Here is a 576,716-nt window from a genome sequence, read left to right as displayed (position 1 = left end):
TGGCTGCAAATATATGCATACATTTTACAATCCCAGCTAAAATTCCACAAACAACTGCTGAGGTACTTAACTTGATGACAGCAAAAAAGAAAGAGGAAGTAACCTAATGCTGGGAGGTTTTATAGGAAGACCTGATACCGGATTGGGCCAGGAGCAAGGGTCAGGACTACAGCACTCCTAGGGATTCATGGGAGTTGTGGTTTAAGACAGATTTTCACAAACTGTTGTTGTTTTGAAACTTTTAAATCTCGGATTTGCTATTTTCTGGACTACAGAGAGAAAACAGCGCAAAAGTTGATCTTTAAAAGTTATAAGTTGAAATGCTATGATGACAGTATTAAAGAAAGTATAGCATAATGCAAGCCTCCTGTCTTGTCATAGAATCATAGCTGCAACTGCAGATGGTTTCTCCTGCACTGTATTTGTGTCTGCTCGTTCACTTTCCCAACAGACGTACATGCATAGTTTTAAAATGGAGGCATCCAGTGAAATTGAGTGGTTGTTAGAGTGTGATGCCTTTGCACAACTATGCAAAGAATTATTGGAAGGAGGGAGAGGGACGTTTGGAAATAGTCAGCGATTCTCCCACTTGTTTTTTCAAGGTACTGCATTGAGCGGACTCTCTTCTACCAAACCTCCACTGTCTCTTAATAACCTCCTTATTTCCTGGAGGACTCATTTCTTTAATACAAATTGGAAAGGGAAGAGAGGTGGCATCTGGGGGGTGCTTTGTTGCCAGAAAGATTGTCTTTAGGGTGTTAAGCCAAAGACATTTGCAATCGGTAAATGTGTAGAGGAGAGTTATTTGCGTTAAGAAGTTAAAAATGAAGGAGTTAAGGGTTAGAAAATGTTTGGGTACCTTGGCCCCCTTACGTTCCTGCCATAAAAACTGGTACAAAGTATCTTTGAGCGCATCCTGCCACGGACTGCAGCAGACTGCACTTACGCTGCCACACTTCCGGAATGGGTTCTTGTGATCTGGACTCAGGAACATGACAGTTGTTGCTGCTTTCCTCTCCCTCTTCTCCATACTAACTGCAGCCCTATCTCTCTCTCTCTCTCTCTCTCTCTCTCTCTCTCTCTCTCTCTCTCTCTCTCTTACGGGACCTAGGGCTTCATCACAAGTTGGGCAGTATTCCAGAGGCAAATCTGCCAGAATACTGCCCAAATAAATAGTTGGGTGGTATTCTGGTGGTAAAGCCACTGGAAAACTGCCCAACTGAGTTACCATTAACACCACTTGGTCCAACGGAATTACAGCTGGATTTCAAGTGGTGGTGTAAATCCCATTTCTTATGAGTCCACAGGACACTATGGAACTTTTTTTTGGCAGAATTACTGTGGTGCAGAGAGTTGGAGGATTTACCTCCAGCATGATGGAGTGGAGGTAAATCCTCCACTCCGAGGCCATACTCATAGTATGGCGGAGCAGGAATATTGGTGGTAATTCCATTACTGCCAATTGTTTACCACTCTGCAATACTTGTAATGAGGCCCCTAGTGCCAAGAGACTGCCGAGATGACAGAAGCCATGCTATCTAGGAGTCAGTTACATTACATTACATGATGCTTTTGCCGGTATTTGTATTTTTATTTCATATTTATTATTAAGCAGGACATGTATCTGTCTCAAACGAAAACGCAGAGCATAGGTAGGTAGGTTAGGCAGACAGGTGCCTTACAAAAGAACTGACAAGCATTGGATAGTTGGGGTGTGACCTGATGGTGATGTGGGTTGGATCAATACATAAATAAGATATTAATACAAAGTAGGACATCTACTCAGCTGTCCAGGGAGCCTAATTTCGAGGTTGTTGACAGTAGGTGTAGTGTTAACTAGGGAGGATTTAGTTGGGATATTATTGCTGCTCCTTTAAGGTTCAGGACATAGCGCCTGGGCGCTCATTCGAATCAGTGAATGATGGTGCTTTTAATGTCAGGAAGAAGGGAGTTCCATTGGAGTAATGGAAGTATGGAGAAGGAGTGGAAGTGAAATTGTTCACAAGGTCCGCGAAGGGCAACCAGTTAGACGAGGGTGCCAGACCTTGGGGTTCAAAGAAAAGAGTAGCGTGAGACAGACGATGATTCATTAGGACTCCCGGGCAGTAGTTAATTAATGGATAGGTGATAGGAAGGCAGTGGGTCTTGCAGATGTTAAAGAAAATGATCTGGCTGCAGTGGCCGAGAGGTGATAAAGTGCAGCTCATAGCAATGCATGTACACAAACAAGCCAGTTGCACTATATGTGTGCATGCACACAAACCATTCCTAGCACTGCACACACACATTGCCGAGCACTGTATTTATCTATTTTATTTATTTATTTAATTGTTTTTTATAATACGCCTAATACTATACCTGAGTTCGTTTCCTAAGCGTGGATCTGGGATTTGAACCTCTGTTGCTTTGCCTGGTCTTGCTTCCAAGACCAGCATGTTGCACTGTCTTCTTATTGCACAGACACACAGATACGAACACATCCGCACACTTCCCCATCACTGTGGGGCAGATACATCACCAACAGCACTAAACAAGCACATAAAAAAGCATGTTCATGAGTAAGAGCAGTAACCCCTCACTGCAAGCATACACACACACACACCCACACACACACACAGAAAGCAAACAGCAATGTACTAACACATCAGCACTGCATTGCATGCAAACACACACACACAGAGACCTTGCTACAGCACACCTGCATAAAACCATATATTCATAAATGTAATGAGATACAAAAGAGAACACATTTTGAGTTTGTTTTTCTTTATAGGTGGCTTATTGCTTGTAACCCAGCCCTTCCGTAACACTTTCCATCTTCCTAAAAGGGTTCGAGAGCACAGGGAGAAAGCACACAATTTTGATTATCTTTGAGCAATTGCATTAACAGCCACTGGCATCTAACTCAGCAACATAGATACCGCCACTTGGTCCAACGTAATTACCGCTGGATTACAAGTGGCGGTTGTGGGTTAAACCCCTATTTTTTATGAATCCACATGACTCTATGGGGCTTTTTTTGACAGAATTACTATGGTGGTAATTTCTGCCTGATTCTGCCAATTTTTCAGTGGAGAGTTGCAGGATTTACCTCCAGCATGATGCTGAAGGTAAATCCCCCACTCCAGGGCCACACTCGTAGTATGGCGGGGCAGGAATATTGGCGGTAATTCCGTTACTGACAATTTTTTACCACTCCGTCCCTAGTGTCAAGAGACTGCCGAGATGGCAGAAGCCATGCTATCTAGCAGTTAGTTACATTACAGTACATGATGCTTTTGCCCGTTTTTGTACTTTTATTTTATATTTATTATTAAGCAGGACATGTGTCTTGAACGAAAACGCAGAGCATTGGTAAGTTGCTTAGGCAGACAGGTGCCTTACAAAAGAATTGACAAGCATTGGATGGTTGGGGTGTGACCTGATGGGGATTTGGGTTGGATCAATACATAAATAAGAGAATAATACAAATTAGGAAATCTACTCGGATGTCCAGGGGGGGTTATTTGGATGTTGTGAACAGTAGGAGTAGTGTTGTTAATTAAGGAGGATTTAGTTGGGGAATTATTGCTTCTCCTTTAAGCACATAGAGCCTGGGCGCTCATTTGGATCAGTGAATGGTGGCGCTTTTAATGTCAGGAGGAGGAGTTCCAGTCGAAAAGTGCAAGGATGGAGAAGGACTGTATGTGAGATGGATCAAGAGAAGAGTAGTGGGAGACCAACGAGGACTCATGAGGACACCCGAGCAGTAGTTAATGAATGAATAGGTGATAAGAAGACAGTGGGCCTCATTACAACCATGGCAGTCCGGGAACTACGGTACCGGTAAGCATGCCGGTACCATAGATCCCGGACCGCCATACTACGTGCTCTGCTCGCGGGTGCCGTTTCACCCGGCAGGTTTTTCCTGGCCGGTGTAACGGCACCCGCGAGCAGAGCATGTCGGATGCAGCGGCACAACTCTGAATGTGCCGGTGCATCCGACGTCCCCATCCCATTCAGCCCTATGGAGCAGAATGGGGATCGGGACGCCCTTGATTCTGGCACCCACAAATGGGCAATTACCGGGTCCGCCGAGCTCGGCATGACGTTTTTAACGGCACGGCTACCGGCAGAGTTGTAATGAGGCCCAGTGAATCTTGCAGATGTTAAGGAAAATGATTCTGGCTGCAGTGGCTGAGAGGTGATAAATTGCAGCGCTCATAGCACTGCATGCACACAAACAAGCCAATTGCACTACATATGTGCATGCACACAAACCATTCATAGCACTGCACACACAAGTTGCCCAGCACTTCATTGGACAGACACACAGATGCAAACACATCCACACACTTCTCCATCACTGTGGGGCAGATACATCACCAACAAGCATATACAAAAGCACATTCATTACCAAAAGTAGTACCCGCTCACTGCATGCAAATACACACGCACAGCAAACACACAGTACCCATGCATTGAACGTGTGCATGCGTGTGAACACACACACACACACACAGACCTTGCCACACCATAACTGCATAAAAGCACATATTCATAAAAATAATTCTTAAAGAGCTGCAAAAGGGAACAGAATGCTTGAGTTTGTTTCTCTTTATAGGTGGCGATTTGCTTGTAACCCAGCCCTCCCTTAACACTTCCCATCTTCCTATAAGGGTACAGGAGCACAGGGAGAAAGCTCCCAATTTTGGTCAACTGGGAGGGATTGTATTAACAGCGACTGGCCCCTAACTCAGCCACATAGCGACTAGACGGCATGCTTTCCAACAGTGAATCCATCTCCCTCAGCATTTGAACAATTGTTCGAATTCTTTCGATGTATCCGAGAGAGGGTGGGTAGAAATGCAGTCCTTATTCCTTCATGAGGTACAGTTGCTGGATTTCAGTTTACATGAAATGTAAACAGGATTTAAATAATACATATATAGAAACCCCTGCGGGAATTCATTAACAGTCAAGGAAGTGATGTTCGAAATGAAGGTTGTCCTGGTTATTTCATATGCATTTTAACCTCCCATTCTGCAAACACAGTTTGCGTGCACCTACATGAGCCCTATTATAGATGGATGAATTGCCGTGCCTCCAAACTGTAACGGCTCATTTTTTCTTTATTCCCAGAGCAGGACTTTGTGATAAGTGAAGTTAACATTTTTCAATGACTTTGTATAACAGTACAAACATAGTATTTGTCTTTGTTTCCTATACTATACAAAGGTATTCTATAGTAATAGGCAAACAAGTTGTAGATGTAAAAGTATATCGTAGATGACTATAGAAGATTTGCTGCCAAGTAGTACAAAGAAAGGTTTGACGCAGTATTAGTCCAGTTTTAAAATCACATTGCATACACATTTTGGTACATTTATTTTTGGATTTACTGGAAATAGTATGAGTTGTTTTGCAGTGTGAGGGTGCGTGTGTGAGAGACACGTCTGTAGAAATGGTAGTGCAAGACGTGCATGTGATTACTGCTACAGAGTGAAAGGAGAGTTGCTGAGTAGTGGTGTGGGACGATTAGTATTGTGGCAGGAGGTGCAGTAGTGATGGGAGAAGAGGAGCAGTAGTATTTTATGAAGATTATTATTAGTGTAGTGGGAGGAGGAGTAGTAGTAGTGGGCGAGGAGTGATAGTAGTAGTGTGGGAGGAGTAGAAGTGGAAGAAGAGTTAACATCAAAGGGTGAAAGTAGGAGACAGCAGGAGTGAAACATCAGAGGGACAGAAGTCCAAGGAGAAGAAGTAGGTAGAATAGAAGGGAAAGCTGATGGTGGCCATGGGTCAAACCAGGTGAAACCTACAGAGCAATTAAAAGGCACAACTCCATTCCCAATTAGAACACTAACCTTTGGAGAGAGTAGGGCAGTCAGTGACCCTGCAGTTAGGAAATACATCTTTAGTGTAAGCCAGAACTTCGACAGTAGGGTTAAAAAATAAATAGCTCTAACAGGGATTATGTATACCTGGGTTATGGTGACGGGTCCTGTCAAGGTGAGAGAGAGAAGAACAGCCCTAGACCCCATAAATATTGCAATAAAGGCCCTTGAACTGTCTTTGAAACTGAGTGTTTGTTGTGCCACCTGTAACAAAAATTGAATGACATGAATATACCTTTTAACATTCTCTTCTCAAATGTATGTAGTTCCGCAGGCATAACTTTGACAATGAACACACAAAGTAGCACCCATGTCTTCAGCTCCTCACCTCCACAACCTCAACTTCCACAACTGGCCGCACCACTTTCATGCTCATAGAAAGGCTGCAGCTTCAAATTATATGTTGACTTCCAGGCTTTGAAGCTGCTGCATCCACACTCTTCCACTGGCTCCTCCTCTTCCCGAAACTGCTCCTCCTCACTGCCATATGATTTAGTTGAGAAAGTGATAGAAAATGAAAACATGCTTTAGTTGTGGGACAAGAAGAACATTAAAGTAGCATTTTACTGATAACGCAGTAGAAATATGCTAGGCCATATTGTTGTCATTAAAATCCAGTCACCATCTTGCATGGCATAAAAAGGTATCCAGGGATATAGTCACCAAGGAATCACTGGAACCTTCCATTGGCCTGGCTAACCAATTTAATCAGTTTAGTTTTTCAGATAAGATTCTTAAGATCCATTTGAATCTTCAATCCATGAAAACTAATCTGGTCTCTTTGGAACTCCTTCCTTCACCCACATTTAACTACTCATTTACCTTAATGGAGACCGCACTGGAATGAGTTTCTTCTTTAATGAGCAAACTTAAACCTACCTGCTCCAGTGCCGATTTACTAGCAGCTCATTTTGCCCAAGCCCTTTCAAACAGCTTTGGCTCGGTATATCATACATCTTGTCAATTCACCTCTTATTCAAGGGACTGTTCTGCAGGGCTTAAAATTCACCATCATTACACCCTTGACCAAGAAATCTTTTGAGCCTTAAACATTGGGCAATTATCGATCCATAGCTGACCTTCCGTGTCCATCAAAAATTCTTGAAAACATAGGATTACTACAATTTACAGAGTATGTAGAATCTAATTCAGTTCTGGATCAATTCCAGTCTGGCTACCATTATTTACATGCAATGGAAACTGCTCTGGTGTCTGTCTGGGATCACCTTCTCTTCCATTCTGATCAAGGCCATCTGTCTTTACTTGTTATGCTTGATTTCTTCCCACCGCATTTGATTTGGTGGCCCATGAAATCCTTCTGTCACAGCTCACAGACTTGGTCGATGTCACTGGCACAGCTTTAGAATGGTTTCGTAGTTTCCTTTCAGGGAGATCACAAATGGTGAAGATTGGCCAATTTACTTCTTCCTTATCTTTGGTCACTTGTGGCGTTCCATCCACATGAGTCAGCCCTGTAACCGCTTCTTTTCAACATATATATCTTGCCCTAGATGTCCTTTATCCATAACATTCAGTACCATGCATATGTCAATGATACCCAACTTTTTATATATCATTAACTTCTATCCCACTCGGTATTTGGATAGATGTACTACTGATTTCCAAAGGTGCCAAGTTAAAAATAAATTTACTATCATGATTGTTGCCATCTTCTTTTGTTAGTTTTGTAGCGTTGGAGGCTAATAGCCTGAAGTTGTGTTGAACTGCTTCTTTGATATTATCACACAGGGTGAAAGGCAGATATCAAGGAGGGCCCTAAAGTGTCTAAAGGTTCTATGTTGAACAAACACAAACCCTTATTTGGGTATGTGTCAGAGCTCTTGAAGGATGTTTGTAGCAATGAATCCCCAGAAAAGCACCTTTGGGCATATTAATCATAGCTGCAACTGAAGACGGTTTCTTCTGCACTGTATTTTTGTATGCTCGTTCACTTTCCCAACAGAGGTACATGAATAGTTTTAAAAAGGAGGCATCCAGTGAAATTGAGTGTCTGTTAGAGTGTGGTGCCTTTGCAGAATTATGCAAGGAATTTGGGCACCGTAAACAGCCAGGAGTAGAAGCCCTTCCCTCGTTCCCCGAGGGGAACAGGTTCCACAGCTCTGAGGTCCAGAAGTTTCTGCACCTCGGCATTCAGGGAGGGCGATCTCGACAGCTGGAAAGGAGGGTTGAAGGGTGGGGTAGGGGGTAGGGGTAAGCGGAAGCCCGCCCGAGAGACTGACAAGACCCATCTGTCTTCGGTGATGGTCTGCCACGCCTCCCAATGAGACGCAATGCGTCCTCCCACCAGGGTCTCGTTTTGTAGATTTTTCAGTGGTGTTGCCACCTGAACCTGAGGAGGAGGCTGAGGAGTGTGAGAAAAACCGAGTCTGTTGTTGCCTCTGGCAGTTATTCCCCAAAGGGGTATCCACTCTACGAGATTTCCAGTCAAGGAAGCCCCTGAAACCAGAGGAGGGCCGACTTTGCGACAACGGTCTCTGGGTTTTAAAGGGAGTTTTAACTAGTAAGGACAAGGACTTAGCTGTCTGAGTGCTATCCTTCGTCTTGGTCAGCTCTACATCCGTTGTAGAATGAAACAGCTCCTTACCGTCAAACAGAAGGTCCAATACCTTGTCCTGTACTTCCTTTGAAAATTTGGTGGCATGCAGCCACGTCTGTCGGGAGGTATCAACCCCCAGAGTCAGGCCCCGAGCCGAGGTGTCTATGTGGTGAGCCGCAGCCTCCAGGAGATCCTGGGCCAAGACCCTGGCGTCGCACAATCCCGCCTTAAAATCCTCCAGCTTCTCGACCGGAATGCACTCCTCAAACTCCGACAGACCTTTCCACATCCGCACATTAGCCCCAGCTAACACCAGTTCGGCATTGGCCTGCCGGAGCTGCATGACCGAGTTAGAAAAAATCTTCCTCCCAAGGGAGTCAAGGAGCTTGTCCTCCTTCCCCAAAACCTGAGTAGCCGTCGTAGAAGAGGATGCTGCAGGCCTGGACTGTAAGGTAGCCGCAGCCACAACCATGAAGGAGGGGGTCGGACAAGATGACAGAGCCACCTCTTCCGAAGAATGCAGCCTGTATCGCCCATCAATTTTCTTATTGACGAAAAGTCCAGAGTCTGGCTTTTCTCAGACCCAGCGGACCTCGGCCAGAATGCCCTTCTGCAAGAATAGGTAGGCACACTCCAAAGGAGACAGGGTGAATGCCCCAGAAAGCATGCCCTCCTGCGCAGCGGGTGCCTCGGGCACCGGAACATCCAAAAAGCACATTATGTCCAGTACCCGGTCATGAAAAGCTCTAATAGAGCGGGGCAGGTCCTTGTTGTCCTAATCACCCTGCGTGCCATCCGACAGGTCAGGATCCTGCTGAGCCGTGTCGGGCACTGCCTTGTCCACGGGGGACAATGGGGACAAAGGCGGAAGAGTCAGGGAAGGCACCGTAGGCAAGGGAGACGCCGGTGGAACCACTGGAGGAACGGGTGGAGCCGGAGACGCGGGTGGACATATCTCCCTTAAAAGCCCTTTGAAATATTCCCTCATGGGGTCGGTACGCATGAGCGTCTGAAATTTGCCGAAAAAGGTGTCCTCCGGGGACTGTTTTGGAACCGGAGGAGGCCTCCCATGAGGAGGATAATTCCAGGGACGTAACGGGGAAGTTTGCCACACCGGCCCATCTCCCGATGTATCCACAAAAATCAAAGGTGCTGACCCCACAGGCAACAAAACAGTGTGCGGATGGGGCATCCGAGTGTTCCAGTCATAGACTGGCCGAAAGGGATGCGCACAAGGAACTTTATGTTCACCCACAGAACCAAGCCCTACACCTGAGGCCGATGGCTTAGTTGTAGGGGTAGCGCTCAAAATGGCCACCATGGTCGTGGCGGTAACGGCCACCATTTTGTCATCACCTGAGGGGAACTGTGGCACGTGAGGAAGTGAGGCAGGGTTCCCTGTCGATGGATCAGGGGTCTTAACTTTAGCCTTAACATAAGGAAACTCGGCTGAGCTGGTACTATGAGGCCTGGAATGTTTCTGCGACATACCAATCGCCAAATTAGCCTTCCCAGGAAGGACCTCGGCACTGCCGGTAAAAGAAGAACTTTCCTTCTATGCCCCCTCAACAGATCTGGCGTTGCCGCAAGAGCGGGAACGGTGAGAAACAACCTTCACCGATAAGGTCTTGCCAGGCCTCTCAGAAATGTTGGTAACTTTAGTCTCTGTATGAGGGACCTTAGACCCAGGTCCGGTAACAGCCTTACTAGCGCGGGCCTCGAACATCCATTCGGTAACACCAAGCCCCACCGAGGCCTTGGGACGAACCCTGGTCTTATTTTTGAGGGAAGCCGATCCACAGGTATCCTGTATCCACAGGCCCCTTATGGTGACCCTGGGAGAAAACTCTGGTACAATTATTAGGCCCAACGGGCACCTCAGGGCAATCCCCGGTGACAGAGCGATCAACGCCCCTCCCGGCTCGGGAAGAACCTGGGAAGGTGTCTCCCTGCCGGGGTGCTCTGAAAAGTAAAGAACTTACCGGGCATTTCTTCTTTTCATCGATGTACGCTTGAAAATGCGAAGGAGGAGTTCGTCGGAACACCTCCTCCCACCGCTCCAACCGACGTTGAAGTGCCCAGACTGAAAGGGAATCACAGTAAAAACAGGACTCCCAACGGTGATCCAGACCCAAACACTCTAGACAAAAATGATGGGGATCCGCCCTCGCGAAACGTCAGTGACACGATGAACAATCTGGAAAGTCTAGTTTGAACGACATAGACAGATTAGTACACGATCGCTAGCGAGAGCCAGAGAGGAAAATAGGGAAGAAAATCTTCCGCGGATGCAAGTGCGTCCAGTCCCGAACGAGCGGAGGAAAGGACTGATGGGCGATGCGCAGCGCAGAGCCGAGATGGGCGGGGTTACGGCCGTGTGCCGGGCCCCGTGCAAGAAAGAGAGGAAGAACAAAATTTTAGAAAAAAATATTTGGATGCTTTTTACAACGTGCTCCGGTCCCGTCCCACAGGACGGAGAGATGGCCCATAAGTTTGGAGGAAAGGGGACGGGACATAGGAGTATACATTTTTTGGCTTTTTCTGCTGAGTCGATTGTATTGCAGTTTCTGTTGTGATCCTTGACAGCTTTCGTCCCTTTTTATTAGAAGTGAATATATCAAAGTGCTGTGGTGTACCTAAATCCTCGTGAGTGGTCGAGGGTGAGGATTCGGTCAATTGAGAGTCAGAGACCACAACTTTTGGGCATTCAATTTCTGGAATCTGAACTGGACGAATGACTTTCGCAAAAATGGGTAACACCTCATCATCTGGAAAGTTGTGTTCCAACCGAATAGACTGATCTGGACAAGGATGACGGTCTTGTTGCATATAAGCTTTGGTGTAAGGTTGATTAATTACCTTATTTTTTTGTTGATTGTTTATCCAGTTTACTAATTGCTGAATTTGAAGTGTTTGTTGAGAAATGTTGGTGTGCAATGTTTTAAATAATTTATTTAAACTAATAATGGTCATATTCATGGATGTTAAAGTGATTTCTAGCATATTGCTTGATGTCGGATGGTTTCTTGATGGCATAATCGGTCTGCAAGGTGTAGGGTTAAAATATGATTCAGATAGTGAGGACATTTCGTGTGGGTCATGATTAAACAAAATCGGAGATTGTTTTAGATTTGAATCAGCATCAGAATCTAGTAGACTAGCATGAATGGAAATAGCAGGTGAAAAATCATTGACATCAGTCCTGACCGGATCCTTTCCAGGAGCCACCTTTGCAATATTTGGTGGCATAGTATTTTGACTAGTCGCTAGTAAGGTTTAATCAGATATGATTTTTTGCCTGGATTTTGGTAACATCGGCACTAGAGGGGGAACGGAGGATGGCCACTCCGACTCGCTGTTAGAAGAGCGACCCTGAGTTGGGACATCTTTAGCAGCCGCTCGTGCATTACGATCAGTTTGATGAACGCGTTCCTCCATGCATTGCGGCTCAGCAGGAAGTAGTGTCGTCCCTTCATGCATAGAATTCTGCTGTTGTGTAGTTAGATCGATCATTGGTGCGTTCCGATTTATATCTGAGCTGAAATTAGATGTGTCCGGTTGCTTTGGTGACAGGTAAACAACAAAAGTCTTGAATATCTGTTGACCTCAAGTTGCGTGCCTGAGAGGGGACTAGGGTCAGAACTATCGCTTTCCTCGAGACCCGCCTAGAGCAGGGACTCGTGGTGGCCGCTGTTTTCAGTGCTGAAATGTGAGACAGCATGTTGGATTTCAAAGTGTATATTTTCGCCGGCATATGACAAGAGAAAGAAGAGGTCAGAGGAACACCTAGGAGCCTAAATGGGTGTATAGTAATTGACTAACCTGGGTTCTTTAATGCACGGATTGGAAAGCTAGGTCCCGGGAAGTAACCCGCCACTCGCTGCTTTCTGCGTGGCGATGCATCAAATCGGTACTTCCCAGGTACTTTCGCCTGGTGAGCGCGTGCTGGTGCGTGCAAGTTCTCAAATTATAGCCGGCTTCAAGAAGGAGTCAGGGCCACTAACTTTGAAGGTTCTAAACAGCAAACCTATTCAGAGTAATTAAAGAAACAGTATATAAATCACTAAACCAGCGTAATAGTAGACCAACACATTTAAATAAAGGGTCACAATGTTATACAGCGTACCAAGTGCTTAAGGTAAAGTCCACAGCAAATATCCATGATATTGACAGAGCGGCAAAGTGGTACTTCCCAAGTCTGGTCCGCCTAGTCCGCGCGAGATCTAAAATTATAGCCGGCGTCCAGAAGGGGGCGGGGCCAGTAAGTTTGAAGGTTCTAAACAGTAAAACCAAGTGGTTAAGGTAAAGTCCACAGCAAATATCCACGATATTGACAGAGCGGCAAAGCAGTACTTCCCAGGTACTTCCTCCAGGACCATCAGCGATTTCTCCCTGTTGTGATCTCCTGTAACTCGCTAATTTATATGATCCACAATAGACATCCAACCCCATGTTCCTAAAACAATCAGTCTGCTCCCAAACTAGATGTTCAACGATATTTGAGTAGAAATTAACAACAACATGGTCACCCCTGTCATTTTGGAATACAACTAAGTACATATCTGACGAGTTAATCATCCACAAGGATGGAATGTTAGCAAAGATGAGCAATAATTTATAGCAGCAAGAATCCCTCATCTTGTATTATTGATCCAAAGCCAATCATATGACCTTTGTCCTTTACAGTACAAACAGTCATGTCCCCTTGAATCTCAGAAACTGCATGCATTACAGAAGTAACATTTCCAGTTCCATATAAACTTTGATTCTTTGAATGATCTAATATAATGTTCCCATGCACAATCGATTTGGGTTATGTGCTGGAGCCAGCATTTCTATTGTCTGTTACATCCACTTCTTGACTCAAAACTCCAACATTATATATGGTTACTTTTATTATAAAAGGGCTCCTGTAGAGGACACGAAGGAACAAAACATTTGGTGATTTTGTTAATGTTTTTTTTTATTTTTGAGGACATTTTCTTATTCTGTTTGCTCTTGTTCCTCTAAGTTTCTCTCTCTTCAATATCATCTCGGGTGGCGACCCTTTGTCTTCGGCATGGTTAACCTACTTAAAACCTTTTTTGAGGAGCGTTTTTATTATTTATTTTTAAATGTTTCAGTTTATTTGCGTCTTTACTTGTTATTTTTCCTTTATCAGCTGTACATGGCTCTATTTTGTTCTGACTAGGTATTTCTATTGATATTTCCTCTTGGAAGTGCACTTCCACTAGCTTAAATAGACTGTGCATACGACTTAAGTCTTTTGTCTTTGCCCGACTTTCATTAACGTCTATGCCATTTGGTGTATGGATAGATGTACTACTGATTTCCACAGGTGCCAAGTTAAAAACAAATGTACTCTTATGCTTGTTGCCATTTTCTTTTGTTAGTTTTGTAGCGTTGGAGGCTAATAGACTAGAGTTGTGTTGAACTGCTTCTTTGATATTATCACACAGGGTGAAAGGCAGATATCAAGGAGTGCCCTAAAGTGTCTAAAGCTTCTATGTTGAACAAACACAAACCCTTTTTTGTGTATGCGGCGGAGCTCTTGAAGGATGTTTGTAGCTTATTAATCCCCAGAAAAGCACCATTGGGCATATTAATCATAGCTGCAACTGAAGACGGTTTCTTCTGCACTATATTTATGTATGCTCGTTCACTTTCCCACAGAGGTACATGAATAGTTTTAAAAAGGAGGCATCCAGTGAAATTGAGTGTCTGTTAGAGTGTGGTGCCTTTGCAGAATTATGCAAGGAATTTGGGCACCGTAAACAGCCGGGAGTAGAAGCCCTCCCCTCGTTCCCCGAGGGGAATGGGTTCCACAGCTCTGAGGTCCCGAAGTTTCTGCACCTCGGCATTCAGGGAGGGCGATCTCAACAGCTGGAAAGGAGAGTTGAAGGGTGAGGTAGAGGGTAGGGGTAAGCGGAAGCCCGCCCGAGAGACAGACAAGACCCACATGTCTTTGCTGATGGTCTGCCACGCCTCCCAATGAGACGCAATGCGTCCTCCCACCGGATTCTCGTTTTGTAGATTTTTCAGTGGTGTTGCCACCTGAACCTGAGGAGGAGGCTGAGGAGCGGGAGAAAAACGGAGTCTGTTGTTGCCTCTGGCAGTTATTCCCCAAAGGGGTATCCACTCTATGAGATTTCTGGTCAAGGAAGCCCCTGAAACCAGAGGAGGGCCGACTTTGCGACAACGGTCTCTGGGTTTTAAAGGGAGTTTTAACTAGGAACGACAAGGACTTAGCTGTCTGAGTGCTATCCTTCGTCTTGGTCAGTTCTACATCTGTTGTAGAATGAAACATCTCCTTACCGTCAAACAGAAGGTCCAATACCTTGTCCTGTACTTCCTTTGAAAATTTGGTGGCATGCAGCCACGTCTGTCGGAGGTATCAACCCCCAGAATAAGGCCCCGAGCCGAGATGTCTACGTGGTGAGCCGCAGCCTCCAGGAGATCCTGGGCCAAGACCCTGGCGTCACATAATCCCGCCTTAAAATCCTCCAGCTTCTCGACCGGAATGAACTCCTCAAACTCCGACGGACCTTTCCACATCCGCATATTAGCCCCTGCTAACACCAGTTCGGCATTGGCCTGCTGGAGCTGTTTAGCCGAGTCAGCAAAAAACTTCCTCCCAAGGGAGTCAAGGAGCTTGTCCTCCTTCCCCAAAACCTGAGTAGCCGTTGTAGAAGAGGATGCTGCAGGCCTGGACTGCAAGGTAGCCGCAGCCACAACCATGAAGGAGGGGGTCGGACAAGATGACAGAGCCACCTCTTCCGAAGAATGCAGCCTGTATCGCCCGTCAATTTTCTTATTGTCGAAAAGTCCAGAGTCTGGCTTTTCCCAGACCCAGCGGACCTCGGCCAGAACGTCCTTCTGCAAGAATAGGCTGGTACACTCCAAAGGAGACAGGGTGAATGCCCCAGAAAGCATGCCCTCCTGCGGAGCGGGTGCCTCGGGCACCGGAACATCCAAAAAGCACATCATGTCCAGTACCCGGTCATGAAAAGCTCTAATAGAGCGGGGCAGGTCCTCGTTGTCCTAATCGCCCTGTGCGTCATCCGACAGGTCAGGATCCTGCTGAGCCGTGTCGGGCCCTGCCTTGTCCACGGTGGACAATAGGGACAAAGGCGGAAGAGTCAGGGAAGGCACCGTAGGCAAGGGAGACGCTGGTGGAACCACCGGAGGAACGGGTGGAGCCAGAGACGCGGGTGGACATATTTCCCTAAAAAGCCCTTTAAAATATTTCCTCATGGGGTCGGTACGCATGAGCGTCTGAAATTTGCCGAAAAAGGTGTCCTCCGGGAACTATTTTGGAACCGGAGGAGGCCTCCCATGAGGAGGATAATTCCAGGGACGTATATGGGAAGGTTTCCATACCGGCCCATCTCCCGATGTATCCACAAAAATCAAAGGTGCTGACCCCACAGGCAACAAAACATTGTGCGGATGGGGCATCCGAGCGTTCCAGTCATAGACTGGCCGAAAGGGATGCGCACAAGGAGCTTTATGTTCACCCACAGAACCAAGCCCTACACCTGAGGCCGATGGCGTAGTTGTAGGGGTATCGCTCAAAATGGCCGCCGTGGTCGTGGCGGTAACGGCCATCATTTTGTTATCACTTGAGGGGAACTGTGCCACGTGAGGAAGTGAGGCAGGGGTCCCCGTCGATGGATCAGGGGTCTTAACTTTAGCCTTAACATAAGGAACCTCGGCTGAGCTGGTACTATGAGGCCTGGAATGTTTCTGCGACATACCAATCACCAAATTAGCCTTCCCAAGAAGGACCTCGGCACTGCCGGTAAAAGAAGAACTTTCCTTCTTTGCCCCCTCAGCAGATCTGGCGTTGCCGCAAGAGCGGGAATATTGAGAAACAACCTTCACCGATAAGGCCTTGCCAGGCCTCTCAGAAATTTTGGTAACTTTAGCCTCTGTACGAGGGACCTCAGACCCAGGTCCAGTAACAGCCTTACTAGCGCGGGCCTCGAACATCCATTCGGTAACACCAAGCCCCACCGAGGCCTTGAGGCGAACCCTGGTCTTATTTTTGAGGGAAGCCGATCCCCAGGTATCCTGTATCCACAGGCCCCTGAGGGAGACCCTCAGAGAAAACTATGGTCCAATTATTAGGCATAACGGGCACCTCAGGGCAATCCCCGGTGACAGAGCGATCAACGCCCCTCCCAGCTTGGGAAGAACCTGGGAAGGTGTCTCCCAGCCGCGGTGCTCTGAAAAGTAAAGAACTTACCGGGCGTTTCGTCTTTTCACCGGTAAACGCTTGAAAATGTGAAGGAGGAGTTCGTCGGAACACCTCCTCCCACCGCTCCAACTGACGTTGAAGTGCCCAGACTGAAAGGGAATCACAGTAAAAACAGGAGTCCCAATGGTGATCCGGACCCAAACACTCTAGACAAAAATGATGGGGATCCGCCCTCGCGAAACGTCAGTGACACGATGAACAATCTGGAAAGTCTAGTTTGAACGACATAGACAGACTAGTACACGATCGCTAGCGAGAGCCAGAGAGGAAAATAGGGAAGAAAATCTTCCGCAGGTGCAAGTGTGTCCAGTCCTGAACGAGCAGAGAAAAGAACTGATGGGCGATGCGCAGGGCGGAGCCGAGATGGGCGGGTTTACGGCCGCGTGCCGGGACCCGCGCAAGAAAGAGAGGAAGAACAAAATTTTAGAAAAAAATGTTTGGATGCTTTTTACAACGTGCTCCGATCTCGTCCCACAGGACGGAGAGATGGCCCATAAGTATGGAGGAAAGGGGACGGAACGTAGGAGTATACATTTTTTGGCTTTTTCTGCTGGGATTGTATTTCAGTTTCTGTTGTGATCCTTGACAGCTTTCGTCCCATTTTATTAGAAGTAAATATATCAAAGGGCTGTGGTGTACCTAAGTCCTCGTGAGTGGTCGAGAGTGAGGATTCGGTCCATTGAGAGTCACAACTTTTGGGCATTCAATTTCTGGAATCTGAACTGGACGAATGACTTTCGCAAAAATGAGTAACACCTTATCATCTGGAAAGTTGTGTTCCAACCGAATAGACTGATCTGGACAAGGATGACGGTCTCGTTGCATATAAGCTTTGGTGTAAGGTTGATTAATTACCTTATTTTTTTGTTGATTGTTTATCCAGTTTACTAATTGCTGAATTTGAAGTGTTTGTTGAGAAATGTTGGTGTCCAATGTTTCAAATAATTTATTTAAACTAATAATGGTCATATTCATGGATGTTAAAGTGATTTCTAGCATATTGCTTGATGTCGGATGGTTTCTTGATGGCATAATCGGTCTGCAAGGTGTAGGGTTAACATATGATTCAGATAGTGAGGACATTTCGTGTGAGTCATGATTAAACAAAATCGGAGATTGTGATAGATTTGAATCAGCATCAGAATCTAGTAGAGTAGCATGAATGGAAATAGCAGGTGAAAAATCATTGACATCAGTCCTGACTGGATCCTTTCCAGGAGCCACCTTTGCAATATTTGGTGGCATAGTATTTTGACTAGTCGCTAGTAAGGTTTGATCAGATATGATTTGTTGCATGGATTTAGGTAACATCGGCATTAGAGGGGGAACGGAGGATGGCCACTCTGACTCGCTGTTAGAAGAGCGACCCTGAGTTGGGACATCTTTAGCAGCCGCTCGTGCATTACGATCAGTTTGATGAACGCGTTCCTCCATGCATTGCGGCTCAGCAGGAAGTAGTGTCGTCCCTTAGGCATAGCATTCTGCTGTTGTGTAGTTAGATCGATCATTGGTGCATTCCGATTTATATCTGATCTGAAATTAGATGTGTCCGGTTGCTTTGGTGAAAGGTAAACAACAAAAGTCTTGAATATCTGTTGACCTCAAGTTGCGTGCCTGAGAGGGGATTAGGGTCAGAACTATCGCTTTCCTCTAGACCCGCCTAGAGCAGGGACTCGGGGTGGCCACTGTTTTCAGTGATGAAATGTGAGACAGCATGTTGGATTTCAAAGTGTATATTTTCGCTGGCATATGACAAGAGAAAGAAGAGGTCAGAGGAACACCTAGGAGCCTAAATGGGTGTATAGTAATTGAGTAACCTGGGTTCTTTAATGCACGGATTGGAAAGCTAGGTCCCGGGAAGTAACCCGCCACTCGCTGCTTTCTGCGTGGCAAAGCATCAAATCGGTACTTCCCAGGTACTTTCGCCTGGTGAGCGCGTGCTGGTGCGTGCAAGTTCTCAAATTATAGCCGGCTTCAAGAAGGAGGCAGGGCCACTAACTTTGAAGGTTCTAAACAGCAAACCTGTACAGAGTAATTAAAGAAACAATATATAAATTACTAAACCAGCGTAATAGTAGACCAACACATTTAAACAAAGGGTCACAATGTTATACAGCGTACCAAGTACTTAAGGTAAAGTCCATAGCAAATATACACGATATTGACAGAGCGGCAAAGTGGTACTTCCCAAGTCTGGTCCGCCTAGTCCGCGCGAGATCTAAAATTATAGCTGGCGTCCAGAAGGGGGCGGGGCCAGAAAGTTTGAAGGTTCTAAACAGTAAAACCAAGTGGTTAAGGTAAAGTCCACAGCAAATATCCACAATATTGACAGAGCGGCAAAGCAGTACTTCCCAGGTACTTCCGACAGGACCATCAGCGATTTCTCCGTGTTGTGATCTCCTGTAACTCGCTAATTTATATGATCGACAATAGACATCCAACCCCATGTTCCTAAAACAATCAGTCTGCTCCCAAACTAGATGTTCAACGATATTTGAGTAGAAATTAACAACAACATGGTCACCCCTGTCATTTTGGAATACAACTAAGTTCATATCTGACGAGTTAATCATCCACAAGGATGGAATGTTAGCAAAGATGAGCAATAATTTATAGCAGCAAGAATCCCTCATCTTGTATTATTAATCCAAAGCCAATCATATGACCTTTGTCCTTTACAGTATAAACAGTCATGTCCCCTTGAATCTCAGAAACCGCATGCATTACAGAAGTAACATTTCCAGTTCCATATAAATTTTGATTCTTTGAATGATCTAATATAATGTTCCCATGCACAATCGTTTTGGGTTATGTGCTGGAGCCAGCATTTCTATTGTCTGCTACATCCACTTCTTGACTCAAAACTCCAACATTATATATGATTTCTTTATTATCAAAGGGCTCCTGTAGAGGACACGAAGGAACAAAACATTTGGTGATTTTGTTAATGTTTTTTTTATTTTTGAGGACATTTTCTTATTCTGTTTGCTCTTGTTCCTCTAAGTTTCTCTCTCTTCAACATCTTCTTGGGTGGCGACCCTTTGTCTTCTGGTATGGTTAACCTACTTAAAACCTTTTTTGAGGAGCGTTTTTATTATTTATTTTTAAATGTTTCAGTTTATTTGCGTCTTTACTTTTTATTGTTCCTTTATCAGCTGTACATGGCTCTATTTTGTTCTGACTAGGTATTTCTATTGATATTTCCTCTTGAAAGTGCACTTCCACTAGCTTAAATAGACTGTGCATACAACTTAAGTCTTTTGTCCTTGCCCGACTTTCATTAACGTCTATGCCATTTGGTATATGGATAGATGTACTACTGATTTCCAGAGGTGCCAAGTTAAAAACAAATGTACTCTTATGCTTGTTGCCATTTTCTTTTGTTAGTTTTGTAGCGTTGGAGGCTAATAGACTAGAGTTGTGTTGAACTGCTTCTTTGATATTATCACACAGGGTGAAAGGCAGATATCAAGGAGTGCCCTAAAGTGTCTAAAGCTTCTATGTTGAACAAACACAAACCCTTTTTTGTGTATGCGGCGGAGCTCTTGAAGGATGTTTGTAGCTTATTAATCACCAGAAAAGCACCTTTGGGCCTAGTAATCATAGCTGCAACTGAAGGTGGTTTCTCCTGCACTGTATTTGTGTCTGCTCGTTCACTTTCCCAACAGACGTAGATGCATAGTTTTAAAATAGAGGCATCCAGTGAAATTTAGTGTCTGTTAGAGTGTGATGCCTTTACAGAACTGTGCAAAGAATTATTGGAAGGCGGCAGAGGGACGTTTGGAAATAGTCAGCGATTCTCCCACTTGTTTTTTCAAGGTACTGCATTGAGCGGACTCTCGTCTGCCAACCCTCCACTGTCTCTTAATAACCTCCTTATTTCCTGGAGGACTCATTTCTTTAATACAAATTGGAAAGGGAAGACAGGTGGCATCTGGGGGGATGGGGCTTTGTTGCCAGAAATATTGTCTTTAGGGTGTTGAGCCAAAGACATTTGCAATCGGTAAATGTGTAGAGGAGAGTTATTTGCGTTAAGAAGTTAAAGATTAAGGAGTTAAGGGTTAGAAAATGTTTGGGTACCAATGGCCCACTTACGTTCCTGCCATAAAAACTGCTACAAAGTCTCTTTGAGCGCATCCTGCCACAGACTGCAGAAGACTGCACTTACCCTGCCACACTTCTGGAATGAGTTCTTGTGATCTGGACTCGGGAACATGACAGTTGTTGCTGCTTTCCTCTCCCTCTTCTCCATACTAACTGCAGCCCTCTCTCTCTCTCTCTCTCTCTCTCTCTCTCTCTCTCTCTCTCTCTCTCTCTCTCTCTCTCTCTCTCTCTCTCTCTCTCTCTCTCTCTCTCTCTCTCTTTCTCTCTCTCTCTTATAGGCCCTAGGGCTTCATCACAAGTTGGGTGGTATTCCGGTGGCAAATCTGCCAGAATATTGCACAACTAAATAGTTGGGTGGTATTCTGGTGGTAGAGCCACTGGAAAACTGCCCAACTGAGTTACCATTAACACCACTTGGTCCAACGGAATTACAGCCGGATTTCAAGTGGTGGTGTAAATCCCATTTGTTATGAGTCCACAGGACTCTATGGAGCTTTTTTTGGCAGAATTACTGTGGTGCAGAGAGTTGGAGGATTTACCTCCAGCATGATGGAGGTAAATCCTCCACTCCAAGGCCATACTCATAGTATGGAGGAGCAGGAATATTGGTGGTAATTCCATTACTGCCAATTGTTTACCTCTCTGCCATACTTGTAATGAGGCCCCTAGTGCCAAGAGACTGCCGAGATGGCAGAAGCCATGCTATCTAGGAGTCAGTTACATTACATTACATGATGCTTTTGCCGGTATTTGTATTTTTATTTCATATTTATTATTAAGCAGGACATGTATCTGTCTCAAACGAAAACGCAGAGCATAGGTAGGTAGGTTAGGCAGACAGGTGCCTTACAAAAGAACTGACAAGCATTGGATAGTTGGGGTGTGACCTTATGGTGATGTGGGTTGGATCAATACATAAATAAGATATTAATACAAAGTAGGACATCTACTCAGCTGTCCAGGGAGCCTAATTTCGAGGTTGTTGACAGTAGGTGCAGTGTTAACTAGGGAGGATTTAGTTGGGATATTATTGCTGCTCCTTTAAGGTTCAGGACATAGCCCCTGTGCGCTCATTTGAATCAGTGAATGGTGGTGCTTTTAATGTCAGGAATAAGGGAGTTCCAGTAGAGGAGCGCAGGTATGGAGAAGGAGTGGAAGCGAAATAGTTCACAAGTTCCACAGCCGAGGGTGCCAGACCTTGGGGTTCAAAGAGAAGAGTAGCGCAAGACAGACAATGATTCATGAGGACTCCCGGGCAGTAGTTAATTAATGGATAGGTGATAGGAAGGCAGTGGGTCTTGCAGATGTTAAGGAAAATGATCTGGCTGCAGTGGCTGAGAGGTGATAAAGTGTAGCTCATAGCAAAGCATGTACACAAACAAGCCAGTTGCACTACATGTGTGCATGCACACAAAACATTCCTATCACTGCACACACACATTGCCGAGCACTGTACTTATCTATTTTATTTATTTAATTGTTTTTTTTTATAATGCACCTAATACTGTACCTGAGTTTGTTTCCTAAGCGTGGATCCGGGATTCAAACCTCTGTTGCTTTGCCTGGTTTTGCTTTCAAGACCAGCACGTTGCACTGCCTTCTAATTGCACAGACACACAGATACGAACACATAAGCACACTTCCCCATCACTGTGGAGCAGATACAACACCAACAGCACTAAACAAGCACATAAAAAAGCACGTTCATGAGTAAAAGCAGTAACCCCTCACTGCAAGCATACACACACACACACCCACACACACACACAGAAAGCAAACAGCAATGTATTAACACATCAGCACTGCATTGCATGAAAACACACACAGACACAGACCTTGCTACAGCACACCTGCAGAAAACCATATATTCATAAATGTAATGAGATACAAAAGAGAACACATTTTTGAGTTTTGTTTTTCTTTATAGGTGGCTTATTGCTTGTAACCCAACCCTTCCGTAACACTTTCCATCTTCCTAAAAGGGTTCGGGAGCACAGGGAGAAAGCACACAATTTTGATTATCTTTGAGCGATTGTATTAACAGCCACTGGCATCTAACTCAGCAACATAGTTACCACCACTTGGTCCAACGTAATTACCGCTGGATTACAAGTGGCGGTGGTGGGTTAAACCCCTATTTTTTATGAATCCACATGACTCTATGTGCTTTTTTTGACAGAATTACTATGGTGGTAATTTCCGCCTGATTCTGCCAATTTTTCAGTGGAGAGTTGGAGGATTTACCTCCAGCATGATGCTGAAGGAAAATCCCCCAATCCAGGGCCACACTCGTAGTATGGCGGGGCAGGAATATCGGCGGTAATTCCGTTACTGACAATTTTTTACCACTCCGTCATATTTGGAATGAGGCCCCTAGTGTCAAGAGACTGCCGAGATGGCAGAAGTCATGCTATCTAGCAGTTAGTTACATTACAGTACATGATGCTTTTGCCAGTTTTTGTACTTTTATTTTATATTTATTTTTAAGCAGGACATGTGTCTTGAACGAAAACGCAGAGCATTGGTAAGTTGCTTAGGCAGACAGGTGCCTTACAAAAGAATTGACAAGCATTGGATGGTTGGAGTGTGACCTGATGGGGATTTGGGTTGGATCAATACGTAAATAAGAGAATAATACAAATTAGGAAATCTACTCGGATGTCCAGGGAGGGTTATTTGGAGGTTGTGGACAGTAGGAGTAGTGTTGTTAATTAAAGAGGATTTAGTAGGGGAATTATTGCTTCTCCTTTAAGGACATAGAGCCTGGGCGCTCATTTGGATCAGTGAATGGTGGTGCTTTTAATGTCAGGAGGAGGAGTTCCAGTGGAAAAGCGCAAGGATTGAGAAGGACTGTATGTGAGATGGATCACAAGGCCCACCCAGTTAGAACAGGGTGACAGATCTTGGGGGTCAAAGAGAAGAGTAGCGGGAGACCAACAAGGACTCATGAGGACACCCGGGCAGTACTTAATGAATGAATAGGTGATAAGAAGATAGTGGGCCTCATTACAACCATGGCGGTCCGGGAACTACGGTACCGGTCAGCATGCCGGTACCATAGATCCTGGACCGCCATACTACGTGCTCTGCACGCGGGTGCCGTTTTACCCGCCAGGTTTTTCCTGGCCGGTGTAACGGCACCCGCAAGCAGAGCATGTCGGATGCAGCGGCACAACTCTGAATGTGCCGGTGCATCCGACATCCCCATCCCATTCAGCCCTATGGAGCAGAATGGGGATCGGGACGCCCTTGATTCCGGCACCCACAAATGGGCAATTACCGGATCCGCCGAGCTCGGCATGATGTTTTTAACGGCACGGCTACCGCCAGAGTTGTAATGAGGCCCAGTGAATCTTGCAGATGTTAAGGAAAATGATTCTGGCTGCAGTGGCAGAGAGGTGATAAATTGCAGCGCTCATAGCACTGCATGCACACAAACAAGCCAATTGCACTACATGAGTTTCTTCTTTAATGAGCAAACTTAAACCTACCTGCTCCAGTGCCGATTTACTAGCAGCTCATTTTGCCCAAGAACCTTTCAAACAGCTTTGGCTCGATATATCATACATCTTGTCAATTCACCTCTTATTCAAGGGACTGTTCTGCAGGGCTTAAAATTCACCATCATTACACCCTTGACCAAGAAATCTTTTGAGCCTTAAAAATTGGGCAATTATCGATCCATAGCTGACCTTCCGTGGCCATCCAAAATTCTTGAAATCATAGGATTACTACAACTTACAGAGTATGTAGAACCTAATTCAGTTCTGGATCAATTCCAGTCTGGCTACCATTATTTACATGCAATGGAAACTGCTCTGGTGTCTGTCTGGGATCACCTTCTCTTCCATTCTGATCAAGGCCATCTGTCTTTACTTGTTATGCTTGATTTTTTCCCACCGCATTTGATTTGGTGGCCCATGCTATCCTTCTGTCACAGCTCGCAGACTTGGTCGGTGTCACTGGCACAGCTTTAGAATGGTTTCATAGTTTCCTTTCAGGGAGATCACAAATGGTGAAGATTGGCCAATTTACTTCTTCCTTATCTTTGGTCACTTCTGGTGTTCCATCCACATGAGTCAGCCCTGTAACCGCTTCTTTTCAACATATATATCTTGCCCTAGATGTCCTTTATCCATAACATTCAGTACCATGCATATGTCAATGATACCCAACTTTGTATATATCATTAACTTCTATCCCACTCGGTATATGGATAGATGTACTACTGATTTCCATAGGTGCCAAGTTAATCAACACCTCTGCATTAGAATATAGCGATAACCTACAACACATTTTGGTCTAGCTGCGTACATATCGAGTCTCCAGCACTAGCACTCTGTCATGAGCTCCCTCAGCACATGTCCACATGCCTGACTCTTGGGTTGCTTACTAAAGCCTATTCAGCCCTCCTAGTGCTAATTTTGGCCAAATGCACACATGCATCTTAAGCCTCCTCTTAGAACTTACTCATACCAAGACTTTGGTCCCAGAGAGCGTTCCCATCACAAACCGCTTTGAGGCCATACAAACAGGAAAAGGTGCTATATAAATGACTACTACAATACAATACAATACAAGTGTGCCATCTCCTGCAGCAGTGGATGGCAGTTAGAAGTGGGGGATTCAATGTGGATTGAGATTTAAAGATGGCCACTGGCAAGTTTCCCATTCCAGCCCCGGTAATTCCGACGCCACAGTTACTGGCAGTTTTGGTGCCAGTATCGGTATTATTGGCACATTTCTGCTGGTAATACCGGCGGATTGATGGTAACAGTGGTAATTCTGTTGTGCCAGTATTACTGTTTCCAGCAGGGCTGTGTGCGCCCGCTCGAGGACTAGTAATGTGCCCTTATTTCAGCCGGTCGCCCTGCCAGAAATGGTAAAACGGCACAACGGAATTACAGGCATTTAACCAGCTAACTCGTATTGGGCCCAGGTCTCATTAGGAGTTTGGCAGTAATTTGGCCGGAAATCTGCCAAATAACTGCCAAAAGCAGTTATTGGTGCCGCCACTTGGTCCCCTGGGTTTACAAGTGGTGGAAGGGAGGTGTAATTCCCTATTTTTGGAGTTCCTGGGACACCCAGGGTATACTTGGTGGATTTACCACTGGTGGACTTACGTTTCAGTAAATCTGCCGATTTTTGCGATTAAGGGCAGGATTCACCTCCACCTTCTTGCTGCATGTGAACCCTCCACTTTTCTCCAAAACCTTGAAGTCGTTGGTGCAGTAAAAACAGTAGTAATACCATTACTATAAAAAAAGTGGCAGTAACAGAATTACTGCCACTTTATTACTGCACCGCTGTACTCATAATGTAGCCCAATGACTGCAGTTTAAGACGATTTGGTCACTATTTTGAGTAACATTCATATTGAGCAATATCCACAGGTAATTATGCTGTTTCTTTCAACAGCTTTTTACATTGTTGATAAAAATGCATCACAAAATGCATCTATGAGGATTTTCTAAAATATATTTGTGTTCATTGGGAATATGCACAAGCACTGTGTTTTTATGTTATACGTGATGTTGCTGGCCTGTTTTACAAACATCAATTTTATAGACCAACGTATAATTTAGTCTAATTATTTAATGTGTATTATCGGTCTGTACTTGCAGTGTTTGAAAAATTGCTAGTAACTTCTCGTCTGGTGCTGTAAATCGTTATCAAGTGTCCTAAGAAGTTCTGTGCAGCAATGAGCTTCAACTGGGTAAGTAGTAATGTTATTCATAAGACTACTAAAACCTCAGTTGAGAGGTGACTTTGAAACCAGTTTAATTTGATATATTTGCACAAGCACATGCATTGTTAAATTTGCATAACAGTTGACTCATGCATTATTAATGAAAGCTCGGGCAGTTCATGAATACGATAGTATTAAGTTGTATATTCTTTAAAGTAGGTGTTTTTCCCCTTTTTTTGAAGATGTTTCCCTGATTTGTTTTATTACCATGTTTTGGTCTGTGGGGGGATTTACACTTGTCTTTGCTTTGTTTTGGTTATATGGTCAGGGATGTCAATTTAAGGTAAGCGCAGTGCTTTAAGAGGGCTGGGGCCAGCAGGGGCAGAGCCCCGGCAGTCTTCAAAAAGTGGGGCTAAGCCGGGGCCCTGCCGGGGCCCCAGGTCCCAAGACATCACAGCGGGACACATTATCCCGCCACAGCTGCAGCGGCAACAGGAGATGCCTCCGCCATTGAGTCAGGCAAGCTGACAGAAGTGCCAGCTAGCCTGAGCTTTGCTGTGGCTGGTTGGCAATTCTGTCAGTCACTGTAACTTCCTCTGGTGACCCCTTGCACGAGGGGTAACCAGAGGAAGTTACTGTCCTTTTGCTTCGCCTCCCCAGGACACTGAGGCATCTTTAATCCTCAGCGAACGTGGCGACTGCTTGACATATTTCGAGGTTTATAAAAGATGGCTTGAAAAGTACACAATTCAAGCCATCTTTTATAAAGCTCTGCAGATAGTCAAAGCTTTATAAAAGATGGATTGAATTCTGTACTTTTCAAGCCATCTTTTATAAACCTCGAAATATGTTACCTATTTCTGTGTAAAAAAAGAAGTCTGGAAAAGTGCACACACCATAGTAAGGCATGCAAACAAATATGTAATGTAAGCATTTACATATTTATGTGCACACCTTACTATGGTTTGTGTACTATGCAAACCATCTTTTATAAACATAGAAATATGCAACATATTTCTATATTCATAAAAGATGGCGTGCAAAGTACTCAAACCATAGTAAGGTATACATACAAATATATAAATGCTTACATACATTTATGTATTTGTTTGCGTACCATACTATGGGTTATGTACTTGTCAGGCCATGGCCATCATTCAAGCCACGGCCCAAATGAGGCCCCCCCTCAATTTCTTACCCCACTTAAAGCCCTGGGTAAGTGCAGTGTGTGTGTAATAAAAGTAGTCTGTTATAATCTTTAAAATAGAAAAATGGAACACAGACGTTAATTTTAGCATGGTTTAAGTTTAAAAAGTATAATCGTTCAGATGTACGAAATATTAAAGGAGTTTTAAAAAACTCATGCCATAAAAAACTATCTCTGCTTCTGGCTGTATCTAAACTTAGTCCTTCAGATATTTGTATTGGTACAGTATATGCCAGTTTGATGGGATACTGTTTTCAAATAGCAGACATTTCTTCTACTATTTGAGAATGCACTGTTAGTTGATGTACTTATTGAATAACCTCAGTGATGTTCAACTTTAATTGGATAGTGGTAGTAAAAAAGTTGCTATTATGATTTTGAAAAGCTACTATATGTCTGATTGTCACAATTGCTAACCCCTTCTCAACCTCTACACTCCTCTGCAGGATTAGTTTCGCTTTTTTATTTGTTTACAGAAGTGCAAAGTGCTTTCTAGTCCAGTAGTAGTTCGAGAAACTGAGCATTCTAAATCTATCTTGTTTGTGCCGCTCATTCATTTTGCGGGTAAAGCCATGTTGTTGAATTTTATCAATGGCTTCAATTTTAATTAGACAGGGATTTTCTTGAAAAATCGTCGAAATTTTAAACGATTGGCAGACTCATATTGTTGGCATTTAACACACCTGCCATTTTACTTTTTAATAGGTTATCATAAACACCTGTCTCACTTCCATTTGAATTGTATACATTACAGGAGTGAGCTACAGTAATTCTCCAAATACAATTATGTGTTTGCTACAAACACTTTGTCACTTATGTTTAAAATCTTTTTAAAGAAAATATAACCAAGCATATCATTAGAAAGCATACTGACTTCATCAGTTGTTAGTACTGTCATCATTTTTAGAATTTGTGAGATTTCAGATACAACCATGACATGCGATTTTGAATACTGTAACATTTTGTTGTGTTTAACAAGTAAAATAATGAGGTGGTGTAAATGTATCCTTCTTATCTCCTGTGCTTCAAAACTCAATGGGCTGATTCACAGAGCGTTTTCAAATGGGATTTCACCATTATAAAAAAAGCTTCTGTGAATCAGGCCCCTAGTAACTCAAAATATACGTGTTATAGAACTCATAAAGGGTGTGTGAATAAAGGTGGAGATTACTTCTGTTAAATAAATTGTACTCGTACCTGCATCCCCATGTATATATGTTATGTTATGTTAAAGGTTCCTATACTGTGCACTTTTGGCACCTGTGTGGTTTCTTGGCGCTCTGATGGATCTATAAAGCAAAAGGGTGGGATAAGTTAGTAGGACTGAGTGGTAGAAAAGAGCAAGAGAGCTGTGATGTGGTGGTGGCAGCTTCAGTTCGGGTTACACCGTTCACTGAGCGTAGGTGTGTTTTTCGGTTGGTAGCTGCCATGTGCTGTTGGGCAAAGCTATGTGTGTTTTGTTTCATTGTTGTGGTATAGTGACGTGCATGCAGTCTGTTGTCACTATCCCTTCCCTGGGCTAATTTTCACATTTCTACCTAAATGTGATGCATGGCTAATCTACACAATTCTATCAAAAATTGGTTTATAATATTCGGATTTACATTCATTTTGATCATTCAAGAATTCATAATCTATGTTTTTTACCATTTTCTTTTATATAAAATAAAACAAAATATAAAGAATGGGCCTCATTCCGAGTTTTGCTGAGCAATTAACATGTGGTGGTATTGGAATTATCACCACTTTTATCGCTCTGCAAATCCTGAGTACACCTTACCATTGGAAAATCAGCAAAATCAGAAGAATTACCACTGGGGAATTACCGCCAGTGGTAATTCTGCCAAAATCCCCACTGAGTCCTATGGGCTCCAGAAAATTAGAATTTACACCACCTATCACCACTATAACCAAGTGCCGTTAAAAAGGTAATTCCAATGAACTACTACCAAACTCGGAATAAGGGCCAATGTTTGTTCATTGTTTAATCTGGAAAGGAAAGCATGCAATGTTTGGTTATGTCTTTTCACTTGAATCATTGCAGACCCACATCAATCATGACCATTGCTGCCTTACTTTGGACAATGGGTTGACCTAAAGAGCATAAATAATTGGAAACTGGGTTGGAGAAACAATAAGGAGCGCCATTTTGAAGTTCTGTTCCTATGAAATGTTCTTGTTCTAGTTTTTTCATGTAGCATAGCTAAAGAAAATTGAAACTTTGGACATTTAATGGAGTCTTTCACATTGTGAAAACAAATTCTAAAATGATGTTTAAAGTCTTTTCTTATTCTACTTTCTTAATGTCGTTATTTTATTTTTATTTGTGGTACGTGTTAGTTCTTGGCAAATTACTAAACTTGTTTTATTGCGTCAAATGAGACATCCAACTACTTTATTACATTCAAAATAATTTTGAAATTTACAAAAAAATGTCCCTCATTACGAATGTGTGTGCAATTTAGTGGTAATTGTACCTAAATACTTCCAAACAGAATTACTGTTACCTCAATTTGGTCCCATGGATTCGCCATGGGATTACAAGTGGTGATAGGCAGTGTAAGCCCCCGTTTATTGTAGTTCATAGGACCGCAAGAGGATTTTGGCATAATTACCAGCATCAGTAATTCCGCCGGCCTTAAGTCTACCGATTTTGCTGATTTTTCAGCAATAAGGTGGAGGATTTACCTCCAGCATGATTCTGGAGGTAAATTCTCTACGTCAAGGCCAAACTCTGGATTCAGCAAAGTGGTAAAGGTGGTGGTTAATCTGTTACCACCACTTTTTTGCCACTCTGGCAAGCTCGGAATAAGGCACATGTTTTCATTTTCGTTTTATGTGTAATGGCAATGATTTCATACAAACATAAGCTTTCGAATTAATCTTCCTTTCCCAGAAAGTGGTAGTCTGGCATATTAATTTTTACTGTTTTCTTACTATCTGCCTCAGAGTTTGCAAACATTCAGCTGCACTAACACCCAAACAGGGTCCAACAAACAACATTAAACATTGACGTGGTGCTCGAAGAAGAAACATATTATGTGTGTTTACATGAGCATGACCCTTTCCTAGCAGGAACAACATTTTGAGAGTCAAAATAGTCAGTATTCACAATAAAAAAGTTATGAAATAGCGGACATTATTTAATTAATTGTACGAACTTTGCAAATTGGATCTTTAAAAATCTTACAATGTTAATTTTTTATTGATTACATCCAGTATAAATTGTACTTCTAATAAGAACGTCACATTTGCATTACTCTGTAAAGCACACAATCAAAATTTAGAATAAACATATACATCATTTTCTGATTCGTGTCTCTTCTAATTGGACAGTCTAGTACACTCTTAGACCCTCATTAAGGTGTTGCTGGTAAGTGGCCTACCGGCAACCTCGACTTACCGTTTTTGTCATCTGATATTCCGGTAATACTGGGATATTACGGTGGTGGAGGAACAGTAAGTTCCCATTCCCGTGGCGTTCCATAGGACTGGACGGGAATGGGAACACTGAAGCACTGGCACCATTAGTAACAGCGCTGGTGCTTCAGTGAAAAATCTGCTGGTAGTGGCTTGTACAACCGGCAGGTCAGACCTGCCAGTAGTTCACTGCTCCTACCCCTTTGCTACTTGTTTGGGCCTCCTCTGATGACCCTGCTTCCGCCCCACTCCTCCTGCTGCATAGCCCAGACCACAAATCTGTGCCCACGAACAGAAGATTCTCCGTCCTTGCATAATGGGGGAATCCTCCTTCTGCTAAAGCCAAACAATGCTCCTCCTGTGCCTCCCTGTAACTTTCTTTCCTTTCTCCAACTAGCATTACATGGGTGCTAGGAGAACAAAAAATGGCTGAGACTATTGTGGACAACCCTACAGATGCAGGTGAGTCAGGGACTCAAGTGTATGCCCCCCGCAGGAGTAAAGGAATCATTTGTTCCCCTCTTATATTGACCCCAAAGGGAGCAGACGTGCGATTCAGCCTGCTTTATTCAGGTAAGTGGCAAAGAGTAACGGGGAAGTATGTCAGAGTATGAGTGGAGTGATGATGAGCAGGCACAGAGAGAGCTGGCACTAAGCATCAAACAGGTGCTGCGTAATTCGTTAGTGGACACAGTGGCAGAGAGAGTTCAGCCAAGACAGGTAAAGAGAGCACCTCCACGAAGGCTAGTGGTAAACAAAGCTTTCAGGGGAGTTACATGACCTGCAAGAGGAAATCCTCTTCGACCCCCCTCGGTTCCAAGCATGTGGTAGAACGACAGCCCTCAAAGGTAGCGGACGCCTTTGGGAAGCTGAAAGAGACCTTTCTCCACAGGGCAGCACTGCCGTGCCTCACGACCCCCACCCCAGGGGAAGAGAATATGGGTGACACTGACACAGGCTCCAAAGACGAGTTGCAAGAGGTTACAACCTCCTCACAAGAAGAGGATAGTAAGCCAAAGGAGGAGTGGGGCGACCCCAGAGTGGCAAGAGAGCCCATAAGAAAAACATTTGGAGGTAGCTGATTCAGAGATGTCACACATGTTCAATCCATAGGATCCATAGGACATCAGAAATCCTTAGATTGACAGCTATCACCTAGGGTGGTGAAATATATGTCTCAGAGAATAAGGAAAGCGCTGGATAAAGAGACAAGGCTGTGCATGAGAGCAGAGTGCCCCGGCCCAGACCTGGCTGGCAAGGTGGTGGAGGTGACTGAACTGGACCCTAAAATGCTAGCATTTGTCACAAAAACTGCCAAAGACCACAGGAAGGGCATGGATAGGCCCCGGAAGAGCTGCCAAGAGAAGTTCTTGGATCTCACAGGCCCCTTGGCGAAGATTATGGAGCTGGCAGAGCGGGCTGGGCTAGAGACACAGGCAAAGAAGTAGATGCTGATACTCTAGCCAATGGGGCTCAAAGGGCAGTTTGACTATTGGGAAATGCTAACTGCACGATCTCCTTGGTGAGGAGGAAAGGGCTGCTTTTGACGATAGACACCAAGCTCAGTGATCTTGCAACTTACGAAGCGGGAGAAGCCGCGCAAAGGTTCATCTTTGGAGAAGCTTTGGTAAGGAGCTGGGAAGATTTGCAGGGACCTACACCTCCCTGGAGAAAGCCCAAGCCTCCATAAAAAAGATCTTCCCAAGCCAGGTTTTTGCCGGGACTGGCCGCTACAGAGGTTGAGCAGCCAGTCGCTTCTCATCTTCCCGAAGACATCAGGCCACCAGGGCCCACTACTGGCCAGGGAGAGATTCCCCAGAGGGTGCAGAGGAAGAGGAGCAGGAAGACCTCAGAGAGCGAACACAGGAGAGAGCCGGTGTCTACCCCCCAGTCGGAGTCAGGACCGCGCGATTTAGTCAGAACTGGCTTGCGCTGTCCAGCTATGCATGGGCCCTGCAGATGACCCGAGGGCTATAGTTAGAGTTTATGCAATGCCCATGCCAAAAAGAGATCCCAAACCCAATTCACATGTTGCAGGCAGAACAGACATCCTTCACGACAAGCTGATTCAGCTCAGAAGGATGGAAGCCATCAAACTCTGTCCACAGTTCCCCGCATTTGTGAGCAATATGTTCCTGGTGCATAGGAAAGAGAAGGTCAGGCCGGTCATAAACCTCAAGAAGCTAAACAGCTGGCTGGTCTACAGGTACCTCAGGATGGAAGGTATCCATCAGCTAAGGAACATCCTCACGGGATGGATGATTGGCTTACAAGGATAGACTTGAAGGACGCACTTCTCACGATCCCTGTAGCAGCAGAATTTTGACCCTTTCTAGCGTTCATATGCAAAGGGTGATTCTGGCAAATCAAAATGATGTCATTCAGCTTTGCCTCAGCTCCATGGGTGTTTACCAAACTCATGAGGCCAGTGGCAGCGGCCATCAGGGAGAAGGGTATTCACATATTAATATACTTGGACGACATCCTATTGTTAGCGAGAGACAGAGAGACGCTACTGTATCATTCGGGATGGGTCAAGAACCTCCTCTGATCCCTAAGTTTCCATGTGAGCCAAGAAAAATCAAACATGGTACCAGTGAGCAGATTAGATATCCTAGGTTTTGTGGTGGACACAAAGAAAGTGACCTTGGATCTGCCAGCAAGGAAGTTCCGAGAGATCAGGAAAGAGGTCAGTCATTGCCTGGACAAGCAGGTCATCTCTCGAAGCTGGATTACTGTAATGCTCTTCCAGCTGGTATCCCTAAATATCAAATTCAGCGTCTGCAGGTGACCCAGAACTCAGCTGCGTGCATGATTTTTCTCTATCCCGAAGGGCCTCTATTTCAGAGTTCCGTAGAGTCTTACACTCACTGCCGGTAAATTGGCAGTTAGAATTTAAGATTCTGTGGGGGTCATTCCGGGTTTGGAGGCAGCCATGGTGCTGTTAGCACCATGGCTGCCTCCAAACCCGTGTCCGGGTCCGGTGTCTCTGAATGGGGACTTACCGGGTCATTCCAACCTTGGAGGACCCGGTAAATCCCCATTCAGAAAACCATTCCCCATTCCCATTTGAGCCCCCATAGGGCTCAATGGGAATGGGGAAGGAGCAAATAACGGGCCCGCTATTATTTGCTCCCTGGTCCCTTAACGGGTCCCGCTAAGAACGGCTGGTCAGACCAGCCGTTCCTGGTGGATCCCGCTAAGGGACCTCTGAATGTGGCGGTAGGGGGTTAACGGCACCGGCATCTTTCCCGGTGCCGTTAACCTCCTACCGCCATACTCGGAATGAGGGCCTGTATCATGTTTGTAAATGTGTTCATGGTCTGTCTCCTCTGTATTTGAGCTCTAAGAGCTTATACTATTGCCTGACTCGTACCCTATGATTAAACAGACAGGGACTACTGATAATCCCCACCTCTCGAACCTCTACCTGGGGAGACAGACGGTTTTCAGTTTTTGGTCCTTGTGTTTGGAACTCTCTCTCTCAATTTTTGCATGAGGCTAAATCCTGATCCAGTTTTCGAAAATTGCTGAAAACCTATCTGTTTGAATGAGAGCCTCTGGTTCTATTTTGGTATGTGTTGTCTTCATCTGCTAATTAAAAAGAATAAATGCATCTTTTGGTAGGTTCCTACGAGATATCTGCTCTATAAATGTCCAAATCAAATCAAATCATGATGCGGCGTGGGGCAGATGGGAGAGCTGGTGCGAACAGAGAGGTATTTCTCCTATTTCGGCTTCTGTAGTAAAACAAAAGAGGTGATGGCTGGAAGGTTTAGAATAAATCTTAACCTCTGGCATTGCTCTGGGCAACCCTGCAGACCATCGTTCTTCACCTGCCAAGCCATTACAAAAGGGAAAAGACCATAGCAAATCAGGCTTGGTCCCACCCCCAAAGGGGTAGTGCAGCCCGAACTGCAACATCACATCCCTTCTGCACGAGACCACAAGCATCCCCAGACATGTTTCAGCCTTGTTGGGCGTCATAATTGAGGAGTAGCTTGAGTTTCTAGTCCCAGCAGGCATGGGACACACATCTGGGCATACCCATCCCCCTCGGGGTGGCAATAGCAAAACAAAACAGGCGAGGGCTGGAAGGTTTAGAATAAATCTTAACTTCTGCCATTGCTCTGGGCAACCCTCCAGACCATTGTTGTTCGCCTGTCACGCCATTACAAAGGGGAAAAGACCATATGCAAATCAGGCTTGGTCCCATCTCCAAAGGGGTAGTCCAGCCCTAACTGCTGGGTCACATCCTTTCTGCACGAGACCCCAAGCATCCCCAGCCATGTTTTAGCCTTGTTGGGCATCATCAGTGAGGAGTAGCTTTTGTCTCTAGGCCCAGCAGGCATGGGACCCACGTCTGGGCATACCCGCCCCACTTGGGGTGACAATAGCAAAACAAAAGAGGTGATGGCTAGAAAGTTTATAATAAATCTTAACCTCTGGCATTGCTCTGGGGAACCCTCCAGACGATCGTTCTTCGCCTGCCAAGCCATAACAAAAGGGAAAAGAACATATGCAAATCAGGCTCGGTCCCATCCCCAAAGGGGTAGTCCAACCCCAACTGCTAGGTCACATCCCTTCTGCACGAGACCCCAAGCAAACCAGACATGTTTCAGCCTTGCTGGTCATCATCAGTGAGGAGTAGCTTGGGTCTCTAGGCCCAGCAAGCAGGGGACCCACGTATGGGCATACCCATCCCAGTCAGGGTGAAAATAGCTAAACTAAAGAGATGATGGCTGGAAGGTTTAGAATAAATCTTAACTTCTGGCATTGCTCTGGGCAACCCTCCAGACCATTGTTGTTCGCCTGCCAAGCCATTAAAAAGGGGAAAAGACCATATGCAAATCAGGCTCGGTCCCATCTCCAAAGGGGTAGGTAGTCCAGCCCAAACTGCTGGGTCACATCCCTTCTGCATGAGACCCCAAGCATCCCCAGACATGTTTCAGCCTTGTTGGGCGTCATCAGTGAGGAGTAGCTTGGGTCTCTAGGACCAGCAAGCAGTGGACCCACGTATGGTATACCCGTCCCAGTCAGGGTGAAAATAACAAAACAAAAGAGGTGATGGCTGGAAGGTTTAAAATAAATCTTAACCTCTGGCATTGCTCTGGGCAACCATGCAGACCATCGTTCTTCACCTGCTAATCCATTACAAAAGAGAAAAGACCATATGCAAATCAGGTTTGGTCCCACCCCCAAAGGGGTAGTACAGCCCGAACTGCTAGCTCACATCTCTTGGATTGTCTTTCCCCTTCTGTAATGGCTTGGCAGGTGAAAAACGATGGTCTGGAGGGTTGCCCAGAGCAATTCCAGTGCTTAAGATTGATTCTAAACCTTCCTGCCATCACCTCTTCTGTTTTGCTAAAGTCGGCCCCTGTAGTGACAGTCCTTAATTTTTTTGCCTCCCTCCTGGTTGAATGCAAGGCCTTCAGGACAATAGCAGTATATCGGTCAACGATATCGGCAGGCCATTCACCGGTAGAGGGGGCGCTACTCGGGGAGCACCCGGCAATAGTGAGGCTCATGAAGGTAGCTCGTTTTTGCGAGTACCCCGGGTCCAAATATATGCACTTGTGGGACATGACTATAGTGTTACGTTTCCTAGAGAGCTGTCCAGCAAACAACTACTTATTCATGATGCAGTTGTCAGGGAAGCTAGGGATGTTATTGTGCCTGGTATCTTGTCCGCGAGCTTCAGACGTCAAGGTGTTACAAATCGATTGGAAATTATACGGCCCTGAAAGAGTAACATTCACGCTAGAGAAGAGTCCAAAGACTTACTCCTCACCGATCTCGTATCCATACCTAACCAATCAGCCGCAAGTGTGCATGGCAGCATGTATTCAGGAGTATGAACGCAGAACGGGGGAATATGGCCTGGCTGGAGTGTTGCAACTTTTCATTGCGCATAAGAAACCATTCAAGGTTGTGGCAATGTTCACAATTGCAAGATGGGTGTGAGAAATTATACAGCTAGCAGGGGTATAGCAGGGGTATGGCCTGACACAATTTGGAGTGCACTCAGAAAGGGGGGCTGTGGCATCCAAAACGTTCACTCTAGGTGTACCATTGATAGACATACTGCAGGCAGCCGACTGGTCGAGCAACGGTTAATTTAGGACTTTTCATTTCCAGCCAGTAGCGTCAGTGGCAGAAGTGGTGTTTCAGAGCTTTGAACAAGCATAATGCTCGCCTTCGATCTTGACATAGAATGAAGATTACCCCTGCTAACAGTGCAGGGAGTCTTGATTATATTAAAGACAAGGCGGCGAGCATTACTAATGCACGGAGCACATGCACTATATTTGAGGTTTTGTGTATTTTATGGCACTAACTTTTGGCCCTATGTGATGAGTATAGGGCAGTGCATTCCCAAACCTAAAAGTGTTTCCTTTTCTGGCTTGGCAGGAGATGACCAGAAGAATAATTGATCGAGCAGTGTGGCTGAATGGAGCAGTGGGAGCAAGGACGCAAACAAGTGGATCTAGTTTGTTGGAGAAGTTTGTGGCTGAAAGACGGTCCAGAGACAAGGTTGCCTTTTTTCGTGTGACTTTGAGTTTCCTGTCGTGGTCGTTAATGACCGGTTCAGAGCATTCAAAGAAGAGGTGGAGCAAGGAGACAGGAAGTGGCAAGAAGCCATGGACAGGAAATGGAATGGACTACAGAAAGGAGTATGAAGAAAGGGAAATGTAGTTCAGAAAGAAAAAAATGAAAAAAATGAAAATTAGTTTTGACAATTTTTTAACTTTGTTGAAACTGTTGAGGAGTAGATTAAAAGAAGTTACAGCATAATGCATAATGCTCACCTGCGTGTCTTTAATCAAATGAAGACTCCCTGCGCAGTTAGCAGGGGTAATCTTCATTGGCAGTGGGCCTAAAGATGTGAACCATGTGAAGGGAAGTGTACAAATTATTTGGAAGAAATACGAAATTGCTCTATTGAAACATCGGCTGCTCTGCGAAATGCATCCATGTGGGAGATAACGTTGAGTCAGTACAGTTCTGTATTGATCTGAATGAGATAATGGATGTTGGCTGCATAAAATGGATGGGTGCGTCGAAAAAAGGTCCAGCAGCAAAGTTAATGATTTCACACATGCTTCAAAGAGCCACTGTAATAACTGCAATCTTTGTGGGAACCCACATGGCGGCAGCACAGGTTTGTCCAGAAATTGTCAGATTCTGACTTGGTACGAATGATCTTTCAGGTAAGATTCAAAACATTTAAGAGCATCTCCCCTGATGAAAAAAATATTCTATAAGTGGTGGAGTAGGATGTCATGGTTGACCATGACATAGGCCACTAATGGGTTGAATTGTATCAACGTTGAGGGTTTAGTCAAATGAAGCGCCTGGAGATGTTTTTCTCTGATATTGAACAGAGTTGTTTCAGCACATATTGACATCTTTTAGTATCCCTGGAATGCTGTTGGATTTGATAAGCCACTATTCTTTTCATTATTTGGACCGCAAAATGGTTTCTTGCTATTAGTTGATAGTTTGCAGATATGGTAAAATAGTGTTGACCTTTTTGAGGATAGGTGTGATCATGGCTTTTTTAAAATATGACAGGAAGGATCCAATAATGAAGAAAGAGTTGCAGAGGCCAGCAATTGATGGGGCCAGAGTAATCATGTGTTTTTTTTAACAGTGATTCTAGATGCAGGCCTTGTGGGGCACCAGACTCTTTCAAATTGCTGGAGGTCCTGATGATAGTCTCCAGTTTGGTATGAAGGCTCTGAAAGTATTAGGTTTGTCTAAGATCATACAGAGGGTGGCTTGGTATGAAGGAGGGATGGAATTCCTGACATCCAGAATATTTGTGAACCAAATGCTATTCCAGCTATCTTTTGGAAATAACTCAGTGGTCTTGTTAGGGGCTCTCATTTTGGCTTGGTAAATGTAGTGTGGCAGGAGAGTTTGCCTTCTTGGTGGACTGAGCACTGACCTTTGACACTATCGACCACTGCACCCTCATGGACAGACTTCACTCGCTCGGCATCAGGGATACAACATTGTAGTAGATATACTCGTTCCTCACCAACCGATCGCAAATTACCCATGTACTTGCTTCCTACTTGATTCCACATCCTGTCACCAAAGGAGTACCACAGGGCGCCTCCCTATCTCCCCTGCTCTTTAACCTCTACCTGTTCCCCCTCCCTCCTCTTATACGCACACATGGCCTAACCTGCTACAACTGTGCAAATGACACTCAGATCACCCTCAAGATCCCTAAGACCTAGTCCAACCCCCCCACCCTCCACGCTCCAACTGTGTTTTCGAGCACTGGATGATGGCTAACTACCTCCTTCGAAACCCCGGAAAAAACAAAATCATGATCTCTGGGAAGACTGCCTTCTTCCCCCAATGAACCCTGTTGCCGTCCTCTCTATGCCCTCCCCCTGCTACATCCAACTCACTGGTATGTACCATGAATTCAGATTCGACACTTTCACACCACCTCAACTCTGTTTCTAAATTGTGCAATATACACCTTCTCATTCTCCAACGCATCTTCCCCTACCTCTGCTACCCTCACAGTCTCCTCCTAGCTTTTGGCCCCAGAGAGCACATCACAGCTGCCCTCTGCATCCTCCACTGGTTCCCTGTTGGGCGACAGTCCACCTTTAAAGCTCTATGCATCACCCACCATGCTGCCTAGAATTCCTTCAACACAAACTCACTCCTCACAAACCCAACAAACACCAGAGATCAGGCAATGTCCTCCTCCTTATCATCCCTCCCATCAAGTTGACCAGAATAGGGGTATCCTCCTTTTCTGTCCAAACACCCACAATATGGAACGCGATTCCCATTAACATCCACCGCTTAGAGGATCCCTTTACCTTTTGGAAGGCCTTGAAAACCTGGTTTTATCCCCTGCGCCCTAACGACCCACCCTGCCCTTCAGGTCAATTTAACCACCTGTCAGACAGGTTGGGGCATGAATGAATCCCACAAAGAATATACTGAGAGACGCAGAGAAGTGACTCCAGCAGACCACAGGGCAGGATCTGTGCCACGTCAATGAAACAAGAAACCAGCAAGACTCACAGGTACGTATCACACTCCACCTCGAAGGAAGATAGCCTTAGGCTTGGCCAACCACCCATACTCATCTACAATCATCCTCTACTTGGAGGCACATAGCACAATGCCCCTGCCATTAGAATGCAGCTACATCCCCTGACAAAAATTCGATCTAGCTGGACACAAAATCAGTCTCCTGGACTAACATACTCTCCGGACAACCTCAGAGCACCCATCCACAAGCCAACTCGACATGGGTAGCTGGCAAGAACATGGCCATCCCTACCAACCTTCATATTTGGCAAAATGCACACATGCATTCTAAACTCCTCTATCAAATTTCCCTTACCAAAGACTTCAGTCCCAGAGGGCATACACCTACAGCGCTTTGAGGTGATACCAATGGGAATAGGTGCTATATAAATGCCTTATTACATTACATTATGTGCACTATAACATGTTGGCCTTTTTGTATCTAAGGGCCTCATTATAAGTTTGGCTTTAGTGGTAAAACAGGCAGTATATGGAAATACAACCTGCTTTACCATTGTCCCACATCATGAGTGTCATTGGCAAACATCTTCAAAACTTCCTACTTTTGTGTGTAGGTAACCACCTTGACACAAAAGCATTACTGCATGCTGTATTATCCATGGGACTCCAAACTGGAGATAAATGAAGGGTCCGCATAACTCTGAATAGTGCCCACCCTTCCCACTGACCCACATGGGGCAAAGGAAAATTAGTGTGGCCTCATTCCTGGAGGAAATATGTTGTATCGTAGGCTGGGTGTGTCAGGTGTATATGCACATGTTGCTGGTGCAAAGCAATGCTCATGTTAGCATTTGCATATAAAAAGTAGGCATCTGACAGATGCCCCAAAAACGAGCACATTTCTTCAGATGTGCCTTTAAGTGCCCACTTATTTACACCTCTTTTGCGCCACAGTTTGCACATCTTTGCACAATGGGCATTTTTTTCTTGTTTTCTTTGTGAATTTGCCAACACCAATGAGTTGCGTCACGGTGCTGGTGAATCTTTGTGCCATGGCATATCTCATTGAGATGGCCACCTTTTTGAGAATCAGGCCCACTGTATACCCAGTCACTGTGATCTCACTGCTGGCTGTCTTTCAATTTGAATGTAATTCACTTGCAATTGCTGGTTTTAACAATCCAATGGAAATGTTCCCTGCAACCCAAGTCGAGCCCTTTGTTCCTTTGCAGTAGAGCTTCATTGGGGTGGCTGTTAAGCTCATAATCATCCGAGCCCAAAATCTGGGCGTGTGTTGTATGTGAGAGAGGGTTGAAAAGGAAGGGGAGGTGGTTAGTTACTTTTGGTAATCTCTGGGTGTTGAGTTGTTTTATTGTCGGTTCTTCATTCTTTATTCTCCCATGTTTGCTTTGGTACAGGTGTTTGGTTTGTAGAGACGCACGTCTAAACTAAATCTAAACAACTAAATCAGTACAATTATAGTGTGACTAAATTCAAAAACAGCATTAACTCAGTAAAATTCTAATGTGTCGACATTCTAAAGCAGCATTAACTAACTCAGTACAATACTAGTGTGGCTAATTCAAAAGCAGCAGGAAAACAATTGGTACGGATTATATTCTGATGTCTCTTACCTTCTTTTCTGTAGTCCTCTGGATTAGGGAGGGCTGCAGGGTGAAGAGACCAACATGAATCACCCTTATCCGCTGTCCTTACCGGCTGCCCTGGCAAGGCCGCCCTGAGAGGGTCCAGTAAGAGTACTGGTTGGGTCACAAGACCCCCAACAGCACCCATCAGGAGTTGCAGAGGGAGGTCTTGGGCCTCAGGATGGGGACGGGAATTTGGAGTGGGGTCTTTTTCACATATTTTCTCTTTTTTAAGGCTTACATTTTATAAAGTTACATGATAACGGGTTCGTTGATTAAAATTAAGGGCAGGGGGTCAGTATTAATTAAATTAAGGGCAGGGGCAGAATTAATTAACTGAATTAAGGACAGAGGGGTTGGAATTATTCAACTAAAATAAGGGGACAAGGAGGTCGAATTAAATATTTGAATTAGGTGAAGGGGGTCAGGATAAATTAAACGAAAGGGCAGAGGTCAGAGTAAAATTAAGGTTAAGGGGAGGGGCCTTTGGTGGGGGTACAGGCCAAAAGGCCTTGACTTACCTGCTGTTTGGCATGCAAGGGTCTTCCTGGCACGGCTGCGGGAAGTGAAACGGCTTCCTCATGCACTCTGGTGCTTTTTGTTTCCCCTGGGCATTGCTGTTAGGATGGCATGACCCCCAGTAGCACCAATCAGGGTTTGGAGAGAAGGTCTGGAAGAGGGTCTCGGGATGGGGATGGGAATCAAGAGTGGGTTATTTTTCTCTCGCTTTTTTTAAGTGTTAAATTTGATAAAATTACAGGACAAGGGGTTAATTGTTTAACATTAAAGGCAGGGGGATCAGTATTAATTAAATGAGGGGCGGGATCAGAATTAATTAAATTAAGGGCAGAGGGGTCAGAATTAATTAAACTAAGGGTGGAGGGGTTGGAATTAATTCAATTAAGGGAAGTGTGTCAGAATTAATTAAATTAATCGCAGAGGGCGTTGGAATTAAATAGTTAAATTAAGGGCAGGGGGTCAGGATAAAGTAATGAAACTTAAGGGCAGCAGTCGGGGTAAAATTAAGTTTAGGGGGGCTTTGGCAGGAGTAATGGCCTAAAGGTCTGGATTTACCAGAGTGTGGTGTGCAGGGTCTGCCTGGCAAGGAGGGGTTAAGCGAAATGGCTTCCTCTTGCCTTGTTTTTGTTCTTCTTTTTTTTCTTCCTTGGTGTTGCTGATAGGGTCACAAGGCACGCAGCAGCACCAAAGCATGGGTTGGGGAGTGGTCTGGGGCGGGTCTTGGGATGAGAATCAGGAGTGAGGTCTTTTTTGCATTTGGTTTCTCCTTTTTAAGGGTTACATTCAATAAAGTTACAGGATATGTGGTTAATTGGTTAAAATGAAGGCTAGGGGTTCAGTATTAATTAAATTAAGGGCAGAGGGGTCAGATTTATTTAATTAAAATAAGGGCAAAACAGGGTCAGAATTGAATAACTAAATTAAGCGCAGCAGAGTTATATGTCACATATTGCTATCATATGTCCAGAAGATCCTCTAATGAAACTTTATCCACTTTTCTTTTCTTCACTTTCCAGACTCATGTTTGAAACTTTGAAAGGAAGCTGTTGGTAAACGGCTCAAAGACATTGCCCTGTCACGTTATATTGAGTTTAGTGTGTGAGGGTCTGTAAAGACTGGCGGGGGGTCTGTACTTCTGCTCTCTATATGGTAGAGGAGAGGCACAGAGGACCCCAGCCAAGATTCTCTATTACGGTAGCAATGGACGAGCAATCAAGGCCTAGCTTCTCAGGAGGTGATGCAGGCTGGTTCTTAAGTACAGTGTAGTCCCCAATCCCCCACAAAGGAATGCCCACATACTGTATTACTGAAAACACAGTCTTTATATAATTAAGTTCAAGGTTCTGTACACAATCACAATAACTCACTTTGCTTAGTTAATCTATAATGGCAAATATATACAGTTCTAAGTGGTACCACAATTATTATCAGATCTCATTAAAGTCCATCAACTGTACTCTGGATAAATGTCACACAAATCAAGTAATAAATGTAACCAACAATAGACATAGGAGGAAAGCAGTTGGTTAGAACAAATGGCAGAATACTGGCCCCTAACACTAGACACAGTTCTGTGTGGAGATCCCCCCACCTGGGCAACCTGTAAAGTAAAGATATATCACAAGACCAGTCCATATATTGTTCAGTAAGTCTTATTTCCTTCTATAATTATAATTTTTTTATTTGTCTTTGGTAGTAAAAATTAATTGACACCTTTACAAAATGTTATCAAATAAATATAAACAGTTTACATATAAAAAATGTCATTGTTCGTTGGGTAAAACAAATTATAAAATCACAAAGTAACATAACTCAAATAATACAAGTCATTATACAATTCATCGCACAGTTTTTTTTTAACACAATCGTAATACAATTGTAATACGATTCCAATTTCTAGCGCTGCTTCACTGATTTCCTCGCTTAACACATCTCACATTCGGTGGAGGAGCACCCAGTTAACATGGGGTCGCGGCACTACTAGGATGAAGTGTTTAACGAAAACAATTTGAGTTCTACATTTTATAAAGTAAGAAAACAAAAGGACAACAGAACAAGAGAAATGCTAAAATCAGCTTCTTGTTAACAATCTCAGCAGTGCCAGCATCCCTATGTATGGTGTTTGGGTGACTTATTCGCATTTGGGGGCACTTCACCCTTCGCGGTATGCAGGCTATCATTTAGTAACTGCAAGTCGTCCTCAATTATGTTCACAAGTCTCACGGTCGCCAACATAATTGAATTACATTGGCCCCACATGCAGCGCAGCCAAACCATATTGCGTTCATAATGAGAGTTGGATCTCAGAAAGGATCCCAGACAGAGGAGCCTTTGTGGTTCGAAATGCACACAATACATAAATAGAGGTTCCAGGGTTTAAAGCTCCTTGGCTCTAACACAAAACCTACAGTGCTCCCAAGACTCAGACTCTTTATACCCTAACCAGTTCCTAATACGAGAGCCCGTATGGATAAGGTCCAGACCGAATCTCATATAGGTCCTTCTGGCATTCTTATCCGGGAAACACCATATGTAAGGAAAACGTGGAGAGAGGCCATGTCTAAATTTGGCATACGAACTGAATGATGAATAACCTGCAATTAGGTCAGAATTTCGTGCCCATGAGTTCCTAAAGAACCTTAATTTGGATTTCCACGGGTAGTCAATTGAGTCCTGCTTCGACATGTTCGGAGAACTTATAACTAGGATCATGCGTTTTTGAAATGCAAAGATGGATGCCGGATGGTCTACATGAAGCATTGACCTAAAGTCCTCATAGGGAGAATTGGCTGGTGACGAAAGCATTTTGCTATAGGTGTTAAACATATGCCATTCATACTTATCAGCCAATGGGTATAGGCCTAGTTCATGTAACAAAATAGCATTAGGCAGATACCCAGGAAGACCTAGGACCCTTTTCCAAATTTTGCCCTGGAATAGGTTCAATAAGGGACCCAAGTTCAACAAACAAACATCCAGACATACAATATCAGGGGCATGATGGAGTACTTGCAGTGCCTAGAGAAGATAATTCTCATCTGGGCAGACAGGTGGTTCAGCTTGGTGTTTAGAACGGTTTGCCATTTGCCGACAGACATGCCGTTTGATATATGATAACCCAGGTAAGTAATCTCACCCATACTTTTAATGGGTTTAGAGTTCCCGATATACTTGACCCTCTGGGGTTTCTTCTTCGTCGTAAAGGCTATAATTTGAGATTTGGCCGAATTAATTGTCAAGTTGTTAAACTCATAATATTCTTGGAAGATGTTTAATTTGTTCTGTAGCCCAAAAGGTACCTTATCAAACAGAATGACATCATCGGCAAACGCCAACCAGTTCAGGCACAGCTTGCCCAGACTGACCAGAAAGATGTTTGTTCCTTCCCATATCTTCTCAATGTCTGCCAGGTACAGATTAAAAAGTACTGCAGCCAAGTTGCATCCCTGCTTCACTCCGATTCCCATGGGGATGCTGTCAGATAGAAGGCCCTCTGCGTTAATGCGAACCCGGTATGATGTATTTTGATGGAGTGCCGCAATTAATGCTACCAGATAGGAAGGAATTCCATAGGACAGCATCTTCTGCTAAAGACGGTTACGCAGAACACTATCAAATGCAGCTGATAGGTCTAGAGATGCCATGTGTATTGTTCCGTTGGCCTGATTGCGTGAGGATAACAAATGGGCAAGAATCAACGCATTGAGCTGCATACCCATAGCCCTACGGAAACCCACCTGTGATTTGGAAAGAATACCAGAGGCGGTGATGTAATCCTCCAATTCACACAGGACTAAGCGTGTAAAGATTTTTGCCGCTATGTCTATTACGGCAATTGTCCTAAAGTTGACAGGGTCATTAAGGGCACCCTTTTTATGAATAGGTATGACTATTGCCATAAGCCAAGAGGCAGGTATTTTTCCCGTTTTGTAAATTAATTGGTATTGAGGAAGAAGGTACCTTGCCCAAAAATGGGGGTCGTCTTTAAAGACGCAGGGAGGCAACCCGTCAGGCCCTGCAACTTTTGAGAACTTCAATTGTGCAATTGCCCAAATTATGTCCTTGAGGTCCCAAGGGCAAATAGTTGGGAACTGCAACTGCAATGTGACAAACTCCAACCTTCTATGCTGTACTGGGATTTTGTATTTCTTATTAAAAACGGACTGCCATTCAGAACCAAATATGGTCGCAACCATACGCTTATCCACCTTGCCCGCAGGATTCCTTAAGATGGACCACATTTCCCTGATGTTTCGCTTACATAGATATTCAATCATATGTTGGTTTGCGAGGTTATAAGCTGCGTGATGGATCTCCTTCACCTTTTTCTTATACCGGGACGCAATGAAGTTTTTTACTGTCTTGTGAAGAGCTGCATTGATATGGAGGCGTCTTGTCATCCGAAGCTCATACTTTTGAGTATTTTTAGGGTGGCCACCTCTGCCAGAAAGGTATGTGCAACATTGGGAGAATCTTTACCAAGACATTCCTTTGATAGGCTCACTAGGTGCCCATGATTCACCAACAAATTCAGTTTGTTGACTTTCTCCATGGCATCCATGGATAGCTGGCCATCAAAGGGCACCATCAAGTCCCTGTTCACCAGAAACACAATTTTTCGTCAAATACTGAGGGTGCCATCTTACTGACAAGGCGTGCCTGTCACTTTCCACCAATACCACCGACACCGCAATTTCATGCGGCACAACCCCAATATGGAGCCTCGTGTTCAACATATGAAGTCACTCAAGCCCACCTTCAAGATTGAAATGGGGTCATGCAATCCTGAACATGCCGCCGATGCAAGCACATAGTCAATTAAAGACAAGGAGTTCCCATGCTGCCAAGAGGCATTGAGGCTGTGGGTCGCGAGTGAGATTGGGTATATACCCCAAGCTTCAAAAAACTTGGCCCATAACTTTCCTCTCCTACAAGCCTGCAGTGCGTATAGATGTGAATGATAAGCCAACGGCTTGCTTCCATCTACATCCAAACATGAATTCAGGTCCCCACCAATTAAAATTTCATGGTTAGGAAAAGACAACGAGGCATTAACTAAGATCCAATTTAGCTCCAGTAGGGCTGAGTCCAAGCAAACAGCACTGGGGTTCCAGTAAATTGAAAGCAAAAGAAAAGCTTGGAGCTTGCTACCTGTGATCAACATTTCCACCAATATGAAAGTATCCGACTTGTCCAGTAGGTGTGATGACACTTTCAGGCTATTTTTAATAAGAATGGCGATGCCACCACTAGGTCGACCTAACTGGTGCCATCGCGCAGGAGCACTAAATTATGTGTAACCATCTAGCACGATTTCATTCAAAGCCACCGTTTCCTGCAGTAAAAAAATTTCAGGAACGTGGCAAGTCCCAATTCGTTCGTGCCAGGCGGTAAGATTTCTCACGCCACAGTAATTCCAGGATGCAACGGAAATCCCCGAAGGTTACGAGTTCGAACTTTCTGTTTTCATGGATGCCGCCACTTAAATCAGGGGCTCCAGCCATGATAGGCCACTTAGTGCCTGCGTCAGCGAGGCCAATTGCTGTGATAATTCCTTGGTACAGAACTCGTATGGAGCCAATGCAGGAGCTCCAATGGACTCCTTTGGTGAGGACGTGACAAAATCTAGAAACGACCATGCACTCTCCATATTTCTGAAAAAGTAGGGAAAGAGACCCATAGTTTCAAAGTCATCTGTAAAGTCCAAAATTAATTTAGTAATTATTTGAGATTGGACTTTACACAGCACTCTTTGATTGTTGTGAGGTGTTAATTTTACCCAGTCTAAATCCTTGGATGCCAGGCTTCTTAATGAGGGGATCTGAAAAAAGAGTTCATCAAGAATGACCTGTTAATCCACGCTAGGCCATTAATGGCTGGGTTGCTTACCCAAGTATTAGTTTCATATCCTTGGGAGTCTCCAAAAAGGACAACGTGTCGTTGGGAGTCTCCACTAAGGACACCTTCCCAGGTGTTACCTCCTCATCCTCGTATGTGTCCTTACTCGCCAAGGCCAAGAGTGCCCATGAGTCCAATGCCCTTCCAACACTCTCCTCATGTGCTGCTTCATCGGAGAGACCAGATTCCTGTGAGACGGGACCTTTAGTCCAACCCTCACAGTTAGACACCGAAGGCACTATCCCATTTTCTTTTTTTGGGAATTTTACGCGGACTGCTTCTTCCTGAGGTAGAACAGCTGTCTTTTTACTTTCAATGCTTGGAAAAAAACTATGTAACTGGGGTTGTGACTTGCCGATAGGTGTCCTGGGAGGATTTAAGGTCGACACATGGACATTGCCACTTTTCAGTGCCTTAATCTGGAGGTGTTTCTTACTTTCCTCATTCAACTCAAGGAGGTCTAGTGCTAGGTTGTCCTAGCTTGCACCAGTCTTGCGACACACGGCGGGTGAGGCTTCCTTGGAAGCATAGGAGGAAGTCTCCAACATACCTTTTTTTTGCACTTTCTTCTGGTTAATTTTGGCCAGGGTTAGCCGTTTTTGGGCCCTCAAAAAGGACTTCTTTGCCTTGCGAGAAATAAACTGCCTTCCCTCTTGGCCTGTGCTTCCCGCATCTTGCTCACTCATCGACACGGGAGCCTTAGGCTCTGAAATAGTCTGGGAATCAATTATATCAGTCAAGGCAGAAGGACTATCAGGCGGAGAAGAGAGCCCGATAGCGGACCCTATTACTCCACCTGAGGACTCCAAGGTTGCAACAGATTGAGATTTGGTGACTACGTTAAAAAGCAATTGTTCTACGTGGAGCAAGCGGTCGTGATGGAGTTTGGCTACCTCCAAAAGGTCGATAGCCTCATTGCTGCTATGTTCTTTTTCCAACTTGTTTACCCCTTGCAGCACATGCAAATACAGTCTTTGTGGCAAGCTGGCATTACATGGCACGTTGTCTGTTTGGGTTCCTTGAGACCGTAAATCAGGGGTGGAAACAACTGGAACAGCAATGGCGGCAATACTTACCATCTTTTTTTCCAATTGAGAAAAGTAGAACGCTTTTGATTGCTCCTCAGCCAATATGAAGCCCTCTAATTTTGTAATTCTTTCTTTCATAAAAGCAAGAGAGCCCTGCATTTCCCTTATGGAACAATTAGATAGATTGTGACCTTTGTCGAGAAGATTGAGTATTCTCGAGATCACTGGAAAGTTGAAAGGGTCAAGTGAAAAGATATCAGACGGGGAATCCTCAGGTGTCGATGATGACCTTTCATCCCCTTTAGGAGCAACAAGGCCAACACCATATTTCCCCATTGAGAGTGCCTCCAATCTGGCAGACGGGAGAGACCCAATTGCCTCAACATTGCTAGCATGGTGGCTCCCAAGACCTGGAATCCCTCCCCCTCCCAATCCCTGGCAGATTATGCATGGGGGATCCCTTCCAGTTTCGCTAAGATCTTTAAAGCTGGATTCATCAGGGAGATGGAAATGTACCTGTTGGCAAAAAGAATAGGACCTAGAGACAGGTGAAGAGGGACCGAGAGAGAGCCGTACCCATTTCCCTAGTTCGCTCATAATCGTTGGTGCAAGCATAGATGTGTCAGAGACATGCGCAAAGGCTTCCTGCCCTTGCATTGGGGTACAATCACAATCGTGTTCATGGGGGTAATCACAAGTTATCTGCCCATCGTTCTCGTTGGCATCTTGGACAGAAAATGATGGTGGGATCTGACCTGGAGGTACCACCTTTAACGGGGCCTCTGTTCCGGACACCAAACATACCCGTGGGGGTAAGACGGGTGCCCCTCTTGGTTAGATAGTGCGGGGACCTCAGATTTAGATATCAACATTTATAATAGTGATTTTTTACTGGGAGGTAAAAAAGGTAAGGTGCTATTAAACAGTTTGTTCACTGAATTCTTCCCAGAGGCCTTAGATGAAATGCCAGCCTTGTTGCCACTTCTCAGTGTGCTATTTACCAATCACATAAACCCAAAACAAGCCTCAAGGACTACCATAGTTCATGGCTTAATGTCGCAAGTCATAGTTCATGGGCTATCGTGATCATCCACTTCAAGGGCTCTCTTGGCTCAGGGCAGCGGCCGAGCACAATACGTGCCTACCCATGTGCGCACTCTTATCTAAGACAGCCTTAGATGCTGAAGCCCTGATGTACATAGAGGCAACTCCAAAACGTGATGCGTAGGACACAAAACAACATCATAGTCAAAGCACGCTTCGCGTTCGCGGCAGCAGTACCAGTCAAGGATATCACATTAGATGAACATACAGTCAAGTCCCAAGACTAGTCATACTGCTATTGACTGCCGCTTCTCCAATCCGCAATTGCTCCGTGACTTGGGGCGCCAAAATAGTTCCACTGACAGAGACTTGAAAGTGTAACAAAGCACTTAAGGCGTGTGAAACAGTTAATTGCTGCGTTCGTAATGGTGGGCAGGTATACACAGATGTAGAGAAGCCAAATTCAGTTTTCCAACGTTAAGTCGGCGTAAGTCTTACCAATAGACCAAGAGAGGCCCCACAGCACCACTGCTCCACCAAACACCGAACACACTGCTGGCACACCGCACCGTGCTCCGCGCATGCGTGGTGTGTTTGTAGACCGCTGAGCAGTGAAGATGGAAATAGAAAGAGGACTTTGATGAAATATGGTCCCATGTGCAAATAGTCAAGGAACGTCAGGAGAAACAAACAGGCAGGTCCTTCCTCACCAGCAACACCGAACACACTGCTGGCAAGAGGCCACAGGGGCCATCTTGTTTCCTATCAGGAATGAACTGATTCCAATGCCAGGGCCTGGGTATCCCAAAATGGAGGATACTCAGAGCACCTGTCAAATTCAACATGGAGCTGCCACCAGCCCATACCCTGCTCTGTGGGCCACACACAGGTGCCCAAAAACATACACTAAGGGCACAGGGTTGTACCCCCACCCATGGGTGCCATAAGGGTATCCCATGGGTCTGTACACCAAACCAAAAACAGGAAGAGCTGCACTGCCAGGAGTACCACATGGACTTCTGGGCAGAAAACAATACAGAACCCAAATGAAAAAGGACTACAGGACAAGGACAGGGAGGCCCTGTCCCTCCAATGCATTTCCAGCAACACAGGGTCAGCTTAGGATTTTGGACACAGGACAGAGAACTTTTTTGATTTAGACATGCTGACACAGACGTTCATTAGTTTTGTTGAGGCAGAGAACCCCCCATAGACTGAGGGTTAGATAGGATTTCCACAACCCCTCTTTTTGTTTTGATAATAAAAACGCCTTCTTTCAATCTGAAACCTGTTACTGTGTCCGAGTCTTACTCTTGATCCCACAGAGGCCATGATGGGCTTGAAAATGAAGCATCACTCCAACAAACAGATGAAACAGGCCAGAAGGGAGGAAACACCATGTGGCCATCAAGATCATTGTCAAGCTGCCATTTACAAGGCGCACAGAAGGTTAAATGAATGAGCATACTTAATGAAGAACATAAACTGCAGACATTATGATTTGTTTAAATGGAACAGGATACAACTTAAATGCAAACGTATTAATGAAAAAAGCAAATCTGGATAACAACTTCATTAGTGAGACATCATTTTTGATGTACATGGACCTAGCCACATCGCAGGGTCCTGGCCTCCCTTTGTTGCCTGTGTCTCTCCACTGGCACATCTGCTGGTGTCATGGGCTGCTGGGCAAGAGGGGGTTTTGATGTGGACAATGGAAGGTAGGCTAGAGGCGCTACTGCAATCTGAACCCATTGCCGCAGTGCCAACCTACCCCCAAGTGCTGTAGCTACCCTGTTTGCAGTATCTATGGTCTCTGCATGATGCCTCTTCTGCAGCCTCATTTGCTTTTGAGTGATGCACTGCATGACATTGTATGTTTCTCACCAAACTTTACTTACTGCCCTCACCTTATTTCTGGTTGCCCTTACTTCCAGTGGTTTTACATTGAAGAATCTGACATTTCCCTTGACAATTCAAGTAGGCCTTTTTCCAGCGTGCCACATGTGCAGGTAAATTGGTTGCACACTGTGTGCTGATACTCACACATCTATTCTTCCCAGGTGGTGTACTGGGTGTTGCAGGCCCAGTTGGTGTGTTTGCTTCCGAGTTTGTTGAGTCTCATTGGCGAGGCTGTGTGTCGGGGTCATGGTCCTCATGTTGTATCTTTGGTACACTTGTGGCAGCGTTTGGCACCATGGTTGGCTCACCTTTCGAGCCTTGCTTCATCAACACTGGTGGGCTACTCCTCTTTTTCCCCCCTAAAGTAGTGGCATTTCAGTGACTGGGTAACCCATATCCATCTAGTGTTGTTCATGTCCCAGATGGGAATTGTATATAAATTAATTATGTGTGTGTCTTATATGTTGGACAGGACATCTCGTTACAGGTTTATGCGAGGGGTGGGATCTGTAATGGTCGTCCAGCCTGATTTTGTCCTTTTGTATATTCAGACTCCTGGGCAGATTGTATGCACAACATTTGTATGTGTTTCTCTAAAGCCATGCTCCTGGATGAGGGCAGACATACATTTGCCATTGTGGGGGTCGGGAGACACTGCATGTTTCACATGTCATTATGGGCTCTCGACTGCCTTGGCCTTGTCCATTGCATCCATCCCTCCAAGTGTTCATAGCATGTATTTCACACTTTCGGATCCTCTCACCTTCATCTAACTTATTTACTTTCACCCAGAGGACTCAAGCAATATGCCAATCCGCTGACATGGGGAGGTGTTCTGAAACTACAATGGTGCTGACTTTGAGCATTTTATGCATGACATGAGCTGTGGCGTTAGAGTGTGGGCTGGCTTGACTATGTGACAGGCCATTGTGGTACTGGGTTTAAGGTTTCTTGCATGGGGTTTTCAGGCCTCATAATAAACAGTATGTTCAGACTGACATAATATTGCCTCAGTCACCTTACTCCTGTGCAAATTTGTCCGGGCTACTCATGCCATCTACTACCACTATATTGATCATGCGTGCCAGTGCGTCTTCTGCCTGGGATGACGGCTACTGTGTCACCACCTGTGCCAGTGGCATGCAGATTTTGGTCCACCAGCTTCTACTTTGTTTGCCTTTTGAGGTCCCCTAATCGTTTCATCACTTCTTTTGTGGTACTCAGAGCCACTCCTAAGGTAATCACATTAGCAATCATGTTGCTTATCAGTTCAGCACAGAGGGCATTTTTCTATTGCAAGGCTTGCCCTTTACCTTTGTAAGTTGTATAGGGTTGCTTCAAAGTCTACCATGTAGCCTATCATAACATCCAGCTCATCCTGGGTGATGTTTGGTACATAGCCTTCCTTCTTAACCACCTTCAGTGTTGGTGGATGTCATGTTAGGGGTCTGGATGTAGCTGTATGGAGATGGATGTACTTTTACATGTCCTAGGCCAGAATATCAAAGGTTAGCATGTTTTATTTTTGGTTGTGTCCCAGTTAGAGCACCTGTTTCTAATTATCAAAGGTGTGCTTTGGTGCTTCATCTCACTCCATTTGAGCAAGTTCTACCTGTTCGTTGTGCCTCTTTTTTTAGCGCTGCTCAAGTGATTATGCACGCTCTTAATGTTTGCTCTACTCAATGCCAGAGGCAACTGCTTACATAGGCATGGGGGGGCACTGCCCACCTTTGTACCAAAGCACTCGTTGAAATGCCTGCAGTCAGGCCCTCAGTAGTAAGCATGCACTAATTTAATGAATAAGTATATCCTGGCCCAGCTACTCTGCAGTGTGGTGGCATAGAGCGCAGGCGCGGGGCAGGTCTCATGGCATTAATGTTTTCTTTGTTCTCTACGCAGAGTTCTTTGGGGTCTGTGCAGAAAACATAATATGTATTATTGGGAGCCTGGCGGGAGATACAGGAGTATCCAAGTCAGCATGTTCTCATGCACAAACAGCGTACTTAGCTGAACTCTGTGACTGTCCTTCATGGTCAGATACCATTGTTCATTGGCTGTTTGATAGCCAATAATGTTTGAGATATTGTTGGTGGGTGGGTCAGAGCAGTGCTGGACCGATGCCGAGCAGCAAGAGCCAGGACAGAGTGACCGTTGGATTTGGAGAGTCCTAGCTGATTCAGAGAGCCTCGTGAGCAGACTGAACGTGTAAACGCAGTAAGTTTCTGAATTCTAGAAGCAAAACAATTCTCTTCCAGGCATCCACCTATCCTTCACTTCTATCTCAAGGCACCCCTATCTTAGTTGTTTTGGCATGTAAAAACAAAGTAACACGATTTTTTAAGCCTAGCGCCAGTATTTTACATTTCTCATATCTGCTTTCGTAGACTTCTGCAACTGGTGAGCTACACACAATGTGGTTCATTACGATATTGCAACTTTCCCTCTAGTAATTCCGGTGGGATACCGGCAAACTACACCTACCATTTCTGCCACCTGATATCCCAGTATTACCTGAGTAGTACGATCGGCGGAAAGGGTGAAGGGGCCCCTGAGGGATCCTGGGATGTGGAAACAAGGCACAATCACCACACACGAACGGATACGCCAGACACGAGGTTGTATTTCCAAAATCTAGGGTTTATTGCAAAACAAATAGTCTCAGTTGGCCAAATGGTGCCACGCCACCTCGATGTGTGTCTGACAGACCTCAAGAGATGCAAGAGAGCGAACAACGTACATCAGTTACATATATACAAAATGAGCCTCATACAATCAGCAATGACACATTTGATGCCGCCCCTAACTTCATTCTCTTTGATTCAGAAACAATGATTGACCATAGTGACGAATTTGACACCTCAGCCCGCTACATTTAGCAACAGTTTGCAATCTCAAATTTACAGGCACCATTCTTTATTTAATAGAACACAGCGCTTCTCTTTTCATGGACAAGCTGCGCGTAGGAGAATGGCACATTCCAGGTTTTGCTATCTCCTGGTTTCTGTTCGCACCCTGGAGGTCAACTTGCTCTCCGGGCCTCGCGGGGCCCAATTAAGGGGGGCTGTAGAAGAGAACATAATTAAACGCTTTTTACAAATAGTTTCGTACTTTGCTATTCTTCTAGGGAGACTCACTGGCATCCGTGTACTGATAAGAATGCCTTGCTTTCTGCTTCCAAGGATATGTGAAGGAGGAAAACAGGCCTTTCTGTCTGGCTCTTCGCGCAATGTTTCAACAAGCCTTTAATAACCTTGGACCATTGGAGCAGCATAATATCTACAGAAAAGCAGTTTTACATGAGGCAAAGTGGCGATGTTAAAGAGAAACTTAGAGAAAACAAAATGGCGATTCTGGTTACCTTAAAATGGCTGCACTCTAGTTGAACTAATAGCTACATAATAAGTAATGAGCATATATTCTTTATACTTTTAATGAGGCGGTTGGTCTTCGGCCAACCAATTATCATGCATTTCTTTCCACCTTAAGGGTGTTTAGTTTTTCTAGACTGACAAGGGCAGTAAGTTCCCATTCCATGGAGTCCAATCGGACTCCGTGGATGGGATAGCCCACATATGGTGCCAGTGATTCTGGCATTGATTTGCCAGTAAGGGCCTGATTTACCGGCAGTTCAGGTCTGCCGGTAGATCATTGAACCCACTGGCAATTTTATGTTTCCCCTTGTCCGGAATAAATGACAGTGCCGGAATTACCTGCATTTTTTCCAGTCCAGAGAATTTATAATGAGCCCCAATGTTATTGAACTAAAGCAGTCTGACACCATTTTGTTCAATGCAGAGGTCACAGAATTACTGTCCAAGAGGCTCTTTCTTACCCAGTAATCGTGACTCTCATTTCAGATTGTCCGATGCCAGCAGAACAGAATGACATGAACGTTAACCGATTTCATACAAGACTACATTTCTGTTTAGGACTGTGCCTTCAAACAGGAAACCAAGTTTAATTGTAGCAGCCAGATACACTACTCGAGAACCCACCTAAATTGAAGAAGTGGGCTGGCCAGAAAAGGAAATTGGAGTATTGCCATTCAAGGTGTGCCCATGAAAGGCCAGTACTGTGTGTCACATGGCGACATGTCAGGTTTGGAGGCTGCTGCCTCTGCAGAAATAAACACAGCCTGTGATCCAAGTAGATACAGGCCCAGCTTTGCTTGCGTTTTTCACTTCTCAGTCACCGTTATTATTCCAGAAAACTCGTCTAATCTCCATGTAGGCCTGTCCAGTTCTGTGCAAAGCTGACAACCCAATACAGCGTGTTACTGCACGCTGAGTGTGAGTTAATTCAAAACTCTTGACTATGTTGTACTTGAACCCGCCCATGACACAGTGGTGTAATTTAATGTAAAGCTGAGAACCCTCAGTTGATGTTTGCATCCTTTGTAGTAAAAGTCCCCTATTTGCACCTTCATCACTGTAGGTGAAAGCAAGTGCCTTTGCAGGGGATTGTTCTTTCATGAGCAGTATCTGGCAGAGGTTCGCATAGCATTTCGTTACTTCGAGGTGCACATAGAAGGTTAATCGTGCACCCATATACGCCGGAATATATTTGCTGTTCATTTTAACTGTACAAACGTTGCTGTAGAAGCAAAATGCACGTGTGTAGAAGTGAATGTGCGTGTTAAGCATACATGGTCCCAGATCTCAAGGCATCTACCCATGGAAGTGGTTGCATTATCGATAGGTATGAGAACAGAATCATGCTCTGGTGCAGCCAATCACGCTCAGCAGATTTCATATAAGTTTGTACCTATTGTTTGAACTAAGACTGTCCTTAAAGCTTGGGAGCTGGGCAGATAACACAGGGATGTCACTGCTTGCTTCTCAGGACTGTGTTTGTTCTGTCATCTATAGTTCCAATCGCAACAAAGATTCACTCACAATTCATCATCAATACTTTGGGTATCAGCATTTCTAAAACTACCATATTGTGGTGAAATGAAAATCGTTTTTTCTTACATTATATCTTGTACATTGATGTCTTCTAATGATTTGTAATTCAATACAGGTTTACCCTAGAACCAAATCCCTTTTACAATTTTGAGGACATCATTAGCGATGAAAAAACATCTATATGTCCTACACGATTCATTTATGGATAGCTCATCACCTACCCAGAATCCTTTAGACCAGTTTTATTCACCTTTCACCCAGATGGGGTTGACAGCAATGCTTGGCTTTTTGCAGTGTTGGGAAAGGGAGGCTGGTTAAGGGGGGGCCAAAGGAACAGCACCAGTTGTGTTGGTTGTGATTGTGTGTAGATCAAGAAAATGTTTTATTGGGTATTGCATGAATATATTGGCACAGCCAGCAGGCAACCATATTGATACAATTGCAATATTGGCATTATTGATAGGCACAGCCAGCATGCCTACATTCTTGATACTGGCCTCTATTTAAATCTCCAGCATAGCAATGTAGCCTTAGTGTGGCAATATTTGCATTATTAGACACAGTCAACACAAGTATCTTCTTACAGTGGCAATATTGGCTCTATTGGTCACAGCCAAGATGACTGTGTTCTCACAGTGAAGTACTGCATAAATGCGCACACCCTGCATGCCAAGGCCTTATTACAGTGGTAATATTTACTTTTTGTGCATAGCCAACGTGAGCATGTTCTTAAAGTAGCAATACTAGCATATCGTGGCACAGCTAGCATGAAAAGGTCTTCTTACATTGACAATATTGGATTTATTGGGGATAGCAATCATGAGTGTATTCTGACAGCTGGTATATGTTATGGAGACAGACATCACAAACATGTGTTGCTTAATACTCCTGTGTACTGTTTTTGGCAACTTGGCATCTCTTGGGTTCTTTCTTGTGTCACCCTACAAATCTGTTTACACATTTTATGTATTTTGACGCAATTAACCAAACATGTCACTATAAAATACTCCATTTGTACCCATTTTGTAAGAATCCACCTATTCCACCTTTCCCCCCTGCTTGTGATTCGGTTTCCTCACTATGTTTATTTACCACCTATTTACCTCCCTCCAGGTGAATAAATAGCCAGCCACAACTGGAAAGATACATTGTAATGACTCTGGCTAATAGGTGGCCAGCATACAGCATAGGTGAACAAAGAAAACTAGTCCAACATTTGGCTCGCAGGAGAACCAGGTGTATGTGTGAGAAAGTGCTGCATCCCTTCTTTCTGCATGTGTTTACTCTGGGAGACCCACTGGCAAAGCACAGTACACAGAAGGAGGACACGGCTTTTCAGTAGGCAGTGAAATGAGTAGAGAGATGAAAAGAATATTGAGCTTGGTTTTATGTCGTTTGTAGCCACACTATAACAATGCCCTCAAAAAGATTTTTTTAAAAGCTGCCATTCATTATCTATTATTATGAAAATAAAACCAGCACCGGCCAAATGTAAAAAATGTGTCTAGCAGTAACTTTTACCATGCTGCAAGGCAGGTCAGCTGCACTTCTGGTTATCAAAGAGGTGGTATATGTGGCAATTATCAAAGCAAAACTTAGCGCTGGTAATAACTGGCCATTGATGGTAGCAGCTGCAAAATGGTGAGACTACTTGGGCATTTAACACCAGTGCCTGACAATTGCCTAATACCTATACACAAGCCACAACTGTTGGCTCTGCCAATGCTTATTTTGAACAAGACTTCAGTGAAAGACACATAGGCCCTCATCACAAGTTTGGTGGTAGCCTGCCGGTAAAACCGGCAGAATACCACTAAATGGAATTAGCATTCCCGCTGCCTGATATCCTGGTATTTCCGGGATATTACAGGTGGCGGTGAATGCCTGTAATTCCCCATTCCACGGAGTCCCATAAGAATTACCTGAATTATGGCACCGTTATTACCGGTGCCAGTAATTGCAGCTGTTTTTTGATTGTGGTAAATCAGTCACCCCCAATGGAAAACGTTTAGTTTCCTGGTACAGAAAAACTGCTGGTATTGGTATTACCGCGACTTTTATTGGCATTTTTCCCACACCGGGAATCTTATAATGACCCGCATAGGACTCCATGGGGGGAATTAACTAAATTACAGGCACAGGTATTACCAGTGCTGGTAATTCCGGAAGCTATTGACTGTGGGAGGCTGATTTACCTCTGGCTCTTAGCTGCTGTGGAGCATGTTGTATACTGTGTGCTTGAAGGCGGGTCCCAACTTGCTCTGGTGTTCAGTGATATCATGACAACAGTCTACAATGTTTGTTGTGTATTCGTTCTCCTGTCCTCACACAGGAACGTATTGTGTCACCATATAAGATTAACAGCCTTAAGTTCTGGGAAGAGATTTCATTCTCAGCACAAGTTTATGGATAAGGGCAATTGATTGTCCTGCTTGAAAAACCATCATTTGGTAAGGAATGTTACTAGGAGGAGATAGGCGAGGTCAATATTTATTTGGGTTGAATAAGACGCTGATGGCAAACACAGTTGTTCCGGAGCACAGAGCACAGAGATCCAACGCAAAGGGGTGGGGTACAGATGTGTGATTTTTCACAGGTAGATAATTTAAGAGCAGGGGGAACATTGAGACGTACAAGGAACATAATAGAGAAATGAAAAAGTGCAAATAAATAGAGTGATTAAAGTGGTAAGAAGAGACAAGGGACAGGGTAAATGCAACTCAGGGTCTGTAAGAGACTGTTTGGGAGACATCCAGTTAACCAAGAAAAAGCAGTTCACAGAGAAGTCCAAGATTGGATATGATTGGTCCGTTCTATATAACAAAACATGTTTTCAGGTTTTCAGCTTTTTCCCAGTACTGGAGGTGATTTTATTCGGATCTGATGTAATTAGGGAGTAATTGAGGGTGACGAATGGTAAACTCATTACTCTTAGCACTCCTGAATCATCGCATTCCTTACGCTCCCCTCTTGCACATACACATTGTACGGATTTTGGGGAAGTGGGGCATTATGTTTTAAATTAGCTATTCTGTCTTTAAATCTCTGGCTGTGCGCCTACTTCAGAATCTGATTTTGTTCATGAGCGGTCACCTGGTGACGTGACTGGACGATCAATCCTGCTGCTGCTGGGTTTAAAACCAGGGTACTGATTGTAATGTATTTGTACCAATAGAAGGGTGGCATGCTCACAGTGACCCATTCATTGAAACAAATACTCACTCAATATGGCCGCTGTTAAAATAGAAAAAAGGGCTCTGCCTGGTGACTGGGGCTTGATGAAGGAGTGGTGGCCCGGAAAAATAAAAGGTAAATGGGCATGAAGGGGGCCAATGGGAGGTGACGACAAGTCTGACGGACCATGGGGAGCGGGTGGGAAGAAAGTGGGGTGGGTGCAAGCAGCGGTCAGCTTGCTCAGCACAAGCACTTGGATCATGACATTCTGCCCGTGACCTTAGAAACCTGATATTCTGCAATGCCCGCTTCTGGGGCTAGTAAAGGCCTCCTTCATTGACCTTTCTCCTCCCATCCTGCACAATGCCTCCATACTCAACCACAATAGGATGCTTCATGATGGAACAGTTGAAGGGAAGCACTATAAATCTCATCACTACCCAAGGAAGCGACTCCTGTGGTCTTAAAAGACATCAGACAAATATATAGAGTTAGCATTATAAATGCACAGTTTCTGCAAGATCCTGTGTAGTTATTAGTTACAAGCAAAAGAATGTAGACTCCACAATTTGCGAACAAACCTCTGAATTACCAACCACAGTGCTGCTTACCTACTCCTTTTGCTTATTCAGCAATGGCACCTTACTTCTCAATGGAATTACACACCACGTCGGATTCTCACACGACTAATGCAACCACAGATTTAGCATAACACTGTACAAAACTCCACAAACAGCTTGTGCCTATAGCTTGTACTAATGTTTCTGTACCACCTCATGAGCGTCTGTTCAAGTAATTACTCTCTCATTATATATTCAATGTACTGCCACAAACTGTGATGTCCAGCAATGCACTGCATACAGGCAGTTAGGGTTAGGAAGCCACACTCATGGTGGTTTTGTACTTTGAAATTAACAAAATAGCATAATATCACTCAACTAAATCACCAAGTCGTTGTGCAGTGTCAGGAGGCAGTAGATGTATGTGTCCTTCTGAATACCCCAAAAGGTTTGTGCAATATCTACTAATGCCGATGACAACTACTGCATATCCAGAACATGAATGGTGGCTTCTTACAAAATTCGTAACTCGCCAGTATTTTAGATTTTCTGTACAGTATGTTGTTAGATAATCTGTTTTTTTGTCTTTGGTGTGACTGTTAACAAGCAAATTGTTGGCTACTTTAAAAAGTGGTCCATTAAAAAAGGTGTCTTTTCTTTTTCAGAAAACATAATGAACCAACTGGAATATTTCAAGAGAATTTGTTACGGAAGAGCAAGAGAAAAAGCTGACCTGGACACTTTGACAGCTGTATACCAGCATCATATCAGGGCAATTCCATTCGAAAATGTCAGTGGCTACTATGGCGAAAACATTTTCCTTGGCTTAGAAGCCATATTTGAAAAACTTGTGAGGAAGTAACGAGGCAGATGTTACTGGGAACACAATTTTCTGTTCTACTGGATCGTTAAAGAAATGGGTTATGATGTCACACTCATTGGAGGCAATTCATACATTCCATAGCTGGAAATGTGCACTATAAATATTTGTCACCCTATGCCGATTGTAGTTGTTTATGGCACGACCTACCTGCTTGATGCAGGTGCAGGTATAGGCTATCAAATGTGGCAACCAATTGAGGTGGTTTCTGGCAAGGTAAACCATCAGATTCCAGGTAGGCTTTACCTCAAAAAGAAAAGGGGGCTTTGGTATCTTGACAAAATAGAGTGATACCAGCACAACCCCACTCAGCAGAATTCTAGCACTGAAGGATAAGAAACCTGCAAACATATTATGTTCTTCACGCTTCAGCCCTGCAGCATGGAGTTCTTCCAGCCTGTCTACACATACCTTCAGAAATGTGAAGATGCCATTCGTTCTTCTATTCTCCTCTGCTCCATTCAGCTACCGGGCGGGTACTTTGGTTTATTTAACAACAAACTAACCAAAGTAACATACAATTCCAAGGAAAATATGGATCTGATTGAGGTCATAAGACTTAAACATGAAGAGATTGAGAAAGCACTCATAGAGAAAATCACTATAAACTTAGAAAATAATGTCTTCTTTGTCAAAAAGGAAAGAAAGCACAGTTATCTTGTTTAGACAATCACATATAATGATTTATCTTTTGGATGTGGGATGCAAGGCTGTGGTATCCCCTATGTATCCAAAGCATGCACCAGGACACATTATCTATGCAACCCAGCTGTACATGCAGAGAAAGCATTTTCATGACCTCAAACTATCTAAACCTTTTGGAAATATACAGGATATATAAAGCAATATAGGTCTTGACAAGCACTGATACAAGTGTGCAAGATGTGTCAGATTATGTGTTCAAAGAAAGTGTGCCGCAAAATCATATGTCAATAAATCTGGAGACATGTTAGTCTCTAATTGAAAATGTTACAAGCATAAGTGCTCTTTAATAAGTGGGGTGTCCACATCACATATGCTGGGTATTGACATCCTATGGCTAGGTATTCACATTATTGAACATATAAGCATTGTTTGATCATGTGCTAATTTTCCGGCAATGGCTGCATTTGTGGCTCAGTAAGAAAAGTGGGTAGGCTTGCTTAGTGAGGGAGAGATGCATCTGATAGAGCTTGTTCTCATCTGGTGACGCCTGTAGAACCAGGAGAAACTGTGTGTGCAAGCTTTCTAGGTGTGATTTGTTAGGTTCACTGCACTTGTTGTGTATGTAAGGGTGACGTCCAGTGTCTGAGTTGTTTGTTGCCTGCAGGTATTGGGTTTGTAGTGTGATTAGAGAGGGTTCTGTAGTTTGTGTTTTTGGTGGGATATTTCACTAGCACTATGGATGTGAGTTGTATGTGAGAGGTTTGAGGGTGTGGAGAAGAGATGGAAGTGGTTAGTTGGTTGTGGTGATCTCTGGGTGTTGAGTAGTTTCATTGTCGGTTCTTCATTCTTTATTGTCCCATGTTTGATTTGGTCCAGTTGCATGGTTTGTAGAGGCGCACATCTAAACTAAATCTAAACAACTAAATCAGTACAATTCTAGTGTGACTAAATGGAAAAGCGGCATTAACCAACCCAATGCAAAAAAGCAGCAGGAACCCAATTGGTTCAAATAATATTGTGATGTCCCTTACCTTCTTCCTGTGGATAGGGGAGGGCTGCAGGGTGGACAGGCCAACAGGAATTACCCTTATCCACTGCCCTTTGCCAGCTGCCCTTGAAAGGCTGCCCTGGGAGGGTCCATTATGAGTGGTTGGGTCACATGACCGCCAACAACACTGACCAGGAGTTGGCGAGAGTTTAGGGAGTGGGTCTCGGGATGGGGATGGGAATCAGGAGTGGAGACTTTTTCCCTATTTTCCCTTTTCATAAGGGTTACATTTGATAAAGTTACATGATAAGGGGATAATTTATTAAACTTAAGGGTAGGGGGTCAGTATTAATTAAATTAAGGGCATGGGGCAGAATGAATTAATTCAATTAAGAGCAGAGCGGTTGGAATTATTCAATTACAATAAGGGGACAGGGAGGTCAAATTAAATATTTGAATTAGGGGAAGGGGATCAGCATAAACTAAACTAAAGGATTAAAAGTATGGTTAAAGGGAGGAGGCGTTGGTGGGGGTATAGGCCAAAAGGCCTTGACTTACCTGCATTTTGGCATTGAAGGGTTTTCCTGGCATGTCGGTGGGACGCGAAACGGCTTCCTCTTGCACTCTGGTTCTTTTCTTTCCCCACTAGGTGTTGCTGGTAGGGTGGCGTGATCCCAGTACCACCAATCAGGGTTTGGAGGAAAGGTTTGGAAGAGGGTCTCGGGATGGGAATGGGAATCAGGAGAGGTTTTCTTTTTCATTTTTTCTCACTTTTTGTAAGTGTTAAATTTGCTAAAATTACAGGACAAGGGGTTCATTGATTAACATTAATGGTAGGGGGGTCAGTATTTATTAAATCAGAGGCGGGGTCAGAATTAAATTAATTGCAGAGGGGTCAGAATTAATTAAATTAAGGGTGAAGGGGTCGGAATTATTTAATTCAATTAAGGGAATTGTGTCAGAATTAATGAAATTAATCGCAGAGGGGGTTGGAATTAAATAGTTAAAGTAAGGGCAGGGAAGTCAAGATAAAGTAATTGAACTGAAGGGCAGCGGTCGGGGTAAAATTAAGTTTAAGGCGGGGCTTAGCAGGAGTATGGGCCAAAAGGCCTGGACTTATCAGAGTTTGGCATGCAGGGGTCCATCTGGCGAGGTGGGGTGAAGCGAAATGGCTTCCTTTTGCTTTGTTTGGTTCTTTTTTGTTTTTTTCCTTTGTGTTGCTGGTAGGGTCGCATGACCCCCAGCAGCACCAAATCATGGGTTTGGGGAGTTTTGGGGAAGGGTCTTGGGATGGGAATCAGGAGTGGGTTCTTTTTTCCATTTGTTTTCTGTTTTTTAAGGGTTACATTCGATAAAGTTATAGGACATGTGGTTAATTGATTAAAATGAAGGGTATGGGTTCAGTATTAATTAAATGAAGGACAGAGGGGTCATAATTATTTAAGTAAAATAAGGGCAGAGCGGGGCCAGAATTTAATATCTAAATTAAGGGCAGGGGAGTCATATGTCACATATTGCTTTCATATGTCCAGAAGACCCCTTCTCTATTGAAACTGTACCCTCTTTTCTTTTCTTCACTTTCAAGACCTATGTCTGGAACTTTGGAAGGAAGCTGTTGGTAAACAGCTCAAAGACATTGCCCTGTCATGTTAAATTAAGTTTAGTGTGTGAGGGTCAGCTTAGGATTTTGGTCACAGGACAGAGAACTTTTTTGATTTAGACATGCTGACACAGACGTTTTAGTTTTGTTGAGGCAGAGAAACCCCCTCATAGGGTCTCATTACGACTTTGGAGGCAGCCATGGTGCTGTTAGCACCATGGCTGCCTCCAAAGTCGTGTCCGGGTTCTCGGAATGGGTACTTACCGGGTCATTCCAACCTTGGAGGACCCGGTAAGTCCCCATTCTGAAAACCATTCCCCATTCTCATTCGAGCCCCCATAGGGCTCCTTGGGAATGGGGAAGGAGCTAATATTATTCTTATTATTAGCTCCCTGGTCCCTTAACGGTTTCCGCTAAGGGCGGCTGATAAAACCAGCTAGCCTTAGTTGGACCCGCTAAGGGACCTCGGAATGATGCGGTAAGGGGTTAACGGCAACGGCATCCTTACCGGTGCCGTTAACCCCTTTCCAGCACACTTATAATGAGGTCCATAGACCTAGGGTTAGATAGGATTTCCCCAACCCCTCTTTTTGTTTTTATAATAAAAATGCATTCTTTCAATCTAAAACTTACTGGGCCTCATTACGACTTTGGAGGCAGCCATGCCCTTAATAAGGGCATGGCTGCCTCCAAAACCGTGTCCGGGTCTGGGTTCCCTGAATGGGGAATTACGGGGCCATTCCGAGTTTGGAGGGTCCGGTAATTCCTCCTTCAGGGAACCCAACCCTGGGCCTTCCCCATTCCCATTTGAGCCCCCATAGAGCTCAATGGGAATGGGTGAGGGAGCTAACAATGGGCCGATTACGACTGGCTCGTTGTTAGCTCCCTGGTCCCCTCGCGGGACCCGCTCTGGACGTCTGGTAAAACCAGACGTCCACATCGGGTCCCGCGAGGGAACCTCATAATATTGCAGAATGGGTTTAACGGGGCCGCCACCATTAGCGGCACCCGTTAACCCATTCCGCAATTGTTATAATGAGGCCCACTTTGTCCGAGTCTTACTCTTGATCCCTGTTAGGCAAAATCCTGTGCAGTGCCCTTAGGGACCACTACACAAAATAAAGACTACAGGTGGCAATACAAGTTTTACCTTTGGTACAAGCCTGTACCGCTATGTTAGAGTGGTAGCAGTGGCGGAGCAGCCAGGCTTATCTCAAGAGTATTTGAGCAGTAGCAGAGATTACACAAAGGGACCACAATTACTGTGACTCAAGCAAACACTGACTCAAGGTTTCAGGTAGAAAAATATAAGTACATTTATTTTTAAACCATTTGTTATAAACACAACACTTCTATGAAACTTAAACACAAACCACACGTAAAATATACTACAACTAACCAATTCACTTTGTACAGTAAAACTCAAGGGCCCTCATTACGACCCTTGCGGAAATCAACTGACATGACCGCCATAGCGTAAATAGCATTTCCGCCACTGCACGATGGAGGAAAGTGCGGCTAATTCTGACCCATCGGGCACGAGCATTACGCCATGGCGGAAGTGCAAAGTCCGCGATGGCGGAAATGACCCCAAAACGCCCCTTACCGCCGTCGTACGTCGCCCTAGGTGCAATTCCGCCACCCATCTTAGCGGTCACCGTAATGAGCGGTCAGCGCTAAATACAGTCACCGTAAATATACGGAAACGGAAGTAAAAACATGGGGCCGGAACGGGAAACAGCACGCCGTACACCTATAAAATCAGAATCCCAACACAACCATTAAAAATCCGACCCTGAGACACATCCCAACCCGTTAGCCACCCCAGTTAAAAAAATAAATATGGGAAAAGTTGCTAAAAAAGCGTGCGACCGCAAGCGGCAGGTCCACTTCTCCCACGAGGAACTCACCGTGCTCACAGAGACCCTCCAGGAGAACGCTGCCGTCGTCTTCTCGACGCAAATGACCAGGACGGCACTTGCGAACAAGAAGGCCATATGGGCGCTGGTGGCACAGCGGGTAAGTGCGGTGGGGACCGCACCCCGCAACCCACAGCAATGCAGAAAGCGATGGGACGACCTACGGATACGCGTCCGGAGCATACTCTCTGCCAACCGGAACATTGCCACAGCTACCGGGGGAGGATCGGAATCACCCATCAAGTTGACCCCCTGGGAAGAGCATAGAGGGAGTCGGAGGGATGGAGAAAGGAGTGCCGACATCAGAAGAATCAGGTAGGTGGCCCAAATAAAACCATGCCAAATCCACAATTACCAACCATGTGAAGTACCATGTGTCCCCATAGTGCACTAGAAACACATGTCCAGGAGAACGACCACATACATTGCCATGACAGCGCCCCATAAAAGTCAGATTAAATAAATAAATATTAAAAAATCCAAAAAACACACTCTACATGTGCAGCATGCACACCCTAACTGCAGACTGCAAAACAACTGCATCCCCAATGCACACAAAAATGAGACCACCTCCAAGGCCCTGACCCAAATCACCCCCAGGTACCACCCCAATGCATGTGATACAATTGCCATTACAATTACCACAGACCCATGAATAACGCTCGCCCTCCTTTACTCCACCACAGGGTCAGATTCCAACGACGAGCTGCAGGACACCCCTACCAGCACACCTGCAAAGAGGGCCAAGACCAACGGCCAAAGACCCTCCACCTCAGCTGCACGGATCAAGACACGGCAGCAGCACAAATCGAGTGGCAGCACACTGGAGGGGACATCAACAGGCACCCCAGCAGCCAGCATGTCCACAACAGCAGCACCACAGGTCCCCCCAATGGATGCCACAGAAGGCACTGCTTCTGGTGGCAGCAGCACCATAGGTGACACTGCTTTCATGCCAGCATGCTCCGACACAGAAAACGGTGCTGTAGATGTAGGATCCATCCATGACCTGTCCCAATCCCCCTGTATGTTTCATCCCATACACCATGAGGACACCACGCAGGGGCACCCACAAGACGACGACTGGCCAACCCCCACAAGGCCTGTTGCAAGGCAACATGAGGCGTCCAGCCCCTTTGTGACACCACCGCAAATGGGCATGGCCCAGCAGAGGCAACAGTCCCTCGAGCAGATGATAGTGCAACAGCAGCAAATGGCCACGCTCCTCAAGGAGCATGCTGATGAATGTGGGGGTTCTAAGGCAGCCATTGAAACATCTACTGAGACACTTAGGGCAGAAATGGAGCGTAGTACAGAGACACTAAGGGCACAAATGGAGAGAAGCACCGAGAGCCTGAGGGGACAAATGGAGAGAAGCACCGAGAGCCTGAGGGGGGAACTGCATGCGACGTCCAAAGACGTATGTGGTGAACTTGCCGCTGTGCGCCGTGTGCTCACTGAGCTCTCACAAACCCTTAGGGACATGCATGGACGTGAGCAGGCAGAGACATCATCCGTTGCAAGTTCCGTCCAGGGCAGCCCCCAACGTAGATCTGGGAGGAACCGGCGCTCCACAGGCAGGGGTGCCCCTGATACCCAGAGAGGGGGCTTGCAATAGCGTCTGCCCACTGACGATGAGCGTCTTCGGACACTGGTGTTCGGGGGGGAGGTGGGAGGGTGTAGGGGGTGTGTTGGGCTTCATTGGGTGGCGGGTCTATTGGGTGTGTAATGTCATTTCACATATGCAATACAACTCTTCACAATCATCCAATGAGATGTGTGGACATTGATCATTGTGTACGAGGCCTATCTTTGCGTACAGTCCACATTGTGCATGTCCCAGACACACACAGTGCCACAAGTCCCGTGTCCATGTAACAGCCACCAGGCGTGAGTGCTAGAAGCATGCATCTATGAGATTCTGACGTAATTCACGGGCCTCCTGTGCCTCGCGGACCCCTTCAGGTGCTGCCACATCCCCACCCTCATCATGACCATCTTCAGGTGCTAGCAGTTCTGCGTCGGGGGGCATGGCCACATTCCTACGTACGCACATGTTGTGTAGCATGACACATGCCATGACCATCTTTGCCACCTTCTCATGGTGGTACAGGAGTGCCCCGCCAGACCTGCTGAGGCAGCGGAAACGAGCCTTCAGTAGGCCGAATGCCTGTTCTATGACCACACGGGTACGTGAGTGGGCATGGTTGTAGTCCTCCTCATGCTGGTCCTGTGGGTTCCGGATTGGTGTGAGGAGCCATCTCTTCAGTGGATACTCGCAATCACCTGTATGTGGACGAGAAAGGATGTTTGTGGAATGTCATTGCTACGTACGCACCCCCACCCCCTTCCTGCCAGGTCATTCACGCATCACATACCCCACATACTCATGCATTAAATGAGACTCACCGAGTAGCCAGGATCGGCGCCCTGCGTGTCGCTCCATGTAGCGTGGTATTCTAGAGTTCCGCAAGACCATAGAATCATGTGTTGATCCTGGAAATCGGGCAGAACAATGTGTAAAGATCCTGTTGGAGTCACACACCATTTGTACATTGATAGAATGATATTGTTTCCGGTTGCGGTACTGGGCCTCCATGGCATGTGGGACAACCAATTCCACATGGGTGCAGTCGATGGCACCAATGCAACCCGGTATGCCGGCAAGTGCATGGAATCCCACTTTTGTGTTTGTAAGCTCCTGCTCCGAGCGTGGTAAAGTGATGTAGTCGTCTGAGTGCTTCAGGAGGGCATCAAGCACTTGGAATAGTGTCCGTGAGAATAGGGGCTGTGAAATGCCATGCAACTGTCCGACTGTGTGCTGGTAGGTGCCTGTGGCCAGGAAGTGGAGTACAGACACCACCTTCAGTAGGGGTGGGATGGCGGTTGGGCTATCTATCATGCTTACAAGGTCAGCGTGTGTCATGTCGACAATGGCGGTTATGGTGTCCCTGTCCAAACGGTAGAGGGTGTGGATCTGCTCAGCTGTGAGGTTGAACGGATTAGCTCGGAGGAGTGGGATTGCGGGCTGTCTGCGTGGTGGTAGTGGCTGTGCTGGTGGTGCTTGCTGGCCATGCCTTGCCCTCCTCCTCCTCCTCCTGCGTCTCCTCTGTGCGGCCGGTTGTTGCAGTCGTTGGCATTCGTCTTCTTCTTGAAGTTGGAGTACTTGCAGTGCAATCAGGTCCCCCAGGCCCAACATCGCTAGTCCTGCCGGTAGCATTCTGGAGTGGGTGTGGTTGTGGGAGGGGTTTGGGTATGCAATTTATGTGTTTTCAGGCTGTATAGCCGTCACCTGTGGTGATTCATTCCACCTGTGTCAGCTGCAATGCCTTTCATGCGAGCACGTCCCGCACACGACGCTGCAAATCGACGCATGGCATCTTGCATTCGCATTCATGTTCTTAATCCCGAAGGCTGTGGAATATTGGTTTACATGTTGATTCTGCTATGGTCCCATTGTTGCACATACGATATTTGCATTCGCGAGCAGACTTGTGAAGGGTCAGCGGAATGTAGTGCTCGATCAACGGTGGACCCTCATGCAGCACTGTACCGAGGTTCACCGACGGCGGGGAGTCCCATCAGTGAATGAGGGCAGTTACCATTTTCACACACAGATGCACTGCATAGATGTATTTGTGAATACTAGCGTTCACAGATGCCTTTTCAATGTGATGTTGCAAATTAGGAATTCGAAGGACAGCGCTTTCGGTTTTCAAGTAGCGGCATGGAGACGCCCACAGGTCTGACTGGAAATGTAACGTTCTATTGTTGAATGTCCTTGGGACAGGGCCCATGACGGGAATGCAATTTATGATATGATTTGAATGGGATGCGCTATAGCGTAGTGGACGATAAGGCAGGACGTTCCCTAATACATGTGACTTCACTACACAAGGGATCCGGGCAGGAGCACAGTGGATTTTGAAGGCTGCATTACGCACAGACTCAATGGAAATTTCGAATGTGATGTGAGTGAATATTCAGGCGTTTTCATTACGGGATGAGGGAATGATGAATGGATGCATGGGAAGATGTTTTAATTGGGAGTCGGCCATGTACATGGCTATTTGGAATGTATCCCCTTCCCCTGCGCTATGTGATGCAAGGCTGCCATAGTGGGACCATCGTCTGTCTGCCCTTGTTGAACCCTCCCTGTCTCGGCGCGCCTTCAATCACTTGTGTCTATGCACGTTGATGATCCCATCTGATGGATCCTGTTCTGACAGGCGCATGCACACAGACACTCGTTTGTAATGGTGTATTCACCTCGATTTGTGTCGTAATGATTCGGAAGTGATTTTTGATTGCAATTGATCCTTATGAGTGGGCTAGCATGCATATGGTTGTAGGTTTGGTGTGTTGGATGTAGTGAGTATTACATATGAAGTTCGGATGCCCATACTATATTTTTTTTCATTTGGGTGACAGGTATCTCCACCCCTTCTGCCGCTGCCATCTGTACGCCACTCCTGCAGATGGCTTCTACAGTCGACACCTGCAGCTTCGAGTTAATCAGTGGAGCACCATTACGATCTTATGGGACGATCGGCAATGGCCCACATGCCCTTACGCAGTACTAGTGGCTAGGTGCAGCATACCTAGCTTCCAGCTGGACTAGTGCCTACTTCATGGGACGGGCCTGCGGTCCTAGGCGCTTCCATGTTGCCTTTTTGGACGTGGATGTAGCCCCTGTGTGCCATGGAGGTACAGGGCGTCACACATGGGGAAGCTGGTCATTTATTGCGGGTGCAGCCCACAGTAATGCTGATCATTTGTGAGTTTATGCTCAAATGGCTGTATGGCCTTGGTGATTTTGATGTGCATTAAACTTATATTCAGATATTAACCGTGTAGCGTTATTCTTTGCTAGTAATGTGGCATTTTCCGATTTGTGGCGCGATGTATAGAGAGGTGTTCTGCATTGGGTTCCGGCTTCTGGGTACAGTTGTGTGGTACGTGCTTATGCTGATGGTTGTTTTGACTACTGCCATGTGTACAGGGCTGGTGCAGTCTCCCTCAGGTTACTGCTTTGACTGTTGGTTTACACTGGTGGCAAGCGATGGGGGACTGTTGTTGTTTTGTGTCATGGAATTTTCAGTTCATTTTGATGTACTTGCACCTTCAGATGCTTGTGCTGCATCAGTACGGCAATGGTGTGTTGCCAATTGTGGATGGCCACTCACAGGGCACTTGGGGCCCCTGCATGCATTTGTTCGTTGGCATGCATGGGTGACTTGTACATTTCACTGGTTGCATGGTGTGACTGCATTGCGCCTACGAGGAGTTGTGCAATGTGGCCAGGGAGTGGAGTACAGGCACTCAGTAGGGCCATTACGGTTGGTTCGCGATGCCGTAGTTCTCGCCATGGCGGAATGGTACTTTACGCCATGCTTGATGGCGTTAGGTGAATGTCCGCTGGGGTCAGCATTCGCGTACCGTTGCGCCATGGCAGATATTGCGGTTTTGCAAGGCGCGCGTGCGCGTACTTGGTGCAGTTACCGTTGGCGTTCATTACGGTGTCGCTAATCGCATCGTACTTTACGGTGATGGGTCATAATTGCAACGGCTGGTATTCGATGGCGGTATTACATTTCCGCCATCGTTTTTCGTATTCCGCCAGGGTCGTAATGAGGGCCAAGGTAAATACCCTGTGTTTGAATGGGCCGGTGTTACGAACAAAACACGTTACAGTGAATACAATTGCGATCACTTTTTGACAGTTCGGTCTACTAAATAAACACGTATCCGTGACATGAGATGCTACTGGGGCAAAAACACACTTAGAACCTGAGATACCCAGAGGGAGTTGGAGGCAAAAATCACAGGCAATATTTTGGTTATGCAGATAGAATCGAGAAACACTCAGAGACAGGAGTTCAAAAGTCAAAGGGCCGGAGCCAGGTTCAAGTGACACCGGAGACCTGTTGCCAAAGATCACACTGTTAAACAGTTCACGATTCAGCGTAGCCAAGAGTACTTTGATATTGTCAATGTTCGGAAGAAAAAGTTATAAGAAGGAGGGAAGACACGGGCAAGCCCTGAAGACGAAGAAAAGGGATTCACCCAGTTTCCTCAAGGAGAACACAGTACCTTATTCCAATGGTGCATCTGGTGCCCTGGTGTTCCTGTTGGTTTCCCGCAGACCCACGATTCCTGGAGCTTCATTGTGAAGGAGGACATCTGAAGGTGGTCTGCACCACACAGGGATGAAGCCGGCAGCCGCGACAACAAATAAAAGGTGCGCTCCTTAAAAACAGGAGAGGCTCATCAGGTGGTTATCCGGATCACTACAGCAGTGTGCAGCGATTTCGACCTGGAAGGAGACCTCTGGCTGAAGAAGATGAGCTGGTTATCCCCACCAGGCTCACGGGAAGAAGACTCCGGACTGGATCTTCTGTTAATCGTTGAAGGGTAGATAGCTCAGGACTGCATCAGGGCTTCACAGGGACGGGGTAGTTGCAGCAGCCATCGTTCTCTCTGCTTCTCTTCGGTTCCTTGTAGTTCCAGTGGCGACTCTGACTTCTAGCCCAAGAGACCTGCCTTTTAATGCGCAAAACCCCCATTCACACAGCCTGGCTGTCAATCACGCAGCAGGGGGGTTGTCCGGCCGGGACAACCACCTCAGCCAATCATGGCAAAGTGCGACTTGGGTTTCCTAGGATACCCTGTGCAGGGGGTGACTGCACCCCCTCCTCCCATTCAGTCTACCTAGACACCCAGGCGCCAAGAAGAGGACTTCTCTGCAGATGCCCGCCAAAAGACGTTGAACAAAAAAGGCGAACCTAGTTTGCCGCGCAAAGTAAAACACAAGAAGGAATTTAACAAAAAGAAATGGCGAATAAACCCAACCAGAGCCAAAAGAAAGACGATTTGGTCAAGCGGGTTTATGTTTGAGGCTAATATAATAGCCAAGAACAGTACCACGTTTATCTAATATAATCGCGGTAGAAAAGTTAGGGTAGATACCACTGCCACCAGCCAAGTCTAAATGTTAAAAGAGCGAAACAATGCTCAGGGCGGTACAGACAGAAAAGGGGTACAGATTAGCCCTTTCCAATACTCCATGTAAGATGGGGTGTACTGGGTCTGTGGTAAAAATGACTATGTAAAGTAAATGGAAACTTTACTTTTCCCTGGGGGACAGTAGTCAGCCCCAGCGAAATGGAGTCAGAGGGAAGTCTGAAAGACAACCCTGGGTTACTACACTGAAGGAGCTGTGTAACCCATACAAGAACAGGGGCACCTGGAGTAGGGTACCCCAGTGCCCAAGATCACACAATGAGTAAAAACACATAGGCCAAAACACATGGAAGAGTGGAAAAAAGGATGTACACTCTTACCAGGTGGAAAAAATAAACTCCAGAAATCCAGAAAAGCTGCTGGGGTACTCACTAGGTGAGGGAAATTAGCCCTAGAAGGATAATTCTCCCTAACAATCCCTCACAGAGGTCATGATGGGCTTGCAAATGAAGCCCCACTCACACACAGATGCAACAGGCCAGAAGGGAGGAAAAACCATGTGGCCATCAAGATCATTGTCAAGCTACCATTTACAAGGCACACAGAAGGTTAAATCACCGAGCATACTTAATGTAGAACATAAACTGCATTAGTCTTGACAGCAGACATTATGATTTGTTTAAATGCAACAGGATACAACTTGAATGCAAATTTATCAATGAAAAAAGCAAATCTGGATAACAACTTCAACAGTGAGACATGTTTGATGTACATGGCCCTAGCCACATCGGAGGGTCGTGGCCTCGCCTTGTTGCCTGTATCTCTCAGCTGGCTCATCTGCTGCCGTCATGGGCTGCGGGGAAAGGGGGGGTTTCGATGTGGACAATGGAAGGTAGGCTAGAGGCAGTACTGCGATTTGAACCCATTGCCGTAGTGGCAACCTAACCCTAAGTGCTGCAGCAAAGTTGTTTGCAGTATCCATGATCTCTGCATGATGGCTCATATGCAGCCTCATTTGCTCATGAGTGATGCACTGCAAGACATTGTATGTTACTCACAATAATTTACTAATTGCCGTAACCATATTTCTGATCGCCCTTGCTTCCAGTACTTTTACATTGCAGAATCTGACATTTCCCTTGACAATTCAACTAGGCTTTTTTCCAGCATGCTGCATGTGGAGGTAAGTTGGTTGCACACTGGCACATCTATTCCTAACAGGTGGTGTATGGGTTATTGCGGGCCCGGGTGGTTCTTGCAGATCTTACTACGTACTGTAGTGTGTTTGCTTCTGGGTTTGTTGAGTTTGATTGTCCAGGCTGTGTGTCAGAGTCATGGTCCTCAGGTTGTACCGTTGGTGCACTTGTGGCAGCAGATGGCACCGTGATTGATTCACCTTAGTTCTGGGCTGTTCCAACTCTGGTGGGCTACTCCTCTTCTTCCTCCTAAAGTAGTTGCATTTTAGTGACTGGTTAACCCATATCCTTCTTTTGTTGTTCATGTTCCAGATGGGAAATGTATATAAAGGAATTTGGTTGTGTGTCATGTATGTTGGACAGGGCATCTTGTTACAGGTTTATGTGACGGGTGGTGTTAGGCAGAATCCAGTGCAAATCCCTTAGGGAGCACTACACCAGATTAGGACCACATGTGAGAGCAATAAATCCCCTTTGGTATCAGTCTGTACCACAAAGATTTAGTTGGTAGCTGTGGCTGAGTAGTCAGACTTATCTCAATAGAGAGATGAGCAGTATTCAGGATTTACACAATAGGCCTACTGTACTATGGCACAAGGAAACACTGACCAAAGCTGGGTAGTTCAAAAGTAGATCTATATTTATTTTATACAATTCTAAGTAAACACATGTATCACAGTATCAAGCAAGTTAAATTAAGTCAAATAGAAAAATATACACAAATAAAATAAATAAATTGTAGACCAAGTGAACCAGAGTGAAAACTGAGCAAAACGGCACAGTGACAACTACACACAAGGGATCCTGTAGCAATTTCTCACAAGGGAGGGAAAACACAAGTTATCTAGAAATAGGTTCTTATACACACTAGTAACACTTCCCATCAGTTGTGAACCAGTTCAGCAAGACAGTGCATCAGTATAGGCAATACTTCAAATGAAAACTGAGCAAAATGGCATTTCAAAATGATTATGCAGTTGGAAGAAAATGGTAGTTATAAGAAAGGTTTGCACGACACAGTTCGAAATGAGAATTAATCTCGAGAAAGCAGGTCTAACAAATGTGACCAGAGTCAGTAGGCCTGTGCCAGAGTTAGTGGTACAGGGCAAGGACCCAGGAGCAAAATGTTCTTCTAGCTGCAGTCAAGTCTTTGGGTAATGATGTTGAAAAGGTGGTTGCAGAAAGCGAAAGACAAGGTTAAGAGAGAGGGGCGGCCAACCCAACAGGTAGGCATAGGATTTAAAACACCTTTAGCACTACCGCGAAGAAAGGGCAGCCTGGTGGAACAATGTACCTTAAAAATGAAGAAGTGGCTCCTACTGTGGCGGTTGTTCCTGGTAGTTTCTGCAGTTCGGGTGATCCAGCAGAGGAAGAGGGACTATCGTCGTGGAGGAAGGTTTGAGGTACTGAAGTACCCAGGGATGAAATCAGCCGCGGTGCTGCCAAACGAAGTTTAAAAGGTACGCTCCTTTTAATCGCGGTCCGGGTCGATAGCTGCTTGGCTATCCGGTCTCTGAGTGCGGGGCACTGGCGATTAAGACCACAGCAGGTTCGGGAAGGCGATTGGCAAAGTGGTTGGCCCCCCCAGCTCAAGGGAAGAAGGCTCTTTCAGAAGGAGATCTCCTCTCGTTGTGTGGAGAAAAGTGGTGAGACGCTGCAGCAGGGCTTCACCGGTGGTGGTAGTCGTTGCAGGGTTCTTTGGCTTCTCTCCTCTTCGGTTCTGTAGTTCCATTGGCGAAGTCTTGCTGTTCCAGTCCTCAGGACCCTGCTTTTATGCAGAAAGAGACCCATTCATACAGCCTAGCTGTCACTCACACAGTAGAGTGGTCATTTTAGCGGTAGACCCTCCAGCTTATCAGGTTAGAGTGCGACCTGAGTTTCTGCGGCAACTCTGTCCAGGGGTCCTACTCGCCCTCCCACACAATGGACCTACCCCAGACCCAGTGGAGCCGAAAGGAGGGCTTCTCGGCAGAAGCAAGCCAACAGGACGAACAAAGGATCCCCGACCTGGGTTAGGATCGTAGAGGAAGACATGAGAAAGAAGTTATATTAAAGTTCTGGCAAATAAAACCTACCGGAGCAAAGATAATATTAAAATGCATCAGCGTTATGTTAGTGGCTGTCAGAAAAAGTGGTAGCCTCGAACAATGGGAAAATCCCATAGGGAAATATTCGCAGTCGAATATTTATGGTAGTAACTACTGCCACCAGCCAGACACTTTAGAGAGAGGGTCTTTAAGGTACCCCCTCGAAAATGAATGTAGGGGAAAAACTATTAACCCTTTCCAGTACCTCCATATTAAGATGGGTTGTACTGGTTAAGTTCATTAAAATCGACTAGTAAAGTCAATGGGGACTTTACATTTCCTGGGAGACAGTAGTCAGTCCCAGGGTATGGAGTCTATGTTTGGGGGTCGCTACGACACCACTGTGTCACTGCACTGAGGGTGCTGTGTAACACATGTGAATAAAGATGGTTCCTATGGGGGAGAGAAAATCCCATAGGCATTAAACACAAAAATAGCATAGAATGCACATAGCAGAAATGCCTACGAGTGGGAAAAAGAGTCTCACTCTTAGCAGGTAAAAAGAACAAACCCTTCAAATCCAGCAAAGCTGCTGGGGGACTCTATAGGTAAGGGAAATTAGCCATGAAATGAGAATTCTCCCTAACACTCCCCCCCAGACTAAGGGACAGGAGGATCTAATCCGCTCCTGGATGAGTCTCTTACCTCTAGTCAGTTATAAACATCCTAGAGAGCCCATCAGCATTTTGGTGGTGACATCCTGACCTGTGCTCAATGGTAAAATCAAACCCTTGGAGGCAGATTGACCATCTTAGCAGTTTTGGGTTTTCCCCTTTCATTTGCATTAACCATCTCAAAGGTTGGTGGTCTATTTGAATGATGAAAGTAGATCCATACAAGTATGGTCTAAACTTCTTCGAAGCCCACACAATGGCGAAACATTCTCTCTGAATAGTTGCCCACCTTGTTTCATGTTCCTTCAGTTTCCTACTGATGAAGCAAATGGGGTGCTCCCTACCTTTCTCAGCCAGTTGACGGAGTACTACACCTATACCTATATTGGAAGCATCTGTCTATACAATGAAGGGTTGGTGGTAGTCAGGAGCTCTGAGAACTGGGGCTTGACAAAGGGCTTTCTTCAGGCTTTCAAATGCCTGATTGCACTCCTCATTCCATTTGACCTTTTTAGGGAACTTAGGAGAAGAGATTACATTCAGTGGAGAAGCTAAGGATCCATAGTTCTCAATGAAATTCCTGTAATACACAGTGAGGCCTAGGAAGGCTCTCACTTGGGTTTGAGTAGAAGCGGTTGTCCAATTTTGCACAGCTTCAGTTTTGCTGAGCAAAGGCCTTATTTCACCACCTCCTACCTCATGCCCAAGGTAGACCACTTTACTCTGACCGATTTGACATTTGCTTGCCTTTATGGTCAAATGGGCCTGTTGCAGAGCCTGCAAAACATATCCTAGGTGGTCAACATGTTCTTTCCAAGTAGGGCTGAACACTGCAATGTCATCCAAGTATGCCATGCAGAAGTGCTCCATCCCATTCAGAACCTGATTAACCATCCTTTGGAATGTAGCAGGTGCATTCTTTAATCCAAAAGGCATAACCTTAAATTGGTATAAGCCAAGTGGGGTGGAGAATGCAGTTTTCTCCTTGGCATGGTCAGTCAGGGCTATTTGCCAATAGCCTGACGTGAGATCAAATGTGCTGAGGAACATGGCTGAACCAAGTCTATCCACCAGCTCATCTGTCCTTGGTAAAGGATGGGCATAAGTCTGTCTAAGTGACTGCATTTAGAGCTCTATAGTCCACACACAATCTCAACTCCTTGAATCCTGCTTTTGGCACTAACACTACTTGGCTAGACCATGGACTAGTAGAGGGCTCTATTACCCCGAGATCAAGCATCTTGTTGACCGTTCCTTTGATGTGGGTTCTTACATTTTCTGGCATCCTGTAGCCCCTGCTTTTGACAGGTAAACAGTCACCAGTTTGAATATCATGTTGGCCCCAAGGGGTCAAGCCTGGTGCTAGAGAAAACAGGGCGGCAAATTGATTCAACAAAACTTTGCACTCCTCCTGTTGCTCAGGTGTCAAATTAGAAGAGAGATTAACTCCCTCTATTTTCTCATCTAGAGGCTTGCCTCTGAGGAGGTCAGGTAGAGGTTCACTCTCCTCTTCCTCTTGATCTGAAGCTAGAAGCAAAGCTCCCAGTTCTGGTCTTGAGACATAAGCTTTTAGACGGTTGATGTGAAAGACTCTAGGAGCCTCCTTAGGATTGCCTAAGTCCACCAGATAGTTCACCTCTCCAAGTTTTCCCACTATCTTGAAGGGTCCCATCCATGTGTCCTGCAAGGCCCTCTGCCTTGCTGGGACCATAACAAGAACTAGCTGGTCTTGAGCGAACTCAGCCATGTTGGCCTTCTGGTCATGCCAATGCTTGACCAGAGCCTGACCTGCTTTCAAGTTATCACTTGCCTCAGCCATCATGTGTGACATTCTCCTCCGGAGTCCTATCACATAGTCAGTGACTCTGACTGGCGTGGGGGAAGGAGCACTCTCCAACCTCTCCTTGATCAGGGCCGATGGACCTCTGACCAGATGGCCATAGAGAAGTTCAAAGGGACTGTAACCCACTCCCTCCTGAGGGACTTCTCCATATGCAAAGAGAAGGCATGGCAGTAAAAGATCCCACTTTTTCTTAAGAGGGTCTTCTAAAGCTCCTATCATGCTCTTCATGGTTCTGTTGAAGCTTTCTACCAATCTATTTGTCTGGGGGTGGTATGCTGTTGAGAACTTGTAGGTAACTCCACAGTTTTTCCACATGGCCTTGATGTAGTGGGACATAAAATTTGACCCCCTGTCTGATATTACCTCCTCAGGAAACCCAACCCTGGTAAAAATACCAAGGAGGGCCTTAGCTACAGCTGGAGCTGTAACATTCCTCATATGAATTGCTTCAGGGAACCTAGTATCATGGTCTACTACAAGTATAAACCTGTTGCCTGAAGAAGTTGGAGGATCAAGGGGACCAACAATGTCGATTCCTACCCTCTCAAATGGTACTCTCACTACAGGGAGAGGCACCCAGGGTGCCACGTTCTTGGAGCCACTCTTACCAGAGGTTTGGCAAGTGTGGCAACTCTTGCAATATTTATCTACCTCAGCCCCCATTTTAGGCCAATAAAAGTAGAGAGAGAGCCTTTCCTTGGTCTTCTTGAAGCTCAAGTGACCAGCCAAATGTATCTCATGGGCTAGTTGCAAGAATTAGAGTCGGTTTGCTTGGGGTACTACCAGTCTCTTGTAGTCCCCAGGGAGTGACTCGGTTGGTTCACTATAGAAGAGGCCATCTTCCCAGTGTAACCTATACTTCCCAGGCTCTTGCCCTTCAAGCTGAGAAGCTGCCTGGTGGCGAAGACCTTCCAGAGTTGGACATTCTCTTTGTCCCTTACTGAAGTCTGCCCTCTGGGGTCCACCTTCTGCCAGTAAAGACTGCAGCTCAGGATGGTCCACATGGTCAAGATCTCCAATGAGATCCTGGCCTACTACTAGATCTGAATCTTCAGGTTCTAGTTCAACCACACAGGGTTGTACCTCACTTTCAGCCTCGGCTGGAGGAGGAATCACAGGTGTGATGTTTGCTAACCTAGGAGATTTACTGGTTGGCAGCACTGGAGTGCTTTCTGCTGGTTTCTTTTTGGAAGTATTGGGTTTACCCTTTGCCTCTGGTTGCTTTGGAATAGCAGTTAGAGTGATTTCCTTTTCTATCATCTCCTCAGGAGAGTCCCTCGAGGTCCTCTCCCTTGCAGGTCTGGTAAGCTCCTGGAATCTCTTACTAGGAGGTCTGGGAGTACTTGACACTACTCCCAGGTCTTTCAGATCATTGCCCAACAGCACCCTTCCTGGTACTTCAGATTGTACACTCACAGGTATCTTGACAGTCATTTCATTGCACTGGATGAGAGCTGGTAATTGGGGAAGCATCTGCACAGGGCCTCCAGCTAACTAGGTGAGGTGTTTGGGTGCCTTAGCAACATCCTCCACCTTGAAAAAAGATTTGTCCACCACAGTTATGCTGGCCCCAGTGTCTCTAAAGGCGGGAGTCTCCTAACCATTGACTAGGACACTGTCTTTAGTATTACGAGCGATAGAATTATACATATCTAAATTCTGTTGTTCCCACAACCCTAGAGATACTAAAGATACATTAGCTGAGACTCCAATGGGATCATCAGCTAGTAGCTGCAAGTTTCCACTGGCCATATGTACTTCCTCCTCTGGAATAAAGGCTAAGGAGACAGTGTGGACCCCTGAAGGTTTACCCTTACATCTGGGATCCCCTTTCACATGATCAGTAGAGCCACAAATATAACATTTTCCTAATGTCTTTATGAATGGTGGCTTGTTCTGACCTCCTTCGTGTCTGGGACCAGAAGGTACACTAGCCTAATTAGGTTTCCCTTGTGGCTTACCCTTAGAATTTTGTTTGTGGCCCTCTTTGGAATTGGAATTATTTGAATTCTCTTTATTGTCTTTCCTTGGCTGCTTTCCCTCATCCTTTTTCTGAGTTACCCCTGAATCCTTGTGAGTAGCCCTGTTGGCAACCCACAAGTCAGCAGCCTTAGCGAGTTTCTTAGAATCTAATTCCTTTGAATCAGCCAAGTGCTTTCTGAGCTCAGGAGAGCAGGCATCATGGATAGACTCCATCATAACAGGATTTCTCATTCCTTCATAAGTGTTAACTCTATAACCCTTAATCCATCCCTCTAAGTTCTTCAAACACTCATTCACCCAAGTAGCCCAAGGGGTACTATCATGCTTTTTGAGGGTCCTAAACCTCTTAAGGTACTGGGAAGGAGTCTTCCCAAATTTAGCTATTAAAGCTAGTTTTACACATTCATAATCCATCCTATCCACCTCCCCCAACTGTCATGATGCCTACCCCCGGGCATCCGGATCAAGCCCATCAGCCCCGGGAGCAGGCATCCAGGTACTTATTAAAAGCCCAGCAGCCCCGGCTAGGGGCTGTCTGGGTACATTCCTGGCGCCATAGGCACCAGGATCATAGAAGAAATCAGTCCTGGCGCCATAGGCGCCAGGCTCATATGCATTACTTACCTCATGCAGACCATGCTGCAATGAATCCAAGCCAACGTGAGGCCTGAATGGGACTACTTTACTTCAGGGACTATTTTTTACTCGGGTGTGGTTTTGGGGGAACTTCTCACCTGGGACTACTTTGAAGGCTATTTAAACCACGCCCGAACAGCAGCACACGCTTCGCGCTATTCTGCATCCAGCAGCGTAACGCTCACCGTGCCTGCAAGTCAGCATCCAGTCTTCTGCCACGCCCGCCTCGAATCCGGAGCTCCTAGAAAAAGAGGAAAGAAGAAGGAAAGGTTACAACACAAACATCATTTTAATTCCTCACCTGATTCCGGATCCATCACGTCTTCGAACTTGGAAAGGACATTATTTCTATACGCGTCGCATCGCCAGCTGCAGCGCTGCGCCATACTCACCAGTCCTCACAGCATCTTTCGATTCTGCGCTGCCTCCATCATTTCTTCACCGAACTCCAGCATCTAGGGGACAAAAGAAATAACAAGGTGAGCCGAGAGAGCCAACACATACAATCTCTTATTACCACCATAGACTTACCTGATTTACCACGGAGGCATTATTCTTTAACACGCCACATCTTCTTACGCCGCACCTGTAAAGAGAGAGAAAACAACAAGTTAAATACATGCATCTTTTACCGGACAGTGTTGGGTAATACAGACTCTTACCTGAACGCAATCAGCTGCCACAAGACAATCTTCTCTTGGATCCAGCTGCAATGCAAGAAGGGAATGGGACAAGAGTGAACATCGGACATATTGAACTCTTTGAACTTTATACTTACGGGTCCTCGCCAGGAACCTCGGAGTCAATATTCATCCGGAACTCTTCCAACGCCTTCAAACCAGTGAAGTAACTGGTATCCACACGCCCCTGCATTCCACGCAGGATGGAGAGCTCATCATTCAAAAACATAAGGTGAGATTACTGAAAGGGAATATCGGAGGTGATTAGTGGGGAGAACAGTGGGGTGCCACCACTAGAATCCACGGGTGGCTAAATCCCTTTCTCTACTTGCAGGAGAATACTTCTACGGGTCAAGCAGACGCGATTAGGTGGCCAGTCAAGTCTGTCATCTCTGCACTACGCGTCACGTTGGTGGAGACCGCAGCTGTCCGGGTCCGATCGACGCTCCTGTGGGAGCCAGGTGAGCGTAACACCAACTCCATTACCATATCAGATGCAACAGGGGGGAGCCTAGAGAATAACCAGGGAATCAACTGATTCCCTGAGATATCCTGGAGCCCATGATTATATTCAAACATAGCAAGCCAATCTAATACATCCAGCTTAGCTTCATACATACCCACAATCTCTTTAGGCATCCGGGGTCCTTTTGGACTGGAAGATCTAGAGGATTCGGGGAGAGAAGCATTTTCCAAAGACAATTTCTTCAGCTCAAGCTCATGGTTGAGCTCCATTTCTTTGAGCCTTAGTTATTGGTGTCTCTTTTCAGTTTGGGCACTAATTCTTTTGAATTCAAGTTCAAGTCTCATTTTTTCTAGAGATAAATTCAGGACTTAATGTGGGAACTGGTAAGGGACCAGTAGCCACAGGCTGAGGCCTTTGAGCAGGCAGAGGACCAGAGGGGTGACATTGTTATCCTCCTCTTCCTCATCTGTCTCAACAATAAAATCTTCCACATTATCCTCATTACTGTTTTCTACATTTTCTGGAGTAGTGAGCACTACAGCACCATTATTCAGACTTTGTTTCTCTAACAGTCTATCAATCATTTCTTGTTTCTTGCCTTTGACAGGAAGACCTTTCTGTCTACACAGATCCCTTAAATAATCAGCAGTATTAGTAAGGAGGGTCTCCTGGTTGTAACTTTCCATAATTTTGACTTTTGTTTAAAATAAACTTGTTGTGATAGTTAGCCTTGTGGTTATTTGAACCAAAGCACTAACAGAACTCTAAAATGTAAATCCAATACTTTTATCCTCACCGCTGTACACCAGTGTTAGGCAGAATCCAGTGCAGTTCCCTTAGGGAGCACCACACCAGATTAGGACTACAGGTGAGAGCAATAAATCCCCTTTGGTATCAGTCTGTACCACAAAGATTTAGTTGGTAGCTGTGGCTGAGCAGTCAGACTTATCTCAAGAGGGAGATGAGCAGTATTCGGGGTTTACACAATAGGCCTACTGTACTATGGCACAAGGAAACACTGATCAAAGCTGGGTACTTCAAAATAGATATATATTTATTTTATACACTTCTAAGTAAACACATGTATCACAGTATCAAGCAAGTTAAATTAAGTCAAATAGAAAAATATACACACTCCCTATATAAATTGTAGACCAAGTGAACCAGAGTGAAAACTGAGCAAAACGGCACAGTGACAACTACACACAAGGGGTCCTCTAGCAATTTCTCACAAGGGAGGGAAAACACAAGTTATCTAGAAATAGGTTCTTATACACACTAGTAACACTTCCCATCAGTTTTGAACAAGTTCAGCAAGACAGTGCATCAGTATAGGCAATACTTCAAATTAAAACTGAGCAAAATGGCATTTCACAATGATTATGCAGTGGGAAGGAAATGGTAGTTATAAGAAAGGTTTGCACCACACACTTCGAATTGAGAATCAATCTCGAGGAAGCAGGTCTAACAAATGTGACCAGAGTCAGTAGGCCTGTGCCAGAGTTAGTGGTACAGGGCAAGGGCCCAGGAGCAAAATGTTCTTCTAGCTGCAGTCAAGTCTTTGGTTAACAATGTTGAAAAGGTGGTTCCAGAAAGCTAAAGACAAGGTTAAGAGAGAGGGACGACCAACCCAACTGGTAGGCAAAGGATGTAAAACACCTTTAGCACTACCGCGAAGAAAGGGCAGCCTGGCGGAACAATGTACCTTAAAAATGAAGAAGTGGCTCCTGCGGTGGCGGTTGTTCCTGGTAGTTCCTGCAGTTCGGGTGATCCAGCAGAGGAAGAGGGACTCTCGTCGTGGAGGAAGGTTCGAGGCACTGCACTACCCAGGGATGAAACCAGCCTGCCAAACGAAGTTTAAAAGGTATGCTCCTTTTAATCGCGGTCCGGGTCGATAGCTGCTTTGCTATCCGGTCTCCGAGTGCAGGTCACTGGCGTTTCGACCACAGCAGGTTCGGGAAGGCGATTGGCAGACTGGTTGGCCCCACCAGTTCAAGGGAAGGAGGCTCTTTCAGAAGAAGATCTCCTCTCGTCGTGTGGAGAAAAGTGATGAGACGCTCAGCAGGGCTTCACCGGTGGTGGTAGTCGTTGCAGGGGTCTTTGGCTTCTCTCCTCTTTGGTTCCGTAGTTCCAGTGGTGACATCTTGCTCTTCCAGTCCTCAGGACTCTGCTTTTATGCAGAAGGAGACACATTGATACAGCCTAGCTGTCACTCACACAGTGGAGTGGTCATCTTGGTGGAAGACCCTCCAGCCTTTCAGGTTAGAGTGTGACCTGATTTGCTGCGGCAACTCTTTCCAGGGGTCCTACTCCCCCTCCCACACAACGGACCCACCCCAGACTCAGTGACGCCAAAAGGAGGGCTTCTTGGCAGAAGCCCGCCGAAAGGACGAACAAAGGATCCCCGACATGGGTTAGGATCGTAGAGAAAGACACGAGAAAGAAGTTATATTAAAGTTCTGGCAAATAAAACCTACCGGAGCAAAGTTAATATTAAAATGCATCAGCGTATGTTAGAGGTTGTCAGAATAAGTGGTAGCCTCGAACAATGGGAAAATCCCATAGGGAAATATTTGCGGTCGAATATTTATGGTATTAACCACTGCCACCAGCCAGAAACTTTAGAGAGAGGGACTTTAAGGTACCCCCTCGAAAATGAACGTAGGGGAAAAACTATTAACCCCTTCCAGTAACTCCGTATTAAGATGGGTTGTACTTGTTAAGTTCATAAAAATCTACTAGTAAAGTCAATGGGGGCTTTACATGCCCTGGGAGACAGTAGTCAGTCCCAGGGTATGGAGTCTATGTTTGGGGGTCGCTACGACACCCGGTGTCACTGCACTGAGGGTGCTGTGTAACACATGTGAATAAAGATGGTTCCTATGGGGGAAAGAAAATCCCATAGGCATTAAACACAAAAATAGCATAGAACACACATAGCAGAAATGCCTAACAGTGGGAAAAAGAGTCTCACTCTTAGCAGGTGAAATGAACAAACCCTTCAAATCCAGCAAAGGGAAAGAGAATTCTCCCTAACAGGTGGAATCTGTAATGGTCGTCCCAGACACTAGCCATATCAGCTCGAGAATTGATTTTGTCCTTTGATATGTCCAGCCACCTGGGCAGGTTGTGTGCACAACATTTGTATGTGTTACTCTACAGCCATGCTCCTGATTGAGGGCAGACATACATTTCCTGTTGTTGGGTTCGAGTGGCACTGCATGTTTCACATGTCATTATGTGCTCCTGAGGGCTTTGGCCGTGTCCACTGCATCCATCCCTCCAAGTATTTCAAACATGTATTTCACACTTTGTATCCTCTCACCTTCATCTAACTTATTTACTTTCACCCAGAGGACTCAAGGAGTATGTCAATCCACTGACATGCAGAGGTGTTCAGAAACTACAATGGTTCCGACTTTGAGCATTTTTGCATCGTATGACTTGTGATGTTAGAGTGTGGAGTGGCTAGACTATGTGCAGTTCCATTGTGGTACTGGGTTGCAAGGTTTCTTGCATGGATTTTTCAGGCCTCATAACGAAACGGTATGTTCAGACTGACATATTGCCTTAGCCACCTCAGTCCTGTGCAACTTTGTCAGGGTTACCCGTGTCATCTACTGCCATTATATTGATCATGCTTGCCACTGTGTTTTCTGCCTGGGATGAAGGTTGCTGGGCGACCACCTGTGCCACTGGCATGCGGATTTTGGTCCACCAGCTTCTCCTTTGTTTGCCTTTTGAGGTCTCCCTTTCGTTTCTTCACTTGTTTTTTGGTACTCAGAGCCACTCCTAAGATAATCACATTGGCAAACATGTTGCTTATAATAAGTTCAGCCCAGAGGGCATTTTTCTATTGCAAGGCTTGCACTTTACCCTTGTAAGTTGTATTGGGTTGCTTCAAGGTCTACCATATAGCCTATCATAACATCCAGCTTATCCGTGACCTCTGTGATTCCCTCTCCCTTTCTATTCTCCCCTCTGGCCCGACTTACTCTGCAGGGCACACTTGATGTCTTGATCTCCTCTGAACTCCCACTCTCCGTCCCTCTGACCACTTCTCTCTCCTGGAGCGATCACTCCCTCCTCTCCTCTCAACTCTCCCTCTCTTCCCCCCAGCCCAAGTCTACCCCAACACTGCCAACTACCTTCTCGGACATGCGGCCCATGAAGCGTGTGTCAGTTGAGGCTTTTGCCGCTACCTCCTCTCCCCCCCTTCACCTCTGGCTGACTCACATCCTGACACAGCCCTGTCTATGCTCTACTCTTCTATTTCTGATACTCTTGATGCTCTTGCCCCTGTCATGAGGATCCGTTTGAAGCCCAAAGGCAAGTGCAATTCTTGGTATGACTCTGACCTAGCTACACTTAAACGTAAATGTGGGGTGGTTGAGAGGAAATGGAGGGCTTCTTGTTCATCCTCGACAAACTGGCCTGTCGCCTACTCCAAAGGCAATACCGACTCTCTGTCCACACTAAGAAGAGGGCCCACATCCAAGCCTGTGTCTCTGCAGCATCTAACAACTCGGCCGAACTCTTTAAAATATGCAAGGAGTTTGCCAACCCTGCTGCAGTCTCTACCTCTCCTGTCGCCTCCCAGGCCCTTTGCACGGCCCTGCCTCTCACTTCATCTAAAAAAACAGGATATCCTGTCCACCCTCTTGTCCCCTCCCCCTCTTCTCCCCTCTCATTCTGTGAACTCTGGCCCTCCTGCAGCCACCCCACCATCCTCTTTCTCTTCATTTCCTCTTTTCTCCCCTGACAAGGTCTCTAGACACGTCAGATCTATGAAAGTCTCATCAAAACAGGTTTCTCTGTGTACTTCCCAAACCATCAAGGACCACATTGACACCCTCGGGCCTGCCCGGGATGATTTCTGCAACCTCTCCTTTGCCTCAGGAGCTTTCCCCTCCCCTCTGAAACACTTTCTTGTGCACCCTCTTCTCAAGAAACCCACAGCTGACGCTTCTTGCCCGGCTAACTATCGCCCAATCTCCATCACTCCTTTTTTGGGCAAATTCTTGGAAAAGCTGGCTATCTCGCAGCTTAACCTTCACTCTGATTCTGTTGATTGTCTCCACGACCATCAGTCTGGCTTTGGAGCTGCCAGAAGCATGGAAACTGTTCGCCTGAGCATCCGTGAAGATCTGCTCTCCAACCTTGACTCTAACATCCCCTCTGTCCTTATGCTACTCGAACTCTCTTCTGCCTTCGACATGGTCAACTATACCATCCTGCTCAACCGTTTCTGTGACAACCTGTGTATCCCTGACCAGGCTCTGGCCTGGCTGACTTCTTTCCTCTCTAATCAACCCTTGCAGGTCCAACTTGGGTCCTTCCTTTCATCTATCTCCCTTTCTACCTGCAGTGCTCCCCAGGGGTCTCACCTCTCACCCTGGCTTTTCAATCAATACCTGGCAACTCTCCCCCACCACAATGCCATTTTCTGCTTCAATTTTCAGTTCTATGCTGATGACACTCAACTCATTTTCAGGCTTCCCTCAGCCACCTCTTCTCCTTCTCTCATCTCTGATTGCCTATCTGCCGTTCAGGATTATTGTGCCCAACAATCTCTACCTGAATGCCAGAAAGACAGAGATCCTCCTCATCGGCACACCTTCACCCTCCTTTCTGTCACTCTATCGCCAGCCTCCCTTGGCCCTTCTCCTACCCCCAACTGCAAGGCTAAGAACCTCAGGGTCATCTTTGACTCCACGCTTTCCTTCTCTGCCCAAATCTCTGATGTCTCTAAAAAGTCAAACTTCCTACTGCACCTCCTCAGAGGTATTTTGACCTTTCTCTCCTTTCCCCAGAAGCTCACTGTCTCTCGAGCCCTGGTTCACTGTAGGCTGGATTATTGCAAAAGCCTCTTCTAAATCTACTTGCTTCTACTCTCCACCCTTTGCAACTTATCCAGAACAGGACTGCAAGACTTTTCCTTGGCCTCAAGCCCTGGGATCGTATCTCTCCAGCCCTGAAATCTCTCCATTGGCTCCCAGTGGCTGGAAGGATTAAATTCGAGACCCTTTGCATTCGCTTTCTGGGGCCTGGGTCCAAAATACCTTCAGCTGTCCCTCTGTAAATGCCTTCCCTCCCGAGCTCTTCGCTCCTCTACCTCTAACTCAGTGGTGGCTGCTATCAGAGGGCAGCAGGGCACCACCTCCCCACCCCCAAAATGGCCCAGAAATTAGAAGCAGTAAAACTGTAAAAGATTCAGAACACTTCTGAATCTTCTTTGCATTTCATTGCCAACAGCGCAGGGGCGCTGTGGCAACAATAGTGTTGTCTCAGAAGTTAACTCCTACGGGCCGGCCCAGCTCCCACAGCGGGGCGCGTCCCGTTTTACGGGGCGCTTGAGGGGTGGCCCGCCAGTATAAAATGTGCACAAACAGCGCACCCAAGATAGATACAGTAATGTCATTGGCTGTTTGCCAGCCAATGACATTACTGTATCTATGCGGATGATGGCGCAGGCAGGGTGTGTTCGTGCACCTGCGCCACCTTCACACTTCATGCTTCCTCTGGATTGTTTCGGTGAAGCTTGCCGGTGGTAAGTGACCACTAGCCACTACCTACCCAGAGTGACTGTTTGGGCCGTGTAACATGGCCCCAAGAGTCAGCACTGAAAGACGTGTAGGCCAGTGCCTAGACTTCTTTCAGTGCTGACTGTTGGCTGGGCCATGTAGGCAACTTGGGGCTTTGTGTCCCACGACGGCGGGCCCGCTACCTGGGAAGCACGTCCAGCAGTCTCTTTGATCAGTACACAGACAATGGCCAGTACTCCTCTAGTTTATAAAAAGGACATTCGCCCTTACCAAAAGACTGCAGGCCATTTCACTGTATTTACCACAAGTGCAAAAAAATAACCAGCCATTTCCCGGCCTGTATTCCCGAGGAGAGAAAACGGCAGCAAGGCTCCTTCGGCCGTTCACTGCCGTGCAGAGACATATCGCGCAAGCGGCAGATTGACCCCTTCGTGATAGTTGTTGATTAGTGCAATTCCGAGTGTATTTTTTTTTTTAAATAGCCACCACTTTTATGCCTTGGTAAATACGACTAGTGTTTTGGAGCACTCACCTCTCTGTGAAAAAAAAGTACCCCATAAACGCAAACGTAAAAGTGCATTCGTTTTCAAACCCTTAAGTGACTAAAAACAAGCTATGCACTATTTTCCTTCCAGGACGCGCGCCTGCCTCGAAAGCTCTTATCACCTGCCACCCCATGACATTAACATATAACACACGTTTCAGTAGAAAGGGACCTTTCATGAGCTGAGCACTAAAAGTGAAAGCGAGGCATTAGCCCTATTTCTTGGTAGTTGTCATTCGTTTAATTGCATAGAAAAAGAGCGACGGTCACCAGACGCAGATTGGCATTGCATATTTCACTGCACTGCTGCCACCACAGATATCCCTCCCCTGTACACGTGTTCCTTGCTTCTGTTGTGGCTGCACATATATGGTGTTTTGCGAGATGGCCAGAGGAGTGCGAGCACGTGACTCCCTTGAAAGCACTTCAAAGCTTTGCACTACTCATATGTGATGATAAGGTGCGAGAAGTGACAGCTGTGCAGGCTCCCAGTATGTAGCAGTTCAGATACCTTTTTACTGTATGTTGTTGTTGCCCCATCCTTGAAGTCAAATGTGATTGGTATTAACGCAGCGGCGGGGCCGCTTGGGCCTTTCTTTACCCACGGTCCGTGGCCGAGGGGTACTGGCACGCCCCCAAATGTTGGCAGGTAAAGGAACCGTACAGTAAATCGAGCTCCCAAAGATGACAGTTTCGTCAGAGGGCACTGGGATTAGCTCTTTGATGCAGTGTGTATGCAGCCTGCAATGCAAGCGCCGAATCACACCTCTCCCGTGCGAAGAGTGGCTGTGGGATTATTCACAACACCTCACCACTCTGTCTATATAGGGTCACTGATGAGCAGGAGTGGACTGGGAAGCAAAGCCCTGAAAATAATGTTCTAAGTGGCCCCATATTACACATTTTCAGCAACTCCCATCCCCTTTCTATGAGACCATTTAGAAATAAAATAGGTTACCAGTCCCACACAAAAGAGGCCCGGGGTGCAGAGGCCTACCAGGAAATCCCCAGAGTTCTGTATAGGCCAGTCCACCCCTGCCGATGAGGAATGGAAGGTATTTTACATGGGTCTGGTAGAAGGACCCATCACTGTGTGCCCCTGGGCATGATTCCCCAGGGGAAGCTGGGCAGCTGTAGCTGGGGTTTCCCAGAACTGGAGTCTTTTCAGGCTGAGGCCCTTTTTTATTAAGAACAGGTAAATGATGGTCTAGGGATACTTGCCCTACACCTCTGCTGATGTAGTGAAGGGCATTTGGGATGATGCACACCTTGAATAATACATGCCCAGAGACAAATGGGGCTATTTATTCCTTTCCAAAGGCCCACCGATTTTACCAGATCCCTGCTTGCCCCCTTGCCAGCAGTAGACTGCTCGGCCGACTCCCAGGTCGTACCGTTCAACATACTTGGCCAAGTATGAGGGCATCATTTCAGCTGTCAGTCCTTTAGTGTCACATGGGTAGTTGTTATCTACCCCATGCCATATCTGCATGCTCCTTGTGATGTGTGGCTTGATATCAATTGTTGTGAATCGACACTCTTGCAGTGTTTATCTCTCCATTGTTATTCACCAAGGAAACTTGCAGGCAAGAGGCCCTGCAAGGCTAAGGGATATTAGTATGTAAAACCTAATGCTTTTTATGTCATATTTCGGTGGGTTTTGGACAGTAAATAGCATATTTTGGAGGCCATTTTTCCAAAAACTGTTGCGGGGGGAGAACCCCCTCCACACCGCCATTGGGTGGTGTGGGCTTGTGCGCTGCGTGCGCTCGCTCCAAAAACTTCCCCAGGGATCTTTACGCCGCACCAGCTTTCAAACTCACCAGCCACCACTGCTCTAACTACCTCACGGTCAGTTGTTTTTCAAAGAAACAAGCTGATGGGTAGATCTCTGTCTTCGTCTGGGGCCTCCCTCTGGAACAGCCTCAGTGCCACTCTGAAACTTAAGGAGAACCATCTCTGGTTCCAGAAGAACCTCAAGACCTTCCTCCTTGCTTCTGCCTTTGCTCCTCCTCTCCTCTGCTTATCTGTTCTGTCTCGCCATCATGCAGCTGGTTACCCTCAGACTTTCGGGCCCAAGTACCAGCTCAACCTGCCACCCACCCGCAATGCCTCCTGGCAATCCCTTGTAACTGGGTTCTGTATCTGTAACCCTACAGTTCCCCCTTTTTTTCTGCAATTATGAGACACACCCTGTCTGTTGCCTTAGACCTAGCATTTGCCTCTTGCTGGCTGCACTACCACTGTTTGTTGCTTTTTTAAAATTAATTATTTATTATTTTTCTATGCCTTTGTTCAGCACTTTCCACTTCTCGCCCCCCCCCCCATGCACTTTCCCCTTTCCCTCTCCCATGCACTTGCGGGTTCTCAATGTCACTGGGCCTAGTAAGATCGTTGTTTTGTTCTCCCTTGTTCCCCTCCCTTGCCTCATCAAGCTCTGAAACACTTGTGTACGAGCACGATACAAATTCAATATCAGTATCAATATCCTGTGTGAAGTTTGGTACATATTCTCCCTTATTACCTTCTTGGCCTCCTTCAGTGCTGGTGGATGTCACGTTAGGGGTCTGATTGTAGCTGTATGGAGATGGATGTACTTTTATGTGTCCTAGGCCAGATTATCAAATGTTAGCATGTTTTATTTTTCGTTGTGTCCCAGTTAGAGCACCTGTTTCTAATTATCAAAAGTGTGCTTTGGTGCTTCATCTCACTCCATTTGAGCATGTTTTACATGTTCGTTGTGCTTCCCTTTTTAGCCCTGCTCAAGTGATTATACACACTGTAATGTTTGCTCTGCTCAATGCCAGAGGCGACTGCTTACATAGGGCGGGGGCACGGCCCACCATTGAACCAAAGCACTCCTTGAAATGCCTGCAGTCTGGCCCTCAGTAATAAGCAATGACTAATTTAATGACTAATTATATCCTAGCCCAGCTACTGTGCATTGTTGTGGCATAGAGCGCAGGCACGGGGCACGTCTCATGGCATAAATGTTTTCTTTGTTGTCTACTCAGAGCCCTTTGGGGTCTGCACAGAAAACATAATATGTTTTATTAGGAGGCTAGCGGGTCGACATAGGAGTATCCACGTCAGCATGTTCTCATGTGCAAACAGTGTAGTTAGTTGAACTCTTTGACTGTCCTTCTCCATCAGATACCAATCTTCATTGGCTGTTTGATAGCCAATAATGTTTGAGATATCGTTGGTGGGCGGGTCAGAGCAGCATGGGACTGATGCAGAGCAGTAGGAGCCAGGGCAGAGTGACCGTCGGATCTGGAGAGTCCTAGCTGATTCAGAGAGCCTCGTGATCAGACTGAACGTGTAAACGCAGTAAGTTGCTGAATTCTAGAAGCAAAAAAGCAAAAGAAATATCTTCATCCACCTAGCCTCCACTTCTATCTTAAGGCACCACTGTTTTGGTTGTTTTGGCATGTAAAAAGAGAATATAACACGATTTTTTAAACATAGCTCCACTATTTTAAATTTCTCACATCTGCTTTCGTAGACTTCTGCAACCGGTGAGCTACACACAATGTGGTTCATTACGAATTTGCTGGTATCCCGCCGGTAATTCCGGTGGGATACCGGCAAACTACGCCTACTGCTTCTGCTGCCTGATATCCCAGTATTACCGGGTTAGTACTATCAGTGGAAAGGGCAGTAAGTTCCCATTCCATGGAGTCCAATCGGACTCCGTGGATGGGATAGCCCGGATACGGTGCCAGTGATTCTGGCATTGATTTGCCAGAAAGGGCCTGATTTACTGGTAGTTCCGGCCTGCTGGTAGATCACTGCCCCCATCAGCAAAATTGTGTTTCCCTGGTACCAAATAAATGACGGTGCCAGAATTACCAGCATTTTTTCCAAACCGGGTAATTAATAATGAGCCCCAATGTTATTGAACTAAAGCAGTCTGACACCCTTTTGTTCAATGCAGAGGTCACAGAGTTACTGTCCAAGAGGCTCTTTCTTACCCAGTAATCGTGACTCTCATCTCAGATTGTCTGATGCCACCAGAACAGAATGACATGAACGTTAACCGATTTCACACAGAACTACAGTTCTGTTTAGGATTGTGCCTTCAAAACAGGAAACCAAGTTTCATTGTAGCAGCCAGATACACTACTCGAGAACCCCCCTAAGTTGGAGAAGTGGGCTGGCCAGAAAAGGAAATTGGTGTATTGCCATTCAAGGTGTGCCCATGAAAGGCCAGTACTGTGTGTCACATGGCGACATGTCAGGTTTGGAGGCTGCTGCCTCTGCAGAAATAAACACAGCCTGTGATCCAAGTAGATACAGGCCCAGCTTTGCTTGCGTTTTTCACTTCTCAGTCACCGTTATTATTCCAGAAAACTCGTCTAATCTCCATGTAGGCCTGTCCAGGTGTGTGCAAAGCTGACAACCCAATACAGCGTGTTACTGCATGCTGGATGCATGAGTTAATTCAAAACTCTTGACTATTTTGTACATGAACCCGCCCATGACACAGTGGTGTAATTTAATGTAAAGCTGAGAACCCTCAGTTGATGTTTGCGTCCTTTGTAGTAAAAGTCCCCTATTTGCGCCTTCATCACTGTAGGTGAAAGCAAGTGCCTTTGCAGGGGATTGTTCTTTCATGAGCAGCATCTGGCAGAAGTTCGGATAGCATTTCGTTCCTTCGAGGTGCGCATAGAAGGTTAATCGTGCACCCATATACGCCGGAATATATTTGCTGTTCGTTTTAACTGTACAAACGTTGCTGTAGAAGCGAAATGTACGTGTGTAGAAGTGAATGTGCGTGTTAAGCATACATGGTCCCAGATTTCAAGGCATCTACCTAAGGAAGTGGTTGCATTATCGATAGGTATGATAACAGAATCATGCTCTGGTGCAGCCAATCACGATCCGCAGATTTCATATAAGTTTGAACCTATTGTTTGAACTAAGACTGTCCTTAAAGCTTGGGAGCTGGGCAGATAACACAGGGGTGTCACTGCTTGCTTCTCAGGACTGTGTTTGTTCTGTCATCTCTGGTTACAATCGCAACAAAGATTCACTCAACATTCATCAAAACTTTGGGTATCAGCGTTTCTAAAACGACCATATTGTGTGTCATATGAAAATATATTTTTTTGTACATTGATGTCTTCTAATGATTTTTAATTCAATAAAGGTTTGCCCTAGAAGAACATCCTGTTTACACTTGTTAGGAGATCACTAGCTATTAACAAAAATAAACATATCCTACACGATTCATTTATGGATAGCTCATCACCTACCCAGAATCCTTTAGCCCAGTTTTATTCACCTTTCACCCAGATGCGGTTCAGAGCAGTGCATGGCTTTTTGCAGTGTTGGGAAAGGGAGCCTGGTTGAGGGGGTTGAGGTGGAGGCAAAGGAACAGCACCAGTATCTGTTGTGTTGGTTGGGATTGTCTCTACACGAAGAATTTCTTTTTATTAGGCAGTGCATGCATATATTGGCACAGCCAGCAGGCAACCATATTGATACAATTGCAATATTGGCATTATTGTTAGGCACAGCCAGCATGCCAACATTCTTGATACTGGCCTCCATTTAAATCTCCAGCATAGCAATGTCGCCTTAGAGTGGCAATATTTGCATTATTAGACACAACCATCACAAGTATCTTCTTACAGTGGCAATATTGGCTCTATTGGTCACAGCCAAGATGATTATGTTCTTGCCGTGGAAATACGGCAAAAATGTGCACACCCTACATGGCAAAGCCTTCTTACAGTGGAAAATATTTACTTTTTCGTGCAAAGCCAATGTGAGCACGTTCGTAAAATAGCAATGCTAGCATATTGCGGTACAGCTAGCATGAAAATGTCTTCTTACATTGGCAATATTGGAGTTATTGGGCATAGCTATCCTGAGTGTGTTCTTACAGTAGCACTGCTGTTATATGTTATGGAGACAGGCATCACAAACATGTGTTGCATAATACAACTGTGTACTGTTTTTGCCAACTTGGCATCTATTGGATTCTTTCTTGTGTTACCCTACAAAACTGTTTATACATTTTATGTATTTTGAGGCAATTATTAACCAGAACCATCACTATAAAATACTCAATTTGAACCCATTTTGTAAGAATCCACCTATTCCACCTTTCCCCCCTGCATGTGATTGGGTTTCCTCACTATGTTTGTTGCTCACTTATTTAGTCCCATCCAGGTAAATAAATCACCAGCCGGCACTGGAAAGATACATTGTAATGACTCTGGCTAATAGGTGGCCAGCATACAGCATAGGTGAACACAGAAAACTAGTCCAGCATTTGGCTCGCAGGAGAACCAGGTGTATGTGTGAGAAAGTGCTGCATCCCTTCTTTCTGCATGTGTTTACCATGGGAGACCCACTGGCAAAGCGCAGTACACAGAAGGAGGACAAGGCTTTTCTGTAAGCAGTCGAATGGGGTGAGAGATGGGAAGAATATTGGGCTCGTTTTTATGCCCTTTGTAGCCACATTATAACAATGCCCCAAAAGATTTTCTTAAAAAGCTGCTACTCAGCATCTATTATTAGGAAAATAAAACCAGCACAGACCAAATGTACAAAATGTGTCTCGCAGTGAGCTTTCACCATGCTGCAAGGCCGGTCAGCTGCCCTTCTTGTTATCAAAGAGGTGGTATATGTGGCAATTATCAAAGCAAAACCTAGAGCCGTTAATAACTCACCATTGATGGTAGCAGCTGCAAAATGGTTAGAAAACCTGGACATTTAATAGCAGTGCTTGGAAATACCTATACACAAGCCAAAACTGTTGGCTTTGCTAATGCTTATTATTTACAAGACTTCAGTGAAAAGACACAGATAGGCCCTTGTCACGAGTGTGGTGGTATAATACCGGCAGAATACCCCAAAATGGAATTAGCATTCCCGCTGCCTGATATCCTGGTAATTCCGGGATATTACAGGTGGCGGGAGTGCATGTAATTCTAATTCCCCATTCCATGGAGGAATTACCTGAATTATGGCACCAGTATTGCCGGTGCCAGTAATTCCGGCCATATTCTGCTTGTGGTAAATCAGTCACCCCCACCAGCAAACTTGTCGTTTCCTGGTGCAGAACAAATGCTGGCGGCAGCATTACTGGCACTTTACTGGCATGTTGCCCACAACGGGACACTTATAATGACCCTCATAGAACTACATTGGGGGAATTACCTGAATTACAGGCACCTGTATTACCAGTGCTGGTAATTCCGGCAGCTATTTGCCTCGGCGGGCCTGATTTACCTCTGGCTCTTAGCTGTTGTGGAGCATGTTGTGTTCTGTGTGCTCGAATGTTGGTCCCAACGTGCTCTGGTCTTCAGTAATATCATGACAACGGTCTACGATGTTTGGTGTGTATAAGTTCTCCTGTCCTGCATGTGGTTTCCTCCGTCCTTACACAGGAACATATTGTGTCACCATATTGGATTGACAGCCTAAGATTCTTGGACAAGTTGTCATACTCAGCAACAGATAAGGGCAATTCATTGTCCTACTTGATATACCATCATTTGGTAAGGAATGTTACTAGGTGGAGGTAGGCGAGGTAATTATTTATTTGGGTTGAATAAGGCGCTGATGGCAAACACAGTTGTTTTGGAGCACAGAGCTCCAAAGCAAAGGGGTGGGGTGCAGATATGTGATTTTTCACAGATAGATAATTTAAGAGCCGGGGGAACACTGAGAAGTCCAAGGAAAATAATAGAGAAATGAAAAAAATCCTAATAAATAGAGTGATAAAGGGGTAAGAAGAGACAAATGACAGGGAACATGCAACCTCGGGTCTGCAGAAGACTGTTTGGGACACAGCCAGTCAACCAAGAAAAAGCAGTTCACAGAGAAGTCCAAGATTTTATATGATTGGGCCGTTTTATATAACAAAACATTTTTTTCAAGAGGAAGTTTTTCAGCTTTCTTCCCGTACTGGAGGGGATTTTATTCAGATCTAATGTCATTTGGGAGTAATGGAGGGTGATGTATGGTAAACTGATTACCCCTAGCACTCCCGAATCATCACATTCCTTATGCCCCCCCTTGCACATTCACATTGGGCTGTTCTGCTGAGTAAGGTAGAGAAATAGGTGTTGGTGAAATGGGGCATTATGTTTTAAATAATTAACTGCAAAAAATGTGACATACTAGGAGTAAGGAGGTTTACATACATAATCCACTATTCTGTCTTTAAATCTCTGGCTGTGTGCCTACTTCAGAATCTGATTTGTGTGTATGAAGGGTCCGCAACAGACCTTGCAGTGACGCAGTACTTGATAAAAGGAGCATAGTATCTGAATGCAGAAATAGCACCCGCCACGTGAGGGCCTTAACTCTGTGACCTGGTGACGTGACCGGAAGAGAAATCCCGCTGCTGCTGGGTTTAAAACCAGGGCACTGATCGCAATGTAATTGTGTCAATAGACGGGTTGCATGCTCACATTGACCCATTCATTGAAACAAATACTCACTCAATATGGCCGATATTAAAATAGAAAGAAGGGCTCCACCTGGTGGCTGGGGAGTGACGCAGGAGTGGTGTGGTGGACCGGAAAAATAAAAGGTAAATGGGCGTGAAGGGGGCCAATGGGAAGTGACGAGTAGTCTGATGGACCATGGGGAGTGGGTGGGAAGAGGCGGGGTGGGTGCAAGCAGCTGTCAGCTTGCTCAGCAGGAGCGCTTGGATCATGACATTCTGCCCGTGACCTTAGAAACCTGATATTCTGCAACGCCCGCTACTGGGGCTAATATTTGTTAGTAAAGGCCTCCTTCATTGACCTTTGCAGTCCCATCCTGCCCAATGCCGCCATACCCAATCGCAATAGGATGCTTCATAATGAACCAGTTGAAGGGAAGCACTATAAATCTCCTTTTCATCACTACCTGAGGAATTGACTCCTTTGGTCTAAAAAGATATCTGACAAATATATAGAGTTAGCCTTATAAAGACACTATTTCTGCAAGATACTGTGTACTTTTTCGATTTTTTTAACAACATGCATTTAGTTGTCATGTGTAGCTATTTATTAGTTACAAGCAAAACAATGTAGAATCCACAATATGCGAACAAACCTCTGAATTACCAATAAGGAACTGCTTACCTATTCCTTTTGCATATTCAGCAATGCCACCTTACTTCTTACTGGAATTGCACATTACGTCGGATTCTCACACGACTAATGCCCCCACAGTGGTAGCATCACACTGTATAAAACTCCACACACAGCTTGTGCCTATAGCCTGTACCAATGTTTCCATACCTCCTCAGAAGTGTCTGTTCAAGTAATTACTCTCTCATTATATATTCAATGTACTGCCACAAGCTGTGATGTGCTGCAATGCACTGCATGAAGGCAGTTAGGGTTAGGAAGCCACACTCATGGTGGTTTTGCAAATAACAAAATTGCACAATATCGCTCAACAAAATTGCCAAGTCGTTGTGCAGTGTCAGGAGGCAGAAGATGTGTGTCCTTGTGAATTTCCCAAAAGGTTTGTGCAATATCTACTAACGCAGATGACAGGGGGTCCGGGATCAGGTGGGGGGATTGCGGTTGTAGCTAGGGACTCAATCCACATGTTCCCAGCCACAATTACATGCCTAGGTTGTGAGGTATTAGACCTTAAGCACACCCCCACAGAAAACAGCTGAAATCATTCAACAACTTAACAACCTCAAAAGTGCAAACCTATTACTAATTGCAATTTTCTACTCAAAGTGATGTAGAAGGTAGCTAGCTACTGTACAATTGCAAGAACATGTAGACTGTAATAAAATACTGCATAGCCAACTGTCAGGCTTCCGGACAGCACACAGTATTTTGGATAAGGGTAAGACGGATTTACTCATACTTCTGAACCTTAGCGCAGCTTTCGACCTATTTGATCATCACCAACTTCAAAGTTGCCAACTGCTCCTAAGATGCCACCGGATGGCTGGTCTCGTTTTTAGCAGACAGAAATTCTAAAATAACTGGGGAGAACAATTCTCCGAAGAGGCACCCATACTATGTGGCATTCCGCAGGGCGCATGTCTGTCACCCCTGTTTTTCAACCTCTACCTCAGGTGTCTCTGCGTAGTGCTCAACAACATGGAGCATTTTTCATGAACTACGCAGATGACACCCAGTTGGTGGTGGAATTAAGCAGCAATTACTCTGAGGACAGCACTAATGTGGCAACATTATACAACATCATCGAGGCATGGATGGAAACAAACTGGATGTGTCTTAATGGCAATAAAACTGAGATGATGATTTTCGGATCCAGCAGGCTCAAGCCAAACTGGGACCCACATATAAATCATTCATCATCAAAGATTCCCCCATTCAGGTCTCAGGGAAAGTCAAAACCCTAGGACTCGTCCTGGAAGCTTCTATGGGCGCAGATGCTCAGGTCCAGAATCTTAACAAGAACTGTCTTTACCATCTACGTCTTCTCAGGACCATTCGACTGTATCTAAGGGAAGAAAACACCGCAATCATTGCAAGGGCCACCATCCTCTCTCGACTTCATTACGGCAATGTGTTACTTCTAGGTGCAAATAAACGCTGCATAGAAAAATGTCAAGTCATCGAAAACAACACAGTAAGAATAATAAAAAAGGAAAACTAAAAGCGATCACATTGCCACCGAAAGAATGGCACTACACTGGCTGACCGTCGAGGGCATGAACCAGTTTAAATCTATGACCCTGGTCCACAGGTGCCTTCATGGGAAAGCGCCGGCTTACTTGAAGGAAAGGATCCCTCAATATGTTCCCAGGCGCTCTGTCAGTTCAGAGGCCCTGGGTTATATCTCAGTCCTACCCCACAGACGCTCCAACGGGTTGGGGAGAGTGTTTCCAATGTTAGCAGCACAAAAATGGAACAACCTTCCCCTACGGCTCTGACTAGAGCCAAACTATTTACCCTTCAGAAAAACTCTGAAAACGTTGCTTTTTAAGTGAGGTGAGGACTTTTAGTCAAATTGGCTGCTCCTAGGAAGTGCCCATTGTCCCGTCATCCACATGTTGTATTGATTGTGTGTGTTTGCGCCCTGATGCTTGCAGGTTTTCAGCGCAATATAAATCTATAAATAAATAAATTAATAAACTACTGCATATACAAAATATGAAATTCTTCTATAAAACTGTTGGCTTCATACAAAGTTCGTAACTTGACAAGATTTTAGATTTTCTGTACAATATGTTGTTATATAACTTGTTTTTGTGCCTTTGGTGTGACAGTTAACAAGCAAATTGATGGCTACTTTAAAAAGTGGTCCATTGAAAAATGTGTATTTTCTTTTTCAGAAAACATAATGAACAAACTGGAATATTTCAAGAGAATTTGTTACAGAGGATCAACTCAAAAAGCTGACCTGGACACTTTGACAGCTATATTCCAGTATCATATAAGGGCAATTCCATTCGAAAATGTCAGTGGCTACTGTGGCGAAACCATTTTCCTTGGCTTAGAAGATATATTTGAAAAACTTGTGAGGAAAAAACGAGGCGGATGTTGCTGGGAACACAATTATCTGTTCTACTGGATCGTTAAAGAAATGGGTTATGATGTCACACTCATTGGAGGCAATTTTTACATCCCAGAGCTGGAAATGTACAGCATAAATATTAGCCACCCTATGCTGACTGTGGTTGTTGATGGCAAGACTTACCTGCTTGATGCCGGTGCAGGTCTAGGCTATCAAACGTGGCAACCAATTGAGGTGGTTTCTGGGAAGGTAGACCATCAGATTCCGGGTACATTTTGCCTCACAGAGAAAAGGGGGCTTTGGTACCTAGACAAAACAGAGCGATACCGGCACAACCCCACTCAGCAGAATTCTGGCACTGAAGTAGAAGAAACCTGTAAACATATTCTGTTCTTCACCCTTCAGCCCCGCAGCATGGAGTTCTTCCAGCCTGTCTGCACATACCTTCAGACATGTGAAGATGCCATTCTTTCTTCTATTCTCCTCTGCTCCATTCAGCTACCGGGCGGGTACTTTGGTTTATTTAACAACAAACTAACCAAAGTAACATATAATTTCAAGGAAAATATGGATCTGATTGAAGTCATAAGACTTAAAGATGAAGAGATCGAGAAAGCACTTGTAGAAACAATCACTATACACTTAGAAAATAATTTCTTTGTAAAAAAGGAAGGAAAGCAAAGTTATCTTGTTTAGACAATCGCATATAATGATTTATCTTTTGGATGTGGGATGCAAAGCTGTGGTATCCCCTATGTAGCCAAGGCATGCACCAGGACACAGCATCTATGCAACCCAGCTGTAAATGCAGAGAAAGCATTTTCATGGACTCAAACTATCTAAACCTTTTGTAAATATACAGGATATGTAGAGCAATATAGGTCTTGACAGGCACTGATAAAAGTGTGGAAGATGTGTCAGATTATGTGTTCAAAGAAAGTGTGCCGCAAAATCATATGTCAATAAATCTGGAGACATGTTAGTCTCTAATTGAAAATGTTACAAGCATAAGTGTTCAGGATTGTGGTCTTTTTCCCTATTTTCTCTTTTCTCAGGGGTTAAATTTGATAAAGTTACATCATAAGGGGTTAATTGATTAAAATGAAGGGGAGGTCAGTATTCATTAAATTAAGGGCTGGGGAAGAATGCATTAATTGAAAGCAGAGCAGTTGGAATTATTCAATTAAAATAAGGGGACAGGGAGGTCAAATTAAATATTTGAATTAGGGGAAGGGTATCAGAATACATTAAACTAAGGGGCAGGGGTCAGAGTGAAATTATGGTTAAGGGGAGGAGGCGTTGGTGGGGGTACAGGCCAAAAGGCCTTGACTTACCTGCATTTTGGCATTCAAGGGTCTACCTGGCGTGGCAGTGTGAAGCAAATCGGCTTCCTCTTGCACTGTTTAGTTCCTTTCTTTCTCTCCTAGTGTTGCTGGTAAGGTGCCGTGACCCCCAGTACCACAAATCAGGGTTTGGAGGAGGGTCTCAGGATGGGAATCAGGAGTGGGTTCTTTTTTTAATTTTTTCTCTATTTTTTTTAGGTGTTCAATTTGCTAACATTACAGGACAAGGGATGAATTGATTAAGATTAATGGTAGGGGGGTCAGTATTATTTAAATCAGTGGTGGGTCAGAAATAATTACATTAAGTGCATAGGTGTCGGAATTAATTAAATTAAGGGTGGAGGGGTTGGAATTAATTAATTAAATTAAGGGCAGTGTGTCAAATTAAATCAGTTGCAGAGGTGGTTGGAATTAAATAGTTAAAGTAAGGGCAGGGGGGTCAAGATAAAGCAATGAAACTTAAGGGCAGCAGTCGGGGTAACATTAGGTTTAAGGGGGGGCTTTGGCAGGAGTATGGGCCAAAAGGCCTGGACTTACTAGAGTTTGGCGTGCAGGGGTCTACCTGGCGAGGTGGGGTGAAGCGAAATGGCTTCCTTTTGCCTTGTTTGTTTTTTTTTTTGTTTTCTTCCTTGGTGTTGCTGGTAGGGTTGCATGACCCCTAGCAGCACCAAATCATGGGTTGGGGAGGTTTGAAGGACGGTCTCGGGATGGGAATCAGGAGTGTGGTATTTTTTCCATTTGTTTTCTCTTTTTTAAGGGTTATATTCGATAAAGTTATAGGATATGTGGTTAATTGATTACAATGAAGGGTAGAGGTTTGGTATTAATTAAATTGAGGGCAGAGGGGTCATAATTATTTAATTAAAATAAGGGCACACCAGGGCCAGAATTTTATAACTAAATTAAGAGCAGGGGATTCATTGGTCACATAGTGCTATCATAAGTCCAGAAGACCCTTTCTCTAATGAACCATTATCCTCTTTTCTTTTCTTCACTTTCAAGACTTTTGTTTGGAACTTTGGAAGGAAGCTGATGGTAAACAGCTCAAAGACATTCCCCTGTCACGTTATATTGAGTTTAGTGTGTGAGGGTCAGCTTAGGTTTTTGGTCACAGGACAGAGAACCTTTTTGATTTAGACATGCTGACACAGACGTGCATTAGTTTTGTTGAGGCAGAGAAACCCCCTCATAGACTGAGGGTTAGATAGAATTTGTCCAAACCCTCATTTTCTTTTCATAATAAAAATGTCTTCTTTCAATCTGAAACCAGTTACTGTGTCTGAGTCTTACTCTTGATCCCTCACAGAGGCCATGATGGGCTTGCAAATGAAGCCCCACTCCCACACACAGATGCAACAGGCCAGAAGGGAGGAAAAACCATGTGGCCATCAAGATCATTGTCAAGCTGCCATTTACAAGGCGCACAGAAGGTTAAATGATCGAGCATACTTAATGCAGAACATAAACTGCATTAGTCTTGACAGCAGACATTATGATTTGTTTAAATGGAACAGGATACAACTTAAATGCAAATTTATCAATGAAAAAAAGCAAACCTGGATAACAACTTCTATAGTGAGACATCATTTTTGATGTACATGGCCCTAGCCACATTGCAGGGTCGTGGCCCGCCTTGTTGCCTGTGTCTCTCCGCTGGCTCATGTGCTGGCTTCATGGGCTGCTGGGGAGGGGTTCAATGAGGACAATGGAAGGTAGGCTAGAGGCAGTACTGCGATCTGGACCCATTGCTGTAGTGGCAACCTGCCCCCAAGTGCTGCAGCTAACTTGTTTGCAGTATCCATGGTCTCTGCCTGACGGCTCATCTGCAGCCTCATTTGCTTATGATTGATGCACTACAAGACATTGCATGTTACTCACAACACTTTACTTATTGCCCTCACCTTATTTCTGGTTGCCATTGCTTCCAGTGCTTTTACATTGCAGAATCTGACATTTCCCTTGACAATTCAACAATGCCTTTTTCTAGCATGCTGCATATGAGGTAAATTGGTTGCTCACTGTGTCCTAATGCTGACACATCCATTCTTACAAGGTGATGTATGGGGTATTGCGGGCCTTGTTGGTTCTTGCAGATCTTACTTTGAACCATGGTGTGTTTGCATTTGGGTTTGTTGAGTCTGATTGTCGAGGCTGTGTGTCGGAGTCATCGTCCTCAGGTTGTACCCTTCGTGCACTTGTGGCAGCGGTTGGCACCATGGTTAACTCACCTTAGTGCTGGGCTTCTCCAAATCTGGTGGGCTACTCCTTTACTTCCTCCTAAAGTAGTGGCTTTTTAGTGACTTGTTAACCCATATCCATCTATTGGTGTTCATGTTCCAAATGGGAAATGTATATAAAGGAATTGTGTATGTGTCATTAATGTTGGACAGAACATTGCGCCCTGAAACTCTTGTGTATAGGCGAGTTATAAATGCCATATCATATCATATCCAGTTACAGGTTTATGTGAGGGATGGAACTTGTAATGGTCGTCCCAGACACTACCCATCTCAGCTCAGGAATTGATTTTGTCCTTGGGTATGTCCAGCCACCTGCGCAACATTTTTATGTGTTTCTCTATAGCCATGCTCCTGGATGAGGGCAGACATACTTTTCCCATTGTGGGGGTCGAGTGGCACTGCATGTTTCACATGTCATTATGTGCTCCCAAGTGCTTTGGCCGTGTCCACTGCATCCATCCCTCCAGGTGTTCATAGCATGTATTTCACACTTTCGTATCCTCTCACCTTCATTTAACTTATTTACTTTCACCCAGAGGACTCAAGAAGTATGCCAATCCACTGACATGCAGAGGTGTTCTGAAACTACAATGGTGCCACCTTTGAGCATTCTTTGCATGGTACAACTTGTGATGTTAGAGTGAGGACTGGCTTGACTATGTGCGGTTCGATTGTGGTACTGGGTAGCAAGGTTTCTTGCATGGGTTTTTCAGGCCTCATAACGAAACAATATGTTCAGACTGACATATTGCCTTAGCCACCTCAGTCCTGTGCAACTTGGTCAAGGTTACCCGTGCCATCTACTGCCACTATATTGATCATGCTTGCCACTGCGTCTTCTGCCTGGGATGACGGCTACTGGGCCACCACCTGTGCCACTGGCATGCGGATTCTGGTCCACCAGCTTCTCCTTTGTTTGCCTTTTGAGGTCTCCCAATCATATCGTCACTTCTTCTGTGGTACTCAGAGCCACTCCCAAGGTAATCACATTGGCAATCATGTTGCTTATAAGTTCAACCCAGAGTGCATTTTTCTATTTCAAGGCTTGCCCTTTACCTTTGTAAGTTGTATAGGGTTGCTTCAAGGCCTTCCATATAGCCTATCATAACATCCAGCTCATCCGTGACCTCTGCGATTCCCTCTCCTTTCTATCCTCCCCTCTGGCCCGACTCACTCTGCAGGGCACACATTTGATGTCTTGATCTCCTCTGACCTCCCCCCTCTGTCCCTCTCACTACTCCTCTCTCCTGGAGCCATCTCTCCCTCCTCTCCTCTCATCTCTCCCTCTCATCCCCCAAGGCCATGTCTATCCCAACACAGCCACCTACCTTCTCGTACATCCGGCCCATGAAGCATGTGTCAGTTGAGGCTTTCGCCGCCACCTTCGCTCCCCCCCCTCCACCGCTGGCTGACTCATATCCTGACACAGCCCTGTCTATACTCTACTCTTCTATTTCCGATACTCTTGATGCTCTTGCCCCTGTCATGAGGATCCGTTTGAAGCCCAAAGCCAAGTGCAATTCTTGGTATGACTCTGACCTAGCTACACTTACACGTAAGTGTAGGGTGGTTGAGAGGAAATGGAGGGCTTCTTGTTCATCCTCTGGCAAACCTGCCTGTTGCCTGCTCCAAAGGCATTACCAACTCTCTGTCCACACTAAGAAGAGAGCCCACATCCAAGCCTGTGTCTCTGCGGCATCTAACAACTTGGCCGAACGCTTTAAAATATGCAAGGAGCTGGACAAGCCTGCTGCAGTCTCTACCACTCCTGTTGCCCCCCGGCCCTTTGCACCGCCCTGCCTCTCACTTTATCTAAAAAACCCAGGACATCCTGTCCATCCTCTCGTCCCCTCCCACTCTTCTCCCCTCTCCTTCTGTGAACTCTGGCCCTCCTACAGCCACCCCACCACCCTCTTTCTCGTCCATTCCTCTTTTCTCCCCTGATGAGGTCTGATCTATGAAAGTCTCATCAAAACAGGTTCCTCCCTGTTCTACCCAAACAATCAAGCACCACATTGACACCCTCACTGCTGCCATAGCTGATTTCTGCAACCTCTCCTTTGCTTCAGGAGCCTTCCCCTCCTCTCTTAAGCACTCTCTTGGGTTCCCTCTTCTCAAGAAACCCACAGCTGACCCTTCTTGCTTGGCTAACTATCACCCAATCTCCATCACTCCTTTTCTGGGCAAACTCTTGGAAAAGCTCATTTCTGACTGCCTATCTGCCATTCAGAATTGGTGGACCACCAATAATCTCTGCCTGTATGCCAGAAAGATCGAGATCCTCCTCATTGGCACACCTTCACCCTCCTTTCCTGTCACTCTCTGGCCAGCCTCCCTTCGCCCTCCTCCTACCCCACCTGCGAGGCTAAGAACCTTGGGGTTATCTTTGACTCCACGCTTTCCTTCTCTGCCCACATCACTGATGTCTCTAAAAAGTCAAACTTCCTACTGCACCTCCTCAGAGGCATTTTGCCTTTATTCTCCTTCCCCCAGAAGCTCACTGTTTCTCGAGACCTGGTTCTCTCTAGGGTGGATAATTGCAACAGCCTTTTTCTAAGTCTACCTGCTTTTACTCTCCGCCTTTTGCAACTTATCCAGAACAGGACTGCAAGACTTTTCCTTGGCCTCAAGCCCTGGGATTGTATCTCTCCAGCCATGAAATCTCTCACTGGCTCCCAGTGGCTGCAAGGATTAAATTCAAGACCCTTTGCACTGTCCACAAGGCTTTCTGGGCCTGGGTCCAAAGTACCTTCAGCTGTCCCTCCGTAAATACCTTCCCTCCTGAGCTCTTCACTCTTCCACCTCTAACTCCCTCAGGGTCAGTAGTTTTTCAAAGAAACAAGCTCGAGGTAGATCTCTGTCTTCAGCTCTGGAACAGCCTCCCTGCCACTCTGAAACTTGAGGAGAACCATCTCCGGGTCCGGAAGCCCATCAAGACCTTCCTCTTTGCTTCTGCCTTCGCTCCTCTTCTCCCCTGCTGATCTGTTCTGTCTCGGCATTGTGCACCTGGTTACCCTCTGACTTCCAGGCCCAACTACCTTCTCAACCTGCCACCCACCCGCACTGCCTCCTGTCAATCCCTTGCACTGAGGTCTGTATCTGTAACCCTACAGTCCCCCCTTTTTTCTGCACTTATCAGACACACCCTGTCTGTTGCCTTAAACCTAGCACTTGCCATTTGCTGGCTGCACTACCACTGGTTGTTGCTTTTATTATTTATGTATTTATTTATTTATTTATTTATTTATATGCCTTTGCTCAGCACTTTCCACTTCTCACCACACCCATGCACTTTCCCCCTTCCCTCTCCAATGCACTTGCGAGTTCTCAAAGTCACTGGGTCTAGTAAGATTGCTGTTTTGTTCTCCCTTGTTCCCCTCCCTTGCCTCATCGCACTCTGAAACACTTGTGTACGAGCGCGATACAAATAAAATATCAATATCAATATCCTGGGTGAAGTTTGGTACATAGCCTCCCTTCTTACCTTCTTGGCCTCCTTCAGTGCTGGTGGATGTCATGTTAGGGGTCTGGTTGTAGCTGTATGGAGATGGATGTACTTTACGTGTCCCAGGCCGGAATATCAAAGGTTAGCATGTTTTATTTTTGGCTGTGCCCCAATTAGAGCACCTGTTTCTAATTATCAAAGGTGTGATTTGGTGCTTCATCTCACTCCATTTGAGCATGTTTTACCTGTTCGTTTTGCCTCCCTTTTTAGCCCTGCTCAAGTGATTAGGCACACTGTAAATGTTTGATCTGCTCAATGCCAGAAGTGACTGCTTACATAGGGCGGGGGCACTGCCCACCGTTGAGCCAAAGCACTTGTTGAAATGCCTGAAGTCTGGCCCTCAGTAATAAGCATGCACTCATTTCATGACTAATTATATCCTGGCCCAGCTACTGCGCAGTGTTGTGGCATAGAGCACAGGCGTTGGGCACGTCTCATGGCATAAATGTTTTCTTTGTTCTCTACTCAGAGCATTTTGGGTTCTGCACAGAAAACATGATATATATTATTAGGAGTCTTGCGGGGCGACACAGAAGTATCCACGTCAGCATGTTCTCAACTGCAAACAGTGTAGCAAGCTGAACCCTGTGACTGTCCTTCTCTGTCAGATACCAATCTTTATTGGCTGTTTGATAGCCAATAATGTTTGAGCTATTGTTGGTGGGCGGGTCATAGCAGCGTGGGACTGATGCGGAGCAGCAAGAGCCAGGGCAGAGTGACCGTTGGATTTGAAGAGTCCTAGCTGATTCAGGGAGGCACTGGAGCAGACTGAATGTGTAAACGCAGTAAGTTGCTGAATTCTAGAAGCAAAACATCTCTTACAGGCATTTACCTAGCCTTCACTTTTATCTCAAGGTACCCCTGGTTTGGTTGTTTTGGCATGTAAAAAGAGAATAACACGATTTTATAAACATATCTCCAGTATTTTACATTTCTCATATCTGCTTGCGTAGACTTCTGCAACTGCTGAGCTACACACAATGTGGTTCATTACGAGTTTGCTGGTATCCCACCTGTAATTCTGGTGGGATACTGGCAAACTACACCTACCGCTTCTGCCGTGTGATATCCCGGTATTACCTGTGGAGTATGATCAGCGGAATGGTCAGCAAGTTCCCATTCGATGGAGTCCTACAGGACTCCATGAATGGGATTGCCGGAATCCAGTGCCAGTGATTATGGCATTTATTTGCCAGTAAGGGCATGATTTACTGGCTGGTCAGGCATGCCGGTATATCACTGCCCCCACCAGCAAACTTGTGTTTTCCCGGTCCTAAATAAATTATGGTGCCGGAATTACAAGCATTTTTTCCAGCCCAGGGAATTTATAATGAGCCCCAATGTTATTAAATCAAAGCAGTCTGACACCCTTTTGTTCAAAGCAGAGGTCACAGAGTTACTGTCCAAGAGGCCCTTTCTTACCCAGTAATCATGACTCTAATCTCAGATTGTCCGATGCCAGCAGAACAGAATGACATGAACGTTAAACAATTTCATACAGGACTACAGTTCTGTTTAGGACTGTGACTTCAAAACAGGAAACCAAGTGTAGGGAAGGAGCCAGCTATCCCCACCTCAAGAATCGCGCCCATGTTGCCTATATGTTGGGAACCGGAATGTGAAATACGTGCAGTGCCAGTGAAGATTTCAATACCAAGGAGAATCCTGGAAGCAAGGTTCCCATTGTGAAAACCATACCTGCATAAACGACAATATAATGGCCATTTGAATGAGATACCAGAAGAAGTGTGAAAAGTGAGCAAAAGAGCAGATTTTTGACGTCATACGAAGCCAGACTGATGCACCCAGAAGAGATATAGAGACAAGAGAACATAGATGTTCTAAAGGCATCAAGAAAGTATCAAAGATAAGCAATATTTCGGGCTTGAGATGAGGATGCTTATGCCACAGAAAAGATGAAGACATTAAATCATTTTACATGTGTACAGATGCAAAGAAACGTAAGCAGACAAAGTATTCTTAAGGCTAGCTATGTAGTGAATAGATTGCGGCATGCACCAATTACACGGCCTACGGTAGTACCCATGTAGTTATGGTTAAGTTGCCAAACTCATAGGAGGACCCCTTTTTCGGCGGTTTATAACTTCGTTCCCCCTGGAGGAATCCTCACCAAACTTTGCAAAAAAAGTATATTGCCAGCTCTGATTTTATCGCCAAGTTTGGTGAGGTTTCGTGCAGGGGGGGGCAAAGTTATAGGGGGCATCCAAAATAATTTTTTTCTCCATAGACTGAATGGGGAAAAACTTTGCGCACGGCTATAGGTCAAACGACTGGATGGATTTTCACCAAATTTGCAACAGGAGTGGGTGCTTGCGTCAGAAAGCGTGCTTTTGTGTGTTTGGTGGGACTCTGACCGGTACTTTTGTTGCAAAGAACTGAAATGTACGTCCCAAAAAGTTAGTGATATGTGGGTCTGCTACGCTGACCCATTTCCATGTCTGCTTAGCGGATCAAAGTCTCATGTGCCTGCGGTACGCCGTGCTGTCGGCGAACATTGGACGCGGCCGGTGGTTGGCTGGAGGGAAGCGTGCTGTGCGTCAAAGTTTTTGGGAAACGCCGCCATGGTGTATCAGAGGATAGTGTTGTGGTCTGTGTGCCAAGGCTGTAAGCCAGTGTGTGCATGGCTGGGTCCCTGGGTCCCTTGTACGTAGTAGTGTGCCCACTAGAAGTAGTCATATCTAGCTCTGCTCCGGCATCCCATTTCCCTGTTCTCCGCGTGGTGGAAATTTTGATTGCAACAGAGTGTGCAGTGGGTCAAAAGTTGTCAATAAGAGCGGCATGTTGTGTCAGAGGAAAATGTGGCAGCGACAGGGCCTGAAAAACATAGTTCACAGCATCTGGTGGCGGGAAGAAGGGCCGGAAATGGTGGGGCAGTGAGAAGTGCTTCAAGTGATATATCTCATAAGATGAAGACAGTGGTGTGCCAGCGGTATCCGTGCATACTACGCCAATTCGCGGTTACCTGAACAGGCAACAATCTTGTGTGGTCATTGCAGGCAGCCTTCGTTATGGCATGCCAGCTGCAGCAGCAATGTCTTTCTGTGATGAGTGGTGGCAGGCACATTTGCAGAAGGGAAGTGCATTCCACAAGACATGAACATTTATCATACTGTGTACATCATTGTCCCTGTTGTACAATAGGGAGCCACATGTCATCATTTGCATTTGCTATGGTTAGGCCCTTATAAGACCTTTGCTTTAGGAAGTGCTGTAAGATATTGCAGCATGAAAGGACGTACTTTTGGGAGTGCTTTACGATATTGCAACATGAAAGGCGGTGCTCAGCAGTACACATGTAAACTAAGACCAATGTACACAGCCTCCTACATACCCTTAAGCACACCCAATGCAACGTTATGCAGCCATGCATGAAAATATGTGCCCAAGGTGAAAGCTGGCGGGCTCAATTGCAGATGGGGAGTGCAGTGCACATGACATGAGCATTTAACTATAGCGTGTGCAATGATGTGTTTTCTGTGGTGAGGGCCTAGTGCCTTGCATGCATGATGTCAAAGTGTATGATATGCCATTTAAAGTGCACCTATACACTAGCTGTGCAAGGTGCAATGAGACAAGGGAGGGGGTGCAGAGGGGAGACAGAGACAATTAACCTACTAGGCCAGTTGGCACTGAGATCGCCCAAGTGCATGGGAAGGGGGAGGCGAAAGTGCACTACATGGGAAGAAGAAAAAATGACAAGTGAAAATACGACCCGATGGTGGCAAGTGCAAGGATACATGCAGACATCTGGAGGTGGTGGAACTGTTAGGGATACAGCTAACAGTCCCCAAGTGAGGGTTTGGCCAGAAAGGCAGTGCCAGAAAGGCAACTGGCGGGGGGTTTGACCTGGCCCGACATCAGATGGTGGCTAGGTAACCAGTGCAGCATCAGTTTCAGGCAGTAAGTCAGCAGGGGAGAGGAGGAGCAAAAGCAGATGAAAAGAGAAAGATTTTCAGTTGCTTCTGGAACTGGTGATGGTTCTCCTCAAGTTTCAGGGAGGCAGGAAAGCTATTGCAGAGGAAGGCCCCATCCAAAGAAAGAGATGTACCACCAAGTGGTTGCTTGTAGAAGCGAGTGACACTGAGGGAGTTGGAAGCAGATGAGGGAAGAGCTGGAGCACGCACATATTTACGCAGTGACAGTTGCAGGTATTGAAGCCCCACGGCCCAGAAGGCCTTGTGCATTATGAATAGGGTTTTCACCTTATTGCTCACAGGTACTGGGAGCCAGTGCAGACATTTCAGTCCCGAAGAGATACCATTCCTGGCCTTGAGGCCAAGGACAAGCTGCACAGTCCTCTCCTGGATGAGTTGCAGAAGGTGTAGAGTGGAAGGAGGCAAATTTTGACCGAGGCTGTTGCAGTAGTGCAGCGTACAGAGAACCACAGCTGTGGAGACAGCGAGGTTTTCGGACCTTGATTTATGTTGCTACTATACATTCAGTGCTGGTTTTGAAGCCACATGTTCACAATTTCTGTAAGACATGGGTTAGTGGTGAAAAAATATTCTACTCTTGTCGAATGGAAAGAAGAGAGTTCCTGTTGTGATATAACAATGGGTGGTATGGGTAAATGGAAACATTGCAAGCATATGCAATTGATGTGTGACTTCATGGCAGTGGATGCGAGAAAAAAAACAGTAACATTTTTACGATCATAATGGACGCTAAGTGGCACATACCATGGGCACAGGTACTTACAGCACAGTTCTGCACATTTCCCAGAAATAATATTCATCCCTCCAGTTTGTGGTGATGGGTGCGCACGTGGATGAAAGTTGATGCACACATTTTGCAGTGTTTTACTAAACTTTCTACTGAACGTGATTTACAATGACACGCCACTTGGAGGCTTATTGTGCAACGGTACATATGAAGTGTTTTACAGAAGTGACAGTGTACAATGCTAAGGTCTTGAATGTAATTGGTGGATGCGTATGTGACTACTTAACAGTCCCCAATGAGGTAGTGATGGACAATAAAATAGTGCATAGGGAACAAAGGAGTCCTTCTGCTTTACTGGAGCGCTGCCCTCACGGTACTTGGGGAAGCGTACGTGCCACATTCCGCGCTTCTCACCATGCTGGCCAATGGAAATGGGACTGTGGCCATTATCCAATTAAGTCCTCAGGGTGTGCTTCACAGGCAAGGGCACCAATAGGGAGAAGGACTCTTCTTGCTTTACTGCGGCGTGGCCCTCACGGTACTTGGGGAAGGGCACGTGCCACATTCTGCGCTTCTCACCATGGTGGCCAATGGAAATGGGACTGTGGGGAATGTCCAATCAGGTGCTCAGGGTGCGCCTCACAGGAAAGGGCAGTGATAGGAAAACAGACACCTCCTGCTTCACTGGGGAGCAGCCCTTGCGGTACTTGGGGAAGAGCACGTGCCACATTCTGTGCTCCTCACCTTGCTAGCCAATGGAAATTGGACGGTGGGGATTGTCCAATCAGGTGCTCAGGGTGTGCGTCACAAGAAAGGGCGGCAACAATATTTTTCATTACTTTGTGTATTGCGGCTGGGAAACATGGCAAGACACACAGTGTTCATTGTGGGTGATGCCTTTGTGGAAAATCTTATCGTGTATTCCCTCCAAGAAGGCTTTTGTGGGAATTTCGGTTTGGAGGGAGTGGAGGATTTGTGGTGCAATGTTGAAGCATGCTGTTTCGGCAGAGTGCTTGTAGAATGTTGACGCATGGCCACTTCTGCAACTGTACATGTTGTGGTTGTGCACTTTGGAGGCTTCTTTTTGGGTTGCATGCCTTATTCCATTGTGTACTGTCAACTGAACAAGATGATGAAAGCAGTGCAGTGCATTTTCCCCACTGCCAAGGTTCTTTTCTCATGTATAACCCCGAGAATAGTGTGGAACTTTTCCAATGGTTCCTGTCGCCAGCCAGAGGTCGGAAGTGGTCTCATCAACAGAAGCATGTGTGACTTCTTGAGGGCTGCTGGGATGTTCTCCGGTGAGAATGAGACATTGGTACTCGATATATAAACCTTTTCAAAGGAAATGGCTTGCCTTTTTCGACCAGTGGCAATGACATTTTGTTTCACAATCTACAGGCTGTACTGAAGACCCTATTTAAGAATGTGAGCTGACGTCGCAAACACAAATATACTCATTAAAACCGCAAAAAAAATGTGTTTCTATGGAAGCACCTTTAAATAAAAAAAAACAAAGGCTCTTTTAAGAGTCGCCACAACTAACGACGTCCCCTACCCTGGTTGAAAGTTATTCCCCCACAGTTGCGCACGCACAGCACAAAAAGTCAGCGAATATTGCGATAGTTGCAGGGTGGCACGTGTTAGATACGCCCCTTTTGCAGATGATGCCCATAGAAATGGGTTCCATGTAATAATGTCCCCTCCAAAATATCGCCATGCTAAAATGTTGCCGAAAAATGGCCGTTTTTTGTAGGGACATTATTGCATGGAACATGCAGGGGACACCCCCGCAACCCCCAAACCCTTTTTATTTTATTTTCTTTTTTTTTTGCTGCCCCTGTCCCCATATATATGGTCACCCATATAATATTGCCACAACCTTTTCCCGGCGATATTATATACGGCGACCATATATATGGGGATAATATTACCTGATACCTAGAAATGGGCCTCTAGAGGCTACGGCATTGGTCAATAAGGTTTCTGGGTGTAGTGTGTACACCCGGACTGTGGTACACGGTGTATTTGTCAATAGAAATGCAGAGAGTGCAGTTATGGCTGTCTGTTTCACGAGCCACAGCATGCAGGTTTTGGGGGAGTTCGAAATACATTATTTGAAAGTGAATGGAAAGCACTGTGAAGTGGCTGCTCATTTCGGAATATATCATGTGGATGTGTTGTGCTATGGAGTATCTACAATGAAGTGACTGATTTTGGTTTGTCTGTGTGACACTTTGGTGATACGCAATCATGCCGACATTATTGTTGTTCATTGTGGAGGGAAAATTGCACAGCATGTTACACGAGTTTCAGTGCTGTTTGCGATGAAGGAGGCACTTGCCCAGGTCATGCATCTGTTTCCGATCTCCTGCATAACTTTCTATCGCATTACACAGTCACTGATGTGGCTGCGTCGTTTTTTATTTGGTCTGCAAATGGAGAAAGCGCAGTACATTGCGAAGAAGTGTATTTGTGCCTTTCTACAACATGTGCCAATGGCATACTTCACACATGGGAATATGACGTTTCACAGCACAAACAGTTTTCCCCAACTATAACGATCATCGTACTATGCCTGCCATCCAGATTTCTGCACACCCCATTCAAATTGCCTTGGTGCCCTTCTTGAAAGTAGTGGAAAAAAATGTGTAGTAAGTGTTGCGCACTGAAACTCTTCAAAACGCTGAGCAACAAGTAATGAAACCTCTTTCTACAGCGACCCCGTTTCCAACCAATTCAACTACAGTGTTTTGCACAGTACCATGCCTCCTGCCCTGCATCCGTTCATTGGCAATTCTATTGTTCATCTCTGAAAGGTGCTTTCTTTATTTCCCTTTTTTCCTTTCCCACTTCATTTCCATTTATTATGGTCTACTGACATACGCCGCAGAAGGAACGGCAGAAAAGGCCAGGTACAGAAGGGGCAGTACCTGCATGGATACCATAGGGGATGTGCCGAGAGACGGAATTATTGTATGGCTCTCACCTAAATAGGCGCCAGTCATGCTCTCAGATGGACCCTTTCCACGCACTTCCAAGTACCTTACCTCTGTAGAGTAGCACGTTGCAGTACATGCACAATACAATGCCCTTTGCCGGGTAAGGGTCTGTAGCGTGCCCCTATTGTTGGCCGCAGCAGATGTGGCAAATGCTGTACATGAAATTACCCTACGTAATTGTAGGAAGTGCGGTAGACTGCCCACTGGTGCCTTGTGCTCTCATTTAGGTTGTCGTCACATGCAGTACAAACACTTCATGCTACGCCATTTGTTTTAGGAGTAGCATTCACAGAGATGCATACATTCTGGAATACAAGAATGTTTACAACAACGCGATACACAGCTTCATTACGTGGAGCAGGAAGGCATTTATTCTCTGTGACCCATGCAGCTACAGTACTTTTCTAACCACTACTAACATTGTTTGCGCTCTGAACATTCTGCTGTTTGCTTACTTGCCTTTACATGCAGTAGTATGTGTGTGACCAAGCCACACCAGCTTTGCCATTTTGCAGACTCACTACTAATTGTCCCACCTGCAGTTACATATTTTCTTCAACTGTACGACGCGCAGGCGACCTCTAGACACTTTCTGTCACACTGCTCAGTGCAGACACGATGTGTCTGTTTCACGGGTCATGGAAAGGCAAGCAGCACATCAATCAAATTAATGCGACATTTAACACGCCCATGTTACACTGCAGGTTGCTGTTCTTTGTTTTCCAGTGGGCGTTATACAGCCAGGCATGCTCCAGCCACACATTGGTAGATTTGCAAAGCCACCCACGTAGTCGGCAGGAGAACTTGAAATACGATAGCCTACCGTATGAATCTGTAGGGCTGGTGACAGGGGCGATGTTACCAGCACACAGTGGAGGACCTATGCATGGGCATAGGTGTGCAACGGATACACCTGCGCTTCCACAACTATTTAAAGTGCATTAGAAGATGCAGACATGTGGCCACTAATGGAGTCCTATGGATACTTGCAGTGTGATTGCACATACGCCGGCCAGGTGCAGTCTCCCTAGGAAACATCCATATTGCCATCTGTAGCCATCTTGGCCAGTACTGTGCGGCACAGATTCACCATGCAATGTTTACACAAAAAGAGAAACTACTCAAACACTCACCAACACTTACCATGTACATCTGTAATTGCTAAGATACACCAAAACTATTCGGAAAAGGAAGGGGTATTGCGAAGAAGTGTATTTGTGCCTTTCTATGACATGTGCCAATGGCATACTTCACACATGGGAATATGATGTTTCACAGCACAGTTTTCCCCAGCTATAACGTTCATCGTACTATGCCTGCCATCCAGACTTCTGCACACCCCATCCAAATTGCCTTGGTGCCCTTCTTGAAAGCAGTGGAAAAAAATGTTAGTGAGTGTTGTGCACTGAAACTCTTCAAAATGCTGTGCAACACGAAAAGAAACCTCTTTCTACAGCGACCCCCTTTCCAACCGATTCAACTACAGTGTTTTGCACATTGCCATGCCTCCCGCCCTGCATACGTTCATTGGCAATTCCATTGTTCATCTCTGAAAGGTGATTTCTTTATTTCCCTTTTTTCCTTTCCCAGTTCATTTCCATTTATTATGGTCTTCTGACATATGCCGCAGAAGGAACAGCAGGAAAGGCCCGGTACAGAAGGGGCAGCACCTGCACGAATACCATAGGGGACGTGCCGAGAGATGGAATTATTGGGTGGCCCTCACCTAAATAGGTGCCAGTCATTGTCATGCTCCCGGATGGACCCTTTCCACACACTTCCAAGTACCTTCTCTGTGTAGAATAGCACGTTTCAGTACATGCACAATAGAATGCCCTTTGCCGGGTAAGGGTTTGTAGCACGGCATATGGTCTGCAAGGATGTTTGAGATCTGCTTCCCTACAGGAGTGCCCCTATTGTTGGCCGCAACCGATGTGGCAAATGCTGTACATGAAATTACCCTACATAATTGTTGGAAGTGCGGTAGACTGGCCACTGGTCCCTTGTGCTTTAATTTCAGTTGTCGTCACTTGCAGTACAAACACTTCATGCTACGCCATTTGTCTTAGGAGTAGCATTCACAGAGATGCATACATTCTGGAATAGAAGAATGTTTACAACAATGTGAAACACAGCTTCATTACGTGGAGCAGGAAGGCATTTATTCTGTGTGACCCATGCAGCTACAGTACTTTTCTAACGACCACTAACATTGTCTGTGCTCTGAACATTCTGCTGTTTGCTTACTTGCCTTTACATGCACTAGTATGTGCGTGACCAAGCCGCACCAGCTCTGCCATTTTGCAGACTCACTACAAATTGTCCCACATGTTTTCTTTAACTGTACGACCCGCAGGCAACCTCTTGACACTTTCCGTCACACTGCTCAGTGCAGACATGATGTGTCTGTTTCACGGGTCATGGAAAGGCAAGCAGCACATCAATCAAATTAATGCAACATTTAACACGCCCACGTTACCCTGCAGGTTGCTATTCCTTGTTTTCCAGTGGGTGTTATACAGCCAGGCGTGCTTCAGCCACACATTGGTAGATTTGCAGAGCCATCCACATAGTCGGCAGGAGTACTTGAAATGCGGTAACCTAGCGTATGAATCTGTAGGGCTGGCGACAGGGGCGATGTTACCAGCACACAGTGGATGACCTATGCATGGGTATAGGTGTGCAACGGAAACACGTGCGCTTCCACAGCTATTTAAAAGAGCATTAGAACATGCGGACATGTGGCCACTAATGGAGTCCTACGGATACTTGCAGTGTGATTGCACATACGCCGGCCAGGTGCAGTCTCCCTAGGAAACGTTAATATTACTCATCTGTAGCTATCTTGGCCAGTACTGTGCGGCACAGATTCACCATGCAATGTTTACACAAAAAGAGAAACTACTCAAACACTCACCAACACTTAACATGTACATCTGTAATTGCTAAGATACACCAAAACTATTCGGAAAAGGAAGGGGTATTGCGAAGAAGTGTATTTGTGCCTTTCTATGACATGTGCCAATGGCATACTTCACACATGGGAATATGACGTTTCACAGTACAGTTTTCCCCAGCTATAACGTTCATTGTACTATGCCTGCCATCCAGACTTCTGCACACCCCATCCAAATTGCCTTGGTGCCCTTCTTGAAAGCAGTGGAAAAAAATGTTAGTGAGTGTTGTGCACTGAAACTCTTCAAAACGCTGTGCAACACGAAAAGAAACCTCTTTCTACAGCGACCCCCTTTCCAACCGATTCAACTACAGTGTTTTGCACATTGCCATGCCTCCCGCCCTGCATACGTTCATTGGCAATTCCATTGTTCATCTCTGAAAGGTGATTTCTTTATTTCCCTTTTTTCCTTTCCCAGTTCATTTCCATTTATTATGGTCTTCTGACATACGCCGCAGAAGGAACAGCAGGAAAGGCCCGGTACAGAAGGGGCAGCACCTGCATGAATACCATAGGGGACGTGCCGAGAGATGGAATTATTGGGTGACCCTCACCTAAATAGGTGCCAGTCATTGTCATGCTCCCGGATGGACCCTTTCCACACACTTCCAAGTACCTTCCCTCTGTAGAGTAGCACGTTTCAGTACATGCACAATAGAATGCCCTTTGCCGGGTAAGGGTTTGTAGCACGGCATATGGTCTGCAAGGATGTTTGAGATCTGCTTCCCTACAGGAGTGCCCCTATTGTTGGCCGCAACAGATGTGGCAAATGCTGTACATGAAATTACCCTACATAATTGTTGGAAGTGCGGTAGACTGGCCACTGGTCCCTTGTGCTTTAATTTCAGTTGTCGTCACTTGCAGTACAAACACTTCATGCTACGCCATTTGTCTTAGGAGTAGCATTCACAGAGATGCATACATTCTGGAATAGAAGAATGTTTACAACAATGTGAAACACAGCTTCATTACGTGGATCAGGAAGGCATTTATTCTGTGCGACCCATGCAGCTACAGTACTTTTCTAACCACCACTAACATTGTCTGTGCTCTGAACATTCTGCTGTTTGCTTACTTGCCTTTACATGCACTAGTATGTGCGTGACCAAGCCGCACCAGCTCTGCCATTTTGCAGACTCACTACAAATTGTCCCACATGTTTTCTTTAACTGTACGACCCGCAGGCAACCTCTTGACACTTTCCGTCACACTGCTCAGTGCAGACATGATGTGTCTGTTTCACGGGTCATGGAAAGGCAAGCAGCACATCAATCAAATTAATGCAACATTTAACACGCCCACGTTACCCTGCAGGTTGCTATTCCTTGTTTTCCAGTGGGTGTTATACAGCCAGGCGTGCTTCAGCCACACATTGGTAGATTTGCAGAGCCATCCACATAGTCGGCAGGAGTACTTGAAATGCGGTAACCTAGAGTATGAATCTGTAGGGCTGGCGACAGGGGCGATGTTACCAGCACACAGTGGATGACCTATGCATGGGTATAGGTGTGCAACGGAAACACGTGCGCTTCCACAGCTATTTAAAAGAGCATTAGAACATGCGGACATGTGGCCACTAATGGAGTCCTACGGATACTTGCAGTGTGATTGCACATACGCCGGCCAGGTGTAGTCTCCCTAGGAAACGTTAATATTACTCATCTGTAGCCATCTTGGCCAGTACTGTGCGGCACAGATTCACCATGCAATGTTTACACAAAAAGAGAAACTACTCAAACACTCACCAACACTTACCATGTACATCTGTAATTGCTAAGATACACCAAAACTATTCGGAAAAGGAAGGGGTATTGCGAAGAAGTGTATTTGTGCCTTTCTATGACATGTGCCAATGGCATACTTCACACATGGGAATATGATGTTTCACAGCACAGTTTTCCCCAGCTATAACGTTCATCGTACTATGCCTGCCATCCAGACTTCTGCACACCCCATCCAAATTGCCTTGGTGCCCTTCTTGAAAGCAGTGGAAAAAATGTTAGTGAGTGTTGTGCACTGAAACTCTTCAAAACGCTGTGCAACACGAAAAGAAACCTCTTTCTACAGCGACCCCCTTTCCAACCGATTCAACTACAGTGTTTTGCACATTGCCATGCCTCCCGCCCTGCATACGTTCATTGGCAATTCCATTGCTCATCTCTGAAAGGTGATTTCTTTATTTCCCTTTTTTCCTTTCCCAGTTCATTTCCATTTATTATGGTCTTCTGACATACGCTGCAGAAGGAACAGCAGGAAAGGCCCGGTACAGAAGGGGCAGCACCTGCACGAAAACCATAGGGGACGTGCCGAGAGATGAAATTATTAGGTGCCAGACATTGTCATGCTCCCGGATGGACCCTTTCCACACACTTCCAAGTACCTTCCCTCTGTAGAATAGCACGTTTCAGTACATGCACAATAGAATGCCCTTTGCCGGGTAAGGGTTTGTAGCACGGCATATGGTCTGCAAGGATGTTTGAGATCTGCTTCCCTACAGGAGTGCCCCTATTGTTGGCCGCAACAGATGTGGCAAATGCTGTACATGAAATTACCCTACATAATTGTTGGAAGTGCGGTAGACTGGCCACTGGTCCCTTGTGCTTTAATTTCAGTTGTCGTCACTTGCAGTACAAACACTTCATGCTACGCCATTTGTCTTAGGAGTAGCATTCACAGAGATGCATACATTCTGGAATAGAAGAATGTTTACAACAATGTGAAACACAGCTTCATTACGTGGAGCAGGAAGGCATTTATTCTGTGTGACCCATGTAGCTACAGTACTTTTCTAACGACCACTAACATTGTCTGTGCTCTGAACATTCTGCTGTTTGCTTACTTGCCTTTACATGCACTAGTATGTGCGTGACCAAGCCGCACCAGCTCTGCCATTTTGCAGACTCACTACAAATTGTCCCACATGTTTTCTTTAACTGTACGACCCGCAGGCAACCTCTTGACACTTTCCGTCACACTGCTCAGTGCAGACATGATGTGTCTGTTTCACGGGTCATGGAAAGGCAAGCAGCACATCAATCAAATTAATGCAACATTTAACACGCCCACGTTACCCTGCAGGTTGCTATTCCTTGTTTTCCAGTGGGTGTTATACAGCCAGGCGTGCTTCAGCCACACATTGGTAGATTTGCAGAGCCATCCACATAGTCGGCAGGAGTACTTGAAATGCGGTAACCTAGCGTATGAATCTGTAGGGCTGGCGGCAGGGGCGATGTTACCAGCACACAGTGGATGACCTATGTATGGGTATAGGTGTGCAACGGAAACACGTGCGCTTCCACAGCTATTTAAAAGAGCATTAGAACATGCAGACATGTGGCCACTAATGGAGTCCTACGGATACTTGCAGTGTGATTGCACATACGCCGGCCAGGTGTAGTCTCCCTAGGAAACGTTAATATTACTCATCTGTAGCTATCTTGGCCAGTACTGTGCGGCACAGATTCACCATGCAATGTTTACACAAAAAGAGAAACTACTCAAACACTCACCAACACTTACCATGTACATCTGTAATTGCTAAGATACACCAAAACTATTCGGAAAAGGAAGGGGTATTGCGAAGAAGTGTATTTGTGCCTTTCTATGACATGTGCCAATGGCATACTTCACACATGGGAATATGACGTTTCACAGTACAGTTTTCCCCAGCTATAACGTTCATTGTACTATGCCTGCCATCCAGACTTCTGCACACCCCATCCAAATTGCCTTGGTGCCCTTCTTGAAAGCAGTGGAAAAAAATGTTAGTGAGTGTTGTGCACTGAAACTCTTCAAAACGCTGTGCAACACGAAAAGAAACCTCTTTCTACAGCTACCCCCTTTCCAACCGATTCAACTACAGTGTTTTGCACATTGCCATGCCTCCCGCCCTGCATACGTTCATTGGCAATTCCATTGTTCATCTCTGAAACTTGATTTCTTTATTTCCCTTTTTTCCTTTCCCAGTTCATTTCCATTTATTATGGCCTTCTGACATACGCCGCAGAAGGAACAGCAGGAAAGGCCCGGTACAGAAGGGGCAGCACCTGCATGAATACCATAGGGGACGTGCCGAGAGATGGAATTATTGGGTGGCCCTCACCTAAATAGGTGCCAGTCATTGTCATGCTCCCGGATGGACCCTTTCCACACACTTCCAAGTACCTTCCCTCTGTAGAGTAGCACGTTTCAGTACATGCACAATAGAATGCCCTTTGCCGGGTAAGGGTTTGTAGCACGGCATATGGTCTGCAAGGATGTTTGAGATCTGCTTCCCTACAGGAGTGCCCCTATTGTTGGCCGCAACAGATGTGGCAAATGCTGTACATGAAATTACCCTACATAATTGTTGGAAGTGCGGTAGACTGGCCACTGGTCCCTTGTGCTTTAATTTCAGTTGTCGTCACTTGCAGTACAAACACTTCATGCTACGCCATTTGTCTTAGGAGTAGCATTCACAGAGATACATACATTCTGGAATAGAAGAATGTTTACAACAATGTGAAACACAGCTTCATTACGTGGAGCAGGAAGGCATTTATTCTGTGCGACCCATGCAGCTACAGTACTTTTCTAACCACCACTAACATTGTCTGTGCTCTGAACATTCTGCTGTTTGCTTACTTGCCTTTACATGCACTAGTATGTGCGTGACCAAGCCGCACCAGCTCTGCCATTTTGCAGAATCACTACAAATTGTCCCACATGTTTTCTTTAACTGTACGACCCGCAGGCAACCTCTTGACACTTTCCGTCACACTGCTCAGTGCAGACATGATGTGTCTGTTTCACGGGTCATGGAAAGGCAAGCAGCACATCAATCAAATTAATGCAACATTTAACACGCCCACGTTACCCTGCAGGTTGCTATTCCTTGTTTTCCAGTGGGTGTTATACAGCCAGGCGTGCTTCAGCCACACATTGGTAGATTTGCAGAGCCATCCACATAGTCGGCAGGAGTACTTGAAATGCGGTAACCTAGAGTATGAATCTGTAGGGCTGGCGACAGGGGCGATGTTACCAGCACACAGTGGATGACCTATGCATGGGTATAGGTGTGCAACGGAAACACGTGCGCTTCCACAGCTATTTAAAAGAGCATTAGAACATGCGGACATGTGGCCACTAATGGAGTCCTACGGATACTTGCAGTGTGATTGCACATACGCCGGCCAGGTGTAGTCTCCCTAGGAAACGTTAATATTACTCATCTGTAGCCATCTTGGCCAGTACTGTGCGGCACAGATTCACCATGCAATGTTTACACAAAAATAGAAACTACTCAAACACTCACCAACACTTACCATGTACATCTGTAATTGCTAAGATACACCAAAACTATTCAGAAAAGGAAGGGGTATTGCGAAGAAGTGTATTTGTGCCTTTCTATGACATGTGCCAATGGCATACTTCACACATGGGAATATAACGTTTCACAGTACAGTTTTCCCCAGCTATAACGTTCATCGTACTATGCCTGCCATCCAGACTTCTGCACACCCCATCCAAATTGCCTTGGTGCCCTTCTTGAAAGCAGTGGAAAAAAATGTTAGCGAGTGTTGTGCACTGAAACTCTTCAAAACGCTGTGCAACACGAAAAGAAACCTCTTTCTACAGCGACCCCCTTTCCAACCGATTCAACTACAGTGTTTTGCACATTGCCATGCCTCCCGCCCTGCATACGTTCATTGGCAATTCCATTGTTCATCTCTGAAAGGTGATTTCTTTATTTCCCTTTTTTCCTTTCCCAGTTCATTTCCATTTATTATGGTCTTCTGACATACGCCGCAGAAGGAACAGCAGGAAAGGCCCGGTACAGAAGGGGCAGCACCTGCATGAATACCATAGGGGACGTGCCGAGAGATGGAATTATTGGGTGGCCCTCACCTAAATAGGTGCCAGTCATTGTCATGCTCCCGGATGGACCCTTTCCACACACTTCCAAGTACCTTCCCTCTGTAGAGTAGCACGTTTCAGTACATGCACAATAGAATGCCCTTTGCCGGGTAAGGGTTTGTAGCACGGCATATGGTCTGCAAGGATGTTTGAGATCTGCTTCCCTACAGGAGTGCCCCTATTGTTGGCCGCAACAGATGTGGCAAATGCTGTACATGAAATTACCCTACATAATTGTTGGAAGTGCGGTAGACTGGCCACTGGTCCCTTGTGCTTTAATTTCAGTTGTCGTCACTTGCAGTACAAACACTTCATGCTACGCCATTTGTCTTAGGAGTAGCATTCACAGAGATGCATACATTCTGGAATAGAAGAATGTTTACAACAATGTGAAACACAGCTTCATTACGTGGAGCAGGAAGGCATTTATTCTGTGCGACCCATGCAGCTACAGTACTTTTCTAACCACCACTAACATTGTCTGTGCTCTGAACATTCTGCTGTTTGCTTACTTGCCTTTACATGCACTAGTATGTGCGTGACCAAGCCGCACCAGCTCTGCCATTTTGCAGACTCACTACAAATTGTCCCACATGTTTTCTTTAACTGTACGACCCGCAGGCAACCTCTTGATACTTTCTGTCACACTGCTCAGTGCAGACATGATGTGTCTGTTTCACGGGTCATGGAAAGGCAAGCAGCACATCAATCAAATTAATGCAACATTTAACACACCCACGTTACCCTGCAGGTTGCTATTCCTTGTTTTCCAGTGGGTGTTATACAGCCAGGCGTGCTTCAGCCACACATTGGTAGATTTGCAGAGCCATCCACATAGTCGGCAGGAGTACTTGAAATGCGGTAACCTAGCGTATGAATCTGTAGGGCTGGCGACAGGGGCGATGTTACCAGCACACAGTGGATGACCTATGCATGGGTATAGGTGTGCAACGGAAACACGTGCGCTTCCACAGCTATTTAAAAGAGCATTAGAACATGCGGACATGTGGCCACTAATGGAGTCCTACGGATACTTGCAGTGTGATTGCACATATGCTGGCCAGGTGTAGTCTCCCTAGGAAACGTTAATATTACTCATCTGTAGCCATCTTGGCCAGTACTGTGCGGCACAGATTCACCATGAAATGTTAACACAAAAAGAGAAACTACTCAAACACTCATCAACACTTACCATGTACATCTGTAATTGCTAAGATACACCAACACTATTCGGAAAAGGAAGGGGTAGCGCAAATGGATACATACACCAGACAATTTGGCCTTTCCATACGTTCATCATGAGGGCAGCCAAGGAATCATTGACAAACCATTGTCAAAGGGACGTCATGGTTCCGTTGCAGTACCAAACAGCTATTATCTTTACAGAAAACACTATGCTAAAGCAACGTTCTGGTTACAGTGCCCTACTAAAAAGCTATGAAATTCACTGACAAAACATTGTTAAAGGGACATTATGCTTTAAGTTGCACTAGTAAAAACCTATGCAATTCAATTGACAAACGTTGTTACAGGGACGTTATGGTTACAGGTAAAACTGAAAACCCCCAATAATTTGCCAGTTATGGTAAGCTAAGCAACCATAACTGGCGCTACCACTGTGCACTGCAAGAACTACCACCCATGACAGCAAAGATTACATCACAAATGTCATTGATGACATGACTGATGACATCACATGTGTACTTAGTTTTCATGAAAAACCTCCACAAGGGATTGCCATTGTAATGTTGGCAGAAAACTATCAGAGATCATTGGAAGAACTATTATGAGATAAACAGTTAATTAATCAATGAATTTCAATAAACACCATTGCATTACAGATTTCTTTCCAGTACATGACTCAACTCATATAGAAACATAGCCACTGCCTGCAGCATGCATCATACAGGTGCACTATTCAAAATCTTCCCACGTTGGATAGTGTAATGATGAATGCTTTCATTTCAAGGTTTTGTGTACTGTGCAACAAGTAATAAGTAGCTAATAATGCCTCACTTACTACATAATGGTACTACTATATACAAAACATAATGAGATGACAACGCACAGAAATATGAGCATATACAAGGAAAGTACAGTTAGTAAAACAGTAGCAGTACTACCAGAAAGTGTTCATACCCTAACCGATTATCTTCATGCACAGAAATGATTTCTGGGGTTCAGGCTTACTTCTTCCCCAATGCCTATGTATCATATCATTTGCGTGAACCCTAAGGAAAGTAGTGTAAAACCATATGAGAAGGGTAAGGTCAACAAATATAGTACCTTTTCAATTTTTAGTTCCTGACTCCCGGTGAAGAAAATCACCCGGTGTACATATGTTATTGAACAAAAAAAGAGGGTGCCACCCATGTGATGTCATCAGTCATGTCATAAATTACATTTGTGATGTCATGGGTGTTAGTCTTTGCAGTGCACAGTGGTAGCACGAGTTATGGTTGCTTAGCTTACCATAACTGGTGAATTTCTGGGGGGTTTAGGTTTTACCTGTAACCATAGCGTCCCTGTAACAACGTTTGTCAATTGAATTGAATTGAATAGGTTTTTACTAGTGCAACTTAACCATAATATGTATATATGTAAGAGTGAGTGGACTATGGATGATTCCACTACACATTTTAGCAGAGCTGGACCAGAAAAATGAAGGCTTTTCCAGTGTGTCGCAGTTGAAAAGCAACTGAATTACAGAGGTGAATCAAGAAGGGTGAGGCTGGATCAGCCCCAAGAAGCCAAGGCTGCTAAAAGGCTGGAATGATCAGACAGTAGCTACAAACGTGTGAAAGAACAAACTCCTGTTTAGAAGATGGTAATGAAAACATTGAACACGTCAGAGGTTCATTAAATAGTAGTATTTTAAATGCACCAGAGCTCAAAATCATGGTCTTCAGTCACGTGGATGAATGAAAATGGGCAATCGTTACGAACCACACCTACGCAGGGAGACAGAGCATGCTATACTCCCTCATATTCTCGGGAGCAAGGAACATTTCCAAGGCTGTGTTCAAAGCCTTAATTGATGTGCAGACCACAGAGGTGATGATAGATGATATGCTAATTGGTGGGAAGCTATGGTTAAGACTAACCCACCAGCACCTGGAGGCCAGCCTGCGTGCTGCTGGCATTTGTGGAAAAGTACTGATGGATGCAAGAGTGCCAATCAATTATAGAGGGCCACGTAGTCAAGAGCCCTATAGTTTGTGTAATCAATGGGATGTTGTGTATTCAATGGCATTCATAGTGATCTGTTTGAAGGGAGGGCTTAATTGCCCCACCTGATACTAGAAACCCTATCACTCTCTTAGACAAGTATGGAACGTATACCTAGATGTTCTCATAGACCCAATCACTTTCTGTAATAGGTTTTTTAGTTTGCCATGTAGGATGATGTCAGCAACCACGTAGGTTGACGTCAGTAATGATGAGTATTTACTAGCTAGATAAGATGGTTTTTATAAGACTTATTGAGAGATCATGCTTTGCAACGTCCGTTGATGTCTGTTGTACTCCCTGTTTTAGACAATTGCAAATAAAACAGTTTTGATTTGCCAACTTCCTGAGTTAGTTTGATTATTGATGTTTGAGTATCTTCTGCATCGCCATCCACTCAAGGTAGTGCTACCTCGTCTTAAAGGGCTGGGCCGATAATCCCGGTTTACGGGTAGCAGAGAGAGGATGGTTAAAGAACCGCCGACCTAGCAAGCTTTGGGGTCCCGGTAATATCGGACGTCCTCCGCCATTTAGCTGAAGGGACATGAAGCTCCCTGTAGATAGCAAAAATTAGCTTAAAGAATCTTGCAAGTGCATGGGAGACGGATCCCTAGGTTTCTACGGAATCCCTTCATGATTTCTGCAGGAAGCTGAGCGTACAGAAGGCTTAAGTGGCTGGTTGAGGAGGTACGATCCCTAGAGTCGGAAGTCGAAAACACGAATAGTGAATAGACTGAGTGAGGTGGCAAAACATGAATGGGTGTTGAGTGGAGAGAGTGATAAGGGGAAATAAGTAACGTAGGGTGGTTGGGGTAAACAACTTGAGACGATGAACGTCAGGTTGATAAGTGAATAGCTCGAGACGATGAGCATCGTGTTATTAAGTAATTGACTTGAGACGAGGAGCGTCAAGCAATAGAGAAACTGTGAGATGAGAAGCATCACAGTTAGATTAAGCCCAGCGTCCTGCATCAGAGCACGTTTTCAGAAGGAGTCATATCCAGAGTCCCAACAGTAGATGAAGTAGACTACAGACACGTTTAAACATTGCCTAAAGAGAATGACTTAAACTCTGTAGGAACATTTTTAAGGGCAGAGAATAGTCACGAGGAGCGTAGATTGAGATATATGTAGGCCGGCCAAGACTGTCAGCTTGTCTGTTTGTTTTATGTGTTGTATAAATATGTAAGTGGTGAAGAAATGGTGAAATTTTAAGAGACATGAAAAAGAAAGCACAGAGATTTCAAAATGAATTATTTATTGGGTCAGTTGAATTGATGATGTTTAGTGAAGAAGTAGATTAAAATAGAACATGATATAAAAAGCTCTGAGCTGCGACAGTTGGTGCATGCTCATATTGTGTCATTTTTCTGAAACGTATTTATATAGTGTAAAACAACAGTGAGTATTGACAGTCAAGTGTGACAAGTCAAAATGGAGGATATTGCTCCGCTTATACATCTATACAAGCAGTTGCCAAAACACGCACCAAAGTTAAAAGGTACAGTGCGGAATGGGTTAAGGGCACGGCAGATAAGATGTTCATGCCATGGCCACAAGGGGGATCCATATCAAATGCAGATTTGCAACACATGACGACATACTTGCACGCAGCATACACAGGGAAAAAGTTAGAAAAGAGGCTAGCGAGATTAGAGCTCTGGAAAATGTACCAGGAGAATAGGGAAGAGCCACCTCCTGAAGACTGGATGCTTAACCAGTGCAAAGAGGGGGGTGAGGAGCCTTCTGCTCCCTCCACTGCGCCTGAAGAAATGGTGATAGCACAAAAGATGATGGAGTGTACCCATTGAGAGAACTTAAGGCAGCAATAGGGTGCAGCAATCCGGCATATGAGTCGCCTGCGCATAGCAGCGACGAAAGACCTGAAGACTCCAGAAAGGGATGTGATTCGTAAATTCCCATGGGACAAGGAGAGACGTGACAAAGAGAGAAGGGACAAGGAGAGAATTGATAGACCAGGTATGTCTCTAGACACAGAGAGGGAAATAAAGAGATGGAAAGGAGAGAAAGATAAGACTGATGAGGTAGGGCTCATACAGAATGAATGGATGGGCGGTCAGATTTTGTTCAAACTTGGCGGAAAGAGCATTGAGGAAGTAAGGCAAAGGGAAGATCAAGATGAACAAGATAGAGAATGAGAGGAAGAATTGAAAGGAGATGAAGCTAAAAGAAAGGATAGACAAAGATGGGAACAGGTGTATCAAGACGAGCAGCTGAAAAAGCAGGAAAGGGCCGAGGAACAAAGAAAGTATGATAATAGATGGAGGGCAACTGAAGAACGAGACAAGCTAGAAAGAAAGAGAGAGGAAAAGGAAGAGCAGAAATTAAGACATAAAAGAATAGAAAGAGGCAAAGTGATACGTAGGGCAAACAAGAGAAGACAGGTGAAAAGACAGGAAGAGCAAAGGGTAAGAGAAGAGGCAAGGAAGCAAAGAGAGCTTGACGAAGAAACAGAACGCAATTGAAGATAGAGGGTATGCGGCATTGATCACATAGAGAAATAATTAATGGAGTGTAATCCAGTAGTAGCATGGTAAGATATAGAAGAATTCTTCCCAACACATCAGCCAATGCCAGGTTCGTCTAGAGCAAATCTAGAGGATGAGTTTGATATGAGAAGCATTGGGGATAAAATCGATAAGGTCTATCATTAGATGAGGACCAAGAAAGAACTGAAAGGAAAGGGAAAAACTGATAGTCTTGAAAGTACATAGATGCATGGCAAGGAGGGAAGTTTGTAGAATCGTGAGCATAGAGCTTTGTCTTTGGACAGGCTAACTCTGACTGAAGATAAAAAAGAGGTAAGTCATACAAGTTGGGGACAGTATATGACAGACAAGGACAGAGAAGACTTCTGTGGGGAGGAGGGAGATAACGCATGTGGTCCTGAAGGATGTTCTCTGACTGACAGAGAAGTGAGATGGTCAGATCTAGACCTACCTAAATCTAGGGCTTTGGAATCTCTGGCGTGGCTAGATCGACCCAGAGGGCGATCCCATAGTGAGAGGGTGGACACGCCACCGTGTGTGAGCAGGCTAAGGTCACTAACGGGAAGAAGGTGGTGCAGAACCGTTGTCCCATGCTATGGACAGACAGACAATGGGGGATGAATGTGAGTTTGAGATCTCACAGTTTCATTTGCTAGAGAAAGGAGGGGTCAGACCGCAGTATATACCATGGCCACAAATGGATAAGGATAATTTGAGGTGTAAACTCCCGAGTTTAACTTCTGGTGCTGGGACGTGGATACATGAGTTAGAGAAAATGACAGGAGGAAACACGTTAGCTATAGGAGGCATTAAAGGTCTTCTAGCCACCATCCATGGGGAGAGAGCAGACGTTGTTTGGTCGAGAGCAGGATACTCGAGTATCACTGCACCGAACACTGCTCATGATCGAGCGCTGTTTAATAACTGTGGAGCAGCAGTCTGGAAAGCACTTAGAGAGTAATATACAGATACATCAGATATGGGAGCTATAATGGCATAGAAGATGGAGGAAGAGGAGGATCCTCTTGTTTGCATTCAGAATTTCCAAGAGCTGTGGTCTTTGGAAACATGGGAACCGTGGGAGAAATCTATACCTGTAATCTGCCATATATTATGTCAATGGCTGCCAGATCCAGTGCAGAAACAGCTCAGGAAACTGGTGGGTATGGAGGCAAAACCCTGATCAGAAATACAGTTGACCATTGCGCATTACTGCAGACTACTACAGGAGAAGAATCGAAATAACGATGATGTTAGGAAAGGTGAAGAAGCAAAGTTGGTGCAAAAGAAATTGTCAAAATACACCATAGAAGGGGCGATGTTGACTAGCGGAGAAGGGTTGGGTTCACAGCAAACAGCAGGAACGCCAAAGGGGAATAACCAAAGGCAGTTTAAAAAAAAAAAAAAATGATTTGGTTTAATTGAATCAATCCATTTTTACAAAAAGAAAACATCACATTAAATTTGAGGTTCCTTATGTCCATTCCATTTTGATGATACTGAACCACAGTAATATTTGAAAGTTATGGGATTACTCCTCCGTTCTGATCGGTTAATTTTCTAGTTTCTATCTAGATCAGTTAAGGTTCTAGCTCCAGCAATGGAATGATTAAATTCATCATGGAAAATACTGCAATCACAATTTTTGTCTTTTCTCTGCAGATGAGGGTCTTCCAAAAGGATTCTCTATTCATAGATGGAAAATTCATTGCTAAAGGTAACAAGTATTTTGTTCTTTCAGTGTTCCATTTTGGACAGGTCAGCAAAAGATGTTTGATTGACTCAGTTTCTCCAGTCTGTATGCAGAATCGACAGACTCCTGAGGTTGATATTCCTCGAATGCAGTTTACTTCATTTGTTTTAAGTAATTTCAGTCTCATTCGAAGGAAAGTGTCACGGAAGGATCTGTCAGGAAATCTCTTCAAGTACCCTCTACGATGGTTCAGTTTTATGTCAATCAAAGGTAGATCTTTTGCCAGGGTACTTTTGGAGGCTTCTTCCGATGTCCGGATCCAATCCAGCTCAAGTAGTTTTTTTACTCTCAATGGGTTTACTACTAGTTCTTCCTCAGAGCTGCCGATATCTGTCAGGGTTGCCTTTCTGTTTAGCACCCAGATACTCAGTGCATCATTTTTGCTAGTTTGAATTTCATCATACAAGATCTTGGAAATTGGTGCGCTGAAAGGTGGAATTGTTTTCCTATAGAGACTCAAGGCATTCCATTCCACAGTTGAGGCAAGGGACGATAAGCCAAGCTCATTTCTGATCATTATAGTGCTTGCAGCGTTTGGAAGGTTTAGTATTTTTCTCCAAAATGAACCTTCTAGAGTAGGCCATAGTTTGGTAGGTATGCGAATCGTGCCTTCTGCACCATAGGTTAATATGGGGATGACCTTTTTTCTATAGAAGTCCACTATGGCAACCATAGAGAACCGATCAAACTTGTTGTCCATCAAGCGTCCTTGAGCTGCTAGGATCTTGACTTTAGATATCAGTAGCTTTTGAGCTTGGGCTTCTACTGAGCTGTTAAACTGGACACCCAGGTATTTGATGGAATCCACTTCTTCAATTTTTTTCCCGTTCACAAACCAATTCGGACGGTTCAGCATCTTTTTAGCTCTCTGTAGACAAATGAACTTAGTTTTGTCTTCATCCCATTCTAGAGCGTTTTGGTGTAGGTAACGTTGTAAGCTGTCCAGTTGCCTTTGGAGGCCAATAGGAGTCTGGTCAATCATGATTAGATCATCTGCGTAGAGTAGTCTGTTGATCTTAGAATTCCCGATTGTTGGTGGGAATATTCGCAATAGAGGATTGTGATCCTTGATGTCCGCAATGAAGAAGTTGCAGATGGCAGGGGCCAAAGGACAGCCCTGTTTAACTCCCCTCGAGATGGGGATTGGGTAACTGTTTGGGTAGATCCTCTCTGTTTAGATGTACAGTTACTGAGGTGTTGGAGTGTAATTGAATCATAGGTTCTAGTATTCCATCCGGACAATCTCGATCTCTCAACCTTTTCTACAGACGTTTACGGTCTACTCTGTCAAATGCCTGAATGAGATCAACAAAAGCATTTTAGATCCTCGTCCTCGACTGATGGCTTTGGGCCTTAAGAATTTTCAGCAATGCAATGTTTGCCGATGTACCAATGTTTTTGATGAACCCTGTTTGAAACGGGTTGTACCAACCATGTGTAGTTGTCCATTTGTTGAATTTTGCGAGAAGAAAAGTTCCAAAGATTTTACCTACGACATCTAATAACGCAATGGGTCGGTAATTTTTAGGGTCATCTCTTTGACTCCATTTGTAAATTGGCACGATAGTTGCTGTCTTCCAGGATCGTGGGAGTTGTCGAGTTTTGTAGATCGTGTCCAAAACTTCTTTGATGAAGTGAGCCAATTCCCGGGGATGTTCTTTTAACATTGCATTAGTTAGCCCATCAGGCCCAGGGGCCCTCCAGGGGTTTAGTTTTTTAATTTTGAGCTCAATGTCTTCTAGGGATTGTTCTAAGACCCAGGTTGCTTCGGATGCCATTAAAAAGCAGGAAAGGGCCGAGGAACAAAGAAAGTATGATAATAGATGGATGGCAACTGAAGAACGAGACAAGCTAGAAAGAAAGAGAGAGGAAGAGGAAGAGCAGAAATTAAGACATAAAAGAATAGAAAGAGGCAAAGTGATACGTAGGGCAAACAAGAGAAGACAGGTGAAAAGACAGGAAGAGCAAAGGGTAAGAGAAGAGGCAAGGAAGCAAAGAGAGCTTGATGAAGAAACAGAACGCAATTGAAGATAGAGGGTATGCGGCATTGATCACATAGAGAAATAATTAATGGAGCGTAATCCAGTAGTAGCATGGTAACATATAGAAGAATTCTTCCCAACACATCAGCCAATGCCAGGTTCGTCTAGAGCAAATCTAGAGGATGAGTTTGATATGAGAAGCATTGGGGATAAAATCGATAAGGTCTATCATTAGATGAGGGCCAAGAAAGAACTGAAAGGAAAGGGAAAAACTGATAGTCTTGAAAGTACATAGTTGCATGGCAAGGAGGGAAGTTTGTAGAATCGTGAGCATAGAGTTTTGTCTTTGGACAGGCTAACTCTGACTAAAGACAAAAAAGAGGTAAGTCATACAAGTTGGGGACAGGATATGTCAGACAAGGACAGAGAAGCCTTCTGTGGGGAGGAGGGAGATAACGCATGTGGTCTTGAAGGATGTTCTCTGACTGACAGAGAAGTGAGATGGTCAGATCTAGACCTACCTAAATCTAGTGCTTTGGAATCTCTGGTGTGGCTAGATCGACCCAGAGGGCGATCCCATAGTGAGAGGGTGGACACGCCACCGTGTGTGAGCAGGCTAAGGTCACTAACGGGAAGAAGGTGGTGCAGAACTGTTGTCCCATGCTATGGACAGACAGACAATGGGGGATGAATGTGAGTTTGAGATCTCACAGTTTCATTTGCTAGAGAAAGGAGGGGTCAGACCGCAGTATATACCATGGCCACAAATGGATAAGGATAATTTGAGGTGTAAACTCCCGAGTTTAACTTCTGGTGCTGGGACGTGGATACATGAGTTAGAGAAAATGACAGGAGGAAACACGTTAGCTATAGGAGGCATTAAAGGTCTTCTAGCCACCATCCATGGGGAGAGAGCAGACGTTGTTTGGTCGAGAGCAGGATACTCGAGTATCACTGCACCGAACACTGCTCATGATCGAGCGCTGTTTAATAACTGTGGAGAAGCAGTCTGGAAAGCACTTAGAGAGTAATATACAGATACATCAGATATGGGAGCTATAATGGCATAGAAGATGGAGGAAGAGGAGGATCCTCTTGTTTGCATTCAGAATTTCCAAGAGCAGTGGTCTTTGGAAACATGGGAACCGTGGGGGAAATCTATACCTGTAATCTACCATATATTATGTCAATGGCTGCCAGATCCAGTGCAGAAACAGCTCAGGAAACTGGTGGGTATGGAGGCAAAACCCTGATCAGAAATACAGTTGACCATTGCGCATTACTGCAGACTACTACAGGAGAAGAATCGAAATAACGATGATGTTAGGAAAGGTGAATAAGCAAAGTTGGTGCAAAAGAAATTGTCAAAATACACCTTAGAAGGGGCGATGTTGACTAGCGGAGAAGGGTTGGGTTCACAGCAAACAGCAGGAATGCCAAAGGTGAATAACCAAAGGCAGTTTAAAAAAAAAAAATTATTTGGTTTAATTGAATCAATCAATTTTTACAAAAAGAAAACATCACATTAAATTTGAGGTTCCTTATGTCCATTCCATTTTGATGATACTGAAGCACAGTAATATTTGAAAGTTATGGGATTACTCCTCCGTTCTGATCGGTTAATTTTCTAGTTTCTATCTAGATCAGTTAAGGTTCTGGCTCCAGCAATGGAATGATTAAATTCATCATGGAAACTACTGCAATCACAATTTTTGTCTTTTCTCCGCAGATGAGGGTCTTCCAAAAGGATTCTCTATTCATAGATGGAAAATTCATTGCTAAAGGTAACAAGTATTTTGTTCTTTCAGTGTTCCATTTTGGACAGGTCAGCAAAAGATGTTTGATTGACTCAGTTTCTCCAGTCTGTATGCAGAATCGACAGACTCCTGAGGTTGATATTCCTCAAATGCAGTTTACTTCATTTGTTTTAAGTAAATTCAGTCTCATTCGAAGGAAAGTGTCTCGGAAGGATCTGTCAGGAAATCTCTTCAAGTACCCTCTACGATGGTTCAGTTTTATGTCAATCAAAGGTAGATCTTTTGCCAGGGTACTTTTGGAGGCTTCTTCTGATGTCCGGATCCAATCCAGCTCAAGTAGTTTTTTTACTCTCAATGGGTTTACTACTAGTTCTTCCTCAGAGCTGCCGATTTCTGTCAGGGTTGCCTTTCTGTTTAGCACCCAGATACTCAGTGCATCATTTTTGCTAGTTTGAATTTCATCATACAAGATCTTGGAAATTGGTGCGCTGAAAGGTGGAATTGTTTTCCTATAGAGACTCAAGGCATTCCATTCCACAGTTGAGGCAAGGGACGATAAGCGAAGCTCATTTCTGATCATTATAGTGCTTGCAGCGTTTGGAAGGTTTAGTATTTTTCTCCAAAATGAACCTTCTAGAGTAGGCCATAGTTTGGTAGGTATGCGAATCGTGCCTTCTGCACCATAGGTTAATATGGGGATGACCTTGTTTCTATAGAAGTCCACTATGGCAACCATGGAGAACCGATCAAACTTGTTGTCCATCAAGCGTCCTTGAGCTGCTAGGATCTTGACTTTAGATATCAGTAGCTCTTGAGCTTTGGCTTCTACTGAGCTGTTAAACTGGACACCCAGGTATTTGATGGAATCCACTTCTTCAATTTTTTTCCCGTTCACAAACCAATTCGGACGGTTCAGCATCTTTTTAGCTCTCTGTAGACAAATGAACTTAGTTTTGTCTTCATCCCATTCTAGAGCGTTTTGGTGCAGGTAACGTTGTAAGCTGTCCAGTTGCCTTTGGAGGCCAATAGGAGTCTGGTCAATCATGATCAGATCATCTGCGTAGAGTAGTCTGTTGATCTTAGAATTCCCGATTGTTGGTGGGAATATTCGCAATAGAGGATCGTGATCCTTGATGTCCGCAATGAAGAAGTTGCAGATGGCAGGGGCCAAAGGACAGCCCTGTTTAACTCCCCTCGAGATGGGGATTGGGTAACTGTTTGGGTAGATCCTCTCTGTTTAGGTGTACAGTTACTGAGGTGTTGGAATGTAATTGAATCATAGGTTCTAGTATTCCATCCGGACAATCTCGATCTCTCAACCTTTTCTACAGACGTTTACGGTCTACTCTGTCAAATGCCTGAAAAGCAATTTAGATCCTCATCCTCGACTGATGGGTTTGGGCCTTAAGAATTTTCAGCAATGCAATATTTGCCGATGTACCAATGTTCTTGATGAACCCTGTTTGAAACGGGTTGTACCAACCATGTGTAGTTGTCCATTTGTTGAATTTTGCGAGAAGAAAAGTTCCAAAGATTTTACCTACGACATCTAATAACGCAATGGGTCGGTAATTTTTAGGGTCATCTCTTTGACTCCATTTGTAAATTGGCACGATAGTTGCTGTCTTCCAGGATCGTGGGAGTTGTCGAGTTTTGTAGATCGTGTCCAAAACTTCTTTGATGTCAGCCAATTCCCGGGGATGTTCTTTTAACATTGCATTAGTTAGCCCATCAGGCCCAGGGGCCCTCGAGGGGTTTAGTTTTTTAATTATGAGCTCAATGTCTTCTAGGGATTGTTCTAAGACCCAGGTTGCTTCGGATGCCATTAAAAAGTACGGCGTGGTGTTATCCTGGCCACCAAACAGGATCAAAAAATGTTGTTTCCATGCTTCTTCCGAGACTGGATTTTGTTGGGTGTGAAGCGGAACATCGCACCCTGTTTAATGAGTTGCCAGAAGTCTCTTGAGTTCTTATTGGCTAAAGCCTTTAGCATCTGTTCTGCGACATTTTGCAGCAAGAGTCTTCTACGGCCTCTTATCTAGTTTTTATAGGTTTGTTTGGCAGCTCTCGCTTGTTCTCTCAAAGTGAGAAGTTCCTTTTTGACGAAATTCTTGTGATCTGTCGGAGAGCCCTTCTTTTCTCCACAAGAACTGCATCATAACTGTATTTTGGAGGTTTGTGACCCGGTCTTGAACCTGGTTTTTGCGTCATGAATTTTTCCAAGAGGGGGTGGAAGTCAACTTGCAGAGCGGTATCCAATCCGTGGTCACTCTTCGTTGCCTTGGTGTAGTCTTTCAGTAGAGAATTAATTTCCTGAGGTTTTAATCTGAGTCGGTTCCCTCTGTTGTTTGATTCAACTGATGATTCCATTTGTTGAGGCTGACTTTCAGTTCCATTTGCAAAAATGATATAGTTGTTAAATTATGATCAAAGTTTTGAGTTTGGATGATTTCGTGAGTTAGGATTTTTCTCCCTAGATCACTCGAGATGAAAACGTGGTTTAGATTAGCTGATTGAGGTCCTCTTTGCCAAGTCGGCATCTATGGTCTTGTTCTTGGACAGATCAATTCTGTAGACACAATGGGCCTCATTACACGGTAGGCGGTAACCATGGCGCTTTTAGCGCCATGGTTGCTGCCGGTATTTTACCGTGTCTGCCTTGGTGAATGGCGGAATTACCACCCTACTCCAAGGTGAGTGGGGGCGGTAATTCCCCATTCACCAAGGCACTTCCCCATTCCCATTTTTGCCCCCATAGGGCATAACGGGAATGGGGAAGGTGCTAATTACGGTACCGCAAATTGCGGTACTGTAATTAGCTCTGAGGTCCCTTTGCGGCACCCTACTTTAACGGCTGGTAAAAGTAAAAGTAAAAGTAAAAGTAAAACCAGCCGTTAAAGTCGGGTCCCGCAAAGGGAACTCGTAGTAAGGCGGTAAGGGTTTACCGGTACCGGTGCCCTTACCGGTACCGGTAAAACCTTACCGCACTACTCGTAATGAGGCCCAATGTCTCTTGGTGACATTGCTGATGACCATAAAGTGCCTCTTGTTTCTCGACGATCTTTCTTGACAGTCTGGTTAGTAGTCCGGTTAGGCGGCTCACAAATCGCCTTCAAATCGCTGCAAATTATGTATTGTGGTACATCAAATATTACTTGGGCCACATCGATTATTGAAGTCACTTTCTTGATGAAATCAACATTGGAAATTTGGTCAGGATTCCAGCAACAGTTGATGATTATCAGGATATTGGTGTTTGATTCCTGAGTGAGTGGCGTAGGCTGGGACCAACTTGTTAACAGGACAAGAAAGAAGAGTTCAGCAACTAGCACCTTTAGGATAGAGATACCTGAGCCAGCTTTTACGGCAGTTAATAGACCCGAAACTGGATGCCCCTTGTCTCCTTTAATTGCTGGGGTCGCTCTGGTGTCATAACCATCCAGTAGGGGTTTGTGGGGCAACAGCGTTTCTTGCAAACACAAGATGTCGAACGAAGCTAGATTCACATCGCTGGGTACAGTCAGAAGGGTAAACCCACGTGTGTTCCAGGATCCTAGTTTTAATATTGTCTTCTTTTTATGTGTCTCCATTTTTGGTTTCCGATTTGTGTTTTGCGTTCTCCTGAATGCTGTTCGACCATATGGTTTGATTTTTCTTTGTAAGGCTCGCTCCTTGATTGTTTCGGTAAAATAGTCCTTCGATAGCTGTCAGAGAATTCTCCCAGGTAGCGATCGTGGTTCTTTCCGTTGGGTTATCCGGGTGAAAGGAGACCTTAAGTCTTAGTCGTGGTCCGTGAGGTACTCTCTTAGGGTCCCGATCTTGTACTGAATTCTGGTTTGTTTCCACCATTTGTGTATTTGAGTCTAGAGGCTTAGGCTGGCTCAATTCTCTCTCTAGGTACTGGTTTGAGGATGTTGATGCTTTCGTAGAGGTTGACTACTTTCTTCCTGGTTGTGGTTGTGGCTTTATTAAGTTGTCAGTGCTTGATGATCATGGAACCCTTATTGAGCGGTTTGAAGTTAAATGTTCTACACCATTCATTGGTCCTAAGTCGAAGCCATATTTTCGTAGTTTATCCTTGGCTTCCAGGAGAGTAGATGTTACTACTGCCGATTTGATATGGAGGTACAGTGAGTCGGTCACATGTTTTTCACCAAATTCTACTATTTGAATGTCCTCTGAGGTTATCAACCTCAAGCTTGGCACACAATGAAGTAGTTGGATGACTGCACTTCGGTTTAAAATCAGCAGGTCTCGTTTTCCCAGAATTTGTATTAGTTTTACAGATCTTGTGTCTCGTGAAGGCAGTTTGATCAAGGGCAACATGGATTTGTAACAAGAGGTGTGGGAGGTTTCCGAGGAAGAGGCTTCCAGAATAATCAAGCAGGCTTCCAGAATAATCAGAGAAATTTCCAGAATAATCGAGGTGGGTTTCAGGATATGCAGGATGATAGCCAGGGCATGCACAAAGGACAAATTAGGAAACTCCCTCCTGTATGTTGGACATGTGGAATGACAGGGCACATAGTGCGCATGTGTGGTAGTCAAGGGTTTGTGCAAAATGGGCAGTTCTCAAGAGGGAGGAGCATTCATCCACCTGCATATAGCCAGCAAGGAGGGAGGGGTTTGCCCAGAATCAGAGAGGGCAACAAGCACAAGCCCCCGAGAATGCAACAAACTTTGCAAACACAGCACACACCGTTGAATCCGTCACAAGAGCAATGACAGCACGCACCCATGCAGATACAGCAGGGTCCAAGCACGGGACAGTTAATGACTCCTAGGATAGGGGTGTCACCGTCGAGGGAGGGAACCCTTTCACGGGCACGGCAATAAGCATGCACCCACAAAAGGACAGCTCACTGGGTGACTTGATGTGTTCAGTGCTATCTGTGAAACCAAATCCTCAAGAGGAACCGATGGTTGATGTCACTGTAGGAGGCAAATCTTTTTCTTTTTTGGTAGACATGGGTGCAACAAGCTCATGCATACGAGAGGGGAAGTTTACATTATCTGGAAATGCCATGAATGCTCATGGTTTCACAGGAGCTACAAGTATAGTTCCTTTTACTGAGAAATGTCCAGTCTCTATAGGAGAATGTGATATGTCTGTACCATTATTGTATTCAAGGCAGACACCAGTTAATATACTGGGTTGAGATTTAATGACAAAGTTAAACATGAAGATTTAGTTTACTGATGAAGGCATAGGGTGTTCAACCCCAGGAATGCATTATTTAAATGTAAATTAATTTATCATGGCATTTACAGGGCAAATGGCCATACGAGGAATACTGTTAGAACCAGAAGTCGTTCACTATGGGGTACGCATTTTGTTAACGTGGTTACCTGGCTTAGTGGGTAAGACTGTGAGGATACCTGATTAATTTTTATTCAGGCGAGGGATACCTATGAGTGAAGAGGGGGACGAGTCTTTCCCTTAGAGTTACAAGCAGCTATAGTGCAAGGAGAATTAACTATGCTTGATGGAGTTGATAATGAAGGTAGATGATGGAGCACAGTGATTGCCATTGGAAAAGGTTACAGATTGACTGACATCACTGATGAGGATATGTTTAGAGACCATCCGTCAGATGACGAAGTAGTATTGGAAATGAGTATCACTTATTGGGTGAGAGCAATAAAACGCAAAGTTCCTCAGAAGATGATGATAGTACAGCAATATCCCGCATTTTTTTATGAAGACAAGGCAAAAGTGTCAATTTCATTATGCACCACATGCCTTTATGACGTAGGCCTATTAAAAGGAGTAGGAGAAGTTAAATTTAAACTGAAACCAGGAGCAATTTTTGCCTCAAGCACGACAGTATCCCATGTCTCGAGTGGCAGACAAAGGTATTTTTAAGACGATATCTGCCATGATGGATCAAGGCATCTTAGTGATGTCAGAGTCACCATGCAATACCGCAGTGTACTCTATCAAAAAATCTAAAGGGGGGTTGTGGCGTTTAATTCAAGACATGCGCCCAATTAATCAGATTGTAGAGGCCGAGTTTCCTCTAGTTCCTAATCCGGCGACTGTCTTATGTATTATTCCTGTTCAAGCATGATATTTCACTGTGATTGACTTGAAGAATGCGTTTTTCTCAATCCGTTGCTTAAGGATTCTCAAGATCTGACCGAATTTACGTTAAGAGAGACTAAGGTAAAACGCACGGGATTAACCAAGGGGTACTGTGAGTCCCCATCGATTTTCAAAAGAGCCCTGTAAATGGACTAAAGCCATATTGATCTACAATGTGTTGTGTTGCAATACATAGATGACATTTTACTCTGCAGCACATCAGAGAAAGAGTGCAGATGTGATTCAGTTCAGGTAATGATTATTGTAGCAGAAAAAGGATATAAAGTGGATAAGGAGAAATTGCAGTATTGCCAAGAAGAGGTCTTACATATAGGGCAGTTACTCTTGCATGAAGGCAACAAAGTTACACCTGAAAGAGCTGAGGCTATTTTGAAAACAGCAAAGCCACACACGATAAAGCATATGCAAAGATTTTTGGGACTATGCAATTATGTTAGAGCATGGTTATTCGATTATAGTTCATATCTAAGACCCTTGTTACAAGCTCTGAAAAAGGCACAGGCACCAGGTCTGGACTGAGGAAATCGAGTAATCGAGGAAGAGTTTGATGAGTTGAAAAAAGCAATTTGCACTGCTGCAGTCTTAGTAATTCCCAATTATGCTGAGGAATTCTTCTTATTTTCGCACACGAATGGTACAGTCATGACAGCAGTACTCACGTTGAGAACTACGTTGGGGTACAAGCCTCTAGCATATTACAGTGGGATTCTGGATCCAGTAATCAGGGGTCACTTCCTGTGCGAACAATATTTGGCAGCCTCCGAGCTCGCCATCGAGAAAGCTGCCAGCATAGTGATGGGGTGTTCCATGACGTTATTTGTTGAACATGCTTTGATTGCTATTTTGGAAAAACCTAAGGGTACTTTGATGTCTCAAAGGGCTTCTGCATATGAGGTGGCCATATCGAATCCAGCGATTAAAATATTCAGATGTAGAATAGTGAACCCTGCCATGTTTGTAGCAGAACCACTGGCAGAAGACGAGCACGCATATGATTGCTAGAATTATGAGGAAATCTATGATGAGATCCCAAGGGGAAAGAAAATGCTTTGGCAGTTGGGGAAATTCTCTTTAATGACGGTTCTTCAAAAATCAATCAAAACGATGGGCAAAGATATACAGGTGGCGCTGTGGTAAAGCACAGGGACAATGGGGAGTTTGAAGTATTAATAAGTGCACGACTACTGTCTCACTTTTCAGCACACGCTGCAGAATTAGTGGTGCTTATTGTCGCGCTTGAGAAAAACACAGACCAGAATGGAATGGTGTACAGTGTCTCTGCCTATGTTGTAAAAGCAAGAGGAAATAATGAGGCTGAGTACCCCAAAAGGAAATAACCCAAACACAGGCTTATAAAGATTCACATATCTTTATTCGAACACTGCACAGTTACAAAGAAACAAAGTATCAGATAGCTATCTGGCCCTCAGTACATCACAGCGAATACCAGCCCTTTCGGTGTGAGAAGTGAGAGGTACTGGACGTCTAAACAGTTGTACATTTTATACATTTCCAATCATAATGTCCAGCCCCTCTGCAAGTTAATAATCCATGGTCTAGAGTTTGTGCCGAGTTCACTTCTGGTTTGTCCGACAATATGCACATGGATCATTCTCAGTTGACATACAAACAAGTCACAATGGCAACAGTGTATTCTTGGATTTAACAATAAGCCTTAACACATGTCCTCTACAATGCAGTTCAGCTCGTGTTCACATTTAGTATTTGTTCAGCATTGTGGTCGATGTATGTCCGCGGATCAGACTTATTGGTGCAGACAATCCTCTGTCCACAAGTCAGGCATGGGACAAGGTCTCTTTACTCAACCCAAACATTCGGCCAACGGACAGTTGATACATTAACTAACGTACAAAGTGCAGGACGGCTCAGTTACAAGTGGGAAACACTGTCCACCATTTTAGAACACAGAGTTACATTGGAATAGAAATTAAAATGGCGGATGGACCTAAAATGGAGGCGAAGTCGGTCTAGAATCGGGACTTTGCAACGCAGTTTTCTTCGCAGAGCAACTGGGCTTAGGCCAATATATACAATAAAGGAGACATCATATGATATCCCGTTTAACAAGCCCTCTTTTTGGCGTAAGCCAAGCGCTAAACTACTTCTAGTCACTTTACGAGTAACTCCACGTCTCAATGTACATCCTGAATCACTATCGGAGATATTGATCGCCATGAGATCAGATACTGAGATTTCTTTCAGCACAAATTCATTAGACAATTTCTCTGGGGCGTATACCTTGTGCCCTAATGTACCCATCGCTTGTGCACAACATCTTCCTATCATTGAACATATACCAGGAAGACATTGTATACAACAACAGAAAAACAATAGAATACCTAAAATGATCAGCAAGACCGAAAGTAGCTTCCATCGCCAAGATCGCAAGAAGTCCCAGAACCGAGCGCTAAAATCCCATTTTCCCTCGGGAACGTGCACTTCTGAACTAAGGACGTGCAGATTTTGTATTGCTCTAAAAATCGTTGGGGAGGAATCCGGCACAAAAACACACCAAGCGGACCCCACTAATTTACATACCCCACCACGCTCAGCCAGGATGACATCTAATGCCATCCGGTTCTGAAGTGCTACTAATATTATCGCCTTTTGTTCTAAAGTCATGTTAAAGAGTATGTCAGTGGTCCGGTTGATGGTCCTCTCCAGTACTCTCGCTAGTCTTCTGATATCCTTTGATTTCAGAATTTGTCCCCAAAATGGTACGAAGGATTTAGCTACGTCCCCCAGAACTTGTTCCCCCAGAACTTGTGCTGAAGTATCGCCATTCTCGTCCCGCCTTGGACGAGCCATACAGTGCTAGCAATAAATACCCTACAGTGCTAGCAATAAATACCCCTGGTAACAGAATCCCTAAATAACAGGTTCCCTGCCAATCCCTAGGTAAACATGGAAAATCTACATTACCGCAAACAAAGTAGACAGGTTTGCCTACATACAAAGGTCTGTCCTCACTAGTCAAATTCGCAACATTGGCGCAACCCTTGAAATCACCCACTGACTGAGTACCATTCCTCTGTATGCAGAAAGAAACTGAATCGGGGCTATGGTTAACAGTATAAGAAGGTGGCGTGGCATCCCTATTGCCTATAGGAGCCATCTTGAAAGAGATCAGAGATTAAAAAGGATGGGACAGTCTATCAGAAGGCCTAATAGAAGTAACATTAGGCTTGCTCGTATTCGCAAAGAGTGAGCATCCCAGGGGCGTTAGAACACGTCTTTCAAAGTCATTCAAGTTAGTTCCATCAAAGTTCCCCGAGATGCTATTGTTCCATCGGCCAAATAATAGTGCCCTTAAAGAAGCATAGCATACAGTAGTCAAAGGTAAAGGATGAATATACCAACCCAGCCCCTTACCCCTGTGTTGCGTTAAATGCGAGCAGACCCAACAATTAGATTTATTAAAAATAGCACGTGTGGCATTCATAATGAGTAATAGAGTATTGTTATGGTAACTCTGTCTGTGCTGAGAGTCTCTAGGAGATAGAGTGTGCAGATACACGAAAGGAGTAGAAACAGTGGGTACATTTTCAGTGGGTAACAGAATTTCAAGCGGATGTACTTCTTCCAAATACCAAAATCCTAAGGCAATGACTATTGTGAAACCAGTTAACATAATCAAAAGACAGCAATACATTTTCGGGGCCCACCCGTTCGATTGTTCATTATTAAAGTCGGTCACACAGTCTCTTATCTGTTCCGTACGAGTGGGAGCGGTTGCAGGCATTGTTTCTTCAAACGAATTTGCCAAAGTTAATTTGCTGGCAATCTCCAGATCGAGCGTTTTCTTAGTCTTTTCCCAAACCCTAGCCGACAGAATCCCCTTACGTGCAAAAGATTGGGCCAAAAAGACAAGCCCTCCAATGATTTTTCCTTGATGGCCCAGCCGAACCGTGCAGTAAGTCTACTTCCTCGGACGCAGATCGTACCTTGTGATCCCTGCTACTGAGTGATCTGCAAACAACGTGTCGTCACTTCCTGATGGAAGCGGTAAATTCAAAGCAGGATTTAACACAGAATTTGATACAGGTGCAAAAGGATCTGTTGGAGAGTGTGGAGATGAAGCAGCAGTTTCCCCAGGCCCCACTGGCTCAGGGAGAGTCTCTGACGCACTCTCGATGCTGTTTGATGCTTCGTGATCGTTGGTTTTGGTGCAGGTAGGGGCTTCTGTGTCTTCTGTATCATGTGGCAAGGGGAAGGGAATCCTCTTGATGTGGGACGTGTGTATCCAGTGCTTCCTGCTCTCCACTCGCACAGCGGTCTGTGTGACCAAGAGAACTTGGTGCGGGCCCCACCAACGAGGTGCGAGACAAGAAGATTGTTCAAATGGCTTGATGAGGACCCAGCCATATGCTGTGGCCAGGACCCTCGTACCTAATAGGTAGAGCTTCTTGCACCTGTTGATAAATCAAATACAGATTTTGGTTAACTGTCCACAATAATCAGAAAGAAATACATGCTCAACATCACGTAGCGAATGGGGCCTTGGCAGGTTCTAAATGTTAGCTGGCCTACCCATAACCACCTCAAATGGCGAGATCCCAGTCTTAGTGTAAGGGGTCGTTCTCACAGACAATAACACGATCGGTAAGGCGTCCGGCCATTTTAGTTTGGTGCCGGCACACGTCTTAGCGAGCTTGTTCTTGATGATGCCGTTGTGTCTTTCTACTAAACCAGCACTCTGAGCGTGCCTAGCTGAATGGAACTGTTTATCGATCTGCAATCCCGCGCATATCTGCAGAATTACAGCAGCAATGAAATGTGGACCATTGTCCGACCAGATGACTCTTGGCAAACCAAACCTAGGAAAATATTCCTTCAGCATGGGCTTCGCCGTTGTCATAGCTGTGGCATCTTTGACAGAAAAAGCTTCAACCCATTTACTAAAGGCGCAGACAACCACTAGTACTTACTTGTAGTTGTTGCAACGCTCCATTCCAATAAAGTCAAAATGTATAACCTCGAAGGGGACAGAAGGTGGACCAAAACTACCCCTAGGAGTCGATGTGCCCTTTCCCACATTATGCTGCAAACAGATCATAGAGCTTTGGACAAAGCGCTCGGCTACCTTGGAGATTTTATCATTTACCCACACATTTTGCAACATTTTAGTAACTTTTCGTGCACAAATGTGAGTGGGACCATGAGCCATAGCGACCATCATTGTAATGTATGCATCTGGCAGTAACCATTTCCCTTTTACTTTGTCCACCCAACACCCGTCATCATCCAATTTTGCCAAACCCTCAGCCCATTTCTTAGATTCCTCTAACGCGGCATCAGCTTGAATGTTTTTCACTGATTCGATACCCTCATCCAAATTACAGGCATGTGTGGCTTCCCTTGAAGTATACATTTCTGAAGAGAGATCAGTGGGAGTCTTTTTGGCTATCTGGTCAGCAAAATAGTTCCCTTTTCCCACACTATCTATAATCTTCTGATGCGCTGCGCATTTCATAATTGCTAACCGAGTTGGGAGTGCAAGCACTGAGAGTAACCGTACTATCAAGGAGCCATACTAGATTTTAGTGCCATGTGAGGTCAAAAACCCTCTTTCTGCCCAAAGTCTGCCAAAGTTGTGAACCACCCCAAAGGCATACTGACTGTCAGTATATATATTTACTGTAAGCCCTTTGGAAAGTTCACAAGCTCGGGTTAATGCTATAATCTCTGCGGCCTGCGCGGAGTTATGTGTGATTCTTTTGGTCTCCACAAACGTGCTCAATGTGGTGATTGCATAAGCAGCCGTGGTGTGCCATCCGGTAGTTTGAAACAGGAGCCATCACAAAACAGCTCCCCTTGTGGATTGTTCAAAGGAGTATCTTTTAGATCGATTCTGCCTTTTGTCTCTTGCTCTGTGGTGTAAAGGCAGTCATGTGACTCTTCGTCACTGCAAGCAGTACCTTGCGGGAAAGGTAAAAGTTCAGCCGGATTAAGAACACAACACCTCTGAATTTTAATGTGCGGTGCAAACAAGATCAATTCGTATCTCGTTAATCGTGCGGAGGTGAGGTGTTGCTTTTGTGTTCTGTTTAATAGAACATCTACAGAGTGAGGTACCATCAGGGTTAAAGCATGGCCTAGGACCATTCCCTCGCTCTGTTTCACGGATGCAGCAGCAGCGACAGCTCTCAAACATCTTGGCAAAGCGCATGCAACAGGATCAAGGGCGGAAGAAAATTAGCCGCACAGCCTATTCTTCCCTCCATGTTCCTGCGTTAATACAGCCAAAGCACATCCATCACATTCATGCACATACAACACAAAGGCCTTTTCATAATTTGGTGTGCCCAAAACTGGTGCTGAGCACAGTGCAGTCTTCAGCAGATCAAACGCTTGCTGGTGTTCCAAGTTCCACAGCAATGGCGAAGAAATGCCCTTCTTCGTCAACGCCAACATTGGTTTAATCGTTAACGAGAAGTTCGGGATCCACTGCCTTCAGTAAGAAGCCATTCTATCAAGGCTCTGACTTCCTTCTGTGTATTTGGGACAGGCATGCTAGAAATGATTTTTATCCGCTCAGGCGTCAACCGTCTTCCCTCCTTTCACAGGAGATAGCCTAAATAGGCGACCTCCTGTCGACAATACTGAAACTTTTTAAGTGAAGCTTTGTGTCCATGTCGTGCTAAGTGAATAAGCAACAACACGGTGCCCTCCTTACAGGCACTCTCTGAGTCAGCAGCTAAGAGTAAATCGTCTACATACTGGAGCAGTGCACAAGTGGTAGGCAACTCGAGTGTATGAAGCAGCTCTTTCAAAGCCCTACTGTAGATGCTAGGACTCTCCGTGTAACCTTGTGGCGCACGGGTGAAGGTAAACGAGCATCCCCCTAAGATGAACGCGAACAAGTATCTACTATCTTTGTGTATATGAATACTAAAGAAGGCGTTCTTAAGATCCACAACACTAAAGTGAGTAGCTGAAGCCGGAATCATAGTTAATATTGTCGTCACATCAGGCACAATGGGAAATTGTGGAGCAACAATCTTATTGATGTCACGTAGATCAATAATGAAACAAAAAGGAATTGCATTATCACCTTTTTTGTACAGGGGTAAAATCGGACTATTGCACAAACTACTTGCAATTTCCTCAATTACCCCACGATTCACAAAATCGGAGACTATGTATTTCAAAGCTTGCTCACCATCAACCGAAATATTATACTGGGGAATACGTGGCAACTTTACTCCATGTTTCAAAACAATCTTAACAGGTTCAATTTGTAATACACTGACATCATTATCATCAGTTGCCCACAAACACTCAGGAACATCACTGAATTCCGGTGGCAAAGGTCTGGTCAAGAACTGAGAGACAGAAAGTTGCTGTGGTGAAATCGTCAAACGCACTCCATCAGAAGAACAATGAATTATCGCATTTAATTCCTTCAACAGATTCAACCCCAACAGATTCTCTCCACAATTCGTGGTCAGAAGAAATGGATAGTGGTCCATAAATGGACCCAAGGTAATCGGTACCAGCGAAGAAACCGGACAGACTACTGTGCCAGAAAACCCTACAGAAACATTGGTTTGTCCTGACAGTGGAATTTGTGGAACCCATGAATAGTCGATGGAACACTTTTGTGCCCTGTAGCTATCAAAAATAGATGTTTCTATTTCCCACTATCATCTCAATGTAGGGACCTTTCTGATTAACGGGAATAGGCGTCGGTTCCAAACCCTGCTTCGGGCAATCCTAACGAAACAGAATGTCGTCAAAAGGAAGTTCTTCAGAGAGGTAAGCAGCAGAAGGATGATCAAAAATGTTTCTGTTATCCACACTCGGTGCCTGATTATCCTGCAAAAAAGGTTGTTGCAAGTCCTGCGAAAACTGACTTCCACCAGGACCCCCTGCCCCAGGGCGGCCTCTGGATCGTCTACCCATGTTGCCAAATGCGTTATTCGACCTCTGCTGGAGGATCGGGCATTGTGCACGCCAATGACCCTCTTGTCTGCAATAAGCACACTGGTTTATGTTTACAGGACCCAATGGCGCGTTTCCCTGTGGAGCATACTGACCCCTAAATTGCGAATTACCCCCTCTAGTCCCTCTAACAATTTGCTGTAATAGGACTTTTTGTTTTCAAGTCTCCTTTTCTCTTTTCAACTCTTTCCTTTTAATTGTTGACACAATTCTCATAGTATTGAGCCATATGCAATACTTCTGACTGAGACTTTGCTTGCCAAGCGCTCTCTGAAGACATAATTTGCGACTGGATGTCAGGCAGCAATCCACGCACAAATCTTTCCACAAATAGTCGTTTTCCAGATTCTGTGCTCAAATCTTGTCCACTGAAATCTGAAAATACTTGTTCGAACCGATTAAAGAACTCGGTAGCACCCTCAGACTTCCCTTGGACACAAGCAGTAAGCTTGTCCCAAATAATCCTTCTTTCAGGAATTATTGCTTTCAATTTCTTGACTATCCTATCAGGCAAAGTCAGTATTACCTGCGGCGGTCTCTCGCCAGCTGGCCTTTCTCTATCTAGTCTAACCATGTTATGCCATGTATCTCCTAACCCTGGTACATCGGCTACAGATCTAATCTGTTTCCATAGATCAACAGGTAGGAGCACGGGAAATAACAAATCAATATCAATCAAGATGAATACTGATGATTGCAAGACAGACTCTATCTCTTTGTAGAACCCTGTTGGATTCTTCCTAATATCGGGAATAAATTGTTTAATGGTGTTCACTTCCTGTCTCGAGAACGGGACGTGAACAAACTGCAACACATAATGTGCAGGGATATCCTGAGCAGGTGTACCTGCTGCAGCATTAGCGGGAATCTCAACTTTTGGGACAAATGTCGGCGGAACCTCATCTCATAGGCAACTGAGAAGTAGGCAACTCCGAATGCTTACTGAGCAACAGAGCTAAATCCAGCGCTAAAGCAGCTGAAGAAGTGTCAAATGAAAAGGCTCTCTTATAAATATTCAATAATTCTGCGGGACAACGAATCTTTCTTTTTGTACATTCATCCTGCGGGTACTCTACCATTACCTGTATCACTTTCCTCTGCATTTCTGGCGTAAACTGGCTATACGTGTCATATACTTCAACGGGAGTTATCGACATGTCTGAAATCCACCTAATTGCATCTTTCGTACAAAGTCGTGTTTCCTCACTTATCGATTTACGACAAGGAAAGAACCGTTTCTGTACTAACATAGCGTCCAAACTATCACCATCGACATCTTCGTTCCGTAACCTTTCCATCTCCCTTCTATACTCAAAAACCCTCTCGACATGCTCATGTACTTTCTCTGCAGTATCTCTTGAATTTGCTAAAGCATTCAGATCCCTCAACCCTTGTGGGAGATCTATATCATTTAACCTATTCCACATTATACGTAAATGAATTCCCAATCCTTCAATAAAAACGTTTTTCTCAGGAAAATTGTCTAAGTTAGAGAGTGTGGCAAAAACATCAGCTCGTTCACCCTTCTCCATACAATGTCTAGCCCATGCAGTCAATTCATGCTTTCTCTCTGGAGACACAGTATTACGAGTTACAACCCTTGATCCCGCTCCCCGATCAACTACAAGCGGTACGTAACCACTCGGAAGAGGAAAAGTGGTAAATCTTGTACATTTGGTAAAAAGGGTGCTATCACTGGTGCAGCAGGCAAACCCACCGGACCCGTAACAGCAGGTAAAGGTGGAGGAGCTGGTGGAGGAGCAACAACAAGAGGAGGAACAACAGCCGTAAGAAGAGGAACAGGAAGAGGAGCAATAGGAAGAGCAGGAGGAACTACGGGAGTAGGAATAACAGCAGGAAGAGGCAAAACAGCAGGAAGAGGAACATACGGAGGTGGCGCAGTGGCACCAGGCCTTCTTTCATTTAGAGGTTTGTCAATTAGTTCATCAGATACATGAAAGTCTTTAGAAGGATACATTTTCTGGATACCAATTGAAAAGCCCTATCCATATTCCTAACTGACTCAGACTGTTTATTTTGATCATATAACAACGGTTTTTCGGCGTTCGTCATATGACGGCGCTCATGTTTTTCCCTACTTTTAAGTTACTGCAAAGCTTCTTTCTTCCAATTCTATAATACATCAAATGCTGCAGGTCTAGCCTTTTTCTTTAATAAAATGGATTCTAAATATTCGATACGAGGAATTGCAAAACTACCATTGATTGGCCACTGAAGTTTGGAAGCATATCTAGTTTGTATGTGCCAAATATCATTAAATACTATACTACCAATGCCGTGCTTCCAGTACATAGTACATGCCGGCGACCCCTCCATTGGCGCCAGTCGGCCAAATTCCAAAGATTGTCTGTCACTGCAGAATAATGCCCTGAAGCAGGCAGACAATTTCCCAGGCATATCAAAATACTGGTTTAACCTGGTCAATAATTGTACCCGCGAGTGCAATGCACCAAAACAAATTATCAGGATACTTAAGAATCGGGTCACGACTCACCTGATCAAATTCTAAGGAGGTCCGATCGGATTTCAAAGAACTATCAAAGGTCCCACGTGGTTGGTGATTTCGGCAAACCTGCCCGCCTCGATATATGAACCCTCATCAAGATGCCGTCTCGGACCGCAGGCTCACCGTCCAGGGATCGGGTCGGGCAGTACTGCTGAGGTATCGCTTCTCATCCAAGAAAGGGGCCCCCTTTTTCACCGTCCGATCCTGGTCCGATAGTCACTTCAACCTTCAACGAGATGGCATCAATCTTGAGGGTCCCTGTTCGGGCGCCATCTGTAAAAGCAAGAGGAAATATCGAGGCTGAGTACCCCAAAAGGAAATACACCAAACACGGCTTATAAAGATTCACAGATCTTTATACTAAAACTGTACAGTTACAAAGAAGTATCACAGTATCAGATAGCTATCTGGCCCTCAGTACATCACAGCAAATACCAGCCCTTTCAGTGTGAGAAGTGAGAGGTACTGGACGTCTAAACAGTTATACATTTTATACATTTCCAATCATAATGTCCAGCCCCTCTGCAAGTTGAAAATCCATGGTCTAGAGTTTGTGCCGAGTTCACTTCTGGTTTGTCCGACAATATGCACATGGATCATTCTCAGTTGACATACAAACAAGTCACAATGGCAACAGTGTATTCTTGGATTTAACAATAAGCCTTAACACATGTCCTTTACAATGCAGTTCAGCTAGTGTCCACGTTTAGTATTTCTTCAGCATTGTGGTCGATGTATGTCCGCAGATCAGACTTATTGGTGCAGACAATCCTCTGTCTACAAGTCAGGCATGGGACAAGGTCTCTTTACTCAACCCAAACATCCGGCCAACAGACAGTTCATACATTAACTAACGTACAAAGTGCAGGACGGCTCAGTTACAAGCGGGAAACACTGTCCACCATTTTAGAACACAGAGTTACATTGGAATAGAAATCAAAAATGGCAGATGGAGCTAAAATGGCAGCAAAGTCGATCTAGAATCGGGACTTTGCAATGCGGTTTTCTTCGCAGGGTGATTGGGCTTAGGCCAATATATACAATAAAGGAGGCACAATATGATATCCCGTTTAACAATGTGACGTCCACAGTACATGCAGGGCTTGCACATTGGACAAGGAGGGGCTACCTACAAGCAGATGGCACTCCAGTGCAACATGCTGCCTTATTGGACAGATTTATTAGAGCACTAGAGCTCCCAATAGACATTGCGGTCATTAAGTGCACAGCGCACACTAAAGGAGCAGACTTTATCTCACACAGAAATCAAGCCACAGACGAAGAGGTGAAACAGGTTGCATGTTCTGAAGTTATAGTGAGCTTTGAGACATCTGATGTGAATGAGAAAATGGTGGTGATGATGAGTGTGAATGACAGTTTTAACAATTTATTTAAGACTCAAATGATGGAAATTCAAGGGGAAGCACCACAGGATGAGAAAGATGTATGGACATGGAGAGGGTGTTCTTTAACCCCTTCCAAAGCATTGTGGTGACAGGAAAGCACTCTTAAACCGGTTATGCCTGAAGCCTTATTAAGGGTGGCGTTGGAACAGTTGCACTACCCTGCACATGTCACTAAACTCCCTCTGTATGTATTTTTCTGCAATGTCATATTCTGTACTCTCCTCGCAACTAAGTAAGCCTACTTTAACAGTGCCACGATGCCCAAGGGCTGCTGTGCGCTATATAAATATAAATAAATGAACTAGAGAAAGCCTTGCAGCAGCTATTGTGGAAGACTGGTTCTTACCGAACCTGTTAGAACACGTTGCATTTTATATAGTAAACTGCATCGTACATCAAAAGTTTACTTCTGGGCACATTTTGCATACAGTTAGAGGAGTTATCCCGTGCCATAATGGTCCTTTGCAGCATTTGTACATTGACTACGTCGATATGCTGCAGATCTGTAATGGATACAGATATAAGATAGTGGTAGTATATCCCTTTTCAAGGTGTATTGAAGCTAGTCCTTGTACACATCCAGATTCCACCTGCGCAGTGAAATCTTTTGTACGAGAAGTGTTTTCTAGATGGGGAATATGTGAAATATTGAGATCAGATAATGGCCCCCATTTTGTAAACAAAGTCTTTGAGCAGATAAGCTTGTTGCTGAGTATAAAGCACACATTTTCTTCAGATTATCACCCACAAGCTAATGGAATCTGTGAGAGACTCAACGGCTTGCTTAAGGAAAGGATAGCTATATTGATACTCACATTGAAAAAGGGGTAGTTACACTTCCTGCCCCTGGCATTATATGCATTGAGGAACAAAACAGGCTCTGACCATCATCTTACATCCAATGAAATAGTGACAGGGAGGCGAATGAGGACACCCGTCACTCCTCCATCGAGAACTAGAAGTTATGCACAGACAACAGCAGAACTGTTAGGAAATGAGCGACATGCATACTTAATGTGTATGACAAGTATCTGTGTAATTTCAGAACAACTCAAGCGGAAGGGGTGTTTGGCTCAGAATGCATATGGAGATCCTGCAGCAACCAGACCTGAACAATTACGTCTTACCAAGATTTTCCCCAGAGATGAGATCCTAATAAAAAGAAGGAAGTGGCATGAGCCCCGATTCAACGGGTTGTTTGCCGTAGAAGACGTCACACCATCAGCTATGAAGGTCTTAGGGAGATGAGCTTGGACATTCCTCAGAGATGTAAAGATCTACACCGGAGAGTCCCCTTCACCCCCACCTCAGTCGGAAGCAAGCATCAGGGAAGAACTTCAGCACATGCAGACTAGATCGATGATGTGGAAGAAGGACGCAGAGACTGCCCAATAAGACAGATAAAGAGTACATTGGACTGTGGTTCTTTCGGGACACTCTTTGAAATTGCTAAACAAGGAGTGAAAGAAAAGGTATTTGTTCTTGAGCCACAGGAGCTTGCTAAACATTGGACTGAGACATATTTGAGTCTTGATCGAGAAGGAAGAGATGCCAGATTTGGAATTCCTTTTCGAGGACTGAAAGAGGGAACAGTTCCCCAATTCCTTTCTCATTGAGTTTCTTTTTGGAGTAGTGCCTGATGGTAACATCCACCGGATCATTCTCACTGTTTTTCTCTTCATTCTTCGTGCATACCCTGCGCTTGTGGGGAGAACTGTTAGCGTTCATATGTTACTGCAGGATCCTAAAAATGGTCCAATATTGAGGAGATTGCTTGCAGCCATAATAGAGCAAGTACACCAGCTTCCTGGGTACAGTTTGTAAAACACAAATGCCCCTATCTGAGGACAATGCTGATAGACTAGATGGAATGGTCTTTTATTTCCTGATTGAAGAACGTCCTCATGTTGTTGGAAGGCAAACTGACGCTCATACTTTTCTGAGCGATCCGAGAAATCTAGTGGCACTTAATCAATTGGTTTGTGATATTAAGGAGCACGCACGATTATTTTCTGAGAGAATCTAATGAACAATCCTGAATGAGGATTTTGAGGGAAGACGTTCAGAACTTACTGTCATTGGTCTTTTATTACTTACTGGAAACACATCCTTATTCCGTCTGGTGAAAGGACGACTCCTTTATGTACATCAGGAATCCTGTTAATCGTCCTGCAATCAGCGAGCTGCTTTAAGAGCTTGTGGAAAAGATCCAGATGTTGTCAGAATATTTTATGATGTTGCCCAAACAAAATTGAGAATGGGCAACATCGATAGCAACAATAACGTTGCTAACAACGAGAGATGACCACGACAAGCAAGGGGTTATTGCTCCATCAAGTGGGCCTATTGGTACATCATTTACACTTGCATCTTGTTTATTGTGATTCTTCTCTCACAGTACGTACTGTCTATTATGAGGACCCAAATAGAGCAAGGGTACCTGTGTATCTTCCTATGCAGAAGGAGGGTGCAGATGTGGAAACTACAACACAACCGAGACCTTACGTAATTGACCCTACACCAATAGCACATGCAAAAACACCGACTTCACTGACAAATGTTCATAGGATAGGAAGTAGGAACAAATGATGCTGATATAATTCATGAAATTATTAAGAAAGCTCATGAGACAAGAGGGAGACCTAAGAGAAGTACTAGGGAGGATGATCATGTCTTGAATGATTACCTGGATAGTGGATAGTACAGCACATAGAACAGCACATTTGGGAAGCAACTTGTGGTATCAGCACATGAAAGAAGTGGGAAGGAGTCATCAAAGGGGGAATGCTATGAATTTTCACTCCTGCCTTATAGTATGGCAAAGTCTAAGATTTTCATAACTATTGAAATAGATGTCCTGACAGCACATTGTCTACTACACATTGCATTCTGCCGAACAAGAGGTCAGTTCGTGGGTCGAACAGCATATCTAAAATGGGCAACTGAATGGACAGATCCGGATGAAGATGACTATGTTCAAGACATAAAGACAAGACTAAGAGCGCATACGAAAAAAAATCATGTGATAATATATGAACAGCCTGGAATAAAAGGAGCTGGAATCAGATGGGAAGTAAACAAAAAACTTGAGAGTCCAGGAAAATCTGCAGGAGAAATTCGAAGATGGAAGGAAAGAGGACAAATGCAGATTTGGGGTTCAGTACTTTCCCCAGATGGCTGGGAAGACGGTGTGGTAATCTGCAGAGATTGGGTAATAGTTGGTCACTACAAACCAACGGTTGAAAATACGGAAAAATGGTGTAAAGCATTATGGTCAAAACTTTGCATATAGTGCCTTTGGAAAGTGCAAATCTGTGTTTCAGAAACAATGGCACAAGAAAAGTTGGGCAGAACCAGAACTGTGGTCGAATCTTTGAGGCACTAGGAATGAGCAGTGGGACAGCAGTGATAATGGATCGCTATGCTTGTGGATCCAGAGCTTACATGAAGCTGCCCAAGGATTGGAGAGGAATATGAGCTATAGTAAATGTTCATGTTCCAACATTGGTGATTCCTAAAAGTGACTTGAACATTGGTGAATTTCCAAAAGCAGATGCTCATCTGGGGAAGAAGAGATCTGTGGAGCTGATAAGTCAAATGAAGAGAGAGAACTATTTCTCAGCCTAGTCAATCGAAGCTTTTGATTCCATCCCATATGAACACAGACTGTTCAGTCAGACTTCATCGATATTTATGATAATATTCATGCCAAGGATTCAGACAGCAACAAATACTAAGTGGTTGCAAATAACCAGATGGGAGTTGTTGCAGACAATCAACACTACCATAAAGGGATTTAATACTATCAAGGAAGAGCTAAGAGCCATACGACTGATGGTACATCCTGGACATGATTACAGCTATGGATGGAGGTGTTTGTGCCAAAATTGTAGAATCATGTTGCACGTGTATACCTTCTCATGATGACGAGATTGCCACCTTCACAGAGGCCATAGAGATGCTGACGAAGCTACACGTCCAGATGGTAGATGAAGTGGAAGATGTAAGGCGCTTTATAAATTAATAAATACAAATACAAATATTACTGATGACAGTTGGTTTGGAGCACTCTTTTCGTGGGTTCCACAATGGATGGAAGATATGTTCAAGTTCCTTGGAGCCCTGATAGTGATGCTGATGCTTGGATTCTGTGTAATCAGATTGGCTATTTCACAATGCAATAAGACTGCAATGAAAGCATTAGGGATGAAAATAATGATTGATGTTGAATCAGGATGGAATTCTAAAGAGCTAACAGATGAAGAAATCAGAGATTATGTGAAAGCCAGTATCCATGCACCTGAGGGAACAAAATTCCTATACCCAAAGGACCATAAGAAGTATATGGGGAAATTGATCTACTGCAGTCCAAATGGACAGTGCATGCTTATGACCTGGAGCAAGGATGAGCATGTGAAATCAGCTGGATGCCTGAAAGGAGTTACAAATATATGGGTCCCGAAAAAGCATTTCTTCAAAAAAGGATGTCTAGACGTGAAGGATGATGGGAGAGTGGTTGATTAATCGCCCAGGGGGGTAATGTAGAGAAGGAGCCAAGCACCCCCACCTCAAGCATCACGCCCATGTTGCCTATATGTTGGGAACCAGAATGTGAAATACGTGCAATGCCAGTGAAGATACCAATACCAAGGAGATTCCTGGAAGCAAGGTGCCCATTGCGAAAATCATACCTGGATACACGACAATATGATGGCCATTTGAATGATATACCAGAAGAAGTGTGAAAAGTGAGGAAAAGAGCAGATTGGTGACATCATACGGAGCCAGGCTGACACACCCAGAAGAGATATAGAGACAAGAGAACATAGATATTCTATAGGCATCAAGAAAGTATCTAAGATAAGCAATATTTCGGGCTCGGGATGAAGATGCTTATGCTACAGAAAAGATGAAGACATTAAGTCATTTTACATGTGTACATATGCAAAGAAACGCAAGCAGACAAAGTATTCTTAAGGCTAGCTATGCAGTGAATAGATTGCGGCATGCCCCAATATATATTCATGTAGGAGCGAGTGAACTATGGACGATTCCACTATGCATTTTAGCAGAGCTGGACCAGAAAAAGGAAGGCTTTTCCAGTGTGTTGCAGCTGAAAAGCAACTGAATTACAAAGATGAATCAAGAACGGTGAGGCTGGATCATCCCCAAGAAGTCAAGGCCACTCTAGACTGGAATGATCAGACAGTAGCTACAAACGTGTGAAAGAACAAACTCCTGTTTAGAAGATGGGCACGAAACCAATGAAGATGTCAGAGGTTCATTAAATAGTAGTATTTTAAATATACCAGAGCTCAAAATCATGGTCTTCAGTCACGTGGATGGATGAAAATGGGCAATCGTGATGAACCACACCTACGCAGAGAGACAGAGCATGCTATACTCCCTCATATTCTCCAGAGCAAGGAACATTTCCAAAGCTGAGTTCAAAGCCTTAATTGACGTGCGGACCACAGAGGTGATGATAAATGATATGCTAATTGGTGGGAGGCTATGGTCAAAACCAACCCACCAGCAGAGCACATGGAGGCCAGCCTGCGTGCTGCTGGCGTATGTGGAAAAGTACTGACGGATGTAAGGGTGCCAACCAATTATAGAGGGCCACGTAGTTAAGAGCCCTATAGTTTGTGTAACCAATGGGACATCGTATATTCAATGACGTTCATAGTGACCTGTTTGAAGGGAGGGCTTAATTGCCCCACCTGATACTAGAAACCCTATCACTCTTTTAGACAAGTAAGGAACATATACCTAGATGTTCCTGTAGACCCAATCCCTTTCTCCAATAGGGTTTTAAGTTTGCCACGTAGGATGATGTCAGCAACCACGTAGGTTGACGTCAGTAATGATGAGTTTTTACTATGTGAGATGCTTTTTTATGAGATTTGTTGAGAGATCATGCTTTGCGATGTCCGTTGATGTCTGTTGTACTCCCTGTTTTAGACAATTGCAAATAAAATTGTTTTGATTTGCCAACTTCCTGAGTTAGTTTGTTTATTGATGTTTGAGTATCTTCTGCATTCCCATCCATCTCAAGGTATTGCTAACTCGTCTTAAAGGGCTGGGTCGATAATCCTGGTTCAAAAGTTTAATTGTTCCAGCAAGATACACTACTCGAGAATCCCCCAAGGTTGGAGAAGTGGGCTGGCCAGAAAAGGAAATTGGTGTATTGCCATTCAAGGTGTGCCCCTGAAAGGCCAGAACTTTGGGTCATATGGCGGCACGTCAGGTTTGGAGGCTGCTACCTCTGCAGAAATAGACACAGCTTGTGACCTAAGTAGATCCAGCCGCAGCTTTGCTTGCGTTTTTCACTTCTCAGTCAGTTTTTTTTCTCCAGAAAACTTGTCTAATCTCCATGTAGGACAGTCAAATATGTTTAAAGCTGACAACCCAAAACAGCGTGTTACTGCACGCTGCAAGTATGAGTTAATTCAAAAATCTTGACTATTTTGTACTTGAACTACCCATGACACAGTGTTGTAATTTGATGTAAAGCTGAGAACCCTCAGTTGATGTTTGCGTCCTTTGTATTAAAAGTCCCCTATTTGCGCCTTCATCACTGTAGGTGAAAGCAAGTGCATTTGCAGGGGATTGTTCTTTCATGAGCAGTATCTGGCAGATGTTCACATAGCATTTCATTTCTTAGAGGTGTGCATAGAAGGTTAATCGTGAACCTATATATGCCAGAATATATTTGCCCTTCGTTTTTTTTTTTTTAACTATTTCTTTAGTTTGCAACAAAACATCAAAGCCCAACAATAAAACAAAATTCAGATATAACCATGAGCAAAAACCTAAACTATACACACGGCGGGGGGCGTAGCTAACCAGCCATGGAGTAGGACGTGCTGTGGTACTGCAGCTCCGGATGATCCGACGGCGATCCGTGATAACGCACCTTAATTGCCTCTAAAGTCCCTGGAAATATCAGCAAATACGTCGGAACGTGTGCCCCACGACATCACCTAACTATGAGCTTGTCAGCATAAGTATGCCGAAGATATGGACTTTCATGTGCGGGACGTGAGTGGGCTGGGAGCCCCACAAAATGGCGGACAACAAAGATAATGAGACCCCATTCAATGTAATCGCAGAGCGGGACTGAGCGCAGTGAGCGAGGAGCGGGCTTCAGACGGGGTGCCCGGCGAGGAATACTCCTTTTGCAGTATCAGCTCGCAGTGTGCAGAGGGGTGTGGCAAGCAGGACTGAGGAGTTATAGTACCCATTCCCCCGTGTGGAGCGGACTGTGCAAGCCGAAGTGGCCGGGCGCCACGAGACAAAGAATAACAGAAGCGGCTGCCCGAACGCTTCCCCCGTGCGGTGAACAGGTGCCGCGTGCCAGCATTGACAGATACATCGTAGCAGAGGTGGCGGGTGCGCTACAGTAGTGCATTGCAACAGTAGGGACGAGGAGCTCGGGACGGCCGCTAAGTGGATGAAAGCGAGTGGGAATCGAGCTGAAAGATACATTACAGAGACTCCAGCAGACAGATCAGCTGGTACAGCCGCACTTTAACAGTATACGCAGCTGCTCATTGGGGAAATGGATACTTTGTGGCAAAGGCTACTGGAGAATGCATTAACATACAAATGAGCTGGTGCAGATGGAAGTGATCCTGTGTACCTAAAGGCAACAGGGGTGTGATATTGGGAGCAGTGGGCACTCTGGGAGGCAGGGGATAAGCAGACGACCCCGAGGAGTAGGGGGAGTCAGAAAGTGGACGTTGCCATGGCAAGGCACAATATATCGAGTGGGCCTAAGCTGGTGAGGTCAGAAGAGTGATAGGTGCGGATACAGGTGGTGACGAAAGGAGTGTACAGAGCTCGAAAGCTGGGGGATCATGCTATTGATGAAGAGCAGTTCCCAAGAGGCAGCAAGGCCATCTGAAACGTGGGAGGATACAGCCCACTTGATGAAAAAGCCCAACAAACATGAGCCTATATAGGGACTCTTCTGAGATAATTGCCCCGTTCCTGGAGCGATACGCTGGTGCTGCATAGTAACAGAAGGACAGGATTGATACACTGGAGACTAAGCAGCCCCAAATACATAACTTAGGCTGCACAATGACAGGAAGAGGAGCCGTCAGCAAGAGCAAGAACCAACAGTCCACAATGGAAGCGTTTGCAAAAACGCAGCACTCTCCCATGCCCGTAGCTCCCAAGGGCACGACAGCACCAGCGGAAAGCACTGTGATGACTGAAAATCACCAGATACTAGCAGCTATTTCGGAGCTGAGAGACTCATGGGGAATAGCGATGGCGGATCTGCGCACTTCCCTGGAGGCCAAAATAGACGCAGTAGGCATAGAAGTCACCCTGCTGCGACAAGATGTTAGGGCGCTGGCAGAAAGAACGAGCAGCCTTGAGAGTGCGGTGAAAATCAACACAGACACTAGCACCAACAACGCACAGGAGGTCCACGTACTGAAGCAACAGGTGGCTAACCTGGAGAACCGCGCAGAGGAGGCGGAAGGGAGGGCAAGAAGGAATAATATCTGCGTGGTCGGTCTGCCAGAGGGAGAGGAAGGCCAAGATCCTACGGACTACATTGAGAACCTAATCTTACAAGAAATAGGAGCTGAAAAATTCTCACAAGGATTTGCAGTGGAGCGTGCGCACAGAGTCCTCATGAGGAGGCCGAAGACTGGGGCTCCTCCCCGGGCGATAATCGGCAAAATACTGAACTATAAAGATCGCGAGAAGATTCTGGAGTACTTTCGCAAAGGGGGAACGACTGAAAGGGCTTCGAGCACCATCACAGCGTATCCTGACTATACAATGTTGGTCCAGAGACAACGGTATAGCTACGTGGCAATCAAAAGGAGGTTACCTGCGGCCGGAATTAAATATATGCTCCTATTCCCGGCAAAGTTGAAAGTGATGCACAATAGCAGGATGTACTTTTTTGACACCCCGGAAGAAGCAACGACTTGGCTGGACCTTCAGGGTTGCCTGGAATGAGACACAGAGCAGACTCAAGACAAACACAATAAGTGACTGGGCTATTGCAAGTATATTGGTAAGACGCAGTGCGTGTGTCCTAGCAGAGACTATGATAGAGACTAAGGGGAAAAATGGGTGCGACCGAGTAAAGCTGACATTTGGCGGTGATGCCTTTGATTGTGTTGTATTTAAGGGACTGGAATATAGCAGGTCACATAAATGCATAAGCTGAGTAGCAATGTGCGTGTGAACTAAAATAAACAGGAGTGGTGGGACGTAAGCACCCTATCTCCCGAACAATAGTGGTAGTAGTAGTAGGTTAGCCAATAGGGTGACCTCACCCTGCGGAGCTTCGAGTACAGGCGATTGCCAGAAAGAGCTAGATGTGGGGGAGCTTGAGATCCAGGGATGGAGCTGGGCAACAGTTGGGGGGGGCTATGTTGGGGATGGGAGGTGGGAGGGGAGGGGAATGGGGAGTTTGGTGTGTTTTTGGTTAAGGGGAGTTTGAATCCTGGAACTAGCCTACGCAGAAGGGAATGGAACATAGATTTGATCTGCGCCTGTGGGAGGTGGGGAGAAACTTGGAGAAGCTATGGGGGACCTTAAAATAGTAACATGGAATGTAAAGGGGCTAAATAGTTACCTAAAGAGAAATCAGGTCATGTTGTACCTGCGCAGGCAAAAAATAGACATTGAACTGCTACAAGAGACTCACCTGACACGGGAGAAAATGGATACGATTGCTAGGAAGTGGAAGGGGGTGATGGTGAGTTTATCATATTCTGCATATGCCAGGGGAGTGCTTATTTGGGGAGTGCCACATGTCCCATTCCAAAAGTTGCAAGAGGTTGCTGAGCCAGATGGGAGGATGGTTGTATTGAGGGGACTGGTGGAAAATAGGGAGATAAGCATAGTAAATACATACGCCCCGAACCAGAACACAGCGGCGTACATTAGAACATTGTGTACTAATCTGAGCACATGTGTGGGGAGCGCGGTGATTTGGGGAGGGGACTTTAATTGCGTACTTAACCCAAGGGTAGAAAGATTGGATGGGAAGATGGACAGACCCTCCCCTGCTGCTAAAGCGCTGCAGACTTTGTTGAGTGTCTTTGGTCTAGAGGACGCATGGAGAATGAGACACCCCCTAGATAGGCAGTATTCGCACTATTCTGCACCGCAGTAGTTACACACGAGGCTGGACTACGTCTTTACTACACCTGAAGTGTTAGCAGAGATAACACAAATAGAATATAAAGCAAGAGTTCTTTCGGACCACTCGCCCTTGATTCTCGGATGGCAATATTGCCCCCCGAGAGTGAGGATTCCGACATGGCACCTGCGAGTGAAGGCACTGAGAGACCCCTTTTTAAGTGAGGACATGAGGGAGGAGAATGTAAACTTTTTCGAGACAAATACTGGGAGTGCGGACTTGGCAGGGACACTGTGGGAGGCCTTTAAAGTCATGATGAGAGGGGTAGCCATAGCAAAATCTAAAGGACTACAAGGTGGGATTTTAGCTGACCTACGAGAAACAGAGGAGAAACTGGAAGAGGCTTTAAGGGGCGAAGATGGCACTAAAGAGAAATTAGAACTGATACTTATGCTACAGCAGAAATGCACGGAGCACTGGGATAGACTGTGTAACCTTAATTATAAAAAATATGTAGAGAGACAGCACACAGGGGGGGATAAACCAGGACAACTCTTGGCGTGGTTATACAAGAGCGAAACCCCCAGAGTCACGTTTAGGGCCATAACAAGGGAAGACGGTAGTGTAGCGGATACCCAAGAGGAAGTTAATCAAGAGTTTGCAGACTATTATAAGATATTATATGGAGACGATAGTAAGAGAAGTCGAGCTATGATAATAGAAACATTGGAGGATATAGGGTTGCCAAAGATAAGTGTGGAGGAAAAGGAAGAGTTAGATGCACCAATTACCCTAGAAGAGTTGGGGGAGGTGGTGAGACAGTTACCTACTAGCAAGACTCCAGGGGCCGATGGACTCCCAAGCGAATTTTATAAAGTATACATGGAAGAGGTTCTCCCCCCACTGTTAGAGATGCTGAATGGAGCGTTTGAGACGGGAAGTTTGCCAGAGTCACTGAGAGAAGCGATCATCATACCGCTTCCCAAACCTAACAAGCCTGGGCACAGCTGCAGCTCATATCGCCCCCTGTCGATGCTGAATCCGGACAGCAAGATACCGACGGCTGTTTTGGCAAATAGATTAAAAAGGGTTATCGGTAGATTGATACACCCTGATCAAACGGGTTATGTCCCAAACAGAAACATCTCTAATAATCATAGACGACTCCAATGAATTATTAAGAGCGGTAGCGAAGATGCAGGCGAAATGGCGATTGTATCTTTGGACGCAATTAAAGCCTTCGATTCGGTTAAGTGGCCATGGCTGATGGCGGCTCTGGAAGGTTATGGGTTGGGGCCTGGATACGTACGGTGGGCGGAAATACTGAATAGCGAGCCGCTGGCCAGAGTCAAGACAGGATCGGTGATATCGGAAAGGTGGCAGCTTAGCCGGGGCACCAGACAGGGTTGTCCGTGGTCTCCAATACTTTACATACTGGCCCTAGAACCTCTAGCAATATATCTGAGACAACAATACGATACCATAGGCATTGAGGTGAAAGGGGAACGACATCTGATCTCCCTATACGCAGATGATATGCTGCTGTACTTGAGGCATCCGGAAGAAAATCTCCAATATATTCTAGAGGTAATGGAGAAATATGCTGGGTTTTCTGGTATAGCGGTGAACCCCAGAAGTCGAGCATGTTCCCACTAGGTGGGTACAAGGGGATCCCAGAGGAGCGGTTACCATGGGTGCCATGGGCGGTCAGAACATTTCGGTACTTAGGGATAGACATATATCACACAGTGGAAGAGGAGCATAGATATAACACAGAGGTAGCCATTACAAAAATTGAGAATTGCATGCGATTTTGGCTAAGGCTACCCTTAGCAATGATGGGGCGGGGAGCAATGCTCAAGATGATGGTATTGCCTAGGCTCCTGCACTACGTTGGGAACATACCACATCTGATACCTAAGAAGAACAAATTGAACGGTATGTGCAGGGATTTCCTGTGGCATGGCACGTGGAACAGAGTGGCACTATGGAAACTACAGAATTTCTATGAAAAAGGGGGGATAAAATTGCCTAACTCTGAGGTTTATGATGTGGCGAGCCAACTGCAGTATGTTGCCAAATGGCTCTCGGATGAGGAGACCTCTGAATCCAGACTGTTTGGACAAGATTGCACACCTTTTTACTTGAAAGAGATGATGTGGGTACCCAAGGTAGAAATGAATGGGCGCCCCAGGATGATGTTGCTGGGGTGGAAGATGTGGCACAGAGCATGTCAGATGATGGAGAACCCATCTCCATGCTTCCCGCAGGTACCACTGGTTGCATTAACAGGGGCGGATGAACAGCTGAGGAAGCTAATTAGAAACCTCTGGGAACCGGCTGGGCTAGCAACAATGGGCGATCTTTGGCGGGAGGGTTCTATTAACACCTTTCAGGAGCTGCGGGATGAAACTGGGTTGCATTCGGGCCAGTACATTACATATCATAGAATGGTGCAGAGAATTAAAAACATATGGCCCGAAACTGTATTGGAGGACGAACCAGATGCCACCATAGACATGATCTACGACATAGCGGAAGGGGGACATGAGATATCCAGATTATACGAGATGTTGAAGCTCAAAGTGGGGAAGGAGGTCACAAAGCTGAGACTAGATTGGGAAACGAAAGTAGGAGCCCCGATGGACGATGGGATGTGGGAACGGGCTCAGGGGTATCATAAGAAGGTATCTAGAAATGCGAGATTGAAACAGATACAATTATACATCACGCAGAAGGCATACATGCCTCAAACATACATGAGGAGAATGCGGGCATGATGCATATGTTCTGGTCATGCCCAGTTATTGAACGCTTTTGGAGCAACGTGGAGCGGAAAATGGCAGAGAAGGGGGTCAAGATTGTAGTGGACACGGCGTGGGCTTGTTTGTTGGGGGGGTTCCCAAGATCACAGAAGCTAAAGCATGTGAGCAAACTGAAAGATTTAGCATATGTGCTGGCTAAGAGAAGAATCGCCATGGGGTGGAAGACATGCCATAGACCGAGGGTGGAGGTGTGGTGGAAAGATTTGCATAAATGGGCGGAGGCAGAAACTATAGTATGGCAAGAAGCGAGCAATGCTGGGGGGGAAGAGGATACAGAGTCCCTGATGGCTTGGAAATTACTGATAGCGGAGCTGTTTGGGTCAATTCGAGACACAGCTGAATCCATGGAAGGAGAGACCCTGCCACAAGATGCAGATACGAAAGTGTAAAGGGATAGGCTCGAAATGGGGGGCGGGATAGGGGAAGCAGTGACTTGAAGCAAACAATGTATAACGGATCTGTTGATATATGCACTGCCTGTTTGGTTTGTAGTGTTTGTTGGAATTTAATAACATGTTTATAAAAAAAAAACTATACACACGGCAATGACACAACAAGACAAGAGACAGAACAAATACAACCCCTGACCCAAAACCCCTATACCTTATATCTACAATTCTACTCCACATTTCAATCCAATAACACCCATAGAGTTCATTAAAAGGCCCCCACAATTCATCATATACTGTTTCTTTGTGTTGCTTACAAAACATAATTTTCTCATACTTAGAAAGAGTCTGTACATCAAAGAGCCATCCTTCAACCATCGGTTTCTTCCTTCTTTTCCACACTTTTAATTTCTGTTTAGTCGCCACCAGCAAGGCTCTATTAATCCAACACGATATTGCCCAGTCATTGTTACGTCCACATCTTGGTAACTGGAGGATCACTGCTAAAGGGTTACACGGGAATGTAATGTTCCAGATTGCGTCAATCCTATCAAGCACTTCCTTCCAATAGCCCCCCACCCTCTCACAACCCCACAACATATGTAACAAATTACCTTTGTCCTTCCACATCCACAACAACAGTCGCTATCAGTCATCCCCAAAGCACAAATACGCACAGGGGTCCAATAAACCCTACCCAGTATCCTTTGATGAATATAACATAAAGGCAAGTCTATCTTAGCATTAGCTCAAACTTTCCAGAGCTTTTCCCAGTCCTCCACCTGCAAATCCCTACCCAATTCCTCTGACCAGGTCAGCCTTAACTTTTCCCATGAGTTCAAACAATTCTCCTCTAATGACATAAGTTTAAAAAAATGGGACACCTTCTGCGACACAGAAGTAAATAATTTACAAACCTTGGGTTTCTGCAAGAGCGGTATATCCATCATCTGTCGCCTCTCAGATATCAAGGCTTCCAAGACATTATATCTTCCTAACTCCCTTCAATTCAAATCAAAATTCTCAATTGGATTCCCAAAGGGTACCACTCCTCCATCGCTCCAAATATCACCAATCGTTAAAATGCCCTAATTAATCCAACTTCTCCAATTTAACATTCTATTATTGACCTGTAATCCTGGGTTATGCCAAAGCAATGCCTCCTTATATATGAACAGCCCTTGCCCGCTACCCACTATCAATGAAGTCAGTACATCTTTGGTGACAACAACAGTCTTTAAATTCAACACCTATCTAGGTAGCTTCCCAGAGGAGTACAGACTCCTTGCATGATATGGTTCTAATTTGTGCTTTTCTATTTGCACCCACCACGGCTTCTGGTTCCGGTCTCCTTTGGTATAGCTAACCAGCTTTTTCAATAGAAAACCTTTACAATAGTTCTGAAGTACCGGGTATCCAAAACCACCATCTTGGACACCTCGAACCATAATATGTCGAGGAATTCTAGCCCTTCCCCCCACTCCCCAAAGAAATTCCTGAAATAACATATCTATATGTCCGAGAATCACAATGGAAGTGACCGAATAATATATAAAACCTTTGGTAACAACAACATTTTAATCGCATTGACTTTAGCCCAGATAGTCAAATTAACACGTCCCCATTTCCTAACATCTCTCTGGAGGACTTCAATAATCCTATATACATTATAATCAACAATCTTCTTGACATCCCTAAAAATGTAAACTCCTAAATACTTCACACATACATCTTCCCATTTACAATTCCAAACCAGTAACCGACCACAAAGCGGAGAATTATTCCCAGGAAATACCACTGTCTTCCCCCAATTGATCTGGTAACCAGACAACCTTTATTTCATTCAAGGGTTGCCCCACACTCTGGTGATAGTCCCTCCTACCAAGTGTGGATATAATATATCTATTTAACCAAAAGAAGGGACACATACATGATCAATCAATGTCAAACGTTACCCTCAGAATTAGAAACACTCCCAACAGCCACTTAGCAAATATGGGCTGTGTGTGATCTAATAAAACAATTACTAACCACTTATCTAAAAAGTCACATTTTCATTCAATTTATAATTCATAGCACAAGTATCAAAAACATAAAAAAACACATATACATCACATAAAAATATACAATGTTAAAAAATAGATTTTCCACCACACAGAATCAAGTTCATTAATACTTGAAAACACACACGTAGTAGCAACTTAATTCACTCTTGCTTCGTACTACGTGAAAATAGCCTAACTTATATACGTTTCTGCCATAAAGTCTCATCGTGCAGTAATAGTTTGCATTCTTTGTTTCATTATACCATAAGCTTTGATTACACAGTGATGGAAACAATGCTTATGATTACACAAAACAGAGACAATACTCCTAAATAAGACCCCCCATTACCATGGTTTAAAAACACCTCAGGAGTATAAAACTGTGCATATATCTTACATTTACATATCGTCAAATCACAGTTCAACAAGACAGAATGGTATCCATAATGTATTGTTATTTTTATTTCTAATGAGATTTAAGGCTAACCGCCCATTGGGCGAGGGACTTACGAGTTCCTAAAGGTTGTGATTATGGATAGGCGAACTCTCCTTATCTTCTTGTAGGTGTAGAACAATATTTGCTTTTGTTATAGAACTTGTAAATAGTCAGGGCTACAAGTTTTTTTGGCTCAGGTATATTATGAAATTGTATACTTGGTGCACCATATTGGTGATTAGGGATGGCTAGGTTGAGTAAATGAACCAATAATGCCCAGTTAGTAATGTGTATTTATTTGTATGTACCCTCAGTTATAGGAACAGGAACGGCAAAAGAAAGAATAGAAAATCCTACAGAAAGCACAAGACAAACTTCTGCCCCTGAAGAATGTCCAGTTATTTACAGCATCAAGGACAGAAACTTATATAAATTGGGCTCTTTTCACGTAGTAGGAAGCAAGAGTGAATTAAGTTGCTACTACGTGTGTGTTTTCAAGTATTGATGAACTTGATTCTGTGTGGTGGAAAATCAATTTTTTAACATTGTATATTTTTTATGTGATGTATATGTGTTTTTTTAATGTTTTTGATACTTGTGCTATGAATTATACATTGAATTAAATTGTGACTTTTTAGATAAGTGGTTAGTAATTGTTTTATTAGATCACACACAGCCCATATTTGCTAAGTGGCTGTTGGGAGTGTTTCTAATTATGAGGGTAACGTTTGACATTGATTGATTATGTATGTGACCCTTCTTTTGGTTAAATAGAACCAGACAACCTTCCCACTTCTTCATTCATACTCTTTAAGAGGTGGCCCCCTTCCTCAGGATTATTCAAAATAATCACAACATCATCCGCATAGACCAATACTTTGACTTCCCCACCTCCCACACATAGACCCCTAATTCCCCCGTTCTGCCGAATATATGTTAACAAGGGCTCCAGCACCAAATTAAAAAGGAGAGGGGATAAGTGACAGCCTTGTCTTGTGCCTCTATGTAACTGGAATGACGCTGAAAATCCCTAGCTTACCCATACCCTAGCCGTAAATTCTGACTGCAGCGCCCCAATAGCATTAATAAATAAAAGCCCAAATCCCAATTTCGACAACGCATAGTTCAGGAACGTCCAGTTCACCCTATCAAAAGCCTTCTCAGCATCTAAAAATAAATCAGTAAAACATCTCTAACTTCCGAATCCAGCAGGCTCAACACATTCAAAAGTGTTCTGAGGTTATCGTATCCATACCTTTGCCTCATAAATCCTGTCTAGGCCCCATCAATCAGCTCTCCCATATATTTGTCTAATTTAACTGTTAAAATCTTAGTAAATATGTTCATATCCACATTGAGCAGTGAAATAGGGCGATAATTACAACACCTAGTCACATCCTTTCCTAACTTTAGCATTTCCGTAATGATAGCCTCCTTCATTGAGGGACATAAAGACCCTTCCATTAAAAAACGATTATATAGATCACACAGTTCTGGCACCAACTGCTCATCAAACTTCTGATAAAATTCAACTGGCAAAACATCCATACCCAGTGTTTTCCCAACCTTCAGCTCACAAATTGCTAGCAAAACCTCCAAGATGGTAATTGGGGCATCAATGAAATTCCTACCTTCCTCCAACAGGGAAGGGATATCAAGTTTCTCGAAAAAACTATCCAATTCACATGCCTGCGGAGCAAGATCTTCAGTATACAGGGCAGCATAAAAGGAACGAAAACATTCACCTATCTCTTCCCTTTTAACAATGATATTTCCTGACCCAGCAACAATCTTATGAACATGCGACCTTTCTGAAAATCTTTTCAATCTATTTGCTAATAGTTTGCCTCTGCGGTCCTCTTCTTCCCAATATCTTTGCTTCATATAATACATACCCTTCTCGATCTGCAAGTCCAATTCACATTTCAAGGCCTCCTTCACTCTAATTAACTCAACACTATCTTCTTTAACCTTAGACAAAGCATACTCCCCCTGTAATTCTCCCAGTTCCTGCTCAAGCTCCTTCAGCCTTGTTTCTCCTACTTTCCGTACCCTAGCAGTCCGATTAATCAATTCCCCTCTAATAGAAGATTTAAAGCCGTCCCATCCCACTAAGCTGTCTGCCGACACATTTTTCTCTTTAAAATAATGTGTTATAAAATTCCTAAAAGCCTTTAAAGCGCATTCATCCTTCCGGATTAAGGGTTTCAGCCGCCATCTATAGATTCCTTGCCTATCCAGGTTAAAATTCAACTTAATCTCCACCATCGAATGATCAGAAAGATTGCGTTCTCCTATTTTTGCCTCCATCACTGCCTCAACCAATTCATCCGACACTAAGATGTAATCAAGCCTAGAATAGGAATAATGCACCAGTGAATAAAATGAAAATTCCCTGTCTCCTCAGTGCAAATTCATCCAAATATCCACCAAATCATATATTTTCATAAATTTCTGGATCTCCCTATTTGATTTCTGCCCCGTAAAAGTACATGTCGAATCCCTATCCATTTTATAATCTATTACACAATTAAAATCACCTCCTAATTTTCTTCCTTGGCAGAGCGGGTGGCAACAGCTATATCCATCCAGTGAGTGCCTCTCTGAGGCTATTTGTATTTGCTTGCTCATTGTTCTTGCGGCCCGTGTGCCGTGGTGCCCTCTCCCCTTCCGCTTTCTCTGTCTCTCTTTCCCTCCTCCCGCCCGCCTACCATCATGGCCACCCCCCTCATGATTGGTGTCCTCCCTCCTAGCGGGTTCCAGAGGACTCCACGACATAGCTGGGCACCGACCACACTCGCCATTTCCTCCTTGGCAGAGTGGGTGGAAACAGCTATATCCATCTGGTGAGTGCTTCTCTGAGGCTATTTGTATTTGCTTGCTCATTGTTCTTGCGGCCCGGGTGCCTTGGTCCCCTCTCCCCTTCTGCTTTCTCTGTCTCTCTTTCCCCTCCTCCCGCCTGCCTCCCATCACGCCCACCCCCCTCCTGATTGGCGTCCTCCCTCCTAGCGGGTTCCCGAGGACTCCACAGCATAGCTGGGCACCGACCACTCTCGCCATTTCCTCCTTCGCAGAGCGGGTGGCAACAGCTATATCCATCCAGTGAGTGTCTCTCTGAGGCTATTTGTATTTGCTTGCTCATTGTTCTTGCGGCCCGTGTGCCGTAGTCCCCTCTCCCCTTCCGCTTTCTCTGTCTCTCTTTCCCCTCCTCCCACCCGCCTCCCATCACTGATTGGCTTTTTCCTTCCTTATCCCTGTCCTCCCCAGGGCAGCCCCTGCCGGGCAGCCCCACACGGCAAGGGGCCCCTAAGGCAAAGGGCGGCTCCTCCTGTTGTGTCTGCAGGTGTCCGCAGGGGACGCCAGGCAGGCTTCTGGTCAGTCCCACCGAGCTTCCTTGCAACCATTACACCTTCTTGGTTGTGTTGTATTCCCCTTGTTGTTAAAACCAGGCCTTTTCTCCCCCTTTTAGGATTCTCAACCGTTGGTGTTTTTTCCCCAAGTTGTTATAAAATGCACTGCATCAGTATTTGAAAAAAATTGCATTGTGAAAAAACCAGGCCTTTTCTCCCCCTTTTTGGATTCTCAAACTTAGGTGTGCCCTCCTACCTGTCTCAAACTGGCACATCTTGAAAACTCCTATCCTGAGTGTTGTCTTCTGTCCTATTTTGCAACCTGCTTCCTCCCGCTGTCTTGTCTGCCTACTCCACTGACCCTCACTAGTGTCTTCCCCTCCCCCTTCATCCCCTCTCCTTCCCTACCTACTCTATGGTGCTCTCTGTCTCTCCCATCTTTTCTGACTGCTTCTCTATTGACTATCCTGCTCTCCTCACTAAATCTGGTAGGAAGAAGTTTAAAAAGGATATCCTGGTCTCCAACCCAGGCCTCCCTATCGCCGACACCTACACCAGTGCCTCCTCCAAGGAAACTTTCATCAATATCCTCTTTGTCGTACCTTTGCCGGACCTATGGACCCTTCATATGGTCTCTGTGCTCTCCCTTTTCCCCTCTTCTGCCATTAATGGTGGCACCCATTTGGACGCCCTCCTGGCATCCTTCCTTTCCTCTAAAGTCATCATTAATGTCTTCTCCAATGGGACCGTCCTGGTCCAAGGCCCTCAGGCCAACCTTCACCTCTTTGATAAATGCTTCACGCACCTCATCAACTTCAACTTCCTTTCCTCTCCTGCTGTCCCCTCTCCCCTTTCCTTGACTACCTTGCCTCCCCCTTTTGACTCCTCCCTGGCTACCTTGCCATTCCCTTCCCTCTCTGCCCCCTCTTGGGCTCCTTCTACACCTCTGCAGGGCGTACCTCTGATCTGTACCCCTCCTCAGAAGTCCTTCAAGGATGGCAATCTTCTCCATATTGCCACTCTAAACTCTCGCTCTGCCGTCAAACACTCCTCTGAAATCTGCCGCCTTCTGGAAGAACCTGATCTTGATGTCCTCGGTCTCACCGAGACATAGTTCATGGCCAGCTCTGTCACGAGCTTTGATTCACTCTTACCTGATGGCTACAAGATCCTCTCTGCAACAAGGGCCAACCGCTCTGCTGGATGTGTAGCCCTGATCTTCCCCGAGTGGATCCCTGCCTCTGTCACTCCTACGCAGGCCTACTCCTCTTTTGAATGCCTCGTCTGCAGGCTCTCTCTCTCCCCTAGCCATTCACTTACTGAGGCTACTATCTATCGGCCACCTGGTCAGATTTCATCCTTCCTCTCTGAGTGGGCGGACCTCTCCTCCTCACTCCTGGCCTCAACTACTCAACTCCTCCTTCTTGGAGACTTCAACATCCACCTGGAGGCCTCCTGTCCTCCCTCTGGACTCTTTTGCGACCTCTGCGACTCTCTTTCACTCAATATTCTCCCCTCTGGCCCGACTCATTCTGCAGGGCACACTCTGGATGTTCTGATCTACTCAGACCTTCCCCTCTCTGTCCCTCTCACCACTCCTCTCTCCTGAACTGATCACTTTCTCCTCTCCTCCCACCTCACCCTCCCTTCCCCTCAGGCCAAGCCACTTCCATCATTGCCACCAACCTTCTCGGTCATCCGACCCATGAAGCGAGTGTCAGCTGAGGCTTTCCCCGCCACCTTCTCACCCCCCTCCACCTTTGGCTGACTCTCATCCTAACACAGCCCTCTCCGCACTCCACTCTGCTATATCTGGTACTCTCGATATCCTTGCCCCTGTCATGAGAATCCGCCTGAAGCCCAAAGCCAAGTGCAAATCCTGGTACGACTCAGACCTCGTCACCCTAAAACGCAAGTGTAGGGTGGCCATGAGGAAATGGCGTGCTTCATGTGCATTCTCTGACAAACTGGCATGCCACCTGCTGCAAAGGCAATACCGGCTCTCTGTCCTAACCAAGAAGAGAGCGCATATCCAAGCCTGCGTCTCTGCGGCATCTAACAACTCGGCTGAACTCTTTAAAATCTGCAAGGAACTGGCCAACCCTGCCACAGTCTCTACCTCTCCTGTCCCCTCCCGGGCGCTCTGTACAACACTGGCGTCTCACTTCATCTCTAAAACTCAGGACATCCTGTCCTCTCTCTCCACCTATCCCCTCCCTCCCCCCACTCCCTGCTCTTCCTCTGGCCGTTCTGCAGCCACCTCTCCTCCCTCCTTCTCTGCCTTTCCCCTGTTCTCCACAGACAAGGTTTCTAGACAAGTCAGATCTATGAAAGTCTCGTCGAAACAGGTTCACCCCTGTTCCTCCAAAACTATCAAGGACCACATTGACTCCCTAGCTCCTGCCCAGGCTGTTTTCTGCAATCACTCCTTCGCCACTGGAGTCTTCCCATGCCCCCTGAAGCACTCCCTTGTTCACCCCCTTCTTAAGAAACCCACTGCCGACCCCTCCTGCCCGACCAACTATTGCCCAATCTCCATCACTCCCTTCCTGGGCAAGCTCCTGGAGAAACTGGCCATCTCCCAGCTTAATCCCCACACTGAATCTGCTGGTTGTCTCCATGACCATCATTCTGACTTCACAGCTGCCAGAAGCACAGAAACTGCTCTCCTGAACATCCGTGAAGACCTGCTCTCCAACCTTGACTCTAACACCCCTTGCGTCCTCATCCTGCTTGATCTCTCTTCTGCCTTTGACACTGTCAACCATGCCACCCTGCTCAACCGTCTCCGTGAGAACCTGGGTATCACTGGTCAGGCTCTGGCGTGGCTGACTTCTTTCCTCTGCGACCGACCCTCTCAGGTCCAACTTGGGTCCTTCCTCTGCGCTATCTTTTTCTCTACCTGTGGTGGCCCCCAGGGGTCTAACCTTTCTCCCTGGCTGTACAACCAATACCTGGCACTCCTGGCCAATGCATTACAGCTCTCTGCCCCAACCTTCAGTGTTATGCGGATGACACCCAGCTCATCTTCAGGCTACCCTTGGCCTCCTCCTCTATTCCCCTCATCTCTGACTATCTGTCTGCTATCCAGGAGTGGTGTGCTGCCAATGACTTCTGCCTTCATGCCAGTAAGACTGAGATTCTCCTCATCAGCACACCCGCTCCCTCCTTTCCTGTAGCTCTCTGGCCGGCCTCTCTTGGCCCTCTTCCTGCTGCCACCTGTGAGGCTAAAAACCTCGAGGTAATCTTCAACTCTACACTCTCCTTCTCTCCTCACATCTCTGTCGTCTCTAAGTAGTCACACTACCAACTGCACCTCCTCAGAGGTATTCTTCCTTTCCTCTCCTTCCCTCAAAAGCTCACTTTCTCCAGAGCTCTGGTTCTCTCTAGGCTGGACTATTGCAATAGCCTCTTTCTAAATCTGCCTGCTTCTACTGTCTGCCCTCTGCAATTTATCCAGAACAGGACTGCAAAACTTGTCCTTGCACTCAAGCCCAGGGATCGTATCGCTCCAGGACTGAAATCTCTGCACTGGCTCCCAGTGGCTGCGAGGATTAAGTTCAAAACCCTCTGCATCGTCCACAAGGCATTCTGGGGCCTGGGGCCTAAATACCTTCAACTCCCTCTTCCTAAATACCTTCCTTCTCGAGCCCTTTGCTCATCTGCCTCAAACTCCCTCAGGGTCAGTCGCTTCTCCAAGCAAGGAGTTGGTGGTAGATCTCTTTCTTCGGCTGGGGCCTCCCTCTGGAACAGCCTCCCTGCCTCCCTTAAACTTGAGGAGAATCATCTTCGGTTCCGGAAGCACCTCAAAACCTTTCTCTTTGCTTCTGCTTTTTCTCCTCTCTCCCTTGCTGACTTCCTGGCTGACACTGATATTGCACTGGTTGCCTGGCTGCTCTCTGATCTCGGGCCCAGGTCCCCTTCCCTGCCAGTTGCACTCCTGCACTGCCCTCCTGGCAACCCCGCACTTGGGGACTGTTTCTGTATCTCTACAGTCCCACTACCAGCACTTGACACCTGATGTCTGCACTTACCCTTGCACTTGCCACCTGCTGGACGTACTTTTACTTAATGTTATTTTTTTTTATCCCCTGTACTGCACTGTCCTCTCCTCCTTCCCCCCTGCACTCTCCTCCCTCCCCTTCTCATGCACTTGCACGATCTGATTGACACCTGGCCTAGTAGGATCGTTGTCTGTCTTCCCTCTGTTCCCCTCCCTTGCCGCATCGCACCTTGAAACACTTGTGTATAGGCGCATTATAAATGGCATATCAAGAATAAATACTCCACCACCCTTTTCACGTAACATCACCTTCAAAGACTCAAAGAAATCCCCCCTCCTGCACATGGACCATATATAGAACCTATTGTGATTAAGTTACCCTCATACTTCAAATCCACCAGTATAATACGCACCTCCTCGTCCATACTTACTTTATCAATACTCAAATTAAATCCCCTCCTAAACAGAATCCCCGCCCTCCTAGATTTTGAAGAATAACAGTTCAACAATATGTTCGTGTACCATGAGTTAGCTAGCAGATCCCCAGAACCATCCATCAAGTGCGTTTCCTGTAAAAAGACTACATAAATCTTCTCCCTCCAGAGTTTAGACAACACTTTTTGACTTTTACTTGGACAATTCAGACCTTTCACATTCCAAGTACTCACAGAAAACAGGCAAAGCCTTCTTACAGTGGAAAATATGTACTTTTCGTAAAATAGCAATGCTAGCATATTGCGGTACAGCTAGCATGAAAATGTCTTCTTACATTGGCAATATTGGAGTTATTGAGCATAGCTATCCTGAGTGTGTTCTTACAGTAGCACTGCTGTTATATGTTATAGAGACAGGCATCACAAACATGTGTTGCATAATACAACTGTGTACTGTTTTTGGCAACTTGGCATCTATTGGATTCTTTCTTGTGTTACCCTACAAAACTGTTTATACATTTTATGTATTTTGAGGCAATTATTAACCAGAACCATCACTATAAAATACTCAATTTGAACCCATTATTTAAGAATCCACCTATTCCACCCTCCCCCCTTGTTTGTGATTGGGTTTCCTCACTATGTTTGTTGCTCACTTATTTAGTCCCATCCAGGTAAATAAATCACCAGCCGGCACTGGAAAGATACATTGTAATGACTCTGGCTAATAGGTGGCCAGCATACAGCATAAGTGAACACAGAAAACTAGTCCAACATTTGGCTCGCAGGAGAACCAGGTGTATGTGTGAGAAAGTGCTGCATCCCTTCTTTCTGCATGTGTTTACTCTGGGAAACCCACTGGCAAAGTGCAGTACACAGAAGGAGGACATGGCTTTTCTGTAAGCAGTCGAATGGGGTGAGAGATGGGAAGAATATTGGGCTCGTTTGTATGTCGTTTGTAGCCACACTATAACAATGCTCTCAAAAAGATTTTTTTTAAAGCTGCCACTCAGTATCTATATTAGAAAAATAAAACCAGCACCGGCCAAATGTAAAAAATGTGTCTAGCAGTAGCTTTTACCATGCTGCAAGGCAGGTCAGCTGCACCTCTGGTTATCAAAGAGGTGGTATATGTGGCAATTATCAAAGCAAAACTTAGCGCTGGTAATAACTGGCCATTGATGGTAGCAGCTGCAAAATGGTTAGAAAACCTGGGCATCAATAGCAGTACTTGACAATTGCTTAATACCTATACACAAGCCAAAACTGTTGGCTTTGCTAATGCATATTATTTACAAGACTTTAGTGAAGGACACACATAGGCTCTCCTCACGAGACCACCAAATGGAATTAGCATTCCCTCCGCCTGATATCCCGGAATTTCCAGGATAATACAGATGGCCGGAAGGCCTGTAATTCGCCATTCCATGGAGGAATTGCCTGAATTATCGCACCAGTATTACAGGTGCAAGTAATTCTGGCAATTTTTGCTTGTCGTAAATCAGTTACCTCCACCCGCAAACTTGTTTCCTGGTGCAGAAAGAATCAGAAACTTATAATGACCCCGATAGGACTACATGGGGGAATTACCTGAATTACAGGCACCTGTATTACCAGTGCTGGTAATTCCGGCAGCTATTTGCCTCTGGGGGCCTGATTTACCTCCAGCTCTTAGCTGTTGTGGAGCATGTTGTGTACTGCATGCTCGACGGCGGGTCCCAACGTTCTCTGGTCTTCAGTATTATCATTACAACAGTCTATGATGTTTGTTCTGTATTCGTTCTCCTGTCCTGCTTGTCGTTGCCTCCGTCCTTACACATTACGTATTGTGTCACCATATAAGATTAACAGCCGTAAGTTCTGGAAAGAGGTGTCATACTCAGCAACAGATAAGGGCAATTCATTGTCCAACTTGATATACCATCATTTGGTAAGGAATGTTACTAGGAGGAGGTAGGCGAGGTAATTATTTATTTGGGTTGAAGAAGACGCTGATGGCAAACACAGTTGTTCCGGAGCACAGAGCGCCAAAGCAAAGGGGTGGGGTGCAGATATGTGATTTTTCACAGGTAGATAATTTTAGAGCAGGGGGAACACTGAGAAGTACACGGAACATAATAGAGAAATGAAAAAGTGCAAATAAATAGTTATAAACGGGTAAGAAGAGGCAGGGGACAGGGTAAATGTAACCCTGGGTCAGTAGAAGACTGTTTGGGACATATCCAGTCAACCAAGAAAAAGCTGTTCACAGAGAAGTCCAAGATTGTATTGGATTGGCCGTTCTCTATTAAAAAAAAAACTTTTTCAAGAGGAAGGTGTGCATGCAGTACACAACTTTCTTGCCGTACTGGAGGTGATTTTATTCAGATCTGATGTCATTTAGGAGTAATGGAGAGTGACATATGGTAAAGGCATTACCCCTAGCACTCCCGAATCATCACATTCCTTGCGATCCCCCCTTGCACATACACATTGGCCTTGTTCTGCTGAGAAGGTAGAGAAATAGGTGTTGGTGAAATGGGGCATTATGTTTTAAATTAGCTGCAAGAAATGTGACATACTAGGAGTAAGGAGGTTTACATACATAATCCGCTATTCTGTCTTTAAATCTCTGGCTGTGTGCCTACTTCAGAATATGATTTGTGTGCCTTAAAGGTCCGCAATGGACCTAGCAGTGACGCAGTACTTGATAAAAGGAGCATAGTATCTGAATGCAGAAATAGCACCCGCCACGTGAGGGCCTTAACTCTGGGACATGGTGACGTGACCGGACGATCAATCCCACTGCTGCTGGGTTTAAAACCAGGGTACTGATCGCAATGTAATTGTGTCAATAGACGGGTTGCATGCTCACAGTGACCCATTCATTGAAACAAATACTCACTCAATATGGCCGCTATTAAAATAGAAAGAAGGTCTCCACCTGGTGGCTGGGGAGTGACGTAGGAGTGGTGTGGTGGACCGGAAAAATAAAAGGTAAATGGCCGTGAAGGGGGCCAATGGGAGGTGACGACAAGTCTGATGGACCATGGGGGATGGGTGGGAAGAGGCGGGGTGGGTGCAAGCAGCTGTCAGCTTGGATCATGACATTCTGCCTGTGACTTAGAAACCTGATATTCTGCAACGCCTGCTTCTGTGGCTAATATTCGTTAGTAAAGGCCTCCTTCATTGAACTTTCTCCTCCCATCCTGCACAATGCCTCCATACTCAATCACAATAGGATGCTTCATAATGGACCAGTGGGAGGGAAGCACTATAAATCTCCTTTTCATCAATACCTGAGGAAATTACTCCTGTGGTCTTAAAAATATCTGACAAATATATAGAGTTAGCCTTATAAAGGCATTATTTCTGCAAGATCCTGTGTACTTTTGGGATTGTTTTTTAACAACATGGATTTCTTTGTCATGTGTAGCTATTTATTAGTTACAAGCAAAACAATGTAGACTCCACAATTTGCGAACAAACCTCTAAATTACCAAGCACAGTACTGCTTACCCATTCCTTTTGCATATTCAGCAATGGCACCTTACTTCTTACTGGAATTGCACATTATGTCGGATTCTCACATGACTAATGCCCCCACAGATGTAGCATTACACCGTATACAACTCTACACACAGCTTGTGCCTATAGCCTATACCAATGTTTCCGTACCTCCTCAGGAGTGTCTGTTCAAGTAATTACTCTTTCATTAAATATTCAATGTACTGCCACAAGCTGTGATGTGGAGCAATGCATTGCATGAAGGCAGTTAGGGTTAGGAAGCCACAGTCATGGTGGTTTTGTACTTTGCAAATAACAAAATAGCACAATATCACTCAACAAAATCACCAAGTCGTTGTGCAGTGTCAGGAGGCAGTAGATGTGTGTCCTTGTGAATTTCCCAAAAGGTGTGTGCAATATCTACTAATGCAGATGACAACTACTCCATATCCAGAATATGAAATTATTCACTAGGGTGATAATCACGTCATGCACATGTAGGTAGAAGGACTACACCAGCACTATCAAGCACACAATAAACCCCTTTTTTCACTATAAGCACGCTCATGGAGCTGGGACATGGACTACACAAACACTAGAGATTAATTGGGGGATATGAGCTGGCAGATCAACCGTGGTATGATAGGTGGCTAATGATTAGCAGCATTCTGACGTACTTTAGGTCCTGAATGTACATAAGATTTAATTATGTATCATAACGTAGGCATGAATCATAAGTAATTGATGATGTACCAAGACTTAGGTGTGAACCTTAAGTGCTCTAGAGCCTAGAACAGTATGGAACTGTGTACAATTTGTGCATAAGTAATGGATATTTTCTGTTTTCTTTTTCTTTTTGCCCTTTCATCTGACACCAAATTATGTCATTGGTATGTAATAACTTTTTCTTTGAAATTTATTCTGTTTTAATGTGGTACGTGATGTCTTGGACACACAACATTGGAAATAATGTGCAATTATGATGTATATTTTGCAATTAATAATGAACAGCCTTGAGGACGGTCCAAGGTCGAAACACGTGTTGGCTGTGACAGATACCATTATTAAAATTGGATTGCACACTTGCAGTGCTTGAAGACGTATCATTTGGAAAGATATTCAAGGACTTTAATGACATAGCGCTGTTTGTCAGCATTTAACCTTACCTTTTCTTGAGAACTTCCGGGAGGGTTAGAGGTACCTCCTTATGCTGATCCTGCTGCAAATGACACATAGATAGATTAGGAGATCAGCGCATCCATCTTAGGTTACACCCCAATCCTAACACATTTGTACTTCAAAAAGTGGTCCATTAAAAAATGTATATTTTCATTTTCAGAAAACATAATGAACAAACTGGAATATTTCAAGAGAATTTGTTACAGAGGATCAACAGAAAAAGCTGACCTGGACACTTTGACAGCTATATTCCAGCATCATATCAGGGCAATTCCATTCGAAAATGTCAGTGGCTACTGTGGGAAACCATTTTCCTTGGCTTAGTAGCCATATTTGAAAAACTTGTAAGGAAGAAACGAGGTGGATGTTGCTGGGAACACAATTATCTGTTCTACTGGATTGTTAAAGAAATGGGTTATGATGTCACACTCATTTGAGGCAATTTTTACATCCCAGAGCTGGAAATGTACACTATAAATATTAGCCACCCTATGCTGACTGTGGTTGTTGATGGCAAGACCTACCTGCTTGATGGAGGTGCAGGTCTAGGCTATCAAATGTGGCAACCAATTGAGGTGGTTTCTGGAAAGGAAAACCATTGGATTGCGGGTACGTTTTGCCTCACGGGGGCTTTGGTATCTTGACAAAATAGAGCGATACCAGCACAATCCCAGTATGCAGAATTCTGGCACTGAAGGAGAAGAAACCTGTAAAAATATTCTGTTCTTCACTCTTCAGCCCCGCAGCATGGGGTTCTTCCAGCCTGTCTGCACATACCTTCAGACCTGTGAAGATTTCATTCTTTCTTCTAGTCTCCTCTGCTCTGTTCAGTTACCGGGCAACAAACTAACCAAAGTAACATACAATTTCAAGAAAAATATGGATCTGATTGCGGTCATAAGACTTAAAGATGAAGAGATCGAGAAAGCACCTGTAGAAACAATCACTATAAACTTAGAAAATAATGTCTTCTTTGTCAAAAAGGGAAAAAAGCAAAGTTATCTTGTTTAGACAATCGCATATAATGTATCTTTTGGATTTGGGATGCAAGGCTGTGGTATCCCCTATGTAGCCAATGAATGCATCAGGACACAGTATCTATGCAACCCAGCTGTACATACAGATAAAGCATTTTCATGGACTCAAACTATCTGAACCTTTTGGAAATATACAGGATATGTAAACCAATATAGGTATTGAGAAGCGCTGATAAAAGTTTAGACGATGTGTCAGATTATGTGTTCAAAGAAACAAAGTGTGCTGTAAAAACATATCTCAATAAATCTGGAGACATGTTAGTCTCTAATTGAAAATGTTACAAGCATACATGTTCTTTTAATAGGTGGGGTGTCCACATCCCATATGCCGGGTATTGCCATCCTATGGCTAGGTATTCACATTATTGAACATATTAGCATCGTTTGATCGTGTGCTCACATAATTTCCCATCAATGGCTGCATATGTTTTATTATATTGATTTATACTTTTGCATGGTCCCTAGGTACTCTCGTGGCTCAGTTAGTAAAGTGGGTAGGTTTGCTTCGTGAGGGACTGAGGGATAGGATAGAGGTTGTGCTCACTTGTTGATGCATGCATAATCAGGAGAAACTGGTGTCTGTGCGTGTGAGCTTTCTAGGTGTGATTTGTTAGGTTCACTGGACTTGTTATGTCCGTAAGGGTGGTGTCCAGTGTCTGAGTCATTTGTTGTATGCAGGTATTGGGTTTGTAGTATGGTTAGAGAGGGTGCTATGGTTTGTGTGTTTTTAGTGGGTTGTTTCACTGGTCCTCTGGGTTTGTGTTGTATGTGAGAGGTGTGAAGGTGTGGAAAAGAGAAGGGGTTTATTTGGTTTTGGTGATATCTGGGTGTTGAGAAATGTTATTGTTGGTTCTTCATTCATTGCTGTCCCATGTTTGCTTTGGTCCAGGTGTATGGTTTGTAGAGGCGCACATCTAAACTAAATCAAACAACTACATTACTACAATACTAGTCTGGCTACATTGAAAATCAGTGGGAACCTAATTGGTTTGAATTATATTGTGATGACCCTTACCTTCTTTTCTCTAGTCCTCCGGATAGGGGAGGGGCACAGGGTGAACAGGTGAACAGGAATCACCCTTCTCTGCTGCCCTTTGTCGGCTGCCTGGGCAAGACTGTCCTAGGAGAGTCCAGTAAGAGTGCTGGTTGGATCACATGACTCCCAACATCACCAATCAGGAGTTGGGAGGTCTCCGGATGCGGATGGGAATCAGGAGGCGGTCTGTTTTCCCTCTTTTCTCTCTTTTCTCTCTTTTTTAAGGGTAAAGTTACAGGATAAGGGGTTAACTGATTAAAATGAAGGGTAGTGGGTCAGAACTAATTACAGTAAGGGCACAGGGTCAGAATTAATTGAATTAAGGGCAGAGGGGTTGGAATTTATTACTTACATTTAAGGGGTCACTGTAAAATTAAGGTCAAGGGAAGGGGGTGTTGGTGGGGGTACAGGCCAAAAGGCCCAGGCTTACCTGCAGTTTGGCATGCAGAGGTCTACCTGGGAAGCTGTGGGAAGCGAAATGGCTTCTTCTTGCCCTGTTTGGTTCTTTTTTTCCCACCTTGGTGTTGCTGGTAAGGTGGCGTGACCCCCAGCAGCACCAATCAGAGCTTGGAGTGAAGATTTGGAGGAGTGTCTCAGAGTGGGGGTGGAAATCGGGAGTGGTTTCTTTTTTTCCTTTTTTTCTCTTTTTTTAAATGTTAAATTCAGTAAAATAATGGGAAATGGAGTAATTGATTAAAGTTAGGTCTAGTGGGTCAGTATTCATTAAATCAGGGGCGTGGGGCAGAATTAATTAATTAAATTAAAGGCAGAGGGTTCGGAATTAATTAAATTAAGGGCAGAGGGGGTTGAAATTAAATAGTTAAATTAAGGGCAGACGGTCAGGATAAATTAATTAAACTTAAGGGCAGGGGTTGGGGTAAAATCAAGTTTAAGGGGGGCTTTGGCAGGAGTACAGGCTGAAAGCCCTCAACTTACCCGAGTTTGGCATAATGGGGTCTACCTGGCTTTCTCTTGTCTTTTTCTTCCCTTGGTGTTCCCTTGGTGTTGCTGGTGGGTTCGCTTGACCACCTGCAGCACCAATCAGGGATTGGGAGGAGGTTTGGGGGAGGGTTTTGGGATGGGGATGGGAATCAGGAGTGGAGTCTTTTTCCATTTGTTGCTCTTTTCGAAGGGTTAAATTCGATAGTTACAGGATATGGGGTTAATTGATTAAAATGAAGGTTAGGGGTCATTATTATTTAAATTAAGGGCAGAGGGGTCAGAATTATTTCATTAAAATAAGGGCAGAGTGGGGTCAGAATTAAATAATTAAATTAAGGGTGGGGGTCATATGTCACATATTGCTATCATATGTCCAAGTACTCATGCTTTTTACCATGTTTTGGCATGATATGCACAGATTGTGGCATTATTTTCCATCTTTTAACATCATGTTAAGACTAAGATTCTCCTCATCGGCACACCCACTCCCTCCTTCCCTGTAGTTCTCTGGCCGGCCTCTCTTGGCCCTCTTACCTCTCCCAGCTGCAAGGCTAAAAACCTTGGGGTCATCTTCGACTCCACACTCTCTTTCTCGCCTCACATCTCTGACGTCTCTAAGAAGTCACCCTACCAACTGCACCTCCTCAGAGGTATTCTTCCTTTCCTCTCCTTCCCCCAGACGCTCACTGTCTCTAGAGCTCTGGTTCTCTCTAAGCTGGACTATAGCAACAGCCTCATTCTAAATCTGCCTGCTTCTACTCTACGCCCTCTGCAACTCATCCAGAACAGGACTGCGAGACGTGTCCTTGGCCTCAAGCTCAGGGATCGTATTTCTCCAGGACTGAAATCTTTGCACTGGCTCCCAGTAGCTGCGAGGATTAAGTTCAAAACCCTCTGCTTCGTCCACAAGGCTTTCTGCGGTCTGGAGCCTCAATACCTTCAACTCTCTCTTCCTAGATATCTTCCCTCTCGAGCTCTTCGCTCAACCGCCTCCAACTCCCTCAGGGTCAGTCACTTCTCCAAGCAACGAGTTGGTGGCAGGGCTCTTTCTTCGGCTGGGGCCTCCCTCTGGAACAACCTCCCTGAAACTTGAGGAGAACCATCTTTGGTTTCGGAAGCACCTCAAAACCCTCCTCTTTGCTTCTGCCTTCTCTCCCCCTCTCCCCTTACTGAGACTGCCCTGGTTACCTGGCCACCAATCTGATCTCGGGCCCTAGCCCTGCCAGATGCACTCCTGCACTGCCTCCCTGGCAACCCCTGCACCTGGGGACTGTTTTCTGTATCCCTACAGTCCCCCCACTAGCATTTATGTCTGCACTCACACTGCACTTGCCACCTGCTGGCCATTTATTTATCTTGTTATTCTGTTATCCCATGCACTGCACTTTCCCTCCCCCCCTTCACTTTCTTCCTTGCCCTTCCTTTGCACTTGCGCAATCTGAACGACACTTGGCCCAGTAAGATCATTGTCTGTCTTCCCTCTGTTCCCCCTCCCTTGCCTCGTCACGCTTTGTATAGGCGCGTTATAAATGCCATGTCATATCATATCATATCATGTCATGTGCTAAAATTCACCATCATTTGTAACTCCACTAGCAAAAAGTACCCCCACTCCGAACAGGTTCCGTGGACAGACATGACAACACTGTCATCAATTGGTGAAAATCAATGATCCTGTAGGTCGTCGTTCTGATTCACTTATCACTTGATGTGCTTTGCACTCTGAAGTTAACTGCACTGAGAATGGGCGTGTGTGGCTGGCTGACATAGCCCGGAGCAGACATTGTGGGGAGGTGAGAGTTGGTGTGCTGCTGCATACTGGGAACTTCTGTGCTCTCTCCCCACCTGTTGCCTCATCCTGGTGTGGTGCAGTCCATTGCAGTGCAGTGCATTGCGGTGCAAATGCCCCAGGAACCATGCATTGTAGGGTTGCGAACCAGTTCTTCTACGACCACATTGATGTTTCGTCGATTTCAAGCAACCCTCTCATGTGTGAAGGTGCTGAAATCTGGGGAAAGGGGTGGGGTGTCCAAATGGCATATATCCAGTAATGTCCATGGGGTCCTAACAGGTAACTATGCAAACTTTGGTGCAGACTGGTGAAACGCTGTCGAAATGTGTAAGGAACATTGCTTCCCCAAACCACAAAGCCACAAACAAATTTAGAGTTTTGCTGGAATCCGGGAAAGGGGTGGGGTGTCCAAATATCATTAGCAAGTAATGTCCAGATGGTCCTCACAGGTAACTATGCAAAGGTTGGTGAAACGGTGGGGAAATGTATGAGGAACAACGATTTGCCAAGCCACAAACCCACAAACAAATTTTGACTTGTGCTGAAATCTGGTGAAAGAGGTGGCGTGTCCAAATTTCATGTAGCCACTATTGTCACGGTATCCTAACAGGTAACTATGAAAAGTTTGGTGCAGATTGGCAAAACAGTGTGGAATTGTATAAGGAACAACGCTTCGCCAAGCCACAAACCCAGCCACAAACCCACACAGTTTCACTTTTATAATATAGATGGGTACTCATTTGCCAGGTATTCGAATCATATGCCCAGATACTCAAACCATCATCCAGTATTTACACAATTTGTTGGTAATAGTCATCATATGCCCATGGACATCCATGCATTGCAAAGAGTTGGCATTTTATGCCCAGGAACATCCTTCATGTGCCATCGATTGCTCTAATGTGAACTAGTCTCACAGAATCTTCCAGCTATTGCTATCATATGCTATGCTCTAACACCACTTGCCAAGTAGTGCTTTCATTTACCCATGCGCTCAAATCATTTTCAAACCATTGGCATTTTATGTTCAGGTGCTAATGTCCTTTTCCATTTATTGTCATCACATGCTCATGTGCTCAGACCGTTTGCAAACCATTGGTGTCATTGTGAAGATACTCCCTGTATTTTGCTGGCTTTTCCACCAAATGTCCATGGATTCCCATTGTTCGCCATGTAATGTTACGTTAATAGGCTTTTATAGTGAATCAATTCACCACCTTAGTTGTTTCCAAGTGCTTAGGCTTGCCCGTGGAGTGGCATATTCTGCCTCCACTGGTGATATACAATGAACAAGGGGAAGATAAGACGATAGAAGAACAAGATACTTACCAACTGGTAACGTTCTTTCGATTGGATGTTCCTCCAATGTATTCCTCATCGTAGATGTATTCCATCCAGCTTTAGCTGCTTCGGAAAAAGAATTTCGGCAGAGGGCGCCGTGCGTCGATGTCGTCGAGTCGATGGTCCCTCGAAGGCCTCCGTCGAGGGTGACATCATCGGGTGTTATAAGTAGCACACACGGCGCCCGTTGGCCTCCGTTCTGTTTTTCCCCCTTTTACTATTGATTTTGCACTGTGTAGATTGTGCCGGCAGACAGGTATTCGACCTTGCGAGAGTTGAAGAGGCAATAACCCGGAAAAACTACAGAGGGGTATGTTGGGAGGGCGATGAGGAATACGTTGGAGGAACACCCAATCGACAGAACGTTACCAGTTTGTAAGTAACTTGTTCTTCGAGTGGATTGTGTCCTCCAACGTATTCCTCATCTTAGACAGACTCCCAAAGCAGTATGGACAATTTCTCTGGAGGAGGGGTTAGATTTTTCGATACCCTTAGATGGCTGAATATAGTACTGCTTTACCAAAATTCAGCTCCTTAGACTGGGAAGCATCCAGACTATAGAATTTTGAAAAAGTATACAGCGAAGACCAAGTTGCTGCTTCACAAATGGACCTTATAGGAACACCTCTTTGTAGGGCTGTCGAAGAGGCGATGCCTCTGGTGGAATGAGCCCTTAAACCTTCTGGTGGGTCTTTTTGTGCTACTCTGTAGCATTCTGAAATGCAAAGCACAATCCAGCGTGATATTGTTTGCTTTGTCATCGATTGACCCAATTTCCTTCCTGTGTAGCCGATAAACAGTTGATTGTCCACTCTAAGCTTGGAAAGCCTAGAGATGTAAAAGCTTAAAGCTCTTTTTGGATCCAACCTGTGTAATCTTTCCTCCTCCTTACTAGGATGAGGTGGAGGATAGAATGCGGGTAAAACAATTTTATGACTTAAATGAAAACCACACACCACTTTAGGTAAAAATGAAGGTTTAACCTTCAACATAACTCTGTCCTTATGGAACACAGTATAGAGTGGCCCAGAAGACAGTGCCTGCAATTCGTTCACTCTTCTTGCAGATGTTAAAGCAACTATGAAAGCAGTTTTCCATGTCAGTAATCTTAATGGACAAGTGTGCAAAGGCTCAAAAGGAGCACACATTAAGAATTTTAGGACCAGATTGAGATCCCAAATTGGCACTTGAAATGGGTAAGGAGGAAACACATTAGTGAGTCCTTTTAAGAATTGCACTACCAAAGGAATTTTGAAAAAAGAGCATTCTTCCGACGAGCGCTTGAAGATGGAAAGCGCCGCAAGATAACCTTTAATGGTTCCAACATTTAGACCTCTATGTGGTAGAGACAGAAGGAAGGACAGTACTTCCGGAATAGAACATAGAAAAGGATCGACATTCTTTTCTCTGCACCAGTTGCAAAACTTTTTCCAACGGAAACGGTATAGAGACTTTGTTGCTGGCCTTCTTGCAGGAAGCAACACCTCCATGACGTCATCTGGAAGGTCCCAATCCTTGTATCTCAGCCTTTCAGATTCCAAGCTGAAGGTTGAGCGTTTTGACCTCTGGATGGAGAACCTGACCCTCCATTTGTGAGAGAAGGTTCTCTCTCTGAGGAAGACGTACTAGGGGACAGATGGACATGTTTAGAAGGTCCGGGTACCACGTTCTCCTGGCCCAATCCGGGCAGTTAGGATCATGTGGCTCCCAAAGCGTCTCAGTCTCCTGATGACTTGAGGAATGACGAGAATCGGAGGGAACGCGTACAATAGTGGGAAATTCCGCTCCACCATGAACGCGTCCCCCAGGGCTCCTCTCGGAGGGAATTCCCTTGAGCAATACCTTTCGCACTTCCGGTTGATTCCAGTAGCGAATAGGTCCACTTGAGGGGTTCCCCAAAGGGCGAAGATGTTTTGAATGACTTCCTGAGCCAGTTCCCATTCGTGGGACACCATGCTCTGCCTGCTCATAGCATCTGCCGTCATATTCTCCTCCCCGACTAGACGAACTGCCGTTAAAGAGAGTCCTTCCTGAATTGCCAAATACCAGAGCTGCATTGCCTCTCTGCACAGAGGTAGTGACCCTACACCTCCTCTTTTGTTTAGATAATGCATGGCGACTGTGTTGTCCATAATTATCAGGAAATGTTTTCCCCTGACAGATGGCAGGAAAGCTTTCAGCGCTAGACTGATTGCTCTCAGCTCTAAAAGGTTGATGTGTAGTTGGGACTCTGATGGAGACCAACGACCGCTGATTGTCAGATCGTTGGCATGAGCTCCCCACCCCATGAGTGAGGCGTCCGTCACTACTGTGATCTCTGGCCATGGTTGCTAAAAAAGTTCTCCTTTCAGGATATTCTCTGAACAAGTTCACCATATAAGATCTTGTCGAACTTTGTTCGGAATCTGGAGAAGATCCGTCATTTGACCTGAGAACTGGGACCATTGAGTCTTTAGCACCCATTGAAGGGATCTCATCCTCAGGTGTGCCTCTGGCACTAGGAAGATGCAGGATGCCATGAGGCCGAGCAACCTTAAGAAGTCGTAGGCCGGGAGATTTTGAAATTTGAAAACCATCTGAAGAATGTCTTGAGCCCTCGACCTGGGAGGCGAGCTCTTTCCCAGGGATGTGTGTAATACAGCTCCTATATATTGGAGCCGTTGGGAAGGTGTCATTTGTGACTTCTTGAAATTGAGGGAGAAGCGTAGTCTGTGGAGGAAGTGGAAGGTGACTTTCAGGTGATCCAGTGCCTGTTCGGCAGAACGTGCTCTGATCAACTAATCGTCTAGGTAGGGGTAGACGTGAATCCCCCCTCTCCTGAGGTGCGCTGCCACTACTACCATCAGATTGGTGAAGACCCTCGGGCGGAGGTCAATCCGAATTGCAAAACTGATAGTGTGAGTCGCCAACAATGAACCTCAGGTATTTTCTGCGCTTGAGATGAATCGGCACATGAAAATAAGCATCCTGGAGGTCCAATGACATCAACCAATCCTGAAGTTGAAGGGCCCGAAGGATCTGAGAAAGGGTAACCATCTTGAACTTGTCCTTCCTGAGGAACTTGCTCAAGTTACTTGAGTCCAGGATGGGTCTCAGTCCACTGTCCTTTTTGGGGAAAAAAATACAGGGAGTACCATCCCTTGTTCTTCTCCGCTGCAGGTACTGGTTCTATAGCACCTTTCTCCAGCAGGCTTAGAACTTCCTGCTGTAGGAGCAGGTCTGAAAACTTCAAAGGGTGTCTCCTTAGTAGATTGCTTTGAGGTTGCATTAGAAAAGGAAGGCAGTAACCTTGGGCTATTATTTCTGGAGCCCAAACATCTGAAGTAATGGCTCGCCATTCTTGCAGATGCTGTGACAGCCTGCCTCCTACAGGTGTCTTGTGATGCAACTCCTCAAAGTGGTTTTGTGGCGGTTGCTGCAGCCGCTGATGGCAAAGAGGCTGTAGCTGGAGCTGGTTTTGCACGTTTTGCTCGTCGACCGCGAGTGGCCTTTCTCTGGCCCCTTTGACTGGCCATTCCTCTCGCCTTTCATAGTATCATCCCCTCCAAGATTGACCTGGCGCACGAAAAGGCTGAGGTTGCCTAATAGCAGCTGCCAAAGACTTGGCAGCTGCTTTTGAGGTCTGCAACCTCTCAAGGCTCTCGTCAGCCTTGCTGCCAAAAAGGTGAGACCCGTCAAAGGACATGTTCAGAAGACGGTTCTGCACGTCCGGTGCGAAACCCAACTTCCGTAACCATGCAAACCTGCGCATTACCGTGCTAGTGCCCATGGACCTGCTCACACTATCTACAGTGTCCAATCCAGATTCAAGGCATTCCTGCATGGCCTCCTTCCCATCTCTGACGATGGCTAAGAATCATTCCCTTCCGTCCCCTTCTGGTATGTGCTCCGTTGCCATTGCAATGCACTCCCACAGAGTGTACGAAAACTTTGCCAAGGCACATGTGGAGTTGGCTGATTTTAATGCCATACCCCCAGCTGAAAATACCTTCCGTGCCCGGCCATCCACACGCTTATCGTCCCTGTCCGGAGGGATATAAGGGTACGCCAGTTTGTTAGAAGCTGTGGCTGCCTGCATGACCAAACTCTCGGGAGTGGGATGTTTAGACAGATAGACGGGATCGCTACTGGCAGGGCGGTATTTTGAAGTGAGGGATTTATTTACTGGTGGAATAGAATCCAGAGTCTCCCAATTTTTGGCCACCCTTTTTTGTAAGGCTACGTGAAAAGGTAGTATTGGGTCTTCAGTAGGACCATGATAAAATATGTCTGTTAGATCATCTTGGATGAATTGGGCTGGAGGTCTGGCCCATCCTAAATAATCTATCACTTTTGTCATTAGCTGACGGTATGATTGACTGGCATGTTCTCCTGGTTCTGGCCTACCAAAGTCATTTCCAGGAGATGCATCAATGCTACTTGCATTGTGTAGTGATTCAACCAAATCCCTCATCCTGCTTTCTTCTGAAATCAGACATTCCGGGACATTTGGGGTGCCATATTCCAGCCCAAAAGGTACATTCTCCTCATCAGATTTCTCCTGTTCCTCAAAAACTGAGGTCAGGGACTTGAAGAATTCCTTCCTAGGAAGAGGTTTGTAAACCTTTTCTAGGAGAGGTGGAGGAGGAGTATTTATGGGTCCTGAAGGCATTACAGGTCTTGTAGCCTTCTCTTTCCCTTTTTCTGGCTGATTTGGCCGAACTGGAGCTTTTGGCACTGAGGGCTTCGGGGTCGACGTCGACAAAGGCGTCGATGGCGACGACGTAATACCTGCCGTCGACAGCGCCGGCTTCAAGGGCGTCGAGGCGCTCTTCGAAGACTTGCCCTTCAAGGTGTGTTTGGTCTCGGACGGCGTCGGTGCCCTCGAGCGGTTGACTTGACTCGAGCAGCTTTTCTCACTCGGCGTCCTATAAAGTTCTATATCCTTCCTCTTTCGATCACCCGGGCTCGAGGGCTCATGAGTGTCGGAGCGATGACGCTCCCGGCCGGCTTCCGAAGAAGGCGCGGACCGAGGCTTTGCTTTCTCAAACACTTCCATCATTTTGACCCTGAATGCTTCCCATTCTTCGGATGACGAATGTTTAGTGGGACATTTCATCCGTTTTGGGGATTTGTCCGATGACAAGGTGGAGGGGGACCTGTGGCATTGTTTCTTCGATTTTTTTGTCGAAGATGACGAGGGATGGGAATCGCTTCGGGACCTGGACTGATGCCTTTCGCGTCGAGGAGACTTCTCCCCACGGGACCTCGACTCTACGCAAGAGGCTTTACGGTCGGATTTACGACCTACCTGTAGTTTTCCCCTCCTTTCTCGCAAGGCCTTCCCCGTCATCGCCTGACACTTCATACATGCCTCCATATCGTGGCCTTTTCCGAGGCACCACAAACACTCTCGGTGCAGGTCTGTGATAGACATTTATGAACCGCACGATTTGCACTTCTTGAAACCCGATCTCGGGGTTGTGGTCGGCGTCGATAACGAGGACATATGCGTTATATTTTGTATATTCTCACAGAACTTGAGGCGTGCCGAATCTCCGAAGCAAAGTATACTGTGGAAAAACGGAACTGAGGCCAACAGGTGCAGCGCATGCTACATATAACACCCGATGACATCACCCTCTACGGAGGCCTTCGAGGGACCATCAACTCGACGACATCGACGCACGGCGCCCTCTGCCGAAATTTCTTTTCCAAAGCAGCTAAAGCTGGATGGAATACATCTAAGAAGAGGAATACGTTGGAGGACACAATCCACTTGAAAAGTGACTACTAGATGCCACTTAAAATAGAACTTCAGGGAAGGATGGAGCCTAGGAAGAATGCTTTGTGATAGCATGGGTGCAGGCCTATCCTGTTAGGTGAACCATAGTTCTACAAAATTCCGAAGGTGGATATGTCCTAAGTGATAATTGGGCTGTTAACAAGGCAGATTTCACAAATTGGGCCTCATTACGACCCTGGCGGTAAGGGGTTTACGCCAGCGTTAGCTGCGCCGACCCCTTACCGCCAATTACGAGTTCCCTTAGCGCCATGGAGGTTTTAACACCTGCTTTTAGCAGGTGTTAAAATCCATGGCGCTAAGGGACCTTGTTGTTAATTACGCCACCGTAATTTACGGTGGCGTAATTAACGCCTTCCCCACTCCCATTATGCCCTATGGGGCAAAAATGGGAATGGGGAAGGGTAAATGGGGATTGGGGACTTACCGCCCCGCCAAGGTCGGAATGGGGCGGTAAGTCCGCCAACCACCATGGCGTAAACGTAGTTTACGCCATGGTGGTAAAGTCACGGCCCAGGCGGTAACTTACCGCCTGGGTCGTAATGAGGCCCATTGTCATTTAGAACTGTGGAGAGTTAAAGAAGCACCATCACTCAACACAGGCGTTCAGCCCCAAGTAGAGATTGAACATAACCTGTCGGAAATACTGCCAAATACTTTTAATGATCAAGCTCTTTGAATGCTCATGAAAACCATTCCTCTTAGAATAGATAACAATTCACATCTGGTGTGTGCACCATCATAATTTTAATCAAAGTATGCAGGACAATGTCAATTGGACAATGCATTTTGGACCCTATGTCCTTCATCAGGGCAACATATTTAAAATGACATTCATCAGAGGGAAACAACAAATAAAAATAAGAAAAAAATTGAAATAGGTTAGAGTGAATTAAAGTTAAAATAATTGTCAAATAAAAGAGTAAAGCATGAAGTAACTGAACATATTTCACCTGGCCTACACCATAACACATATAACTGAAATCATAAAAGCAAAAAAGATAAGTGAAAAAATAGACAGTAGAGATACGATTGCTCTAGACACACCAGGGAAATCAGTGGCAGCGGTGGCTCCAACAAATCCTAAACCTTTTTCAGACAGAGGCAGAAAAGAAACAGAACGAGAATGGGCAAAAAGCAGTCAAAGAAACAAAATGCAAACATGTTTTCAGAACCAGCTAATTTAGACATATTTAGGACTGGTGAAATTATATAAAAAGTCCTAGAATATTTGGGGAAAGTGTTGGATAGTGCCTTTAAATAAAATTGAGTCACCCTTGATGTTTTTTCTAGTGATTACATCACTGGATACCCTATTATAACTGCCTGATCAGAAGAAGTAGGCATGTATCTTTTAATGTGCATGAATAACTAGGAGAAAGAAAAGAAATAATTATTACAAAAACATTTCTGTTTTCCGGTTAAAATATATTTTTACTCGCTTATAAAATACTCTCACTGGGAATTCAACCTACATTTTTACTCCCTAAAATAATTTTACTCCCTAAAATAATTTTACTCCAGTTTACTCCCAACTGCTTGCATCTATTGTATTGTATTTTTTTCATGTGTTACCCTACAAACCCAATTGCAAACTGTCTGTGTGTTCTATAATGCACCATTTTAACCTATTATTAAAAAACATTTTGGCAGAGGAAGCACAGGTCCTCCCTGGTTGGTTTGCGCTCCCTCGCTACGCTATTTGTGACAAATATTTACACCCCTCTGATAAAAAGATTTACTAGCCATCACAGCTTTACTTTGCAGGTCTACTTCGAGTGTCATTAAGAGAGTGCTGCTCCCATGTTTTATCTATTCATTTGGGTGGTTTGTAGAGTACTACCTGCTACCTTACATCTGCTTCAAACCGTTTGACATTTGTCATTAAAGTGAAACCACATAATAAAACACGACATAGTATATCCTGCTAGCATAATACCGGCTTCATGCCTCACAAAAAAGGAGGAGGATAATACAAAAATGTATTAAAATGCCTGGAGAATTTGCAAAACCGCTTAAAAAACCAAGAAAAGTTAATTATAACATCACAATTTGGACAGGAGAATTACAAAAGAAAAAATGCTATGGCAGAGCAGGGATAGTTTTAGATGCGATGGGGAGGAAGGTGTTATCTAAAAGCAAAAGTAAGAGGCCGTGGCTTAGTGCTGAAATGAGTTGGTGGCATTGTTTTGCAGTTCCGATCTGTGAGGAGAGATATGGGGCTTTGAATTGCATTCTAGCATTCACTTTCTGCAACCTTGAGTCGACATCCCAGTTGTAGCACAGTGGTGGCAGTCCGTTACCTGTCAGAGAGGGGTTCCAGCAGAGGGAGACTGAATTATCTACGGGTGCCTGCAGCAGTGATCTGTGATATTTGAGGCTGACATCTCCTTAGGGGACGAGTGCGCTGTTGAGGACAGAGTACCGACAAACGCTGCACAAAAAACAGATAATGACATTCTGTTCCTTCCTGTCAAGAGGTAATTTGTTCCATTAAACATATGAGACATATATTTTCCTCAAGTGGCGTTTTTTGAATACTCGTATAAAATACAGTTTTCACCGGAATTTCCCCTCTTAAAAAGTTACAGCTTTTTACATACCTTTCTTTTGTGACTACTCCACAATTACCTCATATTTTGAACCCGTTTTATATTTGTTGTGGAAGAACATTAAGATTATGGCGTCTTCAAAAAAATTGAAAAATAAAGAGGCTGCTCCTGAAACATCGAATACTTTTTAGCACCCCAAAAGTGGCACTCCTTCACCCAAAGAAGAGCTTTCAGAGTCACCTATTCAAACTATATTAACAGAGTTTAGGGCTTTGAAATTCTTTATGGAAGCCACAAACACTAAACTGCAATAATTAGATGATAAATAGTCCCTATTTGAATCTAGAATGGTGGAAGTAGAATGAAGAATTGGTGACACAGAAGGTGTTGCCAATAGAGTACAAGTATCAGAGACAGCAGTAAAGTCTTAGCCGGAGCAGTCTGAAAACCTTGAAAATAGGACTAGAAGGAAAAACCTTCATATTGTAGGACTGCCTGAGGGTGTTGAAAAAGATAGTCCTACTCTGTTTCTGAATACTATGCTTTCCAAACTGCTAGACCTCCCAGCATCTACACATCTTAACACCCGCACATTGTGTGGGTCCTGTTAACTTGGTGCCCAATGCTGGCGGCTCCACTAGGACCTTAAATGTCACTGTGTTGGATTACACTCACATTCTTGCCATTCTAAATAAAGTTAAACAAGCTAAACAACTAATTTGGGATGGCCGTAAAATATATATCTTTCAGGATGTCTTGAATGCTACTGCCGCAAAAAGAAAAACACTTCTTGCCTTAAGACCTGCCCCAAGGCAACTGAACACCAGATTTGGTATTATCCATGCAGAAATGATGAAAGTTACCCTTAAAGGTCATAATTCCACATTTGATATTCTGAGAGATTTAAGACGTTTCATCCAAATTCATAAGATGGAGGAAATGGATACTTCTATGCCAACCTCATGAGCATCTTGGTAAGACTATCTTGACATGAACCCATTGTTTATGTGATTTAAGGGCTTTTTCAATTGAGCAGAGAATGGGCTCCTCTCACCCGGCTCTCCAGTTTTTATTAGTCAACATGAATTGGTGTGGTTGTTTCCGATTAGCCACGTTGGTACTATTAGTGGGAAGTTGCTATTTATCATTGCTTACATTTACGTTGACTTTGTTTATCTCCCCTTATCCCTTAAGTTTCCCTTCCTGCTAATCTACTAGTAGATCAGAAATTGAATCCTTACTGCTTCATGAACAGTTTTTAATGTTACTCCTTGGTGGTTGCTTTTCTTGATTTTAATTACTACTCATAATATTTATTATCTTGACTATTTTCTTCTCCTATGCCGCTAAATATAACCTCCTGGAATGTTAAAGGTTTACATAGTCCTATAAAGAGACAAAACAAAACCACCTATTGCCTGTATTCAGGAAACTCCCTCGTCAGAAGCTGAAGCTGCTAAAAGGTTATGCGTAGACCAAGTAGTTACTAGTGTGGCGCATGGGAAATAAATGGTGTTATTACCTTAATTATCAAAGCTCTCAATTGCAAAGTAATACAAAATGACTCAGATGATTATGGCGAATGGCTCTTTCTCAAGATTCTGGTTGATTCAGTTGAATGCACAATTCTGAATGTGCATGGCCCTACCTCACCTGATCCTGCCTTTCGGTTACATCTGAAAGAGTATTTATTTCAATCCAGTATTCATAATTGTGTATGGGGATTGCAATGAAATTATTGACCTATTTCTTGATAGGAAGTTGAATGTGCCCTTTTAAATCAGATAAGCAATTTTTTAACTTTATTTCTGAATTGGTACTTATTGACCCTTGAACCATAACACATCCTTTGGCTTTAGAGTACACGTTTTATTCCAGTCCTCATGAGTCTTTCTCTACAAATTATAATATTCTTCTCTCCAAATCTATTGTCTATATCATGGACATAAACAAGTAACAGTAATTAGCAAGAGTTGCTAACACTGACCTGTTCCAGATGCAGCAGTGTTGCTAAGAAGAAGCCCTCCCCCCCCGGACAACCATACACCTCTGCCATGTTCTCAGGTGTCAGAGGAACAGGATACCCAGGGAAATCCTCTGGGGAATAAAACCCTGGCGGCAAAGTCTTCCTTCTTATCTAGGAATATGGCTGACTCTGGACTGTTTCCCTCTCTGCCCCACTAGACCTGTGCTGACACTGCCTGCCAAAAAAGGAGAGAGAAAAGGTAAGGGTATTGTCGGAAATGTTAGAATACAAATGCAAGGTAATTATCGTACAGGCTTGGGATCAGCAACAGGATTCCCTGCGGCTGCTTGTAGCAGTCAGGGAGGATGAATCCCGTGCTGTGGAGGAACAGGTATATGAGAGGAGCTGGGGAAAATGGTTTGGGAGAGCAGGGTGCTAATAAATAGTAAAGCACCTAAGTACTTGGTGGTCTGTGCCCTGCAGATGTGTTGGAGCAAAGGAGAAAGAGGTAGAAGGCTGGAGTATGCGAGAAAAAGATTCCGTGCTGTAAAACAGAGGGAAGAGGTGAGTGGAACTCTAGGGACTGAAGCCGGCGGAGGAAAGGTTTGTTTATGAGACACGTACCCATCTGATTGCAGGAACGCGTGAGAAGAATCAATGTCGGGGAGAGCGATCAAAGGGATAATGGCACTGGCAGACCTAATGGCGGACAGAAAGAGGTTACACAGGGAAGTACGAAAAGACTATTGACAGTTAAAGAACAATCGACAAGACTCACGAAGCATCTGTGCATGAAGGAGTAGTGACGCGCTGTTCTATGGAATACTCCTGCAGATATCCCCATTAAGGAACTGCGGTGGGCGGAGACAGGAAGCAACAGGCAGAACCATGAAAGGCTGGAAATGCAAACATCCCTCCCGAAGCCATCTTGGGAGTAGCGCGGCAAATACAATGAATCCTCTCCCACCTCCTCCATAATGACCAGTGTCGAACCAGAGGTGTGACAGACTACCATCCTAATTGACACTAACATAGATTGTATTTCTTTATCTGACCGCGCACATGTTCATATTAAGCTGGATGCTGCACAAACCAATCAAAAAATAAAGATATGGAGATTTAATTCTGCATTGTTACAGATTAATTGCTTACACCTTTCCTAATTAACGTACATCATAAATTTTGTATTTACAATAAGAGAGAAGATACCTCTGTCACAAATAACTGAGACTGTTATAAGACTGTACTAAGAGGACATGTAGCCAGGAAAAAGAAAAAAACTAAAACCATGAATCAGAAATTATCCTTAAACAATTAAAGACTCTTCAAAGACAATACACACAAAATCCTGCTTGGAATATCCTTAGCAGCAACATACAATTAAGAATTAAATATAATAAATGAATGTCGGAATATTCATGTACTACATTACTAAAGTATAAAGCAAAAAATTATCAATTCTCCAATAAAACAAGTAAATCACGTGCCTCTTATCATAAGATTAAAAGAGAAACAACAAGAGTAGCTGTGGTTAAGGATTCTGTGGGTAATAGGACTTTTTTAGATAAAGACATTATTGATATTTTTTCCAAATTCTATCAGAAATTATTTACTTCTGAATCTCACCCTAGGAATCCTCGTCAGCATTTTCCTAAGCACTTATCACGTTCCACCTACCCTTCATTACATCTGAACTTGTCAAATAATCCCATTAGTGAAAGGGAAATTCATAAAGCAATACGGGACCTTAAAAAAGGTAAAGTTCCAGGCCCAGATGGGGTTTCTATAGATTTCTTTACACATTTAAAGATGTATTAGTTCTGAAATTGCATGAACTCTTCACTCACTTTATCGGACAATGTAAATCTGAAGGAACCTTTTCAGAAGCCATGCTAATTGTATTTCCAAAGCCTAACATCCCAAGCTCCCCCAAAGCTATAGGCCTTTTTCCTTTATCAATGCTGATTGTACATTTTTGCTAAGATTCTAGCCTATTGTCTTGTTCTATTCCTTCCAGATCTAATCAAAAGTGATCAAGTAGGCTATGTAAAGGGTAGATTGTCTTGCTCCAACATAACATTATTTTTAGATTTCAGATATCATTGATAATTCGAAAGTCCCTATGAGGCTGTAGCTCTTTATGCGTTTCATGAGCGCTCCTTTTTGGAAACACTGGAACAGGTGGACACACCGCCATTAGCATGTTCCGCCATACTTTGACGCCATTCTAGGGCGTGCAGTCTAGTTCTTTTTCCATCATGGCCTCTCACTGTTCTTATCAGAGATCCGTTCCTTGCAGCCGAAGAGTTACGACCCTGTGCTTCTCGCCCCTGGGTAAGACGCTAGTTTCTTTCCTTGCTGCTGCTTCTGTTTTCCTTCCGCACCCTATGCTGCCTCCTCCAGCTTGTGCTACTTCTGCTTCTTGATCCTCCCGCTTTTGCTGCCCAGCCTTCCTCGTACGCTGTGCTCCTGCTCCTTTTGTTGTGCAACATTTCCTTCAGTTCTACGGCTTCTGTGTGGATACCTTGCCTCCACCCTACTTTTCGATACTGCTTCTTGGATTCACGTTGTATTCACCTCTACTAGCCGCCATCCATAGAGGTTTTTGTGCTTAAGGCTTTTCCCCTTTTCTTGGTCTGCTACCAAGTGGTACGGTGGTGGGAGCCACGTTGTCCTTCTGTTTTAACATCTTCAGGACGTAGTGGCTCCCTCCTGGAACAGACCCTATCTCTTGGAGAAGAAGGGCTCTTCCTGAAGCAAGAAGTTGCTCCTGCTACTGGGCCAACGGATTCAGACCACTCCACTTCTTCCTCAGGTGAGAGTGAAAAAGATAACACAGTTGGCAGTGCTGAACAATGATAGCTACTGCAGAGCAGGTTCAGAAGCTCACCTCCACAGTACAAGGACTATCCATGGAGGTCCAGAGGTTGAAAACCGAAAACACTGTTCCTCTGCAGTTGGTAGCTGCCAGACACCCATCATACTGATATCCCATCCTTGACTTCCGGAAAGTATGACGTCTCTCCTAAAAAGCATAAGGAATTTCACATTCAGACCCACAGCATCAGACCGATCGAGAGTGTGATTCTTGATTTCTTTTGGTTGGTAACACCCTAGCCTGTGCCACCCCTTTGGTGACCTCTGCTACAAGTCTTCAATGCTTTTGTAGCGCTACTAAGACAAACGTTTGAGAGCTGAGGTGGTTTTTACTACAGGAGAATCCCTGCTATACTTCAAACAAGGCTCCTCGGATCAGATTTCCTACATTTCTGCCTTTAAAAGATAGCAGCAGAAGCCCAATGGCCGGAATTGGAACAATTTACTGTGTTTGGAACAGGCTTACATGAAGATCTTAAGGACGAGTTGGCTCGAACCAACCGTCCCAACACCTTGGAAGAACTGTTCACTCTGGCACTCCAGATTGATTTGTATTTATCAGAAAGACAGACTGTGAAAAGATCTTGAAAACCTGTTTCCTCTTCCCCTCTACAAACTCTGGTTTCACCTCCACAAGAAAACACTCACACCGAGGAACGTATAGAGATAGTCATAAAATGGGGTCCTCTAACTCCTTCTGAAAGGAAGAGGAGAAGAGACGAGGGACTGTGTCTCTATTGCGCATCGGAAGGACATTTATTGAAAGACTGCAATGAGGTTCCTCCACGGAGATCGGGAAACGATTGACCCCAGTCTTAGGAGGGATCCCTAGCCGGGGTTCAAGTTCTGGTCCCATTACGGCTAAACGCTCCCCGGAAAGAAGCCTAGACTCCTGTCTCATGGTTGTGCAAATCATCCTAAGATGGGGTGCTAAACAAGAACGAGAGGTGTTGGCTTTGTTGGACAGCGGAGCTATGGGAAATTTCATCAACGTATGGTGGGCTGGGAAGGAAAGGCTACAGCTGCTAGCCAAGTCTAAAGATCAACCAGTTGAAGGAGTTGATGGAACTCCACTCTGTTCTGGTCCCATTACTCATACCTCAGAATCTCTGCAAGTATCTATATTCAGTCATGAAGAAAGGATTACTTTGGATATAACCTGGGCAGCGCACTTTCCAGTCATTCTTGGAATCCCTTGGATGTGTTTACACAATCCTCTTATTGACCTGTCCTTAAATACAGTATCCTTCAAATCTGAAAAATGTAGGATGAACTGTAATGTCGCTCTTGTTAAAACAGAAGCTCCTACAACCAGTTCTTCAAATGAAATCATGGCTGTAAATTGCATTCACCAGCATTATAAGGAATATTCAGAGGTATTTAAGGATGAGGTTCCAAGAGCTTTACCTCCTCATAGACCCAAAGATTATGCCATAGACCTTATTCCGGACGCAATAGTACCTTTTGGCAGGATGTATTCTTTAACATTACTGGAAAAAAAAGGCCCTCGAGGAGTATCTAGACATCAATCTCCAGAACGGCTTAGAACAACCTTCTAAGTCACCAGTGGCCACGTCCCTGTTTATTATAGCCAAGAAGGGCACACAAGAACTCTAGCCTCGGATTGACTCCAGACGCTAAGGTCACGATTCAGTATCGCTATCCAATGCCCCTCACAAGGGACATCTTGCAGGCTGTACAAGGAGCTAAAATCTTCAGTAAGTGTTATGCTCACCTGTTCTCTGCAGAGGCGTTGGGCCATGGTTGTAGCCCTCCCTGAACATGAATCACCCCTTCAGGCCTCTCCCTCGGTAGAAAAGCTGTGAGCGGTGGTATGTGGTGATACTGCTCCTGCGTTGAGATAAGAGTGTGTGAGTACACCAATATGTGATTGTTGTACCTCTCAAACCCTTCTCCTGAAAATACGGTGTCTGTGAGCATACGCCGGCCCATGAAGCTCACCTGTGAATTATGGAAGGTAAGCTCTCTGTCCTATTACTTCTGGCAGGGGCGCGTTGAATGGGATCTAGTTCCTTCACTGATCCCTTATAAGGATTAGTCCAGTCCAGCTGCGACTATGCTTCTCCTTATGATTGGTAAGTGTCTCTTGAGCTCTTGTGATTCTGTTCGTTCTGTTTAATGGCTTTATATGTTGCTCCTTATGCCCGCAATAATGTCTATCTTCTGTTTTCTTCCCTTAGATGGAAATGCGGCCTCAATGCAGCTGTCAGACTTGAGACGCGGCGGATGGAAGATTGATGCTACCGCAACGTTCGACAGCAGGTAAGTGATGGTTTAAGGAAAAGCGCAAAGTATGGCAAAGCGTGACCTTAAACTCACTGTTTTTTCGATGTCTAACCTTGTCTTCTGTTTTTCCTTGCAGGCGCTGCTGTCGACGATGGAGTGTGTCGTGCTGCGGTGCCAAGATGAAGATTTTGCGTTCCGGAAAGTGTAAAGATGAATGCTCGGTTCGCCGAAGAGATGTACAGGTAAGAACAGCTTCCCCCAGTTGCTAAGTATGCTGGCAGGAAGCAGGATGTCCAGGAAGCAGGGTCTTCAAAGGTAAGCAGGTCTGACCTCAGGCGACGGTGAGCGTTACGCGGCTGGTAAGTGCAGAATAACGCGAATCGTCTGTCTTGACGATCAGGGCAGCTTATATAGCTGTGAATCCATTAGAAGCCACACCCAAGAATACACTTGGGGCTGCTTCATGGATGGAATGTTCAAGGTTAATGCATCTGAAGTGCTTAATGGATGGAATGTTCAAGGTTAATGCATCTGAAGTGCTTAATGGATGGAATGTTCAAGGTTAATGCATCTGAAGCGCTATGTCCATAATAAAAGCTTTTTGGTGTTAAATGGATGTGCTTGTTTACTTTTGTTCATGAGCCTGGCGCCAAAGGCACCAGGACAGTGTCCACCCAGGTCTCCTGTGCATGCGACCCATGCATGCCTGTGCCCCTGACTTCATGACCATGACAGTAAGTTGGACTTAAGAGGAGCCTACCATCTGCTGTGCATAAGAGCGGGAGATGAATGGAATATGGCATTTCGGACCCCGCTCGGTCAATACGAATATAGGGTCGTGCTCTTTGGCATCATCAATGCCCCTTCTATTTTCCAAAGGTTCATGGACAAGCTGTTTTCCGACGTCCTTTATTTATCTGTAATCATCTATCTGGATGACATTTTGGTGTTTTCATCCATTCTTGAACAACATAAGGAACATTTGGCCGAAATGTTAAAACATCTACGGTTCCATAATCTGCTAGCCAAGCCTAAAAATGAATTTTCCAGGCCACATCAGTCCTTTATCTTGGCTATATTCTATCTGATCCAGGGGTAGAGCTGGATCCAAGAAAGGTGTCCTCTATCCTAAATTGGACGTCTCCGTCTTCCATGAAAGACATAAGAGGTTTCTGGCGTTGGCAAACTTTTACCATAAATTCATTAGGAATTTTTCTGAACTCGTTCTCCCCATCACCGCCCTCTTGAAGAAGGATGTGTCGTTCATCTGGTATGACAAGGCAGAAAGGGCCTTCCAAGAACTCAAGACTACGTTCTGTTCTGCACCCATCCCTTAACAACTCAACCAAGAACTCCCTTTTATTGTTGAAATGGATGCCTCAGAGGATGCCATAGGTGCAGTACTAAAACAATCCCTAGAAGGTGAGGAACATTCCATTGCCTATTACTCTAAGACCTTGAATCCCAGTAAAGCCAACTAATCGGGAATTGTTGGACATCAAACTCACTGTGTTGAGTGGAGACATCTTCTACAAGGCTCAATCCACCCTTTCAAAATCCGAAGAGATCACTGTAACCTTCAGGTACTACAGCAGATGGACTGTGTTAACGCACGTCAATCCAGATTGGCCTTTATCTTTGCTCAAAAGAGGTGTTTATCACCTGCATTCCTGGTACCAAGAATCTACTTGCAGACAGCTTGTCACAATGTTCTACAGTGTATAACAATGCAAGGGCCCAGGGAGAAAACATGTTCCACAAAGACAAATTCATCTTTTCAGTCACAACATTTCTTCAGAATGTTAAGAAAGTGACTGACATCAATCATCATGCTTATTCCTCAAGAAACCCCCACTGATTCATAAAGAAAGACAGACTGTATTTCTTCGAATACCCTTTATGCATTCCTACAAGACCACTTCAGATCCAAGTCCTTTCTTGGGGACATGACAACCAAATCTCTGGACACAAGGGTATTGCTGCCACAACTGATCTGGTAAATCCGTCATTTTGGTGGTCTTCCATCAAGCAAGATATAAAGAGCTTTGTACCATCGTGCTCAGTATGTACCATGAACAAGTATTCCACCGCTAAATCTATTGGTCTGCTAGTTCAACCTACACTGACTACAGAACCCTGGACTCATTTGTCTACTGACTTTGTGGTAGATCTCCTGCCGTCTCAAGGTTGCACAGCTATTATGGTTACTGTGGACAGCTTCACTAAAGTGGCAAATTTTTCCACTTTGAAAGGTGTACCAACAACCCCGGAAATGGCACAGGTTTTCCAACGGGACGTGGTTCGGTTAAACAGACTTCCCAACATCATTCTTTTCAGATCGGGGAAGACAATACACATGCCTATTCTGGAAGACATCATTCCGAGTTGGGCGTTAAGGGAAAAACGATGCCGGTAAAGGATTACCGGCATCGCTTACCTTTACGGGCCATTCTGACCCTTTAGACCATTATTTACGGCGCCGTAAAGTACGAGTCTAGTGGCGCGCGCATGACACCCCATGCCGAAATTAGCGGCATGGCATAAACTGGAGCTGATCCCAAGTCATGGACATGCAAAAAACGTCTACAAGGCTGCAAAGTACCTTACCGGCATGGAGTAAATACCGGCATTGTCGAGAAGGTGTTAAGAACCCTGAGCAGTGTTTCCAAGAGGCACAGGTGCACTCAACCAGCACAGGTGGAGGCAATGGAGGCTGGCACAGCACAAAAGTAGCACACCCACTCACCACACCCCCTCCCACGCCAAGATGATACCAATTGTAGCAGGATTACTGGACCTGGAGGCCCTGCTTGCAAGGCAGCAACGACAACAACAGCAACAACAGCAACCACAGCCCCCACCGCAGAGGACACACAGGAGGAGAAGGAGGGTGTGACAGGCCCAGCATGCCCTACCGGTGCAGCCACCATTACCACGCCGGCAGCCCCCAATCCCTCGCATCAGAGCCTCCACCTTCAACCTCACACCAGAGCAGATCCACACCCTCTACCGCCTTGACCGGGACACCATGACCTGACACATGACGAGATAGTGAGCCTCATAGAAATCCACACTGCAATCCCCCCTCTACTCAGGGTAGTGTCTGTTATCCACTTCCTTGGCACAGGCACGTAGCAGCATACAGTGGGGCACATGCATGGTATACCACAGGCCATATTTCCACATATACTCAACCAAGTGCTGGATGCCCATATCAAACACACAAGGGACTACATATCCCTACCCCGGACACCCCAGGAGATATTGGATACATAAGTTGCTTACCATGCATTGGCAGGCATGCCAAATTGCATAGGTGCCCTCGACTGCACCCATGTGGAATTGGTCTTTCCACATGCAATGGAGGTGGCGTATCGCAACCGCAAACAATACCACTCCATTGACGTCCAGATGGTATGAAATGCCAGTAAAGCCATCACACATTGCTGTGCCCGATACCCACGATCAAAACACATGACCCCGTGGTCCTGCGGAACTCAACGCTACCACGCTATATGGAGCAACATGCTGGACAACGTGCCTGGCGGCTTGGTGAGTCACCTGATTGGGCCAAGGCAGTGCATACCCCAACTTGGTGGGAAAGGGGGGGGTGCATACTACACCTGTGTGGGAATGTCGACGCCGGTGCACGATGTGCACCCCACAGAACACAGTGCCCCAAGGCAATCGATATGGCACATGACTGCTTACCTCACAGCGATGCTAGAATGTAGAAAATACAACACTACTCGTCCGACAGGTAACCTGGCCAAATACCACAACACAAGCACCACTCATCGGCGGACCTCACACACCGTAAGGGCATCGCACACCAGGCACTGCATATGCACTATCTCGCAGCCTCCTGCATCCCATCACACAAGACAGACGTCCCTGGGAGTGCATAGAAGTGAGCCCAACAGGGATACAGCAGCGTGTCACTGGTTCCGCACACCCATAGTAGTGGTGCAAGTCAACATGGTACTGATCAGTGCAGTAAGACAAGTATGCTACTGACTACAGTCAACACCCCCTGCCACCAAATCTCACAGAACCCAACACATCTATGAATTCAGGCCAACACTGCTGCACGCATATACGGTGCACGTGCAACAAGATGTGAGTGCACACCATAAGCCATCTTGAAGAAGCTACCCCTCCATCATTCCATGCCACAGGACACATAGCCGGGCCAGTAATGGGGTTGATGCAACCAGGGACATGTGTGTATGGCCAGGAATCACCAGCTGCCATGCAAGACTGCTACAGTTCGCCACCATCAATGTACAAACACTTACCTTCATTCCCCTTCCATGCAGGTGATGGTGGCTACCCTTTGAAGCCGTGGCTCATGGCCCCTATCCGCAACCCACAGAACAGGCATGAGGAGGACTACAATCGAGCCCATAACCCTACACGGGTGGCCATAGAGCAGACATTTGGCCTGTTGAAGGCACCATTTTGTTGCCACAGCCGTTCGGGTGGAGCACTCATCAACAGCCACGAGAAGGTGGCCAGGATCACCATGGCATGTGTAAGGCTGCACAATATGTGCATCCGTCGGAACGTGCCACTGCCCCCTGACCTGGGACTGCTACCACCAGATGATGATGAGGGGGTGGATGAAGAATTGGCAGGACAGCATCACAGTGCAGATGCACAGGAGGAATGTGCTGTGTGGCAATCATTGATTGGACAATATTTCTGACACTCAAGTCAGCTGAGGGTGTCAGGATGACAGGGCATCGGGCACTGGTTGTGGGGATACATGTACACCATGCACTGTGAGTCATTAAAAGACACATGCACATTGATCAATGTCCACACTGATACTTTTTTATGCACAACCGGTGAATTGTATTAGTAGGTTCACACGTGTACAACAAAACCTCCACCCTCACCCCCCTCCCCCCAACTCCCATATACACCCTCACCCCCCTCCCCCCAACTCCCATACACACCCTCACCCCCCTCCCCCCAACTCCCATACACACCCTCACCCCCCTGCCCCCCAACTCCGCAACAGTAGTTCCGTGTGGCACATTGAGGCCATATGTGGCAGCATAGTCTATTGATCCATGCTCCCGGTGCCCGGGAGGGGCATGTTCCTGCGCCGCTGAAAACGCAGCAAGCGGCGCGCTGAGCTTGCCGGGGTGGGGGGACTGTTTGTGGGGGTGTCCTCCTGCTGAGTCGCAGGAATGGGACGTGCTGCCACAAGGGCGTCTGCAATGCGTCCAAGTGCCTCACACACATGGTTGGTGCTTTCCGTGAACACCTGACGCATTTGCCTGAGCTCCTCGAGTAACTCCAACCTGCCCTGGCGGTTTTCCTCATTGAAGTCAGTGATGAGGGCAGTGAGTTGTCCTGCACATAGTGCTTCCTGGGATGGTGTATCATCCCGGCTGGGGATTGGGTCGACATGCCCTGACAGGGCCTCGAATGGGGTACTGGGCACGGGATCTGCGTCTCATGGTGCATCGCCACGTGCACTTCGGACTGGTGTGTCACCCTCCCCAGAGTCCATGCACAACACCTGGGGGACATTGCATGGCTCGGGGGTGTATAGGGTGGGGTAGAAGTCCTCCTCTGACGCCCCACAGATGGACGAGGGGCTGTCCTGGATTTGCAGAGGGGCCGTGGCTGCCACCTCCCCAGAGATGCTGGACTCCTCTGACCTTGGTGTGGTGATTGTTGCAGGCGCTGGTGCAGTGAGGGATGGTGGTGGTGCAACCTCAATGGGCCTTGGAGGAGCTGTGGTGGTTTTGTCCTTCCTGGCCGATACGCGGTGGTCCCTGCCTTTGGCACTATATGTGGTGGGACAGCATCTCTCAGGCTCATTGCCCTCATGCTCACTGCCTGTGGGTGTAGAACAAAGGTACAACATGAGTGGTTGTGTGAGACGCTAATGTCATTAATGGCAGCATTCACATTTCGGTCATTTTGGATTGGTGGCATTTTGGCCGTTACTACATCACTGGTTCCTACAGATGTGTCGGATATGTACACAGGTGTGGGAGTCACTAATCCTGGCCTGGTCATGTGCAGTCTGACTCGCACACTGCCAAGCCTGCTGCACAGTGTGCTTATTGGGATGTGCTAGTTACTGCACTGTGGTTGGTGGGCATTATGTGGTAGCACTTGTCCCTTGGTGGCAGTTGTCTTGCCATTATCAGAATGGGTGGAGGGCAGTATGACAAGGTGCATTGGACGGGGCTTGGAAGTGTATTCAACATGTATTTGCCATTGGCGGTGTTGACTTTGGACACTCACCTCCATCAGCAGACGACGGAGCCCCACACTCCATTTCACCGACGCCCTCGATTGATTCTGTGCCAATCAATGCAGCGCAGGTCTCCTCCCATGGCGCTAGTTTCATTGGTGAACTTGGTCCACCTCCAGTCAGCAGTGCCTGGCTGCGGTTGGCTGCAAGGATGCTCCGCACCCTCAACCGCAAGTCGTCCCACCGCTTGCGGCAGTCCCTGGGGGTGCGGGGGGTGGTGCCTACTGCGCTCCCCCTTTCAGCAAGTTCTGCCCATATGTTTTTCTTCCGGACCACTGCCTCTCTGCGCATGTGGCTGCTGAACACTACGTCTGCGTGCTCCTCCAGATGGCCCACCATGGCCTGCAGCTCCTCGGGGCTGAAGCGCTGCTTGCGGAGGTGGTCCGCTGACTTTTTCGGGGCTTTGGGCATCGCTGGCGGTTGTGTAGGCCTTTTCCGAGGTTCAGGTTCGTCCCAAGGGTGCTACCTGGAGAGGATGGCAATGGATTGTGTTTTTAAAGATGGCCGCCGTGCTCCTTCCCGTTCCTGTGCGATGACGTAATTTCCGTATCCATTAATTAGCGGTGACCGTAATTTACGGTATCCGTAAATTAAGGTCACCGTTAATTACGGACGGCGAAGCTTCGATGGCGGTGTTGTAAAGAACGTCTCGCTTCATACCGCTAAGGGGTTTAACGGGCCCTTTAGCGGTATGCCGCTAGGGGATTTACTGGCATGGCGGAAAGCTTGTGCCCGCGAGGTCGGAATAGCCTGTAAATAGCGGCGTGGTACCAGATCGGACTCGCTCTTTCTGCCATGCCGGTAAAAACCAATACTTACCACCAACCTCGGAATGAGGCCCATTATGTCATTCATACCTCTGGGTATCACCCTCAATCAAATGGTCAGACAGAGCAACTCAACCACACAATGAAGCAATACCTCAGGTGTTTTACGAATACTGAACAGAACAACTGGGTGGATCCTTTGAATACAGCTGAATTGCAGTATAACAACGCTTGTCGTTCTGCAATAGGGATGAGTCCTTTTTTTCTCTCTACGGAAAACATCCCCGATCATTCCCTTTCACGAGTTTCCCATCTACCAACCTCACTTCAATGGATGCTCTTCTGGATTTCCATCTCTGCCTGTCAAAAGAAGAGCTATGAGAACTGGAAAGAGAGCAGACAAAGGTACTGAACGAAAGCTAATGCCCGGAGGAGGGAAGTTCCAGATTGGAAAGCGGGTTCTTCCGTTTGGCTATCTAACAAATATCTTCCCCAGTGGGTCCGATCATCCAAACTCATTATCAGACAGATCAATCCAGTTGCTTTAAAGTTACGTCTGCCTAAAGAGCTACAACGCATACATCCCGTGTTTCATGCCTCCTTATTACAGACCTTTATTCCCAACAAGTTTCAAAGGAAGAGACCAGCTAGAAAACAGAGAATTGATCCCTCATCTGATAAGTATAAGTGGTAAGGCTCTGCGATTCCAGATACAGGAAAGGAAGTCTTCAATATCTGATAAGATGGAAGGGCTTTTCTTGGTCAGAGGATTCCTGAGAGCCTGTTTTTTCCAACATCAAGGCGAAACATCTTATCTAGCACTTTCACTTCCTTCACCCGGGTAAACACCTGCACCCATAGGAGGAGGTATACTGTCATGAGCGCTCCTTTTTGGAAGCACTGGAACAGGTGGTCACACCGCCATTAGCTTTGTTGCACCATGCTTTGGCGCCGTTCCAGGGCGTGGAGTCTAGTTCTTTTTCCATCATGGCCGCCTGCCATTCTTATCAGAGATATGTTCCTTGCAGCCTGCGCATTGCAACACTGTGCTTCTCTCCACGGGTAAGATGCTAGTTTCTCTCCTTGCTTCCGCTTCTGTTTTACTTCCACATCCTATCCTGCCTCCTCCCACCTGTGTTTCTTCTGCTTCTTGATCCTCCCGCTTGTGCTCCCCAGCCTTCCTCGTGTGGTGCGCTCCTGCTCCTTTTGTTGTGCTACCCTTCCTTCAGTTCTATGGCTTACGTGCTGATCCCTTGCCTCCACCCTACATTTGGATACTGCTTCTTGGATCCACGTTGTATTCAACTCTACCAGCCACCATCCTTGGGGATTATTGTGCAGATTGCTTTTTCCCTTTTCTTGGGCTGCTACTGGGGGGCGGGTAAGCCACTTTGTCCTTCTGTTTTGACATCTTCAGGACATAGTGGCTAACTCCCAGAACAGAACCTTTCTCTTCGAGAAGAAGCACTCTTCCCAAAGGAAGAAGTTAGACCCTGCTGCAGGGCCATCGGATTCAGACCACTCTACTTCTCCCTCAGGTAGATTGAAGAAGATAAGACAGTTATTCTTGAGAATGCAGAAAAAGCATTTGACAGGCTGGAGTGGGATTTTAAGTTTGATGCACTCAGGTGGCATGGTCTTAGTGATCCATTTTTATCCATGATGAAAGTGTTGTACTCTAACCCGAGAATGGCAATTTTTATTAATGGACAAATGTCATCATATTTTCCCCTGTTCAGAGGTACTAGACAAGGGTGTCCCCTCTCCCCCCCTTCTATTTTTATTAGTCATTGAGCCATTTCTAGCGACTATAAGACTTGGCCCAGCAATACAGGGCGTTACTTCCAGAGATGAGCAAATTAAACTAGCTGCTCATACAGATGATGTTCTTTTACTCCCCCAAAATCTGAAGTGTTACCTCTAAATATTTACTGCTCTAAACATCATATTCAACCTTGTGGAAGGAAATGGTGCCCAAAGGGTATTCAATATTTGGAAATTCCTATTTCCTCGTCAACAAAAGACATTATCAACGAAAATACGAGTATTGTATAGTCCAGAATTAGAGATCTTACAGATTCATGTCCTGTTACATTTGTCTTGGTGGGGTCATTTGGCGACAATCAAAATTATGATATCTCTGATAGTCTCATACATCCATTTATGCTTCCCCTATCTCTTACCTCAAAATGTTATAAATCAATTGATATATGCCTGGCTACATTGTTATGGGGCAGAAAAAAAACATAAAATCTTGCTGAATATACTTAAGAGATCTACTCAGAATGGAGGTGTAGGGTTAACAGATTTTATAAAATATCACTCTGCTTTTGTGTTAAGACAAGCCCAAAAGAGTTTTGCACCTATGAATTTTAACAATGCACCAGCTTGGTTACGGTTAGAAAATAATGCTGTTTTTCCTTTATCACATACAGATTATCATATGTTTACTAGCATGAACATATTTATTAAATGCACCAATGTTATTATTTCCACCAAGCATATTATAATGTACCTATTGGGGTATTCTCACTCCTAAACCCCCTGGATCCTCTTCTCAGTTGCCATTGGGAATGCCATCGCTTTTGGATCCCAACCCTAGAGGTGGAGAAGCGAGGGAGGATCACCTGGAAGGAGCTTGGCAGTGCAGCACCCTCAGGTGAGACCCTCATTTCCCCACATTTAACACTTGAAAGTACTGGGACGAGGAAGAGGAGACCAAGAGTAATGAACACTACACCTTTATTTTACCACTCTGGTACTGAGACGAGGAAGATGCCTGTAAAGTATGGTGAGAGTCAGGCAAGTCCTCTTAATTATGGTTAGGAAAGTCTAATTATACCTGTCCCATTGTTACAAACTTGATGGTCGTGCAGAGTATGGGCAACCCCTCTGTCCCCAAGTATCACACTGACAACACCAGAAATACTGTCTGTGTGATCCTTGAAGCCACAGGTGGAAGTCCGCAAGCCTGGACGTGGGACACAGCCGGAAGAACCCCTTGAGCGCTGCAAGGCAAGGTGCAATGTGGTTAGAATACAGGACAAGGCAATGTATACTAAATGCCAAATACAAGAACACAATGTACCTGTGAGGATATGAAGGTGGTTCTGGAAAGGCCGACAGAGGCGTTGACCTTCAGACAGCTATTGGGCCAGGCAGAGGGCAAGTGCAGGACCTAGTGCAGGACCGAAGTCCCAAATTGGTACGTGATCCGTAGAGAAAACCAAGCAGTCCGAGGTCAAAAACAGGCGATCCAGGTCGAGGCAGATGAAGGGTTAAGCACAGAGCAATCCGTTGGGCAAAGCGTAGCAGTCAACAGGTAATCCAAAGTTCAATCCAAAGTTCAAAAACAGATAAGGGCCAAGCGTAACAATCCGTGAAGCAAACCGTGGTCAGGCGATGGGTTAAGATCCTTAGAACGAAGTAGTGGGCGACACGTGATCCAGACGAAAACAGCTGTGAAGCAAAGTCTACAGTTTCCGGTCTCCCTTTATCCCCCGGAAGAAAACACGTGACCGTAATCACGTGAGGTGTGGAAACAAAACGCTGCGGCGTTGCTAAGGGACCATGAGTCACGTGATCCGTGACGCGCCGTGATGCGCAGGTTTCCATGAATGCCGCGTGTCTCGGCGATGAAGAAGTCTCCACTTCGTTTGCCAGCGATGTGAAGGGTGATAAACGCCAGTCCTGCCAATCATGCCCTGCCGTGCCCTGCTGTACAGGAAGCGAGGAGGCAAAGCGGTGCATGTTTTAAGGTGTGTGTGTTGGGTGGCAAGAGGGGTGGAGGTCACAGACGGGGTAGGGCGTGTCCTTGTTTTTATAGGTGCAGCAGGTAACGTGGGGGGCGGCGTGACACCCATGATGGCAGTGCCATGATGACTGTGGCTATAGAGATGGACGCGACAAGTGAGAGAAATCTCCCAATTAGGCAAAGTTGACAAATGTTTGGACAAAGGAAGAAACAGGACACATCCCAATCCTTGCAACAGAACACTGTTAGCCCCATGCAATCTTAAGGGACTGGCCAACTGCACAAACATCTATAGCACTATAAAAGGAGGGGGGAAAGAAGCAGTAGAGGAGATGGAGGTGAGAGTGATGCTGGTGATCTTGCGATTCTTCACTGAATAAACTGTGATCGTGCTCACTGGGCACAGGTAGCGCTCCACTTGCCCAATGTGCAGAAGCTGATCGCCCGAGGGATAAACCTGAGTCCCTTAAGGAAGGAGAACAACGGCTGAGAGACAGGTGGACCTAGGAACTGACACAAAGCCAAAGACAGGGAGTTGTAAAGCAACATGCTTCCTCACTAACCCGTGGCAGGAGGGTGACATATTTATGGCGGCCTCAAAAGAACCTGAATATGTTTCTACCCATTCAAGTTATGGTCCACTAGTGACAAACCGAGGCTGATGTTAAAAGGCCAAAGGTCTGGGAGAGGCCTGGTGAAATTGCTACTGAGACACCCAAGGCCTTGGAGTGAACAAGCAAAGCTGATGCTTTTTATCCCAAGTTTGTGGAGAGACTTGAAGTACAAAGGGAGTCTGTGTGGAATTCTCTCTGGATTGAAGGAACCAGGAGGATGAGCATATAAGGATGAACCAGATTCAAGGATCAGTCAGAGGTGGGGGATCTGTTTCCCCACTTATTTCTGCTTATTCTGGCTCCTTTTCACGGGTAACAATCCCATGGCCACATCTGCCTTGCCCTGTCAATATGTATGCTTTTCTCTCCCAACCTGCCCCGCTCCCCTCCCAAACCTACAGAGGTTTTTGGGGATGTCACGGCTGCAAAATGTTCATTCGATCACCAACAGATAACGCCCAGCCAAGGTAGAAGATTAGATTGTGTTATAATGAAACAGAATATGTGCAATGAAGTTTAACTGACCTGACCCATGGTAGGAATTCTTAACATAAGTACACTAGATCATGCTGCCCTTAGAACTCTGGTCCTTAGTCCTTTCCTCTCTCCCTAAAATAGATCAGCCATCTTGGTTGAAAAAGTTAATTAGAGTCTCTGTGGCTTTGACCCACATTTCTTTCTTGGCACATTGCATCGACTTTCTTGCCTCAAGAAGTTTTTGGCAGGATATTGCCTTGAAGCACCCGGACTTGCAGCCCATGCAGCCAAGGACACAGTGTTGTGCGATGCAGGACCACCGGAGACTCTGCACGTCGATACGTATCATGTTGCGCTATGTCCACGCTTTCGAACCTTTAAGAGCTGAGGATTGGACACTCTGTGGCAAAGCCCACGCAGGCCAATGGCACAGTGTTGTGTGACGCAGGTGTTTGGTGATGAAGGGGTCGGTACACAGATTGCCAGCATGCAGCGCAGCCGTTGACCAGCATTGAATGCAAGGTACGAATGGGGCTGGCGGGGGCGCAGCAATCACTGTGTCCAATTGAACTGCCCTACCTCGCACTTACTTCCATTTCAACCCATGTATCATTCTGCACTGCCTCTATGCACCCATTCGGTTTCCTCTCTCCAAGGTAGCTGTACTTTGGTTTTTGTTTCCCTGCAACTGTTTCTCTGCATTTCTTTTGCGTCTTCTGCATTTTTTCCTTCCAGGTGAATGCTTGACCTCCATCATTGTTTCTGTGCATTTCTCCTGCATTTCCCTGCATTTTTCCCTATAGGTGAGTGCTCCTGTGTGTTCTTGCACAAGGCTTAATGTATGTGTCCACTAGTCCTTTCTCTTCGTCTCTAGGTTCCCTCTCACTCTTTTGGTTACTGCTGGTATCCTCTAGGCCATTTCCTCTCTAGGCTAAGCTGAGCCTGGTTGGCACTCACCACTGTTTTCACTCACCGCTTATCTGCTGCACGTGTTTACTCATCTCTGTCTGCGCTCTGCTGTTGCATGTTGTTTCCATCAGTTTCCCCCTTCCCTAATCCCCTCCTGTGCACCTTGTGTGGTGTAGCTCTGTGCAGTGCTTTCTTCTCTTCTCCTCTTCTCGCCTGCCCTTTCACTTTCTTCTATCACACCCTCTATGGTACTGTCAATTTACCCCATCTCCTTCAACTGCATCTCTATATCCTATCCTACTCTTCTCACTAAGACTGGAAGGAAGAAGTGCAAGAAGGACACGCTTGTTTCCAATCCAGGCCTGCCCATCGCTGATGCCTATGTCAGTGCTTCCTCCAGACAGACTCTCACTGACATCCTCTTTTTCATTGCTTTTCCCGACCTATGGACCCTTCATATGGTCGCACTTCTCTCCTGTCCTCCTCTTCTTCCATTAATGGTGGCCCCAGGAGGGAGGTCCTCTTGGCCTCCTTCCTGTCCTCCCGAGTCATCATTAATCTCCATCTAAATGGCACTGTCATGGTCCAGGGCCCTCAGCCCAATCTCCTACTATTTAAAAGGTGCCTCCCTCGCCTCATTGACTTCCTTCTCCTGCTACTCCTTCTGCCACTTCTCTGGCCCCTCAACCACCTCCGTCCTCCACCTCTCTGGCTTCCCTGCCATCTACTACCTCTCGGGCTCCCTTGCCAGCCACCTCCCCTCTGACTGCCTTGCCACCTCTAGCCTCCACCTCTCTGGCTTCCTTGCTATCTACTACTGCTCTGGTTCCTCCGCCACCCACTCCTACCACCTCTTTGGCTCCTCTGCTGCCTCCTCCTTCCCCCTCTATGGCTCCCCTGCCACGTCTGATGGGTCCTCCTCTCTCCTGTAACACCCCCATCTGGAAGTCTTTCAAAAGTGACAACCTGCTCCATGAGGCTACTCTCACTCTCGCTCTGCTGTCAAAGACTCCACTGACATCTGCCACCTACATGAGCTCATGGACCTGGATGTTCTTGCTCTTACCGAGACATGGTTCAAGGCCAGCTCGGTCATGAATTTTGACACACTCCTCCGTGAGGGCTACAAGATCCTCTCCGAGCCCAGGCCCAACAGGCACTTAAGTGGAGTGGCCCTGATCTTTCCCGAGTAGATCCCTGCTTCCACTTCATGCAGTACTCTCTGGGACTACCACACCCAATTAGGACTACAGGTGTAAGCAAGACCAACCTTTGGTATAAGTCTGTACCACACTGTACCACACTGTTTGTTGGAGAGAGCTGAGCAGCCATGCTTATCTCAAGAGTGAATGTGAGCAGTACAAGTAGTTACATAGAGGACTTTCAATCACAGTGGTTCAAGTAAACACTTATACTCAAGGTTTCTTGGTAAAACACATATTCATTTATTTACACAATCATTTATAAAACATTTCACTAGAAGAAGACAACTTAATATTATAGACCAATACACTTCAATGCAAAACTCTACCTACGTTTTTTAGACAGTTTGAGCTCCCCTGAAAAGGAGCAAAATGGCAGTTCAGTTACTTAGCAGTGAGCAAAAAGGACAAAAGTAAGTAGAATAGATTATATATATTTTCTAGGCAGTGCAAATAGTTTCAGTTCACCAGATTAGTTCAATTCAAGTCAATAGGCCAGGCCAAAGTCAATGGGCTAGTGTTCTGGATAGGAAAGAGCAGTTCTGGGATCAAACGGTAAAGTCTTTGCAAAAGTTCTCAGAAGTAGTTTAGGCGAAAAGGAATCATTTGTGGAGTCACAAGCTGAGTAGGCCTGCAAGTTGGGAAAGTTTCACGAACTTTCTCCGCGAGAGTGGCGTTCTCTCAATCGGGTTGGCACAGTACCTTTGTATGAAGAAAACAAATGTTGCTGAAGTCGTGGTTCCTGTCAGTTCCTGCAGATCTTGCTGTTCCTGAGCCTCAGTCGTGGGGACAAGAGGGAGGACATCGGGGGACTCCTGCACTGCACTGGTTCGTTGAAGAAAGCAAACAAAATGGAGTCACTTCAGTTCCAGTAGCTGTAGATTCAAGAACACAAACTGGTGTCCTTAGCCCTGGTTAAACCTAACCAGCTTTGAGAATGGTATCCAGGTGTTTTATGAGTTGATTGGTCCCACCAACTCAAAGGAAGAAACCGTCCTTGAAGGAGGTTCTCTATCGAATGGAGTTTGGAAATTTGGACCTGCAGCAGGGCTTCACCGGGCAAACCAACGGTCCAGGAATTGCAGCAGCTGTCCTCTTCCAGCTTGTCTTCGGTTCTTTCATTCCAGTGGTCTACTCTGCCTTCCAGTCCACAAGACTCACCTTTTAAACAGTTTACTCCCTTTCATTCCAGCCTAGCTGTCACTCACCCAGCAGGGTGGCTGTCCTTGCCGGAAAGTCAGCAAGCCAATCATGCCAGAGTGCATTTGGGTCTCGTAGGAGACTAAGCACAGGGAGTTTCGGGCACCTCCCTCACTTCCTGCCCACCCCAGACACTCAGGCACCAAGGGCGGACTTCAGTCCTGAGGCCCGCCAAAGGCACACAAACAAAGAGACCAAACCTGGTTTGGCGCACAGAGACAAACACTAGAAGGTCCTTTCCAAAAAGAAATGGCGAAAAAAGAAGACTGGTACCCATTTAAACAAAGGGGCTTAAGGTGCCATCTTGAAAATCATGGCTCCTGGGATTTTTAGCTACCGGTGTTTGCGGTCGGGAAAAATCATGGTAGTTCATTGTAAAACCACTGCCACCAGCCTTTTCAATAGGAAAGGGCAGCATTTGACTGATACATGAGTATTTAGACAGAGGGGATACTATGTAACCCCTTCAGCACTCCATTGTAAGATGGTGTGTGCTGGGTCTATGAATTTGGAAAAGACTAGTAAAGTCAATTTCACTTTACATTCTCTGGGAAACAGTAGTTTATCCCAGAGAAGGTATTTAAACCTTTGGGAAGTCTAAAAGACATATCTGTGTCACTGCACTGAGGGTGCTGTGTAACACACATGAAAAGATGATGCCTATGGACTTTTCTTAAAACTCCATAACCAAAAGAAATGAACACAGAAAACAAACAGAATTAAAAAAGTACAGAGTCCCAAAGTTCAGCAAAAGAGATGGGGGTCTCTAAGGTAGAGAGGAATTCGCACATTTTGGGAATTCTCCCTACCAGCCCTTTCACCAAAATGCCCTCCTTATCTTTCGTTTTACCCTTCTGTTCACCTATAGAAGTCACCATTTCCCATTGGGCCAGGCCGACGCATCCACAGCACAATAATCCCCCTGATGGGGTGCACAGGGGGAGGAAAGGAAACCCCTTATGGGATTAAGGACGACCCTTCCCAGAGAACGTGATATAATCCTGCTTTATCTCAAAACCCCTCTTTACTGAAAACCAACACCTCTTTCCTGGCTTCAGATAGGGCCAACATCATTTATTTTAGTCAGCCAGCTTAATACCTCAGACCTGACTAGAATACCAGGGGACACTATTGGTTTTCCATATAAAGATTACACAAGCACTGTGAAGAAGAAGATGTCCAGGAGGATGCAGATCGCTCCAGAGAACCGGAGTGAATGGTCTAGTCTTCCCCAGTATTTGATTGGTGCAGAACAACCCAACAGGGAAGTGCGGGAGTTCAAATCCCTGTCAGCAGGGACACAGAGGGAGAGCTACCCTCTGAGGAGGAAAGTTGAGAGCAGCTGGCAGCTGACGAACAGCCGCAATAACAGCACTGGCATGCACGGAAGAGAAGGGGGAGATGCCATGCACAGAGTGATGGTGCCAGCAGTACCTCAATCAACCTACGGGTGTCCCCTGAACCGGAGAGCTGAAACATAGAGGGAAGCCGCTGCGAGAAGGACACCATAGACAGCGAAATGATGAACAGCAAAACCAAAGTCTCCACATGCTGCTGGAGCCTCGCAAGAGGACCTCCTTGCTCAGGAGATGCAAACCAAGAGAAAAGGTACAAGGTCATACAGAGAAGGGTTTGAGGTCTGGGGAAGCCAGGGGAGAAGTATGGACAGCATTTGAGAAGGACACTGGTCTCACAACGGCTAGCCCCACATGGGGGAATCACAGACCTCCTACCTTGTGATTATTCAACACTAATTCAATCAAAGGAAGGTTTTTAAAAAATGTGCCTTCAACTAATAGTTACAGAATGAAGACATCAACAGTAAAGGACCATTACCCACAATGCAATGTTAAAAAATGATTCAATTTTATTGTACATAATACACATATAATACTGTCTAAAACACTACAAATTAATGTTTAAAACCTACACAACAATACAAACATGCATACCCAATTCATCAAAAGAGGAGAGGATCTCTGTATTTCAAACTAGATGAATTATAGTCACTTGAATGATATGATATGCTATGATAATTTTTACAATTGTTTCAGAGCGCGACAAGGCAAGGGAGGGGAACAGGGGAGAACAAAACGATCTGACTAGGCCCAGTGACATTGAGAACGCGCAAGTGCACGGGAAAGGGAAAAAGTGCATGGAAGGGAGAGAGTGGAAAGTGCGGAGCAGAGAAGAACATATAAATAATAATAAATAAAATAAATAGATAGTAGAGGCAATAAACAGTGGTAGTGCAGTCAGAAAGTGCTGAGTTTAAGGCAGCAGACTGGGTACGTCTGATAAGTGCAGAAAAAAAGAAGAAAATGGGGGTGTGGGGAACTGTTTGGGTACAGCTACAGTCCACCAGTGCAAGGGGTGGACAGGAGGCAGTGCATGAGGGTGGCAGGGTGAACAGGTACCTGGGCCCAGGGGACAGAGGGTAGCCAGGTGAATGGGGCCAAGAGAGCAGTTCAGCAGGGGAGAGGGAGAGCGAAAGTGGAAGCAGAGGAAGGTCTTGAGGAGCTTCTGGAACCGGAGATGGTTCTCCTCAAGTTTGCAAGGGGTGGCCAGGAGGCAGTGCATGAGGGTGGCAGATGTGTCACTCATGATCAATTTCATTACAATCAGAGCCCAACTTGCACAAGTTTCTGTCCTAACAAGACAACTAAATGCTGGACATTCATCAGGGGGGATGGATATTTTCTTCTTGTGTATATTGTCAAAGGGACAGAATCTTACTTCCTGTAGCCCTGGTCCTCCTATAGGTTCCTTATGGGATAAAGGCACAGTTTTAATACACTGGTGTAGTTCTTATGATTTGACCTATGACAACCCTGTCCCACGGGGTAAAAATACAATGCTTAGTGGAATACCTACTTGGTCACTTGGATATGATTTTCCAAAGACTCGATTCAACCATTAATTGTTGATCGTACTGGGTTCCTTATTGGGGAATGACAGTCTTCCTCTCGCTAACCCTGGAGAAAAAACCTGAGTTGTGGATTCTCCACTTTTGATTAATTGTGCATATAAGTTTGTATTGTTGTGCAGGTTATAAACATTAATGTTTAGTGTTTTAGACAGTATTATATGTGTGTGTTAAAGTACAATAAAAAAATGGAAATATTTTTTAACAGTGCATTGTGGGTAATGGTTCTTTTACTGTTGAGGTCTTCCTTCTGTAACTATTAGTTGAAGGCACATTTTTTACAAAAGCATTTCAGAAGGGTCAGGGATCCTGAAAGCAGCATGAGAGTCTGGGACACGCCCGCCCCCTTCACCAATGAGAAACAGAGAACAAGAGGGTCTGAGACTTTAAAAAGAACTGAAGGAAGTGAAAGAGAACCAAGGGCTTGACAGGAGAGCAAACCAAGCCGTAGTAAACACGTATTGCAAGTCTGGGACCCGCACCCATATCATTCTGAAACCACAAGAGGGTCTGGGACCCTAAAGAGTGTCAAGACACTTGAAAATGGCATGCCTATTTGGAAGCAGAGTAAATCAAGGCAACCTGTTGCCGCATTGCGAGTCTGGGTGCCACACCCATATAAGAGACTAAGTCTGAAACCACAAAAGGTTCTGCAACCCTAAAACTTGTTGAAACATTTAAAAGGGAAATACTTACTTGGCAGGAGAATAAACCAAGTCGTGGGGTTGCTGGATTACGAGCCTGGGACTCGCACAAACATGAGGACCAAATAAGATCTGGGACCCTAAGAGAAACAGAGACTGTCCAGAAGGAAGAATATGTTTTTCAAGATAATAAATTCATGTTTTGGTGATACAGCTTTGTGAGTCTGGGACCTGCAGCCATCGGAAGCCCTTAGAATAAGAGGGTTTGAATACCTAAAAGTAGAGAAAACTGTCCATTACCGAAAAGAAGAAGATAAGCTTATAATCAGAATCATTTAGAGGCCAGGGGAAAGGATCCAAACCCTGGTCACTGGAATATTGTTTGTCAAGAAACAGAACATTCTTTTCCTTGGAACACTTGAGACTTTGAAGTTGCAAGAACTGTCACTGCTAGTCTACTTTGGCGTTTTGGAGTCCTTCACGTTAGCCATTAGTTAATAGTGTTAAGGTCAGAAGGAGGATTTTGGGACACAACAGTTTTCCTTAGTTTTCTTTGATGTAGGCAAACCCCTCTTAGTTTTAGGGACAGAAAAGACCTTTCTCCAACCCCTTTATTTTTATGAATAAAGGTTTATAACCAAAATCGATGACACACTTGTGTCTGAGCCTTACTCCTATACCCTTACAATAGAGTGAAGACATAAAAGGTTTTTCAGCCTCATCACAACTTTGCCGGTATCCTGGCGGTAAATCAGCCATGATACCTTTTTTCTTTTTTTTTAAATGTTTTATTGGTTTAAAAAGGAAGAAAGAAAAAATTACCAAACAATGATCAGAACAGCATAAACCTTTAACATTATTTCATCACCCTTATACATTTATCTAACACATTTCATAAATGTCATCTTCCTAAGTTTCATTAAAATGAGATACAGAAAACACATCTGGCCCGATTCATAGAATCCAGCTCAGAAGTAGCCACTTGCCATGTGCCGAGAAGGAGCGTGCGCCAGCCATGACGCAAACCAGCAATTGTGCAGCATGCGTATTCATGGATTTCCTGATGCACAAGTAGCCGTGGCGCAATGAACAGCAAGCAGCACCAGTAACGCCCCCAACACCGCCCCGTGCACAGGAAAAAGTCAGTGAAATGGCCAATACGGCGCAAGGCCCCGCGCGATCCGTGTGCCAGCATACAGCCCCCCTCCATCGTATTCGCACGAAAAATTCACAGCGTACGCCACTCGCACCAGCCAAATCGTGTGTAAAGGTTTGCGAGTACCCCCACAAAATCGCGTACTCTGCTCGCGCCAGCCAAATCATGTGGAAAGGGCCGCACGTAGCCCCGCGAAATCGCGTACCCCGCTCGTGCCAGCCAAATCACATAGAAAGGGCAGCGAAATTGCGTAACCCGCTCGCGCCAGCCAAATCACGTGCAAAACCTGCACGTGCCCCATCTGCACCCAGCAAAATGGCGTAACCCGCTTGCGCCAGCCAAATCACGTGTAAAGGGCCACGCGTACCCCTGCGAAATCGCATACCATGCTCACGCCAGCCAAATCGTGTGTAAAGGGCCGCGCATACCCCCACAAAATCACGTACTCTGGTCGTGCCAGACAAATCGCGTGGAAAGGGCTGTGCGTGCTGCCATCACCCGAGAACACACCCCACAGGCAGCCCACACCACAAAGGATCCCCATTCACCCGTGACCATACCCCGCAGGCAGCCCACACCACAAGGGACCCCCCATCACCTGTGACCATGCCCCGCAGGCAGCCCACACCACAAGGGACCCCCCCACCACCTGTGACCATACCCCGCAGGCAGCCCACACCACAAGGGACACCCCATCACCTGTGACCATACCCCGCAGGCAGCCCATACCACAATAGACCCCCCATCACCCGTCACCATACCCTGCAGGCAGCCCACCCGTGACCATACCCCACAGGCAGCCCACACCGCAAGGGACCCCCATTACCCGTGACCATGCCCCGCAGGCAGCCACACCACAAGGGACCTCCCCATCACCCATGACCATACCCTGCAGGCAGCCCACCCATGACCATACCCCGCAGGCAGCCCACACCACAAGGAACCCCTCCATCACCCGTGACCATACCCCGCAGACAACCCACACCACAAGGGACCCACCATCACCCGTAACCATACCCTGCAGGCAGCACACACCGCAAGGGACCCCCCCATCACCCATGACATACCCTGCAGGCAGCTCACACCACAAGGGACATCCCCATCACCTGTTACCATACCCCGCAGGCAGCCCACCCGTGACCATACCCCACAGGCAGCCCACACCACAAGGGACCCCCCATCACCTGTGACCATACCCCGCAGGCAGCCCACACCACAAGGGACCTCCCCATCACCGTGACCATACCCTGCAGGCAGCCCAAACCACAAGGGACCCCCATCACCTGTGACCATACCCCACAGGCAGCCCACCTGTGACCATACCCCGCAGGCAGCCCACACCACAAGGGATCTCCCCATCACCCATGACCATACCCTGCAGGCAGCCCACACCACAAGGGACACCCATCACCCGTGACCATATCCCCGCAGGCAGGCCCCGACTCATGACCCCCCACCAGTGACGGGAACCTGCAGGCAGGCCCGACTCATGTCCCCCCGCCCCCACTAGTGACGGCAACCTGCAGGCAGGCCCCGACTCATGACCCCCCGTCCCCCACATTTGTACACCATTCAATCATGTAGCATATGTCCACCAAAATCCCACCACCTGCTGCACCCACACGGTGCACCTCAACACTCTTCCATTGTTCCTGCTCCCCATTACATGCCCCATGGCATGGGAATCACAAACTCACACATGCATGCATGTTTGCACACACATGAACAACATTGCTCAACAACAGGGACATGTAATACAGACAATGATAATTGAAAAATACACCAAAACACTGAGAGCAGATACCACTTGTACTCCAAGGTATAAAAATGTATTAATGATCCTGATTCCAAATGAAAAACATTAAAATAAAATCAGTGAAATCATCATCATAATAAATCCAAATGAAATTCAAATCCAGAAAAAAATAAATGGTGATAAAAAAATTAAAGACTCCAAATTGTGGTCCATGTCCATTGCAGCATATGAAAATGCAAAGAAAAATGTGAATAAAATCATGTCTCCATGGTAACAAAAAAATCGTTCCAGAAATGACAATATCCCAGCTATATACAAAGTTCACAGGCCCATGATCCCCAAAAATACAAGAACACCCTAAAAGTACTATAAAAAACAACTATATACAGGATGCGGAGCAAAGTCCAGGAACTCCAAATAAAAAAAAAAAATGAAACCTACTCCTCATGAACTATTTACAAAGGCAGCGGGCTAGTTCTACGACGCACCATTTACCCCCAAGAGTTTCAGCCAGGGCATCATCCAACTCTGCGTCTATTTCCCTGAGGCGGGCCTCTGCTCTCCCCTGGAGGGCCTGCAGGGACTCCAACATGCTCCTCTCAAACTCCCTGCGAGCCTCCTCGAGGAACTCGGCCCGCTTCTCCACCCGACGCAGAGTGTTCTCCGCCCTGGCTGTGGTGAGTCGTGCCCCATGTGCCCGCTGCCGCTCTGCTCTGATCTGCTGGCCCATTCGCTCCAACACGGAAGACATCCTTGTGTTAAGGTCCATGTTGCCCTCCAGCCCGAGACCTGTCCCTCCGATGTTGAGGGCCCTGAGTCCTCTTGCCTCCTACGTCGAGCCTGCTGCCGCCAAAAAGCCTGCTGCCTGCACCTCCGGGACAGCCTACGGGATGACGACAACCCTGGGGGCTGTCGTGCACATGCCCTGCTGCTTGGTGCCCGCACTTCCTCCATTGCCATTGGTCCTATTGCTGCGGTGACCACCTCTGATGATCCTCCTTCGACTCCCGACTGTGGCAGGGATGTGGACTGGCTGCCGGATTTGGGACAGGTACACAGGGGGCCCTGGTGGTATCTGGGCCAAAAGACGGCAAGGAGGACGACTGGCACACAGCGGAGAAAGAGGAGGAGGGGGTCGCAGCAGTGGCCAGCACACGTGGCACATTCGTGACCATGAACTGTGCTAGCCAGTTTATGAGGCGATATACCTCATCGTGAGGATGTGCAAGCCCCCGATTGGAAGCCCGAACATCATCACGAATGCTGGATGTATCCCTCGCAACACCGGCTAGCACAGCTTCAACGTTGTCACGAATTGCCACATCCGCAGGTAGTGGAAGATCTGTTTCCCTGGATACATCCGCCACCTGCGGATGGGTACGGCCTGCGGCAAGCCCACAGGTGCACACTATTGCAGTCGCAGTTCCAGAGACAGGAGCAGTCACAGACCCCTCCATGGTGACCTGCACTGCCTCCGGCCCCTGACCCTGGTCTGCACCAGGAACACCTACCTCATCACCCCTGCTGGGCCCCATGTACTAGGCTGATATGGCCTCCTCCTCCACCATCACCAGCCTGGATGACTCCCCACTGTCTTCTGCATTGGTTTGCCCCCGTGTGGTCTCACCTGTCCCTCCCACTGCCCAGGAGCCCACGACCAACTTCACCCTCTTGGGCCTCCCCTCAGCAGCTGCGGCCGATGACTCTGATGCAGGCCCAGCCTCCTTGCTCCCGGAAGATGGACGACTGGGCCTTGCGTCGGTGCCTGGTGGAGGCATCCCTGCTGCAGTGCTCCACAGCGCCAACTCCGCCCTCTTCCTCCGTCGTCGCTGTTGATAGGGAGACATTGAACACAAGCATCAGTGTACCGAACAAATGTCTGGTTGACACAAAGCAAATGCACATGAGTGGCGCAGGGTCCTGGCAACAGCACCCAGCTGCCAATACCTGCAGTCTGACCTTCGGTTGTCACATCATTGCCTGATTCCATTGGCCAGTCCACCTGCACTTCAGCCCCTACTGACCAGAGGATCCACACCAGCTTGCAAGAGGAAGAAGCGTGCTCCAGCGGTACAGGCTGGTACCCCAGACACGGCTCAGGAGTCCCACACGTCAAGGAAGAGGAGTTTCTGTGATGAGGAACTGGACGCACTTGTGGACTACGTGTTGGATCACGGCCGCAACATGCTGGTGCGGGCAGGGGGCACACATACGCCTGCTCAGCGTAGGGTCCACTGGCAGTGCTTCGCGGACTGTCTCAGTGTCTTGGGACATGAGAGGCGCACACCAGATGATGTTGTTAAGCGTTGGAATGACCTCAGACGCCGAGAGAAAGACAAGCTGGCTGCAAAGTTTGCATCTACTCTGGTGACTGGCAGTGGGACACCACCAGAGGACGATGAACTCACTGCACATGAGGAGATCGCTGGTGATTTCATCGCAGTGGAGCAGGCCCAAGGCGAGGGAGACCTGCCAAATTATGAGACAATGTCTGGTGAGTGATGATGCGTGTGTATCCAGGCCATGTGTATGTTGCTTGGGTGATGTGTTATGATTATCTGCCAGTTCAGGCTACATTGACATGACTGCCATGTGTGACCCATGTGATGTTGGACTGATACGTGCATGTAGTCATGCAGACTGCATACAAACCATGTCCTGCACACAGAGGCACTCCTCATCAGCACACCTGCTCCCGCCTTCCATAACAATCTCTGTGCAGGCTCTCTTGGCCCTATTCTTGCTCCAACCTATGGACGCGGATAGCCTGTGATGATATTCCACTCAACACTCATCTTCTATCGTCACATGACTGACGTCTCTGTGAGGTCACCATGCAAGCTGTTCCTCCTCACAGGCATTCTTCCTTACCTCTCCATCCCCGAGCAGCTCACTGTCTACATGGGACTGGTGATTACGATGGCGGACTAGTGCAACGGGCTGTGCCTGAATATCTGTGAATATACTCTCTTCCCTCTGAAACTCTGCCAGACCTGGACTGTGTGGAACGTCCTTTGGCCTTGGTGCAGGGTATCTCATTCAGACTGTGCGAATGGCACGGGCTCACAGTGGCTATGAGTGTTCATTCCTGGACCCTGTGCATTCCCAGCAAGTCCATATGGGTCCTGAGCAAGCAATTCATTCAACTCCATCTCCAGTATTTGCTTCCTTCTCATGTATTTGATCATCCCTTTCCTGCTCACTCAGGGTCAGTTGATCCTCACAGCCATTCGTTTGGGGTTCTCGTCTGTGGCGAGCGGAAGCCTCCCTCTAGTACAGCCTCCCTGCCTCTATGCAACTGCTGTTGTAGCTTCTCTAGGTCTGGGGGCATTTCTGATGCTTCCTTATGTGTTGTGCTTACTGTCCTCCTCTCCCCTGCTGTAGTCCCAGATGACTATAAGAATGCAACTGACACAGGCCCACACTGTTTGCTGTAACACGGTACTCTGAGCAACCATTTTGAATCATGCCCTGCCTCTAAGCCATCCCCCGCCCTTGGGGTGGGGTTTGCTGTATCCCTACAACCCACTACCAACACTTTACACAGAATGACTGCACTTGCCATTACACTGCCATCAGTCCACGACATTCACATAACTGCCTCTGTGTTCTCAATGATAGTTGAGGCCGTACACATGTACTGCACTGCACCCGCACACTTCGGAACACTGCTCTCCCCTTCCACATGCCTATTCACTTGCGTGATGTCAAAGTGACTTGCCGATAATGAATCCATGTGCCTTCCTTCACTGTATTTCAAATTCCTAGCGTCGTTGCAGCCTCTGATACATGTGTGTTTTATCATAAAGATTTCAATCAAATGACAAATGACATGTATTGTACATGGCTCATGGACAGTAGTATTGAGCTTCCATCTGGGTCTGGTTGACAGTTCGGGCATGGCTATGCTACGTGCCATCTGTGTGCTGGCATCTGTCATGTTTGAGGAAGGACTATGCCAGTCACAAGCTTGTGTGTGATTTAGGTGTTATGCACCATGCATTACATGTCTTATTTTGCCATTTCACACGCATCCATGTTTTCTTTCAGGCTCCCCTTACATTTCATTAACACTGCGTGCCTGAGTTTGTGTCATGTGTGACATGGCTGGTTCATGTGTTGGCTGTCAACATTGTGATACCTATGTGTGTGGCCTATGCTGTTAACATGTGTGTTCATGTCTTCTTTTGATTTTCTGCAGGTGATCAGGCACTGGATGCACTGGAGGAGGACGTGGAGGAGGAGGAGATGGTGGAGGGGGTGGCGTATTCCAAGCCCCAACCAGGCACCAGTGGAGGCCATGGTGTGGTGGCCCATGAAAATCCATTGGTGCTCTAGACCGTCCTGGCCAGGGTGTCTCTGAGTACACCTCTGAGTAGCCCTATGCCACTGGTGTGGAATCAGACCTTGAACCCTCATTGCTGTCGCAGGTGAGTGATTCTTCTATGGATGCTGTTCTGTCCGACACACCTGCAGGTGGTGTAGACCCCTCACAGGTCCAGTCAGTGTTGGTATGTCCGTCTGTGGTGGTTACGGATGTAGGGTCATGCTCCACACTATTTGCTCCTGTTCCTGGGGAATCATCATGTGAGATGTTGGCTCAGGGCGTGGAAAGGACCAAAGGCAGGTGTAGCTCCAGCAGCAGGCAGTGCAGTCCACATGCTGCTTGCACAGGCAGGACATTTTTGGCCGGCAACAGGGACCAATGGGCTGAACTGGGGGCTCTGCGCACAGCCATGGCTGCACAGGCAGAGGCCCACAGGGATGCCCTGAGGGAAGAGAACATCTCCCTCAGTTCTACTCTGGCTGCACTTAAGATGGCCCACAGTAGACGGGCAAACCAACAGATGGAGGTCTTGCAGGCAGAACTCCATGCTACATGTGAGGTGCTGCATGGGGACCTCTGTACCATCATTATGCAGAATCAGACCATTTAGGCCTGCATGCTTGCTGCCATTGAGGAGCATACCAGGGCTATGCCTGGTCACCCTCCCTTACCATGCACACCTTCTAATGTTACACCAGAGGGTGCCGACAGCGGCTACAGCTTGTCATGATGCCTGCTCCCGGGGAGCCGGTTCAAGCCCTGCGTCCCCGAAAGCGGACATCCAGTCCCCAAGGAAGGACCCAGCAACCCCATATAGGGGCCGTTTGGACATAAAAGACATTAGTCCTGGCGCCATAGGCGCCAGGCTCATTATGGGAGTGCTTGGGTGCACTCACCTGATGCAGACCATGCTGCAGGATCCCGGCCTCCTTGAGGCCTGAAAGGAACTACTTTACCTGTAGGACTAATTTACCATCCGTGCGTGGTCGAGGAAGGACCCTGCGCATCACCTTAGAAGAGGTCACAGCAGCGCGAACCAGGCCAGCGCCTCCGTGGGAGTCAGGTGAGCGTTACACAGCTCTCCTACTATAGGGTAGCCGTGCAGGCCATGAACCCATGGAGGTTTGTTTTTTATTCTCAACATCCACGCATGTGGTTGTTGAGGTGCACCCTGCACCTCCTCCCTCCTGGGTGCCCCCCCCCCCGGTCTTCCATGGCAATTTTTTTTATTTTGAATTTATTTGGTCTATTGTGCATTGATGTAACAGTGTGTTGCTTTGTGTGGCATCCAAAGGCATCCAATGTGTGTTCCGGCTGGGCCCATACAGGCTTGTCTCATGTTTGTGTTTGTGGCTTGGGGTCCAGACACATATGCCACTCCTGCTTCCCCTGGGCTTGCAAGGAGGGCAGCGTGTGACAGTAACTTACACAGAGGCATTGGGCTTCCGTCATTTATGTGGCCAGTCTGAAGTCCAACCTGTGTATACACCCCTAGTGGGGATTCATGATTGTTTGTCCAGTGCATGGTTAGCATGCATTTTGGTTTGTATATTGGTAAATGGGCATTTTTTAATGTTACATCTTCATGTATTACCTTGCCTGTCTCCATTATTGATACCCTTCATGCTGTATACGTTACGCTTCCCCCTTTAACTAGCAGAGACACACTCAAGATGGAAGGGGTCCATGTGGTGGCTTTGTCACATTGAGGCACTTGTGCTATTGTGATTGGTCACTGTCTGACATTGTCACTGTTGGGTCCTGTGTTTATGATATGTTATGCTGGTAAATGGTTGTTCCTGTGTACGGTTTTGATGTGTCATCGGAAATTGTTTCAGACCTATTTCCATTTGGTGATGTGCACTTTGTGACAGTTGTGTCATGTGTTGTGCATTTACTTTGGACTTTTTACTTTGCATGCCATGGCGTGGTGTGTCAGTCGGTTGACATGGGTTTTGGGAAGGTTTAGGTGACATACCAGTATTTGTATGTGCTGTTTTGCATGGGGTTAGTGGCATACTGCATCTTGAATGTGTGCCTTTTGGTCACACGGGAGTGTGTTGGTTTAAGTAGCTAGGAATGTACACAATGTAGCACTTCCAAGGACGCATTCTCAGGGTGGTAAGGTTGTGACAGTTGATTGTCTCTTTGTCATCATTGATTGTCACCTGGAATGTGCCAGGCCTGTGTGCACTCCGCAGGGGTGGTATTTTAGGTGAAAAATTGTGCCACAAGCTGGGTACGGGTGGCCTCGCCACGTGCCCTTTCCCCTCCCATGCGTAGCGGGCATGGATGTGGTTGGGGATGTGGGGGCACCTCCATGTCCACCGGTACGCCCTGCCATGTTGCTACATTGTACAGGACACATGCTGCCACAATGATCCTGCACACTACTGGTGGTGCATATAGTAGCTGTCCACTGGAGTGGTCAACGGAGCGGAAGCATGACTTTAGCACTCAGAATGTGTGCTCCACTATGGCCCTGGTTGCAATATGGTATGCGTTGTATCTTACCTGGGTGGTGTGGTGGGGTTCCGTATTGGCATCATCATGTAGGTGCTCAGAGGGTAGGCACTGTCCCCTGGGGAGATGATAATGGTTGTCATTAGTTGGGTTTGTCTATTTGTCTGTGTGTGACATGCATGCATGTGCACAGGCATTTGTACTCATCAATGAGCCATGTGTTGCCATGCCTCCCAGCTCCCAGGTCCCGGTTTAGGGGTGACATTCTGAATATGAAACTATCATGGGTGGACCCTGCATAGTTGGCATAGACAGAGGTAATAATTCCCTTGGCATCCCATACAATCTGCACGTTGATGGAATGCAGTGCTTGCGATTGCGATAGATGTGCTCAGTGGCCCTAGGTGGATGTAAGGCCACATGAGTGCAATCAGTGGCACCAAGTACTTTGGGGAAGTGTGGCACCCGGTATAAATCCTGGACCACAGCCTGCCTTTCTGCGGATGTTCTGGGCATGCATATGTGCCTGCAGACTGAGGGGTGTGCAGTCATGATTGCCAACGCCTGGTGTAGGCAGCGTGACTGCGTGGGCTGTGAGACGCCCCCAACTATGGGAGTTGTCCTCTGAAATGACCCAGTGGCCAGAAAATGCAGTACATTGAACACCTTTTCCAAGGGGCTCAGTGCTTGGGAGCAAAGGGTGGGTGATGTGAGGTCATCCTCCCACTCAGTGACCAGGTCTAGGATGATATGAGGTGGAAACCTATACCTGCCATAGACCTGGTCATCAGGCATCCCAAAAAGGCTGGCCTGGGTAAAAAAATGCAGGGCCTGGCTATCCTCATCCTCCTCCTACTGCGAGGAATGGTACATTCATCGTAGCTGTATACGTGCATTTTCTGTTTGCATGCACTTCTATGCATTGGTTTTGGTGCGCGGGGGGCGCTTACGCCAGCTTTCACGTGGCGTACGTGTTTCTGGGTTTGCGCATCTTTTCCCACGCGCCGGTGAGCTCTGCTCGATTCCATGAATACGTGTTGCTAGCGCGTGTGTTGGCATTGCGAGGATTTTACTGCAGTGCTTCCCCCGTAACGCCCACATTTTCACTTGTTGTTCCCCATTCCATGTGTTCTGCCCCCTTTTTAGGTGTGTGAGCTGGACGGTGTGAGCCTTCGCTGACCGTATCGTGCAAGGCATTCATGGTGTCGTAGTGACGAGTTGGACCTGCGAGGATTCAATGCAGGTCTCAGGTAAGCCACACGCAATATGTTCCATGAATCGGTAAACGGGCGCTTACGTGCGTTTTGCATGCGTGCGTCCCGTTTTCGGCGCACATTTATTCCATGAATCACTGTTATAGTCATTATCATCATTATTCTTGTTCCTTTTCACTTCATTCCATCTTCATCAATACTGCAATTACTAAATTAGTCTTTTCTCCCATCATTACCCAAGCCCATCATTCATTTGGACTCTATGAACTATTCTCCATTCCATATTCAGTAAGGCAACATGTGCGCCAGTTGTAGGGCTTTCTCTTCCAGTGTCCCAGGTGGGATGATTCAATGTCCCTTCAGTACCTTCTTCTGACACGGTGAGCTCATGACGGATGCCAAATAATGCTTGTAGCTTCTCTTGGGATGCTGTGGTGCGGTGTGCCACCACGGACAAGTCGTTTTTCCAGTCACATGTTTGGATGGTCTGAATTGTTTGAGGCAGGCAGGCACCTGACTTTGGTTCATCTGCTATCTCCTGCAGTGTTAGGGCTCGAGGTTGTGCACAGACAATCACATGGCACACATGTTCCTCTGTCTTGACCGCGTGTACCTCCTCCTGTCTGGTGGCGGGTCGTGGGTGGCGAGACAGGTAATCAGCCAGATTGTCTGCCCCGGTTCTATAGGAGACGTCAATGTTGAACGGCTGTAGTTGGAGCATCCTTTTTTCTAGGTGTGCTTGGGGTGTAGTGCTGACCCCCTGAAAATCGGTATCAGTGTGTCATGGCCACTAGCCCAGGATCACAGGACCTGCACCATCAGGTTGTGGGAGCAAGGGGCACCATGGTTCACGCATGTCCCTTTGGGACGTTTATACAAAGGGGGCCCGGTTGGACTCAGTCCGCCAGGCTCATGGAGAAACATAAGCAAGACTCTTTATTATGGGCAGGAGTGCTTTTCAAGAACTTTCCACGTGTATGCAGTCAGTCCAGGTGTGGCTTTTCATCTTGAGCTGCACGTGCAACCTTCCATCTATCAGCTGTATGTGCAACTTCAAGTAGTGGCAGGGTATGGCAAGCAGAATTAGCGGACGTGGCCTTAAGAGCTCAGCTATAAAGCCAGCCCAGCCCCAAGGTGCACGCTTCGCGTTAATCTGCATTCGCATGCAGTGTAACGCTCACTGCCGCCAGGGATAAAGCAGCATTTACCTTTGGGAATTAAGTCTCCTGCCCATACGCTTACCTCCTGGAGTCAGCATTCACCTGCATTCTTCACCGCTGAGCCTGGTGTCCAGTCTTCATCTTCCGGTACGCAGTACTTCAGCTCTGGGCACCGTCGCATGACATCTTCTTCATCCTCCGGCACGCAGGACTTCAGCTCAGGGCACCGGAGCACGACATCTTCTTCATCCACGAAGCTGGACCCTGTAAAAGGACAAAAGCCAAGGTTAGACATTATGAACTTGCAGTTTGAGGTCGCGCTTGCAAAATTCTTCACACTTGTCCTTAAAAGATCACTTACCTGCTGCCGGACCGCCGCGGAATCCTCCGCTCGTCAGCTGGAACCATCTCATCCTCTATAGGTTTGCTGGGCCGCAATCACACCTATTTGGGAGAAAGATAGACTTTATTACAGAGCTGACAACAGGCTGATAGAAAGACAATACAAATACTTCAGGACAAAGAGAAAGCAGAAAGACACTTACTAGAAAGGCATGGAATCGTCACAGCTGCACTGGACACCACGTACGCAGGACGAGTGAAGGAACTCGATCCTCATCCTAAATGTGCCCCTGCCAGAAGCAGCAGGACGGAGAGCTCACCATTAATAATCTAAAGGAGCAGTGTCCCAATTCATCGTAACAGCCCACAGCCTATTTGCAGCAGGGGAAAGCAGATAGGGGGGTTCAACTTCCTGGGAGGGCTGCAACTGTGCCCCAATGTCCCTGCAGAGACCAGGTGAGCGTAACACAGTGGTTTGTGATTCCTGAATACCTTTGCCGTCCATTCCCATTGTTTATCTATCTTCATGAGATCTCTTAGGGGTGCTGCGATAGTGGCCAGGTCAGGGATAAATCTGGCACAATATGTGGCCTTGCCCATGGAATTTCTCACCTCCGACGCCGTGGGTGCCTTCGTTCTTTTGATGTCAGAGACCTTGGCTGAGTCAGGCGACACCCTGTCAGAGTTGGACACGTAGCCAAAGAAGTTCAATTCACTCTTGTTGAACTTGCGTTTCTTTGCGTGCAGTGAGGCCAGATTCCTCTAGGCACTGGAGGACTGCAGCTTGTGGTGCAATATACTAAAATGTCCTCACTAACGTTGGTGGTTCCGGCGAGGCCATGGAGCACCCTTCTGATTTCATTTTGAAAAACCTCTGCCGCTGAGGAAATACCAAAATTCAGCCTTTTAGTACCTCCGAAGACCTAGGTGTGATGAAAACATTGTTATTTACCTGGATTCTCTGGCAAGGCGTAGTTGGTGATAGCCTGACCTTAGGTTAAGTTTGCTGAAGACTTTGGCCCCCGTTAGGTCCACGATCAGCTTCTCCAGCTCCTTCTCGACAGCTTCCCTCATATGGAAGGGTACTAGGCGGTGTTGCACTGCCTTGGGCTCAATCGTTGGATCGATGTGTAGTTTGATCATCCTTCCACTGAGGCATCCAATACCTTGAAATACTTTGTGGTGTTTTGCTATGCGGTTGTCTATTTCCAGTGGGTTAATGCTGAAGACAAAGTGCACCAGGTGCAGTTTCTCTGCTGTGCTGCAGCTTAGCAGTGTTTCTAGTCCTCATCCACTACGTATATCCTGCCACGGCATGTGGTTCCGTTGTACGCAAGGTCCGATCAAAACGACCCTGCCACTGGTAGAGGTCTCTTGCAACCATACGCAAAAAGTCTTACTCGTTTGTTCTTGAGCCTCGGCTTCAGGTCTAATGTGTTGTAGGTGTGGATGGGCATGACGTTCACCGTCGCTCCTGTGTCTATGATCACTTTGGTGGGGTTCCCGTGCGACAGGATGGTGCACAATGGTCGCTTGTGTTGTTCTCTCTTTTGATTGTGTTTTGTTTTGTTAGGTTTTATGGCGGAGATCATGTGAACTCGATGTTCTCTTCCTTTGGTCTTCTTCCGTCTTTCCTTTTCGTGTCTGTCAGACGATGTACCTTTGTCCGAGGATTCATCCGTGTCGCTGCTGCTGGGTGATCTTTGGGCAGGGGCGACCACCCAGGCTTTTCCTCTTCCCCTTTGTTGCCAGTTGGAGGTGTACTGTTGGCCCTGATGCTTCAGGGGATGTGGGGTTCAGGCACACAGCCACAAAGTGATTCAGCCTTTTGCACTTCCGACAAGTTACTCCTAAGGCCGGACACGGTTCTTCTCTGTGCCAGGGACCACCACATCACTTGCATGTGTCACCTCGTCCTGATGGGCATCCCGGTCTTGTGCTGTTGGGGCACCTCTCTTCTTGCCAACCTCAGACTGCCGCTACGTCTTCCTCCTTTTGAGTGTTGTCAAGGGGCAGACATTGCATTACTGCCTCCATGACTGCTACTTGTCACCCCATAGCCAGTATGCGGTCCAGCTGGATATTTTTCTCCGACAGTACTCCCCTTTGTAACTTTTCTGATGACAACCCATTTATGATCTGCAGACGGACTGCAAAGTCTTTGTCTGGGAACTTGCATCCAATCGTCAGTTCTCTGAGACTTGCATGGAAGTCGTCAATAATCTCTTTTTCTCTTTGGTGGGTCATGCAAAAGTGGAATCGTTAGTAGTCTGGGTTCAATTCAGGCTTGAATTTGTTGTTTAACGCTGCTTTCACTGTGTTATATTTATCTGCTGTCCATCTGTTCGGGAGCGTGTTGAACAGACATAGTGCAGCGGCGCCGATGTTCAGTAGTTGCAGCGTGTGTTTTCTCCTACCTTCGACGATGTCTCTGGCCTGTAGGTTTAGCTCGAATTTTTGGAGCCATATTCCCCATCTGAGCGCCGCTCCTGTGGTGTACGGATCATAAAAGTCGTTTGCGTGGTCTCCTGGTTGTCCAGTCTGAATGTGCTGTCTCTTTGTGTTGCGCCACCACTGCTTGCTCTGGATGGGCTAGTGTGGGGGCTAGTCATGTTGGCTCACCTTGTCGTGTTGGCACGGGCCTGCCAATTGCCTATTGCACGCCTTTCTGTTGCATGCCTTTTCTTCTCTCCTTAATGTGACTGTGGGCAGCAGGTGTTCCCACGTGGTCGCCGTGACTGGTCGTTAGAAGTCCTGATGTTAGTTAGATGCACCACTATGTCCCTTTTGCATAGCTCTCAACTCACACCCTTTTGGCGGGTGTCACCCGCCTTGTAAAGGGCTGACTCACTCGCCAAGCCTCCTGCACGCCCATTGATTCCAATGGGCGTCTCACACGCCAAAAACAAAATCGGGTGATTTCACCCGCCTTTGCAACACAAATGGTTGAGAGCTATGCCTTTTGTGTTGGATTTGTGGCTGTGGCAATGATGACCTTTGAGCTCTTCCGTGACTTTTCTGGTGTCTGTGCTGGTTGGGCAGGCAGCAGAGCAGCACTTTCGGCTCTGGTGTTAGTCCTTTGTCTGTTACAGTGTAAGAAAATGTGTGGGGAAAACGGTGGTACAGCTTCTAAATATCCTACAGGTTAGGATGGGGAAAAGGTGTTAAAAAGAAGAGGATACAATGTCTCAACCATCAGTGTCCCACTTCCACTCCCTGAAGACCTCTCACCCAGGTGACCCTCCTCCACCGGTCCACTGCCAGGAACTGGATCCAATAGCGATGGCCGTGTCCTGGCCACTTGGACGACAGATCCCCTGGGACTAGTAAGTGAGACACCTTCAGGTTTCTCACACAGCACAGAGAGAGAGCATGTGACAGTGCAGAGGGAGAGAGTGACAGCAGAGAAAGAGAGAATGACAATGCACAAAGAGTGACAGTACAAAAAGAGAGTGAGAAAGGGCCACAATACAGAGAGTTACAGTGCAGACTGACAGCGCACAGAGAGAGTGGTGGCAGAAAGAGAGACAGCCGAGAGAGAGAGGTTACCTGTGATTTTACTGAAAATGAGCCCCCGTTTCCCTATGTTTTAACCCCACCTAAAACCCCTCCCCACCCGCTTTAAGCCCTTACCGCCTGCCCTATATATATATATATATATATATATATATATATATATATATATATATATATATATATATATATATATATATATATATATATATATATGTATTTGACAATATCAGTATTTTTTCTATAGATTTTCGGTAATAAATCCATTAAAACATATTTTCCGGTAAAATCAATGGATTCCACAGAGAGATGCAGCACACAAAGAGAGTGGGTGAGTGAGGGCACACAGAGAGAGTGACAGTGCACAGAGAGTGGCAGGGCAGAGAGGGCGACCACAGTGAGAGAAAGCACACAGAGAGAATGACAGCTCAGATAATGGGAGAGAACCCACTCAGAGACAGAGAGAGTGACAAAGCAGAGAGAGAGTGTCAGCGAACAGAGGGTGACAGTGCACAGAGAGTCACAGTGGCAGTGCACATTAGGAGAATAACAGCATACGGAGAGAGAGCATGACAGCATGCAGAGCGAGAGAGTGACAGCATACAGAGAGAGATAGTGATCATACAGAGAGGGAGAGTGGCAGCACAGAGAGAGAGAGTGACAGCACAGAGAGCGAGAGAGGCTGCAGAAAGAGAGTGAGAGCGTGACAGTGCATAGAGAGAGAGTGACAGTACACAGTGAGTGGCAGTGTAGAGAGTTATAGAGAGACGGTTTACAGAGATAAGAGTGACAGCACACAGCAGATGAGATAGAGTCCCAGTGTGCAGAAAGAGAGTGACAGTTAACAGGGGTAGAGTCACAGCACACAGCAGATGAGAGAGTCCAGCATGCAGAGGGAGAGTGACAGCACACAGCAGAGAAAGAGAACACACAGAGAGACAGAATGATAGCGCACAGACAAAGTGTGACAGCGCCCAGAGAGAGAGTGAGAGAGTGGCAGCGACAGAGAGAGTGACAGCACAGAAAGAGAAACTGACGTGCAGAGATCAAGAGTGACAGTGCATAGAGGGAGTGAGAGTGACAGCAAAGAGAGAGAGAGCACAGAGAGCTAGTCAGTGCAGAGAGAGAGAGAGAGAGAGAGAGAGAGAGAGAGAGAGAGAGAGAGATGGACATTGCCTAGAGAGAGAGACAAAATAAAGAGAGAGTGAGAGTGGGTCACAGCACAGAGAGACTGTGACAGCACACAGAGGGAGACTGACCACACACACACAGAGTGGCGGCAGAGAGAGAGAGGGAGAGAGTGACACCACAGAGAGAGTGAGAGCACACAGAGAGGGATACAGCACACAAAGAGAGTGAGAGCCCAGCACACTGAGAGAGCACAGAGAGAGAGAGTGATAGTGCACAGAGTGACAGGGCATAGAGACAGACCGCAAAGAGAGAGAGAGAGAGACAGACAGACAGACAGAGAGAGAGGGGACACAGAGAGAGAATGGCAGCGCAGAGAGAGGGAGCAAACCCACTCCGAGACAGAGAGAGTAACAATGCAGAAAGAGAGTGTCAGCGAACAGAGAGTGACAGCACACATAGAGTGAGAGTGGCAGTGCACAGACGAAGAATAACAGCATACAGAGAGAGAGAGTGTGACAGGGTACAGAGCAAGAGATTGACAGCGTACAGAGAGAGATAGTGACTGTACAGAGAGAGAGTGGCAGCACAGAGAGAGAGAGAAAGAGAGAGAGGGAAAGAGAGAGAGGGGGGACATTGCACACAGAGAGAAAAAACAAAGAGAGTGAGAGTGGCTCACAGGACAGAGAGACTGTGCCAGTGCACAGAGGGAGACTGGCAGCGGACAGAGAGAGTGGTGGCAGAGAGGGAGAGAGTGAGAGCACAGAGAGAGGGAGTGATAGCACACATAGAGCTACAGCACTCAAAGAGAGTGATATGATATGATATGGTATATGGTAAGTCATTTATAGCGTGCCTGTACACAAGTATTTCTAGGTGTGACAAGACAAGGGAGGGAAAACAGAGGGAGGACAAGACAAACGATCATACTAGGCCTTGTGTCATTCAGATCATGCAAGTGCAAGAATGAGAAGTGCAAGGGGAAAGGGAGGGGGAAGTGCAAGGGAGAGGGAGGCGAAAACAAGGTAGCAATGCTCTGAGTAAGTGCAGCCAGGGCAACAGGGCTCTAAGTAGTGCAAGACGAACAAGGGACTGTAGGGTTACAGTTACAGCCCCTAGGTGCATGGTATGCTCGGTGGCAGCGCAAAGGTGACTGATCAAGAAAGAGCCTGGTACCCAGTGAGACTCTGAGGGTAGCCAAACAACCAGTCAGTATAGCAGACGGGTGGGTCAGGTAGGTCAGCAGGGTTGGGAGAGAGAGAGAGAAAGCAGAGGAGAAGAGGAACGTTTTGCGCTGCTTCTGGAATTTCAGGTGGTCCGGCTCCAGTTTGAGAGAGGCGGGGAGGACATTTCACATGGAGGCACCTGCAGAGGAGAGAGGTCTACCCCCCACTCTCTGCCTGAAAAAACATCTAATCCATAGAGTTGGAGGTAGCTGAGCGAAGGGCTCGAGAAGAAAGGTATTTTGGAAGGGAGCGTTGGACACAGCCCCAGAAATCTTTGTGGACAATGCAAAGGGTCTTGAACGTGACCCTTGCAGCCACTGGGAGCCAGTGGAGAGATTTAAGGGCTAGAGATATACGGTCCCTGGGCTTGAGGCCAAGGATACATCTCGCAGTCTTGTTCTGGATTATTGATATTGCACAGAGAATGACACAGGACCCGAAGGTGCGCGTTACAAATAAAACAAATACAAAATGACAGGGCACCAAGAGAGACGGCAGAGAGAGAGAGAGAGAGACAGAGAGACAGAGAGAAAGAGTGAGGCAAAACAGAGGGAGAGAGAGAGAGAGAGAGAACGATAGCGCAAAGTGAGGGAGAGAACCCATGCAGAGACAGAGAGAGGGACAGTGCAGAGAGAGAGATTATCAGCAAAAAGAGAATAACAGCACACAGAGAGAGAGTGACGGCACACAGAGAGTTAGAATAGCAGTGCACAGAGAGAGAATGACGGCATACAGAGAGAAAGTGCCAGCACACAGCACAAGAGAGTGACAGCGTACAGAGAGATATAGTGATATCGGACAGAGGGAGAATAACAGCGCACAGAGAGAGTGGCAGCAGAGAAAGGGAGAGGGAGAAAGTGACAGCACAGAGAGAGAGAGAGAGAGAGAGAATGAGAGCACACAGAGAGAGTGATGATGCACAGAGAGTGACAGGGTGCAAAGAGAGAACGCAGAGAGAGAGGGGGAGAACAGAAAGAGAGAGAAAATGAAAGTGCAGAGAGAGCGACAGAACCCATGCAGAGATAGAGAGAGTGACAGTGCAGAATGAGAGTATCAGCGAACAGAGAGTGACAGCACACAGAGAGAAAGTGCCATTGCACAGCGCAAGAGAGTGACAGTGTACAGAGATATAGTGAGGGTGTACAGAGCATGGGCGTAATTATAGAGGGGAAAGGGGGTTTTGTCCCCTCCAATTTCTGTGGCATGCCTTTTTGTCCCCCCCATCTTTTGCAGGGAGGGCAGGTGGGCTGCAATCATCAATTATGTAATTGGACAGTGCAAGCCCGGCTGGGGTGCTCAGTAAGGCTTGCACTGTCTCATTACATAATGCAGAGATGTCAGGCGGCCGTGCTGCAACACATTCAGGGCTGGGGTGCCTTGCATGGCACAGTCCCTCACCCTGACTGGCCTGACTCAAAGTCAGCAGCCAGGGTGCTGAGCTGGGTGTTGCAGGGACTGGCGCCTGTGCTGTCACGCTAGCAGCAGCACTTCCGGGGGCCAGCGGTACAGAGCATTGCTTTCCAGCTTCGTGTTCATGCGACACACAGACAGGAACTGGGAATCTCATTCAGCTTCCTGATTTCAGTCTGGAGGCACGTGAGTGCAAAGAGGTTAGGTCGGTGCAACATGAGACGTGGCCTGGGCAACATTTGAAAGCAGAGCAGAGGTACTTTAAAAAAAACTGATGTTTTTAAGTGTGCTTGTGTATGTTTGTTAGGGAGCTCTGTCCGAGCCCTCTGAGGCAAAATACATGCAAACTTCCTAATTAGCATATGGATTGGAAGGCTCATCATCAGTCTTTGATACTTGGAGGCACCATGAAAGTGATGTTAGAATAATTTGCCATAAATAAGCCAAGTGACAAATAACTTTGTGGTGCAAAATACCTAAATTGCACTATTGTTATATGTAGAGCAACTCTATAGTCATTAACCTTTTCTATTATAATAGCATGATACATTAACATTGAAGTTAATCAGAATCAATTACAGAGCTGCAGATAAGGCACATTGTGATTAAATAATGTGCTCAGGAACACACGCTTGGTTAATGGTGAAACTGGGATGTGGCCAATTTAAGCGACAGTGCACTTCTTTCCAGGCTTAGTTGAAATAGATATCTATTAAGGTTGTGCTTTACATTTAATGTACTTATTATTTATATAATACAAATAACATACAATTATTTATAGCAATGCATTGGAAGCAAACCACATTATATAATTAACTAGCCTTTCATAGTAAACTAACCATACACCATATACATTGTCATAGAAATATGTTGAGCAATGGGAGTATGGCTTTAGTTTCATTCTCCCCATTCTGCATGCAAAGTCACAATAGCATCATGCAGATTAATGTGAGCCTAACAAATCCTCCTTGGGTTTTAAAGCCAAAGTCATTATTTCATAAAGCATGCAACATTATGCACCCTTTCTCACTTCTGATCTCTCCCTCCCATTCACGTTTCTAAAGGGACAAAAGTCCCAGCTAATAGTTAACCCCTCCCTCCCATCAGTGTCTAATGGCTCACATTGTAATACTAAGTTGATAAAGAGCAACGTGAGGACCCTCTGCTGCCCGGCGAAACTTGGGACATTGTCCTGGCAGCGGGACACCTCTGCCATTCAGAACGGGTAAGGTGTCCTGCTGCCAGAACAGTGATCTTGCTGGCCAGAAATTGCTCAGCACACATTGTCCTGCCAGCGGGACACTTTTGTCGTTGGGCACCCTCTTTGAGGTGCCGAATGGGAGAGGTGTCCTAATGACAAATGTCCCGGTCTGGCTCTTAAAAGAGCTACGGGGTGGGCAGCTTGACAACCCCATTGCGACTCTCCCGCTCGGTACTCCACTGCTTGGAGCCATTTGAACACAGGAAAACATACCTTACTTTTAATCAGTCAGAATCTTGTACAAAAAAATCTATCGGCACGTAGCCATATAAGGTGCTTTGCAGAACCCAAGTTTGGAGATATATGGCATTTAAAAATCTATACCAATTATACGTGGTCACCCACTACATTAACCAATGGTTTCTGCCTTTGAATGAAAGGAAAAATTGGGCAAATTGCTGACATTCCAGTGAATCTGCTCCTTTCGGCCATGGCTTTATAGTTCAGCTAGGTCAAGTCAACATAGCCCAAAATTTCAGGTATCAGGGGGTCATAAAGTCTGCTCTGCTCAATGGACGTTGTGTCACTGTTTCCATGTGTTCTTGTAAATGTACATATAAATGTGTGCACACAGTGTATGTCAGTGGAGGTGCTGGGTGCTTATGTGTGTGAGTGAGAGTCTGTGCAGGCATATGTGTGTTGACTTTTGTATCTGAATGAATGGTAAATAATCCATTGTTTGTATGTTCTAATGGAATTAAGTTTGTGAATGTTATGTTGTGTCACTGGGTGCATGGCAGGCTGGCTGAAGATGTGTGGGGCCCAATTGAATTTTAAAGATATGCCACCAATCTTATGAAAGTTATAACAGAGCGTCAGCAATGGACTCTTGTAGTGTAGTAGTTTAGTTTTCTCTCCCAGGGATTTAGGTTGTTTGACCGACGTACAAAATCATGGTGGAATTAACCGTAGTCTTTTTCGCTGTGAAAACGTTTTTACCTCGGTACAAAAAAACAAATCCATGTCCCCTCAAACCGCCAGTACACCCATAAACCCCCCCACTTACCTTTTCTCCATCCGCTGCCTCTCCTGTAACCTGCAGCGTCAGATCCATCCCTTTAACGTGGGTCGGATCTGACGCTGCAGTGTCCCCTTCCCTCTTTTTTTTTTGTTGGGTCCCCTGCCACCAATACTGAGGAAGCGGGGAACACCCCTGCAGCCGCTGAAGCCAAAAATTCTGAACATGGGCTTAGAGGGCCATCCCTGCAACCGCTGCTCTTCATGTTCGGTATCTTCGGCTTTGAACTAATGGTGGTGACCGAATTCGGTCAAATCTACCATTCGAGCACATTTTTTAACAATTTGGCCGAAACAAAACCCTCAGAGGCAACATCCACCCTCCCTTCACCCCACCCCTTTCCTTCAGTTGTCATGTCCCTCTCCCGCCCCCCAACATTTTCAGTAAAGTTACTCCACTGGTACAGAGAGAGAGAGAGACAGAGAGAGAGAGAGAGAGAGAGAGAGAGAGTGATAGTGCAGAGAGAGAGAATTACAGCACAGAGGGAGAGTAGGATCACAGAGTGACAGTCAAAGCACAGAGAGAGAGACATACACCACACACAGAGAGTGAAAGAGACAGCACAGAGAGAGAGAGGGGCCGCAGAAAGAGAGAGTGACAGCAAATGGAGAGTGAGAGTGCACAGAGAGAAATTGACAGCACACTGAGAAGGAGGCACAGCGCACAGAGGTACAGATTGACAGTGAACAGCGAGAGAGAGCGAGGGACAACACACAGCAAAAGAGAGAGACAGAATGATAATGTACAGAGAAAGAATGACAGCACACAGAAAGAGGGTAAGAGCATAGAGAGAGGGAGAGTGTTAGGGAGAATTCTCCAGAATGGCCAATTTCCCTTACCTACTAAGTCTCTCAGCAGCTTTGCTGGATTTCTAGGATTTCTTTTTTCACCTGGTAAGAGTGTGAGCCTTTTTTCCCACTCTTACATGTGTTTTGCTGTGTGTGTTTAAAAATGTTTGTGTTCATAGACTGTGGAGCCTCAGGCATCATCTTTTTTACTGTGTGTTACACAGCACCTTCAGTGCAGTGACACAGGGTTGTCTTTTAAGACTTCCCAACTCAGACTCAATTTTCCTGGGACTGACTGCTGTCTCCAAGAACACCTAAAGTTGCCTTTAACTTTATTAGCCACTGTAAAACCACAGACCCAGTACAAACCATCTTGCATGTACTGGAAAGGGTTAATACGTATCCCTTTTTGTCTGTTTCTCTTGGAGCATTGTTTTGCTCCCTTTCCATCAAGACTTGGCTGGTGGCAGTGGTAACTACCCTATTTTTCCTACCGCGGTTATCTTAAATAAACTTGGTATTGTTTTAGCAGCCTCGAACTTAAACCCGCTAAACCATATATGTTTTATTTTGGTTCCGGCTGGGTTTATTCGCCATTTCTTTTTGTAAAAGTAGTTCTTGTGTTTTACTCTGCGCGCCAAACCAGGTTTGATTCCTTTGTTCATCGTCTTTTCGCGGGCTTCTAAGCAGAAGCCCTCCTTACGCGCCTGTATGTTTGGGCTGGACAGGGTGTGAGGGAGGGGTTTAGGACTGCCTGGACAGGGTCTCATTGGAGACCCATGTCGCACTCTGAAATGATTGGCTATGGTGACTGGCCCGGCGGGACAGCCACCCCGCTGTGTGATTGACAGCCAGGCTGTGTGAATGGGGGAAAACTGCATAAAAAGCAGATCTCTGGGTCTGGAAAGGCAGAGTCGCCACTGGAACAAAAGAACCGACGAGGAGCTGATGGAAGAGGACCCCTACCACGACTGAACCGCCCGGTGAAGCCCTGCTGCAGGTCCGAATCCGCGAACTCCAACGACAGAGAAGATCCTCCAGGAATGTTCTTCCCTTGAGCTGGTGGGACCAACCAGTTTGCCCAAACTGCAAGCCAGGACTCCATCCTCTGGTTGAATTCGCTGTACAGAGCTACAGTGGGCCGGATAGCCAGGAAGGTCGGACCCTGCTTGGGTTTTAAGGAGTGCACCTTTTATTTGTTGCTTTGCTCTGCTGCTGGTTTCTTCCATGGGTAGTGCAGGACCCCCCAGTCTTCCTACTTCGTGTCAGTCTGACAGTCGCTTCAGGAACTGTGAGCCTGCAGGAATTACCAGGAACGTCAGCCTCAGCTACAGCTTCTTCTCCATTGAAAGGTACTGTTCAAATCCAGTTGTTCGTTTCGTTCAGCCGCGGTAAAAGTGTGTGAAATCTTTATCTAACCCGAGGGCTTGTCCTTCTCTACTCTTTAAACTAACTTTTCTGCCGACCAACTTCGTCCGGAACTCTTGGCAAAGCCTTAACCGCGAACTACCCTGAGCTGTGTGATATTGAGCAAAAGACTTTTGTCCTGTTGACTTTGGCCCTAAGCCTTTTTGATTTGATTCCATCACTGTAATTCCTCTTTCTAGATTGCCCTGCTTACTTACCTGTTGGTGCAGTTCAATTTCTGTCTAACTTTGTCTTTCCCTGCCTTTTAAATTTCTGGAGTGCCATTTTGCTCTCACTTCGTTTGTGAGCTTAGCTTGTCTGGAACCTATTCGGAGTGGTGTGGTGCATTAAGAGTGTGATTTTTAAACTGCTTTACTTTAGTGAAATGTTATACAACTGATGTGTAAATAAATGTATATTCTTTTACTCAGAAACCTTGAGTCAGTGTTTGTTTGAATCATAGTAATTGCTGTCCTTTGTGTAACTATTGATACTGCTCACTTACTCTTGAGATAAGTCTGGCTGCTCAGCCATCACTACCACTTTTACTGTGTAGTACAGGCTTGTACCAAAGGTGAATTTATACTGTCACTTGTAGTCTTAATTGTGTGTGGTGTTCCCAAAGGGTACTGCATATAATTCTGCCTAACAGAGTGCCAGCACATAGAGAGAGAGTGACCGTGCACAGAGAGAGTGGCAGTGCACAGAGAGAATGTGAAAGAGTGGCAGCGCACAGAGAGAGTGACAGTGCAGAAAGAGAGACTAACATTGCTCAGAGAGACAGAGGCAGTATGCAGAGGGTGAGAGAGTAAGAGTGCAGATAGAGAGGGACAGTGCATAGTGAGAGACTGTCAGTGTACAGAGAGATAGTAACAATGCGCCTTTAGATTGACAGCACACAGAGAGACACTGTAAGCCCTCAGAGACTGAGAGTGACAGTGCACATAGAGAGAGAGTGACAGCCCAGAGAGAGAGTGGCAGTGCACAGAGAAAGAGAGACAGACAGCACAGAGGGAGAGTGACAGCACACAGAGATAGCGGCAGCACAGAAGGAGAAAGTGTCAGTGCATAGACAGAGAGTGACAGCACAAACCGAGGGGGAGGCAGTGTGGAGAGAGATAGCACATAGAGAGATAGAGAGTAACAGTGTACAGACAGTGAGTGTGTCAACTCATTGAGAGAGTGACAGTGCACAGAGGGAAGGAGAGTGCCGCACAGAGAGAACAAGAGCATAAATGGCAATGATGGGGGGCCCTCGTGGGGCAGGAGGTGAACAGTATGAAAGCCATACTATCCCCTTCACTCAACACCAGCGGGGAATCGCAGGCTTCAGCTGGGGGAGGGGGTTGATTGGAACAATTCCCACAAGAGACAATCAAAAATGTGTGGCGGCCATTACCCACATTTTTCAGAAGTGCCTAGATAAGTGCCTAGTGATAGATATGTCTTGCTGTTCTTGATAATGGTATGCTCTAAATCTTGTAACTGCTTTACATAATTTTCATTCATTTAGGTGGATAGGTCATGCTGCTAAACCTTGTCTTTTAGGATGACAATGTGCTGTTTTTCTAGTGCAATCATTCAGGAATCGAATATTGCACATTTTGCTACATTAGCCATGAGACAAACGGTTTTTGTGTCTTCTCTGTGGACCAGATAGTGCATTTCGCATCCAGTAACATTGCAGACATTAATGTTTTTCATGAGTTTACTGCTGAGCATTTTTGAGCGAGCTTTATTTACTTTCACAGGTCTCTTTTCATTTAGTGCTTCTCCACATTGTTGTTATTAGATGCGTTGGGATGGTCGATAATGGTTTCAATGGGAAAGAAAGGTTTGCGCTGCACACACCATATTGGTGACAGAGGTAGACGCGTTGTTAGCGCAATGATGCAAACTGGTGTATATCTAGTATAGTTGATGAGAATGGGATGAGTGTTACTATTAGTGTTATTTTCTTCATAGTTAATACATTTTAGATTTGTATACACTTAGAAACATTTTGAGAAGTGCGTGGATACAGTGTGAACACTATGTAGTTGTGAGGTTGTAAGGGAGAATTCTCATAAATGTGCTAATTCCCTTCACCTTAGAGACCCCCAGCAACTTTGCTGGATTTTGAGGACTTTATTATTATTTTTTTTACCTGGAAAGAGTGTGCGCCTTTTTTCCCACTCTTTCATGTATTTTGATGTGTGTTTTACTCTTGTGTTCTTTGACTATGGAGTTTTGAGATAACTCCATAGGCATCTTTTCATGTGTGTTACACAGCACCCTCAGTGCAGTAACACAGGGATGTCTTTTTAGACTTCCAAAAGGTTTAAATACCTGTTCTGGGGTGAACTACTGTTCCCCAGAGAATGTAAAGTGAAATTGACTTTACTAGTCTATTCAAATTCCTAGATCTAGCACACACTATCTTACAATAGAGTGCTGGAGGGGTTACCTAGTATCCCCTGTGTCTATATACTCATGTATCAGTCAAATGCTACCCTTTCCTATCGAAATGGCTGATGGCAGTGGTTTTTGAATGAACTACCATGATTTTTCCCGACCGCGAACACCGGTAGCTAAAAAATCGCAGGAGCTGTGTTTTTCTAGATGGGCCTTAAGCCCCTTTGTTTAAACGGGTCCCGGTCTTCTTTTTTCGCCATTTCCGTTTGGAAAGGTCCTTCTAGAGTTTGTCTCTGCGCGCCAAACCAGGTTTGGTCCCTTTGTTCGTATGCCTTTGGTGGGCTTCAGGACTGAAGACCGCCTCTGGCGCCTGAGTTTTTGCGGTGGCCAGGAAGTGAGGGAGGTGCCCGAAATTCCCTGTGCTTAGTCTCCCAGGAGACCCAAATGCACTCTGGCGTGATTGGCTGGCTGACTGTCCGGCAAGGACAGCCACCCTGCTGGGTGAGTGACAGCTAGGCTGGAATGAAAGGGAGAAAACTGTTTAAAAGGCGAGTTTCTTGGACTGGAAAGCAGAGTCAAGTACTGGAACGAAAGAACCGATGACGAGCTGGAAGAGGATGACTGCTGCAACTCCTGGACCGTTGGTTTGCCTGGTGAGGCCCTGCTGCAGGTCCGAATTGCTAAGTTCATCTCGACAGAGAAGCCTCTTCAAGGATGACTTCTTCCTTTGAGTTGGTGGGACTAATCAACTCGTAAGCCACCTGGATACCATTCTCGAATCTGGTTACGATTAACCAGGGCGACGGACACCAGCTTGTGTGCTTGACTACAGCTGCTCCATTCAAGTGACTCCATTTTGTCAGCATTTTACGATGATCCCGTTCAGTGCAGGAGTCTCCCAACGTCCTCCCTCTTGTATCCATGACTGAGGCTCAGGAACAGTGAGATCTCCAGGAACTGCCAGGAACCAACATCTTCAGCTGCATCTTTTGCTTCATATTGAGGTACTGTGCCAACCCGATTGAGAGAACGCATCTCTCGCAGTGAAAGTTCGTGGAACTTTCCCAACTTGCAGGCCTAATCAGCTTGTGACCCAACATATGATCCTTTTTCGTACAAACTACTTCTGAGAACGTTTGCAAAGACTTTACCATTTACTACAAGAACTGTTCTTTCCTATCCAAGACACTAGTCCATTGACTTTGGCCTAGACCTATTGAGCTGAATCGAGTCATCTAGTGAACTGAAACTATTTGCATTGCCTAAGAAAGTATTTGTGATCTATTCTGCTAAACTTGAACCTTATACCCCCATTGAAAGTAACATATTGCTCCTACTTCAAGGGAGCCTAATTTACTCAGAAACGTATCGGTTCAGTACAGAAGTGTGTTTGTGTATAATATTAAGTTGCCTCCTTCTAGTGAATGTTTTCTAAATGATTGTGTAATAAATTAATAAGAGTGTTACCAAGAAACCTTGAGTATAAGTGTCTACTTGAACCACTGTGATTGAAAGACCTCTGTGTAACATCCTTGTACTGCTCACATTCCCTCTTGAGATAAGCCTGGCACATTTTGTTCATGTGGGCAACCTACAGATTTGGCCCTAGGGTCTCGAAGCCAGCAAGGAAAACAGGGAACCCCATGCATTTCCCAAAAGAAGACACCCGTGGGAATCCACAGAGGTCTGACTTGCGCAAATCGCACCAGAATTTATTACCCAGAACCGCACGCAAATACCAAATTTGGGGGGGAAAAACACAATTTCTGCACATTTTACTCTGGTCACCCACCGAAACATGCTGCCAACAACACATGGCCTACCATCCGGCGTTCCCACAGGTGTCCCAAGAAAAACGGTACCTCACATGTGTGGGTGCCCCTCCTGGGGTGCAAATAGCGACGAAACTGAAAGCACGGGTAAACCCAACTCTTTTAACACAGCAGGATTGCAGGATTTTGACTCATGTGCATACCATACAGATTTTGGCCTAGGGTGTCCAAGCCACCAAGGAAAACTGGGAACCCCATGCATTTCTGAAAAGAGCACACCTGTGGGAATGCACAGAGGTCTGAATTGCGCGAAGCGGCCCAGAATTTATTACCCAGAACCCCCGACAAATTGAACATTGTGTTTTGTCAGCACCAAATATCACAATTTGTCGGGGATTGTATCTAATAAAAACTGGGGCAATTTGCGCAAGGCAGACCTCTGCAGATTCCCACCAGAGTCCTCTTTTCGGAAAGGCATGGGGTTCCCTTTTTTCCTTGGTGGCTTGGACACCCTAGGACCAAATCTAGGGGCAGATGGGATCCCATCTGCCCCAGGGGGGCCCTACCCTGCAGGCCCCATCGTTTGAGGGGCCTGCCCACACTTTCCTGGTGGCCCTCTCCCCCCACCCCATTGGATGGGGGGCCACCTCATGTACTCCTCCCTGGGGTGAGAAATCTTCTCCCCAGGGAGGGTGACAAGGGGACCCCTCTTTCCACTTGGGGTGGGAGGAAGAGGGCCACCACCCTTTCATGTTCTTAAAACAATCTGTGGTGGCTAGTGGTCCCCAACCCCCCCCCTTCCCATTGTGTTCTATTTTTTTATCATATGCCCCCACCCCCCACATCAAGTAAAAGGCTAACCATAGAATTGGGGGTAAAAATATAATCAAGTCGTGAAAAGGAATTGTGGTGTGTGGAATAGAGGGTAAATTCTGAATCGGTAGGATGTAGGATACGCCTAAGGCCTATTTCAGATATAAAATTAATAAATTGTGTATGAGATGTAGCGTTAGTGTACTGCACATCAGATTTCCTATCTAGAAAAGGGTCTATGACTTGGTTACAATCTCCACATGCAATCAAATTGAGGGGGTTACAAAGTAGAATATGATTTCTGAGTAGTTTCCAAAAGGAGGTATCCGCAGAGGTTGGTCCATATACATTGAGAAAAGTGTAGATTCTACTGATATCTTAAGGATAACCCATCTCCCTAACCAATCAGATTCCGTAGATACAACTTTACATTTGAGGGTTTTGTTAATAAGTGTGATTACACCATTTATTTTCCCATGAACTGCGCTGGAAAAAATGTGACCCACACAATGTCTCTTAAGTTTTGCTTCTTCATCAGCGGAGATATTTGATTCCTGTATATAGGCTATAGAGGACTTTAATATATTGAGGTGTGAGAGTACGTATTGTCTTTTAATGAGATTATGTAATCCTTTAACATTCCAAGATACGATATTCAGCGGCATCAATCAAAAACAGAAGTATAAATATATATTAACACAAGCAGTAATTTGAATAAAACAATAACTCTAGAGCAGAAAATGTTCTTAGCGAGTAGAAGAATATAAGAACTCAACCAGCTATTAGCAAGCAGAAAAATACGTGTACCCATCAGAACAAAGGAAGACATGAATGGAAAGAAACATGAAGAAGGGGGAAAGACAAACAATGAAGACATGAAAATCGGTAAAAACGAGTTGTATTAAAAAAAGTCAAGATAACAGTGGCTAACAGGAACCAACCACACCAATCCATATCCAGAAAGTGAATGAGATAGGGGGCAGGAGAGCCGAAAAAAAAGGAAATGGTCGGCCCACCATTCTCCGCTCCGGCGAAAGGATGATACATTTCAGCATAAGAACGTACATGGTTGTAGTGTTCCTTCAAGTGATGGGGTTGGAAGTATCCATATCAATTCTTTTGTGAGATTGGATATATTGTCTCAGCTCCATTGTATTTCGAAATGTAGTAGTAGCAGGGTGGATAATGCCATACCTGGCATTTAATTGCCTAAGAGCAGGTCGGAAAGAGAGAAGGTCCCTTCTTCTTGCAGCCATTATCTTGGAAATGTTTTGTGTAATAAAAACTTTGTTTCCTTGCCATGCCAACTGTTTGAGTTGTCTGACTTTTTGCATAATGAGGGTGATGTGAGTGAAGTCTAGGAGGGCCAAAATAAGAGTTCTGGAGGGATTACGAGAGGTAGAGGATGAGCTCCTGTGGCCAATTCGATGAGCTCTCTGGATGTTGAGTTGCACTAATGGCGGTAGGTTAAGAATTTGAGGAAGAAACATATATAGGAAGGCAATTGGATCATCTTTTTCTATTCCTTCCGGAAGGTCCACGATACGCAGGTTATTGCTTCTATTTCTGTTTTCAAGATTCTGGGCTTGTTGTTGTAGGGAGGTGACTTGACTTTCTAAGTTAGTAACCATGTTAGAAATATTCTCTGCATTACTAATTCATTTTTCCGACTTCATTCATGTGGGAATCAAAAGCAGACCATTTATTGTCAAGTAGTTGCAGCTTGGCATTAGCATCTTCCATGAATGGCTTCAAGGCTCTAATTTCTGATGGAATTGTTTGCATGACAGGGTCTGCTGTGTGTTCTTTGGGCGTCAGAGACTCGCTCTTCTGTCTCTTTAAGGTAGTAGGGAGTCAAGTTTTTTGTAAACTTTAGTATGAATTACTACGGGGATCATAGATAATGAGTAGAAGATAATGTGGCTGATCATCATTTTTATGGTATCAAGTTGACCCCACCAAGATAAGAAGAGAGGTGACATCCCGAGATAATTTTTGTTACTTTCTCTATTATGAGGTTGGTGCTGAAGGTAATAGTGGTGTGAATATCTTTAGTAATAGAAAGGCAATTACTTTTTTACCTGTTTACTTTTTATTAGCAGTGCCTTTTCTTATGTGTAAATGTTTTGGTGATTGCAACTGCGACTGGGATGGGATGTTTAGGATTGAAAGCCCACACCCAATGTTGACATTCTTACTAGGACATGAAAGTGAGCAAAAAATAAAACTTGCCTTACGAAATCTTAATTTTTAGCTATGATGTCGTCTAGTTTGACAGGAAAAGAGAGGATTTGTTTTTATGTGCATATTCAAATGTTTTTAGGCCAGGCATAACTAAGCAAAATGTTTTTCTAAAACAATCATTTAGGCAGGAGACCTTATCACAACATTTCCTGTGTGTGTCTTTAAGTTCTGAAAGTAAAGTGGTGCAAAAAAGAGGGGATTTTTCAGGTCATATTGCTATGCTTTCTGGGACATGTAGTTGTATTTTAGGCTGTGTAAAATAAAGCTGCAATTATTCTCTGTTAGCTTAAAATGTTTTATATGGAAAATGTATTATCGGGTTGCTTTACTATGTGCTTTGTATACTTTGCAATTAAACTTAAAAATGTGTGTTCTTGAAAGACAAAACCCAAATGTGTATCCCAATGCTCATTTTAACATCTTAAGAAACTGTGTATTCTGTGGCAAATAATTTAATCTCGTGATGCCTTGTCTGCAAAAATTGGGAGTTCTCAAACTCTGAATACTTTTGTATATCCCAATACTGGATCAAAAAAGGGGTAAAGTCGATCAGTGATTCACAAGCATCTTTGAGAGATTGCTGTGTTAGTCAGGCAACATATTTAAAGTTAATGATTTAAGATTAAACCATTATGATCAGATTTATGTTGGAATCACTGATTGAGATGTTTCAGCTCACCATGCTCCCAAGGCCCAGACTCAGGCTCAGAAAAAAGAGGCACTTAAACAGAGAGTTAAAGAGGGGTCAGAACAGTACTGGAATTAGGGTGTGCTTTGGTGAGGAGAGAGACAAATAAAAAGAGACAAAAAGTTCTAGACACACAAGGAAAGTGAGAAAGAGAAACTATGCAAATGGACACACAGAGTGAGTTTAGTAGAAATTGGATTGAAGAGCCTTGGTAGGACGCTAGCATAAGAGTAATTTTCAGACTCTGCTGGGGCTGCACCCCGATGCACTTAAAGCCTAGATTGGTGAGAACCTGTACTTCTTTTTTCCATTAAAAGTGCTGTCCACAGTGTTCTTGTTTTGAGTGTTCTGCAGAGGCGTTATGCATATGCAGTGATGCTGCCAAACTCTTAATCAGGCCCTAAAGGATCGCAATGGTTTAGCATCTAACACCTGACATGGTAATATTTTAGAAGTGCTTTAATCTTCCCGCTGGGTTATACATGTGATAGTCACCTGCTCCTAGTCGTTGTTTGAAAAAAGGCTTGCAGCATGTTATTGTTATAAGTAATGTGCCTTGTAATGTGAAGACATTACTCATAGTTCAAACACACAATTGTTTGCACTCAGCAAAAGACAGTTTCCTTTCAACTAAGCCGATATCGCTCCATGTTCAGCTTCAAATAACTTGTATTAAGAGAGATGGTAGTTAGCTGAAGAGACACAGCTCGCAGCTGAGCTTCAAATAATATGCACTCAAAAACGTCTAACAGGGTGCATGGGGCTGAAGATGAAACACCATTGACTTTAAAGTCATTTATTTGAACTGCACTGTTGGTAATAAAGTGATTTTGAGCACAATAAAGGATCCTGATCAGATGTTGAAATCTTTGAAGGTAGAGCGAGACGTCCTAAAGTAGAAAGCTACCAAGGTAGCGCATCAGGTTGAGTGACTTGTTGAGAAGGTATACGTTTAAAGCTGGCTGTAAATATTATGGCTTTTTGTAATTCCTTATAAATATAGATGCTGTACACTGCACTGTTTGGCCTGAGGATGGGTTGGGCTGTGTGAGAAACCTGAAGGTGCCTCCCTGTATAGTCCCTGGGTATCTGTCATCCAGGTGGGCAGGACACAGCCATTGCTTTTTGGATCCAGTTCCTGGGGGTGAAGCAGTGTGGGAGGACCACCTGGATGGGGGGGGGGGGTCCTTGGGGAGTGGGACACTGACAGGTGAGACACGGTATCTCCCTTCTTTGAACGACTTTGCCCCATCCTACCACGTAGGGTATTCCAAAACACTGCCCCCCCTTTTCCTACATAAACACTTTTGCACAACACGAAAGACAACGGACTAACACCAGAGCCGTTTACCTGACATGTCCCAATACAAGGGTCAGGTAAAGTCAGGCAATTTACCATAATCACACACACCTGACAGCTTTTTCCCTTCCCCAAAAGGATAAAAGGTGGAGCACAAGAGCACAGGACGAGCAAGGAAGACCGCACAACGTGAGAGCTAACTTAGCACAGTAGTTCAAGAGAAGGAGAAAGATGGCACAAGTCGAGAGGATACCAATGGGAGAAGTGACCTTGCCCTTATCGACAGAGACCCGTGAAGCCTCAAGAGAAGGAATCGTAAGGCTGCAGACAATAGCCAGCGTGTCTTGCAGCAGATATCAAAGGTACCCGGGCACCTCCTCCGCTCACAGCAAAGCTGAGGAGAGACGCATGGCCCAATGGTACCGGCTTTGACTCTACAGGCAAGAAAGCAAAGCAGTTAATCACAGCCGGTGAGTCGAGGGGTGAACCGATAAAGAAACCAAAATGTGTTGAACGACAGTAGCAAGCAGTTAATTGAACTTTGAATGAACAAAGAACTGTTAATATAAGGAAAGGGGAAAGCCAGCATAACAGAATCAAACACCACGTGGGTGTTCACTTGAGGAAAGGTAGGTGATTGCCCTGCTATTGAACTATAGTAACAAGAAGGCCTTATGAGACAGGCCAAAGGGGGTCAAAGTTGTCATACAGGGGTCTTGTCAAATCCTCCGTACAGTCGAAAGTCTTTGACTAGCAGATGACCAGAAACTAAGGGAAAACTAATCCTGCATGGTATGAAACGCACACAAACTGATGAAGGTGGGCAAGAGTGAACCCGCGGAGGGATGCTAACAAGAGGGGACAAAATCTGAATTCTCATGAACATCGTGTTGGCAAGAGTGAACCCGAAGGAGGGAAACTGGTAATTGAAAAGGGGTCCAAACCCAAAGGAGGGAGATCCAGGGGTGGAAAGTCAGCACCCAAAGTTCATTGAGAAAGGAACTGTTTGATTGAGGTGTCAAGTACGACTGTGAGGGGTCTCTGCCCGTAAGAGGGGGACGCAGGGGTCACCCAAAGCCATACATGGAATAGAGCTTTTGTGTTGGTTTGTTGAAACTAACAGGCCCTCGAAGGTAAGTGACTTTTTATTGAAAAGAGACTTTAACCACCGGAGAACCTGCTAGCTGGAACGGAACTGTCGGCTTGTGCTGGGAAAGCTCGCATATGTGCTGTGCTCAGGAGACCCACCTTGTCCTGTGCTGAAATCGTGGGGAAGCGAGACCCCTGGCAATCGCATCCTGACTTCTTATTTATGAACATTGCGTCATTGAAAACCCTATGTCACACTCTTTCTGTAATTAGTTGTAAGGCTTTTGAAATTGTTTTTTATTTTAGTATAGTCCTTTTTACTTTGACAAGACGCTACGAGGACAGCCTTATTTTTCATGTGATGGTCGACGCTTGCTCCCATCTGAGATTTAGGTTAGGTGTTTTTCCACACTGCATTTACAGTTTAATAAACACCTTTGAACTGTGATCACTTGTGACTGTCTTTACTGTTGCCACATGAGTCCCTTAAAGCTTGCAGCATGCTTCTATTCAGGGCAGCGCTGGGGGAACTTCTTTCTCCCATAGTGAAAATCAAAAGTTAGCGCCCATGAACCCAAAGCTCAGTTTCCCAATACTTTCTGTCAACACAATAGAACCATTCACTTTCAATTGAGTAATTTGACAAACAAATAACATCTTTAGAAGTATACGTTCCATAAAACTCAAAGGTAAGTGCACACAAATCACAAGGTGTTTGTGCATGTAGTCTGATAAAAAACTAAACACAGTTTAAAGAAAATTAGCTTTAGGAAGCACGTTTCACTTTGGAAATATCTTGTTTTGTGGTTTAAATGAAATTGTAAGCTTCACTTTGCTAAAACAATAGTGTGCCCAGCACGTGGGAAGCCTACGTTTAGCATAGAATGCCCCACCACAGTGATATTCATGGCCCATCTATTCCCGCTTTGTCCCCTTCAGGCAAAAAGAAAGGGCAGGCTCAGCAAAGAGTTGTAACCATGTGATTACAGGTCAAAGGATCACCCTCAGAGCTCCAAAAAAGAATTGTTTGCCAGGGAGGCAGGGTACCAATTGAGGGGTGGGGGGGTGCGAATAGCGGAGGGCGATTGACCCCCTTTGTCACTCCCTACGGACGCCTATGCTGGTAGCCTGTGAGGGGGCGAGGAGTGAAGTGGGGCTTCCTGGCCACAGTGTGGCCACAGTGTGGCCACACCCTTCAGTCTGCCAGCTACAGTGAGTAGTGCATCACCACTGACACCTCAGTGAGGGCCTGATTTTGACTGCGTATACAAATGTTGGGCTCAAGTCGAGATTACGCGAGGGTGGACAGCATTGGATATTTTAGCGGCTGTGAGCATAACGAGATATGCCGCTCTAGCTTTGAATGTTAAGAATATACTCTGTGTTCACAACTGGGGGTGGGAATTCGAACTGCGGTGGACAGGTCAGGCACTTCAGTCATATGTGACTTGATAAAAGTGTACATATCACTGAGAGTGAAATATCTCATATTGGGGCTGTGCTCTCCAGGGAAAACATTGGCATTAATTCTTATGTTTGTGCACACCTTTTCTGATTTTAAAACACTATTTGAAGAAAATATCCCGTCGGGTTAGTACAAAAGGTTCCCATAGCAAATAATGGAACAAAGTAGAACTGCAGTTTGGGGGAACATTAATAGAAGACCGTCTCAAAACCTTTCAGATCCAGGTTCGAAACCCAGGAGTCCCAGGAGGAAAGGAAGCGAAGCAGGATTTAGGCCCATGTTAACCAATGGTGAACCACAGTAGAAGGGGACGTGCAACAACCCTTGACCCCGGACCAATAGGAACCATGTAGAGAAATTCAAAGTATAACCTGAAATCCCAGGGCCCAAATGTAAGTATTCATGGCTGCAGCTTCAGAAAACACACCTTAACAGTGGTCTAACATTGTGGAGAGTAAAAATGGTTTTGTTTCTTTTAGAGTTACACAATCTAGTCGTTTATGAACTTGAACCCCAGACCAACAACCAGGGCCGGCCCTAGGATTTGCAGAGACAAGTGCGGCAAATTAAGTATGGGGCCCCTTAATTTGTAGTTGATAACATCACAGGAAGTGACATCACAAGATAATGACCACTACGCATTTAGGCAGCAGAGAAAACATGGTAAAATAATTTAATATATGTATATTTTTATATATTCTTCAATATTGTGGTGTCACGTGTCCCGAGAAGCAGGGTCACGTGACACACGACGGCCGGATGTAAAAATAAAGGTATCACCGGAACTGGCGTCTTAACGCCAGTCCGGGTTTATGCACCTACGAACGTGGTTGTGTATTTGATTGCTGCGCCGCCCCCGCGCACTGCGACACCAGCGCAACCCCCGCGTGAGTGCCTCGCTCCGCACCTGTCCCGCCTGCCGTGCCGGCAGGCCGACATTACAGTGGCGACGAGGCGGTAAGTGGGTTGCGAGCCCCGACAACAACGCAGGTCATCGCACCCACGGACCCGCGCTTACCCAATCGCGGAGCCGGCAGGATAGCGACGCCGGCCCCGCCCACCATCGGAGTCAACCTCCAGCGGCGGCGAAGAGTGGCCCCAGTACCCCAACAAGAAAAAAAAAAAATCATATCTAACAACAGCCCAGGTAGCAGCCTCCTCAGCCCTGGCAGCTGCATCCAGCAGCAAATCACCACCCCACGACAAGGGAGAAGCAATCCACGCAGGCCTACCCTGCCAAGACGCTGCACGTGGGACCACGCGCTGCACGCTCACCAGGCCCAACCACCACCACACGGTAAGCTGCAACTCAGCGCCGTAACACCGCACAACACAACATGTCCGACCCGACGTCCAGCCCATCAGAGACCAGCGCCAGGTCCACGTCGAGGAGGAGCCTCACCGAGGAACGCACAGACCCCTCGCTAACCACGTTCATGCCGCCGTTCGACCCGTTCACCAACGGAGCGGCCATCAGATGGGAAATATGGATACAACAGTTCGAGATGCACCTCGACGCGAGAGACATCACTACGCCCAAAAAAATGCGCACCTTTCTCCTCCTCAACATAGGATCTGCCGCCCTGCGCCTATTCAACGCCACGCCAAACAGAGGTAGTGATGCCAACTACGCTGCAGCAAAAGCCGCCCTTTCCAACATGTTCAAACCAGACCTCAACCCCGACTACGAGCGGTTCCACTTCTGCATGGCGAGACAACGAGAAAAAGAGACAGTGGACAAGTTTCACGCTCGCCTTCGCGAAATGGCCGTAGGCTGCGAATTTCCAGACGAGGAATTCGCCATCCGCCTCCAAATTATCAACGGCATCTCATCCGAGAAGCTGAGGAGGGCGATACTATCAGAGAAGAATGTACGGCTATCACGCATCCTCGAGATGGCAAGACTCCGCGAGCAAACAGAGGACCAAGTAGCAGTAATGGAAGCAGCCATTCAGAGGCTTCCGCTAGACAACCCGGGACCAACAGAAGACGTAGCAGCCATCTCCCGACACCAGGGCACCCGCCCGAAACAGAACCCAGAATGCAACCACCACAAAGGCGTGACCAATCGTGCAAGTGGTGCGGAGGCCCATGGCATAAAGGGGATTCCTGCCCAGCGTGGGGGTCAACATGCAGAAAATGCAACCGCCTGAACCACTACGCCGCAGTCTGCCTAAATCCACCGAACAAGAACGACCGTGATGCAGACCCGCGGCCATCACAAGAACCACGTAGGAGATTCGCGCCCAAGGAACCCCGCCAACCAACGCGGAGAGGGAAAGCTAGGGCAGTCGACGAATCACAAAGATCCCAAACCACGAGCGAAAGCGACGAAAGTGACAGCGACTCATCCCCCGAAAGGCAAGGCAAAGAAAGGAGAAAGAAAGGGAAGAGGCGAATACACCGAGTGCACCTAATATTAGCAGTGGACCCACGGAAATCACGACAGAAGAGGAGACCAACATGCACCATCCTCTCCAATGGAGACCCACTGAAAGTTATCATTGACACCGGTGCCACAGTAAATGTCATGCCAGTGACAGCATTCAACAGTCTCAACCCCAGACCAGAGCTCCTCAAGAGGAAAGTCAGGCTATACGCCTATGGATCAAAGAAACCCCTGCCTGTGCGAGGATCGTTCAAATCCAACTTCGCTCACAGTAACGCCAGCTGCCGAGCCCGAATATACGTGGTAGACGCCGGGTGCGAAACCCTCCTAAGCTGCAAAACAGCCGAAAAGTTGGAGCTGATACACTTCGCATTCAGTGCGCAACATGATGAACTACACGACCTCTTGGGGCGACACAAAAAGCTGTTCCGAGGCATCGGGAGCCTAAAAGGGAGAACGGTCAAGCTACACATAGACCCCACCATCGAACCCAAAGCAGTACGGCACAGGCGAATCCCATTCCACCTGAGAGAGGCCGTAGAAAAGGAACTACTCAAGCTCGAAAACGCAGGGATCATCGAGAAGACGTCTGGACCAACCCCGTGGGTTTCGCCGATGGTAGTAGCCCAGAAGCCAAAACAACCAGGCGCAGTAAGGATATGTATCGATATGCGGCTCCCCAACATAGCTATCGGCCGTGAGCGCCATGTCACTCCAACCATTGACGAGCTCATTGTAGATCTCACGGGAGCGACGATCTTCAGCAAGCTCGACCTCCGGTCCGGCTATCATCAGCTAAAACTATCAAAAGAATCCAGATACATCACAACATTTTCGTCCCATCTTGGCCTGATGCGATACAAGAGACTCAACTTCGGGATATCATCGGCGGCGGAAGTATTCCAGCATGAGATCCGGAAAGTCATCACGGGCCTCGAGGGAACCACCAACATCAGTGACGACATCCTTGTATATGCATCGAACAAAGACGACCACCACCAACGCTTAGCAGCAGTCCTAAAGAGACTCGAGGATGCCGGACTGACCCTCAACGCAGACAAATGCGAATTCAACAAAAAGGAACTCTGTTTCTTCGGATACATTTTCAGTGCAGCAGGAGTGTCCCCAGACCCATCAAAGGTACAAGACATAAAAGAATTTGAACCACCAAAATCAGCCTCGGAAGTGAGAAGCTTTATGGGAATGGCCACCTACTGTGCACGGTTCATCCCTGATCTTGCAAGCATCGCCAGCCCACTCAGGGAGCTAACCAAGAAAGATCGAAAGTGGGAGTGGACGGAGGTTCACCAACAGGCCTTTCAACAGATAAAAGACTCCCTGTCCGCCTCCACCACCATGGCGTTCTTCAACGTAGACCGACAGACCGAACTTCTTGTCGACGCCAGCCCAGTTGGCCTAGGGGCCGTGCTGACCCAAACAGATAAAGATGGCACGATATTTCCAATCGCGTTTGTCAGCAGAGCCCTCACCAAACCTGAACTAAACTATGCACATATCGAAAAGGAAGCCCTGGCCATTCTGTGGGGATGTCGCCACTTTAAAGTCTACCTGTTAGGGAAACATGCGAAAGTTTTCACCGACCACAAGCCCCTGGTCCCGATATTCCGAGGCTCCGCCCCACATCCTCCCGCCCGCATTGAAAAGTGGATGTTGCAGCTGCAACCCTACAACATTGAAGTAGAATACCGCCCGGGATCGGATAATCCAGCGGACTATCTGTCCCGCCATCCGCGGCCAGCCACTGACAAAGAACAGCACCACGCAACAGAAACGGACGAACACGTCTGTCACGTGATAGCATGCGCCCGACCACAAGCCTTGACACTGCAGGAAGTGGTACAAGAAACAGCAGAAGACACAGTCCTGAAACATACAGCCGCAGCCATACAGTCAGGCAACTGGAAAACCTACCTCATGTCAATGTCTCACCGAACAACCACTGCCCAAGCCAAACTCAGGGCCCTGTTCGGCATCAGACATGAACTATCTGTAGCCCCTGAAGGAGTAATACTGAAAGGACACAGGATCATATTACCAGAATCCCTCGAGATCAGGGCGCTCAAGCTGGCCCACAGTGGACACCAAGGGATTGTCAAGTCGACCGCCTACCTAAAGTCCCGAATGTGGATGCCAAACATGCACCAGAGAATTACGGAACTCGTAGAATCCTGCACAGCATGCCAAGCATCACGGAGACCAGCAAACCCCGAACCACTCAGCTGCGCCCCCCGAAGCACAAAACGATGGGAGGCCGTCAGTATGGACCACTGCACCATCGCTGGAGAAGGATGCCTGCTAGTAGTAATAGATGAATTTAGCAGGTACCCTGAAGTAGAGCATGTGGCCTCGACAAACGCAGAAACCACCATCCTCACATTGGAGAAAATATTCGCAATTCATGGCATTCCCAAGAAAATTAAAAGTGACAATGGCCCATCGTTTGCCAGTCAAGAACTAAGGGAATTTTTCAAAGAGGTCAACGTTAAACATCAACGCATCACCCCAAGATGGCCTCAGGCAAACGGTGACGCAGAGCGCTTCATGGGATCACTGAACAAGATCATCAGGATCGCCAAGGAACAAGGACACCCCTGGTTGAAGGCTGTATATCGGTTTCTGAGGACACACCGACAAACCCCACACTCAGCCACAGGGGTCAGTCCGGCGGCCCTCATGTTTGGAGTTCCCATCCAGGCAGAGCTACCGATACACCCAGACTGGACAGTGCCAGACCCGGACATCATCGAGATGGAAGCAAGACGGGAAAGACACAACGAGCGAGAAAGCATTGCTCGACGAGCACACCACAGAGAAATAAACCCGGGGGACACGGTCCTCGTCAGGAACCGGGCACCACCGAAGAAAATGTCCCTCAATTTCGAAGCACGCCCGTGGACTGTCACGACCACCAACCAAAGCGTGATTACGGCAACCTGCGGAAAAGAGACGGTAACCAGAAACGTCTCCCACTTCATGAAAGTGCCCCAAGAAATGTGGGAAGAGCAACGGTCACCCCAGAGGGGAGAAGTGGTACACTCACCCCAAACACCCACACCACAGCAGACCACAGAAGTGCCGGAAGAGGCAAATGGTGAAGTGGAGGCCGCCACGGAAGACGCGCCACGAGAAAGAAGCACCCGATACAGTCTGAGAGAAAAGCCCAGACCGTCTTCCCACCTTCAAGGGTATGTAGTAGACGAAATATGCCAAAGAAGACGGCAGCAGAGACAGAGACATTCACCTATTCAGAAGTAAGACTCAATGTAAAATGTCATGTTAACACGTGGGAATTTTGCCTCCAACTTGGGGAGGAATGTGGTGCCACGTGTCCCGAGAAGCAGGGTCACGTGACACACGACGGCCGGATGTAAAAATAAAGGTATCACCGGAACTGGCGTCTTAACGCCAGTCCAGGTTTATGCACCTACGAACGTGGTCGTGTATTTGATTGTTGCGCCGCCCCCGCGCACTGCGACACCAGCGCAACCCCCGCGCGAGGGCCTCGCTCCGCATCTGTCCCGCCTGCCGTGCCGGCAGGCCTACATCACAAATATCACTGATTTTTACACCAGTCAAAAAATAATTTTCGGGACGCTAGTTTCTTCATAGTATACTTTCCTTTATTCGTGTTCCTGTGGAACCATTCATAGCAAAGAAAATTTAAAAGCCATACTGATCTAGCACTCCCATTTAGTGTAGCAAATAGATTGTGTGTGGGCGTTGATGCGTTTTGCGGCTTCCTCGTCACTTGATCACAACAAATGCCTCATTTGAAAAGTGCTTGTTAAATTGTCCACATCGTGTTGGAGTTAGAGATAAAAGAGGACTAGTTATTCTTCTTATTTGCTTTTTTTGCTATTTTTACATGTCGGCCATCTTAAAATGGTTCAGTTGCCAACTTGTGTTGCTTGCTGCAGCACTCTTTTTCCCACTATATAATACTTGTTTCAAACAGTTATTTAACAAACGAAGCTATAGAGACTCAAAAGTGCATAGTGCATTCGCAGCATTAATCATGGTCCTTATTGAAATACAATACACGGAATGCTATGCATAGTGCTATCATCCTTATTCCGTGCCAGGCCAATTGGTTACAAGATCTATAATGCTCATCTCGGCGTTCATCGTCCTCTAGACAAGATGCACGCTGCAACGTATGGTACATAACCAGTTGATCCTAAAGTGCATAGTGCATTCGCAGCATTAATCATGGTCCTTATTGAAATACAATACACGGAATGCTATGCATAGTGCTATCATCCTTATTCCGTGCCGGGCCAATTGGTTACAAGATCTATAATGCTCATCTCGGCGTTCATCGTCCTCTAGACAAGATGCACGCTGCAACGCAGGGGCGTTGCTAGGGGGGGGCTAAGGGGGCTATAGCCCCTGATCTTTTGGTTGTAGCCCCGGATAGAATCTCAGGAGCTACAGCCAAAAGACTAGCTAGCCCCCAATCCCAACAGTACCGACATCAGCTTAGCCCAGAGTCTTTTCCAGACCTAGCAACTCCCCTGCTGCAACGTATGGTACATAACTAGTTGATCCTAAAGTGCATAGTGGATTAGCAGCATTTTTTATATAAAATATCTCTTATTAACCTCAACGTGCATAATGTATTGGCAGCATTTTCCATATAGTGCCTAACAGGATCAACTCTGCAACGTTTCCTGTATAGTGCTAGCAGCATCTTGCCCACAGGACAAATCGGCTGAGAGAGTGCATAATTTAATAGCAACATATCTCGAATTCAAAAAGACAAATATAAAACCAGACCATTAAAATCTCTGCTGCTACGAGTCTATTGCCATTAATTCATAAAGCTTGCAGCCTCCTTGCATGTAACGTGGGTAGACTATGGATTCAATGTTTCTCACATAGTACTAACAGCACTTTTCCAATACAAATCGGCTGAAAAAAGTGCTTAGTGCAATGACAACATATTTACAATACATGTAAACTTAAGTATTCGGCCCTCTCTTAATTTATTCTAATTCATTGCTGGACATTCAACAAACACTGTAATTAGTGCATTTAAAATCATTGTGCAAAATCAAAGAGAAAAAACAATCACCAATAGAATAAGAAAGGATTAAAATTAATGTACATAGCAAAACAACATTTCCAGGCAAATATGCAATATAGATTCTAGCTTCAGCATACAGAGCTCGACCTAATGTGAGGCAGCTGGCGAAATACATGGCATATCTTATTGACCCAAAAATGTATATAGTTCTTCATCTATATTATGGTCATTGGGATGTTTGCTTTCAAAATCCAGAATACAACAAATTTCTTGTTGCCGAAGCATACATTCTCTAGCGCCTCTGCGGGGGCCAATTGCAATCCTATGGATGCCAAAAAAGCCCAAACTTTCCATATTGTTACTGTGGCATTCCGCAAAGTGTTTGGCCATGGGGTAGTTTGCATCATTGTGTGCGATAGCTCGTACATGCTGTTGGATTCGGATCTTCAGTTTGCACTTAGTGCTTCCAATGTACCATTTATGGAAGGAGCATGTCAAAACATATAATACGTACTCTGTTTCGAATGTGATTCTATACAATATTGAGACGGTATTCCCCAATATTGGATGTTGAAATGATGCGCAGGTTTTCGTATATATTTGCAAACATTACACCTTGTGCATTTGAAGAAACCTTTCTTTTGGTTTGCAAACCAATTTGCCATGTTCTTGTCTTCCTCCTTGGTCATATAGCTCTGTGCTAATATATCATTGATAGAACAATTTCTTCTGAAGTTGATTTCTGGGTTGATCTTCAGACCGCAGGAAAGATCTTTGTCTGCCAATAAAATCTTCCAATGTCTTTGCATTATTCGTCTGATCGCAAGGGCTTGTGTGTCAAAGGTTAAAATCAGACGTGGACTGTCGGCTACTGATCTGATTTTGCTTGTTTAGGGGATCCCATCAAAAGGCTTTGTCTGTCTTGACTTGCCTTGAGGTATGCTCTCCGAATCACTTTTTCTGGATATTGTTGTCCTTTAAAGCCTTGAGCCGTGATTTTGCTCTGAGTCGAAAACCTCTAATGTAGTGGTATTCCGTTGTATCCTAACGAACTCTCCATATGGAACAATCCATATTAAAACTTGTGGCATGTAATGGAGTGCCTGATCGTGTCAATTTTCTGTGTAATTCACAGATTATTGTGTGGTTTGTTATTCTCAGGTTAACATCTAAAAAAGTGATGAAGGTTCGGCTGTGTGTTTCTGTAAACCTTAAATTGTTTGTGTTCTGATTTAATAATGTCACAAACTCTAGCCATCCTTGTACGGACCCCTTCCAGATTACAAACAAATCATCAATATACCTCAGCCACAATATCACGTTTTCTGTTTTTTCCAAATTACGGTCAGACCACAGCTCGAGTTCTTCCCAAGCGACCATTGTTAAATTAGCATAGGACGGCGCAAAGTTTGTGCCCGTGGCAGTTCTCTGAACTTGTCTGAAAAACTCGTTATTGAAAAGAAAAAAAATGTTCGTTAAGCAGAGATCGATCGTTTCTAGGACCATTTCTGTATGCTCATGAGAGATTTAGTGTTCAGATAATGCTTGCACGCTTGTTTGCCATATTCATGACCAATTGAAGTGTAAAGGGAAACAACATCCATAGTTGCCATTATATAATCGGTTTCCCATGGTATATCATCAACACAAGACAAAAAGTCTGTAGTGTCTTTCAAGTATGATGGAAGAGTGGAGACAAATGGGAAGAGGGCTTCCTCTACATACTTTGACATATTTTCCAAAGCTGACCCTATTGAGGACACAATGGGAATCCCTGTTGGTTTCTTGATATTTTTATGTATTTTGGGAAGAAAGTATATCGTTGGTGTAATTGAGTTCGTGGTCTCCAAGAATTTACAGGTCTCTTCCGTCAGTATTGCTTTTTGTTCCCACTTGACAAGAAATTATTTAACTTTGTTCTCCAGTTCTTTAATAGGATTAGTTTTAATCCTTTCATAACACTTTGTATCAGTGAGCTGCTTATATGCCTCTTTATGTAATCGTTTTTGTTTAATAGGACAATGTTACATCCTTCATCAGAGTGTTTGATGATACAATTTGTCAGCTCATGTAGTTCCTGAAGTGCTTTCCTGTCTTTTACTGACATATTATCTTTGAATCTTTGTTTGTTTGTTCTCGGCATATCTTTTTGATCTTCGATCACTAGGCTTTGGAAAGCCTCAATGCTGCTCCCCATATTCGATGTGGGATTGAATTTGGACTTCTGTTTAAGTTTGCTTTTTGAAGTCCAATCCGTTCTGATACTGAGCTCAGCAAAATCTACTGGTTCTTGTTCCATACCCACATCCAATCCTTTTTCCAGTCCAATAAAGTCTGATAGTATGCTTAGTTCATCTATCTTTACTTCTATTCTTCCTATAGCTTCTTGAATACATTAGTTGCGAAAACTTTCCGAAGACATATTTTGCGTATAAAATTGTCAAAATTGATTCGCGTTTGCACAAAGTAATTTGTAGCTGTTGGGCAGAAATTGAGGCCCAGACTGAATACTTTCTGTTGATTATCAGTGAGGACGTGTTCTGATAAGTTAATTATCTTAGTATTTTCCATGTCTTGTTGTATCTCATTTACTTGCCAGAGCGCAGTGATCTGGCCGGGGTATTGTTTGTGGCATTTGTTGCCCTTCTGCCACCTCCTCATTTTTTTCGGCCCCCTCTGCCTCTTCCTTGTGTCTGGGCTCCTTCTCTTGTTTGTTTGTTCTTTCTGCCATCCTGGTGTAATAGATGCATCTCGTCTAAAAAATGTAAATGAATGTTTGGTTCTTCGTTGTCACTGCCTGTGATGTCTGACTCTGATGAATTTTCACTTACATCTCTCTGCACTTCTACTGTTGATGTCGTTGGCTTTTTAGTAGATATTTGTCGCAAATGGTCAAACCTTGTAGCGAAGGTATAAACCCTACCCTTTTCATAGTCTTCCTTGTCACGTAGAAATGTCCTCTGTTTTTGTTTTTTGATCTCTTCTTTGTAATTAACTAGGTTTTTCTCTATATTGCTTTTTAATTTCTTGCCTTCTTCACTCTCCGGTATCTGTTTCAGTTTATCTTCCACCTCGCTGATCTTCTCTTTTGCCCAGTCGCCGCCAGCATATTCAACCAGTAACTGTAAGAAGGTTTTAGAACATCCGTTTGTTGCATCGCTCCATTCTATTAGCATTAATGGATCTTGTTCCTCGAATGAGGCAATAGTGAGAATTCTTAATCCCCGGGGATCCTCCCCACTTCAATATAGTTTTTTGAAGAATGTTCTTCCCACCATTTACTAACTTCCTTGCACTGTAATTTTTCTAATTCCTTCATTACACCGATTTCGCTATCCCCTTGAGGTTCTGCACTGGCGCTTGGTTAAGTCTTGCTGATTTGCAATGTTTCACTGAACAACATTATAGCTTGTGCCTTTCTTGCTGCTTCTCTGTTTGCTTGGGAGTTAGGAAAAGTATTTAAGTGTCCAGGCTCAACAATTTACTTCATGTCATCAGTTTCCCAAATATCAACAAGAGTTAAAGAGCTCAGCCATGGAACTCAAATGCACAGTGTTAATTAACCTGTGCGAGCCGTGGTTATGCTTAAAGGTTGCATCGTATTCAACAATACAGATATGGAAGTTTTTCACACATGCAGCGCAACAAAAGTACTCACCCAGCTTAGTTTCGCCTGTCGTTCTCCAACGCTCGGATCCACACCGCTAATGGGTTTTCCTTAAACATTTCTGCTGCTCCTGGGATCGCGTTTGCCTTTGTAATTGCAGCCCGAGCTGCGCCGGACGTTCGTCTTCCAAAGACGTGATGCAGCCGTGCGCTCCAAAAAGATTTGCAGTCACTGGTGCTCACCGCGCGCTGACACGTAGCAGCATGCAATTATTCTTTCAAATCACTGACTTTTACACCAGTCAAAAAGTGGGTCACACTCTCCATAGCGATTCAAAAATAATATTCAGGATGCTAGTTTCATCGTAGTATACTTTCCTTTATTCGTGTTCCTGTGGAACCATTCATAGCAAAGAACATTTAAAAGCCATACAGATCTGGCACTCCCATTTATTGTAGTAAAAAGATTGTGCGTGGGCATTGACGCGTTTCGTGGCTTCCTTGCTGCTTGATCACAACAAATGCCTCATTCGAAAAGTGCTTGTTAAATTGGCCACAGCGTGTTAGAGTTAGAGTTAAAAAGAGGACTAGTTATACTCCTTATTTGCTTTTTTGCTATTTTTACATGTCGGCCATCTTAAAATGGTTCAGTTGCCAACTTGTGTTGCTTGTTGCAGCACTCATTTTCCCACTATATAATACTTGTTTCAAACTGTTATTTATCAAACGAAGCCACAGAGACTCGAAAGTGCATAGTGCATATATATAGTCTGAGAGGAGAATTTTCAATAACTACACTAGTAAAGTATAAAAAGGTGCCCAGCTTTTAAGCCAAACAATTTATAATGAAATATTCCAAAGAAAACAAAATCCATGCGCTTTAATGGAACTTGCACTTTTATGTGTTCCTGTGGGTAAGCATCTGCATTGGAAACATGACCACCTGAACACTTGAGCAAGTAAACTTTTTTAAATGCTGGCCTCAAAAACACAGAACTGGGGCTGCGTCTGCCTGTTGAAAAAAGTGGGTGGAAACTGTCCACCCACATGTATCGACTTGTGCCCTGAAAATCAGTACAGGGCCAGAACCAGAGAAAATATCCCATCCAGTCTCCAGGATGACAACCTCTCTTGAAAATAATATTAATAATGTATTTCTTATATTTCTTGTCACATCCTTGGTAAATATCCATGGCTCACTTGCATGCTTCATATATAATGTGAGGAAAATGTTACATTTTACTTAAACGCTTTTTGGCTTGCTAATTATAAACATGTGGAAATAAGGCAAATAGCTAAAACTGTTTTGTGCAATATGTTTAATTGTGGTGAAGGAAAGCACATTTAGGCAGCTAATTGCTGCTTTGCAAGTGCTTTCAAAATAAAAAGGCCCCTTTACAGTTCTTAACACAAAAATGGTCTCTGAAATAGGCCATCAATAGTAAATTGCACCCTCTTTAAACGCTCTGCTTTAAGAAAGAAAGTGATCATCAGTGCTTATGAGGCTCACAGCGCATATTGGGCTGCTGGGAGCGGGGTGGGGGTTGTTTGTCTCTCCAGAGTCGCCGCAGGAGGTTGACATGTGACAAGTTGCCTCACCAGAAGAAACAAAAGGGAGCCAAACCTCGAGGGACAACAGCCGCTTTTGAAAAATATATTCCGGCAAGATTCCCCATCATCATGCATGCTGCAATGTGTGCCGCCCGTGAGCTCAGAGTGCCCAGCAACAAGTTTAGGTCCTGTGAGCACAGAGCCCATGCTGCAGCCTGCAAGAGGAGGTAGTCAACGGCACCCTTGGCGCAGGGTCCTAGCAGGTACGGGGCCAAGTGCAGACTGCACACGCCTAGCGCCGGCCCTGCCATTTGACAACCTAGACTCTCAGAAAGAAGAAGAATCTGACTTCTCACAAGAGTGATCCACTTGCCAAGATTGGAAACAATGACGAGGAATACATCAAGAAGACATGGTCCCACGAAAGAAATAGCGCAGGAGGCAACCCACAATGCCCAAATGAACAGCAGAAGGGCTTAGTAGTGTCCCACCACAGTTCTAGACAATAGCAGCTTCCTACCTCAAGACACATGACCAGCGGGATAGTTTGGGAAGACAGTGGGAAAACGTTCCAGAAACTGTCCCAGCATGGGACATCCAGCCCATCCAATTAGGAACATTTGGTGGAGGATGAGGGACAGCCCAGGAAGATTGTCCAGCAACACAAATCAAAAACTGGAGTGAAGGGAACGGATGCAGGACACAGTAATTAGGCCCAGACCTGGTCCTTAAGAGCAGCAACAAGGCTTCAAGGCAAAACGCTTTCAGCAGCAGGCAAGTAAACCTATTAAATCCCAGAAGGGTTGAGGAAGGGTCTCCCCTAAATATGCAGATACACTGATGGGCTGGTTGCACTCCGTCTAAATACTAACATAAACTAACCAGCTAATCCCTTCCCAGTAACCTGCAACATGTCCTTAACAAAATAGTGCAAATTGGTCCAGATGAAATAACTTGAAAATGATTTTGGAAAGTGCTCTCATGAAAAAAGGTTTAAGTGTACTGATAGGAGCTGTGTGGCTTCATTCAGCATAGCAGCAGATTGTGGCAAGCTGCGAAATATGAAATTATGCTGCTAAAGAACAACATCATTGTGTGTGCAGGAAGAAGAAGATGTTACATTTGTAGTGAGCAGGATTGGCATTCACAAAAGGAAAAATACTGGGTAGGATGGATGAAATAGCATGTTCTGGGAGAGGGGAAGGATTCATTTTGACTGACAGGGGAAGGTCATAAAAGGGACTATTAGTGCAAGTGCTGGGCAGACATCCACCGGCATCCAGGGAGTGACATTCTGCAGCGATCCTCGTGTGATGGGCTGGGACAGGCAGTCTGAGACATTTTGCCGAGGCAGTGCCGGCAGGTTTCCTGGGGTTCTGATAATCGGTGGGTGAACCAAGGGAGAGGGACTCGCACGTTCAGCAGTGCAATGAGTCTCGCAAATTTCTAGGTAATTATCGTTCAAAGTGAGGGTGTGCTGATTATGCCTGTCCGCTAGTCAGTCAGAAATGGCTCATTTAATGTGCAATGTTTCAATGTTATAAGTGCATGCGGTTCCGAATTTGCAAGATTGCTTTAAGTTTGATTTTCATAAAGCTTAATTCTTGCCAAGTTTTTCGCTTTCAAGGTTGGGTTGCTAGGGCTGGTTACAGCTCATTCTATTTTTTTTAAAGGTGCCTTTTGCAATTGTTAAACTTTCGCACTAGCAAATCTGTTTCATGCATAGCTGTTGTCATGTGTAATTGCTAAGTTCATCTGTCATGATACAGACACATCATAAAAATTAGTTAGTGTTCGGATGCATTTTGTGGCAGTTGGTCATTCTATTTGATCTGCACACACAGACAAGTGTGCGAAAATAAATGTTTCCATGTGAATAATCTGATGTAAACTCTATAGTAAGAAAGTGAGCGGGTGTGCAGTATTTCATTTTGCATGTTTACAGCTGTGTAGATCAGCCACCAGGGTATATATCAGCATCGTAGATAAGATGCTGAAGGGTAAAAGTACTGCCCCAAATTAAGTGCAATAAGTCCAATACATGGTATTGTGACTAACCCCGGGATAAAAACAGACAAGTGTTAGATTATATACTGAGGAGAGTTTTACCACTATAAATGAAATTCACAGATGCCTCACTACTATAATAATATACCGCAACAAGATACCACCATTTACCACAATAATAAAATACTGAAGATTAGGTGTACCTCCTCCAAGAAATATAGCCAACACTCCTCTGGAGTGCCTGTTCATGTAATTACTCTCTCATTGTATATTCAATGTACCGCCACAAACTGAGATGTGCAACAATTCGCTGCATAAAGGCAGTTAGGGTTAGGAAGCCACACTCATGGTGTTTTTGTACTTTGCAAATAACAAAATAGCACACTATCGCTCAACAAAATCACCAAGTTGTTGTGCATTGTCAGGAGGCAGTAGATGTGTGTCCTTGTGAATTTCCCAAAAGGTTTGTGCAATATCTACTAATACATATGACAACTACTGCATATCCAGAATAGGAAATTATTCTATAAAACTGGTGGCTTCTTACAAAATTCCTAACTTGCCAGGATTTTAGATTTTCTGTATTGTTATATAATATTTTTTTTGCCTTTGGTGTGACAGTTAACAAGCAAATTGATGGCTACTTTAAAAAGTGGTCGATTAAAAAATGTGTATTTTCTTTTTCAGAAAACATAATGAACAAACTGGAATATTTCAATATAATTTATTACAGAGGATAAACAGAAAAAGCTTACATGGACACTTTGACAGCTGTATTCCCGCATCATATCAGGGTAATTCCATTAGAAAATGTCACTGGCTACTGTGGCAATGGCAAAATCATTTTCCTTGGCTATGTCACATTTGAAAGACTTGTGAGTAAGAAAAGAGGCAGATGTTGCTGGGGACACAATTATCAGTTCAACTGGATCGCTAAAGAAATGGGTTATGATGTCACACTCATTGGAGGCAATTTTTACATCCCATAGCTGGAAGTGTACAGTATACATATTTCCCACCCTATGCTGACTGGGGTTGTTGATGGCAAGACCTACCTGCTTGATGCAGGTGCAGGTCTAGGCTATCAAATGTGGCAACCAATTGAGGTGGTTTCTGGGAAGGTAAACCATCGGATATTCCGGGTACGTTTTGCCTCACAGAGAAAAGGGGGCTTTGGTATCTTGACAAAATAGCGCGATACCAGCACAACCCCAGCATGCAGAATTCTGGCACTTAAGGAGAAGAACCATGTATACATATTATGTTCTCAACCTTCAGCCTTGCAGCATGGAGTTCTTCAGACCTGTGAAGATTTCATTCTTTCTTCTATTCTCCTTTGCTCCATTTAGCTACCGGCGGGTGCTTTCGTTTTTTTAGCAACAAACTAATCAAAGTAACATACGATTTCAAGGGCAATATGGATCTGTTTGAGGTCATAATACTTAAAGATGAAGAGATCAAGAAAGCACTTGTAGAAACAATTACTATAAACTTAGAAAAGAATGTGTTATCTGTCAAAAAGGAAAGAAAGCAAAGTTATCTTGTTTAGACAATCACATATAATGATTTATCTTTTGGATGTGGGATACAAGGCTGTGGTATCCCCTATGTAGCCAAGGCATGCACCAGGACACAGTGGGCCTCATTATAACGCTGGCGGTAGCTGTGCAATTTTACCGGCACCAGTCAATGAGGAATTACCGGGTCATTCCGACATTGCCGGACCTCGTACTTCCTGCATAGCCGGGTGCCGGTGTCTGTCAGTCCCCCTTCCCATTTCAGCCCCATAGGGCTCAATGAGAATGGGGATGTTGGATGCACCAGCACCATCAACAATGGTGCCGGTGCATCTGACATGCTGCGCTCGTGGGTGCTGCTCTGCCCGCCAGGACAGACCTGGTGGGCTGACAGGCACCCGCAAGCACAGCTCGTAGTATAGTGGTCCGGGAAATACGGTACTGGTATGCTTACCGGTATCGTAGTTCCCGGACTGCCATGCTTTTAATGAGGCCCAGTATCGCTGCAACCCATCTGTACATGCAGATAAAGCATTTTCATGAACTCAAATTATCTAAACCTTTTGGAAATATACAGGGTATGTAAAGCAATATAGGTATTGACAAGCACTGATAAAAGTGTGGAAGATGTGTCAGATTATGTGTTCAAAGAAACAAAGTGTGCCATAAAAACATATCTCAATAAATCTGGAGACATGTTAGTCTCTAATTGAAAATGTTACAAGCATACATGTTCTTTTAATAGGTGGGGTGTCCACATCCCATATGCCGGGTATTGCCATCCTATGGCTAGGTATTCACATTATTGAACATATTAGCATTGTTTGATCGTGTGCTCACATAATTTTCCAGCAATGGCTGCATATGTTTTATTATATTGATTTATAATTTTGCATGGTCCCTAGGTACTCTCGTGGCTCAGTTAGTAAAGTGGGTAGGTTTGCTTAGTGAGGGAGTGAGGGATAGGATAGAGATTGAGCTTACCTGTTGATGCATGCATAGCCAGGAGAAACTGGTGTCTGTGCGTGTGAGCTTTCTAGGTGTGATTTGTTAGATTCACTGGACTTGCTATGTCCGTAAGGGTGGCGTCCAGTGTCTGAGTCATTTGTTGTCTGCAGGTATTGGGTTTGTAGTATGATTAGAGAGGGTGCTATGGTTTGTGTGTTTTTAATGGTTTTTTTCACTAGTCCTCTGGGTGTGTGTTGTATGTGAGAGGTGTGAAGGTGTGGAAAAGAGAAGGGGTTTATTTGGTTTTGGTGATCTCTGGGTGTTTAGTAGTTTTATTGTTGGTTCTTCCGTCATTGTTGTGCCATGCTTGCTTTGGTCCAGGTGTATGGTTTGTAGAGGCGCACATCTAAACTAAATCAAACAACTAAATGAGTACAATTCTAGTGTGGCTATATTGAAAATCAGTGGGAACCTAATTGGTTTGATTTATATTGTGATGACCCTTACCTTCTTTTCTCTAGTCCTCCGGATAGGGGAGGGGCACAGGGTGAACAGGTGAACAGGAATCACCCTTCTCTGCTGCCCTTTGCCGGCTGCCTGGGCAAGGCTGTCCTAGGAGAGTCCAGTAAGAGTGCTGGTTGGATCACGTGACTCCCAACATCACCAATCAGGACTTGTGGGGGGGTCTCAGGATGGGGACGGGGATCAGGAGGGGGTCTTTTTCCCTTTTTTCTCTTTTTCTCTCTTTTTTAAGGGTTAAATTCGATAAAGTTACAGTACAAGGGGTTAATTGATTAAAAATAAGGGTAGGGGATAGCAATAATTAAATTAAGGGCAGGGGACAGGATTAATTAATTGAATTAAGGGCAGAGGGGTTGGAATTTAATAATTACATTTAGGGCAGAGGGGCTGGAATTATTTAATTAAAATAAGGGGAGATGGGTGTCGGAATTAAACATTTAAATTAGGGACAACGGGTCAGTGTAAATTAATTAAACTTAAGGGCAGGTGTCAGGGTAAAATTGAGGTTAAGGGGAGGGAGCGTTGGCGGCGGTACTGGCCAAAAGGCCTGGACTTACCTGCAGTTTGGCATGCAGAGGTCTACCTCGGAGGCTTTGGGAAGCGAAATGGCTTCTTCCTGCCCTGTTAGGTTCTTTTTTTCCCACCTTTGTGTTTTGCTGGTAAGGTGGTGTGACCCCTAGCAGCACCAATCAGAGCTTGGGGGACGGTCTCAGAATGGGGACGAGAATATCGGGAGTGGTTTCTTTTTCCCTTTTTCTCTTTTTTTAAGTGTTATATTGAGTAAAATTATAGGATATGGGGTAATTGATTACAATTAAGTGTAGTGGGTCAGTATTCATTAAAGGGGCAGAATTCATTAATTAAATTAAGGGCAGAGGGGTCAGAATTAATTAAATTAAGCGCGGAGGGGGTCCAAATTAATTAATTAAATTAAAGCCAGTGGGTCAGAATGAAATAAATTAAGGGCTGATGGGGGTTGAAATTAAATAATTAAATTAAGGGCATGGTGGTTAGGATAAATTAATTAGACTTCAGGGCTTGGGTCGGGGGGAAATCAAGTTTAAGGGGGGCTTTGGCAGGAGTACAGGCTGAAAAGCCTGAACTTACCCGAGTTTGCCATAATAGTGTCTACCTGGTTTCCTCTTGCCTTTATTTCCCTTGGTGTTGCTGGTGGGTACGCGTGACCACCAGCAGCACCAATCAGGGATTGGGGGAGGTTTGGGGTAGGGTCTCGGGATGAGGATGGGAATCAGGAGTGGGGTATTTTTCCCTTTGTTTCTCTTTTTTAAGGGTTACATTCTATAAAGTTACAGGATATGGGGTTGATTCAAATGAACTGTAGCGGGTGAGTATTATTAAAATTAAGGGCAGAGGGGAGGTCGGAATTAAATAATTAAATTAAGGGCCGGGGATCATATGTCACATATTGCTATCATATGTCCAGGTACTCATGCCTTTTACCAGGTATTGGCATGATATGCACAGATTGTGACATTATTTGCCATCTTTTAACATCATGTGCTAAATTTCACCCTCATTTATAACATCACTAACAAAAAGTACCCACACTCCGAACAGGTTCTGTGGGCAGACATGACAACACTCTCATCAATTGTTGAAAATCAGTGATCCTGTAGGTCGTTGTTCTGATTCGCTTATCACTTGATGCGCTTTGCACTCTTAAGTAAACTGCACTGATAATGGGTGTATGTGGCTGGCTGACATACCCCAGAGCAGACATTGGGGGGAGCAGAGAGTTGGTGTGCTGCTGCATACTGGGATCTACTGTGCTCTTTCCCCACCTGTTGTCTCATCCTAGTGTGGTCTGTGGTCGAAGTGAGCGGGAGCGGTCGGGAGCGGTGCTCCTCTACCTTTTTAAATGACGTTTTACAGCTCCTATACTTTTATTTTAAAAAGAAACCGTTCTGGAATGGTTTTGTTTTAAAATAAAAGTGTAGGAAGCCGTTGCAGCTTGTACTTTCAGTGCACTGAACTGTACGTTCCCTTAAACAGCAGGTGCAAGTGTTTGGGGTTTTGTATTGTGTGTGCGAAGGGGCGTGACGATGGGGTTGGTGGGGAGTGGGTGCAGTACACTTCGACCAGTGAGTGTGGTGCAGTTTGTTGCAGCGCATTGCAGTGCAAATGTCCCAGAAACCATGCATTCTAGGGTTGCGGACCGGTTCTTCTACGACCACATTGATGTTTTGCCGATTTCAAGCAACCCTCTCATGTGTGAAGGTGCTGAAATCTGGCGAAAAGGGTGGGATGTCCAAATGGTATGTAGCCAGTAATGTCCACAGGGTCCTAATAGGTAACTATGCAAAGTTTGGTGCAGATTCATGAAACACAGTGGAAATGTATAAGGAACAATGCTTCACCAAGCCACAAGCCACAAACAAGAGTTTTGCTGGAATCCAGGAAAGGGGTGGAGTGTCCAAATATCATTAGCTAGTAATGTCCAGATGGTCCTCACAGGTAACTATGCAAAGGTTGGTGCAGAATGGTGAAACAGTGTGGAATTGTATAAGGAACAACGCTTTGCCGAGCCACAAACACACACATTGTCACTTTTATAAATATAGATGGGTACTTATTTGCCAGGTATTCGAATCATATGCCCAGATACTCACATCATCAGCCATTATTGACACAATTTGTTGGCAATAGTCATTTTACGCCCATGTACATCCATACATTGCAAAGAGTTGGCATTTTATGGCCAGGAACAGTTTCATGTGCCAGCTATTGCTCTCATATGATCTGATCTCACAGAATCTTGCAGCTAGTGCTATCATATGCTATGCTCTAACACCACTTGCCAAGTAGTGCTATCATTTACCCACACGCTCAAATCATTTTCAAACCATTGGCATTTTATGTTCATGTGCTAATGTCCTTTCCATTTATTGTCAAGATATGCTCATGTGCTCACACCTTTTGTACAGCATTGGTGTCATTGTGAAGGTACTCCCCGTATTTTGCAGGCTTTTCCATCACATGTCCATGGATTCCCATTGTTTGGCATGTAATGTTACATTAGTAGGCTTTTATAGTGAACCAAATCACCACCTTAGTAGTTTCCAAGTGCCTACGCTTGCCCGTAGAGTGGCATATTCTGCCCCCACTGGTGGTATACAATGAACAAGGGGAAGATAAGAGGATAGAAAAGTGACTACCAGATGCTACATACAAAGGAAGGGAAGGATGAAGCCTCGGAAGAATGCTTTATGATAGCATGGGTGCAGGCCTATCTTGTTAGGTGAACCATAGTTCTACAAAAGTGAGAAGGTGGATATGTCCTAAGTGATAATTGTGCTGTTAACAAGGCATATTTGACGAATTATAAATTAGAACTGTGGAGAGTTAAAGAAGCACCATCAGTCTACACGGGCGTTCAGCCCCAAGTAGTGATTGTTGTCATGCCTTCCTCGCACTCACCTGGTCTGACGGCATGTCGGGCAGCACAGACCACGGACCCCCTCCGCTCCTGCATCCGCCCAGCCTCCGGGTGGACGCTGCGCGCCATGACATCCCTGGCGCTTGTTTCACCGATCGCGTTGGAGCTTAACCTGGCGCCTACAGGCACACGGAAGTGCCGTTCTTCATCACGGGTGCCCATTGGACATGGCGCTTTGCGTGAGAAGGTCACATGACCCGGATAGCAGTCACGTGACCAGAAGGGCGGTCACATGACCCGGAAGAACGGCATAAAAGAGGTCCAGCCCTCTCATTCAGTGCTTCTCAGCTGTTTTTACGGCATGTAGCTATTCTTGTGTTTCCTGTGTTATTGGCTTTGACCGTCTGGATTCCGGACCTCGTCCTTCTCTTGGATTGCGTTTTGGATTTGTCCCCTGGATCTCTGTTGGACTGCCTACTGGAAGTGACTAGACCTCTGGATTGTGCTATTTTGGAATGCCCTTGGTTTTGCCCTTTCGATCTGGTTACTTGTGGACTGCCTTACCTGAACTGCTCAGACCTCTGGATTGTTTCCTGGACTGCTTTGTTCTCTACCCCTTCCGCTCAGGTACTTTTGCATCTGGAACGAAGTACTGCATCTCCTGTGATACTCCCCGACCACGCTAGACCCTGCTGCATTGAAGTCCTTTCCTCTCCTATAACCCAACTCACCACACCTTCAGTGGGAACAGTTAGATCCTAAGCTGTCATCGGTCATCCCTACGGGTAGATGTTTTCTCTGCCTATCTACTTATGCTTACTTGTAGATTCCCTGTACCTACCTGCTAACCTTGTGTTTTCCTTACAGCCATCCGGGGCCCGGTGTTCTCTGTTCCTGCCACCTGTGGCCCCAATAACCGGTCAGTGAGTTAATTGCTCTTCTCTGACTGGTACTTGGGGACAGAGGTATAATAAGCCACGTGGACCCCAGATCTTGACAATTGTACATAACCTGTCGGCAATACTGCCAAAAACTTTTAATGACCAAGCTCTTTGAATGCTCATGAAAACCATTCCTCTTAGAATAGATAACAATTAACATCTGGTGTGTACACCATCATAATTGTAATCAAAATATGCGGGAAAATGCCAATTGGCCAATGCATTTTGGACCCTATGTCCTTCATCAGGGCAACATATTTAAATGACATATTTCAGAGGAAAACAACAAATAAACATCATGAAAAAATAGAAATAGGTTAGTGCAAATGAAAGTTAAAATAATTGCCAAAAAAATGAGTAAAGCATGAAGTAACTGAACATATTTCACCTGGCCTGCACCATAACACATATAACTCAAATCATAAAAGCAAAAAAGCAAAGTGAAAAAATAGACAGTAGAGATACGATAGCACTAGACACACCAGGAACATCGGTGGCAGCGGTGGCTCCAACAAATCCTAAACCTTTTTTAGACAGAGGCAGAAAAGAAACAGAACGAGAAGGGGCAGAAAGCAGTCAAGAAACAAAATGCAAACTCTTTTTCAGAACCAGCGAACTTAGACATATTTAGGACTGGTGCAATTATATTAAAAAAAAAACTAGAGTCGTAGAATATTTGGGGAAAGTGTTGGATAGTGCCTTTAAATAAAATGGAGTCACCCTTGATGTTTTTTTCCAGCGATTATATCACTGGATACCCTATTATAACTGCCTGATTAGAAGAAGTAAGCATGTATCTTTCAATGTGCATGAATAACTAGGTGAAAGAAAAGAAATAATTATTACAAAAACATTTCTGTTTTCCAGTAAAAATATATTTGTAATCGCTTATAAAATACTCTCACTGGGAATTCGACCTACAATTTTACTCCCTAAAATAATTTTATTCCAGTTTACTCCCAACTGCTTGCAATGATTGTATTGTATTTTTTCATGTTACCCTACAAACCCAATTGCAAACTGTCTGTGTGCTCTATAATGCACACTTTTAACCCATTATTAAAAAACATTTTGGCGGAGAAACCCCAGTTCCTACCTGGTTGGTTTGGGCTCCCTCGCCACACTATTTGTGACAAATATTTACACCACTCTGATAAAAAGATTGACTAGCCATCACAGCTTTCATTTGCAGGTCTCCTCCGAATGTCATTAAGAGAGTGTTGCTCTCATGTTTTATCTATTAATTTGGGTGGTTTGTAGAGTACTACCTGCTACCTTACGTCTGCTTCAAACCGCTTGACATTTGGCATTAAAGTGAAACCACATAACAAAATATGACATAGTATATCCTGCTAGCATAATACCGACTTCATGCCCCACAAAAAAGGAGGCGGTGAATACAAACTTTTATTAAAATGCCTGGAAAATTAGCAAAATCGCTTAAAAAACCAAGGCATTCAAAGTTAATTATAAGATCACAATTAAGACAGGAGAATTACAAAAGAAAAAAGCTATGGCAGAGCAGGGATAGTTTTATATGCGCTAGGTAAAAGCCAAAGTAATGGGCCGTGGCTTAGTGTTGAAATGAGTTGGTGGCATCGTTTTGCGGTTCCGATCTGTGAGGCGAGATATGGGGCTTTGAATTGTATTCTACCATTCACTTTCTGCAACCTTAGGTCTACATCCAAGTTGTAGCACAGTGGTGGCGGTGCGGTACCTGTCAGAGAGGGATTGCAGCAGAGGGAGACTGAATTATCCATGGGTGCCCGTGGCAGTGATATGTGACATTTGAGGCAGCCTTCTCCTTAGGGGACGAGTGCACTGTTAGGACAGCGTACCAACAGACGTCGCATGACAGACAGATAATGACATTCTGTTCCTTCCTGTCAAGAGGTGATGTGTTCCATTAAACATGCGAGACTTATATATTGTTCTCAAGTGGCGTTAATTGGGTACTCGGTATAAAATAGAGTTTTAATAGTAATTTTCTCCTCTTACAAAGTTACAGCTTTTTACATACCTTTCTTTTGTGAGCACTCCACAATTACCTCATATTGAATTATAATCTTTCACATTTTGAACCCGTTTTATATTTGTTGTGGATGTACATTAAGATTATGGCGTCTTCAAGAAAATGTAAAAATAAAGAGGCTGCTCCTGCAACATCGAACACTTTTCAGCGCCCCAAAAGTGACTCTCCTTCACCCAAAGAAGAGCTCTCAGAGCCATCCATTCAAACTATATTAAAAGAGCTTAGGGCTTTGAAATCCTTTATGGAAGCCCAGAACACTAAACTGCAACAATTAGATGTTAAATAGTCACTATTTGAATATGAATGGTGAAGAATTGGTGACGCAGAAGATGTTACCAATAGAGTAGAAGTATCAGAGACAGCAGTAAAGTCTTCGCAGAAACAGTCTGAAAACCTTGAAAATAGGAATAGAAGGAAAAACCTTCATATTGTTGGACTGCCTGAGGGTGTTGAAAAAGATAATCCTACTCTGTTCCTGAATACTATGCTTTCCAAACTGCTAGACCTCCCAACATCTACACATCTTAACATCCGCACATTGTGTAGGTCCTTTTAACTTGGTGCCCAAAGCTGGCAGTTCCAGTAGGACCTTAAATGTCACCTTGTTGGATTATACTCACATTCTTGCCATTCTAAATAAAGTTAAACAAGCTAAAGAACTAATTTGGGATGGCCATAAGATATACATCTTTCAGGATGTCTTCAATGCTACTGCCGCAATAAGAAAAGCACTTCTTGCCTTTAGACCTGCCCTAAGGCAACATCATATTTGGTATTATCCATCCAGAAATTATGAAAGTTACGCTTAAAAGTCATACTTCCACGTTTGACAATCTGAGAGACTTAAGACGTTTCATCCAAATTCATAAGATGGAGGAAATGGACACTTCTATTCCAACCTCATGAGCATCTTGGTAAGACTAGTTTGACATGAGCCCATTGTTTATGTGATTTAAGGGTTTTTTGAATAAAGCAGAGACTGGCCTCCTCTCACCCCGCTCTCCACTTTTTATTAGTCAACATGAATTGGTGTGGCTGTTTCCGATTAGCCACGTTGGTACTCTTAGTGGGAAGTTGCTATTTATCATTGCTTACATTTGTGTTGACTTTGTCTCCCCTTATCCCTTAAGTTTCCTTTCCCGTTAATCTACTAGTACATCAGAAATGGAATACTTACTGCTTCATTACCTCTGGTTTTAATGTTATTCCTTGGTGGTTGTTTTTCTTTATTTTAATTACTGTTTTAATATGATATTTATTATCTTGACTATTTTCTACTCCTATGCCTCTAAATATAACCTCCTAGAATGTTAAAGGTTTACATAATCTTATAAAGAGACAAAAAGTAGTCTCCTGTTTGAACAAAACAAAACCACCTATTGCCTGTATTCAGGAAACTCCCTTGTCAGAAGCTGAAGCTGCTAAAAGGTTATGGGTAGGCCAAATAGTTACTAGTGTGGTGCATGGGAAATAAATGGTGTTATTTAAGCAATATGCCCCAAGCGGCGGGGGCATTACCGAGTCAGGTAATGCCCTGGGGCCCATAGTTATAGGCCCGAGCGAAGCAAGGGGTGAGAGCTCTTCTTTGGGTGAAGGAGTCCGTTTTCCCTTTCCATGGAGGTAATCGGGAGCGGACACGCTGGGAACAGAATTGTTCCCAGTGCGTCCGCTCCCGAAAGACAACAGAGAAGAAGGTAAGTGGGGTTGGGAGGTGGAGGTGGGGGAGGGAAAAAAAATACGCACCAGAATCCCTGGCGGGGGACGATGGTAGCATCCAGCTGTGTGGAGGCCCGCAGCGGGGATGACTCCGCTCCGAGCCTCCACATGGCTGGAGGCTGCCACGTCGCTCCCTGTGGACAAAGGAGGTAGAAGGTAAGTGGGGTGGGGAGGGCAGGGAGGTGGGAGGAAAGGAGAAGGGAAAAAAAAGAAACAAACCCTTACCTGAGCCCCCGGCGGGGAAAGAAGGCAGCTTCTCAGCCGTGGGGAGGCTCAGAGCGGGGATGCCCCGCTTCGAGCCTCCTCATTGGCTGAAGGGCTGCCATGCCCCCTGCTGTGGACAAGGCGGCTGGAATCCCGGCCGAGAATCAAGGGATTCTCGGCCGGGTAACGACCCGGTGAGAGCCAATCAGAATGCGTGTTGCATTCTGCTTGACTCTTGCCAGGTACTAATACCCAAATTAACACAGCTCTCAATTGCAAAGTAATACAATCTGACTCAGATGATTATGGCAAATGGCTCTTTCTCAAGATTCTAGTTGATTCAGTTGAATACACAATTCTGAATGTATATGGCCCATCCTCGCCTGATCCTGCCTTTTGGTTAAATCTTAAAGACTATTTATTTCAATCTAGTATTCATAATTGGGTGTGGGGATTGCAATGAAATTATTGACCCATTTCTTGATAGGAAGTCGAATGTGCCCTTTTAAATCACACAAGCAATTTTTGAACTTTATTTCTGAATTGGGCCTTATTGACCCTTGAACCATAACACATCCTTTGGCTTTAGAGTTAATTTGTTATTCCATTCCGCATGAGTCTTTCTCTAGAAATGATAATATTCTTCTCTCCAAATCTATGTCTAGATCACGGACATAAACAAGCAACAGTAATTAGCAAGAGTTGCTATCACTGACCTGTGCCATATGCAGCAGTGTTGCTAAGGAGAAGCCCCCCGGACTATCCTACGCCTCTGCCATGGTTTCAGGTGTCAGAGGAACAAGATACCCAGAGTAACCCTATGGGGAATGAAACTGTGGCAGCAAAGTCTTCCTTCTGATCTAGGCATATGGCTGACTCTGGACTGTTTCCCTCTTTGCCCCACTAGACGTGTGATGACATTGTCTGCCAAAAAAAAGAGAAAGAAAAGGTAAGGGTATTGTCGGGATATGTTAGAATGCAAATGCGAGGTAATTATCGTACCGGCTTGGGATCAGCAACAGGATTCCCGCCTGGTGGCTTGTAGCGGTTCAGGGAGGATGATTCCTGTGCTGTGGAGGAACGGTTATATGAGAGGAGCTGGGGAAAACGGTTCAGGAGAGGAGCTGGGGAAAACGGTTCAGGAGAGTGGGGTGCTAATAAATAGTAAAGCACCTAAGTACTTGGTGGTCTGTGCCCTGCAGCGGTGTTGGAGCAAAGGAGAAAGAGGTAGAAGGCTGGAGTTTGCGAGAAAAGGATTCCCTGCTGTATAACAGAGGGAAGAGGTAAGTGGAACTCTAGGGACTGAAGCCGGTGGAGAAGAAAAAGTTTGTTTATGAGACGTACCCGTATGATTGCAGGAACCTGTCTGAAGAATCAATGTCGGGGAGAGCGATCAAAGGGATAATGGCACTGGCAGACCTAATGGCGGACAGAAAAGGGTTAGACAAGGAAGTTCGAAAAGGCTCTTGACAGTTAAAGAAGATTCAACGAGACTCACGAAGCGTCTCTGCATGAAGGAGTAGTGATGCGCTGTTCCATAGAATGCTCCTGCAGATATCCCCATCGAGGAACTGCGGTGGGCAGAGACAGGAAGCAAAAGGCAGAATCATGAAAGGCTGGGAATGCAAACGTCCCTCCCGACGCCATCTTGGGAGTAGTGTGGCAAATACAATGAATCCTCTTCCACCTCCTCCATAATGACCAGCTTCATACCAGAGGGGTGACAGTCTACCATCCTAATAGACACTAACATAGATTGTATTTCTTTATCTGACCGTGCACCTGTTCATATTGAGCTGGACAAACCAATCAAAAATTAAAGATATGGAGATTTATTTCTGCACTGTTAAAAGATTAATTGTTTACACCTTTCCTAATTAACCCACATCATAATGTTTGTATTTAAAATAAGAGGGAAGATACCTCTGTCATGAATAAATGGGACTGTTATAAGACTGTACTAATGTAGTGATACACAAAATTGCAAATTTGCCAATTAGGGCTTTAGATGACAGCATTAGCCGCTGAAAGCCAATAGTTTATTCAAAGCATGTGCAAAAATGCTGACAGTAATCTGTTGTAGCACTTCCATTACGCAGTAGTGAGCTACAAGGAATATGCAGGCCTAGTAGGGGTGGTAGGTCACATTATGCATTGTAGATAGACAGGCAGGGCGAAGCCCCCAACTCTGTAGCTAATAGACATTACCTATATAGCGCTTAGATAGCCAGTCTTAAGCGCTATGAACACTAAGCTATGAGTGCATGCCTTTTAGAGCTTGCTCACATAGGCTTAATTCATCTCGACTTCTCTTAGAATATTCTGCCTTTCTAACTGTAGCCCTGCATGGTTTCGTAAACTAATCCTCTTTCTCTGGGAAGGCACTGATAAGACATTCCTGAGCTTTCGCGCAGATGGGCTCCAAGCAGGGAGGGGCACAGGAAAGGAGCACAGTGGAAATTCACAGAGTTGGGTTTTTCCATGAGCAAGCCTATATTTTGCACAGGGAAGGTTCTAGAACTGTGCGTCATGGACTGACAGCACGAGATTATAAAAATGCATGCCCACATGACTCAGGTGGGAAATGGATCTGTGGACTTGGTTCGAACAAAATCGAGTGTCCGAAACCTGTTGCTCTGTCGGCACCCTGCAGCACTGTCCTCTGAGCGGGGCTTGTTACAGCTTGCTTATGAGGGCCAGGGTCTCCCAGTGCTGAATGAAGGGGCGTAAGACTGTGTTTCTCTATGTTTCTCTAAGTTCTATGTTTCTCTATATTTTGTATTTCTCTAAGTTTGTGTTTTGTAATCTTCTCTAACTTGAATCCCAAAATGCTGCTGAAATTCACTGTTTAGAATAAATGTTAAAACTTTTTGAAGGTGTCATTTGTCACTAGCATGAGTTCACTGCTCGGCACAATAGAACCTGTATTTTGGGCTGAATTGGGTAATTTTTGCTCTCTAGGGCTGGTCCTGAGGAAGATTTTCCCAATATCAAGACATTTGGTGGAAGCTTGGGGATTTGTGCAGAGCAGTGCCCTGCTGTGAAATGACAACTTCTGTGAGAGAACACAGTGCAGAGTGAGGAGCAGGCTGTCGCATTTCCTTGGTGGTCTCACTGCAGCTCTGAGACACAAAAGACAGCAATGTTGTGTCGGCTTGCCGTGGCCGATAGCTTGTGTGGTTAAGACTTTCCCCTTCAGTAAATCAGTCGTGGCTGACTTATTGCTTGGGAATGAAGCCAGGGAGCACAAGGCGATAAACAAGCGGGAAATGGCTTTGTTTAAAGCGCTCCGATGAATGGTGAAGAAAGATTTATGTTCAATTAGGAAAGAATTTTATCATGCGGTTTCCCCAGTTTAAAGTTGCAATTTGAAATGCAAAGTGAGACGGAGTTCTCAACTCTATTCTGTCATGAGGGCAGGAAAATAGTTGTGAGGATTTGACATGCAAATTGTGAATAGATCTAACCATTGTGATTCAGCCCCAGCGTGCTAGCGAGTGGGGGGCTGTAATGTAAGGAGGCGAAGGTTCGCTTTTTTTTGTATGCTTTTGAAGTGCTCACATTCCTCAAGATAACGTGGGGAATGAGCCGAGTTTAGGAGAAAGAGTAACATCTCTGTTGAGATCCTAAAGGTTTTTTTTTTTTGGGCAATTGTAAATTCCATGTGCTGGTGGTGCATTCTGTTTAAAGGAAACACACTCAAATGGCTACATTGCATTTTAGCTGTGCCATGCTTACAATGGGTGAGAGACTCACTAAAAAAGAAAGTGAGTGAATGGTATTTGGATTTTCATTTTTTGTGTATTGATTTGGAATTGCAGAATCAGTTTGCAATGGTTTGGGGGGAAAAGACAATTTATATTTTTCTAAATTGCCCCTAAATTGCCCCTGGAGTATTTTTGACTGTTCCCACGCTATGCCATGGATTTGTACTGTTGCGTTATAAGTGATGTATGTTTTGGAAATAGTGACCTGTTAACTGTGATGCATGGTGAAAAATGTTGTTGACACATTAATAGCCCACAAGCCATCTAGAGTGTGAGTTGCACTTGCAGAGAAAAATCGTGCAGGGAGCTGCACTACACATGGCATGTTTTAAATGCACTGAAATAATTGGTTTTAATTTGGCAATGGTACAACAGAATGAAAAATCTGTGTGTGATAAGACAGCACAAAGATTTAGTGGGTTGCGCGTTCTTTTGAAAGATCGCACATTGCATTGGAGTGAGTTTGTGAAGCCAAACTACAATGTTACGAGGAAAAAGAAAAATGTATGCCTTTACATGGAACATTGATCAGTTCAAAACAGGCTAAAAGACATTTTGCGAAAATTACATGGAGTAGAATCTGATGACAAGAAATGTGCCTCTTTTGAAAATAAGAGTCTTGCTGTGCAGAGCTTGTGCCTTGAAGATAACTTGCACTGTCTTGGGCGAGGTGCGCGAAAGAAAAAAAAAACTGTTGGAGGAAGGCAGGAAAGCAGAATGCCGCGCTCCTGTTCAGTAAAATGGTGTTTACAGAAGCTGGCAGATATGGGAGCTTTTCTGAGTTGCTGAAGCAGTGCAGGAAACAGTTAATCTGGATGAACTGTCTGAAACGAGTGCCTTTCATTGAAGCCGCCACAGTTTAAGAGTTAAAAGCAAAGAAATAAGCTTGCTGCGTGGTATGGCGCTGCCATGTGCACAGGAAAGATAAACAATGACATTCCTGCATTCCATCCCCTGTGAGAGACACCGTCAGTGTGAGCAAAAACTGAGGAGGGGGGTGCAAAGACAGGATGCTGAAACAGAACTGAAGGCAATAATTGCTGTGAGTGAGAAGATGAAAAAGAGCGCAATCTACCTTACACATGCTGATGTACGCATGCTTTCTGACACTGGCATGCAATAACAGAGCTGATCAGAAGTAAAGAATTTGCCCAGTATCAACACTGCAAGGAAAATAAAATGCTGCATGCAGAATGGCAGACGGGCGCATTGCATCTGAACATTTGGGGAACCTGTGCATCTGTGAATGGGCTAAGAAAAGACAGCTGCCCATTTCAAGAGACATTGCCGTGCAAGCTGCATCCCCATGCGCCATGTGATGTGATGTGAAGTGAAGAGACATTGCCGTGCAAGCTGCATCCCAGTACTCGATGTGATGTGAACTGAAGTAAAGCTCTGTGCACTGGAGAAGAAACCTCTAGGCGCTTTGAGAAGTGAAAATACACAGCTGGCAAAAATGCAAGCTACATTGCCAGGGCTGGAGTAACTGACAAAGACATTATGGTGTTCCAGATGGAAGCAAAACTGACAAAGGTAGCCGTTTTGCAAGAAACAACATGCAGAACTGAGTATAACATGAACACTGCACATTAGCCATGATCCAGAAGCCTCATGGCTTAGTGCAAGAATAAATGATTTTTTGAAGCAACAAAAGAAACTGACTTAGACTATCGCGCTCAAAGGGGTGGCCCAAGAAATCAGCAGACACCCTTTGGGAAAATGACAAGTGGAAAACCAGAGGCTTGAAAGACACTAGCTGTATGGAGAAAAATAAACAAAGCTGCTTGTGCAACTGCAGGCGGTATGGGACTGAAAGACTTTACCTTTGAAATATGGAGTGATGCCAGCAGGGCAACCTAAATCAAGATCATGAAACACTGGAAGCAAGTTGGCACCTGGCATTCGTGATCGCTTTGGTGAAAAAGAAAAGAATTGATCCATTGAGAAGTGCGACCTGGGTACTTATTATATGGCTTTTGTAAAATCACAGATCAGTCTGAAGTACCATTGACCAACTATGATCGCATTGCACAAATGAGTTTGTGATTAGGCAGTTACACCCCGTATGGTTGAGTGCAAATAAGCCCCCAGTAACATGCAGAAGGGTGACAAATAATTGTGGTAGCAATGATAAAGTGTGTAGTTACCTGATGAGACTTCTGAAGGTGGGGGGTGGTGTTAAGGGAAGGGGTGGACAACGCTGATATTGAAGTTTTGATGACATCCTAACGTGAAGAATAATGACATTGTACTTTTGGTGAAATCCTAACATTTCTGTTTGTGTTTTGCCTAGGCAAAAAACCAAGACAGTTGCGTGCCATGATTGGGGTAGATGTGTGCAATTTGCGGGTGACACTGATCAGTCAAGCAGACGCATTCTCAGAGAAAGGGAGTCACTGCGAGATGATATGTGAACTTTGAACCTGTCCTGTACCGCACTCAATGCTGCTAACATGCATGACGTATGAGGACATTTGGTCTGCAACCTGTGAGAAGTGTCCAACAGAGTAATAACTTTTGCTGAACTGACACGGTGCAGACTTGGCTAGTTATCAAACATTTGATGCTGCACATTCAAATGATTCAGTTGCTGGAAATAACCTGGTTGATATGTTTTGCCTTTCTTGTTTAAAGGACTGTGGACAATGGGTTGTGGACTATGACATCTTGCACCACAAACAGCTGTGTGACACAGCACTTGAATGCTAACACATTGAAAAATGGTTTTTAAATGCACTTTTTGAGATAAATCTGAAAAAACGAAATGTTTTGCTCTTCCAACTGCATTGCTTTAACCAGAGATGCTTTGCATTTTTGGATAAAAAAAAAAACTTCTACGTTGCACGTAGGCGGGAAAATGATTTATGAATTGTTGGGGCAGCAGGATTATGCAAGCAGGAGCGTAATATATTTTGAGATAAAATGAGTGCGCACACCAAAGTTAGCTGTGCGTAGGTTAAGGTTCTTAATTTGAAGTAATGCTGCCAAGTGTGTGAGTTCTAATTTGAGATGGTAACCTTTGAAACACTGGATACTTTTACAGCCAGCCTTAAGGCGGGTAAATGAAACCATGACTGACTTGATGTTTGATTTTATGACACATAGTGTGACACGGTTTTTTGTTAAACCAACCAGTTTCATGTTTCTGTGGGGACAGCTGTCTCCAGCACACTAATGCAAAGAGTCACCTTTTGATTGTAGACATGTAGAATAATTCCTTGGAACAGCGCTACAAATGAGTATCCACATGGAATTGCTAGCGTACGGGCCTGGCACATTGTCGGGCATCTTTTGTCACTGACTCATATGACTGGTGCTTATGAAATCCTAGGCCCAAACGTTTCAGTGAATGGATCCAACAATTTGTTTGTTTTATGTTTTTTTCTGACCAAGAACTGCAGCGAGTGTTCTCGCCAAGATTTTATGGACTATAACTTGACTAAATGCATTTCACACAATGGTGTGATGAAACAGCCACTGCCGGATGGTAGTATGGTGTTTATATCTAAAACTAATATTGTATATGGTAGGCATCCCACTTGAAGAAGGGTATTCTCCAAGTCACAGAAGGTAGAAACTGTGAACATGTTAGATTTTCCAGTAGTAAGGCAACATTTAAATTGTAGGCTGGTAATGCACACCTCTATTATTACAGTGATACACTTAGACATAGATTTATCACGAAGCAATGTTTCCTTAGTACTACCAAGCTGCTACAAATGGAGTCCATTTCTATGGCCCATCACCAGAGTGCGCGTAGCTAGGGAGCTAGATTCATTAATTGCGGGAGCAGCGGAGGGTAACAGGAGCTTTATACGCTTTTGACATAGAAACTGTGCGCAATAAGCTAGCCACTATGGGCTCTGATGCCAGCTCTGCTATAAAACCTCTGGCCTAGTGGGGCCCATTGATAAGCCCAACACTGCTACAAGTATTGGCCACCACTGCAGATGGCAAAAACTTTAGTTATGAAGAAATTTTTTCTGCCATAGGGCAGGTCAACAAGACTGCTAAATACACATGATGCATTTTATGGCAAACATTGTTTAAATCAGCAGGTGTTGGCATATGGATTAAACCGCTTGCTTTTGATTGCATGAATGACACATGCCATGCTTTAATGCAAATTAGTAGAATTGTTTTTATTTAGATAACCTGGTGCCCATGGGTTCACCTTGCTTATAAAATTAGATGGTTTCTGGTTGGGTTCCACATACATGGGGGAAGTGTCTAATCACACAGCCCATAGTCACGTTTGAATGCCCTGGGATCAGGGGTAGGGTAGGCCCTTAGAGTGAAAGGCTGCCAGGTTTAGAATTGGTAACCATACATAAATGCAATAGTGCATTGTAGATTAGACTACTCCGGATTGCCTTGACATTCTAACTGCATGCTGCTTTTTAACTGACAATCAGTTATACAATAATTATTTAGGTATTTTTTGTGTAAGCCAGGCTTTGGCAAGGGTATATGTCACTGTTCACTTTGTGTACATTTTTGTTTAGGTAGTGTTTTTACTAACCTTGCATGCCACGCTGACTAACCGCTAGAAGATAGTTTGCTTAAACCTCTTGCAAAGCCCCAAGGTCTTTATCACTGCACTACATACTATGTTGATGGGTCTTAGCCAGCATTGTCGCACACACTTTGAATAGGGGTGGAGTGTAGTGATACACAAAATTGCAAATTTGCCAATCAGGGCTTTAGATGACAGCATTAGCCACTGAAAGCCAATAGTTTATTCAAAGCATGTGCAAAAATGCTGACAGTAATCTGTTGTAGCACTTCCATTACGCAGTAGTGAGCTACAAGGAATATGCAGGCCTAGTAGGGGTGGTAGGTCACATTATGCATTGTAGATAGACAGGCAGGGCGAAGGCCCCAGCTCTGTAGCTAATAGACATTATTGGAGTGTTTGGAACATTATGGCACCTATATAACGCTTAGATAGCCAGTCTTAAGCGCTATGAACACTAAGCTATGAGTGCATGCCTTTTAGAGCTTGCTCAGATAGGCTTAATTCATCTCGACTTCTCTTAGAATATTCTGCCTTTCTAACTGTAGCCCTGCATGGTTTCGTAAACTAATCTTCTTTTCTCTGGGAAGGCACTGATAAGACATTCCTGAGCTTTCGCGCAGATGGGCTCCAAGCAGGGAGGCGCACAGGAAAGGAGCACAGTGGAAATTCACAGAGTTGGGTTTTTCCATGAGCAAGCCTATATTTTGCACAGGGAAGGTTCTAGAACTGTGCGTCATGGACTGACAGCACGAGTTTATAAAAATGCATGCCCACATGACTCAGGTGGGAGATCGATCTGTGGACTTGGTTCGAGCAAAATCGAGTGTCCAGAACCTGTTGCTCTGTCGGCACCCTGCAGCGCTGTCCTCTGAGCGGGGCTTGTTACAGCTAGCTTATGAGGGCCCGGGTCTCCCAGTGCTGATTGAAGGGGCGTAAGACTGTGTTTCTCTATGTTTATCTAAGTTCTATGTTTCTCTATATATTGTATTTCTCTAAGTTTCTGTTTTGTAATCTTCTCTAACTTGAATCCCAAAATGTTGCTGAAATTCACTGTTTAGAATAAATGCTAAAACCTTTTGAAGGTGTCATTTGTCACTAGCATGAGTTCACTGCTTGGCACAATAGAACCTGTATTTTGGGCTGAATTGGGTAATTTTTGCTCTCTAGGGCTGGTCCCGAGGAAGATTTTCCCAATATCAAGACAACTAAGAGGACAAATGATCTCATATGTGGCCAGGAAAAAGAAAAAACATGAATCAGAAACTATCCTTAAACCATTAAGACTCTTGAAAGACAATACACCCAAAATCCTGCTTGGAATATCCTTAGTAGCATCATACAATTAAGAATGAAATACAATAAATTAATGTTGGAATATTCATGTGCTACATTACTAAAGTATAAAGCAAAAAAATATCAATTCTCCAATGAAAAAAGTAAATCACTTGCCTCATCATAAGATTAAAAGAGAAACAACAAGAGTAGCTGTGGTTGAGAATTCTGTGAGCAATAGGACTTTTTTAGATATTATTGATATTTTTCCAAATTCTATCAGAAATTATATACTTCAGAATCTCACCCTAATAATCATCATTGTCAGCATTTTCCTAAGCACTTATCACGTTTCACCTATCCTTCATTACATCTGAACTCGTCAAATAATCCCATTAGTGAAAGTGAATTCATAAAGCAATCTGGGACCATAAAAAAGTTCCAGGCCCAGATGGGTTCCCCATAGATTTCTTTACACATTTAAAGATTTATTATTCCGAAATTGCATGAACTCGTCACTCACTTTATTGGACAATGTAACTCTGAAGGAACCTTTTCGGAAGCCGTGATAATTGTATTTCCAAAGCTCCCCCAAAGCTATAGGCCTTTTTCCTTTATCAATGCTGATTGTACATTTTTGCTAAGATTCTAGCCTATTGTCTTGTTCTATTCCTTCCAGATCTAATCAAAAGTGATCAAGTAGGCTATGTAAAGGATATATTTTCTTCCTCCAACATAAGAATATTTTTAGATTTCAGATATCGTTGATAATTCTAAAGCCCCTATGCGGCTGTAGCTCTTTATGCGTGCCATGAGCGCTCCTTTTTGGAAGCACTGGAACAGGTGGACACGTCTCCATTAGCATGTTTCACCACGCTTTGGCGCCGTTCCACGGCGTGCAGTCTAGTTCTTTTTCCATCATGGACCCCCACCGTTCTTATCAGAGAACCATTCCTTGCAGCAGGCACGTTGCAACCGTGTGCCTCTCTCCACCAGGTAAGACGCTAGTTTTTCTCCTTGCTCCCGCTTCTGTTTTCCTTCCACACACTATCCTGCCACCTCCCGCATGTGCTCCTTCTGCTTCTTGAGCCTACCGATTGTGCTGCCCAGCCTTCCTCGTATGCTGTGCTCCTGCTCCTTTTGTTGTGCGACCCTTCCTTCAGTTTCTCCGGCTTCTGTGTGGCTCCCTTTCCTCCACCCTGTTTTTCTATACTGCTTCTTGGATCCACTTTTTATTCAGCTCTACCAGCCACCATCCATAGAGGTTTCTGTGCCTAAGGCGTTTCCCCTTTTCTTGGGCTGCGACCGGGGGAAGGAGATAAGCCACTTTGTCCTTCTTTTTTGACATCTTCAGGACATAGTGGCTACCTCCTGGAACAGACCCTATCTCTTCGAGATGAAGGGCTCTTCCTGAAGGAAGAAGTCACCCCTGCTACTGGGCCATCGGATTCAGACCACTCCACTTCTTCCTCAGGTGGGAGTGAAGAAGATAACACAGTTGGCAATGCTGAACTACTATGGCTACCGCAGAGCAGGTTCAGGCGTTCACCTCTGCAGTACAAGGACTATCCATGGAGGTTCATGGGTTGAAAGTCAAAAACACTGTACTTCAGCAGTTGGTAGCTGCCAGAGACACCCATCAAACTGATCTCCCATCCTTGAGACTGGCTTCCGGAAAGTATGATGTCTCTCCTAAAGCGCTCAAGGAATTTCTCGATGCATGTATAGTTTATTTCACATTCAGACCCACAGCATATGCATCAGACCGATCGAGAGTGGGATTCTTGATTTCCAATTTGGTTGGTAACGTCCTAGCCTTGGCTACCCCTTTGGTGAACTCTGCTACAAGTCTTCAATGCTTTTGTAGCTCTACGAAGACAAATGTTTGAGAGACCAGAGGTGGTTTTTACTACAGGAGAATCCCTGCTAGACTTCAAACAAGGCTCTTCGGATCTGATTTCCTACATTTCTTCCTTTAAACAGATATCAGCAGAAGCCCAATGGCCGGAATCGGTACAATTTACTGTGTTTAGAAGAGGCTTACATGAAGATCTTAAGGACGACTTGGCTCGAACCAACCGTCCCAACACCTTGGAAGAACGGTTCACTCTGGTACTCCAGATTAATTTCCATTTATCAGAAAGACGGACTGAGAAAAGAAGATCTTGAAAACCTGTTTCCTCTTCCCCTCTAAAAACTCTGGTTCAACCTCCACGAGAAATCACTCACACCGAGGAACCTATGCAGATAGTCATAACACAGGGTCCTCTAACCCCTTCTGAAAGGAAAAGGAGAAGAGAGAAGGGACTGCGTCTCTATTCCGCATCGGAAGGACATTTATTGCAAGACTGCCCTGAGGTTCCTCCACGTAGATCGCAAAACGATCTACCTTGGCCTTAGGAGGGATCACTAGCCTGGGTTCAAGCTCTGGTCCCAGTAGGGCTACCCGCTCCCCAGAAAGAAGCCTAGACTTCCGTCTCATGGTTGTGTAAATCATCGTAAAATGGGGTGACTAACAAGAACGAGAGGTCTTGGCTTTGTTGGATAGCGGAGCTATAGTGGATATATGTATCCACTATACATGGATGAAATGTCATCGATGTATAGTGGGCTGGGAAGGAAAGGGTACAGCTGTAAGCCAAGTCTGACGATCAACCAGTGGAAGGAGTTGATGGTACTCCACTCTGTTCTGGTCCCATTACTCATACCTCAGAATCTCTGCAAGTATTTATATTCAGTCATGAAGAAAGGATTACTTTTGATATAATCCGGGCATCACACATTCCAGTCATTCTTGGTATCCCTTGTATGTGTTTACACAATCCTCTTATTGACTGTTTGTTAAATACAGTATCCTTCAAATCTGAAAACTGTAGGATGAACTGTAATGTCGCTCGTGTTGAAACAAAAGCTTGTACAACCTGTTCATCAAATGAAATCATGGCTGTAAATTGCATTCTCCAGCATTATAAGGAATATTCAGAGGTATTTAAGGATGAGGTTCCAAGAGCTTTACCTCCTCATAGACCCAAAGATTATGCCATAGACCTTATTCTGGATGAAATAGTACCTTTTGGCAGGATGTATTCTTTAACATTACTGGAAAAAAAGCCCTTGAGGAGTATCTAGACATCAATCTCCAGAATGCCTTATTACAACCTTCTCAGTCACCAGTGGGCGCGTTCCTGTTTATTATAGCCAAAAAGGACACACAAAAATTCCAGCCCTGCATTGACAACAGACGCCTTAATAAGGTCATGATTCGGGATCACTATCCCATGCCCCTCATAAGGGACATCTTAGAGGCTGTACAAGGAGCTAAAATCTTCAGTAAATTGGACTTAAGAGCATCCTACCATCTGCTGTGCATACGAGTGGGGGATGAATGGAAGACAGCATTTCGTACCCCGCTCAGTCATTACGAATATAGGGTTATGCCCTTTGGCCTCATCAATGCCCCTTCTATTCTCCAGAGGTTCATGGACCAGCTGTTTGCCGACGTCCTTAACTTATCTGTGATCATCTATCTGTATGACATTCTGGTGTTTTCCTCCAATCTGGAACAACATAAGGAATATTTGGCCGAAATGTTAAGACCTCTCCTGTTCCCTAGTCTGCTAACCAAGCCTGAAAAATGTATTTTCAAAGCCACGTCTGTTCCTTATCTTGGCTAAATTCTATCCGATCAAGGGGTAGAGATGGATCCAAGAAAGTTGTCCTCTATCTTAAATTGGAGGTCTCTGTCTTCCATGAAAGACATACAGAGGTTTCTGGGGTGGCAAACTTTTACCGTAAATTCATTAGGAATTTTTCCCGACTTGTTCTCCCCATTACCGCCCTCTTGAAGAAGGATGTGTCGTTCATCTGGAATGACAAGGCCGAAAGGGCCTTCCAAGAACCCAAGACTAGGTGCTGTTCTGCACCCATGCCTTAACAACTCAACCAAGAACTCCCTGTTATTGTTGAAACGGATGCCTCAGCGGGTGCCATAGGTGCGGTGCTAAAACAATCCCTAGAAGGTGAGGAACATCCCATTGCCTATTACTCTAAGACCTTGAATCCCAGTCAAGCCAACTATTTGGTCACAGAGAGGGAATTGTTGGCCATTAAACTCGCCTGTGTTGAGTGGAGACATCTGCTACAAGGCTCGATCCACCCTTTCGAAATCCAAACAAATCACCATAGCCTCCGGGTACTACAGCAGTTGGACTGTGTTAACACACGTCAAGCCAGGTGGGCCTTTTTCTTCGCTCAATACAAGGTTTTTATCACCTGCATTCCTTGTACCAAGAATCTACTTGCGGACAGCTTGTCACAATGTCCTACAGTGTATAAGAATGTAAGGGCCCAGGGAGAATACATGTTCCACAAAGACAAATTCATATTTTCAATCACAACATTTCTTCAGAATGTTAAGGAAGTGACTGACGTCAATCAGCATGCTTATTCCTCAAGAAACCCCCACAGATTCATAAAGAAAGATGGACTGAATAAACTTAGGAGATCTACTCAGAATCGGGGTGTAGGGTTAACAGATTTAATAAAATATGAGTCCACTTTTGTGTTAAGACAAGCCCAAAAGAGTTTTGCACCTATCAATTTAATTTAACAATGTACGAGCTTGGTTACGGTTGGAAAATAATGCTGTTTTTTCTTTATCACATACAGATTATCATATGTTTACTAGGATGAACATATTTCTTAAATGCACCAATGTTATTATTTCCACCAAGCATATTATAATGTACCTATTGGGGTATTCTCACTCCTAAACCCCCTGGATCCTCTTCTCAGGTCCCTAGGGAAAGGCCATCGCTTTTGGATCCTGACCATAGGGGTGGAGACATTAACACACAGAGGGGAGTCCCCCGGATGAACCATTTTGAACCAAATTTAATGACCTAGCTCCAATTTAATCTAGGTCACATTCCATGAGTTGTATATATCACCTCACAGAATGAGAAAATACACAGAGTACCAAATTTTTCATTTAATAAAAAATGTTTTCATAGTTTTATTGCGTAGGCCATAGGTCCTACGTACACCAATCATAAAATGCACCTCACAAAGACATGTATCAATGTAAAAAATATATACAATGCATCTAATAGCCAATTCATGTATAATCGTAAAAAACACAGATGACGCCGCCAGATTTTTGTATCACAGAGCTAGGTGGGCACATATTCTGACTTCCTGTCCCTATCTGGCTAAACAAGTCACAGATATGCTCTGTATGGCAGTGTCACCCAGTTATAATGCTAAAACTAATTAGACATGGCACATAAAATTTGCATCTGACCAAAACACACACATCCCAGGTCTACGTCCGTTGTGGCGTTGATGGGCCGTATCACAAAGCTCAAAAACACGGAGCGATGTACTGGACGTTTCGGCAGGGCATTAATACTGCTGCCTTCATCAGGACCCTAAAGGGAATGGAGTTCTGTGGATGTGATAGATATTAATATTACTGGCCTGAACAACCTAATAAAAAACATCAACAGCAGTCCAACAAAAGCGGCTTATAGCTGCTGATACAGTTAATTAATAACAACATTTAAGGAGAAAAAGAAATTTTCCACCTATAAAAACACCAAACCCCTGTGTATAGGAGGGAGTCCACCCTGCAACAGAGTGAAAACATAAATATAGAATCAGCCTCCACCAAACCCAAATTCTTCACTATGCCCTTCTCTGTAAAAAGCAGGAACAGGGCAGGGAAGAAGAGAACACTCACCAAAAAGCGTGAAACCGAGGGAAACATTATACAACCCAATAGTATAGACCCTCTGAGAAGCGAAATGAGATGCTGCTGTGTCGAAATGCGCATATGCCGAGAGTGCCCAAACCACCTGGCCCAGCACTAAGAGGTATGCCGTACCCTACATTAGGTACAGCAAGGGTTAATAATGGCCCTGCACTTACTAGAAGTCGTAGGGTGGTAGCCCCAATAGGGTAATTCAGAAGCCTCAGAATAACCCAGAGGCCCCGGAAAGTGCCTCCCAGTCTGATCGTCTGAAACCGCAAACACAAGATGAAACACAGGTAAGTACACATACCGACGCCCTCCTGTCAGGGCAAGAAAGAGACTAAGGAATAGGAGACTAACCTGTAACTGTAAATTGGAGCAGGTAATAAGAAATGGTCCCTCGCGCAGCCCACTCAGGGTTTCAAGGGTCGGTAGTGCCGCATTAGGGAGGGTTTTTCAATGTCACGTCCCCGCTGTGCCAACTATAAACTGAAGAAGGGAAAAGGGACAGCCCTATACCGATGGTGCCTACAACAAAACACGGAAAAATATATACCATTACAAGAAAGATAATACTAGTTTCGAAATGTGTTTAAGCTGTCACATTATGAAGGAAACGCGAAAGCCATAGACTTGCGTGCAAGTGTAAGCCCCAATCTCCACTATGCAGAGGCAACCTACGCGGCCTTCACCACCCCTTACCCCTTTTGCCACACACAATTGTAATAGTCAAATACTCCGGGTGGGCGCCTACCTTAGTATGGCCCCCCAGTCCGGGCGGGACCCTTCAGTCGAGGTTGTCAGGCTTAGCCAAAGGTGAGCCGCGACGTAACCAAACTAACACAGGCTCAATGCATGCTCTAAACTGTGCTCCCCGACAGCCGTATCCGCAAGTCGGCGCCGAGGAAAGGACCAAACGTTGCGTGAGCAACACGTTTAAAAATAAACGTAGGACGCAAAGCGCCAAGGCAATAGTAATAGAAAACGGACTAGGGGATGGAACTAATTGTGAGATAACCTATGTCCCGATGTTTAAGACCTCCCCTCATGGACCACATACTGGTAGTGTTGTCAGATGCAAATGTCTGGGGCGTAACCGTGCCAGACCCCCACAGACTGGGGTGGAGAAGCAAGGGAGGATCACCCGGGAGGAGTGTCCTCGGAGCTTGAGAGTGGAGTACCCTCAGGTGAGACATGGTATCCCCCTTTCTCTAATGTTGACCAACCTAGCCCTCCCCCGACCTTCATGGGTTATTGCAAGACGTCTCCCCTCATTTCCCCACATTTAACACTTAAAAGTACTGGGACGAGGAAGAGGAGACTAACAGTAATGAGCACTATACCTTTAATTTTACCACTCTGGTACTGAGACGGGGAAGATGCCTGTAAAGTATTGTGAGAGTCAGGCAAGTCCTCATAATTATGGTCAGGAAATTCTAATTATACCTCCACACCTGCAGCCTGTCAAGGGCGATGGCCACTTCCACCCAGAGGCAACAGGGTTGCCAACGCATGCAGAAGTGAATGGACATGCGAGCGGGCCTCACAGAGTTTGGAGTGCCAGCCTGGGAAGCTACAGAAAGCAGCAAGAGTCGCCGGTGCAAGATGCAGCTGACCTGTGAGTGTTGGGGAAAGACATTCGGAAACCTGGGTGCTCCCCGCAGGCTGAGTGCAACAAACGAAGTGCCGTATGAGCGAAAATTTCAAAGCACGGTAAGTACATACTGAATTCCGAACTGAATGGAAGTTTCTAAATCGTGCTACACTGTATCTATTGAATACCGAATTGAATGGAAATGAAGATTAGCGCTAAACTTTACCTATTGATTACCGAAATAAATGGAAGCTGAAAACAGCCTTAAAACTACATATATTGAATACCTAACTGAATGAAAGTTCTAACGAGAGTTAAACAACACATATTAAATGCTGAACTGAATGTAAGTTTTAAAACATTGCTACCTCAAGCAGATTGAACACCGAATTAACAAAAAACCTATGAATTCCGTGACCGTATACACAGGGGCAAATGCAGAGAAGCTGTGTGGGCTGAATAGCCAGAGGGGGTCCTGGTTGCGCAACCTGTGATGAGTGGACCGTGTGGTCTGATAACTGCACCGAGACCAGTGAGCCCAGCATTGTGAAGATAAAGACATCGTGGAACCAACCAAGATGTAGCGCTGCAAGTGAACTGGTGAGGCAAACCAGGAGAAGGGGCAGGTTGACCCAGTGTTAAGCTGAACTTTAAAAGACGGAATTACATATTGGTTACTACGTTGAAGTCTTGTTGGAAGGGAACCCTAATACTTGATAAACTGCACATATCGCCTTGGGGATGCGGCCGCAAGACCCTTTTGTTTGAATGGTGTTGCTTTGACCTTGGGGAAAGGAGCCTTGAGAAGTTTGTGGAACTGTTTGAACAAGGTAAATCCTAAGACCTTTTTGAGGAACTGTTTTCATCTTGGGGACAGGGAGCAGAAGAATGCGCTGCGAGCTGAAAGAAGCTCAGACTTTTTGTTGATCACCATTTCTTTGAATATTGACATCCCTACACATTGTTTAGCTTTAGCTGTGAGTGCCAGTACAGGGTTCGACACAGACAGACCTTTAAATTGAACTCTTTGACTCCGACTTTCCTTAGTTTTGTTCAGGTAGGGAAAGCCCACCTTACCATAGGCCAAGTTAGGCCTTTACCATCCTGACATTTAAGTTAATAGTATCTTTTGTTTGAACTTTAAGTCTGTTGTCTATGTCTTGCTTCATGATGCCTTCACAATATACACTGCATGTTCTTCCAAATTTGTTTTGCAATATCTGTGGGTTAATGACTTGATATATGCAAATGTCAAAATGGTCTTTTGGAAAGCTTAGCTTTACAAAGGTATTGAATATGTGCATCAGTAATTTGATCAGGGAATGCCTCTTACCTTCAATGAATTCAGAGTGAAGGTTTCTACTCCAATATCCTTTTGGCATCAGTACTCCATCCAGATTAATGCTTTGATGGATAACCTTTTCCAAGTGATGAAAGACTTAAACATTTGCATAATCTTTATTTTACTTCCTCTATGTACTACTATATAATCCTTTGTCAGACATACCTCTGATCCCCAGTGGGGGTCACAGACAGCTTGGCGATAGGATTGTTCTTTAAATAATGAAGAAAGGCGTTGGCCTTTGGCTTGGAAGAAAATCTCTATGATTATCTCATCTGCCACATATGTTTGTGGAATGTACGGTTGTTAAAATGTTTTGGCATAATGTTTGGGACACTCTGAAACTCATTTTCAAAGTTCATGGTGATTTTAATTTCACAATTCTTTTATTTGGGAGTGCACTCTTGCAACACATATTAGAGATCAATACTTGTCATTTGTTTGATCTTTTTATTTTAGTAGCTATCCAAACTATTACTGTTAATTGGAAACAATTTGATCATTTAAATTATAAGACTTGGTTGAACTCTATATGTAATATTCACAGATTAGAAGGTTGTATTTCCTCTTCCCCTTGTCTACAATGCAAACCTATATTGAAATGGAAAGTATTTCTCTACTTTCTCTCTACTGATACACCTCTTTCTTAAACACTAATGTCTTTTTATCATATTATCCTGTTTCCCTCCCCTTCCCCATCCTTTTGTTTAAGTTTGTTTTTGTTTGTTTGTGTCTTGTCCCATATTTAAAATTTGTTATGTCTTATAATATACACATATGCCTTTTTCTACTTGTTGCCCTCGTGTAGTAGGTTTTTTCTGCTCAAGCTTTCTAATTCATGACTGTTACTCGTTATCGTTGCTGTGTAACTATGTTGCACTATCTTTAATAAAACCTGCATATAGTTTAGCGGGACACAACCTTTTTTCCTAAAAGAACAACATTTCCCCACTTCTTAAACATGATACAGCGTAGCATAACATAACACAGTGTATCATACCAACCCCTTAGAGAGCATAGCACCTCAGCACCACCCTTAGCTCAGTAAAACACCTCTACAGCGCCTGTGCTCACCATAGTGCACGCCTCCCGAGCTTCCTCTCTGCAGCATGACCCGAAACCAGCTGCACAGTGAGCTTAGTAAGACACGTCCCCCACTTGCCATCATCATCCACATAATAGGCATAGGACTTAATCAAGCCCTCCCGCCAAAACAGGAGACTACACAACAACCTTCCATCTATACCTCGTTGAGCCCTCACCTTATTAACATGGACCCACTACCATGTTCAGGAGAAGCCTTCATCCCCATAGGGAATGGCTTAATCAAATGGGGTTGTCTCTGCCACCACCCCACTCCCTGCCCCACCCCCTTCCTACCTAAAATCACCCCCTTCTTTCAGCCTACTCCTTCACTGCCGAAAGCCCATATGCCCAACTTCAATGTCAGCGACCCTATTACTGAGACTACTGTCTCTCACAACTGCTCCCTGAACAGCAAAACCTGCACCCTCCCCTGCATCGGACCACCACAGACATACCGTCTCAAGGCTAGACTACCCCCACCACTGCTCACAACCACCTATCCATGCAAAGGTAACACCAGGCACTCCAGACTATCGGCAAGCTCCCATCACTTCCCTAACCACACCTCCAATACCCAGATTCCTATCCCAGAAACCAAAGCACATCCTACCTCCTCCACCCCCATGCCTGCCACTGAAAGTGATGCCACCTCTTCCACTAGCAGTAACAAGAGAAACACCCATACCACCCAGGACTATACCAGACACACCACCTCCCCAACTCCAGTGCCCTCTCCCCCACTAATAGGAGCACTCCTCAACATGCGTTCACTAGGTGCCCACGCCATTGAGATACACAATCTTATGTTAGATCATAACCTTGACTTCCTAGTCATCACTGAATCCTGGCTGCACCCAGCGTCTAGACCAGGACTCTCATTGGCCATCCCCCAAGATTTCACCATTTTCAAATCTGACCGGAATCACTCAGTAGGAGGAGGGGTCGCCCTCATAGCCAAAAATATCCTCCAATTCAGTGCCTGCGCCTGCAACAACTTGGAAGGGTACGAACTTCTACTCATCAAAATCACCCCCAATCCCGACACCACTATCAACCTCCTCATCACTTACAGAGTCCCGAACCACCTCAACCACCCTTAATCGAATATTCCACTTCTCATCACTCCCTACATCAAACCAAACACCAAATTCATACTACTTGGGGACTCGAATCTAGGATTCAATGACGACTCGGAACTCAAAGAAAGCACCCTACATTCCTTCATATCCGATATGAATTTCACGCAACTTGTGAATGCTCCCACTCATGTCAAAGGCAGAACGCTAGATTGAATACTTACCCTAAATGCAAACGTATCCATTGATTCCATCTCAGCCATCAATTGGTCTGATCACCACCTCATATGCTTCCAAATTCTTATACAAGGAGCAGAGTCCAGGGACACCCCTCAATCCCATTGAAATAAGGAACACAAAAAACCTCTCAGTTGACACCATCTCCCCGATCCTACTAGAGGCACTCTCAGCACAATCCTACACAAACACATACCCAAACTGCCACGCTGACATCTACCACACCTGCCTCACATCAACCATCAATGCACTAGCCCCTATCAAAACAAAAATATCAAGGCCAGCTAAACGCTCCAGCCTCTGGTTCAATGATGAGCTAGTAGTGCTAAGGCGCAACAAAAGGGCGCTGGAACACATCCATACAGAAACCAGAACTTTACACTCCGCTAAAGCTTTCGCCCGAGCCAACCAAACTTACAAATGCACATTAATAAAACAAAAAGCCAATGCCCTTAATACACGCATAAATAACGCAGCATCAAACACCAAAGAGCTATTCGCCATATTAAAAGAACTGGAAAATCCCATACCCACCTCCTCCCCCATAAATACCAGCAAAGCTTGGTGTACCACCATTCAAAACGCACTGGCTTCCAAAATCGATACACTCCAAAACTAAATTACAGCTAAAAGAACTGTACTGGGTAGTAGAGAACCCCTCAACTCAGTGGTGGGCCCTGAACCCAGAAACCAAATGACTGAATTTAAATTCACTCCGGTTAACCAAATGCAAGTCCTTGACACCATCGCCAAACTCAAAGCCTCCACCTGTAAAGGTGATAGCTTCCCAGCCAAACCCGTCAAAATATGCACCCCCACTTTAGCATCCATATTCACAAAATTTGTAAATGCCTCTTTCGCTTCTATGGAAGTCCCGGCCAGCATCAAAGAAGCGTGAGTCACCCCATTGCTTAAAAAACCAACACGGGACCCGGCCATACCTACAAATTATCACCCAATAACAACCGGCCCCTTTTTGCTCAAAATAATTGATAAAATTGCTTACTCCCAAATTCAAAATTATCTGGAGGATAACCATCTCCTAGGTGCTCGACAATCAGGCTTTCGACCCAACCACAGCACCGAAATGGCTCTCCTAGATCTAAAAATCCAAATGGATACTATAAGAGTCTCTGGAAACATTTGCATTCTTCTACTTTTAGACCTATCGGCCGTGTTGACAAATTTTGCTGACGGCATGCAGATTCTTATCCCAAGCACGGGTAACCAAGAGCAGGAAACCATCAGAGTCAACAAAATCTACGCCATCATTCAAATTTGGATGGCCAATAACAGCCTCTGTCTAAACAACGAGAAGATCGAGATCCTCATAGTGGGGTCAACAGCTAAAATCAAAGCCCTCCACAAAGACTATGGGCCTCATTACGAGTAGCGCGGTAAAAACAGGGTCATTACCGGCATGGAAGTACGAGCGCGTCCGTGCTCGCATGACGCCGCTAAAAGCGGGTGATTACGAGTGCGCGAGCATGCGCAATCCCCCATGCCGGTAATGGCCATACCGGCGTGCCGCTAAAGGCCCTCCAACCGCCAGATAGCGCCATCACGGGACCCGCCGATACTGCCTCCGTCTAGGAGGAACGCTGGTATTAACAACATGCTAATACTGGGCTCGTAATACCGGACCCGGAAGTAACGTCATCACGTCGGAACGGGAAATGGGCCGGCTGCCATCTTTAAAAACACAATCCACTGCAATCCTCCTAAACCACCAGTTGTTTACAGGCGAGACCAGTGGCAATACTTACACCATGTCGAAGGCAACCCGGAACACTACCCCCCGCCTGCAGAAAAAGCGCTTTTCTGACGCATCATTGAACATGCTTGTGGACACCCTTGCCGCACATGCTGATGTGATAAAAGATCAGAACCTGAAGCGTGAGGTGCAGCAGCACAAGAAGGAGATCTGGCAGGAGGTAGCCCGCAAGGTCTCCGCTGTTGGAACAAATCCACGGACAGTGAGGGATTGCAAGAAGAGGTGGGGTGACCTCCGCCTCAGGGTCCGTAATATCCTTGCAAGCAACAGGAGGGAGGCCATGGCTACAGGTGGGGGTTGCCACTCTCCTGCCAAACTGACCACCTGGGAGGAGACGGCAAGCACCTTCATCAATCTGGAGTCCATCGAGGGATTTGGGAGATGGAAACGGGTGCGGCAACATCAGCAGATGGAGGTGAGTGACCCTGCAGATCCCTGTAGGGGAAACCATGCTGTAGCACAAGTGATGTGGAAGAGAGTCTAGGCAAGGCAATGCATGTCCCAACACACACATCAACATATTCTTGTCCAGATGGAAGGCCAAACCCTGCCACACTGAAATGCATGCTGAGTGCCAATCCCATTACCAACAGACAGCCAACACACACTGGCCGTGCCCATGTAATACATCACACAAACCCCAATACAACGGCATGCCACCTGCCATGCAGCAAATGCCAAAATGCCCCTCATACCACCCTGTGTGACACACCTGTAAAACATGAATGCATGATTAATGAACTACTCCACAGCACAAGAGAATGCATCTGGCATGTAACACCATCACTGATGCCCTGCATCTCTTCTACCCCCCAGGCACCGATGGAGCAGATGCCAGCCAGGATACCACCACAAGGGCATCCACGTCCCGGCCACAGAAAATGGCAACCGACACCACCACCTACGGGACAGCCTCGCAGCCCACACCTGCACCCAGTGCGCCTGACCCTGTGGACACCCAGCTGCCAACACCTACATCCAGTGTGCCTGACACTGTGGACACCCAGCTGGCCACACCTATACCAGTGGAAGGTGAGGCCCTAGAACCACTGGCCACCACCGAAGATGACGTGGAGGAGTATGTGGGCCAGGAAGGAGTGACGCATGTGCACACACCCCAAGCCCCGTGTCCACCCCCCGGCCCAAACTCAGCCCTCACCCACCTACAGCAGTGCCGATCCCTGCCTGCATGATTCCGACCTGAGCCCCATCCCCGCTGACCGCACTGATAATGCAGGCCCCGTGACAGCACCCTCGACCACTGCTGCTCCCACCAACAGCCTTGAGGTACGGCTGGTGAGGGTGGAGGCCAGACAAGAGTCAATGTTGGACCTGCTGTGCCAATATATCGCGGATCATGAGGACACCAGGCGGGAGACAGCCACAGCCATAGCGGGGACCACAGCGGCCATAACGGCCAACACAGCTGCAGTCAATGCCTTCGGCATTGCTGATGAGAGACTGTCTGGGGGCCATCACACAGATCCTGACATCCATCCTGCTGCACATGCAGCGACCACGACTTGAAGCAGGCGTGATAATCCCCACCGACTCTTCACCATCCACCACACCTGCTTCCTCTGTCCTCACTTCCTCTGGACCAGCCAGCCCTGTGTGTCCTACGAGAAGGAGTGCGAGGCACACTGAAATGCTGGCCCCGGACAGCAAGAAGTCCCGCAAATAGTATGGGAGAACTATGGGAGTGGCTCATATAGTGTTGGGGGTGAATGGGAGCATTAGGGGGAGTTCACTGGGGGGTAAACTGTTTTGGGAGTTTACTGGGGGTTTTGGGGAGGGGTTGTCGCATTTTTGCAGTTTGAATCAATACACCCGTTGTGTGAAAAAACATTAAATGCCTGGACATTGTTCATTTCGTGTGTATCCATTTAATGTATGACGGTGTTCAGTGTCCAACTCCCAACATTCCCTGTGTGCATGTCCACATGGACCCATTGTGTCACTGACACATATCTATCAAAGTCCCTGTGGTTCAGAAGTATTCGTGTATCGGTGATTGGCGTACTGCTCGGCCATCCTGTGCATCACGTACTGGCAGGGGTGCTGCTTCACCTCTGTCTCCATCCTCATCATCCTCACCCGGTGCATGCATGTCAATGTCAGGTGGCAGTGGTACATTTTTCCGGACGCACATGTTGTGCAGCATGACACAGGCCATGGTGATCTTTGCCACCTTCTCAGGCTTATAAAGGAGTGCTCCACCAGACCTGCTTAGGCAGCGGAAACCCACCTTCAACAGGCCAAAGGTCTGCTCAATCACAACAAGGGTACGGGTGTGAACCCGATTGTACTCCTCTTCATGGCTGTTCCCCGGGTTCCGCACAGGGGTAAGTAGCCACGGCTTTAAGGGATATCCTCCATCACCTGCAAGCAAATACTAATAGGTGTGGGTCACTCTGAGCTGCTACCTTCAGGATTCACAGTCATGCCCGCAGCTATTTGATGTGGACATGCACATGTCCCTGTACATATGCACAAATATTATGTAGATGCATTCTATACTGCTATAAGGTGTGGTAGTCTAGATGGCGTTGAATAGATGATGCAGGGTGAAATAATGCATGCTGAGGCGGATGTACTGTGGTTGTACGACAATGTTTAGTCTCCAATTCATGCTGTGTATACTACACTGTGAATGGTCACACTAGCCACATTGGCACAGTTGCGATCCTGTTCAGTCATGCATTGCTTGACATACACATGGTGGCCAGGTTGTACGTCTTACATGTGGTCATTGATATACGTAAAGGGTCAGATGTGTGCCAATGATGTGCCATGTTGGGGTTTGGAGGTTCAGGTCAGGTGTCATTAGCTCTGCATGCATTCTCCACTCACCATCCATTCCCACCCAGGAGGAGTATGCATCCCCCCGATTCCCACCCAGGTGGAGTATGCAACCCAACACATCACTACCCCGATGCACTGCCATGGGCCAGTCAGGCAACTCATCAACCAGCCAGGCACGTGGTCCAGCATGTCGCTCCATGTGACGGGGTAGCATGGAGTTACGCAGCACCATGGCATCATGTGATGATCCGGGAAATTGGGCGCAGCAATGTGTGATGATCTTGCTGGAGTCACATTCCATCTGCACATTGATGGAGTGGTATTGCTTGTGATTGCGGTACACCGCCTCTACGGCATGGGGGACTACCAATTCTACATGGGTGTAGTCCAGGGCACCAACACAATTGGGCATGCCTGCCAGTGCATGGAAGCCTACTTTGGTGACGGCTATCTCCTGGTCAGTCCGTGGTAGGGATATGTGGGTGCAGAGTGTTTCAGGAGGGCATCCAGCACTTGGGTCAGCATGCGTGAAAATAGTGCCATGCAGCTGGCCCACTGTGTGCTGGTAGGTGCCTGTGGCCAGGAAGTGGAGCACAGCCACCACCTTTAGTAGCGGGGGATGCCAGTGCTTATTTCTATGAGACTGGCAATGTCATTGCATATCATGTCCACTATGGTGGTGATTGTGTCCCTGTCCAACCGGTACAGGGTGTGGATCTGCTCAGGGGTTAGATTGAATGGACTGGGTCTGATGCGAGGGATTGGTGGCTGCCTATGAGGTACTACTGGCTGCACTGGTGGTAATTGCTGGGCCTGTCTCACCCTCCTTCTCCTCCTGCATCTCCTCTGTGCTGCCTGTTGTTGCTGCTGTAGTTGTTGTTGTAGTTGTTGTTGTTGCTGTAGTTGTAGCAGTATAGGCATGTCCTCCAGTGCCATGATTGCAACAGCTAGTGGTATCATTTTGGTGTAGGAAGGGGTGTGGTGTGTGGGTGTACTCCTTTTATACTGGGCCAGACTCCATTGACTCCACCTGTGGTGATTGTGTGCACCTGTGGCAGTTGGCTTGATTGCTGATTGCTGTTTATGGGTTGTCCACAATGTATGGCCGCCATCGTGCAGCCCGTGATTACCGCCTTTGTGATGCCGGTATTTGCATGCCCGTGTGGGTTGTGATGTCCTACTATTACCGGCATGCCCGTATTCGCTCCCCGAAGGGGCGTGTGTATGCGCCCATGCCGGTATGAGGGGGCACGGTACGGGCGGTGCCGGTATTGGCGGGTTGTCAGGTCGTAATGACCCGTTAACGATGCCACTATTACCATTCCGCCTTCCTTTTTTCATTACCTCCATTCTCGTAATGAGGCCACATAACTCCATAACCATCGATGGCACACCTATCCCTATTCTCTACCAAACCAAAACGCTAGGAGTCCACTTAGGTACCAACTTTACATTGACCAAACATGTCAACACTCTCTCCTCAGCCACCTCCTACACCTCAAAACTCATTGCACTGAGTCGAAAATTCCTTACTCCACAAAACTGCATTACTCCAGCCAGGGCTCTCATCCTGTCCAAGCTAGATTATTGCAACATTTTACTGCTAGGTGCATCTAAAGCGAACATCGCCAAACTCCAACTTCTACAAAACAAAGCACTGCGAGCAGCACTAGGAATAAAGAAATGTGAACATATCGCGAAGATTAGAAGGGAAGCCCATTGGCTACCCATCAAAGCCAGAATCTCCTTCAAAACACTCTGCATCACACACAAGTGTCTAAACAACACAGCTCTGACTTACCTGAACAATGCCATCACCTATAAAAAGAGCATCAGAGTCGATCCAGCAACAATTAACTTCTCTGCGTTCCCCGTTACCAAAGATCCAAGGCAGGGGGAAATAGCTTTGCAGTTTTAGCCCGTAAATTATGGAATACCCTTCCCCCTACCATAAGAGGTGAACCCTCTCATCAGGTTTTTAAGAACATGTTAAAAACCTGGCTTTTCAAACAACAGGAATAACACATAACAACCTAATTGCATGGTATTGCTTGATGCAAAAATGTAACCATGCCCTGCTCAGAATTAGGCTACTTCTCCTGCATATTTACAAATTCTACTGTTGTGTAACCAGTATCTTAATCTTTTTTTAACACTTGTATTGCATTTGTATTGTTTATCACTTTGCCTTGTATTGTAACCAGATAAGTAAGCCGTGATACCTCAGGGTCTGAGCGTATAACAAATAACACAAATAAAATAAATAGAAATAAAATACCATTTCAAAGTAGGGCAGTGCATTGCGAAGATAGCATTGGTTAACCTAGTGCAGTAACATAGCAAAACCATTTCAAAGCATAACAAACAAATAATAATGTAACGCAGCATGATAGCAACACAAAGGCAGCATTGGCGCCAAATAAAATACAATTCTGCTTTTCTGTTGGTCGCCTGGCAAGATGGGAATGGAAAGCTGTTTTGAAGGACAAGGCCCAGAAATCAAAGACAAGAAGACTCCAACCTTCACACTCTTCGTTCATTGGCAAATTGCTATTAATTTAAATAATGGATGCCATCTCCTGACTACAGGAAGAAAAATGTGGACCCGTTTTGGCAACTGATTTAGGTATTATTATTTAAAATAAATAGTGCTTTCTATTTAATGTAATTGTTGGTTTCTTTGTGTTTTTTTATACTGCTAACATACGGCCTTACCTTTGCTTCTTAGAGCTTTGAGACACTGCAGCGAGTTGCAAAGGCAAGGAAACAAAGGAAACAACCAAAAGTGAAGGAAAGCAAAGGAAAGAAAAGAAAATGTCCATGTTCTCATGCCAATGGCAGGCTTTGCAGTGAAATGCACAGACCCTCATACCATAAGCAAGGTTTTGCTGTTATATCTTGGGGTCCCTTTTAATACAGAGCATTTCCCAATTTTCTCATACTTATATAGTACATGATTCACCTACTCTTCACTTTCTCTGTTGCTATGGTCCTCATTGTCCGCAATGTGATGGCAGTTTTATGATAGAAGTGTGGGGGAGCAGGTATGCTCCCATTCATTCGAGGCATGGGACCCCTGTGTTTCATCCAGGTGATCCGTGCTTGTTTGTCCCCTCAGCAGGTGCCAGCCCTTCTGCTTCAGTGTGGTGCTCTTGTGCGGGGGCCTGGTGTGACACATATTGCGTGGTGGGTGCCCTCACCATGTTTGTTGGTAGTCCAGACTCAGAGCTGTATGGAAACCCGGTGCGTGATGAGGGCTCGATGTGGATCAGCAGGGTTGGGTTTAAATCGAAAGGATGGAATTGCCTGATTTTTCAGCGCACCACTATCTTCTACAGTACATGGCTTTCCTTGCCTAAGCAGAAGGGGGCCACTGTCGGATGGACATTCTAGTGATTTGGAGAGGTCTTACTGTGTCTGTTTGGATGTGGGAGGGGGGGTGCTTTGGTAGGCTAGAAAAGGTACAGCCATACCAGGACTTTTACAGGTCACTGCAATGTAGTTGAATGCCCTGCTCTGCATATGAAGAGTGAATTGTAGACAGAGAGTAGCTCCTTGGTCCTGTGAGTCTACTTGGCTACAGATAAATGTAGGGAGAGCACAGGAGTCAGGAGGCTGTTAAGAAGATAGGTTGGTCAGTGAGGATTGGTTGGTCAGCGGAGCCTTCGTATCCTGGGGACTCTTGGGCCTCATGGCTCCTAGGAATGGGCCTCCTGGCTCCTAGCAGTGATCATGATCATGGCTACTAGATTGATGGGCAGTGGAGAGGATGCGTATGGTTGTGATGGGGGCCGGTCAGCTGGTGGCATAGCTTTTTTGTGGTTGAGTGGTAGTACACCTAGAGGCGGTGGACCCAGTTAAGTTAGGCTTAAGAGGGGTGACCTAGAAAGGAGGGGGTGGGTCTTTGGGGAAGGTGAGGGGCCAGCAGCCATCACAGGACAAGGGATACAGGCAAGAATGTCAAAATTGTTGGCAGGTGCGGCTTGCCGACTGAGGTGCGTTGATCTTGGGACACTTCAGGGTAGGTTAAGAGGGTTGAAAGTCTGGGATCTGTATGGTATGAGGGGTTCTGTTGAGTGTTCTGATGAAGAGACTGGGCTGATTTGCACTGACTGCAATATAAACTGGGCCTAGCGGTCAGTCTGTCTATTGGTCAGTCACTGTAATTGGTCTTTGAGCCTGGAACAACCCCAAAGTTTACATTTTGAGGATAACTTTTTGGGTAGATGGTGGTAGTGGAATGGGTTAGTTCTGGTCTGTAGACTGGGCACTTGGTCACTGGATTTCTATTGTTTTTGTTGTCATATGCAATTTTGTTTTTGTTATTTAGGAGTGTTTGCTTCTGTTGAGAGGATGCCTTATTTCATGGGCCAGTTTAAACAGGCCTGAACAATATATAGATGCTGGAAGAGGCATATGTAGAGTGTTGAGTTACAGGAACTCTCCACCTTGTTGGGTGAGGGGTTGAGCTGCTAAGGAGTTGGTTGGTCCAGCTTGTTCCAGATATGCCTGCCAGAGGGCGGGATGAGTGGAATCCCAGAGATTTGCCACCTCACCAAGGCACGGTGTTACACCCATGAGGGTGCCACAGGTCCCTGCTTCCCAAAGCCCCAGGGGAATTTTGAAAAGTGTTACCATACCCAAATATCCTTCAAACCTCAGGCACCTGTGAAATCAATTGGCCTCATTACAGGTTTGGTGGTAAATCATCAGCAAATCTGCAAATTTACTGCCAAACTTGTTTACTGTTACCACCACATTACCACTACTTATTTATCACACAGCCAAATTCACATTGCGGCCTATTAAGCTTTGAAGTAATAAATGAGAACATATCACTGGCCCTGATCCCTTGTCGATCCCACACATGCCGGAAAAGTATGCATTCCCCACCAAACAGCATAAAATCAAAGAATGCAAGTGCATAGCCCCTGCTTCCGAGCCCAAAAGAGTTGCCAAACATCTATGTTTACGTGACCGTGGTCCTCACAGTCAAGCAAAGCTGCATCAGAAGGAAGCAGCATGCAATCTAGAGCATTTCAAACACCTGTTCAAAACAAATACCTGTCCCATGATGGCAGTGCCATGCTGACCGTGGCTATAGAGATGTACGCGACAAGTGATAGAAATCTCCCAACTAGGCAAAGTTGACAAATGTTTGGACAAAGAAAGAAACAGGACAAATCCCAATCCTTGCAACAGAACACTGCTAGCCCCATGCAACCCTAAGGGACTGGCCAACTGTACAAACAGCTATAGCACTATAAAAGGAGGGGGGAAAGATGCGGTAGAGGAGATGGAGGGGAGAGTGATGCTGGTGTTCTTGCCATCCTTCCCTGAATACACAACGATCGTGCTCACTGGGCACAGGTAGCGCTCCTATTGGATAAACCTGAGTCCCTTAAGGAAGTAGAACCAACGGCTGAGAGACAGGTGGACCTAGGAACTGATACAAAGCCAAAGATAGGGACTCGTAAAGCAAAGTGCTTCCTAACTGACCCGTGGCGGGAGGGTGACCTACCCATTCAAGTGATTGTCTGGTAGCGACAAACCAAGGCTGATGTTAAAAGACCAAAGGTCTGGGAGAGACCTGGTGAAATTAATACTGAGACACCCATGGTCTTGGAGTGAACAAGCAAAGCTGATGCTTTTTTATCCCAAGTTTGTGGAGAGACTTGAAGTACAAATGGAGTCTGTGTGGAATGCTCTCTGAATTGAAGGAGCCAGGAGGATGAGCCTATGAGGAGGAACCAGATTCAAGGATCAGTCAGAGGTGGGGGAGCTGGTTCCCCACTTATTTCTGCTTATTCCTGCTCCTTTTTACGGCAAACAATCTCATGGCCTCATCTGCCGTGCCCCGTCAATTTGTATGCATTTCTTCCCCAACCTGCCCTGCTCCCCTCACAAGCCTACAGAGGTTTTCGGCAATGTCACGGCTGCAAAATGTTCACCCGCTCACAACAGATCACTCCTAGCCAAGGCGGAAGATTAGATTGTGTTATAATGAAACAGAAAATGCACAGTGAGGTTTAACTGACCTGTCCTATGGTAGGAATTCTTAATGTAAGTACACTAGATCACACTGTCCTTAGAACTTTGGTCCTTAGTCCTTTCCTCTCTCCCCAAAGTGAATCAGCCATCTTGGTGGAAAAAGTTAATTAGAGTCTTGTTGGCTTTGACCCACATTTCTTTCTTGGCACATTGCATAGACTTTCTTGTCTCGGGATGTTTTTGTCAGGATGTTGCCTTGATCCACCTGGCCAAGGATGCTGTGTTGTGCGATGCAGGACCGCCAGAGACGCTGCCTGTCGATACGTATCACACTGCTCTATGCCCATGCTTTCGAACCTTTATGAGCTGAGGATGGGACCCTCTGTGGCAAAGCCCACGCAGGCCAAGGGCACAGTGTTGTGCAACACAGGTGTTTGGTGATGAAGGGGTCGGTACGCAGAGTGCCAGCATGCAGCGCAGCTATTGACCAGCATCGAACGCAAGGTAAGAAAGGGGCAGGCGGGGGCGCAGCAATTACTGTGTCCAACGAAACTGCTCTACCTCACGCTTACTTCCATTTCAACCCATGTATCATTCTGCACTGCCTCTACGCACCCATAAGGTTTCCCCTCTCCCGATGAGCTGTACTTTGTTTTTTGTATCTCTGCAACTGATTCTCTGCATTTCTCTTGCATTCTTCTGCATTATTTCCTTCCAGGTGAATGTTTGACCTCTATCACTGTTTCTGTGAATTTCTCCTGCATGTTCCTGCATTTTTCTCTAAAGGTAAGTGTTTGTGCTTCTCCCTGCACATGGCTTACGGTATGTGTCCACTAGGCCTTTCTCTTCTTCTCTAGGTTCCCTCTCACTCTGTTGGTTACTGCTGGTTTCCTCTAGGCCTTTTCCTCTCTAGGCTGAGATGAGCCTGGTTGGCTCCCACCACTGTTTCCACTCACCGTTCATCTGCTGCCCTTGTTTACTCATCTCCGTCTGCGCTTTGATGTTGCCTGTTGTTTCCCTCTGTTCCCCACATCCCCAATCCCCTCCTGTGCACCTTGTGTGCTATAGCTCTGTGCAGTGTTTTCTTCTAATCTCCTCTTCTCTCCTGCCCTTTCCCTTTCCTCTATCACATGCTCTATGGTGCGCTCAATTTCCCCCATCTCCCCCAACTGCATCTATATCTCTTATCCTTCTCCTCTCACTAAGACTGGATGGAAGAAGCTCAAGAAGGATACCCTGGTGTCCAATCCAGGGCTTCCCATCGCTGACACCTATGTCAGTGCTTCCTCCAGACAAACTCTGCACCGAAATCCTCTTTGTCGTTCCTTCTCCCGACCAATGGACCATTCATATCGTCGTGCTTCTCTCCCATCCTCCTCTTCTTCCATTAATGGTGGCCCAATGTGGGAGGTCCTCTTGGCCTCCTTCCTGTCCTCCAGAGTCATCATTAATGTCTATCTAAATGGCACCGTTATGGTCCAGGGCCCACAGCCCAATCTCCTACTATTTGATAGGTGCCTCTCTCGCCTCATCAACTTCCTTCCTTCTCCCGCGACTCCTTCTACCACTTCTATGGCTCCTCTGCAACTCCTTCCTCAACCTCTCTGGCTCCTTTGCAATCTACTACCTCTCTGGCCCCTCAACCACCTCCGTCCTCCACCTCTCTGGCTTCCCTGCCATCTACTGCCTCTCTGGCTCCCTTACCAGACACCTCCCCTCTGACTTCCTTGCCACCTCTAGCCTCCACCCTTCTGGCTTCCTTGCTATCTACTACCTCGTTGGCTCCTCCGCCACTCCCGTTTACAAATTTTGTGCAAAGACATTTTTCCTTTTTTTTTCGGGGACTAGGGTGATTGAGGAGGTCAATGTATATAGAAATAGTTTCACCACTAGCTTCCCTCCTTCCCAACACATAGGCCGTGGAATGTATACTCCATGAATGATAATAACTTTCACTCAGCTGTGTCTAACACTATCAATTCAGTTATAAAAAAACATATTTTAATAGGTATTCTCCTTTGAATGCCTAGTCTTCAGGCTCTCTATCTCTCCCAGCCTTTCCCTGACCTTAACCACCATCTACAGGCCACCTGGCCAGGTGACCCTCATCCTCTATAGATGTGCTGACCTCACCTCCTCTCTCCTTTCGTCTACCTCTCAGCTTCTCCTCCTTGGGGATCTCAACATCCACCTCGACCTACCAGAACCCTCCTCTTTTTTTTCCTGCAACCTTTGTGACTCTCTTTCCCTCTCCATTCTACCTTCTGGTCAGACACACTAAGCTGGACACACCTTGGATGTTCTCATCTCTTCAGACATCTCCCTCGCTAATCCTCTTACTACTCCTCTCTCCTGGACTGACCACTCCCTTCTTTCTTTTCACTTGAAGCTTCCCGTTCCCTTGGCAAAGCCCCAGGCTGCACTACCACCTTCCTTTGTGGTAATTCGACCTGAAGCGAGTGTCAGTGGCGGCTTTGCCTCCACTTTCTCTCCCCATATACTGCTGAGGCTGACTCCCACTCTGACACAGCCCTTTCCAACCTTTACCTTTCTATCTCTAAAACTCTGGATATCCTGGATCCGCCTGAAGCCTGCCACCGAGTACAACTCTTGGTACGACTCTGATCTGACCACTCTGAAACGCAACCCTGTGCATCGTCCGCAAGACTTTCTGTGGCCTGCGCCAACAATATCTCCAACTCTCTTTTCCTAAACATCTCCCTTCTTGAGATCTCCGCTCATTCACCTCCAACTCTCTGAGGGTCAGTCACTTTTCCAAGCAGCGAGTTGGGGGCAGATCTCTATCTTCGGCTGGGGCCTCCCACGGGTACAGCCTCCCTGCCTCCCTCAAATTTGAGCAGAACCGCCTCCGGTTCCGGAAGCAACTCAAGACCATCCCCTTTGTTTCTGTTTTTCTATTCCTCTCCCCTGCTGATGTACTGACTGCTCCATGCACCGATCACCTGGCCCCCGCTGAACTTTGGCCCGGGCTCCTGATGTACTGTTGCACGTTGCACTGCCTCTTGGCTCCCCCAGCACTTGTGGTCTGTATCTGCAACCCTATAGTCCCTTCTCTCTGCACTTATGAACCACTCGTTGGCTGCACTTTCTGATTTACCTGCACTGAGCCACCCACTGTCTGCACTTTCGAGTTACCTGCAAATCTCCACGCCCATCAGCACTTCCACCCCCTACCACTTTCCTGAACTTGCATGATCTGAATGGCACAAGGCTTAGTAAGATCGTTGTTTTGTTCTCCCTTTGTTTCCCCCTCCTTGTCTTGTTGCGCATAGAAACACTTATGTACAGGCACGTTTTAAATGCCATATCATACCATATAATATCATATCAAGTGCAGAGTAGCTGAGCGGAAGTGGGGGCATTGGGCGCACCCTCTGACAAACTGGCATGCCGCCTGCTCCAAAGGCAGTACAGACTCTCCATCTTCCCTAATAAGAGGGTCCATATTCAGGCCTGCACCTCTGCAGCCTCTAACAACATGGCTGAACTTTTCAAAATCTGCAAGAAGCTGGCCAATCCTACTGTAGTATCTACCTCTTCTACACCCATGCAGGCACTGGCTTCTCATTTCACTACTAAAACCCAGGACATCCTGTCCACACTCCCCCCTTCTTCTCCTCTCTCCCCCTCTGCCTCTCCCAGGCCCTCCTTGGCTGCCACACCTCCCCTCATTCGCGCCTCCCTCTCTCCTATAACCTGTAACATCTGATGATGTTTCTAGACAAGTCCTGTCTATGAAAGTCTCATCCAAAAAGGTGACCCCCTACCCTTCCAGAACCATTAAGGTCAATATTGTTTCTCTCGCTCCAGCCCTGGCCGATTTCTGTAATCACTCCTTTGCCAATGGTTATTTCTCCTCTCTTCTCGAGCACTCCCTTGTGCACTCTCTACTAAGTAAGCCTTCTGCCAACCCCGCCATTCCAGTAAACTATCGCCCGATCTCTATCACACGTTTCCTGGGCAAACAACTGGAGAAGTTTGCTATCTACCAGCTAACCCTCCACACTGAATATGTTGATTCTCTCCATGACCATCAGTGTGGCTTCAGAGCAGCCAGAGTCACATAAACTACTCTCCTGAACTCCCGTGAAGACCTGCTCTCAAACCTTGACTCCAGCTTTCCCTCTGTCCTCATTCTCATTGACCTTTCCTCTGCATTTGACACGGTCAACTACACCATCCTGATTAATCGTCTCTGCGAGAGCCTGGGCATCACGGAACAGGCCCTGCATGGGGGACCTCCTTCCTCTTGGACCGACCCTCCCAGGTTCAGCTTGGGTCCTTTCTCTCCACCATCCCTCTCTCCACATGCGGTGTTCTCCAGGGCTCTGTGCTCTCACCCTGGCTCCTCAATGTCTATCTGGCCCCTTTGGCCCTCCTGATCTCTACCTTTTCCTCTAACATTCAGAGTTATGCGGATGACACGCAGCTCTCTTTCAGGCTACCCTCGGCCTCCTCCTCGTTCATCCCTTACTGTCTATCCGCTATTCAGGGATGGTGCGCACCTAACGATCTCTGCCTTAATGCGAGTAGGACTGAGATCCTTCTCATTGGGACCCCTGCCACCGCTTTTTCTCTCTCACTCTTGCCGCCCTCCTTGGGCCCTCTCCCCTCACCCTCTTGTGAGGCAAAAAACCTTGGAGTCATCTTTGACTCCACTCTCTCCTTCTTTCACCACATCACTGACCTTGCCAAGAAGGCCCATTTCAAGCTGCACCTCCTCAGAGGTGTTTTCCCTTTCTCACCTTCTCCCAGAAGATCACTGTCTCCAGAGCTATGGTTCTCTCTAGGCTAGAGTACTGCAACAGCCTCTTTCTCAATCTGCCTAACTCCACTCTTTGCCCTCTTTAACTCATCCAGGACAGGACCGCAAGACTTATTCTTGGTCTCAAGCCCAGGGACCCCATCTCTCCAGCCCAGAAACTCGATCCACTAGCTACCTGTGGCTGCAAGGATCAAGTAGAAGACCCTCTGCATCATCCACAAGGCTTTCTGGGGCTTAGGCCCTCACTATCTTCAACTATCTCTTTCTAAATACTTTCCCTCTAAAGCCCTCTGCTCGTCTACCTCTAATTCTCTGTGGGCCAGTCCCTTTCCCAAGCAGAGAACGGGGCATATATCTCTCTCCTCTGCAGGTGCCTCCCTATGGAATGGCCTCCCGGCCTCTCTCCGCCTTGAGACAGATCTCCTTAAGTCCCGGAAGCTCCTCAAGACCTTCATTTTCTCCTCCTCTTTATCGCTCCCTCTCCCCTGCTAACCTACCCTTGCTCCTTCATCCATCTGCTGATTGGCTGCTTGGTGTGCTCTGAATCTTACAGGGCACCAGCCCGCCCTACCCCTACGCTGACCAGTCTCCTTGCACTTGCCACCTGGGCCGCCTTGCACTGCCACCTGGCTTACCTTGCACTACCTGGCTGGATTGCTCCCTGTAGCCACAGCCTTCCTTGCACTTAACTTAGAGCCCTGCTGCTCTGGTTGCACTTCCCCCTGTACCCTCTCACCTGCACCTCTTGTTGCGCACTTGCACGATTTAAATGACCCTGGGCCTAGTAAGATAGTTTGTCTTCCCTTTGTTCTCCCTCCTTTGCCTGGTTGCACCTTGAAACACTTGTGTATAGGTGCATAATAAATAACAAATCAATCAATCAATCAATCAATCAATCAATAGCTGACAGCACCAACCTTGGTGCCTTGGGCTGTCTAGACATGGGACATGCATCAAGCTCATTTGCTGATGTTGGAGCTTGGCTTTAACTGACTTCTACCTTTATAGACAGTGGTAACCAAGCTTAATTAGTTATTCTTCTAGGCCTTCAAGTGCAACCTGACAGCTGTGCACCACTTCATGATTCATGTCAGAGTTAATGTTTTGGGAACCTTCACCTACACCTTTCTACTTTCCCCTTCATATTTCTATTTCTCCTCTCCTCTCCTTCCCATAATTCTCCTACCTCCCCTCTCTATTGCCGCTTAATTCTCTACTCCTTCTCTCCTCGGCACACCCTCTACCTTTTTGTCATCTCATTACTCCTCCATGTGTGCTTTCACTTTCTCTCTCTAGACGTCTAAACTTTTCTTTCTATTGCTACTCATTTTCTTTCTATTTCTACTGCCACTGTTCCTCTTGCGGTTTGTTCTTCTCTGTTCGAGTCTCTTTCTTTACCTCCTCCCCCATCTTTCTCCCCTTCTCCAACCTTCACTGTCGTTGTCTCTAGTGGTGCAAACCTTTACACTACAATATTTTTGTTGACTTCCTCCTCTTACTCTTTTGGTTTCGAACACTTTCTCCTCTAACCCTTGCTCTGTCTTCTTGCCTGCTAACATCTTCTCACTTTCCCCTCGTCATGGTCTTGCGTCTCTTCTGCCTTGTTCACTTTTGCTCTTCCTCCTACACCTCCACTCGCCTATCTTTCTTCTACACATCGATTTGTCTCTCTCTAAGCTCTTCTCTTTTCTCTTTCCAATGTTTCTATTTCTCCTCTTCCCCTCTGCTATTTCTCCCCAAACACCGACTTTGCTCTTCTCTCGCCCTACTGAATGTCCTCTTTGTTCCCCACTCCGTACTGCCTCCTCCGCTTTGCACTCTCAATTCTTTTCCTCCGCGTATACTTCAGTCCTCTGCCTCCTTTCCTCCTCACTGTACCACCTTGTTCTATCGTGCACCTCATTCACTGTACTCCTGACTCCCACACTATCCTTTTCTTTCTCTCACTCACCTTTTATTCCCACACAGGAATGGCATGTGGTGGGTGTAATTGTGAGGGTGTGTACAGGTGTGTACAGAAAGTGAGTGTATCTTGTGGTTAGGCACCTAATGTTTGAACTTCAAATTCTTCAGGGACCAGTAATTGGCCCACAGCTCACCATGTGGCTCTGAAGGATGATGATATTTTACCTATGACCAGCCCCTTGGATTCATTCCGCAGACTCTGGCATTCTGTTTAATTTACAGATGTGCAAGATTCTGGTTGTTGTCAAGAATTTCAGGTTGTTGATATATGCAGGACCCTGTTAAAGTGGGTAGGGTATGTGATTCATTGTTTGAGCAAGACACTCTCATTTGTCTTTCCCTAACCCAGGTTACCTCATTAGCACTGGGCGGTCTGCAGACACCTACACTGATGGCTCCAACAACTACATGGAAATTTTCCAAATTCCCTATTTGGTTCTCATAGGGAGATGTCCTACTGCTCCACCATATCAGTCTGTGGGACGCTAGGTAGGATAGTAGATACATACAATGAAAGGTTCTGCCATAGACCTCCTGTGGGGCCTGCATCATGGAATGGGTGGTAGACCCTGGCCTCCAGGATCAACCCATGTCCACAACTAGTCACATGCCTGTAATTTTGTCACAGTCCATAGATGACAAATACCTTGAATCTAACCTGTGGCTGCCTCTATGCTCCCATATATCACCAATTTCATTTGGTGTCTGTCTCAATTCTTTGTTAAAAGGATCTTGTCTACAGGGCTTAATTGTCAATAATATAACTTTCACCATAGGAATAACTCATATTGAATGTATCCAAATTCTTACGGCACTCTATTCAGCAGCCTTAAAGAAATCAAGAAATTGATGCCTGCAAGCTGCCTTCAATTAATCAAAATTAGAAACAATACTGTTGGTCAACGTAAAGTCCTTGTAAATTAAAGCAACTACATCTCATTATCCAACATATGGAGAGCATATCTGATATTAGTGGATGTGGTTAAAAGCCTAGGGCGTGGCTTAGTGCAATCCCATACCCCCTCCCGTAATACTATCAAAGAGACCTGGGAGCGAGATGTGGGTGCACAGATAGATGATACTAGGTGGGCCCGCTACTGCCAACTCACTAGATCAGTCTCCATGAACTCTGGGCTCCGAATGATCCAATTTAAAGTCCTGAACCAATTGCACTACGCGCCTGCTAGGTTGGCTACATTTGTGGATAACTGTACAGGGGCCTGTTTCAAATGCAATGCCCCGAACGCTTGGCCATTTCACATGTATTGGTCATGCCCCTTGATTGTTGACTTCTGGCGGGAGGTGGCTGAGCTCCTGGAGGACATTACGTCGATACCGGCGACTTTATCCCCTTTGAAGTACTTACTTGGAGACATTGGTAAAGTAAAGGAAACCACAAGACGTTTATTTAATGTTGCATGTATTGTTGCCAAGCGCTGTATCCTTAAGTGCTGGAAATCTTCAACAGGTCCAACTTGGGCCAATTTCTTAAGGGACCTATGTATGGTAAATGACGACGAGGAACTCTTTGTGCTATCAGTCCCATCGCCCTGTCGTCCCAAAGACATTTGGACGCTACTGCGCCTGTATCTGTGTGACCTTTTGCCTGATATAGATGTGACACCTCTGTCTACACCCTGACTCTCTGATGCTTTTTGACCATTGTGTGCATATAAGTAAAACGACTGCTTTTGATTATGTTATAATGTTTATGCAACTGACCTTGTTGTGAATCTGCTCTCTTAATAAAGAAAAGTTTTTTTTTTTTTAAAAAAGCCTAGGGCGTGGCTCAAAAACGAATGTCTTGAAGCCCAAATGGGAAAACTAGCCAAGAATATAATTTACTAACTACATCACTTTAAAAAGGTAATCATGTTATTCTATCAGAACACAACACTACTCTGATGGGTGCAGCAGTAACCTCTCTGCACAGGCCTATCAAAGAAACATATGATCTGGGTTTCAAATGGTGAAAAATTGGGTCAGATGATACAAGGCCACATTATTGTGTCGGATGATGCATGGCTTCATTATTGGGTTGGATGATACATGGCTACTTTATTGTTTCTGATGATACATGGCTACTTTATTGGGTTGGATGATGCATGGCTACTTTGTGTCAGATGATGCATGGCTACTTTATTGGGTTGGATGATACATGGCTACTTTATTGTGTCGGATGATGCATGGCTTCATTATTGGGTTGGATGATACATGGCTACTTTATTGTTTCTGATGATACATGGCTACTTTATTGGGTTGGATGATGCATGGCTACTTAGTGTCAGATGATGCATGGCTACATTATTGGGTTGGATCATGCATGGCTACTTTATTGGGTCGGGTAATGCATGGCTACTTTTTGGGTACATCGCATTCACACCCACTAGAGAGATTCAAGGGGCTCTGCCTAGCCCACAGATCTGCATATTACATGGCAGAAACGTATCTAAAATCATAAACATATCATAATAGGCATCATTTTGGTCAGATGCACAAATGTTTTAGAAGAGTAATGCTACAGACTGGCAGAGGGTTTCTGCCATGTGTGCTTCTTGGTGGACCACCAGGAAAGAATTTTCCATCAGTGCTTACAGAAAATCCATCAAAATTAATTTCTTCAGTTAACAGTATAAGGATGCCATGTTGTGTACATCAGCAGGTCCTTCCACCAAAATACCCTCCTTATGTTTCGTTGTACACTTTTGTTCACCTAAAGAAGCCACCTTTCCAATGAGCGGGGGGTGCACAGGGGGAGGAAAGGAAACCCCTTATGGGATTAGGGATGACCCTTCCCAGAGAACGCATTATAATCACACTTTATCTCAAACCCCCTCTTTACCAAAGACCAACCCATCTTTCCTCTGCCTTAATGCCAACGACCTCTGCCTTAATGCCCGTAAGACTGAGATTCTACTCATGGGCACACCCACTCCCTCCTTCCCTGCAGCTCTCTGGCCGGCCTCTCTTGGCCCTCTTCCCGCTCCTACCTGCAAGGCAAAAAACCTTGGGGTCATCTTCGACTCTACACTCTCCTTCTCTCCTCACATATCCAACGTCTCTAAGAAGTCACACTACCAGCTACACCTCCTCAGAGGTATCCTTCCTTACCTCTCCTTCCCCCAGAAGCTCACTGTCTCTAGAGCCCTGGTTCTCTCGAAGCTGGACTACTGTAACAGCCTCTATCTAAATCTGCCCCCCTCTACTCTCCGCCCTTTGCAACTCATCCAGAACAGGACTGCGAGAATTGTCCTTGGCCTCAAGCCCAGGGACCGTATCTCTCCAGGACTTAAATCACTACACTGGCTCCCAGTGACTGCGAGGATCAAGTTCAAAACCCTCTGCATTGTCCACAAGGCCGTCTGGGGCCTTGGGCTAAAATACCTTCAACTCTCTCTTCCTAAATATCTTCCTTCTCGAGCTCTTCGCTCATCCGCCTCCAACTCCCTCAGGGTCAGCCGCTTCTCCAAACAACGAGTTGGGGGCAGATCTCTCTCCTCTGCAGGGGCCTCCCTCTGGAACAGCCTTCCTGCCTCCTTGAAACTTGAGGAGAACCATCTCCGGTTCCGGAAGCACCTCAAAACCTTCCTCTTTGCTTCTGCTTTCTCTCCCCCTCTCCCCTGCTAAAATTACTTAAACTGCATTGAATCTGCAACTGGGCCACTCACCGCTCTCGGTCCCTGCCCAGCCACTCTCCCCTGCACTGCCTCCCCTGCAACCCCTGCACTGTGGGACTGTGTCTGTATCCCTACAGGCCCCCCTTCCCAGCACTTGTCTGCACTTACCTCGCACTTGCCACCAGCTGGCCCTTGTTATTTATAATGTTTTTGCTTATAACCTTGTACTGCACTTTCCCCTCTCCCTTTCCCCCTTGCACTTTTCCCTTCCCCTCTACCCTTGCACTTGCGCGATCTAAATGACACCTGGCCTAGTAGGATCGTTGTCTGTCTCCCCCCCCTGCTCCCCCCCGCCTCGTCGCGCCTTGAAACACTTGTGTATAGGCGCGTTACAAATGCCATATCATATCATATCTTCAGATAGGGCCACATCCTTTATTGTACAGTCAGTCAGCTTAATACCTCAGAGCGGACTAGAATACCAGGGGACACTATTGGTTTTCCATATAAAGATTACACAAGCACTGTGAAGAAGACGATGTCCAGAAGGATGCATATCTCTCCAGAGAACCGGAGTGAATGGTCTAGTCTTCCGCAATATTTGATTGGTCCAGAACAACCCAATGAGGAAGTGCGGGAGGTACAAAATCCCTGTCAGCTCTGACACAGTGGGGGAGCTACCCTCAATGGAGGAAAGTCAAGAGCAGCTGGCAGCCGACGAACAGCCATGAGAATCACACCAGCAAGCCCAGTAGAGAAAGGGGAGATGCTGCGCATGGAGGATAGAGTTATGCAGCTGTTAGTCCAGGAAGAAGGGACATGCAAGCAAGTACCCAAATCAACCTCCGGGTGTCCTCTGAATCGGAGAACTTCTCCGACAAGGATGCAAAACGCAGCAAAACCAAGAACTGAAAAACCAAGTCTCCACGTGCTGCTGGAGTCTCGCAAAAGGGCTGTGTTCCTCGGGAGACACGAACCAAGACAAAAAGGTATGTGGGCATACCGAGAAGGGCTGGAGGTCGGGGAAGCCGGGGTAAAGTATGGAAAGCATTTCAGAAGGTTTGGGGAGCTTGAGCATCTAGGACATGCACCCCCAGGAGAAACAGAGAACAAGAGTATCAGGTACTTTGAAAATAACTGAAGGAAGTGAAAGAGAACCACAGGCTTGGCAGGAGAGTGAACCAAGCCATGGTAAACACCCAAATAACACACAAATTCTGTGTCAAGACATTTGAAAAGGGCACATGTTCTTGCCAGGATAGTAAACCAAGTCATCCTGTTGCCGCATTGCGTGTCAGGGACCTGCACCCATAGTAAGCCCTGGGAATAAGAGGGTTTAAAAACCAAAAAGTTGAGAAATGCTTAGACACAGGGGACAATAGCAAGCCAGTTTAATTGGCCATGATTATATGCAGAAGTTAAAAACTTTGTTCTGACTTGTCCTCTTTGTCAGAAGGCCGCCACACATACTCCCCCTCAAGTTCCATTACAATCTCTCCCCGTTATTGATGTCCCTTTTTCAAGAATGGGAATGGACATTGTTGGTCCTCTGGAAACTTCGAAGTTTGAAAATAGATATATCTTAGTGATAGTTGATAGTTGATTATGCCACAAGATATCCAGAGGCTTTCCCAATGAGAACTACACAACAGATCCTCAAACATCTTCTTCGTTTCTTGTCCCAGGTGAGTATTCCTAAAGAAATCCTGACCGACCACAGGGAACCACTCATATGAGCCGGCTTATGGCAGAAGTCAAACAATTCTACAGATCAAAACCCTCAGAACTTCGGTGTATCACCCACAAACTGAAGGATTAGTAGAACGGTTTAATCAAACATTGAAGACTGTCCTTAACAAATGAGTGGAAGCCGATGGGAGGAACTGGGACAGGATTAAACTGTGGGCCCTATTTGCTGTTAAAAAAAAAACTCCCTTGGGCTCTCACCATTTGAACTCCTGCTTTATCTCAAACATCCTTTGTTATACAGTCAGTCAATTTAATACCTCAGACGTGACTAGAATACCAGGGGACACTATTGGTTTTCGATATAAAGATTACACAAGCACTGTGAAGAAGAAGATGTCCAGGAGGATGCATATCGTTCCAGAAAACCGGAGTGAATGGTCTAGTCTTCCGCAATATTTGATTTGTCCAGAACAACCAGACAGGTAAGTGCAGGAAGTCAAACCCCTGTTAACTGGGACAAAGAGCGAGAGCTGCCCTTTGAGGAGGAAAGTTGAGAGCAGCTGGCAGCTGACAAAGGAGCCGCAATAACCACACTTGCAAGCACAGTAGAGAAGTGGGAGACGCCGCGCACGGAGGGATGGTGTGAGCAAGTACCTGAATCAACCTCTGTGAGTTCCCCGAGCCGGAGAGCTGCAACGTGGAGGGGAGCCGCTGCGAAAAGGACACCAAAGACAGCGAAACGATGAACAGCAAAACCAAAGTCTCCACATGCTGCTGGAGCCTCGCAAGAGGACCCCTTTGCTCGGGAGACGCAAACCAAGAGAAAAAATACAAGGTTATACCGAGAAGGGCTTGAGGTCTGGGGAAGCCAGGGGAGAAGAATGGAAAGCATTTGAGAAGGACACTGGTCTCACAACGGCTATCCCATGTGGGGGAATCACAAGCCTTCTACCTTGTGGGTATTCAACATTAAGTCAACAAAAGGAAGGTTTGTAAAAAATGTGCCTTCAACTAATAGTTACAGAAGGAAGACCTCAACAGTAAAGGACAATTACCTGGGGCGCGCAGCCCCCTTCTTACCCCCCCCGATGAGAAACAGAGAACAAGAGGGTCTAGATCTTTAAAAAATAACTGAAGGAAGTGAGAGAGAACAACAGGCTTGGCAGGAGAGTGAACTAAGCCATGGTAAACACGTATTACAAGTCTGGGACCCGCACCCATATCATTCAGAAAACCACAAGAGGGCCTGGGACCTTAAAGAGTGTCAAGACACTTGAAAAGGGCATGCCTACTTGGAAGCAGAGTAATCAAGTCAACCTGTTGCCGCATTGTGAGTCTGGGTGCTGCACCCATATAAGAGACCGAGTCTGAAAACCAGAAGAGGGTCTGCGACCTTAAAAAGAATTGAGACATTTAAAAGGGACACCCTTACTTGGCAGGAGAATAAACCAAGTCATAGGGTTGCAGCAACGCAAGTCTAGGACTCCCACCCAAATGAGACCCAATTATGATCTGGTACCCTAAGAGAAACAGAGACTGTCCTGAAGGAAGTATATGTTTGTCAAGATAATAAATTAATGTTTTGGTGATACACCTTTGTGAGTCTGGGACCTGCAGCCACAGGAAGCACTTAGAATAAGAGGGTTTGAAAACCTAAAAGAAGAAAATACTGTCCATTACTGAAAAGAAGGAGATAAGCTTGTAATCAGAATGAGTTAGAAGAAAGGGGAAAGGAGCCAAACCCTGGTCACTGGAATATTGTTTGTTAAGAAACAGAACATGCTTTTCCTTTGAACACTTGAGACTTTGAAGTGGCAAGAACTGTCACTACTAGTTTACTTTGGCGTTTTGCAGTCCTTACACGTTAGCCATTAGTTAATAGTGTTAGGGTCAGAATTAGGGTTTTGGGTCACAAGTTTTCCTTAGTTTTCTTTGAGGTAGGCAAAGCCCTCTTAGTTTTAAGGACAGAAAAGCCCTTTCTCCAACACCTTTATTTTCATCAATATGGGTTTATAACCAAAACTATGTTGCACTTGGGTTTGAGCTTTACTCCTGCACCCTTACAATAGTTTGAAGTCATAAAATGTTTTTGAGGCTCATTACAACTTTGCCGGAATCCTGGCGTGAAACCTGCAAATGGTAATACTGTTACCGGCACTCAGTCCAGTGAAATTAACACAATATTATGAATGCCGGTGATGGTGGTAAATCCCCATTCCATGAAGTCCAATAGGACTCCATGGGGCATTTGCGGTAATACCAGCTACTTTTTGTCAGTAGGGTGCCAGAATTACCTCTGGCTCTTACCTAGAGGTAATTCCTCCACCCCACCGGCAAATTTTTACTTGGCCGGTGCAGAAACGTGCTGGTATACGGTAATAGCGGCATGTTCATTTCGCACCAGCCAAGTTCTAATGAGGCTCATTGTCTTTTCAGGGCTGTAAGCTACGAATGAGATAGTAAGCTGATTTGCATCAGGATTTGACCAGGTAAAAGCCAATGCGTGACCTAAAGTGGCAGATCTCTGGTATAAAAGCAGAAATAACCATATGAAATCTCCATCTTGGCAAACCCTCGAATACATGCAGAATCTTTGTACTTGCCCTAACTAGCCAAAATGTAGGTGGTACCAGTGTGCAGGTATGGCATTATGACATAGGGGAACCCTAAGATTCAAAAAGCAAAAGTGGGATCCCTGCTTAGCTTACTCAAAATTGCAGGACCTGAAACATGTGACTCTTCTCCTTCTGTGTTTGATGTTTTCAGCTGGAAGACTCCTGAATCCCCGACCCCTGAAAAGATAAAGTGTTGCTTTGAAGGCACTCTGCTACTTCACATGAACAAGTCTAGCTGGAGAAACAGATACTGCTTGTCCTGAAATGCACACTGCTTAACTTTCAGTCATCATTTACCTTTCACTATTTCACAATTATTTCATGATTAAGGAAGCACATCATCGTCATTCTGGGTTGTCAACTCTTGCAACTTTGGGCAACATATACAACAGGTAGGTTATCTCTGAGGTCACTTTGAAGGTTGTGACCAGGACTAGTTGATACTTGAAATCTACCTTCCACTCCCATTAACAAGCAATGCATGTAAATACTCTTTCCCCATAACCTAATAGTTATGAAAGCACTTAGGAGCCAAAACACTAACAGCTCTCCTAAACACTCTTTCTCATTTAGCACTTTGACAGAATCTCTGGGGAGTCTAAAGTGTTACATCTGCAAACTAGGATTGATGCTGCCTCGTTTCTGCTCCTCCTACCATCTCATCCAGTGACCCCAATCCCTTCCTTTACATCCCACCTCATCCCACATAGCCATTTGAAGTAAAGAAGTTCTATTACAGCTTCCAGTACGTTTCTCCTGTCTTGTAACACATTGATGTGATATGTCATTTTGTTACATTATATTACTTGTCAAACCCTATACATATTGACACATTTATTTTATTTTACAATCCAGCATTTGGACCTATGTTTTCCAAATTTTCTTGGAGGGAAAACTTCCCCAAACCCTCCTTAGATTAGTTGGTTTTACTCACTACTTTTGCTCATGCTGTCTAATTTGGGGCTACTTTGAAAAACATATTCCAGGGCCTCTTTTATTTCCACTCCACCCATGCCCACGTTCTATGGACATTCACCAAGCTTTCATTAACTAAATAAGCGAGTGCGATATCCCCAACTTTAGGATGCTTGGGTTCGCCCAAGAGGAGTGTCAGCAGCTTTGTTGATCCACAGATTTTCCATGATGTACACACTCCTTCCTCTGGATTGGGGATCATGTACATTCTGAACAATTCCCTAAAATGAGTACAAAAGACTTGTTCGACTCCCTCTGTCCCCAACGTATCGCAAACCTCTCACATTGCACTGCGGTCCGTTATCAAAGCCAATGTTCAGGAACGTCGGCATTAATTGGCGCAGGGAGTCCTCTTTCAGGGTAAGGGCATCAAGAGTTTGGCTACCAGGTGTGTTTCCTTGATGGTGGTAAATTAATTCAGCACTGCAAACTGTCATCTCCAACATACATTGGTCAATGCATTAAGATGGTAATGAAATGGTGGGAGCTGAGACATAGGGAAGCATGCAACAGGCTGGCACCTGAATGAGATGACAATTTCCACTATGGATTTCTGCTCCGCCGCCTGCATAAAAGGAATGGTGTCATGCCAGGATGACCTTTGCATGCTTGCCTAAAAACCAATGCATTACAATGGAATCCGGGAAAGGGCAGATTCCATAGGATTCCACTGTAAATGCTGTCTGCCGTACATAAATGATAGGCAGCTTTCATCCTTTTGTAAGTTATACAAAATATATTAAGGGGATTTAGCCTATTTTAACACGTTTTTTTGCACTTCATCTAGCAAACTTTCGAATTGCATTATGAAGCCCAAGTACTCATAAGTGCTAATGCATGTGGGCCCCTCCATGCATTTATCACTTTAACGAAAATGGCCCCTGCTGTGTCGCCTTAATCCTGCATATAAAACGTGCCACTCAACTGTAGAATTTATTTTACGTCTGTTTTCAGTTACTTTAGTTTGAATAGATTGCCTTTGTCAGTATTATTCAAACTGGTTCGCACTCAATTGATCCATTTGGTTAAAACGAAATGCCACACTTGAGCCACTGTGCTAGTGACATCTGTATTTCAATGTCAGCAGTTAAATATTGGCCTTTCTTACAAGGAACACACAACACAGCAGTCAAATGTTATCAATGCACTTCTGACCTGTCTAAGTCTCCTGCCATTGTAATGTTGCTCCCTGCCGGTGAAATCAGCGGAGGGAGGAACAAACAGGGTCAGCATAGATTGCCCAGCTGATGTACTGCGGGACCACACAAAAGGACACGGCACGCGTGTCGTCTTGTGCCCAGAACTGCATGCCTTCCAGCAGGGCGGGCCCTTTATTTCACGTGCGCCTCATGTCAATGCGCATGCGTGATGTGAGGCAGATCCAACATTCATCCTTTTTTCCAACAAAACACAAACGTACACATTTAACCACATCAAACAACATCACTAACTTCCCTGTGCAAATCTATTGCAGCACAGTTAGACGCTTTCCACCTTGTAATTTCACCACTCATAGGGGGTCATTCCGAGGTTGGAGGTAAGTGACTGTCCTTACTGGCATGGAGCAAATACGGTGACCGTGTAGGTAAGAGCCTGCTAATAGAGGGCTATTACGAATTTGCGGGCACAAGCTTTGCGCCATGCCGGTAACAATATTGCCGGCATGCCGTAAAAGGCCCTTAGCGGCATCATGTAAAGCGCAGATTGCACTATCGGCATGAATCAATACGGCATTAGCGGCCACCACTATTAGCGGTCACCGCTAATAACAGTCACCGTAAATAAGCGGAACCAGAAGTAGCATCATCGCACAGGAACGGGAAAGAGCACGGTGGCCATCTTTAAAAACACAATCCATTGCTATCCTCAGCAGCCAGGACCTGTAGAATATTGCTGTGTTCCAAATTCTATCTGCTACAACACTACAATGCCCAAGGCTGTGAAAAAGGCCGCCTCACGCCAGCATAAGGAGCGCTTCAACGAAGACGAGCTCACCATGCTGGCGGAGAGTCTGGCAGAGAATGGCAATGTTGTGTTTGCCCTGAGCCTCAAGAGGGAGGCTGTAATCAGAAAGAAGGAGATCTGGGCACTAGTGGCGCAAAAAGTAAGTGCGGTTGGCAACACCCCCCGCACAATCAAGGACTGCAGGAAGAGGTGGGATGACTTGCGCCTGCGAGTCCGCAACATCCTCTCTGCAAACAGGAACCAGGCCATGGCAACTGGCGGAGGAGCAAGCTCTCCCATAAAGCTGTCCCGGTGGGAGGACATATGTGTAAGCCTGATCGGAGTCCAAAGTCAAAGGCGTGGGAGACATGGAGTGTGGTGCCACCTCATCGGCGGAAGGAGGTGAGTGTCCTAAGAAAACATTGTAATGCAGAGTCTGATGATAGTCCACCAATATGTCTGTCTAAAGAGGCAAGCCATGGCCCAATAAACACACATTCCCAGCATAGTTGTCGTACGCAGCACAGACACATGCAGATGCCTGCAGCAAGGCAATTCTATACCTTGCATAACCCACACTAAGAGTCACACTGCATGCAGGCCACAACAAATATGCATGTCACATAGCATACGTCTGCCCTAACATGAGTGACCCCAACATATGCCTGCATTACCCACCCATATAGCAAGCAACGTGATCATCCAAACTCAACTGCCTATTACCCTTCATTGTGTAGATGAGCAATAATACAAATGTATGCATGATGCTTCTCAAACCATCACCCATGCCGTCCCTCTCTTTGACCCCCACAGGCTCAGACCATGACAGCGAGGCCCAGGACTCACCCGCACAGCCAACCACACCCCGGAAGAGAGCCCGGGTGGAGGGCAACAGGCCTTCCACCTCAAAAGCCCAACACAAGCCTCGCCATGCACCACAGAGGAAACCACCTCTGGATGCCACAGCACTGGTGCTGCCAAGGGCCGTCGACACAGAACCCTCAACTCCAGTCACACTGCACAGGACACAGCTGTAGCTGCACTCTGAGCAGAGTCCAGTTCAGTCGGGGAGGCAGCAGCTACAGCACCCCTGGCTGAGGAGGAGGCGCAGGAAGAGGTGTGGGTGCCTATGGAGGACGACTCCTCCGAACTGCCTCGCACACTAAGTCCGGCACCATCCCCCCAACTCACATCGGTAGACTCTGACCACGCCACCACCCCGGAGTAGTCTGGGAGGGAGTACAACCAAGGGGCCATGAGTCCCATAGGGGAGCCAACAGAAATTGTGCATGACACCCAAGCACCCTCCACCTCCACAGGTGTACCGGCGCGGGGGCAGCAGCAGGAGGAGCTAACTGCCCTGGTGCGACAATTCGTAACTGACAATGCCCAAGCAAGGTAGGAGTGGCGCGAAAACACCGCCTCTCTGGGCAAGATCATTGCCGATAACACCGCCTCTCTGGGCAAGATCATTGCCGATAACACAAGTAGACTGTGCGAGGAGGTATCAGCCCTGCGGCAGGTCCTCGGCCGCATTGCTGATGCAATGGAGGCTGAGCGTCTGGCCCCCCAAATGGAGCAGGCGGCCACCCCATCGTCCATGAGCTCCACACAGACTAGCCCACTATGCAGGTCGTCGCACATCCTGTGCAGCCCGAACACGCCGCCACCAGGTGCAGGGAGTGGCAGTAAGTAGACTGGCCAGCCTGATGAAGGCAATAGACACTTGTTGGGACATGTGTGGGGGAGTTGTGGGGGTAAGGGGAGGGGAATAAGGGTGTGTGGGGGAGTTTTGGGGGGAGGTGGAAGGGGGGAGGGTGTGTGGGGGAATTGTGGGGGGAGGGAGAGGGGGTGTGTGGGGGAGTTGTTGGGGGAGGGGGAGGAGAAGGAGGGTGTGTAGGGGAGTTGTGGGAGGGGGAGGGTGGTGAGGGTGTGTGGGGGAGTTGTGGGGGAAGGGGAGGGGCAAGGGTGTGTGGGGGAATTGTGGGGGGGAGAGGGAGGGACGTGAGGGTGGTGGAGGGTTAGTGCACTTTCATCTTCATTGCACATTTCTATACACCAGTTGTGTTAAATAAATTACTTGAGTGGACATTCATCATTACCCATGTGTCATTTATTCATATTCAGAAATATTGTGCAATCACTGACTGACGTCCCTCCTGTGCATCGGCTCCGCGATGATGTGCAGCCACATCTTCTTCATCCCCTTCATCATCACCAGGTGGTAGCAGTTCAATGTCAGGGGGCAGGGGCACGTTCCGTGGCATACACATGTTGTGCAGCATGACACATACCATGATGATCTTGGCAACCTTCTCATGCCTGTAGAGGAGTGCCGCACCCGACCGGCTAAGGCAATGGAACCCTGCCTTCAACAGACCAAAGGTCTGCTCAATAACCACACGGGTACGGGTGTAGGATCGATCGTAGTCCTCCTCGTGCCTGTTCTGTGGGTTTCGGACAGGGGTGAAGAGCCATGGCTTCAAGGGATAGCCACTGTCACCTGCAAGGGAGGCAAGGAAAGATATATGTCAGTTGATTCATGATGGACAGCTGTACTAGTCACACATGCCTGCAGATTATTGTTGGTCACATGCACATATCCCTGGTTGTATGCATGCCATTTTTAGGCCCTTAATGCGTCCTGTGCCATGGAATAATGGTGTGGGTTGCATCTTCATGATGATACACAGTGTGCACTGCCGTCTTGTTGCTCATGCATTGTGTACGCATACAGATGTGTTTGTGTCAAATTTGTGATGAGTTGTGTTCTGTATGATTTTCTGACTGGGAGCGTTGGCAGTAGGCTCTGCAATATTAGGCATTCAGCGCTGATTTTTCCCATGGTGACATGCAGCATTCCTGTGGTTGTGGTGGCCCTTTGACAGACAGTGGATTGCCTTGGTGGTTCTGTTCAATGCACTCCCATGGATGCTTGTCCTGTGTGGTGATTTGCTGGAGACAGCAACAAAGTGCATATTCACTGCATGTTGCTGGATGGTGTTACGGAGGGTGAGGTCCGCTGATGAGTGGTGCACGTGTTGTGGGATGTGAGGTGGTTTAGTGTTTGTCATGTTGTGATAGGTGTCAACCTTACTTCATTCCTATGGGATTTGGGTGTCATGTTCTGTTTGGGATGCTTTGGGGCACAGTGTTTAGTGATGTGCACATCGTGCTGTCACATCGCCATTGACACCATGGTGGTGTGTGCATCTCTCCCCCTATTTCAGTGCCATGTGCCTGTCATGCAACTTACCAAGCAGCCAGGCACGTCGTCCAGCATGTCGCTCCATGAAGCGTGAGGCGTGGAGTTCCGCAGGACCATAGAGTCATGAGTTGATCCGGCATATCGGGCACAACAATGTGTGATGATCTTGCTGGCATCGCATTCCATCTGCACATTGATGGAGTGGTATTGCTTGCGGTTGCGGTACACCACCGCCATGGCATGCAGGACCACCAACTCCACGTGGGTGCAGTCGAGGACACCTACACAATTTGGCATGCCTGCCAGAGCACGGAAGCCAACTTTTGTATCAAAAATCTCCTGGGGAGTCCGTGGTAGGGATATGTAGTCCCTTGTGTGCTTGAGGAGGGCATCCAGCACTTGGTTCAGAATGCGAGAAAGTAAGGGTTGTGATATGCCATGCATGTGCCCCACTGTGTGCTGGTAGGTGCCTGTGGCAAGGAAGTGGAGCACTGACACTACCTTCAGTAGAGGGGGGATGGCGGCGCGTATTTCAATGAGGCTGGCAATATCGTCGTATATCATGTCCACGATGGTGATGATGGTGTCCCGGTCCAGACGGTACAGGGTGTGGATCTGCTCAGGGGTTAGGTTGAAAGGAGTGGCTCTGATGCGAGGGGTTGGGGGCTGCCTTCGTGGTACCGCTGGCTGTACTGGTGGGGCATGCTGGGCCTGTCTCACCCTCCTTCTCCTCCTGCGTCTCCTCTGCGGTGCCTGCTGTTGCTGTTGTTGTTGTGGCTGGGGTAACAATGCAAACATGTCCTCCAGCTCTAGTATTGCTACTACTATTGGAATCATCTTGGTGTGGGAAGGGGTGTGGTGTGTGGGTGTGCTCCTTTTGTACTGGCCCAGACTCCATTGCCTCCACCTGTGGTGACTGTGTGCACCTGTGGCAGTTGGGAAAACTGCACATAGCATTTTACGGTTGGTTCACGATGCCGGTATTACCGGCATGCCGGTATCCCCTATTAGCGTCTTCATGATGCCGGTATTTGCTTGTCCGCCTGACTTGTGATTTCCTCCCATTAGTGGCATGCAGGTATTGCCGGTATGATGGGCCGCGTGCCCGTGCCTATGCCGCTATTAGAGGCACCGTTATTAACGGTGCCTCTAATAGCGGGGTCTTAGGTTGGAATAGCCCGGAGCGGTATGCGATGCCGGTAATCCTTTACCGGCATCGCTTTTCCATTACCTTCAACCTCAGAATGACCCCCATAGTCTCTTAGCCTCTCTGGAGCCTTTGGGGCTGCCCTTAGGTTATACTTGCTGGGCCTCTGCCTGGATGCTGCCTCAGGGCAATGTCCCGCCTCTGGCTTACCTCCATCTTCTGGATACGCCCCCTCAGATCCTTCTGGTTGCTCCTCGGCTCTCCACTCTGTGCCGCTTCTCCCTTGCCTGGGTGACTCGAACCATGTGGTGGCAGCTCTGCCTCCAGCTGGGACTGCCTGTCTCTGTCAGTCCACATTCGCTGGGGCACACTCTTGAACCAAGATGCATTCCTGGTGATCGTCTGTTGTTCTTGTGCCGATGTCACCATCGTTCCTTCCTTTCGGGTCACTGTCCTTGGTGCACTGTCATAACGTGTTTCCAGCTTTGACTTTGTAGGGTTTCGCAGCACCAATACGTGATTGCCAACTATGTGCCTTGATCTTCTTGCGTGTCATCTGTCGCTCATGTATTTGTTTGCTGCAACTCTCCTTTGTTGGGTGCAGTCACTGTCAAAAGGGTCTACTCCCCTGCTAGGGTGGTGTGGTCTGTTTAAGTTTACCACAGTCCCGTACATGAGGTCCGCCGGGGGTATGTTGGTGGAACTGTGAGGCGTCACCCGGTAATTCTGTAGGAATCTGTGTAGATCCACTCTCCAGTGGCTGTTTTGAGCCCTGGATATGCGCAACACTTTGTTGATCTTTCGCATAAATCTTTCCACATCGCTATTTGCCTGTGGCCACCGGGGCATGATGTGATGATGTGCAAATCGTCTAGGTATTTCCTGAGCTCCGTCCTCTGCAATGGTGGTCCGTTGTTGCTCCTGATGCGTCTCGGCAGGCCATGTGTTGCGAACATCTTCTCGAGTGCAGGTATTACGGTCTCTGCTGCTGTCGTGGATATGATCTCCACTTCTGGATATCGTGAGTGGTCGTCAATGGCCACCAGCAGATATGTGTCTTCCTGCACTGTGTAGAAGTCGATGCTGATGGCGTCCCACCTTGATGATCCACGCTCTGCCGACTGTATTGGCTCAGGGTTTGGAGGGGCTCCTGTGATTTGGCAAGGGTGGCAGGATGTAATGACCTGATCTAACTTGGTGACAATGTGAGGAAACCACACCCGGTGTTGGATTCTGGCCTTTGTTCTGACCATTCCCTGGTGGCCTTCATGGGCCAGAGGCACAATCCTGTCCTGCAGGCTGCTGTGGATCACTATGTGGGTTGCCCTCAAGATCATCCCTTCACTGGTGATGGACAGTTCTGGTCGTACTGGGAATATGCCGGTAAGGAAGTCTCTGCCGCTGGCATGCGGTTATGTATGTGGCAGAGGAAAGATTTCCAATAACCGGATATGACAGTGTTCTTCACTATGTCACAGCAATGGTCATTGTGCGTGGCCTCCACAATGTCGTTGATGCCGACCGACTTTGGCTTCATGGTGTGTATGATCTGACATATGTGCTCCTCTGTTTCCTTGGCTTCACTCACTTCCCCCAGGGTCGCAGCCCTCGGGTGCCTGGATAGGAAATCCACTGGATTGTCCTTGCCCGCTTGGTAGGCCAACTCGAACTCATACTGCTGAAGGTGGAGTAGCCACTTCCCAATTCTGGTGGAGGGTGTGCTGATGACCCTGTGAAGACCGGGATAAGTGACTTGTGACCTCTGTAGGACCTGAATTTCTGTCCATAGAGGTAGATGTGGAAATGGTGGCAGCCCCAGAGCACCGGTATGGCTTCCTTTTCGATGTGCGAGTATCGCTGTTTGGTGGGTGTGAGGGCTCGGGAGGCATATGCGATGGGCTTTGTCTCGCCTGTTAGTGATTGTTGGAGCAGGATGGCTACGAGGCCAACAGGTCTAGCATCGACATATAGTTCAGTCGTCAACATTGGGTCGTAATATGCCATTGTTATTTCCGATGACAGAGATGTCTTGAGTCGCTCAAACTGTCATACCGCCGAGTTCCTGGCGTCTATGGAGCCGCTGGCGACGCGGAACCTAGCTTCGTTCGCTTCGGCCACGCCCCCTGTTTCCTGGTTCCCCTTTTCTGATTCTGATTGGCTATACGCTCCGCGGCCCGGTGTTTTAACCAGCCACTTCCGGGTCACGGACGCGTTGCAACGCTTCCGGTTTCGTCCGTAGGCTGAGTTGCTTGCTACCTGTGGCTTCTTGCTGCGCTCTCGCTTGCTGCTGGTCGGGTCCTCGTACCCTGCCTGAACCTTTCTGTTATTCTTCCCGCTGGACCTGTCTGCCTTTCCTTTTCTCTTTTGGTTCGCCGTTATTCTCCCGTGCCCTCCTTCCATCTTGCTTCCCCTCCCACCTTCCCATCTTCACTTACCGCATTTTTTCCTTTTCCTGTCTGTTACACTCTCCGATCTTTCTTCGCCTACCTTCAGTATTGCTTCTGTGACCTCCCGTGTACCAGACTCCGGCCTGTTCCCCTGGACGGCCTTTGCTTGCTGCATTAGTACTTCCTCACTTGGCCTGTGTACCAGTTCCTCGGACCTCTTAATGGACTGCCTGTGTTTCTGAGTCCTCACTCCACGTGTTGTCTCCAACCACTGCTACCAGATCTTACCTTATAAGTACTCCTGGTTCCACGTCTACAAGACACCCTACGATACTACAGGGGTTTTTTGTGCCTAAGGCTTTTTCCCCTCTTGGTCGATCCCGGGGGTAGGCCCCCTGGTTTCCCTTCTTGGGGAGCACGGTGGCTTCCTTCCGGGGTCGTCCCTATCTTCATAAAAAAAAGGTGTCCACTCGAAGAAAGGAAAAGAAGGGTTCTTGGAAGGAAGAAGAAGGTGAGGAGTCGGGGGAGGGGGAGATTTCAGAAGCTACACTTTCGGACGAAGATATCACCGACCCCGGTGACAGTTTGCAACGCCTAAAAGAGATGGCCACCCCACAGCAAGTACAAGAACTCGTAGCCGCTGTACAAAGTCTAAGTCTAGAGATGCAGAACCTTAAGACGGCTAACGCCACCCTTCAACAGCGTATGACGGACAGAGAAAGACCTTTAGCCGATTTACCTCCACTTCCCCTAGTATCAGGGAAGTTCGATGGATCCCCAAAGAAGGTTAAAGAATTTCTGGACGCATGCAATCTTCATTTTACCTTTCGCCCTCAGACCTTCGCCTCAGATCACGCCAAGATGGGGTTTATGATCACCCACATGATCGGAAATGCCCTGGCTTGGGCTACCCCTCTAGTAAACCAGTCAGACCCGGTTTTACAGGACTACGATGCCTTTAAGGCCCTGATTCAACATACCTTTTTGCGAACAGAGAGTACATACTTGGCCTCGGAGGACCTCCTTGACATCCGTCAAGGGAATTCTGATTTACTGACATACATTACTACTTTCAAACAGGTGGCTGCAGAGGCAGGTTGGCAGGAACAGGCTCAGTATGCCATATTTCGGCGAGGTTTAAGGGAGGAATTGAAGGACGAACTTGCCCGAATAGAAAGACCGGTGTCTTTCGCCGAACTTCTGACAGCTACCCTCCGAATTGACTTCAGGATGACGGAAAGACGTCAAGAAAAGAGGAAGATCAGGCTAAGCGTACCCCCTCCCGTGGAGACTCCTACACCAGCATCTATACCCTTTCAACGGACAACTAAAGAAGAACCCATGCAGATTGGTACCACCAGAGCCCCACTGACACCAGAAGAAAGGAAACGGCGCAGGGAGGGTTCCTTGTGCATGTACTGTGGATCTTCATTACATTTATTAAGAGATTGTCCGGAAGTACCACCCAGAAGATCGGGAAACGCTCGCCCTCGGTAAACATTGGGACACATTACCGAGGGGCTGCTTTTAGTCCCTACGCACCACTTTCTGTATCCTCTACAGAAACATCTGAGGACTCCCGGTTGATGGTGCTCACAGTTTCTCTCAAAGTAGGCCCCAAAGAAGTAACCGCTTTAGCACTACTCGACTGTGGAGCAGCAGGAAACTTCATGGATACCCATTGGGCAGAACGACATGGAGTCAAGAGGATAGCCAAAAACGAAGATCAAAAGGTGGAAGGAGTTGATGGCGAACCTTTGAGCTCGGGTTTGATCACTCATACCACAAAAGCACTTACTTTATCCATCCAACAACACACCGAAAGTATCACATTCGATATCATCAGAGCTGCTCACTTCCCTCTTATCCTGGGTATCTGTTGGTTACGCAGACACAACCCCTGTATTGACTGGTCTAGAAACCTACTTAGCTTTCAGTCCCCACTATGCAAATCGGAATGTTTGCCAGAACCAAGATTCGAGACCGTCAAGACCACTAATAGCTGCGAAGTCAAGACGGTGCACTGTCTTCCCCACTACCTGAAGGAGTTCAATGAAGTGGCAACTGAAAAGATACCCGTAGAACTCCCTCCTCACCGGCCTGAAGACTGTTGCATCGATCTCAACCCAGGTGCATTGGTACCCTTCGGTAGGATGTTTCCACTATCATTAGAAGAAAAACAATACCTCCGGAAGTACCTGGACAGCAACATGGAGAACGGGCTAATCAGGCCTTCCAAGTCCCCTGCAGGGGCATCACTGTTCTTCATCTCTAAAAAGGATTCTAAGGAGTTGAGGCCGTGTATAGACTATCGCGGCCTAAACAAGGTTACCATAAAGGACCGGTATCCTATGCCATTGATAACCGATATCCTACAAGCTGTACAGGGTGCTACCATCTTTACCAAACTCGACCTGAGAAATGCGTATCACTTACTCCGGGTGCAGAAAGGAGATGAATGGAAGACAGCATTCCGGACTCCTTTCGGACTTTTTGAATACCAGGTAATGCCGTTCGGATTGGTAAATGCCCCGTCGGTATTCCAACGATTTATGGACAGACTATTCTCAGATCTCCTGTGCCAAACCACGTTGGTTTATTTAGATGACATACTAATATACTCTCGTACACCTGAAGACCATGTGGAACACGTTAGGGAAGTATTCAGAAGACTACAGAGAAACCAGTTGTCGGTTAAACTCACCAAATGTGTGTTTTCAGCCTCCTCCATTCCTTATTTAGGATACATTCTGTCAGACCACGGAATCTCCATGGATCCGAATAAGGTGTCTTCCATCCTTGAATGGCCCTCACCCACCTCAGTCAAAGAGATACAAAAATTCCTGGGGTTAGCAAACTTCTACCGGAGATTCATCCCAAATTTCTCTCAAAAGATATTACCCATCACTTCACTGTTAAAGAAATCTGCTACTCTATTTAAATGGACAACGGAGGCAGAAGACAGCTTTGGTACTCTTAAAGAAGCCTTCTGTTCAGCACCCATTTTACAACAACCAAACCAACACCTACCCTTCATTTTAGAGACGGACGCTTCTTCAACCGCAATAGGGGCTGTGCTTCTTCAAGAAATCCAGGGTACAGAACATCCGGTGGCTTATTTCTCGAAGACCCTAAACTCCAGCCAAAGGAACTACTCAGTTATTGAGCGAGAACTTCTAGCCATGAAAGCGGCCTGTGTAGAATGGCGTCATCTACTTCAAGGAGGAAGGTTCCCGTTCACCATAAGGACTGATCATAAGAACTTACAGGTTCTCAAACAGTTCGAGTGTTACAATACTCGACAGGCCCGATGGGCTCACTTCTTCGCCCAATTCGAATTCAGCATAACTTACATCCCGGGAAAAAATAATGTTGTAGCCGACTCTCTTTCCCGCCGGTGTGATTACCTGTCAGAGTCAGAGACAAATCTTGAACGGATGTTTCCCCAGTCCAGGACTATCGGAATAATTTCTAAATTCCTTCAACAGGTACAGGAGGATTCTGGAGGTCGTTTTGAAATTGAAAAACACTCTAAAGATCTGGCCTATGAAATCAGGAACGGTCTTTACCTAGTAGGAGGAAAACTTTATCTACCCACTCCGGCTTTTCGAAAAACCGCACTGGTCTGGTGTCATGACTCTAAACTAGGAGGACACAGGGGTGTGGCTGGTACTCATGACTATCTTCAAAGACATTTCTATTGGCCTACTATGAGAAAGGATGTAGAGCAGTACGTTCAGTCATGTATCATCTGTCTGAGGAGTAAATCATCCCGTAAAAGACCAATTGGTCTACTGGAACCTAATGCTGTACCCACGGGTCCCTGGAGCACAATTTCAACTGATTTCATAGTGGATTTACCTCCGTCTGAAGGATGCACCTGTGTCATGGTAGTAGTGGACTCATTTACCAAATTGGCTCACTTCTCCCCATTACCTGGCGTCCCTACGGCAGCCAAGATGGCGGAAGTGTTTCTCCAAGACATATTCCGGTTACACGGTCTACCTAACAAGATTATTTCAGACCGGGGTAGTCAGTACACCTCCCAGTTCTGGAAGGCCCTGTGTAGCAGACTAGGTATTGAAAGAGCTCTCACCTCTGGATTCCATCCACAATCCAATGGGCAAACTGAACGCTTGAACGGAACCCTAGAGCAGTACTTAAGATGCTTTATCAACAACCAACAAGACAACTGGTGCACACTACTCCCTCTAGCTGAATTCTCTTATAATAACTCCACACATGCAGCTCTGGGGTTCAGCCCTTTTTTTGGTACTTATGGTTTTCACCCGCGCTCCATTCTTCCTGTCTCTGGCCTTTCTACTAACGTACCTTCAGTAGATTCTTCACTCTCCCTCCTTAGAGAGACACACAAGAAGGTAGAAGAAGGCCTTAAGTCAGCCCAAGCCCAATATTGCATTCAAGCCAATAAACATCGTAGGCCTGTACCTGGATGGGATGTGGGTACCCAAGTTATGCTCTCCACTAGATATTTACCTCGTTGGGTACATCCCTCCAAGTTATCTCCAAAATATCTAGGGCCATATGAGATCATACAGAAAATCAATCCTGTGGCTTTTCGCCTAAGACTACCCAATAACCTAAAAAGGGTACACCCTGTTTTCCAACTTAAGTCATTTCATGCTGATACATGGGCACGACAGGTTAGACAGACTCCTATTCCCCAGGGTTCCACTCGAGCTGAATATGAGGTCGCCCAACTCTGTGACTCCAGGTATCATAAGGGCAGGCTGGAATATTTGGTTAAGTGGAAAGGCTACCCTTCTTCAGAAAACTCTTGGGAACCCATCACACACATTAATGCTCCTGTCCTACTTCGCAAATTCCATTTTTTCCATCCAGGGAAACCCGGAGGAGGAGCGTATAGGAGGGGGCATACTGTCATACCGCCGAGTTCCTGGCGTCTATGGAGCCGCTGGCGACGCAGAACCTAGCTTCGTTCGCTTCGGCCACGCCCCCTGTTTCCTGGTTCCCCTTTTCTGATTCTGATTGGCTATACGCTCCGCGGCCCGGTGTTTTAACCAGCCACTTCCGGGTCACGGACGCGTTGCAACGCTTCCGGTTTCGTCCGTAGGCTGAGTTGCTTGCTACCTGTGGCTTCTTGCTGCGCTCTCGCTTGCTGCTGGTCGGGTCCTCGTACCCTGCCTGAACCTTTCTGTTATTCTTCCCGCTGGACCTGTCTGCCTTTCCTTTTCTCTTTTGGTTCGCCGTTATTCTCCCGTGCCCTCCTTCCATCTTGCTTCCCCTCCCACCTTCCCATCTTCACTTACCGCATTTTTTCCTTTTCCTGTCTGTTACACTCTCCGATCTTTCTTCGCCTACCTTCAGTATTGCTTCTGTGACCTCCCGTGTACCAGACTCCGGCCTGTTCCCCTGGACGGCCTTTGCTTGCTGCATTAGTACTTCCTCACTTGGCCTGTGTACCAGTTCCTCGGACCTCTTAATGGACTGCCTGTGTTTCTGAGTCCTCACTCCACATGTTGTCTCCAACCACTGCTACCAGATCTTACCTTATAAGTACTCCTGGTTCCACGTCTACAAGACACCCTACGATACTACAGGGGTTTTTTGTGCCTAAGGCTTTTTCCCCTCTTGGTCGATCCCGGGGGTAGGCCCCCTGGTTTCCCTTCTTGGGGAGCACGGTGGCTTCCTTCCGGGGTCGTCCCTATCTTCATAAAAAAAAGGTGTCCACTCGAAGAAAGGAAAAGAAGGGTTCTTGGAAGGAAGAAGAAGGTGAGGAGTCGGGGGAGGGGGAGATTTCAGAAGCTACACCTTCGGACGAAGATATCACCGACCCCGGTGACACAAACGCCTTGGGCATTCAGAGCTCCAGTTCCATTTGGTGGTCGACCTGGTGAGCTCCCTGACCGGCTCAGACATGGTTGCCAGGTTGGGGATGAACCTACCGCAGTAAGTTGCCATCCCCAAGAAACTGTGTACCTCAGTGGTGTTGTTGGGGGGAGGTCTCCTTTATGTCTGCCACCTTTTGAGGGTTGGCTGATACCCCCTCACTGTTGAAAACATACCCGAAGAATATTATCTCTTCTTTCAGGAACTCACATTTGTCTCGGTAGATTGTTAGGCCTGCGGTCTCCAGCCTGCCAATCACCATCTCGAGGTGACGCATGTGCTCCCACCTGTCGCTGGCATGGACGAGGATGTTGTCACTGACATTCAGCACTCCTGGGATCCCCTGGATCACTTCCTGGATGGCTTGCTGGAACACCTCAGCCGCTGAGGAGATGCCGAAGCTCAGCCTCTTGTACCGCCGCAGACCCAGTGGGTGGAGAAGGTTGTGATATACTGTGAGTCATGGTGCAGTTTCAACTGGTGGTATCCAGCGTTGAGGTTCATTTTTGTGAAAAGTTTCAACCCTGTGAGGTCCGTAATTATCTCATCTAACGTGGGGGTGATGTGTTGCTCCCTTTTGATTGCTGCATTCGGTAGGCGCATGTCAATGCAAATCCTTACTTTCCCTGGTAGCTTCGGCTTTTTCATCACCACCATAGGTGAAACCCAGGGCATTGGTCCTGTGATTTGTTCAATAATGCCAGCCTTTTCAAGTTTGTGTAACTCCTTCGTGACCAGGTCTCTCATATGAAACAGAGGTCTCCTGTGGCGTACCGCCCGGGGCTGTACCGTCTGGTCGATGTGAAGTTTTATGAGCTTGCATTTCAAACATCCGATGCCTTTGAGGATGCCCCGGTGATTGTCTAGTGATGTCCGATGAGTCTGTGATGTTAGAGAGGCACTGGATCAGTCCTAGGTTTTCCGCTGCATCGCCACTAAGAAGGCATTCGATTCCAGCATTGACAACATATATCTTTGATTTCATGACTGTCTCACCTCTGCTTAGTTCCGTTCTGGAGCATCCTTCCACTGTTAGTGATGTCTTGCTTCCATAGGCGAACAGGAGTGTTTCAGTTGACTTAAGGTTAGGTCGAAGACGTAGTGTCCGGAACATTGTCAATGGCATGACATTTACTGATGCTCTGGTGTCTCTGATGCTCTGGTGTCTATCGTCAGGAGTGTCTCTTGGCGCTGTATGGACACAAGGCATTTGTGTCTTTTCTGTTTCTTTCTCGGCTCCGTGCTTCTGTGATTAAGTGCTGAGATCAGATGGACCTTACTTCTCCTCTTCGTTCTCCCAGTTGTCACATCCGTCACTCTGTCACCCTTGTTATCTCCAGAGTCGTCTGTCGAAGAGTTGTCGTCGGCTGCTATGTGAAGCGTATCTGCCTGCTTCTTTTTCTTGGAGAAGGTTTTAGCTTTTTGCTGTTGTGGGCGTTGAGGCTGCCCTGAAGATCTGCAGACACATGCATAGTGGTGCTTCCGGCCACATGCCCCACACGTGGCTCCCTGCACTGGGAAGTTTCTCCTTCCGTGGTGTGCTCCACCGCACCATCCGCACTCGGTAGGCCCCGGGATTCACGGTTGCCACCAGGGTGAATTGTTTGCCTCATTAAAGTCTTCCCTTGAGGCTTGGCGGTTGAAGATCTGTGCTATCACTGTTGCCGTTGGCGCCAGTTGAAGCTTCTTTAGCTTGGTGCCCATGTGTGCCGCCGTCGCGTGCGACAGCGCTCTTTGGTGTCCATATTCACGGATCCTGGCTAGGGTGATGCCTTTTTTGCTCAACACCATTCTGCACAGTTTCTACGAGTGCATGCCATTGATGATCTGGCGCCATATTTCCTTTTCGACATTGTCGAATTTACACAAGAGAGCTAGTTTCCTAAGCCTTGTGTGGTAAGCGTCCAGTGTTTCTTCCTCCATCTGTACTGTGGCGCAGAAGTTGAAGGTTTTGCCCATTACTAGATATTAGCAACAGGGTCATTCGATTAAAACAGACCATGTACACCAACTCTGACAGCGCACAGAGAAAAAGAGAGAGCCGCAGCACACAGAGAGTGAGAGTGAAAGTACATAGAGCTGGAAAGTGACAGCTGTAAGGAACTCATGGTGGCAACAGTAAAGACAGACACAAGTGATCACAGTTCAAGGGTGTTTATTGAACTTTATAATGAGTGAGGTAAATGCCGAATCTAAAACTAAATCTAAGATGGGTGCAAGGTACGACCATGAAAAAATAATAAAGCAGTCCTAGTGGCGTCTTGTCAAATAAAAAGGGACTATACAAAAAATAAAATGGCCAATCCTTACTGCTAAATTACAAAAAGAATGTGGGATAATGTTCACTAGAAAAGAAAGAAGTGTTCACAAAATGAAAGTCAAGATGGTATGGCCGGGTCTCCCTTCCCCACGTTTGAAGCAAGGGACAAGGCTGAACTCTCGAGCACAGCCAACTCCTTGTCCGCTGTTAGGGAGAATTCTCCAAATGTGCTAATTCCCTTACCTTTTGAGACCCCCAGCAACTTTGTTGGATTTCTAGGATTTTATTTTTCTACCTTTTTTCCCACTCTTCCACTTATTTTGTGTTTTTTTAACTTTTGTGTTCTTTGGTTATGGAGTTTTAAAACAACTCCAATTGCATCATCTTTTTCTGTGTGTCACACAGCACCTTCAGTGCAGTGGCACAGGGTTGTCTTTCAGACTTCCCAAGGTTTAAACACCTTCTCTGGGACTGACTGCTGTATCCCAGAGCCTGTAAATTTAAATTGACTTTACTAGTCTCTTTAAATTTACTGACCAGGCACACCCTATCTTCCTATAGAGTGCTGGAGGTGTTGCCTAGCTTCCGCTGAGTCAAAACACTCATGTAACAGTAAAATGTTACCCTTTCCTAGTTTAAATGGCTAGTGGCAGTGGTTTAGATCAAACTACCATGATTTTTCCCGACCACTACAATGGTAGCTAAAAATCGGGTCAGCCATGTTTTTCAATATGGTGCCCAAGACCTATCTGTAAAAACAGACTCTGGTCATCTTTTTCGCCATTTCTTTTAGGAAAGGTCCTTCTTGTGTGTTTCTGCACGCCAAACCAGGTTTGGAACCTTTGTTGGTTGGCCTTTGGCAGGCTTCAGTGCTGAAGCCCTCCTCTGGCACCTGAGTGTCTGGGGTGGACAGCATGTGGGGTGGACAGCATGTGAGGGAGGTGCCGAAACACCCTGTGCTTAGTCTCCTAGGAGACCTGAATGCACTCTGGCATGATTGGCCGGCTGGCTGTCCGGCAAGGACAGCCACCCTGCTGTGTGAGTGACAGCCAGGCTGGAATGAATAGGGGAAAACTGTTTAAAAGCAGATCTCTGGGACTTGGAAAGCAGAGTCGACCACTGGAACGAAAGAACTGAAGACGAGCTGAAGGAAGAGGACTGCTGCAACTCCAGGATGACCAGTGAAGCCCTGCTGCAGGTCCGAATTGCCTGAAACTCCATTGACAGAGAAACCCTTCAAGGTTAACTTCTTCCCTTGAGTTTGATGGGAACAACCAAATCGCAAGCCACCTGGACACCGTCCCCATCTGGTAAAATTTTCATCAGAGTGCTGTTGAAAACCGCATAGCCAGAGGGAAGGAAACCAGCTTGTGGACTTTAAGGCACTCACACCTTAAATCGACGTCTAGCTACAGCTTTTGGCCTCATCCCTGGGCAGTGCAGGAACCTCCCGACGTCCTCCTTCTTGTCTCCATGACTGAAGCTCAGGAACAGCGAGATCTGCTCGAACTGCCAGGAACAACTGCCTCAGCTACAGCTTTCTTCATTGACAAGGTACTGTGCAAACGCGGTCCGGAAATCTTTTCAGCCATCAAGAAAGTGCGTGAAACTTTCCTCAACTACCAAGGCTTGTCCTTCCCTTAACATTCGTCAAACTTTTCGCCTAGCCAAATTCTTCTAATCTCTGTGGCAAAGACTTAACCGTTACTTACCAGAACTGTGCTATCCTATACAAAAGACTCTGAACCATTGACTTTGGCCCAGGACTATTGAGAAGAATTGCTGGTTGTCTTTAACTGAAACCCTTTGCCCTGCCTGTGAATGTATTTGGACTGTCTATTCTTATAACCTTGTCTTTTTACCCCTTTATTAAGTATCTGAAGTACCATTTTGCTCCCACTTCATTTGGAACTAAACTTGTTCAAATACTTACCTGTTGGATTTTTGTGGTTTATTAGTATGTGATATTGAGCTGCTTATGTAGTGTAATGTTTTCTAACTGACTGAGTAAATAAATGTATATTCTTTTACCAAGAAACCTTGAGTAAGTGTATATTTGAATCACTGTATTGGTTGGTCCTTTGTGTAACTTGTTCTACTGCTCACTTAAACTCTTGAGATAAGTCTGGCTGCTCAACGATCGCTACCACTTTACTGTGTAGTACAGACTTGTACCAAAGGTGAAATTGTACTTACACTTGTAGTCCTCATTGCCTGTAGTGTTCCCAAAGGGTACTGCAGGTGATTCTGCCTAACAGCCTCGCCAGCACCAGGTACACAGTTCAGTTCAACAATATCAAAAACCTTTAGAGGCTAAGTCTCCTTCTTGCAAAAGTATCTTGCCTTAGACTGGCTGATTCAAAGAAACAAACAAACACAAGTTCTTTTGGTGATCTTGCACCTTGGGTGATTACTCTTCACCCCTAGGATCTCCCTCCACCGGGCTTGAATCCTCTTTGCCACTCGGCCTCCCTCTGTCGGGTTCACTACGGACTTTCAAGTGCAGCTTGCACTTTTCTAGAGTCTTAATGTCCTTTTGAACAACTTCTCATAAAGTTGTCTCTGTGATCTTGAACCTTGTGCGATTGTTCTTCTCCCCTAGGACCTCCCTCTGCCAGGCTTGGATCCTCTTTGCAATTTGGGCCTCACTCTGTCAGGTTCACTTTGGCTTTTCTTTACTACTGTTCATGTATTCCTAACACAGTTCATGCATTTATTTCACAGTTTATGTGTTGCTCAGTTCATCAGAAATCAGGGTTTTCCTTCTCCAAGCTTTCCTTCGGCATCCCTCTGTCGGGTTCACACATGCCTTACTCCACAGTTCACAATCTTATAGGAAAGCAGGGTTCCCTTCCCCTAGCTTTCCTCTGGCAACGGGTCACAGACTTTTGATTGTACAAGGGATTTTGCATGACCCTTTTAGGACCACTCTGATGCCTCACGCCACCCTTTCCTATGATCTTCTCTGATTCTCGTAGTTTCAAAGAATAGGCCCCGATCACAGTCTTTCGAATGAGCCCCCACATGGCACCGGACCCCTCTGCACCTGGTCCTGAACTGGGCTTTCTTAAAATTTCAAACACATACAGAAGTTCCTTCTCTTTCAGAATCCTTGCGTTCAAATTGTTGCCACTTGTAACCTTGGGCTCAACACAGTTTGTGTTTTGTTTGTTTTTGTTTATGGTTTCAAAAAACCTTTCCAAAGCTTTGAGTACATATGCTTCAATAGTAAAACAAAATAAGTTGAATAGAATCGATACTTAAAACAATTCAATATGTCCATATACAGAAAATACAATATTTCACAAATTTGATCCACGTAGACAAATGAGTATATCCTCATACAGACAATACACTATTTCACAATAAATAAAACAAAAAAATTACCAGCATCTACAAATGCAAAGTGTGCAAATTATGCAAAAAGTGCAATTGGCGACAGGTGTTCGGAGTTGTCAGTCATACAGCCATTGCAATGGCCAGGCAGTGCAATTAATATGATGCATATCAGTCGCATAAGCGTCTACGTACAACATTTCTCAAAAGTGCAGTGCTCCATTAAAATCACAAGTTAAAACCACTCAAACAACTACCAACATTTAAATATGAATGGACATAATACTTTAAGACCAATATAAAAAAACACTTCATTGTTTGGTATAAAAAGTTTAAAGCAATTACAAAAGATGTGCTCAGTAGTACTTCAATTGTGTGTCAACAATTCCACTTCAATTGTCCTCAATAAATGTGCTAATACGAAAATAATCGAAATACACTCCCCAGTCATCATTCTTACCCAGAGGAGATCATACGAGTCAACAAATTCAATGTTAATAAATCTCTTTAGTACATTTGTCCTTACTGTTCGGAAGTGTGGACATCTAAGTGTTTCCTTGGGTGCATCACAGTTAAGAAATATACAAGAGACCACCTGATAAGAGTCTATTTCACTTCCCCAATGGCTAATCCTTTCACGAGCGTGAAATTGGTTAAATTTAAAACGCATAAAATACATGCGAGTGATATTACAGGGGAACATCTTTATATATGTACATCTCAAATCCCTTTTTCTACTAAATTTAGCATATTCATTGAATGTGCTGTATTTATTAAGTCCCTTAATGGTAGAAATCCAATCTCTTTCAAAAATCTTCTTTTTCACATAAGCCGGTCGAGTACACAAGTCACTGCCCGTGACCCCAAGATCATCGAGTAAGGACTGCATTCTCCTTTGATACTGCATCAAGGATTTAGGACAATTACCCAATAACATCTCATGAAAATCTTGATAAATGGAGTTCACAGGCGGATCCAACATGTTAGCAAAATTAGATAGTGCCCTCCATTTGAATCTACATGCCAATGATATTAGGCCAAACTCATGTCTGATGATGCCGTTAGGGAAGGATAATGCAAAGTGTAATGCCGTTTTCAATAAACATCCCTTTATAGAATTTAGGTGCGAGTTGATGTTAAACAAGCACATATCTAGAGTATACAAAAGAACGGATTCAACCTTCAATGGAAAGTTATCTAACAGCGGGACCAGGGAAAATGTACAAAATTTAGAATAAATAACCATCATTTGGCAACCCAAGGATCTGGATTTCTGATTGAGCCTATCGTTCCATATGTTGACCGATGAGTCATTACTCATGCAGTATCCCAGATAGATGATTTCCATCGGTTGTGCAATTGCAACTCCCTTAATCATCCATTTATAATTCTTAAATTTTTTGCCTGCTGTGAAAACCATAATTTTAGTTTTACTGGAATTAGGTCTGAGATTGTGTACATTGGCAACATGTTCAAATAAATGCAACTTACGTTTAAGACCAGAGGAAGTGCGGTCCAATAAAATAATGTCAAATGCTATCCAATGTATGCGCAGAGAGCCCAATTTAACTGCAAAAATATTAGTGTCTTTCCATTGCTCATCCAGTTCGCATAAGTACAATTTAAAAAGTGTGGCTGCTAGATTGCATCCCTATTTATATTTCAATCCCAAATAAATCATAATGGATCCGGTCATCGCTCCTTCTCGTGTAATTCTAATTTTATACGCAGTATTGGTATGGAGCTTAGAGATCCAATATATTAGGTTTGCTGGACTGCTTAGAAAAGGCCATCTTGTTCCATAGTATGTTCCTTATTACCTTGCCAAAAGCAGAAGACATATCTATAAGGGCCATATACACCGGAGTCGAGCCCTTAATCCTAGTATCAGCCAAGATATGCGCCATTGTGGTTGCATTTAACACCATACTCATACCCTTGCGAAATCCTGTCTGAAATCTCGAAAGAAATGTGAGAGGCAATGGGCCTCATTACGGGTTTGGCGGTAGCCTTTCATGTAACACAGGCACGGCTGCCGCCAAACCCGTGATTTTACTGGCACCTGCGAATGGGCAATTACTGGGTCATGCCAGTAATTGCCCATTCGCGGGTGCCAGTGATAAGGGACTCCCCATCCCATAAGGGAGCTTGGATGCACCGGCACGTTCATAACTGTGCCGGTGCATCCATGAGTTGTGCTTGTGGGTGCCGCCCTGCCCGCCAGGTCCGACCTGACGGGCAGAGTGAGAACCTCGAGCACAACTCTTAGTATGGCGGTACGGTAGCAACAGTGCTGGTAGCGCTACCAGCATCGTTGTTGCCTTACCGCCATACTTATAATGAGGCCCAATGTGTTTTTTCAACTCATGCAATATAAGAATGGAAAATAGTTTTGCAGCTGCATCCGTTAAAGATATTGGACGATAGTTGTCTAGGAATGTGAGGTCTCCTCTTTTATATATAGGTACTATAATAGATATAAACCATGTTTCGGGAAGGGAAAGTGTTGCAAAAATAAGATAGAATTTGAACTTTAAAATCGAGGCCCATATCAAAGGATCCGCCTTGTATACGCATGGTGGGATACCATCTGGACCAGCTGTTCTAGAATGGGATGGCCTGCCGATGGCCCATTCACTATCTTGCATGGACCATCTAGGATGTGTATTTTCCGAGCATCTGTGACATATATTATTAATATGTTTGAAGCAAGGAGGTAATTGAAATTTGCTCTCGATAAGGGCATTCAATACCTGCGCTGGAATTATATTATCTGAGAAAATCCTACCTCTATAGTCCGACTGCTTAATTATTAACCAGATAGATCTGGTATCGTGCGGACACAGTTCGGTTTACTATCAGCTTCCTCCGATTCACCAGCTGTGCTGAACCCGTTGGCTTCTTTGTTCTTTGGAGTCAAGGATAGTACCACAGTAGCCAGCTTGCCTCTTCGCCTGCGTTATTAAAGTCGGAGGTGTCACGACCCTCGCCCAAAACTCCCTCTGGCAAACCCATTGGCCAGGTGGAGTCAGGACTCGGGCCTCTAAAGCCTGGCATCCTCTTCAAAAGCCCTCATGGGGCCAGTCCTGGCGCCATACACCATGAACAGCAATGTACTTGGGAACTACTTTATTACATTGTCAGCCAACATGGAGGAACATCATTAGCAGCAGCATTTTACCTGCAGTCTTCATCTTTAAACACTCGCAGCTACTGAGAACAGCTTCCTCAAATCTGCACGCCTCCCAGACAGAACGACCTGAAAGAGGAAGATAGAGGCAAGAGACATTTACAAATTACTAACTGCTCAAAAGGCTTACCTGGCTGGTCGCCTCTCCGGACATTCCACTCGCGCTGAAGAACACCGCGACCTACAAGGAAGGAAAACACAGGTTAGCAAAGGCAAGACTTACTTACCGCATCAAAGCGCTCCTAATGTGCCAGCATTTACCAGCAGGGCTCAACCAAGCCAGTTCGCCGCGCTGAATCTCTGCATACCTAAGGGAGACAAAAGAGACATTTTAAACAAGGAAAGGCATGCAGGATAGCAACAAAACTAAAGAACAGCAATAAGACCTACCTGAACAATATCAAACGGGCCGGCGTCAGTGAAGTAACTGGACAGCACTCACCCATGAAAGACAACGCACCCCTGCAAAGAAAGCAGGACGGAGAGCACGCCTAATTCTACCACAAGAACCTTCCCTGCAGACCACATCAGGGAAAGCTGAGAAGCATACCAGCGAGTAACCCAGCTGGGTGGCATCCCTGTGGATACCAGGCGAGCGTAACAGAACACAAAGCCTACCATAACAAATCCACCTGCGCGCCATGGAGACACCAGAAATGGACCAATTGGCCCAATTACTTGGAGAGCTTTGTGCTGAGGTTCATTCTGCCCGACAAGAGACCAATGCCCTCCAGAGAGACCTAATAGTGACCACTAAAGAGATTAGCAGGCAATACTTGCAATCACAGGCAGGACAGACGCCTCTACCTGGAAGCAATCCAACAATGCAAAACCCTGCCATACCACCCACTCCGGTACAGATCACATTACCTGGAACAGTGCCCCTGGCACCACCAGAAAGGTTCTCAGGCGACCCACGGAAGTATGCAACATTCATCAATCAGTGTCGCCTTCACTTTCTTTGTAGGCCTGGAGCATTTCCAAACGACCAAACTCGGGTAGCTTTTGTTTTATCATACCTGAGTGGTAGTGCAGCAGATTGGTCGTTGCCGTTGGTAACCCATGACGATCCTCTATTACATGACTTTGGGGGGTTCCAGAGAGAAATGGAAAAACTTTTTGCTCGCCATACCCAGGAACAAGCAGTAGACAATGAACTCTTGTCCCTCTGACAGGGGAATCAAGACTTGTTAACGTACATTGCTACCTTCAACAGACTGGTTGCCGAAGCTAGGTGGCCAGAAAACAAAAGAACCACGTTATTCCATCGAGGCTTACGAGGCGAATTAATGGACGTCTTAGCCCAGGTGGTTGATCCACCCAGAGACTGTGCAGAATTCATAAATCTGGTTGTGCAGCTAGACCACCGGTTGCAGGACCGAAAGGCAGACCGGTCTAAGACGGACCCTCGGACCGTGTATGTTCGACCAAGGGAAAACAAACCCTGAGTACCTGAAAATGCTATAGAACCCATGCAGTTTGGAGGGATGCAGCCTCCATTAACAAAACAATAGCGGGAAAAAAGAAGACAACAACAGCTTTGTTTGTATTGTGGGAAACCAGGACATTTCCTGAAGGACTGTCCAGTAAAACCCCCAAGAAGAACAGTCGGGCCACAGAGAAGGATGAAGCTAAGGAATCGGGAAACTACCAAGCTCGACAAACGTAGAGGTCAGTTTGTCGAGTGAGAAGAAAGAGTTGCTGACCTCGCACTTTGCAATACCAGTGATCTTAATTAACCACCAACAGTCATCAAGAATGCATGCCGTTGAAGCATACATCGATAGCGGAGCAGTTGGAAATTATATTGATCAAGAACTGGCAACAGAGGTGGGGCTTCCTTTGTGTTCTAAGCCAACAAGGGACAAGGTAACCACCGTGGATGGGACAGAAATCGCTTCCGGACCAGTAACCCAGTGCACAGCCAGGGTAACCTTGCTGTGTCAGGACGGACATTGGGAGTCTATTTCATTCGATCTCATCAAGGTACCTCAGTTCAGACTAATACTAGGGATGACGTGGTTGGCTGCTCACAACCCTTTGATAGACTGGCGGGCACGAAAATTAACCTTCCCCGGTGACTGCTCCCCTGCATGCTATTACCAAGAGGAGAAACCCGACGTCTGTATCCCCATGACTCCCGGAGCGACAGTATCAACCCTGGGAGCAACTAATACCTTGCCAAGTGAATACCATGATTTCCAGGATGTTTTACGAAAGGACCAAGCAAATACATTGCCGCCGCACAGGCCCTATGACTGTCAGATCGAGCTTGAGAAATGCTTTTTTCATGTCACCGAAGTAGAATTTCTTGGTTTTATCCTTACTCCAGGAGGCATCAGAATGGACGTGCACAAGGTAGATGCCATTCTGAAATGGCCTTCACCGACGTCTCTGAAAGGGGTTCAAAGCATGCTGGGCTTTGCGAACTTCTACCGCCGGTTCATCCCAGACTTCTCTCAGGTTGTGCACCCAATCACAGTACTATTACGAAAAAACAATAAAAAGTTTGCTTGGACCGAAGAAGCAGAAGAAGCCTTTCAGGAACTTAAACGAAGGTTTACCTCTGCTCCAATCCTGCGACATCCTCGTCCAGACCTCCCTTATGTCGTTGAAACTGATGCGTCCAGTCTCGCAATGGGGGCTGTCCTTTCACAGAGAGACCCGAAAACCGGCCAGCTACATCCTGTGACCTTCTGGTCGAAAAAGTTCTCACCTCCAGAGATTTATTATGCCATCATGGACAAGGAACTCCTGGCTATCAAATCCGCCTTTAAAGCCTGGAGGCACTACCTTCTGGGGGCCAGACACACCATTACAGTCATCACAGACCACCGAAACCTGCAATATCTCAAAACAGCCAAGGCCCAGTCCTCGCGCCAATTACGGTGGGCCCTTTTCTTCGCCGAATATGATTATGTAATCACATTTTGACCAGGAGTCAGAAACGGAAAGGCAGACGCCTTATCTCGCATGGGCATAGATGAAATAGTATATACAACTCCAGACCCAGTACCTATTATACCTGAAGACAAACTCTTGGGTATCACGACAGCCTTAACACAAGCAGAACTACGAAACGAAATCCAATGGACAATGAATCCTGATGCCTACCTCGCATGGCAAACTCAAGGAGAACAATATACCATCAAGGACCACCCACCCTTTTTTAGGGATCGCCTATATGTACCCAAGAAGGAATTACAACAGCATATTATTTCAAACTATCACGATTCACTGATCGAAGGGCATCCTGGGATCGCAAAAACCCTAGCTAAAGTGAAAGAGAACTTTTGGTGGCCTACCTGGCGTAAGGACATTATTCAGTATATTCAGGCCTGCGGTGTCTGCGCACAAAATAAATCACATAAACAAAAAGCATCTGGTCTCCTACAACCATTGGACATTCCTCCAGTTCCATGGCACACTCTTTCCCTTGACTTCATCACTGATCTACCTCCAAGCCAAGGGTTCAACACCATCCTTGTAGTTGTGGACTTATTCTTGAAGATGGCCATTTTATTTCTCTCAAAGGCCTCCCAGACCAGCCACTTTAGCAAAAGTGTTCCTGGAGGGCGTGGTTAAGCTACATGGCTTCCCTTCGGTTCTGGTCTCTGATCGAGGCAGCCAGTTTGTTTCAAACTTCTGGAAGAAATGCTGTGCAATGGCGCAGATCGACGTTCGGCTATCTACCAGTCAACATCCCCAAACGGACGGCCAAACCGAGAGAACCAATCAGACACTCGAGCAACATTTACGGTGCATGCTGCACCACGAACAAAGGAATTGGAAAGACCTACTATGGATAGCCGAATATGCATATAACAATTCTTTGCATTCAAGCACGGGACAAACGCCCTTCTATACTCTTCATGGCAGACATCCACGTACCTCTGAACTAGACCTTCCAGCCAGCTTGGAAATGCCAGCGGTAAAGACTCTACACACAACCATTACTCAGGCTTTCAAAAGGGCAAAGGAACACCTTATTCATGCCAAAGAAAAACAAAAGAGATTCGCCGACCAACACCTGAAAAAGGCCCCTGATTATCAAGTAGGATACAAAGTTTGGTTAGCCGTTAAATTCGTACCCATCAAGGGCACCCGGACCTTTCATCCCAGATTCTTAGGACCCTATAACATTAAGGCAATTATCAACCCAGCCGCCGTGAAACTGGATTTACCACCTAATCTACACATCCACCCAGTATTCCATGTGTCCCTCCTGAAACCAATGCAGCCCGGCACACGAATTGGGACACCACCTAAGCCCATACTTGTTGACAGAGAACCAGAATTCGAAATCAAAGATATCTTGGACTCTAAATACTCTAGGACCAAGCTATATTATCTCGTCGATTGGAAAGGGTTTGGAACACAAGATAGATCCTGGGAGCCCAGTGAGAATATCCTCACACCACGTCTAATCAGGAAATTCCATCGGAACTTCCCAACCAAACCTGGGCCAGACAGAAGGAACACCATGGGAGGGGCCTTAGGGGGGACTGCTGTCATGACCCTCGCCCAAAACCCCCTCTGGCAAACCCATTGGCCAGGTGGAGTCAGGACTCAGGCCTCTAGAGCCTGGCATCCTCCTCAAAAGGCCTCATGGGGCCAGTCCTGGCGCCTATGGCGCCAGGCTCATACACCATGAACAACAATGTACTTGGGAACTACTTTATTATATTGTCAGCCAACATGGAGGCATCCACATAGCTTGGTTCCTAAGAACCAAGCTATGCGGTCTAGTGTTTTGGGTGTGGCAGGCCTGGAACTACTTTCCCTGGTACTTCTTTACCTGGGCTATATATACCACACCCTGACTGCAGAACATGCCTTGTGTTACTTTGCAGCTTGCAACGTGAGGCTCACCATGTCCAGCTATTCCCTCGAACCTTGTAGAAGCAGAACCTGCAAGGAGACAAAAGGAACATCATTAGCAGCAGCATTTTACCTGCAGTCTTCATCTTTAAACACTCGCAGCTACTGAGAACAGCTTCCTCGAATATGCACGTCTCTCGGACAGAACGACCTGAAAGAGGAAGATAGAGGCAAGAGGCATTTACAAATTACGAACTGCTCAAAAGGCTTACTTGGCTGGTCGCCTCTCGGCTGGCACCACTCCGGACATTCCACTCGCGCTGAAGAACATCGCAACCTACAAGGAAGGGAAACACAGGTTAGCAAAGGCAAGACTTTGCAGCGCTGCGCATAGCGCTTACTTACCGCATCATTGCACTCTTAATGCGCCATCATTTACCATGGGGGCTCAACCAAGCCAGTTCCCCACGCTGAAGCTCTGCATACCTAAGGGAGAAAAAAAGAGACATTTTAAACAAAGAAAGGCATGCAGGATAGCAACAAAACTAAAGAACAGCAATAAGACCTACCTGAACAATATCAAACGAGCCGGCGTCAGTGAAGTAACTGGACAGCACTCGCCCATGAAAGACAACGTGCCCCTGCAAAGAAGGCAGGACAGAGAGCACGCCTAATTCTACCACAAGAACCTTCCCCGCGGACCACATCAGGGCAAAGCTGAGAAGCATACCAGCGAGTAACCCAGCTGGGTGGCGTCCCTGTGGATACCAGGTGAGCGTAACAGGAGCCCCCAGTGTATCATTGACATCTGCTGCTTCGCATGCCAGCTCTAGCTCCCGGTCTTCCCTTTCGGAGGCTTCACAGGTCTGAGTTGAAAAGGGCAAGGGCAACTCCTCCTTCGTCATCCTTCCACGTTGCACCGCTTTTCTTCTCAATTTGAACTGCTGGTTTGGTTTAGCTGTCTCCTCATGCGTTCAGCCTTGCTCGAAGTGTGCTTTCGTGCTCAGCCTTTTATCCCTGTGGGGAAGGAAAAGGGCCATCAGGTGTGCATGATTATTGTCAATTTCCTGACTCTGCCTGACCCGTGTATTGGGACATGTCAGGTAAACGGCTCTGGTGTTAGTCCATTGTCTGTTACCGTGTAAGAAAGTGTTCATGTGGGAAAGGGGGGTAGAGCTTCTAAATATCCTACAGGGTAGGATGGGGAAAAGGTGTTATAGGGAAGGGGATACCGCGTCTCAACCCTCAGTGTCCCACTTCCATTCCCTAAAGACCCCTCGGCCAAGTGATCCTCCCCCACTGGTCCACCCTCAGAAACTGGATCCAATAGCGATGGCTGTGTCCTGGCCTCCTGGACGACAGATCTCCGGGGACTAGTAAGTGAGACACCTTTGGGTTTCTCACATAGCACAGAGAGAGAGACAATGTGACACTGCAGAGGGAGAGAGTAACAGCAGAGAGAAAGAAAGAGAATGACAGTGCATAAAGAGTGACAGCACAAAAAGAGAGCGATAGAGGGCCACAGCACAGAGAGAGCGTGACAGTGCACAGAGGGGGACTGACAGCGCACAGAGAGTGGCAGCAGAAAGAGAGACAGCAGAGAGAGAGGTTACCTGTGATCTTACTGAAAACAAGCCCCCATTTCCCTATGTTTTAACCCCTCCTCACACTTTTAACCCCTTACTGCCCCCCATATATATATTTTTTTTTGTGAAGAAATCAGTATTTTTTTCGATGGATTTTCTTCAGTAATAAATCCATTGAAAACATGTTTTTCCGGTAAAATCACTGGATACCAGAGAGAGATACAGCTGTAAGTGACTCCAATCTAGCAATCCAACTAAGTCAATGCCTGGTCTGGGATGCCCAAGGGAAGCCCTTATTTATATATTTTTATGACAAGTTCATAAATCTGGATGATGAACCCTTATATAACTCCCCTCTCTTTCAATCCCCCTGACCTCACTGAGCCAAGAAGTAGGTTTTTTTGCGAATTAAAAGATTTCTTTGAAAAATTAAACAATATATATATATATCACACTTTTATGAATAAATTAATATTTGATAGCACACTTATGAATATAATGTTGATCAACGATGGGTAATGTCAAGTAGCACAATTCTTTAATTACTTAGGAGTTGGTATAGAAAGGATAAGGTAGCAGAGAATACTTTATGGTTTCAAGGAAAAGCAATGATGGAAAGAATGCAGCACAGAAATAAACTGATATGGTTTCAACAAGAGATAATATGATCACTTTTCCCCTTGTGGCAATTCCCTCCCCCCTGATGCAATATAAAGAGATGGAAAGGAGAGCACACAGTTCTCAGGAATACAACCAAAATGCAATTCAAATTCCAGTTCCCCCCTAGCAAGCCTGGAGCAACCGGTATGCTTTAAAACAGGCAAAAATACTTTTAAATGTGATTTGCAATGACGTGAAAAATATGCTAAAAATGATTTTAATTCCCTATAGGAGATTCAGGGTAGGTGACAGCTACTTTTAATTAGTTCAGGTCAACACTAGCAATTATTCAGGAATGATTATCAGATTGAAAACATTTTTCAGCAGTTGCAAGCAAAAGACAGCTATTTTTGACAGGAGCTAATTTTTCAATTCACTGCACTTTTTCCGAGTGCGTTGATCGTGATTACGGAAAAACTATAAGGAATAGAAAGTCGGTTTTGGGCTTGTCAGAAAGCTTAGATTCTTAGCTTTAAAATGAAAATTAAATCTCTAGGACATACGGTTCAAAAGATACAGACGTTTTTGTGGAGGTAGATTTTCAAAAATAAAGTAAAGATTCAGAATGACAAATGCGCTTTTACAGGTTTTGAAATCACAGAATGGACACACAATTTCTATGCAGTTCTGGACAGGTGGAAATGGTTTGAATTAGATTATTTTAAACTAAGAGATTGGTTCTGCACAGTCCTGGCTGTATACTCACTCCTAGTTTGGAACTGGAATAGGCCTTGGACCGCCTCGCCACTGGACGGTCTCTGCCACTGGTTCTGCTCACAGCATGGCCTCTGGTCTGGGTCTGGCACTGCACAGTGGTCTGGTCTGGTCTGCTATCAGCACTGCACAGTGGTCTGGTCTGCGGTTCTGGATACAGCTCTGCTTTCTGGGTCTGGTTCTGGCACAGCGGTCTGGTCTGGGTCTCTGGTTCCGGCAAAGGTTCTTGGCAAAGAAGCAGAAACAGCACAGCTCGACTGTTTTATTCTGATGTGCCCCTTGGAAGTCTGGGGTAAAATCAGTTTGCAAGATTGGAAGGCCAGCTGAGAAGAGTTCAGCTTGCAGTAGGCCCTCTGCTTCAAAGTTCTGGAATCTGTAGTCTGGCTTTCTTGTGCAGAGCGTCCCACCAATGTTCAGGCGATGAGTGAATCTGAAAGTCCCCACTAAGGCTTGCCATCCTTACTTATAGCAGAAATTGCATCACCAAAATGGGTGTGTGCGTGGGCATAACTAAGCCTGCCCCTCACAACCTATCATTGGCCAAATTCTCCTCTCTCCCTTGATTGGGGGAACGAAATGGAGTGTCATCGTGATGAGGTATGTTTATGGGTCAGAGAATCCTCCCCTGGTCACTTTGCACACAAATCTATTTTTGATTTAAATGCAGATTTATCTATGTACAATTTTCTAATATTATATGTCCAGTTAACATATTTTCTGTAGCGCCAAACCATCCGATCCCTGTCTTTTTAAGATGTTGTGTCCACTTCTGACAGGATTCTGCCCTTTTCATCCAGAACACAATATCTACATTTTTCCAGAATTTACACAAATGTGTGCAAGGAATATGGGCATCAGATGATGAAGTGTCAGATTTTTAACATACAGACATTTGGAGAAATACCCTATTTTCCGCTACTACCCCCCAGAACATACCACAGAGTCCTAACACATCTTACAATGTGCACAGAAAAATCACAGGAATAATGATATTATTTATATAATTTTGACAATTTTGTACTATGAATTATCCATCTTTTTAAAATTATGCTCTGGCCCAGATGGATGTGGTTAAGTCCCAAAGCACATGGGGGAATTTCTGGTTTGTCCACTTCCTCCAAGCTCAGCTGGCTCACAGAGGCAGTGCCCCTCCCAGTTCCTTCCAAGAGGAAGCCATTTACGACCTCCTGATTTAGCAATTGCTTTGAGCCAAGGGAAGTTCATTGTTCTGTTTCCCTGCAGTCCCAGGTACCCCTCCCCTGATTCAATCAGAGAGGTGTAATCTCCTTTTGGTGGGGGCAGAAGAAGGCAGGCTAGGCCTGTGAATGCAGTTGCTGGACAAGTTTCAACACCTGTCGGGGGTAGTTGCCGGGCAGAGTTCAATCCCTTTAAGCCAGGCTTCCGCCAAAGGTCACTTTTCTTCCAATTTTTCTTCATTCAAATCAAACTTACAATTTTTACACATGCAGCTAGAACGCTGATTCTAAGTTCAAAACTATGACATTTAAACAGTTGCAACCTATGTGGCACTCAAAAGTAGGTCACTCATTTATTTTAAACATTTCGATTTTAGTGGCTTGAATCCAATTTCACTTGAGCTGCTGACATCCACAGCTCAGCCAGTTTTGTTATGAACATTATTTTAGGCTCTTCATCTTTCCAGATTTTGTATGCACACAAGACTTCATTCTACCAGACGTCTGCTGGTGTTCAGTAAGATTTTTGAATATCTTGCAATGTTTGAAATAGGCATTTTGAGCTTGCATTCAGAGAAACAAAGGTGATTTCAAAGCGCTTTTTGAGCTAACAGGCACTGCTGTTTTTCCTTTGGCACCACGTTTCACTCATGGCGCTTCTGGCCCATCACGCTCGCACTGGAGGGCGGCAGGTCAGGCGACCATTTTGGTGTGCGCAAAAACTGCGCGGTTTTCCTGGATTCTGGCGTAGATGTGGGCTTTTCGGCCATCTTGGATTTTCTAAGCCCACAGCACCAAATGTTGCAGCATAATAACTCGAACATGGGTCAATACACCTGACACAGCACACAAAGAGAGTGAGTGAATGAGAGCACAGAGAGAGGGAGTGACCGTGCACAGAGATGACAGGGCAGATAGTGAGACCGCAGAGAGGGAGAGCACAGAGAGAAAAACAACTCAGATAGAGGGAGAGAACCCACTGAGAGGCAGAGAGAGTGACAAAGCAGAGAGAGAGTGTCAGCAAACAGAAGGTGACAGCAAACAGACAGTGACAGTGGCAGTGCACATCCGGAGAATAACAGCATACAGAGAGAGACCATGACAGTGTGTAGAGTGAGAGAGTTACAACGTACAGAGAGAGAGAGAGACAACACACTGAGGGAGAGAGTAACAGTGCACAAAGGGAGAGTGACAGTGCACCGTGAGTGACAGTGCAGAGAGAGAGAGAGTGACAGAGCACAGAGAGATAGTCAGTACAGAGAGAAAGAGAGAGATAGAAAGAGAGACATCGCAGAGAGAGAGAGAGAGAGAGAGAGAGGGAGAGAGGGAGAGAGAGAGAGAGACAAAACAAAGAGAGTGAGAGTGGGTCACATAACAGAGAGACTGTGACAGTGCACAGAGGTAGACTGGCGGCGCACAGACAGAGTGGCAGCAGAGAGGGAGAGATACAGAGCACAGAGAGATAGTGCAGAGAGAGAGAGAGAGAGAGAGAGAGAGAGAGAGTGACAGCAGAGAGCGAATGAGAGCACACAGAGAGAGATACAGCACACTAAGAGAGTGAGAGCACAGCATACTAAGACAATGAGAGCGCAGATAGAGAGTGACAATGCACAGAGTGACAGGGCAGAGAGAGAGACAGCACAGAGAGAGACAGATAGAGAGCGCAGAGAGAGAATGACAGCACAGAGAGAAGGAGCGAACCCACTCAGAGACAGAGAGAGTGACAATGCAGAGAGTGTCAGCAAACAGAGAGTGACAGCACACATAGAGTGAGAGTGGCAGTGCACAGAGGATGAATAACAGCGCACAGAGAGAGAGCGTGACAGCATACAGCATGAGAGAGTGACAGCGTAAAGAGAGTGATTGTGAACAGAGAGAGAGAGTGGCAGCACAGAGAGAGAGAGAGAGAGAGAGAGAGAGAGAGTAGCAGCACAAAAACCGAGAGTGGCAGCACAGAGAGTGAGCAAGTTACAGCAGAGAGAGAGAGCACAGAGAGAGAGGGACAGCAGAGAGAGTAACTGTGCACACAGAGAGTGACATCGCAGAGAGAAACAGAGGCTGCAGAAAGAGAGAAAGCGAGTGACAGTGCATAGAGAGCGAGAGAGAGACAGCGCACAGAGGGAGAGAGTGACAGTGCACAGAGGGAGAGTGACAGTGCATTGTGAGTGACAATGCAGAGAGTGAGAGAGTGAGAGAGCACTGAGAGATAGTCACTGCAGACAGAGAGAGAGGGGGACATTGCACAGATAGAGAGAGACAAAACAAAAAGAGTGAGAGTGGGTCACAGAACAGAGAGACTGTGACAGTGCACAGAGGGAGACTGGCAGCACACAGATAGAGTGGCAGCAGAGAGGGAGAGAGTGAGAGCACAGAGAGAGAGAGAGTGAGAGCACACAGAGAGATACAGCACTCAAAGAGTGTGATATGATATGGTATATGATAAGTCATTTATAACGCGCCTGTACACAAGTGTTTCTAGGCGTGACAAGACAAGTGAGGGAAGACAGAGGGAGGACAAGACAAACCTCATACTAGGCTTTTTGTCATTCAGATCGTGCAAGTGTGAGAACGAGAGGTGCAAGGGGAAATGGAGGGGGGAAGCGCAACAAAGAGGGGAAATAAAAACAGGGCAGCAATGCTCTGAGTAAGTGCAGCCAGGGCAGCGCGGCTCTGGCTAGTGCAAGGAGAACAACGGACTGTAGGGTTACAGTTAAAGCCCCTAGGTGCATGGTAGGCCCGGAGGCAGTGCAAGGGTGACTGATCAAGAAAGAGCCTGGTACCCAGTGAGACTCTGAGGGTAGCCAAGCAACCAGTCGGTATAGCAGACAAATAGGTCAGCAGGAGAGGGAGAGAGAGAAAGCAGAGAAGAGGAATGTTTTGAGTTGCTTCCGGAACTTCAGGTGATCCAGCTCAAGTTAGTTTGAGAGATGCAGGGAGGCCATTCCAGACGGAGGCACCTACAGAGGAGCGAGATCTACCCCCGCTCTCTGCCTGGAGAAGCGTCTAACCAGTGGAGAGTTGGAGGTAGCTGAGCGAAGGGCTTGAGAAGGAAGGTTGTTTGGAAGAGAGTGTTGGATGTAGTGCAGGCCCCGGCCTCAGAAAGCCTTGTGGACAATGCAAAGGGTCTTGTACTTGATACTTGCAGCCACCGGGAGCCAGTGGAGAGATACGGTCCTTGGGCTTGAACGTCTGTTTTCACTTATTTTAGTTTAAATAGATTGCCTTTGGCAGTATTATTCAAACTGGTCCGCACAAAATTGATACATTTGGTTAAAACGAAATGGCACACTTGAGCCACTGTGCTAGTGACATCTGTATCTCAATGTCAGCAGTTAAATATTGGCATTCTTACAAGGAACACAAAATGCAGCAGTCAAATGTTATCAATGCACTTTGGACCGGTCCACGTCTCCTCCCACATTGGCTCCTCTGCGGAGAGCTTGGAAGGAGGAACTCTTTTTTGGAGGCTGCAATTCAAAGGTCAGCTTGTTCTGGAAGAACTATTGCACACTATCTGGACAACGCTGCTTCGTGTAAGGACCAGTCTCCTGTCTGGGCTGGGGAAAAATAACACGTGTTTACGCTGAAACGCCGCAAACTGACTCACAGCCACAGGCAAACGTACTTCCGGTGTCCACCAGCTCCCGATAACGCTCCTCTGGGAATCATTAACTCTTTTGCTAGTAAGTTAGTGGCATTCGCCCGGAATCGAAACACTTTGAGGGAAATGTTCATGGTGGTGGCCCTACCAAATGATGCGTGAAGCAGTGATTGAAATGTGATTACAATGTGCTATGCATAGTTTTTAGGCAATGTACAGTTTAATGAGTTTGTAACATGGCACTTGAGATTGAATCATAATTATTGAATCCACCACCTGGATTCGCTCTGTGTTAAAAATCCAACACCACTACTGACAAACGATTTTGGTATGTGTGGAAATGCATAGGATTCCTTTGCGATATAAATTATTTTTTTCACTTGCAAAAAGAAGGCTGATTCCAAAGGAATCCGTGCATATGTAGTCTGCCATGAACAGACATAGCAGGCACCATGTATGACGCATTTTGTTAATGTGGTCAATATAACATGGAACGCCAGTATTAGAAACAGCTATTCTATGACAAGACTGGAGGCGAACATTATGCTTCATCTTCATTTACTTCTACTCTTCAGCAGTTCAACAAAACACATATAAAACCTTTGAAAAGTGTCCCATAAACTTTTCTCCTTTTCAAAACTACAAAATCCATGAGTCTCTGTAGTCCAATCCCTTTCAGCCAATCACAACCTACTTCCTGTGCTTGGACTCCTCCTCTTCTTTTACTTTCTCTGAAAAACGTCATACTTCCAGAGTAGAAGTAAATGAAGATGAAGCATAATGTTTCTAATACTGACAGTGCAGAGAGAGAGAGAAAGAGAGTGACAGCACAAAGAGAGAGACCAAACAGAGAGTGAGAAAGTGACAGTGCACAAAGAGAGTGTCAGTGCACAGAGAGAGAGAAAGTGATAGCACAGAGAGTTACAGTGCACAGAGAAAGAGAGTGACTGCACATATAGTGTCAGCCTACAGCAAGAGTGTGACAGTGCAGTGAGAGAGAGATAGAGTTGCAGTGCATAGATAGAGAGTGATAGGACAGTGAGAGTGACAGCACAAAGAGCGAGAGAGAGTGATATCACACTGAGAGAGCAATAGAGAGTGACAGTGCACAGGGAGAGATAGAGACCAAACAGAGAGAGAGAGAAATTGATAGTACAGAGAGGGAGAGAAAGAGAGATAAACCTTTAAAACAATAAACCTTGAGAGAGTGCACACACAGAGAGAGGTAGTTACAGTGGGCAGAGAGGTAGTGACAGTGCACAGAGAGTGACAGCACAGAGAGATAGTGATAGCACACAGAGAAAGTGACAGCACACATGACCGTGACCGTGCATACAGAGTGACAGAACAGAGAAAGAGAGGCTGACAGCGGAGAGAGAAAGAGTGATAGCACAGAGAATGAGAGAGTGACAGTGCAGAGAGAGAAAGAGAGACTGAACAGAGAGAGACAAGACCGAGAGAGTGATAGCACATGGAGTGAGAGTGCACACAGAGAAAGAGAGAGTGGCAGCACAGAGAGAGAAACCGCACAGAAAGTGAGAAAGTGACAGTGCACAGAGAAAAGCGAGAGTGTCAGTGCACAGAGAGAAAGTGATAGCACAGTGAGAGTGACAGGACACAGAGAGCGAGATAGAGGGAGTGACTGTGTAGAGATAGAGTGTGACAGTGCACATAGAACATAGAGTGATAGCATACAGAGCGAGGGACTGACAGTTCAGAGAGATAGTGGCAGCGCACAGAGAGATAGTGACAGCACAGAGAGTGACAGTATAGTGAGAATGACGGCGCAGAGAGAGGGAGCAAACCCACTCAGAGGCAGAGAGAGTGACAATGCAGAGAGTGTCTGTGAACAGAGAGTGACAGCACACATAGAGTGAGAGTGGCAGTGCACAGAGGAAAAATAAAAGCATACAGAGAGAGAGCGTGACAGCGTACAGCACGAGAGAGTGGCCGTACAGAGAGAGAGAGTGGCAGCAAACAGAGAGAGAGAGAGTGGCAGCACAGAAAGCGAGAGTGGCAGCACAGAGAGCGAGCGAGTTACAGCAGAGAGAGAGAGCACAGAGAGAGAGAGAGAGACAGCAGAGAGAGTAACAGTGCAAGGTATACACGCATTTCATCGCCGGATTTTTCATCGTGGGACTTTTCATCGCCGTTTTTTTCATCGCCAAAAACCCTTTTTTTTAAAAAAGAAATTTGGGGGGCTTTTATAGGGGTTGGAGTATGATTATTTAAGTAGGGGCTTTGTGCGGGGGAACCCCCCCAGAAATAAAAAAAATAAAAAATAAAGGGTTTTTGGTGATGAAAAATCCGGCGATGAAATAACGTAGAACCCAGTGCACAGAGGAAGAATAACAGCATAGAGAGAGCATGACAGCATACAGCGCGAGAGAGGGAAAATGTACAGAGAGAGATAGTGACTGTACAGAGAGAGAGAGAGAGTGGCAGCATTCAGAGAGAAAAAGAGTGGCAGCACAAAAAGCGAGAGTGGCAGCACAGAGAGTGAGCGAGTTACAGCAGAGAGAGAGAGAGAGGGGAGGAGTGAGAGACAGCAGAGGAGAAGAGAAACGTTTTGAGCTGCTTCTGGAACTTCAGGTGGTCCCGCTCAAGTTTGAGAGTGGCAGGGAGGCCATTCCAGATGGAGGCACCTGAAGAGGAGAGAAATCTACCCCCGCTCTCTGCTTGGAGAAGCATCTAACCCGTAGAGAGTTGGAGGTAGCTGAGCGAAGGGCTCGAAAAGAAAGGTATTTTGGAAGAGAGCGTTGGATGTAGTGCGGGCCCCGGCCCCAGAAAGCCTTGTGGACAATGCAAAGGGTCTTGAACTTAATACTTGCAGCCACTGGGAGCCAGTGGAGAGATTTGAGTGCTGGAGAGATACGGTGCCTGGGCTAGAGGCCAAGGATAAGACTCGCAGTCCTGTTCTGGATCAGTTGCAGAGGGTCGGACAGTAGAGGAAGGCAGATTGGAAAAGAGACTGTGAGAGCATCCAGAGAGAGTGATGATGCACAGAGAGTGGTAGGGCACCAAGAGTGACCGCAGAGAGATAGGGAGAGAATGACAGTGTAAAGCGAGGGAGAGAACTCATGCAGAGGTAGAGAGAGGGACAATGCAGAGAGAGAGTATCAGCAAAAAGAGAATAAAAGCACAGAGAGAGAGAGAGTGATGGCACACAGAGTTAGAATGGCAGTGCACAGAGGGAGAATGACGGCATACAGGGAGAAAGTGCGAGTGCACAGCACAAGAGAGTGACAGTGTACAGAGAGATATAGTAACAGCGCACAGAGAGAGTGGAAGCAGAGAAAATGTGAGGGAGAGAGTGACAGCAGAGAGAGTGAGAGCACACATAGAGGGATACAGCACTCAAAGAGAGTGAGAGCGTGAGAGCATACAGAGAGAGTGACAATGCACAGGCAGTGACAGGGCAGAGAGAGAGACCACAGAGAGAGAGAGGGGGAGAACAGAGAGAGGGAGAGAAAGAGATAGAGAGAGAGAGAGAGAGAAAGAGAGAGAGAGAGAGAGAGAGAGAGAGAGAGAGAGAGAGAGAGAGAATTAATGTGCAGAGAGAGGTAGAGAACCCATGCAGAGACAGAGAGAGTGACAGTGCAGAACAAGAGAATCAGCGAACAGAGAGTGACAGCACACAGAGAGAAAGTGCCAGTGCACAGCGCAAGAGAGTGACAGCGTACAGAGATATAGTGACAGTGACCTGAGAGAGAGCGGCAGTGCAGAGAGAGAGCATTACAGCACACAGAGAGAGAGAGAGAGAGAGAGAGGGAGTAGCATCACAGAGTGAGAGTCACAGCACAGAGAGAGGGACGCACAGCACACAAAGAAAGTGAGAGAGAAAGCACAGCGAGAGAGAGGGGCCACAGAAAGAGAGAGTAACACCAAACAGAGAGTGCGAGTGGACAGACAGGAAGTGACAGCACACTGAGAAAGAGTGGCAGCGCACAGAGGCACAGAGTGACAGTGCACAGAGACAGAACATGGGACAGCACACATCAAAAGAGAGAGACAGAATGATAATGCACAGAGAAAGAATGACAGCACAAAAAGAGAATGAGAGCATGGAGAGAAAGTAACAGTGCACAAAAGAGAGAGAGAGAGACAGCACAGAGAGAGTGACCATGCACAGAGAGGGTGGCAGTGCACAGAGAGAGTGTCAGAAACTGGCAGCGCACAGAGACAGTGACAGTGCGGAAAGAGAGACTGACATTGAACAGAGAGACAGAGATTGTACACAGAGGGAGAGATAGTGACAGAGTACATAGAGATAGAGAGAATCAGTGCAGAGATAGAGTAACAGTGCACATAGAGAGGGACAGTGCTTAGTGAGAGACTGTCAGTGTACAGAGAGATAGTAACAATGTGCCTAGAGATTGACAGCACACTGAGAGACACTGTAAGCCCTCAGAGACTGAGAGTGACAGTGCAGAGAAAGAGAGTGACAGCCCAGAGAGAGAATGGCAGTGCACAGAGAAAGATAAACAGCACAGAGGGAGAGTGATAGCACACAGAGAGATAGTGACAGTACAGAAAGAGAAGGTGACAGTGTACAGACAGTGGGCCTCATCACGAGTTTGGCGCTAACCCTTAAATGCGGCGGTAGCGCTATTACCGCTGCATTTAAGGGTCCGCCAAATCATGGCTTCGGCTGATTTCCCCCAGCTCTTAGCTGGGGGGAAATCTGCCGAAATTTCGCGCTCTTACCGCCGGCAGGAAATCCGCCGGCGGTAAGAGCGCGAAATTTCCGCATTGAGCCCAATGGGGAATTCCCGAATGGGCTCAATGGGGAATGGGCAATACCCATTCCGCCAAACCCGTGATCCAGCGCTATTAGCGCCGGGGGGGGGGGGGGTTGGCGTTAGGGCTATTAACGCCAGCGCAAATATCACCGGAGTTACCGCCCAACTCGTGATGAGGCCCAGTGAGTGTGTCAACTCATTGAGAGAGTAACAGTGCACAGAGTGAATGAGAGTGCAGCACAGAGAGATCAAGAGCAGCAATGGCAAGGATGGGGGGGGCCTTCGTGGGGCAGGAGGAGAGCAGTACAAAAGCCATAATGTCACCTTCACTCAACACCAACAGGAATCGCAGGCTTCAGTTGGGGGGGCTGATTTGAACAATTCCCGCAAGAGACAATAAAAAACGAGTGGCGGCGCCCTGTGCAGTGTGCTGTCTTCTCTATGGGGTGTTTCCTGGGCGGTCTATTCCAGAGGTGACCCAGGAAACGTGGTCTGGAGACCATTACCCACATTTTTCAGAAGTGCTATCAGGTCTTGCTGTTCTTGATAACTGTATGTTCTAAATCTTGTAACTGCTTCACATCATTTTCAGTCATTTGGGTGGATAGGTCATGATGCTGAACCTTGTCTACGGCTTTTAGCATGACAATGTGCTGTGTTTCTAGTGCAATCATTTAGGAATTGAATTTTGCACATTTTGCTACATTAGCCATAAAACAAACTGTTTGTGTGCCTTCTCTGTTTCACATCCAGTAACATTGCAGACATTAATGTTTTTCATGAGTTAACTGCTGTGCATTTTTGTCTGAGCTTTGCTTACTTTGACAGTTCTCTTTTCATTCAGTGCTTCTCCACACTGTTGTTATTAGCTGCGTTGGGATGGTCGAGAATGGTTTCAATGGGAAAGAAGGGCTTGCGTTGCACGCACCATATTGGTGACTGGGGTAAACGCGAAGTTAACACAATGTTGCAATCTGGTATTTATCTAGTATAGTTGATGAGAATGGGATGAGTGTTATTATTAGCGTTATTTTCTGTATAGTTTATACATTTTAGATGTGCATACACGTAGCAATATATTGACAAGTGCGCGGATACAGTGTGAACACAATGTAGTTGTGTGGTGTGTAATGTAGTGCCCAAAGATGAGAAGCGAGGAGTGTTATGTGCGCACTAAGAAAAGAGATTTGCGAATGTGGAGGCCACTGAGAAGGTATAAGGTAGTCTTGAACACACATGCACAGACATATATACATGACATATATACACAGGGGGTTTCAGCGAAATGTGTTGGGGACAGTTGAGGAGCATGGGGTACATGGTGAATACATGCTAAGGTTGTATAACGCATGTCCTTTATAATTGGGGTTTGTGTAGACCACAGAAACCTGGTGTGGCGAAATGAACTTTGTGTGACATGGAGGGTTGGTTGGTCATGGTCGAAGGAAGGGGGAAGGTGGCTAACTACATTCAGCCAACTACGATAATATCAAATGAGCAGGAATGGCCAGAGGCCATGTGAGCTGAAATGGTAATTGCAATAGATTAGCGTGAAACGAGAAATACCAGGGACACCAGCAAGTCTGGGTGGATAAGATATTTATCTCTCGTTCAAAGGAAACTTGTTTATTTATTCTCCCTCCTCATACTGATGAAGTGTTCTTGTAAAGGTCATGTGCATCACACCCATGTCTAAGAGGTCCCCGACCAGATGGAACTTGTAATGAATTAGGATTGTTGTCGGTGAATATATAAACATGTGATGATGTCACAATCGACTATGGAAAGAGCCCAAAAAGGGGTTGTTCTGTAAATAAGAGCTTATGCAAATGTGTGTTGAAGGGGATGGTGATTAGGTGAATGAATCCAATGAGAGTGTGGGAACTTAGGAGGATTATATTTCCTTGTACAGAGTTAGCTAATCATATTTTGGGGGATGACTTTGTAAATAATATGTGGGAGTGTGTTAAATGTTGCAACAATGAATATAAAGTGTAACTTTTGTGTGGTTCGAGGAGAATCAGGTTAGTTCTATCTTTAAGGAGTCATCTAGCCCCTCTCGGCCATTTCTATACAGTAAACTTGCTTTACTGAGAAACGTGTACTCGCTTCTTGAGAGGTAGGCTTATTTGGAGTAAAGAGATCTGAGGTATGCCTGACATACGGCATTTCTTTGCAGGGACCAGTCTTTCGTGCCATATTGGTTAAAGGCCTGTCTGCTCCCTAAAGCGCGGTGTGCGGTAACACCACTTTGAGTGCTTTGGAGAACATTTTACGTGCACACACTTTGTGGGTAAATCAAGAGGGTGCTAGGGAAATAGGGGGTCTTCTTTGATTTGCATTTTTTTTGCTGGCAGGGTTATAAGGTGTGTATTTGAGGAGCCAGATCAGGTTAGGTGGATTGAAAGGGTGAGTGTTTTTGGAAGAGTGACTGTGTTGTAAATCCTTTTTTATTTATATTTTTACCTTGTTTGTTCTTTTTTTTTTCCTGGTTAGTGTGGGGTGTCTTTCCGTAGTCGGAAAAAGACACCATTGTAGTCAAGTAGGTTGTAAAAGTGATGATGGGGAAGTAAAAAGGATTTGGGCCATGGCACTGTTTTTTTAATTTTTTTATAATATACTGTCTTTATGTGTAAGAGTGGGAATTATAATTAAAAGTTAATAGTGAGGTGATCATGGTGAAAGTGAATAAGGTGAGTGGCTGTGGGGAGGTTTTAAGAAATTAGGGAGGGGAAAAGTGTTTTTTTTTGTTTGGAATAGAGTTAGGCTGGTTCGGAGTATGGAGACTCCACTTGATCACTTGTGTCAGGTGCTTCCAGGGCTTAAGGTAAAGATTTCAAAATACCATTGAGAAAGCGTGTGGGAAAACAAGGGTAAAATGTTTAATTCTTGGCCTTACGAGGGGACATATGACAATGGTGAAAGATATATACCTTTTTAATTAATAGGCACAAGGGATCAAAGTTAGAGAAACGCCTAAATATTTTAGAATTAAGGAGGATGGATAGACGGAAAGGCCCACAGTGTTAAAATTAAGGAAAAAGTGCAGAGAAATGAGGGTGCAGAGATTCCTTCCACCTGTAGACACATCACAGTTCAAGGGTGTTTATTAAACTGTAAAATGAGTCAGCTAAATGCCTAATCTAAACCTAAATCTAAGGTGGGAGCAAGCTACTACCATCAAATAACAATAATACCGTCCAAGTGGTGTCCAATCAAATAAAAAGGGCCTATACTAAAAAAAAATATTGCCAATCCATTCAACTATGCTACAGAAATAATGTGGGATAATGTTCACAACAAAAGAAAGAAGTGTTCACAAAATGATACGTCAGGATGTTATGGCTGGGGTCTCCCTTCCCCACGTTTTTAGCATGGGACAAAGTGAAATTCTTGAGCACAATACACTCCTGGGCTTCTCCAGCACGAGGTTACAGTTCCTTTTCTCAATGTCAGGACCTTCTGTGTCCAGTCTCTTTCATTCAAAGTCTCTTGCTTCAGAGGGCCTGGTTTATCAAAGTTCCTTCTATTTCTCTTCACGTTGGGCAATTGCTCTTCAGCCTTGGTCCCCCTCATTCGGGCTCCGATCCTTCTCTCAATTTTAGCCTCCCTCACTCGTGCTCAGACCAACCACTCACTGTGGATATCCCCAGTCTGGTTCATATTTGCCTACACAATGTGCCAAAGACTTTGGACCGTACAAGGGGTTTGGCTTGACCCTGGCATGACCACTTTGATTTCTCAGTTCAACACACTCTCCTGGTTCAGGAGCGGGGCATCAGTCAGAGTCCTTCGATCGAGCGCACATGTGGCGCTAGACCACTCTGATACCTATTTTGCTTACAAAAGACCTTTGTGCTTTAGTCTTCTTTCTTCATCCAGTCTTGCTCTTCACAACCTTGAGCCCAACAGAGTCCAATCTATTATCCGCTCTTTCCGACTCACCGGCTGTGCCGAACTCTGTTGGCATCTCCTGCCTATGGAGTCAAGGACTGTACCACAATGGCAACTGCTTCTCCCCTTCCTGGCTATCGTTGCGGGAGGGTTACATGTACCGCTGACATCCTTTGCACCATTTGCACCATTCACCAGCTGCAATTCCGGTCTTACATTTTCCACCTCGTCGTCCTTTCAGGTATCGCCACCTTTCTACTCTGTTTGAACTGCCATTCTGGAATAGCTGCTTACTAATGTGTTTTGCCTTGCTCAGAGTATGCTTTCATGCTCTGCCTTTTATCCCTGTGGGGAAAGGGAAGGGAAGTCAGATGTGTGTAATTCTCAGCAATTGCCTGACTCTGCCTGACCCTTGTGTTGGCACATGTCAGGTGTATGGCTCTGGTGTTAGTCCATCGTCTTTCATGGGAATCAGTCTGTGAGAAAGTGTTTGTATCAAGAAAGGGGTGGGGGTTGAGTTTCTAGATATCCTATGGTGTAGGATGGGGAAAAGGCATCATAAGGAAGGGGGTACCAAGCCTCACCCTTCGGTGTCCCACCTTCACTCCACGAAAACCCCTCACCCAGGTGAGCCTCCGCACTGGTCCACCTCCAGGAACCACAGCGATGGCTGTGTCCTGCCTACCTGGATGACAGATCCCCAGGGACCAGTGAGTGAGACACCTTCAGGTTTCTCACACATCCCACCACCATATGGGTGCTATCATCTATTGCCTGCAGAGGGTTATACTAACCCTGAGTTCAAACTTCTTTATCCCCAGCGGCCACTGCAGTGGTTGCAAGACGGAGACGGGTAATGTCTCCTTCATCTACAGTTTCTGGAAGATGGGATACTGAGCAAACTGGAAGTGTAACTCCTTCAGTGGTTAGGGCGACAGAGAGATTGAGAACGTGGGGTGAAAGAAGAATAACTCCTCCAACCGCTAGGCTAGTGGAGAGATTAAGGATGGAGGAGCGGGAGAGAGAAAGTGATGCCGTCAACAGAAAGTTTAGTTGACGGGTTGAGAATGGGCGAAAAAGGAAGAACTGTGCCTCAAAAAAAGAGAATAGTTTGCAAATGGTAGTGGAAAATCAAGAGCGGTGGAATTTGGAAGAAGCATTGAGACTAGCAGAGGAAGAGATAATGCGGTTGCAGCAGCAGAGAAGTGAAGACCGGGAAGAAGGGAATAGGCAGGTAGACGATGTAGGAGGGGAGAGGTGGAAGTATGGACAGGCCCTCGCTAGGTTTGATAGGTCAGTCATCAAAGATATCTACGTGGAACTTGAAGAGGAAAGTGTTGCTTAACTTACAGGACTTGAACAGAGAGAACAGGAACCAGCATACCACTTTTGTACAGTTTATGATTCCCTGCCCAAGGAAAGGCCAAGGGATGTGATGTCAGAGGAAGAGAACGAGGGGGAGGAATGGGAAACGGATACTGAGCAGGGAGAACAGGGTGCAACAGCCCCACCCCCCGCTCCAGCGTCAGCAGCAGTTCCAGAAAGTACACCATGAGATATTAGGACATGTCGTGGTGCTCGTATGGCTGTAGTAAGAAGTAAGTGGAAGACAGGAACGCCCCAGTAAAAACAAGAGTAACTCAATTTCCGTTGATCCAGAAGGGACAAGGAAGAGCATATTATGTCCCATGGTCGCACATGCACCGGAATAATTTGATGATGACACTTGCCTCGCTCACTGAAGGGGTGGGGAAATGGATGAATGCATTGGAAAAACAGACTGCCGGTGTTATGTTGGCCATAGGGGACATGAAAAGCTTATTTATGTTTTATTACGGGAACGGTCTGGTTAACTTTGGAGGCAAGCAGGGTATCTTGGAATCCAGTTAAATACAAATAACCATGATGGGGCACCCTTTAGTGACTACAGGGCAGAGGTATGGGAAGCCCTGGAGGTTATGTATCCTGATACACCAGACATAAATTTGATTCTGGCTAAAATAATGCAGTTAGATGATGGCCCTGCCGCACATATTCAGTTGATTCAGGAAATGTGGAGAGGAGAAACGGGTGAAGCATGGCATAAAAATGTGTCTATTTTCTACCACGTGTTAAAAAAGGGACTTCCCAAAGAAGTTCTGCATGATTTGGATAAGGTGTTGGGAAAGGATGCCAGGGTTTGGCCGGAAATTCAGGCGCATTTGGGCATTTTTGTAAAAGAAGGCAGGAAAAGGAAAAACAGAGTACTGAGCAGGCACAAAAAGAAGAAGCAAAGCTTGTTCAGAAAGCAGTATTTACTAGCTCCATGGAGGGACAGCAGGGACAGTTGGAACAACAGGTACATATTAAACCAAGCATGGCACAGGGTTAAATAGACGGGTATGCTCCCGATCAATGGCAAATGAGAGGATTTCAGAAGGGAAGAGGAGGATTTTCGCAAGCAGATGGGTCATTTGGTGAGTTCGGAAGAATGAGACCTCGGTTTAGCAGGCCAATGGGAGGTAACTATGGAGGACTGTACAGGATCCAGCATTGGTTGTGTGGGATGATAGGATGTGTCATGAGATTGTCAGAGTAGGCCACCGTATTTTAACATAGGTGAACCAGTAGGTAGATTCCCATATAGTCCTTCCCAGCAAATGCAAACCTCACCCATGCAATATGCCCAGGCTCTGTGCAACCACAGCAGGTACAGGTTGGGCAGAACCCAGTGTCTGAGGCTGCACAGACCTGCACATTTCAGTCAATGGTGCCAGTCCAGGCACCAGTACAGATATGGGAAAGGAAATCTTTACCCCAAGGAACGGTTAGTCATTATACTGGAGCAAGTGTTTTTCGAGGGAATCCTTTCCCACTGTCAGGTAGTAGCATGTATCCGGATTAGGGCAGCCCACAGAGATCTCTAATGTGTTCCGTCATGTCTGTTACTGCAGATCTGGAAGAAGAACTCCGGATAGGTGGAAAAAGGTTGGTGATCAAATGTCTTCATTCATGATTGATACAAAGCTAGAAAATCTTTCATCAAGGAAGGTAAGTTCCCCTTGTCAGGCAAAAGGATGGACACACAGGGATTCTCTGGGGCCATTTTTTTGGTTCCTTACACTGAGGATCTACTTATTAAGGTAGGCACACAAAATGTATCTGCTCCTTTGTTGTATTGCACAGATACCCCAGTGATTCTCTTGGGCAGAGATCTCCTAAGCAAATTGAACATGACGATTGCCTTCATGGAAAAAGGCATGCTCAACTCCATGTTTTTATCCGGTGAGAGAATCAGCACTTTTGCGTGCATCTTATAATGACATGGCAATAAGGGGTGGTGCCTGTACATTCAGCTTTATCCTTTTATGGAATGAAGGTTGTGTTGGGTTGCGTCCCAGGGATCAAAAACCGGACACGACGGATACCATTTGAATTTTTTATTCTGACTTGCTGAGTCACAGGAGATTGCATCTGTCATACCGCCGAGTTCCTGGCGTCTATGGAGCCGCTGGCGACGCGGAACCTAGCTTCGTTCGCTTCGGCCACGCCCCCTGTTTCCTGGTTCCCTTTCTCCGATCCTGATTGGCTGACGCTCCGCGGCCCGGTGTTTTAACCGGCCACTTCCGGGTCACGGACGCGTTGCAACGCTTCCGGTTTCGTCCGTTGGCTGAGTTGCTTGCTGCCTGTGGCTTTCGTGCTGCTCTCTCGCTTGCTGCTGGTCGGGTCCTCGTACCCTGTCTGAACCTTTCTGTTATTCATTCCGCTGGACCTATCTGCTTTTCCCTCTCTCTCTTGGTTTGCATTAATTCTCCCTTGTCCTCCTTCCATCTTGCTTCCCCTCCCACCTTCCCATCTTCACTTACCGCTTTTTTTTCCTTTTCCTGTCTGTTACTCTTTCCGCTCTTCCTTCGCCTACCTTCAGTATTGCTTCTGTGACCTCCCGTGTACCAGACTCCGGCCTGTTCCCCAGGACTGCCTTTGCTTGCTGCATTAGTACTTCCTCACTTAGCCTGTGTACCAGTTCCTCGGACCTCTTAATGGACTGCCTGTGTTTCTGAGTCTTCACTCCACGTGTTGTCTCCAGTCACTTCTACCAGATCTTACCTTACAAGTATTCCTGGTTCCACGTCTACAAGACACCCAATGATACTACAGGGTTTTTTTGTGCCTAAGGCTTTTTCCCCTCTAGGTCGATCCCGGGGGTGGGCCCCCTGGTCTCCCTTCTTTGGGGGGCACGGTGGCTTCCTTCCGGGGTCGTCCCTATCTTCATAAAAAAAAGGTGTCTGCTCGAAGAAAAGAAAAGAAGGGTTCTTGGAAGGAAGAAGAAGGTGAGGAGTTGGGGGAGGGGGAGATTTCAGAAGCTACACTTTCGGACGAAGATATCACCGACCCCGGTGACAGCATCAGGCACATTGGTTATAATTCCTTTGGACGCAATGGTCATTAAAAAGGACAGGGTGTTTCTCTCAGGCACTGATGAAGAAGGTGGAGATTGGCACACAGTCTTGTGCATCGATCTGACCTTTTCACTTGTGGAAGTGCCCAACAAACAATTGTTCCAGGATGCCAACGACACAGACAAGATGATTCTTGTTATTGGGGTCTCTTAATAGATAACGATAGAGCATAGGGAGGTACCACAGACTATATATATCAGTAGAAATACATCGCCATATTGGAAGAAAGATTTGGAGATGGTGCCAAGTCATTTCTGGACCAGCAATCCTCATGATGTGGGGTTATTAGAGTATTGGAGCAGTGTAGATAAAATTGAAACCTAGTACAATATTGCCACATGTGTAACAGTACCTCTTGTATAGAGAGGCTGACAAAGGGATTTATGAGACCATTATGGCATTGTGGAAGCAAGGTTTAATACAACCTTCTGTGTTCCAATGAAATACGGCTTTCTATCCTGTAGAGAAAGTGAAGCGATCCAGCTGGAGGATGGCTCAGGGTTTGCACCCCTTGAATAACATTCTTGAGGCTGAGTTTCCAGTGGTTCCAAATCCCGCTACCAGCATCCCTTCTGGGTTGACCCACTTTAATGTGATTGATTTAAAAAAATAATAATTTTCTCTGTCCCCTTTCACCGCGGGTCTCAGTACCTTACTGCGTTTACATATCATGGTCAAAGAATTGAGCACACAAGGTTGCTCAGAGGTACTGTGAATCTCTCAGTATCTTCAACATGGTGGTTCAAATGGATTTGGGGAATTTAAACATGTCTCCAGTACAGTAATCCAATACATGGACAATGTACTTGTTTGTAGCATTACAGAAAAGCAGTGTCAAGATTAAATAACATGCCTCACCCTGCTTGCATAGAAGGGGTACAAAGTGGACAAAGAAAAATTGCAATACTTCCAGACAGAGGTAGTATATTTGGGGCAAATGATATCGCACACAGGAAGGAAGGTAATGCTTGAGAGAGCGACTGCAGTTCAGAGTAATCCCCAGCCGGTTACTGTGAAAAAGATGCAGCAGTTCTTAGGACTCTGTAACTGTTGTAGATCATGGATCTTTGACTACTCTAGTTACACAAGGTCCTTGCTGCAAGGACTTAAGGGAGCACAGAGGGTGAAAGGTCTGATTCAATTGTCAGAAGAAATGGTGACTTGTTTTCGGGAGCTCAAGTGTAACGCTTACCTGGACTCCTTGGGAGCGTAATGCCTTCTCAGCCTATGAACCTGTACTTGGGCACTTTTTGGATTTCTTGTCTGTAAAAATGATAACAACAATAATACAATGGCTATAACATCTAATTACTGAGAAGGTGCTGCCTAAATAATATATATACTTTGGTAATTCTCCCCTCTCACCTGTGTTTATTATGGGTGGAGCTCTCCATCCTGGTTCCTACAGGGGGCGCATTGAAATGGAATTCAATGGAGTCTTGAATGCTGGAGACTCAATAGTTGTTTGCCTTGAAAATGTCTTTGGGTAAGTATCTTGGTAAAAACGCTGTATTCTTTATATCTTGTAATTATCCCTACGTTGGAGAGATCTCTCTTTCTAACAATTAACCTTTATTTTGCAGATTCCAGAATTCGGAAAAGTTCATGGCTGTGGAAAACTACAAAATTCCTTAGGCTGAGGAAACTTTAAATAACGTAAGTTCAACTATGCGTAATAACTGCAGTTCTCAGGAAAAAACACGGAACAAAATGTGTTGAGAGAAACTTGCAATACTTCAGGTACGTAAGCTTACTTAACTTTCTTTTGTATTTTTCTATTCAGTTCTTTGGTTAATTAAATACCTCTGTTTTATCTGCAGAATTTCGGCAAACTGAGGAAAATCCTTTCGGATGATGCAGAGGCGGCGGAAAAAACCTCTGACTGAAGATGCTGCGGTTTAGGAGAAAACTGCGGTCGGAGATGCTGTAGCTGTGAGAGGAACTTCTGACAGGAGCTGCTGCAGTAATAAACGGCCACTGCTGACTGAAGATACTGCTTTGAAGAAAACTATGGTCCGGTACGTTTTTTCTATAAACTATGAGATTCTGTTATCTTTTTTGTAAAACTAATGTTTCATATTTCTCTCCTTTTTACAGGTTCTGTGAGGAGAAAGCGTCGGGAGCGTTACCCGCTGTCAGAGGAGAAGACGCGAAGCGAGTGCTTCAGCGTAGGCAGGGCTTAAGTAGCTCCCTCTGAAATATCAATGGAACGCGCTGTAGGATATGAATTGGATCTTGCGAGAGCCATGTTTTGAGTATAAGACCAATGTTAACACTATGAGAGTCTATGAAAACTGATGCTGGGAGTGGTGCAAATGCCATGTATGCCAGGCTAAGACCCACTTTAGACCCACTGACTGGGGTAATGTTCCTGGTTTATCTAGAAAGCTTGAATGTACACTGTGCTCATTGGCTGGGATCATGACAGTTCCCCCTCCCCCAAGATCCCTCCCAAGAATAGACCCTCCGTTCCTGGCTTAGTAGGGTGATTCTGATGGAACCTTTGGAGTAATTTGGGGGCATGAATGTGTGAACTGGGTTACCAAGTTCTGTCCTGTGGACCAAACCCTTCCGAATCTACCAGGTAGAATAATTTCTTTCTTACAATCTTGGAATCTAAGATTTCTTTCACTACGAATTCTGGTTCTCCTTCTATGATGATTGGTTGTGGTGATGGTTGTAGTCTGCTCCCTGGGTTCACTGGTTTTAGCAAAGAGACATGGAATACAGGATGAATTTGCATGTGAGATGGCAGGTTCAATCGTACGGCTACGGGATTAACAATGGTTTCTACAGGAAAAGGGCCCAGAAATCTAAGCTGAAATTTACATGGGCCTTTAAGTGCAATGTGTTTAGAAGACAACCAAACCTTGTCCCCCACTGGAGATTCTCTTCGAAGGTTATATGCAAATTTCTTTTGGCTTTCATTTGCTGTGGTCAAATGTTTCAGGACCTCTTTCTGTACGTGGGGAATATTCTTGTGAACGGTCCGTACTGCAGGCATCTCTAAGGCTTCTACTGGATCGAAGGTAGAGGTCCGAGGATGGGAACCATTAAGTATGTAGAAAGGAGTATAACCTGTGGAAGTGTGCTCAGAGTTATTATACGATTAATCCAAAGGACATCCACCCAAGAATAATCTATCTGGTGGTGAAGACACTGCAGGTATTGTTCTAGAGTCTGATTGGTTCTTTCTGTTTGGCCGTCAGTTTGTGGGTGGTGACTTGTAAATAAACATACTTTGACTGTAGCCAACTCACAGCACTTTCTCCAGAATTGGGAGACAAATTGACTTCCCCTATCAGAGATCACTGCAGACGGAAATCCATGGAGACGTACTATTTGTTCTAAGAATACCTTTGCTAGGACGTAGGAAGCCCCTTGAGGGAAATAAAATGCCCCATTTTAGAAAACAAGTCCACCACTACAAGGTTCGTATTAAAGCCCGAGCAAGGGGGCAATTCAGTAATAAAGGCCATAGAGATGGTATGCCATGGTGCTGGTGGGACTGGTAACGGTTGCAGTAGTCCTGCAGGTCTCTGCTTAGAGCTTTTGTTTTGAGCACAAACACCACAAGTTGGAACGAAATCTATGATGTCCTTGCACCATGTTGGCCACCAGAAGTGTCTTTGGATTTTGGGCGTGGTTTTAGCAATTCCAGGGTGGCCTTCCAATACGGCTCCATGGTAATCTGTCATAACTTTCCTTTGTAGTTCTTAGAGCCGATTCTGGAAATAAGGTAAACCTTCTTGAATGTCAAACTTGGGTCCTCTGGATTTCCGGGCCTCTAACTCTCAAGTGGTCATACTGAGAAGAATGTGTGCCTTTAAGTCTTCTTCCGAAGATCCTGTAACGCCTATCATTTTTTCTTCAGGAATTATATTTACAGGGTCTGAGGTATTGTGGATTTCTTCTTTATGTCCTATTCGCGACAAGGCATCCACTTTACCATTACGTACTCCTGGGCGGTAAGTGATAATGAAATCATATTCTACAAAGAACAATGCCCAGCGGAGTTGTCGAGATGATTGAGCCTTTGCGTTGTGTAAATATTGCAGTTTTCGGTGGTCTGTGAAACTGTGACGGTATGCCGGGCCCCTAACAGATGGTGTCTCCATTCTTTAAAAGCGTTCTTTATGGCTAGTAATTCCTTATCGGTAATGCTGTAGTTTAATTCTGCAGTTGAAAATGTCTTTGACCAAAAGGCCACTGAATGCAGATGTTCGGTTTTAGGATCGTTCTGGTAAATTACAGCTCCCATTGCAGCACTGGAGGCATCTGTTTCTATGATAAATGTAAGCTCAGGTTGTGGGTGTCTCAAAATGGAAGCAGTGGTACATTTTTCTTTTAAGGTCTGAAAAGCCTCTTCAGCTTCCTTGGTCCAGGAGAATGTCTTGTGTTTTCACAATATTGAAGTTATTGGATGTACTAGTTGGGAAAATCCTGCTACGAAGCGTCTGTAGAAGTTTGCAAATCCCAAAAAACTCTGGACGCCTTTAACTGATGTAGGGGAAGGCCAATTCAGGACAGTGTTAACCTTTCGGTTGTCCATTTGAATTCCCATTGGTGACAGGATGAATCCCAGAAACTCCACTGAGGTCACAAGAAAGGAACATTTCTCAAGCTTGACGAATAGTTTGTTTTGCCGTAATTTCGTAAGCATTGCTCTTACATGGGTGATGTGTTCTTGAACCAGGCTTGAATAAATCAGGATATCATCAAGGTACACTACAGTACAAACATTGAGTAATTCACATAAAACATTGTTCATGAAGTTCTGGAAAGCTGCGAGGGCGTTGCAGAGGCCAAAGGGCATGACTTGGTATTCGTATAAACCGTATTTTGTGTGAAAGGCAGTTTTCCATTTGTCTCCTTCCTTTATTCTCACTAAGTGGTAGGCTCCTCGAAGATCTAGTTTAGTGAAAATGTTGGCATCCTTAACTTGATCCATTAGCACAGCAATGAGTGGAAGGGGGTACCGGTTCTTTACTCTGATCTGGTTTAGGGCTCGATAGTCTATGCAAGTACGAAGGTCCTCTTCCTTCTTGGGTACGAAGAACAAAGCAGACGCCATCGGGGACTTAGAGGGCCGAATAAACCGTAAATTCTGCTAAATGGGGTCTTCGAACCAGGGATCAAATCAATTTGACAATCATAAGGCCGATGAGGGTGTAGCACGTTAGCCTGTTCTTATTCAAATACTTCTTGGAAATCCCTGTACTCCGGTGGAAGAGTTCTTATTAATCCTAAGGTAGATTCTTCTCTTGAAATCACTTGAACTTCCTTTTCAAAGTTTCCGTCTTGAACATAGCTGGAATGTCTGCAATCCTCTGTAAATACTAAGGTCTTGGCACTCAAAATATGTGAGTTATGTTTCTCTAACCATGGGATCCCTAGAATCACTTTAAAGTGTGGAGCACTAATTAGGTCAAACGAGATCTGTACCTCCTGGCAAAGCAAGGTGCAATCTTCAGTACACTTCGTCACTGGTCCGGATATCAGTTGAGTCCCATCTACTGCAGTGACATTTTTTATCACAGCTTTTTGGTGCATACCAATACCCATTTTGCCTGCTAGCTCGAAATCCATGTAGTTCCCTATTGCACCACTGTCCACATATGCTTCTAGAGCATATGTCTGGGAAGGTTGAAGATCAATGCTTAAAATAACTGGAACAATGAAATGAGAGATCTGAATTTCCTTCTTCAGGCTTGACAAGTCGACCTCTACACTTGTCGAGAGTTGGAGTTTTCCATCGGCTTGTTTTCTTTGATATTTCTATCTGCCTGGTCTACTGCTCCCACCGGTTTCAATGGTGGTTTCACTGGACAATTTTGCAAGTGGTGACCTGCTGATCCACAAGAGAGGCATAGATTCTGTTGCCTTCTTTTGTCTCTTTCTTTCTTCCTTAGAAATGGGACCCCCGGACAGCTCCTAACTGCACTGGTTCAGAGTGACCTTCAGTCGCTGGACGAGTTTCATAATCATTTGAATGAACATAGAAAGACCTAGGTTCCGATCTAGCCCTATCAGAGCGCCAGTTCTGCAGTCAATGATCTAACTGTATAGTTAAGTCTATAAATTCAGCACAACCTGTAGGAGGATTCACTACTTGCGCTAATATGTCTTTGAGTTCCCCTCGTAATCCTCAATAAAAGAGGGTGGTCCAACTAGTCTCTGCTACTAATCGATTAAAGGAAGCTATGTAAGCCAACAATTCCTAGTTACCCTAATGCAGAGATAGCATCTCATTATCCAAAGCCTGCCCCTGGGCAGGATGGTCAAAGTGTTTCTCTAATTACTGCCGAAATCCTGGGAAATTACCCAACAAGGGGTCATCTCAATTGACTAAGGGTATAGACCAGTCAGCAGCATGTCCCCCCAGATATGATAACACAAATGCCACCTTGGCTTGATCTGAAGGGAAAACCCCGGGTCTACAGAGCAAGTATAAATTACATTGGTTCATAAAAACTGCAAAGCGCTGTGGATCCCCCGTAAACCTCTCGGGGACTGCTAATGGAATGTTCCCAGGCAAAACTACCTATAAAGGTGAACTCGGAGTGGAAATTGAATCCTGTGAAACCCCACTAGGGAGTGGTGCTTGTCCAGCTTGGGATTGTAGTAATTGGCGACCCCGTTCATCGGTGCGTTCTCTGTTAACCGCCAACTCTCTTCTGCGAGAAAAGCTTTCAGACCTAGCTGCATGGACTTCTGCTCTTAATTCTCCTAAAATCTGAGATAAATTATCAATTCCTGTGCCCTCCATAATCTTTTGAATGAACATGGAAAGGTTCCGATCTGGCCCTATCAGAGCACCGGTTCTGCAGTCAATGATCTAACTGTATAGTTAAGTCTATAAATTCAGCACAACCTGTAGGAGGATTCACTACTTGCGCTAATATGTCTTTGAGTTCCCCTCGTATTCCTCAATAAAAGAGGGTAGTCCAACTAGTCTCTGCTACTAATCGATTAAAGGAAGCTATGTAAGTCAACAATTCCTAGTTACCTTGATGCAGAAAGAGCATCTCATTATCCAAAGCCTGCCCCTGGGCAGGATGGGCAAAGAGTTTCTCTAATTCCTGCCGAAATCCTGGGAAATTCCTCAACAAGGGGTCATCTCAATTGACTAAGGGTATAGACCAGTCAGCAGCATGTCCCCCCAGATATGATAACACAAATGCCATCTTGGCTTGATCTGAAGGGAAAACCCCGGGTCTACACAGGAAGTGTAAATTACATTGGTTCATAAAAACTGCAAAGCGCTGTGGATCCCCCGTAAACCTCTTGGGGACTGCTAATGGAATGTTCCCAGGCAAAACTACCTGTAAAGGTGGACTGGGAGTGGAAATGGGATCCTGTGAAACCCCACTAGGGAGTGGTGCTTGTCCAGCTTGGGATTGTAGTAATTGGCGACCCAATTCATTGGTGCGCTTTCTGTTAACCACCAACTCTCTTCTGACAGAATTGCTTTCAGACCTAGCTGCATGGACTTCTGCTCTTAATTCATCTAAAATCTGAGATAAATTATCAATTCCTGTGTCCTCCATTACGCTCAGGTGGAGTATTTTTAAGTATGGCTTCGTGTTCTGTAATACTTACCTGGACTCCTCGGGAGCGTAATGCCTTCTCAGCCTGTGAACCAGTACTTGGGCATTTTTTGGATTTCTTCTCTGTAAAAATGATAACAAGAACAATAGAATGGCTACAACGTCTAATTACTGAGAAGGTGCTGCCTAATAATATATATACTTTGTTAATTCTCCCCTCTCACCTGTGTTTATTATGGGTGGAGCTCTCCACCCTGGTTTCTACAGGGGGCGTGTTGAAATGGAATACATTGGAGTCTTGGACTGCTGGGGACTCAGTGGTTGTTTGCCTTGAAAATGTGTTTGGTTAAGTATCTTGGTAAAAACGCTGTATTCTTTATATCTTGTAATTATCCCTACGTTGGAGAGATCTCTCTTTCTAACAATTAACCTTTCTTTTGCAGATTCCAGAATTCGGAAAAGGTAATGGCTGCGAAAAACCACGAAGTTCCTTAGGCTGAGGAAACTTTTAATAACGAAGTTCAACTATGCAGAATAACTGGAGTCCTCAGGAAAAAACACGGAACAATCTGTGCTGAGAGAAACTTGCAATACTTCAGGTAGGTAAGCTTATTTAACTTTCTTTTGTATTTTTCTATTCAGTTCTTTGGTTAAATACCTCTGTTTTATCTGCAGAATTTCAGCAAACTGAGGAAAATCCTTTCGGGTGATGAGGAGGCGGCGGAAAAAACTTCTCACTGGAGATGCTGTGGTTTAGGAGAAAACTGCGGTCGGAGATGCTGTAGCTATGAGAGGAACTTCTGACAGGCGCTGATGCAGTAATAAACGGCCACTGCTGACTGAAAATACTGCTTCGAAGAAAACTACGGTCTGGTAAGTTTTTTCTATAAACTATGAGATTCTGTTGTTTTTTTTGTAAAATTAATGTTTAATATTTCTCTCCTTTTGACAGGTTCTGTGAGGAGAAAGTGTTGGTAGCGTTACCCGCTGTCAGCGGAGAAGACGCAAAGCGAGCGCTTCAGCGCAGGCCGGGCTTAAGTAACTCCCTCTGCAATATCAATGGAACACGCTATCAGATATGAATTGGATCTTGCGGGAGCCATGTTTGGAGTATAAGACCAATGTTAACACTATTAGAGTCTATGAAAACTGATGCTGGGAGTGGGGCAAATGGCATGTATGCCAGGCGCTAACACCCACTTTAGACCTACTGACTGAGGTAATGTTCCTGGCTTATCTAGGATGGCTGAATTTACACTGTGCTCAGTGGCTGGGATCAAGACATCAAGGCTGTGATCAGCAATGCTCTGGTCTTGGCGACCCCGGATTAAAAAAAGCCATTTTATTGATGTTTGCATTTGGATGGGCAGGTGTCAATATATTGTCAGCGGTCTCTTAGTCTATTGGCAATAGTCCTGGCCCAGCGGTCCTGGCCCAGAAAACATAATTAGGCCCTAAACCCTTGGCTTATTACAGTGGACCCCTAGACCCAGTTATGCAGGGCCAGTTTATGTATGAGCAAGCTCTAGTGGCAGCAGCTTTTGCAATACAAAATTCTTTGAACATTATTATGGGTTGCATGATGGCACTGTGTGTGGAGCATGTGATTTTTGCAATTTGGGAAAAGTCCAAATCGACACTTACAACAAAGTGAGCTTCCAAGTATGAAGTTACTCTATCAAATTCTTCCATACATCCAGTAAGGTGTCACCTAGTAAATCCTGCAACATTTGTAGCTGAACTAGTGAAACCTGATGATATTGTCCATGACTGTGTGATTTATGAAGGAGAAGAAGCGGAGAGGACAAATGTTAAGGAGAATGCCTTGGAGGGAGACGAGGTACTCTTTTTTGACGGTTCCTCGACAAGTAATCAAGCCTTGGTGAGAGGCATACAGGTGCGGCTGCTGTGAGTCTTGTGGATGGGGAATACCAGCTCAAGATGAAGAAATGGTTGCATTCACATTATTCTGCACAATCGGCGGTAATGGTAGCACTCATAGAGGTGCTGAAAACGAGCTACAGGAAGGTAGTCACTATTCACTCTGACTCTGCGTATGTTTCCTCCACTGTACATTCAGGCTTGTCGAGATGGCGTAGGAGAGGGATTAGGAGATCTGACGGGACCCTTGTCCAGCATGCTGCATTGTTATCTAGACTAATCAAAGTGTTAACACTGTCAACAAAGGTGGGAATAGTTAAATGCGCATGCGCATTCTAACGATACTGACCCAATATTGCTTCGGAACAATGCTGCTGACAGAGCGCCAAAGGAAGCCACATTTTTGTATATTTACAGATTTCCAGAAAATGGGACTGTGTCCCAGCAGGTACAGTGGCCAGCTCCATGTACTGTGTTCCCTTTGCTTCAAATTGTAAAGATGCAGTAAAGAACATTAACAGATGAGAAGGAGCTCTGGCAAAGAGGGGATGTGCTCTCTTGCCCACGGATTTGCTGTGGAGACAGGAGCTTACTGGAAAGGTAGTGATGCCTGTAGAGCTACATTACCCATTGCACACTTCTTGGCGATAAATCACAACAGAGCTCCAGGAGGATTAGTTTATACTCAATCTACAAGACCAGGTGAGTACATTTGTAGGAAATTGTATAGTATGTAGCGGATATAACCCTAGGAACACAATGATGACTGTTAGGCAGAATTATATGCAGTACCCTTTGGGAACACCACACACAATTAAGACTACAAGTGACAGTTCAAATTCACCTTTGGTACAAGCCTGTACTACACTGTTAAAGTGGTAGCAGTAGCGGAGCAGCCAGACTTATCTCAAGAGTAAGTGAGCAGTACAAGATAGTTACACAAAGGACAGCAATTACTATGGTTCAGGCAAACACTGACTCAAGGTTTTCGAGTAAAAGAATATACATTTATTTCACTCTTCAGTTATATAACAATACACTATTATAAGCAAATCAAAAATCACAATCGTAATACACCACACCACTTCCCTTAAATTCTAGACAAGTTAAGCTCACAAAATGAAGTGGGAGCAAAATGGCACTCCAGCAATTTAAAAGGTCGGGAAAGACAAAAGTTATTAGAAATTAAATCAAACCAAAGGGGAAGTACTCAGGGCAGTTGAACAAGAGGAACATCAGTGAGGAGAGCATATAGAAAAGGCTTAAGGCCAAAGTCAATGGGTCAAAAGTCTTTTGCTCAAGATCACACAGTTCAAGGTAGTTCACAGTAAAGTTTGTGGCACAGATTCCGGATGAGGTTGGTTGGTAGAAACATTAGTTCAAAGAGAAGAGAAGGACAAGCCCTCGGATTGGAGAATGACTTCAAACACTTTCACCGCGGTTGAACAAAATGAGCAACCGGATGTGCACAGTACCTTAAAACGGAGATGGAGCTGTAGCTGAGGCGGACGTTACTGGTAGTTCCTGCAGGCTCACGGTTCCTGAAGCGACTGTCGGACTGACAAGAAGTAGGAAGACTGGAGGCTCCTGCACTACCCAGCGAAGAAACCAGCAGCAGAGAAAAACAATGAATAAAAGGTACGCTCCTTAAACCCAAGCAGGGTCCAACTTTCCTGGCTATCCGGCCCACTGTAGCTCTGTACAGCGAATTCAACCAGAGGAGGGGTCCTGGCTTGCAGTTTGGGCAAACTGGTTGGTCCCACCAACTCAAGAGAAGAGGTTTCTTGGAGGATCTTCTCTGTCGTCAGATTCTGAAGATTCAGACCTGCAGCAGGGCTTCACCGGGCGGTTCAGTCGTTGTAGGGTTCCTCTTACATCAGCTCCTCATAGGTTCTTTCATTCCAGTGGCGACTCTGCCGTTCCAGTCCCAGAGACCTGCTTTTCATGCAGTTTTCCCCCATTCATACAGCCTGGCTGTCAATCACACAGCAGGGTGGCTGTCCTGGCAAGAACAGTCTCCTTAACCAATCAAACAGGAGTGAGACTTGGGTTACCAAGAGAGCCCATGGCAGGGGCCCGAAGATCCCTCCCTCACCTAGCCTACCCAGACTTTCAGGCGCCTTGAGTAGGGCTTCTGTGCAGAAGCCCGCGAAAAAACGGCGAACAAAGGAATCATCCCCGGTTTGGCGTGCAGAGAAAAACACGAGAAAGACTTGAACAAAAAGAAATGGCGAATAAACCCAGCCGTAACCAAAATAAAATGTATTTGGTCAAGCGGGTTTATGTTCGATGCTAATATAATAGCCCAAAACATTACCACGTTTATATAAGATAATCGGAAAGTTAGGGTAGTTACCACTGCCACCAGCAAAGTCTTGATGTAAAGACAGCAAAACAAGGCTCCAAGAGTCACATATAAAAAGGGATAAGAATTAACCCTTTCCAATAATCCAAGTAAGATGGGGGGTACTGGGTCTGTGGTTTAAAGTGACTAAAATAAAGTTAATGGCAACTTTACCTTTTCTGAGGGACAGTAGTCAGCCTCAGAAAATGGAGCCAGTGGGAAGTCTCAAAGACAACCCTGTGTCACTGCACTGAAGGTGCTGTGTAACACACATGAACAATAGGAGGCCCTGGAGTAGGTGAGGCTCCAGTGCTCAAGATCACACAAAAAGTGAAAACACACACAGCAAAACACATGTAAGAGTGGGAAAAAGGCTAACACTCTCACCAGGTGAAAATAATAAATCCTAGGAATCCAGCAAAGCTGCTGAGGGACGCAGTAGGTAAGGGAAATTAGCCATTTATGAGATTTCTCCCTAACAAAGGCAATAAGAGGAATTTTTTCCTAGACCTTCGGGGCCCTATCGTGAGCTCCACATTTATTTTATGAATATGATACAGTTGTGCAGTAATTTTTGGTATCTTATTGTAGTGGTTTACCCATTTTATCGATTACTTGAGGCTGGTACCTGTATACACCCTGATGCTAAGTCTGCAGCAAAGTTGTTGGTGTGGGATTGTTTCCGCAGTAGGGAATTTGAGAGTTCCTGAATACTGACAATGGGAACTGCTTCTTTAATACCTTGTTTTCAGAGATGAATTCCCCCTTAGGGATCAAGCGCAGGTTGTGTTTGGTGTACCATCCTCAGGCTAACAGACTTGTGGAGCATTTAAATGGAATTCTTAACGTTCAATTGTCTAAACTTTGCAATGATCTGGGGAAAAATTGGATGCACTCTCTTCCGCTGGCCTTGGTTTATTTAAGGAATCAGCCGGGGAAGGAACATCATCTCAGTCCACATGAGATAGTGACAGGCCATAGACTGCACACACCACTTTCGCCTGCATGCACAGTATCAGATGCCCACAACTCAGAAGAGATTCATGGTGAGGAGTTTAGGGAATACCTTAGGGGTCTAATCAAAGGTGTCAGACTTATATCTTCACAGGTTGTGTTGTCTCATCAGCAGTCAATGGAAGGAAACATTCATGAACCCAAAAATCTACATCAGTTACAGCTGCTCCCTGGGGACCAGGTTCTTATTAGTTCCTTCATCCACTGGTGGCACAAAACGCGTTTCCATGGGCTGTACCGTGTGATATTTGCAGCTCCGACTGCTGTGAAGGGCAACAAAAGCTGGATCCATATTGGTGACGTACGGAGGGATACCAACGCCAGGTATGCCTAGGATTTGCAGGTCTTTCCAGGAGGGAGCGTGCGACGAATAAAGCCAGGGACTGTTGTTGTAAATATCAAGAAGAAATTTGTATTTAAAAAGAATGTTAGGATGTTTGATTGTATGGTTTTCTCATGTTCTTGTTATTTGGTTCAGGTGTAACAAACAGTGTAAGTGTGAATATTTTTAATTTGTCATAGGACTTGATAAAATTGTCTTTAGACGACAAATAAGTATCGATTCTGAATTTATGAAAGATTATGATACATATATTCAGATAAAATAGTGGATGGACATGGCTTTCCACGACGGACTGGCGTGCGGCAGCACTCATCGCTCAGCAGCCTCTGCTCCCGGGAACACTGAGCAGATAGTTTCACCTACCTCTCTCAACACCAGATACACCACACAAGATTCTGCTAAGGCTCCGTGCATCTTTGAAATGAATTACGACACCACAGGCCTGGCACCCTTCCTGGCGCCCCCTGTGAGCCATACAGCATAAGTTTTATCTCTTCAAGTGGCATGTCAGCCACATGACGACCAGATGACATACAGCTGGCATCCCCCCGTCTTTTCATTGATACAGGTGCATTTTACCTGATGGTCCTTTGTCTGGATGCCAGACAGCCTTTGGCTTCTCCTGCCTCCAGTACTATCAGACCTTAACCATAACCAGAGGCACAGGCCGCATGCTCTGTTCCCGACATCTATATGGTCCTGTTACCAACTGCCCTGATGAAGGCAGATCATCTTCTTCCTCATTTTTTGAATAAATTAATCTCACCTGTTCAAACCGCCGAAACGCACTGCTACAAGAGGGGATTGAAGGTCCTTCACTGACCACATCATTAACTTAGACCATCACCCATTAAGAGTCCACCAACTAAGAGGACCCCCTTTTTGGGTTTCCCCAAAACTCCCCCTTTTGCGTTGGCAGACCCAATCCCAGATAGGAATTACTTCCAACTCTGGGACATTCCTAGAATGGAAAAAAAAGGATTCATTTCATTGCCTTATCCATAACCAGGGCCTCTTTTTGATTCAGTAACAATGCCTGGATTCAAAGATAGCCTTTTCTCTAATTAAGAGACTAACGGACGGACTGTGCATGGAGTTTCCACATGCAATCCCCTAGGTCCTTCTTGTCTTATTTACCAGTTAATTTCAACCAGTTTCTTTTGATTCACTGTATTTTACGTAACTGCTTTTGGATTTATGTTTTCCTAAGTTAATGGTTTTTGCATTGATTCTCGATTTGTGCTAACTATATGTACCTTTTGTTCATGTTCAAGACTATGTATTTGTTGAAGTCAAAATTATTTCAATGTGTTCCTATGAGCTAGGTCGCACTGTTTTGCTTTGTTCTTGTTTGTGATTGTTACATTGAAGATTTTTATATGATTTTGTTTTCAATAATAATGTGTTGTATTTTTTTACACACTTGGAGCGTACAAGGTGTCTTTTGTTCTTTCTGATTGAATGTAGCAATGAAATTCGGTTGACAAACAGGGTTGGACTAGGTAACTGTGTTCAAATAATTCAACCAAAAATGCCAAACCTTGACATAACAGCACCTTTTTGTTCTTATACTTTGCAGCTGATAATGTCTGGTATAGGCATATGAGGAGGGTGGGGATAGAGATCTCTAGGGTCTTCCTAGATATCTTCTCTTCTTCCCATGCTCTTGGTTTCCCTAGACTGTTTATTCTTGATGAAAGAGTCAAAAGAAGCACTGTGTCTGATGCACCTAGCCTTGTGGAGGGTTCGAGGGCAGTTCCCAGGGCAATCAGTTACAGCTTCTGTCCTACCTGTTGACGAGAAGTGTTTAAACACAGATCGTAAAGAGCATGAGAATGTACTCTGTAAGCTGAGAATCCAGTTACATTTGGAAGGGTTTATTGCTATGAATAACCTATGGGAGCATGGGGTGAAAAGTTGAAGAGCTGGAGAAAAGATGGGATTATCGGAAGAAGGTGTGACACAGATTAATAAGGATTGTGGCCATAACCCCGCCCATCTCGGCTCCGCCCCACGCATCGCCCATCGGTCCTTTTCTATCACCAGGCCAAAGACCCATTAACAATAACAGAGGAACCTTATTAGAGGGGATGGCGGGCGGGCGTATGGAGGAAAGGGGACTATGGACTAGGAGTAAGGTGGTCACTACGTTGAGTAACCTGGTAATACTCCTACGTCCCGTCCCCTTTCCTCCATACTTATGGAACTAAGGGTGGATGGCAATATCCCTTATTGAAAAAGGTTCTTCAGCACAGCCTGACCAAACTGAGCATCAGCCCTTGAGCTCATGTCGAGACAGTAATGTTTGCAGAAAGCAGACGGGGAGGCCCAAGTAGCCGCCCTAGCGATGGACTCCCAGGGGACATACTTCTGAAATGCAACCGCTTTACCCCACACCAGGTGCGCATGAATACCCTTAGGAGGCTTCAACCCTTGGACGGTGAAAGACTCTGTGATGCAGGCGGCAATCCACCGATAAATGGTTGCTTTAGAAGCCTGCTTGCCCTGAGGGGGTATCGGGTAATATTATCCCCACCAAAAATATCGCCGTACATATGGTCGTCGGGAACGGCCATAGGCGATATTTTTGGTGGGGATAATTTATGGGGTAAATGGGTGGGGGGGTTCGTGGGGGTGTCCCCCGCTCCCTTTTAAAATATATGGGGGTTGCGGGGGTGTCCCCCGCAGGTTCCATGGGGTAATATCGCCGCAAAAATATGGTGACATTTTTGTATGGCGATATTTTTGCGGGGATATTATCACATGGAACCCCTGAGGGTTACCGAAAGTCACAAAGAGTTGAGAAGAACTCCTAAACTCGGAAGTCCTGTCAAGGTAAAACTTAAGCGCTCTTCGGACATCAAGACAGTGTAGAACCCTCTCAGCCTCAGAGGCAGGGTTCGGAAAAAAGACCGGTAGGGAAATCGACTGATTCAAGTGAAAGTCGGTCACCACCTTCGGAAGAAAAGCCGGGTTTGTCCGAAGGACAACCTTGTCCTTGTGAAAAACCAAGAAAGGATGCTCCACCGACGATGCCTGGAGCTCACTCACTCTCCTTGCCGTTGTAACAGCGACCAGAAAGGACACCTTCCAGGACAAGTACTTGAGGTCCACAGTAGCCATTGGTTCAAAAGGTTTATGGCACAGAGCCGACAGGACTACATTAAGGTCCCACGGCGGGTGCGGATTCCGAACCGGAGGGTAGAGGCGTGTCAAGCCAACAAAGTGCCTCTTAACCACAGGGTTAGTCAGGGAATAGGAACACTGGTCTGTAGAAAGATAAGCAGAAAACGCTGAGAGATAATTCCTGAAAGACAGAACATGAACCCCTGACTCTGCTAGGGCGGACACGAAGGACAGCACCCTGTCAACCGTGGCCACCCTAGGATCCAGCTTCTTCTCCAAACACCAATGACAGAACCTGAGCCATTTACTCTTGTACTGAGATCTGGTCGAGGGTTTCCTGGCTGCCTGGATAATACGCATGTTATCCGTAGACAAATTCAGATGCTCTAAAGACTTGAACTCAGGCACCAAGCTCAGCGATTGAGGGGAGTGGTGCCACAGCTGCTGCTCCCCTTAGTGGAGAAGATCGGGAGTTACTGGTAACCTGATTGGCAGATACATTGACAGGTGTTGAAGTTCTGAGAACCAAAACCTGGCCAGCCACCACGGGGCTATGAGTAGAAGGGAACAGTTCACCAAGTTCTTCAACTTCCAAATTGCACAGTGAACTAGAGGCAGAGGCGGGAAGGCGTAAGCTCTCATGTTGTGCCATGGAATCTCGAGGGCATCCCCCAGAGAGGAGGCTCCCAGCCCCCCTCTGGAGGCATGCTGAGGAAGCTTCTTGTTCGCCGCCGTCGCGAAGAGGTCCACCTCCGTGTGCCCAAGCGAGAAAATCCATGAGAGGACCTCCGCCTTCTATTCCCACTCGTAGCTGACCACTGTCCGCCGGCTGAGGGCATCCGCTGTGACATTCAGCTGGCCCGGGATGTGCACTGCAAGCAGCTAGACACCATGAAGCACGGCCCACTCCCAAATCTGAATGGACAGGTCCATGAGGGGGGGAGATTTTGTTCCCCCTTGCTTGTTGACGTAGTACATTGACACCACATTGTCCGTTCTTTTGCGGACCACCCTGTTGGCAATGATCGGTCTGAACGCCTTGAGCGCTAGGAAGATCGCCAGAAGCTCCAAGTGATTTATGTGCAGGAGCCTGTCCTGAGGCGACCAGAGGTCCGAGACCTGAAGAAGATCCAACGTCCCACCCCACCCTAGAAGGGAGGAGTCCATCGTGATCGTGACCGTGGGGGTCGGGTCCTGAAATCCCGCGCCCCCAGACAGGTTGCTGAGGGATGACCACCAATCCAGGTCGCTCTCATGGAATCTGGAATCATTATCCGCTTGGAATCCGGATACACTGCCTGACGCCATGAACTCCGAAGAGCCATCTGGGTCCGTCCCATTTTTAGACGAGCGAGAGGAAGAGCCAGTACACACGAGGCCATGAGGCCCAGAAGCCTCTGGAACCACCAGGCCGACATGCTCTCTGACTGCGCAAACATCTGACACGTGGCCAACAGATCCGCCATTCTATCCCCGGTCAGGTACACTCTGCAGTCGACCGTGTTCCAACGAAAACCCAGAAAAATCAGGTCCTGCGAGACCGTCATGGAGGATTTCTGCCAGTTCACCGACAGCCCAAGATGGAACAGGAGCTGAAGGAGAGACTGGAGATTGCCCGCTGCTGTCAGCGGACAGGGGCTCCGTAAGAGCCAGTCATCCAAATATGGATGCACATGGATACCCTGAAGACGAAGATAGGCCGCAATCACCGACATCATCTTCGTGAAGACACGCAGTGCCGAGCTGAGGCCAAAAGGAAGCACCCGAAACTGGAAGTGCACCTCTCCCAAAGAGAAGCGGAGGTACCTCCTGTGTTGGTTCCAAATCAGGATATGCATGTACGCATCCTGAAGATCCACAACGCTGAGCCAATCACCCATCTGCAAAGAGGAACGTATCTGGCTGGGCGTGATCATCTTGAATTTCTCTTGGGGTAGGAAAAGATTGAACTGGGAAAGGTCTAGAATGGTGCGCAGGCCAGCCTGGTTGGGTTTGGGCACCGTGAACAGCCGGGAATAGAAGCCCTCCCCTCGCTCCCCAAGAGGAACGGGTTCCACAGCTCTGAGGTCCAGAAGTTTCTGAACTTCGGCTTTGAGGGAGGGCGAGCCCGACAGCTGAAAAGGAGGGTTGAGGGATGGGGTAGGGGGTAGAGGTAAGCGGAAGCCCACCCGAGCGACTGACAAGACTCACCTGTCCTCTGTGATGGTCTGCCACGCCTCCCAATGAGATGCAATGCACCCTCCCACCGGGGTCTCGTGCGAGCGCTGAAAACCCTTATTTGGCAGGTTTATCAGTGACGGGGCCACCTGAACCTGAGGAGGAGGCAGAAGAGCGGGAGAAAAACCGTGCCCGTTGTTGTCTGCAGCGGTTATTCCCTGCAGGAGTATCCACTCTGCGCGACTTACGGTCGAGGAAGCCTCTAAAGCCAGAGGAAGGTCGACTGTGCGACAACGGTCTCTGGGATTTAAAAGGAGCCTTGACCAGGACAGACAATGACTTAGCCGTCTGGGTACTGTCCTTCGTTTTGGTGAGCTCTACATCAGTAGTAGAATGAAAAAGCTCCTTACCATCAAATGGAAGGTCCAATACCTTGTCTTGCACCTCTTTAGAAAACTTAGTGGCATGCAGCCACACCTGCCATGAGGTATCCACCCCCAGCATAAAACCCTGAGACGAGGTGTCTACGTGGTGAGCTGCCGCCTCCAGGAGATCCTGGGCCAAGACCCTGGCGTAGGATAGGCCTCCTTTGAAGTCTTCTAGCTTCTCGACCGGGATGTGCACCTCAAATTCCTCCAGACCTTTCCACATCCGCATGTTAGCTCCCGCTAAAATCAATTCCGCATTGGCCTGCGTGAGCTGCAGAGTTGGCAAAGATTTTCCTCCCTAGGGAGTCAAGGAGCTTGTCCTCCTTACCCAGGACCTGAGTGGCCGTCGTGGAAGAGGATGCTACAGGTCTGGATTGCAAAGTGGCCGCAGCCACCACCGTGGAGGAGGGAGGCGGACAAGACGACAGGGCCACCTCTTCCGAGGAATGTAGCCTGTACCTCGCGTCAATCTTCTTATTGACAAAAAGTCCTGAGTGTGGCTTTTCCCAGACTCTTTGGACCTCGGCCAGAACATCCTTCTGCAGGAACAGGCCAGTACGCTCCAAGGGAGACAAGGTGAACGCCCCAGAAAGCACGCCCTCCTGCGGGGCGGGTGTCTCGGGCGCCGGAGCATCTAAGAAACTCATCATGTCCAGTACCCGGTCATGAAAGGCTCTGATAGAGCAGGGAAGGTCCTCGCTGTCCTGATCGCCTTGAGGGTCATCCGACAGGTCAGGGTCCTGCTGAGCCGTGTCAGGCACTGCCTTGTCCACTGGGGACAATGGAGGCAAAGGCGGAAGGGTTGGGGGAGGCACCACAGGCAAGGGAGGCGCCGGAGGAACCACTGCAGGAACGGGTGGAGCCAAAGGCGTAGTTGGACATATCTCCCTGAAAAGCCCTTTGAAATATTCCCTCATGGGGTCAGTGCACATATGCGCTTGAAATGTACCGAAAAAGGCGTCCTCCGGAGATTGTTTTGGAACCTGAGGAGGCCTCTTATGAGGTGGACAAATCCAAGGACGTAGCGGTGAAGGGTGCCACATCGGCCCCTCCACCGACGTGTCCACATAAATCAAAGGTGCCGCCCCTGTGGGCAACGAAATATTGTGCGGAACAGGCATCCGGGCGTTCCAATCATATACCGGCCGGTAAGGATGCGCACAAGGGACCTTAGGTTCACTAAAGGGACCACGCCCTACACCAGAGGCCGATGGCGTAGTTGTAGGGGTGGCATTTAAAATGGCCGCAGCAGTCGTGGCGGGAACGGGCGGCATTTTGTCCTCATCTGAGGGGAACTGCGGCACTCGAGCTAGTGAGGCAGGGGTCCCCGTCGATGGATCAGGGGTCTTAATCTTAGCCTTAACATAAGGAACCTCATCAGAGCCGGTACTATGAGGCCTAGAATGTTTCTGTGACATACCAACTGCCAACTGAGCCTTCGAAGGAAGGGCCTCGGCACTGCCGGTAAAAGAAGAACTTTGCTTCTTTGCCCCCTCAACAGAACTGGTGTCAACACAAGAGCGGGAACGGTGGGCAACCGCCTTCACCGACAAAGCCTTAACCGGCCTCTCAGAACTGTTGGTAGCTTTAGCCTCAGAACAAGGGACCTCGGACCCAGGTCCGGTAACAGCCTTCTCTGCGCGGGACCTCGAACATCCGTTCGGTAGCAACAAGCCCAGCCAAGGCCTCGGGGCGCACCCTGGTGTTATTTTTGAGGGAAGCCAACAGCAAGCTCCGGTACCCCACGACTCAGTAGAACTGGGTCTACAAACAGCCCCCACAGGAGGGGCCTCGGAGCGTACTCCGGTGTTCACAGGCCCCTTACAGAGATCCTTGGAGAAAACTCTGGTAGAATTATTAGGCCCTACGGGCACCTCAGGGCGCACCCCGGTGACAGAGCGATCCACGCCCCTCCCGGCTCGAGAGGATCCTGGAAAGGTATCCCCGGCCGGGGTGCTCTGAAAAGCAAAGAACTTATCGGGCGTTTCTTCTTCTCGTCGATGAACGCCTGGAAATGTGAAGGAGGAGCTCGTCGGAACACCTCCTCCCACCGCTCCAACCGACGTTGAAGTACCCTGACCGAAAGGGAGTCACAGTAAAAACAGGAGTCCCAACGGTGATCCGGACCCAAACACTCCAAACAAAGAGGATGGGGATCCGCCCTCGCGAAGCGACGATGATACGAAGAACAATCTGGAAAGTCTAGCTTGAACGACATAGACAGACCAGAAACGAACGCTAGCGAGAGCCAGAGAGGAAAAGGGTAGAAAAACTTCCGATGATGCAAGTGCGTCCGGCCCCGATCGAAGCGGAGAAAAGGACTGATGAGCGATGCGCATGGCGGAGCCGAGGTGGGCGGGGTTACGGCCACATGCCGGGCCCCGCACAAGAAAGAGAGGAAGGACAAATTTTGGGAAAAAAATTTGGATGCTTTTTACAAAGTGCTCCGGTCCCGTTCCACAGGATCGAGAGAAGTCCCATAAGTATGGAGGAAAGGCGACGGGACGTAGGAGTAAATGGTTTCAATGGGAAAGAAGGGTTTGCAGGGCACGCACCACATTACTAATAGTGTTATTTTGTGTATAATTGAAGCATTTTAAATTTGCATACACGAAGCAACATGTTGATAAGTATGCGGATACAGTGTAAACACAATATAGTCATGTGGTTTGTAATGTAGTGCCTACAGATGGGAAGCAAGGAGCATTACATGCACACAGGGAAAACAATATTTGCGGATCTGAAAGCCACTGTGAACGGATGCAGTAGTCTTGAACACACGTGCAGAGACATGTATATATTTATACACAAGGGTTTTTCCAAGAAATGTGTTTGGGACAGTTGGGGAACATGGGGTACATGGTGAATACATGAATACATGGGTAGGTTGTAAAAAGCAGGTCCTACATAGCTGGGGTTTGTGTAGGCCACAGAAACCTGGGTTGGCAAGACAAACTTTGTGTGACCAAGAGAGTTGGTTGATCAAGGTTGAAGGATGGGGTAAAGTGGCTAACTACATTCGGCCAGCTGCGTTAATATCAAACGGTCAGTTGCGGCCTGGATGAAATGAAGTGCTAGTGGTTCATAGGTTTACAATTTGGTGTTGTTGTGGATAAGAGATGTAATATTCCTGAGACCATGGGAGTTTGTTATTCAATGACCAAGGAAGCCCGGCCACATGACAGGATGGACCTGGGGCCAGGTAACTAACTCGGTGCAAGAGGTGCTTAAGGGCAGAGTTGGCAAATGGTTTATGGGTTTCAATTAGGTTCTCAGGGAAATGACCAGGATGTGGCCAGAGGCCATGTGAGCTGAAATGTTAGTTGTAATAGATTAGTGCGAAATGATAAATATACTAGGGATGACAGCAAGTCTGGGTGGATAAGATATTTATCACCGGTTCAAAGGAAAATTGTTTATTTCTCTCCCTCCTCATATTAATTAAGTGTTCTTGTAAAAGCTATGTGCATCACGCCCGGGATAAAGATGTCCCCGACCAGATGGAACTTGTGATAAATTAGGATTGTTGTAGGTGAATATGCAATCATGTGAAGATGTCACGCTCGACTATGGCAAGAGCCCAAAAAGGGGTTGTATTCTGAATATGAGCTAATGCAAACGTGTGTTGAAGGGGATGGTGGTTAGGTGAATGTATCCAATGAGACCGTTAGTCAATCATATTTGGGGGGATGACTTTGTAACAAAATATGTGGGAGTGTGTTACATGTTGCAACAATATATATAAAGTGTAACTTGTGTGGTTCTGTCTCGAAGGAGTCATCTAGCCCCTCCCAGCTGTTTATATGCAATAAACTTGTTTTAATGACAAACGTGCACTTGCTTCTTGAGAGGTGGGCTTTTCTCGAGTAAATAGATCTGAGGTCTGTCCCGACAGATGCGTGGCTTGCACCTGTTCAAAGTACTGCAAGTATTTCCAGAAGTTTGATTATTAATGCTGCCCATGATCCCGACTCTGTCTTTTGTAATAATGATTTGAAATAATTAGCTGTTAACAGGTGTGAGTCGGAGCAACTGTGCAAACAAAATGATGGGGCTCATTATGAGTTTAACAGTAAAACAGTGGTAATTGCATCCCAGAATTACCATTTACCACTGCGGTGTCCAGCAGAAATACTGCTGTATTACTAGTTTATGAGAGCGCGCACACACCGTTGGTGGTAACGGTAATTCGTCTGGCAGAATGACCACCATAAATGGGTTTCTGTTGGTAATTATGCCCAGAATAAGCGGAATTACTATTAACACCATCAAGAATGGAGGCATTACCACCAGGTGTAAATAGGTTTCCCTTGAAAAGGGGAACTGATAAGCATCCATTATCAAAAACACAATCCACTGAACATTTCAAGTTGCAGCAGCCATCCAAGGAGTCTAAAGTCATCTGCCATGTCAGGGGAGAAATCACACAACTGTGTTCTGGAAATGAGACAGCAGAAGCCCAGATTCATGGAGACAGAGCTAGCAGTCTTGGGCGATGCGTGATGGCCAACACTGATGCATTGTATGGGGCCAGTAGCAGGAAGATCACACTGCAGCGTAAGTCCTCTGTCTGGTCAGAGGTCTGTGACAAGGTGGTGGCAGTGGGGACTGTACCCAGGGATGTGGAGGACATAAAAAAGGTGGAATGACTTAAACTCCAGGGTGCGCAGTCTCCTTGTCCAACTACACAGGGAGATAGCTGCCACAGGAGGAGGCACCATGTCACCCCTGGTTCTGACCCCCTCGGAGGAGACGGTCACCACCATCCTACACCTGGCAAGAGAGGAGGGAGTAGGAGCAGCTGAGTGCAGAGCTGGCAACCAACCTGAGCCTAGTAAGTGCAATGTGAAACATCAGACTCACAACATAGAGCACAAGGCCTCCACTGCTTGTCAACCTGATGACTATGGGGCTGGTAATAGAATGTACAATGTTTCACATCAATGAGCAGGCCACCTGCCAACTCACACCCAAGAACACTTAACCTGCAGTGAGAAGACAATGTAAAAAATGACTGTACGTGTAACAAATAATTATCCACATGTTCTCTGAATTGACCAACAACTCTCCAGTCAATGGGCATGCAGCATCACCTCACACACAGAGGCATAGGCAAATATGCAATGCAATGGGTCAGAAAGACATGTGGGGCTTATGTCACCCATCCACACACAAACAAGTCTCTTGAAGGGCTCTAGAGATGATCCATACATCAGTTAAGTCCTACTCGATGAAACACTGCAACCAGCCTGACAGCTATGAGCACTCCCCCTCATCCCGTGGCCACTACCCAATCCCTTCAGGGTCACACCACCTTCTGAATTTAGACAGTCAACATGCATTCACTAGTTGCATGGTCCAATGCTATCAAGTCCCTGGTGTCACATGTGAAACACTCACACCCTTCCCCATAAGAACTGTATTGGGTGGGTGGGTTAAGGACAATACTGTAATGCAATACACAAACAAACCCTTTTGCACATTGCATCTGATGGCATATCACTTATCTCATCACAGGTAGCCATGGCAGCTAGGAGGGCAGCTGCACAACAAGCAATTCGGGCACCAGCCCTACAACCCCAGCACCACCCTCCAGCCACACCTCCAGGGAAGCAGGACAGAGTTTTGGCAGTGGGGAAAAAAGGCAGGAATTCTGCTTCAGCCAGCATAGTGCCTAATGCCCTGACAGGAAAAGTAGCTGCTCCAGCAATCACTGGTGACAGTAGTACCATCCCCACCTCCGGGAGCGGTGATGCTGTGACCACCACCACCACCAACATCACCACTTCCACAGCCATATGTGCCACTACAATAGTCACAGTGTTGACCACTGGCACAGCTGCCACTGTCTGTGTGGCCCAGGCCACCAGCGATCCAATGCTCAGTTGTGAGAAACCTGAAGTTGTCTCACCCGCTAGTCCCCGGGGATCTGTCATCCAGATGGCCAGGACATGGCCATCGCTTTTGGATCCAGTTCCTGGGGGTGGACCAGTGCGGGAGGATCACCTGGGTGAGGGGTTCGCGGAGAGTGGAAGTGGGACACTGGATGGCGAGACGAGGTATCCCCTTCCCTGTAACACCTTTACCGCATCATATCAGGTAGGATACTTAGGAACCCAACACCCCCTATCCCAACACAAACACTTTCTCACGGACAGCACCCTGTGAGAGAAAATGGACTAACACCCAAGTCGAATACCTGACATGTCCCAATACAATGGTCAGGCAATCACTGATCATTACACACACCTGACATCCTTGAGAAACGTTGTAAGGGATTTCAATCAGGCACATACCCAAGTCTCGCCTAGCATGTAGTGCGCAAATGAAACCCTTATTTTATTTTTGTCTGTGAGTTCAATATTCTGAATGATATACCACTCATATCACACCCTTCTCAAAATACCCCCAGGTCACACTGAACCAGGAATCAGGTTAGTTTGTAAAGGTAAATATGTGTTTATTTATTTTAATATTTAAATCACACATAGGTTTACTATAGATATATATATGGGGCAGCAATCACCCAAAGGGTGACAATAGAATTCAGAAATAAGCAAAGAAATTGAATTTACTTATAAGGAGGCTAAATAGAAAACACAGGGGAAAAGAACAGTTTGTTTTGCACACAGATAGCGTTTAGGTTAATGTTCCCCCTGCAAAGTTTTGTTTAAATACAAATGAGCAATCCTACACCAATGTGAGTAACTAGCAGGTTTTCAGGAATTAAATACAATGTCTAGAGTTATAGGCAATCCTCCCTCCCACACAAGAGAAAAAACCTTATTTTGGCAAATGACACTTTGAAATGACAGGTGAAAATAGCTTGGTGAAATACTGCAAAAGGGTGCAAAATGCTTAAATTGATATACATTCTAAGAAAAGCAACACTAATCAGGTCCTAACGTACATGGGCTGTAATATAAACAACAATATACACTTCAGATCAGGATGGGATGGAAAAAGCACTTTGAAATGGGGAAATGACACGTGTACACTTGGGAATTTTGCAAATTCGCGGCAAACTTTTACTATGCAATATTGAAGTAAAACGGGTCAAATACACTGGATGTAGCTAAGGGTGTTAGGTATCAGTGAGAGTTGAAATTTCGTTTCTATCTTTAAAACTGAAGGAGTTATAGAGGTTTTAGTGAGAGGTGGTTTTGCAAAATAGGCGCGAAAATGAAAACAGCAATGCGCTTTTCAAAATGACAGATGGGTTTGATTACACTATATTATGACTATGAAAAAGAGAATGCCGCATATGGATTTTACAGTCAAGTGATCAGAGTAACCCGTCCTGTTGTGGATACTCTACTTCTTCCTGGGATTTACTTTAGTTATTCAAAATCACTATGGAGTTATGGTTTTGGAGCACAGGTAAGACAATCAGCACAAGAAGAATTCTAACAAGACTGGAGTTCTGAATTAAAGATGGGATGGGGTGAGATAGGGATAATACAATGCAGATATACTATGGGTCACTGTTCTTCCTGTTTATACTTACAGTCCCTTGTGATTAAATTGGACCGTCAAAAGTTCTGGTCACGGAGATTGGGTCTACCGGCAGCAGGGCACCTCTGAAGGGATTTGGATCAGTGGCGCGGTTCTGGTCAATTTTGGACTGCACCTCAGACTGGATTTGGAAGGGTCCCTTCTGGTTACTGGACCCGGTAGATAGCAGTATGCAAGTTTTCAGCGGGCAAGCCTTAGTGGGAGCAAGCCAAGCTGAATCAGAATGAAATCCCTTCAGGTTTGGGATGTTTGCAATTGGATTAACCTAGCACTCATTTTGCAATGCTAGAGTCTGGATTCTGCAAAGAAATCTGGATCTTTCAAAGAATTCTGGAGTCAGCTACAAAATGAAGAGTTCTGGAATAAGGTGCTGTACGGACATCTTGATGGGTTCTGGAAGCAGGGTGTTCTGGAAGCAGTGTGTTCTGGAATTAGTGTGTGTCTATCTGTAGTCAAACTCCTCTATTTAGCCATTACAAATGTTATGGCATGGGCAGAACTTTAAAACACCCCCCCCATGGTTGTAAGTGGCTGCAGGCATGTGCTTTGTTTTGGTTGGCAGCTTGTACAGAGCTGTCATCTTATGACAGGATTTAGGAACTCCCACCTGGATTTTTACCCAAAACAGACTTTTGCGCAAAAGTACATTTCTACCATTATGTACCCTCATAAAATTGTACACATATACTTTATATTCGATTGTCTACATTTACATTCACTTCCCATCTTTGTGAGAGCTGTATTGGTCATTCTATGGATTTTTATCAATTTTACCCATAACACTTTGGATTAATGTTTCCTAATTTGATACATCTCCAGGCACTTATCAGTGGATCGTGTACCTACAATTGTAAGTGTGCAACATTTATAGTTTTGCCACAATGAGACATTTTCCATAACTTTGGTTCCTGACATGGTACGATTTTGCTTAATGTCTTCAAATCACAAGGCTGAAATTAGTTTAATGTCCACAAAGTTTCAGATTTCTCCCTCTGTAGGCTGTTCAGTTAAAGAGTTTTCAATTGTTAATCAAAACAAGGATTTCCCAGCAAAGTCCTCCTCTGTAACCTCCCCCTTCCAGGCAGCAGCTGTCCAGTCCTTTGAAGTTTACTGAGAAACCTCCTTCACATCCTGTCCCTCCTTGCAGAGGTCAATGCATCAGCCTGTCCTTTGTTCTTTGGTCAGCCAGCAGACGAATGTCTAATGTGGCACCATTGTGTGGCTTGTTGGGATTATGTGGGAACCATTAACAGCCATTAGTCTTCCTGTTCTCAAGGAAGTGTTAAGCAGAGATGTCAGTTTTCCCAGGCCAGGCTGTCAGATCAGAATTACATTGTGGATTGGTCCCAGACTGGGCCCCTTGATATTAAAGTCTTCTCATGTCCCATAAAATTTATAAGCACAGTGTATAAAGGATTTAAACATTTTAAAATAATTAGCCCTTCACAAACATGCTTGAAATAGTGGATTTCGCAATTTTTCAGGACAAAGAAAGTACATTTAAGCTGGGTTTAACAGCCAATTTCTTTAGGCAGCGGTCAGGCAGTGATGCCTGGATTCCTCTGAATGCCTGGAGAATCCATGGTTTCAGCACCTTTTTCCTTGCAATAATTCACTGGGAAGATGACAGAATTTAGCACCAAAATAGCACTTTGAAGGATGCCATTGATTAGAGAACTGTGTTTAAGGGCATTTTTGGATTTTAGCCCTTCTGTGGCCTTGTTTCAAGTGACAGATGACAGCAGTGATTCCTGTTTTTACACCAACTTTGCCTGTGTGTGTGGCAGGGTGTGCAGCTCTTTTGGTGGTTTATGCACCATGAGCAATTTTGCAGATTTGCCGTGCACAGGGTTATTTCCTCCATATTTGGCAGTTTCTTTCCCCCTTGGCAAAGGGGTACAGTGTGGCGCAGTGGCGTGGATAAAAATACCCCACAATGTAAGACCTTGAATCGAGGCTGAAGAACCGAGCATTGTGTGTCAGAGGTTCCCGGGGCTCTCCCGTGTCGATAGTCAAGGCGCTGGGAATCGTTTGCCACTGTGGTACTGTCCTTGGCTCCTACAAGAAAGCATCGCCAGTGAAGTCAGTACAGCCGGTGAGTTGGGGAGACTGATACCAGACTGGTCTGTGTTAAAGCCAAGGTTGCAAGCAGCAACATTGTATACTCACAACTGAAGAGAACAGTCTATGAAACATATATGGCGAGCGGCGCAAATACAAATAACCAATGGATGAGTGATTGAACTTTGAAGCCAAGATACAATACCGTAGGCAGAGTGGTCTGGCACCACGTGGGTGCTCATTCGAAGGTCTCTGTTAGGTATCCAGCTGAAAGGTGGCAAATGTGATGAGTGATAAATTGTAAAATCGAAGTGGTCCTGCAAGGTATCAAGCAAAACCCTGTGCACATTTGAAAGACTTCGATAGTTGTTAAAATCGTATATGTAGTTGGTCCAAGCCCGGCGTAGCGAGATCAACTAACAGCTTTTGGTTAAAGCAAGTTTGTGTAAAGTTATGAACTTCAAGTTAAAAGGAATCTGAGCCTAACTGAGGGGAATCCGAGATCTGAGCCCGACTCAGGAGCATCCGGGGTGAACCGTGAGTCAATCAAGAAAGATCACTCTATGAGGAATTACATAAATAAAATAAATAAAGTACGAACATTGTGGTGAAAGGATCTTCGCCCAGCTGAGGGGGATCCGAGGTGAATAGTGAATCGCTGAGAAATTGAGTACTTGTTTAAAGGAACTTATCGGTTATTTGTTGCATCAGGCCCTCTGAATCAAGAGACTTGGGCACAGAAGGCTCTGATGCTGATGATTGAACTATATCCTAATGCTGGAGAAACCGGAGACTATGCTAAAGTTTGAGTGTACCGCCTTGTCTCGTGCTGAAAACTTGGAGAAGGGAGGCCAACGGCATGAACATCCTGACATATCATTTTGTGAATACTAATTTCTTTTTGTAACATTGTTTCCCAGACTATTTGTATTTAGAGGTAAGGATTGGCAATAGGTTTATTAGTATAGGCCATTTTTTATTTTGACAAAATGCCATTAGGACTACGTTATTATTATTTGATGGTCGTAACTTGCGCCCATCTGTCAATTTAGGATTAGATAGGTGTGTTTGAAAACCTTGAAGTTCAATAAACACCCTTGAACTGTGGTCACTTGTGGCTGTCTTACTGTTGATACCATGCCTTCCTTACACAGTGGGCATTGACGCAAGGCAAACATTCCCCACACTCCTGCAATCACAAGATGTCTGCAAAATCAGCTGGTCCCTCCACCACTTCCCTCCATCTCCTCTCTCACTGCAACATCTTTGCCCATATACACTGGCCAGCCCCTGCAGTGGCATCATGATCAGGTGAGTGATTCCACTCCTGATGATGATGACATGCCGTGCATCTGGGGGGATATGCCCCATGAACCACCACCACCAGTCTCCACAGCAACACTGGACGAGATATTGTAGAGACTGAGCCAAAAACAGCACAGGCAGGAACGCGTGGAGGCCATCGCAGAGGAGCACCTAGGACATGCTCAGGCCATGCAGGATGCCATTCAGGGGGCCTCGAGAAGGGTGGCCGCCACTGTGGAGAGGCAGAGCAGAAGGGCTGCTGATGCCACAGCGGCAGTCATAGTAGTGGGCCAAAGGGTGTAGGAGTTGGCAGAGTCCATTTCCTCTGGCAATGAGACCTTGCTGAGGGCTAAGACTCTTGACACTACAGCACATTTGTGGGGTTGACACGGCGAGTTCCATCTCACCCACTGCCACTGGGGGATCCCTGCCCAGCACCCCATTGAGGCACTCCCAGAGGATACAGCCCCCCACACCAGCTGTGACACAGGGACGTGGCAAGAGCCAAAGGAGATAGTAAAGACAATGCCACAGACACTCCTCGAGGGACTGGGATCGCCAAAGCAACCATTTCCCAAGCTTATGTGTCCAGATACCTGGAGGCATAAAATGGTAGTACGGTATTTTCCCTGGACTTAAAGAGGTTCGGGGAAAACTGCCCGAGCATATAAATGATCTAAATACTGCTGGGGCTAGGCGCATGTCCTAAGAGGATGGAAACCTCCTGCTCAACTCATCTGCCACCACAGTGTCCAACCCTCTAATATGCAAAACTGAGAGACGGAATAGATGTTCCATCCACTCCCCCACTATGCAAATCACTTAATGACCAGGAGTGTGTAACCCCCGTTGGTTGATGTAGGCAACCGTTGTGGTGTTGTCTCACTGCTTCTAATCTGCGCTCATCTAGACTTCCCCTGAATTCCAAAGTTCCTGGGTTGTTCTGCTTTTGAGGAAGGCTCCACACACACCGGTGCTTGCATCCATCATGGGGAACAGCAGGTACCGGTGGAGAGCAGCATTCCTTTGCAGAGATTATGTGGGTCAAGCCACCAAACACAAGTCCTCTTCACTTCCATGTGCACTGGCACCAGAGTCTCGGAATTCCTGAAGGCTAGATTCCAAAAGTCTAAGAAGGTGTGATCACAGAGGTCTGATGTAGCCGAGCCAACAAATAGTGAAGCCCCATGAGCCCCTGCACCCTGATTCAGGTTTCCTCATTGTCACCCTGGAACTATGCTTTAGTAACTGGACTTGCCTGAGATGGGTATGGAATAACTCACTCATGAATGTCAACTTCTAGGCTGGAAAGGGGAGAGACATTTCCACAAACACCAGATCTGTTAACAAGGGGATGTCTCTAGACACACTAAATTCTACCAACTGGTGGCTTGGTCCCTAGGATTAGCCAGTTGTTTAAATATGGGAATACTGCCAGTCCTTCCTTGAGCAAAGCTCCCACTAGTGGAACCAATGCCTTTGTGAAGATGCTGGGGGAAGATTTTAGTCCAAACGGAAGGGCAGTATATTGGAAACTTTAGCCGTGAACTGTAAACTTTAGGAACCTCTGATCATTCAGTCATATGGGCACATGTAGATGCGTGTCCCTTAGATCCAGTGCTGCTAGCCAGTCTCCCATTGAAATCAATAGGATTGTCATCTCCAGTGTTTCTATCTTAAACTTTATCGTGACCACAAACTGATTTACTGCTTTTAAGTTCAATAACACACAAACGCCCCCTTACTCCTTTGGTACCAGGGATGCAAATTGAATAGCAGCGCAGCCCATTCTACTCTGATCTGCTGAAAAGCCGCAAATTGCGCAATTATTCAGGAGTTATGGATTTATGTTCCGAAGGCATGTCTCTTTGCCTGAATTGTTCCTGTACCCATCGGTCTTGAGGTGAATTCTATTGCCTAACCTTCTGTGATGATCTCCAAACTCCAACTCCCAGGGGTGAGAAACTGCCAGTTCCTATTGATGCCTGAAACAATGTAGCCTCCCACCGATGAAGTTTGATGGAGGCAGAGTGGCCCTTTCAGGACCTAGATGACCTCGATGGTGACCTTGCCTTAACACTATTTAGTGGCACTCTAGGCTGATGTCTCCAAGCCTGGTCGCTTCCCTGCCTTACAAATGATGTTTTATGTAGTGCCCTTGTGAGGTCCTTGAGGTTGATGGGGTTTTTGTGGCCTTCATCCATAAATTATGTGTTGACTTATCATGCTAATTCATTTTGCACTTTTTCATCCATTTCCTCGCAAAAGGGCCTGAATCCTTTGGGTGGTAGGTGTAAAGCCACCGATTTCTGGGCTGAATCCGTTGTTCAGTCTCTGATGTGGACCATCCTTCTTTCTGCCACTGGTGTTCCCATGGCCGATGCAGCATCCCTTACTCCATCATAGGACAGGTCAGAAAGAAACTATGTCTGTAGATCCATCTGCTCCACTAAGCCTTTGCCAGCCTTTAATGCCTGTGGAAGCACTTGGAAGTCGTCCAAAGGAACTTGGGTCATAACACTCGTACATTGCTCGACATGCTAGTTGTAGTTCTTCCTTGGTTCCACACGAATTCTGTTGTCTATTGGGTCCTGCACAGCCCTCAGATGAGAAGATTACAGCCATAAGAGAAAGAGAACATTTTTAAAAAGACTAGAGAAGCTGATGCGAAGACAGTGTCTTCAGAACAATGAGTACTGGGACGAGCAAGAGGGAAGTGGGAGTAATGGGATCACTGTAATCTAAGGAAAGGTTGTTGGTGAGATGTTGCTATGTAAAGACACAATAACTTGGGAAGGTCATATTGTGTTTGGCACAGGAGTTTGTGGCACAGGTGACATTTTAAATTAAAACTGCATTTTACGTTGACCTTTTAAATTGTTTAAACTGCTATTGCTTTTGTGTATGATGGTGCTGCAGGCTCCCTAACACTGCAAATTCACCTTTCACTAATTATACTGAGATTTACACAGTGCTCGAGTGTTTTATTTGAGGAATCCGCCTCTGTTCGGCGGGAGTACTCTTTTTGTGTTCACTCTTGAAGTGAAACACACGCCCCCTGATCTTAAATGTGCCAGAGAAAACGCCCACGCAGCGGGTGGGTGCAGCAGGCTTGCAGTCAGCTTGCCAACCAAAGGCGCGCTTAAGGCAAGCATGTCTGTGCCCGTCCGGGACAGCTCCGGGTCTTGGACTATAAAAAAAATTCTTGCCAACGACAATAGGTGCGAACAGATTTTATCGCGCAGCACTCTCATTAGGTTGGCCCCTTCGGACACTATCTGGCCTGATGGTTTTAATGCTTATCAGCACTTTGACACAGCAGTGGATGAAGGCAAGTCCCCTTTTTGCATTAAAGGCCTCCTTGTTAATGCACGCTCAGCTCTTGCCCACCGTATTGGCATTTTTTCAGTACTTGATGAACTTACACCTGACGTCTTTTGCATTACAGAGACGTGCTTTACTGACGCCTCCGCACCGCACATGGAACTGGACATGGTTCAGATACTTCCTCCATTATATGATATCTTGCACCTTGACTGCTCAACACCTAAAACTGGGGGGCGGCGGAGTGCTATTATATTTAAAAATCATCTTTGCTGCTCTATTACAGAGCTTAAGCAAAATCTCACCTGTGAGCTCTTTCTCATAAGAACCCAGGTGTCTTTGGAATGGTCCCTTCACTTCTTAATTCTCTACCGTCCCCCCTGTTATGTTACTGTTGCATTTCTTAAAATATTACCCAACTGATAGCTGATCTCTCTTTGACCTATCCTAGACTTATTATTTTAGGAGACTTTGATCTCCATCCTAATGATCCATCTGACCAGCAGGCTGCTAAACTCATTGCAGCCTTTTCTGATTGTGGCCTTCACCTTTGTAATCACACTCCCACCAACCAGGCTGGCAATTTACTTGATCTTATATTTTCCAATATTCCCGATGTTCTTTCTTTTGCTTCCCTGCCAGTATCCTGGTCTGATAACTTTTTGGTTCCATTTTCTATCCCTTTTTTCCATCTAAAATTAAGTCTTCCCCTTTTATTAAGTTCCAACGTCGGTGGGAAAACATTTCCTCTAGTGAGATTGCCATGTCTATTGAAAATCTCACCTTTCAAGATTTGACAGCTGAATTTAATCCTTGGTACTCCCTGATTGATGCTCTACAGTTTACGGTAGATAATTTGGCACCCCCTAAACTCTGTACCTCTCGTGCAAAATAAATCTGCCCCATGGTACTGCTCTGAACCGCACTCACTTAAACAGAGATGCGGACAAGCGGAACACAGATGGCACCTTTTCTCTCTTGATCCCACTGCTGAATTAGCCTATGTTGCAGCCCGAAACATCTATCAAAATACTATTAAAAAAAAATCAAAGCCCAATACTTTACTGATCGGATCATGAATGCCTCTTGTTCCTCTCGTGAACTTTTTTGGGTCGCAAAGGAATTGACTACCGCTACCCATCCTCCCAACCCCACTCTTTACAATCAAAAACATTGTGATGGAATTGCACTCTCTATTCAAGAAAAGATTTACAAAATCCGAGAGCAGATTAATGCTGGAAGAGGGATCTCTGACACCCCCCTTGAGATTTCTCCTCTGTCAATCTCTACTAGTACTTTTCAATTTAGCACTGTGACTGACGCTATGGTGGCTACTGCCCTTCTTAAACTTAAATCTGCTTCCCCCGCTGATCCTAGTCCCCTTCAAATTCTTCAATCTCTTTCTCACAGTCTTGTCCCGCTGCTTACTTCAGCCCTTTACCATTCCTTTTCTATCCGACATATACCTGGTTCTCTCAAACAGGCAATCATTTCCCCCCTTCTCAAAAAGTCTCATTTGGATCCTGCCGTGGCTGCTAACTATCGGCCAATTTCACTTCTTCCAGCCATTATGAAGCTGCTTGATGCTATTTGGACTCCGCAGCTTTCTGCTTATCTTGAGAGTAACCATCTTCTTCACCCCTTTCAGGCTGGTTTCCGTCCTGGGATGGGCACTGAGTTGGTTGTGGTCTTGTTACTTGATAATATCGCTTTGCTTCAGGACTGTGGAGAGACTGGGGTCCTTATTCTCCTTGATCTCTCTGCAGCTTTTGATACCGTAGACCATCACCGACTCCTTGTATGCCTTCAGGAAGCCGGAATGCTTGGTGTTCCTCTGAAGTGGTTTCCATCCTTTCTTGCAGACCGTACTCAGACGGTCTCCTTTCCTCCTTTTGCTTCTACCCCTTTTACTTTGACCTGTGGGGTTCTGCACGGTTCAGCTCTTTCTCCTCTTCTCTTTAATCTTTAAATGTTGTGCCTTGCCAAACCTATTTCTAGTCACGGCATTCACTTATTTTCCTATGCCAATGACACCCAAACTTTCTTTCGTCTTAACTCTTCCTCCACTGATCCCTCCTTCTAAACTAAAAAACTGCCTCTCTGCTGTCAGTGACTGGATGTCAGAAAACTGGCTTAAACTCAATGGGACAAACCCAAGGTTTTATTGGTTGGTTCTATCTCCCCTCGGTCCCCCTGCACCTCCGAATATTGACCTTCATCTCTTGGCCCTGTCCTGAACCTGCTTCCATGGTCAAGAGCCTGGGTATAAAAAGCGCTTCCTCTGGCTCCAGGTCAGCCCTAGTGCCTGCCGTTTGCCAAACTGGCTTTGCTAAACTTAAAATCTTAAGAAAGGTCCTCCCATTTCTTCCTAACAATGCTCGTGCTAAAGTGGTCACAGCCTCTATTATGGGGTCGCACAACGACTGCAATGGGATCTATTTAAGCCAGCCTGAATTTCTTTTGCATTACCTTCAGATCCTCCAAAAGTCGTCAGCTCGCCTAGCTCTAAATGCTCACAAGTTGGCAAATTCCCAGGAACATCTTCTCCAGCTTCAGTGGCTCCTGGTAAAAAAGTGCATTGAGTTCAAGGTCCTTTGCCTTGTGCACCATGCTGTTCACGGTAACGGAGCAGAATTTCTACAATCCAAATTTGCCCGCTACAGACCCAGCAGAGGCCTCTGCTCAGCAAATATCTCACTGCTGTGCATCCCTCGATATCTATGCTCTAGAGCTGGAGAAAGATCATTCTCTGTCCTGGGTCCCACCCTTTGGAATGCTCTCCCAGCCGAATTGCGGCACACTGCTCAATTTTTGCCTTTCCGTAAACGTCTAAAACACTTATTTTTTAATTCTTTCATTGGGTATCTCATTCTCACCCTCATACCTAGCGCCTTGATGCTTTATTGGTCTTTCTTCACACTTTATCAAGTACAACACAATACAATGCAATACAAAGGACAACAGGACTTTTGAAATCATGTTATAGAAAATATTAAGTACCAGCAAAAATTACCCATTCTCTGAACGGGTTCTGTAGACAGAAGAGATAACACTATCATCAATTGTTGAAAATCAGTGATCCTGTAAATTGCTGTTCCGATTCGCTTATTGCTTGATGTGCTTTGCACCCTGAAGTAAACTGCACTGAGAATGGGTGTGTGTAGCTGGCTGACATACCCAGAGCAGACGTTGGGGGAGGCGAGAGTTGGTGTGCTGCTGCATACTGGGACCTTCTGTGCTCTCTTCTGACCGGTCGTCTTACCCTGGTGTAGTGCAGTTCGTTGCAGTGCAAATATCTCAGAAACCGTGCATCCTAGGGCCTTGAAACGTAGTTTTCGAGGTTTTGTTCCTTGTGTTGAGATGATCCTTCTACGACCACATTGATGTTTTGCCGATTTCCGGCAACCATCGCATGTGTGAATGTGCTAAAATCTGGGGAAAAGGGTGGGGTGTCCAAATGTCATGTAGCCAGTATTGTCTGTGGGGTCCTAATAGGTAACTATGGACAATTCGGTGCAGATTGGTGAAACGGTGTGCAATTGTATAAGGAACAACACTTTGTCAAGCCACAAACACATTTTGACTTGTGCTGAAATTCAGGGAAAGGGGTGGGGTGTCCAAATGTCATGTAGCCAGTAATGACCTGATGATCCTAGCAGGTAACTATGCAAAATGTGGTGCAGATTGGTGAAACGGTGTGGAATTGTATAAGGAACAACGCTTCCCAAGCTACAAACCCACAAACACATTTTGACTTTTATTAATAAACAAGATAGAACCCTAGCAAAGATGTCGAGTAACAGGTGGCCGCTATCTCTACAATAGAGGGCGCGGGGCACAGAGTGTGTGTTTATCAAGGAGTGAGATTGGCAATTTAGCTTGTGATGTATAGAGGGGGCTATTAGCGAGGTAAGAATGGGGGTGAACTTACAAGAATGTGGAGTAGAGGGATGGAGAGAAGAAAAAAATAACACATACAAATAAATAAAACTACAGGACTTGGAGCAAACAGTATGCGATGGGCACTGAAGTAAAGGAGGTGGGGGTTATGCCCAAGGGTGCAATTTATCAAATATAAGAAAGTGGGGTCACGGGAGGCCATTAGTGAGGAGTTCAATTTAGTTTAGCATAGGGCACTTGCTGCAACTGCAATCTGGTCGGGGCACATTTTGTATTGAGTGTGGGATGGCTGTGAGGGATGAGCACTAGAATGGGATGGGAAATGGACAGGCGTGTTGAGGCTTTTTGGGTGAAAATGGGTGTGATGTAAGGTAGCAGACGAAGGTCATGTAGGAGTGGGCAACCTGGGGAGTTAATGGCTTCATTTAGCGGGTTGGAAAAAGAATGACAAGAAGAAAAAGACACTACTATTTTGGGCATGAAATGATGAAGACATACCATTCTAGAAGGAGAGAAAGGGATGTTATTGACTACAGGAAGATTTGTAGAACAGGTTACAACAAATAAGGTTTAATTGTGTATTATGCTATTAATGTAACGTGCTGCATCAACATTGCTTATACTTGTTTCAGCTGTTGATTACCTTAGTCAGATGTCTGGAGATCTATGTAACTTTTCATCAATTATCTCACCGTTGAGTCACCCGCTGGCATATCATATGGACGTTCATTTTGTAAAGCCCCCCCAAAAAGAGACTGGTGCTAAGGACAGTAGCCTGACCCCGGAGCAGTGGTCTGTGGGCCGCAGACTCTGCAGCAGTAGATTTTTGGGCAGTCACCTATTTGCACAATTTGACTTATAGATAAATAAGACCTGCTCCTGTTGCAGATGAAACCTAGAACAGGAAAGGCTTTAAGAATGCGCACTGTAAAAGTGATCTTGGCTAAAAGAAAAACTTTCCTGTAAAGTGTGATTTTAAATTACATTGGATTTCTTTGGACCTCAATTATTTCCTATAGACATTGTTTCTGTTCAATAGACTGCATTGATTTTAGTGTGATGACATTTTCCAGTACACCATATTTTCTGCCAAGCCCACCCCAAAGATCCTGTTTACAAGACTTTTCAGTTGTGACAGTTGGAAAAGCTTACTTTGGGTTTTTCCACTCTCCCTATTCCTATAATGGGGGAAGGTTCCAGGCCACCTTGCCCCTCAGTAAAAGACAGCCCGGATGTGCCTTAGTGCAGGATGTCAGTTAGACACATTCTAGAACGTGCATTTATTTATCATGTGGACACTAAAAATGTTGTGTAATTGTGTTGTTATTCGTTTAATTTCCCCCATTTTAATATTAGGAATGTTGTTTCAATATGTATCTTTCAGTTGACACTTTATTTGCAAATTATTAAGCACAGGTCTGCTGTTGATCCCTCTTTTGAGGCAGTGGTACTATCCGTTGCCCCTCCAACAAACGTATATGGTCTGTCCACTCTGCTATTTTTAACTCTCGGGGCCTCATTGCAAGTGTGCCGGTCTGGTAACAACGGTGCTGGTAAGCCTACCGGCACCGTTGTTACTGTACCGGCACACTACAAGTTTGCGGGCAGGTGCCGTCCCTCCCGCCAGGGTCAGACTTGGCGGGCGGAACGGCACCCGGTCGCAGACTTTCACGGAAGCACCGGCACCGTTACTAACAGTGCCGGTGCTTCCGTCAGCCTCATTCCCATTGACTCATGGGAATGGGGATTAACATTTTTCCGGCGCCTGACTTCACGGACCGCCAGGGCTGTAATGTTTTGCTGGCACGGCTACCGCCAGACTTGTAAGGGGGCCCTAAGTCCATATTGTTGGGACACCTTTCCAAGGAGACCTTCTAGAAAGACTCTGCATCAGCCAGTGTTTTGCTGTCAGACCTGCCTGAGGCTTGTCCACAAGGCCCGTTCCTGTATGCTGCTTTTCTGCTTTCCATCCTGCCATTGAAGGGAACCCTTCAGGTACTGTGGTCCCTGACCTGTTTAGTCCTCGTTTGAGCATCTTGTGAACCTTTCTAGAGTGTGAAATACATTATAAATACTTTTTCTTTGCCAGTCTGCTTGAAGATGGCTTCGCTCCTGGACTTGGACAAGGCTCCTAATTATTATTCAATGCTCTTAAGCAGGATTATGGGTTAACTTGGATCCAGTGGTTTTGGGAGGTGGGCAGCCAGTGCAGGAATTCTGTAGATTGCAAACAAACTGTCATCCTGGTCGAAAACACTGTTGTTCCCAATAAAGGATCTTAAAATGAAAGCAACCTAGGTTTATCAGTACTTTGTACACCAAGATAATTCGGTGCATCGTTATACTTTACACATCTCCAGGAGCTGACTTGCCTATCTCCAGGCTTGGCAGAGGTCCCTGCTCGCAGGCGCCGTGTAGGTTGGGGAAAAACAGTGTTTGTAAAAGGAAACTGTTCCTTTCCAGTCATACCTGTAAAAGCAGTTTATAAATGAAGAGAGAATGAAAAAGAATGTTGAAATTCTTTTGTGCTACACTGGGTTTGTTGATGTAAAACCGATATTGCAAAAAGTAATGGAAAAGTTAGAACAGCACTTCATGTTCTCTAGCCACGCTGTGTACATGGATACACACCAGTCCACCCTGTTCCAGTGTTGTCCCTGTGCAACTTTATGCAACACTGTCACTAAGGTAATTGTCATGTTTGTTCTTTCTGGGGTCCAGTATTCATTTTAACGTTCACATTCATTTGCATGGGTTGTGCATTCTGACCAGCGTTTCTGCCATTCAGTATTTGCTTCCCCATTCCTTGTCTGTCTATGCCTACTAGGTAGGGATCAAAGAAAGCCCATATATCACTTTCCCCACCATTAGGTTTGTGGAGGCACACCACCATCATTATTGCAGAAGCTTCAGTTTGCTCTATGATGAAAAAGGAACTGTAATGATAGCTCAGAGGGTGGAGCATAGGTTTTAACGGTTCGGTTGGGTAGGCAACAGGTGGAAGACAATTTTACATGTATTACATGTGAAGGGAGCTGGGGAACTGAATGTGTTAAAATAGAAGAGCTTGTGCCTTGATCCATGTGTACAACAGTTTTGGTAGGGCGCGCACAGTGAGCACGACAGGGCGTGCGGGCGGGAAGTCACTGGAGCATTGGAGGCGGTGAATTTGGAGACACATGGGAAGAAAGAAAGAAGGATCAACACGTTACAGGTGTGGGTGAGCAAATGTGGGCCACCAGGGAGGATATCATGCAGTGTCAGTTGGTGGGGGGGTGGAGACTAAATCATAAAACGAAGACACAGCTAGTGTGGGAATTTGGAGTCTGCATAGTTGGAGCAAGAGGCAAGGGAACAAAGTACATGTTTGAGTCTCCAATTGACTTTGGATAATAGCCAAAAGTGGACAAAACAAATAAATCACCAAGCAGCTCCTTTGGGAACAAGTGTAAATAAGGGAAAACTGTGGCCAAAGCAAAAGGTGGCCAGTATAAAACTAATACTTTTTGGGTGACCTAATGTAATACTAATGAAAACACAACAAGGTACATAGGATGTTACCAGAACAGGCACACTCAAGAGTAACCCCTACTAAAGAGAAAGAAAAAGAAGTGTAGCAGAAACCTCATCAATGCAAACTCTCCAGAGTTATGTGGATTTCACAAACTCCTAAATTACCCACACACCTGCATCATTTATGCAATTAATAGAGGACTCAAATAGTGAGTTGGAGTTAAGAGATGTAACGTCCCTCAATAACTGCAACGTAGATGACGTGGGGAAAAATGTGGAAACTGTCAGTGTGACTAGTAGCAAATTTAATACTGAAAGGAATAACATTGTGTCAAATCAATTAAGTTACTGCAAAATCAGAGTTCTCAAGTTTCCCATGCCCATGCGTGAAAAGGTCATACAGTCGTGTTTTTACCTAGAATTCTGGGACTTGCAGTCTTCAAATATCTTAAATAAAAGATATAAACCTACACCTCCCAGGATCAAAACGTGACAAAAACATGACTGGGAGGCCTTCTCAGGCATGGTCTCTGGGAACTTGAAAGCTCCCAAAAGTAGCCTATCCACAAAATGTGAAAATGGTCTTTGTATTTATTTATGTATAAAGGCTGATGCCTGTGCACTGTACATTAAAATAATGTTTGTACAATAAACAATGGTGATTAGGACTCAGAACAAACAATGCAATAAATTAGGAAGGAGAAGAAATTGGAAAACACTATAGCAGGAGGGAATAGAGAGAGGGAGATAGTTTCATTGTTTTGGGGCAAGAAGTGAGAAAGAATGAAAGAGAGACTGTTTTCATGGTGATTTAGGCATGTCAAGAAGAGTGTTTGGGAGTGGAGTGATCGAGGTGGGAATACATTGAGATGAGTGATGATAGATTTGGCGGAGCAAGGCCGTAGAGGCATTTAAAGATCAAGCAAAGAAAGTGGAAAAGGAGACAGGATTCAAAGGAGAGTCAGGATAAGGAGTGCAGAGCAAAGTAAATGGATGAGCAAGAAGAAAGGGACAGGATACCATGTATTGAATGTTTGTAACTAGATCAAAGAGGAGCTAGTCGATAGGCTGGGAGACCAATAAGCAGGGAAGAACAGTAGAAGAGTTGAGATAAAACAAGAGCAGCGATAAGAATTGTAGCGGGAGAGATGGAGAGCAAAGTAACATTTTGCAGTTGTTGAATAGTCGCAATCGACAGTTAGTAGAGATAGTAGATATATGAGTGGAGATAGTATTGTTATAGAAGATTCCATGATTATTCCAAGATTTCGTGCATTGTTAGAAAAGGGGAGGAACACAGGGAGGAACGAGAGAGAGGGAATGCAGGAAAAGGGGAGATAGAAGAGGATGGGAAGAAAATAACTTCAGTTTTATCCAGCGCTGTGAAGGAAACCCCGCAGCTCCAAAGCAGGGGTCAGTAACCTGTGCCCCATGGTAGGCAGGATGGGGAGAGGGGTCAGGACAGTTGGCTGGCAAAAACACAGCCAAGGTCAGAGGAAAGGAAAGGCACACCCCCTCTCCCTCTCCTCCCCCTGCCCCTCAGACTCCTGGCGCCAGGCAGGATAAGGGACAAGGTGGGAGCAACACCTCAGACAGTACACCAAGGAAGTGCTAAGCACCCCAGGGCAGGGCAGGCAGGAAACCCCAACACGCAACAAAAGAAGCACCTCAGGGTGCAAAATGCTGTCGGCGCCAGCCGGCCGGAGGCTAGACATAGCCCCCACACAGGCAGACAAAGCCCAGGGCCAGCCCCTGGCACAATATAAGGAGCTGCATTTTAGGCAATCTGGCACAAATCAGTTTGGGACTCTGCACGGAGCCCCAAACAAGTACATTGCTTAGGCAGCATAATTTTTCTTTTGAGCATTCATTTGCTCTCCAGCTTTGAACGTGAGATTTACCTTGCTCAGCTGCAAAGTGTTTTGGCCCCAGCATTTTCCTTTCATCGAGACCAGAGGCTGCGTTTGTTGGGCGTCTTCCGCTCTAGCTCTGACTGCGAATAGGAGCGTGAGCTTCGTACCAGCTCTGTTTAAGTTGTTGCTCTGATGGGTGCACGGCATGAGCAGAGGCGGCGGGAGCAAAAGAAAACAAGGGCCGAACGAATTAAGGGGAAGCAGAAAGTTGCCGGAGCGTAAGCGGAGCCGAGCGGTCATAGCGCCGACACCCTCAGTGGGGGGCACAGCGATGTCCCTCGTTGCTCCCAGTGCCCCCCCCCAGGCTCTCATTCAAACTCTCACTCCTTCACGGACCCCCTCCTCCCACGGAGCCCAACCCCCTTACAGCCCCAATGAGAGGCATGACCAGTTGGATGAGTGGGAGAAAAAATTGCCACAGCAAACTTTATTTAAATACATAAAGTCAGGAGTTATCTTACAGGTGTTCTGTTTTATACTCAGGATTCTGCGCTGAGAGCAAGGCAAATTTCCCCCCCGCCCGTTTGGGTCCTTGGGGGACCCGTTGCAGGCGCCCAGTCCCTTCCTCGACAGTCCCTCTCTACCCTTTGGCCATTTCTTTATTTTGCAATTTTCTTTTCATTTTCTTTTCCCCCATCTCTATTTAAGTGCATTTTTCATTCCATGTATTACTTTCTTTTCATTCTCCATTTCCGCTTGGCTCCTTTTCCAAGGATGCGTTCAGGTCTCCTTTTTCCCCCTTTTTGCTTCCCTTTCCCCTGGATTCCATCTTCCCCTTTCCCCTGGTTGGCTTGTTAATCTTTCTTAATATTCTCACCCCCAAAAAGGTCTTCCCTTGGCCCGTCCTACCAGGGAGCTCCCCTCCCCCTTCCACCAAGACCCTGGGCTGCCTTCGCTCTCCCCGCCTTAGTTGTCCCATCCCCTCCGGCCCCTTCCCCATAGCACCCTCCTGTTCTCGAGAGCCCCATCCATCCAGCGCTACCTACACCCCAGAGCCCAGCAGCCTCCTTATCCCCCTTATCTTCCCCTGCCTTCCGCTAAAGAGGGGTCCTCCTCAACTATCCCCCCGCTCGACCTGGCCCCTACCCCTCCATTCCAAGGCCACCCCCCCCCGGTGTTTCTTTAGATCTGCTTGAGCTGCCAATATCGAATGCCCCACTTCTCTTGAACCCCCCCCTCAACAACCCCTAACATCCCATGGGCCCCCTTCCCCTCAGTTTTCAACCTACTTACCGGAGCCCCGTTTACTGTGCAATCTTACAATTCACCCCCCCTTGCAGACTTCATTTTTGCTCTCCACTTTTGTTTCCAACGATGCACTTCCCATTTCCCCCACCCACTTGTGGAGTTGGAATGTCTTCCAAGCCCCCTAACCCTCCCCATTAACGTGGGCCTCCCCTGAGTCTAATACTCCTGGGCTCCGTTCATACTAAACTGATGGCTGTGCAGTTCCCCTTTTGGTATCCGCCAGTGCTTTCTAACGGGAACACCATGTAACATCCGCTGGGCTTGTCTGCAAGAAAAAACATCACATATCAATACAATAATGAATGGGAGGGCAGCTTTTGTCAGGGAGTCGGCAGAGAAGAGGCCCAACTTGCATTATCCCGGGCCTTAAGTAGCTAATGGCTGGGGCGCGCCGGCCCTCGTCCCTCGGGATGACGTCACACCCCTGCCCCCTCCTCCCCCTTCTGGGTCGGGAACTGCTTGGCGCCACAAATCCCCACCGACCCCGACTCCCCTTCCGCCGTGCCTCGTGAGGGGGTCGCCACTAAGGGGGGGGGCCCCGCCGAGGGGCCCTCCTTTGTAGGGCGCGGGAGCCCGTCGTAGCACCGACACCCTCAGTGGGAGGCACGGCGATGTCCCTCGTTGCTCCCAGTGCCCCCCCCAAGCTCTCATTCAGACTCTCACTCCTTCACGACCCCCTCCTCCCACGGAGCCCAACCCCCTTAAAACCCCAATGAGAGGCATGACCTGGGGCCTTGGGCCAAAATACCTTCAACTCTCTCTTCCTAAATATCTTCCTTCTCGAGCTCTTCGCTCATCCGCCTCCAACTCCCTCAGGGTCAGCCGCTTCTCCAAACAACGAGTTGGGGGCAGATCTCTTTCCACTGCAGGGGCCTCCCTCTGGAACAGCCTTCCTACCTCCCTGAAACTTGAGGAGAACCACCTCCGGTTCCGGAAGCACCTCAAAACCTTCCTCTTTGCCTCCGCTTTCTCTCCCCCTCTCCCCTGCTAATACTACTGAAACTGCACCGAATCTGCAACTGGGCCATTCACCGTTCTCGGCCCAGCCACTCTCCCCTGCACTGCCTACACGGCAACCCCTGCACTACGGGACTGTGTCTGTATCCATACAGCCCCCCTTCCCAGCACTTGTCTGCACTTACCTCGCACTTGCCACCAGCTGGCCCTTGTTATTTATCCTGTATGCTGTATGCTTATAACCCTGTACTGCACTTTCCCCTCTCCCTTTCCCCCATGCACTTTTCCCTTCCCCTCTACCCTTGCACTTGCGCGATCTGAATGACACCTGGCCTAGTAAGATCGTTGTCTGTCCCCCCTTGTTCCCCCCCCCTGCCTCGTCGCGCCTTGAAACACTTGTGTATAGGCGCGTTACAAATGCCTTATCATATCATATCATATCATGACCAGTTGGATGAGTGGGAGAAAAAATTGCCACAGCAAACTTTATTTAAATACATAAAGTCAGGAGTTATCTTACAGGTGTTCCGTTTTATACTCAGGATTCTGCGCTGAGAGCAATGCAACTATTCCCCCCCGCCCGTTCGGGTCCTTGGGGGACCCGATGCAGGTGCCCAGTCCCTTCCTCGACAGTCCCTCTCTACCCTTTGGCCATTTCTTTATTTTGCAATTTTCTTTTCATTTTCTTTTCCCCCATCTCTATTTAAGTGCAAATTTCATTCCATGTTTTTTTCATTCTCCATTTCCGCTTGGCTCCTTTTCCAAGGATGCGTTCAGGTCTCCTTTTCCCCCCTTTTTGCTTCCCTTTCCCCTGGATTCCATCTTCCCCTTTCCCCTGGTTGGCTTGTTAATCTTTCTTAATATTCTCACCCCCAAAAAGGTCTTCCCTTGGCCCGTCCTACCAGGGAGTCCCCATCCCCCTTCCGCCAAGACCTCGGGCTGCCCTCGCTCTCCCTGCCTTAGTTGTCCCATCCCCTCCGGCCCCTTCCCCATAGCACCCTCCTGTTCTCGAGAGCCCCATCCATCCAGCGCTACCTACACCCCAGAGCCCAGCGCCTCCTTATCCCCCTCATTTTCCCCTGCCTTCCGCTAAAGAGGGGTCCTCCTCAACTATCCCCCCGCTCGACCTGGCCCCTACTCCTGCATTCCAAGGCCCTCCCCTCCCCAGTGTTTCTTTAGATCTGCTTGAGCTGCCAATCTCGAATGCCCCACTTCTCTTGAACCCCCCCTCAACAACCCCTAACCTCCCATGGGCCCCCTTCCCCTCAGTTTTCAACCTACTTGCCGGAGCCCCATTTACTGTGCAATCTTACAATTCACCCCCCCTTGCAGACTTCATTGTTGCTCTCCACTTTTGTTTCCAACAATGCACTTCCCATTTCCCCCACCCACTTGTGGAGTTGGAAGGTCTTCCAAGCCCCCTAACCCTCCCCATTGACGTGGGCCTCCCCTGAGTCTAATACTCCTGGGCGCCGTTCATACTAAACTGATGGCTGTGCAGTTCCCCTTGTGGTATTCGCCAGTGCTTTCTAACGGGAACACCATGTAACATCCGCTGGGCTTGTCCGCAAGAGACCTGTCGCTGCGACCGGTGTCTCAGCCATGACTCACAGCGGGTCACCGGCCGCAGTGAGTTCCCCCCATGCACCTGGTCGCCTGTGCCACCCACAGTACCCAGCCATAATTCCCACGATGTACCTTTATCCCCATTCGTTCCATTCACAACAAACAAGCTGGCCCTCCGGATTGAACCAGTGGCGTGATGAATTGTGCTGCGGCCTTTCCTGCCGGCGTTCTTCCGGTTAGCTTGATCTTGTTCCGTACTCCATTGCAGGAGGGCCAACTTACCTGGCAGCGGCGTGCCGAAATGAGGTCTTCCCTTGACCGTTCCGTTCCGCTTCCTTAGCGGAGACCCCCTCCCAAGTGTTGGGGGGGGAGCGTATCGGGCCAACTAACGGCCTTTTTTAGTGGGTAGTGTCTAACTGACCCTTCCCTCCCTTGCCCCCATTGGCCTCTGCTTGTGGTTCATCTGCAGCCCAACCCTTCCAGCGCATCCTTCAAGTCTGCCACCATTACCCTCACCCCCACTTCCGATAAGTGAACTTTATCCTCCCCAAAGCAACCCAGAGGTTTTCCTCCGGCCTCGCTCTTATTCCGCAATTGAAAGCATAGGATTACCTCCGTTGTTGCATCTGGCTAAGCCATGGCTTAATGACTATTGATTTAATTAGCTGTTTTACCCATGTCTTATCCTTTCAGTATGCTGGGAATCCTGTCAGTCTTTCATCCCCCCTCCCGTGTAGGCTCTACCATCACCCACTCCCCTTTCCTTGCAACCCTCATGTCACTGTGTGCGTAATCTGCCCCTCCTAGTGCCCCCCCTCCCTTTTCCCCCCTTCCCACGCCCACCAGAGCACCCCTCTCCTGTAAGAGAGAGAGGGGGATCCGGCTTGCGCACCCTACCTTCCTCATAGCTTAACCTGCGCTATTGGCCCTCCCACTTCTAAAGCCCATGGTGGAGATTGCGTCTGTGCCGCTCCATCCCTTTCCCCTCCCAGAGCGGGGGGTTTGCCCTTGCGCCCAGCCCGAAATGCTCAGTTTGCCCACAGCTAATCATGCAAGAACCTTGACGTTGCTACGCTCTCATGGGCATCTGTAGGCATACCCTGCGGTGCCAATTGTTCTAACCAAATGCTCTGTTCATTTATCTATTGTTGGTTAATCTTAATCCCTGAACCCTGTGAACATTGGCCCGAATGTGGTTGCTGCACCTTCATGCGATCAGATACTCAAGTGAGGCGTGCTGAAAACCCAGCAGTTTCTATGTTCGTGCCCATGGATTGCACCAGTATTGCTCCGTGTCGTTTTGCTTCCAAGGCGTGCATGTTGCTCCTGGCCTCGTAATCCTGGAATGCTCTGTGATTGGATGCTAAGCATAATAATTTATGTGGTTGGTCTGGCACTTTAAAATACACTTTAATTGTAAACGGATGACTAAGCTACTTCCCAACCCACGAAGCAGCAAGGCAATTACCTTCCTGTAACCATGTAACGAGCACAATTAATATTCCTAGCCCAAGCCACCCCTTCACCTTACCCCAACTCCTTGAAAACCCCCTTCCTTTGACCATGCTGCAATGTGTCCAAACCCAGTAGGCCAAGCCTTGTAAACAAAGAGCTTACTCAAAACGATGCAACAACAAACAGAGCCTTTCGTAAGTAGCGCATTCCAAGCACTATACATGCAACCTCCCAAGGCTGCAACACCCTCGCCCCAGCGTGGTCCCGACTCCCAGAGCCCAAGCAAATGGCCTTTCAGAATCTGAACATGACCCTCCCGCTCCTTGAATACAATTAATACCCCAATTTCCCACCAAATTTAAAAAACCTGCCCCTTCCCTCCAGATCGACCAAAATGTTTGCTTTGAAACAGTTTGCGTATAGGCGCTATATAAATAAACTATCCTACCTTATTCAAACATGTCCTGACCTAACCTATCGTATCCTAGCCCCCACCCCGGCCTGCCTGCTTACATTACTTCCTGGAGACACTGCACTGTGCTATGCAACTGCACTGCGTTCCCCATCCTTGATTGGCCCCTCAGCCGGGTTTATTAGTTCCCGTGAATGCTCCCCGATTCGCAAGCATCCGCCATTACCCACGAGGCAGCCAAGATTTATAAACGGGGCCCCCAGCACAACATCAATCTCTAAACAGTGCATTCCTACCTCGTCTTTGCAATAGACGTTCTGAACAAAGAGCATTCCTACAATGACAAATCATCTAATATATCATACAGTGCTATGTTGTGCGCAGACAAGCCGACATTACTGTGTTAAAATCACATTGCTTGATGTGCAGTCCGACCCAAGCAATGCATAAGGCAGTTAACACCCTTCAAACCTCCACCCATGCACCCTTCGTTGAGCGTGAACGCCTACTCAGGGCCAGTCTGGCAGTAAAGCGACTGCCTCCTAGTAACCGCCGACCTGGCCACCATTCTTTAATAATAACCTTGCAAACCCCCCCACCCCCGCAAGAGCCAAGTGTCCATCCACACCCGATAGCCACGTTACCCTCCTGAAACACTGTCTGCATGCAATATGGTTGTTACCCATCCCTTCCTTCTTTGGCCCCTCTGCTGGGATTTAAGTTTGCCTTCCGAGACCCCACCCTCCCAATCATACCTTCAAACGTAACTCTGCGATACAGTACCTGAATATGGCAACCCATTAAACATGCATTAACTCTAGTCGCAATTACCCAAACCTCTGCCTTGCCACGTGGCTAACTACTATTATTGCACCGCCCAACCCCAGGTAAACATGCGAGCAGGCACAATATCCCTAACTCCGACCCTTCCACCAACCCAGAAAGCCCCTTCACACCGTTTCAACATGTGGCAACCCATAGCCGCTCACCCAACAACCACTTGTGTTTGAACGAGTTATGCCGTGGCCGGCAAGCAAATCACTTTACCCCAAAATCGATGCCACCCGCCCACAAAGCCATTCGCAAATGACTCATTCTGCCCACTAGATATGCAACAATCTTAAATCACAAACGCCTTGCCCCTGCGTGGACCCACCGACCAAAAGCCCAAACCAATGGTGTCACAAACCTGGAAAACGAGACCAGCCCGCACTCTGACTCCATTGCCAACATCTGGTATTAGAGCACGAATTAAATGCCTTCCAGGCTCGGCAAGAACGCAACTACCTCTCTATACCCTAATAAACATGAAAACATTTAACAAACCTTGCCTTGCAACACCTTCTCCCCAGCACGATCCCAGATGTTACACTCCCCCCCCCCCTTTTGCAATCAAACATTTCACCACGACCAACCCGCTTCCCGTGGTTGTGTCAGCAAATTAACATTAACGAATCACTACCCAAGCATCCATTAATGCGCCTTGCAGAGTGCCTCTTTTCCCCCAGAGCAATCCAATGCGTTAAAACGTCCCCCCCACCTTTCAATTCACCAAACCATATTCAACCTGCACTGCCCCCGAGCATGCGGCGGCAGGGGCGTCCTTCCATACAGCCCAATCCAGAATCGGAAAAGGCAGCCTTGCAACCATACGGGGCCCTACCTTACTCGAACCCCTGGAACCCCCACCGGCACCCTGCCGCAAACCTTTAGTCCGCAGCCCCCCGTGGCGCCACAGCCATCTGGCCACTCCTTTCTCGCACCATGGTTGTTCACCTCCCTGATTGAAGCGTGGTATTAGCCTTCACTGAACAACCAACCCCTCCTGCACTCTGTACCTTGCACCATAGTTCGCCCTCTATAACTTAGGAGCTTCGTGCCTGCCTATTAACCCTCTGTCCCCATTTCTATGTGCAGACCCTTAATCCCCCGTGAGATCCCCCTTCCTCCAAATGCGCGGTGTCCCCCCCAAATTGCAGCAACCAATACACCAAATGGCAAACGTTGCGTATCGGCGGGTTACGAGACCCTTTCATCATCAATGTTGTACCTGAGCAAACGGGGCAACCGCCCTACTATTGACGGGGCCATGTCCCCTCCGAGCTTGCGCCATAGCCCACGCGGCATTGCAAAACTATTGCCAGCCACTTGTTACCCCTCCCCTCTGACCCTCCATCCCATCATGCCCTAAATTTGCCTACCCCAACCGCCGCATGCACCATAAGTAAGCTCCATGGCAGTATTGCCCCAAACCTCCGCGCCACACCGTGTTTTAACCCTCTAGCCCCCGCAAATCCCAGGTGCCTGAACCTGCCATCCCCACCTTATACTTTTCCCCAACCTTCTGAATCGGCCATTGTAAATACCTACTCCATTGCCGATACCCATCCGATGTACCTTTCCAGTCAGCGGCTCGGGCCCGATTCCCGTACCATGCATCTTCCCCCGGACTGAACCAAAATTACACCCTGTACCAAAACTCCCCCTCTTACGACGGTCCTGCCTTCAGCCTCCCAGTAGCTTTTGGGCCTCTATCTCCAACCATACAAAAGTGTAAAAGCAATGTCCCTCGATACCACGGCGCACCCCATTACCTTCGTGACATGTGGTTTAACAAGTCCTAAACACCCAACCATTCCCAGGGGTCTGGAAGAAGCAATGGCCCCTTTGACTGTGTGCTGACAAAGCTAAATTGTCAACCTTTGTGTAGGCGCGTTGTAAACCATATCCCCTCAACATATGCATATGAAATTCTCCCAACAGTCGTTTTGCACAACGCATCCTCGACCCAGCTGTGTGACTAATGAAATCCCCACTTTCAACCTTCTGGCTTCGCCAAACTTTTACATATCTGGAAGTCTGTGCATGCAGTGCAAATGTGCCTGACATTCGTGCATGCGGAAAGTTGGTGTGAACATGAAACCGCGAATCCCAGCCCTGTTTCTTCCGCGACCACTGAGACATGCACCGCGGAATGAGAACGTCCTTTTCATTCACAAAATAACTTTCCCAAGTACTGCAGTAGTCAAGTTCTAATGCTACACGCACACCCTTAGCCACGTCTCTAACCATGTATTTTGAAAATAGAGGCTAACATTGCATGTTGTAATGCCGTGATCAGGTAAATGCACTAAAATCGAGCACTGGACTGTCTTGGAATTAATTCCACCCATTGCCGCATGCAAAGTAACTGCAGGTGAACTCGCGAGCATTCAATAATCTGGAAGCTGCACAATTATTACATTTCAAAATTCGTACATGGCCAAATAAAGAGCGATGGTTGCAGCCAAACCACCACTACGCATGACCCCCTTTGTGCCCCGGAAGCGCGCCAAGTGGTCCTGCATAACCGCTGCTTCCTTGATGCCGTGACCAAATCCGACACCCTCCCACCCCTTCATTCCACCTCCGCATCAAGCAGTGTAGCTACCATTGCCCATTCCTGGTCTGGCCCCTTAGCTGCGCCGCCACCCCCCAAAAATTGGCACATTTTAAGTTCCGTTAATGTGCGGTTAATACTGCCTACACCCTGCCCTACGTCGGTGGGGACCTGGGAAACTGCACGCTGCATCGTGCCTCTCCTCCTTAACTGCATCGCCCGTGCATTGCTTCCGCCCCTACAATCACTTCGACCCGACGCATTGCCAGCCCCGCATTCCAATCTTCGTACGATACAACCCTTATCCTAATTTAGCTGCCCGAAGTAAACCATTACCTGAATTCTATTGCACAACCTCGTCTGCCCACCACAGCTAGCACGAACCGTCTTCCGGAACCAAGATTCTCCGGCCTCACGAACACTGGAAACTTCTCAGGCTCGTACCGCAGCAGCAACTTTTGTCAGGGAGTCGGCAGAGAAGAGGCTCAACCAGTGTTGCCAGGTCGGAAAGAAAAATTAAGCTGAATGCCCTTCCAAAAGAAGCCCAAAACAAGCTGCCTCCCATCAAAAGAAGCTGAAAAAACAAGCGCACACCTGAAATGCTTTAGAAAGGTCTCAAAAGTAAGAAACTTTACACAAAAGCATAAACATAAATAGAGAGAATACAGCAATAGTGCTAAATTGTGTTAAGTAGAAACAGCACAGGTTACACAATATAATGTACACCACCAGAAGGCATGTGTCCAAACTGATCATCCCTAGTACCCTAGGTAACCACAGATGCACAAACTCAATCCTCCACACTCCTCAAACACCAGTCCGGCCTGCACTACAATCAAACAATTTACGTTAGCGCAAATTGAAACACTTGTGTATAGGCGCGTTACAAATGCCGTATCATATCATATCAAATTGTCTACTGCTCCAGACAGCTCACTAAATGAATACAGAGAGCCCCGTCTTCTCATATCTATAGTCATACACATAGCTCTCAACTCACACGCTTTTGCCGGGTGTCATCCGCCTTGTAAAGGGCGGTATCACCCGCCAAGCCTCCTGCACGCCCATTAATTCCAATGGGAGTCTCACCCGCCAAAAACAAAATCGGGTGTTTTCACCCGCCTTTGTAGGACAAATGGTTGAGAGCTATGCATACAACAGTGCTACAAAGCAACCTTGCCTGCTCCTAAATGAGCCCCATACCACGCCTCCTGCAGATCCTGAAATGCCAAGAAACCGTGACAGTGATAGACTGTATGCTATCAAGACATAGCATAATAGGGCATAGCAAAGATTCACCCATTCCCTGCTGTGGCTGGACTCTGGAAGGCTCATTGGTGACTGGCAGAAAAAGGGGGGCAAATTAATGTTGGCTCTGCTCGGGCCAGTGCTGTTTACTAGAAGGGTTTATTTGCCCAGGATCACACAGTTTAAACAGTGAAGCTGGAATGTTAACCCACTGTACAGTTTGGGCATTACAACACATATATTCCATGCTGCACCTTGTAAAAAATAATTACATTTTGTATTTCAAGGCCCAAATTAGTATTGCCATACAGAGCAGAGCCCTAAACTTTTCCATTACCATTTGCGGGAAAGCCATCCAGTCCTGTTTTTGATTGGAATTCTGGGACTTGTAGTTGTCCTAAATTACATGTGGGGGGAAAAACCGTCAAATAGCAGAATCCTGGACTGGATGGCTCTCTCATGCATGGGATGGTAACTGAGCGCTCTGATAATTGTATTTGAAATCTACCAAAGCTCAAAGCAACCATGTAATATATCAATTACGAGAAATAAAATGCTCAGTCAAAAGATTTTTGGTTCAGCTTTATTTTTTGCTGAATTAATGGAAAACTAGAAATAAGACAATGCGAAGTAATGCATGTCGGAACTACATTTTCTTTTTCCACTACTGTGTTGAAATGGTTGTCACAAACTTCTTGCTTGCTATTGTGAAAAATGCAGAACAATCCTTTTTCATGGCTTCCTGAAGAGGCTTTCTGTTCTGCATATTTTCAGGCATTTGGCATTGATGGGGCACTGAGGTAACGATCCGTGAGGGGCCTTTCAGATGCGAATGCCCCATCAGTGCCAAATGTCTAAGCAAGTGTTAAAGGAGAGAGCAGCCCTCCAGGAAGACAAAGGTGTAATTGCAGGCCATAAAGGACAATACGCTGCTCCAGGGGGGTTATTACTGAACCCGCTCCACATTCCCGTGCAGGACGCGATGTGGAGCTGCGACGTGTAATGGGTTTGGCTGCCATGCAAACAAGCCCAATTACACGCGTGCATATGCTCAAACAAGCGGACAAAAACCGCGACAAGCAACCTTCAAATATTATAAGTGACTTTAGGCAAAAAGAAGCCCAAAGTCGCTTATAATAAGCGCACCTAGCAACACTGGGCCCAACTTGCATTACCTCCACGTCCACTCTTCCTCATCCCAGTACTTACCTCATGAGGCACCCGCCTCAGACACAGGACCTTCTTCTATTTCTTCTTATTTCTATAACTCCTCCCCCACACCCACGTCACTTAGTTTAATTTTTCCTGCCTCCGGCAGGTTGGGCTTATTTTTTCTTCCCGGCGCGGGGCGCTGGGGAGCTCCGAATGCTGGCCCCCTGGTGGGGCTGTGTGGCGGGGCTGTGTGGCGGAGCCTTCGGCTCCCTCAAGTGTGGCAAGACTCCTGGGTTCCCTGCGGGGCTTGGGACCCGGTCGAGTCAGGCTGCCTTGCCTGGTTTCTGCTGGGCTTTGGCCAGCGCAGGGCATTGTGGCCCGGGTTCTTGGAGAATGGACCTGGGTTACGGTAAGGAGACTGGGGGCATGTTTTTCCTGTTGCATGGCCATGCTGCATGGGCGGCTGTGCACGGATTGGCGGCTCCTTTTTCTTGTTTGATCCACGTGCTCCGGAGGGGGGTGGACTCCTCCTCTGGTGCTGCAAGCAGTGTTGATTGATGTTATTCCTATTGGTTGTTGTTCTTTCTGGCCTCTATTTGAATGTGGGAGAGGAACGTTAGCAATTGTTTGTATGTGGAGCCTTGGTTCGGTGTGCAGGGGTCTTTGGTGAAGCAGGCTTCCTTGGTCACTGTTTTTGGGCTTACTCAACATGGGAAAACATTCTGCAAAGAGCAGGCATCTGGTCCTGTCTTCTTCTACTTCATCTTCCTCTTCTCCTGAGTTACACAGAAAGAGAAAGAAGAAGGCTAAGCGTATTTCCCTGACCAGAAAGGAGTTGAAGAAACTGCTTAAGCATCGTAGAGGGAGTCGCACACATGCTCATGGACACAAGCGCAGGCGTTTGTCTTCCTCATCCTCCTCTTCTTCTGGCGCTGAGTCATCGGCCTCTTCTTGTTCCTCTTCTGCAGATGCTGAAGGGAAGTACCTGGACAGAGAGGGAGTGGAGGAGGTGCTGGCTCAAGTTGGAGATTGCATGGGATTTTCAGAGACCCTGATGCCGGTGGAGGGGGCCGACCCTTCTATTCGCCAGTATAGGCATACACCCAGGAAGGGGTTGCCATTGATTTCCGATATCCGGGATAAAATCCTCCGGGAATGGCATGACCCGGAGAAGATTGCAATGCCCCGCTTCATGTCCAAACTTTACCCTTTGAAGGGCGAGACTTTGCTGTCTGATCCAGTTGAGGTCGACGATATCCTCGCCAGCCTGGTGGGTCACTCCTCTATGTCGGCCGAGGAGGCGGCTGTCCAGGATCCAGTGGACCGCTGAGTTAATTCCGGCCTTAAGAAGGTTCATGCAGGGGCGCATCTGGCTCTTAGAGCAAATATCTATGGTTCCTACACAGCTGAAACAGTGTTGAATGGTTTCAGGGGGTTGAAAAAGGCTGTCAATGAAGGCTCTGATTGTGCCCCTTTGCTTGCAGACATGCAGAGTCAGGTTGAGTTTTTGGCCGATCTGGCTTTTGATGGGGTGCGTGGTTCAGCCATGGCCATGGGGGCTGGTATTTCTGCCCGGAGGCATTTGCACCTGAGGGACTGGAAGACTGATGGGTCTCAGAAGGCGACTGCCCTGAAACTTCCTTTCACTGGGTCCAGGCTTTTTGGTGATTGCCTTGAGGATAAGGTGCACAAAGTTTTTAGGGCGGACAAACATGCTGACAAACTTCGACGCAAGCCTCCTCCAACGGCCAAGAAGTCTTCCTCTGGGGCTGGTCCAGTGACCAGCAGGTCTTTTTCTGGCTCCTCATCACATTATTTTCGGAGAGCTAGGGGGGGATTGGGGTCCTCCACGCTCTTCACGTCCTGGCCCGGCACCTAAGTCCTGACGGTTTGGAATTGCAGGTGGGCGGGCTGTTCCGGCAGTTTTTTCCAGTATAGGGAAGGTGGTGTTCCGGCTCATGGGTTCAGGACACAGTACAATGGGGGTATCGAGTGCATTTCCTTTCTCCTCCTGTCCAGCATTGCATGGTTCGGACTGTGGTTCCCAGGTCTCGGCTCAAGAGGTTGGCCATGGACGCCGCTCTCTCCGAACTAGTGTTGAAGGCAGCCATCATGCCCGTTCCTCTCCCTGTGCAGGGTAAGGGGTTCTACTCACTGGTGTTCCTGGTCCCCAAACCTTCGGGGAAGTACCGTTTAATTCTGGACCTCAAAGCCCTGAACTGCTTCGTCCAAAAGGAACACTTCAAGATGGAGACTTTACAGATCATTCTTCCGATGTCATTAAAGGGGGATTGGATGACATCTCTGGATCTCCAGGACGCTTAGTACCATGTGGCTCTCTGTCCCTGGCACATGCAGTTCTTCCGCTTTGCAGTGGGATCCCGACATTTTCAGTTCAGGGTGCTCCCGTTCGGACTGCGATCTGCCCCCAGAGTTTTCACCAAGCTGGTGGCTCCCCTGGTGGCGCACTTACATCTGCAGGGCATTCAGATATTTCCCTACCTGGACGATTGGTTGATCAAAGCGTCCTGCCGGCAGACTGTCATTTCTCATCTCCGATTGGTCTGCCAGGCATTGCAGGACTGGGGTTTCCTGGTGAACTGGCAGAAGTCTCAACTGGAGGCTTCTCAGGATGTAGTTTTCATTGGCGCACAGGTTTGCACCAGGATGGGGAAGGTGTTCCTGTCCCTGGAGAGGGTCCATCGCTTGCTGGCTGTTCTGGGCAGGGTTCTCAGGAGGCAGTATGTCCCGGCCTGCCTATTGCTGAAATTGCAGGGGCACATGGCTTCTTGCATTTTTCTAGTTCCCTGGGCCCGTCTTCATCTACACCCCCTGGTGTCCTACTTTCTCTCCCACTGGCACCCTTCATCTCAAGCTTTCGAGGCTTTGATTCCGGTGTCCCCTGCGCTGCGGGTCTCCCTGCAGTGGTGGTTGGGGATTCCGAAACTACGGACTGGGGTGTCCCTGGTCATTCCTCCTGTGACCACACTTACTACCAACGCCAATGGAAGGGCTGGGGAGCTACGTTGGGGGTCCTCTCTGCTCAGGGGTTGTGGGATCCGGAAGAGAGCCATCGGACATCCGATTGGCGAGAGTTGTGTGCCATTCTCCGGGCTCTGGTGTACTTCAGGAGGTTGCTGATGGGCGGGGCAGTTTTGGTCCGGACGGACAATACGACAGCTTTGGCTTACGTCAACCACCAAGGGGGTTCCGGCCGCTCCTTGAATGCCCTGGCATCTCAGATAGGTGCTTGGGGGAAATCACATCTGGTGTCCCTGGTGGCTTCGCATATCAGGGGGGTGGACAATGTTCGGGCGGATCTACTCAGCCGCCGGTTTCCCTCCTCGGTGGAACTGGTCCTGTCGACCCAGGTTTTTGCAGAGATCTGTCTCAGGTTCGGGACCCCTATTCTGGACCTGTTTGCGTTTCCAGCCTCAGCAAAAGTTCCCCTCTTCTGCTCTCTTTTTCAGACAGAGGGTGCGTGGGGGGTGGACGCCCTCTCTGTACAGTGGCCTCAGGGTCTCCTTTATGCTTTTCCACCTATTCCTCTTCTGCCTCGGGTGGTTCAGCGCATCAGAGTGTCCAGGCTGACTGTATTGTTGTTGGCTCCGTACTGTCCCTGCCGGAGTTGGTTCCCCTCTCTGTTGGAGCTTCGGCGCTAGGGGCCTTGGCTGGTTCCGAAGTGGCCTTGTCCCCTTCTGGGGGAGCTACGGTTGGGGGTCCGCCAGATACAATGGGCAGTGTGGATATTGCACGGGCTAGGTTGATATCTCAGGGGTTTTTTGGTCCAGTGGTAGATTCCATAATGAATGCTCTTAGACCCTCCACTCTGAAGGCTTACGGCAGACATTGGAGCCATTTCTGGGACTGGTGTGGGCGGTCTGGGATTCCTCCCCTACGTTCTGGCCTCCCCGCTATCCTTCAATTCCTCCGGGATGGGTTTGACAAGGGCCTGGCGGTTTCCACGCTTCGCTCTCAGTGGGCCTCCATAAAATTCCTTTTGGGGGACTCTGATGGGCACTTGGATGGGGAGGTGTTGGTGGGGAAGTTGCTCAGGGGTTTTTCTTCTTCCCGTCCTTGTACTTATAAGGGGCTTCCTCCTTGGGATCGCCCTCTTGTCTTAAAGTTTCTTCAAGGGCCTCCCTTTGAGCCCATTTCCGAAATTGATATTAAACATCTGACGCTGAAGACTGCCTTTCTGATTGCCATAACTTCTGTCCGTAGGCTTGGGGAGATTGGGGCTCTGTTATGTCACCCCCTTTCCTGAGGGTTCTGCCGGTCTCGGTGGTGCTGAGGTGTGATCCGAAGTTTCTCCCTAAAGTTGTTTCTCGTTTTCACACCTCTCAGGATCTGGTTCTCCCTGCCTTTTTTCAAAATCCGCAAACGCCAGAGGAAGTGGCTTGGCATAACATTGATGTGCGGCGGGCGGTGTTGGAGTACTTGGCTAGAACTGCCCCTTTCCACCGTTCTGACAGTCTTCTGATTACTTTTGGCCCGGCTGGGGCTGGGCGTAAGGCATCTGTAGTGTCCATTAGCCAATGGATCCGTGTTGTGGTCTCCATGGCCTATGTGGCTTCTGGCCTGCCTGTGCCTGCGCACGTTCAGGGGCGGTCCACCAGAGGTTTGGCGGCCTCATGGGCCGATGCTAGGGGGGTTTCTTTACAGGAGATATGTAGAGCTGCCACTTGGGCTGATCAGAGCACCTTCATCAACCACTATAGGTTGAATGTCTCCCACTCGGGGGTTGGTTCCTTCGGGGTTGGAGTTTTGTCTGTGGGGATGTAAATTTGGAGTTATTAAAGGTGTGTGTTTCTGCACTGTTTTGACTCTGTGTCTCATTGGGACCTTTTTCCCCGTTTGTTGCTTTGGTATACCTTATGAGGTAAGTACTGGGACGAGGAAGAGTGGACGTGGAGGTAATGTTCTGATTACTTACCAGTAATCTTCATTACTCCTAGTCCTACTCTTCCTCGTCACAGTACTGACAACCCCCCCCCCCCCCCCCCCACCTCCCTCCCTCCTCACCCTCCCTGCGGGGAAGGTCCCATGCTATGGCTTGGTAATATGAAACTAAGTGACGTGGGTGTGGGGGAGGAGTTATAGAAATAAGAAGAAATAGAAGAAGGTCCTGTGTCGGAGACGGTGCCTCATGAGATAAGTACTGTGACGAGGAAGAGTAGGACTAGGAGTAATAAAAATTACCGGTAAGTAATCAGAACATTATCCCGGGCCTTAAGTAGCTAATGGCTGGGGCGCGCTGGCCCGCGTCGCTCGGGATGACGTCACACCCCTGCCCCCTCCTCCCCCTTCTGGGTGGGGAACTGCTTGGCGCCCTGGGGTGGATGGAGTTATGTATGTATTTTTGGAGAAGTTGCCTGAGGAATGTAAGTTAGAGGTATTAGCGCTGTTCAATGAGATCTGGAAGAATGGAGTTTTGCCGAAGTTGTGGAAAAGAGCGATTGTAGTGGCGATTTTGAAGGGTGGCAAGGTTCCTACAGAGTGTAAGTGATTGCGTTGACTGTTGTGCTGTGTAAGGTTATGGAACGGATGGTGGTTGAGCGATTGGGGTTTTATTTGGAGTCGAATGGATGTTTGAGTGACTTTCAGAGTGAGTTCAGGAGGAATCGGTCGGTGGCTGATCCATTAGTGAGATTAGTGACTGGGGTGGAGGAGGCATTATCTGATGGAGAGTTGGTGGGAGCGTTCTTTTTGGATTTGGAAAAGGCGTATGATATGGTGTGGAAGGGAGGGTTGTTAGTGAGACTGTTGGAGATGGGTGTGAAGGGAAGAATGTTTCGGTGGATCAAGGCATTTTTGGCAGATAGGACCTTTCAGGTGAGAGTGAGGGGGGTGCTGTCTGAAGTTTGGAAGATGGAGAATGGGACGCCGCAGGGGAGTGTGATTAGTGCGATGCTGTTTAATGCGATGGTGGATGGGTTGATTCGGGCTTTGGCGGGAATTGGGTGTCAGGTGGATTTCTTCGCGGATGATGGTGTGGTCTGGGTAAGAGGGCGGTGTTTGTTGTTGGTACAGAGACGGTTGCAAGCTGCGATAGTACGCATGAAGGAGTGGTGTGGGAAATGGGGTTTCTCGGTGTCTGTGGATAAGAGTGTGAGTATGGTGTTCTCAAGGAAAAGAGTGCAGCAGGAGTTGAATTTGGTTTTGAAAGGTGTGAGGGTGAAGAGCGTGGAAGAGTTTCGGTACTTGGGGGTGATTCTGGATAGAAAGTTGAATTGGAATGTGCAAGTGGATGGTGTGGTGGATAAGTGTAAACGCAGGCTGAATTTGTTGCGGGCGGTGACTGGGAAAGAATGGGGTGTGCAACAGAAGTGTTTACGAATGTTGTATAAGGGGTTGATTTTGAGTGTGATGGATTTTGGGTGTCAGGTGTCAGTGGGTTATACGTCGAGTCAGAAGTTGCGGTTAGATAGGGTACAGGCGAGGGCATTGAGAGTGTGTTCGGGTGTGATGAGGTCCTCTCCAGTGAATGCGGTTCAGGTGCTTGTGGGAGAGATGCCATTGAGGTTGAGGAGGGATGCGTTAAATATGAGATGTTGGGTGAAGTGCAGTGCGAAGATTGTGGCTCATCCGGTGCGTGAATGTTTGAAGTATAATTGGAGGTTTGACTATTACAGGGATCGGTGGAGGAGGAAGGGGAGCACTTTTGGGTTTCACATGTGGGAGAAGGGAGTGCAGTGGGGTGTGGGTGATTTGATGATTGTGACAGATACGGATTTGAAGAGAAGGCCGAGGTGGATGATGAGATCTCCAAAGGTGTGTTTGGAGTTGGCGAATGTGGTATCAAAGAAAAGAGGTATGCGGGGTGAGATCAAAGCTTTGGGTCAGGAGTATGTTGCAGGAAAGGAAGGATACAAGGTGTTTACGGATGGTTCAAAGGATCCTGTGTCTGGGAGAGTGGGAATGGCGTATTATCTAGAAAGCATTGGGGAGTATAAAATAGGACGACTGACGAATGATGTGTCTATTTGTACGGCTGAGTTGGTGGCGATTGCATTGGTGATTGATAGGGTGTGTGAGTTGGGGTATGAGAAAGTGGTGGTGTTCTCGGATTCATTGAGTGGGTTACAGGCGATTGTGGCAGGGGATGGTGATAGGAAGGATGTGATTTTGGACATTAGGATGAAGATTGATTGGTGTGTGCGCGGGGGTATGGATTTGGAGTTGGCGTGGGTTTCCAGTCACAGTGGCATTTTGGGAAATGAGTTGGTGGATCTGGCGGCGGGTGAGGGTATGAGGAGGAGAGCAATTGATGTGAGGTTGCCTTTGAGTGTGGATGAGGTGAAGGCTGTGATGGTGAGACGGGTCCTGGATGAGTGGCAGGAGAAGCGGGTGAGTGGGGTGAAGGGCAGGTGGATGTTCGGTGTTCGTGGGAAAGTGTCGGTGAAGGTGGATGCAGGGAGATCAGAATGGAGGAGGGGGGAGGAGGTGATGCTGAATCGGTTGAAGATAGGTCATGTGGGGCTGAATGACTGTCTATTTCGAATAGGGAAGCGTGAATCAAGGGACTGTGCCGTGTGTGGGGTGCCTGAAACGGTGGGACATTTTTTGATTAGGTGTGAGAGACATGTTGCAGAGAGAGAATTGATGAGGGTTCGGTTGACTGCGTTGGGTGTGGCTGAGCTGAGTGGGAGGACTTTACTGGGAGGTGATGGGGAGAGAGGCAGGAGGAGGAGTAGTGTGATGTTGGATTTTGTGAGGCAGACGGGGAGGTGGGAGGAGTTGTGAGCTTAAATGGAGCTAAATAATAATTAGTGGGTACAGTGCACATCATCCTATAGGATGGGGAAGCGCCTGCGTGGGTCCGCCCACGCCTCCGATAATTAAGAAGAAGAAGAAGAAGAACTGCTTGGCGCCACAACCCCAAGCCCCCACCCACCCCGACTCCCCTTCCACCGTGCCTCGTGAGGGGGTCGCCACTAAGGGAGGCCCCCACCGAGGGGCCCTCCTTTGTAGGCCGCGGGAGCCCGTCGTTTTGCACAACAATGCAGGAGAATGGTGTGCCCGGGAACGGACGGCAGCCGTAGCCTGCAAACTCCCGTCGGAGGAAGCTGAGTGAGGCTGACAATTGAAGAAGGGAAACAGGACCTGGCGAAGGTTACCAAGCAAAGGGTAACTAAAGAGTCCGATTCTTGCAAGTGGAACGTTTTGCGATAGAAAACAATTGGAAGCAGGACGACGCGAAGCAAAGATTTTGTCAGTCAGCCAAGGGCAGCCGTACAGGGAAATCCAGGAAGGATGTTATTATTGGAAAGAGCGTACGAGAGTACACAAGAAACAAATAAGAAAAGGTACGTGGACGCATTTTTAAAGCAGAGGAAAAGCAAATGCCAGGCAAAGCTCCACGACCCGAGTGCTGACTGGGAAATACTCTCGATTTGCAAGCAGGACAGCACACAGTGGGTTCAATAGCAGGGAACACGAGCGGCTAAAGACAGCCTCCAACAGAAGCAAAACAAATTAGGTCAAATCGCATGACCAATGGAGAGAAAATTAATTAAGCAAAAGAACACGAGGAGCATGTCAAAATCGGTTAAAGCAGCTGAGTTAGTGACTGCCGTGAATACGGGGCACACCAGGAGCGTGTTGGCTATGCAGGCATGCCACCAGCAACAAAGAACAAAAAACAAGCTCATTCTGTGTGCTGAGGAGGCAGAAGAAATACATGTGTGGCCATGGGTGAGAAAACAGCTAAGCGAGGACTCAGACGGAGAAGAAAGCAACATCACAGTGGTAGAAGACACCACTGCTCCAACCAACAAAGAAAGCTAAATGAAATGCAGAGGCAAGCAAGCAGACCACGCTGACACAAGAGGGGAAGGGCGGCAAGAAAGGTAAAAAAAAGTGGCCAGCATGTCTGATATGTTTGATAACTTTGCAAACAAGTATTTGACTCACCAAGAAACCATAGTAAATGAAAAATGTGATGCAATTAAACAAATGATGTCTGAAATAAGAGAGAAACAGCAACAACCAATAGAGGCAGAAATAATTGTAGAGCAAGTGGGGGGGGGCCTTTAAAGGCATGGACCGGCCCCAACCACACACAGGGGCAAGTAGGGACAACAGGACCTGGGTGCCACACACCTTGCCAACAGCTCCAACAACATTAGGGATTTTGGCATTAGCTAAGGAAGGCGAGCCTAGTGTGTTAGCAACTGCAGCCCAAGTAGATGGCACAATAGTCACAAGTGCACAACTAGGGGAAATGCTGAAAGCTTTAGAAACTGGGATGTCGAACAGATACAAAAAATCGCTAGCTTGGAACATTGATCCAATGGTAAAAGAAGCAATCTGGAAAAAAGATACCTAGAATTATTTTCACTGATGGAAGCGCAGAGAAGAGGCTTGGATGCACTTAAGGATCCCAAAAGGATAGAAGAGAAAGCAATAACAAGAACGCGCAGAAGTGGTTGAAGGCTTTCATTATTTTAGCAACCATAATATTAGAGAAAACTCCAAGGGATGGGTTAAAATTATTGGCCTACATAAACCAAATCAGAGAAATAAAGGGAAGTCTATGGGGGAGACACATGGCTCGCACATGATGAAAAGTTCATGAGGGCCATGTCTGAGCGACCAGAGATTGAATGGGATGAGGTTAAAAATGATTTATACCTAATGAATGGGAAACCACCATCGAGGAGGAAAAAGCACAGGCCCATAACTAGACAGCATATGCAAACAACAATAAAGTTACTGAACCAGAGAAACACAGAAAGGGGGAGCAGCCCTTTCGGGAGAAGCAGCCTTGGGGGGCTAAGTCCAATAGCCGCAGCCAATATATATAAAACAAAACGCCAGAAAACCACCTGCTGGAATTTTAAGAAAGGGCATTGCAACTGGGGCAAGGAATGCAGATACAGGCACAATTGCACAAAATGTGGGGGAGAACATCCCAGTAACGGTTGAACCTGCCTGCCAGGCAAAGGACCCAAAAAAGAACAATGAAACAAGACACAACATTAGAATGGAGCCAGGGAAATCCCCAATCATTATAGAAGGACTCAAAACAGCACTAGCTGCGTATCCAGACAAAAATATCAGCCAAGCAATTGAAATATGTTTCAAGGAAGTCTTCCGCATCCCATTTCAGGGCAAAGGGTCATCCAAAATCCCAATAAATCTGAACTCAGCAAGAGAAAACTCCAAAATAATAAGGGTAAAATTAAAAAGAACTGGAGCCGGGGAGAATTGGGGGGCCATGGGAATAAATGACATAAAAAAAATACATGGTTTCTCCTTTAGGTCTAGTACCCAAGAACGAACCGGGGAAAATGAGAATGATACATCATCTATCATACCCAAAAGGGCAGTCCATGAACAACGGAATCTCAGAAACAGAAACTGCAGTGACCTACACCCATTTCCAGGAGGCACTCAGAATAGTGAGGAAATGCGGAAAGGGGGCTCTGATTGCCAAATAAGACATAGAGCTAACATTTAGGTTGTTACCGGTCCACCCAAATTCATAGCATTGGTTAGGTTTTACTTTTGATGAAATGTTTTATGTGGACAGGTGCCTACCAATGGGGTATGCAGTATCTTGCGCACTATTCGAGCAATTCAGTTCATTTTTTCAGTGGGATTTCCTAAAACAGATACCGGAAGCACACGTAGTCCACTACTTGGATGATTTTATGTTGGTAGGGCAGACAGAAACAGGAGAGTGCCAATGGGCACTTACAAACATAATAGAAATGGCAGCACAATGGGGTATACAATTGGCAGCGGAAAAAACAACTAAACCAGCAACAAACATCATTTTCTTAGGAATAGAAATAGACACCAAAGCAGGGGTTTGTAGAATACCAAACTTAAAGGTAGAGGAACTATTAGAAAAAATCAAGAAAACTATAAAAATGGAAAAATGTTCGGTAAGGGAGATACAATCACTGGCAGGAAGTTTGAACTTTGCAGCCAGGGTGATAAGTCAAGGCAAGGCTTTTGCAAGGAGCCTAGAGCTAAGGACTAAAGGCTGTAACAGGCCACACCTGCACATCGGAGTGGAGGAAGAGATAAAAAAAGATCTAAAAATATGGCTAGAGTTCCTCAAATATTTCAACAGAACAACACTTTGGCGCATGCCATTGAACACAAGTGACAAAGGAGTACTCTTTACCAATGCAGCTGGGAACAGAGGCTTTGGAGCCATCCTGGGAACAAAACGGGTCGCCGGAGAATGGCCAGCCACATGGCATCCGGCGGGCTGGACAAAAAACATCACGCCCCTGGAGATCACCCCTATCTGGCTAGCATTACATATCTGGGGCAGGCACTTGGCAAACACAGAGCTAAACGCATGGTCAGACAACATGGCAGTGGTGGGAATTATTAACAGAAGGACAACATAGTGCTGAAAGTTTTAAGAGCCATCACTAAAATTACACTGTTGTAAAATATTGTGGTCAGAGCAAAACACATTGCAGGAACAGACAGTAACATTGCTAATGCATTATCTTGTTTTCAGTGGACACGATTTCGCCAAATGGCGCCAAATGCCCAAAAAGAGATGACAATTATCCCAAAGGACTGCTGGGATGTTCTGGAAAAATAACAAGAGCAGCATCAACACCAACGCCAAACAGCCGGGGCCAGGATGCACAGCCAGCAGTTGCTAACACCTTAAACACAGGTGAATGCAGACAAATAATGCCAACAAAAAAGAAAGACCCTGACACAGGGTTACTTTTAGAACTGGCCAAAATGGCCCTGGCAGACAACACCGCAGCACAATATAGTAAGTGTCTGAAAACGGTGCTAAAAATGTGGGGCTTAACCCATATAGAGTTGCTAACAACAAAAGATACCAATGCATTTTTAGACTGGGCCTACAGACAGGGATTTAAGAGGGAATGGGTGAAAAGGCACCTGGCAGCTGTGGCTTTATTTCAAAATTGCAGGCAGACTCAGACCCATCCCGGAGTTCCCTAATTTCATACGCCATAAAAGGTTGGGGGAGAGGGGAAGGGCCACAAAAAGACAAAAGGCGTCCACTGGACTTCCAGAAACTAGTCATATTGACTGGCTTACTGGAGGAGATATGCTCACACCCCTATGAAAACCTGCTGTTCAGAACAGCTTTCTCTTTAGCATATTTTGGGGGCGTTCAGATTAAGCAAGCTCATAGCATCGAGCATCAAAGCCAACAATGGACTAGAGATGATGGACATAAGGGTAAGGGCAGACAACATCACCATTGACGTCTAGAAGTCCAAAACAGGCTACAAAAGGGAAATAAATATATATTGTATCAATGATTCTGACAACTACCCGGTGTGCACCACCAACAAATATTGTATGCAGCGCCCACTGGTAGGAGGCCGGTTTTTGATCCACAGGACACATTCTGCCCTGAGTCATTTTCATTTCTAAGGAATACTAATGAAGGGCATTGGTAAGGCAGGATGGGACCCTAGAGAATTTGGGATCCATTCCTTTAGAATAGGCGTGGCGACAACAGCATGGCAAGGAGGGTTGGGGGTCCAACAAGTAAAAAACATAGGAGGATCGAAGTCAGAATGTTTCAAAAGGTACATAAGACCGAAACTAATCGAAATCGTTTTTTCCCACAAACAGATCATTAAGCCCCACTCAAATCAACCTGTATAATAGGGCACTCGTGTGTGTTCAGAACAGGGATCTAAACCTGGGGGGGTAATTCCTTCCTTGAGTTGGGGATGCTTTGATATGTCTGGAGTTGGGGAGTTGTTCCGTTATGTGTTTGTTATATGTTTTGGTTTCTTGTTGTCTGTCTTAATTGTTGAATATCAAGAATTTTTTGTTCAAATTGTATTTGTTTTTTGCAATTATTATCGAGGTTCATGTGTTCAGCATTTTTCTGTTCATTTATTCTAAGTTTCTTTCAAGATTTTACGATTTGAACATGATGCAATGTAATGGAGATCGTTTTTTCTTTGTTTGTTGTTCAAATCTTTAAATAAAGTGATTAAAAAAAAAAAAAAAGAACAGGGAGATGGGCAGAAGAGACGAAGGAGGAACCAACATTTAAAAATACCAATCACTTCATGGTGAGGTTACAGGGGGCTACTTTGGCCAGACATTCATGAAAAACTGGCAGACCTGGTAGCATACATGGATCCCCCAGAATACCTGATTGTACTCCTAGAAGGCAATGACCTAGTCACAATGGGGCAGAGAAACGTATTGGAAGACACATGCGCCTCCTTAGCAGGCATAGGTCACAACTGGAAAGACACTGAATGTTTTACTCTCCCATCCTGCCCAGGAAAACATGGGTGGGGGCAAACTCTTTTAAAGCCATAGACATTGCCAGAATAAAACTGCACAGAGAGATAGAAAAATTCTCCGCAATCAGAGGATTTGGCTTCATCAAACACTGCTTGATCTCCCTAGCCAACCCAGAGCTTTTTCACAAAGACGGACACATCTATCAGTGACAGTAATGGAGCATTTCCACAGGGAAATAGTGGACAATCTAGCAGCAAAGGGATGTTGGTAGCAACTTTTCGGGGAACCTGGAAGTCCGTCAACCCTTCCAGCTGTGGCAGCCCATGCCAGGGGGCGTAACCTCAGGACCTTGTGCCCAAAAGTACACATTATGTTTATGGTTATTATGATTATGATTGTTTTGTTTATTATCACATAGTGATGTGCAATAAAAACCCACAGCCTGCTCTTTTTCCCCCACGATGGCATCAAAGGCCAAGAACGAGGCTGTCCCTGTCAAAACAGAGGCCAAATCTGAGGCTCTGAAAGCCAAAAAGGTTGTCCTAAAGGGGGTCCACTGTCACAAGAAGAAAATAAATCAGGACTGCTCCCACGTTTAGGAGGCCAATGGACCTTGAGGTTGAGAAGACAACCAAAGTATCCTCAGAAGAATGCTCCCCGCAGGAACAAACTTGACCACTATGCCATCATAAAGTTCCTGCTTACTACAGAATCTGCCATGAAAAAGATTGAGGACAATAACACTCTGGTTTTCATTGTTGATGTGAAGGCCAACAAACATCAAATCAAGCAGGCAGTAAAGAAGCTGTGTGATATTGATGTGGCCAAGGTCAACACGCTAATCAGGCCTGAAGGTGAGAAGAAAGCATACGTGCGCCTACCTCCGGAATACGATGCATTGGATGTGGCCAACAAGATCTAAACTGCTGCCTTGGTACCTGTACAGTTCAGAATAAATTATTTTTAAAAAAAAAGAAAACCCACAGCCTTCTTATTGCCAACACTCAATCATGTTTTGTGTGTTACATGGGGTGAACATTGGGTCTCCGCTGTCTACCTTTGGGTCCACTGGTTATAGAGGGGTTCAGATGAAGATAGCACATTGTTGAATGTCCACAAGATGTGCATAGAGAGATGAATGAAGGTGGGCTGAGAAGTTGGAGAAGGAAAGAAACATTTGTAAATCATCTGCATAAAAGTGGAATGAGAACTCAAATTTGGATAAAATAGAAGAGAAAGGTTAAGTCTAGAAGGGGAGAGAGAACCGAGCCCTACGGAACACCAAATTATAGAGGAAGTGAAGCCAAGTGAGTGCCAGCCCAGGAAACAGAGAAGGAGCGATCTGAGAGATAAGAGTAGAAAATATAGTTAGGAAAGAAGGATAATCTACAGTGTGAAAAGACACAGGAAACTCACAAAACAGGATTGGGATGTTTAAAATGGAAATGAGAGAGTAAGGAGTTGGAAGGTTTGGGTCTATTTGACCTAAAACATTTAACTTAATGAAATTTGATCGAATTTATTTGACCTTTTTTCGGTCTGGAATACGGGGGTTACGTACTATCACATATATATCTTTAATAAAACTGCACATATGAGCCTAAAGTATTGCAAGTTTACAGAATTTCGTAACTCTGTCCTAACAGGACTGGTGATGATGACAGTTTCTGGTATCAGGGACTACTCCAACAAAACTGATATCCGCACGAAAACATTTTCTGGGACTTATGTCATTCTTAATAAACAGGACAAGTTCTAACAAACAGCATTAACAAGGTATTTTGACTCATAACAATCTTGATATATGGGGAACATTTTAAATGGTTATTTGGTTAGATATAGCTTCACAGCATAATTATAAGCATTTTGGATCCTTGCAAGGGGATTTGTCCAAATGGGGTACCAAGCGATTTGCTAACCCGTATCCCACCACGCTTTAACTCTGCACCTGATGTCCCACATCCCACTAACAAGTAGATCCCTCATAACTATATAAAATGACTGTTGGTGCTGTATGATGCAATTCATTACCATCATCGCTGGTTTTGTAGCCCATACACAAGAAGTGGGTATTTAATATAGCAATACAAATGAACACAATGTGAATGTATAATTTGACTATGGTCATTTACTAAGGCAAATGTTATGTCTTCTCTCCTTTTTCCCCCCTCCCTTTAACTCTCTCTTTTCCCTTTTGTACCATATACTTTGACTCATGTTAACAATATTGATATTTGACGTGCTATACTAAGCAGTGATGTATTTTTGTTATGATAATGTTATGAACCAATCAGGAATATTGTTGTGTGACCTGAGGAAGGCCGTACAGGTCGAAACACGTGTTGGCACCTTTGTTGTGTTAGGCACCCTTGTTTAACAGTCTAACAGTGCAACTAGGACTTCTTTCAGACATTTGTATAATTGACTCCTGTCTGGTGTGGACTATTGCCCTGCATTTTATGCATTATCAAATATTCAGCTTATATTTCCTGGGGCACCTCTGTTTGTATAATTTGTTAATGCTTTGCCTTGTCTGGATTAATTTACAGCATTGTCTGCTTTACCAGCTGCTCAGGTTCTTTGTAATTGGACTGAATAAAAGTGTCCTTTCTTGGGATATAAATTGAACAATCACTTTGTGATGTACAACGCGTATTTGTGGGACTACCAACCTGATACTTTAACAGTTTGAGGCTGGGGTAGCCTCTCAGTTCCACATTATCCACAGCTGTCCCTCTCCTCCATAATATAACTGAGATCAAGTGACATTTAAGCATAACTATATAAGACTCAGCACACTCCCAATCTAGTTACCCAACTGAACACACATTCATTAATTTTCTAGGGGAGTGCAGCGGGACTCATCAAGCTAACCAAATGGTGGATTATCTTCGGACCAGAGAAGAGGACAGAAAAGATCTCTTCTCACCTCGAGGCAGTATGGCCAGTGCATTTACCAACCGCAATGTTACTCCAGATACCCTTGCTAACAAATTCTTCAAGTTAGAAATACTTTCCAAACGTGAAATCAACAAATATTGGGAGATAGCGTCTCTCAGTAATTATTTAGAACACAATATAATAACAAGAGGCTTAAGAATTCTAATATTTCCTGATTTTACGAATCCTGAAGATCAGGATCTAGCCCAGCAATGGGAAGAAAATATCACTTTGGGTTCCAAAAAGATTACCAAACTCTTACTACAACATGCTGAAAGAGAACACTCTATAAAGAGATAGATGTAGTAAAAAAAAGAAATAGAGAAAATGAGTAACCTAGAACCTACCAAAGTCAAGAAATATGAAAAAAATACGTCAATTATTGAAAGATTACCAGGACGTGATAAAACTTAGCACATTTTGCAAACAGTATTGGGACAAACAAGATTATAATAATGACAGGCTATATACCTTCCAATCGAAGTATGACTTTGACAACAGATCAAGTGAAGTTAAGACACTGACTGGTAGACCTGTCACTTCGTATGCTTACTCTGGACTGGAAAACTCAGAAGCAGCAGAATTAGGAGAATCTATTACTGCCTCAGGATTACAATACAATAGAAGAACAAGTTACTTACCAACTGTAACGTTCTTTCGATTGGATGTTCCTCCCACGTATTCCTCATCTTAGATATGTCCTTACCTTCAGCTTTGCTGCTTCGGAAAAAAATGTTCTCTCCTCCAGAGGGCGCTCCACTCGAGGCGGTGGCATCGATGTCCCTCGGCGTCACCCGTCGAGCCCTGACATCATCCGCTGTATAAATGCCTCGAGCGTGCCCGTTGACCTCAGTTCTGTTTTTTCGTGTATTAAAGCCCATGGATTGTAGTTAAAGGCGTGCCTCTTTTGACCCAAGCCTTAACATATTTTAGAGTGTAAAGCACATAAACTGTACTGCGGGGTAGGCTGGGAGGGTCGATGAGGAATACGTGGGAGGAACATCCAATCGAAAGAACGCTACAGTTGGTAAGTAACTTGTTCTTCGAATGGATTGTGTCCTCCCATGTATTCCTCACCTTCGATAGACTCCCAAAGCAGTTTTGTATTGGAGGTGGGAGTACATACATTCTTTAATCATGTACAGAATGAAGTACTGATTTAGCAAACAGACCTCCTTGAGAGGTAGCTGAGTCCAGAGCATAATGTTTTAAGAAAGTGTGCATGGATGACCATGTGGCTGCTGCACAAATATCTTGTACAGGGACACCCCTTTGAAGTACTGTTGAAGTTGCCATGCCCCTAGTTGAATGAGCTCTCAACCCATCGGGGGATCTTTCCCAGCCAATCTATAACACTCAGTTGTAGCTAAGATTATCCATCTGGATAATGTTTGCTTGGTAACAGCTAGTCCTAATTTACGGCCAGTGTATCCCACAAACAGTTGGTCACACTGACGTATTTTTGCCAATCTTGAAATATAAAAGCTAAGAGCCCTTCTAGGATCTAATCTATGTAGTCGTTCCTCTTCCTTACTTGTGTGAGGAGGAGGGTAGAAAGTAGGTAATATTATTTTTTGTGACAGGTGAAAATCTGAGATGATTTTTGGCAAAAAAGAGGGTTTGACCCTAAGGACAACTTTATCTTTATAAAAGATGGTGTGAGGAGGCCCACTAGAAAGTGCCTGCAACTCACTTACCCTGCGGGCTGATGTCAATGCAATTAGAAGTATTACTTTCAGAGTAAAAAGCCTTAATGGACAAGAATGTAAAGAGTCAAATGGAGCACATGTGAGGAACTTTAGTACCAAGTTTAAATCCCACACAGGAACGTGAAAGGGAATTGGAGGAAACACATTATTTAGACCTTTTAAAAATTGGGCTATTAAAGGTATCTTCAAGTAAGAGTCCTCCTCTGACGAGAGCTTGAAAATAGAAAGCGCTGCAAAGTATCCTTTTATCGTACTAACCTGGAGCCCCAGATTAACCAAATGTAACAGAAAAGATAATACTCTAGGAATATTACATTGAAAAGGGTCCACATTCTTATCCCTGCACCAGTTACTGAAATTGTTCCAACGACACCGGTACAGAGATTTAGTTGCTGGCCTTCTGGCCGAAAACAAAATCTCTATAGTGTCATCCGGAAGGTCCCAATACTTGTATCTCAACCTCTCAGAAGCCATGCGTGAAGGTTGAGCATGTTGACCTCTGGATGGAGAACGTGACCTCCCTCTAGCGAGAGAAGATCTTCTCTTCTTGGAAGATGTATTGGAGGGCAGATGGACATGTCCAGAAGGTCCACGTACCACGTTCTCCTGGCCCAATCCGGGGCAATTAGGATCATGGTTTTCCTGAACTTTCTCAACCTCCTGATTAACTGAGGGATCACAGGGACTGGAGGGAATGCACACAGAAGAGGAAACTCCCACTCCACTACGAATGCGTCTCCAAGAGCTCCTCTCGGTGGAAATTCCCTTGAGCAGTACTGTCCGCACTTCCTGTTGACAATGGTCACGAACAGATCCCCTTGTGGGGTTCCCCAAAGGGCGAAGATCTCTTGAAGGACTTCCTGAGCTAGTTCCCACTTGTGGGAGACTGTGCTCTGCCTGCTCAGAGCGACTGCCGCTATGTTTTGCTCTCCTGCTAGGTGAATGGCAGACAGAGAGATCCCTTCTTGTATTGCCCAGAACCAGAGCTGCATTACTTCTCTGCACAGTGGTAGTGACCCTACTCCTCCTCTCTTGCTGAGGTAGTACATAGCCACTGTGTTGTCCATCATTATCAGGACATTCTTTCCCCGTACAGAGGGCAGGAAGGCCTTCAGCGCTAGTCTGATTGCCCTCAGCTCTAATAGGTTGATGTGTATTTTGGACTCTGATGGAGACCAACGACCGCTGATTGTTGGTGTGAGCTCCCCACCCCGTGAGTGAGGCGTCCATTACTACTGTTATCTCCAGCCATGGTTGCCAAAAAGATTCTCCCCTGAGGATATGTTCCTTGCAAGCCCACCATTGTAGATCCTGTACTACCCTGGTTGGAACTTGTAAAAGATCTGATATTTCCCCTGAAAATTGGGACCATTGAGTCCTGAGGGCCCATTGAAGGGATCTCATCCTCACTCTGGCTTCTGGCACCAGAAAAATGCAGGATGCCATGAGACCGAGCAACCTGAGAAAATCGAAGGCCGGTAGATAATGGGCATTCTGGAATTTTATTACCATCTGCAGAATGTGGGGAGCTATCTCTTCGGGAGGCGAGGCTTTGCCCGAACAAGTATCCAAGACTGCTCCGATAAACTGGAGCTTCTGTGATGTTATCATGTTTGACTTTTTTAAATTCAGAGAAAACCCTAGTTTGTGAAGGAAGTAGCAAGTCTTGGGTAGATGATCCTCGGCTTGTTCTGGAGAACGTACCCTGATCATCCAATCGTCCAAATAGGGGTAGACGTGAATCCCCCCTCTTCTGAGACTCGCTACCATTACCGCCATCAACTTGGTGAAAACTCTCGGGCGGAGGTCAACCCGAATGGCAGAACTCGAAACTGATAGTGAGAATTGCCATTCGCGAACCTCAGGTACTTTCTGTGCTTGAGATGTATTGGCACATGAAAGTAAGCATCCTGAAGGTCCAATGATACAAACCAGTCTTGGAGTTGGAGAGCCTGAAGAATCTGAGAAAGAATAACCATCTTGAACTTGTCCATCCTGAGGAACTTGTTCAAGTCTCTCAAGTCCAAGATGGGTCTCAATCCTCCGTCTTTCTTTGGTATGAGGAAATATGGGGAATATCAACCCTTGTTCCTCTCCGCTACAGGTACATGTTCTATTGCACCCTTATGTACCAGGGTTAAAACTTCCTGCAACAGGAGCGGGTCTGGATTTTTGGCAGGGTTGTATCCCCGTGGGTGATTCTGAGGTTTCTTTTGAAAAGGAAGGCAGTAACCTTGGGATACTGTTTCCAGAGCCCAAACATCTGAGGTAATGCCTCGCCATTCCTGCAGATTCTGTGAGATTCTGCTTCCCACTAGGGTCTTGTGGATCAAAACCTCAGAGTGGCTTTGCGGCAGCAGCGGCTTGATGGGTCAGATGCCGTTGCCAGGGCAGATCTAGCACCTCTTCCTCGCCCCTGAGGAAATCTCTTTTGTCCTCTTTCACTGGCCTGTCCCCTCCTTTCCCAAACAAGGAGTAAAAAAGAAATGGACGACCCCTCCAGGAATGAGCCTGTGTAGGGGCGTTGTTGAGCTTGTCTTATAGCGGCACTGATTGATTTTGCTGCTGCCTTGGAGGTCTGCAGCTTTTCCAAACTTTCGTCTGCCTTGCTGCCAAACAACCTTGAGCCATCAAATGGCATATTAAGAAGTCTGGATTGTACATCCGGTGCAAAACCTGACTTTCTTAGCCATGCAAATATGAGTAGCACTGCGCTAGATGCCTACTGATACTGTCAGCTGTGTCCAAACCTGCTTGAAGGCATTCTCCCGAAGCCTCCTTTCCATCCTTTACTATGGATAGGAACCCATCACGTTCCTCACCTTCTGGGATGTGTTGATCTGCCGCTGACATGCAGTCCCACAGGGTATATGTAAATCTCGCCAGAGTGAAAGATACATTTGTGGATTTTAGAGCCATGCTCCCTGATGTAAAAATCTTTTTAGACCATGCATCAATCTTTTTATCATCCCTATCAGGGGGAATTGTAGGGTATGCAGCATTCCTAGTTGATGTAGCTGCTTGAACTACCAGACTTTCTGGAGATGGAGAATTACAGGGCCTATACTTTGCCACATATTTTTTATTTACTGTAGGAATAGTTTCAGGTTTTTCCCAAGCAGAATTAAACTTCCTTTGTAAAGCTATATGAAAAGGAAGTATGGGGTCTGGCTGAGGTCCTCCTGACAGAATATCAGTCATGTCATCGTCCTGATAGAAAGGTGGGTTCTACCCCATCCCATGAATTCCGTAACTCTGTTCATTAATATTCTATAACCTAAATCAGCATGTTCTGCTGGGTCAGGCTTTTCAAATTCGTATTCTGGAGAAGTATCCAGTCCACTTGCCGATTGCAAGCACTCATAGAGATCTTGCATCTTGGATTGAGGATCAACTAATTCCTCAGGGACCTGTCTTGTACCAAATTTAATACCTGCAGATGAAACCTCTTCTTCATCTTCTTCCCCTTCTCCTGATGACATTGCTTCATATATAGATGACATGGTCTGAAAAAAATCATGTCTACTTTCTGGGTGAAACACCTATTCGGGTATGGGTTTTAACATTGGTGTTTATTTCACCATTGTAATGGGTGTCGACGTCGACAGAAGCGTTGATGGTGTCGATGTTGTAGCTACTACCTTCGATGTTGTCGAGGTAGTCTTCAATGACTTCGAAGGAATCAATGTCGTCGAAGGAGTTGTTGAGACCATCGACGCCATCGAAGGAGTCTTCGATTGTGTACATGCCTTAACCTTTTTTGGTTGGGTTATCGACCCCTTGTGCTCGACAGGCTTCGATGGAGGCTTCGGACATGTTTTGGACAAGGACTTTGATGACGTCTGAAAATCTAACGCCCTTTTCTTATGTTCTACCTCCGATTTATGCACCGGAAGGGTTTTCTTTTGAGGTGTTTGGGAAGATTACCTGGAAGATACGCTTGACAATTTTTGTCGGATTTCCTCATCTTGGACCTTCCCCTGTCACTTTTCTTGTGCATAGGGGCGGCATGGTCTTCATCAGACATTTTTGAGGGGGTCTGGGGCGCGTTCTCAAAAATGTTCAACATAGATGCTCTGAAAGCTTCCCACTTTTTAGGGGAGTCATGTCTTGTCGGACGTGTTATAACTTCCTCAGATGACGTTGAGGAAGAGGAAGAGGGAGACCGGTGTCGTCTTTTCTTTGCTTTTTTAGATGAGGAAGAAGAGAACTTCCTGGATCTACTCCTCGACCTAGATTTTTTATGATGTTTTGTTGAAGACTCAGCCAAGTCTTTCCTCCCTCTCAAAGAAAACTTTGAGGATTCCTCCCCACTGCCAGGTTACCTCTTCATTCTTTTAAGGCCTTATGGATCATTGACTGACAACAACCGCAGTCATCAATCCGATGGCTGGATCCGAGGCACCAGAGGCAATTTCGATGAGGGTCGGTCAGCGACATCTTTCTCCCACGTTTCTGGCATTTCTTAAAACCAGTTTTCAGTGTGGGAGGGTTAGATGAAGACGACATAATCGTTTGAACTGAAGCGCCGTTTATCTCGATCCGAAGCGAAGCTAACAGAAAAACGGAACTGAGGCCAACGGGCGCGCTCGAGGCATTTATACAGCGGATGACGTCGGTGCTCGACGGGTGCCACCGAGGGACATCGACGCCCCAGCCTCCAGTGGAGCGCCCTCTGGTGGAGAGAAAAAACATTTCAAAAGCAGCAAAGCTGAAGGTAAGGACATATCTAAGATGAGGAATACGTGGGAGGACACAATCTATTCAAAGAGGCTTTCTTGCTGAGATCAAGCAATACAAGAAAGGCAATCAGGCAAACTATAATACCATGACCAAACAAGTCAGATTGCAAGCCCCTTTAGTGTTAAATACCTCAAGAACACCAACATCCTCAGAGGAAGAAGAGGAAGAAGGGGAGCAAGGGGGAGGTATATGGGAAAACACCAACAACAGGCTTACCAGGTCAAGCACAATAAATCAACTGTGGAAATAGTTTCTGAAGACCTCATAATTAACCTTTCAGATAGACAACTCTCCAAATTGACCTTTACAAATTTGTAAGAAAATTCAAAATAAAAAAAAGTCCACAGTAAAGTATAAATGTATCAACCGATGACCAGAGTGGAACCACCTAGTGCACTAACCATTGCAGACATTGAGAATACTTGCCTTGTACTTTCTCTTGAAAGCAATAGATCTCAAACTGTTGCAGAAATACAAGAGTTAGGAGTGCACCAGAGGAATCTCAATATTCATAAACATTGACCAAGATCCAAGTTTAACCCACCGCCGACAAATGAAAATGTAATTGATATTTTCTATCAAGCGGTTCCTAGCGATATCCATGACTATATTCACAGTCAAGCCAGGGGCTACAAAAGCGTTAAATCAAACATAACAAAGGCTGAAAGATTAGCCCTACGAGAATTAGCTTGGGGCACGGAGATCATAATTAAAGAGGCAGACAAAGGAGGGAATATCGTTCTCCTTAATAAGGCAGACTATCTTCAAATGGCCAATGATCACTTAGCAACACCAGGATGTTACAAACAACTAAGCACTAATCCTTCCAAACAAACAGTTCAAGAGCTCATTGCTCTATCGCAAAACTGGTTTTCCAAAGGACTATTAACCAACAATGAAAAAACATTCCTAATCAAATTTAAACCACTAATGCCTACTATATATTTTCTACCGAAAGTTCCTAAAGAATTTGTTCACCTCCCTCCAGTATGACCGATTATGAGTAGGCAAGGGTGGGCACCCAAGGGCCTGTCGGAATACATTGATTCTGCAATCAAAAATCTTGTGCCTCAAATTCCAGCATACCTTGGAGAGTCTACTCACACCATGAATTTGTTAGACAAAATTGCATGGCAACCACAATTTCATTTGGCCACATTAGATGTAAAATCTTTATATACTTTGATCCAGCACCATCTGGCATTAGACAATATTGATTTCTCTTTTTGGAATTTGTCAGCCTCACATACTACTCATATTAAAATGAATAAATCTTTTCTTAACTTCACCCGTAGCCATAATTAATTTCTCTTTAATGATCAATACTTTCTCCAAACCAGTGGTGTTGCCATGGGTGTAAAATATGCTCTGTCTCTCTCAAATCTTTTTATGGACTTTTATGAACACACATATCCTCTACAACAAACATGAATATTCCAAGGAGATTTTCCTATGGAAACACTATATAGACAACGTTTTTGTAATATGGGATGCCTCCAGTGAAAAATGTGCTGCTTTTTTGCATACCTAAACAAAAATACTTTTGGTATTGAATTTACAGGACAAATAGAGACATCCACAATTGATTTCCTAGACCTCCATATTCATATTACAAACAATGTTCTGCATATGAGTACACACAGAAAAACAATGGCAGGGAACTCGATTCTACATGCCACCAGCTGCCACAAAAAGGGAATGATTAGCAATATACCCATGGGAGAATTCTATCGTGCCAGTCGGAATTGCAACACTCAAAGTGCATTCCAATCAGAATGTGAACTGCTTGGACAGAGATTTAAGAAATGAGGTTACTCAACCAAATACATAGAAAAAGCTAGGTCCCAATCGAATCTCCTGATTAGGAATACCTTATTGAACAAAGAACAATCTCAGAAAGAGAAATACCTGATCATATCAGTTTTATTACCAGGTATATCTGCAATAGTAGCCACATTTATGGACTACTACACAAACATTGGCACATTCTCAAGCTGGACCCGGACTTGTCTCAATATATTACATTGCGGCCTAAAATAATCTTCACCAAATCACCAACTTTGAAAAATAAATTGAGTCCCTCATTTCTTCAATCGAATTCTGACAGTCAGGGTACTCTAAATTGTATCTGTAATACCATGACTGGGTTCCTCAAATGTGGAAATTGCAATTTGTGCAAATTTCCCCTTTCGCCTATGAGAACTTTCGCATGTCATGGAGGACTCACAATGGAGATCAAATAATTCATGAATTGTAGAACAAAATACATTGATTATGCAGTGGTGTGTGTCTGCAAGAAAGTTTATGTCGGAAGTACCATTCGGGAACTAAGAATTAGAATTTGTGGACATTTGGCCAATCTGAATAGCCAACACCCAAAACTTCCATTTGCTACTCACTGGCAAACGTTTCATCAAAACGATAATAGCAAAGACATCTGATTTGTAGGCCTTCAACAGGCCTCAGCACATCTCAAAGGAAGCAATTGTGAATTACATCTGCGACAATTGGAGGCTCGTACCATCTTTAACCAGAGATGTGTAAAACTTGGCCTTAATAAGGAACATGAATTAAGCATATTTTTATGATCTACTGTATTTGCAACTTATGCTAAGGCGGTTCGATATTTAATGTATCCTGACGTGTTCCAAGTATGTAATGTTCTCCCATTACTTGCACTTTTGCTTATGTTCTTCTAGGGGGCTAGTGCTAAATCATAATGGATCCAATGGAATCGTCAAAGGCTGTTGAAATGAGGAGAGCATATTTTTTCATACATTTCTAGGGGGACAGTGTTAACTCATAATGGACCCAATGGAATTGCTTAGGACTGCTGAAATGATGAGAGCACAAGAGACTTTGCCATATCTTTGGCACCATTTGCACTCCAAGAATACAATGCATGTATTTATTCTAATGTCAATATATAGTGCCTATAAGATTTGCCGGTATGAGGAGTATGTGTGACACCATGTTATCGCATATGATTTATCTAATCTCATATATTATAGCCATCAAGGGAGAGTTAACCTTGCATCTAAATCCTGAGTTAAAAAATAACATATACATGGTTGAAATAATTAGTGGAATTGGATGGCGTGAAACTTCACCGTAATAAAATCAATTCTGTATTTTCACCACATAATATGAGAGTTTTGATCGAAAATCACAAATATTAAAAAAGGGAAAGCAAATATGTTGTGCGACAACATCATGTGACTAAATGGGTGAAACGTTACAAAAATTAAAGAACAATGCAATGGTTTTATGCCGCCACTACCAGCATACCACCTAATTCCCACCTAATTCCCATTACAGGGAAGAGTGTGGACTAACTATTACAGTTAGTTGTAATTCAAACGCACCTTAACAATGGCTCTTTGTAATCACGTGATTTGCCACATGACTAATTTATGAACGTCTATAAGTCATAGCAAAGGAACATCAGATGACTGGTTGCAGTGGTTACCAGTTATACTGAGGATGCAATGGGCGTGAACTAGGGATCAGACATCGCTCCCACGGATAAGGAATATGAGAGAGGAATGCTATTGCGGACTAGCCAAAATTGGGGCAGTTCTTAAAACTAAATATTCTGACAGATGTATTATTCATGACTTATATTTCAGACCATTGTGAATGCCGTAGTTATGTCCATTCGGGAAGCCTCGTCTCTTCATTACCGCCTTGCAAGGATATCTAAAAGTCAATATTGTATGTGATACAGACTGCAATTTAGAACGCATTATTTCCCCTCAACAGTCAATCAATGGTAAGACTGCATTTAAAGTGGTCTTCATGTTTATAATGTGATTAGATAGGCTCGGCCACACCGTATCTGATACACATAACTTCCTTATGGTTTCTATCTAAAACAATGTCCGCAGTTCATTAGTGAACGGACAACAAGTAAACTATCGCACCATCTACTGATCCAACATTGAATACCAAGCGATTTAGACGCCTGTAATTCGATGCATACCTAATTCATCACCAACTAATGGTAAGAATACATTCAGCTTTTTTACGAATATGTCATCGTAGTATCACATTGTCAGGAATACCACGAAGAAGGCTCCCATTCGAACTTTGCCTTCTTCCGAGTATCCGACACGTAATGCCATAAAGTTTCCACAACGCCATTATCACCGCAAGACTTCAGCGACCACGTTACCATGGCGACTATGGCTGCCGCTCCACAAACAACGTTATCACACTTTATGGGGGAGGAGTCACGCGCTCGTACGGCCACCCGTTAAAAAACTTCCGGGTGACCGCACTCGCCGCTTCTGATTGTTTCAATCTTAGCGCTAGCTGGTTTGCTCCAACTCTTGTTCTTGTTTCCCTTTTGTCCCCGTTAGCCTGTTCTGCCCTACCTTGTCCTCGTCCATTTCCTGAACCACCCAGTATACTCGATCCTCGATTTGAGTCTTTCTGCAACTGCCGACTCGGAACGCTACCTTACCTGCCACTGCCTGCTGATTTGATTCTTCGCTGCTCGCACATTGCCAACTCGGAACGTTATCTTACCTGAAACTGCCTGCTGAATTGGTTACTTCGCTGCTTGCACATTGACTTACAACGCCACCTTACCTGCTACTGCCTGCTGATTTTGTACTTCGTTGCTCGCACATTGCCAACTCAGAACGCCATCTGGACTTGCCCCGCCTATCGAATTGGTTACCTCTGTGTTCGCACATCACTGACTCAGACTTCATTTCGACACTGTAACTGGAACATCCCGCAACTTGTCAAATGGTTGTCAAAGCTTTCTGACCTAGTACCTGGAGAGAGCCTGCATTGCCCAGTAAATTGCGCCCGAACTAGAGACTTCCACTTGGCGCTTTAGCTCGAGAGGCGTCCTCGTTTCCGGCGGGACAGGTTCGGACTAGAGACTGCCTGCTGTACCGTTTAGGCGTCCTCCTGCTGTTGGGTATAGGGTAGGCTGGGTAGTGCAGAGCTCCTAACTAACTACACATCGGAAAGCTGTTGGTAAGTGTCTAAACCCATTCATTTGATGTTCTTCGATGTACTGTCACGTTCTTTCCTAGTTAGGTTTTGTCCCTGTGTTGATTATATTTAGTTCTTGCTCTTGTAAAGTTGCATCCGAATCCTGTCTCCTGAGTTCCATTCGGGGGGTCTTCATCTGTCGTCCTCCGGGTTTACGAGGATGCACCTTTCGGCTCCTGCTCATCGGCTGCTGCAGCGATCCTGTCTTTCGGCTAATTGCTACCTTTGTAGTTTTCCTTTTGGAATACAAAGGGAGACATTGGCAGGGAGAATTCTACGGCTACACGTCGAGAGTTCTTCGGCTCCGGATTGGCAAAACCTGATAGAATCAGAAGCCTCATATAACATAGCCGAAAGATGGATGTCAGTGACACATTGGTCAATATTATGCAGCCCATGGCAGAATTGTGGACCGATATGCACATACTGCCACCCAAGCCAGGATTGATGAGTTACAGGCTCGTCCTATACAGCCACACCCCACCTTTCGGCTCCTTCTGGTTCAACTGCCGCGGCCTCCCCAGGTCTGGCTCAGCCTTCATTGATAGTGGCCTCGCCTCAACCTCTGGTGCCTCCAGAAAGGTTCCACGGGGATCCCAAATTTTACCGCACCTTTTTAAATCAGTGCCGCTTCACTTTCTGCGTAGGTCCTCTGCTTTTCCTGAGTCAGCCACCAAGGCGGTCTTTGTCTTGTCCCATCTGGCTGGTAACGCCGCCACATGGGCGAATCCGTTACTAGAAGCCGGCAGTCCTCTGCTATTTGACTGCGATGCTTTGTTGGAAGCAGTGGGACGTGTTTTTTATACCCGCTATCGAAACCAAGCTACCGTGTTGGAACTCTTGGGGATTAAGCCAGGTGATTCGTCCCTCTTTACCTATATAGCTACGTTTAACCAGTTGATTGCTGAAACGGCATGGCCAGAGGATAAGAAGTCCTCTCTGTTTACAGAGGACTATCAGAGAATTTGAAGGATATTCTGGCTATGGTTCCGGTGGTTTCATGAACTGTTGGATTTGGTTCTTCAAATCGATGCCCGACGGGCGGAAAGAAAGGGTGAAAAGAGGGAAACCATGCCTGTCTTGGTTACCCCCTCTGTGGTCTCGTCTAATGCACCCGAACCCTTGCAAATTGGAGCCATTAAAGATCCACTAACGCCTAGTGAAAGAGAGAGAAAGCGTCTGCATAACCTCTGTTTCTATTGTGGGTCTCCGGACCATCTCCTCAAGGCGTGCCCAAAGAAACCCAAGAAATCGGGAAACGCCATGACTCGGTAGTAGTTGGGGTTCCTCTACTGAGTCCGACAGACCTAGAACCCCTAGGCGTCTCTCCAGTTACGGTCACGGCGGTTTTTCAAACTGTCTCAGGCAATAGGTGGGTTGGGGAACCCATTCTGAATCCCGGAGCTACCGGGAATTTCATAGACCTTTCTTACGCTTGTGAGAAAGGGGTCATGTTCAACGCCAAGAGTTCCCCGGAAATGGTTAGCGCGGTGGATGGCTCATCGCTTTTGTCAGGGTTGGTTACAGAACAAAATGAACCGCTTTCCATGAAGACAGACACAGGCCATACTGAACTCATTGTTTTTGATGTCATTGCGGCACCCCAGTTTAAGCTCATTCTGGGCTTACCATGGCTTAAGAAACATAATACGAGTGTCGATTGGACCAAGAGTACTGTGTCGTTTCCATCAGAGTACTGCACAAAACAATGTCACTCCACCCGCCCGTGTGGGGAGAAGCCTTGTCAAGCTCTTCTTGGGGTAGCACCCACGGTGGGAGCGGTGGTGAACATGACATTGCCTTCACAGTACATCTCGTACCAGGATGTGTTCAATGCCAAGAGTGCCGATATATTGCCACCTCATCGCCCATATGACTGCCCGATAGAGCTAATTGCGGGTGCAAAGATACCTAATGGCAGGGTGTATTCTTTAACTACCAAAGAAGATGCCATTTTAAAGGAATACATTGACAAGGCCCTTCATATGGGATTCATCCGCCCGTCCCGGTCCCCGGCGGCCTCACCCATGTTTTTTGTTGCAAAAAAGGAAGAGGATCTCTGTCCCTGTATAGATTATCGGGAACTGAACGCAGTTACTATACAAAACCAATATCCTATACCTCTGATATCTGTGCTCTTGGACCAGTTAGGCACGGCTAAGATATTCACGAAATTGGACCTAAGGGGTGCCTATAATCTCATCAGAATGCACACAGGGGATGAGTGGAAGACGGATTTTAAGACGAAATACGGTCTCTATGAGTATTGTGTCATGCCGTTCGGCCTTTGTAATGCCCCTGCCACCTTTCAGCATTTCATCAATGACGTGTTTCAGGATGTTTTAGACACATATGTGGTGGTCTACCTAGACAATATCCTCATATATTCCCCATCTTATAAGACCCACGTTGATCATGTGTCCTCTGTCCTTCAACAACTCAGGGAAAATCATTTGTACGCCAAATTAGAGAAATACGTATTCCATGTGACATCCGTTGAATTCTTGGGGTACAACATTACGGACAAAGGAATACAAATGAACGACACTAAAGACAAGGCAGTCTTGGAATGGCCAACACCTTCAAACTTGAAACAACTACAGTCTTTCTTGGGTTTCGCCAATTACTATAGACGGTTCATTCAAGCCTTCTCTAGTATTGCGGCCCCTCTTACCTCACTCACCAGTTCAAAGTCTCGTTTCTCTTGGAATCCAACTACCCAAGTGGCCCTTGATCATCTCAAATCCTCCTTCACAACCGCCCCTGTGTAGATGCACCCGAACCCTGATCTCCCGTTTGTGGTGGAGGCAGATGCCTCTCATAGAGCTGTTGGTGCTATATTGTCACAGGAGTGCAAGGAAAACAGAGAGCTACACCCAGTAGCTTTCCATTCTAGAAAACTCACAGCCTATGAAGCCAACTATACCATCATGGAAAAAGAGCTTCTGGCCATTCGGGATGCTTTCCTAGTATGGCGCCATCACCTACTAGGAACCGCAATTCCGGTCCAAGTTTACACCGACCATCGTAACCTATTGGCCTTGCAATCGGTGAAATGCACCACTGCCAGACATGCTCGCTGGCACAAGTTTTTCTCCATGTTCCACTTTCAAGTATCGTACCGGGCCTGGTTCTCGGCATTCCAAAGCCGATGCTCTTTCCAGAATGCATAGTGCTTCTCCACCCGCTCTGGACGAACGTACTGTTCTGCTTCCTTCGCAGGTGGTATGTGCATGCGGAATACAAAACCCTCTGCGTTCCACCCTTATCAAGTGGGCAGAGGAGAACGCCCCAACGGTTCAAGACCTGGGTCTGACTTTGTCTCAGGGCATTCCGTATCACAACAGTTTGGTATATCTACCCGACTCAGGAACTCGCACTGCAGCCATGCACTGGTGTCATGACACCAAGTTTGCAGCTCACCCAGGCGGTAGGAAAACATTAGAACTCTTACGATGCTGGTCATGGTGGCCGCAATTGTCCAAAGACATCCTAGAATTTGTAGCCTCTTGTGCCATCTGCGCTCAGTGCAAGGTTGCCTCGGCCAAACCTGTTGGCCTTTTGCAACCCTTACCTTTACCCAGTGAACCATGGTTAATGATATCAATGGATTTCATAGTCGACTTACCTTGCATCCATGGAAATGATACTATATGGGTGGTAGTGGATTACTTCTCCAAATTAGCTCTTTTCATCCCATGTAAAGGACTTCCGATGGCTCCAGCACTAGCTACGCACTTTCTACACCATGTTTTCCAGCATTATGGTTTGCCTCACATTATCGTTTCTGATCGTGGATCACAATTCACTTCCTGTTTTTGGCGTGCTCTGACCGCCTCCCTGGGTATACAAGACCATTTTTCTACCGCTTACCATCCCCAGACGGACGGTCAAACAGAGAGGTTAAATGCCACACTGGAACAATATCTACGATGCCTTACGATACAATATCAGGAATCCTGGTTCTCTCTCCTAGATATGGCAGAGTTTGCTTATAACAATTCAGTCCATACTTCAACTGGAACCTCGCCTTTCTATGCTATGTACGGACGGCACCCACGCACGCTTCCATTGCAACCACTGTCCTTACCATTTAGCCCTGCTGTTACTGCTTGTGTAAGGGATCTGACCAAGATCCGGGATGGGGTGTCTGCGCAACTCCAGAAAGCCAAGTTGCAGCATAAAATCCACACAGACCTTCACAGGGCCCCGGCACCCGTGTACAGTATAGGTTCCAAGGTCTGGTTAGCAACCCGGAATCTACACATACCAGGCCGCAAGTTCCTCTTACCACGCTTTGTTGGGCCTTACCGGGTGACTGCTGTCATTAATCCTGTAACCGTACGCTTGGAATTGCCTAGGGATTGGCACATACATCTGGTTTTTCATGTCTCCCTGCTAAAACCGTGCCTGTCTACCACCAGGTTGCCTTGCCGCCCCTTACCTGTCAACGTGTAGGGTTCGGAGGAATATGAGGTGTCCCGCATTATGGACACTAAGGTTCATAATGGGAACCGCTTATATCTGGTGGATTGGAAAGGGTACGGTCCGGAGGACTGAACCTGGGAGTCGGTAAGGAACATCCATGCCCCTCTGCTTATTGCTGAATTCTGGTCGGAGAGGCGGAGGCCTTATTTGAGGTGGGGAACTGTCATGAATACCACGAAGAAGGCTCCCATTCGAACTTTGCCTTCTTCCAAGTATCCTACACGTAAGGCCATAATGTTTCCACAACGCCAATATCACCGCAAGACTTCAGCGACCACGTTACCATGGTGACTATGGCTGCCGCTCCACAAACAACGTTATCGTGCTTTATGGGGGAGGAGTCAAGCGCTCGTACGGCCACCCGTTAAAACACTTCCGGGTGACCGCACTCGCCGCTTCTGATTGTTTCAATCTTAGCGCTAGCTGGTTTGCTCCAACTCTTGTTCTTGTTTCCCCTTTGTCCCCGTTACCCTGTTCTGCCCTACCTTGTCCTCGACCATTTCCTGAACCACCCTGTATTCTCGATCCTCGATTTGAGTCTTTCTGCAACTGCCGACTTGGATAGCTACCTTACCTGCCACTGCCTGCTGATTTGATTCTTCGCTGCTCGCACATTGCCGACTCGGAACGTTATCTTACCTGCTACTGCCTGCTGATTTTGTACTTCGCTGCTCGCACATTGCCAACTCGGAATGCCATCTGGACTTGCCCCGCCTATCGAATTGGTTACCTCTGTGTCCGCACATCACTGACTCGAACTTCATTTCTACACTGCAACTGGAACATCCCGCCACTTGTCAAATTGTTGTCAAAGCTTTCTGACCTAGTACCTGGAGAGAGCCTGCATTGCCCAGTAAATTGCACCCGAACTAGAGACTTCCACTTGGTGCTTTAGCTCGAGAGGCGTCCTCATTCCGGCGGGACAGGTTCGGACTAGAGACTGCGTGCTGTACCGTTTAAGCGTCCTCGTGCCATCGGGTATAGGGTAGGCTGCGTAGTGCAGAGCTCCTCACTATCTACACATCGGAAAGCTGTTGGTAAGTGTCTAAACCCATTCATTTGATGTTCTTTGATGTACTGTCACGTTCTTTCCTAGTTAGGTTTGGTCCCTCTGTTTATTATATTTTGTTCTTGCTCTTGTAAAGTTGCATCCGAATCCTGTCTCCTGAGTTCCATTCGGGGGGTCTTCATCTGTCATCCTCCGGGTTTACGAGGATCCACCTTTCGGCTCCTGCTCATCGGCTGCTGCAGCGATCCTGTCTTTCGGCTAATTGCTACCTTTGTAGTTTTCCTTTTGGAATGCAAAGGGATACATTGGCAGGGAGAATTCTACGGCTACACGTCGAGAGTTCTTCGGCTCCGGATTGGCAAAACCTGATACACATATACATCTTTAATAAAACCGCACATATGAGCATGAAGTATTCTTAGTTTACAGAATTTCGTAACTCTGTCCTAACAGGACCGGTGATATTCATTCCTAATAAACAGGAAAAGTTCTAACAAACGCTATTCACAAGGTATTTTGATATATGGGGAACATTAAATGGTTCTTTGGTCATATATAGCCTCACAGCATAATTATAAGCATGTTAGATCCTTGCAAGGGGGTTTGTCTAAATGGGGTACCAAGAGATTTGCTAACCCGTATCCCAGCATGCTTTAACTCTGCACCTGGTGTCCCACATCCCACTAACCGTTAGATCCCTCATAACTATGTGTAATGGCTTTTGGTGCTGTATGATGCGATTCATTAAGGCAACCGTAATCACTGGTTTTGTAGCCCATACACAAGAAGTGGGTATTTAATATACAATACAAATTAACACAATGTGATTGTATAATTTGACAATGGTCATTTACCATTGGCTACTTTAATGTCTTCTCTCCCTTTTTCCCCCCTTCCCTTTAACTCTCTCTTTTCCCTTTTGTACCATAACATTGACTCATGTTAAAAACATTGATATTTGAAGTGCTATACTAAGCAGTGATATATTTTTGTTATGATTCTGTTGTGAACCAATCAGGAATATTGCTGTGTGACCTGAGGAAGACAGTACAGGTCGAAACACGTCTTGGCACCTTTGTTGTGATAGGCACCCTTGTTTAACAGTCTAACAGTGAATCTAGGACTTCTTTTTGACATTTGTATAATTGACTCATGTCCAGTTTGGACTAATGCCCTGCAGTGTATGCATTATCAACTATTCAGCGTATATTGCCTGGGGCACCTCTGTTTGTTTAATTTGTTAATGCGTTGTCTTGTCTGGATTAATGTCCAATTGGATTGAATAAAAGTGTCCTTTTTTTGGGCTATACATTGAACAATCACTTTGTGATGTACAGTGCATATTTGTGGGACTACCAACCCGATACTCTCACAAGTTAAAGGAGTCAACAAGCATGATGGCAGTTGGATCGGAAAAGATCCAAGAAGTAGAGCTTTCTGGCTGCTTCAAGGGTGGAATCATCAGAAGAGTGTATGGATGAGAGTCGAGGATGATCAGAGGCAGAATAAGACTGCCTCCATCTGAGCATGGCACAGTGGAAAGAAGAGTGGAAAGAGTGAATCTGTGGTGATAGGCAAGGCTGTGATGGCCTATGGGAAGGTGTGAAAGAAACAAGAGGATAGAATGAATCCTAAGTCAAGCGTTTAGACAAGTAAGAGCATTATTGACATGTAGGAGGGAGAAAGAGGGTAAGAGTGTAGATAGAGACAGGAGGAAAGAAGGAGCGTTGACGTTTTTGTGATTGCGATGAGTATGATTGGGAGCATAGGAAATGGGGGGAAAAGATGTAGGAAGAGAAAGTAAGAGAGTAACAAGAGAGGAGAAGAGTTAAAGGGGGATGGTGGAATGGGTGATGGAGAAGAGGTCGACTAAAAGAATAAAATAAGAGAGGAACCAGAAATATGTGAGGGGAAAAGTGTATGTTCATAGGAATGAAGGCAAGGAAGAACATTACAGTATGCATTTGCAGTCGAGAGGTGCAGGTTGACATCGCCAAGAAGAAAGAAAGAAAAAGGAAAGGAAGGGGAAAGTTGAAGAAAGAAGAATGTCAAGATCATCACAAAAGGCGGAAAAGGAACCCGAGCGACAGTAAATGATGTGAAAAGCGATGGATTAAGGTCTAGTAAATGTCGAGTAGTGGTACCCAAAGGAGAGAAATGTAAGGAGTGGAGGCAGTGGGCCCGAGAGGTGTGAAGGATGAGCAAAAAAGCATGCCAGTGCCAGCGCCAGAACTAAACGGGTGGGGGGCAATGTTCCCTGTAACTTGTGCAGCTTGGCACACTTTTCTTTTTCTAGTTGCACGGGATCTTTCAAACACTGTCACTTGCTTTTGCAACCAGTCTGCACCACAGGCATGTAAAGTACTACTTACTTCACTGTAATCAGATAGAAAGTAGCCAAATCAAAATAAAGTGTGTTTTGTGTATGTTTGTGCCAGGCATCATGCACTTTTTCCAACCAGGCAGACAGTGGTTCGATATCTTTTGCAGTGCATGGAGACTGTACCTTCGGCAACTGGGAGTATCGGGGCCCCCAGGCCTGATTATTCAAATACAAGGCACAGCAAGATTCCTTTGTTTAATTTGTATGTGGGGAAATTGCGGAGATTAGCAACCCTGCCCCTCTCGTCTTGATTTCCTGCTGGTGGACAATAGTGTCCCTAGAAATCATTATTAAGGGGGGCAAACCAGGGAGCACACATACAACAGGGAGGGGACAACGTGATGGCACATCAAATAAGGTTCAACCGGGAAAAATGGTTTCACTAAATATATATTTTAGCAAGCTTAACAATAATAACCAACATAGAGCAGATGCTAGGTGAATGAAAACAACACCCAACTTACATCACAATATTTTAAAACGAGTCATCTTTATTTTATATTTCTCCCTTCAAAGGTAGAGCCTACTTCTTCCTTCTCTCTCTCCCACACCCACAGTGCCCATCAGGGCTCCTTCAGGGCCCACCATGCAGAACAAAAGGAGAACCAAGCATACAACTACAGGCCGCTAGTGTGTTCACTGGGCATGCAACACCATTTGGCTAATTGAGCTGTACCTGCCAGTCACAGGGCCCTGCAGAGCTTTCATGTGGGGGACATATTCATGATAATGGAGTGTAAGACACACCTGTGCAGGCAGCACCTTAAGACCTGCCTGGCAATTACTTTTTAACCTGTTTACCTTTTATTAGCAGTGCCTTTTCTTATGTGTAAATGTTTAGGTGATTGCAACTGCGACTGGGATGGGATGTTTCGTACTGAAAGACCACACACCACTCAAGTTATATACCCAATATTGACATTCATACTAGGACATGAAAGTGACCAAAAAATAAAACACTCACCTTATAAGTATTAGTTTTTACTATGATGACTGCTAGTTTGACATGCAAAAAAGGATTTGTTTTTAAGCGAATATGCAAATATTTTGAAGACCACGCATAACTAAGCAAAATGTTTGTCTAAAACAATTGTTTAGGCAAGTGACCTTATCGCAATCTTTACTGTGTGTGTCTTTAAGTTCTGAAAGTAAAGTGGTGTAAAAAAGATGGGATTTTTTAATGTCATATTACTTTGTTTTCTGGGACTTGTAGTTGTCTTTTAGGCTTTGTAAAATAAAGCTGCAATTATTCTTTTTTAGCTTAACATGTTTTACAAGGATGAATACATTGTCAGGTTGATTTACTATGTGATTTGTGTGCTTTGCAAAGCCAAAACCTAAATCTGTATCCCAATGCCAGCTCAGAAGGTATTTGGTCAGGTGCCTACATTGCCCAGTGGGTTCAAATGCCATTTAACATTTTAAGAAACTGTGTATTCCTAAGCAAATAATGTAATCTCAATGTGCCTTACCTGCAAAAAATGGGAGTAATCAAACTCTCAATACTTTTGTATATCCCAATACTTGATTTAAACAGGGGGTAAAATCGGTCAGTGATTGACAAGCATCTTTTAGAGATTTCTGCGTTAGGCAGAAAGCACATTTAAAGTTAATGATTGAAGATTAAACCATCATGATCAGATTTATGTTGGAATCACTGACTGAGATGCTTCATCTCATCATGCTCCCAAGGCCCAGGTCTTAAACAAAGAGTTGAAGAGGGGTCAGAAAAGGACTGGAATTTGGGGTGTGGGTTGGTGAGGAGACAAATAAAAAGGGACTAAAAGTTCGAGACACACAAGGAAAGTGAAAAAGAGAAACTATGCAAATTGACATACAGAGTGAGTTTAGTAGAAATTGGATTGAAGAGCCCTGGTAGGACCCGAGAATGAGAGCAATTTTTGGGCGCTCTTTGGGCTGAACCCCCGTGCACTAAAAGCCTAGATTGGTGAGAACCTGCACTAATGGATTTGAGTGTTCTACAGAGGCGTTATAGCTATGTCAATAAAGCTGCCACAAATGTCTGAGGGCCTGTTCCAGAGCTCGCGATAAATAGACTGTGGAATGCCGACATTCTCCCCTCCAGTTTCCAGCACCATCATTCTGAGATGGGTGGAAATATTGGAGGGGAAATGTCATGCTTTCCAGCAGCAAGAGCTGCTAAAATCTCCCTTTGCGGGGAAACATGTGCTCCCGTGGCATAGCAAACATTTTCCAAAAGACTGCCACGTTTCTAATTTAAGAAGGTTTATGAAAACTTTAATTAAACTAGATAAGCGGTGCTGCAGTCTGAGACATGCTATGTTTAAAATGTGAAAAAGTGTACTGTGGTCTTTAACGGCACCTCCCAGGGCACCGTTAATGAACGTCTCTTTTGGCTGGTGCACCCTTAGATGTGAGGTGGTTGGCAAGGTTGTTGCCATGCAGTAAATCACGGCTTTGCAGGAGTGGCAGACTTTGTTTATTGCCGCCACTCCCGTAATACATCGGAATGCATGTCTTCATGGAAAAGTGTTTGTCAACTCAGACACTGCACTTTGCCATGATAACACGCACCACTGAATCAGGCCCTCTGTCTCTCTTTCTGGTTTGCTGAGGTTGATGAACCGATCAATCTTTGGGTGCAAAATAATTTTGATGGCTATCATGTTGTTAAAATCCAAGTGGTCTGTGCATTGAGAGTTACAGGAACATGCTGGTTCATCTGAGTGGTTCTGGCGTGCCTTAAGTCCCAGCCTGGTGTGTCTAAAGGTTTCCTTTATTGGGTCTTTGGAGGGGTCATGCTAATTTGTCTGTTGAAGTCTATTGAACAGACAGATTTTGAGAGATTTTCTGAACAGTAAGGGCCAGATCAAAGGTACACCATTACTGCGTGTTTTACCACTCCACCAAAATCAAAGTCTCATTTTTACTGGCAGCTTTTATGTGGCAGTAATTACCGCCACACAAATTCAGTACCATATGCCGTAATTACTGTGACTCCACAATGGGGAATGATGGAAAGTTTAACATGACTTAGAATCATGCGTTCTGAACGGGGCACTGCTTAATTACCACATGGTTTAAAGGTAACAGGTTGGTCGTATTCCTCGTGGTAATACTGTTAAACTCTTAATCAGGCCTTAGAGGATCGCAATAGTTTAGCATCTAACACCTGACAATTTTAGATGTGTTTAATCTTCCCACTGGGTTATACATGTGATAGTCACCTGCTCTTATTCGTTGTTTGAAAAAAGGCTTGCAGCATGTTATTATTGTGAGTAATATGCATTGTAAAGTGGATACATCACTCATAGTTCAACCACCTAATTGTTTGCACTCAGCAAAAGACAGTTTCCTTTTAACTAAGCCGATATCGCTCCAGGCTCAGCTTCAAATAATATGTAGTAAGAGAGATGGGGGTTAGCAGAAGAGACACTGCTCGCAGCTGAGCTTCAAACAATACGCACTCAAAAATGAGTCCGTCTAACAGGGTGCATGGGGCTAGAGATGAAACACCATTGACTTTAAAGTCATGTATTTGAACTGCACTGTTGGTAATAAAGTGATTTTGAGCCCAATAAGGCATCCAGGTCGGATGCTGAAATCTTTGAAAGTAGAGTCACACGTCCCATAGTGAAAATCAAAAGTTAGCGCCCACAAAGGGGCGTAGGAGACACATAAAATCTGGGGGGGACAGGGAACACCTTGGGGACTTTGCTACAGACTCGAACCACAGAGTAAAATGAACTGTCAATGCATTTGTAGTGAGTGATGATCACGCACAATTATTCAAAAAAACACATTTCTTTTGCACGCTCTGTAAACATGTTAAATTCTGTTTGCGTTTTTTGTATTTCAACTAGATCCATTATATCTTTGTGAATATTGCACACACAAACATGATTGAGTCTAATGTGTAATGTTAATATTGGCGAGGTGGCTCAAGACAGACACCCAGTTTATCTGTGCAATTTCGGATGCAAGCGATACAAGACAGACAAATTATAGTTTTAACATGAGTACCCACAGCAGAAACACTGGTGTTTCGAGGGCCAAAGATTAATCATGTTTGCAACAGCGGTGTGTTTTTAATCAGAGCACATGTGAATTGCACATGGGATAAAATATATTGCAGTCACCGACCGAGGAGAGCCATGACCACATACAGGAACAAAGGCTGAAGCTCGAATCAAGGTCAAGAAACATACACTATACTAAACATTCGTGTGTCGTAGCACAGTAACGACCGCTTAAGATTCATGGTCACCCCACTATCTGCTAATATTTGCAAACAAATTCGAATGGTGGCAGAGAATCTGGCAGAGACCCAGAGCACATTGGGCGGGGGGCAGATCTGTGCTGCCTTGTTTAGTCCAGTCTGCATGAACGCCCAAAACTGTGAGAGGTAATATAGGAGGACAAAGGGAGAGCCTCAACAGGAATGCAGGGTAATCCACAGAGAGTGAATGTTACACAGCATGAGAACCTACCTATGTAGCCCCCAGAGACGATTTCCGCACATCAATGCACTCAGGTGAAAACTGTGCTTGTGAAAGAGGCTACAATGAGAGCACCCGGAGCTGCTTCATGGGACTCTTTTCATCCTGAGCAGATTCGAAATCTGCATTGCCCCCAAGAATTCGCCGTAAGCTGCATGGAGACAGCGCTTTACAAAAATTATCTGTGATGCCTGTGAAAATTGCTTTTGGCATCCAGACTCCATTAGCCTCCATGAGGCAGTTTCTTTTCCAAGATGGCCGCCGGTAACTTTGTGTGTGCAATTACAGCCTTCTGCAGGCTGGACTTCCAGTGATGGGCTCCCTGTACCTACTTCAACCAGTTACTGATGCCGGCAGGCAAACGCCGGCCCACCCACTAAGGCTGCCCAACAAGGCAGCCCTGTCCTGAGCCTGTCCAGAGGCAACAGAGGCCAGGACCTGGAACTCTGCTCCTTTCATCTCATTTTCATCCTGCTTGTGTCCAACGCTGCCTGTTACTGGACTAAATTGGGTAAGATTAACCCTGTTCATACTCCGATTGACTTGCACCTCCCTGCTTACATTGTTTTGTGACACGGAGCTGGCACTCTGCAACCGCCTCGTGCTTTTGCTTAAGTACCACCCTTACCTTGATCAGACGTTGTGGGGTCACATTCTCTTGCCTTCATTCTGCTTTATCATACTATTACTGCCGCGATTGTAATGTATACTAGTGATTTGCTCAAATAATGTTTAGGCTGTTAACAATCCCTTGTACCATTGGTTAATGCTGCCTGTTACTGCCTACTCAGCCTGATATATCAGCCGTGTTGTTCACGAGGCGTACTTCCTTGGCATCTAATTTATATTTACAGTTGTCCTGTCGTAATGTTCCACTTTGTAGGATTGTACTTCATTTGCCACTTAACTAGTTGCATGTCTGAGTTCTTGATATTATAGAAACTTTGAGTCATGCTTAGTAGGTTACCTATACAATGTTGCTCTTGCTGTCTGTGCAAAATTGCGCCAGCACCTCTGCCTCGCTGCATTTGCATTTGTTTCCCAATATTTGTAAGCCTGCGGCTTCTGTGGTACATATATTGATTGGATCTGTATGGATCATATACCATCCAGATCCCGTTTGACACTATCGGTGCCTCATAGGATCTTATCCTGGTGCACACCTGTTTCTGCCTTAGTACCACTAAGTGGTTGAACCACATGCATGCTCTGTCATCTGGCTCATTTGCAGTACTTAATGCACTAAAACCTCTATCTATCATGTTCTCTTGTATCACTTTAATTCACGTCCACCTATTGCTCTCACTATTATCCATTTCGGTCAGGTTGCTTATTCCAGCATCACCAGCCCACCTTCATTGCGCTCCCTCACCTATTGTGGTACCTGTATACTCTACACACCACCAGCTACTGCCACCACTCCACCACACTATGGGTTGCCACTTGATAGTGCCCAATGAGCATAATCATAACGATGCTTCTACTAACCAGTACCTTAATGCCCCTGCCCTCTGGCTGGAACACTTCGCAAAGAAACCTACACCTAATCAACCTTGCTCCCTCCACATTAGAAATAAGAGATTAGGATCCAGGTTCTGTCATGCGCACATGCGCACTAACACGTTTACTCGCACCATGCCTAAACTCCCCTCCCCTAGTCTGAGCCCCATTGCCTTGTGTTCTCCCATCACAATCAACAACCCCAAAACTGCAGCCCCAGTAGCCGAAGTTGCACAGATCATGGACGCACTTATCAACGCCAGATCAGTCACAGCCCACACACTTGGTATTGCTGACCTCATCATGACCCAAAAGCTTGACTTTATTGCTATTTATGAGACCTGGCTACATGCAGCATCTGGACCCACACTATCTCTAGCCATACCTCCAGATTACAGTATTACGCGCTGCAATTGTAACACTCCTCAATCCAGAGGGGGTGGAGTTGCCTTCATTTACAAAAACTCACTTGGCCTAAGAGTGGTCCCTAATGTCAATATGGAGTCTGCAAAATTACTCTCAGTCAAGCTTCCTCTAACGCCTAACCAAACAACCACCACACACCTTATTTACAGACCACCTGGCCCAGCCTCCTCCTTTGTGGATGAGATTTCCACCATACTACTAGATAAATTGCAAATCATTCTCTTGGGTGACCTTAACTTGGGATTCTGCTACCCTAATGACCCTACCGCCATTGACCTTGCCAATACCCTAACTGACTTCGGATTCACTCAGCACATCCTAGAACCTACCCACAGTAAAGGAAGGACACTTGACTGGCAAGCCGATACCAATTGTAATATCAAGGTAATTTCTAATGCACCTTGCATATGGTCTGACCACCATATCATCACCTTTAATATTGAAGCAGCTGCACACCCCCTACCAACTATGGCCCCGGCCCTCCCTACTAGAAATAAAAGGGACATAACTAGAGAGAAATTACTCCCTCTCTTACTCCCCTCCCTTAACAAGATTACACACTCCTGCTCTGATCCTACAATCCTAGCAGACTCGTACAACCAAGCGATGCTCTCAGCACTAAACGCTATCGCCCCTATCAAACTCAGAAAGCCTAAACCTCATGCGCACCTCCACTCATGGTTTACACCTCAGTTAAGAGTGCTCCGTAAAGCTAAAAGATGCTCTGTCAGAGGCTCACAAGGATGGCCTCATCCTAGCCACACTCAACTATAAAGAAGCCATCTACCAGGCCAAAAAAGAGTCTCTCAATAATCGCATCATGCAAGCTGACCCGAACACCAAAGAAATATTCAAGATCCTAAAGGAACTCGAATCACCTGCCACACCGCCTGACACCTGTATTAAAGATAGCGAATGGTGCGCAAATATCCAGACAGCCTTATTGAACAAAATCTCTTCCCTCCAATTAAAAATTAAAGACAAACAAAATAGTCTGAAGTTGGATAATCATCAGTCCAATTCACTAATGACTGGCCCCTCGGTTTCACCTCTGATCAAACCGTTCGCCTTCACTCCACTCTCCATTGCTGAAGTGGAAGTCATCATCAATAAAATCAAACCTTCTAATTGCCAAGGTGATTCCTGCCCTGCACCTATCATCAAGGAATCTGCCCATGACCTTGCCCCTTTTATAACTGCCTTTATCAACTCCTCCTTTAAAACAGGCATTGTTCCAGACAACCTCAAGGACGCTTGGGTGATCCCTTTGCTAAAAAAACCTTCTTTAGACCTGAGTATACCAACCAACTACAGACCCATCACTACTGTCCCGTTCATGCTCAAAATACTTGACCGTGCAGCCTACCTGCAGACTCAAGACTATTTGGAACTTAATAACCTCCTTGGACTTAGACAATCCAGTTTCCGTCCTAGGCATGGAACTGAAACGGCCCTGTTAGATTTGAAAACTCAAATCGAAGTCCTGAAAGATAATGGGAAATTAGCCTTGCTATTGCTCCTAGACCTGTCCGCAGCCTTTGATCTGGTCAATCACAAAAGCTTGTGCCAGCACTTCCATTCTGCCGCCCACTTCTCTGATTCAGCCACTGCCTGGATCAGTTCCTTTCTCAGTAACAGGAACATGAGGGTATTCTCCCCTTCAGAAGTTGCTGACCCTGCCCCCATCCAATGCGGGGTCCCCCAAGGCTCGTGCATGTCACTTACACTTTACAATGTGTTTACCAAACCTCTCTTTGATGTTCTGGATTATCTGGGTGTCTCCTACACTAATTATGCGGATGACACCCAGATACTCATCCCTATCACTGGTGACCACACTGCGGACACCAAGGCATTGAACGAAGTATATCTGGTAATTCAGGCTTGGATGGCCCAACACGAACTTTGCTTCAATGATGATAAGACAGAGCTCCTCATCTTGGGCTCCTCTCAGCGACTTAACAAATTAGATCACTCCTATCAGTCATTCATCATTGATAGCAACGTCATTAAAGTATCCAAGGACACTAAAACCTTGGGTATCTATCTTGACTCTACCTTGTCATTGACAAGAAAAACCAATGCAGTCAGACCAGCATCCGCATACACCTGCAAACTCATCGCAGCCTGCAGACCTTTTCTGACCACCCCTAATAGCATCACTCTAGTTAGAACGCTCATCATGTCCAGAATAGACTATTGTAGTGCCCTTTGTCTGGGGACTCACCAGGCTAACCTCAACAAACTACAAATCACTCAGAATATTCCAAGAAACCAACATATCTCAGATGTCAGGACTAACCTGCACTGGCTCCCTGTCAAACAGAGAATATCGCTGAAAACACTTGCCTTTACTCACAAATGTTTGACTAACAAGGCCCCACGCTATCTTTCCAACCGCCTGTCCCTCCACACCCCCTCACGACCCCAAAGAACTACTCAGACACACAGCCTATCTCTGCCGAGATTTAAACTTCAAAAAGCTGTGGGCGTGAGTTTCCCTGTTCTGGCTACTAAGTTTTGGAACACTCTTCCGTCCAACATCAGATCAGAGCCTTCATTCAACTCCTTCAAACGGAAAACAAAATCTTGGCTCTATGCTCAAATCTGACTCTGCCTCTGACTGTAGCATCCACCCAGAATCTTCTGCCCCCAGAATCTTCTGCCCCCCACTAAACTGTGCCTCACTTAATTTTGTCCCTTGATAAACTGCTTTAGCGACTGACTTTGCAACACTTTGTGTCTGACTATGCTCCACTGCTTTCCAACCTACTCACTACTGTCTGGTCCTGACACTACTCTCAGAGTGGCCTAGCCTTCACTCTGCTGTGTATGATGTATATGATGTATATTTGTATGCTTTCACTGTAAGTTTACGATTGATTGCATATTCCACCCCTTTCTGTAATTATGTATATTATAATATATTTTATATATACAACTTTTGTACCTATGTAAATTTACGTTTTCACTGTATATCCTGTATATGATGTCACTTTGTAACTTTGTCCTCTAAGTTTGCGCCCGGATGCCCACGGCCTGGTGCGCATTACAAATAAATAAAATACAAAATACAAATTACAGGAAATAGGAGTGTGTAATTAATGAACTATTGCTTTCAAGCAAACACATATTCTTTCAGCAGAGGTGACAAACCCAGCACATGCTGAACCCCAAAAGCAGAGGAATGCCAGCGCTCTAAGAATTGGCTCAGTCTGGGCTGGATGTGGGTAGCATTGTGAGGGCACTCCTAGAATCTTCCATTCAGGCAAGCAATGCTTGAGTGCCACTGTCAGGGATATTTCCACAGAGCAATTCCTTACGACTGTCGAGAAAGTGTGGCATAGCCTGGGAAAGCTTACATGCTACAGTGAAACATTGTCCTGTGTAGCGCGGTAAGCTTTGGATTAAGGGTGGCAGTTATGCCAGGTTGCAGAACACACGTGCCTCTGTTCCCTTTCCCCATTTAAGATACTTAAAAAGAGTTTCTAGTCCTAAAATGTATTCTTCTCAACATCCCTCCAGCTAGAAGTTCCCTTCCACCAATGTGCCTTGATTACAAGGGTAGGTAACTTCCAATTCTTTCCCAAATTTCCACCATTGGCGATTCCCATTGTTGACCATTAATGGTTAGAACAAGAGACATGGGCGGTTCATAGCTTTCGAAGCCTGGACATTTTCTAGGCCCCCGTTATGCACGCACATCAGTTAGGGGCTGGTGACAGCCTTTTGACAGGTGGTGCACGTGCACACCAAAGAATGCAAGGGGTGCAAACCAGTGGGCTGCTGTGAGATTACCGGCTGGCCTCTTTGCCTTGCCAGTTTCACAGGTGTTGAAAAGACACAAAGAGCACCTCTTAAACCAGTAGCCAGTGCTAAGCTTTTCAGTAATCCTCCGAATACCACACCTCCCCTAATGTCCGCACTGTGCTGCAGTTCCACTATTGCGTTTCTGGGTAGCAGCGGGGGACCGGGTCACCGTGACCTGGTCCCTGATGTGGCATGGGGCCAGGGTGGGTTATGGTAGGAGTACGACTATTCTCCTTTTAGGCAGCCGACCCGACCCATCACCACACCCATAAGCAGAGGGGCGTGAGAAAAAGATGCAGGATAGAAGAAAACTGGGACAGAGAAGGCCGGGAGACACATAAGCAAATGTGGAAGAAATAAAAATCAGTTTCTATATTTTTAATGGTGGATCCAAATTAAACAGTTGTCCACCTATCCAATGAACAACGACTGACCTCTGCCCACACCTAAATCCCTGCTACAGGCATACCCAAGCCCACACCAGAACCCCTGCTGCAGGAATCCCTCTGTCCACACCAGAATCCCTGCTGCAGGGCTATCTCCGCCAACACCAGACAGTCCAGCAAGCAGCAAGTGAGACTGCAAACACTTGAATTTCGCTGGTCCCTGCTGCAAAAGCAAATAGGATGTGACCGTCCCTGTCCAGCCTGAGACTCAGCACGCGGCATCGCTGCCTCAGTCAGCCTGCTCGCTCATGCTCCGTGCTTGCTTCAATGGCAATAGTGAGCAGCACTGTGACTGGACACCAGAGGCTGCGGAGCAGTGCACTGCGCAGGGGCACGTGCAGTTTATTTCTTGCCCAGGCAGTGCCTGGAGTCATATGTGCAGGGGAGTGGCTCGGGCCGTGGCACGCCACGAGCAGAACTTTCGTCTTTGCATGCAAGTGAAGCTGCAAACAACTGCCCGGCCAGGGCTGTCACAAGATGTGGTGAGGCCGGGGGAAAAAAATTGGGTGAGGCCCCCTTACCATGTTTTGCACTGGGCCAGCGGCGGCACTGCCGCAAACAGGAGACGCGAGAAATCTCTCCTTGAGTTTATATGGAGGAACCCAAATATGGGTAATTATTAAACTGCAAATCAACTACAGCAAAATTAGATTTCTCTATTGAAGAAAGGTTTATGCCAGACTAACTTTTGTATCATATGCATACAAATTTATAGGATGGTATGATGGCCTGTAGTGCGTCATACCAGCATTAAGGAGCATCATGCCCCTGTGTGCACATTAAAACACACATCATAAACAGTGACAGATAGATCATGTAAAGTGGGGGCTAGTGAATTTCTAAACTGAAGGGGCTTACATGTTTGCATCAATTAGCAGGATTGACGAAGCACAGTGAGGTAGACCAAACCAAACAATGGGAGTTTGAGGGGTGCATCATTCCCAAGAAAATGTTTGAAACATTGGGTTAAAATTATGCATTTTACGGCACTTTCTTTGCAAAGTTGGGTAGAAATGCATACAGTTTGCAATTGGTTTTGTACGGAAGCACATGAAAAACCCCAATAGTTGCAAGCCACCAAACATGCACAGGAACATTTTCCAATGCATGTCATGCCATTTTTGCACACAACATATGCTAATATTAAAATATATTTGTGCTGGTTGTTCCCATGTATGTCCATTCAGGTTGCACCAATTTATGCCATTGTTACCATATAAGGACTCCCAGCCAGTAAAAGAAAGTATGTTCAGGCTGACTATGCACCATAAATATTATTCCTGACTAGACCCACCTATATCCAATGTGGTTCAGTTTAGCCAAGTAATATATTTGCTTTAACCTTGATGCTTGCACTTGTAAATCAAGGGCAAAGCAAAACATGCATTGGCAATGCTAACAGTTTGGGTAGGCATGGGAAAGGTACTGCTGTATTGGTATTAACTGGCCGTTGATGGTAGCAGGTGCAAAATGGTTTGAGTACCTGAGCATCTAATAGCAGTGCCTGGCAAATGCCTAATACTTATGCACAAGCCAAAACGGTTGGATTTGCCATTGCTTGTTTTTGACAGGACTTCAGTGAAAGACATGTGGTGCTTTAAAATCAAGTGGCTGAAGGCAGACCCGGTCAAGACTTTTTTTTTACATCAGTAGCGTGTTTACAACTTCAATTAATCATTATCTCTCAGACTTCTTTGAGAAACCACTCGCAGACACTTTGAGGGAAAAGTTTGATGGTAAGGCTTGTTTGACGTTAGCTCAAAGAGTTCCAATGAGGAGGTGTTTTGGGTGGGGGTAGGCAAGAACTGGGTGGGAATTGCCATAGGGATTAGCATGGCCATGGAGGTTTTCTGCACTGTGGAGCCCAGTGTGGGGGCAAAGCTGGCTCCTCCACCGCTGGACACATTAGGGCATTTCTCAAAGGGTCTGTGCCTCTGAGAGGTCAGTAGGGTTGGGATAGACTCTGCCAGTCTCACATCAGGCTCTGATTAACCACTGACAGACTCTGCAACAGCCCTCTAAGTCGTTCAGAGGGATTGGTCTGTCAATATATTTATTCTTAGGCCAGTACATGTTTGATTGTTCTCAGAGTGGATCACAGGGTGAGATGCCTGGGAGGTTTGAAGTAGGCACATTTTACATTTTCAGATTTGCTGTAAAGGTGGAAGGCTATAGCTTATTTCAATATAAGTGTTCTTAATGCAATATGTGGGTTCTTCCCTCTGTTTCGGAGTGGTAGGAGGCACCCCTTATTAGTTTTGGTTATTAGGTGGTGCCTAAGCACCACCAATGAGCCCAAACTATTACACTGGATTACATATAGGAGAGATATAGGATATCAGGAGAAGCACATAGCTTGTGGGTGTTGTTTGTTTATTGACTCACCCATTGACTACCCCATGCTAATAATCTGTATCGCCATACCAAGCCACTACCTGCATTTTCCAAACCAAAACATATCCTCATGAGAACTCTTTGAGCAATCTATATCAAACAGTAATACCACGCTTTGTGCAGTAGAGGGCCTTACAATGTTATTTCTAAGAAGTCTTCTGAGAGTTATTGGCTCAACTCCCCACCTATCCTGAGACTGGGGGATCTGCTCTCTCCTTCTTCCTCCCCTGTTTGCTTGCATAGTCATTGCTGCCAAACTGCCTAACCTCCTCACCCCCATTCTTCGCTCCCCGATACGTTGAATCTCTGCTTTCCTCAGTGTGTACTTTCTCTGAAGACTTGTAAAATTGCTTGCCGATGCTCGGTCTGTGCTCAATAAATACCCTAATAACAATAATAGAAATACAAATAATAATGGCAGCTGTAAATGTGCTACTGGTGTAATAGAATGTGTCTTAACCAAGTGTGCCTTCAGCCACTTGATTTATAAGTAGTGTGTGTGTCCATGCATCTCTTCCTTGCACTAAAGTCATATGAAAAAAAGCATTCTCGAAAAACAACAGTTTTGGATGGATTGTGTATAGGTATCATAGGCGTTTGCCTAGCACTGGTATCATTTGCCCAGGTGTTCACACCATTTTGCAGCCGTTGTCGTATCATGGTCAAGTATCACCATTCACGCAGTGCATGCCAAATGCCTATCCCATGGCTATACAAAAGCCAAATCTGTTGGCTTTTTCAATGTTCGTTTATAGTGGTTTCATGCAGTACATACCACTCTTCCGTGTTATTGTGGGTTCATACAGAGCATATAATGTTTCCATGTTATAATGCATTCGAAGATGGAAAGTTTATATTTCACCCATTTCAAGTGTGTATAAGAGGAGAAATGTGCCTTAAACCTGAGTGGTATGGAAGGTTGGCAAGAGTACATCCCACCCTGTAAGAGTTTTGGAAGGTCGACAACACTCATTCTAAGCATGGTGTGGAAGGCCAGCAGCAGGTACATTTTTTCTGGTTCTTTATCTTAATAGGAGACGCTGTTCCTTCTGAAAATGATGGTCCGTAATCGGTTAGTAAAACCTACGCCATCCTGTGGATCTAACTCCCACAGCACGCGCGTGTGTATGTGTGTGTTATGTGTCACCTCAGTCACAGTATACAAGCTCTCAGAGTCTTTGACTTGCTACTGCCCTAGTTATCAGGGATATAAAGCAGTCAAGCCAAAAGATGGGCCACTGTCCAATAGCGGCTAAGCTCGCTCAGCATTGCCAGAGCTCCTTGAGACTGTGTTCCCTGGGCCTCTATGGGCATGGAATGACGGTCTGTCGTTGAATGTGCTGCGAGGCCTCCCACCCCCAAGTACGAGGCCTGGGACAGCTTGCTCCTCCTGCACCCCCCTCGTGACAGCCCTGTGCCCGGCACGGGCAGCCATTCCTGGCTGAGCCAGGAAATATGTGCAACAGCAGCAGACAGTGGCAGTGCACTGTCTGTGCACAACAAGAGATTCTGAGGGGCACATATGCCATTATATCCCCCCCACATAAAATCATGCACCCCCATGTCCTACACCCATGAACCCACAGCTCAGCACAATAAAATCATTTACTTTCAATTGAGTAGTTTGACAAACAAATAACATCTTTTGAAGTATACTGGTCCATAAAACTCAAAAGTAGGTCCACACAAATCACAAGGTATTTGTGTGTGTAGTCCAATAAAAAAATAAACACAGTTTATAAATATCAATACAAATTATAAATATCAGTGGTAACTATGAAAAAGATGTGTCTCTTATTTCAAGGATCTACACTAGTATTCAAAGCTGGATGTCCAACAATGGTATATGTCTTAATGCGGCTAAAATAGAGCTTCTTATTTTTGGTTCTGCTCAGACTCGCTCGAAACTGGACGATACGTTTTCAAGCTTTGTTATCCAGAACCATCAAGTAAATACTGTTTCGAAGGGTAAGACCCTGGGAGTCGTACTAGAGGCTTCCCTTAATTCAGATGCTCAAATTCATCACACCACAAATAAGGCTCAATATTACTTGAGATTACTTAGGTTAGTTTCAGAAGCCAATTGCACCACCATAGTTTGTGCACTGATTATGCCACGTACTGACTATTGTAGTGCACTATTGGCTGGTGCAGGAAAGGGCTTTATTCAAAGACTCCAAATCCTACTAAATGATGCAGTGCGCATTGGAAAAGGTGTTTCTAGTAGAGAACACATCACAGAGCATCGTATAAATTTGCACTGGCTTTCGGTAGAAGCCAGAATTCGATTTAAAGTATGCGCTGTTGTGCATAAATGCCTTCATGGTCACGCACTGAGTTACCTTAAAGACTCAATAAGGGTCACTTGTCCCAAGAGAATAACAAGATCCAGTGACTCTGCTCGTTTGGTCATCCCCAAGCGCAAGTGAGTGAAGGGTCGGGGAAGGTCCTTCCAGGCAGAGGTGGCACGTCTATGGAATAATCTCCCAAAAGATCTCTCTGTAGATAGGAATCACATATCCTTTAGGAAACGGCTGAAAACAGTCCTTTTTGAATAATCAATTTTTTACTTCTAGTTGATCTATCCCTCTGTCTTCTTGCGCCCTGATGCCTGCAGGCACATTATAAATATGCAAATAAATAAATAAACAGTTTAAAGAAAGCCAAGTTTAGGAAGCATGCTTCACTTAGGAATTATCTTGTTTTGTGGTTTCAATGAAATTGTAAGCTTCAAGTTGCTAAAACAATAGTGTGCCCAGCACGTGGGAAGCCTACTTTTAGCACAGATTGGCCCCAGCACAGTGACGTTCATGGTCCATCTATTCCTGCTATGTCCCCTTCAGGCCAGAAGAAAGGGCAGGCTCAGTAAACAAGTAGTTGTAAACATGTGATTACCTGTGGCTGGTCAAGGAGCACCTTCAGAGCTCCACAAAAGAGTTGTTTGCCAGGGAGTCAGGGCACGAAATAGGGGGGCAAACAGCAAATAGCGGATGGCGATTGCCCTCCTTTGTCACTCCCTATGGACGCCTATGCTTGTAGCCTCTGAGGGGGCGAGGGGTGAAGTGGGGCTTCCTGGCCACAGTGTGGCCGCACCCTTCAGGCTGCCAGATACAGTAAGCACTGCATCATCGCTGACACGAGGGTCTGATTTTGAGCTCCATATACAATTGTTGGGCTCAAGTTCAGACCGCGCAAGGGTGGACAGAATGTGGAAATTTTAGAGCCCTTGAGCAGAGCGATAAATGCCACTCTAGCTTTGAATGTTAAGACTATACTCCCTGTTCACAACTGCAGGTGGGAATTCGAACTTGCGGTCGCCAGGTCAGGCACTTCACTAGCCACATGGCTAAAAAAAAGTGTACAAACCACTGAGAGTGAAATGTCTCATATTGGAGCTGTGCTCTCCAGGGAAAACATTGCCATCGATTCTTGGGTTTGTGCACAACTTTTCTGATTTGAAAACACTATTTAAAGAAATATCCCCTCTGGTTAGTACAAAAGGTTCCCATAGGAAATAATGGGACAAAGGGCCTCATCATGAATCTGGCGGAAAAGGTTTTAGTGCCGCCAATACCGCTCCACCGGATAACGAGTGCCAAATCCGCCGGCCCCATTACAGCTGACGGCAAAACCGCCGGCGTTAATAGCGTCGGCTGTAATAGCGGCGGCAACCAAACGTACAATGACAGATCTATCACAAGTCCGGCGTTGGCGCTCTTAGTGCCAGAAACAGGCAGATAATCTGCCAAAATTACCCCATGCCAAATGCTGGAGGTAAAAGAACACATGAGACAGCAATAAGGGCCCAATTCAATTCAATACACACCAGAGGCCTACTAAAGACCCACCCATGCACAACACACCCTCCCCAACACAATTACAGCATCAGGAGCAGGGAGGAGCCAGCAACAAGGGCCCAGGTGAAAACAATGCACTTCAGAGGCCTACTAAAGACCTACCTATGAACAACACACCCTCCCGAACACCATTACAGCATCAGGAGCAGGGAGGAAACAGCAACAAGGGCCCAGGTGAAAACAATGCACACCAGAGGCCTACTAAAGGCCCACCCATTCACAACACACCATCCCCAACATCATGTTGCCATTTGCATGTGGACTTGTACCTGCTGCGGCTGGATCTACAGAGGCCTGCCAACCAGCCCAGGGCCCTGGGAGCAGGGGGCGGTGGGGATGAGGAGGAGGAGGAGGCGACCAGCACCAGCAAGGCGGCCAGCCATCTCTAGGGTCAGGCCCACTCCCTGGGCCCTGACTGATGGGCAGCTGGTCACTGAGTACAGGCTGGACAGTGCAACCATCACCCAGTTGCTGGATACAATCCAGGCCGACATAGGCAGCCGTATAGCCATCAGCACTTCTGTGCCCTCACTTGTCAAGCTTGACTCTGTTTTACAGTACCTTGGGACTGGCAGCTTCCAACACACTGTTGCCATGATTCATGGTATGGCCCAGTCCTCCTTCAGTGCCGTGCTATGACAGGTACTGGATGCACTGCTGCTACATGTCAATGAGCACATTGCATTGCCAGCTACACAGGCACAGGTCAACCAGCTCAAGGCAATGTTCCATGTCATTGCCCAAGTCCCCAACGTCATAGCAGCCCTAGACTGAACATATGTAGCACTAGTAGCACCCCACAAACATGGAAGCCTACAGGAACCGTAAGAGTTACCATTCCATGAACGTGCAGATGACGTGTAGCCCCAACCTAACCTTCACCCCCTGCTGCACCTGCCTCCCAGGGTCCACCCACGACTCCATGGTCCAGCGGAACACTACCCTGCCAGCCTACATGGAGAAGTACTGAGGCCAAAACACATGGATGTTGGTTGAGTACAAATGCTTCAGAAATGCATGCCAAATTAGGGGTGGGGGGCATACACACAGGAATCCCTGCATGCCAGGAGGACTAGCACAGCCACATCCCCATGGATGTTCCTCGCATGAGAACCCTTGCACACATACCACACAGCACAACACACCCTGAATGATACACACTTGTGAAAGCACACACACATATTGAAGGCCAACTACCACAAAGCATCTTGTGTGTGTCGCAGTGCTGCTCCTCACCCTGCCACCGAATAGACATCCCACCCTGGGCAACAGCCAGTCATGCCAATATAGACCTAATGTAGGCACTGCGGCCAAACCACCATACACTAGTAGTTGTAGTTCCAACAATGACCATCCCTGAGATAGTGAGCCCTGATTGTACATTCACATGCCTGGCCAAATGTACAGTAATGTGCCAAGTAGCAAATGCAAAACCAGCCATAATGAATGCCACAACTAAATGCCTAACAGCATGTCGCCCGAACATGCAGATATGAGGGTACCCTGATCATGACACAAGGGACAAGAGTACAGTGGCATGCAGATACAGGGGTGGTGATTGCAGTGAGTAGTCCATTGACTGTAAATAGCACCTTGCACAAAACACACCACTATGAAAGTAGCAATATGGAAAACTGCATAAGTGCAGGACATGAGTGTGACACATAAGCATTTGCATTTCTATGGATAGACTGATGCATGTAAACCTCCACCCATGCATGTCCAGGAAGTTGAAGGATGTATGAGAGCAATGCACCAAGATAGCATTAGCCTTTCCAACACCTACTTGACTCAGCTGCCAATGTGACAGATGTCTGAGCCTTGTACACCCACAGAACCAACCTTGTCCTAATGTCTGCATTCTCTCCCCTGCAGGTGATTCTGGATATCCGCAGTAAACATAGCTCATGACCCCTGTGCGAAATCCATACACTCCAGCAGAGCTGGCATACAACATTGCGCATGGGCGTACACTCATCTGTGCGGAAATGGCATTCGGATTGTTGAAGGCACGCTTCCGGTGCCTAGACCGTAAGGGAGGGGCCTTGATGTGTGCACCAGCGAAGGTTGGCAAAATCATACTTACCTGTGCCATGCTGCACAACATTTGCTGTCGCAGGCATGTGCCACTGCCCCCTTATGCTGATGGGCAGCCCCCTGGGGATGGGAGTGATAAGGAAAATGTGGCTGAATCCGGGGCACATGCACACAGGGATGGGTGAGGGAGGGGAGGTTGGCCAATTATTTTTGATCTGGTGGATTGATGCATTTGACACATATCACTTGTAAAATAAAGAGCACTTCAACTCAATCATTAATGTCCATGCTTTGTATGCATTATGAACAGGATTTATTATTCTTTTAACAACCTTGCTCCTCCCTGTGAACTCCCCATCACACAATCCCTCCTCTCCCTGTAAACTCCCCATCACACAATCCCCCCCAACCCCTTGTAAACGCCATTACACAACCCTCCCAACCCCCTGTAAACTCCCCATCACACAATCCCCCTGCCCCCCTGTAAACTCGCCATCACACAATCCCCACATCCCCCTCAGAACGCCCCAAAATAGTGCTAGTGGGTCCATGTGCCCAGGGCTCGGCACAACTGTGCCATGTTGATCTAGGATCTACAAGGGGCGCTTCCCATGGCCGTGTCCCTCTGGTGGACAGAAGGGGGTGGGGGGATTTCGCAGGGAACGGCGCCTGGGCGAAGCCTCCAGGGAACCCTCTGTGGGTGTTGTTGAGGCAGATGGTAATGCTCCTGAGACCTGCAGCTGCTGGCGGAGCAGATTCGTTGACTCCCACATCTGCTCTGCATGTGCGGATTGGACCTCGCACAGCTCCTGTACCCTTTGACCGAAACCTGTCAGGGCTGCTGTACAGCCCTCCACGACTCGGCAGGTCCGTGAATTGTCACGTGCCATGGACTTTGTTGCACTCCGTATGGCACGGTTGATTGCCTTAATGTGGTGGGTGTGCTCTGTTGACATGGCCTCAATTTGCCGCTGTCGGGCATCTATGATTTCCAGCCACCCCATCATTGCTGCTCCCGTGATGATGGGTCTTTCAGATGTGCTGCGGATAGGAGTGTGAGCTCTGCCCGGGATGGGAGGGGAGCTGTTGGGGGATATGGTGCCACCTCTGATGGGGCTGCTGCGATTGGAGTGCCCATCCTCAGGGTGCCATAAGATGGTGTGTCCACATCTGGTTCAGGTGTGCCGACACGACGCACACGTACATGTGGAGCGTCTGCATCCACTGGCGCCTGCTCTGGGCTACTCTGGGGTGTGCCCATCTCCTGTGTGACACTGACGCTGGGTGACAACAGCAGTGCAGTGTGTCGTGCTGATGAGTGGGCCTCATCAGAGTCAGTCCCACTGGTGGCTCCCTCCACATCCTGAGTGCCCATGGTGGCTTGCGGTGTTTGAGGCGCTGTCGCCCTGCGGCCATGTGGACCCTGCACCTGTCTGGTTGGGCCACAGTGGGGTAAACTCGGATGTGTCCTGCTTCTTCATTTTTCTTTCCGGCCCCTTTGCAGGGTGGTGGTGCTGGTAGAAGCGCGTCAGAACCTGTGGGCAGATGTTGTAGCTTCCTCCCCGTCGTCATCGGCCTGTGATGAGCGCTGTGTGCCTGTGGGGTACATAGGATGTTGTATGAGTTGAGGGCAGCTTAGATTTGTAACATGCATATCATGCCTTACAGTGGGTTTGGACACAGTTTGTATCATGCTTGGCCATTGCATTTCAGTGAGTCACCATGTTGTGATTGGTGGAACGTGGTACATGGGAGGGACACTGTTTGGACATGTCGCTGTGACATCTTATGTTGTGTGTTGGGAAGCAGACATCACATATTGATGTGGGGGGCTTTCATACACACTCACACATCACGTTGCTGTGCCATGGATATCTTTCCCCTGGGCCTTGGGTTGACACATTGTGCGTACTTTTGGTACAAGGGGGCGCCACAGCACAGTGGTACAAGGGGCCAGTGATGGGTGGCTGCGTGCCTCACACATATTGCATGCACATACATTCACTCATGGTCTGGAGGCGTGGCCCTTTCAGTTTCATGCATTTTCAGGAGGGGGTGGTTCTCACCTGCAGCCTCCTGGGTACCGGTGCCAGCCTCTGCTCCTCCAACTCCCTCAATGGTGCCCATGTCGAAGAGTTTTGTCATCTGCTCCTCCCAGGGGGTGAGCTCCGGTGGTGGTGGTGCTGGTCCTTCTCCAGTTCCCCATGCTCTCACACCTGTGCTGGGCGAGTAGACCACGAACATGGACCCGCAAGTCATTTACGCGCTTGCGGTAGTCCTCCCCATCCCCGGGCACACGGCCCACCGCAGACACCTTCTGGCTGACTTGCCTCCATATCTGTGCTCGCCGCTGAGCACTTGTTTTGCCCTGCTGTGGCCCATACAGCTCATCCTGATGGGCCAGTACCTCTTCTACCAGTATGGCATGCTCCTGGTCACTAAACTCTATCTAGGGCTGACTTGCCCCTGGTGCGTTTCTGAGACATTTTCCTATGTTTACCGGAGTGGATGGCTTGCAGGGGCTGTGATTTTCAACGGATTGTGATTTCCAAAATGGCCGCCGCTATATTTCCCGTTCCGGCGGTGACGCGTTTCCTGTGTGCTATTAGCACCGCAGATCGGTGGTAGTGCAATGCGTGCTGGATTTTACGGGTTCCTGCACACTTTTTCTGCCAAGCGCTATCTGCGTTAACGCCATGTGCCTGTGCGCGTGCACCCGGACTTATGATCTGGCGTACTTTCCTCCAAGCATCGTAGCATTAGCGCAAATAACGCGCAACGAAAATACGCCGGAATGCTGCCCAACTCGTGATGAGGCCCAAAGACTGTGGGCCGAACTGCAGTTTGGGGTTGAATTCAGGTAAGTTTGGGTTCTACCCCACGGATGCAGAAAAAACAGCAACCAGCCCCAGGGGATGCCAGAGAAGACCCTCTCAAAGACTTTCAGTAGCAGGTTCGAGACCCATCAGTGCCTGGAGGAAAGGAAGCAAAGAAGGATTCAAGCCAATGTTAACAAATGGTGAACCGCAGTAGAAGGGGACATGCAACAACCCTTTACCCCGGACCCACAGGAACCCTAAAGATACATTCAAAGAATAACCCGACATCCCAGTGCCCAAATGTAAGTATTCATGGTTGCACCTTCAAAGAACACACCTCTGCAGTGGCCAAATATTGCAGAGAGTAGAAATTATTCGGTTTCATGTAGAGTTACCGAATCTGGTCGCCTACGAACTTGAACCCCAGACCAACGACAACCTAGACTCTCTAAAAGAAGAAGAATCTTCCTTCTCACAAGAGTGATCCACTAGCCTGGATTGGAAACAATGGCAAGGAAGACATCAAGGAGACACAGAAATCGGACCAAGTGGATACAGATGGCTTAGAGGGAAATATGGGTATCAACCCAGAAGAAAATGGTGCCACAAGAGAAAGAGTGCAAGAGGCGACCCAAGATGGCCCAAATGAACAGCAGAAGGGCTTAGTGGTGTCCCACCACAGTTCTGGACAATAGCAGCTTCCTACCTCAAGATGCATAACCAGGGGGATAGTTTGGGAAGACAGTGGGAAAACGTTCCAGAAACTGTCCCAGCAGCGGACATTCAGCCCATCCAATTAGGAACAATCGGTAGAGGGACAGTGCAGGAAGATTGTCCAGCAGCACAAATCAAAAACTGGAGTGAAGGGAAAGGATGCAGGACACAGTCATTGGGATCAGACCTGGTCCTTAAAAGCAGCAACAAGGCTTCAAGGCAAATCTCTTCAAGCAGCATGTAAGTAAACCTATTAAATCCCAGCCGAGTTGAAGAAGGGTTATGGTCTCCCCTAAATATGCTGATTCACTGATGGGCTGGTGTAAGCCGGTTCCCAATCACTCCAGAGGCAGTCACACAAAGGATGTAGTGTCCAGGCAATTTGGCTGGCACTAAAAAAACACCCAGCACTTTTTTGTGTATTGGGCTGTCTAGGGACCAGTCTAAGCCAGTCCAATCCACTATATAGGGTGCAGAGCTGGGCTCAGAGTCAGCCCATATGAGCACAAGGGCGACATTTAGGACTACCTCATGGATTCCCTAAATAAAGAGAGTGGGGCTTTGAAAATGCATTAGTCACCAATGGCTACCAAAAAGGTGCATTTGCCTACTAATGAGGTAAAAACCAGCTGCATCCCTGTTGAAGCCAAACAGCCGCCACCAGCCTACTAAATGAAACAATTTGAGTGTGGTATAATCACTCTAGGGCCAAAATGTGGTCTTTAAAATGCGCATCGGTCCTAAGAGTGAAATGGGCTGCCATAGGACCATATTCTACATAAGGGTTGCTGTGACAAGTGGACTTTAGTAGAAGTCCTTCTGACAGCAGAAGTCTCTCAGACAACAAAAGTAAGTCAGAGAGCCTAGAAAACACAAAAGGGGAAAATGGGACTGCAGAACTGCCAAAAAATGGAATTCTGACCTAAATAGTAACAAGGAGTTAAATTGAAACGCTCATTTCAAATATATTGCTGAGAAAGTTAAGCAGCACATGCACGCTGGATGGTGCTTAGATGACGCACACAGTGGATTTAAATGAAAACCCATAATTGAGGCTTAAAGTTCAAACATTGCACTTCTAATAGTGTACGTGTGTGAAATATGGCCTTAAGAAAAAATAAATAATCAAACCAAGGATATTGAGTGGAGAATGCTGGAAATCATTACTAGGTCTATATTAGCCAATGGTTTTCCCCTCAGGTGCCAATCCCTTTTATGGTGGTTTCGGTATGTCGTCATTCATTCCCTTGTAACCTTTTTGTTACATGTGATATCTTGGCCAAATATGGCCCCTTTCCTTCCCACATGTAGGCGGTCATAACTCTACCAAGGAATCCCAGTTTGCTGCATGGGGGTGAGAGAAAATAAACAAAAAGGGACACATTTTGTGTTTTTTCAGAAAATGCCAATAAAATGATGTACAAAGAAGCATGTGTTTTTTTTCCTTGTAAGAGCTAGGAACAAATGGTTTGCTGTCCTGACTTTGCCATTTCCAAGGCTTTCAAGAACAGGTGGAGTGGAAACCAAAACATCATATTTTTATAAGGTTACCACCAGTTTTGTGAGAGGTAGGCAATTTTACCCTTTTTTTCCAATAGGACATGCATGGAAGGAATTGAATAGGACGGTAGGAAAGCTGAATGGGAAGACAGAAAGGCATACATTTTTGAAAAGTAGACAGAAGTCCAAGTTTAGGAAGGGGCGATGTGCGCATGTCAGGCAACAACTATGTAGGGAAAATTCCCATAGTTTGGGGAAAAATTTGAAAAAAGGTATGGACTGGACAAGGTTAAACCTGTAAACTAATGGCGTCTGTGAATGTTGAGAAAAGCAATGCCCCAATACATTCCCCCGACTCTTCCAGTTAGGAAATCACACATTTTCCATAAAGTTTCACACAACAAGCAATATCACAAACCAAAAACTGAGCCATGGTACATGATTTTTATGCTGACGGCCTAAACAGAAGTAATTAGCATGTGTAAATAATGTGTAAATAAGGAAAACAAATGTGGTGAGGAATGGCAGCATACATTTTTTGAAAGAGCACAGGCAGACTTTTTGAAGGGTAGGTGACTTGTGCAGGTTACCAAAGTATACAATGCCTAAAGCAGAGACGAAATATAGGTCACATTTGGGAAATGAAAAGGTTGTGTAACAAAGTGAAGTAGCAAATGTATAAAAATGTTATGAAAACTAAGAGAAAACAACAAATGTCCTACCTTCCCACATTCCCAAAGGTGTCCTGACAAAGACGGTACCTCACATGTGGGGGTGCACCTACCTGGGCTCCAAGGGAAAAGGCTAAACCTCTGATAACCCCAAGTGATTTGGCAGAGCAGATTTTGCAGGAATTGGCTCTTGTGGACAACCTAAAGATTTGGGCCAGGGGTGTCACAGCCACCAAGGAAAACAGGAAACCCCATGCATTTCTGAAAAGAAGACACACTTGGGAATCCACAGAGGTCTGACCTGCACAAATCACCCCTGAATGTATTACCCACTGGCCATGTCAAAGTCCTCCGAAACACGCCACCAACAACACATGTCCTACCTTCCCGCGTTTCCACAGGTGTCCCAGCGAAAACGGTACCTCACATGTGTGGGTGAACCCACCTGGGCGCAAAGGGAAAAGGCTTAACCACTGGTAACCCAAAGCGTTTCGGCAGAGCAGATTTTGCAGGAATTTGCGCTTGTGGACAAACTACAGATTTGGGCCTGGGGTGTCGCAGCCACCAAGGAAAACAGGGAACCCCATGCATTTCTGAAAATAATAAGACACCCGTGGGAATCCACAGAGGTCTGACTTGCGCAAATCTCTCTAGAATGTATTACCCACAAGACCAAGCGTTAGTTTCTTGCCTGGCTGAATGTACTTCAGCGCGTAACTGTCCCAACAACTGAACTAACTGATCAGTCTCTGAAGTCTCCATGACGCCCAGGTGGATAATATTATTGAGGCTTTGCGTTCTGTTACGCTCACCTGGTATCCACGGGGACGCCACCCAGCCCTGGCTGGATGATTTGCACTCTCGAACCCTCTCCCGGTCCCTTGGTAATGCCTCTGGTTAAAGATGGGTCTTAATATTGTAAAAGGTGGATTCTACATCCTGCTCCTCGTGGCAGGGGCGCGTATATGTGGGGGCGAGCAGCGACCAAATTCCTTCACAGGTGCAAGCCCCCCTGTGTGAATCCAGGCCTTTTGCGACTCCATAGGTTTGCTGCTTTACAGTCTTTATATGCAGTTCTTATGTTCATCTTAGTTCGAATAATAATGTCTTGCTTCTTTCCTTTTAGGTATGGAAAGATATTTTGGTGTTGTCATGCAGTTTGAAGATGAGCATGAGCCGGTAGGCGAAAGCGCGGTGTGCTAATGCTGTCCAGTGAGTAATGCGCGATGTGCGCCGCTGTTTCACCTTTTATATTGCTAACCTGTGTCTTTTCTCTGCTTGCAGGTTGCGATGTTTCTCGCCGAGCGCCGTAATGTTCCAGCAATGATACTGACCAGGAGATGACTACTCAGGTAAGAATTGTGTGGCTTTCTTCATTCGGGAGGAAAAGTGAGTAAACGCTTACTAATGCTGTCTTTCTTTCTCCTCTTTCCAGATTATGGTATTCCAGGATGCATGCGGTGCCGGATGATGGAGTTCGTACCTTCAGGTGAGTGGAACTGAAGTCAGCGATGGAATGAAGACAGGATACTGTTGCAGGTAAGTTTCATAGTGTTCTTTCTCTCTCTGCAGGTCCTTGGTTTCAGGTAAGATGGCATCAAAGAACTGGACACAGTGAGCGTCACGCTGCCCACAACAGAATAACGCAAAGCATTTTCTGTTGTTTGGGTGTGGTTTAAATAGTCTCAAGTAAAGTCGTCCAGGTAAAATAGTCCCAGGCCTGCCACACCCAAAGTAGTCCAGGTAAAGTAGTCCCAGGCCTGCCACACCCAAAAGACTAGACCGCATAGCTCAGTTCCTTGTAACTGAGCTATGTGTGTGCCTCCATGTTGGCTGAAGTTAAATAGTCCCAAGTAAATAGTCCCATTCTAATGTTGGTCTTCATGATGGTTATGAGCCTGACTCCAAGAGAGTCTTGGATGAGGTTTTAAGGCCTTTGACCTGGCCCTAACTGGAAGGCTGACTTACCAGTGAGGGCCAGGGGCAAGGGTCATGACAGCACTCTCCCTCCCCCCCACCCCCCAAGGCCCCTCTCACGGTGGCACTTCTGCCTGGTCCTGGTTTGCTGGGTAATTCTGATGGAACTTTTTAATTAAGCGAGGTGCATGGATGTATTCACTAGTTTCCCATGATCTGTCTTGAGGGCTGTATCCCTTCCAATCAACTAAGTAGTATAGTTTGAATCTGGTGTATTTTTTGTCTAGGATATCCTTTACTTCAAACTCTGGTTCTCCATCAACCAATACTGCTTTTGGTGGAATTGTAACCCGAGTACCGGGTTGTACCGGTTTCAGGAGTGATATGTGAAACACAGGATGAATCTGCATAGTGGGTGGTAGGGCTAATTTAACTGCCACTGGATTTATTATGGATTCAATAGAATAAGGTCCCAGATATCGGGGACGAAAGGTCTGAGTCACTTTTATGGGCACATATTTTGATGCTAACCAGACCTTGTCTCCAATTCAATAGGCGGGGGCTTTACTACGATGTTGGTCAGCAAATTTCTTTTGTCTGTTCTTTGCTTGGAGTAAATGTTCTGCTGCTTCTTTGAAGGCCTGGGAAATAGTCATATGTAGGGTTTTAACCGCTGGCATTTCCAAAGGGGTTGGGAGATCCAATTCTGAAGTACGTGGATGTCTACAATATATGGTGTAGAAATGGGTTTATCCAGTGCTGGTGTGTAATTAATTATTATAGGCATATTCAGCTATCCATAACAAGTCCTTCCAATTCCTTTCCACTTGATGTAACATGCAACGTAAGTATTGCTCGAGGGTTTGGTTTGTTCTTTCTGTTTGACCATCTGTTTGAGGATGGTGACTTGTGGATAGTGGAATGTCAATTTGGGCCATTGAACAGCATTTCCTCCAGAAATTGGATACAAACTGACTATCTCGATCTAGGATCAAGACCGATGGAAAGCCATGTAGCCGTACGATTTCCTCTAGGAATACTTTAGATAAATTGGATGCATTTGGAAGACCCTTAACAGGAATAAAGTGTGCCATTTTAGAGAAAAAGTCTACAACTACTAAGATGGTGTTGAATCCTTGACTGGGAGGTAGATCTGTAATGAAATCAAGGGACAGTGTTTGCCATGGTGTGGGAGGAATTTCCAATGGTTGGAGAAGACCAGCTGGTTTCTGCTTTTGGGACTTGTTTTGTGCACACACACCGCAAGATTGAATAAATTGTATGATGTCTTTACGCCATGTGGGCCACCAATAGTTTTCTTTTACTTTAGCTAGAGTTTTGGCAATTCCAGGATGACCGTCAACCAGAGAGTCGTGATAACCCGAAATAACTTGCTCTTGTAAATCTTTACTTGGCAAGTATAGACGATTCCTAAAATATGGTAACTGGTCTTTGATGGTGTAATGATCTCCTTGAGTACACCACTCTTGTGAGAAAGTGGGATCCATTAAGAATTGGATCTTGTTTTGGAGTTCACCCTGTGTCAACGTTGTCATAAGACCCAGGAGTTTGTCTTCTAGAATGATGGCTACTGGATCTGGAGTTATGTATACCTTTTCATCAACACCCATGCGGGACAAGGCGTCATCCTTTCCGTTTCGGACTCCTGGCCAGTAGGTGATCACAAAGTCATATTCAGCGAAGAAAAGAGCCCACCGCAGTTGACGGGATGATTGAGCCTTTGCTGTTTTTAAGTATTGCAGGTTTCGACGATCAGTTATGACCGTGACAGTATGTCTAGCACCAAGGAGATAGTGTCGCCATGCCCTGAAAGCTGATTTTATAGCCAAGAGTTCTTTGTCTGTGATAGCGTAGTTGAGTTCGGGAGATGAGAATTTTCGTGATCAGAAGGCCACAGGGTGTAACTGGCCAGTTCCTGGGTCCCTTTGTGAGAGACCAGCTCCCATAGCCATGCTAGAGGCATCTGTTTCAACTACATAAGGGAGGTCTGGGCGAGGATGTAGTAGAACTGGAGCAGAAGTGAATTTTTTTTTAAGTTCTTGAAAGGCCTTCTCTGCTTCTTCGGTCCAATTGAACTTTTTATTGTTTATTCTCAATAGTGATGTAATTGGATGCACTATTTGGGAAAATCTGGGATGAATTGGCGGTAAAAGTTTGCAAAGCCCAACATACTCTGGATTCCTTTAAATGAAGTTGGTGACGGCCAGTTAAGAATGGCATCTACCTTGTGCCTATCCATTCTGATACCTTTTGGTGTGAGGATAAAACCGAGGAACTCCACTACTGTGACATGAAAAGAGCATTTTTCGAGTTTAGCATACAGTTTATGTTGGTGGTGTTTAGCAAGGACGGAGCGGACATGCCTGACATGGTCTTCTTTTGTAGCAGAATACACTAAGATGACATCAATGTAAACCAGGGTGCAAATGTCGAAGAACTCCCGCAAATCATCATTCATAAAGTACTGGAATGCAGCAGGAGCGTTGCAAAGTCCAAAAGGCATTCCCTAGTATTCATACAAGCTGTATTTGGTATGAAAGGCGGTTTTCCATTTGTCTCCTTTCTTCACTCGGACAAGATGGTACGCCCCCCCTAAAGTCCAGTTTGGTATATATTTGGGTGTCTTTGACTTGATCCAATAATTTGGGAATAAGGGGCAGTGGATAATGGTTTTTTACTGTGATCTGGTTTAATCCGCGATAGTCGATGCAAGTCCTCAAATCGCCTTCCTTCTTTGGTATGAAGAATAAGGGACTGGCTCCCAGTGATTTAGATGGGGGATAAATCCATTTGCCAGGTACTGATCAAGATAAGATTTCAAATGGAGGTTTTCTGGTTCAGTAAGTGCATAGATTCGACCACAAGGAATTTGCGCACCAGGTATGAGGTCGATCGGACAATCGTAGAGCCTATGCGGTGGTAGAGTATTGGCTTGTTCTTTCTGGAACACGTCTTGAAAATCTTGGTATTCATTTGGTAGAGTACTAGTCACACCTAGTACAATCGCCGCCGTACTGGGGGTAGCAGATGTACATAAGTCTGTTTTCCCCTTTTCTTGGTAATAACAGGTGCGAGCACAATCATCGGAAAAGGCCAACTTCTTGGCACGCCAATCTATTAGAGGATTGTGAGCTACCAACCATGGCATCCCTAAGATTAGTCGAAACTGAGGAGCTTTGATGAGATTTAATGCAATAGATTCTCGGTGTCCATCCTGGCACAGTAGGGTTAGTGCTGCTGTACATTGGGTAACTGGTCCGGAATCTATTTCTGTCCCATCAACAGTAGTAACTTTTTCAGTAGTCGACTTAGAGCATAAAGGAAGCCCCATCTCTGCTGCCAGATCTTGGTCTACATAATTCCCAACTGCTCCACTGTCTATGTATGCTTCGACAGCATGCATCCGAGACGGTTGTTGGTGATTGATCAAAATTACTGGTAATTAAAGTGTGAGGTCTGTGGCTCATCCTTCGTGCTCAGCAAGCAGACCTCTACGCTTGCCGGGCTTAGTAATTTTCCGATTCCTTGTTATTATCTTCCTTCTCTGTGGCTCCAGCAGTTCTCCTTGCTGGTTTCACTGCACATTGTTTGAGGAAGTGGCCTGATTTTCTGCAATAGAAGCATAATGGTTGTTGCCTTCTCTTGTCTCTTTCAGTTTTAGTTAAAGGGGGCCGTACACCTCCGATTTGCATGGGTTCTACCATGTTTTCCAATGTACGTGCAACATTATCCTTTAACCGGACATACACAGCTCGAGTGTCTAATCTTATCTGGTCCGCTTTTTGGTCTTGTAATCTGTGATCTAATTGCACCACAAGGTTGATGAATTCTCCACAGTCTTTAGGTGGGTTAACCACTTGAGCAAGGACATCCTTTAGTTCCCTTCGTAGACCCCGATGAAATAGCGTGGTCCTTTTTTCCTCAGGCCACCCAGCTTCAACGACTAGTCTGTTAAATGTTGCTATATATGTAAGCAAGTCTTGACTTCCTTGACGGAGTGACAAAAGTTTGCTGTCTAATGCTTGGCCTTGGGTATGACGAGCAAAGAGTTTTTCCATTTCCATCTGGAAACCCCCAAAGTCATGTTACAACGGGTTATCCTGACTTACCAATGGTACCGACCAATCCGCAGCACTGCCACTCAGATATGACAAGACAAAAGCAACCCGCACTTGGTCGTTAGGAAAAGCCCCAAAGGAAATGAAGACGACACTGGTTCATGAACGTTGCGTACTTCTTGGGGTCCCCTGTAAATCGTTCAGGTGGAGCTAAAGGAACTGCCCCAGGAAGGGTTATTTGTACTGGATTTGTGGAAGAAGTTGGTACAGGTGCTGGCGGAATGTTACCAGGCAATGGGGTCTGTCCTGCCTGTGATTGGAGCAAATGTCTACTTATTTCGTCGGTACGATTCCTAGTAACAATCAAATCCCTCCTAAGAGCGTTGGTTTCTTGCCTGGCTGAATGTACTTCAGCGTGTTATTGTCCCAACAACTGAACTAACTGGTCAGTCTCTGAAGTCTCCATGACGCCCATGAGGTGGATAATATTATTGAGGCTTTGCGTTCTGTTACGCTTACCTGGTATCCATGGGGACGCCACCCAGCCCTGTTTGGATGATTTGCACTCTCAAACCCTCTCCCAGTCCCTTGGTAATGCCTCTGGTTAAAGATGGGTCTTAATATTGTAAAAGGTGGATTCTCCATCCTGCTCCTCGTGGCAGGGGCGCGTAGATGTGGGGGCGAGCAGCGACCAAGTTCCTTCACTGGTGCAAGCCCCCCTGTGGGAATCCAGGCCTGCTGCGACTCCGTAGGTTTGCTGCTTTACAGTCTTTATATGCAGTTCTTATGTTCCTCTTAGTTCGAATAATAATGTCTTGCTACTTTCCTTTTAGGTATGGAAAGGTATTTTGGTGTTGTCATGCAGTTTGAAGATGAGCATGGGCCGGTAGGCGAAAGCGCGGTGTGCGCGATGCTGTCCGGCGAGTAATGCGCGATGCGCAGCGCTTTTTTGTCTTTTATATTGCTAACCTGTGTCTTTTCTCTGCTTGCAGGTTGCGATGTTCCTCGCCGAGCGCCGTAATGTTCCAGCAATGATACTGACCAGGAGATGACTACCCAGGTAAGAATTGTGTGGCTTTCTTCATTCGGGAGGAAATGTGAGTAAACGCTTACTAATGCTGTCTTTCTTTCTCCTCTTTCCAGGTTATGGTATTCCAGGATGCATGAGGTGCCGGATGATGGAGTTCGTACCTTCAGGTGAGTGGAACTGAAGTCAGAGATGGATTGAAGACAGGATATGTTCCAGGTAAGTTTCGTAGTGTTCTTTCTCTCTCTGCAGGTACTTGGTTTCAGAATGACGCAAAGCATGTTCTGCTGTTTGGGTGTGGTTTAAATAGTCTCAGGTAAAGTAGTCCAGGTAAAATAGTCCCAGGCCTGCCACACCCAAAGTAGTCCAGGTAAAGTAGTCCCAGGCCTGCCACACCCAAAAGACTAGACCCCATAGCTCATTTCCTTGTAACTCAGCTATGTGTGTGCCTCCATTTTGGCTGAACACCCCCAAGTTAAATAGTCCCAAGGAAATAGTCCCATTCGAATGTTGGTCTTCATGATGGTTATGATCCTGGTGCCAAAGGTGCCAGGACTGACTTCAAGAGCGTCTTGGATGAGGTTTTAAGGCCTTTGACCTAGCCCTAACTGGAAGGCTGACTTGCCAGTGAGGGCCAGGGGCATGACACCGGCCAAGTCCAAACCACCATTTTCAGACATTTCCCCACCACCAAACCAACGAAACACACCGCCAACATCACATGTCCTACCATCCCTTGTTCCCACATGTGTCCCAATGAAAATGGTACCATACATGTGTGGGTGCACCTACCTGGGCACAAAGGGAAACGGCTAAACCACTGGTAACCCCAAGTGTTTCAGCAGAGCAGATTTTGCTGGAATTTGCTCTTGTGAACAACCTACAGATTTAGGCCTGGGGTTTTGCAGCCACCAAGGAAAACAGGGAACCCCATGCATTTCTGAAAACAAGACACCATGTGGAAATCCACAGAGGTCTGACTTGCGCAAATCGCCCAAGAATGTATTAACCACAGGCCCTGGCAAAAGTCCAAACCACAATTTTCAGGCATTTGCTACCTCCAAACCACCAAAACACGCTGCCAACAACACATGTTCTACCTTCCTGCGTTCCCACAGGTGTCCCGACAATAATGGTACCACACCTACCTGGGCGCAAAGGGAAACGGCTAAACCACTGGTAACCCCAAGTGTTTCAACAGAGCAGATTTCGCAGGAATTTGCTCTTGTGGACGACCTACAGATTTGGGCTTGGAGTGTCGCAGCCATCAAGGAAAACAGGGAACCCCATGCATTTCTGAAAATAAGACACCAGTGGGAAACCACAGAGGTCTGACTTGCGCAAATCGCCCCACAATTGATTAACCTCAAGCCCCGGCAAAATCTGAAATTTAAGAAAAAACCCACAATTTTCAGACATTTCCCACTTCCATACCAACGAAACACGCCGCCAACAACACTTCCTACCTTCCTGCGGTCCCACATGTGTCCCGATGAAAACAGTACCTCTGATGTGTGGCTGCACCTACCAGGGTGTAAAGGTAAAAGGCTAAACTGCTGGCAACCCCAAGTGTTTCGGCATTGCATATTTTGCAGGAATTTTCTCTTGTGGACAACCTACAGATTGGGGTCTGGGGTGTCGCTGCCACCAAGGAAAACAGGGAACCTCATGCATTTCTGAAAAGAGGACACCTGTGGGAATCCACAGACTCTGACTTGCGCAAATCGCCCCACAATTTATTAACCACAAGCCCCGGCAAACTCAGAAATTAAGGGGAAAGAAACACAATTTACAGACATTTCCCACCTGGAAACTACTGAAACACACCACCAACAACACATGTCCTTCCTTCCCACATCCCCGGCAGGGTCCACATCCGTTTCCCGACGGAAATTCTGTAACGCAACCCAGCCAGATCCCCATGATGGTTGGGGGTGATGTCCCTGGCCTTGGCAATCCATCTCCCATGTTGGTCGATCATCCACAAGCACAGCAACACTCTCAGGGAGCCCTGGCAGGGTCCCAACCTTTCCCGGAGGGAGAATCTGTCACAGAGGCCAGCCAAATCTCCAGGATAGTCGGGGTAATGTCCCTGGCCTTGGGCGGCTATCTCCCGTATGGGGCAACCATCCCCAAGTGCAGTGGCTATATCAGGGAGCCCTGGCAGGGTCCCCATCCCTTGCCCGAGGGACTGGGTCCCTGTCGGGGCTTCCTGAAACCGCCAATCATCCTGCAGATCTGGCTAGGCTGCGTAATAGAATTTCCCTCCATGGAGGGATTGGCACACTGCCGGGCCTACTTGGTGGGGAAACACAGCCGAGCCAAAACTCCAGGATGGTTAGGGGTGATGTCCCAGGCCTTGGAGATCCGTTTCCCATGTGCCAACCTGGCAATCGGGTGCCCAAAACTGGGGACATTACCCCTGACAATCCCAGAGCTTGGATGGGGACCTTGCCGGGGCACCCTGGGACTGCTGCTGTGTTTGGGGATGGTCCCCAGTGGGAAAAGCTGTAACACAAGCCAACCAGAACTCCAGGATGGTCGGAGGTGATGTCTTCAGCCTCGGCGCCTGTCTCCCATGTGGGTCGACCGTCCCCAAGTCTCGGAGCAGCAGCAATGTCCCCATTCCTCCCCGGAGGTAAAATCTGTAATGCAGCACAGCCAGAGGTGCAGCCTGGGCTTGTGTATGGTCAACCCACATGGGAAACAGCCGCTTCCAGGGAAATACCAATGTTCTGCTGGCATGGGGGGCAATTTGAGTCCTGACCCTACAATTTTGTCCCAGCCCACCAAAATACCGCCTCGGACTGTTCATTCCCACCCACACCACCAACAATCCAGCCCCAGTCCCACCTACCCTGCTGACAATGGGCCCCAACCATAGAATAATAAAAAAAACTACTCACATAACATTGCAGCTCCTCGCGTAGAAAACCTGTAAACAAAATAAAAATATTCATTATCTATGGTCAGCTGAGCAAAAACAAATCGCAACTATCACGCTCCGATCACCACCCCGCCCTTTCATGCCATCCCTGCTGGTCTAGTGACCCCCACAACCCAGTAAATACACATTTGCCCCTTCCTAGGGGCAGATTGCCAGATTGCACTAGCAATCTGCCCCCAGGGAGGGCTACATGAGATGCCCCCATCCATTTGGGGTGGGGGAAGGACCACCCCACTTTTCATTGCAAAGTTCCCTGGTGGGCTAGTGTGCCCTCCAACCCCCACAACATCCCCACCACAAAATACAATTTTTTGTTGTTATTACTGTGCCCATCTGCCCCCAGGGAGTTGGGGGGGCACCCCTTTCTATTGTAAAGTTCCCTGGTGGCCCTCTCCTCCCCAAAGGATGGGGGGCATCACATGTAACCCTCCCTGGGGGCAGATTGCACTATAGGGGCAGGTTGCACTAGCAATCTGCCCCCAGAGAGGGCTACATGAGATGCCCCCCATCTATTTGGGGTTGGGGCAGAAGGCCATCCCCCTTTCCATTCCAATGTGCATGGTGGTTTAGTGTGCCTCCCACCCCCCCACAACATCCCCACAAAAGACAGCTTTTTTCTTCTTCTTTTGTTGCCTCTTCCATAGGGTAGATGGGCACATTACTGTGCATCATCTGCTCCAAGGGGTTTGAGGGGAGGGAAATTACCACCTCCTTCCCATTGCAAAGTTCCCTGCTGACTTTCTCCCCCCCCACCCCAAATGGATGGGAGGGCATCACTTGTACCCCTTCCTAGGGGCAGATTTCACTAGCACCACCTTGTTCATTCGGACTGTACCATCTGCAAATACTTTTGTAGTTTGTTTGAAACAATTAACTATTCTGAGGTTGAAAACCAAAATGACATTCAACATTACCCCTCACTTCTCCCCACTCACCAACCACACTCCTCTAAATAAAACATCACCCCTTCCTACCCAACAGAATCCACTCCACCTCATGCCTTTCTACCACCCACCCAGGCTTGCACCTCCCTGCCTCTCACTCACCCGTCTTTGTCGCACCAAGCCTCATACCTATCTAACACCATACACTAAACAATCTCACCCCTCAAAACACACTCATCTATACCACAAGCCATCGACCCAATCTCACCCTACAGCACCCACCCAACTTCATCCCTCTCTACATAAACTCAAACCTAACTTCACAACATCAACCCTCTATACCCCCACTCACACACATCACGTTATCCCCATCTGCCCCTCACCAGTGTTGTATCCAACTGGCGACGGAGCCGAGGAGGACCTGCTTCGTGTAGCAGCATAGAAGGGTGTGGGACACCCAGCAGGGTGGGCTATGTGCCCAGCAGGCACGAAGACAGGAAGCAGGCTATGCCGCCTGCGGCAGTGGTGGGTCACCGTACCCTGCAGACCTGTGGTAGGTCACAACTGTCACAAGTAACCGCAGTTACGAGGTTGTGAAGCGGTCACCTAACTGCAACGGAGAAGGACTGCCGCCCACGGCGACAAGACCGTGCAGCAACTGGAAGGAGGGGCCGCCGGACCAAGAGACCAGCAGCTGGAAGGAAGGGCTGCCGGACCATGAACCCGCGAGCCCAGCAACTGGAAGGAGGGGCCACCGGACAGCGACCCAGCAACAAGAAGAAGAGCCACCAGTCGCTGGACCCTGGGCGGGACAGGAAGACTCACCGAACTACGCGCACGGAGCACCGCCAGATCCAGGAGCCAGAAGCAGTGGAGGAGCGACGAGGGAAGGAGCTCCGCGCACCAAAGGTACAGATACATAACCTCCCGGAGCGTGTCTCCAAACGTTTACACGTTCCTTCTGAAACACGCGACGTGTGTATCCCGCCACAAGCCACCAGCCTACCAATAATATGTTGCCAACAGACACTGGGCTCCTCATTAAAAGAAGGCCACCAGCCTACTAATGAAACGTTGCCAACAGACACTGGGCCCCCCATTAAAAGAGAGCAACAAGTTAAGCCCCGAGTGGACAATAAGCCTCTGAAACTAACACTGCCAACAATAAAGTCACAAGGCAAAGAAGAGAAAAACGGGGCCCTCATCCAGAACATAAACTTCTCAAGCTACAAAGCCCAGGACTCTGAATTTCAACAAAAAAAATTATAATAATAAGTAATAAGAGACAGCCATCATACAGGAAGACCTTAATACAACACTCTTTGAACACTGTCAACAGCTCCAACCAACTACAGCGCAATAATGACCGATCCAGCACAAGCCGCAGCAGATGCAGGCGCTCCCACAGCCGCCGCTGCCAGCCTCACGTAGCATGCCAGCCTCATGAGGAGACCAAGCCCATTCACAATCAACCCACACCATGACCAAGGTCAGCGATGGGAGGAGTGGGTTGAGGAATTCGAAGACTTTTTAGGTGCCATTGGCACCCAAGACCCCCTAACAAATGCAGCATCTTCACTAAAGTTGTGGGAAGAGAAATTAAAAACATAATCCGCACAATTCCCCCGCAAAAGCCACGCCACCTATCCGCCCCTTCTGGAAGCCATTAAAGAAAAACTTGTCATAACACCCAATCATGATTAAGAACGCTATTCCTTCAATCAATGTGCTCAACTTCCCAACGAATCGATAGGGGAATTTGTCATCCGCCTCCAAAGGAAGATCATAAAGTGTGACTTTGCCAACTTCAACGACGATGAATCGATTAGGCTGCGCATTATAGAAGGATGTATATCTTCAATGTTCAGGAAACACCTCCTGAAAAAGCCCCTATCCCTCAAAGAAGTACTGGACTTGGCCAGGGTGTATGAGAGGATTGATGTTCAGGCAGCAGCCATAGAAAACCCCAAAAAGGGTGACGTCATTGCAGCCATAACCCCTTACACCTGATACCTGAATGCCCAGAGCAGACCAACTACCGGATACTCCTCGCAACGTACACAAAGTGATCGACAATGCTACTGCTGCGGGTTCGAGTACCCACACAGGGGACCATGCCCTGTGATTGGCCAACGATGCATGTGATATGGACAGGAAAACTACTTTCAAGCCACGTGCAAGGAACAACTCCCTGAGGTGAACCCAATCTGCCAACAGAATGCCAGTCTCCCACCGGAGACACACAGAGAACAGCATGAACAGCGCCCCATCGAAAGAGGTGTGACCTACCCCACAAACGCCTACCAACGCCCGAACACAGTGAGAGCACTAGAAGGACTACAAATTGAACCCGACAGGAAAGCTCATGATCTCTACGACCTCCGTCACCGTGACCCGGTGCAATTAGCTGCGCAAGAGAGAACGTATACAAGAGAACTCCCGCCACCTCACGAACAGGACAGTCATGTCCTGCCTTTCCGACTGGACATCGACCCATATGATAACTCTCCGCCAAGATATCATCAGGAGGAAGTACAACAATTCCAATACCTACAAGACGGATATGATAGGGAGTATTTCCGACTCCTCAGTGTAAATACCGAGGATACGCCAGCCCCCAGGGTCATGATACAAATGGGAGACAGCAGGAACCAATTTGTCGTTGAAACCAGGGGGACAGTGAATGTCATGAATGAAGAACTATACCATGAGGTTGCGGCCTTCTACCCTCTGCGGAAGTCCAGAACTCACATCTTCCAATGGGGAGCAGCCCTGCCCATGACGTCCAAATGACAATTTCAATGTGACCTGACGCACTGCGACCTCACAGTAACCACCACAATACATGTCGTAAGGAATCCCTCCGTCAACGCTGCCTTCTCAGCTACAGAACAGCCAGAGCCCTAGCACTCATCGACCTGCAATGCGACCAAACTGAAATAATAAAGGGACACCCATCAAAATGCGATGCCATCATGTCAATAACATGCCGACCCCTCACCAAAGAAGATCTCAAGGCTCAGTTCCCCAAATTGTTTGAAGGAGTAGGAATGCTCAAAGACTCTGTCGTTAAGGTGCAGATCAACCCCAAAGTCACGCCGGTACCACAACTCCCCCGCAAGGTGGGTTTCCACCTCCAGGGCCAAGTCTCAAAGGAGATCCAACTCCCCCTCCTCAACGACATCATTGAAAAGGCAGAAGGACCAACCCCATGGGTGTCCCCCATAGTAAAAGTGCCCAAAGAGAATGGACGCCTACGCATATGCGTCGATATGCGCATCCCCAACATCCGCCATTCAAAGGGAGATGCACCCAGGACCAAGTCTAGAAGATGTGCTTATCAGGCTGAACCAAGCGATGCATTGTTCAAATCTAGACCTCAATCAGAGCTATCACCAGCTGGTCATAGACCCTGCTTCAAGAGCAATCACCACTTTCGCGACACACAAAGGGCTGTTTAGATATGAACGGCTCAACTTTGGCATATCTTCCGCCGCAGAAATCTTTCAAGAGACAATCAGACACCTAATATCGTCCAAGGTAAATGCCCTAAACTGAAGCAATGATATCCTGATCTTCGGGAAGGACCAAGAACAACATGACAGGGCACTCACAGCTGTCTGCAAGACCCTCCAAGAGGCGGGCCTAACGCTGAATGGGCCTAAGTGCGACACCAACAAAACTAGCCTCAGATTTTTTTGACATATATTCTCAGACAAATACATAAAGACTGACCCGGACAAGATAAAAGCAATCACTGACCTTCAAGCTCCCACGACAACTGCGGAACTACGCCCGTTCCTAGGGATGGCAGGATACTGTGCACTCTACCTCCCAAACTATGCCACAGTTACCGACCTGCTCCGAGCTCTCCTCAAAATGGACCAGCCATTCCTCTGGGATGTACATTGCCAGACGGCATTTTGAACCATCAATGAGAACCTCGCCAACCACTGCCAGCTGGCATACTTCCACCCGGAGTGGCACACCATCATCACAGTTGATGCCAGTCCAGTTGGCCTAGGAGCCATCCTAGCCCAAACAGACACCAAGGACAACACACAACATGCAGTTGTAGCCTACGGCAGCCAAGCCCTATCTCACACCGAAAAGGCTTACTCCCAAGCTGAACGAGAAAGACTTACAGCTGTATGGGCCTGCGAAAAGTTCCACCATTTCGTAATTGGGCGAAAGTTCACCCTTGTAACGGACCATCAAGCGCTCCTCTCGATATTTGGGAACCCCAAGACAAAAATGCCTCCCCGAATAGAGCGCTGGGGGAAAAGGTTACAAGAATATGACTATGCGATCATCCACAGGCCTGGAGGAGAAGCCAACCCGGCAGACTACCTGTCAAGACACCCACTATTGAGAAGTGATGACACCCTAGTCCATGAGGCCGAAGAATACATCTCATACCTATCTTCCAACGCTATGCCACCAACAATCTCAACAGCAATATTTGCAGAGCGAAGTAAGGCCGACCCGACAATTAAAGCTGCCGTACGTTTCACCCGCTCCAACAAATGGAGAGAATGCCAAGAAAGAAGAAGCGGAGGGGAGGGGGCGGACAAGAAAGACCTAGACCGCCTAGCCAAAATACACATGGAACTGGTGGCTACTGATCAAGACATACTGCTACAAGGAAACAGGCTAGTGGGCCCAAAAGTTCTACGGAAGACACTAGTAGCGCTAGCCCATGAATGCCACAGAGGGATTGACAATACAAAAAAGATCCTAAGAAACCACATTTGGTTCCCCTACAAGGATACCGTAGTGGAAGACATGCTGGCACACTGCAGACCCTGCCAACTAGCAGCGAGGAAATCGCCCCCAAGCCCTCTACAGCCGACGACACTTCCACAGAGGCCCTGGCAAAAGGTTGCAATGGACTTCTATGGACCCCTGGAAGAAGGTGGATACCTGCTCATGATCATCGATGAATACTCAAGATTTCCTTTCATCAAACAAATACCCTCGACATCATTCTCTGAAACGGCACCCATCATAGATGAACTATTCAGTGAATGGGGAATCCCCAACATCGTCAAGACGGACAATGGGTCCCCATTCCAAGGATGTGAGTTCGCCAAACTCGCAGACCATCTCGGCTTCCATCATCAGAAGGTTACCCCACTCTGGCCCCAAGCCAACGGAATGGTGGAACGGTTCATGGCCACTATAAAATTAAACAGACAGAAGGCCCTAGCTGAACAAATATCTCAATCACAAGCCATCTGTGGCATGCTCAGAAGCTACAGGAACACACAGCATGATGCGACAGGGAAAACACCAGCAGAACTAATGGTGAGGTACCGACCCCGAACACGCATTCCCCACTGGGAAGACTACACACCGGAAGAAGATGAGGCTATCAGGGAACGAGATGCCTAGAAAAAGAGAAAAGCCAAAGAGTGGGCTGACAAAAAGAGGAATGCAAAGACCCCCAGCTAGAAATAGGACAAATAGCCCTAGTAAGAAAAAACCAGAGGAGGAAAACGGACACCCATTATGACCAGGAACCTCGAATCATCACAGCCATAAAGGGACCCATGATAACTGCAACAGGAGAACCAGGAGATATAACTATGAATGCGTCATTCTTCAAAAGACTGTATCTCAACTATCAAGAGTCACTAGAAGCGGTCGCTGAGGACCCAGGAGATGAGGAAGACGCAAACCCCCCGGTTGAAGCGATTGGTGAAAGCAGAGGGTCTCCAGGCAGACCCCACAGGACAGTGAGGAGACCGGTGAGACTCATTGAACAGATGTGACCCTGGCTTTCATGTTAAGCACGGGGGAGGTGTTGTATCTGAATAATACACACACACACACACACACACACCCTCAACTCCCCCAAGGCGGGAACAGGGCAGAAGGGGAGGGACAGGGGAAGGGAAAGTCAGTCGAGTTACGTTTGAGAATAAAGATGGTTCATATCAGCAGTGGCTCTGAGCGTCATTAGTGGGGCTGCTGGTGAAAGACGGAGGGAGTATACCCTCAACTACCAGCACTCCCTACAACACCCCTCTCTCAAAGGCACCATCCCAATGCCTCTCTACCCCTTTCACCCTACTCCAAACCTATCTATCCTCTGCTCGCTTACCTTATCCACCCCTCTACACCCCAACACACCATCTGGATTTCTCTCTACCTCACCACTATTTAACCCACATACTCCTCCCTACCTTATTCCTCTCTACTGTGCCCCCTTCTCAACCTCCAATCACACACACTACCCCAGCTCTCCCTACCTTATCTCATCCATCATACCCTAGCCCCTGTAACCATTTTCTACCCCACCCCTCTCTATCCCTCACCCTCCCTACCTCAACACTCTACCCACACCCGTGCCCATTACCACCCACCCTCCCCAGTTTAACTCTTTAACTTTAGCTACCTAAACCCTCTCTTACCCTACCAAACCCATCCTTGCCCACATCTGGTCACAGCACACACCCACACTAGCTCACCCATGCCTAACATGCACACCCCTGCACCCTCCCACCCTCGCAGAGGCCCAATATCATGCTCACACTAAAAGTGTCATATCTATAATTGAGTGTTTGCTGGCACGTAACCTTAGTAATAGAAACAGTAAAAATGTTTCCATACACTGAAATTAACAGAGGCAAATCTGCTATGACTTTCAGCAATTTTAAGGGTCTGCAATATTTAACCAAATAAGTTTTAAATTGCTGGCAGGCACACAACGCCATTGAGCTAATCAGGCTTCAGACCCCGTTAGGCAGAATTCTCATAAATGGTTGATTTCCCTTACCTAATGAGTCCCTCAGCAGCTTTGCTGGATGTCTAGGATTTATTTTTTTCACCTGGTAAGAGTGTGAGCCTTTTTTCCACTCTTACATGTGTTTTGCTATGTGTATTTCTACTTTCTATGTGATCTTGGGCACTGCAGCCTCACCTACTCCATGTGCACCACTTTTTGTGTGTGTTACACAGCACTTTCAGTGCAGTGACACAGGGTTGTCTTTGAGACTTCCTATTGACTCCATTTTTCTGGGTCTGACTACTGTCCCCCAGAAACAGGTAAAGTTGCTATTAACTTTATATAGTCACTTTAAACCACAGACCCAGTACATCCTACCTTACATGGAGTATTGTAAAGGGTTAACTCTTATGCCTTTTTGTCTGTGCCTCTTGGAGCCTTGTTTCACTCCCTTAACATTAAGACTTGGCTGGTGGCAGTGGTATCTACCCTAACTTGTCTACCGCGATTATCTTATATAAACGTGGTAATGTTTTAGGCTATTATATTAGCCTCAAACATAAACTCGCTTGACCAAATATTTTTTATTTTGGTTCCGGCTGGGTTTATTCGCCATTTCTTTTTGTTAAAGTCTTTCACGTGTTTTTCTCTGCACGCCAATGACTCCTTTGTTTTCTGTCTTTTCGCGGGCTCCTGCACAGAAGCCCTCCTTAAGGTGCCTGATAGTCTAGGTAGGCAGGATGTGAGGGAGGGATCTTCGGACCCCTGCCATGGGTTCTCTTGGTAACCCAAGTCGCACTCTTGTCTGATTGGCTAAGGTAACTGGCCTTGCCAGGCCAGCCACCCTGCTGTGTGATTGACAGCCAGGCTGTATGAATGGGGGAAAAACGCATAAAAAGCAGGTCTCTGGGACTGGAAGAGCAGAGTTGCCACTGGAACGAAAGAACCAACTGGAAGAAGAGGATCCCTACCACGACTGAACTGCCCGGTGAAGCCCTGCTGCAGGTTCAAATTGCCAGAATCCGACGACAGAGAACATCCTCCAGGAAACTTCTTCCCTTGAGCTGATGGGACCAACCAGTTGTCACACTCAGCCCCTGTTCTCACCCGTTTGCCCTTGGTCATCTTCTTCTTTGGAGATCTTTCAGTGTTCCGGGATGTGCGGGATTTATACAGTTAAGGGCGATGATCTTCCGTATCCAGCGTGGGACCGTGGGCAGACTCAGAAGGAAACAGTTGATCAGGATTTCAGGAGGTAGGAATCAGGTAGTCTATGTCCAGAATGAAGCGTGGAACCAGGAAGGAAATGACTCAGTTCACAGAAGACAGGGAAACAGCTGTGAGCGTGGGAAAACAGGAGGTTTCCAGGAAGGAAGGAATGAGCGGCCACAGGCGGAGGCGAAGGCTGCACTTAGAACTCCAGGAAGGGAGAGGAGGAAAGAATATTGGATGGTTGATACAAGGAGAAGGAAGGAAACAGCGAGCACACCAGCCGCGAACTAGAAAGGGAGCATTGAGATGCGCAGCGCCGCGGGGGAGTGCCCTTTTTCTAGGAAGCCAGTGTTCCTGCGTAAACGCTGGAACGCCACATATCTGAGCTGCCGACCATGTTGGGAAGATCGCGGCTCTAATGTTGTGGTGCACCATGGACCAGGAAGTCCAAAAGGGATGTGAACGGCGAATCATGACAGCATGCCCCCTCCTGAACTGTGCTCCACCGGGCTTGCCTGGATGAGTTAGATGGAACCTCTGCACCAAACGAGGGGCATTCATGTGGGAGACAGGTTCCCATGTACGTTCGCTGGGGGGATATCCATTCCATTCTACTAAGTATTGTAGCCGACCTCTTCTATATCTAGAGTCACAAATCCTGGAAACCTCTAATTCAATCTGATTGTTGACAATCACAGGGTTAGGGCGATGAGTGGATCTGGTGGATTGGATGTAAGGCTTGAGCAAAGAAGTATGAAAAATGGGATGTATCTTCTTCTAGGTGTCTGGTAACTGAAGTCGATATGCCACAGGGTTGATAATCTCTTTGATAAAAAAGGGTCCATAGAATTTGGGTGCCAGTTTATTAGGTCGTAGATGTCGAGGCAAAAGTTCAGAAGATAGCCAGACCTTGTCACCAATTCCATACATGGGGCCAGGTCTCCGTTTAGCATCAGCATGTCTTTTGACATCCATCCTCGCCTTTTCTAAGTGTTCTTTTACATCTTTATGTACAGTGACCAGTCTGTCAATCCAGGAATCAACCGATGGAACCGGGGTGGAATGAGGTAGGATTGTTGGTAGGACAGATGGATGGAAACCTTGACTGCAGAAGAAGGGGCTTGTCTTGATGGTGGAGTGATCAGAATTGTTGTAGGCAAATTCGGCAACTGGAATCAAAACCGACCAATCATCCTGGACCTTGTCTGAAAAACACCACAAATATTGTTCTAGGATCTGATTCACTAGCTCTGTTATTCCATTAGTCTAGGGTATCCAGAGGACAAGGCACGTTGAATACCTAACATGTGACATAGGTATTTCCAAAATTGGGAAATGTATTGAGGACCACAGTCTGAAATTATCTTGGAAGGAAGACCATGCAGCCTAAAGATGTGATTTAAAAATATTCCTGCCATTGCTTTTACTGTTGGCAATTTGTACAAGGGGGTGAAGTGAGCCATGTGGGTGAATAGATCGATAGTAACCATGATGGTAGCGAACCACTTGGAAGGGGGTAACTCCACAATGAAGTCGGTAGCTATCACTTCCCAGGGACGCTTTGGCAAGGTAGGCTGATGGAGAAGGCCTGCAGGTTTTTGTTATCACTCTTATTCTGACTGCAGACAGGGCATTTGGACAAAAGCCCTTACAGCGTGGATCATGTTAGGCCACCAGAACTGTCTCTGAACGAGGCGAAGAGTTGCAGTAACGCCTCGATGCCCGGAATGGAAGGTATCATGACAAAGGTTTATAACCTTGGTTCTCAATTATTGCGTGGGTACCGCCAGTCTCTTATCTGTGAAGAGGTAGCCATCTTTTGTGACTAGGGCCCATTGGTTTGTCTTGATGTAATCCTTCCAGAGATCAGAAGGTGGTGTTGCCGCACGGATATTTTCCAATAAGGAGTTGGCTTGGGCCACAAAAACCATGTCGGGAAACATCTTTGGGAAGGCGCGGGCCTCAACCGGCTCGTAATCAGGGCACCTGGATAGTGCATCGTCGATTACGTTGTTAGTGCCAGGGACATGGTGTATGCAAAACTGGTACTGAGCAAAGAAAAAGGCCCAACAAGCTTGGCGACTGTTCCTGCACTCTAAGGATTGCAAGATCTGCAGGTTTCTATGATCGGTTCGCAGTTGGGACAGGAAATTTGGCACCCAGAAGCAAATGGCGCCACTCAGTAAAAGCTTGCCGGATGGCGAGCAATTCCTTCTCCAGGATTGAGTAGTGGGTCTCGCTGGGAGTTAGTGTTCGGGACAAGTAAGCGATGGGATGTTCACCTTATCCTCAGATTCTTGTTTTAGTGCAGCTTCAATCGCATGCTCTGAGGCATCATTTTCTACCAGGAAGGGTTTATTGATATCCGCTTGTGCCAGGATGGAAACTTGAGTAAATCTTCATTTTAACTCCTGGAAGGCTGTCTCTTGAACATCTGACCAAATGAAGGGAATGTCTTTCTTTAATAATGCTACTATCGGGTGTACAATGTCTGAGAAGGTTGGAATGAATATCCGGTAAAAATTGGCAAGTCGCAGGAAGGATTGAATCTGTTTCACTGTTGTAGGGGCTGGCCATGAGAGAATGGAGTCGACCTTGGCGGGATCCATTTATACCCCCCTGGAACTCAGAACGAAACCTAAATAATGAACAGTTTGGGCATGGAACATGCATTTTTCTGGTTTTACCAGGAGTTTATTCTCTCGTAGGCGTTGTAAGACTGATGTCACATGTTCCTGATGTAACTGGGAATCATTGGAATAGATCAGTATGTCATCCAGGTATACTATGACAAAGAGAAACAGCATATCCAAAAAAACTCTGTCCATGAAACGTTGAAAAACCGCAGGTGCATTGGCAAGAGCAAATGGCATTACTAGGTATTCAAAATGCCCAAAGGGGGTCCTGAAGGCAGTCTTCCACTCATCGCCTTCCTTAATTCGGATGAGATCATAGGCACCCCGTAAATCAAGTTTAGTAAAGATTACAGCACCTCGGACCGCTTCCAGTATGTCAGAAATGAGCAGCAGGGGGTAACGATCCTTAAGGGTGCATTGGTTAAGGCCTCAATAGTCTAGGCATGGTCGGAGTTCCTTGGTGTCCTTCTTGGGCACTAAGAACAAGGAGGCACCGGCTGGAGATTTAGAAGGTCGAATGGTTCCATTAGCGAGATTGGTATCCAAGTATTCTCGTAATGCCTTTTTCTCAGGTTCGGAAAGGATAAACATTCTTCCAAACGGTATCACTGCAGAATCTCCTGTATCGATGGCACAATCTTCTGGTCGATGAGGTGGTAAAGATTGGACAATTGCTGTCGAAAATACATCCGAGTATTGTTGGTAGATCTCGGGTACTCGGGCAATGTTTGAAACACAAATGGATGGTTGTTCGAGGGTCTGGGTTTCCATAGATAAGGTCTGCACTATATTCCGGGATAATCAATGAGACAAGCAGAATTCAGAACCTAGAAATAGAGATCCGGCTGCCCAATTGATATAAGGGTTGTGTTTTTGTAGCCAAGGCATTCCGAGAACCATGGGGTAGTGTGCTGCCTTGATTATATCAAAACAAAGCATCTCCTGATGGTTGTTTATTGAGAGCATTAACTCCGAGGTTTGCTGGGTTATGGGTCCTAAAGACAGTGGTTTCTCATCAATTCCTTCGACAGCTTGGATAGAATCTTTGGATTCTCGAGGAATGTTGTGCTTTAAGGCCCATTTATGGTCCAAGAACATTCCCATGGCACCGCAGTCCACTAGAGCCAGGATAGAATGAGTTTCCTTATTGGTGGTTGACAAGGATGTTTGCAGGACCACCAAAATGTTCAAACGGGGAGAATTCAAGGAAGGAACAGAAGCGGAGCAAGTATGTAACTCCCGAAGATGGGCTCCGCTCAAGATCGGGAGCTGGCGTTTCCCGAACGCCTGGCTGGAGCTATAGGACAATTCCTTACGAGATGTTTATCTGAGGCAAAATACATACAGAGTCCAGTATTGATCCTACACATTCTTTCCTGTGAAGATATTGGACCCCGTAAGGAGCCCAATTGCATAGGTCTGGGTCAGGAGAGTGCTATGCAGTCGTTCCCCTTGGGCAAGGCAAATCCATGGAAACATTTGGAGAAGCAGTCTTTGTCTTTCTTTTCTCTGCCTTCCTTTCCTGGATGCGAAAGTCTATTTGTAGGGACAAATCTATTAAAGCCTGGAAAGAACTTGGACGGGCTACTCTGGCTAGTTCGTCCTTGATTTCGTCATCTAACCCTCTCTGAAACAAGGTAAAACTTGCCTCTTGGGACCAATCGGCCTCTTTAGCCAATTGCTAAAAGCGGTTTGCATAAGACAGCATGTCTTGGTTCCCTTGTTGAAACTCCAGGAGCTTCTCCTGAGCACTGTAGACTTGTTCAAGGCGGTCAAACATGGTTTTAAAGGCTTCTACAAATCCATCATATTGTCCAGGAGTGGGTCTCCCGCATTCCCCAAGGGAGTTGCCCATGCCAAAGTATTGCCGGAGAGATGTGATATTATGAATCCCACCTTGGCCCGGCGTGTAGAAAAATAGTAGGGTTGAAATGTGAAATGCACCAAACAAGAATCAAGGAAGGATTTCAGTGTCTTGGAGAACCATCATATTTGTCCACTATGCCCCCTACCAGGGCACTTTCCTGGAATGCCGAGTCTCTGGAGAGCACGAGTTGTTTTAGCGCAGCATTTTCGGCTTTGAGGTCTTGCACCTCAGTGGTCAATTCTTGCATTCCTCTCATGAGGTCCTGGACAGCAGCCTCCATGTCGAACTCTGTATCAGGTTTTGGGCGTCTCAAACTGTCACACTCAGCCCCTGTTCTCACCTGTTTGCCCTTAGTCGTCGTCTTCTTTGGAGATCTTTCAGTGTTCCGGGATGTCTGGGATTTATACAGGTAAGGGCGATGATCTTCCGTATCCAGCATGGGACCGTAGGCAGACTCGGAAGGAAACAGGAGATCAGGATTTCAGGAGGTAGGAATCAGGTAGTCTATGTGTGGAATGAAGCGTGGAACCAGGAAGGAAATGACTCAGTTTGCAGAAGACAGGGAAATGGCTGGGAGCATGTGAAAACGGGAGGTTTCCAGGAAGGAAGGAATGAGCGGGTACAGGCGGAGGCGAAGGCTGCACATAGAAGTCCAGGAAGGAAGAGGAGGAAAGAATATCGGATGGTTGATACAAGAAGAAGGAAGGAAACAGCGAGCACACTAGCCACGAACTCGAAAGGGAGCATTGAGACGCGCAGCGCCGCGGGGACGTGCCCATTTTCTAGGAAGCCAGTGTTCCTGCATAAACGCTGGAACGCTACGTGTCTGAGCCGCCGACCATGTTGGGAGGATTGCGGCTCCAATGTTGCGGTGCACCATCGACCAGGAAGTCCAAAAGTGGGCGTGAACGGCGAATCATGACACCAGTTCACCCAAACTACAAGCCAAGACCCCTCCTCTGGTCGAATTCGCTGTACAGAGCTACAGTGGGCCGGATAGCCAGGAAGGTCAGACCCTGCTTGGGTTTTAAGGAGCGCACATTTTATTTGTTGTTTTGCTCTGCTGCTGGTTTCTTCCCTGGGTGGCGCAGGACCCTCCAGTCTTCCTACTTCGTGTCAGTCTGACAGTCGCTTCAGGAACCGTGAGCCTGCAGGAACCACCAGGAACATCCGCCTCAACTACAGCTCCCTCTCTGTTTTAAGGTACTGTACAAATCCGGTTGTCCGTTTCGTTCAACGGCAGTGAAAGTGTTTAAAATCTTTCTCCAAACCGAGGGCTTGTCCTTCTCTTCTCTTTGAACTAACTTTTCTACCAACCAACCTCGTCCGGAATCTGTGCCACGAACTTTACTGCAAACTACCTTGAACTGTGTGATCTTGAGCAAAAGACTTTTGACTCATTGACTTTGGCCGTAAGCCTTTTCTAGCTGATCTCCTCAATGTAGTCTCTCTTGTTCAATTGCCCTGAGTACTTACCTGTTGGTTTTGCCTAATTTCTAATAACTTTGTCTTTCCCTCCTTTTTAAATTGCTGGAGTGCCATTTTGCTCCCACTTCATTTTGTGAGCTTAACTTGTCTGGAATTTAAGTGAAGTGGTGTGGTGTATTTATGATGGTGATTTTTACTTGCTTAGAATAGTGAATTGTTATACAATTGTTGAGTAAATAAATATATATTCTTTTACTTAGAAACCTTGAGTCAGTGTTTGCCTGAATCATAGTAATTGCTGTCCTTTGTGTAACCATTTGTACTGCTCACTTACTCTTGAGATAAGTCTGGCTGCTCCGCTACTGCTACCACTATAACTGTGTAGTACAGGCTTGTACCAAAGGTGACATTGTACTGTCACTTGTAGTCTTAATTGTGTGTAGTGTTCCCAAAGGTACTGCATATAATTCTGCCTAACACCTCCCTCCCCCAAATGTGAGCTGAGGGGTGGGGCTGAAGCCCGATTAGCTCAATGGCGCTGCATGCCATACTTTTCTGTTAGCCGGAGAGGGGAAAGAAGCCTTTCCTGAAACCAGCGACTTTAATGGTTTACTGTGTTTGTGCTGAAAAATGTATTTGCACCAACGCAGCAAAACTTTAAAGCTGCCAGTTTCAAGAAAGGCTTCCTTCAACTCTCTGCCTAACAAAACTCTAATGGACACATCAACCCCCTCCCCACGGATGTGTGCGAACATTATATGTTCCTTCAGATCTGGGGGGAAAGGGCTGATGTGCACACTTGCTTTTTATTAGGCAGAGACGTGAGGAAAGCCTTTTCTGAAACTAGCAGTGCATATTAGCTCATTGTGTATATATGCATGTGTGCAAGAGTGTGTATGTAATGTATGTGTGACTGAGTGAGTGGGTGTGAATGAGCGTATGATGTATTGGGGGCTGGGTGTGCATGGAAAATGAGTGAGTGTATGGTAAATGGGATGTTTCAATGAGTGAGTGATTGTGTAATTTGTATGTGTGCCTATGTGTAATGCTGGGCTGCTACCATTTGATACTTGGGCCCCATGCCAGACAACCCTTGGGGTGGAACAGAGGGGGTGGAGCCTCCCAGTTTACCACACCTATTTTCTGAAGTGGCCCCTCCCATCACCAGTTAGTCCCCGCACTCCCAAAATGCAGTTTTCATTGCACCCCTGATTGCTGGGAATGTAAGTATTTTGCTCGTTCTTGTCTCTAAACGTAAAACACAATGAACTGCAAGCGCCAAAACTGTTGACGATGCTAGTGCTTGTTTGGATTGTCTACGCTATTAAGATTTCTCTGGGTGATCATTTCACTACCAAGGGATGATTTCAATACTGTGCATTTGTTTTTGGAATATCCTAGACCTATTGATTTCATATCTATACTTTTGACATTGATGCTAGTGACAGTCACTGTGTCAGCTGTGTCCTTGGTTCCACAGTCACCTTAGTCTGACTGATATGGATGCATTGCATTGGTGAACATGCCTTCTCGTAAATCGTGGTAGTGACATTGGTATGCTTTGGTTATGTAAGAGGTTATGTACTTGCTGAGAGCAATGCAATTTGCTGCATCAAACTGGATGTGTGTGCTGGCCTTCCACAAGTCATGGGCAATAGTCATGATGTTTATGGATGTGCGGTAGACTTTAATTCTGAGGATTGTATGCTGTGTTTCATGTTTCATGAGGATGACCATCGTAGGATCCCCTCATGTGCGTTCCTGGTCCGAAGGCATACACTAGTCTTCCACTGGGGAACCGGAAATCACTGCAAAGATGGGCGAGGGCCCACATCAGTATTCTGGAGCTACCCTTACACCAGAAAATGAAGCCAAGAGGAATACCAGAGGGTCGAAGACTTGAAGAGGCCCCTGTCTGTGCTTGGTAAGTGCTAGTCTGTTTACTATGTCATGTTGCATTCCCCTCGTAATCTGAATGTGCATCCACGTCGAGTGCCCCATGTTGCAGACACTGGTGCAAAGGGTATTGCTTTGTTGGGTGTGAGCGTGTTCAAGCCTTATGGTAAACTCTGCAGGCTTTGTCGATTGTTTATGTACATATAATGGGATTGCCACCCCACCTTCTTTTTTCAGGGGACATGCACACTACCACGCTAGGGATGTGTCCGCCAAGACCTCTGTCAGTGTACAGGTTGCCTGGCATGTACCCTCGAAATGGTGAGCACATGTGTAGATCATGTCAGGGAGACACGTTTTCTGTGCCTGGGCAGGTTGAATAATAGGGTATATAATAGGCTATACGTCACAGCTTGCTGCCCATTGGCTTCTGGTCAAACCTATCAACTCTAGTCTTGGTATGTGAGGGGAGTACACCCAAATGACATATCCTAAGTGGGGAGGAGTACTGTCACGTGGTAGTCACATTCATCATGCAGTATGCATAAGTAGCAAAAGCCTGATGGCTCAGAGCCGCCGTGTGGACTTGCTCATGTGCTCATGGCATCCCCATTCAAAAGCCATGCACTGTGTACTCCTTCCTTCTCAAGTGGATGGCTCACATTTGGTCTGACAATACCTCTGCTGGGCCTTGAAATGGGACGACTGGCTTCCTGGGGTCATGGCAGTCTGTCTAGGTGAGAGCATTTCGTCTGAGAGGTATCTGGAGGTCATATGTGCCAGAAACGGCTACGGAAAACAGCCTAAGTGTCCGATAAGCATTCAATGTAACATGTGCATGTCATATGTCCTAAGGTATCAACTTATGTGGTGGTTTCTGCGTTGTGTACAGATCTTACCCAGTTAGACTGGCACCATGATCCACATGTCAACATATTCTCTGTGGTAGTGATGTGTGTTAGCGGAATGTGCACGTTAGATAATTAATCCAGATGCTTGTGAGGTGTGTCAGACAAACCCAGGAGCTTTCTTAATATTCAGAGGGACCTGCTGAAGCTCAGTGAGGCATGATTATTTGTAGTTCTTTTCAGTGTGATTTTGAGCAATTCTATCCAGTCAATGTGGATGTCATTAAATCCAACCCAGAGGCGTATATTGAATTCACTGTGACTTAGACTGTCTGCTAATACCAGCCCACCAATGTCTATACACCCTCATCTACCCCTACAAATCCCCTGTTAACAGAATCTGAGTCTTGTAGTCAGACTTAACACTTTACAGCGCTTAGAAGTGGGACGGATTTGGAAGGCAGCACTGTAGACGTTTGGGGTATACTTATCAATTGATAACAAGTTAATAAAATTATACAACTATGCTGTCGTGATAAGTCTTCTTATTCCCCAGCTTCCTCATTACCACCCTTTGTCATTGTCTCCCCGAGTCCTGCAGCAATTAACTGAGACAATGCAAACATTACATCGTCCATTTTGTAATCCTCCATTTTGTAATTCGACATTACAAACCTCATTTCATTCCTACCTTCACGACTGTACAAGATCTCATCACCTTCTACACATCCCTGTGACAAACCATTTTAAAATGACATCAAGAGAATCAAAATAACACTGAGCAACTTTAAAGTGGCTGCCTAACCGCAACCTCACCTCTCAGGACAGCGGGTGTTCTCTCTGGCGCATAAATGCTGAAGAGGATAATGGGTCAGGCGAGGCCCCACTGTAAAGACTGAAGTGGGTTATCTGTACTCCTGCCTCTATATGGCAGAGTAGAAGCACAGAGCACCCCAGCCAATATTCTCTATTGTTGGGAGCAATGGATGAGCAATCAAGGCTTAGCTCTCAGGAGGTGATGCAGGCTGGTTCTTAAGTACAGTGTAGCCCCCAAGCCCCCAACAAAGGAATATCCACACACTATGGGCCTCATTACACGGTAGGCGGTAAGGGTTTACCGGTACCGGTAAGGGCACCGGTACCGGTAAACCCTTACCGCCTTACTACGAGTTCCCTTTGCGGGACCCGACCTCAACGGGTGGTTTTACCAGCCGTTAAAGTAGGGTGCCGCAAAGGGAACTCAGTGCTAATTACGGTACCGCAATTTGCGGTGCCATAATTAGCTCCTTCCCCATTCCCATTATGCCCTATGGGGGCAAAAATGGGAATGGGGAAGTGCCTTGGTGAATGGGGAATTACCGCCCCCGCTCACCTTGGAGTAGGGCGGTAATTCCGCCATCCACCAAGACGGACACGGTAAAATACCGGCGGCAACCATGGCGCCAATAGTGCCATGGTTACCGCCTACCGTGTAATGAGGCCCTATGTCATGTGATAATACAGTTCTTTATACACATAAGGTTCAGAATATATACACAATCAATAACACACTTTGTGCTTTGGCAATACTAATATGATAAATATGTACAATGTCTATGGGGTACCACAGTTAACGCTTGACTCCATTAAAAGGCACCAACTATGGACAGTCTCAATGGCATACAAATCAAACACTAAAGTGAATCAATAATAGACATGGGGAGGAAGGCAAGTTGGGATAAGCACATAGCAGAATACTGGGTCTCTACCACTAGACACAGTTCTGTATGAGGATCCTCCCACCTGGACAACCTGTAAACAAAGTGTATCAACAAGCCCAGTCCATATATGTTTAAAATAGTCTAGGCTCCAACTAGAAATGTTCCACTACACCAATGTACCTGGTTTAGCAGAGTTCTTCGACGGGTTATTGATGGATCCCTCTTGAGTGGCAGGAGCCACGGGTCGTCAAGCTTTCTCAAAGAAAAGATGAACAATGTCATTGAGGCACCGGCTTCGGCCTTTGCGGTGCTCGTCGACGATTGATCGTGGATGTCCTGCGAAAGATGAGACATGAGGTACACCTCAATGACGAGAGTTTGTTGCCACAAAGAATACTTGATGAAGAACGTAGGCCCGGCAGAGGGCGTCGGGTGTCAGCGTTAGCGTAGGCAATCGGGACTCGACCACAGCTGGCTGTCGGATCTTTGTCTGCGTCTTAATGGACTTCGGGTGGCGGGAAACCCACCGGTGGATTCTCCTGGGTTTGTTGACTTTCTCCGGCGGGACAAAGCTGTCGACGATGATGGCAAGGGAGTCCTTGATTTCAAAGTATCTTAGGCAATGGAGCGTTGCGGCTCCGGTCGACGAGGTTACATCGGTCCTCCGAATCTCAGTCGACAGTGATGGTCATCGACGGCCTCGATGTCCTGGCGCTTACTTCAACGGTTCCCCGGCGGTCCCTGTCTCCGGTTGTTACGCTCACCTGACTCCCATGGAGGCGCTAGCCTGGTTCGCGCTGATGTGACCTCTTCTAAGGTGATGCGCAGGGTTCGGAAGATGGACTGGACCGGGCCCCCAAATCTGGCTTGTCTGGTTCGCAGAAGTATCCTTCTGCAGGCGAAAATAGGGGATTAACTGTCTGCGGGGTAAATCAATCGGCCTCCCACTTTCCCCTCTCACCCTCCTTGAAACCCTTATGTGATTTCTCGTAGCGTCTCACCTTAGGGTCTGGAAGGACGAGCTCTCCATCCTGCTTCTGATGCAGGGGCGCGTTGGTATCCAGTTACTTCACTGGATTTTCGGATTGGTGAGAACCAAACTTGCTTGGCTTCCAGGTAAGTTTTTTGATAACTGGTTCCCCTTGTGTCCATGCATTAATGTACTAATGCTAGTGTCTTTTTCCCCATAGGGGCCGGGGTACGGAATGCCGGGGAACAGGCACCGACCCAAGATGAGCGGTGAAATCCTTGTAGAAATCAGGTAAGTCTTTAATGAGCTCATTAACGCTGATGTCTGCTTTTCCTCTTAGGGGCCGGGGTCCGGAAAAGCCAGGATGTGGCGCGGACCCGAAATGAAGTGGGAATGAATCAACAGGTAAGTCTTAACATGGAGATTTAGCTTTCCTTATTCCCTTCTCTCTCTCACCTTTTGTTCTGGTGTTTTTCTCCCTAGGCGCTGGGGCGTGACTGCGAATCCGGATGATCGCTGCTGAACATGGAGGCGCCCTGTAAAGGTGAGTGGAATGCGGCGCTGCAGCGATCGACGCGATGAGCTTTTAAATTAAAGTCTTCCTTTTCAGGATTGTCGGCGAGATGTCTCCGGGATGCTGATTTAGCAGGTAAGGACTTTTCCTTCTTCTGTTCTCTTCTTCTCTTCCTTTGCAGGGGATCCAGGATGCTGGCAGGCGTGGCAGAAGTCAGGATGCAGGAGCAGACACAGTGAGTGTCCAGCTCCTAGATGCAGAACAACGCGGAGCACGGGTGGCTGTTCGGGTGGGGTTTAAATAGCCTTGGAAGAAGTTCCAGGTATGTATCCTTCCTCCAATCAGGTATGTATCCTTCCCTGACCACGCCCGGATGGTAAATTAGTCCCACAGGTAAAGTAGTTCCTTTCAGGCCTCAAGGAGGCCGGGATCCTGCAGCATGGTCTGCATCAGGTAAGTGCACCCAAGCATTCCCATAATGAGCCTGGCGCCTATGGGGCCAGGACTGATGTCTTTTATGAGCCTGGCGCCATAGGCGCCAGGACACTGTCCAAAGGGCCCCTATATGGGGTTGCTGGGTCCTTCCTTGGGGGCTGGATGTCCGCTTTCGGGGACGCCAGGCTTGAACCGGCTCCCCGGGAGCGGGCATCATGACAGCACTCCCCCCCAAGGCCCCTCACAAGGTTGTTCCCTCCGGGGGTTTTGGTTTGTCTGGGAAGAGTCAGTGGAATTTCCTGACTAATCGAGGTGCATGCACATGGTCGCTGGGTTCCCACGACCTCTCCTGAGGTCCGTACCCCTTCCAATCAATTATGTAGAACAGTTTTGACCTAAACATGTTTGAGTCTAAAATGTTCTTCACTTCGAATTCGGGCTCCCCATCTATTAGAATAGGTCCTGGAGGTTTGAGTAGTCGGGTTCCGGGTACCACTGGTTTCAGAAGTGACACATGAAAAACAGGGTGAATTTGCATACTAGCTGGTAAATCAAGTTTAACAGCCACTGGGTTAATTATTGCCGTAATAGAATAAGGGCCCAGATATTTTGGGTTAAAAGTTCGAGGCCCTTTGAGTGGTAAATGTCTGGTAGCTAACCACACTTGATCCCCAATCTGATATGGAGGTGCTTCACTCCGATGTAGATCAGCATTCTCCTTGTATTTTCTCTTGGCTTGTTGTAAATGCGTAGTTGCCTCTTTGAAGGCTTGGGTAATTGTAGAATGCAGATGTTCTACTGCAGGCATTCTGAGGTTCTGAGGTGAGTCAAGGTTTGAGGTTCGAGGGTGATGCCCAAACAAAGTATAAAAAGGACTGTGGCCAGATCCAGAGTGTACCGAATTATTATATGCGTATTCGGCTATCCAAAGAATGTCTTTCCAGTTGATTTCAGATTGCTGTAACATACACCGTAAGTACTGTTCAAGGGTCTGATTTGTCCTCTCGGTCTGACCATCGGTCTGAGGGTGGTGACTGTTCGATAATCTTACGTCGATCTGCGCTATTTGACAACATTTGCGCCAGAAGTGGGAAATGAATTGGCTTCCCCGGTCAGAGATTAGTATAGATGGGAATCCATGTAGCCGAACAATATTTTCGAGGAATTCTTTGGCTAGGACAGAAGCTGAAGGTAAACCTTTCAAAGGAATAAAGTGGGCCATTTTGGAAAACAAATCTACAATTACCAGAATAGTATTGTACCCCGAACAAGGAGGCAGGTCCGTAATAAAATCCATTGATAGGGTGTGCCAGGGTGCTGGTGGTATGTCTAGAGGTTGAAGGAGACCGGCTGGTCTTTTCTTTTGACTTTTATTTTGGGCGCAAACACCACAGGACATCACAAAAGATTTAACATCTTTTCGCCAAGAGGGCCACCAAAATTGTCGTTTCACCTTTTCCTCTGTCTTGGCAATACCGGGGTGTCCCTCTATTAATGTATCATGATAACCGGAAATAACTAGTTCGTGTAATTCCTTATGTGGCAGGAATAAGCGTCCTTGGAAATAAGGTAAACCATTATCTATGGTAAAGTCTGATCCCTTTTGTATCCATTCCTGTAAGGTTGTAGGATCCAGGAGTTGTTTCACTCTGGCTTGAATGTCTTCAAGCGTCTGTAACAAAGTCATGCCTAGAATCCTCTGTTCGGGAATTATTGGTACTGGTTCTGAGTTTGTATCAGATTCTCCCATTCCAATTCGGGATAAGGCGTCTGCTTTGCCATTCTTGCAGCCAGGTCGATAGGTAATCACGAAATCAAATTCAGCGAAAAACAAAGCCCATCGGAGCTGCCGTGATGACTGAGCCTTGGCGGTTTTCAAATACTAAATTCCGGTGATCAGTGATCACTGTGATGGTATGTCGAGCGCCAAGCAGATAATGCCGCCAGGCTTTAAAAGCGGACTTAATGGCTAACAGTTCTTTGTCCGTGATTGCATAATTAATCTCGGGTGCCGAGAATTCTCTGGACCAAAATGCTACGGGATGCAGTTGGTTGGTTTCGGGATCTCTTTGGGACATGACAGCTCCCATGGCTAGGCTGGATGCGTCAGTCTCGACGACATAAGGGAGATCTGGACGCGGGTGTTTCAATATAGGTGCGGAGGTAAACTTAGCTTTTAAATCCTGAAAGGCCTGCTCGGCTTCTTCAGACCATTCAAAACGTTTATTTTTCCTCAAGAGTGCAGTAATGGGTTGTACAACGCGTGAAAATTCCGGGATAAACCTGCGATAGAAATTGGCAAAGCCGAGCATGCTTTGAACCCCTTTTACAGAGCTAGGTGATGGCCATTTGAGGATGGCATCCACTTTTCTTGAGTCCATTCGGACTCCTTTGGGTGTCAGGATGAAACCTAGAAACCCGACTTCTGTGGTATGGAAAACACATTTCTCCAATTTAGCAAATAGTTTGTGTTGGCGCAGTTTTTCAAGTACTGCCCTGACGTGTTTTCTGTGATCAGATTCCAAAGAGGAGTACACCAGAATGTCATTGATATATACGACAACACAAACATCGATGAGTTCCCGAAGGACATCATTCATGAAGTATTGGAAGGCAGCCGGCGCGTTACACAATCCGAAAGGCATCGCCTGGTACTCGAATAATCCGTATTTAGTACGGAAGGCAGTTTTCCATTTGTCGCCTTCTTTAACTCGTACCAGATGATGAGCCCCCCGGAGACCTAACTTGGTGTATATGCAAGCGTCCTTCACCTGGTCAAGGAGTTCAAGGATCAGAGGCAGAGGATAACGGTTTTTAACCGTTATCTGGTTCAATGCGCGATAATCGATACAAGTTCTAAGGTCGCCTTCTTTTTTGGGCACGAAGAGCAAAGCAGAGGATGCCGGGGACTTTGACGGGCGAATAAAACCATTAGCTAGGTATTGACCCAAATATTGTCTCAAATGCAGATTCTCAGGTTCGGTAAGGGCATAAATCCTGCTACAAGGGGGTTGTGCACCGGGCACCAGATCGATTTGGCAATCGTACGATCTGTGAGGAGGTAACGTGTAGGCCTGTTCCTTTTGGAAGACGTCCTGAAAGTCTTGGTATTCCGGAGGTAGTTGCATGGAGGCAGAGGTTACAGATGCTAGATTAATCTTCAGTTTTTCTGGGTAGCAGGTTTGTGTACAATCCGGGAAGGTTATTCTCTTAGCTCGCCAATCAATTCGAGGATTATGTGTCTCTAACCAAGGGATTCCAAGAATAACCTGAAACTGTGGAGCCTTGATTACATCATACACAACACCCTCCCGATGGCCGTCGGGACCAATAAGAGTCACCTCAGTAGTGGAATGTGTTACCGGTCCAGAGGCAATTTCAGTTCCATCGACTGTGGTGATGACATCTTTGCTGGTTTTAGGACGTAGAGGGAGGTTAATCCTAGAGACCAATTCACGATCCACATAGTTTCCAATAGCCCCACTATCGATGTATGCCTTTATTGCATGCAACCGCTTATGCTGTTCTGGATCTACGAGAACCATTGGCACAATGAAATGCGAGGTCTGAGAGTTAGTTTTCAAGCTCGGCAAGCGGACCCCTACACTTGTCAGGTGGAGTCGTTTCCCGAAACAGAGTCTTCATGGTTTTTATCAGCGGCTCCTACCGCCTTTCGGGGCGGTTTTGCCAGGCAATCTCGTAGAAAGTGTCCAGAATTCCCACAATAAAGACATAATTTTAACTGCCGCCTCCTTTCACGTTCCTTTTGAGTTAAGGGTCCTTTAACCCCTCCAATTTGCATAGGCTCAGAGACATCAACTCCCTTGGGATTAGCATGGGTCTTGACCAACACCCGGGTCTCAAACCTGGACCGATCTGCTTTTCTGTTTTGAAGTCTGTGATCCAATTGGACCACTAAGTCTATATACTCTGTGCATTCTTGGGGCGGATTTACAACTTGGGCCAAGACATCTTTAAGTTCTCCGTGAAGGCCTCGATAAAACAACGTGACTCTTTTATCCTCTGGCCATCCCGTTTCCACAATTAGTCTATTAAAGGTTGCAACATAGGATAGGAGGTCCTGATTGCCCTGTCGCAGGGATAGAAGTTCGTCATCCAGAGCCTGCCCCTGAGAGTGTCGAGCAAATAACCTTTCCATGCTTGCTTGAAACCTTTGAAAATCACGGAGAATCGGGTCATCTTGAGTAACCAGTGGAACTGACCAATCGGCAGCGCAGCCGCTGAGATATGACAATACAAAGGCTACCTTGGTCTGATCATTAGGGAAGGCCCCAGGTCTGCATAGGAAGTGCAAACGACACTGATTCATGAATACGGCGAATCGTTTGGGGTCCCCAGCAAAGCGTTCGGGTGGGGCCAGCAGCATGTTTCCAGGTAGATTAATCTGCACAGGGTTACTGGAAACCACAGGAGCGGGGTTCCCTCCGGAACCGGGTAGAGGAGTTTGCCCAGCTTGACCTTGCAAAAGCTGTGTGGCCAGGTCATCAGTTCTTTCCTTTGATATTATTAATTCCCTTCTGAGGGCATTAGTCTCTTGACGAGCGGCATGTACTTTGGCCCGTAATTCCCCCAGTAATTGGGCCAACTGATCAGTCTCAGAACTTTCCATAGCGCCTGGGTGGGAATTTGTAGGAAGGCTTCGCGTTCTGTTATGCTCACCTGACTCCCACGGAGGCGCTAGCCTGGTTCGCGTTGCTGTGACCTCTTCTAAGGTGATGCGCAGGGTTCGGAAGACGGACTGGACCGGGCCCCCAAATCTGGCTTGTCTGGTTCGCAGAAGTATCCTTCTGTAGGCGAAAATAGGGGATTAACTGTCTGCGGGGTAATGCAATCGGCCTCCCACTTTCCCCTCTCACCCTCCTTGAAACCCTTCTGTGATTTCTCGTAGCGTCTCACCTTAGGGTCTGGAAGGATGAGCTCTCCATCCTGCTTCTGATGCAGGGGCGCGTTGGTATCCAGTTACTTCACTGGATTTTCGGATTGGTGGGAACCAAACTTGCTTGGCTTCCAGGTATGTTTTTTGATAAGAGGTTCCCCTTGTGTCCATGCATTAATGTACTAATGCTAGTGTCTTTTTCCCCATAGGGGCCGGGGTACAGAATGCCGGGGCACAGGCACCGACCCGAGATGAGCGGTGAAATCCTTGTAGAAATCAGGTAAGTCTTTAATGAGCGTTTTTTTGGTAATGTCTTTTCATTCGCTCATTAACGCTGATGTCTCTTTTTCCCCTTAGGGGCCGGGGTCCGGAAATGCCAGGATGTGGCGCGGACCCGAAATGAAGAGGGAATGAATCAACAGGTAAGTCTTAACATGGAGATTTAGCTTTCCTTATTCACTTCTCTCTCTCTCACCTTTTGTTCTGGTGTTTTTCTCCCTAGGCGCTGGGGCGTGACTGCGAATCTGGATGATCGCTGCTGAACATGGAGGCGCCCTGTAAAGGTGAGTGGAATGCGGCGCTGCAGCGATCGACGCGATGAGCTTTTAAATTAAAGTCTTCCTTTTCAGGATTGTCGGCGAGATGTCTCCGGGATGCGGTTTTAGCAGGTAAGGACTTTTCCTTCTTCTGTTCTCTTCTTCTCTTCCTTTGCAGGTGATCCAGGATGCTGGCAGGCGTGGCAGAAGTCAGGATGCAGGAGCAGACACGGTGAGCGTCCAGCTGCTAGATGCAGAACAACGCGAAGCACGTGTGGCTGTTCGGGTGGGGTTTAAATAGCCTTGGAAGAAGTTCCAGGTATGTATCCTTCCTCCAATCAGGTATGTATCCTTCCCCGACCACGCCCGGATGGTAAATTAGTCCCACAGCTAAAGTAGTTCCTTTCAGGCCTCAAGGAGGCCGGGATCCTGCAGCATGGTCTGCATCAGGTAAGTGCACCCAAGCATTCCCATAATTAGCCTGGCGCCTGATGTCTTTTATGAGCCTGGCGCCATAGGCGCCAGGACACTGTCCAAATGGCCCCTATATGGGGTTGTTGGGTCCTTCCTTGGGGACTGGATGTCCGCTTTCGGGGACGCCGGGCTTGAACCGGCACCCCGGGAGCGGGCATCATGACACCGGTCGGCAGTCTTTCAGGACTGACTTCCACTGAGCCTTGCTGAAGGTGAGCTGGGGAAGTTGAGCTGGTGCACGATGTTCCCTCGTAGCTCGGGAAGAGGTCTCCTAGCCAGGTCCTCTCTTGGATCAGTTCTTGGAGACACAACAGCTTTCAGATTGCGTTAAGGAAAGCAGGCGCAAAGCCTTCTTCCAGTTGGGCTGCAAGGTTAAGCATCAAGTTTCGACTTCAGCTTCTGAACAATTCTGGTCAGTGAGAGGTCCCCAGATATACTGTTCAGTCTTTCATTCACACTGCTGAGCCAGGCTCAGGCAGCCAATCATTACAACTGCGGATCAGCACAAACATTACACCTTCGATTATATGTCTGTTTTCTCCCTCCCAAAACTCCCCACACCCATCCCGGCCCACATCACACCCATCCTTCCATGTCTCTCTTCCCCATCAGCAACTCAACCCTCAACAGCATCATCCTGTCTAAGGTTCCATTTCAAGTCCTGAGCACCCTGTTCCGAGATGGCCAGGTCAGCTACCAATTGCCTCCAAGTCTCCAATACTCCCTCCTCCTGTTTCACATTCCTTCTTCTCATTTTCCCGCCACACCACAGACTCTGCATTGGCCCATTTTAACAGATCCATTTTAACAGATCCCTCCACATACCCTCCACTGCCGGTCTCGTTTGAGCCTTCCATCCCATCGCTATTCTGCGTTTTGCTAGTATATATGCTAAGTCCTTGAATTTGCTCAATTGTTTTGCTCTTTTAGGAAGAAACCTCCTAACAGACAAGACATGGGAGATCGCACATCCAGGGTAATCTCTGCTTTTGCCAGTGTTTGGGCAACCTCTCCCCAGAATCTGCTGATCTCTGCGCATGCCCAGAATATATGTACCAGTTCTGCATTTACCTCCCCATACTTCGGGCATGTCTGTACATTTGCTTGATTGAACATGGCTATTTTGTTCGGGGTCAGATATGCTCTATGGGTAATGTACATCTGGATTAGTTGTAGTCACGCATTCCTCGACACCTTTTTGTGATACCCCATAGCTCTGCTCCACATCTCATCTGACACTGGCTCCCTTAAGTCTGCCTCCCATTTCTGCCTCGTCTGATCCATTTCTTTCCCAACCTTAGACATCAATAGCTCATATATACGTGAGACTTTGTGTCTCCCTTCCGACACATCATAAAATGCCTCTATAATCTCGTCCGGCTGTAGGGACAACTCAGTCTCTGGCCACCTACGCCTGAGGCTCTTCAAGAGTCGGGAATACATGATGTGTTGCCCTCGATGCACTCCTGTGTCTCCCATCAGCTTCTTAAAATCCTTGCGCTTCCCCTCTTTTAGTATGTCTCCCACCGTTGCTACCCCCATGGGTTCCCACCTTCTTCTCACACTCAGCCTGACTTGTTTGTCTATCCCTTCCAGCGCCACTAGTGGTATCTGTGGGGAATACCGTGTTGCATTACCCATCACTCGACATGCCCTGTGCCATATCGTGCTCCCCAGGCGCAACAGTAGATTCTCGCTGGTCGTGTGCAAATCGGGTAACCATATCACTTCATTCCTTGATTCAGGTGTCTGTCTGTCTGACAGCCATTTGGCCACAAATTGCAGCTAGCTATTCATAAAAACATACCTCAAAAATTGATAACTTTATACCTCCTTGCTCATATGGATTCTTGAGCTTCCGCAGTGCCACTCTACACCTTGAATTGTGCCATATGAAGCTCCTGCATATGTGTCATGCCTTCGGGTCGTTCCTCCGGCCATGTCCCGTCACCCAGTCACATGACCACTCTCCCATTCACCCACTCTCTCCCCTTCACCTGTCTCCCGGGGCTCACGCAGGCAACCCAGTTTGGCTTGCGCGCTGGCAAAACAATCGCCATACACTTTACAGTCGCGCTTACGGCCGTTTCTCCATTGGCAGTTGCCATGGAGATTAGGCAGCAGCTCGAGCAGTAACACACGCGCTCGTACCGTTGTGGCCCGGTCACGTGACTTGACTATACGGTCATGTGCCCCAGGTTCGCGGTCACGTGACTCCATTCAGTGTCATATGACCAGGAAGTAAACGGTATTTAAACTGTGCAGTGCCTGTACACCACGCTTCACAGCTGATTTCCTTGGAGACTCTGTCTGGCTGACTTACCCGTGTTACTTACCCGGCTTCCTTGAATCTAGCTCTTGTTTTTGGACTTCTTGTGGATCACGCTTGGCTACGGCTACATCGGCTCTTCTGTTCATCACGGCTTCTGACCTCGGACTGAATCACGGACTTCCTCTGGATCTTGCTCTTTGTTCTTCCATTGATTCGGACGGCTCTTCCTGGCTTCAGACTTTTTTTGCTCAACGGACCTCTCTTGGATCTCCCAGATTGCCTCTCTGCACAGTTGGTCACACTTCCCAGTTGGTGGTCGTCATCTGACTAATTGGGGCCCTTTCTCCAATACAACACTCTCCAGGTGGAGACTGGCGAAAGACATTCGGACCTATCCCTTAGGGTGCGTCCCTTGCCTACGTGAGTCCCGGAACCATCCTCCCTTTCAGGTTCAACATCCCTTTCATCAAATCCCCGGTAAGACTCTGATTGTTCTCTGTTTAAATACATGTAGTATCCTGCCTGCTTGGTATATAATCATTGCCTTCTTTCACAGCTGCCTTGGGGTTCCTAGTACTTCGGTTCCGGCTTCGGATCTTCTCCACCTGTGGCCTCAAAGGTTGCACAGGGAGTGATTAGTGATTCTCCCTGTGCGGCACTTGGGGACGGAGGTCTCCTATATCTTCACGACTCTCAACGCACAACAGACTGTGAAGCCTGTCGTGTAAGATATGGAGGGTGCCGCTGAAGACCCCCTGGCCGCTGTCATCCAAGCACTTACGGTACTACGGGCCGACAAGGTGGCTGCTAATGCAGCAGTCCATCAGCGTCTCGACCTATTACAGAGCGCCCAGCATCCCTTACCCACAGATCCGGAGCTTGGTGACGCCACTCCAGCACCAGTACCCCTTGCACACCCACTCCCGACTCCCCCGGCTCCCGTTCCGGTGGTCCTGCCCTCTCCCTTTCCTTTGGCTGCCCCAGAAAAGTTCCATGGGCACCCGAGGAAGTTTAGGACTTTCCTTAAGCAGTGCAAATTGCACTTTTTGTGTCGACCCCTTGCTTTTCTTGACCCTACCACCAAGGCGGCATTCACTCTATCTCACCTAGCCGGCACGGCTGCTGCTTGGGCAAACCCACTGTTAGAAACCGATCATCCTGCCCTCTATGATTTTGACCAGTTAGTATCAGAAATGTCCAGAGTGTTTGACACCAGATATAAAGCACAATCCCATGATCTAGAATTGCTGGACCTGTCCCAGGGTAAGGGCTCCCTCATTGAGTACATTACACGATTCAATCAACTGGCAGCTGAGACCTCATGGCCCGAAAGCAAAAGATCGGTTGTATTCTATAGAGGGCTAAGCAACCCTATGAAAGACGCTTTGGCTATGGTACCATCCCTACCAGTTCAGTTCCCGGCCCTGGTGGATTTGGCTCTCCAAGTGGACGCACGGCACTCTGAACGCAGGGCTGAGGCCGGGTTTTCCCAGTCTGCCAGCTCTGCCGTCTCATCGTCTTACTCTGAGTCCACCGGCGAGCCTATGCAAATAGGGGGTGTTAGGAGTCCCATCACCTCAAGGGAGAGGGAGCGCAGAAGGGCTGAGAACGCCTGCTTTTACTGCGGCTTGGGGGGGCATTTAGTGAAGGAGTGTCCTCGGAAACCCAAATCCAAGAAACCGGATTTTCGTCCAGCTCGATCCTAGATACGGGGGTAGGATCGAGTTCTCCATGCCATTCCCCGAATCACACTCCATCGTTTGGTCGAATCAGGCCTATTCAAGTAGAAGCCACCATACAGCCTGCCCCTGGTATCATTCATCCCGTACAGATCACTGTTGATTCCGGGGCCTCCGGGAACTATATTGACATCACTCTAGCCCAAACACTGAACCTACCTTTGATCAACAAACCCCGACCCGAACCGGTTCAAGCAGTCGACGGGACAGAGCTTGTTTCTGGTCCCATTAAGCAACATACCGCTCCCCTCGCCCTGACCATCCAATCAGTCCATAAGGAAACCCTCCACTTTGATTTAATATCCATGCCCCAGTTTGGCATCATTGTAGGAATACCGTGGTTACGGGAACACAACCCACATATCGATTGGGGAACGGGACACATACATTTCGAATCCGAGCTCTGTCAAAACTTCTGCCTACCTGTGGACAGAGAGACAGACACCCCAGCATTAGCTCTTAGTGCGGTTGCCCAACTATCAATACTGGGCGACGAAATTCCCCCTGCCTCACACATAGTGGGTTTAGTCACCAATCACATTCCTGTGGTTTATCAGGATTACAGCATGCTATTCGATCAGGGCTCCTCCGAAGTACTCCCTCCTCACCGCCCATATGATTGCCCAATTGACTTGGTTCCCGGGGCTGTGGTACCCTCGGGCCGCATCTATTCTTTGTCCCTGTCGGAGGATCTGACTCTTAAAGAGTACATCGATAAAGCGCTGCGCCTGGGTCACATACGACCGTCTAAATCATCTGCAGCTAGCCCCATATTCTTCGTGCCCAAAAAAGAGGGCGACCTTCGTCCTTGTGTCGATTATCGTCGGCTCAATGCCGTCACTGTTAAGAACCGTTACCCAATTCCACTCATCTCTCCTCTTCTAGACCGGTTAACCCATGCCTCCATACATACCAAGTTGGATTTGCGGGGGGCCTATAACCTCGTCCGCATCCGAAAGGGAGACGAATGGAAGACCGCCTTCTGTACGCGGTATGGCCTTTATGAGTATACGGTCATGCCCTTCGGTCTATGCAACGCCCCAGCCACTTTTCAGCATTTCATGAATGACATCTTCTCGGACATATTAGACATGTTTGTGGTGGTGTATCTTGATGATATACTCATTTTTTCTCACACTCTGAAAGAACATATACAACATGACGAGAAGTGTTGTCCCGGCTGCGAAACCACTCGTTGTTTGTGAAACCCGAAAAATGCTTGTTCCATGTATCTAACGTGGAGTTTTTAGGGTTTAACATTACACCTGGTGGGCTGGCCATGAATCACACCAAAGTACGGGCGTTCCTCGAATGGCCAACACCAAAAACCCTAAAAGCCTTGCAATCCTTCTTGGGTTTCGCTAATTTTTATTGGCGTTTTATCTCTGGGTTCTCTTCTCTTGTGTCTCCTCTCACATCCCTTACCAGTCCTCTTGTTCCGTTCAAGTGGAAGGAGATACACCAACAGGCCTTCGAGGCATTGAAGAACGCCTTTACCACTGCCCCTGTGCTCCAGCACCCCGACCCTGACCAGCCGTACGTTGTTGAGGCTGACGCCTCTTCTTTCGCATTGGGGGCAATCCTGTCACAAGCCCGTCCCACTACAGGACGGCTTCATCCTGTAGCTTTTCATTCACGCAAGTTCAACCCTGCAGAAACCCACTATACCGTAACCGAAAAATACCTACTGGCGGTAATGGACACCTTTCGAACCTGGCGTCATCACCTGTTGGGGGCCAAACATAAGGTCACGGTATACACAGACCACAGAAACTTGCAAGACCTTGCAGCCCTGAAATGCGTAAACAGTAGACAGGTCAGATGGCACCTGTTCTTCGCCGCTTTTGACTTTCAGATTAAACATCGCTCTGGCTCTGAGCATAGCAAGGCCGACGCTTTGTCTCGCTCCCCTGGGGGGGTTTTGTTACCGGTGTTTCCTGACACACTCTTACCCCGGGGGCATGTTGTTTGCACTTGTACACCTCCTCTGACACTACTAGAGGAGATTCGTTCTTGGGTCAAAAAACACCCCGATCAACTGTCGGAATGGGATCCCACCTATCACAACGGTCTGCCGTATGTACAGGACCGCCTAGTTCTCCCTACCACTGACACCAGAAACCTAGCCCTGGAGTGGTCCCATGACGCCCCGATCAATGGTCACCCAGGCCAGGCCCGTATCTTGGACCTCTTAAAACGCTGGTGTTGGTGGCCTTCCATGAGACGTGACGTGGGCTGTTACGTAGACTCATGCTCAGTCTGTGCTCAGGGAAAACATCGTAGGGGTCGTCCATTGGGACTTTTGCGCCCCTTACCCATGCCACCAAAGCCCTGGCACACCCTGAGCATGGACTTCGTGACCGATTTACCCAGGATCCAAGGTTATGACACCGTATGGGTAGTGGTCGATGTCTTCACCAAGATGGCCCGTTTCGTCCCTTGTCATGGTATCCCTTCTGCCCCTACCTTGGCCAAGCTTTTCTTTGACTCCATTTTTTGTCTATACGGCCTTCCATCTGTCCTGGTGTCCGATCGTGGCTCTCAGTTCACTTCCCATTTCTGGCGTGCCTTGACCACTCTGCTAGGTATCGATGCACGGTTCTCCTCCGCTTACCACCCAGAAACCGATGGTCAGACGGAAAGAACAAATCAGTCCATGGAACAGTATCTGCGTTGTTTGATGCTGCAGCAGCAAACGACCTGGTTGCAGAACATCCGTTATGCTGAGTTTGCCTATAACAACGCTACACACTCTTCCACTGGTTTCTCTCCGTTCTACGCCATGTATGGTCAGCATCCCCGATTCCTCCCTGTCCCCGACATTTCACCCTCCGAGAACCCTGCCGCAGCGGCCTGCGTTAGGGATATGGCGACCCTCCATGCCCAGGTCCTCGTTCATCTGCAGGAAGCACAGGCTTCCATGAAGGCCTCCTCGGACGCTAGGCGCACCATGGCCCCTTTGTATCCCGTTGGTTCCCGGGTTTGGTTGTCCTCCCGACATCTTCACTTGAAGGGCTGTCGCAAACTGTTGCCCCGTTTTGTGGGTCCTTATGTTGTTTCCCGGGTCATCAATCCGGTGGCCTATCGCCTTGTTCTCCCTTCCTCTTGGCGGGTTCATCCTGTGTTCCATACCTCCCTCCTCAAGCCCTGTCCCTCCTCGACACGTCTTCGCCCCTCTCCTGCCCCTGATCCCTGGATGCACCTGATGTTTTCGAGGTCTCGGACATTCTGGGGTCCCGTTTCCTTAGGGGTCGCCTGCAGTACCTGGTCGATTGGTTAGGTTATGGTCCGGAGGAGCGTTCCTGGGTCTCTGCCTCGGATGTCCAGGCCCCCCGGCTGGTTGCTCAGTTTCATCGGGAGCATCCTTCGTGCCCACGGGGTCGTGGGCCTTTTGGGGGGGGCTCTGTCATGCCTTCGGGTCGTTCCTCCGGCCATGTCCCGTCACCCAGTCACATGACCACTCTCTCCCATTCACCCACTCTCTCCCATTCACCTGTCTCCCGGGGCTCACGCAGGCAACCCAGTTTGGCTCGCGCGCTGGCAAAACAATCGCCATACACTTTACAGTCGCGCTTACGGCCGTTTCTCCATTGGCAGTTGCCATGGAGATTAGGCAGCCGCTCGAGCAGTAACACACGCGCTCGTACCGTTGTGGCCCGGTCACGTGACTTGACTATACGGTCATGTGCCCCAGGTTCGCGGTCACGTGACTCCATTCAGTGTCATATGACCAGGAAGTAAACGGTATTTAAACTGTGCAGTGCCTGTACACCACGCTTCACAGCTGATTTCCTTGGAGACTCTGTCTGGCTGACTTACCCGTGTTACTTACCCGGCTTCCTTGAATCTAGCTCTTGTTTTTGGACTTCTTGTGGATCACACTTGGCTACGGCTACATCGGCTCTTCTGTTCATCACGGCTTCTGACCTCGGACTGAATCACGGACTTCCTCTGGATCTTGCTTTGTTCTTCCATTGATTCGGACGGCTCTTCCTGGCTTCAGACTTTTTTTGCTCAACGGACCTCTCTTGGATCTCCCAGATTGCCTCTCTGCACAGTTGGTCACACTTCCCAGTTGGTGGTCGTCATCTGACTAATTGGGGCCCTTTCTCCAATACAACACTCTCCAGGTGGAGACTGGCGAAAGACATTCGGACCTATCCCTACATGAGTCCCGGAACCATCCTCCCTTTCAGGTTCAACATCCCTTTCATCAAATCCCCGGTAAGACTCTGATTGTTCTCTGTTTAAATACATGCAGTATCCTGCCTGCTTGGTATATAATCATTGCCTTCTTTCACAGCTGCCTTGGGGTTCCTAGTACTTCGGTTCCGGCTTCGGATCTTCTCCACCTGTGGCCTCAAAGGTTGCACAGGGAGTGATTAGTGATTCTCCCTGTGCGGCACTTGGGGACGGAGGTCTCCTATATCTTCACGACTCTCAACGCACAACAATATGCTATGTAATTTCCTAAAGAACTTCTTAGGTATCGCAAACGGAAGATTTGTGAAGTAATTAAAAGTCTTGGTAGCACCACCATCTTCAATAAAGCTGCACGCCCCATCATGGACAATGGTAGCCTAGACCAAAATACCATACAGTTCTCAATCTTGTTCACCGCCCTTACTGTGTTATGTATATATTCTATCTGAGGGTTGTGGTATATCTACAACCAAGTATCTAAACGTCACTACTTCCCTCTTAATCTGTAGCACCGGCAGTTTGTGTATAGGCTTCCCCACCTACACTCCCAGGGGGTACAGACTCAACTTCTGGGGGTTGACAGTTATACCCGACTGTGCGCAAACCATTCCATCACGTCTAGGACATATTGTAAATTCTCCTCTGGGTACTTTAAGTATAGGAGCATCTGCATACAGCGAGATCAGGTGCCTCCCTCCAGAGGTACTTATACCCACCTCTCCATATTCCTCCCTTAAATAAACTGCTAGTGGTTCCAGTGCTAAAATGAAGAGCATCGAAGACCATGGGCATCCCTGTCTTGTGCCCTTACTTAGTTGCCACTGCTCCAAAACCATAGAGCCAGGTTTGACTCTTGCTATCGGCTCATTGTACAGCAGCCTCACCCATTCAGTGTATGTGGGCCCAATACCGAATTCTTTCAGGACCGCTAGCAGCCACGGCCATCTGACTGATTCAAATGCCTTCACTGCGTCAAGTGACACTACTGCCACCTCCCGAGTATCCCTATGGGTGTAATCTCTGCAAGTTATTAGTTATATCCCTGTGTGGGACCTATCCGGTCTGATCTGGGTGTATGAGTTTACCTATGACCGGTCTGAGCCTCTTTGCCATGACTGCTGTAAGAATCTTCCAGTCTTGGTTCAGCAAAAAAAAAGGGGCCTGTATGAGCCACATTCTGTATCTGGCTTATTTTGTTTGAGGAGTGGGATAATTATAGACTCTCAGAGGGACACTGGCAGTTTACCCGTGTCCAGTGCCTCGTTTAGCATTGCTAGTAATGGGGGAAGTATTTCGGCCATGTATTCTTTATAAAATTCTCCGGGGAGCCCATCTACTTCTGGGACTTTATTAGTTGGTAGTTCTTTTATCACACTCTCTAGTTCTTCAAAAGTGATAGGAACTTCTAGGCTGTCGCGCTCCTCATTTAGTCTGGGAAGCTTAATCTCAGTCAAAGCTTCTTTTATATTCACCCCCTCCTCTCCCGCGGATTCATTGTAGAGGTGCCTATAATAATCATAAAAACATTTATTCACTTCTTCTTGGGTCTCCCGTAGCTTCCCATGAATCCCCTTCACCACTCTAATTGTCTGCTGTGTGGTCTCACTCTTATACAGCCATGCTAATAATCTGCCCGGCATGTCCCCCCCAGCATGATGTTTCTCAATATATTTCTTGTAACTTAATTTGCCTAACCTTTCCCATTATTCCCTACACTTCTGCTGTAGGCAGGACATTTCCTAGGGATCTAATTCCTGCCCGCATTATGGTTTCTAGTTTCTTCTCTGTCTTTTGTAGATCCCGTGTAATAACATCTTGCATCCCCTTTGACTTGGCTATGGCCGTCCCTCTAACCACCACTTTAAAGGCTTCCCACAGCGTACCGGACAAGTTTACACTGTCAGTATTGTTCTCAAAATATTCACTCACCTCAGCTCTCAAGTGTTCTCAGAATCCTGTGTGTTTCAGTGCCTCAACCCTAAGTCTCCAGGTCGGTGTTTTCGCTCGTGGGGGGAGATCCTGCCATCTAACAACCAAAGGGGCATGATCCAACAGGACCCTAGCTTTGTACTCAGCCTTTGTGAACTCACTCAGTATTTCCTCCCCCACGAACACATAATCTAACCTTGTGTATAGGTTCTTCGGGGCGGTATAGTTTGAGTATACTCGGTCTTGTGGGTACATTGTTCTCCATACATCAGCTAACTTAAATGTAAGTAACAGCGTGTTCAAAGCTTTGGCGACGGTGTTGGATAAGCAAACTTGTTGTCTGATCTATCTCTCTTCGGGTCCAAAGTACAATTAAAATCTCCACCCCTCGGCTAAACAAGACACAAGCATATTACAAATGTGGGCATCCGATACCCCTTTATCTACCAGGGGAAGGACACAGGAAGACCCCCCCATCTGACTCCATTCCCCCCATCACAAGCAATCTACCCCCCTCAAAGGATGACATGCACGCCTGGTTTGTGGAGCTGCAAGATAAATTCATGTCGACGGTACAAGACCAATTCGCCACAATGAGGAACGATATGAAACAGGTAGTGCAAGACCTGAAACTGGATGTTGCCAAGTTGGAAGAAAGGACCGACACCCTAGAGAAAATTGTGCAGAACGCAGAAGAAGAAGCATTACAGAGCAGTGAAACCCAAGAACACTTAGTGCGGTTAACTCACAACCTAGAAATCCAATGTGAGGACCTGGAAAACAGGTCCCGCAGATCGAATATACGCATTAAAAATATCTCCGAGACCGTGTTGGATTAGGATCTCAAGAAAGCGGTACAGGAAGTGTTCAGAGACACAATAGAAGCACAAGAAGCGGACAGCATAGGGATCAACCGCATACATAGAGTGGGCCCAAAAAGAACAGGCGCCCCTGGGGAAAGACCGAGAGATGTTCTGGCAGCCCTTTCTTCGTATCCACAGAAAGAACTCATCCTGAGAAGAGCGAGGCAGGTTGACCATATAAGGATGAATGGGGCAGATATACAGTTATACCAGGACCTGGCATCAGTGACGCTTCTAAAAAGGAGAGAAATGGCACCACTGATAAGAGAATTGTTCGCAAAAGAAATAAGGTATAAATGGACTTTCCCATTTGGGCTACTATTTGAGTGGGAAGGAAAGCAAAGGAGAGTGACAACCTGGGAAGAAGGGCTCCATATAATGGACATTCAAGCAGAGGAGGAAGGTAACAGGGGCACAAAAGCAAAGGGGGAACAACAAAAAAGGCTGAGAGGTTGGGAAGTGGTTCGGCAGAAAAAGAAACTAACTGGATGGGGAAACTCCAAACCAACAGCAGTGGAGTAGAGGTAACACTCAGGCAAGGCGAAAACAGGGGCTTCCCTAGACCACAGAACCTGGAGAGACATGCAACAAAGATACTCGGAACAGCAACTCTCAGCAGCTCGGCTGGGATTAGGTACGGACACAAAGTAGGTCTGAGGTAGATGCAGGGTTTAGGACTCCCCGCAAAGTTCAACCCGAGTCCACAGAGGACAGGGAGCGATAGGTGCAACGCCCTAGCATCCATAGGTACCCGGGCCATCCTCGGGATCAAAGTTGATGGTTTGTTTAAAGTTGGGCGGAAGTTAGTAAGTTCATGGGGGAGGGTGGGGTGGGTTACTCCTGAAGTTAGCGGAGATCACGGCACTCGGGTACACATGGCATCCAATCAGGGCCAGAAACAATGGGGAAAATTAGAATATTAACTTTAAATGTAAGGGGCCTGGACTCCCCAGTGAAAAGGAAGAAAGTAGAGAATATGCTTAGGAGGGAAAAGGCAGACATTTTGCTACTCCAAGAAACACACATAAGGGCCCTGGACAGAAGGAAGGTACGTCTCAGAGGCTATAATGTACTGGCACAATCTAATTCAACAGAAAAAAGAGCGGGGGTACTCATAGCATCCTCGGGGGGAATTGATGCAACACTACTAGATAAACAGACGCACAGGGAGGGAAGGGTCGCGTTTGCCAATATTATGCTAGAGGGTGCTAGGCTCACTCTGGCATCAATATATGCATCAAACACAAGCCAAGACGGATTCATGAGAGATACGATGGGGAAATTGGAGGGGTTTACGAAGGGAGGGATAATACTGGGGAGCGATATGAACATGGCTTGGCACCCTCGATTTGACAGGAGTGCGGGGGGACCGCAAAACCAGGGCGCCCCTTCCAAACACCTCAAGCAAAAAATGGAACAGATGGTGCTGTGTGAGGCTTGGAGGGAATTGAAGGGTCAAAACAACGGATACACTTACTACTCGCATGTGCATAATACTATGTCGAGAATAGACTACTTCTGGGTCTCGGTGGGGATGATGGGCAAAGTCCAAGGGATGGAGCTAGGTCCCATTGCACTGTCAGACTATGCCCCTCTCTGGCTAGACATCAGGACCCCGGGGAAGGGAGGGGGGCTATGGCGTTGGAGACTACCAGAGGATCTTCTCTTAGACCTAGTTACTGGTGAAGCAATTAGGGACAAAATGAGTATTTTGAACATAACGACACAGGGGACGTCCCGTTGGGCACCGTATGGGAGGCGTTTAAGGCAGTAATTCGGGGACACATGATAGCTCTGAAAGCCACCAAAGACAAACAAAGGCATGGTTGGGAAAGAGAACTTGAGAAGAAACCCACAGATATAAGATAAGAGCTACTAACACACCCCACCAGAAGCCTTAAGAAAGCACTGAAACATGCGCAAGGCCAACTAGAACTGCTTCGCAATAAAAGAGCAGAGAAATCCCTCCTCTATCTTAAGCAGAAATACTATATCAAAGCCAACAAGGCAGACAGATACCTTGCAAGACAACTCTCCGCAAAGCAAAACTCACTGACCGTTTTAAACATCAAAAATGCGCAGGGAGACTCACTAACACGCACCAAGGATATAGGGGAGGTATTCAAGACTTTTTATCAAAAGCTCGGACTGAGCACCCAGATGAGGGCGATCAAGACAGATTCTTGCAATCACTCCCCATTCGAAAGATCTCCCAAGAACACAAACTAGCATTGGATACCCAAATCACGGAAGAAGAAGTGAAGCAATATCAGGACTCCCATATAACAAGGCACCGGGCCCTGATGGCTTTACGGCCCCATTCTACAAAAAATATGCAGACATCCTAATCTCATTTCTTACTAGATTGTTAAACACCTTTAAGGGAAGCGGAAACGTAACACAGTCCGTGAACGAAGCAAAGGTCCTGGTGTTCCACAAACTCGGCAAGAATCCCTCCCTCCTAGGTTCATACCGTCCCATAGCCCTGATAAATTTGGACTCAAAGATCTACACGAAAATCCTGGCCGCCAGGCTTTCACCACTATTGCCCTCCCTAATAAACCCCGATCAATCAGGCTTTATCCCTGGCAGGCAAAAACACGATAACCTAAGAAGACTGATACATCTAATAGAAAAAGTGGGCATAACACACACGCCAGCAATACTACTTTCACTCGACGCCGAAAAGGCCTTCGACCGGGTGGAATGGTCCATACTCTTTAAAACTTTAGAGCATATGGGCTTTGGGGAACACTACTTAAATATGGTCAAAACCAACTATTTCTCCCCATCGATAATGATAGCGATCAATGGGGATGTCACAGACAGGGTAACGATTACCAGGGGAACTAAACAGGGATGCCCGCTTTCCCCCCTTCTGTATGCCATCTTTTTGGACCCACTACTAATCAAAATTAGGGAAACCCTCCAAATAAGGGGGATTGAGATGGCAGGCAGACAACATAAGGTAATACCCTATGCGGACGATATGCTACGGACCCTGGAGGACCCTGGGAGGACCCTCTCACTCACATTGCAAGAACTAGAAGCATTTGGGGGAATCTCGGGCCTAAAAATTAATAGGAACAATTCGGAAATACTTCATTTAGCGAGGGATAGAGAGACTTTGGAAAGGGAGGCGGGATCCCTAGGCTTAAAAGTTGCGAACAAATCAGGTACCTGGGTATTATGCTAACACACAGGGTGGAAGCTCTATATAAAGGGAACTACCCCCCACTGCTAGCCAGAGTGAAGAAGGACCCGGAGCGATGGTGCCCACTAATGATATCCTGGTGGGGTAGAATCCAATCGGTGAAAATGAACACTCTCTCCAAGCTGCTGTACCATTTCCATGCCCTCCCGATAACAATTCCTAACTCATTCTTCAATACATTATCAAAGACAATCTGTTCATATATCTGGAATAAGAAGCCCCCTAGGGTCGCAAGATCAGTCCTAACGACACACGTCATACAGGGGGGATTGTCACTCCCACACTTCAGGAAATATTACCAAGCAGCGCAACTGTGGGTGTTGAAAGAATGGCTGGGGGATGACCAACAAACGATCTGGGTAGCCCAAGACAGGGTGGTCGCTAGAACCCCGCTGGAAGAAGTTCTATGGAAGCTTAAGCAACACAGACACCCGAATCTCCGCATTAGTGAAATCTTGAAATCCACACTGAACGCCTGGGACGAACAGACTCGGAAGGGTACCATGACCACGGAGACAGCCCCATTCACGCCCATCTGCAGGAACCCACAATTCCCACCAAGACAAGAACATGGGGCTTTTGAGAAATGGGAAGAGGCAGGGTGCAGGAAAATTGGGAAAATGTTCAATGACCAAGGAGTAAGGTCATTTACAGATTGTAAAACAATGTGGAACTGAACAAAGGCGGACAGGTACAAGTACGAACAGCTCAGACATTGGCTGGCAACACCAGAGATAACTCAGGCGGCCATGAGGGAAATTACACCTTTTGAAAAATACATCTTATCCAATTCAGGAACTAAGAAGTTGGTCTCTACACTCTACAACTTCATCAACACACAGGATGAAGACATAAAATGGACGTACATGAAAAGATGGGAAAGAACGCTAGGGGTAGAAATACCAATACAGCAATGGCAGGCGTTATGGGTGGGCATTCCAAAACTAACACGAGCAGTGCAGACCAGGGAAATGTGGATAAAAGTGTTCACCCAATGGCACTACACACCGGAGAGGCTCAACAACATGTATCTGGGAACATCTGACCGCTGTTGGAGAGGCTGCCCAGAAGCCGGCACTTGGAGGCACATCGGGTGGGAGTGTCAAGGAGTCAAGGGATTCTGGTCGGAATTGATAACGGAAATGACAAAGATGTTCCCAGAGGCGGACCAACTGGGTGAGAAAGTCTGTTTATGCAGAATGATAGATGATCATACCAAGAAATATAACAAGGCACAACGGAGAAGCTTCATGGGCCTGGTCATCGCGGCATGGGCAACAATCGCCCAAACCTGGACGAAGCAGGACCCACCGTTAATATTCACTTGGCTACAAAAGATCTGGTCACAAATGACCATGGAAAAGATCACACACCATCTACATGGCTCGAATGGATCTTTCATGAAGGAATGGGGGGGTGGTCCTGGAATACTTACAATCGGACTATATGGAACAATGGTGCCCACACAATATCAGAATTGCAGACATATTCCCATCATAGACTTCCCGAGAATATCCGGAACTTGGAGCACATCTTCAGGAAGGGGGTGGAAGTGGGGGGGGATTTTATGGGGAGCTGCGGGAATGACACCTAGTTAATTGCATTATGTTTATACTGCGAAAACTCTCCACCCCATATCACTGCCCCATCTCTATATGGACTTATCTTAGGATATACAGGGCCTCATTACGACCCAGGCGGTAAGTTACCGCCTGGGCCGTGACTTTACCGCCATGGCGTAAACTACGTTTACGCCATGGCGGAATGGGGATTTACCGCCCCATTCTGACCTTGGCGGGGCGGTAAATCCCCATGTCCCATTTACCCTTCCCCATTCCCATTTTTGCCCCATAGGGCATAATGGGAGTGGGGAAGGCGTTAATTACGCCACCGTAAATTACGGTGGCGTAATTAACTCCATGGTCCCTTAGCGCCATGGATTTTAACACCTGCTAAAAGCAGGTGTTAAATCCGCCATGGCGCTAAGGGACCTCGTAATCAGGCGGTAAGGGTCGGCGCTGTTTACGGCGCCGTAAACCCCTTACCGCCTGACTCGTAATGAGGCCCACAGATTTAAAGTAAGCTGCAGGGTCCTGGTTCGGGGCATACATATTTATGACACATATGTATTTACTTTCAACCAATCCCTGAATTATTACCATCCTGCCATCTTTATCTAGAAAGGTCTGGAGGATCTTGAATGGGACCGTTGATGCTACCCAAATTAGGACCCCTCTAGCATATGCCGAGTATGTTGAGCCCAGAGTCACCCCGCTCCATTTCCATGCTATCGTGTTTCTCCTTGGTCAAACGGGTTTCTTGCAGAAGCACTATATCTATTTTTTCCATCTCAAATATGTCCGGTACCTTTTAATATAGCTGTTCAAGCCTCTCACATTACAGGTTGCTATTTTCAGTTCACCCATATTTTCCAGTCTCTTCTCTTCTCGTCTCTCCCCTGACCCCTCCACCCTGATTTTGAGGTGCGTCTCTGTAGGCCAAATTCCCTCTAACTACCCCAACTCCCCTCTCTCACCCCTCCCCAACCGTTCCCAACTTTTGCCCAGCTCCAATTCTGAATCTCCGGCTTCCCCGCATCTCGCTCCTTTCTCAGCCCGTAGCCGGTACTCGGAGTGCAGCAGGAGGATACTGATCTACCAGTATCCTAACTAAACTAACCTAATGTGGGTTAATAATGTGATTCCTAGCGCCGCTTATGGCTAAGCAGCACCTGTGCCTCCTGCATTTAGCTACAGTGAGAAACGCATACATTTTTAAGCTGGACAGTCTCTGTTGAATCATTATGTATTGGCCCCCATGTCACCCAAGAATACATTAATCACAAATTGCAGCTTCACTTATCACTTCCATCTCCCATCTGGTGTTCTTTCTCCATCGGCATGTTTTGAAAGTCCATCCATTTGCTCACATCTTCTGGGGACTAAAAAAAACAGCACAATCCTTATGCAGAACCTTCATCTTCACCATATACAGCAACATATATCTGAGATTGGCGGCTCGTAGCCTCCTTTTAGTGGCCCTGTAGCTCATCCTTTGTTTTTGCACCAAAAAGGTATAATCAGGGTATGCTGTAATGGATGCTGATGCCCAGTTAATCGTCCCTCCTTTCGGAAGTGTTCTAGGATTCTCTCTCTCCCTGTCTTTGTAATTTAATGTCTTGGCAATTATCGGCCGGGTTGGGGCTGCAGCCGGCGGTCTCCTTGTTAGGACCCTGTGCGCTCTTTCTACAGTGAACCCTTGGGTGAGTGAGCCAGCTCCTGTTTCCTGCAAAAGAATCTCTTCTATATAGTTGGTCGTGTTCTGACCTTCCTGGCCTTCTGGGTTATTCTTTCGTGCCCGACCTTCTGCTTTGTTTTCTAGATTCCGCACCTGTTGTTTCAGCACAGAGACTTCTTGAGAGTTTTCATTGCAACTGCTTGTATTAGTCTTCACCTCCTTCTCTAACACATCAGTGTGTTCCGTCAGTGCTCTGACATCCTGTCTCAAGAGGTTCACATCGATATTCATTGCGTTGATTTTAAATTCCAGCGTCAGCTTTGGCTCTTCTATTGCCTCTAGTATTTGCTGGTCCATTCGCCCTGGTGTTTTGCCCTCATGTGCATCCTGCGTTGTTGTTTTCATGCCGTCTGTCATTTCAGTAGGTTTAGCGAATGCCTCCATCGACGACTGCTTCCTTTTGCCCTTATTTGCTTTAGATGCCATTGTAGCGCCTTCTAGTTCTTCTGCAATCCTTTCTGCTCCAGTGTGCGTGGTGCAGCCACTTGTCTATCACTATACTGTGTCGGGGGAGTGTTTCTGCTGTAAGTATAGCGGCCCGTTCAGTATTAACTTTGCCTTTTGCCCTCGCTCCGGACTTTTTATTCAGTGTCTCTCTTCAACATTACATGTAGTGGGGAGCTTTTTGTTTTGCTTCTTGCTTCGCCTGTTCCTCTTCACCTCCTTTTGTCCGTGTGCTAACAACTGGTACTTCTAGGTCTGACGGTGGGTACAATGTTTCCCCTCTATGGCACCTCTACTTTTGTATCTATATTTATAAGTGCCTCGGCAGGTGCCCCCATGTCCATTGCAATGTTCAAGTCTGCTCGGGCAACCAAGCTTCACTATTACCCGCACTGCACTTGAGTCCCGCCTCTGTTCCGTCTCAGCGTTTGCTGTTAGTGTTGGACTGCTCCTGTGGACAACCTTGTTGTGCTTGGTGTTGCTTGCAGTTAGCCCTTCATGTCTCCGTTCTAACTGACATAAGCATATATCCCATCTGCTTCGGGGTTACTGTTCTAAGGAAGAGCCAGCGTTCCAAGGACCGTTCTTGACTGCTACGTCCCTTCTCAAGGTCTGCCACTCGCCGCAGGGGCTTGTACACTTTCCAGCACCCCTCAGGGTCCTGTCCCAACTATGTCCTAGCTCACATGATTCGCTGGCTGCTGCAGGTCTATCCTAGAAGCTAGGCACCCTCTGGGTATTGATCTGGTCCTAGGTGTTGTAGGGGAGGCATTAACATTACACAGAACTTTGTTTGGAAGCAAACCTGTGCATACAGACTTCATACAGACTGCATACAGATTACAACGCGGCTCATACTTGGGGAAAGACAAATGCTTAGTGCAGCGTGACCGCTGCTGCGAGGTAACTCATTAACGTGCATCCAGAAAGACGAGGGAGGTGGGAACTTCTGACACGGTGCCGGAGCATCACCAATATTAACATAAGGCGAACTTAGAATGGTAGCATCAATGGGACCCCAAACGAGGCACAGGACAAAGAAACCTCCTTCTCCGGAAGCCGCCTCCCAACCCGACCCCCCCTCCCTGCTACAGCCACCTCTTTCCCCCCTGAAAGTTGACACGATCAACTGCAAAAATGAACTAAGAAGATTACCTTGCTGTGAAGGTGAGTGAGCAAGCACAGCACATAAGTGAGACATGCAGGGAGGGGAAAAGTATGGAAGGGGAAGGGGTGTAGGGTGTACATACACAGGCGGGGGTAAAAACCGAGACCGAAACGCTTAACTACACAACAATTATTATGGATAAGCAACAAACAATTACAGGCTTCACTACCCAAGACTTTAGCACTGACTCAGCGTGGATAAATAACATAAAGACGAGAGCAGCACACAAGGCATTGCGACATACAGAAACTCAAGTAAGCAACTACAAAGATATCTAACACGAGCTGCAACAAAAGATTCTGTGGATTTACCATCAGCAGTTGAGTCGACAAGAAACAACTGGTGAGAAAGAGCTCTCATTAGGAAAATCCTCCATAGAAACTACAGGTCTCCTGTATAGAATGCGAGAGCAATAGGCAACCACAAACAAAGACTTAAAAATGAAAGATTATAAACATAACAATATTAAATTGGACAAATGGGGATACTCAAATGATTGAGAAAGATCTTATCTCACACACAACAGAAGGCGAGATGACACCGACGATGCTACAAAGGAAAAGGGCTGCTAAGGCGAAATTATTGTGGCAGCATAAGTTTAATCAAGAGTACAGGAATATAAGTAATTCATTGTCAACTCCAATGCCAGAAAATTGGTGTGTGGCTCACTTGTCATTGGATATTACAGAAATAGAACCATGAAAAAAGAAATTAGGTATTTGGTAACCTCCCACTGACAAAAATAAAACAACGTGAATCAGACAGAAAATCGACTCCGATTGATGGTACAGGGATTTAATTACAAAACCAAGATCCAATATTCAAATAGAATCTCAGGTTATGGGCCTAATCAAACTGGAAACAGACAACCCAAATACACTGAATTCCCAGATGACAGCAGGAAGGAAGCAGACTGATAAGGCAGATAACAGATGCCAATGTGACACGCAGAGAGATGAATAGTATGCAACAATTCCTACCACAATGGTAGAACTACAAAATGTACTCATGGCAGCTTCAACTCATGCCCTAACACCTTTACTTAAGCTATATGAAACAATAAGTGATACAATGAGAGATCAAGCCACGTTATTGGCCCTAATGCATATGGTATGCCAAGTAGATATTCATAGAAGCATTAGCAAACAAAATCCAAAACAGACTGGATACAGAGGCTGAAGCCACAACTCAATGGCAGGGACGATTGTTTGATATAGCAAGGAATGACCAAGTTGATAAAGCTTTAATGACAACAGCTCTGAGAGATGTTATGTGCAATAAACAACAAGAAAAGATACGAAACCGAGACAACTTAGAGCATGGAACTGTAAATACACCTGATCCTAAACAAATGAAAGATGCTTAGTTTGGCACGGAACAAAGACGTTATAAACCCTTGGACAAGCTGGATATGTATCCAACAATATAAACTGGTATAAAATCAACAGTTGCCCCCATAAAGCTGACATCGAAAGACACAGGAAAGACGATACCTGATCAACAAAAGCCTTTACCTATAACAAAAATCAAACAAGGTACTGCACCCAAACAAAGAAACATTGAACGCGGACATAAATATTTGCAACAAGGAAACCAACCAATAACAACTGATGCAGAGATATTCCCGATTTTTGACTATGCTGGGAAGGCCATTAATCGCTAACAGTCAAAGACGGAAAATAAACAGGAAAGAAACAAGAAAATGACCGCAAAGAAACCGAAACCAACAAAGAGAGGCTAGCAGGCTTTCTTGAGAAACCTAACTATACCAGTAACGTCTACTCAACAATTACAAAAAAAAGAAAAGAAATTGCTCCGAACAAAGATACAACATCAAAACATGAAATAGACATATCACAGAAAGATCGAGACAGGAGACAAACAACGGAAGAAAGAGAGCAATACGAACTCCTGATGAACCTGTCGACATACACACAAGGAGACCAACAAAGTATATTAGAGGAATGTATTATTATTGAACAAGAAGCAGTGCTATATATTATTGATGAATATGAAGAAGGACATTCCACATATAATGAATGCTTTGACCGCTCTTGTGAAGATATTTCGGACATAGAATTTGAGTTATAGGTGGAATCGGGTATGTTAATAAATGAGACATCGTGGCAAGCCGACCACTCAAAATACCAAAGGAATGAAAGCTTCCAAAACACAAGGAATGAAAAACCTAGAACCTCAAATCGAGCGGATACAGGTGAAAAACACAGCTTCCAATTAGAGGGAAAAAAAGAACAGCAGCGCCTTTTATTACCAACCTTCTTAAAGCCACGAAGTAAAGAACCAACTAATACACTAATCATAGAGAGAATTGACAAGGTCAACAATGGGCTAATCCTGAACAGAACCAATTGTCTACGGTTATTGCATGTGATACCTCATCTACAATCTATCAAATCTGAAGATATTAATTGGTTGAATTCATTCAAGAGAAAATAACGGACAGAGTCGGTGTCCACTTTAAATCACGACAAACCCTAGAGAGAGCGATGGAGAATTCTAGCCAACTCCGCTCCCTAGGCTTCCACTGTACATTGAGTCAGTCTATGAGACGTACATGGTCCACAACAATGGAACAGGCACAGCAAGAACTGGGAAACGAGAAAGCCTGATTAAGAACTCAACACCAGGACCTTACTCTAACAGAGACAGATACATACAAGCCCAGCCAGATACGATACGATCAAGATAGAGTAGAAGCTATTCGCCAGAAAGGACGGCACAAATTTGGGACCGAAAGCATCAGAAACAACACGAAACCGATACACGAAAAGCAGACACGAGATTACAAAGAAACTACCTTTATAACTATCACAAACAAATAAGAGCTCGGCCCACAACCCATGGTAACGGAACACTAGAGCTTGTCATATTTGTTTAGAAATGTAAAGAATGATCTATCAAAATACGATATAGTGTGTCTCTAAGAGACATGGATACACAAACAGCCAATATGCGATGGATACATAACTTACATGAATCCAGCCATAATGAGAGAAAAACGACGGCCTTCTGCAGGGCTAGTAGCCTTAATAAAAACAGAAGTCAATTTGGAAATTATAGGGCCTCATTACACGTTGTGCGGTAAAATCCGTAAATTACCGGCATGGCACCCTTAACGTGTCCGCCCTCGCAGGAGGGCGCTAATAGCGTACCATTACGAGTACGCTGACACGAGCATTGCACCATGCCGGTAAAGCCCCTGCTACCCCAAAAGTCACTTACCGTCTTCCTCGACAGTGCAGATAGCAACTCTGCCTCGACGCAGCATGCAAATAGCAGTCACCGCTAATAGCGGTGACCGTTAAATACCGGAACCGGAAAAAGCGTCATCGCACAGGAATGGGAAAGAGCACGGCGGCCATCTTTAAAAACCCAATCCATTGCCATCCTCTGCCCCCTGGACCTGTTTGTGTTACCTTGCTGTCTGAGATCCATTGCAACACCGTTACCATGCCCAAGGCACTTAAAAAAAACCACAGACCGCCAGTGGAAGGAAAAGTTCTCTAATGAGGAGTTACTCATGCTGACTCAGACCTTATCAGACAATGCTGCAGTGGTCTTCGCAAATGACATGCGGCGGGAGACCCTCCTTAAGAAAAAGGCTATCTGGGACGAAGTGGCAATGAAAGTGAGTGCTGTGGGCAGCAGCACGCGCACTGTACGTGAGTGCAGGAAAAGATGGGATGACCTGAGACTCCGGGTCAGAATGATCCTGGCAGAGAATCATAAGACTGCCACCGCTGGCGGATCTGGGTCGCCAATCAAGTTAAAGGAGTGGGAGGAGACATGCGCCAACCTCATCGGAGTAGAATGTATTGAGGGAGTTGGGAGGATGGAGCATGGCGTGGCAGACACTTCTGATGGAGGTAAGTGCACTGATGCAAGCATGCAATGTGAATGTACAGGTCCCCACAAATGTCAGCCCTGGATCACCTCATGGATGGCCAAACATCCACACGTGCATCCCACCCTGCCCATGTCAGTGCCAGACCCAAACACACACACATGCACACATCAACAGAGCCAAGTGCCACACACAACACTGCATGGATGAGCCACTGAAATGACACATCACCTGCATCCTTCACAATGAAGTCCAAACGGCCCCAACTGAATTCATGATGTAGCCTGCATTGAGTACATTGAACCATAACCAATGACATCCCGCTTCTTGTCCCCGACAGGGTGTTACGCTCACCTGACTCCCACGGAGGCGCAGGCCTGGTTTGAAGTGCTGTTGCCTCTTCTATGGTGAAGCGCAGGACTCGGAAGATGGACAGGACTGGACCCTCAAATCTGGCTTGTCTGACTCGCAGAAATATCCTTCTGTGTGTGAAAAGGGAGTATTAACAATCTACGGGATAATTTGTAAGGCTCCCACTCCCTTCTCACCCTCCACGAAACCCTTCTGCGATTCCCCGTGGAGTCTCACCTTAGGGTCTGAAAGGACGAGCTCTCCATCCTGCTTCAGATGCAGGGGCGCGTTGTAATCCAGTTACTTCACTGGATCATGGATTGTAGAGAGTTCAAGTTTGCTTGACCATCCGGGTAAAGTACTGTGAGAATTCTGTTTATAAGTATGAGCCCGAAATAATAATTGTCCGTTGTTTCTATTTCAGGTGCAGAACAAAGATTGCGAGATGAGCAATGGAACCCACGAAGGAAACTCAGGTGAGTTGTTTGATGAGAGGTTCCTTTAGTGTCCTTGCATTAATGCACTAATGCTTATGTCTTTTTTCCCCATAGGGGCCGGAGTTCGGAAATGCCGGAGATATGGCACCGACCCGAAGTGAAAGGTGCAGTCCCAGTAGATATCAGGTAAGTCTTTAATGAGCGTTCAGGTAATGTCTTAGCATTCGCTCACTAACGCTGATGTCTCTTTTTCCCCTTGGGGGCCAGGGTCCGGAAATGCGAGGATGCGGCACCGACCCGAAATGAAGTGGGAATGACCCAACAGGTAAATCTTATGATGGCAAATTAAGGTTTTCTTATTCTCTTCCCTAGCTCACCTTTGTTCTTGTCTTTTTCTCCCTAGGCGCTGAAATGTGGTTGCGGATCCAGATGGTCGCTGATGAACATGGAGGCGCCTAGTAAAGGTGAGTGGAATGCGGCGCTGCAGCGATCGATGCGATGTGCTTTTAAAATGAATGTCTTCCTTTTCAGGATCGTTGGCGAAATGTCTCCGGAATGCGGGTTTAGCAGGTAAGAACTCTTCTTTCTCCTATTCTCTTCTCTTCTCCCTTTGCAGGTGTTCCAGGAGGCTGGCGGGCGTGGCAGAAGTCAGGATGCAGGAGCAGACACGGTGAGCGTCCAGCTGCTAGATGTAGAACAACGCGAAGCGTGAGTTGCTGCTTGGGCGTGGCTTAAATAGCCTTCAAAGTAGTTCCAGGTGTGTATCCTTCCTCTCAGGTATGTATTCTTCCTCCGGCCATACCCGTGTGGTTAAGTAGTCCCCAAAGAGAAAGTAGTCCCATTCAGGCCTCTAGATGGCCCGGATGTTGCAGCATGGTCTGCATCAGGTAAGTTTACACCAAGCACCTTTAAACACAAAGTAATCTTTTATGAGCCTGGCGCCTATGGCGCCAGGACTGTTGTCCAATATGAGCCTGGCGCCAAAGGCGCCAGGACTGAGTCCAAAGGGCCCCTACTTGGGGCTGCTGAGACTTCCCTCAGGGACATGATGTCTGCCACTGGGGTAGCTGGGCCTGGTCTGGCTCCTTGGAGGTAGGCATCATGACACAGGGTCACATACAGACAGCGAGGAAGCATCCCAGGCACCCCCTGGGCAGAAGAAAAAAAGGCCACAGCCCAGCGAGGACACCCCAACAACATCAAGGGGAAAAGGCTCAAGGCTCCATTTTCAGCGTTCAAAACATCGTTTGAGCGTCAGTGCCACGCCAAACCCTACTGCCCCGCCTCTGGAGGTTCACTCCCCCCCCCCCCACCCCCAATCACAGCCACCGAGGTTCCACCCTCAGCTGCAGCCAGTTCGGCAGGAGAGGCGGCAGCCATTGCCCCATTGTCTGATGTGGATGAGCCTACAGATCTCGACCTGGCCATGCACACCCCAAGCCCTGCTGGAACCCCAGAGCCATCACCCCAACACAAACCTGGCTCCAACGTCACTGGTGATGAGACCATGGAGGCCTTCAGTAGCCCCCCGGAGCCTACATCTGTACACCGGCCAGCATCAGAATGTGCAGCAGCCACACCCCCACATCCCGACACTGCCCTTGACCTGGCCAGCATCATCCAGCGGCAACAGGCTCTCACTGTGCTGGTTGGTCAGCATGTCGAGGAGGCTGCCCGTCTCAGGGCGGAGCTCGGGGAGACATCCAGGCACCCCAGGGAGGGGATGGAGTCGTGCACAGACAGGCTGTGTGGGGAGCTCATACGCGTCCGGGAGGTGCTCACACGCATTGCGGATGCAATGGACCGCCAATTCCCACCACCACCAGCACCAGGACAGTCTGCCACTTCTTCGTCCACCAGTTCGCGGCAGACAAGGCCACTCAGACGCTCTGCACGCACCACCAGGCGCACCTCCAGCCAGCCCCCAAATGCTGGTCCTGCCAATGACCAATAGGGTGTGAATGCCCATTCCCCTGTGTGCATGCCTGGACGCAAACATTGTTGGAGACTCATGAGGGACAGTTGTGGGTGGTGGGGGGAAGGGTGTGATGGGACAGTTGTGGGTGGTGGGGGGAAGGGTGTGATGGGACAGTTGTGGGTGGTGGGGGGAAGGGAGTGATGGGACAGTTGTGGGGGGTGGGGGGAAGGGTGTGATGGGACAGTTGTGGTGGGTGGGGGGGTGTGATGGGACAGTTGTGGGGGGTGGGGGAGGGTGTGATGGGACAGTTGTGGGGGGTGGGGGGAAGGGTAGTGGGATGATTGGGGACTTGCACATTTTTCTGTTTCAGTTCATAAATACACTGTTGTTTGAGCAAAACACAGGCCTGGACTCCTTCATTGTGTATGTGCAATATTGACGCCAAGTTCCATTGTGAGCTAGCAAACAGACACCAGTGTATCACCGGCCATATACAGGTGACAGTACGAGTACATGTTACTCAGAAGATTTGGTTGATCAAATGCTGTGTCACAGCACGTCCCTCCTGGCCATCCCCTCTTGCATGACCTGCATCCCCTTCACCTCCATTCTCATCCCCATCATCATCCTCATCAGGTGCCTCCATTTCAACGTCAGGGGGCAGTGGCACATTCCGTCTGATACACATATTGTGCAGCATGACAAATGCCATGGTGATCTTTGCCACCTTATCATGGCCATACAGGAGAGCGCCACCAGACCTGCTAATGCATCTAAACCATGACTTCAAAAGTCCAAAAGTCTGCTAGATCACGAGGCGGGTACGGGTATGTGCACAATTGTATTCTTCTTCGTGCCTATTCTGTGGGTTCCGTACAGGTGTGAGGAGCCACCTCTTCAGGGGATAGCCGGCATCACCTATATGGGGGAAGGAATGGGGTCCTGTTACTTTTCAACACAAGTGTGGCCTGTTCATATCACATACTTTGACCTATAATTGGGATTCATGTACAAAATCAACTGCATAAATGAAAATGGTCTGTGTAACTGCTTTGTGCAAAGGTGAGCGCAAGCCTGCAAGTAGACATGCCCCATTGATGCCTCCAACTGTAATTGACATGTGCTGGGTGAGGCCAGGTCATAGGTGTCCCTGTGGCCAGGCACATTTGGTGCCACACTGGTGGTGTACTGTCCTTCCAACATTGATGTTGCCATGCTTAGAGGCATCACTTCAGTGTGCCATGGGTTCGTGGTGCATTGCCATGGCTAGGGGGTATCCCTTCGCATGCATCGAAGGGCACAATGCATTGTTGATGTTGTGCTGTAGGAATGCTGCATGACTATGTTGACGGCATGGATGACATTTTGTGTATTTCGTGGCGTGGAGAGTCGTGCAATGTGGATGAGGATTGATGTTTGATGTTACTAGAATTGGATTGTCAGCTGTGTTGTGTAGCATATACTTGCATGTCCGTTCATCTCAAGTACGTTGCTGCCCTCCCAGATGGACATTAGCGTACATCTGTAGATGCATTTGGGCGACGGACTACAGGCTACACCCAGTTGGAGTATCTATCTACCACCCCCCCAATGCACCCCCAGTTGGAGTATCTCTCTATCCCCCCCCAATCACACTGCCATGTGCTTGGCCTGCTACTCACCAAGTAGCCACGATCGTTGTCCCATTTGTCGCTCCATGTAGCGGGGGATAGTTGAGTTCCGCAAGACCATGGCATCATGGGTAGATCCTGGAAATCGGGCACAGCAATGTGTGATTATCTTGTTAGCGTCACATTCCATTTGGACATTGATGGAGTGGAATTGCTTCCTGTTTCGGTACACTACTTCATTGTGATGTAGGACGACCAATTCCACATGTGTACAGTCGATGGCCCCAATGCAACTTTGGATGCCTGCCAGTGAATAGAAGCCAACTTTGGTGTTTGCAATCTCCTGGGCAGTCCGTGGCATGGATATGTGTTCGGGTGCATGCTTCAGGAGGGCATTGAGTACCTGGTTCAGTATGCGTGAGAATACTGGTTGGGAGATGCCATGCATCTGCCCCACTGTATGCTGGTAGGTTCCTGTGGCCAGGAAGTGGAGCACTGTCACCACCTTGAGTAGAGGGGGGATGGCAGTTCTGATGTCTATGAGGCTCACAATGTTGTTGTGAATCATGTCCACGATGCTGGTGATGGTGTCCCGGTCCAGACGGTACAGGGTGTGTATCTGCTCAGGTGTTAGGTTAAATGGACTGGCTCTGATCCGGGGAATTGGTGGGTGCCTCTGTGGTATGATTAGGTGGCGTGGTTGTGCTTGCTGTGCCTGTCTAGCCCTCCTCCTCCTCCTGCCTCTCCTCTGTGCTGCCTGTTGTTGTAGCAGCAGCGCTGCAATCAGGTCCTCCAGGCCATGTAATGCTGCCAGTATTGGAACCATCTTGGTGTGGGAAGGGGTGTGGGAAGGGGTGTGGTGTGCTTCTTTTGAGCAGCCACAGTCTCCATTGCCTCCACCTGTGCTGATTTTGGCCACCTGTGGCAGGTGTTAACACTGCTTAGTTCTTTTAACGGATGGTTCGCGATGGCGGTATTAGTGCCATGCCGGTAAGGTGTTTTGGGGGATTTACCATGCCGCTATGTCCATGTGCACTTGCCGTGTGATGGTGTGCTATTAGCGGCATGTCGTTATTTACGGGATGGCGGGTCGCGCGCACGCGGACTGACCGCTATTAGTGGCACCGTACTTAGCGGTGCCGCTAATGGCGGTGAGCCGGGTCGTAATCCGCATGGGTATTTAACGTTACCGGTATTCCATTACCGGTAACGTTAAATCCCTACCGCCATCCGTGTAATGAGGCCCATAGAGTCATATAACCCTAATCCTTAGATACAACTCACGATTCTGGAACAAAAAGAAATAAACCATCAGAAGGAATGCAAAGAAACGGGAAGGTAAAAGGAATGCGACTTGGGATTATGAATCTATATTGGAACACAGTACCCATTAATGATGCAGCATTCATCAACATAGTGCTCACCAACTTAGATGAGGCACAGTCATGACACAAGTCGCTACAAATTATTCTATGCAGCGATTTGAACATTGACCTCTTCGATCCTAAAGGAAGGAAATTCCCAGTTGAAAAACTAACATCTAAAGTGCAAATATAGATGAAAGAGATGGAAAAAAGAGACATAACATTATTAAATGGAACGCTAAGAGATGATATACTGGCTAGGCCAACTTGGACAAGAGGCACATCGGTTGCTCATTTAGATTAGATATTCACATCAACTGCGCTAACAGATAGAATCAAAAAGATGACAATCATCCCGTCAATGCAGAGCGATCATCACAAAATAACGATGACACGGACGATCAACCAAGAGCATGCGAAGAAACACACAATAGCTGCCCTTGAGCTTAACACTGGGTTTAATAGATTATGCATAAGCGATGTCCAAATAGAGGGACTGAAGGAAGCATTCTCCACCTCAAGGAAGACCGAGATAGAGAAACTTGACTATAATGGCTTCTCATACCGTACAAGTCTATTAATAGAGATAGACGAAATGAAAGAATGAAATAAACCCATACATATAACAATCAAATTACGGTAAAGAAAAAACAGCTGAAAAGGAATTTAAAAGCGACCACAAAGATGGGTCAAGAAGATGCCATTAAAAAGTCCAAATGCCTTAAACAACAATATAGGAATTGAATCAAAAACATGCAGGCAACCATAGCGCAGAATGATGTAGAATGTATGCTTTGAGCAATGAAAAACAAAAATTCCAGAGAGCTATGGAATTTGATAAATGAAAACTACCAAGAACAGGAGCGCCTGATGATAGATGTTCCAGTTTCAGAATGGGTAGACTACTTTTCTGTACTATACAAGAAAAGAAATTAAACAGAGACAGCCATCAGAAAACAAAGAAAAATGGTACATTAGATGGGACTATGAAGAAATAGTGAAGCACATATCTCAACTGAATAATTCCAGGGCCCCCGGCTCGGAGGGATTAAGTAATGCCATTATAAAACGGAAGCCAGAAGCCTGGGCAAACTTGTGTATACAGATGTTCAACAACATCTCAGAACACAACTATCTCCCGATGACATGGAAATCCGCAATACTGATCCCAATTTTAAAACATAGTGACAGGAAATTGCCTCGGAACTATCGCCCAATAGCTTTCTTAGATCCATTAGGAGAGGTATTTGCCTTAACACTGCTAAAAAGATTAACAGAATGGGCAATAACAAATCAGAGGCAGGATCCACGACAAACAGGTTTTATTAAGAAACTAGGAACAAGCATAAACCTATTACTCTTAAACCTGTTAAAATTGGAATCCATAAGGATGAAAACACTGATATATGCACCATTTATAGATCTGCAGGTAGCTTTTGACAGTGTAAATCGGGCTAAGTTATGGGAAAAACGAACGCGATGGAAGTGCCCCATGGACATACTAGAGCCGATAAAGGCACTCTATTCAGATACAAAGATTAGAATTAGACGGACTCGAGATGGCCTACTATCAACAGAGATCCAAACCTGAAATGGTCTAAAACAAGGTTGCCCTCTGGCAGCCACCCTTTTCCACTTGTACACATCTGGTTTACCAGATAACCAAAATATCATAATTGCAAACCCCCCAAACTGAATGCGGTACCAATTCCATATATCATGTATGCGGATGATTTGGTCATATTAGACAAAACCCAAGTGAGATTGCAAAAGAGACTGGAAATACTTGAAAAATATGTTGAGGAGAATGATTTAATGATTAATGCAAAGAAATCCCAAGTGATGACCCTGGCATACCATCCAAACCAAAATAAGAAACCATTGACAATCTTCCTCAAAGGGAAAAAACTACAATTGGTAAAAGCGACAAAATACCTTGGTGTCTGGCTAAACCAATCGGAGATAGAAAAAACTGGTCTGATCACCTAAAAAACAAAACGCATTCACTAGCCCGCCAAGGCATATCAATACACAGAAAATATGGAAAATGTTCAATGAAACCGATAATTACATTTTGGAGACAGAAGGTGGTAGCTATCATACTTATGGGAGCGAAGCCTCACTTAACTTGCCTCGCCAAAAATGGAATCAAGTAGAAGGGATCTTCTGGAGAAAGATACTATCACTCCCACCCTCTTACCCGATGCCACAGATTCGTTTCGAACTGGCTATCCAATCGATAGAGTCCATCATAAACTGGAAATATCTAGATTTATTCAGGAAGACTATATCAGACGAAGAGATACCAGCGATAGATGTACTACGATGCAAACCTAAAGCTTAAAATGTAAAAAGTTTTACATTTTTGGAAAGAGACATGTATGCAGATACCAAGTAACGCAGATGCGACCGTTGAGATGCTTGTAAACCGACCGTTGGAGGTGAAAAAGAGAATCCAACATCATGATTGGATTCAAACTGTACAAGCGAAAGCACAGTACCAGCTAGCGATAAACTGCGAAATTAAAAGCAGAGCACTAAATCAATTACCGCAATATTTGCCAATCTTCCCAGAGAAAAGGTTGAGAGATACCTTCATGTGAATGCGACTGAATGTCCTACCCGCAAGGGAAGTCCTTGTTAAAGCAAAACAGTTATCTGATAAGGACATATATTGTCAATGTTGTCAACAAATAGATCAAATAGAATCAATATGCCATCTTATGATGGAATGTCCAATCCTCAACGACAAAAGGACATGTGACATGTGACAGTGACATGCTCCCACAAGAGATGACGCATCATAGTGTGAAAAAGCGATGGTCACAGATATTAAAAGGAAACAATAAAGCCCTTATTTTTAGGGTTATGCAATTTTGGAATAGCATAACGATCGTGACCTAAGAAAAGCCAAACAGCCTCATTACGACTTTGGATTAGCCATGCCCTTAATAAGGGCACGGCTGCCTCCAAAATGGTGTCTGGGCCCGGGTTCCCTGAATGGGGAAATACCGGGCCATTCCGAGTATGGAGGGCCCGGTATTTCCTCCTTCAGGGAACCCGGGCCCGGTCCTTCCTCATTCCCATTGAGCCCTCATAGGGCTCAATGGGAATGGGGAGGAGCTAACAACGGGCCCATTACGAACGGGCCCGTTGTTAGCTCCCTGGTCCCCTCGCGGGACCCGCCATGGACGTCTGGAAGAACTAGACGTCCAGAGCGGGTCCCGCGAGGGGACCTCGTAATAGTGCGGAGTGGGTTTAACGGCACCGGCACCATTACCAGCGATGTTAAACCCATTCCGGACAAGTTGTAATGAGGCCCCAAGACTCAAAAAGACTGTCAATTTGAGAATTGTTCTAACTGTATATGCAAACACAAAATGAAAGTTTTCTTTTGCATGTTTCAATTTTTTATTTTGATATGGTGAAAATACCTGATGAAATGGACAGAACCTGTAAAGATTATGCAGAAAATGTTAAGGATGAATAATGAAAACGTTTGTAATTAAACTATATAATTTACAAAAACAAAAAAAAGAATTGCGCTATGTTGCGTAGAAATTGCAGCTGTGACCAATCCAGCTGCAGCCAGTTAGCTATTCCAGGCGTCCCAGCTCTTCCTTCTCTGCCGCAAACTCACCAACGTTGTCGGCCCCTGGCGCTGTCGGCAACCCCTACATCGGCTGCCGTCCTGATTTTCTCCTTCAAGTCCTCACTGCCCAGTTCCAGAGCATCACTCCGCTCTCTTTAATGTATCTGCATGGGTCTATTCACCGGGGCCGGGTTGCCGTACTTTCCAAAGTCCCAGCTACCACATTCTTCTGTGTGGTCGCTGCTCCAATTGCGTGTGTAGAGGTGGCAGCAGCCAAGTAATTAGTGTTCCGAACTTTCGTTCCGTCCCACTTCGCCTTATGCAGCTGTCTCCTACATCCAGCGAGATCGACCGGTGTTGTGCGCTTTCAGTGCCTGCCATGCGCGTGGGAGCCGTCGCACTTTGGCTGGTAGTCAGTTTCACATCACTGGAAGCTCGGTCTTCGCTTCTTGTGCTGGCTAAAGTATCCCTTACAGAGTGCCAATGTTACAACACATCCGTTCTATGCCGGGTCCTGCCGCGTCTTCACTCACAAATTCTGTGTATGTGCTTTCCTCTATAGGACACCTCCAATCCTTTGTATAATACACTGTGATGTAGTTTCATATGTCACGCTGGTGCACCGGCACCCCGTGCATGAGCATGCACTCGTTTTCTCTGCTCTTGTGGTGTGCTGAGATTATTGGGCACTTGAGGTAATCCTTGCATGTTGGTTCTCGCTGGTCATTCATTGACACAAGCTCCGGTGCAGGGACTAGTCCCCTCAGGCCATCTGCGTATGTTTCACACTTAGTCCCTGTCTGTCAGCTGTCTCACGTTCATTGCAAGGGCTCCTGTGACAGCATGTTCTTCGGTTTCTCTCTGATCCCTGTTTCCAGACTGCTGGAGTCTTATCAGCCTACTCTGTGCCACGGCTGCTCTCCATACTTTACTGTGCCTGTCGGCACTCTTCTTTGTTCTCGACCAGCCGCCATCTTGTGTCTTTACGGATTGTGCTACGTTCCACTACGAAAACATGCTCATGTTGTTCTCTGTTCCTTCATGCATCCACAGCCTCGAAGTATGCATTGCAGCCGACTTTTAGCCTTAGTTTCTTTTCCGGATCAGCAGGAGCACTGAAGAATCGCATCCTATCACATGGCTAAGAGTGTGCGCAAAGAGTACTTGATGAAGAACGTAGGCCTGGCAGTAGGCGTCGGGTGTTAGCGTTGGAGTAGACGATCGGAAATCGACCACGGCTGGCTTTTGGATTTTCGTCGGCGTCTTTGTGCACTTTCGGGTGGCGGGGAGCCCACTGGTGGATTCTCCTTGGTTCGTCAGCGACCTCGACTTTCTCCGGCGGGACAAAGTGGTCGACGATGATGGCAAGGGAGACCTTGATTTCAAAGTGTCTTAGGCAATGGAGCGTTGTGGCTCCGGTCAACGTGGTTACAGCAGTCCTCGGAACCTCGGTCGACGGTGATGGTCGTTGACGGCCCAACATCCTGGCGCTTACTTCAGTGGTTCCTGAGTGGTCCCCGTCTCCGGTCGGCAGTCTTTCGGGACTGACTTCCAGGGAGCCTTGGTGAAGATGAGCTGGTGCACGATGTTCCCTCATACCTTGGTAAGGGGTCTCCTAGCCAGGTCCTCTCTTGGCCAATACTTGGAGACACAACAGCTTTCAGATTGCGTCGAAGGAAAGCAGCAGCAAAGCCTTCCTCTTCCAGCTGGGCTGCAAGGTTAAGCATCAAGTTTTGACTTTAGCTTCTGAACAATTCTGGTCAGTGAGAGGTCCCCAGATATACTGTTCTGTCTCTCATTCACACTGCTGAGCCAGGCTCAGGAAGCCAATCATTCAGAAGGGCATTCATGCAGGCAGGCATCAATCAGGCTCGGTGTCCGGACATTTCATCGAAAGAAATTCGTCGACAGGACATTTGGTTGACGTAATTTCGTCGAAAACCAAATAGTCAATTTTTTTTTATTTTTTCATTTATATATATATATTTTTTAGGTAGTAGTTTAGGGAAAAAAAGTTTTTTTTTTAGAAAAAAAATGGGGGTTGAGGGACCCCCCCCCAAAAAAAAGGGGTAAAAATAAAAAAATAAAAAATTCGACCATTTGGTTTTTGACCAAATTGGTTCGACCATTTGTCCAGTCGACCAATTTTTTTTCGATCAAATGTCTGGTAACCATCAGGCTCACAGTGCATTCAGGCCATTCACTTCCATCCAGACATCCATAACAAGGAATGTGGATTGGGACAAGCACCAAGCCTTTCAGCACACCACACTGCATTCATGTCAGTTTCAGGCAGGGCTGTCTCATTCTTTGTGTCACATACATATATACCAGACACGCACAACATGAATGCATATTGGTTGCACACTCCATTCACCCAGGTCCCACCCCAAGGGTGTACCCACAACAAACAGTCAGTGGAAAGGCTCCAGCCAGTCTGGCCTGGACTTCCTCACAATACCATATATGGTTCTTCCACCCAACAGTCAGTCAGGGGAAGGGACAGAGTCAGGGTTTCCTGGGACATTGGGAAAACAAGGTAACAGGTAATAGAAACCAAGAAGCCACAGGAGCCATCTTGTCTCCTATCAGGAATCCACTGATTCCTATGGCAGGGCCTGGGTATCCCAAAATGGAGGATACTCAGAGCACCTGTCAAATTCAGCATGGAGCTGCCACCAGCCGATACCCTGCTCTGTGGACCACACACAGGTGCCCAAAAACATACTCTACGGGTACAGGGTTGTACCCCCACCCATGGCTGCCATAACGGTATCCCAAGGGTCTGTTCACCCCAACCAAAAAGAGGAAGAGCTGCACTGCCAGGAGTCCCACATGGACTCCTGTGCAGAATACAACACAGAACACAAATGAAAAAGGAGTACAGGACAAGGACATGGAGGCCCTGTCCCTCCAATGCATTTCCAGCATCACACCCGCTTACTCTTAGAAAAAGAAAGAGGACTTGCAGTCAGGGGGAAAATCACTGAACAACCCACACAGTATTACAATTAAGCAAAGCGTTTCAAGACGCAGTCAAATAAATAGAGCAGTTATAAAATTCGTGAGTAACAATTTAAAATGACATCAAGCGTATCAAAATGCAACACTGAGAGGCTTTAAAGTGGCTATCTAACCGCAACCTCACCTCTCAGGACAGCAGGCATTCTCACCGGCACATAAATGCCGGCAAGGATAATGAGTCAGGTGAAGCCCCACCTACTCTTAGAAAAAGAAAGAGGACTTGCGGGGAGGGGGATAATCACTGAAGAACCCACGCAGTATTACAATTAAGCAAAGAGTTTCAAGACGTGGTAAAATAAATACAATAGTTATAAAATTGGTGAGTAGCAATTTAAAATTACATCAAATGTATCAAAATGCAACACTGAGCGGCTTTAAAGTGGCTGCCTAACCGCAACCTTATCTCTCAGGTCTAGGAAGTTGGCTGCTGATGCTCACAAGCATCCTTCAGATCGATCTACTCACCTTTCCTTTGTGTGTGAGGACCCCTAGCTTAGCCACCTTCTGGAGGACATGTCATCACTGTTGCCTTCCTCTGATGCAAATTCCCCTGTGAGTGTTACCTCTCTTCAGGACATTTTGCCAGCACCAGACCCTCGGGAGTGTCCCTCTCCTCCTGCACTGCAGAACACCTATGTTCCACATGACTTCCTTGCAGGCGAGTGGCCTACCAAAGACATAACATGAGACCGCTTATATGTGCTGGCAGCACCTCCGGCCCCAATCGAGCAAAATGTGCCAACATCAGCTGCCCCCATCCCGCAGATTTCAGGGGCCTGACAGATGACACAAAGACTGTTCCTACTACTTGGAGGCGCTGGTGAGGACTGTTGGAGAGAATTCAAATTTCTGTGATAATTCCCTTCAACCTTAGATACCCCCAGCTCTTTTGCTGGACTTCAGGACTTTTTAATTTTAACCCTGGAGTGAGTGAGCCCTTTTTCTCACTCTCCCGTGTATTTTGATCTGATTTGTATTATGTGTTTCCTTTGTTTTTGGAGTCTGACAAACTCCATAGGCATCTACTTTTTGTATGGTGACACACACCACATTCAGTGCAGTGTCACAGATAAATCCTTTAGATTTTTCATAAGGTTTAAATACCTTTTTCTTGGGTGAACTACAGTTCCGAAGAATAGTAAAATTAAATTGATTTTACTTACTTTTTCTCTTTGTAGGTCCAGCACACATCATCTTATGTGAAGTGATGGGGGGTTACTTAGTAGCCCCTTTTCCTACCTACTCATGTAACATTTTATATGTTACCCTCACTACTTTAATTGGCTGGTGGTAGCGGTTTCATTTTCCTATCATTGTGCTTTTGTACCACAAGCTGAATCCTCTGCTGTAGTATAGCACCCATGGGGGACCATTTTGTCAAAATGGCCACGGTATTCTTTTTTTGCCATTTTCTGTTTGTGAGGTCTTTCTTGGGTTTTACTCAGTGTGCCAAATCAGGTTTGAGCCCTTTGTTCATTTTGCCTTTGGCAGTCTTCAGTACTGAAACCCGCCTCTGACTCCAGTGTGTCTGGAAAGGTAGGAAGTGAGGGAAGTGCCCAAAACTCCCCTGTCCTTTGTTTCTAGGGAATCCTGAAGGCATCCAGTGCTGATTGGCTGGCTGGCTGTCCTTGTAGGACAGCCACCTTCCTGTTTCGGTGACAGCTAGGCTGTGTATGAATGGGAGAAACCTGCTTAAATGGCAAGGGTTTTGGGACTAGAGGCAGAGTCGACCACTGGGAAGAACAACACGACGAAGATACAGGGAACAAAGCTTGCTGCATCCGCCTGGACTGTTGAACTGCCCGCTGAAGCCCTGCTGCTGTGCTGAAACTCCTTTTTCTGATCGACAAGAGAAGATCCGGAAGGGACGACTTCTTTCCTTGGGTTAGTGAGACCAACTAACCCCAAGACGAACTTTGCTGCAAGACCTTCCCCGACTGGCTATACTTGTTTGCTGCTGCAGGAACCAAGTGCCAGGGGTAGAGAAATCCATAGTGCAACGTCTGTAAGCCGGCCAAAAGATCACAGAGTCTCCTCACGACCCTCCAGAAGCAGGATGACCAGAGCTCGAGTCACCTCACCAGAGTGTAGGACTCAAGGAGTGAAGGAAGCCCACCCGTTGTCCAAGAACTGCAGTGGCGCTGTTTACCGAGAGCTGAAACCACAAAGTGCTGCTGATCCGAAAATAGCCCGTAGCTATCGCCGACCATCGAATTGCTGCCACAGGTGTCCTCAGATGTCCTCCCTCTTGTCCCCACGACTGAGGCCCAGGAACACAGGATCTGCATCACTGCAACCAGACAGACACCAGCTGTACCCTCTTCTTCTAACCAAAGGTACTGTTCTGACTTTGGGGTACTTACCACAGGTTCTGTAGCTTGTTCTTCTCAGTTGGGACGTGCAGTAGCTGCTTTTCTAGAGTTGATCTCAGCTCTACCTTTCACAAGTGTAACAGTTTGTGACCCTACAGTGATATTTCTTCAACAAACGCTCTAACTTTGTGCAAGAATTTTTACTATCTAAGAAGTGCCTGAGGTCCATAGACTTTGCTCCAATTGACTTTGGTTGTCCTGGCTCCCTGCAGACTCTTCTATTCCATTTGACTTTGATTCTTACTGTCCCTCATAGGTCATACATTGGTTATAAACTGATATTGCTGTGAAAAGTTTTTATCTAGACTTCATTGGAAGATTTAAAGTGCTCACATGCTCTGAGAACCCGGTTAACCTTTTTCCTTCCTTTAACCTTTCCTTTCCACAAACTTCAGAATTTACAAAGTGTACTAGTGATATATAAATACCATTACTGTCCTAGATAGTGATGTCACCTCAGGGTGTAGGAAGTGTGTAAAAAGCATCTCTAACAAGTATCTACTAACGTTGTGTGAATTCTGAACAATAATGTTTTGAAGTGTATTTGATTGCTGAATATATTGCCCTTTTTAAAGACTGCTTATTTAAAAACTATTGTTAAATAAATAATTATTTTAACTACAAACCTTGAGTATAAGTGTTACTTGGCTACTTGTATTGGTGGAGTTTTTTGCTACAGCTCACATTGTCCGCTCTTGAGATAAGTCTGGCTTCTCAGTCACATTACCAACTTGTGAAGTACAGACCTATACCAATAGGTGGGTTACCTAATACCAAGAGGACAAGGGTGGTGTAGTCTCCCACAGGGTTACTATATCAATATTTCCCTAACAAGGACCTCTACCACCAGCTGCTGGGCTTTAAGCAGACTGCCTGGGAAGCCATCAACTTTGGAATACAGGAAGTGGCAGTGGAGGTTAGGAATCAGGGGAGAAATAGGCTGCAGCAGTAAGGGAGACAGGTCAGGTGGCAGCTCAAAAGTCTAGGGAGGCAGCAGGGGCAGTGGGGGAGGCATACTAGGGTCCAGGGAAGGAAGCAAGGAGTGTCATGCTGCGGCCGTGGAAAGTTTGGAATAGATGGAAACACCAGTACAAGACCTTACCTGCAATACGGAAATGTGCATCCCCAACCACACACTCCGATTTCGGTCTAGTCTTCACTCAAGCAAGATGGCTGCCACAAGATGGCCACCGTAACTATTACAACGTGCTGCGTCATCAGCACAGCGTGTTGTATCCGTCTATTGGTGCCCGCTGTAGCGTCTACAGTTTTCCTGACTGCAGAAACTATCTTCTGATTCCTCTCATTCCAATTTCCCATAACTTGTCTGTCATGTCTTCCTAGCCCTTTTCAGTATTCACTCTGCTTACTCTTCCTTCCGGTGATCCTGCGCTGCCTGTTTTCCGCATTCTCCGTGTGGGTAAGTCTAAGTCTTTTACTCGGTTTCGGCAGCTTAGCTTGTTTTCTTCCTGTTTTCGAGACACGTCTGTTTTGGTAAGCCTTTCTGACTCTCTGGTCCTTTCCGTGCCATTGCGTGACCCTCCCACGTCTTGGGATTTCACTCTTGTGGCGCTTTTGGCTTTACTGACTTTTTCTACCGCTCTTCCTTTTTTCCACCCTGTTCAGTTCCAAAGCTCACCCTCACATCAAGGGCTTCTGCTTGTCTACTTTCTGTGAGGTCACTGCTTTACATCTGCACTCCTATTCTGGCTTGTTCTTGTACACTGTAGCCAACCCTGGAACTTGTCCACCTTGTTACCCAAGGAAAGGGTGACTTCATGTTTGAGAGATCCCTTTGAAAGACTTACTCCAAGGACCTTGTTCTACGAATCACTACCAGGGTTTTTTGGTGCCATCTGCTTTTTCCCTGGTTTGGGGCTGGCTCCCTGGGGTTCCCTTTGGCATGGGTTTCGTTCCCAGTTAAGGTGGCCTCCGCGGGAGCCGGGCTTTATTGACATGAGAAGAAAGAAAAGAAGACAAAGGACAAGAAGGTCAAGGTAGTAAAAAAAACCTGGCGAAAGGAATCTTCGGAGGACCAGAACAGCTCTACTGAGGAAGGAGGTGAGGAGGGGTCTCGGGAGGGTACGCCTGGCCACCCAAGACAGGACAAGGAGTCTGAGGGAAAGTATTGCAGGGGTGAGTGCTGAAATGCATGAGGAGAAAAAGACTAATTGTGGCATTCAGAAACATCTTTTGATGGCAGAGGCAGCCTCCTCCCCTGCAAAATCTCTCAATTTCACTCCCCCTACTGGCGAGTCTGATCCTGGCAATGGTTTGTTTTTAAAAAGATAAACATACCCATCCACCCTAAGACGTTGTTCCTTATAAAGGTTTCTAAAATCTTCATCTGCTTGGTAGAGTACAATGTAAAAAGATCAACAGCTTCACACTGGCTACGAGAACGATAGATGTTTTCCAGCCTAGAAGCATGAGCTTCCACACATCACAAGATTCTAGATTCAAGTTAAACCCAGTTATTCCTGGTGTTGCTAAGCACTGTTTTCAATTCACTCACAAATACGCAACAGAAGTACATGTCAAGTGACTTGAGTCTAATGTATTCATTTATAACATGCTCTAGGGTGTACTGTTAGTTTCTAGCTGTTGTGTTTATATGTGAATACATTGGTAATCAGCCACCAGGTTTCCTTTTGTTGACCATGGATGAATTCACTATCCCCTTAAATGGCAGTTGATAGTAGCTCCAATGAGGGGTGGGGGTTACTTGGAAAACCAGGCCTATAGGTCAGCCACACCAGTGTGACCAAAGACAGTGTGACCTTTCCAGGAACCGGTGAGTAGGATACCATAGAAGAGAGAAGAGGCATCAGATTGGAGGCCTTTATGGGATTGCTGCCTCTGGCAGCCATGACGTGGGCTGAGAGCAAAATGGGGAGAAGACTGCAGCTTCCTGGGTATGCACAGAGTATCATCAAGAGTCTGCCCACTCACCCCAGTCTCTTCATAGCCTGAGGACTACATGCACCATAAGAAGCTGAGATCACTTGACACATCGGGTGCCTACCCCACAGTGCCTTGTACATGATAAAGGGAAAAAGCCATGTGGAGATATGACAGTGTAGCCTCATTGCCAAGCTGTTCCCCTGGTAACTAGAGTGTAGCTGGTCCCACAACACACAGGCAGTGCAATGGATGAAGTACTGTAAGCGCCACTTCAGTGTGAGAGGAAAAGGGAATGAGATGAATTCAGGCTCCCTAATGCAGCAGGGAACTCTCAGAATGTTCCATGTTGCAGAAGGAAACTCTCAAAGTGCTCCCCACAGGGGAAATGAGTACCTGGAAATGCAAATGTCAAACAACAATTTGAGCCTGCCCTGAGCTTCAGTGTTACACGCTTAGGAGGTGTCACCTAAAATGGCTGTGCGGTTTAGAGGAATACCCTGCATAAAGTGATTATAGTTACATTGAGGTCAGTCAGTGAGTGTCTCAATGGTGCTAACCTACACAGGAACAAATCTGGGAGACGGTTCCAGAAAAGCTCAATGGCAGAGTAGGGCAGGTGAGTTAAGCATGCCTACTCACATAGACTGAATTGACACCCACAAACTAAGACAAGGTTCCACATGAAAGCCAGGAATACGCAAATAAATGAAAAGGAATCATACTAATGGAGTAGCACCTCCTGGGGATTCATTGAAGTTGGCACACATGTTCCTGGACTTGTGGTTCCAAAGGATACTTTCAGGGAGAGAATTGCTCTGGCAGTCTGCAGCCTTGCTTGGGCTATTTAGTTATTTTTGTTGTTTGTAGATGTCCACTAGTGGAGCAAAGCTCAGGCCAGTGTTGTGCTTTCATCATGCCTGCCCCCAGGATTCTTCCATGAGATATAAGTAATGGGTATAGGATGAAACATATAATTACTGGTAAGTATCCCCATATTGGTTTGCTCCAGATTCTTGGATTATATAAATTAGATTGAGTAACGGGGTTGCAATGAAATAATATGGCACCTTACAGTCTGTGTGTAATAGAAAAGTGAAATAAAGCCTCCTGCCTAGAGACTAGAAGAGAGTTACTTGTTGTGTGTTTATTTCACAGGTGCTAGCTTGATTTTATAATGTACATGTGAATCTATGTTTGTAGGGATTAATCTCTTTACCCTCTACAGATACACCCATGAGCAGGTGCTTGGTTTCCTGAAATCGTTGGTTGTGTTTCTTGAGGGACTTGTGAACACCACACTGGGGACACAGTAGCCATCTCCTTTGCCCACCTGGTCCTGCAGTTTTTCCTAATGTGCATTCCCATTGGAGCTGGACTGGTGTGATTGAATACGGATGCCCATACTGGTGGCCCTGCCAACCACCATGTCAAGTAACACCTGGGCTACACTTCCTTATTAAAAAAGAAATCTATCTACACCATTAAGCTCAGTGCCGTGGTTTGAGCATAAATTGGCTAGTTTATTTAGCAAAGAAACAAACATCTGATATTGAGTTGAAAGGGTAATTGCTTCTCTGTGTTGATATGGGAGAACTATGTTGGCTTTTAGTTTGCTTTATTATTTGTACATCTTTTGGAATTGCCATTTTATGTTTGAAACACCTTGCTAACCTTTAAAGCCTTTTGAAAAAGATGGATTTTATTGTTTAACATGTATTAAAATATTAAAGGTATTTTGGAAAAAAACATAATTTCTAAAGGCAAGTTAAACAGTTGCTTTTAACGTTTGGAAACAAGTACTATTTTTATTTTAATTCCTAGTTCACATTCATGATGGTCATCTAATGTTTGGATTGGTTAGTAAACGGTGACAAATAACCTTTACAGCTTTTTACTGACCAATCACTTCTTTTGAAGTAAAGTTATGTATAACATCAATCAAATCTAATCTTTTTAAAATATTCCAAAAACCTTTATATCTTGTAAAAAGTCATAAATATATTTTAGAATGTTTACCAACTTTTATTGAGGCGGTCTATGGATTTTTACATTGTGTATGGGTGCGCTATAAATAAAATATCATATCATATAATTTAATGCAACTGTTTATTCCATGTCTCCCACAGGAACAAGAATGAATTTGGAAGAATATTTCTCCAGAATCCATTTCAAAGGCTCCTCTGAAACATGTGAACAAATTCACCTCTTGTTTTAGGTACTTAAGACAATGAAATATGAGGTCACAATGCTTGGAGCCAATGTTTACCTTCCATTGCAAGAAATCTACAGTCCCAACATGAGTCACCTTATGTTGAAAGTGGTTGTTGATGGACAACCATACATCGTTGATGCTGGCTTTGGTGCCTCTTACCAAATGTGGGAACATGTGGAGATGATATCAGGAAAGGACCAGCCTCAGGTTCCTGGCATTTTTCGCTTGACAGAAGTCAATGGAGTGTGGCATTTTGGCCAAGTCAGACGGAAGCAGTATGTTCCCAATCAAAGCTGATCTTTTGGATATAGCCGGATACAGAAACATTTACTCTTTCACCCTCGTAGATAGAACAATTGAGGATTTATATCCCATGTGTATTTATCTCCAGACTTCAGAGTATTCGTTATTTAAAAAGAAATCCATCTGCACCCTTCAACTCAATGATGGTGTTAGAGCATTAGTTGGCTGGACTTTAGCAGAAACAAAATACAACTACAAAGATAATGTGGACCTGGTGGAATTCACAAATGTTAAGAATGAAGAAGTCCCCAAGGTTCTAAGAGATAAATTTTATTTGGTCCTAGAAAAAGGATTTGTACCAGTGAACACCAGTGCTTTTTATACACTTTAGACCACCACACAGAAAGCAACCTAAAACAAGGCTTTCATTATGATCCACATTTTGTTTAACATCTTTTTGTTTAGGAGGGGAAATGATTTAACACTATCTATCTTTCTAACTATCTGCCTAAATATCTTCAATATAGACATAGTCAAATCAAATTTTGATATATTGCCAACGCCTGACATATAATCATGCGCAAATCCAAAAAATGCTTCTACTTCATCACACAAATATTAGCTATTAAACAAATGTATAACAAGCCATAAAAACATCCTAATACTACCTTCGATGTCTATATTTTTCACAATGGAGTTTATACTATATTGAATTCAGCAATCCCCATTTAGTTCAAATAAACTGCATGAGTGCTAGAACATCAGCTACATATCTTTTTCTTAATTTCAGGATTCTGGTACAGCAGCTTTGAAGCACCCAGCAAGCAGCTGAATATTGCAAAAGCTGTGAATAAAAGTAGGCCACCTCATCCCCATGTCCAGTTACACATATTCCATAGACACGGAATGGCAGTCCCTGGCTCAATGGGTCGCTGATATGGATGTATGTGCAGTAACTTAACATAGAGTATATACAGCACATGGTAGTCCAGCGAAAGCTGATAAGATATGGGGAAAGTGGGAGGAAGGGGGAGGCTGAGTAACCTCTAGATGCAATGTGAAGACCAGGCAGGTGATGTTGTGATCTAATGTTACTGTGTACATGACCGATGTATATGTCTAACCACAACCAGGACATGAGTTGGTAGAGAAATGACTGTAAGTAGTAGGGCTTATTTTGGAAAATTTAAAAAATGTTTGCAAAAGAAAACGTGCATGAGCTGCATAGCCAACACATACCACGCTCCCTCCAACGCTGTTTGTCCAAAGACCTGGTGCGTGCAGCCAAAGGGCATAAGTGCAATGAAGGCAGACATAAACATATCAACAACATTACACAGGTCATGGCCATGTGTGTGCAAAAGTAATCTAAGGCACAGAAAATCCAAGCTCCTCTGAGCACGAGGACTCCAGCTGGTTCAAAAGACACAACATAGTCTGAAGAATGTCCCAGCATAATATGAGTGAAGGCCAGTCCTAGGACACAATCACCATGATGTTCCATCCTGCACCTGCCATGGGGTTGTACCTAGATATGCGGGTAGCCTGGCAATGAAACTAGAAGATGCAGGTTAACACATGTGGTCCACCTAGAGCAGTTACGCCTACAATGTTTAGCCCAGCCATGAAACTCAAAGATATATGTTGGTAAACCGCCATTGCACTTATACCTGTTTAAGTTAGCCATTATAACGCACAGTGGTTACAAGTAGGTATCCTTAATATTGCGCT

At 46.1% G+C, this 576,716-nt stretch overlaps 1 protein-coding gene and 2 pseudogenes across 2 annotated transcripts; all 3 read left to right on the top strand.

The window, feature by feature from the left end:
* Positions 1–54,325: 54,325 nt before the first annotated feature.
* LOC138527422 (arylamine N-acetyltransferase, pineal gland isozyme NAT-3-like) lies at positions 54,326–104,479 on the top strand. Of its 2 annotated transcripts, none has more exons than XM_069638558.1 (2): positions 54,326–54,391; positions 101,689–104,479. In XM_069638558.1, exon 2 carries the CDS (start codon positions 101,697–101,699, stop codon positions 102,564–102,566), a length of 870 nt encoding a protein of 289 aa, XP_069494659.1. In that variant the 5' UTR covers positions 54,326–54,391; positions 101,689–101,696; the 3' UTR covers positions 102,567–104,479. The 2 variants fall into 2 exon arrangements, with proteins under 2 accessions (XP_069494659.1, XP_069494650.1); XM_069638549.1 differs by lacking the exon at positions 54,326–54,391 and adding an exon at positions 93,634–93,737.
* Positions 104,480–274,629: 170,150 nt separating this feature from the next.
* Positions 274,630–575,376, top strand: LOC138521229 (arylamine N-acetyltransferase, pineal gland isozyme NAT-10-like; annotated as a pseudogene).
* Positions 448,492–448,952, top strand: LOC138521224 (large ribosomal subunit protein uL23-like; annotated as a pseudogene).
* Positions 575,377–576,716: the final 1,340 nt, after the last annotated feature.

This window comes from Ambystoma mexicanum, chromosome 1q (assembly GCF_040938575.1).
Source record: "Ambystoma mexicanum isolate Mex_15411 chromosome 1q, UKY_AmexF1_1, whole genome shotgun sequence".
Lineage (NCBI taxonomy): Eukaryota > Metazoa > Chordata > Amphibia > Caudata > Ambystomatidae > Ambystoma > Ambystoma mexicanum.
The sequence above is the reverse complement of the archived record's forward strand: the minus strand, read 5'-3'. Positions and strand labels throughout refer to the sequence as shown.

What these genes read in the sequence shown, in the direction of transcription:
- LOC138527422 (XM_069638558.1), top strand. Translation starts at nt 101,697, where the DNA reads ATGAACAAACTGGAATATTTCAAGAGAATTTGTTACAGAGGATCAACT.